This window comes from Tympanuchus pallidicinctus, unplaced genomic scaffold (assembly GCF_026119805.1).
Source record: "Tympanuchus pallidicinctus isolate F22 unplaced genomic scaffold, pur_lepc_1.0 scaffold1, whole genome shotgun sequence".
Classification (NCBI taxonomy): domain Eukaryota; kingdom Metazoa; phylum Chordata; class Aves; order Galliformes; family Phasianidae; genus Tympanuchus; species Tympanuchus pallidicinctus.
Window position 1 is genome coordinate 6,943,446 of NW_026294618.1, and position 576,716 is coordinate 7,520,161.

At 41.0% G+C, this 576,716-nt stretch overlaps 2 protein-coding genes and 1 long non-coding RNA gene across 11 annotated transcripts; 1 reads left to right on the forward strand and 2 right to left on the reverse strand.

Moving 5' to 3' along the window:
• The first annotated feature begins 631 nt into the window (after positions 1-631).
• Positions 632-73,607, forward strand: ATAD2B (ATPase family AAA domain containing 2B). 4 transcript variants are annotated; one of them, XM_052688047.1, is made up of 29 exons: positions 632-802; positions 14,805-14,959; positions 17,039-17,085; positions 18,112-18,265; positions 20,493-20,595; positions 21,123-21,231; positions 22,595-22,711; positions 23,276-23,351; positions 25,156-25,254; positions 26,026-26,137; positions 26,974-27,089; positions 27,861-28,035; positions 28,821-28,909; positions 29,959-30,118; positions 31,035-31,125; positions 36,826-37,137; positions 40,287-40,419; positions 42,238-42,424; positions 43,073-43,258; positions 44,111-44,246; positions 44,583-44,779; positions 47,235-47,394; positions 51,299-51,421; positions 54,440-54,577; positions 64,790-65,482; positions 67,113-67,240; positions 68,307-68,435; positions 70,251-70,306; positions 70,449-73,607. In XM_052688047.1, exons 1-28 carry the CDS (start codon positions 647-649, stop codon positions 70,290-70,292), a joined length of 4,323 nt encoding a protein of 1,440 aa, XP_052544007.1. In that variant the 5' UTR covers positions 632-646; the 3' UTR covers positions 70,293-70,306; positions 70,449-73,607. The 4 variants fall into 4 exon arrangements, with proteins under 4 accessions (XP_052544007.1, XP_052544026.1, XP_052544016.1 ...); XM_052688066.1 differs by having other exon boundaries at positions 64,790-64,939; positions 65,042-65,482; positions 70,251-73,607; XM_052688056.1 differs by having other exon boundaries at positions 44,583-44,764; positions 70,251-73,607.
• An 8,751-nt stretch (positions 73,608-82,358) lies between these two features.
• KLHL29 (kelch like family member 29) lies at positions 82,359-481,063 on the reverse strand. Of its 6 annotated transcripts, none has more exons than XM_052688195.1 (15): positions 480,781-481,060; positions 410,636-410,742; positions 327,081-327,386; positions 229,341-229,454; positions 221,641-221,782; positions 220,347-220,889; positions 152,674-152,812; positions 136,977-137,176; positions 130,573-130,832; positions 117,080-117,278; positions 113,843-114,025; positions 111,056-111,236; positions 102,413-102,606; positions 94,320-94,464; positions 82,359-83,594 (listed from the first exon to the last, which is right to left on the reverse strand). In XM_052688195.1, the coding sequence occupies exons 3-15, from the start codon at positions 327,339-327,341 to the stop codon at positions 83,411-83,413; spliced, it is 2,745 nt and encodes a 914-aa protein (XP_052544155.1). In that variant the 5' UTR covers positions 327,342-327,386; positions 410,636-410,742; positions 480,781-481,060; the 3' UTR covers positions 82,359-83,410. The 6 variants fall into 6 exon arrangements, with proteins under 6 accessions (XP_052544155.1, XP_052544173.1, XP_052544165.1 ...); XM_052688177.1 differs by lacking the exon at positions 82,359-83,594 and adding an exon at positions 85,704-92,051 and having other exon boundaries at positions 480,781-481,063; XM_052688213.1 differs by lacking the exon at positions 94,320-94,464 and having other exon boundaries at positions 480,781-481,063.
• Positions 146,043-149,091, reverse strand: LOC128083656 (uncharacterized). Its single transcript, XR_008208141.1, has 2 exons — positions 148,847-149,091; positions 146,043-147,529 (listed from the first exon to the last, which is right to left on the reverse strand). It is a non-coding gene; the product is annotated as an uncharacterized LOC128083656 (long non-coding RNA).
• Positions 481,064-576,716: the final 95,653 nt, after the last annotated feature.

A 576,716-nucleotide genomic window follows, 5' to 3' on the forward strand; every position in this document is an offset into this window, starting at 1 on the left:
ATCCCTTGCCGTAATCGCCGAGGCGCCGGATCCCGCCGAGGCAGGCACGACTGACAGAAGCCTCGACCCCTCGCCTCCAGAGCTCCGCCGCGGCCCTCAGCCTGACAGGACGGCTGCCCCGCAGCCCCCGCCCCGCAGCCGTTCTGCCCGCGCGGGCCGCTCCCGGCCGTCCCAACCCGCCGTCCCGCTCCCTGGGAATCCTACCGATCGCCTACCCCCGTGCCCCCGGCTCGCGCCAGGCCCATAGAGCGGCGCCGGCGCCGTGCTAGAACGTACACAGCGGGGGCCGCCTCGGCCCTACGCGCGGAGGCGGCGGCGCCGCAGCGCCCCCCTGCGGCAACAGCCGGGGTGGCGGCGCGGCGAGGAGAGAAAGGGAGAAGGGGCAGTAATGGCGGCCGGCTAGCGCGGGGCTGAGCCGAGGAGGCGGCGGCAGCGGCGGGAGGAGTCGGCGCGGTTCCGTCTTGTGGTTCTGCCCGGCGGAGCGGCGTCCCTGAAGGACTTCTTCTCCTTCTTCCCCCTCCCCTTCCCCTCCCTTCCCGAGCCCTCGCCTGTCCGCCCTCCCTCCTCCCTCCGCGCCGGCGGCGGCGGCAGCAGCGGCGGCGGCGGCGGCGGCGGCGGGGCCCCCCGCGACCCCCTCCCCGGGGCCATGGTGAACACCAGGAAGAGCTCCTTGCGCCCCCTGGGCAAAGCGGCGGCCGCGGCGGCCGGAGCCGGCAGCCATTTCATCTCGTCCCGGACCCGCTCTTCCAAAAGGGGCACCAAGGCAGATGCGGCCGGGCTGGAAGAGACGGCGACGGCGCGGGTGAGGGCTGGCGGCGGGGAGCGGGCAGCGGACGACGTACGGGGAGAAGGGCATTGGGGGCGGGGGACCGCGACGGCGGCGGAGACGGCGGCAGGGCCTTGGCCGGGGAACCGCTGGGGACAGCGCCGTTGTCGCGGGGGGTGGGGGGGCGGCTCCGAGACGGTGCCGGGCCGAGCGGAGGGACGGCGGGGCGTGCGGGGACGCGGCGCCGCGTGTGGGGGGCAGGGAGGGGGGACACACGTCGTGGGGAAGCCGCCGAGCGGGCGGCCCCTGACGGGGTCAGGGGGCGGCCGAGGACACGGGAGGCGAAGTTGCGGCGGGGCCGCGGCGCCGAGGCAGGGCCGGCACGGCGGGAGGGAGCCGCGCTGCTGGCCGAGCGCCCCCTGCGGCCGGGAGCGGCTCTGCGCCGCCGCCAGACAAAAGTTGGGAGCCGCGCCGGCCGCAACTTCGCGATCGTCCCTCCCTCCTCGCTTTTTTTTTTTTTTTTTTTTTTTTCTTTTTTTAATTCCTTCCCTAAATGACCTCAGTTCGTTTGAAGCGAAGGCTCGCAGAGGCTCGTGAGGTAAAACTCTGGCGTTTGGGGAAGCTGTCCTGTCGGTGGGACGCCCCGCTCGCAGTGGGCCGGGGAGGACGCGGTTGTGCCGGGATTAAGTTGAACTCTTTCTCAACGTCACTGATAATACCTTTACTGTGGTCCGGTGGCGGATGAATTCCGTAGACAGGTTCGAGCAGCTAATGTTTGGTTAACTAACTGGAAGGGAGAATTCCGAAGCCCCTTGGATTTGCCTTGGTGTCTCCAAGCAGATCTGTTGACAGCGCTGTTCTTTTTATGACATACGAGGCTTTTTTTCGGGTGCTTGAGGACTTAGGCTAACGGTTATAGCTCGCTTACCCACGTACCTATTTTCAGAGCTGTGTGTTGTGAGAGACTCATTAAATACAGAAGTGAAAATGGAGGGTCTGGTTGTTAAACAGTTGTGCACCAACTGACCACGTCCTGCCCTGTGCTGAGGAAAACGTTAATCAGACAACCAGAAACCAGCACCAGAGGCAGATGAGGCAGATGACAGCTGGAATCATTGGAAAGCCTTTTCCCCATATCTTTTGTTTGAAAATAATAAAATCACGGTCAGAGTCCTTATGAGAACTCTTTCCGTTCTCTTGTACTTCACGTTTCTCCTCTTCACACACCTTACTTGTTCTCAGTGGCCCTTACTCTGTGTGACTTCATTGGGCTCGTGGGGATGGAGGACGTGGCTGCACAGAGCCGTTCTGCTTGTTCTCATGTGCAGTTTCTGTTTATTTGTATCGTGGGTCTTGTGGTTTGCAAGGCAGAGTTTGGTGTAACTCTCACTGGCTTATGTAGCAGGGAGTTTGCAGCTGCTAAGTAAATAGGTTGGGCTTCTTTCCTCTTCTTTTTCATCAAAGAATGGCATTTTGTACTGCAAATTATTAAAATGTATACGCTGTGTGATTTTCATGCTCTAAAGAAAGGGGATTATTGATTTGATGACAATATTTTTTCATAAATGCATGACAGGGTGCACCCTATACTTCTAAGGAGTTCTTCTGAGGAGAAATCTAAGGATTTCTTCTGAAGTTAAGCAAACATTTTGGCATGCTGACATGGGCTGGCTTTACTTCACATCAAATGTGATGTGTTTGAGGTAGATAACTTTTTAAAATCGATATACATTCACCAAAAATGAGCAAAAGCTACCAAGAATAAGTTTATTTTTTGTTTTTCCTTCTTCCCTTTGTAAATTCTGTTACATATACACACACATATATATCCCATCATATTTTTGAGTGATCTCTGTCCAACAGTATTTTATTCTTCAAATCCAAGCGTTTGTCAGTGCTATGGCGTGTTTCTGCACTCCCGAATCTCCTTGAAATGATGCCAAAGGAGGATTTCAGTGAGTACAGCGTGAGTAAGTGCAGCAGTAGGAAGACAGAGCCTTTGCTTTTTTGGAAGTGACTGTCAGCAGACAGATAGGGAGGCTGTGTTTTGCTCTGGGGTTGTTTTTGTGCAGTTGCTGTGTGTTTTTTCGAAGTTGACTGGAACAGTGTTGTCCTTTTAAGATCTTCTAGTTGTAATGTCAGAAACCAGCCTTACTACGGCAGTTAATTGGGTTAATGGGCAGCTAGAGCTGGGAGCTCTGGCAGAGACGTTATGCTGCTTATTTGCACCGTGACTTAATTTTCCTCCACAGAGGAGGTTTGGACTTGAATTCATAGTGAAATGCCCACTGGTGGCAGTCCTTGTAATTCCCTTTTGGAGTGTTTTTTATCAGATGATCTATTTGTTCCTTATTAGAGAAATTGAGTTAGTAATCTAATGGCATCCTGTGAAATGCCAATTAGACCACGTACTGCAGCATTATAGATCTATTTCCTTTCTCCTTATTTCCTTGTGGTTTCTTTTTGTTTTTCTCTCCACACATGTACCAGGGTACTCGGAATCCCTCCTTTCCCAAGCCCTGGATAGAAGATGTGAGTTGGAATTCCTTCAGCTTCCATACCGTGTCAAACTGCTTATCAGTAGTGTGCATGTGTTTGGATCTTAACATGGAAGCAATATGTATTTAGACTGTGATGGATTATTTCCACAGAAAACCTTTATTGTATTCTCTATATTCTCCTCTGTAGTATTTTCAAATACTGACATCAGTATTTGAAAAGTAAACTGTTTTGAGTTCTGGGCAGTGATTGAGATGAATACATGCGTGTCCACTGAGCAGCAGCAAGGTGAAAATTAACAGAATCCCTCACTGATTTAGGGATCAGGGAGCCAGGAAGTTTGTTCTCTGAAACGATGTCATAGCAATGCCATTGAGGAAGGCACAAAGAGGAGAAATTGGGCTATGTTTTCATCCCTGTTTCCATCCTTGATTTATGTAACAGTAAGTTAAGCTGTCCTTACATAAGTTGCTATTCTCTCTTCGTGTAAATGACATATTTGTTTTTTTTTTTCCCAGCGTTATGGAATGTCTTATGGCTTGAGTAAAGCATTCTGACAAGAGAAATGCACCAAAGTCTTCCACAGTTTTCAGAAACGGAATCGTAAAGCAGTGCTTGTAAATTCAGGGAACTTAATTCAAACTGGGAAAGACTTGAGGATATTATGACCATAAGTGGTTACATTTAGTCTAGGCTTACTTACGTCTGATGTTTTCAGATGTTGGATTGTGATGATGCTGGCAATATTTATTTGGCAGTGGTAATGATTTTTCTCAACATTCAAAACCAAAAAGTGCTCACTGAGAAAGGGGATTTCTTGAGAAATGAACACTTTGAAGCCATGTCAGTGTATTAGTTAGACACTATAGAAATGTATACGAGATTAACTTAATTTAATTAGTCAAGAAAGCATTAGCAGTGCCTTAAGAGCTACTTGAGGGCTCTGTGTTAATTGTGACACGTGATCCCATCTAAAAGTAGCACTGCCAGCAATCGTTCAGCTTGCTCAGTCGCAACATAGAGCTCTCCATTGTACTTAATTGCTAATAGGAACAAGCACAGGCTGGGGACTGACAGAGCTGCAGAGTGGTCAAGTATAAAGCTAAGCAGCATTTCTGTGCTCTGTAATGCCCATATATTTATGTGTCTCTTCCTGTAATATCTCAGTCTGTAACAAAATATATAAATATATATATTTTTGTTTTGGAAAGTGTGATAACGCAGCTTTCCTTGCACAAACCCGCTGCTTCACTCCTTAAAAAAACTCTTTAATGGTCAGCTATTGCAAACATACAGAGTGAACTTTTAATATGTGTCATTTGTTTTAGAATTCTAGCTTTAAATGTAAGCCTTAGAGCTTCCCAAAAATAAAACTTTTCATTGTGAAAGAGCTTGATGCAGATGGCTCCTTTGCAGAGTATCTATCTGTGTTCTGGGTAGTCAGGAATGGACTTAGAATAAAACTCTTTGTAAAACTTGGGGTTTCCTTCATCCCTATGGGAAATTGCTGTTGCTGACCCCCTGCATGTAGAGCTCTTCAGGGACAGAAGCTCCTCTTAAATACTTAGATTTTAAAATAAGTTTGGTTGTGTTATGGCTAAGAGTTTGCAGTTAATAAAAGTGCTGAGGGGACTCAATGCTTCTACAGCTCTCTGAACTATGTCCTGAGATACAGTCAGTTGAAATTGCTGAGTATAACTTCAGTTTAAGGCAAGTTTCCAACTAAACTCATCTTAGCAGTGTGGCGAAACAGCAGTTGTTTGGTGTTAGTGATCCCTTGCTCTTCTGGGATGTACCAGGAGAAAGTCAGTGATCTGTAACGGATCGTGCGGTCTGTTCCTTGCTAGTGTGATATTAACGCACTGTGAGCAGCGGGGAAGTGAGTAATTGTCAGGAGTGATCCGCGTCCAAGTTTCTGTCCAAATTCTCTATAATCAGCATTTAAAAGTTCTGTGCTTCCAAATGGCTGCTCTGAGTGAAAGTTCTTCGTGTGTGTCCTGTCTGCGTTATCCAGGCAGTGTGAGCAAGTTCATGGCACCTCCCGAGGACACGCAGTTTGTTTTAGGAGCAGTCATGCGTCATTCCAAACCATCTTTGCCATCGTAGTGTTAGAGGGCCTGACAAGGAAGCAATACAAGGACTGCTGCAGCGGGTAACAGCACCAAGGAACACTCAGAGTGGTGTTGATGTTCGGCTGCTCCCTCTGAATATTGGGTTTGATCAAAAGTAATGTTGGCAGAAGCTGCTGCTCAGGTTGCTATCTCTCCTTTAAAACTTGAGGCAGGAAGCTTAACCAGTTGTCGGGAGAGATCCCATGACAGTTTTGCAAGAGCGGCATACAGCCTGGGGTTATGTAAGATAATTAGCTCAGGTAATTACGTTGTGATCACCTACATTCCCCTGCAGTTTCACTTAGATGTGATAAAGTTTTGCGTATCCTGTCCTAAATTATTGAGCGTTCGCTATGTGTGGCAAAGTTTTCGTTCTGTTCTAGTAGTGCTTTAAATGTTTTTACAGTTTGATGCAGAAAACCATTCCCAAACCAAAGCATTCTACAAGTAGAAATTGGTAGCATGAAGCTTTCATTGCTCTTGCATCGCTGCTGTGATGATTTAAATGATGCTGGTTGTTTATTGCATACTTGAGGTGTAATATATTACTTTGAATGGGGATAATATCACTCATAAACCCACTTACTGCAAAGGGAACTGTCTTGCCATCCTTTTTCATCCTGTAATTTTCTTTAGTTCTGTACTCTCCATAGAATCATCATGGAATAATAGAATGGTTGGGTTGGAAGTGATCTCAAGGATCATGAAGCTCCAACTCCCTGCCACATGCAGGGCCACCAACCTCCCCATTTCATAGCAGCCCAGGCTGCCCAGGGCCCCATCCAACCTGGCCTTGAACACCTCCAGGGATGGACGGGGCATCACAGCCTCTCTGGGCAGCTGTTCCAGCACCTCACCACTCTCATAATAAAGGACTTCCACTTCATATCCAACCTCAATCTTCCCTCCCTCAACTTCAAACCATTTCCCCTTGTCCTGCTCCTGTCCTAATCTTTGTGCTTTGCTGCTTTTTCTCAACAATTTTTGTCTGAGTTTATTCCTGAAATACTGCTTTCATTAGCTTTGTTGGCTTATTTTAACCATGACTTTTGCTTTAAATTGTTCAAGTGTTATTTTGCATTTATGCTTTCTTGGGTTCTGTTCCTGAATAAGTTCAAGCTAGGTAGACACTGAAACTCTTCTGACCCAGTTGTGAGATCAAGGTGTGATGTTCTGTCAGCCTTTTGGTTTTGAACTGAGAATGCATGTGCTCTGACAGCTTCAGCTCCAGTTGCACTTGGACTGTGTGATGCAGCTTTAGCGCTCCTACCAGAAATACTCAACTCTAAGTTGTCCAGAGCTCCTGAGCAGCTTTTGTAGCCTATCCTGAATTTTCATGTTTTTGTGTTTCTGATTTCTGCCTGACAGCACTTAAAGCAGATTCTTTGGTTTGGGCACTTCCATAATTTGGAAGATGGGCTTTTTGCATTTCTCCAGCATCCAGTCCATTTCTTGAAATTAAATGAGCAAGTAGTAAAAAAACAAAAACAAAACAAAAAAAAAACAAACAAAAAAACAAAACAAAAAAAACCAAAACAAAACCCACCCAAAATGAAGCAGCTCTTCTCTCTGCCCACGTGGAGGAGCTTACACACATCAGCATTTGTAGCCATGTTTCTGCAGCCCCTCATTTGAAATATTTAACAACTACTTTCTATTATTCCTCTGACGTTGCCTTTCAGGCCTTGAATGTTGTTTTCATCTTGATTTCAAACTTCAAGACATGAGTCTGAAGAATTCATAGTGCAATTTTGCAAGGTTTTAATTTGGTTTTACTTTTGAGATAGTGTCGTTAAGTGCACTGTAGATTGAGATCCACAGGCATCTTGACTGCCATGTACTTTTAAACATAGCAGGATACCTTTCTGTTGCTACACCTTCACTTGCTATGGACACTTCCTTGCTCAGTTCAATGGCTTGATTACATGGCTGTGTCCAAACTTTGGGGGAAACCTTTGTCCTAAGGAAGATCTCCCTGTCCTCCTGCTTGTTACCCTCATTCAGATTCTTATCTTCCTTTATTTAGGCTTTATAGTATTCCAAAGCTTTTGAGATAGGGTTGATTGGGGGGGGAAAAAAAAAAGATGGATTTTTGAAGACTAAGAATTGGAGGGGAAAAATAAATAGTTTGAATGCTTTAGTTTTTTCCACGCCTGAATTGTAAACATTCAATAAATGTTTGCATAAATATTTCTGCTTTTAAGGTGTTTGTTAATACCTAGAAACTCATGGAAGTGGTTCTGAGTAAAAATGCCTTGCTTTCAGTATTCCTTTGCTGTTAAATTATGCAGATAGATGGTATATAAAACTTCTGATGTGTTCTAGAAGAACTCCTGGATGAAGTGCAAACCCCAAAAACTGCAGCAGACAGAGAGCTCATCTCAATAGACTTGCTTATCTGAAGGTGCATGACTTCACGTGGTGCGAGCTGCTTGCTCTGCAGTTCCGAAAAGGAGCAGACTTGCCAGTATTAATGCTTGTCTGGCCATCTGATCAGCTGCATCAGGATCAGGTTGCTGGTCCAGCTGAAATCTAACCCACTTCCTCCTGCTCCCCTTGCCCTGATTATCAGCTGGAAATTCCCAATTTCACACCTGTTTTGGGGAGGGTGCAAGAGGGAGGAGGGGGACGCATTGTGGAGAGTTTGGAGAGAGGCAGTGGTAATGAGAGGACAAACCTCAGCCCCCTTTGGCAGAGTGCTCTCCCTTATCAACCCGCAGGTAGCCCATGGATTGCAGGAGCTGCTGGGTGTTGGATCAAAAGCTCTTTTTCAGGGACTTTTCCTTTCAGGACTCAGCCTGGGTGTGAGCAGGTCGGTGCTGCAGGAAGGATGAATGTTTGCAAGCGTGAAAATACCCAATAAACAAGCGGGCTTGCTTTCTGTTTTTACCCTATAAACTCTTTAAGCAAGAGCTTTCCCACTTCTTCAAGATCTTGGGTTGGAGAGTTCTAGGAAATAAAATAGAAATATATTGTAATCATGAAAGCAAATCTCATACACAAAGTGCTTCTTTCAGAAGAATGAGTTGGGAAGAAGTTGGTGGTATTCTTGATGGCTACTTCTAACTCAAGTGTCATCTACTGAAAACTAAATGCAGAAACGGAATGTTCAAAGGCAGTAGATCTGTCGAAGTTAATGTTTTAATCTACATATTTTACCTTTTGCAGGAACTGATACACAAGGGAGCAAGTGACTTGTCCAGAATCACAGGACAGGCTCTGTTTTGTTCTCATATGTTTGAAATGAATTAATGTTACAGATTAAGTGCAGAAAAAGCAAGTTATTTGTTAACTGAACAGTTGCCTAAGGGCAAAGATGAGCGACTGGCTTAACTGATTTACACTGAGGCAATCATTGCATTGGATTTTTGTTGTCATGAATACAGGTTTTATTTTGGAAATGCAATTTTCTTTTTATGTAAAAGGAATAAAAAAAACAACAACAACAACAACAACAAAAAAAGCATTAAATACCCAGAGTGTGTATGCTTTTTAACGGGAAGCCCATTTCTACAAGAAAGAACTGATGCTAGATTTTCAGCAGGCATTTTTTTTGACATGTACTTTTAAAATATTATTACAGATGATTGATATTCAGAGGCACCTGACAAGGTGTTTTTTTGTTTTTTCAGAAGATACATTTCAGAGTATGTTAGGTGTAAGTGGGAAATCCGGTTTCAGTTTTGCCAGAGTTAATAAGAATAATTAGATTGAGAGATGCCCAAAGTCATTGTCAACTTAAAGAGTCAAGTAAGGAGGATGAAAAAAGACTGGATGTTGTGTTGAGGAACATGGTTCAGTGGGATCTATTGGTAATAGGTGACTGGTTGGACTGGATGATCTTTTAGGTCTTTTCCAACCTTGGTGATTCTATGATTCTATGAGGAGAATTTACTTGTAAATATCCAAAGCTAAGAAGGAGCTGAAGTTAGTAGACAGAAGTGAAAACCTGTAGCTAAAATGGATTTCTTAGTTATGCTCATTTCACTGTTTTTAATTAAGACAAGAGTGAACTTCAGAGTGGTTGTTCATCAGGGCAAAATGAGTAACGAGTTGTAAGGTCTTGTGCATTTTTCAAAGTGCAGAGGAATGCTGTTAATCAGTTGAAGCCTGAGTGTTGGTCTTAATTTGATGTCTTAGACGTGGGAAGAAATGATAGAAAAGAGAAAAACGTACTTACAGGAGCTTGAAAGAATTGAGATGCTGGGTTTGTAACTCATGTCTGATTTGTGAAGCCACAGGAGCAATCATGGTAACTTTCTGGGTGTGGGAGAGTTAGTCAGAGGAAGGGTGTGACCTGCAAAAGACAAGGCAAGGAGAGCAAGTTTTACCATAATGGAAAGCTCAAATCAACCTGTCTGCATACCATTCATTTATTAGTACAGTTGGACCTGTAGCAAACCAAATGCTTCTTTCTGAAATGGCAAGATGGGGTTGTGCTTTATTACTGTGTCATTGCTTCATCCAAGATGAGATGGCCTTGTGTCTGTGCACTTCAAGATGGCAGTGTTGGATAACTCGTCCTGTGCCACCGAGACTTCTGCATTGTAATTATTTTTGGATATTCGGACCGGTAGAGGAGAGATGAGTCCTATAGATATTCTGCTGGCCAGGAGATTCAATTTATTTAAAAAACAAAACCAAACCATCCAACAAAACAACACCCAACCAAACAAAAACCAACCATCTAAAAAAGATCACCACCAAAAACACCCCTGAAACCAAATTTGTAGTCCTCTATATGATACCTTCAATGCGCTACAGGTAATCTTTGTGTTATAGCTTGGTAATTAATCAGTGATAGTGCTTTAGCCAACTGGTCCCTCTGATATCCCTAAAAGCAGCCTTTGTAGATGAGGAATTCCATGGCATGTACTCCAGTCTTGCTGAAAGGCTTCCATCAGTTGAGTCACTTCTAAATAGAAAGGTTGAGAAGGAGAGCTTAGTGTTATTCGCTGATGTCCAGTTCGTGGTCCTTCAGAACTTAAGAACTTATCTCTAAATATTGTACTGAAGGTTTCTGAGTATCGTGTTATTATGTTGACATTTATGCATGGTGGTGATTTGGAAGAGCAGACTGAAGCAACAGTGTAATTCACAGATCTGTGCATTAGAGGATGAGAAATGTTTTTTTCCATCGTTTTCATGCAAAGGAAACATAAAAAGTATGCAGATATAGTTGTTTATTACTTAATGATTTTGGGTTGATTTACTACGTTAATCATTACTGTCATTTGGGTGCTTTTGTGAAGTTATGTTCCAGGGTTTGCCACTACTTGTGCAAGGCTTGCTGTAGATTCTCACCTCAACAACTCATTTGAAATATTCTTTTGGCTGTCAAATTCAATTGTACTCTTGAATCCATAGATGGGCCAATACAAGGGAAGGGTCCTTCTGGGACCCTGAGTCCTTCCAATTATTGAATGGGAATCCGGAATCCTATTCAGTGAACGGGGATCCAGAGTCCTTCCATTCAGTGAGTTCATGAGGCCTTCTGCTCTGGAGCTCTTTGGAGACCTCCATAAAGGAGGAGGAGGAGCTGGACTCAGTGATCTTTATGGATCCCTTCCAACTCAGGATACTCTATGGCAGTGAACACTGTTTCTCCAGTGTGGACTGTAGGTGCTCTCTCCTCAACTTCAGTTACTTCTAAGCCCATTATAGTGAGATTGCTCTCCATATGAGGTGATATACTGGGTTCTGGATCACATCTGGACTTATAGGTCCCTTGCTTGTTGTAGGTGAATAGAATTGTGCAGGTTTTTCTGATTATTTTCCACATCTCTCAGTGCTGATGCTGTATGGTGTTGGTACACTTGCAGGCAGTTTCTGGCATAATTAAGATTTTCTGAATTCTGATGGCAGCTCTGCTCTCAGCATGTGAGCAGGCTTGCTTCAGTGCCAGTGTTTTGTTAGGAGCTTTGAATTCAGTGTGCTGGTTCCTACTTCTACAGTGGCACAATTAATTTCTTAATTTTTAGGTTTGATGCTTTTATCATACATTTGCTAAGTAATAAGTTCCTGGGTGAAGCTGAAGTACTGTTTTTAATCATTAAAGACATAAATGATTTGAGACCCAGTTTCTTGAGAGAGCAAGTTGAGTGCAGTGGAGTCATTAAACCTCTTCTGCTATAAATGGGAGGAAACGATGGGAAGACTGCTCTCAGAAAGGCTTTTCAAATTAAGATTAGTTTATTTTCTTGTTCATGCACATCCATTTGGCTCATCACTTGAGAGAACTCTATCTCCGTGTTTTACTGTAGGTAGGTGAAAAGTCTGAATGTAGTCTTGGTAGGATTTGATTCCATGGGGCGTTGACTGGAAAAGGGAGTTTCTAGACTTACTGATGCAGTTAAATGTTGATTGATTTCTCACTGTTGTGGCTTTGTCATTACCTCAGTTAGGATATTTTGTATGTTTGTGTACTAACTTAGGTTAATATTTGGGCTTAACTGCCTTCTGGACTGGCTTTGTATTTGCGAAATGGTTCTCCCTTTGTCTGATAGTAGTAGAGATCTCAGCATTACTCAGTTGTGATGTGTTTTGTGAGGATTAGGACTCTGTAGCAAGCACAGACCCAAAGCAGCACCTTTTGTGCCTAGGTTGATGGCTGGTGTTGTGTTTTACCTGCTGGTTGGCTGCTCAGTGTGCACGAAGCTGGGCAGTAGCTTGCAGTGCCACATTGCCTTTTCTCACTGAATAGCCTAGAGGAATGGCTGGGGAACAAGGAACACCAGCCAGGCTGGAGGCAGGAGACTGCAAGAAATGCAAACAAAGGTGCTGGTAGGAGACCTGGGAGGCGTTAAGATTTTTGCATGGGAAGGGGTAGAGATGGAGCGTAGGAAAATAGCTGTTATGAATTTCCCTACTCACAAACCCTTCATGAAGCTTCATTACTTGTTTGTTCCTTTTTCTTAGCTTCATTTTCTTTTTCTGGCCTAGCCGGTTTGAAACTGGTTCTGTGGCTTCCCTTGAAGCTCTGCTTCCATTCTGCTCTGGTAATTGCACAGAGAAAGTTCCTACTGACACACATTTTAGCAATGCAGCACTTACGTAAGTCTGCAAATAAGCTTGTGTCTGGTTAATGGGTAAGAACAAATACATACAATATTCAAATGGAATCTATTCAGTTATCAGAACTGTGAAAAGCAACTCTTCTGTGGGTGCTGGGTGCCATGCAAAGCAGCTGGGTGGCAGGGCTTGTGGGGTGTCATTGTGTGAGGTGCAGGGGGGTTGTGCCTGGAAAGGGAGCTCTTATCTTTTCTGTCACTTTGCCTGAGTCTGAGGGTTTGAGCCCAAATCCTATTTTGTGTAAAGTAATTGTAGTCTTCTAATAGAGATAATATAAGTATTTGAGTTCAATGGATGCACTTCCTGAAGAAGTGAAGTAATGAGGAAGAAGAGGACGTATTTTTGTTCAGCTTTTTGTTGTATTTTGTTTTGTTGTGACAAGGGTTAAAGGATTTCCAAGATTGAATCATAATAGAAACATCCTGCTTTTCCACCAGCAGGTAAACAACTGCCATGATTAAAACAACTTAAAATGACATGGGAACATGGGTGGTTAGAATTTAATATCTTTTAATGAAATAATTCAGCTCTTTAAACAGCGGAGAAACTAATCCAGCTGAAGAAAAAAGGCCTTAGTGAGCTGGTTTGGTTTCTGGGTGGGTCAGATAACATCAGGGCAAGACCAAAGGAGCTTGGCAAGTTCACTGGTGCTGAGCTCCTTTGGGTCTGCTCTGTTACTAAGCAGCTCCCCTGCATCTGCTTTTCTCTAAATGTGCTGTGATAGTTTTCTTCTGGTTGTGAGAAAGCATTTCTATTTTTTTTTTTTTTTTTCTTGAATACTTTTGTGATCTGAAATTTGAGTTACTTGTAGTACAGAATGGTTTGTTGTTGCAGTTAAGCTGGATGAATAAACTGGACTTCCACCATCATCTCCTTGCATATAATACTCGGAGGCTTGTTACTGTGTTGTAGTAGGTCATGAGGTTTTTAACAAAGATTTGTGAGTGTATCTCTGAGTTAAGAATTTATGAAGCAGTGTGTCCTGGTGGCCAGGAAGGCCAGTGGTATCCTGGGGCACGTTAAACAGAGCATGGCCAGCAGGTCAAGGGAGGTGATCCTCCTGCTTTGCACCATCCTGGTGAGGCCACTTCAGAATACTGTGTGGACTGGGTCTGATTCTGGGCTCCCCAGTTGAAAAAAGACAGGGATTTCCTAGAAGGAGTCCCGTGAAGGGCCGCAAAGATATTGGAGGTCTGGAGCATCTCCTGTATGAGGAAAGGCAGAGTAACCTGGATCTGTTCAGCCTGGGGAAAAGAGGACCGAGGAGGGATCTGGTTAATGTTTATAAATATCTGAAGGGAGGTGGGAGGCAAATGGATGAGGCCAGGCTCTTCTCAATCATGTGTAGCAATAGGAAAAGGAGCTGTGGCCCAAGACTTGTACATAGGAAGTTCATACAAACAAACAAAAGAACTTCTTTATGGTGAGGGTGATGGAGCTCTGACGCACAGTTGCTCAGTGCGGTTGTGGAGTCTCTTTTTATGGAGGTATTCAGGACCCATCTGGATGCCTGCCTGTGCAACTTAGGATAGGTCATCTGCTTTAGTAGGAGGCCTTGCACTCGGTGACCCCCTGCCAAACCTCTGCTGCAGGCTGGATGCCCCCACCAACTCAGGCTGCCCAGGGCCTCATCCAGCCTGGCCTCAAAGGCCTCCAGGGATGGGGCACCCACAGCCTCTATGGGCACCCAGTGCCACAGCCTCACTGCCATCTGATTAAAGAATGAGTTCCTGCATTCTGTACGTGTTATCTGGGTTTGTCTTGACCCAAGTACAACTCCTTGCACTTGACCTTGTTGAACCTCATTGGGTTCATCAAGTCCACTTTTCAAGCCTGTCCAGATCCCTCTGGATGGCAACCAAGGAGATTATAATGTCACTGTTTCAGCATTTTAAATACAAAGATAATATCAGTAAGATGAATTCCTGCTCTGTTTCTAAGTGTATTAATTTTCCTTGGTCTTTTATTTCACTATTAATTCTTTTACAATACAGTAAGGGTAACAGTGTCATGTATAATATACAAAATACAGTGGGTAAGAGAACCACAGTGATTGTTCAGGGGAAAAAATATATATATCTATACGTATACAAAAGTTGATGGTTTCAGATTAAGTATTTTCATGGTTTCCAGAAACATTTTCATAGTAAATACTTTGTGCAAACCAGTTACTAAGAGTTTGATAGGGAAGTAAGTTTAACCCTCCAAATGTCTGGTTTAATTATCATTGATAACGCCTGACTATTTCCATTAATTAAAGTTACATTTTACAAAGCTTAATTTCTTTCTTTTCTTTCTTTCTTTTTTTTAATAAGGATATATAAATGAGCCAATTAATGACACTTCTTCATTTTCAGAAAGATGAAGGTAGCGATGGTAGTTTGAGCGATAGCCACATATCTCCTCCTGCCAAACGTACCTCAAAACATGCGGATCCTGTGTGCAAAGACAAATCAAAATCACGCAGTACTGGGCAGCGAGAGGAATGGAGCATCTCAGCTGGACAGTCCAGGTAACTTGATGCTAAGAGGAGTACAGAGGTTGTTCAATTCTTTCAATATTCATAATGCACTTCGCTTATTTCTTCAATGAGCTGCAGCTTGAGGGTATTTTTGATGAGCTACCAACAAACAGGGAAGAGAGGCAGGAAATGACAATGGAAAGAAAGTCTCCCATCCCTATTTTGGTTACAGGGACCTGAATAAATTACTTATAATCCAAAAGAGAAGTAATTTGTTGCGTTTTCTAACTCCTTATAGTATTAAAAGCCAGTCTTTTGTTCCTAAGGTTCTTCACACAATTACAAGTAATTATGAGATGTAGACTGTATGTTCCTGGAGAGTGAACTTTTGGTTAATAGTGATCTTGTAGATGGGTATTTCATGTTTGTGTACAAATAACAAATGTTCTTCTCTGCACTTTGTGTATATGAATGACTAGATATGAATTCTATACACTTTGTATATATGAATGACTGTAATTCGCTTCAGAGCTGTCATCTGCTAGGGTGAGATATTTTGAAAAACTGTAAAGCTTAAATAGATCTGCTCTTTTTTTCTGTTTCTTTTTGCTTTTAAAACAGAATAAATTGAGTTTATTTGAAATTCATGACATTTTTTTTTAGCATGTAGAGACTTGTACTGTATTTATTAGGAATGCTAGGAGAAAAAAATAATGCTGTTGGGAGAATTTAGATCACTGTGTCAGATGGAACTTAATCAGGTTACTGGTGCTCTTTTTACTTAAGACAAAAAGCACTGTGACTCCTCCATGCATCTGAGCTTTTGTTGGTTTTGTTTGGCTAAAATCTGGAGTGCTGTGCTTAATAATGATCTTGAGTCTTTCAGACTTCGCCAAGGTTTCTTTGCTAAGCCTTTAATTGTAATCAGGTTTCATTTCCTCAGTTCTGTTGTCTGAAAAACATCAAGTATCTGTCCAGAAGAACATAATTGGGATCTTGAATGCGCATGAGATTTTTAAATGTGGCTTTCAAAAATTTGCAAAATGGTTGCAAAGCCTTGCAGAAACCCTTACTTTTCATGTATTTGGTAGGAAAATAATAGCTAAAGCCCACATCTTCTATTGAGTTGAATGGTTTGTAGTATGTTGAACTCTTGGTCAAATTCAAGCTCAGATTCCATTTATTATTTAGTTCTCCTCTTTTTTTTCCCTATGAAATTCATTGTAGCTTTTGAGTTTGAGAACAAGGTGCCCCTTCCTGTCCAGCACTGGTGTGCACTGTGCACTGCAGGTCACTCATCTTTAAGGTACTTGGTGCTTAGGGTGGAAAAGATTAAAAATACATATTTTTTTTTCTATTCTGTGACTTGCTTTTAATAGCAATATTGACAGATTGCTTCTAACAGTCTGCTCACAGCTGTTGAGTTCTTGTTCATTTCTGTTCCACACTACTGTTCTTTCAGTAGCTTTATGTCCAATGGTGAACAAATGTGAAGTTTTTTAAAGGTGAATGAACACTTGCTTAGGCAATAACGTTTCAGAAGAATTTGGAATATGTTGTTTTCTTAAGCTGTGGAATAGTAGAGGTTAATTTTCTGAAAAGTTAATTTAAAAAGTATTGATAGAGAACCTGAAATTACTTCCCTACCGATTGAAGTACTCCAGGCATAAAATAATCCTATTCAGTTCTTAATTTTATTAAATTTTCTTTTTGTGAGTGTGTGACTACAGAACAGCTTTCTTTGCGTCTCCTACTTTATTCCAAGTGCTTAAATGTTAATTGCTTTTCAAGAGCTATATCAAGATCCTGTTCTGAAGCAGAAAGGGAGAGTTAATAGTAGGACATGGCATGAGGGAATGTTGGAGGGATTAATCAGAGATATTTGGATAATTGGGAGGATTCACATAATTGGAATTTGGCAGTTTTGCCCTCATTCCGACGTTGGTCATGAAGCAGAATCTTCAGAGACAAAAAGTCTGCTCTTAGTTTCACAATGATTTTGAAGTCCTGGTTTATTGTGCAACGTTTTAAGTTTGTATTTAAGTTCTAAGGTTTTATTTTTGTTGTGTAACGGTTGCTTGGCAGAGGAATTCTAATGTTGTTTGTTTGTCTACTGTAATTGTTTCCTAGGTTAACTTCTCCACCTGGTGCTACACTACCAAATGGACGTAGCTTATGTAAGTGCATTTCAGTGGACCCCGTAGTACCTACTTCTACATTTACCAGCTTTATGTCAATGACTTTCAGTTGCATATATTTTTTAATAACTTCACTGATTACTTACGGTATTTGGATCTGAAATGTTACTGTTTTGGCTCAGTTTTCTTCTGTTAACATCTTGGATGCTCTCTATTGACATGGAGAACATTCTCAGGTGAAGTTCCATTTCTTTTCTCACTTCAGACCTCTTGGCCATGATCATGATAGTTACCTTAATTCCCGAATTTAGTATTGGGAACTAATTTTGGCCTTCCTCTCACAGTGTCTGTAATTTACTTACACTCTTTGAGAATTGGCCTTCTGTGGCTCTTAGCATTACTTTGTTATTGCTCTGGAGAGACCTGCCTTGTCTGCAGCTCCTTCTGCCTTGGTACAGCTTTCCTATATGATTCTCCTTTCCAGACTTGCCATCTCATATTTCAGTGAGAGCCACGTTGTCCTTTGTGTCCCCTTTTCATAAACTGTCTCATTTAATTCTACGTTGACTGTGTAAATGTTACTTCATGAAGCATTTTTGGTATTTTATTATTTATTAATTGTGGGGCCTGAGGGGCAATCAGGAGGGGAACCCCTTTTTTGTTTGATTCTATACAGAGCAGCTGGTACAGATTTGTGAAATCAATGTATTGTATCTGATGTCTTGATAATGTATTTGGAAGCCTAAGAATTGAAACCGGTGGCCAAGCGTGCATTTAGCATCAGTGTTGAATTAAAAATATCAAGTGGATATTTGAATATCAAATTTCAATCATAAAATAAGATCTATTTTATAAGGAAACAAACTTAACCCTGAAGAAATAGTTCAAAAAACAACTTTGATGGGAATTTTAAGTATATATTTCTTAAGCGAACGTAAGGATGCTCTTGTTGTGCTCCATAATGGCTTCTGGTTTATTGTCCTTGTTAAGTATTCTGCTTACTAACTCTTGTTTGTGAAAATGTTCTTGACTGCATTTTAAAGTAGTAATACAAATTTCTCTTAGCTCTCAAAAGCCATCCCCTTCGAGGGGAAAAAAAGGGAGATGGGGACCATGCTTGCATAAACGGAGATATAGAAGTCAGAAAAAGTTGTCGGTCCAGGAAAAACAGATTTGAAACTTTGAATCAGAGTTTGTTGTTTGATCAGCTAGTCAACAGGTACGTGGGGATGCTTCAGTTGTATTCACAAAACGTCCTGATTTTTTATGAAGTTAGAAAACCTTGTCTTCCAGTGCCATCTTTGTGTTTTGCTGTGCAAACCTATTAGCGTTGAGGCAAGCTAGGTTGTGGTTTGAGTTAAAGGCTGGGTCCCCTGCTGTAACTGCCAGTTTTACTCATGCACTAAATGCAAAGCTGCTTACTGGACTTCTGGTGAGGAGTAAGCTCCTTTGTGTTTCCCCCTTGATAAAGCTGTGTGTGTTGGCAGTTACTGCAGGGTGGCTGACACGCTGTAAACCCACACCCTAGTTTGTCTCTTAGTAACCCATTCACGTAGTGATATCTGAATGTGATGTAAAGTAGTGATTGGCAACAATGCACGGAAAGCTTCCCAGATATTGCTTGTATGATTTTGATCATAAAATTATCAAAAGTGTGTAGCTTTCTTTTTTGTTGCTTTTGTTTTTGCTTTGTTATTTACCGTTTGTTAACAATTCACGTAGGGTGGATGTCGCTTTTTGACATTTTCTGTGCAGACAAAGTAGGTCAGAGAGGGAAGCACGGTCTGGTCTGAGCATAGGAATGGGAGCCAGAAATATTGTTCTTGAACTGTTATTTCTGCGTGGCCCTGGGCAGACCGCTTAATGTGTGTCAATTTTCCCACCTGTAAAATGGATTTCTATGGTCACATCTCTGAGTGTCTGCTTCCCAGAGCTTGAAAAATGATGTGAAGATTGAATTGCCAAGTATGATCTTTATTGCCAAACATACTCTGTTAAATCTTTGATTCATTAAATTTTCTTTTCAATTTACTTGCTAGCTACTTCATATCACTTTACAAATTGATACTGATTTACATTTACGTTTTAAGTAGCTGTTTGAATCTCCCTCTCCTCGTGGACAACAGGAAAAGGTCTACCATGAATAGTGTAATTTGATAAGATTGTGGTACTGAAGTCTGTGTATGAACTTTGACTGCAGTGCCTCCAATAATCAATCATTGGAGGTTTTTAAGAACAAGTTAAGCACATGCCAGCAGTGATTTAGGTACTGGGCAGTTTGTTTCGGCCTGGAAGAATTTGTGGACTTACCAGGCCCCCCAAGTCCTGCTTTCTTTGGTAATGAACCATAGCATGACTTTTCTTGAAGCAGTAAATATCACACGTCACAGATGCTGTGGAAGAATTGTGTAAAATTGAGAGGGGCATTGTTAATGAAATCTTTACTTTACTGACATTTATGGCCAGAAGTTCCATTGACTTCTTTCTGGACAGGTTTTTCCAATTCAGATTTACTTTTGAACAGCTTAAAACAAGTGAAAGTTTCTATCTTCTTACAGTTATTATGCAACAATAGTAGAATTCAAGAAGGTACTGACCATAATCTCTGCAGAAGGTAGTAACTAGGTGGTCAGAACAGCTAGCCAAATATTTGGGTTAGTTCCACTAATCACTGTTGTTTCCTTCCTTAGCAATAAAGCATCTTGGACAGGGTTGTAACTCATACCCTAGGATTGCTTTGCAGTCTCTTTGTAAATACTCCAGATAATGAAATGTATGAATAATACATTAATAATAATGATATAATACTCCAGATAATAATAACAATAAATACTCCAGATAATGAATGAAAATGTAGTCTAGTAGATAAGAAGTGATAGAGTAATGAGCTCAAGTAATGAATGATGAAGTTCTAGGTGTTACTGATCTCATAGTTTTTAAGTTGTTTCTTTATTTTTGTCTTTTTGAGGCCAAGGTGGGAAGCACAAAGTTTACAGTTGTGAGGCATTGACTGCTTCCTGGTCCCATAATTATGTGGATAAAAAGCAAAGCTTTTCCTAAGCAGTTTCAAATGTTGCATGCTACAACCTGTGCCAAGCACAAAAATACAGTCTAAAACATTACAGTTTAATTTGAACCTGGAGCGTCAGCATTCTTTCTTATGCATAATCTTTAGTTTATATTCTGTAGCTTCACCTTTCAGTTCTCTTTATTACGGGTAGTATTTTCCTTTATTGCTAGATTCAGAAAGCTACATTAAAAATTCCATATTTTAAGTCATTTGTATGTTTAGTCATCTTAGTGACCCTGGAATAACCATAACAGACCATAATTAGATATGCTAAGCTTTTGGACAATAAAGAGCTCCATGTGTCCACTATTTTAAGACTGTTCTTTTTTTTTTTTCTTTTTTTTTTTTTTTTTGCTAATTGTTGCATATATTTCAGTACTGCTGAAGCTGTCCTACAGGAAATGGATAATATTAACATCAGGAGAAACAGGCGCTCTGGGGAAGTAGAACGGCTGCGAATGTGGACGGATACAGAGTTTGTAAGTGCAGCATTTCTTATCTCTTGGATGAAAGCAATTTAAAGGGAGAGCACATTTGTTTTTGTATCATCCGTGCACGAGCCAGTAGCTCTGTGGATCCTCATCAGAGGATGACATTAGAAAACTTGCTGAACTCAAATTTGGAAGGAAGTTGATGAAAGTGGTATGTATTTTGGCAGGGTGCAAAATCAGGTGTTCTTTATTGATGAATTGACTACTGTGACCATCTGATTTGTTCTGGTGGTTCTCTTTTGATTTGATCCGTGCTCTGGCAGTGTGATAACAGAACTAAAGACTGTCATCTGTTTTGTTGCCTAAAACAGCCTCATACTGCTATTACCAATGTATTAGCCTGGATACTGAGAGGTTTGTTTTAACACCTATTGAATGAGAGTACTTTTGTAGTCTGTCTCTGGAGGGCTCTGAAGAAACACCTGAGGCCTAGAAATTATGTAGTGTTACTAAACTGTGCATTAACAGTGTGACATGGGATGGTACTGATGGGGTATGTGTTACTTTTATTCCAGGAGAACATGGATATGTATTCACGAGTGAAAAGAAGAAGGAAATCACTGAGGAGAAATAGCTATGGGATTCAGAACCACCATGAAGTGTCCACAGAAGGTGAAGAAGAAGGTATGGATTGTACAGGATTGTAAGGGTTTGTCTGAAATATTTACAAAACAATGCTCTTCTCAGCCTAAAATATTATGTAAAGTATTAAGCTGCAGAGAAAAATTTGGTTTGGGATCTGGATTTGGATCTATTAAGCACCTAATGAAGTTTACACTGAAAAAAGTAAAAATTTAGGGATTGCTGCAAGTAGTTTTCTTTGAATAAAACCAATTCAAGTTCATCTGAAAGTAGTACAACAAAACGTGGTTTCTAAATATGTGTTTTCTGCTTTCCTTTACCTGTGATTTCTGTATTGCTAAATAACTGAAACTTCTCTCATATTCCCTCTAACAATCCTCTATGTGTATGAAACCAGCATTTGTTGTATGTGCTGCAGAACTGTGCATGTATTGATTTACTTGCTATTTGTCTAATCATGGATGACTTACCTGAAAGAATATATAAGTCAATTCTGCATCCTTCCTTTTGTGAAGGTATTAACTGAAGTCTCTATTTTTTTTTCTTCTATTTTTCTATAGTTTTCTAGTTTATTTCTAGTTTATTTTCTATAGTTTTCTATTTTCTGAATCTTAGAAGGCTTGTCAAGATCTGAAATTCTCCTTTTTAAAATGTTGCTCGAGCCATTGGTTTCAAAAAATGCTGGCCATTGGTTTCAAAAAGTGCTGGAGAAAGAACGGATAATGGCTAACTTTAAGGCATTATCAGCAGCATGCTTGATTTCCTTAGGAAGTCAGGATCAAACTTGACTTCAGGGATGCATGCAGGGTACAGCATAGTGTCTTTTAATTTCAAACTGAAGCTTTGCTGTAGGAGGTTTGGTCTGTACCAGTTAGTAAGAATGCAGTCTTAATTCTGGGATCCAGGGATAGAAATACAGATCATATTAACAGATGGATAACGGATGGGTTAACGTTAGGTAATAACATTATGAAGTGGGTTCATTTGCTTTGTGTAAAACTTACAATGTGAATCTTATTGTTATTTTTCTGCTATATCAAATATTGATTTTCCCAGGCTACTGTGTGAAAAGAGAGAGAAGAGAAGCATTATTCTTAACTTGGGGGATAATTACTGAAGGAGAAAGATGGCAAGATAGCAGACATTTGCAGTACTTCACAACTAAAACTGATCTGATTATACTTCTGTCTGTTGCTTTTCCAGAACTGTCTGTGGAAAACTGGAAGAGGTTTTGAGAATAAGTTGTAGATTTATCTTGGTCTTCAAATTTCTAGTGACTTGCCAATTAGTTCTAATTAATAGAAGGGGAACAATCCTCAGTGTCCATTAAATTGTTAATTTTTAGGGTGAGGATGATTCTGCTATTAAGAAGATGAGTTTTGAAATTTTTTCCCTTTCGAAACAGAGTCTCAGGAAGAAGATGGAGATATAGAAGCAGAAGAAGCTGAAGGAGAAGAAAATGACCGACCATATAATCTAAGACAGAGAAAAACTGTTGAAAGGTATCAGGCCCCTCCAATAGGTGAGGAACTGGACCCTGCTCATACAGTTCTGCTGTATTTACTTCCAGGAAACACCGTGGGCCTGGGAAGGGAATTTGTATGGCTGCTCCTCATCACTGAAAGAGATCCCATGCAGTGCTTAGTGACTTCTGTACTTGCCTGTTCTTGTTCACTGTGTGTGTGAGATTACTCAGAACATCTGTAAAGTGTGAATTGTGGGGCACCTCTAGTGCTTGCTGCTGCATTGAACTTTGCACATACTGCCTTGCACTGGGCTCAGTGTTGGAAAGTAGTTGGCAAGAGATGAGCTCAGAAAGGAGCCTAATAAATAATTATGTAGAAAAATTGCTAATTGTTTTTTTTTTTTTTTTTTTTTTTTTGTTGAGTGATAAGGCTAATTTATGGCTGGATAAATGCATAGAAGTGGTAACCATGTATTACCTCAGTGAGAAATTCTTAATTTGAGCTATTAGAGAAACCAGTGATAGAAATTGTTGCTAAACTCCGATTTTTGTAGCTCCATTTATTTTTTTATTGTTATTTTTTTTAACTGATGTTACAAACCTGTCACTTCTCTCATTCAGTGCCAGCTCACCAAAAAAAGAGAGAAAATACACTGTTTGATATTCACAGATCTCCTGCAAGAAGAAGCCATATCAGGTAAGTGTCAGCCTTCTGGTATGCGGTTGTTTGCGTGGTACATTTCTATTACCTTCTGATTTTAAAAATGTTGTTTGTTTCATTCATGCATATGGATGGGTCTTGAATTGTGTATCAGGTTCAGATCCTTATCAGCATATAAGAATGAATTTCACAGCACTTCACAATAGCATTAGAAGCTTTGTGATGAGGAATCTGGAAGCAGACTGGAAGCAAGTGTGCTGCAAGTACCAGGAAGGGATTTGTGCACTGCACAGTAACTTTTTCTTTAAGGGTTCTATTTAGTATTTAATTCTAAAGCAGCAATTAAAATAATGCCCTTCTGCTTTTCTACAAGATCTAAAAAAAAATGAGTAATTTCTTTCTTTTCATTCAAGTTGAAAGTAGCATTAGCAACTTAACACAGCGTTAGCTGAAAATGATTTTTGGCTTTATCTTTTGTGTCCAAGAAATCCGTAGTTTACCCAGCTCTCTTGCAAGCAGCTGAAAGGCTCTTATTTAGCAAACTAGATTAGATTGTTGGTGTGATAATAATTTCAATCAAAACTTTAAGAAGTTCTACTCAGTGGCAGAATCCTAATATCCTGCGAGTTCCTTTGAAATATTAATTACCATTTATCATTTAGGAGAGTGTTTCTATTGCATGTCACGCATATGCAGCATTTTAGTGTATAATCTCTGAACTTCTACTTGCTAGCAAGATGCAGAGGGTTTGAAAGCAGATATCCTTGGAGGTTGGTGGCCCTGCATGTGGCAGGGGGTTGGAGCTTCATGATCCTTGAGGTCCCTTCCAACCCTGGCCATTCTGTGATTCTGTGATCCCTTCAGTTTTAACATGCTTATTTTTCCACTACCATTTTATTTCTACTTCTTGGGATGTTTTACACTCTTGAAGAAGTTCTTTCCAATTGCGTAATGTTCTCTTCGATATGTTTTAAAATGCATTTAATTTTTGGTCCTTTATTTGTTTTGTTTTAGCAGAAAGCCTCTCATCAATGCATATCATGTTCTTTCAAATGTTGCAGCTCACCATATTCACTAAAGATGCAGGAGTTATTCTGTGAGCCAAACCTTGTTTGCTTGTGCAAAAAAGCTGCTTTTTTTTCACACCAGTTAAAAAACAAAACAAAACAAAAAACCAAAACCAAAACAAAAAAAAAGACCTCAAAAATTGGACACTTTCCTATACAGAGAATCTAATAATGTATTGATGGTATTTTCTGAGAGTTTTCTGAAATACTGCAATACTGCCATAAGAAATGGGTCATACAGATGTTGAAAAGTGAATGACACACGAGTAGTTTGTACAAGTTCTGCTGTGCAGATGTAATCTCCCCTTTTATGAAGTTTTGCTGTAGAAGGTATGGAATTAAAAAAAATATTCTGAGGGAAGCATCAAACTGAATAAGCAGATCTTGGTATTTCTGTTGTGTTACAGATGGATAAGCTGTTGGGAAACTTTTTTTTATAGCTATCTGAACATCAGCAAGTTGAGGACTGGATACTTAATGACACTCACTGTTATTTATGTGAACTGGACCACATCTTAAAAAAATTTGCTGTTCTAGTGATGTTCACGTTGATATTGGACATCCTTGAGACTGTAAATGATGATATCATCATCCCCTCCTCATGATTCTTTTGATACTCAGTACAACAAGAATTTGTGTGTGTCTGGTAAACCTGAGCAATACATTGTTTGCTCTTTCAATTTGATTTTATTAAAAAATCAAAACATGCTGTTCCACTGTGAAAAGGACTGTGAAGAGGATAGAGTTTGATATTTATTTTGCCATTTGAATAGGAGAAAGAAGCATGCCATTCACAGCAGCGATACCACTTCCTCAGATGAAGAACGTTTTGAAAGAAGAAAATCTAAAAGCATGGCCAGAGCAAGAAATAGGTACCAAATCATCTTGAGTCTTTAGGAGGGTTTCATTTTTATTATGTAGCAGAAAATAAACCACTCCAAAGTGATAGTGCGATGTTTGTGAGAGAGAGCTTTAGATGGATTACAAGACATAGCTCATTTCAGCTGGTGGAATGCTGAAGTAAGTGAAGCTTCTTTGTATACTGGATCAGGCGGATGAGAGTTATGGCTGATCTGTAAGATTATTATTATTTTTCTTAACTTTGACTTTTTCCTTGACTTTTTAAAACTAAATATTTTTTTAATGTTTTCCTTACTCCGATATGTTCTGTTAATACTTTTCTTACTACACTGAATTTATGCATTTCATCAGTGCCAGCAATGGGTGTCTCATTTTTTTGCTCAGCATTCTTTTCTGTGTTTAATGGAAATATGTCCATTGTAGCCCTACAAACTGCAATACATATACAAGCATAACGCTATGGTTAAGGAACTCCTAAATACAGAAGAATAATACTAAAATATTAGCTTTTATTACATTATCAAACTGGGAAAGTCATCATCTTAGATGCTGTCAATTTCTAATGATGCTTAGGAGAATTAGTTATTTGTTCTTAAGTTCTTTTAACTCAACCTGATGAATTTTTTTTTTCTTAATAACAGTTTTGAAATTTGATGAAAATTGGGTAGGCTGATGTCCATTTTAATTCAGTGGGTGAAGCCATTCACTCTCTTGTCTTTGCCCATTCCTGCCAAATGATTGAAATAAAACAATATTTGATTTTTCTTGCTGTGATTGAACAGGTGCCTGCCTTTAAACTTCAGAGCAGAAGATTTAGCTAGTGGAATCCTGCGAGAACGTGTGAAAGTTGGTGCAAGCTTGGCTGATGTTGACCCTATGATTGTTGATAAATCTGTAAGTTCAGTTAAAAGTTTTTTCTTTTCCTTCCACCAGTTCTGCATAAGTAGAATTCACCACAGCCTCTTATTGAAATTGAAGTAAATTAATTATAAACTCGCTGATCTTTTTTGATTGTTTCAAGTCTTGTCTGTTGCGCTAGGATGCGCTTGCTCTTGGCCTCTAAGTTATCATCAGGCTGCATACATAACATAACTGAGCTAAAATACCTGTTTCTCAATTACATTTCTTTGTTTGTAGCTGGTTTTTAATTACTGTAGTAGAGAAATGTGTGCTATCGTAAGCAGGGCGGAAACAGGTGTAAGAGCTGATGGTGGAGCTGACCATGGTCCTGTGCAAACTTCATGCATGGTGTGTGGATCTTCACTGTTATCTCTGGCAAGCCTGACTGAAGGGAGTGTAGTCTAGGAACCCTCGGTTTGGCTCAAGATGAAACCTGTTCAAGTGCAATGATGTGTGTTGCTCATGGTGTGTAGTGTGAAGAATTTGCTGTTTTATTAGCAGAACCAAACTAATGTTTAGAAGTACTGAAGTATATTCATGGTATGATGTGCCTGAGCTTAAGATTGCTATGTATGTAGATATTCAACCATCCTTGGCATACTTAATTTGCAAACCAGATAAACCTCCCCTCTGTCACCGATAATTGACTTGGTCGACTTTTTAAACTTAATTGAGCTGCAATTTTAGTACAGTATTTTTTAATGAATGTTGTTGTTTGCAGTTTTTCTTTGAATATGTTTTATAATTAGAGACTCTTCTATGAAAACCTCTTGCTTATACATGCTTTGCTTTTTTTTTTTTTTTTTTTTTTTTTTTTTTTTTTTTGTAAGGTTCGTTTTGATAGTATAGGGGGTTTGAGTCATCACATCCTTGCACTTAAGGAAATGGTAGTGTTTCCTCTTCTCTATCCAGAAATATTTGAAAAATTCAAAATTCAGCCACCAAGGTAGGTGTATTTGCTCTTTTTTTTTTTTTTTTTTTTTTTCAAAGTTTGATTAAACTTGAAGTGTGCTTCAGTTGAAAACACATAGGAGATTGCTTCTTTCCTTCAAGTGTTTACAGTTAAAATAGACTTACGTGTCTGCTACTCCACTTGTCTATCAGAATGTAATAAACAGGATGAAGAGTTAACAAGAGTCTAATTTACTCTTTTTGTGGTAAAGTGAACTTTTTAGTGATTTGGTTGAAGAATTCAGATATTGTATTAAGGCAGCCTTAGTAGCTTGACTTTTTTTTTGTTAATTTCAATCCTTTTGTCAAATGAATGACTAAATTAAGGTAAGTGCTGATTTTATTTTTTTAATAGAAGTAATCACAGTAATGTTATGTTGTGATTTTAATGTCAGTTAATAAGCCATTTTAGTGTGAGATTTAAATGGGTACACATAATCTAAGTAAGAGGAAAATTTTGAGATAATTGTGTTGTTTTGAAGGAGTAAATCTCTCCAAAGAAGTAACAGAAACTGTCTTAAAGCATTGCTGAAGAGTTAATATTTCAGGAGTTATTTCAGTAGAGTAAAACAATCTTTTTGAAGCTTATCTATGGAAGCATAAAACAAACATAGATTTTATGACATCACATTGAATACATTAAGTAGTAATAATAGTACTTAAGTCTTTCTTCTCCAGGCTCCCTGTCTTCATTATAAAATTTGACTTGGAGTTTTTCAGGAGACGTAAAATAAGTTTGTGACTGTGTTGATCCATTTATCTTCAGGGGCTGTTTATTCTATGGTCCTCCTGGAACAGGTAAAACCTTGGTAGCTAGAGCTCTAGCTAATGAATGCAGTCAAGGAGACAAAAAGGTGGCTTTCTTTATGAGGAAAGGAGCAGACTGTCTCAGTAAGTGGGTTGGTGAATCTGAACGTCAGCTTCGACTCCTTTTTGATCAGGTTAGAAAAAAATACATCTTGTGTATATTCTGTGCTTTTTTGTTGTTGCTATATCTGCACTGTGTTCTAGGCAACCCAAATTACTTGCAAATGAAATTAAATACTAAATAGCTTATATATTTAGATGAACTAATAAAGGAATGTACAAATGATAGCATTATTTTGCTTTGAGAACTGAGAGGAAGATGTCTCTAAACTTGTCCATTAATAAAGTGGACAGAGTAGTTTGGGTAAAAATTGGAAAAAGGGGAAAAAAAAAAAAAAGAAGAGACAGTGAGTGTGAAGTTGTCTGTCACGTTCAAGATATGCTGTGTAGAGGAGGATGTGGGACTGCATCTGCTGTGTGTGCATTTTAGTACCCTCATTGGGCTTGGAAAATGATGGATGGAGTCTCTTATCAAGCAGTGAGACACAGTTGCACAAACAAGCTGTTTTCTGACAGATGCCTAAACAAATGGATTATGTGCAGATAAGATACTGTTCTCTGTAACTCAGTGTAAGGTGTCTCAGTTTATGAGCACTGTGCTGTCTTGAGTCTCTCAGACAGTAAAACTGATACACTGGTGCCATCTTGCTTGTTTAAAGGAGAATGCATCTGTTTCCTTTGAAACAGTATTGTTGAAAGTTGAGTTTTATTTTTAGACTGCCCCTTTTAACTAAGGTGTTGCAGTGTGTGTTATTTTAGCATATTATTGCTTGGTAAGAAGAATAAACTATTTCTGATGTTGATGGAATAATTGTGAATTAATGGTGAATTGATTTTTTTTTCTTTTCTTGCACACCAGGCATACTTGATGAGACCCTCTATAATCTTCTTTGATGAAATAGATGGTTTGGCTCCAGTTCGTTCTAGTAGACAAGATCAGATTCACAGGTATTATTTTTTAGTGTGCTATCAAGGAATACACATTATAGAATAGAATAGAATGATGTGGAGGAGATCTGCAAGTATCTTAGAGTTCAATTCCTCCACACAGGACCATGTTATTTTGGTAAATTCTAAAGCTCAATTTTATTGAGTTTTCAAGAAGGATTTTTACTTTTGCGTAAGATCCATTACAGTAGAAAGGACAGATTGCTGAGGTTTTTTTGCTCCAGAAAATTACCTTTTGAGCTTTTCAGACAGACCGCAATTTGCTGTCAATCAGCTTGTAGTGGTGATGACCTGTCAGTTGAAGCATCAAGTAAGGATTGGTTGCTGGTTTTGTACTATAAACAGGTTATCTGTTACCAACCTGATAGAATAATCAGCTGAAAACACATTCTGAGATTTTTTTCAATTGCAGTGTTCTATGAATGAAGTGAACTCCTCTGTCCTTTTGATGACTGAGTGATGTGGAAGTTTATCTAGATTTACTTCCATATTATTATTATTTTTTTTAAAGCATATTTACTGCTAGATGTAATTTTTTTCTGGTTGCCCTCAATCTCAGTTTTGCTGTGCCCATTAAGGCAGCATGGTTGTGTTTCTCATATTATAGACATACCGTGGCATATTGTATGCACGTCTCCCATGACTCAAATGAGGGGAAAAGGAGGGAGGTTTGGGGTCAGCAGGCTAGTTTATGGGCTTCAATTTGATGCGCCTTTCTTCCACTCAGTGCTACCCCACCACTTGCTCTAAATGGGATGATGCATACGCTGTTAATGGAAGAGATCCCTTTGAGTCACAGCAAATGACTAACTGAGCTCACATTCCCTAAAACGTTCTGTAAGGAAGGAAGTTTGAATTTGTTGTAGTGCCTACTGGAGTTGTAATGCTAAGAGTAATACAGGTGATATCAAAAGAGTTCTTGGTTTGAAACCTGACATAGTAGCACGGTTTTTCTTTGACTACGTACTTTTTGAAATTAAGAGTGAAAGAGCAAAAATTATTACGCTATTGCCTACATTTTTGTTTATTGATTTTGAAAACTCTTCTAGTTCTATAGTGTCTACTCTTCTTGCCCTCATGGATGGACTGGATAATAGAGGAGAGATAGTTGTTATTGGTGCTACAAATAGACTGGATTCTATAGATCCTGCACTCAGGAGACCTGGTCGTTTTGACAGGGAATTTCTTTTCAACTTGCCCGATCAAAAGGTAAAACTTTGAAAGTAATTTTTTCTTGAACTTAAAACATATGAATGTCTGACAGCCAACTCATAAAAAAGCAAATTGCATTTGTTCTTGGAAGTATATTAAATTTTGTGAAGACTTGTTTAGTAAAAACACATTGATAGTGTATATGAAGTTGTACTGAATTCCAAATCTTCAGAATATAGTTACAACAAAAACAAAGATAAACTGTTTGCATTAAACTGGATAGCTTAGCTAAAACCTGTGTTTTTGTATGAATTTATATAAGGAATGTCAAATTTTGGGACTTTGGAAGTTTCAGTAAGAGAAAACATATTTATATATACTACTGAAAGCACAAAAATTGTATACGTAAGCATAAAAGGTAATTTATTAATGACAGGAATATTTCAGCTCATTGTTCTATATTTTTAAGAATTCAGCCTTAATATTGCATGAATTCATACTTACCTACATCCAAAACAAGTTTATTTTTAACTTGTTTGAATTCTTTGCAGTTCTGAAATGAAATACTTTTGCAATTCATGTGTATATACTGTGCTACTCAGCAAAAAATTAATTGGTGAGGCATTTGGCAGTGGAAGCTGTGAATCACATATATACAGCACTTAAACATTCAGTTATAAAGTTGTGATAATTCTTACTAGAACATGAATTGTGATCAATTCACATGTAATACTGGTATTGATAAAACAGTTAAAATATGTAACTAGTATAATGGAAAGATTACTGCTTCATATAAAAGTGTAAAGGAGGGGAAAACCTTTGTTCTCGAGAGGTCTTTGCATGGTGAGTTCTATTTTATGCACTTCAGGGACATGTCAAGGGAAAAGAAGTTGATATTTATTTGAATAAATAATATATTCAAATCTTCTGACAAGGGTTTGTCTTGCTAACTTTATTTTCATCTTTAAATCAGGCACGAAAGCACATTTTACAAATTCATACCAGGGATTGGAACCCCAAACTGTCAGATCCTTTCTTAGGAGAACTAGCTGAAAAATGTGTTGGTGAGTGTTACCATGTTAGTACTTCAACTATAGATGCTTTCTCCTCTGTGTGAAACTTGGAAAATTTATTATATGCATCAGGGTATTTATTGTTTTTACCTTTTTGAACTTTTGTACTTTCAACAATGTTGTTTTTTGTGGTAAAACATGCTTCTGTCTTACTGAAATACAAAATCAGTAGCTAGTAGTTGTTTGGAGGTAAAATAATATCATTTTTCCTTTCTGCAACTTCCACTTGTCCTTTAATAGGATGCATATCTACAAAAAGAGATAAATAGAAGTGGGAATTGGAATCACCAGGTAGATCTCCCATTAAAATAGAGACCTACAGATGGAGTAGGGAAATGTGTTTCTTTTTTTCTGCCTACATATGGACAAAAAAAATCTGCACTTGTTTTTTCATTGCCCGGCATGTTCTCCTCTGACAGAAATCCCACAGACTACTCAGCCTTTCTAAAGGTGATTTTTTTCTTTACAGATTGCTAGCATAGAACAAACCCAGAGTGTAGATGTAGGTGGGGGTGGAGGGAAAAAACACCACACCGTGAGAACGTTAAATATACCTTTGGAGCGCCCAAAGACCTGCTGTACTGAATGGAGGATGGTTGTTCAAGATAAACCTGCTGCTTAAAAGCTAATCAGAAATAAAACCCAATATTTTTATAGTGAATTTAACAGAGGAAGTGACCCTAAAACACACACCACAAATCTCTTCTCAACAATTTGTCATGCAAAGACGCATCCTCTGTCAGTCATCTGCTCGGAGAAGCACTGAAGTTCTCAGAAAAAGGACGGTCTCAAATATCTGTGCATTGGAACCCATCATCAGAGAAATAAGAACTTTAAATTGAACATCAGTCCATTCAGTCAGCTGCAGTACATCCGAATTATCCTCTTCATCCACAGGGACATCTATCATCGAAGCAGCATCCCTCCGCTTTTGATGCACAAAGACCTCAACATCTTCTGGTGAGGAGAAAACATAACTATCCAGCAAACTCCAATTTAAGCTTTGCCGGGTATAAGACAGCATGTGCCAAACCCATTTCATGTAAATTCTGCTTGATTTGTGCAAAGACGTGATGCTGCTTAGTGGGAGAGAGGGGAGTAGTTGATGTAAAACTCAAGTGTTTCTTTGAAAATTCACCATATTTTTGCATTGAGAACACAGTCATGTTTTTTAGAACTTCAGACCATAAGGAAAGCTGTTGGTAGCTTTGATCAGAAGGCATTCTTCATTCTCAGTAAAACTTGTTCTGTGGAAAAGTCAGCCATTCAGAGGAAATGCCCTTTTCTGTTTTCCTTGGCTTTCCTTTTGTCCAGCTACTGTGCACTTGATTTTCTCAATTCTGTGTCTTGGAATATAAATGTTTTCACACATCCGAGATTAAAACCTTTTAACTTTACAAAGATCTTTTGAAACAGTTGAAGAGTGGTTTATCTTCTTCACCTTCAGTTTGCATCATCATTTCTGTAAGTGAAATCTGCAGCAACTAATATAAAGCAGGTATTCCAGATTCTTTGTGTACCTGCAAATTGAACTTACTGGCCCACTTCTCACACTGATAAGAATTATTGTGCTGGTCTGTTTCCTCTTGTGTACAGCCTTTTTTTTATTTTTATTTTTTCCATTTTAAAACCTCCCCTTGCGTCCCTGAAAGCTTCCTACACCCAACAGGCTTTTTGCACAGCATGGTTTATACCTCTCTCCAATTCAGCAAGCTTGGCAACACTTACCTTACAAGCATGTGGATCCTAATGAAGAAACCTGCTGAAATACTACCAAAGCAAATGACTTTGGGGAAGCAGATGTATGTGTGACTCACAACTTTGTAAGATCAGGGGTACAATTTTAACAATATTACAAGGGGAAGATTCCAGGCCTTAAACACAAAAAAGTTATTTCTGAGGGCTGATATTTGTCCCAGGTGTTTTGGATGCCTTTTAGGAGATTTTTGTGTATGTGAGAATTAAAGAACACACTTCACTGAATTGCCAAGCAAATGCAATGAGTGTGTGACAAGTAAAGCTGCTTGGGTAGAACATGGAATTACTCTGAAGACCACACAATGATGTCTTTCTACTACTGTCAAAAAGCACAAGTACCTGGTACCATTTTTGCCATGTAAGTGTGTACTGGAGATGGGTCACAGCAATCCCAAACTTTATAATTGTTGCCTTTCTCTTGTGCTTGCTTTATTGTTCTGAACTATAACTTTCTGTAGGTAGAGAGGCTGTTAACTCAGTCTTGCAGGAAACAGAAAATACTGGAAACACGAAGTGTGAATGCCTTCATCTTGCAGATGAATTTTTTTTATAGTGTGAAGAGTGTTATTGAAATGATGTTAAGTAGAATTGTGAAGAAGTAAGCCATCGTACTCGAGGTGCTTGTTAAGCTTATTTTTGAAGGAACATTTTGTGACAAAATAGTATTTTGGTAGATCTTCCTGTCCTAATGTAATGTGGGAAAAGGAAGTTATGGCATTAATTTAAGCACTTCATACTTTTCACCAATGCATGAAAAACACCATATGTAGAAAACATTGCTTTTCACTTCTCTCACAGTAGTGAACTTTGACCAACTTACTTTTTTCCATTGGAGGAGTTGTGCACTGCAGAAACTGGAAGAATCATAGAATTGTTTGAGTTGGAAGGGATCTTTAATGGCCATCTAGTCAAACTCCCTGGCGCTGAACAGGGACACCTACACTAGATGATCTGCTCAGCCCTGTCCAGCCTTACCTTGGGTGTCTCCAGGAACGGATCTTACACCTCTGGCCAACCAGTTTCAGTGCCTCACTACCCTTTATTGTAAAAACCAGTGGTTGAGATCATTAAGTTAGATGTTCAGCCTAGCTCAGGAGCAGTTTGTTGTAGATTTTGGGGGAGGATATTGGGCAGAGGATGCTTTAAAGAGGACATAGTACCTGCAGTGTCTGCAGGGTAGGAACAGTAAAATATGACTTGTAAGATTTCAGTGACCAAAATGCATTCTTTGGAAATCTGTTTTCTGAAAGCTGGACTTCAGAACTATTTAGCACAGTGTGGTGGTGATAGGCAGAGCAAAATGGGCTTCCTTGAGAAGATTACTTAGTTTTTTGATGTGTTGTGCCAGTGTATTTTGCCTGCCAAAGTGAACGTCCTTTGTGAATTCTTCAAAATGGAAATAAATGCACTGAGCCTTGATTCAATAGTGTCAATTTAGACAGAAATAAATTCAGATTATTTCATCTAGGTATGACTCATTTTATTTATTATTCCCTTTGACAGCATTTGACTGTAGTTTTTTTCACATCTTAATCAGTGTGCATTTACTTCTTAGAAACAAAAAAAACCCTTCAATGATTCACAAGATATGGGTTTTTTTGCAATTTCCCTGTCGCTGAAATGGATGTACAGTGTACACAAGAGAATCCCTTAGAAAGAGACACCAATTACTACTCTTCAAATGTAATTGCTCCTGAGAAATGAAAAATAGAAATGGAGACTAATTGTGTATCTGATCACCTGAGAATGCAATTTTAGAAGTAGGCTACAGGCTATTATTTCCTAATTTTGCAGTTCCTTGGAGATGTGCAAGCGGTGATTAAAAAGACTGTTAGAAAGTGGTATTACAGCATTTATTAATAGAAAAATTGAAAAGGACCGAGCTCCTGAGCTGCTGGATCTTCTGTGACGAAGATGCTGAACTAGTTTTTAAGGCCACTGGAGTTCTCTGTATCTCTTGTACGTCTTTGATTTAAGCTTCGCTTTAGTGACCCTGGACATGTTAAATTCAGAAAGCTTGTTGCATGAAAAGCAGACTAATTTAAATGGGAAAATGCTACCTCATGTTGAAAGAAGAAAGCAAAACTTGGATTAAAAAAAACCTGTTTCTGTTGTTTTAGATGGACTTGTAGGTACTGTTTAATAAGTACATGTGTTTGACAAAGTGTGCCTGCATGGTTTTGATTTCGTGTTGGGGGTTGGTATAAATAAATAAACAGCCTTAACACTGAAAAGAATTACCTGCTGAGTAATATACGTGGACATACTTGAGCATATTTCAAACGTAACATGCATTTATTTCATTCTAAGGTAAGTTGTGAATGTGAATTGCTGGCTGCTGCTTAGGAAACAGTCTGTGTGTTCATGAAGTTTACGTAGTTAGTGACTAACTTTTCTGTGAACACAGCTTAGAAGCTGTATAACAAGTCTGATATTCATGGCATTCTTTCTTTGGTAGTTGGTTTTTTTTGTTTCTTGAATTGTTTGAGAATTTGAGGTGGAGTTTTAAGTCTCAGCCAATGCAAGTTGTCTTTGTAGCTGGAAAGTTGGTATCTTGTATTATAAAACCTCAAATAATGTAACTGAAAGATAAGGGTGGAAAATTGTCTTTCCCCCTCATCTTATTACTTCTTTATTCTTATTTCTTTATTTTTTCAATGCTGTGTATAGAATCAACTTTGTTCCTTTTGCTGTATTGATTTTTGTGAAAGTGTGCATTTCCATAGCACTGCAAGAACATTAGAGGATGGAGAGAAGCAAGGTAGCAGGCTTCAGCGTTGGGTCTTGGTACTGCCAAAAAAAATACAAAAATAGAGTAGAGAAAGTATGAATGGGAGGAGGTGGGGGAGGGGGAAGCAAAACAGCCACAAGAATTTACATGGAGAGTTGATGAATGAGTTTCTGTAAAAAACTTGCTTTTTTTTGCACAGTTGCAAAACTGTGAACTTAGGTGACAGTGGCTCTGTGCTATCTGTACTATCCTACCTTTTCCTCCAGAGACTGTGCCCCATTGGAATGATATTTGAAGTTCTTTGAAAGATGGAGCTGTAGTGCTACAAAATACGGCAGCGTATTGATGTCTCTTGCTGAGAGATATGAGAAAATTTGTAATTTAACTCTGTAATTTGTAATGTAGCTCTGGGGAGAAACCCCAAGCCACTGGAACTGTAGAAAACACAGAGGTATTAAATCCCTGGGTATTTCATAATTATCAGATCTGTGGTTCTTAATAATGACGATTAAGCAATTATGCAAAGCCACCTGTAGGTACTTAGAAGCTGGGCTGAATGAAAATTGCAATGCTTTTTAGTAGCTTTTCTACTCTTTTATTGGTAACATTACAAAACTATAAGAAGTCTGAAACGTTTTCCTCAGTGGTAAAAGTTCACATTTTTCTAAGAATCTACAGTATGCCTTTTTAACCAGAGATTCCTTCTCTTCTTTATTCATTAACTTTTTTCTTCATGTAATAGTTAGTTGCTTATCCTATATAACAAAACGACTTTGCTTTTAATAAATATATTCATGTAGAGATGTTAAGCAAACTAGAACAGCAACAAACAGAAAAACAGAAACCCCAGGGCTAGCCAGTTACAAATGGCAAGTATACTCGAGACAGCATTGAGAAAAAAAGAGTGATGACAGACTGAAAACCATGAGCTGAAGATAAATGCTGTGTAGTGAAAACAGAGGTCATTTGAACCATAGCGTAGGATTCATTTCTGTCTGTGTTTCAGTGTAACTGTACATAATTTGATATACAACACTGTCACTGGATTATAGCCTGGCATGTTTTGGCAGATGCTTTGTGGACCTCAACAACGAAGTATTACCAGTTGTTTTTAGCTGTAGGCATGCTTGAAATGTATGCAGCACAGCAGTGCTATTTCATGCAAGGTTATTTTGTTTTTCTCTCTTTTTTTTGTACACCAGGGTACTGCGGGGCCGACATAAAAGCACTTTGCACTGAGGCTGCCTTGATTGCCCTGAGACGACGCTACCCCCAGATTTATGTGAGCAGTCAGAAGCTACAGCTTGATGTTTCGTCAGTAGTTCTCAGTGCGCAGGATTTTTATCATGCAATGCAGAACATTGTGCCTGCTTCCCAACGTGCCGTGACGTCTTCAGGACACGCATTATCTCCTGTGATCAGACCACTGTTGGAACGTACCTTTGCTGACCTTCTTGAGGTTTTACACAAAGTGTTTCCTCACGCTGAGTTCAGCCAGAGTGACAAAAGTGAAGGTATGTGGGTTGTTAGTTGGCTTTCTTCGACTGCTAGCCTACAGCCTGATGTGTGTTTGGTTTAGTGTTATGTTCAAATGTGAATGCAGTTTGCTTGTCTGTTGCCTAATTTTTTTTTTTGCAGATTTTAAGTTGCTGTGCCATTTAATGAACCTATGTGTAATGAACCTATGTAGACCAATATGCTGTAGGTTTCAGAGTCATCTGGAAAAACAAACAGACAAACAAAAACCCCACATCCCTAAGTGATTTACAGCTTAAATGAGAAATAATAGAACATAATCAGATGGTACAAAAACAAACAACAACTAAATAGAGTCTTTCTCAGCATGTTAGGACCTGGAATTGGTGCTCCTGCCTGAGTGTCAATTACCTGTCCTCAATTTTTGCTAGTTAGTGGGATAAAACAGGCTGCAAAGGAGTTTTATGGGGAGCTCAGAGCTCAGAAGTGGAGAACATAGGTTAGACAAGATCCCTGGGCCTGTGGGGTGGTCATCTCCTGGATAATGAGGAAGTCCTGATGATTTCCTCACCTTGAAGTGCCTGATACACTTCTGATCCTGGAGCTGTTTCTGCCAGGTTAGCAAGTTGAGAACTAGTAGCTGTTGTGTCGTTACCTTTTTTTGCCAATTTAGTGAAGTCCAATGTGCTGAGGGGTCAGAAGTGTGTCAGAACTCTCCTGCAGTGGGAGCAGTTACGAGTGTGTTAGTGAAGCAGAGAGTAAAAAGGAACGTCACTGACTGTTTTGACTGGCAGTGATTCAGTAGGTTCTGTGTTTTGTGTTCTTGGAGACATACTTTAATAGTTAGCCTTGTCATTTCTTAAGTTAAATGTTGAAATTACTTTGGTTTTTGATGTCTTTGTATTCTGACATAATATTTTTTACTGTTCGTACTTGGAAACGCCTTCATCCCCCTGGCTTTATAAACGCTACTTGTGGTTGTGTGTAATTAACTTGAAAATAGTCTAGTCATGAAGTAGATCTGTGACAGCTATGACTTCTTCTTCTTTCCTGTTCCAGAACACGCTTTCAGACTGCACCCCAGGCAGCTTAGGCTGATCATTGTGCTGGCTGCAGCAGTTCCATAGACCAGTTTTTCCTCTGTCCCTTGAATTTCATGTACACATCAGGCCCTTTGTTGAATCGTTTCATTGGCAAACTCGTTTAAAAACATATTTTTGTTGGGTTACTTTTCTGCTGACTGAAACAGCTGAAGATTTCAAGAGTGGAGATGGCCTGAGGTGGGGTCAGGGAGTGGTGGAGCTTTGGGAAGGGATGCTTGCAGCTGTGGTTGGATCGCATTATGTTCTCTTGAAACCAGAACGGTGTAAGAAATTTGTCTCCCTTCATACTTCTTACCTTTTGGTAATGCTCAGTTTGGATACTATTGTTATTAAAGAATTGAATTAAAGACCCCTCTCTGTTATAAAGTTCTATTTGAGAATATTTAGTGCATGAGCGCAGGAATTACCCTGTGGGTATACATTTGGTATAGCAAAAGTCTTGCATCTTGAGTTCTGCAGTGCTCCAAGAGTTAGGAGGTCTACATTCAATTGGTTTGAAGTGAAGGACATGGTTTAGTGAAAGCTGTTGGCGGTAGGTGGACGGTTGGACTGGATGATCTTGTAGGTCTTTTCCAACCTTGGTGTTTCTGTGATTCTGTGAAGGGCTTCTGTCTTTGCCCTGAGTTAGATATCCAGCAGCTTTTCCTAATGCCTGTGGATATGGGCTTGTTCTTGGCACTGGGCTGAGATTTGTAGGCCTTCATTATCTTCACTTTATGATGCTTGCCAAAAGTGTGACTGCATTGCTGTTTGCCAAGAGACTTGTCATGTCCTCATCAAATACTTTTGTTGTCTCAACACTTTTTCCTGGGACTGTATGTGTGGATGGATAGCTGTTAGGTGGCATCTCTGTCCTACACTGTCAGTGCTGCCTTTATTGGTTCAGGGTAGTAGTACATGTGCTGTGGTGGGTCAGATATTTGAGAATAACTCTTGTATCTCTTTATTTTGTGTCTTTTATTCACAGCACTCCATTTTTCTAAATGGCTGTGGCCAACTTGGAGTGTTGCTGAGGTCTCTGGTGATTACCCTGCAACAGCAGCGTGTAGCTGTGGCTGAGCTGCTCTCAAGCTTGCCCATCCATTACAGAGTATTTTGTTGACCTCTGCACTTCTCTTGCTGACCATTTTCACCCTGTTCATGCAAACTGATTTTGCTGAGGGAGTGAAGATGCTTTTTGAAGTTAACATGAAATAAATTCCTTTCCAAGGAGCAAATAAAGATCTCATAGCAGTTGATTTTCCATTATCTTATGGCAGCAGTCTATTCTTTATCCCAATGTAGCCATGGTAGTTAATTTAGCAGAACCTAATTTTCAAAAGGGTCTTCTGTCAACTGGTTGTTTTGGTTTACTGCCATGCTTACATTTTTTGCAGTTTTTTTGTCCCCAGAGGCTGTCTTTAGAATGTAATCAGTCTTTTAGCTTTTCGTTTCTGAAGGACTATGTAGAAATTACCTCATCATGTTGATGCATTAGAAAAGGAATTAAAATAGATTGAAGTACAGAATATGAACTCAGGATTGGCTGCATTGATTGTAGTAGTTTCATTTGTGGTGGTTTTTTTTTTGTTTGTTTGTTTTGGCAGATTGTCAGAGTGTGGGAAACAATTCCTTATAAACACACATTGTCCACGTGGTGATGCAGAGAGTAATTTTGGAAGAAGTGTACCAAAATTACCAAAAGAAGTGTAAAAGTTGGGTCACCAGTATGAAAGAAATAAATACAAAATTCTTTATAGTCTGAGGAATTAAAAATTTCATAACTTCATCCTTGAAAAATCTCTGACAGTAAAATAAAATTAAATGAAGCAATTCATAGCGAGTTAAACATTTTTTGGTTTGTGAGATTGTTCTGCTTTCTGGCTTGAAGAGTAAATTTGTAATTATTAGACTTCTACAATATTTAATTTGCTTTTTTTTTTTTTTGAAAGTATTTATTATTCTGTGTTCTTACATTTTGACAGTTATAATATTTTTTTTCCTACTCTTGAAAATAAGTGTTGTAATTGAAGAAAATTGTAATGCCTTTTCTTGTTTGTTGTGAGTATAAGTGATGAGACTAATTAATGTATTTCTTGGAACAGATGTACCAAGTCTAATATTAGATGATAGTGAAGATGAGAATGCTTCATCAATTTTTGAGACGAGCTGTCCCTCAGGATCACCAAAGAAACAGTCATCAGCTGCTATACATAAACCCTACCTTCATTTTACAATGTGAGTGTTTCTCTAAATGTCTCTAACCAGATGGATCAAATTATGGCACTCTTAGATCAGTAGAGGTAATAAAGGTGTGGTGGCAATGCTATTCTGTGTGAGGAAAAATAGAACTGCACGGATTAGAGGTTTTAGATTGAAATGCTCTTAGGTAAGGCCACGTCCTGAACGCAGCAATCAGAAACGGCTTGGAACAGATAGATTTGTCTTAGAAGTAAGGATCTTAACAGCAATTCTCAATTGTAACAAGCAGTATTGATTTGAAATACCACACACTGGGAAAAGAGATACTGAGGAATATTTCCCTGGGCTGGAGCTGTGGGGTGACCTGAGAGCAGCCTTTTTCAGCTCCTAAAGAGGAGCTGCAGAAAACAAAGGGACAGGCTTTTTAGCAGGGTCTGTGATGACAGAACAAGGGGAAATGGTTTCAAGCTCAGGAAGGGTAGGTTTAGGTTAAATGTGAGGAAGAAAATCGCTTACAGTAAAGGAGTGAGGCACTGCCACAGATTGCCCAGTGATGTGGTTGATGTCCCATCCCTGGAGACTTTCAAGTCCAGGCTGCGTCAGGCTCTGGGCAGCCTCATCTAGCTGTGGTGTCCCTGTTCATTGCAGGGCAGTTGGACTAAATGGCCCTCAGAGGTCTCTTCCAACTCTAAGGATTCTATGATTCTGTGATTTTTGAGGGTTAAATTTAGAGGTTTACTTTGTAGGAAACATTATGATGGCAGTAGAGATTTGCTTTGTCTTGGTCTGAAGCACTGTTGAGCTTCAGTGTATGCAATTGTTTGGTTAAATGATAAAAATGTTTTGAGGTTTTTCAACATAGTTTTTCTCTGTTTTTTTGGAAAGTTTTTGGGAAATGGGAATTTGGAAAGATTGTGTGAAACTTGGCTGAATCCTTTCTGTTCAATTTGAATTGCCTACAGTAATTACATGTAAAGTAACATTTCTTTGGTTTTTAGTTAGAACCGTTTTAGCCTATGTTCCGTAGCTTCTCTGGGGAGTTTGCTTAATAAAGAAAATGAGGTTAGGAGAACTGCTCAGTAGTAGTACTGTTCAGTAGAGCCATCTTGTGGAAAAATGCTAAATTTTTTTCTGCTAAAAAGTGGTGCCAGGGCAGCATTTATGGAAATCTACACTTAAAAATAAGGATATAATTTAAATTCTCTGAGAAGCGTGTGGTCAAGTTTTTAATACTAAATTTAATTTAATACCAAATTTCTTACATGAACTCCTTCTTAGGATGTCTTCTATGTAGCAAGAATGAAAATAAGGTTTATCTTTGCAGTCTTTCTGCTCTCATAAAATAAACTTAGTTAAAGAGTAGAATATAAACGGTGATTTTTGTTAAATCCTATTTCTTAAATTACAACACATTACATTCTTCTTGGAAATCTTAGGTATTATTTTTGGAAGATGAGTTTATTAACTTGAAATTTCTGAGGTTACTGTAGAGATGCATGAACTTGATGTGACCAAATAGATAACTTGACTGAAAGTCCATTTATGTGAAAGTATGTTCATATGATGTATAAGTTTAACACGTGCACATTTTTGCTGATGAGTTTGAATAAAATTGTTGTGAAATTCAAGCAGTAGACAAGGCTTGAGTTACTTAGAGCTGAATTAGTGCTCAAGTATTTTACAGTTTGTTGAATCTTTTTAGGCAGTTGTAGGAAGTTGTCCATTACTTGGTCTTTTGGATTCTTAGCAAACAAAAGACCCAAAACAAATACCCAGGCTTGAAGCAGAGATTGAGGTTATATGTATTTCCATTGGTAAGGGTGGCATGTTCATTCTAACTGTTGTCTGTTACAGGTCAGCTTATCACCAGCCAACCTCTTACCGACCGAGATTACTGCTAACTGGAGAGAGGGGATCGGGTCAGACTTCACACCTTGCTCCAGCACTATTGCACACTCTTGAGAAGTTCTCTGTACACAGGCTAGATCTGCCAGCACTTTATTCAGTCAGTGCCAAAACACCTGAAGAATCGTGTGCACAGGTGACATTTAAAATTCTCTTCTAATAGGTAACTGATGTAATTCTGGAACAGATCTGTAGCATCTAAATAATGGCAGCTGAGTGGTGTGTTAGGTAAAAGCCAGGTTTTCATAGGCATATTTTAAATATAGATCTCTCTAGATGGATATTCTGATCTCTGTTGACTAATAAGAGTAATCATGTTTTTAACATGACTGCTCAGGCGCAAACCTTATCTCAAGTAAATTGAATCTGGGTTTTTGGTTCCGGATTTTTATTTTTGTTAGTTTATGTGTAAATCATTGTGTTGTGGATTTATGCTCAATTACTTACTGTAAATGCTTAAGTGTGTGGTGAATTTTATGGTGTGTAAGGGTAGCAAGCCAGTTTAATTTTCATATTGATAGTTCAATCTTGACAAGCTTTTAAAACATACACAACAAGCAGTATTTTTGTAGGGCCTACCACAAGGATGTAAAATAACTGAATGATACAGCTAACAATTGCAAACAGTTGCTTAGAAAGCCTTAATTATTAGATAATGTTAATTTACTGGAGGATTTGTATCCCAAGTATTACCAACGCAACTCATTTCCTAGTCTGCAAGAGTTTTGCTTCTCATGGGGGATAACAACGATTTTAGTTAAATATCATTGTTACTTTTAATTAGATCTTTCGTGAAGCTCGAAGAACAGTACCAAGTATTGTTTACATGCCTCAGATTGGTGATTGGTGGGAAGCTGTCAGTGAAACTGTGAGAGCTACTTTTCTAACCTTGCTGCAAGATATACCATCTTTCTCCCCTATATTTCTGCTGTCTACCTCTGAGTCCATGTATAGTGAATTGCCTGAAGAGGTAAGTTGATTGTGGAGGGCAGTGTTATTATGGATGCATGTGCTATTCAACATGATCTGATCACATGAAAACATTGGTTTTTGTGCTGTTTTTCAAACTTTACAGAAAATTACAAATTTTATTACAATGAGGGAGGTACTTCCACATTACTGACAGTCAGAATCTCCACACTATTTTGCTGAGGAGGCCAAGTTCTTGAACTATACTTGCTGTTTAGAAATGACATAGTTCCTTTAAAGTGTTGATGGATTCAACCCATCGTGGGCTTGTTCTCTGGTCTGCTGTTGAAGGCAGTGATGGAATTCCAGTAGCATGTATGGAGTAGAGTTGATTTTCTTCATAGTGGCTGGTATAATGTTGTGTTTTGCATTTAGGAGGGGAAGAGTGTTGAAAACTCTCCAACTTTTCAACTATCAAGCAGCATAAGGGTGCAAAAGAAGCTGGGAGAGAGCAGGACTTCTGTAGCTGACCCAAACTGACAAAGGGATGTTGTTCTGTGTGCACTGCTGGCACATGTCCAGCTTTTCATCCACTAGGACCCCCAAGTCTTTCTCCACAGGGCCTTTTTCCTCCTGTTTGTAGACATACCTGGGATTGCCCCAATGCAGGCGTGACACCTTGCACTTGGCCTTGTTGAACCTCATTAGGTTCATGTGGGCCCGCTTCTTAAACCTGTCCAGGTCCCTCTGGATGGCATCCCTTCCTTCAGTGTGCACAGATTGTACACAGAGTTTCCTATCTTCTCTAATGTGGTTAAATGGAAAAGTTTGTGATGAGCATTTTTGTATGGTTGCGAATTATGTCACTTTGAGTGGAGGCTCAGTTTTTACACAGCATTATTTTCTTTTGTAGGTGAAATGTATTTTCAGAATCCAATATGAAGAGGTTTTTTATATTCAGAAACCAAGTGAAGAAGACAGATTGCGATTTTTCAGAGGATTAATTCTTGATGAGGCTGCAATGCCCCCACCAAGAAGGAAACAGGCTGGTAAACTAAATTAAGTAAAGCCAATAATAATGTGATCTCAGTGTTTTGTTTTCTGATTCCTTTTCTGATGCTGATTTCTTTTTAGAAGGCACGAGTAACTGACAGCTAGTGTAGGTAATAGGTGGCAATGTTTCTGTACCCAGAAAGGTTATTTGGAGGAGGACTGGAGGAATTGCAGTTACTGGTTTTAGAAAATGGGGGGGCTGTGGGACTAAGAGTTTATTGATGGTTGGTTGGTGAGACCCATTAAACACGTAGTGAATTTGGAGGGGCATCATCATAAAATGCGCTGTCGTTAATACTTCTGTTGTCTGACTTCTTGTTTTTTTTCCCTAGCTCTTCGTGCTATGGAAGTTCTTCCTCTTGCACTGCCATCTCCTGCCCGTGAGCTGTCGGAAGCAGAAAAACAACGAATGGAGGACCAGGAAGAGAACACGTTGAGAGAGCTGCGGTTGTTTCTCAGGGATGTAACCAAGAGGCTGGCTACAGACAAGCGCTTTAACATCTTCAGCAAACCGGTGGATATTGAAGAGGTCTTGTTTCAGTGATGTGCAAACAATGAAGTTGAAGTTATTAGAAAAAGAGTGTCAATTGAAAAAGGAAATGGAGAAGTGAATAATTAAAATGAATGTTTTAGCTGTAATCTTTCCTATCTAGGCTGTTAGTTTTAGCTGGTGAGATGGTCACAGCCACGTCAATTGAGATGCAAGGAGTTTGAGAATGTTCTTTGTACCAGTAACCTGTAGGAAACTGTGCTTTCCTGTCAGTTTTCCAACTAAAAGTAGCATTTAAAAATGCCACTCCCATCCCTGCCAGTGCTTCTGAAATATTTGGAAGCATAAATACTATTCTTTAATAAAAGCTTTTAGAGCATAATAGTCCTGTAGGCATGATAGTATTGGAAAAGCAATCTGTGTGTTCTGTAATGTAGCAAGCATTAATAGTATTGTTGAATAATTTCAGCAGTAATGCTTACAGATGCCATTAATTGCAGATGGTAGCACTTTATAAGGCATTTGCTGGATGATTATATAGTGTGCACACCTAACTGATCAGGTGGCTCCATCTGCAAATCTATTTTCAGATGCTTGTATAAGAAAAGGACGTGGTTTAGCCTGACTTAAAAATCAAATGCTGCAAGTCTGGTAGTTAGGATTGTTTGTCTTTTGTTTCTCATGAAACATTTCTATTAGCAGATACTACGAGACAAATATGAGATGTTTGCAGTACAGCACTGTAGAAAATGAATTTGCATTGTAAATTTCACACGCCTAAATAGCGTATTTTTGTCTCAGGCAGTCCTCTTAGTGGGAGCTTTCCTCAGTCTTGTGTAGCTGTTTTTGTTTGAAAGCTGTGTGAAAGGCTGAGGAGCTCTTCAAGAAGGCACTGCAGCGTGAGCATGGTCAAAGGAGTATTTTTATTATGAAACTGCTCAGGAGTTGTAGGGAATCCATCGTACTCGTGGTAAAATTCTTTTTCCCCCAATGAATTTGCAGTTCAAATACACATGAATAAGTTTAGGGAGAAAAAAAAACACAAAAAAACCCCCAAAACGGAATACCCACAAAACCACAGTCCTGGCTTTGTGGGTGGAGAAATTAAATAAAATCACATTAGCAGGATTTTTTTGCATGCCTTGTAATGTGTGGCAGCGCTAGAAATTGCCCCTTTTTGTCCCATGTCATCCTTTCAAGCATGGCTCTGTCCCATTGTAGAAGAGCTGTCTGATTTTCTGAAGAAGTGTTAAGCTTGTTCCACTCCTGCTTGCGTTGCAGAGGGAATAATGCTGCTGTGTGACAAATCAGAGATTTTCCTGACTAGTACAACAGCAGTGTTTACAGCTTCCAGTGAAAGGTTATTTCTGATGTGCTAATGAGAAGAGGAAGCTCATGACTTGGCGTTCCACTCAATGAACTAATTATCATGTTTCTGTAGAGAGAGGCATAAGGAGAATTTTTGCCATTTGAATTTTTCAGCATAAATTTCAGTGTGCTTAGGGAGTTAGGCTACGTACTGCTGTCCACTGCACTAAAGCATTGAAGTTATTTTATGTTGTAATAGATTTTTGTATGAATATCTATAGATACTTCATTTAAAGAAACCTATTAAGTCTTAACAGAGCCATTGCAGCTTGATCTGGATATGTGTGTAACTGCTCACTATTTTGGCAGCTACCATCATACATGGGTGATTTCAAAAGAAAAAAAGCAATGCTGTTTCTGAGGCTGCCAGTGTTTCTAATTGATTGCAACCTTAATTGCAGTGAAACATGCACCTATAGGATTTTTCTGCCTTGAAGTAAATAACAAATTAATAGTTTTTTTTTTATGAACTTTGTTACAGCAGCTGTGCTGATACATTTGACTGTCAAGCTTGAGCCCTTTATGGTACCATTAATTATGTAAAATATTTTCAGTGTGCCCTAGTGGAAGCTGAATTTCCATTTGTGAGCTAAGCCTGTAGTAAGCTGTGAACTCTGACATAATACTTTCTCTTTAGACTGCCCTTCTGTAAAGTTACTGTCTTCGATCAATAGAACCTGACTTTTCTAAAAAATAAAATTGATTGAAGGAACTAATTAATCACATATACTTACAAGTCGGTAATTTGACTGTTCAGCTTAATGAAAAGTTTGCTGAAAACTTGAACAACACACAGTTTTCCTCATTTTTCTTTGGGCGAAGCTTCTTGTTTTCTCTTTCCAGCTCAAGATAGTGTTATAACAGTCACAAAAAAAAACTAGAAATAAAAATGCATTTAGATAAAATGCTGTGCCTCAAAAACACCATCAGCTCCATTTTAGAGAAACTGAAGAAACTGGAAGTCCTGTTGAAACTTTGACTTTTAACATAATTTTTCTTTTATTATTGAAACTGTTTAGTTATTGTGTAGGGGCTAAGCATGTGGAATGAATAAGGCTACAAAGATATGAAACTAGCAGTGTTCAAATACAGTCCTTTGTCATTTTTGTGTGCTGTTTGATTGCAGGTTTCAGATTACCTTGAAGTTATCAAAGAGCCAATGGACCTGTCAACAGTAATAACCAAAATTGATAAACACAACTACTTAACAGCCAAGGATTTCCTAACAGATATTGATCTGATATGCAGCAATGCATTGGAGTACAATCCAGACAAAGATCCTGGAGGTAAGATCTGCTTCATCTTGGCTTTCCTAAATTGAAAGCGTGGTACTTAATCACATATTCAGTTACTATTCTAGTCTCTAAATAAGCTGCATGCTTTATTATAATTAAGATAAACAAGCAAATTTCCTAAGTGTCTGTGCTTTTAGTGTTCTAAGGCACTTGGAGCACTGGGGGACGTTACAAGAGCTACAGCACTTAGAGTTGTTCTCTAATAAATTAGGTTTTGTAGCTCCTTTTAAAATTCAATAGCTCATTTTCATTGAATTGACTTTGCATATGCAACAAAAGCCAGTGCGATTTGGAGAGCTGCGGAGAGAATACTACACACAATCTGGCAGTGGTCTGCTTTTATTTTCTCATTGGCTTAAAATGTGAAATGCACCTACAGAAATTAAGAAATGTCTGTCTGGGGATAGAAATAAAGTGAGATAGATCATCAGGCAAGGAAGTTGCTGCAGCTGGTTAGGAGAGATTTAGAAGGTTTGGTCTCCACAGTGTCACACTGTGCTTTCAATTAAGGCAGAATTTGTGGAATGAAATGCATGGGAAACTGTTCATACTCAAAGGAAAGAGCATATTTTATACTCTTTGCAGGGGCCACCTTATTGTGAATATTGTTAAAAGAAAGCCTTTCATTTGGCAGCTTTCAGAATCATCAAGAAAACATTTAAAATGCAAAAGCAACGTCCTTTTAATGTAGTTTTATTTTATATTTGTGATACCAGAAGTCTGACTCTGTCTGTAGACCAATGCATTTAAGTGTTTTATGAAATAATTTTACCAGGTTATAGCCTGATCACGTATATTTTTTAACTCAAATTTTTGATGTTATTCTTTCCCATTCTCCTGTACTTCTGAGCTGTAAGCTGAATGCTGAGAGCACTAATCCTCTTGGGTGGTTATTTTGAAAAACATGTTGTAATTCTAAAATTGTTTTGCACGGTTTAGTTCCTATAATGTCAGATCCTAGCTTTGCAAAGCCAGAGTCATGTGAGAAGAATTGCCTTGCATTTGTGTAGCTGTGAAGCCTCAAGTTGAGAGTTTTTCATGTTTCATGTGCCTTCTGAAAGTAGTGCTAGTTCATAGCTTTTGAAAAGAAACCTTTCTTTGATTTATGGATGCTTTTTGTATTACAGCTAAAAAAAAATAATACACTGGTAGAATTCAGCAAATGATTCAGTGTGTTCTTGGTAACACTGCTTAAGGACTTCTAATGTGTAATTACGAGATAATCAAAGCCTTGATGGGCATATGGGATTCTCTGAGTATCTCTGAAGAGTGTCTGCTCACGTAGTGAGGGCTGGGAGTGACACCTCCTGCATGTGACCGACATGTTTTTGACTTAATGATGGGCTTTGGGAAAAATTGGCATTAATTCACACCTTTTGTTCTCCTTTTTTAGGCCTTTTGGATCTGTGAGCTTGGTTGCTCGGTTCTGGGAAATATAGTCTGAAGAGGTTCTTGAAGTTGTAGAGCAGGTCTCTCTACCTCCAAAGAACAGATTTGGAGGTCAGGTCTTCTAGGAATCGTAACATGAATCTCAAGTTTGGTGTGGCAGAAACTTGAAATAGCAAAGGCAGCTTGGGCAGAATGTAGAGTTGGAACTTTTCATTGAGCTTAACCAAAGAGAAGAGCTTTAGGAAACACGCCTAGGGAGCCAAAATAGGAACATTTTAGTTTTTTCCTTATGTCAGGATTAAATGAGGAGAAATGGATCTGGCTGTTCCTAGGTTAAGTTTCTGATTGTAGCTTCTCAACTTTGAGAAGGCAGTTGAAAGTTCTGTCTTCTGCATTGTCACATATTGATTATATATTGTTCTTCTGGCATGTAAGATGTCGTGAGTTTTTGTATGAATACACTGCTGGAACAGTACATCATTTCTATTCTGAGTAGGCATTATATGTGTTCAAATCCATTAACTGATCATAAAGCTATAAAAAAATCCATTAACTGATTATTAAGCTATAAACATTCATATTTTTAAAGCTGGGCTTATATCCTTCCTCTGTCTCATGCATGAATTTGCAAAAGTATCATACTGTACCTGGTTCTGTTCTGTCATTCAGTTTGGAAAGGCAATTGGAGTAAACAGTTCATATACTGAACATAAATGCTCAAAACTGGATTCTTTTTGTTCTTTTAAAATTTATTTTTCTATACAGTTGCAGGTAGATCTCAACAAGAGAATCTTTCTTTTTTCCCTTCATTATTTGACCATTTTTTCCATTCTTCAGGAATGGAAACCTTTGTGTATTAGACAGATTAGTGTTTGCATCTTCAAAACGTCTGTGGGAAAGTCTTGCCTATCACAGGATGTGAGAAAAGTATTTCAGTCAAATGTTCCCTTCAAAAGATGCAAAATAACATTTGCTATTTCAGTAAAATATTGGTGTAGACTTGGGAATCTGTGCCCCTGTATTGTTTGATAGAATACTGTTGGTGGTATGGTCATCTGTGGTCGTGTGATTCAACTTGTGCTTACATTCATGGTGCTTTTTGGTAGGTTTATATAAAAACCTATTGTGTTAAATGCAAGTATGACATGTTAACGTGACTCTACAAACCTGGTTTTGGGGAAGGCTATTTCAACAGTAAGCTTCTAATCAATATCAAAGACCCAACTTAAACTCCATGTAGAGCTTTGATCACTATAGAGGCTTTTTTTTCCCCCTCCTTTTAGTAGGTTGTTTTGTATTTTATTTCCTGACTGACTTACACATCAACAAACTGCAGATGTTTATTTGTGATCACAAATCAAGATGCTCCACAAGTATATGTGTGTTAAAGAAAAGAAAAGGAATAAATCTGCTTTCCAGTCAATTAAAGCAGTAGTAGATTTCCTCAGAAAACATACTGAGGGCTTGATTGGGCTGGATGTTGGTATTATTTTTGACTCAGCTGCCCTCTCATCTGTAAAATATACTGTTTCTAGATTTATAAACCTTGTTTAATAAACGTTCATTGATACTCTTAATTGTTGTACTTAGTAATTATTAAAACAGATTAAATATGCTAATTATATAATACGCTGTAGAGATTAATGTTGGTGTTTGCTGTATAAGTACATCCATCAGCTGGAAAAAGCAATTCAATGTGGATGAATTGACAAATTAAATATGTTTGTGCTAAAAGTAAATGGTGTTGTAGATTTCATTGAAAAGCAGCATTCTAGATGTCAGTTTTCTGCCCATATGGCTTAACTTGCTAAGTCAAAATTACTTCTCAAATACAGCAACAGCAATGGAAGAATTTCTTTTGTGCATTTCAAAGAGATTTTGGCCAGTTTTTCCGGAGCAGGTCAAAATGAGAAATAACTATTCGTTATCAACAGGAATCTGGTGAAGCATGAGATGGAATTTTATAGCATTTGTTGAAGAAAGATTAAACAATAAAAAAAAAAAAAAAAGTAAGGAATGTAGTCCTGATCTGCTGTACAAATTCAGAGGGTGTCCAGTACGATTTTGCTGACAATAGATGGATGTTACCCCCCTTAGGGAGTGAATTTATTCCTGGACAAGTCTCTTGATACTTGGGGCACTCTTACTGCACTCCATGATTCTGTGTAGATCTGCCTGGGGGAACTGGCGACACCTGCTGGTTCTCGTGAGTTTTGAAGAGCTGCGAGTTGATTTGAGTGTGTTCATCTTTCATCTTTTGCCTTTGTTTAGAAATGCCACTATTGATTAAATTAACAGTTTGTACTTCTGAGAACTACTATATTTTTAACATTGCTGGGTTGGAATTTTTGAGCACGCTGTTATTGATCCGTGTACATTTTCATGTATTTCTGTTTTCCAGCTCCATCTATGTCAGTGTTGTCTTATACAGAACAAACTTACGTAGAAATGATAAGTCTTTTACTAATTGTGATTAAAAGTACTAAGTGTTCTGCTTGTTTTCTAGATAAAATAATAAGACATAGAGCTTGTACTTTGAAGGACACTGCTCATGCTATCATTGCTGCTGAACTGGATCCAGAATTTAATAAGATGTGTGAAGAAATCAAGGAAGCAAGAAGAAAAAGAGGTATGTTTAGCTTCATTTATCATAACAGGGCATAAATAGGATAGAAGACAATTACAAATGCCCACATAAAAAATTAAATTTAAAATGGAAAATGGAGTGCGTGTCAGTCTTGGGCAGTGCTGTTAAAGGATGGCTGAGCTTGAAACTTGTCTACTTTTCCCAGCTGTGTGAGTTTATCTGATAAAACGCTGTTCTTTACAAAAGAGGAATGCAGTGCCTGTGGCTACAGAAAGCAGTGTTGAACGCAGTGAACAGGTAGATAGGCATTGGGACTGCTGTGCTAATTGAAGGTGTGGTGACAACAGAGCTGTGTTCTAGAAATGCAATGCATTAACAATTAAGATTAGGGAGAATACCATTTAAAACACTGTATTTTCAGTTGAGCCTGGCATGTGTCCAAGTGTACTTTTGGTGATAATACATTGACTTTTTGGATTAGGAAATGTCTGTTAAATCCACCCTGAGGAGAGAAATGAGATTGACAGTGTAATAACCCAGAATCAGGAAATACAGCCCCCTCTGTTGGGGCGCTGACTTCATTTTTGTTCATATTAGTGCAGTTGTGTTCAGCTTGTAGTTTATAGACCCCCAAGTCTATGGATAGCTCTAACGTTGACCACAGTAGGTAACTGAAAACCCAGATGTGCTCTCAGAACAGCTTCATTTACAGGAGAAATTCTGTACCTCCATGATTTTTTTTTTCTGAAAATTGAGAAAGGTTGGAAACTTCTAAACTGTGATGTTAGGAAAAAAAAAAAAAAAAGAAAAATCCAGCTTTTTTATTGCCTACTTGTTTCAGTAATTCTGGCTTTGCCTTCCAAAGCGTTTACTGCTTCAACTCCTGCTTTGGAAAAAAACAAAACCAACCAACCGAGAGATAAGAAAAACTTGCATTATTAGATTTCTAAATTGGCTACGACCACTCTTGTTTTTGTAGGTTTCTGAAATACTTTTGTCAGTAGGTTGAAGACCCTTTATTAATAAATTTCCTTGAACTAAGCAAGTGTCTGTAGGCTTTCTCTTCAGCTTTCAGTGGATGCTGTTCCTCTTATTTTCCAATTCAGTCGTGTATTTTTGTTTAATCCTGTTTGAGTTTCCAATGTGCATCTGAAATTGTTATTCACTGTGGTAGTAAATTTGAACTAATACTTTTCTATACTTTTCTGTTAAAAGGATGTTCACAATTCTGGCCTTAGTATCACACTGAGAGCTATGCTCAGTTAATTATCCACTGTGAGTTCCTCGTCATTGCTGAAGGTTATTTCTTCTGAGGTTAAAGTTAGCTGTGTATAAGGGTCTGGTGTTACAGAGAGCAACTAGAGTTTGTAGTTGCTGCTTGCAGATTTCTCAAGAGCTAATTGGAATCCACTAGCAGCTCAATTTTTATTTAAACCTGAAGAGGTAAAAGTAGTATTGCAGTCGCAGATTGAGCTAGAGTGGTGAATGTGACCATCAGAAATCAACTTTGTCTACCTGGAAAAAAAGAACAAGCTCCAAAGTTGGTTAGATCTTGGCCAATGTTTTCTCAGCTACATTAGAAAGACTTCAATTTGAGATTTGGAAGGACTCAAATGAGCTGATCTGGTGAGGCTTCTGTAGATTCTCTGGCAGTTTTGTGAATTATTTCTGAACACATAGGACTTCGGAAGGCAAGTGGCACGTCTTGTAGACTTCTTAATCTTTGCCCAGTTGAAAAGCCATTGATTTTTCTGAATGTTGCATTTATTAGCTCTTAATTGGTTTCCAGGAACTACTAGAGATGAAGACTAAGGCTAAAAAACTCTATATCCATTTTCTTCACAATTATCTTGGCAAGCTGGTTAGCAATCTTACATAGCTTTAAAATGCAGGATATTTTCTCCCTCCCTTTTTTTTTTCCCCACAGTTCCAAACAAAATTATCTTTTCTACACTTCTGTCAGATCTGTTGATTTTATTTAGTACTGTGACTGGTGACAAATCTTACAATACTGCAGAGTGGCAGAATTAGTGTCTGGAAGTTTAAACTAGAATATCTTGTTCTTGTATTACAGAAATTTGTCTGTTATTGGAAGCGTGTAAACCTAAGCTGGTAAATAAAAAATATATACAAGGTTATTTGGATTTGCAGCTTGTTGTTGAAACCAGCAGATAGCAAGGTAGAAACGATGAGTGCTTTGAGTAAATATATTTGATATGTAGTTTAAAATATTTGTAATGATTCCAGTATACTTGTGCTTAAAATGCTAACTGAAAGTTGCTTTGAGAATCTTTTTATTTTGGCTTCTGTCAGTCTTGGAGCTTCTTGCCTGCTCTCAGTTACTTTATTCTGGCTTCTCTTGGAGTCACGTTATGGCATTTAAGAGCACTGTTACAGTGGATGAATAGCTAATTCTCATTCATACATAGGAAACTTCACATATATATATATTTTTTCTTGAAAGTGTTTGTAACCAAATATGAATTTTAAAAATTTCATTAAAAATCCTGTAAAATAGTAGAAACTGTGAGATAAGCTTCTATTCCACAGAAAGCACAGCAGTCTTCCTGTTAAAAGCAGGGTCACATTTTTCTCCATCTAAGAGCTCCCGGTGACTCTGCAGTGAATCCATTTTACATAAGGTAGATCATGATGGCAGTGCAAGTTTCTGTTCATATACTGTCTTTGAGAAGGCACACCGTGCAGTTATGAATTGCCACTTGTTTCACATCGTCTGTTTAAAATTAGGAAAAATTGAAACTGTCAATAAGAATTTGTTTTATGGAGGAAATGTGGATAAGAGCGTGCGGTCTTTGGAGACCTGAGTGTGAGAGAGTCATATATTTCTAGGCCATCAGAGCTGACAGTGTTAAGAGCATGCAGCCAGTAAGTTATTCTGTTAGTAGAAAACAAATACTCTTGATTCTAATCTTTGTTTTGAACGTCCAACTAAATATTAATTGATGTGCTCTTATTGCATGGTATTCCAAGTTTCTTTCAAAATTCAAGCTTTTTGCAGCTTGGTGTATTTAAATAGGTATGGTTATCTTCTGTGTGCAGGCTTATCAGTAACAGCAGAACAAATAAATCCTCACGGTTCCACTGTACGCAAAACAGAAGCTAGAGTTGAAGAAACATTTCGGAGCAAACAGAAGCCCACGATGGCGGTGTGGCCCAACTCTGCAACTAAATGTGCATGTGAGTACCTTGGGTGATGATTGTGCAAAATTACAGGCACCTCTGATGGCAGACATTTCACTTGTCTGTGCTGCTGCTTACTGGGTTATTTCCAGAGGTAATACTGGGCGTGGAAATTTAAGAGATGCTCTGCTTCTCACTGTGTGAAATTTCTGCCCAAGAAACTGTAAAGAAGAGGGATTTCTGTTTTTGTAGTGAAGAATAATTGTTCTTGTAATGTATTTTATATATTTAATTTTAAAGAGCTATTATTACTATTCAGTAACCTCATTGCTTTTAACTATTGACTGAGTCTTTATGGTGTGTATATATTGACATTTTATAGACATTTATATTGACATTGTATAGATACGTACCTGCATGCTGCCTTATGCTCTCACATACACTGGTCACTTCCTATTTGCAGTACGTACTGATTTTTTGTTATGCTGAAAGTTTAAAAGTAGTTACAAATTCAGCTATTTTTCATTTATGTTACTTGGTTTTCAAACCTGTTATTGAAGGATGTTAAGATACTCTTGATGCAGCCTACTGAATTAGTCCAATTAATTGGTCAAAGTCTCTAGAATTATGAAGAGTTGTGACTACTTAACTGTGGTGTAGGTAATTGGAGGCAGTGCTAATTACTTTCAAGAGGTGAGTTGATTAGAACAGGTAAATACACTACAGTAAATTTTGTTATAAACATGAAAATACTAAGAAATGGTGTGTATGAGAGAGATGCTGATTGTTGTGCCTGGCTTCCCTGCTGGAGGTGTGGAATCAGGAAAATTGCTGCTTAATAGGCAGACTGGGTTGGGAAAGTCACATTTTCCCTGGCTTTTGTTCTTCTCCCGGATTGTTCTTTTTTTTCCTGGTGAGAGCATTTTCTTGGCATGGAGATAACTGTCTAGAGCTGAATTTTGTTTGTGTGAATGATAGCATTGATGTGAAATAGTTTAATTAATTACGTATGTATAGTTTTGTTTTTTTTTTCCTAGAGCTGTAATTTCTTCTGCTAAAAGAATTAAAATCAATCACACAGAGTTATGGCTCAACTAAACTGTTATATAAGAAATTGATGGTGTGGATCCGAGTTGTTTGGCAAAAAGGAGAGAGAGGATTCTCAGTGTTCTTAGCTTCCTATGAAACCCACAGTGGAGACTGTCACTCCTACTGATCTTTCCTGGCTCTGTATTGTATACAGCGGACAGCAGTGGTTACAGACTTTTAAGCTGGACATCTCTCAGGAAGAGAGATAGCAGCCATTACTGGTCAGTACTGTATATAAAGAAACTCTTCTGTCTGTTCTGTTACTCTGTTGTGCGTTCAGTGGCACTTGTTTCGAGACTACAGCCATCAACTGAAGGAACTTGCTGGCTTTACTGTGTGTAAACAGAAAAAGAGCTAGTGTTAATGGACCTTTTCTGCTAGTATTTTGGTGCTTTAGATGGTTTAAAAAAACCCAGAACACTGGAGACTGTTGTTTAGGACTACCATTAAGTGAATATCTGCCTCTTTAGGATCAGACTGGGAAAGGTAGCTGATCCAGGAGTTGTGTCCTGCATCAAGTGGTCGAGAGGGAGAACCAGGAGCTGATGACTCAATCAGAAATGTGTAGAAGGGATTTGGGTGTTATATGGACACACTTTGATTGATGTGGTCAGTTCTGCAGAGACTGAAAAACTGAGAGAGGCAGTGCAGAAAAGGAACTGGAGGAAGGAGCTTGGAGTAAAGCGAGAGCAGAACTGGGCAGATGGTAAGGGAGCTCAAATAGCAGAAAATTACATGGCAGATTGTGATTGTATAAATGGAATAAAGTAGTTTAAATGATTTTAGAATAGAGATGATTTAGAGGTGCAGAAGAATCTTTTCGTGGTCAAGAACTAATATTTTTCAAAGACTAAACTACATTGCAGAAGCAGAGGAGCAAGGACAGTGATATATTTTAATTACATAGGAAGACTCTACTTGCCCATTAATAATACTGAAAATCTTCTTTTTCCCCTCCTTTTTGAATTCAAGTTCATTTTTTTCCTTAGTGTTTTTTGTTTGTTTGTTTTTGTTTTTGTGGGGGTGAGGGACTGGTCTAGCATGCTGTTTCTTTTACATTTTTATTCTTTATTTGTAATCACCAATTGTGATATTGTTTTCTCAATGAAATTATTTTTTAGGAGCTTTGTTCACAGTATTTTAGAAAATGGCTTCAAAAGAGTCAATTCAGGTAAACTGTTTGAGAACCTTAAAGAAAATATTATCAGGCATTTTTCACTGGAAACACAGTGGTCTACAGATAGTGTAGCAGCCTTGCCAGGTTTAATTCTCTGTTTAGTACACGGATAATACAGTAAAGAATCAGATCGTGTTGTTCTCTAGGCTTTACATATTTTTTAATGAAATGTTACTTAGATTTGTAGTTACCTATTGTTTTGTGATGTATTTAATTTTGCCAATTTATTTCACATTTTTTCCTATGATCAGCCCATGTGGGCTATCAGGAATGTGGAACAAAACGTACAGTTAAATTTAATCTGCAACTTCATATCCCTTGTTGAGGTAACACCTACAGTAGATTCTGTATTACAATATAGATGAATTTCAGAAGTATTGCATTGCTAGAATTCATTTGGTAGAATTCTGCCAGAGTTGATTTAAAATATATCAGTATTGACTGCGTATCTGGGGAAAAATGCAAGTTCCCACACAGTGGGATGTAAGCCAAAAGCTTGGTGTAAGTAATTGCAGGATCCAAGAATGACAGAATTGCTGTGCTTGGGAAGAACCTCTGGAGATCATCTGGCCCAACTCATCTGCTCAGAGCAGGTTGCTCAGCCTTGTATTCCATTCTGTTTTGAATATGTCAAAGAATGGAGGCTCCATGATGTGCCTCTGCCACATTTTCTAGTGCTTGACCACCTTCATAGTACATTTTTAAACTACAAATTGAATTTCTTGTTTCTCAGTCAGTGCCCATTGCCTCTTAGGACTGGGCACAAATGAGGAGAGTCTGACTTTTCCGTTGTGTGTATGTATGGAAGAAGAAACTGCCAGCAGTGTGGAGTTTAGTGTTCTAAATTAATCATTGCTAAGTGATTTAGATAGGCTTTAGCACGCAAAGCAATATTATCTCTTTAATTGTTTTGATGCTGTATAGTAAAACTTCGTCCTACTACTGCATTTTGCCAGTAGATGGAGTATGTTGCCATGTTATTTTATTCTCTTAACGTTACATATAAATAAACTGTATGGGGAAGTTTAGTTTTCCATTCTTACCATTTTTTTTGCAGTATTTAACAATAACACACCACAGTGACAGACTACAGATTTTGCTTCCTTTCTAGAGGAGTGTCTTGAATGCAGAATGATAAAAAGGATAGCTGGCCAATGTGAAAATGGCATTTGGAGCGAGAAGAAATCAGAATGTATTGTGTTATGTGAACTACAAGAGATGTTTGAGATCATATTTTGTAAAATGAATTTTAAGTAGACCCTAGGCTGAATTCTCCCAATAGTGGAAGTGAGCAGTGGTCTCTGTGGAAGGAATGGATGGGAGATCACAGAATCACAGAATGGTAGGGATTGGAAGGGACCTCTAGAGATCATCGAGACCAACCCCCAGATAAGGAAATAAAAAAAACAGCTGCAGAAAACTTAGTCACTAATTATCATTTTGTGCACTTCTGCCTGGTTTTTGCTGAATGGCAATCTGTGCTCCTATGAAGTAGAAATAAGTATTTTCATCTAGTTTTGTGTTTGTCTAAAATATTTTAAGAAAGGAGAAGAATCTTGTTTGTCCTCTTTCTCAGAAGCTGTTTCATTCTCGGTCATTCTGTCTACTTCTCACTGCTTTTGCCTCTGCTTTTGACCTCTGTGATGCAGTGATGTCAGTGATTGCTGCATGTTGGGCATTTGTGTGAATGTATGCAGTTATGTCTTACCAGAGGACATGGCAGACCAGATGCTTCAAGGTTTTCATTATTTTAACAGTACTGTCTCAGTTACCACTGAATTTGGGTAGTGCAGAATAACGGCCACCAGATGTTCATGTTAAATTCCTCATAGCAGCTGATGTCCTGTCAGAACCATGAATCCTTTACTTCCTTCTGGTTCCCATTCTCCTCCTGCTCACCTGCAAAGAGACTTGGATTGGTTCTCACAATGCACCTAAGATGGAGGCAATCAATACGACTTGACAAGCATGATTAAAAAAGCTTCTTTGGAATTTGAGAACGTCTTATTCATAGAAACATAGAATGGCCTGGGTTGAAAAGGACCACAGTGACCATCTAGCTTCAACCCCCTGCTGTGTGCAGGGTCACGAGCCAGCAGAACAGGCTGCCCAGAGCCACATCCAGCCTGGCCTTGAATGCCTGCAGGGATGGGGCATCCACAGCCTCCTTGGGCAACCTGTTCCACTGCCTCAGCATCCTCTGGGGGAAAAACTTCCTCTAAACTTTTTTTACTCAGAGTTGAGACAACAGTCTCTTTATCATTTCTATCTTGGTGTTCCAGAACGTGCATTTTGGGTGGGAGCAGTTGCATTTGTCTCTGACGGTGGCTTCAACTGGGTTCTTTGAAAGGAAATTGCAAAGGAAGTTAGAGGAGTAAAAATACCTGATTTTAAAGAAAGTGCTATCTTAGCTGATTCTGAGTTGGTTAACAGTTGTTTTAAACCCATAGGCTTTGTAATTCCTCTAATTTAAAATCCCATTTACTGAATTTGTGGGTATTCTTATAAATCCTGGCTGCTAATTCTTCTTTGGAATCCCACCAGGCTTTTGGATGCAGTGGTACCTAGTGGCAAAGAAATTTTTTTTATCACTGTTAAATATGCTGCCTCTTGAATTAATTCTCTTTGCCCTGAGAGAGGGCAAACAGTCCTGCAATTTACCTGAATCAGTGCTTTTCTTATATTCTCATGTAATTCATCTCCTTCTAACTCAGTAATCCAAGATGGCTCAGCCTCTCTTAAGAACAAGGTTTGCCTGAAAGCATTATCTTCCTTTTTTGCAAATGTAGTGAAAAGAGGGTTTTTGTAGAAAAAAATATTGTTGAGTTCTGAAATTTTAAACTGGTTTTACTGTAAGAGGGGTACAGATCAGTAATGCAATAGAAAAGTTTTCAGACTTTTTAGATATGTTACTCCTTTCTCCTGTTTGGAAACTTCAGCAGTGGTTGCTTTCTTTAGGATTTTATATAAATTTCTATACGCTTGTATTAAGGCTGTATATGCTTGTATGGGTTGTTGGTTTTCATTTTTTCACTTTATTGTTTATAGCAATTTATTGTTTTTGTTTTACTTTGCCTCCTTGTCACAGAAACCAACCAGCAGCCGTGAACCTTTCAGATCTGTGATAGAAGAGAATGCCGTAAACTGTCAAATGTCATTTTAATTAATGTAAAGTGGGAGCCTGTCCTCCACTTATGGATTTGCAGAATAACCTTGCATTTGTTCACAGCTCCATTGCAGCAGAGAAGATGTCATTCAGTAGTCCTTAAGAACCAGCTAAATGTACCAAAAATGTAAATAGCTGTAATAGTTGCTATTGTAAAAAAGCTACTCAGCAGAAGGAAAATGAGCAGAGCTAAAGAGGTGGAAAGTCTAAAACTGATCTCCACGGGTGATATTAATCTGATTGTCTCTTCTCTTCTGACTTCATTTTTCTTTTTAATCTTCCTGTGTGACTGTCTTGTCATGTACTTAGCTAACATAATTACTCTGATTTCATGTAAATTATATTTTTAGCTTGGTTTCCCAAGAAAATAATACCTATCCTCTCTGTCCATCTCTGTTCCGTAATAACTTCTGAATCATTTAGCCTGGTTCAGACAGATTTGACAGGAGTTGAGGTCTAAAAGATTGGATTCCTGCAGGTTTTGTGAAAATTGTTAGCTGAATAAATCTATGCATCTGCTGAAGGAAAAGGCTCTAGATTGAAAATGGTTGTTAGTTGTTCTGCCTGGCCTTCTGAGCTGATCGATTAAAACATCATGTTGGCCAGACAGAGTGTGCACACCTGAGATGTAGTGTATCTTGCATACTACTCAGCTGGGGTTGCAGTGGAACGGAAGATACTGAGAGCAGTTTCTGGAGAAGTACTGGTAAGAGCTTGAGTGTCAGATGGAATGGTAGGGGTAGCATTTGCCTACAGAGGGGGAATACTGAAGATGCTGCAGCCAAGCTTGTTTTGTGACACGTATTTCCACTGCTTCTTGTGGAATTTGATACCACTTTGCTGAGAAGTTTCCAGGTTCTTCAAGTATGTCTTCATTTAGCAGCAGTTCATATGCTGTTGGTGGCCGTATGTGGCATGTTGCTGCATGCAGGTTGTTTTTGTTTTTAAGTATTTGTGAGGTCCATGTCTTGAGTATCTTCATGTGTTTCATAGAAGTGAAGAAAATGATATAGCTTTTAGGGGTTAATTTTGCAGTCTCTTCAAGCTGGTCAAGCTGCAGATTTCTAGTGAATAAGTCTTACTTTTTGGTGGCTGCATGTCCCCGCTCTCTGTTGTAAGTGAGCACCATTGGATGGGAGCTAGAAATCTCAATTTGGGAACTGAAGATGTTCGGGAAAGAATTCTGACTTTCAGAGAGATTAGTTTCCTTATCTGTTTTACTGCAGGAACAGTAATACCAGCACAGATATAGTAGTAGGAGTAATATAGCTGGCTTTGGAGGAAGAAATGGCTTTGTCTGCTGGTGGAAGCTGGCACCTCATTTAGTGTTTTAAGCCATTGTGGAACAGTGCTCCGTTCCTTCTTGCTTACCTCTGTCTACAGTTTGGGACTTTGTGACTTGAAACTCCAGAAACTTTGATGTGGGCTATTCCATGTCTATTGGTAAGGAACGCAGAGCTTTTGGAAGCATCTAAATTACTGATATATGTATGTCTTCTGCATGCTGCATAAGAGAAAGCAAAATTACTGGTAATAACTGCTTTCTCAGGGTTTTGAGTTGATTTATACACAAGACATCAGAAGGAGCCTTGGGATTTTGATTGTGGAATAAAACCTTGACCTGTGCACTGAATCAAGTGGTTCTTGATACCACAGACACAAAACCTAGATCCACGGTGATCTTGCTTGCTAGGAGAGAATCATCTTTGGATTTGAATCCCCAGCAATTCTTTGTGTCTACTGTTTGATGGATGTGAATTTTATCTTTTATTGATATTTACTCACATTTTTCTGGTGGACTTTGAAGCAGTCCGGAGACATATAAAGATGCTACTTTTCTGCAGCGTAGAGAGAACTTGTTAGGCACGAGGGCTGTTACACTTACAGTAAGGTGACAGTAACTTCTGGATCTTTTGGAAATGCTTACAGATGGTTGGAAGAGCTTGGATTTGGTTTTTGCTATCACTTCAGTATTTAAGAGCTGTGTTCTGCTCTGGACAAAGTTAGTGTGTACCATGCATGATACTTATATAAGATACTTAGATGCTTATAAGATACTTAGATGCTTATTTCATCAGCTGTTGTCTTGGTGTATCCGCCATGAAAATCTGGAAGTGGAACCTATCAGTTGATGAGGATTCAGGATTTCTAAAAGTCTGCTGTAGGTTTCATTTTACTTAACTTGTGCTGCTCCTGCAGAAAATGCGATCTGCCTTAAATGTAGGGATCTTTCAGCAGATTGTGTCAAGGTAGGAACAGAGGAATTGAGAAGCCCCACTTACTGCTTTAAGGAAACGTAGGGTGAACTTGCATTCAGTGATTAATTACACTGTATTGCATTGTCCTTTAAGAAGCTCTCTGCATAAACTGCAGTTTAGCACAAATTAATGAGTGAGGAAGGGTAATTTTTTACATCAAATTCATACATAAGTGTAACGTATGGGACTTGTGGTCAAACATGTATTTAGTGTTACTAAAATTCTGCGTGAGCTGGGCTAATGATTTACAAAAAAGTGAACCAGAAGGAAGCTAGAACTGATGTGAGGATCCCCTTGGCAAATCTATAGAGGTTATGTGAAGATTATAGAGAGAGGAGTTCTGCAATTCAGAAGGCGAGTGAATGTATTCATGTGTGAATAATTGGTATTATAATAGTTTGAGTTATAGAAACTCAGTTCTAAAAAGCAGGATTCCTCTGACAATAGTATTTCTACTGCCTCTGGCACAAATAGTGCCAAAAGACTGACTATCAATGATACATTCAGATGAGTAGTTCTGAAAGAAGTAATTGAAAAGGTGTTAATGCATTAACTTGCAATTGTATATGCTCTGCTAATTTTTTTTTCTTAAAGTTAACTCCGAGTTTTTCTTCTGTAAATGATTACCCCATTCTGTTACTGAGAACTTCAATGTATTATGAACCGTACAGACTGCAAAATAAAAAGAATGTGATGCTGCTCTGGATGGTTAACAGTCCTGCAGAAGGCGAACGTGGAGCAGGGAAGAGGGAACTCCAGATTAAGTTCATTATTTAGTAGCAATCCACGAGCATTTGCTTTTTAGCTTTATATGAGTTTTACCCAATGCTAGCTCCTATTTGCTTTTTGGACTGTAGGTTATCGGGTCCATGTCAGTCCTAGAATCGTTAAGGTTGGGAAATTGCTCTTAGATCATCTAGTTTAACATCTACACCCTTAGCAACGCCTTATTTTTTCCCCATAAATGTAAAGAGAATGTAGATAATGAAATCCAGTGCAGGTTTCCACCTGGTGCACTCCATGCCGTTCCCTCAGCCCTGTCACAGAGCAGAGCTCAGCGCTGCCCTTCTGCTCCCTCTGAGGAGCTGCAGCTGCCATCAGGCCTCCCCTCAGCTCCTCTGCTCTGGGCTGAGCAAACCAAGGAGCCTCACCCGCTCCTCTTGCACTCCAGACCCCTCCCCATTTTCATAGCCCTTCTTAGGATATTCTCTAATAGTTTCATGTTCTTCTGTTGTGGTACCCAAAACTGTGCATGGTGCTGCAGGTGAGGCTGTACCAGAGAGCTGGCGGGATGGTTCCTTCTCTCGCCCAGCTGGCAGTGCTGAGCCTGATGCTCTGTGACTTTCTGTCATTTCATTCTCCACGCTTGTACCTGCATAGTGCTTGCATCTTAAAAGCAATTTAATAAACACTGATCTTGGTAACTCAGTGTGAAGCTGGCAGTTACAGGCCTAGGACTTAATACCCCATAAATCAAGGCAACCTATGAATAGCAGGAACGTTGTGGAGGTGCTCAGCACGTCCCCATTTTGAGATGGAGAAGTTGTTAATCTGCTAAGTATTGGCTAGCATTTTCAGTTATCAACACTTGACTGCAACTTTGCGAAATAATGAACAGCTTACATTGTTGCCTTAATATGAATATAGGCATTTCCATTTTTCTCAGTCTTTTCCTTAGTCTTCTGAGCTGTGTCTTACTCGTGCTCTTGCAAAAGATAAAGTAAAAAAGTATGGATATGGAGTAATGGAAAAAGGATCATGTACCAGTGTTGCTTCAGGTTGAGTTGCATATAGTGAGAGAAAGATATTGATGATGATGCTGGATTAGTAAGTTCTTTTTAAGAGGCTGTTTTCTGTTCTTCATGCAGACTGATTGCATAAATGCAAATGTTTGTCAGGTCTTGCTGTAGAATGAGTTGCTAAAATAGTCTGGACTTGGGGGGAAAAAAAAAAAAAAAAAAAAAAAAAAAGACGACCTCTTCTTTTAAAGCCACATTCTGTCAGTGCAGTGACCTTGTGTACAGAGCTGAGAGTGAACAGGAGGTGAAGGAGAGGATTACTCCTTAGGTGACTTAATAACTGAAGATGTGTTTGAATTGACAATGGAGATAAATAGAAATGAGAAGTTCAAACTGGATGTAAGGCGAAATGCTTTTTTGGCACAACAATTGTGCATCAGAAGAAGCAACGTGGAGGTCATGTAGTCTGCATCTATGGAGTTTTTCAATACTTGACTAGATAAAACCGTGAGCAACCTGATCTGCCCTCATAGCTAACCCTGTTTTGAGCAGAAGTTTGATATAGAGAATTCCTGATGTACCCTCCAACATGAATTATCTATCAGTCCACGGGTTTTATTTCCATCTCTTTTGCTGTATAATGCATTCAAGTAGCTGGTGTTACAAAAAGGGGGCTGAGTTCTACATCATTGCTTAGCTGTTTTCTTTGAGTGATTTTCCTGCAAATGAATATGTACTGTGTATAAAAGGCATTGAGTAGGATACAGCATATTCAAATGTACTGGTCTGTTTAATGGGAAGGACTTGCATATCTAAATTTTTTTTTTCCTTGCAATTCAGTTCGAATAAGGAGAAAGTCCAGACGGCGCTCACAGTGGGGCAAAGGCATTATTAAGAAGAGGAAAGTCAATAATTTAAAGAAAGATGAAGATGATGCAAAGTTTGCTGACGATGAAAATCATGGAGAGGACAGTAAATTGCTGGAAAATGGTGAGCTAGAAATCAGCACTGACTGCATTGAGGAGAATGGGGAGGAAATAGGAGATCTCTCTATGACAAATGATGAATCCTCTTGTGATATTATGGATATAGATGCAGAGCAGAGGCTTAACAATGGGACATCAGGAAAGGAAAACAACTTTGCATCTACAGAAGAAGAGAGCTCAAATGAATCTCTCTTAATAACTGAGAGAGTTACTCTGAATGCTGAAAAGGATTTAAGGAAAGACTCTACACTGAAAGGAGACTGTGTAAATGGAGAGACATCTGTACACAGTTTAGAGGGTATACCTGTTCCAGCATGCCATAATGGTAAAGTGGAATCAGTTGATGCTGCTTCAACCAATGACAACAGCACTGGATCTAGTGACAAGAAAAGATCTTCTGAAGATCAGCCAAAGGACAAAACAGAACCTTGCAGTGAGAACCAAGGAGATGATTTACTGAAAGCAGATGTACCACACTGCAGCAATAATGGAAAAACACTACAGAGCACAGACCTTGAGACTAAAGATGCTGAACCAGATAAAGAAGGTATAGTTTATTCTCAGTGTCAATTTAGTGTCCATGTTAATGTATGTATTTTTAATCGTAACAACTTGAGTTACAATTCTTATTATATTTTATAATCTCCTGCCTAGTTATTTGAAACTTATGCTTATACCATTTAATTCCACATAAATCAATTAAAAGTTCACTGTTGACTTGCTGTAACATTATCTTAAGCAAATAAGTTTATCTTCATACTTATTGTTTTTTTTAATGCTTTATTGGAGGGAGGCATTGTAAGTATTGTGATAACATTATTTACATTACAATTCAAGATTTACAAACTGTTATTGATGAATATAAATAACTGTATGGTATGTTATGTATTTTGGTATATATGATACGTTCCTTGATATTTTTTGGTGGAATTTGTCATAAAAATTGTCATTTAAGTTAGATCAAAAACCACAGAAATATAGAATGTATTTAATCTTGAACATCTCCTTTTAAAAAAAAAGTGTATGCTCATAACAAAAGTTAAAATAGTTTAAGTCAGCAAAAGCCAGAGACAGCATTGTTTATCTAATGGAGTAAATATCTGGATTGACAGCCAGTGCAGTAGTAGTGCCACAAAAAGATAAGAGAAAGGGAAGGGAAATCCTGGTGGTGCATATAAGAAGGGACTGTGTCCTTTGAAGAGAAGAGACATAGTTTCCTCGGGGAAGATAAATAAAAGCCTTATGCATGATTGCCTTTTTAATTAGCTTTTCAGAATTATGTAAAAGAGTGAAATCTTTACTTCAAAAGTTAGCACTGAGATTTACAAAATAAATGAGCTTTAATGAGAGAGATGAATTATGAGAATATCACTGTATACACGTTGAAAATGTGTGTATACACATTTTCTCTAAGGATAAGGAGTGTAGCTGAGGAAAGCTCCTAAGGTTATCAGAAGAAGAGAATGAAGTGTGTTAGGGCCATTAGACTTCTGAATTTAATATTGTGTTTTGAATGCATTAAGGATGATTGTAAGTAAGGGGAGGTCCTTAGGCAAAACAAAAACAAAAAAAAAGAACAAAAACAGAATTTAAAATAGTTGTAGAGGAGAAAGACGATGAATAAGTGTAGGGATAGCATCAAGAGATCAAAAATATTTTGTTCTCTGCAACAGGACTGGACAACAGCTTTAATACGGAGATAGATGAAATGAGAAGTCATAGCAAAAGGTGAAGTTTTGGGCGTAGAGCAGATGTCAAAATTACTGTGATGATGAGAACAGGAAATGCTTTGAAAAGGAAAAGTGAGAATTTTGAATCTCTTAGGAAGATCTCAGGAGTTAGCTGGGTATCTGAACTTCCTTTGGAAGTCATGTAATTGGATGTTAAGCAAAAACAATGCATAGGAGAAATTTCCAGTGACATTCAATATTCTATTGGGACTTCAGAGTTCAGTTTTGAAGGTGATGTGTTTCTCGTGTGCCTTATGAACTGTGATTTTAGTTCTCATAAACCTTGAGAATTCTGTGTAGCTGATTAATATTGCACACTGGCAACGTCATGCTTTTCTGGTTCACACAATCCCAGCAAAATCAACCCAAAGCTGGGATGGAAGCTGTTTATTTTGTGTGACTGACATGACTAATGGCTGTTTTTTTTTCCCCTCCCTTAAATTACAGGTATGTTCAAGAGTAAGAAAACTAGAAAAGTCACTGTGGAACAGTCAAAACTTGCAAGTCTGGAGCATGCCCCAGAGGAACCATCAGATCCATTACCCTCTGTAGTTGTTGACCATGACAGACTAAAGGTAATGGAACTGAAAAATAAATTGACTTGTAACATGAAAAATGTTTCCTTCCTCTGTTATAAAGTAAAATTTCCTTTTATTTTTGGTTACGAAGTAGGATTTTGGCACCTGTGACCTCTGACTTGTTGATCAGGGGTTTTTTGTTTTTGTTTTTGTTTTGGATGAAAAGTAAATAAAACTGCTCAAACCTTATGGTCCCATTATTACTACCTTTACAAATACAGTGATGACATGGCAGTCCATTATTTTAATTGTGGCTTTTGATGATACTCTTATGTGCTAATTGCATGTCAGTAATTGAGAAATTTCTGGGTGCCTGGTAATTAGGAGTTAACATACAATTTCCTGTCCCGTGGATGTATGCTTGGTGGAAAGGAATGTTAAGGAATTGGAAAGTAAATTGGAATTTGTGCTAATGTTTTGGTGCTACAGGTCAAACCTCTGCTAGTTAATTTTGTTTCACTTCTGTCTAAATTTAAGCAAAGTTGAAACAGATTTTGCCATCTTCTGTGGTAGAAACTAATTTGACCTATGAAGAAATTTAGACTCCTTTGCTTTTTACGTCATTTGTTTATCAGCAGTTTTACACATTTTCCCTACAGGTGCTTTTTATTGTATCATTGTTTGACATTTGTGGAATCCCAGATGTGTTTCCATTTGGTACTTTTAAAATTTCATGTCAACACAAAAGTTCTTGAGTGTTCACCTATCAAGACACTTTTTATGGTTTGCTTTATTTATAAACAACAATAATAAGAACCAAGATGCACTAGGATTAAATATAATTCCAAGAAGAGCAAAGAATGCACTGGTTATGCTATGCATAAACACTAAGAAAAGCATGGCTGTAAATACAGAAGTAAGATAAACGCTGAGTTCTGTTGAATTAATATAGAAGCACTGGCCTTAATAATAGCCAGATTTGGTCCATTTTGCTTCTATGTATCTCTGTAAAGTAGAGTTTCAGAAGCAGATTGCTCCGGTTTGTCCTTAATAGAAGAAGAAAGAAAAGCAAAAGAAGAAAAGATTATAAAAGTTCTTTAAACTTCACCCTTTGTTCCAACAGAAACTGCTTTATTTAGTGGTTAAGAAAAGTGACAACTTGACTGTTGACCAACTTGAGAGATTGTATTCACTCCTCAGCCAATGCATCTACAGGCATCGTAGAGACTATGACAAATCACAACTTATAGAGGTGATGTTACACAGTTTGTTTTATTTATTTGACTTCTGTGAGACTGGTTTTCCAAGAATAGTTAATCTATGACTTTATTGTTGTACTAGCACGTAAGAGCTCTAAGCAGACATAGAGGAAGGTGTGTATTTATGAGCAGAAGAAAGTGTAGCACAGTAATTACTTAAACAGAGATTGTCTCCATTTATACTTCCCTCAGAAAAGGATTAAGAATTTAACCTAAAAGAACAGAAAAAAAGGAGGACAGAATGCAGCAGCATTTAGGTGCATTTGCTAGCAGAGTAAGAATGGAACAGAAACAGGAGCTTTCAGGTGGTCATCTTGGCTTTCAAAATGTTATTCCAACTAAATAGCTTAATTTTCATTATTCTTGTGCAGCACTGATAAACAAGCTTGATTGTAGCTATTTTATATGGAAGTCTGTAAAAATAATGTTGGGAATGCTTTATGGGTAGAATCATAGAATGGTTTGGGTTGGAAGGGACCTTTAAAAATAATGTTGTTCAACTTCCCTGTCCTGGACTGGGACACCATTCACTAGATTAGGTTTCCCTCCTAGTGAGTGAATGTATCAGTCCAAACATCCCTTTCCTTGTTCTTCACTGATTTGCATTATGTTATTCAACCTAGGTGAAAATACTTCGTCTTCTGGAGCCATAAGTTTAAACTGTGGGCAGATTTTTTTTTTTTAATTAACTTTTATTTGTTTGATGGGAATAATTCAATTCCTGTGCCAGAAGTTTCCAAATTTAGCAGCACAAATAACATTGAAGTTAGAGGCTACGGTTGCTTCTTGTGGCCCTGCTTGCATTTGTGTTATTAAGCCAAAAAAAAAGTATCTTCATGCAGTTTTGCAGTTTGCTGTTAGGGACTTTCCCACAAAACTGAAAGTATGCGAGCTTTTTCTGAATTGGAAAATCAACTCTTGATGGTCTTGGGAAAGTCCTGCACAGTGTGATGTAGAGCAGTTGCCTGCTCTGCTGACAGCATTTCCTTTTAAAGCATTTTCATTTCAAAGGCCTTCTGTATACATCAGGAGTAAGTGGGTCATTTCACCACTGATGTAGACTGATCATAACTCTGGACATGCTTTCCCTCCAGCAACGTTGTTCTAACTGCTGAATAGTTGAGATCAACTTTGGGATTCAACTGTTAACCCTGCTGATAAAGAGACAACAATTGCTAGTTTCTAATTGGAACCCTGGACCCCGAATACTTTTCTCCATGAATATTTTATTACAAAATCTGTAGAGGCTGTAGCATAGGGTATTGTCCTGCAAAATACTTTAAACCATTTTTATACTCTTCCTCTGCCACCTTCACCTGAAAGTGTGCTGGAAATCTGTGCCAAATATTATGTAGATTAAAAGGACATCTGTGCAGAAAATCTTCAGAGACAGATCCTTACTTTGATTCTCCAAACCATGCAGTTAGGTGTTTACAGTCAAGATACCAATAGCTCAAATGTGCAGTAAGACCTGGATTCATGCCGTGTGCTATCACAATGCTTTCTTAATAACACTTATCAAGTACCTTAATTATATACATGACTCTACTAGCCTTGGATCTTGTCATGGATTGTAATATTGGAGTGCTTTTCTGCATTAAGATCTTCCTAAGTAGTGTCCTCTTTTACCATCTTTTGCTAACAGATGAGAGCTAATAAACAGAAACATCTGTTTTCCTGTGAACTACTTGTTTGGATTTCAAGAAAAGAAACAATGATGCCTCAGTGAATATGATGATGTAATATAACTGTATTTTTCTCACTCTCTATAATTGTGTATAATTGAAGTTCTGTGTTTTTTTTTGCAGGAGATGGAAAGAACAGTTCATGTGTTTGAAACATTCCTGTGAACTCGTCAAGATGGGTGGGTTTGTCCTCTCTTAAACTGCTCATGGGAGAGCAGTCCTCTGAGCCATTCAGTTTCCATTTGCACCAAGTATGTGCAGAGCCTTGGTCTTAAGTGCTCTCTCTTTTTCTTTCTGTTGAATTTGGTGCTATTGTCTCAGGTACCTGAAACCAACCAGCCTACAAGAACCAAACGGAACTTCAAATAGTTGTATCTGATATAAATAAAGAATACAATGCCACACCTTGGAGATTTTTGGTGCTACAGAAACTGTTCTCTCTTCTGCTCTTGTTCACTCTACATGCATTATCTTTGGTGAAACTTCAGGCAAAGTGGAGACCAACATACGTGAGAGAACTGAAAAGAGCAGATCTAAGTTGAATATTTTTAAACAGGCAACCTTTTTTATTTTTTTTTTTCCAATCTTTCTCTTCTCTGGGGCAATGGACAAAAAAATCTGTTCTAAAGAAGGCAATGATGCATTGTGGTAGGAATCTTGAGTAACTGGATGTACAGTAATTTGAAGATGAGGCTCTCTAGAACTGCCTATTATGTGCCTTTTAGTCAATTGAGAAAGATAAGGCTAATCAATTGGTTTGGATTATAGCAAATGGCAATGTTAGAAAGCTCTCTTCAGAATGACGATCTGTAGATCGTATTTGTGTTCTCTTCATTGGATGGCAGCCAGTATTATGATTCTATAATGCCTGTCTTACTCTACAGAACTAAACTAAGACACGCTGAAAAAGCCACATACTTTACCAAAATGGTGAAATTTCTTTTTCATTGATACAGACTTGTTTTAGAACAAGTTACACAGTGAAACTCCTCCGTGTTGCTAAAAGTGAAGCGTTTTCCCACCATTCCTTTGTTGTCCATCTGGAGTTTCTTTAAGAAAAGCCAGTTTAATACTGGCAGGTTTCTGTGTTTGTAATATAGCTTGGACTGTGCAGTGCAGGTAAGAAGATGTCGGTCAAAATCCTGGAGCCCAAGCTCACCTGAAAGTCAAACTTAAAGTAGGCTTCACGACTCAGTCAATGCAAAGCACTGTTAATGTCAGGAGACTGGAGGACAGCCTTTCAAATCGATCTGTTCGGACCACAGTTCTCCAGTCTGAATTGTGTAGTTCAAAATCTTTCCTCTCTGGAAACTGAAGAAAACAGTCTAGGCAGTTTCAAGAAAAAAGTTTTGTCACGAGCTCGGTATTAAGATGCTACCTGGGCTGATTTCTTTCAAATGTAAGTGGAAACTGTTGTAGAGAAGTTGGCTGGTGTTACTGTCTCTAACCATCCATCGTATCCCTACGTAGCTGCGGAAGTGTCTTTCCAGAAATATGCAACACAGTGTGATTAGTTTTTAATTAGAGAAAACAGTCTTGGACTACTGCAGAGATACTGAGCTACCTCAGCTTTTTGTATTTTAGTTACCAACAGTGTTTATTGAGGACTGTAATCACTCTGCTCCCATTTACAAGCTGAAGCTAAGGCACTTGTCTCCACCTCTATGGCTAATAGTAGTAAACCACTGCAGAGAAACAAACACGGGCCTTGGGCTACTGCAGTAATCCAAAGTGCTTTGTATATTATAATTCAACATAATTCTGTCTTGGAACTATTTCTCCCCTGAATGCCACTGTTTTTCTTTGTAGCTAATGGCAGAAAAAGGTTTTAGGTATTCTTGTACATCTAGTTACACCTAAATGCAACCCATGCAGAATCGCTGTATTTTTTAGGTGGGAAAGTGCGATTAAAAACAACAAAAACAAGCAGAAAACACATTTTAGATGAGATTCTTTGATCTCAGATTTGTTTAGGGGTTTTTTTTTCACGTTTTGTTTAGTATTTATTAGCGTCATACCTGTTTGAGATATTTTTGTGTCTGGTACATTAACAGCATTTTGTATTTTGATGGAAATTGTTACAAACTTTAAGATTTGATTAAATAAAATGTAGCAGATTTTTTGTAGCAAGTTTCTGATAAAAGGGTTTTTTGCAAGTCTCAGGTTCTTGCTGCAGAATTTTTTAAAAATATTTATTCCAGTTTCACTTACTCAAAGGAGTTTTTGTTCAAGTAACAGCAGCACTTGTGGAAGATAAAACTGCATACGTTTTTAAGACGATAATAAATTTATATGAATTAAAACAGTTGAGAAGTTTAGTCACCAGTGAGTGTAAAATGCAAGTTTAAGCTAATGCCTGGCATTAAAAATGGTTCTGAAAAGTCATGTTTCTAAAGGAAAATTTTTACTGTCAGTTGTTGATTGGGAAAAATCTTAAGAGGCGGCTCTGCGAATAGGGGAGCTGCCGTGTTGTTTAGAGAAAAGTAGCTGATTTCAAATGTGGTAGTGGACAGCCTACATAAAATGATATACCCGCCTTCGTAGCCCAAATAACCACAGTTCAGTTTTGTTTTCCTTTACAGATGTCTGGTGGTTCTAGAGTTAAAGCAGCTGTTAATCTATCCATGTGGTCTAAACTTGTTTACTCTTTGTATGTTTTTATTTTTTTTTTTTATTTTCTTTTTATTTATTTTTTTTTTTGCCATATAGCACTGGCAAGAATTTGTACAAATTGACCTCTCTTCCTTGTTTCTTATTGTGAAAATTGCAAATAAACTCCTGTGTGAGTCCTGGGGTCAATGAAACGTGGCTACCCATGAGAGAGGAGGTTTCTCTGTGGGCTGGTGGGGCTGTACTGGAGAAGGAGTTGCTCTTGGGTGGAGTTGATGGCTATGGAGTTGATTGTATTTGCAAGCTTGAATCTCACCTGTGATTAATTATTTTTCTTTTGTGTCCTCTGTATTGTTACTTGATTTCCTCATATGCCAATGTATTTATAGGATTACTGGTTTTTGTAATATCCTGTCTTCCTTTTTTTTGTTTGTTTGTTTTGGTGGGTTGGTGGGTCAGCTGTGGCTTATCCTTCAGTCTCCTGAATGGCAGGTCCTGCAGCTGATAGCCATTTATTTTATTTTTATTTTATTTTGTAATCACAACATAAGCTTGAATTTGGGCTTGTACTTGCATCTTTTGTATCCTGTACATTGGGTTATTTAGACATTGGGGAGTCCTGTTTGGTTTCATTAACGTGTGTCTACTTGGTGGATTAAGTAGACTTCCTTCATCAACTATGGTATATTTTGAATTCTATAGTTTTATTCAGAACTGTGTTCAAATTGATGTTTTGCAGTTTGACTTCATTTTACGTTAGTTTGAAGTAAGTTATTTAATTTTTTGAACTTCTGGAAATTTTGAACATTTTACTGTAATTTGTAATATAACTGCTGTGAAATACTTGAATAAAGATGACAAGAAAACACAGCTTTAAGTTCCTTCAAGAACGTTGTGTTTAAAAGCAATTCTGCCTCTTAGCTGGTTGCAGTCTTTTTGTACAGACTTCCCTGGTGGTCGCAGGTGACATGTTTTACTCTGGGATCTTGCTGTGTTGTTGTTTGCGGTGGTTTAATGTGTGACTCTTGCTTTAAGTGTTTGTCCATTAAAGTCCTGATTAATTTTGACTGAAGAAGGGAAATGAGCATTGTACGTTGCCAGGTGAATAATGTAATTATGAGTTCAAGCTCCTTGCTTAGGAAATGTTTCATGTTGAGCTGTGGGAAGACACCCAGGGCTGCTTATGGTATGCAGGTCATACCAGAATTTCTAGTTAGAGGTCTTTAAGGAAACACTTCCTCATTCTTCCCTAAATACCATAGTTATCCTTACTTTTAATTTATTATTATTTTTTTTTTTTTAAGAAAAAGATCATTAATATCTAACAAAACTGTCAGAGGTTGTGGAAATTCAGGATCAACCCACATCTCACTTGTGTTAGGTCTACATTGGCAATTTTTCCAGAGCTAAGTGTTGGTAACTTGTGTAACGTGGCACAGAGCGTTGCACAGATCTGTAGGGCTTCTCGTTGGCTCTTCTTCCTCTTTTCCTCTCTGCTCCTCAAACTATAGGGTTCCTGGAAGATACCCTATAAGTTAAGTAAAGAGGGTAGCAACTTTTTCCATGCCTGACTTGACTCTTGAATACTGCACAGTTAGATGTTACGTAGAATGTGGGGAAGCACTCAATGAACGAGGTGATCGGTTGCAGCCTGGCTCATTCCGTGTCAGCTTGGATAGGTTTGTTGGATCTAAAGGCCACGAGACTTGCTGCCCTACAGACACCCAGCACTGTCCAGGGAATCTGCAGGCTCTGATCAAAGAGTGCAGAGCTGAGGGCTTGCTCTTGTTCTGTTTTCATGAGTGGTGATGGCCACCTTAATGGAGGAAACAGTGGCAGGCCTAATTTCTGGCAGTGGTGGTAAAGATGAGCATTCAAAAGAAACAAAACTGTGCTTTATTGGGGCGTTGGAAAAACATTTCTTGGAAAATTAGCGAGCTCTGGTGCTGCAGAAGCATGAATTAGCGAGCAGTAGTTGAGTTTCATGTGCTGTTAATAAAGCCTTTGTGAAAACTGGAGCAGCACCCTTATTTGTCCAATGTGTGCTGCTCAAGCCTGCTTGCTTCTCCTGTTTTCTGCATTTAGTGCAGTTTTGACGTGCATTTTCCTATACTGCTCTAAATTTGAAGTCTCCTTTTTCCTTTAAGCTGCTCAAATATTTTATTTAAATAAATTAAAAACGAAATTCTTTTGTTCTCTGTTTCAGGCAGGATTTTGTTGGGGACTTGCAGTATTTGGAGTTTTAAACTGGCACTGCATGTGACTAAACACTGAAAGCCAAATCAGTAAACTTATGTACTGATTAATGAAGTTAAACACTTCATTTGTCTCCCCCTTTTATGCATCACTTGCAGTCATGTAACTATTATGTAAAAATCAGGGATTATAAACTTTAACTTCAATTAATTCAGCCTCATTCAATTTCTAGGTGAGTAAATTTTTTTTTTATAGAGTTATCATTTGCATAGGGAATATATTTCTGTTTAACCAAACGCCAGGAAACGTCTGCAACTGCTACTAAATTCCACTTATTTTTGGGATGCATTTGAGTTATGCTACATTGAGGCTCACTTCGATATTGGAGAGTTACCGTACTTTAAAAAAATATGACAAGATGCTGAGATTTAAAATGGATTCACCACTTCCAGTGGAATCTTAGTGTAAACCTGGCCATCCTTATCGAGGTTTGCTAATGACTGGATGCTGATTTGGAATAAAGGTGCTTTCAGGGTTCAAGTACAGACGGTGCTCTTGGATTAGTCTGTGCTAGAAGGCTCCTCACGTTCAGTCTGCACTTGGGACATCAGTGCTGCAGCACTTAGGGTGTGGGCACACTGCAGAAGTGGAGATGTTCATGTTGTGATGGGTTCCTTTCCTGTTTTGTGGTGTTCACTTCTGTCTTGTAGTAGTCAGGAATTTGGCTGCTGAGAACGCTCTCACCATTTGTCATCTTGTTTTTTGTGGAGCTTTATTCATTGTGATGAAAAAGCCTTTGCATCAGTGTGAAATTTCACATTTCCTATAACCTGGAGGTGTCTGGCTGTGCATGGCAGGAGGGGGAGTCTGTAGAAGACCAATAGCCTTCAGCTCTAGACTGGGATGAAGGAAATGCCAGGAAGTTTCAAAGGGGCTTCCTTTGAAATACTTTGTGAAGCACAGGCAAAAACGTAGAAGATCCTTGAAAATGTGTTGCATTTGAGTGTTGAGTGAATGAATTTGCTAAGGAACTGAGTTTTTCTGCTACAGAGAGGAGATAAACTAATGTTCCTTCATCTGTTCAGTACTGTTCAGTGTCTCCTAAACCCCAGCTCTGTTTTTGTCACAGAGAGCTTGCTCACATTCTCATACTGTGTTGGCTGTATCTTGTAGGATACCTGCTGTGTGGAAGTTGGCTGGAAGAACACTGTACCTGATTTTGGAACAGGTTTGTCCAGAGAGATGGTGGGTGCCTCATCTTAGGAGACATGCAGGGTCAGGTTGGATGGGGCTCTCAGCAAAATGACTGAGCTGTAGATTTCCTGTTCACTGCAGGGGAGTTGGACTGACGACCTTTAAGTGCTCTTTCCAAAGCACACAGTTCTGTGATTCTCTGTGACAGTATAAAAAGTTTAGATTGGGTGAAGGAAGTGTTATGTGTTCAATGTGATGGTTAGTATTAGCTGTTTTGTGTAGGCATCTTGAGTGCCAGGAATGTAAGCTTATGAGACTACATGTGCATGAAACACTCCATATACAGTAGCTTTAAAATGAATGGTTAGCGTGTGTACCAGGGCTGGAGTGCTTAGGAGTTGTTCTCTTAATTTCAGCGGATGGCAGAAAGCTTTAAGATAAAAAAAGACCCCTTCACTTTCCTAAGATTCAGAAACAGCACCAAATCACAAACTGAGCATAAATCTTAACTATTAAACCTCTTCAGTACGCGTGAATAAATTTTGGAAATGGATGCGACTCGTGGCTCTGACAGCCAGTGATGATTTAAGCTTTTCACCATTTGTCAGAAAAGTTCAGGTCCACTCACACTGTGCAGCGTCAGCAGAAAGCATTGGTGTGTTGAATCTGGTGCTCTGCTACAAACGATTCAGTGCCCAGTGTCTCCTAATTCCTGTTGGGCAAAACAAAGGCTTGGTTGAGTTTGTACATCTGCCCTGTGCTTCGAGCTTTTCACTGAGAGGTTAAGCTCACTGCCAGAACCATGCCTTACTCCTCATTTGCTTTTATCTGGCTTCTACGTACAGTTTGTCTTTGCTTTTTCTTTGAGATTAAATGAACTTTTCATATCTATTTTCCCCCTCATTCCCAAAGATAGTACTGCAGCATAGCTTTGGAGCCTCTCTGCCTTTTTGCAGAGCAGAATGAGCTCTTTATGGCTCTCACTGCCTTTGCTCCAGTCTTTAAGTCATTTTTGTGACTCTTTTTGCAGCAGGTCAATTTTTCAGCATCTCCTGAAACACTTGTTCACAGTAGAAATGGATGTGATATTCCTGCATTGGTCCCACCAGTGCTATATTTAGAACTAAAATCACAGATCCCCACTCACCGATCCCCTCTTTACACTTCCAAAAATCAATGCACTCCTTTTATACTTTGAAATTGGACTAGGAGTTCTGCTTGCTTGATTCTTGTCCAGCTTGCAGCTTCTCACGACGCTGGGCTCCAGCCTGAATGTCAGAATTCCTCACTCTCACCTCTCTGAGATTGTCTTCAGTTTTATGAAAGCAAGGCTTGCTTTAGTGGTCCCAGCTAGCAAGAGCAGCCACCAGAAGGATTTTGACTTGTTTGGTCCTTGTTCTCTTTGCTTATCTATCTTTCCAAAGGCCCATGGCATATTTCAACATTATCCTTTAAGAACTTGGAAGAAGAGGATCCTCACAGCTTTGGAAATACTGGAAATACTCAGACAATACCAAATGGGAAGTACTTGAGCAGAATAGATATTCCTCAATCTAGCTATTCTTAACCTGCTGATTATTTTCTATCTGGATGCTGTACAGTGAGAGAGATGAAGTATTTTGTCACACGCTGTTGAGAATCTATTACTTTATCAATCAAATGTGTAATCCTGACGGAGAGTGAAATCGGGTTTGTGTGATACGGCCTGTTTTCTCTAAAATCATCGTGTTTATTCTTGCCTCTTTGATTTGTGATCAGTTTAGTCAGATCCATCTTTCCATTTTTTTTTGCTTGGGATTGATGTCAGGTGAGTGCCCTGTAATTACTGAGTCCTTCAGCATGCCCCTTTGACAACCGTTGTATTTTCAGCACTCTTTGTGAAATACCCAGGTATTCCAAGTGTTATTAAAAATGACTGTCAGCAGGGCTAAGACATTTAAGGCTTTCCTGAAGTGGATTGGTTTAAGTTCCGTCCTGCATTTGAAAACTGTTACCTACTAGAGAAAGCCATTGGGCTACCTTTGCAGGTAGTATGCAGTCTGGAAATGGTATCTTAATCCCCATATGATGTGTCTTTCTGAATGGGAAGCAGAGCATGAGTCGTTCCATAACGCCCTCTGCCACATTTCTACTCCTCCTTTTCCCTGGCAAGGCTGTATGTGACATTTGTACGTTCCAACACATAAACAGGCAGCTTGCAGAAAGACTGAGGATAAATTGAAGTAGGTAAAATTGAACTTGGTGTCAGCGAGTAATGGAACACTGTAATGGAACAATGCATTCATTGGACATGGAAGTAAATAACTTATTAAAAGACGATCTCTTTTAATGGAAACAGAATGGCTATAGAAATTCCAATGGGTCCTGAAGTCCAGGCTTGCTTTGCAAGAGCTGATTATTTTTACTTGCGAGGAGGGCCGATGTTTCTGGCAGAGCATAACGAGCATTATGTTCTCACGGCTTAAAACATTTGGTGCATCACCTTCAGATTCAGTTCACTGATCCTTCCTCTGATGCTGTCTGCCAGCGCGAGGCCATTGTATTACAAATGAGGGACTGCTTCGGTCAGGTTCCCAAAATTGTAGAGAAATTGGTACCTGTAAGAGCTATTATAAAACTATGCTTTTTATAGGGTGGGGAAAAGGGATGAGCTGAAGCTTTTGTCAGTGGTGACTTCTCTTTAGTCCCAAAAACGTGAGGAAGAGTCACTGACGCCATACAGCAGAGGAGGTGTGCGTATTGTCTGTGGAGCACAGCGTGGCTTTCAGCAGTCCTTGGTCACAGGGTTGGATTGGAAGGGACGTGAAAGGCCATCCAGCCCCAACCCCTGCCGTGGGCTGTGTGCCCCCCATCAGCTGGGGCTGCCCAGGGCCCATCCACAGCCTTGCGCACTTCCAGGAATAGGCACCACACTTCTCTAGGCAGCAGTGCCACGGCACTGAGTAAAGGATTTCCACCCAACATCTGACCTAAATTTCCCCTCATCGCAGTTCCTGCTTCTGTATTAATTGCTCTGCTTACAAGCAGTATGCTGGAGTTTTCTGTCAAGCTCTTGAAAACCCAGGGTTATGAGCGCTGCTCTCTGGACAGGTCGAAAAGGAGTTTGATGTTGTTGCCAGGATGAATCTCACTGTGTGAGATGGGGGATCTGAGCTCTGAAGGGAAGGAGATTGTCAGTCAAAAAGAACAGATGATGAAATTAAAACCAGCAGGCAGCCTTTCAGACCTTTATTGTAGAGACTGCCACTAATGAAAAATTCAGAGGCAGATTTGACTTGATGACAGCTTTGGAGCTTTCTTCTCCCAGGTAGTAACTGAGCCAAAACATTTAATTCCGTGTGTAGAGCTGGTACTGATTTAAATGGAATTTTAGATGAAGAAAATTGGGATTTGTTACTGTGTAAGAAATCTGCTAGCTAAACAGGAAGTACTAAAAGCTTTCATCAGCGATGTTCAGTTGTGCCTCCAACAGATCAGCTTTTCAGAGGAAGAATGGTGTTTCTGCTCTGGTTGTCTGGCTTCAGGTGAGGGGGGATGGAAGCACTATGCTGGAGATGCATCCCTTTGCCTCCCTCGAGGCCGTTCCTTCTCTGAGCAGTGCTGGTGTCTCACCTTCTGAGTAAAGAATGTTCCCCTCACATCTAACCTAAATGTCCCTTCTTTCAGTTTAAAGCCATTCCCCTTTGTGTCCTACCACTACCTGCCTGTGCACACAGTCACTCTTCCTGCTATTTAAAGCTCCCATCACGTACTGGAAGGCCTCTTGGCATTAATCCCACAGCTCTGGCCGTGGGTGCTCCGCTCACACCTGGAGCAAGCTGGGGTGTAATGAGAGCACTAATGAGGCTGATCTGATTGCACTGGGTGAAGCTCAGCCTTAACGCCTTGCTGCAGTCTGTGGCCAGGTGGGTGACTGAGGCTGAACGAGTACAGTGTTTGCTGCTGGGTGAAACAGGAGAGGAGGGTACCCTGTGCAGCATCAGAACAGGGATTTGCAGAAAGCAGTGAATGTGCCCGCTCAGCGATGGCCCTCTTCGTGAAGCTGAACCAGGAACAGAAGAGTTTTTATTGTTATTGCCCAGCCGGAATTTCTTCCAGCTTTTAAGAAGAAAAATCTCTGAGCAAATCTATGTGTGATTCTATTGGTGAACCCCTCAGCCAACTTCCCAGGGGGAACCAAAACAATTTCCAGGTACAAGCAAAGCAAACAGCCTGTGTCTTGTTTGCCCTACCAAGCATTGCTGACTAGTGCTGAGTCAGACACCTTTGCACGTTGATGGTGGTCGCCCACTGCTTCCAGTTGGTCTGGATCGTTGCAGCAGGGTTGGCTGATACAGAATTACATGGTTTTCAGTAATCCTCACGGGCTGTTCAACCTGAGCCACTAAACCCAGCCTGCAGTGTTTAAAAACTGCAGTCAAGCTCTTACAGATACGCTCTGTAAGAACAAAAGACGACCTCAATGTACGTTAGCTCATTTCTGTTGATGTCTATAACAGATACTGCCTCCTAAGATCCAGACGCAATGTTCCACTGCCGAGGTATTTTGAGACGAGCTATATTTGGCTCATCTTTGTTCCCCATCCAGCTTTACAGCTACCAGATGTCGCCCTAATGAAACATCAAAGCCACGCGTGGCTGTACCTAAGTGCTCCCTGGAAGCGGTGTCCGGCGGTGAATCGTAGAGCTCCTGCTCTGCGACGGGAAGGAATTCTGACGGTAGGGCACAGCGGCTTTCATCTTTCAGACATCCTAACTTCCATTACAAAAGCAAAGAGTGACTTTGTGGCATTTTAAGGTAAAGATTCAAGATACTTTTTTTTCCTCCTAAATTATCATGAGCCCTTTTGGTCTTTGTTTAATAGTAAATTTAGGGGAATAGAGAGATGAAGAAGAAGTGGTCTTGATGAATAAAATCCAAAGTCCTTTTTCCAAAATGAGAATGGAAGTACTTGGGAAGTTGCTGAGCATTTAAACATTGGCAGTGCATTTAGGGACTTGCAAGAGAAACCATCTGGAATGAAAAGCTTTCATCCATGACTGGGATGGGAGTGGAAATAATCATTAATGCAAAGGTATCTCTTGGTGACTCGTGACAAAATTAATCCAATCTGGATGCTGAATCTAGATCTATAAATATATTTATTATAATATAACAAGAACTTAACAGTAAACATAAACTATATACAATACCATTACAGATAACCCTGTTTTTAATATTATTCACAGAAATAGCCAGTTTTGTTCCAGTGTGAAAAATGAAGAAATAAGCTAAACTGGAAATGTCGAATGTGTTTGGGTCTTGCTGACAGGCAGCACCTCCTTTGGAGGCAGACGCACACCAACACTAAATTAGTCCTGCCCCAGGCAGTTAGAAACTTGTGCTCCAATCCTTAGGTTCACACTTGCACCCTGTTTGACATAAATACTTTAAATGACATACTAGTAGATAACTTTCTGTTGTGCTTATTATTATTATTTTTTTTCTTTAAAGAATAAATAAAACAACTGCATAACAAAGGCTGGAACCTCACTGTCAAAATGAGAGACTTGAGTCGCTGTAGAGCTCGACTCAGCTGACGTGAGCACTTTTTTCTTTAAATACTGCAAGATACAAATTTCTTTCTTTTATAAATGATTATTAATAAAATAAGATGATTAGCTAACCATCTGCATCGATTTCCCCGAAGCTGCAGGCAGTCTTCCCTCAGTATAAAAAGGCTAACGTATTTGGTATGAAATTCAACCAGATATTGACTGTAGGATCTCGCCCACACCCTGTAGAGGAACTCTTGCTTGAATTACCAGCATGGTGTTTGGCATTGGGTCTGCAAAGGCAAGAATGGGAACTTTTTTTCCCTCTACTTGGGAAGAAATTGGACAGTCCTTAGCTTGAGGCTACTTTCTGTTTGTTAACCTTAAGAGTCTTTCCCCTGCCCCCTCTGGATCACCCAGTCCATCTCCCATTTGATCCTTCTATGTATAAATTTATAAAGAATTTCCACATCACAATGCTCTCTGGATAGACAATATTTTAATATATATAAAAATATAACCCCTGTGCTGTGCATATACTTACAACTCTACATAGTAATCATTTAAAGTTTCTTATACTGGGCTTAAGTCTATGCATTTTTCTACCATGGGATTTCAACTTGTGTGTTTAAAATCTGTAAATAAGTATCAGGTAAGATTTCCACACTTATAAGGAAACTTTTTTTTTTCTTTAAAAAAAAAAAAAAAAAAAAAAAAGAAGAAGAAATAAGAATCTTCATAGACTTTACATAAAAGGAAGAGATAAGTGGCAGGTGTCCCAGAGTAAGGAATTTTGGTGGACAGCCGAAATCGAATGTGTAGCCACAACTGGAGGCAACTCCTCCTCTGCTAGTTGGAAATGTGGAAATCCCACGCTACGCTGGGTGGGTGTCAACGTGATCCCAATCTGCAGAACTGAGTGCAGTTCAATCCGGAGAACGCCTCTGAATTCCAAACCTTTTCCGTGTTGCATTACTGGGCACAGAAACATCTGCTCAGCAGCCGAACTGGGAGGAAAGCATCGGGAGCCCCAGCTCTGTGTGTGCCCACACAAACATCCCTGGGAGCAGAAATCCGCACAGCCCAACAGACCTCCTTTCTCTGTATTACGTGGAATTGTGTTACCAATGGCTCTTCTCCCCAGCCCCTGCCTCGTCCCTCTCTCGGGCTCTGCTCCAGAGAACTTCACGTTTCACCTGATGGAAGACTGACATCAAGGTAAGCCATTCGTCACACAAGATTTCTCTCAGTCATTGGTATTGAAAAGCATGTATTTGTTAAAAACAAATGCAGGAATCAAAGTGGTAAGGACACTTTGACCTTTCAAATAGACTGATGCCTAAAGTGTAATAGTAAAACTAATCTGCACGGTTATTTTAAGAATCAAGCTTGAGCTCTAGAAGTAAAATGCAGATTATTTTTTTTTTCCTCTCTTCCTCAGCTTAAAAAATATGTGAAATTCTATTGCACCTGGGTTGACCAAAAGCCGACGTCCAGAACAAGTGCCACTATAACATCTAGTGACACACTTGTATTCTTAAGTTACAATATCTTACATAGCACGGAGCTCTCTGCTCCTTGTTCACCAAAAGGTGAGGATGATTTTTCTACATTCAATGTAGACACTATTCAAGACTTTAGAGCAATATGTTCGCTGGCTGGCTTTGCTGCTTTTGTGATGAGTAGTAGCATTCTCTTTGCCTGCTTTCAACAGGAACAAGCAGTTCTCCGTCCGACTCCTCGCTCTGTCAGCCGCTCTGAATGTACTTCTTGATAACTACGCAGCCGTGTCGAAAAACAGGGCACGGCATGTTTGGGAGAAGTGTCCAGGTGTTTATTTTAGGATCGTAGGCTTCCATGTTGCCCAGGGCAGGTCCCTCGCTGCTAACGATCCCTCCGGTGGCGTATATCTTTCCATCCAGAACCACAGCGCTGTAGTTGTTTAAAAGAAGAAAGTTGTGGTTAGTCACTGACCAAACGGGTGTTTTTACGCTTTGACAGCCCCAAGTGTTTCCGAACAAGGGGTAAACCAGGAATACATTTCTTATTTATGTAAAGCTGCGTGGGCATTTCTCTTCCCTTTCCCTCTTCTAAATAAATCCTTTTCACGCTCCTTCTAGGTGAGTAAGTGTCTGTACTTTGAACAACAGCAATGAACTCTGTTGTGGTAAGACAAAGGGAAATGGGGTCAAGCTAAAAGAGGGGAGATTTAAGCTGTATATAAGAAAATGATTTGGTGCAAGAAAGGTGATGAGGCACTGGCCCTGCTGCCCAAAGAAGTTGTGGATGCTCGATCCGTGGAGATGTTCAAGTTCAAGTTGGATGGGCTCTGGGAGGCCTGAGCTGTTGTGGTGGGCAACCAGCCCACAGCAGGGGTTGGAGCTGGTTGGACTTTAAGGTCCTTTCCAATCCAAGCCATTCTCTGATGCCTAAAAGGCTGCTAAGATGGTGTGCAGATCGTAAACTGCCCCAGCTTTCAAACCCATGTCAAAGTGGAAGAAAAAGGGGGGCATCGAAGCATGGTTCGTACAGTCAGAAAAAGAGGAAGGTGACAAATTCACTGCAGTGAAGAAGGGGGCCTTGATCTCAGAATCTGCAGAAGGGTGGTGAACCCTTAAGTCTTGGTAAATTTATGTCTCTTGGCTGTTTTTGAAACAGTGGGAAGAAGAAGAACGAAAAGTGACAAAGGCAAAAGCCAGAGTTCTCTAAGACTCAGGATGAACTGAGATTACAGCAGCACTGGAAAAAAAAATGTTTCGAAAGAATGCAAAAGTCTGATGTCCTTGTGAAAGAAGCAGAGCTGTAGGTTAAAAATAAACCCGCAATGACAACAGTGAGGACTCAAATAAGCCTAGTCCCTGGATACCACCAGGAAATGGGAAATAATGAGAATCTTGTCAAAATAACTTAATCTGAAAGGAGGAGGAGGGTGAGAGAGGCTTGAAGTACTTGATTAGAGCCTATCCACAAATCAGCAGGGCCGGATGATACATAGCCCAGGGTCTTAAGGGAGTTTGCTAATGAACTTACTGAACCACTGGTAATTATTTTTGAAACGTCAGGGAGAAATTGGGAAGAACAAGGACTTGACGAAAACAAGTGTCATCCTGAAAGATGGCTCTGAAGAAGAATAAATCCATTTCCAGAAGAGGCAGAGCTGGAGACAGCAGGGCTGTGCTGGGGCCTGGCGTCCTTCGTGGCATAGAGGGAGTGCAGGCAGAGCTGCCCAGAAAATCCTGAATGAAACCACGTTTAGGACTAAGATATTTTTGGGGTGGGATGGAGGAAGACCCAGTGTCAGGAACGGGCTGCACTACAGCACAGTTTTGTTGCAGTGGTTCTGTAATGATGTGCTTTTCCGTCTTTGCATTGTTATTCCTCAACAAAAGCAGAAGAAAAAAATATTAAATGGATGAATTCAGCAACTTTGTTGGGTTAAGCATGAAAACCAAACGCATGTCTGAAAAAAACCAAAACCATCCCTAAGATCTGGATGCAGAATCATAAATAAGGGGAAATGGTAAGAGAGAGCAAGCTGGGGCCTGGGGTATTTCATCAGTGCTGATGAATGGTGCCCATGAGGATCCCGAGCTGAATTGCAATTTACTGGTACAGGCACACCAATGTCTCACACCAGCTCAGAAGTCAACCCCCGGCTGACTGTGACTTGCAGGAGCCTGTCTTGTACTTGCTGCCCTCTGCCCAAGGAAGCTGGAAGGGAGCACTTGGTCTGGATGGGGACAGATGGGCAGAGGGAACTCTGAGCTCAGAGGCCTTTCCAGTTCCTGCAGCACCTCTTCCCTGGGCTCTCTGTGTCCCAGGTCATCCTCAGCCTGGATTCTTCATTTGGGGTGACAGTGAGTGGGCAAACACAGCTCTTATCCTCCGCCTGGGCCACAGCACTGCATCAAACGACTGCTGAGAACAGCAGTTGAACACTGCAGCCTCTGACGATGGTGCTGATGCTTTGGGGAAGAAATGGGTGCTGAACTCTACCCTCTGAAAGACTATGAATTTTTAATGGTGATGAGAGTTCACAATTCCCACAGCTAAGACTGGCATAGCACTTAGCATGTGAGCCAAGCCTGGGAGCTCCTCCTGCTACCAAGAAATAGGCAGTTCTGGAGAGTGCAGCCAATACTTACGTGTGCAGGAGATGTGGAGATATTCAGGCACCTCCAGGGCTAAAGCAGGAGGCAGGTACTTAAGGTCAGTTAGAAACTGAGTCCTAGATTACCGCTACTTTCCAATATTAGGGCAATCACTGTTAATTTCTGGGACTTTAGGGGGCAGGAAACTCAAGTGGGCTTCAAAACCCTAAGGAAAGTGAGTGGAAAGGAGAATGCTCATTGCTCTCTCTTCATTACTGTGACAATATTTCTTTTCTCCCTTCCACCCCATCGGCTGTAAAACCATCATTACTGAGGCTGACGTACGAAGAAAGAAATAATTACAATAATTAGGATGCAAGTTTATTGCTCGGTGCCATTAATACTGAGAGATAAAATGATTATGGGTTGTCAGAACCTGGGCAGGAACGAAGCTCCGCACCACGTAACCTTGCTGTGGAAGACACAAACCCCCAGCAGCTCCAGAGCAGTGACCTCTCCAGCTAAAGAGCAGCCAGACCTGCTCCAGTCCAGCAGCGTGCCCTGGGTGAAGGTAATGGTCATTGGAATGGAGGTCGCTTTATCCATGCCTTCCAGGAAAATATGTTTCAGCATTTTGCAAATTATAGCCCTCTTTTCTACTCCCCAGATAATTACTGCTGTAGAGCCTTCACCTATCGCCCTGCAGCCAACTCACCCAAGGTAGCAACTGCGACTGCCCAAACCATAAGGACAACAGAGGACCACACCATGACTGTCCCCTGACACAGCCACCTCTAGTCCAGCCTGTCTGCTGACCTCTGTGAAGCTGTGCACCGTGATCCTAACAGCAGCTGAGGTACCTGAAAGGATGGTGTCTCAGCTTAAGCAAACAGGTGGCAGAGATGATCTCTGTGACAGCTGGCCATTCAAGAACTTGATGGGTAAAATGAATCATTGACTTTGCTTTTTAAAAAGTATATTTGATCACATGGGATCACCAGCTTTGCTGTCTGCTGCTCTGCCAATTGATGTCCCTGTGAACCCTCCCTGTATCACACTCCAGCATGGAGCCCTGGCTACAGAGCCAGTGGTGGAATGAGCTGCCATGGTTTGGTGGCACTGTTCCTCTGGAGGGTGTTGTGAGCCCTCTGCTTTTCATTAAAAGTCTCCTGATGGAGTTGCTGGGGATGTCCAACTCCTGGAGATGTTCAAGGCCAAGATGGATGGGGCCCTGGGCAGCCTGATCTGATGAGGAGCAATCCTGCCATGAGTGGACTTTAAGGTCTGTTCTGTCCCAGTCCATTCTGTGATTCCACATCAGTGCCTCAGCTCTTGGCATTTGTGAGGTTGGATGCCTGGAAACTCCAGCTCCCACACATCTCTCTCGTAATATCGATGGCATTACAACAACACCAAGTGGAGGGAGTACCAGAGAAGTTTGTTCATTTTGTTTGTTATTGTTATTTTAAAATTTCCTGCTTAGTACGAAAGATCACATCAGCCTTATCAGGAACTCTTAGAAAAGAAAAGAAGAAAGAATCTTGTCTTGTCTGGAGTTGTGAAACAGATTTGAAGCAGCTGAATTAGCATGTTGTTTTGATTCACCAAGACTTAATATGTTCTGAGGCTGCAAACAAAGCTCCTTTCCTGCCTCACTTGTGCCTGTGTGCACAAGGAGTCACTGATTTATTCTAAACAGATGCAAAAACGTTATTAAATATTATCAGATTTATCGATGGAATTTTGCTTGGAAGACAGAGAAAAATCTCAGTGTTTATTAGTGGATGAATTTCTTTCCTGCCCTCAGTCTTCACAAAGGTCTAACGAAGGAGGGCAGCTCTTGCTTTGCAGTGGCCTGTCCCATTGAGCGTTTGTGAGATGGAGGGTGGTGAATCGTTGTGCTCAGGGTGCCAAAGCGCTGTCATGAGCTCGTAGCTTTTTGTGGTCAGTTAGCAGCTGGGCTGTTATGCGCAAGAAGCTCGAGCTCGGGCTGCCAGGGGTGTCAGCTTTACAATGAGACGGATAAACGAGGGTCCAGATTAGTCATGGGCAATTAGAAGGCTATCATGCCACTTCTTGGAGCAGGATTATTAGTGTGAGTGTTTTGGCCAAACTCCAGTTAGACTCTCCCGTACTCCGTGAGCACTTTCCCCTGCTAATGATCCAAAACCATTGTGTGGCATTGTTACTTGTTGCTGAAAACCAGCAATGTTTTATTCCAAAGCCCGCTGCACATCAGTAATGGCTCAAGTGCTCTGTATGTATCAGTTACGCCTTAATGCACACAGAAATCCTTCGTGTCGCAAGCTGCTGCAGCCATCATTGCTATTAGCCTGGTGCTGCAGTTCCCATCAGCTGTCTGCCTCACGCAGTCCCAGCCACACATCTCCTTCAGACGTGCTGCAAGATGTAGGTTTTCCCTTCTGGCCCAACTGCAAGCGCTGCGTGCTGCGAGAGCGGCGCATCTGTGGCCTCGAGACGTGCGTGGCCATTAAGGAGCTGTGTAATAACATCACTGGGGAGCAGCTGCCCACACGAGCTGTGATCTGACCCAGCCAGCACCCCAGGTCACCGCAAACTTTGCAACAAGGAAATGAATCAGCCTGCAGCCAGTGCCATACATCAGCAAGCACAGGAGCCACCGTGCTTCAAGAACAAGGGCTTATTTAGAAAGGAGAGGGAAAAAATAAAATACATTCACAAACGAACCCTGTTCTTGTTGTACTTTTCAGCCCCACTCTAAGTTTTATTAAAGATTTCCATTCGGCAGAACCAATCTAATAAATCTTGCTGGTTAACAGAGGAGGAGGAGGAAGAAAATGCTTTTCTGGTACCTACTGGGAATTGCTGGTACTAAATTAGCTGCTCTGGAATTATTGCTGGCACCACCACGCTGCCGCCGTTCCCCCGCGGAGGATCGCTGTAGCGCACTTCTGTGTGCACGCTGCCTGCATTCCAAGCAAGCAGGAGATGGAATTTTTAATGATACGCTGGCATGCATTCTGTATTCTTTTTGCTTGTGGAAAAATAACCCCTTGAAGGGCACTGCAGGAAGGAACAGCCCTGACCCACACAGGGAGGCTGCCCAGCTCAGGCCCCCACGTACCCTTCAAGGTGCCCCGTCAAGACACTGGCCATGGCATTTTAGCACGCTTTGCCCGCTTGGCAGCATCCCTCAATGGGTTGATTCTAGGTCAACACGAATTTCAGGTGTTCAAGAAACGTGGAGACGTGGCACTGAGGGATATGGTTTTGTGAACAACATTGGTGGTAGGTGGTTGGACTTGATGGTCTTAGTGCTCCTTTCCAATCTGAAAGATTCTTACCCACTTCCACAAGACCAGGCTCAACCTGAAAGTGGGTGCTCAGGAGAGGCGTGAGCTGGAGATCTGAGCTGTTTATTTTTAGTTTTTCATTAAGAGCAATTTAGCTGGATATTAAAACAGTTCCAATGGACCTCTCTGTTTTCACATGTGCTACGCAGGGAATACCACGTGCATTTATCTTCCCTGTTGTCTAAGCAATCCCACTTATCATGTAAAAGCAGTGCAGGTAAGAACAGAGGTGATACGGTCAAGATTTTCCCAGCAAATTTGGTGGTGTGTGATTCCTGTTGAGAGGAGATCAATAGCACATGGTTAATTTTTAAGTTGTTTATGTTGCTGCTTTTAAAGCGTGTTTTTGTGATCCCAGCTAATGAGAGGAATGAGGAATTTGTAGACTCAGAGACTGAGGTCTGGAGGGACCTCAGCGCGCAGTCATTCTCAGTTTGTGTATAAGGCCACAGACTTTTCCCCAGGCAGCCTCTCTGTTGGGAGCACATCTAATCTTCTCATACAAACACCGTGGTGGTGTGCTCGGCCCCGGCGGCTCGCTGTCTGATTGCTGGTAGTGTAGTGCCTTGCTGGAAGGCTCAGATGCATAATGTCACTTTCTGGCCCTTGTAACCCACTGTGCCTTCATCTGCTGAGACCGAAAGCTCTTCCACTTGCTCCCAGTGATTGAGTAACCTCTCAGCTTTTCTTTTATAACTCCTTAAAATTCGTATAAAAATTCATATATTTTGTGTGAAGAGAGAAAGCTGGGAGGATCTTAGCAATGCTTATAAATGTCTAATGGATGGCAGTCAAGCAGATGGAGCCAGGCTCTTTTCGGGGCAATGGGCAGAGACTGCAACGCAGGAAGCTCTATATGAACACGAAGAAGATCTTTACTGTGAGGGTGGTAGAGCTCTGAACAGGCTGCCCAGAGAGGTGGTGGAATCTCCTGGAGCAACTCAAACCCATTTGGATGCTTTACTGTGCAACCTTCTCTAGGGACTAGATGTTCTCCAGAGGTCCCTTCCAGCCCCTATGGTTTGCAATACAGCACTGCTTCCTCTTCCCAACTTGTTCTCATTCCTCTGTTACAGCTCATGTGCTACATCCAGTATCACACTGACTTTTATCCACAGCATTGCAGTGAGAGCTCACATTGTGCAGCTCTGAGCAGCCTCTGTTAGCTCCTCCTCCGTGGCTTTCTAAAGGGAGTTTGGGCAGGTGCAGCTGCAACTGTGCTTCTTAAATGCATTGCTTTGCATTTACACCACCACTGCTAGCTTGAGACTGCCTAACTGGGACATGCAGATATTGCTCATTCTGTAGTATTTGTAACCCCACCAAATGTTACACCACCTGCAACCTTACCAGGGGAGTTTTTCTATTACCTGGATCGCTGGTAGAAATATTACCTAGCACTGAAGAAGATTTAATGCTTGTTGCTGATGGCCTTTCTCAATGATATCTTCTCATTAACAACTACATTTTGAGATCTGTCAGTGAAGCAGATTTAATCTCTCTAATGTGTGCCGTGTTAATTCCATGTAATACCAGCCAAATACCTGGGAGAAATCGCAGTACATTACAGCTCCACAGTTGTCTTGAGCAGCCAGGCGTGTTTTATTAAAAAACAAAACAAAGAACCCAACTCCCACCCCAAAACTGAAAGACAGAAGGTTTGCTTGACAAAGTCCTGTTTTCCAGGAAAACGCATTGATTGCTGTTCATTTAATTATTAGTATCTAGTTATCTGTTGAAGAAATCCCAAATTAACCTCTCTGCTATTCGTCCAAGGACCAACATCAGACTAAATGCGAGACCACTTAGCCTGCTGCCGATTCTTTGCAAAATTAACTGCCACACTAAAAATCTGCCTTTCACCTTTTTCAAAATACAGGAAAAGCTTCGGCAGTGCCCCGATCCACCTGAATCCCCCTGAATTGTAAGAGCTGTTACAAATCAACAGCGGTGGTTCAAACAGCTTCTCTGCTAAGGCTGTAAAGGGGCCTGGGTGAACCGCGACCAGCTTGCCTGCTTTGACTACTTAATTGCTGACCTTTTTCACTGTTGGTCCATTCACAGTATATGATGGAACCAAAGCTGCTTGCTTCGGTCCAAATGCAAGCACAAACTATCCGTCAGATCATTCAGTTTGACACTTCGCTACTTCAGCAGTCTCATCTACGAAGTCGGCTCCGAAAATAATGTCTCCTATTTCATTATGTCAGCCCACGACATCAGAGGCTGCAGAGACATCAGAGGATGCTGGTGGAATGGCAGTAGAGGCTGAACCTTCCCACCAATATCCAGTCACATTTTGTTGCCTTGTGACACATGGCAGCAGAGAGGCAGTCGGACAGAATGGTGCCTGATATGGAAGTGTGTATGAAGCAAAGCTGTGTCACTGAATTCCTCCAGAATGGCACCCACTTGTTGAACAGTTAAGGAGACCAAACAGCGAATGTAGCACAGAGAGATGGTGGTTGGTGCATTTCAGCAGTGGTGACAGCAACACAAAAGATAAGCCACATTCAGGACAGCCATGCACAGCTGTAACACCACGAAATGAAGAGTGTCTTAATCAGCTCATCCACATACGTTGGTAGATTATGATCAGGATACTGTGTACAAAGCAGAATGTTGACCTCAGTGTGTTGAAAATGATCGTGGCAATGTTGGGATATCGCAAAGGCTGTGCCAGGTGGGTCCCATGAATGCTTACACAGGAACAGAAAGAACTCTGTGCGCAAGTTTGTTAGGACCTACTGACCCAATATGAGGGTGCAGGTGATGATTTCCTGAACATATCATTGCCAGTGATGAGATGTGGTGTCAACAGTATGAGCTGGAGTCGAAACAGCAGTTCTTGGTGTGGCAGCATGAATTCCTCATCAAAGAAAAGGTTCCAGATGCAGCTCTCTGCAGGTAAAGTGATGTGCACTGTCTTCTGGGATATGAAAGGGGTGATCTTTCTGGATTTCCTGGAACCCAGACAAACCATCAACTCTGCTGTTACATCGTGACACTGACTAAGCTAAAGATTGGAACTTCCAGAGTCAGACCAAAGAAGAAGACAATCTTTCTCTTGCAACATGATAATGCCAGATCCTGTATCAGTTTGAAGACTGGGGAACACATTGCCACATTGCAAGTCTTGGCTGGATTGCCCTACCACACCCACCGTATAATCTGGATTTGGTGCTTTCTGACTTCTGTATGTTTGGGCTGATCAAAGATGGACTGTGTGGGCAACATTTTCCTAGCAACAAAACCATCACAGCAGCTGTGAAACACTGATGCTGATTTTCATGAGTGTGGCATGCAGGCTCTTGTTCATCGCTTGTAAAAATGCACAGCTAAAGTGGTGACTGTGTAGAAAAATAGCGTTTGGTAGCTGACAATTTGCTCTATCAAAAAGTGTTAGTGTGCTCTTTGTGTTTGTTGCAATTTCCATGTGGAAATAACTAGGAGGCATTAATTTTGGAGCGACCTATGTATTTAGAACTGACTAAAACGACACACTAAAAGTGCTTTGCTTTTTCTCCTCTTGGCCCTCAGCACCCCATTGATTTCCACAGCTGCTTTTATCAGCAGCCTGTTTTTAACCTGTACTTTTTGTATTTGTTACTGCTAAGCTCCCATTTCCCCTATTTCCATGTATATTGATTTAGTTTGTTTTTGTTGCAGCTTTCATGTCTCCTTTTGATTTAATAATTTCAGAAATGATGGGTTTTTTTTGTTATTCAGGAACTGAACTGAACTGCTTCTGTCAATGGTGACTATTCCACTGTAAATGTAGGTTTCTGGTCCACCATGTTGACAGTTGCTTTAGGCTTTGGAACAAAAAGAAGATATTTAAAAATGTTGCAGTTACTTTTTATTGATGGGTGCCACCTTCTGCTTAAGCCAAGCCAGTCTATTGGGAACACCATTGTGGCACTGAAACAGCAGCTAACAGTCACTGGTTAACCCTCCTTGGTCAATCATGAGGGTTGCTTTCTGCTGGGTGCAGACAAAGCATTCCTCCATGTTAGAAATCTCTGGAAGTGGTCATGCGAGATGCTCAGCTCACGTTCCCTGGCTGAAATCACCCGCAGTTAAGCAATTTCTCTCGTGGTGTGTTACAAACAGATGCCTAATTAACAGATATTTGCTATGTTTTACAGAACAGAGATGTTCAAAGAGCAGTGCATCCCTCTCTCTAGCAAGATACAGGAATGGAGCAAAAATGCACAAAGGTCCCTCATGTTACATTTTGCTGTCTAGGGCTATGATCCCAAAATCTTGTGACTATGGTTCTGAACTGTGGTGGTGATGCTATTAGCTATACTGTCTTTTATTTATGGTTTTCAGTCTTTGAAGAAAACAGACACTAAAGCAGAAGACTGAACCAAAGAGGCGTTTTCCAGCTGTAGGGCAGATGTTAGAAAAGCCCCTGCATTAAGGAGTGGGGCCCTGCAGCTGCCCTATGGCACCGTCCACGCCCATGGAGGGGACACAACCCCTCCAACCATAGCTTTGCTCAGTGCCTCGAGATGCTGCTGCCATGGAAATAAATACCAAGCCCTCGCCAAGCACGTGATGGCTGCCAGCACGACATGGACAGCTCGGCCAGTAACTGCTCTGTGAGGGGCTGGCGTTGAGCACTGCCTGAGAGCTGCCAGCCTCTGCTCTCTGTAATGGTAACGTAATACTTTTGAAAAGGCCTTTAAGTCCTGCCAGTGTCTGTGATGGGTGCCAAGTTTTATTTTCGTATGCCAGTTTGGGAAGTTTGTTAAACCTGTGACTGGGATCAGAGCAGTGAGCCCGAAAAGCAATCAAAGATACATAATAAATAATAATTAGTATCAGTGTGTGGTGCTTATTCAGTATTCTTTCCTTTCAGGTCTCTGTTGGCTAGTTAGCAAACAACCAATCCCACATGATGGCAGTCTAATATAGCGTGTACTGATCCTCCTCCGCTTACGCATGGCAAACTGAGCAAATCAAGGTGACTGTGGTCTGCTACAGAAGCCCAAGGCATTTCCCTCCCTTGATCCATGGTGCCTGAATACGAGGAGATGCAAGAACCATAACAGGGTGCTAGAAGAGTACTTTGGAAAATGCTGCGTCCCTAAACACGAGGAAGAGGAAAATCCCCAGACGGTACTCACCTTTCCCCTTTCCCCTTCACTATTAGGCAGTATTAGTTTATTTAGCAGCAGAAAATACTAAGGCACTGGTAATTCGATTTGAAGGGTTTTTCTCACCTGCAGAACTGCCTGGAGTGGTTCATGTTGGGACCTGCTTTAATATTGCCTTTCTCTGGGTCATAGATGGTGGTTGCTCGTGCATAAGCTCCTCCAAGAATAAAGATGAACCCATTGAGAGTGACTGCAGGAGCATATTTGTTATCTGTCAATGGAAAGCAACACTGAGATCAGTTTTAGGCTCAGGTTTGGAGACTGTTTTTTATTTATACATTCCCCTTATTTATAGATAAGTCACGTTTCTCTAAACCTCCAAGGCTAGGGAAAGAAAAATGAGGAAATCTTTCCTGCTTTTGTTCTTCTCTCTCAAAGTTCTCAAAGGCACTTTTAAAGTTCATCAGTCCTTCATTCCCCAGTACACACCTCCCTCTAAACTGGGAAAGTACAATTATCCTCTCTCAAAGCCTAACGGAATCACTGTGAAAGCACCACTCTTACATATGAAATTAAGATGTCAAGTTGTTTCAGAATTCTGAATTGCTGCAAATTTTAACCCAGATGCTTCCTAAGTAGCTAAGTACAGAAGAATCCCACAGTGCAGAGTCCCACTTAATAATATTCACAAGTTGATTCTCCTCTGTATTCTACTTTAGCTCTTGGGAAGGTCACCCACACAATCCAGAAGGCTTTCTGAGACCCAACTTTTTCTCCCCTTCTGTCTCATAAATTCACCCGCATTTCTCTGTTTAGATGTGAGAAGTATCTCCAAACAGTCCTGTACATTAGCAATGAACCGTGCGAAGCTGAGTTGTGAAATTAAGGAAGTGCCTTATCCTAAGCTCAATCAGAATTTCCAAGGATGCTTTAAAACTTCTGTGTTAGCGGAAGCATTATTACAAAAACTGGTAGAACTAAGCATAATTTATCAAATAAAATCCTTGTAATTTAATTAGTTGACTTGTCCCGTATGCTGCTATCACGCCATATGCACGTTATTAACCAGGAGCCAGTTGGGCTGAAATTTCTCATGATGGTGTCTGTCTTAATGCGATACAGTTTTTTTTTCATCAGCATTTCAGTGAAACCAATCAGCAGCGTCTGGGAACAAAAGATGGGAGTACATTGCTTCATTTGAGTGAAAATATGTCTCACAATTAGTTCTCTAAAAATGCAGCCCTTCAGAGCAGGCATTTCCTAGATGGTTGTCCTAGTGCTAGGGGACACATCCTTTGGTCTTCCTATACAAATTCTCTGTAAGTAGTTATAGAAAGCATCTCCAAAACATGCAGGTAGGTGTATGCTCAGTAAAGGACAACTCTCTTGCATCACCAGTGGGGAATCAGCCGGAATGTCATGCTGCTGGTCAAGGATGGGGCATGCAGGACAACACACTGGAGAGGAGAGCTCCATCCTTACAGTGCTTTTACTTCACTGCTAACAGCCTCCATGTAGCATCCAAGGGCTCTGAGTGTTCCTCCCACGTCTGGGATCCTCTGTTCTCTTTTACAAACAACAAAAGGAGTGGGCTCAAATCAACCCTGCTGGGCTTTACTTTTGGCATTTTCTTACCTCTTGCCCGGCTGGCATTGTAACCCTGAGGTACTTTTATAACCATCTGATTCCATTAAATATTTAACGAGAGACTTAATTTGACCAGAGTTAAGCAGAAATTGCTGGACGTGTCCAGAAGAATGGTAATTTCCTTAACTGGGGGTTGAATTTACTAAGCTGGAAGGAAAATAACAATGATTTTACGGTGTTCTTCTGTTCCAGCTTGGCTGTGGTGTTGTCTGGTTTGGTTTTGGGGGAGGTGTGGGCCTACAGCACAGACAAAACACGTTATGGGGTAAGCTGGGCTCCTATTACTCTCAGTATCTACAGGCATATGTCAAAAAACACAGATGCATTAGGAAAATGTCACTGATCCTTGGGAACAGATGGGAAGAAACTAATTCATCCAGAAAATAGAACAAGGAATATTCAGTTTCTTCTCAGTGCCACTAAGCCACTATAATTCATCAGAAAGACTTATCTGTCCTAACAACCCGTCTTGCATCCCTTTCCAAATCAGACTTGCATATGTGACATTTTTTCCAGCTAAGACACTCATCAGAAGTTCTCCATATTTAATTATCACATTCTCCTGGCTGTTTTTTTTCCCCCTCCCACCAGCACTATTTTGCAGGAGAATAAAACTATCACATTAAAAAAAAAAGAAAAAGAAAAAAAAGAGCTCAACTCCCAAATCTCACAGGGAAATTATTTGGGGCTCCCTCAAGGCAGAAGCAGCGACTTCTCAGGAGACTGAATCACTGACTGCACGTTCCTTTTTGTCAAAGTAAAAGAGGGAAACCCCCTTGGTTATTTTTATAGTGATTTTTTTTTTTCTTTTCAAATGAGCAGACTGATACGCTTTTTCTTTCTTCTTTTGAGAGGCAAACGTGCCTGATTCTCATCAATTTTTCAAGACACTGTCTATCTGTTGTCTTTTTAGTACTTCTGGCTTTAGCTGCAATTTCATAAATTGGTATAAAGTGAGCCTGGGACTGAGACACAGAGACAGCTCTGCTGCTTCTTTCAAGAAGGGAGAAATCCACAGTGTCCTGATCCTGATGTAGATATGGCAGAAAGACACAAGAGACACCCCTCTAGGCATGAGTAGAGAGAAAACACTGTTTTACTTCTCTTTTGTTACCATGGAGGCCACAGGTTTAGACAGATAAGGGAGCTTGGAAACTACCAACTAAGCGTGGATGCCCACCTTCAGTCTGCAACCTTACTTCACCTCACCGCCCTTCCTTTGTTGTCCTTTCCAGAGCTTGGTGAAAGCACCTTGTGAAAGCACCCAGGAGTCTCCAGCCTTACAGACCATCCACTGATGGTCTGGAACCTCGTAATAATGCAAGGTGCTGGGGGACCTCAATTTAGCAAAAGCATGTTTTTGGTCAACGCTTTTGGGTGTCACACCAGGTCCTAAGGGACAGAGGACTGGGAATATGGGAACTGAGGCTTTGTAGATACAACCTCCTTTCCCTTCCAAAATTCAAATGCTGGGGCTGTCAGACACGGCAATCTACTTCAGGCTGGAAAACATTAAATGAGATTTGTCCAAGACAGCAAGCATTCTTGAGATTAAAAGGCAGAGTAAATGTAAAGGAAATAATAGATAAAAGATACTCTTCTCTCCAAGTGGATAATATCATAACATCATTCTCTTCTGCTGCTGCCGTAGGAAAATAGGTAAGTATTTCTATTCTTCTCAAGACGGGTCATTGCAGGAAGGGGTATGCACTCAAAGACAATCCTTGAGCTGTAGGTGCACTTCACATGGGGTTTATAATTTAACCTGCCAGTGTGCTCAATTCGTAACAGCAGCATGCTGTCTGTGATGTGTTTTGTGGCTCTCAGATTTCTTGGTACGTTATGTGGTCAATTACCATAGTTCTGCTTTCCCATCCACGATTGCTTAAAGATCTTTTGTTGCTTTCCAGTAAAGCACACCGTCAGAGACAAAAGTGGCATGAAGACAATGCTCCATATAGAAACAGGTTATGAAACAAAACCAGCCAAACTTTTTTAGAAGGAGGAAGAAACGCCAATGTGCCACCAGTCCCGACTCGGCTGCAACCAGAGGTGTCCCTGCAGGCACAGGAGGCTGCAGGAAGGACATCAGTTCACATGGTGAAGCACACTAGAGAAAGGAGACTCATTAACAGAAGCTAATTCTGCTTTTAATAGTATCTCTTCCCATCCCTGAAACTATGCAGACAAGCTCAAGAATGGCACAGCTGTGGATAAGACTGTGTCCCTCAGCAGCTGTGAGACTGTGGTCTGATCCTCCACACAGCTTGGGAGGCTGAGGTGCAGATATAGCAGCAAGGTCTTGGATGACATCAGCCTTTCTGGCATGGGGCTGTTATCATAGGGCAGGGATGTCTGCATTCTCTGGATTGAGGACACAGGAGACAGCAGGCTGAGGAATGTCTTGGTGGGCAAGTGTGCTCCAGGGGAGGGCCTGGTGGGCCTACCTTTGGGAACATGGGAATGATTCATTATGTATTTTAACAAAACTTAAGATATCAAACAGAGCAATAGAAATGTGCAGATGCTGCTAACACTGTTTTCCATATATTTATTGCATTCTTAGCTCTGTGGTTGTCCCATTTCAGTTGAATAGTGAATAGTATGGGGAAGAACTGGACATGTGGATTAGAAACCAGAAATGCTCGTAGATCTTTGTCCTGTGTGTTCCCATAGTTCTCAGTAGGTTTTAGAATTTAGTAGTGTCAATGAAGAAACACTGTTTTCAAAAAAATTCAGAAGCACTAATCAAAACTTGTAATTACACCGGTACAGATACAGACTGCTCAGAGTACCAGCAAAGCTGTATTTTAGTGCCTTGATATGAAGACACAACATGAACTAAGATGCAGTGACGAGATAATTAGGTTTACTTACAATCACTGGCTTCAGCATGCCTATTGCTATCTTCCTAAATAGGACCAGGGGGCTGGAGCACCTCCCCTATGAGGACAGGCTGAGGGAATTGGGCTTGTTCAGCCTGGAGAAGAGAAGGCTGCGGGGCGACCTCATTGCAGCCTATCAATACCTGAAGGGAACCTACACCCAGGAGGGGAGTAAACTCTTCAGAAGGGCTGATAACAGCAGGACTAGGGGAAATGGATCAAAGTTGAAGGAGGAAAGATTTAGGTTGGATGTTAGGGGGAAGTTCTTCACAAGGAGAGTAGTTAGGCCCTGGAACGGGCTGCCCAGGGAGGTTGTGGATGCCCCGTCCTTGGACGTGTTCAAGGCCAGGTTGGACGGGGTCCTGGGCAACCTGATCTGAATGTGTGTGTTTGGTGGCCCTGCTGGGCAGGGGGGTTGGAACTACATGATCCTTGAGGTCCCTTCCAACCCAGGTGATTCTGTGATTCTGTGATTCTGTGACCAAACTTAGGAAGCTGGGCAAGAAATGTATTTTTAGCAGTCAGCCAACGGTCTAGGTACAGAAAGGCAGGCACTGCAAGGATGCAGCCTGGCTTCACTTACTGTTGTAGGACTTTGGCTCAACAGCAACAAACTTCTAACAGCTCCAAATGCAAGAAGAGGTGTGGTGCACGGTGGTTTACCAGAACTGTGCAGTGGGAAAGGCCTGGGATGCTCCTCTATCTGAGTAACATTGAGTTGTGGATTGTGTTTCTGAAGGAACATCTGCTGCCTCCACATATTGGGAGAACAGAAGTGGAGCAACTTCATGTCACCTCACGGCACATGTGGGCTACAAATAAATGGAAACTGGGGCTGGATTCAATGCTTATTCCTAGGAGAAAGGCAGGCAGAAGAGGGCAAGGGCTAGGCTGAGTAGATGAGCTACGGGTCCCCACTCCATACCTCTAAACAGACAAGATTTCAGTATCCAGCCTGCTTCACCTCTATTAATATTATCCTAAAATGACCCTTTCCCTTGCTACGGTTGATGCCAGCACTGCCTTGGGTGTTGATCGGGTTCAATCACGTGCCATGCTGCATTCAGCTTGCTGACATTTGCAAAATGCCACAGTGACTTGAGCAGGTAACACCAGCCTAAAGATCTCCAGACACCTCAGGTACTTTCAACACCTGCATCTACTGTTGCATATTTGAGCATGCTTGAGGTGTTTTTAAATAACCTGTTAAACTATTTGAAGTCAAAGAGGTTTCACTGATCTCTGGAGTGATCTTAAACCACACAACTCACTTTCAGATGTCTCAGGTTATTTAGCCCAGGGGGACACCTTAAGAATTCACAAACATGCACAAAAAAGCTTTGAGGATCTCGAGAGCACACCAGCAATCACACAGTTCACCTCATCTCCATTTTCTAAAAAGTACTCCAAGCCTCCTACTCCCTCTTTCTTTTAAGTAAAGGTTGCCTGCACTGCACATGGAGTATCATGGAGTATCATGGAGTATCATGGAGTATCATTCAGCTCTTTGGGGATACTCTGCAAGCACAGGTGATACTCTGCTTCTTGTAGAGCTGGTGGAATAAAAATGTATTCCAATATTCCCAAAGCATTTTTAGAGAAGAAGAAGAATCATATCAGCTCACTTTTCCGGATATTCTCCACTGGTTCTCCACTTCTCCCACGTTTTACTTTATTTGCAAATAATCTGGTATTACACATTTCCCAACAGAGACACACAGCAACTCCACATTTCATCACATATTTTAAGACTTCAACTTAACTAATTAACTTTATTTACATTGAGAAAACAGAAGCACCGTCTTCTAACTTCACTTTTGTGTATTTTTGTTAGGAAATGATAATACGTATCTGCTATATCGACTGGTGACAAACTCACCTCTGGATGGTTTGGATGATTTTTCCAAATACAAGTGGTGTTGATGCCTGCTAGACAGTATAATGAGTCCAGGGAATGATTGCTTAGCTCTGTGGCTGGCACTTGTACTATCTTGGTACGGAAAAGGAACGCTTCTTTGCATAATGCATTCATTTTTGCAGTACGCTCTGAGAACTGGAAAACCTCATACTGTCAGTCAGTGGATTAAATGAACAGTGGCAGCTGTAGCTTTGTGATGGAAAAAGCCAGGCAATAGGTTTGTTTGCACTGCTGTATTACAGAAACACGACTTTTGCTGGTTAACGCCCTCCCGCTGGGCGCTTCATGCTGCATCATATGCATGTCATGTTATGTTAGGCTGGACACAAACAGCAGCAAGGGAGCTGGAAAGCAGTGCTGCCTTCACCAGGGAGGCTCCAGCTGTGGCCACACCAATGCCTCGTGATTTCTTTTACTAGGAAACACTGAGAAGAGAGTCATAATAATAGTAACAAGCTTGTTTTAGCTTTCTGAATGTGCCTAGGTGGCCTGAATGCCTCATAACTGTATACTGTGTCATTTATTACTTCCTACTCATACTTGGTCTACCAGGCTGAACACTCAGACCATGACTCGTTATTTGTCATGATGACAGGACAAGAGGGAATGGCCTCAAGTTGCATCAGGGGAGGTCTGAATTGGATAGTAGGAAGAATTTCTTCTCAGAAAGAATGGCTGGGTATTGGAACAGCTGCCCAGGGAGGTGGTGGAGTCACCATCCCTTGAGGTGTGAAAGGAAAGGGTCAACTTGGTACTTAAGGACGTGGCTTAGTGGGCAATATTGATGGTAAGTCAATGGTTCTAAGTTATCTTAGAAGTCTTTCCCAACCTTAATGATTCTATGATTATATGACCTTTCAGCATGACTAAGAGGTTTGGGACACAAAGGCAGCCTCCAAGCTTCTCTGCAATGACTGCATAAGTGCTGCTTCTTTAGGTGTTTGGGCACATCCAGATGGAAAGCTGCCCATAGCCACCCATCCAGCACAGAGCACATGCTCCTGATGGCTGTTACCTGCAGGAATGTCCTTGTAAGCCTGAATGCTAAACCTTGCTTCCAAAAGCAGCCTCAGCTCTTAGGGTGCAAGTTGGCACAGAAAGCAAATAAACTGCAATCTTTTAAGCATTTTGGAAGTTTGCACATCTGAAATTGGTTGGTAGTAGAAAATTTGACCCCTCATCTTACCCTTCTTCTGTAGAGCATCTGGCTCTGTCCTGTAAAATGTTCAGAGAGCTCTAGGGCATCACATGCTAATAAACACAGTTTTAATAATCTTCACGTCTTGGAGGATTCAGACTCTGGAGCCTCTATGCCTTTCACACCACTGCTATATCCCAGTTAAGAATGACCACCTCTTGCGACAGGACAGGAACAATTTGAACAGGCACGTGGGTAACAATCCAATAACTGAGCAGTGCTTTTTAAAGCATGGAGCAACACACGATGCTAGGATAAAGTTTCACTGCACTTCACAGTTTTTGGGTCTAAAATTACTAGTTGTCCACACCTAATAACATCTTTCCTTTCTCCTCTACTTTGAACTCATCACTTCTAGCTGATAACTAGCTGTATTAATGAGTGACAATTGCCTTCACTGAAGATCCAGATAATTGCCTCTCTGGTATAAAATGCATGCATTCCTGCCAATCTGCTACAAACACATCCCCCTCCCTACAACCCATTTGCTTTCTGCAAAGGCACTAAAATACCTGAAGCGCAGAGATTTCTGTCATAATATGGGTTCACTCTGACAACACGATTCCCTTACCGATCATTGGAGACTCTATAAAACTCCATGAATTGGTCTGAGGGATGTAGGACTGCAAGACCCCCGCAGCTCGGCCGGCTTCGTTCACCCCACCGAAGACATAGATCTTCCCACCGCAGACTGTAGCAGCAGCTGAGTGCACAGCTTTGGGCAGAGGAGCGATGGTCTCCCACTGGTTGGTGATGGTATCGTACCTACAACAACATCAGAGTGAGCTGCAATGATGCAGTGTCAGTTGAAGGCAGGATAGACAGGCAGAGAAAGCAGGCTGGAATAAAACAGAAAGGCAGCTTGACAAGCTGAAGAAAAGCAGAGGTGGAAATGTATTTTTTAACATCATACAAATTCAACGACTTGGTAAATAGTGTAATTAATGCCTTTTCTGAGCTTTTAAAACATTGATAAAAGCACAGAGAAAGCTAGTTCTATTTTCCGTTCATGCCTCTCAAACCTCATTTTAGTCCAAGTTAAAGAGACTCAGGACATCTTTGTTAAGATGTCTTCCTCTAATTAATTTCTATTAATGACTGTACAATGAGATTATTCTTGCAAATCAGTGCAGTGATATCCAATAGCAACAGCAGGCAGGCAACTGTTCATATACTTCAGTTGTTCAGCTCGTGGAACAGATCTCACCTGCACTATAATGTGACACGATAGCTCTTTTTGCTCCAGTTAACTGACCAGCAGGGCACATTTTGTGCCAGAGTGAGTTGCCTCCATTTAATTTCCATTGTGCAAACCATGTGCTTCATTGCAGGATGCTGCAAATCTTAATGCTAGGATAAGATTTTACCAGCGTGTCTATATTTGACATGAAGCAAACAGAAAGAGTGTGTATGAAAGTGCTAAATTAGTTTTAAGGTCATCATTATCTGATTTAATTAAGCCATTGACCATAAGGGATACGCAGTTAATAATCCATGGATAAAGATTCATTTTAGACAATGTCACAAGTACAGACGTCAGTTTTTTTTCTTAAAGACAATGTGGCAGGGATCCAAATAGCTGCTCCAAAATGAGTCTTGGAGACAGTGGAAAATAATGTGATTCTTAGGCTTCAATATTTTCATGTAATGGCACATTCAGTCAACTAGGACTTGCCTGAGTAGCGATTACTCAAAATTGCGTACTGCAAAAACAGAAGCCCTCATCACCCATTTAAGGCTTTTGTTCTTAGTATTGGTAAAATGCAATAGGAGAACATTAAATGAATCCACGGCCACGAATCCGTCTCTAGAAAATGATGTAGTGACAGGGGAATTCTCCTGTTGTAACGTGTCCCTCAAATCCTCACTGTCCAAAGTTGGGAAAAGTACGAGTGGCAAAAGGGATGTGACTGGTGCAAACAGCACAAGCTAATGTTCTTAATGAAAATGCATTAATGAGTTTCCAAGTAATATCGCTGAAAGTAATTAACATACTCATAAATGAAGGAAAAGCAAGAGGGAGGCAAACTTTAACTGAAAAAAATGGGTAAAGTCCCTTATAATGAGCGTGGAGAACTGCATTTTACAATGCTGTAAATTAGTTACTGAGAAATTAAATTCATCTACAACAAAGTGATCAAAGGGCAGAAAAATAATGAGATTAAAGTACATGGTGCTGGGAACGTTCAAGAGGACAAACCCATATTGGGCTGATTTATAAAGTTTGGTACCAAAACAGAGACTACTGATGCGTGCTTGACTACACAAAGAGCTCTTCCAGGGAAAGCACTGTGTGCTGCATCTCTTGCATTTGCCCAAAGCAAAATTGGCAGAATGTCACACTATATGAAGAGTTTCATACACTGATTTTTGGTTACACTTCATCAACTCATCTACTGCAGTATTTTGGGTTTGGTAATTCAAAAATAATTTTTTGGTGTGCTATTACGTATTAAAACTGGTTAAGAAATTGATTAAATTAGCTAGAAATTTGGCAGACCTCTGTTTTCAAGACAGGCACGTTACTGTTAATGATTTTCTGATCATTCCAATACATTTTCAGACAAATGAATATATATCCTTCAAATTTGCTGGAGGTTGGATGTGGTTGAGGCTCACGTGTACAGCAACACTGGCAGAAGATTCAAACTGCAAAAACAACAGCTCCTTCTCATTATGGGGACTTCAGGCCTCCTACATCCCATTTTTCACTCACTTTCACGGTTATGCTCTACAGTGACAGAATTCATCTTTCTGTGTCCTGCTCTTTCAACAGCCACCGGGAAACCAAAATTGACTGGTTTCAATTCATCTGCTGAAAGCCAAAGGCTGCAAGTCCATGGGACACAGGTGCAAGTGGGACAGCTTAACGCTCATCTTGAGTGCCCTTTGGTTTCAAAAGTCAGTGAACCATAAAGGTGGAAGACGATTCTCATCCAGCCAACACCACCACCCAACCTGGGTTTTACACAGGCTGCTCAATGAAACAATGCCCTTAAGTGCCAAACTTATTCCTGCTGTTGAAAAAGAGAAGGAAGTGCCTTCATGGCTTCCTGATATCTAATTCCAGTCTGCTCCACTGGATTTCTCTGGTTCGTGACCTCCTGGCAAAACTGCAGACCTGATTTCTAGCCTTCATCTCCCACCCACCTTTTTTTTTTTTTCTGTTAGATTATAAAAATATCTGCTATCAGCTCTCTCCTTCATCCATGGAGTTGCAGAAAAGAATAAAGTCACCTCTTCACCTTCTATAGGACAAACTAAGTAGTGCAAGCTCTTTAAGTCTTCCACCACAAGGCAGATTTCTATCTTTCAAATCAACTCTCAATGTGTTTACACAGGGATTAGCACTGGATTAACTAAATTGGTTTAAAAATGAATAAAGTTTAATATTCACAACCTTTGTAAGAACTGGAAACAACTTCAAACACTTTGCCTCTCTGCCCTCTGCCCCTTCCATTCTCTGTTCCGCCTCCAGTGTTGCCGTCACTGGGGCTGGTGAGGCTCTTTGCCTCCTTGAATGCTGCTCAAAGGCCAGCAGGGAGGGAACTGATTTAAAAAATAATCACTTTGATCTCTTTCCATTAGTCAAGCTTTGCATTTGATTCCCTGTTTGAAGACATAAATGGAGACTTAATGTGAGCTGGCTTTGAGCCATGCCAAAGTTTTTCTTCCTTCTCCTCCAATGCTCCCTGTAGTCTCAATGTGTCCATTCCTGTCCTTGGCTAAGGGCCTACAAAGCCCATCCAATTTGCTCAACTTGAAACTTCAAGGACATTTCACTTCATGTTATGGACTCCTTATGTTTTGCAGTCCCTGCATGCTATGGACAGTGTTCTCTCACTTGACCCTTGTGCAGGCGTTATGCTCTATGTTTTATTTATACACCCTCGACACGGCAAATGATCTGAACCCAGCAAAAAATGCAGCCCAGGTGTGAGGAAAACACACTCAGAAATAACCTTGCTACTTTTCCAAAGTCTCCAAGCTCAGAGTTTCATCTGCAGGCTTGGATCCTCCTTTTGCTTCACTCTTTCGGTTTAGCACCTCCTCTCTTCTTCCCCTGTGGCCTTGATACTAACAGCAGAAAAGCCCTTCACTTCAATCCACAAGCTTCCTTGCTTAGTCGACTTCTGTTCTCTTCAGTTTCTGAAAATAGCACCTTTTCCCCCAAGAGTCTCTTAATTTCTCTCCTAGGTTAAACAGTATCTTCATTTATTCCTTATAAAATCCTTCCACCATGGTCAGTAGCTTACAGACACGCACTCTCCAGTTTCTTATACATTATTTAATTCTGTTTGCAGGAAAGCTGCTATTCAAAATGAAGCTGTGCGGTGTCATATTGATTTGCTCTTCAGATGATTCACATGTTGTTTAAAACCATACTAATGGTTTACTATTTTTTGCCTTTTTTTTATATTCTTTTGACTGTTCTGAGGAGCTTAAGAAACTATTCTTGCACAAGGCTATATATTTAATTTTCTTAAGACATCAATAAAACAGTGGGTTCTGAAGCAGTTTATAAAGCTTATAAGGCTTATTTTTTACATTGAATTTTTTAGACTGTCTTCCAAGTATACACTGCCAGCTGAAGTAATCTCCCAGTTTTAGACAACCCTATTGTAAAAGTGCTGTCAGGTCAAGGGGATTCATCTTCTTCTGTCCTTCAAACAGATAATAACCACAAAGCACCCAAATTTCCACACTTTTAGTCACATACGTTGTCTTGTCAGCGTAAGCAGTCTTCTCGCCTCTCAAATTGCATATATTACAAGGCCCATCCATTATCTAAAATCCTACTTCGTGGATCCACTTCATTTCTCCGCCTCCCAACTCAAGTCATATCTCAGAAAGAGACATAAAGTGTAATGCTCTCTAGCCTAATACCTAATGACTCGCTCCCTGTCACACAGAAATTTGCCACAGGGGCTTGATTGAGAACTGCGGTCACGCCGTTATTTTCCTAAACAGCCATTCCAAAAACATAACTCTCCCTGAATGTATACCATGTATATTCACAAGAATGGGCTCATAACTCAGCCAGCCTGGCAGGTGCATATTGTTTTGAGATGAGTAATAGAAGATTCCTACCTGTCTGTTTATGATAGTCGTGTAATACAGAACTTTACTGCCTCTTTACAGATCGATAAAGGGTAAAAAGTCTTAACTGTGTTGAAGTTGATGGGAAGACACCCACTCATTTAAGTGGCACCAGCATTCTTTGTTGAGGCTACACCCTTCAGCATCAATGACACAAGTGAGAATACAGACAGAAGAGCTCAGGAGTTGGTGCCATAAATCATTAGGAGTTCGATGGTCCCTGCTTGCTTTAATGCTTTCTAATGGTGCAGTAGATGTGTTCAGTGCAATCAGGTAATGGCATGTACAGTTTTACATATGAAGTGGAATAAAAGCATCCTTGTAATGTTTTAACCACTTAGGATTAAATATTCAAAAAATTCCCAGAAAACAGGTGGAGAACAAGAAGAAAACTGGGAGAAAATATATTTGCCATCTTCAGAGACCAGCTGTAGCAAGAAACTCCACAGACTCCACCTGCACGGGCTGCTAACTGGTGAAGTTGGGGTAAGTCACTGTGAACCAGAAACCCTAACCCTAACCCTAACCCTAACCCTAACCCTAACCCTAACCCTCCACATTGCTACCGAAAACCCTGAAATCTGGCCTGAGCTAGGTGCATCACACTTCAGCTGGAGGAATAAGAAGAAAGCAAAATGTTGCTGGTAAAGATAAGATGTATGTGCATGAAAGGAGGCGGTAGATGGCCCAGAGGATGTCCAGTGTGTTGCTCTTCTCACTGGTGGCACAGTCCAGGACTGTATTACTCACCAGGCCTGGCTTAATCCCCATAGCTCTGTTGAGGTGGATGACAGGACGACGATGCCCCATCTGGGATGAAAAACAACTAAAAAGAGGGTGCAGCCTTGAAATTTAACACTGAGGGACAAAACCTGCAAAGGTAAATGTAGTTTTTGGCATCACATAACTTGGAGCATGTGATCATGTCACTTTATTGTTATTTTAATATAGTGCTTTTGTAAGACCTGCTGGAATGACAGAGAGGTTCCCCTCTGGAGGGATGGAACAGGAACACAGAATATCCTATGCTGGAAGGGACCCATCAGGATCATTAAGTTCAACTCCTGGCTCCACACTGGTCTACTCAAAAATCTCAGTGTCCCATCCAAAACCCCAGCACCCCAGTCAAAGAGGAATATTCAGCCCCCACATAAATATGAGGGAGGCCAGCTTCTTGTAGCTCTCACTGGGGGGAAAAAGAGTGGGCAAAGTCAAGAGCTGAGTATGAACTGCGCATACAACAACAGATAACTGAGCAATTACAGTGATGATGTTCTGTATTTCAATGCTTTGTTTTGTTTTTTGAAAGTACCAACCCCATGTTCAGATGGCGTCACTGTTGGCAAAGATGAATGCAGTGATTCCCACTCTTCAATTACTGAACGCTCAAAAAAATTGGCTGTCTGGTCCGAAAGGGGACTGCTTTTGTCTGAAAAGGCATGAGTTTGCTCAGTACAGCTATGAAGGTTATCTTTTTCTCACCTGCATTTCTACAGCAGACCCCTGAAACATCCTTTTCAAAACACACGGCTTCAGCAATGGCTTGTTTGCTTCTGTAATTCCCCACTGTCGTACAAAGAATAAGAAAGGAAACATCCAAAAAGCTCTCTCATTTCTTGGCATAACCCAAAAGAGGCCATGTTGTACTTTTTCCATGGCTGCATTTCACAAGTCACTTTATAGACAATAGCAGATTAATTATAACCACAGGCTTAGCAAATCCCCATGACAAGACATCCTTATTGTGGTAGAGACAGCGTGCACTGAAATGATAGGGAGGAAATCTACTACTTTCCTACATAAAAGTCTCTTGGTGGGGTGGTTACAAGTGCAAGCTAGCAGGGCTGCTCACACTGAGCTGTGCTGGGTATGCCAAGGGCCTGAGTGTGACTTTGCAGAGTGCAATGTCATTTGTGTAAAGGGCTTGGGTGACAACGGCGATAGGGAAAGAGAGGGGGGCAACTTTGCTCCATCTGAGGTGTATTCAGCTGGCCGACGCTATGGATGCTTTATTAAAGCGAGGCCATGAGAGTTAGAGCAGAGAAAGAAATGAGACTCTGGGAAAAATGAAAAGGAAGACTTTAATGAAGGACATTTATCAAGACATCTCTCTGCGGTAGCATTATTTAGATGTTGGTCTGTATCAAGAGATGGAATGGAAGACTGTTTATCTCTCCTGAGCTTGATTCTTCCCACATTCAAGACAACACTTCTCTTAGCTAAAGATTTCCCACCTTACATTACAAGACAAATGCCCTCAGAAATAAAAAAAACTTCATGAAACAGTGAGATTTTCTTCAAAGCAAGTCCCAAGGGCAGCGCCCAACTTAAATTCAGAGTAAAGAGTGAAGCAACACTCATGTGTTGCATTCACTGCTATTATTTGTTATTTATTATTCATTCTTTGCTGCTGCATTTCCCTGGCTTGCTGAGAGCATCACCAAAGTCAGCTGCCCATGCCTGCGCTGGGAGGGAATGTTACCTGCAGACCTTTTCCCTCAGTACACATCCTTTCCACTGGCTATTTCCAGTGTTGGAACTGTGAAGACTGAGAAACACAAAACTAAGGGCATATGTGAACGTTGATCACTCAGCACCAGACAGACCTTCCTGGCCATGCATAAGACAGGTACCATCTGCTCTCTGTCTGCTTGCCTCATCCTCTACAATTTCCAGACCTGAAGCCAGTGTCTTACAGAGATGTTTTCCTTCTGTAGCCTTCAATAATTCCACAAACTGGCCTCTCTCAAGCACTGAACTATGCAGAAATCCTTTGGAAATAAAAAATAAAAAAATAATTTAAAAAAAAAAAAGTAATCATACTATTGTACCAAAACATAAAGAACAAAACTTTTGGACATTTCCTAATTTTCCAAGTGCTCGACAATGGAACAAGACAAAGCTTCTTTCTGGATAGGCTTTGGTATCCAGCATTTGTGATACATGCTAGAAAAAAAATCCCAACACAAAACGCTCTGCCTCTGCATAAATGGAATATAAATGCTGCAACCTCCAAACACAGAAATAAGAGATAAAGAGCACCTTTTATTCTACTGTTTTGAAAAATTCTCTCTTTTTTTTTTTTATACTCCTTTTTGGATTCTCTGTTAAGGCAACTTGTACCAGGAAGTGCCTACCTCAAAACATTGCTGAAGTATTCAAATGCAGCTCTTAAAACTGACTAACAAACAGAAAGCTCATACTTTTGGCTGCCAGATTCAGTAAGAGAAAACCTTTCACAAAAATGTTATCACTCATCTATTGTCACAGTGCACTTTTATGTATCTGGGTAAGGCTAGGGATATATGAATCTTTTTGGAGTGGAATATTCTTAAACTGCATTCAGTGGTTTCTATTTTTTAATGAGAACATTGATATGCACAGAAGTTATTACACTTTTATTGAGTGTTGTGGTTGACATATTGGTTTTGGAACTCCACTCTGTAAAATCATTCTTTTGTGCTTCTGTTCCTTCCTTTTTTGAAAGGAGAGTAGGAAATATCTGAATTCTTCTTGAAAAGAGAAGCCTCCATTTTTTACCATCTTTATCCAGCCTCTCTCGCCAGGAATTCAAACCTGTTTCCACTGCTTGTTTTACTCTAAGCTTAGCAAGTTCCAGGCCAATAGCACCAAAGGCAGGGCCTTCCTTCCAGCCATGTCAGAGCTGAAATGCTTTACCAGGAGGGTGCAGATGTGAAATTTACTTTGCTGTTGCCTTTTCTTAATTTAAAAAAAAAGAAAAGAAAAAAAAAAAGAAGGATTTTTGAGGTCTGCTAAGACTTCCATCAGTACCAAATTCAGAGGACATTTATTAGTCTATCGAGTTCACTGTATAATCTGTGTGAAGTGTCCAAAGAAGCTTAATTCCTCCCTTCCCTCCCCTGAGCAAACCAACAAACAATCTGGCAGCTCTCATCTTTGGTTTCGAAACAATGGTTTCCACTGAAGCTTTAAAAGAAATCTAATCCTGCATATTTCCCTCCTTTCTTAGCAGTTGTGAAAGCTTATTTGAACGCGTACGACACGTTCGACGCGTCCTTTAAAAGGAAAAGCAACCTCTAGCACAGCGAGAAGTCAAAGCGCCAGCAAACCGCCACTCTTCTTTCTTTTTTACCTTTCCACATGGTCAACGTTGCCTGCCACGCCGACCCCTCCGATGGTATAAATCTTCCCGTCGTACACCAGACTGTTATGTCGACACCTGGGGACTGTCATCCGGGACACGAGGTTCCAGTTATCGAGCAAGGACATGTAACACCAGACGTCAGCCAGTGTGACACCCGACTCCATGCCGCCTGGCACCAACGTGTGGGTGAGGGGAAGAAAAAGGGGAGAAGTACATGAGCTCCTGGAACGGGAGCAGCTTGGCACACAGCAATCAAAGCCAGTTACAAAGTAAAAACTCTTCAAATGACATTTGACTAATTAAAATAAATCACCCTCAATACCGAGCATCTGTTCCGATGATGCATATCTGTGTCATTTATTCATGCGTCCCAAAGGCTTTTTTTTTTCTTTTTTCATTAGATGACATGAAGAAATCAAGATGTCAGACTTCAAGGGACAAGTACATAAGGGGATAGACCCTTTCCAATGTTCATAAATAACTTCCAGTCTATTAAATTACTGCAACACTTGCAAGAAGGTATTATGAGGCATAGCCTATCTGGGATGCAAGACACAGTCCAGAATGAAATCTAAGTGCTTCATACAGTGATGGATCAAAGCAGCATATACATGGGCAGAACAGATTCAGTGCTTGCACTGTAGGCTTAATGCCTGATTTTCAAGGACAAAATTCTTATTTATTTTCATTTGCTGATAAATGGAAGAACCAGCTGTACTGTTCCTTCAAATCAGTTTAAGATGCTCAAGTGAAATCACAGGATTATAGAATGGTTTGAGTTGAAAAGAACTTTAAAGACCTTTTAGTTCCAACCCTCTGCCCTGGGCAGAGCAGCCACCCACCAGCTCCCACCCAACTTGCCCTTGAAGGCCTCTGGGGATGGGGCATCCACAGCTTCTCTGGGAAGCCTTTGCCAGGGCCTCATTGCCCATGTAGTGAAGAGTTTCTTCCTTATCTCTAATCTGACTCTCCTCTCTTTTAGTGGAAAGCCATTATCCCTTGCCCTTTCAATGCACTTTCTGACAAAGAGTTTCTCCCTGTCTTTTCTGTAGGCCCCTTAGGCACCGGAATGCCATGGTATAGCCGTAGAGCCTTCTCTTCTCCAGGCTGAGCAACTCAAACTCTCTCAACCTGTCTCCATAGCAGAAGTGTTCCAGTTCTCTCAACATCCTTATAGATCTCCTCTGGCCCCACTCCAACAGCTCCACATCCTTTCTGTGCTGAACACAGCACTGTAGGTGGGGCCTCACACACTTCTTTTGATGCAGTCCAGGATATGGCTGGCTTTCTGCATATGTATATTGGCACTTTTTAAACTTCTCATAGTAGCTCCCAATGGAGCTACTTATTTCATGCCTCACTATTCCCATTTTGGAGAACAAGAAGGCAAAATGATTTATCTGAGACCACACTAGGAGTCCTGGGTGGAGCCAGGGAAAGAAACAAGTCTCTCAGTTCTGTGGTTTAATGACAAACCCAGGCCTTCTCCTTGCTATTTCACTCTCAAAACCTACAATATGCATTGTGGAGTCCAGTGCTTCGAGCTTGCAGGAATTCAGTCCCTTTTCTATTGGTTTCCCTTATGTTTTTCCTATGTCTTATAAGTTTGAGCAAAGCAAAATATCCAGTGACACTGTGCTGGGTTTCCAGCCATGCAGGACTTCCAGCTCTCCTATTTTATCCATTGAGTACCACCAACTCATTCATCCAAATTCAAGGGAAAGAGCTGAAATGAGCTTTGAATTCAGGACTCGATGGCTTTTGCCAGCAGGTAAGGCACAATCTAAAATATCTTTACATATTGGAAAGTGCTCCAGCTAAGAATAACTACAAGTCAAAAGCCTCCATAGAAGGCTTTCGCTCTGGCACCAAAAAAGAGCATGGGCAGAAAATGCCAAACAAATAATTTCCTTTTTTTTTCTTCCTTTTTTTTTCCTTATTTCCTTAGGGCCTCTATGCAGTATTAATGGAATTTAACACCACAGGCAGCAATTCACTGCAGAAAATGTAGTGAGGTTACACCAGAAGGGAAAGGTAACAGCTGTAACTCTTATTGGTACTGCCTGGTGCATCTCTGTCTTCAGATCCCACACACCTGCACCTCCCTGCCCCGACTCCTTCCTTCATCCCCAAACCTCCGTACTGCTGCCATCAGAGCAAGCTGTAGCCTGCTAGCAATTGCTTTTCGCCCTCCAGCCAAGCAGAGGTACCACAAGACTGCAAATAACCAGACACTGCAATGCTACAGGCACAGAGCAGACAGCTACTTTGGGAGTTAAAGCCTTTTAAGGAGCGTGGTCTCAGTTTCATTGAAACTAAGAAGATTATAGGGCTAGTGACTACTGTCAAAAGAGAGGTTTCAACAACAAGTACAAGAAATGAATGCCCCTGTAAGCAAATACTGTAAGTGTAGGTCACATATTCAGCAGTTCAGCCTGTCTGTCTCAAATTCCATAACCCACCATTTAGACTCAACTACAGCCAATATTTTAAATTGTGTTACTATGGCAGTGGAACCTCTTTGCATGCCTGATGGTTGTCAGGCCTATTTTTTTGATGTTGCGACAGCAAAATATTGCTCTTGACTGCTTCGAGAGCACGCTAGCATGGCAGAGAAATGGAGAATGATAAAAACATGGAAATCCCCTTTCCCAGCACCTCTCTCACTTGTCTTTTTTCATTTTATCCCCCAGGAACAACATAACCTTCTTTGCTTGTTCTGTCTGTGTTGTAAGGAGGAAGCTTTTCTCCCAGCCCCAGATATTTGCTGCTCACCTGAAAGATAAATGTTGTCTCCAGCACTGACCACGCTGAAGAACTCCCGATCATAGAAGGGCAGGCTGGCCAAAGGGTACCACTTGTTGTTTTGAGGATTTAAGCAAGTGACCGCTGTTAAAGCACGTTGGTTCATGCCAATCATCTGACGGCCCCCAACTAAGACTATCACCTCAGCTACGCCTAGGATTCAAAAAGCAGAAGAGCATTGTAAGAAAGTGATACCTCTCTACTAGACAGGAGACTACAAAAAGCACTCAGCAATCAGAGCAGCTGTAACACATTGTGGATACATCTGTCTTTGTACAATCAAATCAGGAAGAGTGAGGAAAAATGGAAAACTTGTGGGGAGAGTGGGGGGTGAGCATGCTGGGGGTGACTGGGAAGGCAGCACATCATCTGGACAACATTCTAAAGGGGAAAGAAGTAAAAAAGTTCTTCCCATTGTAAAGATGTCTGGTGACTTCAACAGTCTTTGGGTGACACCCACACGTATCAAATCCTTGTTCTGCTGAAGGAAATGAGAATTTTCTCAAGGGCTGTGATATCACTGCAGCTTGACTGTTATTTAGACAAAATATATTGGGATTGAACTTATAGAAGGTTGTTCTTCCACAGCAGGTTTAGCCTATGGCTACTTTTCTTCATCCTGACTTTCTTTATCCACGTATTTGCTTGGATAATTTTCAAGGGTCTTTTTTTCCTGCTTTTCCTGGAGAAACCTGGTTTTCCATATGCAGGAAACTCTTCCTCAAGCCTCTAATGGGGGTCTTAATGGACCAAGTGTTAGGAAACAGGAGAAAAAGAGCTTCTGCTCCATTATTGTCATTAACTGAGATTTATCTGTGCTTGAACAGCTTCCCCAGGCCCATAGCACACAAGGTGTAGAGCAAGCCAAGTTCTCTGCTGGGGCAAATGGACAAAACTTTTGCAGGCCAAATCTGTACGTTTTTTCCTCCCACTTGAATCTCAGCCAGTAGTACATCAAATCTGATCCACAAGGTTCTCCAGAATCATTCATTGCAGTGGATTGCAACTGTGGGTCACAGTTTAACTCTGGGACATTTTCTGCCTCTAACCCCCAAGTGCCAAGTGCTGGGGATAATTTGGATTTAGTGCTAAGCAACAAGTGTTAAAATTGTAAGGCTCAGTGCAATCTGTTGCCAGGAAGGGCAGACCCAGAAGCTGGAGCACGAACTGGAAGGAAATGCCACTTCAGGAGCTCTGCTTGTGGCCAGAGCCATTGCTGTGATCTGTTACGGTGCCCAGCTCAGAGTCAAGTGCGTCCAGGTGCCCAGAAGTGAGGCTGTCAGCCAGAGAAATCAGGAGCTCCAGCACTGAGCAATGCTTCAGAGGAACGGATTATCACTGTTTTTCATTAGCTCTTTAAAATATATATATATTTGTCATTCAAACAAGGTTACTCTCTTACAAGTTATTAAGCCAAAGTGCGGTAGAGTTTTAAATAAATATTTTTCAGTAACAAGAGATCATTATTTTTGCAACATACCAGAAAAGCTAATCACCTGAGCACAACATAACTTGATTATAATCAATGACCTCGAGAGGGCATGTGGCATGCTGCAGTGAGTCCACAAAGGATGTTTAGAGATCCTTTGTGCCTACGTGAATGCCGTTGATATGCAAAATAACACGATTCTATATAATTAAGCTCTGACCTAAAAAACTATAATCACCCTCTCTTACCCTGCGAGAATCACTTTTCCCTCATCAACAAGCTTCTGGAAATGGTTCATATTACACCTACAATTTTATATACATAAAATAAGCACTTTTCAAAAATCCCTTCAAACATCACACCATTAGTCGTCTTCAGTGAAAGACTTTTTAGGGTAGATTGTTATTGAAAGTCCTCTACACTTCATTCTTCTGAAAGGTGCCTTGATGAGAGCCTCCAGAAGCAGCAAATGATGCGGTTTGATATGCTATCTCAATGCCATTACACCTTGTCCTATCAAAGCAACCCTGCTAAAGAGTCTGTCCCCTTCCTTCCTGCAGACACCCTTCAGATGCCGACAGGCTGCTCTTAGGTCTCCCCACAGCCTTCTCTTTTCCAAGCTGAACAGCCCCAGCTCTCTCAGTCTGTCCTTGCAGGGGAGGTGTTCCGTCCCTTGGATATTTATAACACTAACGTGACACAGTGCTGCCACACTTGTTTTTTTGTTTTTTTTTTTTTTAAATGTGTATTTTTCCAAAAAGGAAAATTTGTGGGATTTTGAAAAGGGTTTTTTAAAAGGGAATTTATCCTGTGTATCCATTTGTTTTGGAGGCAGAATTGTCTGTACTAGTACTGCAGGACTGCAAGAATACATTTACATAGGGCTGTGAAAGTGAGGCTTAATTATGAATATTAATCAGCTGCTCCTTGCAAGAGGTTGAATGGCAAAGAAGCAAATGTTATTATTCATCTCTTCCTGCAGCCAGAGAAACTGAGGCACAGGGGGTTTGACGACAGGACAGTGACGGAACATCACATTGACCCTCACTGTCTCTGCCAAAGCTTGTAATTCCACCTGGGGTGGAAGGGACCTCAAACATCACCCAGTCCCAACCCCCTGCCATGGGCTGGGTTGCCAACCACTACATCAGGCATCAGCTCAGGCTGCCCAGGGCCCATCCATGGCCTTGAGCACCTCCAGGGATGGAGCACCCCCTGCTCTCTGGGCAGCAGTGTCTTCTCAATGAAAAATCTCTCCCTGACATTTAAACTTAATCTCCCCTCTTTTAGTTTGAAACCTTTCCCCTTTGTCCTATCACTATCTACCTATGTAAAAAATTAATTTCCCTACTGCTTACAAGTTCCCTTTTAAATCCAGTTTCAGGAATGTACACCTAAATTCCTAATGTTGGGCCACTGGGAGAGGCTCCTACATGGAATGGCCTGTGTTGAAAAGGACCACAATGACCGCTTCAACTCCCCTGCTGTGTGCAGGGTCGCCAACCAGCAGACTGGGCTGCCCAGAGCCACATCCAGCCTGGCCTTGAATGCCTCCAGGAATGGGGCATCCACAACCTGCTTGGGCAACCTGATCCAATGCGTCACCACGCTCTTCCATGCTCAATCAAAGCGGAATTGCAAACAGAGCTTAACATTTTGCCAAGTTCATGCTGGAAAGTGAGCAAAGGGAAGGAGCCAAGGTCTGTGCCCCAGCCCTGAGCGTGCCCTGGTCTGTACCTGGATGCAAGCTGGTGCTGCTGAAGGAAGTTTTGTTTTACCTGCAGAGAGCCTGGGCCGGGTCCTCGGTGTCTGCATCTCCTGCCGGGCGTGCGGCAGCATGTGATAACGCTTGGCTTCGTTCACCAGATCCCGGCAGGCCTCCGAAGACTTTATCAGCTCCTCATTGTCAACAACATTTAGCAGATAGCTGGGATGGATGAAGGGGAGACGCACCACCGCCAGCAGCTCCGCGGCGTACTGCAAAGGGGGAGAAAACAACAACGCACTGCAGCCTTTGTTCAGCTGCTCGGCATCTCCGCCTCCGTCTGTGCAAACTGTCCCTTGTCACCCAACCTGCAGACATGCTACCCTTGGAGCTGTCCTGGGGATACGGATTTTGCACTGGTGCTTGGTGCTCAGGTAGGCCAGAGGTGATGCAGCCTTTGATGCTATGTTATCAGGGCTGGATTTGGTCCCAGAGGGAATGAAAACAATCCTCAAAAGGTGGTAACGCGTGTTGTACAGCTGTACGAAGGGCTTTCAGAATAAAAGCTCATTCTGAACACATGCTGAATGTAACACCTTATGCACTGGAGACACGAGGTAAGCTTTCAGAATTAACCTTGAAATGCAGGAGTGATCGTTACAGCACAAATAAAAAAAGGAGAAAAAACAAACAAACAAAAAAGACTATGCTGGCATTGTGGATGTGAAACAAAAGCTGGCAAATAGTGTGGGTTTTAACTACCACTATGGAAGTCGATGAATAACACCACCTTTTAATTAATAAGGTTTATTTGTTGCGGAAACAAATAACGCACTTCTAGATTTTGGAGAAGTCGGACTCCAGAGGGTGCTATACAAATACTGACAGTAAGTTGCATCTTCTAAATAAATACATTAAACCTTGGAGGGCAAAGGACATCTGAGCAAATGAAGCTGTCTGTCACTGAACATGGCTTAAAGGAGAACAAACCCCCCATGAGAGAAAACTGCGATCGAAAAACCAAGAGCCCAAACACAGATTATTCTTTTTATATATGTGTTTCTACCATAAAGCACCACGGAATACAGTGAGAAGCTGAATGGGTAAATGTGGTCCTTGAGAAGAAATCCACACAAACAGGAGGCAAGCAATGGAAGCACGGCAAGAAAAGATAATCTCTTGCAATAGACAGGCATAAAAATTGTGGCCACCAAAGACCCCACATGGGACTGAGGTCAGGATGCAAACAAATATTCCTGAGGCTCACAGTCCTGAGAAACGCTGGGCATTGGCAGCATCTGCTGGCCTGCACATGCCTCTGCTCTTCCAGAAGCTCCTTGGCTCTGGCAGGTTTTTAAGCAGCAGGAAAGCCAAGGCACAGCAGGAGCAGGGACATGGAAGGGTCACTGGGAGATAGGAGAGCTGCAGCCAGCTAATGGGCTTCTCCTTAGAGCTGGCCAGGCAGGTGAGAACACAGCAATGACTAGGATTGCTTCCAGGGCTTCCCCTTTCCCAACTCTAATGGAAAAAGCAGGTTTCATTTGGGGAGAAAACAGGATTTTTCCTTCCAGTGGCAATGAATTCACACTGTTTTCCTGCCTGAGAGCCACGTCAGCCTGGTACAAGCTCAATTAGAGCCAGCACTTTACCACCTGCAGTGAGCTGAACCCTACCCAAGACAGCAGGGACGTGGCAGCGGGAAGACAACCAGGGTCACAGGCTGAACGAGGACAGCAATTTTACCTAGGGCACAATGGGTTTAGGTCTAGCTACCCTGCTGCTGCTCAGTGCCAGAGAAGTGATGCAAAAGGAAAAATGACAGTGCTTCTCTTCTGAAACAAATCCCCAGTGACTGGTGACCGTGTGGCTCCACGCTGTACCTCCAGAATGGCACAGGACCACATGGCTGGGGCTGAGTAAGGCTTGGGATCACTCCATCAGCCCACGAACAAGGAAAAAAGAGGCACCTCTCTTTTTCCTTGCTGAAATCCATTTCTATAGAGCTTTCTTAGGAGGTGAACTGGCTGCTCCCCTTCCCCAGAGTGACAAATGTCAGGCACTTGGCTGCAGATACCATAATGCCCTTAAGCAGTAGCTTGTAGGAGAGGGAGCAGTGGACATATGGCAGTGGGTGGCAAAGCTCTGATTTCAGGAAGTGCTTTTTTTAAGAAGGTTGGGGGCGTTTAACCTTACAAGGGAGCCAAGACGAAACGTGGAATCGGGACACAGGAATAATGCGGATAGCAAGTACACAGGGATGAGCCAGACAAGCCCTGGCGGGGAGGTTAATCCCCATCACAGCCTGCTTAGGAAGCAGAAAGAGCTGCTAAAGGGCAGTTTAAATAAAGTTGTGAAATATATACACCCGTAGCAGAGCAAGCAACTTCCCTTGGCGCTGCAGCACGTGTGAGAGCAGGGCTGTACAAGGAGCAGCTGTACCACGAAGAAGGATAAAGCACGAGCATAGGTGTGCACTGAATTAGGATGAGGGGTCCAACAGGCACCAAGATGTCCCAGAGGTTGGTTTAAATTCGTATATCTGGAATTTAAACCAGAGCAGTGCTGGGCGATTCCTGGATGAGTCCCTTGCCCCCAGGTTGCCCCCAATAAATGGGGCATCACTGCTGCATTAGCATGGTGAGCTCTTCCTCTTGCTCGCCCATCTCTCTTTAATTAGATAAGTGAGAAAATGTGATTCTGTTTCTCTCTTTCATTCCCCACCCTTTCTCTCCTTCTTTGTCTGAGCTCGTGGCTTATTTCGAAGGGGAATAATAATTAGAACATGTTGCTCCCTTTCCTCAGCTTGAAAGTTAATGCTACATATCAAAACCCATGTCACTTTTCACTCTTACTCTCCCCCCTGCACAACCAGCCAGGAAAAGCTCTGTATATGTGTGTGTGCATGCATGGCCACGCGCAGCCGCGATTCAGGCTCATCCCCAAAGGCATTAAGGGTACACATAATAACAGTGTTTTTTACCAAGGGATTTGAAGAGTACGTACCATCGCGTTGTCTTTAGAAGACAGGAGAGGCTTTTATCCACCAATGGCTTTTTGCACCAGCTCTTTTAAGCACTATAGTCAAGGGTGAATTTCATTTAGCCTCACTGATTTAAGAACATTCAAGTGATTTAGGCAATCAGCAGCCTTTTTCTTTTGGATTCTCCCTTACAAGGCTTCCTAGCTCTGTCAGCTATGATTGTATTAAATATCCTGCTACTATTATCCTTTTCATTTAAGACTAGAATAAGCACTGTAACGCATTTCAACCTTCTTATCATCTGTTATTTGCTCTCCATTTTTGTCTTTCCGTTGCTCCTTATACAGCTATGGAATGCCTATGGTAGCTCCTGATATTACTATTTTTCATTACAACAGCAGAAAACCTGCACAGCACACTTTGCCACATTCTGCAGACAACACCTGCACTCCCTGGAGTTGCAATTTGTGCCTGCTTGTAACCCTGAGGATATTTTCTTCTCATACTGGATTGCTGGACAAACTGAAATTGTTCTCAGATCTTTGTTTGGAATCACTTATGAGTGGTCTACAACCTGCCTTGCACACCACAGAGACCATCATTAAGGCTGGAAAAGACTACTAACAGCATCTAGCCTAGCCATCAACAAAACCCCACCATGCCCACTGACCATGTCCCTCAGTGCCACATCTCCATGGCTCTTGAACACCTCCAGGGACGGTGACTCCACCATCTCTGTGGGCAGCCTGTGCCAACACCTCAGGTCCTATATAAGAAGTTCTTATGAAAGGAGTTCTTATGAAAGAACCTAATGAATATATTGTATAAAATGCTAAGGAAGATTCTGAGCACTTTCATGGCATGGCTTTTCAGCTGTTTTAAACCTCGGTGTATCTCACATTGGATCAAGGGAGCTGCTCAGGTTTTGCAGAACATCTAGTCAATAAATGCAGTGCTGAGCAGTGATGAAGCTGGACTCCTCTGTGGTCCTTTTATGGCCAGGACAATCCTGCATAGGCTAGGGCACCACTACCACAGAAGCAAAAGCTTTTTGGAAAGTCATAGGGAACTATAGAGCAGTGACTTTGGAGAGATGCTGTTTGGCCAAACTCAAGGCACCTATTGCACTGATGTCAATTTCAGAAGCTGAACTGAACGCAGGGTCTTTAACCAGACTGAAATCACAACTGTGTTTCATAAAAAAAGGGAGAGAAGAAGTTTAGAGATCACCTTATTTTTCCTTAATTACCTAAACATTTGGGGATGAGATCCAGATGGTGATGGGGTTTTGATGGGTTCGAGTGTACTCTCAGAAAGTATGCTGATGACACCTACCTAAATGGTACAGTTGACACAACAGAAGGAAGGAATGCCAACAAGAAAGATCAGGACAGGCTTGAAAAGTAGGCCCACATGAACCTAATGAAATTTAACAAGGCAACCCCAGATATCAGTACAGACTCGGAGAAGAACTCCTTGACAGCAGCCCTGCCAAGAAGAAGTCCTGATGGCCAAAAAGCTGGACATGAGCCAGCAGTGTGCTCTTGTAGCTCAGCAGGCCAACAGTATTCTGGGTTGCATCAACAGAGGAGTGGCAGCAGCAGGGAGGTGATTGTCCCCCTCTCCTCTGCCCTTGTGAGGCCCCAGCTGGAGCACTGTGTCCAGGTCTTGGCCCCCAGTATAGGAAAAATGTGGAGCTGTTGGTGGGTCCAGAGGGGGGCCACAAAGATGTCAGAGGGCTGGAGCACCTCTCCTATGAAGAAAGGTTGAGGGAACTGGACTTGTTTAACCCGGAGAAGAGAAGACTGGGGGGGGGCTTCACTGTGGCTTTCCAGTACTTGAAGGGTGCTTACAAGCAGGAGAGGGACTGACTTTTTACATGGTCTGATAGTGACAGGACAAGTAAGAACAGCTTTAAACTAAAAGAGGGGAGATTTAGGTTAGATTTTAGGAAGAAATTTTTTACTCAGAGTGTGGTGAAGAACTGGCACTGGTACCCAGAGAAGCTGGGTATTCTGTGATTCTGTGTGATTCTGTGTGATTCTGTGGGTGCCCCATCCCTGGAGATGCCCAAGGCCAGGCTGGATGGGGCCCTGGGCAGTCTGGGCTGGTGGAGGGCAACCCACAGCAGGAGGTTGGGACTGGAAGATCTTTAAGGTCTCTCCAATGTAAGCCATTCTATCATTCTACGATCCAGCTTCAGAACTCCTAACTGGGTACATACATGCATGTACTTGACAGCTAGACATGTAAACTCATGTTATAATTAACAGTCATCTAGTCAAATCACTTAATGCAGTCCTCAGAGCAATTGCAGCTGGCTGAATGCATCACACACCAGGGGAAGCAGAGTATCAATGTCCTGTTCTGGCCTAAAGCTGTGAGTTAGCAGCTCCTGGCAAAGGGACAGCATGCCTCAGAGCAGGCCTCAGAGCATGCTGCATTAACGTGTCTGCAACAAGATGCCAGCCTAAACTGGAGGATGATTAATTCGCCTGTCTGGTGGGAATTTCTGCCCTCATTTGCCCTGGGCACCGCGCTCAGGTCACAGTCACACTATGAGGAAGCCTACATTATCTTGGGTCAGTGCTGACTGAGAGGAATATAAAATCAACACAATTTGCTATAGATTGAAATTGACCTTTTTCATTCTCACACCGAAGCAACTCCCATCTTGGCAGGCCAGCCAGACTTAACCAAACTGGACTACAAAACAACTGAAGACTGGTTTTATTCCAAGCTGGCAGTTTAACAACAGCTGGACGTTTACTTTGGTAAACTTTTGTGGCATTCCTCCTGCTCATCATATAGGCATTACAAATGCTTGCAAGTGGGCTTTATTCTGCTATCTTGTAATTCTCAGTTAGACAACCCTCTTCAGTATCACATTAAAAATAATCTTTTTATTCTCAAATCTGTAATCCAGTACAATCCTCCCAGGTGTCCTCTGAAAGGACTTTCCATGTGCTCCTGCACAGGCTTGAGCTGCAACACTATGCAGTTAGTTTCAAAAGGAAATAAGTTTACTGCTACAGAGTCAAATTTCCTACTCCTTAAGTGTTACAGCAGAAAGCTCTCAAGATTTTTAACATTTTTGAAGCAATGCCCAGAGAGGTTAAAATAATGTTTCCCCTATGCCTTATAACTCGTCTGTCTCTCTTGCTTACTGTTCTTCCTACAAAGCTCCCTTTGTGCCATCTGCCCAAAGAAACATGTTTAAGCCAGAAATGGAAATACAGAAGTTTGATTACCCATGTTAAGGCAGGGGTTTGCTCCAATAAACTGCTGTTTCAGCAATTTGTGCTTAAACTGAGAGAGCTTTGAAACTTTATAAAGTAGGAGCATATTCAATTCATCTGAGAGCGACTGAGGAGGTTTACATCATCCCACAGGAGAATGGGTTCAGTGGGGACCTCTTTGAATGGAGAATGCCATCAGGGATGGTCCTGAATCACAGAATGGCTGGGGTTGAAAGAAACCTTAAAGACCATCTAGTTCCTACTCCCAACAGCTTAAGCAGCACCAGCTTCCTGCTGCATGAAACTTCAGATTAGGAGAGGGCACTCTGATTGTAAAAATAAATGGCAAAACCCCCAGATATGTAGATGCCAACCTTTGGTTCCCACCTTGCAGTGGGGCAGTGAGCTGCTAGCAGAATGGCTCCAGCCTGGAGGCCCAAGTGGTTTGCCCTTCCCAGAAATAGCCCCTTTAGATTGTATTTTCATGGCACATGGCTGTGTTATTTGGCAATTAGTGTTCTTGCTTTGATTTATCTAAGCCCCGGGTATTACAAAGGAATGCACTGTTTCCAATAACCTCTTGCACAATCATACATCCAATTCCAGCCAAAGCTCTCTGGTCTGCTTGGTATTTATTCATCACCTGAATTGACTTCTTGGAATTGCAGTGTTTCCTTCAGATTAAACCAAAGGGTCTGCTAACATGGCAGCTGACAGCCTCATAATGCACTGAGAGAACTACGCAGCCAACAACCTGGTTTGCAGTGCTGGGCTCACATGGTGACTCGGCAGGGGAATGCCACCTGCCTAAATCTGATGCCTAGCAAGAAGAAAAGAGTAGCCCTTCTGTCTTCCTGAAATAAGGTTTCAATGTAACACCTTTGTGGCAGCACAGCTGACTTAATGCTGTAATGTCATCAGTGCTGCATAAAGGGAACTGCTGTCCTCTTTTCCAAAGTGTTTGCCAAGCAGCATACAGGCAGGCATTTCTAGCAGTAATACAATGAGTGTTTTTTTCTAACACACAGACTTTAAAATCACAGAATTATAGAACGGCTTGGGTTGCAAGGGACCTCAAGGACTATCAAGTCCCAATTCCCATGCCACAGGCAGGGTTGCCATCATGTACATTAAATTGCCCAGGGCCTTGTCCAATCTGGCCTTAAACACCTCCAGGGATGGAGCAATCTGTTCCAGCACCTCACTGCATCAATGATAGAATAGAATATCCCAAGTTAGAAGGGACCCACAAGGATAATCAAGACAAACTCCTAGTTCCGCACAGGACAGCCCAGAAATCAGATCATATACATAAAGATAAATCATTAATCTATTACAGCTGGAATTTACCTGATAGTAAGGCTTAAAAAGCCCTCCATATTATCATCTCATTGACTGAACTCTGCCAAACAAACATTCTAAATTCCCCAGAGGTCACTGCAATGGTAACTGGCATTTCCTACTCCAACACCAGCATATGTACAGATGCAACCACAAAGGCATGCTGCCAACAATTCAGAGGCTGAAGCTTATAAGAAACTTCCCAAAATCCAATGAACTCCTGACACATACAGCTCTTCAACACACTGATGCAAACACTCACCTACAGTAATTCTCTGAAATACTTCTTGGCTATGGCACAAAACAATTTTCTTTCTGGAGGCTCTTAAGCAGAGCAAGGGAACACAGCTGAGCACCTGTGAGAAGCTTCTTGCAAATGGATGTCTTTGCAAGGTCACCTCTTTAGCGAGAGTTGAAAACTAGTTTGTAAATACACTGAAGATAAGTTGGGAAAGCCACAGAAATTAGGAGACTGAGAGGTCTGGGGCCAGGGAGCTCCTCAAACAAACTGGGCATGGTGGCAATGGGTTGACTGGAAGATCTTAGTGATCTTTTCCAACCTTAATGATTCTATGAATTTAAAATTGTTAGGAATAATTTAGTAGGCTTTCACTGACGGGTATCTCTCTAAAAAAAATTAATAGATTAATGCAGGAGGAACTTAATGAACTGCAAACTTCACCCACATATTCTTTGTGGATCTCTTCTGCTTTTTTATCCTGCTTCTTCCTCCCATGGATTGCTAAGTGCATGTTCCTACGCTGATTCTGCTCCTGCTGCTCCCTTTTCTTCTCCTTCTCTAAGCCTGTACAGGCTCTGAGTGTGTCTGACTGCCACCAGGAAAAGCTTCATTTAAATCTGAGCTCTTTGAGCAGCCTGTCCCTGTGAAATCACAGTGGTTACCGCTCATCCCTTGCGTTTTTCACTTTCAGAGAAATTGGAGCTTCTTGCACTTTCATTATGGCATCTTTTTGAATTCGTCTGCTCTTCCCACAAATGGATTTCAAAGCATTAGGGTAGTCTGGGCTTCTCAAAGGAGTCTAATTGAACTGTAATAGAGTGTTAGTGCCTAATTCACTTAGGCTCCCTTGGAAGCCGTGCCATTCATACTTATTCTAGCACTGCTTTCCTGAAGCTTAATGCTCTTAAGTACATTGATTGATCAATTAATTTCCTATTATGATCAACTTAAGCGATCTGTACATGCTGGCATTGTGTATCAGTGTTTGAATAGATCATTACCTCCTTGTCACCACAAAATCATGCTCATTCCCTCTCTGATTCCTCCTAGTCTTGGAGTGTGTTGGTCTTTTGCATAATGTTGGAGACTCTGTAAAATCTGCATGATGAATTATGCTGCCATCTTAACTGCAGACCAGAGACCTTCGATTTGCTCTCTCACAGTTACCCACCTGCTTCTCCTCCACAGTTTCTTGTTTCCTGTCAATTCTTTTTAATTGTTAAAATACAGCTCATTGGCATTCTTAACATTTTTGACAAATTCTCTTCTCCTTCACTTTTCTTTATCCTCATTTCCACATAGAGTGCCTTCATGTAGGCATTGTGTTTGCTCAGACTGATTTGCATGGTCTCAACTTCATCCCCATGGTCCTACAGCTGTCACACCCTCATTGTATCCTCCCAGCCAACTCCTCTCCTTTGGACTTCAAACACTTACAGACATTTATCTCTCTCTAGCTGTCATTAGGCCAAGTCATGCATATTCACATCTTTTAATCTTTCTTTCTCACATCAATTCCTTCACTCTTTTAATCATTTGTGCTGCTCTTCTCTAAATTACCTCCAATTTGTCTACGCATCTCTGGTTCCCAGGCACCATGAAGATGCTGTTTAGACAAATCCGCCTCTGAGGACACAAGTTCATAGAAGGCTTTTTAATGCCTCTATGGCACAGACATTTCATTTTGCTGTTGGACATTGTGATTTTAAAAGGGGTTTAAAAGCAGGCACACAATTACATCCATGAAGAGTGCATCAAAAGGTGACTGCCAATGAGCGGAGCCTCTGCTCCGTCACTCACAGCTGCAGTAACTGCCACTCTTCCAGCCATAAACTGCTCAGCTTGTTGAAATATTTGTCCTCTCCTCACATCTTGTCCTTCCTCAGGGGGAGAGGGAAGCTTCACACAACTAGGCACTTTGTTTTCATAGGCTTTCTGTTATTAATAGGTATGTTGCTGTGTTTTTTATGTTGGAGAAAACGGACACAACTTTGGACTTGGAGCAGAAGGTGGGAAAGTTTCCTGTGAGCTTTGGTCTGTCTGTGCTGTGGGCAAACAGCAAATTGCAGCATATCCAGCACCATTACATCTTCCCATTCCACACTGATGCTGCACAACTGCAGCATTTCACACCTCTGCAGGTCATTAGCAATGGTGGACAATTATAGCTCGTTATCATAAGATCATAAGGGTTGGAAAAGATCTCTAAGATCATCCAGTCCAACCATCAGCTCATCACTCTTTCATAGAGTCATAAAGCTTGGAAAAGACCAGCATAATTATCTATTCCATCCCCAACCCACCCCAGATGCCCACTAACCATCTCCAGGTGCCACATCTCAATAGCTCAGGAACACCTCCAGAGACAGTGACTCCCACACCTCCCTGGGCAGCAACCACTGCCTGATCATGGATCCTCCCAGCAGCACGTGCAGAAGACATTGCTTCCTTCCAGCTTATAGGACAATAAACAGGGGAATAAAGATGAAACAACCGGTCCAAGTCCACACAGACAGTTTGGGGATGCATTCAGGTTCAGGCTGTGCTCAAGGGCCCAGGGTGCCCAGCAGGAGTCTTTGCTGGTGTTTGGATGGCTCAGATCATATTGGTTTTTGGACAGTAAAGCCTCCATTACACTATACTTTTTTTTGCATGAGTTTGCCACGGTTGCAATAAGCTTATCAAGGGGATAACCGCTAGGATGAACCCTACAATCTTGTCTACCAGTCAGTTAGAGGAGTAAATAGAAAAATAGTAAATTCAGCTTTTCCAGATGTGTCAGCTGGCTGCAGACTTTCCACACAGTGACAGGCAATCAGGAGGAATTCCTGCAACCAGTGCTCTGCTTCTGCTGGCACAGGAAATTACCCAAGTATTCAGGACTTCACATCACAGGCTGCTTCTCTTGGTGAGACTGATTAGACGCGACTGCACTCCAAGCATCCCTAAAATAGCTCCATAAAAGTTACCAGATGAGCCACCGTGCTGCTTTGATGCACTGGATACAGCTATTTACCAAATCTTAGCTTAACACTTATGTCATTATCTGCACTGATTCTCTGTTTCATGTAGCTGGATCAGCAACCTTTAAAGCACTGTTATTTTTACTTCGTAACAAGTTTAAGGTGCTGTTTCTTTGCAATCCCACAGATGCTTTTCCTAACACCGTAAGACCTCATATGAGAACAATTTGCAAAATTAAAAGTCAGAATATAGCTTTTCAACTCATTTTGCAGATGAACTCTGATTCCTTCCCTACCACTGCCCTCCAACCTGATGGTGAAAGACTAACAAAAGTGAAAAGAATCTGATACCCAAAGAAGAGCTTTTAGAAAGGTACAGAATCATAAGGATATGTAACTCAATGCCCTTCCATGAGAATGGGTGAGAAAATCTCCAGAGAGGTCCTTTCAAGAGGAACAGGACAGGCAGTGACACACATGTTGCTGTAACAGCGTAGCTCAAGGTGCTCTGGTGTGGGGAATGGCCATGTTAGCTTCACATAACAGGTTGAGATGTACCTTTAGGTGAAGGTTCATACTATGGGTAGCCCATTTTCAATGTCTCACCACCCTTTTGGAGAAGACGTTTTTCCTTATATCCAACCTGACACAACTTAAAACCTCTTGTCTTGCTGTTATCTGAGAGAAGAGGTCAACCCACACCGTGCCACAACTTCCTTTCAGACAGTTGTAGATCAGGTCACTCGTGAACCCTCCCTCTTATCCTCTTCTCCAGAGGATAATTCCTCTTCTCTTCTGCTGGTGCCAGAAACCTGCCTTTGGGTGAATTGCTGTGCCCTAAAGAAGCTTTGAAAGAGGCACTTACATCACCTGACTCAGAGCCATTAAGAATAAAAACCCTCAAATGTGACAGCAGAGATTGGCCTGTCAGGTAAGGGCAGATGAGAAGTATGAAGAAGGTGAGGGTCCTGGAAATCCAGGTTGCAGGAGACTTAATGACCAATGTCTTACCCAGGTGGGCTTTGGGCTGTTTCTGGCTAAAACTCTTCCTTCCAACCCACCCTCAGAGCTATTTGTTTCTGAGTACTGAAAATGCAGTAGTCATTTTTGTAAAGATGGTATTTTTCATGGTAAGTATGAGCTCCCACTTTTAAAAAACAAGTACCTGTTTAACTAAGAGCTTTATCATAGATCACGCAGTGCACAGAGTTAAAAAAAAAATAGAATCAACCAGGAACAACAGCCATCTGAAGAAACGAGCTTAGTGGTAGGATTGGACATGAAAATAGCTATCTGCATGGTATCTTTAGCATTAATTTATTCAAGACCCTCGTCTCTGGATAAATACAAATTAAAAATTAAAAGCCCTTGTAAAGTAATGCATGAAACCAAAGCACCGCAGAGAAATTTGGAGAAGCAAATAAAACTGCCAGCATCAGCTGCAAAGGCTTTGCAGAAGGTGAAAAGAAAAGAAGGAAACTTGGAATTTAAATACAAAAACAACACAGAAAACCAACCCAACCACAACATGAAAGCAAGAGAGGAGGAGATGGCGGTGGTGGAGAAACCACCACTTAAAAAATAAATTCATAACATCACCGCAGCAGGGCGCAGGAGGAAATATTTTAACCATCAGTTTGGAAAACACAACCCAGACCACCTGATGAGTGACACCTTCTGTTTGCACCAGGCAAACTGTCTCCTGCTGCAGGGTTCTCGTGCTCCAGCCCCTGGGAATAATCCTTAAGTTTGCATTAGTTTCGGAGCTCAGAGCTGCATGGAGCTGACTGCTGTCATCAAATGTTAAGCAAGCTGTGAAATACTCCATAAAACCATGTTTTTCAATGCCAGCAAGAGCCAGAAAGTGGTTCATTTCAGTAAATCAATGATATTGTGTAGAAGTTACAGGTAATAACAATATCAGGTAATACTAAAAGACACCTCTGGCATGTGCATGAGGTGGCTGCAGACTGGCAGTTCCCCAGCACAAAATCTCGCTGAGCTATGTTAGCTGTTCACACAGGACATGAAAGGTGGAGAAAAGCCCTTGCCAAGGTCAGTCAGCATCTCTGTCCTTCAGAAAGAGAGATCTGGGGTTCAGGCCACAACCCAAGACTGACTCTCAAGACCTTCAAGTTGGAGGCTTTTAATTATCACTATGGTAATCCTCTGGTCCCAAGGATAACCACAACCATCAAACAGTCACTGATTTTAGCATTAATCTGGAGACAGTGCTGGGTGAAGTAACATGCTTAGTTTCTTGAGTAGAGGGCAGACGTGTTTCTTGAGTAGAGGGCAGACGGCACAGCAGAGATGGTTGAGCAAGGGCTAACTAATAAATATATAACACTCAGGGGGTTATCTATGTAGCCGACAGAAATTCAGAATCACTTGTTGTGTGCTGAAGCTACACGCATTCAAGATGTGCCATCAAAAGAAATACTGATTTTCTGATAGATTTTTATTTCCCACTGTTGCTAAAATGCATCCTCTTCATAAAGTAACATCTTCCACAACTCTAATCCTTCCTGATTTATCTACGACCAAGCTTGCAGCCAGCAGCTTGAAGCCCTAGCTTTGTACAATGCATGTCACAAATGAGATTTTGACTCTAAATGATCAGATATGGGGATCAGATTGTGAAATTACTTAGATTTTGTGCATAGCCTGCATTCCCTTTCTCTTTCTTTATCTGAATTGCCCATCCTATCTCCCTCTCATCCTCACATTCACGGTGATAGTTTCTATTTTAGAAGCATTTACGGGAATGGAGCGGAGTGAGGCTGCTGAGATTATTTTTACCTGAGCTCTGATTGCAGCGTCCTTCTTAATCCACTTTATCACTGTTTCATACACCAGCTCCTCTGCTTTGGTGTTCAGGCTGTCATTGGACATATAGGAAATGAAGTCGTCTTTTGAGATATTAAGGATCTCCTCTTGGTTTGCCACCTCTGGGAAAATCTGCAGGGCGTATGCTTTGGCCATGTTGTATAGTTCAGTGCACTGCATGGCTTCAGCCATGGCTAATATTCCTAAGCAGTTGCTAGCAGTCAGCTGTTTCTCTAAAAGGAACAAATAAAAGGCAAGTGAGAATTATTAAAAGCAAGATTCACATTTTTTCACTGAGCTCATGAAAAAATAAATGCCACGGACAGAACTCCAACGCTAATTAATTTCAGGGAGTTAATTAGAAGCAGCACCCTGTATTACTTCAGGACTGGGGCTTAATGTAGAAAATCAAAGTCTGTCTAACAACTGAACTGGGGACTGGGAGAGAAACATGCTTTCTGTGTTTGCTTTTTGTGCAAACCTTCATACACACTGGGAAAACCCACTGACATAATACTGTCTCGGGCTTCCCAAAGGACAGGAATCCAGCCAAGAGAGTCCTGCTATTCGTACCGCTTACAATGTTGCTTTAAGAAACAGCAATGATGTAAACGGCAGTGCAGACACTTAAGAATAAATGCAAACAGCACTGAGGACATTTCTGAGGATGCTGCAGTCGCTTTATGATAATTTTTGCCCTGTTCAGCTACTAAGCTACTTCAAATAAAAAAATATATATATCAAAAAATCCCCCCTCCCCTCCTTTTTTTCAAAGGAACTTTGCTGCTGCTGAATGTGATGACATCCCTTATGCAAAACACAGATTACACCAACGCCTTCTGTTAAATGTTGTGTAGTGAGTTTCAAAGAAAATCGTGCACAGAGGAGACAGCATTATCTCCTACCCGGAAAACAGAACTAACAGCACAGTGTGTAGCTTTGTGTTAAAGTGTGCTACACCACACATTTGACTGTACTTTTTTTCCCTTTCAGGAAAAACCCACCAACTTCAGAAATTCATAAGAGGAACTCGATTTTTTTCTCAGATTCTATTAACCAAGCCACTACTGGTATGTTCTTTAAGATGTAAGACAGAAAAAAAAAAAAAAAAAAAAGAGGGGGAGACAGACTTCAATAGAATCATAGAATCATAGATTGGCCTGGGTTGAAAAGGACCACAGTGCTCATCCAGTTCCAACCCCCTGCTGCCTGCAGGTCGCCAACCAGCAGCCCAGGCTGCCCACAGCCACATCCAGCCTGGCCTTGAATGCCTGCAGGGATGGGGCATCCACAGCCTCCTTGGGCAACCTGTTCCAGTGCCTCACCACCCAATAGACCACATCAGGACTGGTGGCAGACTTCCGTGCTGCTACAAAAAAAAAGTGCATCCCATTTGGGCAGTGTCATAGCTCAGTGCGTTATTTCAGAGCACTGGAGAGGAATGTCAGGTAGCCTCAAACCTCTTCAAGCACAACTCCCATCGCATTGCCTCCACTGAAAATGCTCAGTGATTTGTCCCTACACTCAGATTCTGCCCTCACCAGATGTAAAACCTGCATGCTATCGGTACATGGCTTTTATTAAAATGGGATTACAACCCTTTTTTTTTTTAGCTTAAAGACACCCCCTTCTGTGTGTGGGCTGTTGGTTTTTTCTTCAATAAAATAAATTTTTTTAAAAAATTATTTTCTTCTGCATCTCTAACTATCTTGAAAGAAGGCTATCTCATTTTGCATCATTTGATTGTGCTGACTGCAAGAAGCCCATTTCCTGAAGCACACCAGAACAGTGGCACTGCTTTCTGTCAGAAGATTTTGTCACTCAAAGCCTGCCCAGAGACAGGCTGCAAACTGACAGCTGAAGCACAAAGCTCCCAAAAATTCTGATTTTCCAATTAAAAGAACCAAAAATCTCTTCAAAGGCTTTTGGTTCTGTCCGTTGGCAGCAGCTTTGTGTATACATATGGCTATGGGTAAAATAATCACCTAACAGAGCCTCTCATCATTGCTTGGCAAACCTCCAAGTCAAAGACAAATCTGGCACTGCCCCACCTCATCCTCATAAGGTTTATAATCAAGGAAATAATCAGGTTTGACTCATTGTGCGTTTACTAGCATACAGTGGAAAAGACCTGCAAGAATGAATCTTTCCCTTGAAGGGCCTAGCTTAGCCTCTGTCAGGACAGATTCCCATATCTTCCCCAGCTGAGCCTGAGGTATGGGGCAGAAAAAGCAGAGCTCACAGCTGATTTCTTCTCATCTGGATAAGTTTCTCTAATTCCTGTATTGTTGTGCTGATGCAGCCCTGGTACATGGGGTGTCCAAGCAGCTCCACGTATTGCTGCAGAGATTCACAGCTTCTTCCCTGAAACTGCTTGATGGTAGACCCCAAGAGGCAATTTATCTGATAATATTTTGGATCTCCACTTCAGGATGAGCAGAATCATGCCCTACTAGTGCCTGCTACTCTTATCTGACTCTAAAGGAAGATTAAATGACTGCTTACCTACAAACTTCCATTACATAATACAGCCAATCCCAAGCAATCCCAGGGATGCACTCAATCAAAAGACAGCTACGGACCAGTTCTGCCCCATCTGCTGCTGAGCCATTTTCCTTTGCATGCTGACATGGTTACAACGATCGCTGTTTTTGTCACAGTGACACTTGACTTGGAACAACACGTTTTTGTGGAATTTCACCTTGAGTTCGTTCAGAACACGACTACTGACACAGCATTCAAGGATGGTTTGTAACAGAAATGGCTTTATGGGCTTTAAGGATATCTGATGTAATCTAGAAGGTTCTCACCAGTTGGAGTCAGTGTTGGATATCATATTTGTCTCCATGTAATACTGCAGGTCAGCAACCAGTATTCCTCACTTGTGTTACGTGCAATTTTGGAATCATGTACTAAGTCAGCATGAGAAAAACAACCAGCAGACTGCTAAGATTGCACTTCTTGGATGGCAATGAAAGGAACAGCAGAGATAAAGTCCTCTAGAGTAGAGTCAGAAGAATTACTGAGTGAGACTGCAGTAATATCAGCATGGAAAATCAGTGATTGGCACAAGATCCCTATGTGTGCATTTAGTATTTCACTTAGAGATGGTTTCTAGATGATGATTTCGATATCTTCAAATAGCACAAAACCTGCACTTCTCAGCATACACTGTGGTCATTCTGATAGGGATCTTATTTCTTTCTCAGTTGCCTATGTCACAAACACAAGCAAGACAGGGAAGATTTACGGATGCATTCACTGTCCGAAGACTTCAGTTCTACAGTGAGAGTGTTCCTTTTATCTCCTATCTCTAGAAAAGCTTGATGCTTTAGTTTCTCCAGCACTGGCCAATGTGGTTCTCCATCTGGCTGAAAATTTTCCACCATGGATAAACAAAAATTACCTACAACACTTTCTTGAATTCATAAGAACTATAAAAGCCTATTCTACCATTGGGTGCTTGAGTACATTTACGGAGGTCACTGGTCCTTCATTAGGCTTTTCTCATTGCTCCCACACATTTACTTTCTAAACTTTGTGCTTTTCTTCCAGGGCACTGAAGTCAGAGCTCCTGCTCTTTTCTCCGTGAATCTAACAGGTTTCACCAATTTCTTTAGACTTGAAGGAAGTGAATTTGTAAAATTTCAGCAACAGGTAGAAATGCAAGCTCACAGTCTGTTCACTCCTGCAATGGGAGTCTCTGCATCCCAGCCCAAACTTGGTACTGATGGACCTCCTGAAATTCCCACTGAATCCTCCTGATTCGAGCCATGACTGTAATGGCAGCATCATTTCGTTGCAAAAGAAATATGAGAAAAAGAAAAGAAAAATCTCTCAAGTCTTAAGACATATGGATTGAGGAAATACCTATGATGTCCTGGCCAGTTTGCAAACATTTGCCCAGCTATCATATGGCAACTGCATGAACTTGTCAACATTGCTGCATCAGCTGAGAAACTGTTGTCACTTTGCATGGTCTAGACAAAAGCAGGGGAGACAGCATGTGTGAAGGAGAGAACATGGCTATAATTAGCCTAGTGAAGTTGGTTAATAAATCTCTGGTTGAAATGGAACAGTCTTCTGAGCACATTTGCAACAGGTTTCTACCAGAAAGTGAGAACAGATTCAAGGTGCCTCCGCCCAGAGCAACACTGCTGGAGATGCTTGAGCTGCCTAGACGTCATCCAAGAAGGATCCTTCTGGAGCCTCACCACTTAAAAAAGATGATACAAATTTCACCTGGGATGTTGTTATGCTGTGCACAACAGGCCAATTAATTTTTTCTTTTATTTTATTTCCACTTATCCTTCCACTTCTCTCACTGTTTAGACATGGTTATGTATGGGAGAGGATCACTTTGTAATGATGAATCTGCCAGAAACCCTAGAAAAAAACCCACCCTATTTTTACAATATTTCTGCTTTGCTGGGAGGAAGTAGAAGTGGCTGGGATGAAAAGCCATAGAGAAAGCAAAATGCTTTTCTTTAATTTTTTTTTTTTACATGGCAAATGCTATACTATCTCTGCAGAGCAATTCAGCCACAGCTATAAACAAAAATAAGCAATTACACTCCATGAATTCTCCAAATGAGAATACAAAATTCCAGCGACTCCCCATATATCACTGAACTTATAACCAACTCTACTATTTCACACCATAACATGGTTCACTGAATTCAAATATTAAATATCGGAAAGGAGAAATCTCACATTGATTTAGTGAAATAAATGCATTTTGGTTTTGTGGTGGAAGCTTTAGAGACTGTGCAACTTAAACACATCTCTTCTTCCTAGAAAGGCCGTAAGGTCTAATAATGAAAAGTGGTGAAGAGGAGCTGGGGGAAAGCAATGCTACAACCAGAGCCCTCACTCAAACTGCACAACCAACACAACGGAATTGCAAAGTACATTTTTCATTTCGCCATTATCCACACATTTGGGAACGGATGTATAAATGTAACATTAAAAAAAGTGGGAAGAAGAAGGGAATACAATAGCACAGATTTTTTACTGAACGCCTGCAGTGGTGCCAGCCTGGTCACACCACTAATCTTGTCAGCAGGCCAGATTAGCAGTAAGAATTAACACCATAGACAACAGGACTCGTCTGAGGACTGTTTTTAAAAAATGACTGACATTTTCTTAACTTCCATCTTTCACATGCTGCAATTTGAAATGTGTATTTTTAGCGAAAATTGACTAGGAAGAACCTATAGGTCATGTGGGCTGAAGATAAATTTGGAGTTCAAATAGAATGACATCTCCCATAGCAAGCCAAGGGTTGAGGGAGTGCAGAAATCAGACATCAAAAAACATATATATTGGAATGTGGATATGGGAAGTAAGCAATGTAAGATCAAGATCACATTTTTTGTGTGTTAAAAAGTTTGTGTTAATCAATAATTTATAAATGATTACTGTCTTGTTAAGTGAAATTATAGCCCTGTTATTAAGGGAGTGGCATGTGATACAGGAATTTGGACCAACGTGATTTTCAGTTGAGTTCCACCTCTGGTTCCTGTTCTGCCATGACAGAAATGGGGTTGGCTGGTTCCAGTATGGACCAGTAAAGCTCACTAAACTGATCTGGTAACACTGGATGGTTTTGAAACGGTCTGTACTGGAAGATACAGGAAATGCAAGAGCAGGATGACATGGTGCTGTGGATTAGAATAGGCTTCACATGGGACCATTGGGAATGGACAGGGGGACTGGCATGAGATTACTCTGTACACTTTCACTGGGACAAACACTCCCCATGCACATAGGGCACACTAGTTACCAGAGTAACTTATTTGTAAGGATATGCATGCATCAGACCTCTCCATACAAAAAAGCAAATCCTGCAACCATTCAACCTGCAGCAGTTCAATCAGACCTTGTTTATGAGAACACCAGAAAGATTTTCTCACAGGTGCAGGGAAATTGCAGATCCTGACTCCTCCCTGGGAATTCCCCTCCAACTTCAACATCGTTTGGCAGGTGCAATACCCAATATTTGCTGTCACAAACAACTTGTGTATTATAGTCAGGTCTCCATACAGATATCAATATCTGTGAAACAAGATGTCACCGTGGCACCGATCATAAAACAAGATTCAATAGAAGAGTCTATCCAAGTTGTGAAAGCTATTGTCACTCATACAACAGGCTAGACTTCACTGGATTATCTTCTGTAAGCCACTTTGTTGGCATTCAATCCCCAACCTAAATAAATCACGGTTGGTTTTGTTTGGTTTGGTTTTTTAATTTTTTTTGTTTTGTTTTTAAATTACATTTAACTCTCCTAATTATTATGAGTTAAAAGGAAGTCTTACAAACCTTAAAGTGAAGTAAATCTTAAAACCTAAAAAACTAGATGAAATGATTCTTACCTAGAAATGAAACGCAGACTTTACAGAAAGTGTGAAACTGGAACTTGCTGGCAGCTTCCAGGAGAGTTTTTGCATTGGCTGAATCTATGATCAAAGAACCTGTATAAACAAACTCCAGGAGTAATTCCAGGACATCCGCAGTGAGGTTGGACATGGCCAATTCCAGCTTCTCCCCACTTCTGCTACTGTCTCTTGGTGACCTGGTAACAGCAGACAATGAAATTACGAACATTACGCCATCCCCATTTTGTTGGCATTTAGATTAGTGAGGGCTAGAAAATTGCTCTGCACCTCATTATATTTCCCCCTTTTTTTTTTTTTTTTTTTTTTTTTTGTTTTTGGTTTTTTTTGTTTATGGAACCACGGAATATGAATTTTAAAATAACTGAACTTAAAACTTTAACTGGATCTGAAAGAGAAGAGTCTTAAAGCAAGTCTTACAAAAAATCTGTTTATTGCTACTCTGCATTTTCATGCAAAAACAGTTGCAAAAGAAAAGGAAAGGAAAGGAAAGAAAGAAAAACGAATGAGCCAACATTAATGAAAATGAGGAACAGGATTAGCTTTCAAAGGGAAACAATACATTTTAACATCTCGGTTAACATCTCATCTTCTGTGCATAATATAACTGTTAAGGAAGAAAGCCTCTCCAATTTCAAGAGAAAAGGTCATCTAGTTTTTCAGGAATCCAGTACTGAAATAATTTTAAATGTCATGTCCATTTAAAGATACATTTAAAGACCTTTTCATCAGAAATAACAATAATAAATATTAATTTCTACTTAGCTTGAACTTCTGCGTACGTTATATTGAAGTGCATATATGATAGATACGATAGGCATTAACAGATAGTCATATAAATCTACATGCTTATTCTAAAAATCTATTGTTCCCTTTAGGCACTAAAAAAAGGAAGCCCTTCATGGCAATTGCTTTGAAAACTGAATACAAGACAAGATAGACAGACAAAATGGTTAGAGCAAAGTGGGGGAAGGGGGGAAAACAACAACCAGCTCTGCCACAGGAAGCCAGCAGCCATCCTCTAGGAGTTTCATGACTGTGGCCTATGGTTTTTCCTGCATGAAGTGCTGAACAATTTGGGAAATCAAAGTATCTCCTGCATTTGAAGTGTGGATTAGTGCTTGTGAAATTATTGGACAAAAAGAAAATTATACTGAATTAAAGTAAGGGCCCAGTTCTTAATGCATGGTGGCTGATGTGTCTGCAACACTAAAGACAGGTTACACCTGAAAGACAAAAGTGATAATAAATTTTGTCACATCAAGGAGGGGAGGGGAAATCTGTTGGAGTAAGAAAATAAATTCTTTTAATGGTTAGGACCATCCAGCACCTTCTCAAAGAAACATGAACTTCTCCTAGTCACTGGACAGTCAACGTCTGCTCGCTCCAATTCTGCTAGAGTACTTGCAAAAGCCATTGCACAAACAACACAAAACCAGCATACAATTCTGCACGACTTACACGGACTGGCCAAAGCATCACTATTCACAGGCAATGCCAGCTTGAAGCATAAGCAAGTGCACTACCAACCTCCTGGATTCACAAAGCTGCCTAGAAAGGTGACGGTCAGACCTCAGCTACTATATAGACCAAAAGTAAGTAGCATACTAGCTTCAGTTGTATTCCCTCATACAAAAATTATGAATCTGCCACCCCCAACTCCCCACTCCATCCAATATATAGTTTTGGAAAATGCTTAAAACGTTCAGTGGGTGCACTGTGACTGATCTTCCATGACTAGGACTGTTCGAGTCAAGCACACTGCTGTGGTTCATGCAATTCTTTACAGGATCAGAGCTTTAAAGATTTTTTTTTCTACTGACAGAACGTATATGGTGTCCATTATCACAATGGGACAGCAGCTAGCAGTACTTAATTCTGTATGCATCTCTAAGGTAATGAACAGCAGTTACTCCCACACACAAATGAAGAGACAAAGAAAAGAAAATTACTTGCCTATGACCACAGAGAAAGTTAGAGGCAAAGCAAAGAAGTAAATGCCATTTTTAAAATTCTAAATCATGAGTTGGTTAGATCCTACTCCACACAAGATGGTTAAGAATGCCCTAAGAACTGACCATGTTACCTGCGGCATCCTTACAGGCAGAGATGTGAGTGCTACCCTGAGTCCTTATGCTTTATCACACCACAGTATTCTTTCTGAACTGTTGCATATGAATTCAATTTTGCACTCATGGCAGAAAACCTCAGGTGTTAAAACAGAAGAGTCACCGTTTCCTGGATCCTCAAGAGGATGTCACAAAGTATTATTTTTTCCTTTGCACGCTCAGACAGCAATAACATTTGCTGTATCTGATTTATCTCCAGTTGTGCACACATCCGCCGCTGCACCCTGGGCTATCAGGATGCCTCCTGGTACCAATGTAATTCTTGCTGAATTGCTTCCAGAAGTGCTTAGTACCTGACAGTGAGTTCACATTCAGGTGGGCTCGTTAATAAGGACATCGCTTAAAATTTAAGTGAGACTTGGAGGGATCCAGCAAGCGACAGAATCAGGCACTTGGCACTGTGGGAAGCCCCTCTGTAAGCAATTATTTATTTAATGCCACTAATTGCACCGTGCTGGCAATGGCTGTGTGAAGGACTATGTTTGACCCTGTGACAGCTGCCCAGGGAGCTGTGAGTTCTCTCCCAGAGCAGAGTTGAGGAGGAAAAGACGATGTGACACCCATGCTAGCATAGGCACGTACCGATGTGAGCAACAACTGCAAGCTGCTATTTTTCAGAATAATTAAGTAATAATCTCTTTTACTTTGTAATATACCAAGCAATAAACCGCTGCTGCTGCAATTGATTAAACGCCAAAGAAAAGCTAAGGTGTTTAATCAATCACGAGAGCCACTTACGGCAAATATAATACAAAGCTACAGAGATTATTGATATTGCACAATGAGTCAGAAATGGGGAAGAAAATTATCCCTATTCCTTCCTCAATGATGGCTGGCATGTGCTGTCCGAGCAGAGAGCACACCAGTGCATGGCCCTGCTGGACCAAGTGAGAATCTGCTGGGAGCTGGTTGGGCACAGCGGCACAGGATGGCGAATGGGGTGGGAGTGGATTGAAGCAAGTTTTGATGGATCCAAAAGGGGAGAGTTTTTGAAGGAACAGAAGAAAATAGTGTGTGGAAACAGGCTGATGTGACTGATGTGGGAAATAGGTTCCAGAAATTTATCTTCTTAAACAATTTCAGTGAAGCAGGTTGTGGAATCCCTTTCCGAGCCTGCCTAGAGCTTGTGAAGCTTGCTGTATTCCTGGTTTTCATTTGTATTAGAACATCGTAAAATCATTAATGTTTGGAAAGACCATTAAGATCATCTAGTCCAACCATCAACCCATCCATATCAGTATGCTTTCAACAGTTACACTTTATATATCTGAGATTTATCCTTAGTTACCGTGGAGGAACTGCAGTGAATGACTAAAGCTGCATTACAAGAACAGAATTTAGCCTTGTAATAACAAACACAGTTGATTGAGGAAAACATGTATGAAAGTAGTGATCCAAATATCTGATCTTGTCTCACATCAGGAGTTTTGTCAGTAGTATCAGTAGCAGCAAACAATTAGAAATGTCCCTCTTAGAAATGCCAGCCCTGAGAACATCATTGACTTCCTGCCCTACCTAAGAGTTGTGAAAAGCTATAGCTTTACTTGGTTCCTGCCCCCCAAGCAAAAACAGTGGGCATTTTGGGGGTGAACAGCCCATCTGCTCAGTGCTTCCATCTCACTTGAAGTCAGGCAATGTACACTTATCGTCCACGGACATCACAGAACGTGGCACAAGCTGCTATTTGCCCTGCGAACTCTGAAGTTTAAATAGAATGATGTCATTTTATTGGCCTTGTAATCATTGCTCATATTATAAAGGTCACACATTTCATGCTGTGGCAGAAAATCAATAACTCTCCCAACAGCCTCTGGGGGAAAAAGTTGTGCTTCTGAAGAATAATATATAATAAACAATTTTAGTCCTATCTTTATCACTGCTGTAATCTTTGAGAACGGCGACAGTAAAAATCTGGCAAAGGCTGATATATAAACTCATTAAAATTAGGAAGTGATTTAGAACAGGACTTTTAAAAGATTAATCTTGGGCTAAACAGCAAAGAGGTTTGTTTAGGTCTACATTTAAACAAGCCACAAGAGCTCCTTAACAGCTTAATTTTATGGTAGCTGTTGGGGAATTCTTTCAGATTTACAAATCATGTATTTCCCCAGCAAGGTGACAGACTTGAGCAATGTGCAAGCAGAACTGAACCAACAGATAAGCAGGAAGCACATATATACTCTCAGTGGATAAGAGGGGGGTTACAGAAAAATATTTTGTATTGTCTGGAATAATTAGGCCTGGCAAAATAAAGCCAAGGCTTTGAACACACTCTGGCTATCTATCCTTCAATTTAATTGCTTAAACTAAAGATGAAAGAGTCACAGGCTGCTTTTTAAAGCAGAAGGTGGCTCAAATTCTTTCAAATAACAATAAAACCGATGTCCCTTTCTGTTAACTAACGTATACAAAAGAGCTACAGTGTCTAAATACTGATAGCAACATCAACAAAAAACAACCTTAAAACCTCACCTGCAAGACTACAGTGTATCTGACCAAAAGTATGAGTAGAGAACTTCACATTTTTGATATTTGTTTGTCCTTCAAAGTCATTTCCATACATGTAATACAGAAAGACAAGAATCAGTGCTGGTGTTCTCAAGCTAAATAGGGATGCAAGTGAGTTTTTCTGCAGGTTGAGTTATAAATACATGTGTACGTATGCCTTCTCACTGCAGTATTTGTATCAACACATTCACTTTGTGTAGCTTCTGCGTGATTTGGTTCAAAACATTTAATAGTGAGATGCTTGGAGTTGCAAAGCTGAATTTAGAGCCTGGCTAAAGCAGCTGTGCAAGTGAAACATTGCGACAAATGGATGCGTTTGTCAACTTACGGTCAATGCTATCACCTCCGATTTGAGCTTCCCTCATGGGTTGGACATGCTGCCTTCAGCCAGATCCCAACATGACTGACTAACCATTTGGCTGCAGCCTCACTCCATTTTAGACGAAAAGCAAAGAGCTACCTTTCCCTGGTGCAGATGCCAGCCAACTCTCTGTTTACAAGCTACAGTCACAACGTCAAAACAAATTCTGGATGTTCAAAATGGAGCCATCTGCACAGGATAAACATGAAAAATGTGAAACGTTTTATGTAAATGTAAGTTACTGACTAGGAACAGTTGGTTCAACTTCCTCCCAGACTGGCTCACTGGGAACAGGAGGCCTGACACAGTTTGTGACACCTATTTACATCGGAAGCCATATGACTCGCTGTGCTGTGGGCTCAAAGGTATGATGCACATGGTGCTGACATAAATGATTATCTTGTAAAATAAAGGCACTCTCAGAATTACCACTGCTGAAACTAAGAGCAGGTGGCACATGGGACTTGGTGCCTTTTGCTTTCTCCCTACCCACAGCCCATCAGCTTGCAGGGAGCTGCCACCATTACCTGCTGCTTCCTGCAGGAAAGCATAGAATCATAGAATGGTTTGGGTTGGAAGGGACCTTTAAGATTATCTACTTCCAACCCCCTGCTGAAGGCAGGGACGCCTCCCTCTAGCCCAGGTTGCTCACAGCCCCATCCAGCCTGGCCTCCAGTGCTTCCAGGGAGGGGGCACCCACAGCCTCGCTGGGCAACCTGTTCCCAAATCAGACTAGCTCTGGAGTTCCAATTGAAAAAACAATGGCATCTCTGACTATAATTATCATCACAGAATGGTTTAGATTGGAAGGGACCTTAAAGATCATCTAGTTCCAATCTCCAATTCTATTGTTTAGGATCTCATACAGCCCAGGAATCACAATAACCTCCACAAAAAGCACAAGGTTTAGCTCATAGCGCTCTACAGGATGGCCAGCATGCAAGCAGGAGCTCCAGCTCCATCCCAGTATATGCTTCTAAAGCACATATTTGGGGCTGATCTCTCCCTCCATGGAGCAAAGCAGTGTCCTGGCCTGGCAGCTGCCTGTGCGCTCCCAAAATCTGCCCCATCAGCATGACACCCTGATCTTGTTAGCTTCTTTTCATAACTGGCAACATCAACGCTTACCCTACATTAATTCTTTCTTCATTCCACTGGAGCAAAATATTTGTTACCAAGATAGGGGGAAAAGAAATCAAATTAAATTGTTTTGTTCCCTCTTCAGTGTTTTGGTCTACAGAAAACAGGAAATCCAAGATTTTTATGTAAGATGAAACATACAAATGAAGGGAAGCTTCACCTTTTTATCTCGGTCAAATTATTTTGATTACTGAAAAAGGACTCCAGACTGGGACAGGCAGCTTCTCACGAGGCTTAAGAGTCTGTTAGCTATGTGCTCATTAAAAACTCCTGTTCAAGTCTATACAATTTAAACTGAGTATCTTGTTTACTGTGGAACACAACCCTTATAGCATTGAAATTCCAGGCAAAGAGAGTGCTGTGTTGCTGCATCTTAACTGTCCACTACTTGACTTTTCATCGTCAGAGTTATTAAATGGTTCAAAACTCACATATCTATTTATCTTGGGAGATAAAACAAGAAATTTAGTTATATTCTACCCAACCTTCAACTACGAACAGAACCGACAAGCCACTCTACATGGAAAGTAGTATTTCATACTAAGGAGCTTGATTTATCCTAATTACGGGCTCATGAAATATAAAAGCAGCATTGCACAAACAGACCCACATGCGTTCCCACAACACACACCCCAAGATGCATGTGCACACAGTGCACAGAGGTTATTTACTGTGCTGTTCAAGTTTATGCAGCTGCAAGGTAATCCATCACGTAAATGATGACAGGAAGGGACATTTATAGAGCAACATCATTGCAATATGTATGTCATAAGGCACTGAATGTTCTATTAAACAGGATTTTTAAAAAATAAATTACACCCCAGCATTGCTTCTCCCTTGGAATTATTTTATCAGCTCAGAATGTATTAACTTGCAAATCTCTGCCTTCGTTATACTACCTTGTAGAGAAATACTATCTTTGAGCCTCAGCCTCTATCCATCTGTCTCATGAGAGAAGAAAACATATACTGTAATGGCGCTATTGTACGATTATGATAAAGAACTAGTAAAATCACAAGATTAAATAAATTACACTGTTTAAACACAGGCTTGCCAATTTGTCACGAAAATTTACCTGACCGACAAATCAATTTGCTCACTTTTTACTGTGATGTTGATACAAATAATGCTCCTCGTTCCAGGCAAACAAAATTTGGCAAGACTGGTTTAACTTATTAGGGTCAAATGCTGTCTGCTTGCACCTGCTCTATGACGGAAATGAGGAAAATCAATGGCTGTGAGCTGGGGCACACAGCAGCCTTCCGCTAATTCACCATCCCACAAATGATCATTACAAACCAAGTCGAGCAATGGGATTATCAGCAAATGCTTTTGTTCACAAACAACGCGGCCAGAATAAAACAAAACTAACAAAAGAGCCACGTCTCATCTAGACCCTTAATGCTATTCAAAGAGGGAACGCAGCCTAATTGCCGGGTAAAGCCTGATTCTAAAGTAGAGGGATCAGTGGCAGGCTACAGTGTTGGGATCACAGTCTGAGGCAGAAATCTGCCTCCCTGCTGAGATTTAAGAAAGAAGATGACAAGTTTCAAGACGCTGGCTTAAGCAAGTGAATGAACAAGCAAACAGCAAGTGCCCCTGGAAGAATAGCATTCCATGACCCAGACTTCTGCTAGGGACTGAGAATGCACCGACTCTTGTAAGATGGAGAAGGGAAAAGCCAGGCCAATCCATTGCCAGCGCGGCCCTAACCTGCTTGAAAGTACTTCTGGCTGCCTAATTCAGCAAACGTGTGCCAAAATGGTCCGAGCTACTGTTTCTGAAAGGTAAATAAAAGATGCAAACAGGTTTTTGTAGTTTACATGGGAAGATTTAAAACAAAATGACAGAATGAAGATCTATTCTCATCTAGCTTAAAGCTCACCCCCTCAACCAACCCAAATCTGATTTGTTTTAATGATATTTATTACATCATCGAAAAACAGCTTAGCAGAGAGCTGGCATTATGCAGCTAATAAATCTGTTTCTTAGGAATGTGGTGAAATTTATACAAGTAATTATCTAGGTAAGTCTATCCAAGGCTTTCTCATCATTGCAATGTCTAGAGGGAGAACAATAATAAAATAATGATAACCACAGTATTATTATTTATTACTACTATAACAATTATGGTAGTGCCCAAAGATCCCAATCACCATTTCAGTAATTAGAACTCATTTTGTCATGCACCAGTTCTTTGTCACTCAGCTACAGGCTGTTCCTGTGGTGTACTTGTAGAAGCAGTCTATGCTTGGGGCGTCAATAAAAGGTAATTGCATCACATCACATCACCTACAGCCATGGGATACGTGGAAAGGGAATGTTGCTCTTCCACTGCCAGTGCTGGCTGAAGAGATGGGGATTGTACTCTTTAGCCGGGTAAGCTGTGACAGGATGAGAGGTAAATGGCTTTAAGTTACACCAGGGGAGGTTCAGGTTGGATATTTGGAAACATTTCTGCTTGGAAAGAGTGATGATGCAGTGGCACAGCTGCCCAAGGAGGTGGTGGGGTCACTGTCCCTGGAGGTGTCCAAGGAATGTGGAAGATGTGGCACCGAGGGACGTGGTCAATGGGCATGGGGGGATAGGTTGACAGTTGGACTCAGTGAGTTTAGAGGTCTTTTCCAACCTTAATGATTCTATGATTCAGATCCTGCCCTGTCCCTGCTGAACTCTCAGCGCATCAAAGCCCAGTGCTGCACAAGCAAAAAGACAGGATCGGAATCTGACGTGCTCATAACCTGGTCATATTCGTTCACATTCATTACCTCAATCCAGCAGTGGCTAATCCTTGATGATTTAAATAAAAGGAAATGAACGACTGACCCCTGGTGCGACCTGCTAACACGCTGGAGTCAGAGATTTGATTGCTCTTGTTTTCAGGTAAGGTATGCTTTTTGAAGGTACCCAAAATGACAGCTTTCAAGATCACAGTTCTACTTCCTGCACTATGGAAGTTCTTCTCCTTGTCTTTGATCTATTTAGCTTAAACTGGACCTTGTTAGATAACCGTCCCCTTTCACCTCTAAATTTCAACACAGTCAAGCCTAACAGGGCTGCGAGATGTAAGTAAATACAGGTGCTTCACATGCACCAGCATCTTACGAGTGGTTGCATGACAGCTGCATGGCTGTAGATGGGTCTAGCCCAAGTAAGAGAGCTGATTAGTCTGTCATTCCTTGAATAACATTCACAGGATTTGTAGTTGTGTCTGGAAATTATGTGAGTGAGGAGCCCACACTACAGTAAATAGAGATGCTGTCAGTGTGGGAGAGGAGAGAGAGGTTAAGTGATTTCTGCACAGTGCTTGGTGAGCTGCAGCCATTATGAGGCAGAAGCTTCATTACTCTATGGTACTTTCAGGCTTGAAAAGGAGCCCTCTTGTCCTCCTCACTTGGGATTCACTTCTGAGCAAGGCACATGGATCTGTCCCACCTGGCAGAGCCAGCATCCAGCCCAGACCCTTCACCCTCCACACCCAGGGCTGGAAACAGTTGGACTGTAATTCCTTAGCACTGCTGAATATCTCTAAGCTGCAGCTCATTTACGTAGAAGCCCATACATTTTTGCTTGATGAAAACATGTTTTCCAAGGCCCAACAGCTGCAAAATTTGAAACCCAGCAGGCAGCTGTGACATGCGGGTGTAAGTGTGGCTCATGGAAAGGGGGGCACAGAATGCAGAAGCTCTCTCTCTCCCCTGCCTAGATCGCACAGTAATTATCAGTTCCTTGTTTAAAAGAAAATGTCGTCCATAGCATAATTCAAGCCAGCACCCAGGCAGTAAAAGGATGAAGAATATTTTATACTCCCATGCAACCTCCCATTCCTGTAGACTCCTTTAAATGATTTAGCAGAAACCACTGGTGCTCCGTCTACATACGCTATACCTCTCCCGGCATCTGACATAAGCATCATATTTTTAACTCCCTATTTCTCCATTTCCTAAGAAATGTTATAATTTGTTTCCACATTCATTCTGCTCTACGGTGGAGCTGAAGCGTGCAGATGTAGAAATGCTGCCTTCTCTTCTCCTGGAGCTAAAAGCAGGGCTCTTAATAAGCAGGGAAACATGAAGAGGTCACCAAGAGTAGATTTTTCTTTCATCTGCTATTTCTCATTTTGGGCTTTTTACAACGTAAACACAAACCAGACAGTCTGTTTTCCAGACACCTAAATGCTTTTGCAGTTTTGTCAGACTGCTTCAGATGGATAGCGGCAGGTTTCTCTGTCTTGCATCCAAATGCTGCCTCTCCTCACAATGGTGTAAAATGCAGAATGACATCTCTGTCTTCAGTGTAGGTGTGAAGTAAAAGGAATTTGGTCCTTTCACCTTAAATGCTTTATGCCTCCCGCCTTCCTGCTCTGCCTCCAAGTCCTGGGAGTACATACAGCCCTATTTTAGAAAAAAGAAATACTTGCAAAAAGAAGCAAGGTATTGTGGAAAAGCAATTTGGCCACGAACTCACTGGCTCTGCTCCTTAGGAAAAGAAGGATGAACACAGCTTTGCCAGATCACACTGCATCAAAAATGTTTGCTTTATGACTGAAGCTCTTTGTGTATGTGACTTACTGCTCTGCACTAGTGGAATTAGGCACTCAGTATGAGTGCGAGATTAGAAAGCATCGTTAAAAGGCTATCTTGAAAAGATAAAGCTTATGAGGCAAGAGCTGCGCATCTTCAGTAACTGACCACAGAGAAATAAAACTGAAGTCTGCTTACAAAAGCCAGCCTTTTGGCCAAGAAAAGGCTTTCAATGTCAAGTACTTCCTATTATTAATGTAATATTTGGTAGAGGTTCCAGCATTTTGGCTTGGATTAAGGGGAAGAAAACAGCAAATTGAAATGTTCCGGTCTAGCTCTCTTTGGAAATATTAGACATTCCATTTATCCAGCAGCCGTCCTTGTCTGTCCCAAACAAAGATGGAAAAAATGACACATCCTCATAGGATTTTCCATTCCTTCCCTCCTCACAGGACCATGCATCTCCCATTCATTTCTTCTATTACAGGTAGAAAGACACAGAACTTATTCCTCTCCTCTCCCAAACCAAGGAGCTGTAACTACAGCATTGGCTTAAATAAGGAAATTTGAAAGAGGGGCATACAGATACAGACCCTTACTCTCTGATTTTCCTCTCTCTATATAAGCATACATATGTAGCATCCAGACAAACACTATTTCTGGAAGGAATAGCTCATGTGCTTTAGTCAACTGCAATTTAGGTGTCTAGAGTTGGCTGACTGGACTTTCTCTCTGGGCAATAAAAAATGAGCATTTCCAGAAGGTTATCTACTCTATGCTATATCATAAGGTAGGATAAATTGCCTTCTGGACATTCCTGTCTTCCCTCATAACTGCAGAAGAAGGTCAGACAACCAGATGAAGCTGAACCCTTTAAGTAAGCAACATAACACCCACCATAAATTTGTGGTCTAATTAAATTACCTTGGCTCTTTCTTTATCAACAGTAAAGAAGGGTGGTCTCCTCCTTCATATCCTATCTTAGGTACCTATTTTATGGAAAGCTGACTCATTTCTTGGAGTGTCCTGTCTCCCTTTCTGAAGGGAGCAGCAAGAAGAGAGATGGTGAGTACAGACCAATCCTACCTTAGGTACCAACTTCAGGCTTAAACATTGGTGGATTAACAGCAAGAAACAACCACTTCTAATTGCTCCTGACAAAACTCCTATCTGCCCGCATATGGGTACCTCAACCATCAGATAAAGCTCCTTCTTAAAGCCTCCAGAATGCCTTTCGTCATTGTTTGTACTAGGAATTAGACCTTTGTTCTGGGAAGACTGAGTTCTTAAATACCCCAAACACAGGTGTTTGTTAATTAGAGGGCAAACAGACAAATTGGAAGCAACTGTGGTTGATGGTGCACTCAAAACACATAACATGGTATTTAGAGTCCAGATCCCCATTCCAGCTGCTATTTATCACCCACTTTTCCCTAAACATCAACTTCTCTTTGTGCTCTATGGCTGAAGGAGAAAGCAGTAAGGCCACAAGTACTTAACCTCATACCTATTATAAAATAGGCACAAACATTCACAAATATTCAGAAAAAGATTAAACTTAAAAAATGATTGTATGAAGAGAACTAACACTCCTCAAACTGTATAAAACTGTTCTTGACACTTGAAATTACTGCAATATATCCTGCTATAGAGCAGCCTTGAGCATGCACCCATCTTCACGTGCCCCCATGTTTCACCTCTGTTCTTTCCCTGCAGTGAAGTGCAGCAGACATCAGGAACATTTCACACCTGCTGTTCCTAATACCTAGTTTTTTTTTAAGATGACTTTGTACTGAAAAAGACTAAGAGTGTTTTATATGATCTGCTGCTGCTGGAAGGAAGAATATTGGGTACTGGGTTAGGGTTGAGTGCTGTGCAACTCTTAGAGGGGACTGGTTAACCCATTTCCAACATTACAGTGCTGAACTTAGACTGAGGACTGGCTCAAAAGGGCCGTACTTGTCTGTTCCAAGATAAATCATGTGGGAGAACAACTTTTCTGTATTAAGACCAGAATATGAGAAAGTAAGAGATCTCAAGGTGCATTCTCATTGTCAAATTTATTTCATAAATAATCAATAATTCTAGAGTTGTTTTGGTCAATCAAATCTAGTTTCCCACAAGGCATGCTGAAAACAATGCATTTTTTTCCCTACTAATACCACAACTCATCCTTGTCAAACAGTCTTGCTGTTGGGCATGTACCTCTCATTCTATTCTGCTTTTTGTCTATGTTTTGTTTTTTTTAAGGAGGGGATAATTGATCTTATTTGGTTTTGAACATTTCATTTTTATTCTTTTGAGACACCAATTGCTATTCTACTGTCAGATACCAAGTACAACACACAGCTGAATCGATGGCAGAACATGAGGTTAACAGTAACTAGCCCATGGCAAAGAACAGCTGAAGTAAATACTCTCAAAATGTATAATTTTTTTTTTTTCCCTGCATCTCTATATGGATGCACAGAGCGTCTTCATGAATAGATCATCTTCCCACTGAAGTTTCTAGTAATCTACTGGTGCCTCCAGTTGGAACGGCTCCAGAGTTTAACCCTAGCGCTCACTAGCTGAAATGGCTTTTATGTTATATTTAACATAGAGAGATCTCATTTATTCTTCACGAAAAAATGCCATTTGTTGTTTTGATTTCTATAATAATACAAAGAGTGCAATATAAATCACATTAAGCCATAAGTGCCATCTCAAAGGAGCTACTAATAAATATCGGGAGAGGATTCTAGACATGCTGCATTTATAAACATACTGACTCTGTGAACTATAATGATTTTAGATTACTAAGGGCATGATCCTGAAAAGTACTGATCGTCTCTTTCAATGAACGATTTCATTGACTTCATGGGGTTTCTAAAAGGACTAAGCTCTATACCACAAATATCCTCTAGAAAGCAAGTCTTCAGAAATTCCCCTCTGTACTCCTAAGTTTATTGTCTTGCAAAGACACATTTGATCAATTTACAGGTGAATATTTATTTTTCTCACCTGACATTTTTGCAAACTCAACTAGACACCAAGCTGGATTTTTCCCTATTCAAGCATGATCATCAGTAATAAAGGTATTTTTGCCTTGGATACACCTGTGCAACTCCATTAGCCTTCATCAAGGTTACACGTGTACAACTGAGATTATACTCGTACACGGAAGGTAATTGGGATGGAGAGACCTGACTATGGGCACAAATCAACCTCTGCAGTACTTATTGCTGATGATGATGTGAAAGAAAGCAAAAAAATGGTGAGGTTGGCAAATGGGCTAAACCTCTGGCTATTTTTTTCCTGCATCACGTGTGAGCTTTGTGTGAACAACTGACAAGCAAGAATGCTGAAATGTAGGATTTTGCTCTTAGAGTCTCTTTTCAGAGAATTTAATTAATTTTTTGTTTGTTTGTTTGTTTTAAATGAGCGCATACCAAAACAGCTTTAGATGTGAACTATATCTCCATTTGGTAAGGAAATAATACAGCAGCAATGTTTCTCTAAAAATAGATGCTGCCTGGTGATTTATGCACACAAGCAGATGTCTTTGCAGGCAAATGCAGATGACGGTCTTTGGCCAGTCAGTTTTTATATTTCTCTAAGTTGATTATGAGAAGATCTTCATTCCCTCCAGACTCTACACCTTGTCACCCTAAAAGCATATTCTCCAGACTTTACTATTAAATGATAATGAGCAGACAGAGAGAAAGGACAGGAGAGATCTGTCTGTAGCTACAGCTAGCAATCATTAGATTTACAGAGGGGAAAAGACATGCTTCCTAGGCCAACATATTTTTTATGAATAATTGATAAGGCAGTCAGCACAGTTATATCATAGAAGTGTAATATATATCCATAATTATAAAACCAGCTTTGTGCAAAAGGACATGATACACTGAAAGGAGATACCAGCCAATATGCCATCCTGAAATAAAATACAGTCACTATTGTGTTAGTTGGCGAAATTTAAATACAGGATTTGAAGCAAGCAAAATGTTCTTTAATCCCATTTTTTAGCACAGTCCAGGCTCAGTCTGCTCAGGAAAATACTGCAAGGCAAAATCAGCAGCTGCATTAATTTGCTGATGATTGAGAGAAAAATGAAAGTTATCCTCGTGGTTTTTTTTCTCCCTACTTGCTACTCTAACTTACTAATAATATGAGAGTGCCAATTTATTCCTATGCAAGTATATGAAGCATACAAATTGAAAAATCAATGTAATGGAAAAAAAAGATTATCATGCACTGTTTAGAATCAATCAGCTAGAAACAGAGGGGGGAAAATGTGAAGGCGGAGACCTGATGTTTAGAAAATGTATGTATTGCACCTACCCAAAGCCAAGTGTTTGTGGCAAACAACTATGCTTTGTCTAATATGCAGACTGAGCTATATTTTGACCAGGAAAAAAAAAAAAGTCTTATTTCCAATCTTTTCTACAGAGAAATTCATCAGTTGTTTTTAATTCTCTCAAAAATCCCTGGATAATAAAAATAACAATCCCTTTGCCCATAAAAGGCACGCAAAAGCATGTTAACAAAGATTTCAGGGTGAAGGGATCAAGCTCATCAAAATCCTCTATTAGCACGACGTCTCAGCATCGTTCCCCAGAATGCTGACAGCTCAGTGTAGCTTGAAGGATAAACTTCTGTCAGATGTGATGGAGTCCCTTGAAAGCATGGACAGCGATAGTGTTTAGTCGGAGCCTATCAGCAGATCAGCTACTGAATTGCTATTAGCAGATCAGTTTAATCTTAGATCTCTCAGTAGTGGAACACTCTCTTCGGCCAAAACAGGCCTCTACTGATCAGAAATAATTACACTGTACGAGTCAGATGTGTAACAAATGGATCTGAGTCTCAGTTTGGAAATACATTCAGAGGAAGTGGAAAGAATGGCTACTGGCTCTGTGACAGGAGATTCAATCTTCATAAACCTGCAAGAGAGGGGAGGAAAAAAAAGCGACACAAATGCGCCCTACAAAAGAACAGAGCAGATCACAGCTGGAAGGAAGGCAAACCTTTTAATCAGGTCCTTGAAATACAAGCTGCAGGAAGCTAGAACATTTTGGTGGACTTCAAACTCTTTGCCTTCAACAATAATTTTCAGGTCTGTAAACTCTTTCGCTCTGCGTTGCTGGTTCAACTCCTTCAACATTTCTGCAGAACAGAGAAGACAGACAGTGCCAGGGTTCCCATTAAGAGTTTTTTATTTTTACTTTTTACTTTTCAATTTTTTTTTTTTTTTTTTTTTTTTTGTAAAGAAGTAGAGAAACAGGAAATAACTGATATTTTTGTTGGTAAGATTGGCTCAACACAGACAGTCAGAAGTTACAAGCATAACATATTAAAAAAATTAAAAAAAAGGAAAAAGAAAAAGCAGGAACCAGTAGGTCTAAACAACGGAAACATATAGAGAAAAAAAAGCAAAAACAATCCTGAATTTGGAAAGGTTACAATGAAAACAAAATATTTAAGCATCAGCAAATCAGAAACACAGAGAATGCAATATCACAGAAAAGTTAAAATAATTTGTTATAATAAAAATCAAGAGTTAATGAATTTCTATCCAAATGCAAATAAGCTTTGAACATACTAGAATAATATTAGTAAAAATATGGTATGATGTAATATGAACTGGATATGGGTCAAAATAATAAAACCACAAGACCTGCAAAAATAACTTAGCCTTAACATAGTAAAATTGTGTTAAGCCTCTCAGTTAACAGAGTAAAATAGTACTTATAAATAATATATAGATTAAATTGCATACACAATTAAATGAATTATCAATACATCTTGGAATATACCTCAGCTCTATAGATTACAATATATACATATCAGAATTAGTTTAAAAGCATCCTTATGATAAAAAATAACCTCACACAGAGAATAAATTACTGCCTTCTATAGTAATTCCCATTTTTTGCACTCCAAGGATTTTTACCATCGCAGCATTTTTATTTTTTGCCTTCAATGGCTTCATTTACAGCAACAATCAACTTTCACACATCATGAAAGAATTGTAATGATTAAAATAACCTATGAAAGTGTTTCCATCCTGCAATAAAGCACCTACCTTGCTTGATGCCTCCTTTTATAAAGCCTAGTGGTACTAACGGAATGGAATGACAGCATGCCACATCTCCATGTGTGGATGTGAACTGCTGAGCAACCTACATGTTTTATAAACCAGTTGAACTTTTAAGGGTAAGCCTTCCCTCCAACTCTGTGGGCCAAAGTGGCTATCAAGATGAATAATATACTTTTCACCTAGGCAATAGTCTGGCTGTTCAAAAGCCGGTGATCAAGATGATAAAAGAGCTGATTTTAAATACTAAAGAGTTTTGGTTTTATTTTGTTTGCAATAGGTCAAGGTTCTCATTTTCTCACTGTAACATCCTAAGCACATCCTTCTTCAGACAGATCTGTAAATCAACATTTCTTTACATGGAATCCAAAGTTAAAAGGAGCTGGCATGTGTTACTAGAATTAAGTTTAAAGCCACTGTGTCAGGTTTGGGCACTGTGCTGCCAAAGCATTGCCAAATGGCCTTATGAAATAGGGACCCAAATAATCTTTGTGCTCTCCTGTCCCCCAGTGAAACTCCACAAGAGAGAAACACCAGAGGTTAAACAACACAAAACATACAAATGTAAACTGCTGTGTCAAAACAAATAGAAGTTCTCCCAAGCCCCAACATCTGTAGCGCACATTTTTCAGGCCTAAGTAAATAAATGTCACCTTGCACATTTATGTCTATTTAATGGAAACACAGTAGTGTCTGAAAGGCTAATTATTCTGTGCTGAAATGGGTCAGTGCTCTCCAGAGAGCAAGCAGATCATTAGAGAGGGCACGGAAGTAACAGCAGGTTGTGTCAGATCTATAATAGAGGAAAATAAACCACTCTGTCCTGTGGGTGCTATAGCAGGGGCTATTTTTAAGGGATTTATCTCAGCTGAAGCACAACGACGCAGGCCCTAGTGAAGGACCACGGATACTCTGGGTGTTTTGCCTGATTTAGAGCCCAAGTAACTAACGCCTTTGGTTTCACAGGAATGGCATTATGTCTTTTCTCTGTTGCTGTCCTTCATTCAGCTGGGACGGAGTTGATTCTACCTCCTTAATGTCTGATACTGGGCTATGTTGAATTTTAGGAGAAAAACTGTATTGATATCACACCAACATTTCAGTCGCTGTGCTACCTGTTGGGTTAAACCCTGACGGCTGCATATTTTTTGGTGGATTGTAGAGGAGGTAAGTTTCTGTTCCTTTTCACGTACAAAAGACTCTTTTCCCTTGGCCCACGTTCCCACTTTCACTTGGAGTACCCATGTTTTCCTCTGGACCAACTTGCTACCATTTCACGCCTTAAAGAAAGTTACTTTCCCCTTTCAACTTTCCGACAGCCTCTCATATCCTCTACTCAATTTCACGTGTGTTTTCTGTTTTTTCTGTCATTTCCTTTTCAAATTTGCCTACCTACTGTCCTCCACCCACAACAATGGCATTTTTCCTATGTTCCCCTTCAAGCTCCTTCTCTTTAGTATCTGTGGCAGCCACTTACAATCTTCCCTGCAGAAGTCTTTCAAGACAAAGGCAACCAAGACTAAGTCACCCAAGTTCAAGATTGTATGTACACTTACACAAGAGGTCATTCTACATCTCACCTCATTCCATTTTCTCCTTATAAAGCTGACGATCACTTACTTTTAGTGTTCAAAGACACAACTGCATAGCAACCACACAAATGGATCCTGTGCTCTGAGAGAGAAGACGAAATAGGGTTTACTTTCATTCTGACTCGGCTGGGTTTTTTTGGAGGGTGGGCTCAGGGTGAGCAGGTGGTACAGACCATCCTTAACATCAAGACTGTGGTCAAGATGGCTGAATAATGAGAGCTGAAGTTCAGCCTCTCAGTGATGGAAGCTCTCTGTGCTATCTGCTGTAAGTGTGTGAGCCGACTGGAACGTCTAAGCCCTCAGACAGCTCCCCAGGAAACAGACTCATTACTTGGACTTTGCTGAACACCCTTTAATTACATCCAGTCCTGCAGTTCCTGGTCCCAGTTTCTGTTTACATACTTTCCACACTCCAGTGTGTTTTACGCCACATGCATTCATTAAAGGATGCAAAGCACAAAACACAGGTCTGGAACAGCTGTGCCATTTGGCTCATAAGAAAGAAATCAGAACAAGCCCTAATCAGAATTTGGAGCTCCCTTTTCCCATTTGGAGGACCTAATTCCTTCCTTTGCCCCAGACTTGTCATGCTGCCCTCTACAGAGCTGACTACACACAGTCCCATGTTTTGCAGTTCAGTTTCTGAACCATACAGAGAAGAGGCAGGTGGAGAGGAGAAGGAAGTCAGGAGACTGCATTGATTCATCGATCTTCCTAGCCGAGGCCCCTTTGTATTGCTAAATAACTAGCAGGCATTAGTATTGGACACAAGGTTATATCAGAATGGGCCCTCATTCTCAGAGTGTTTGTAATGCTCACACTGTGCTTAGCCAGGCATTAATGATTTATGAGGGCTCAGGATGAGCTGCAAAACAAATTTCTTCACCAGGTAATAATGCCTGCCGATGAGTTGTAAAAGGAGAAACAACACAGTGCAGTCCTGGCAGTGAAAAACGATCCCAACCATCTCATGCTGGTCTTTCTTCTGGGCTCCTCCTCATTTCCAGCTTTTTCTCCAAGACATGGAATTCCCTGAAAGACTCAGAAAGGGATATGCTGGCTATTTCCTATTGTTTATTCCCCTGGTCTATTTGTTCATACAGAGGTTTTACTGTTCGTCTGCTTTTTGTCTCATTTGATTTCTTTTTTTAAAACAGATACAGATAAAAACGGAGTGTAATGACTGTTAGGGGTGTCAGTAGAGTGGGAACTCCTGTTCTCTCTTCCCAGAACATCACAGGAAATACCCACATGTCCATAATAAGGAAGGAATAGGAAAGAATCCTCCTTCCTCCTCCCGGGTTCATACAAGCTCTGGGACCTCAGAAACCAAGCCAGTCCTTTCTATCCATCACTGCTGATGCTCAATCATTCTCAAAGACTAGCTGAATGTTTTCCTCATAAAGAAGTACATAATAGGCACCAGCATGTTATTCCATAATTATAAGAGGCATATTGCTGAAGGACCTGAAAGGGACTTGACCTGAAACCTGCAGCTGAACATCTCTGTGGAGCTTGAGAAAGGAAGCACTCGCTATATTGCCATTTCAGCCTTCATTTCATTGCCTGGGGGCACTTTAACATAATTATATTGAGAGTCCCAGAGACAATATGGATCAGGAGGTACAAGTGACTTTCCTCACGTCACCAACGGAGAAGGAAGAGCTCAGATGCTTTGATTCCTGGTCCCCAGCTCCACCCACTGCACTACATTATCTTCCCTTTAATTAATGGACAAATCACAACTGAAGAGCCCATAAGCCTTGGATCATATGTAGGACCAAGAACAACTGCGTAATTGTATAGATGAAGTAATGGGAACAGAAATGATATAATAAATCTTATTTTTTTAATTACTTATGATTGGATGTAAAAAGGAAAAAGGAACTTATTCCCCAAGTTTATTTATTCAGTATTTCACGCACTTTGGAGACTGGACGCCCAGTCAAAGATTCTCTCCAATGCACACTCCTGTGGCACAGTGGAAGCTCTTGAGTTTCTTTCCATTTTTAATGAAAAAAAATTTATTTCAGCTTAAATTTGGACAGATGAGGTTTAAAGGGGGGGACAGCAAGCAAGAGCTAAATTGTAAAGAACTCTGAAATATGGAAGAACATTTCTTACAAGTAATGTTTATAAAAAGTTGTTGGGAAAAAAACGAACCTGTTATAAAACAGCAAATGGTAATTGGTGAAACATCACTAATTATTCCTGAGAAGAACATGCAAGTGCTTACCCATGCTTTCATGATTGGTACAGAAAACGGGGGGGTGGTGGTGGAGGGGTGGGGGCAAGAAAAGTTACCTGAAAGAAAATCCAATTACTTTCTTGCCTTAACAACTAGGGAGATTAATTCCCAAGGTTATGTTATAAAGTTATAGTTACGAAAAAGCAGCATTTTAACCATTCAGTGCCAGCACTGCAAACACTTGCACATTCTGATAGATGGTGGTATTTTAAAAGCCACAAGAAATTGTGTGATAACACAAAATATCTAGCTGTCAAATGGGGGTTATGAGTCATGGGTACCACAGTGAACCTGCCTTACTGAACGCCACAAGAACTCATGATTCTCTAGTGATTTTCAGAAGTTTCTCTTTCTCCCCACTGCAACACCCAAAGCCTAATGCGGGCCGAAATTAGATGCTCCATTTACCCTTGCTATGTAGCTTGAAGCAGCTGCAGAGAGGCAGTAACCAAATGCCTTGTTGCATTGTCAGACCAGTCTGATAAGGTTACACATTAGTACTTCGCTCTGCAGCAGCTGAGGCTGTTGTCTGCTCTACTGAGGCATCTTGACACTGCAAACTCAGCCACAAGTGATCAACATTCTTTTGAGACTCCAGCAATTATTGGGCAGGGACGCAGTTGTTTCCTGGTTGACAAATATCCTATTGGTAAAATTATCCTCCATGCAGTGTAAAGACAAGCAAACATCTCTGGAGAAAAGCTTTTAAACTTGGGACTGAGAACAAGACATAGGTCTCTTATTTTATTACTATTATTTTTCATCTGAAAGGGAATAGCAACAGAGAAAAAGGGGAATCACAGAAACATTAAGATTGGAAAAGACCTCCAAGATCATATAGTCCAACCATCTACCTATCGCAGTGTTGTCCACTAAACTATATTCCTTAGGACCACGTTCACACGTTTCTTGAACACCTTCAGGGACAGTGACTCAACCATCTCTCTCTGGGCAGCCCGTTCCAGTGCCTGATCACTCTTTTGGAGAAGTTTATCCTAATATCCAACCCGAACCTCTCTTGAAGCCAGGTGGGAATCAAATGAAGATGTCTCAGATACCACCCCATCATTTTGAGATTCCTTCCTAAACCCTAAAGCTGTATTGTCTTCTCCCCTGGAATTACTAAGGGAGGTTAGATAACCTGAGAACCGCTCATTGATTTTTTCACAGAAGGTGAGAAGTAACCTGTTACAGATAAACAGTTCCTCCTTTTTTTTCCAATAGAACTCAACTGCAATTGAACTCTGTCAAGGGCAGAAGGTGAGGTGGCACAACAAAGCTGACTCCCCTGCATAGGGTCATTTCTTAGAGAGGGGGGGAGCTGATGAATGGGGAGCTCTTTCATCCTGCATTGTGATGAAGTGCAACGACAGAAAATGACTTGGCTCTGTCCTCCTCTCCCGGTCTCTGTTGATTATGGGTTTTTTTCTCGGGATGCCAGCCTCCTCCAAAGGCCCCCAAAAGCAACTGACCACTTGTGGCTCTATCCTGAACGCGATGTGTTCTGAAGCCCTTAAGGCAGATGAAATAATGAACTGGTAAGTGCTTAACATGGACAACAGGAGCACTACACCCCCGAGCAAAGGTTCAGTAAGACTGTGCCCTTCAGTCTCTGCATCCCAACTGCACTCCCTCTGAAGATAGGACGTAGGCTGATAAAGAGGTATCCTTGCTGGTACAGCTACACCAATCCTGAAATAAGCCTACAAGAGTCGTCTTCTGATGAGTTCTGTTGGCACGGAAATGCAAGGCATGACTTTTTTCTACTCCAGAAACATCTATGGCAGCGGGACTTTATAGCACAGACCAACCTATCTGTATTTTACTGACACTTTTGCACACCTCTGCTATGAAAGAAAACAGGAACAGATGCTAGAGATTGGGAAAACATTTTAAATTCCATACTGAACAACACATATGAGGCTGCATATGATAATTCTGCTCAAAGAATTGTTGGCAGTGAGGTGCCCTGCTGGGCTAAATAATTTTTCACTGTTCACATTGACGAACTTTTCACACCTTATTGCAATGAAAAAGGGTCATCAAAATCAGCTGCAATGTTTACTCACTTGAGGAAGATAACTACAACTCTATGTGTAAATGGAGCCGTTATAAATGTACTAGAAACCTAGGGAAGTCACAGCACCATGTTTTGAAAACAATTTTCAGGCTATTATCGTCACTAGAACTGACATTAGGAGGTGCCTCAAGGATGTCCTCACACATTACGGAGTTGATATTTTCAATGTTAGACTACAGAACTATTTCAACACATTTTCTGTTTATATTGAGTTGGATGACACCCCTAATTTTTCAAAGATGTACCTTAAAAGCAACATTGGAGAGATTCTGATACCGGAGCTTGCACATAAAAATGACCAAAAAGAATAAGTTTGGGGTCTATAAAAAAATCTTGGCATTCTGACTTATAAGGTGAACTCTTCTATGGTACCCATGCCCACTAATTTATAGTCGTATGGGGTTACAAGTGAAACACTGAGCATGTGTGACTGGCTTTGAAAATGAACTGCATTTACACTATATATCTGGATGCACAGGAAGAATGAGAAAAAAAATAAATAAAAATTGAGACCATCAGATTTGTTCCCCAACACAGACCGTGATCCATGCAAGCAGAAGCAGCAAGACCAAATGATCCAGCACAAAAGCACCCACTGGCATGCTGAGATGAAGATGGAGCTTCCTGTAACAGGATCTGCTGTTTTTTTCAGGATTCACCTCTGATCAAATAGAAAGTTGGCTGCAGCCTGTTCTATATTGGCCTGTTCTACATTGGCCAAGGCAACAAACCCCAGAGGCTCCCAGCAAATTGCCAGCCTGGCCCCCTGTTCCGTATATAACATGCCACTATTTCAGTTAGCACTGTAACTTGATTTCCAGGCAGACAATAATTTTCTCTGGAGACAAAATAAGAGGGAGAGAGACAGACAGAAAGAGAATGAAAAAAAAACCCTGTGAGTGCTGGAAACACAGAATAGCCCAGATTCAAAGAGAAATTTAGTTCTGATTGTTTTATTTACCAGCAGACAGCCTTGAATATCAATACACGCTTAAGGGATAGCTAAAATATTTATTACTATGTGATTTGGGCTGGATTCAGTATTACCCTAATTGCTTGTAGCAGAAGACTAGCAGATAGCTTTTAGACCTTTTTGATCTCTTTATGTAGTGCAAGGCATTAGCTAAATGTTTCCTCATTTTGAAGGCTTTGAACAAGAAGCACCCATCTGTGAAACCAACAGCGTAATCAACGCTGCTGACATGTCAGCAGCAGTCAGGGGCTGACCAGTGCTGGTGGTGGAAGAAAAGCTGTGCATTGTGTGCTACCAGCAATCAGGGGTGTAGGAACAGCAAGCAGACACAAGGCTCCTTTCCCCAAATAAGAAAAGATGACGGCTTTCTGAAAATAAATCAGTGATGCACGCAGTACAAATTGCAAACATTACTGAGGAGTAAGACAATAAACACAACTGTAAGGCACAGCACCTGACAATCAAGGATTTCAAAGCTCTTAACATACATTAATTAAATAGCATTTGTGACCTCTGCCCATCGCAAAGGCAGCGCTGCCTATTTCAACTGAGTAGGGCTTATTTTTTCTTACATATTTATAATTAACACAGTGCTTTGAAATACACCCATCTTCCCTGATCAGTGGCAAAACACTTATCCAGTATTTCACACTACAGCAGTATATAGATACTCAGTGAAAGCAAATAATGAAAGCATAGACCTTCGGTACAGGGATCCCACCCTCTGAAGAGATTTTATACATCATCTAAAGATAACAAAGTAGAATTGGGTGTATGTTATGCACTGGGTTAAATGCATGTGACAGCACCTCTTGGTCTAGTGGGCATCTCATACATAGAGAAGTGCTCTTTTATACAGACTGCCTGCATAGTGACTCCCGGTGATTCATTGCACTATCAGAATAGACAGCTGTAATCAAATGATGCTAAATAAAAAAAAAAATGAAAACACTGCCAGACCCTCCCTCAGGTACTCCGGAATGGAACAACTTTGCTCCACCGATCGGTTCTATGCTCTACAGCTTCAGCTTGTAGCAGTGCTGCACTCGTGGTCACCAAGGTTGTGATAATAATGGTTAAAAACAGGGCTGCTTACTTACCTCATTAATAGAAATGGCAACAGGTTTGGAGACATACAAATGATCTTTTTGTGCCCCATGAGCTGGGGCAGGATTGCAGAGATCTGAAGGCACAATACGTTGGGAGTGGAGGCAAAGGAAAGCTGCAGAAATGAGCAGCTCACAGAAACAGCCCTCTGGTTTTTCTGTGTTGTTAGCTTTAGGAACATGGTACAATATGGTAAAAACCTCGTATTTGTCAGATTCTCTTCAAACATCTCCCTACTTATCACCTTCCCAAATCTCTAGGTTATACCTGTCCTAAAGATGTGAAAGAGTTTAAAATTGATTATTATTTTGTTTTTTTTTAGCTTTTCTAAGCACTGTAAAGTTTTCCAAGTTTAACAGCACTGTATGTTTTTAGGAAATGTTTTGTAAAATGTCCCCCTTGTTCCTGCTCAGCTCCTGTTTCCCCATAGCAAATTAAACCTAAGTTTTTAAGCAAACATTTCATAGAATCATAGAATTATAGAATGGCCTGTGTTGAAAAGGACCTCAAAGATCATCTGGTTTCAACCCCCCCTTCCACAGACAGGGTCACGAACCACTACACCAGGCTGCCCAGAGCCGCATCCAGCCTTTTGAAAGCACTGCTGCTAACATTAGGTATTTTTACATAAATGCTATCAAAATCCCATTTTTGGTATCTGCGTGGAGAGTGAGTTGGTGCAGCACAGCACGACAATACGAGCTGTGACTGCCTGGTCGTGTTAGAAGCCACTGAACTGCAAATGTTGTTTATATTCAGAGAGGAACAAGTTATTGGGAGGCAGTGACGTAGCTGCCTCACCAAAGCCAGAATTAAAAAAAAAAAAAGCCACTTTTATAAAGTCTGGTTAAGATTAAAGGACAAAGATATATTTAATTAGCACTGAAATGTTAGGGTTCTCCAAGAATTAAACACGCTTCTAAACATTGTTTTGTGAGCTGAACGACTGTCACACGATGAAGATGGTTGATAAGACTTGGCTAAAACATTTCAGATGCAAACGAAAATAAAAGGACACCTCAGCAAACACAGCCAATAAGCCAGAGTCAAAATTTCAACAGTGAAGACAATATACAAATTTCACAATAATTTCATCATCCAAAAATATCACTAGGACCAACCCGCAAAGGCACCGAACCCGTGAAAGGATGACAACAGGCAATTTTGAATCTAGACAAGCATGAAAGAAGCATGTTTTTCTCCTTCTGGGTAGTTATGGAAACAGAGAGATGTAAAACCCCTCCTAACTGAACAAGGGCTTTTTTCCTCCCTGCTCCCATCCGTAACTGTACAGCTGTCACCACAAGCCATCCCGCTCCCTGCAGCCAGCGGGGAGGGAACAAAAGGGGCTGTGAAGCAGCTTCACTTCAAATGACAGCCTCACCAGGGCTCCCGCTTGCACTGCGAAGACAAAGTTGTAAAGTTTTACGGAAGAATTGAAGTGAATTTCTCTTCTAGAGGTCTTTGTGGAAATCAAAGCTCTGTTTTAATTTCAGATACTAGCGGCTTCTTGTCACTAACGACGGAAATACGTAGAGCCACGGCTCCCCAGTGGGAGAGTGCAGATGACAGGGGTCCTTAGGCACGTGCATATAAGAAGGGTAAAATATATAAAATCAAACATTAACAATTTCCAGCTCTGAGCGTTAAAGACTCTGTGAAATGTTAAGAAATGCCGAGGGCTGATGTGGAAAGCTGAAACCACATCGATTAGGAGAGGAAATGCACTGCAGCTTTATGTAAACTGAAACTAATGGAGTTTAGTTTAGATAGAAGATTCTGAATGGAAATGACTTGTCTGTCTTACCATGGAAATCACAAACACACCTAGACAGGGGGCACAAAACATTGTTTTGGTGCACTCAAGTGGGAGTCCACTTAGTCCGCCAAGTCCACTTAGCCAAAGTCACAGCAGCATTCCTAGTGGTTCATTTGGTTGAAATGAGGATCTAATTTTGGTTACCAACATTTAAATGGAAATTGATGTTTGTCTCCAAGCTGTTTCACCGTGACATGCTGAAATGGAGCCTGTTAACCCAGAGGACAGAGCTGCCTCTGAGATCCTATTGAACGGCTGATTCCTTATTGCAACCCAAACTAAAGCGATGAGACCTCCAAAAGAAAAATAAATAAGTGCTGTTTATGATCCATGGCTTTTCTGATTTCTATTTTGCATTCTTCAGGAACAACGTTGGCGACTATTTACCTTGTCTTCAGTGATGTTCTGCCCTGTGACACAGAGCAGAACCTGGTGCCTCTGACTAGTGTGAGCGGCACGTCTGAACTGGTTTCAGGAGAGATAATTATTGTAATTTAGTTTATTATTTCCCATTCCTCTAGACCATTAATTTTCATATATCATATACATATTTATGAAAATTACTGTACTTTTAATTAACTATATGGTATTAGCAGTTTGTATATATAAATGAACAACCCCGGGAACAAACTCATTAAAAATCTAATGCTCAGCTTCAAAGGCTTCAGGATTTCAGCACTCCGTGTACTTCCCTTCTCCCTGCTTGGCCAGCAGAAGGCAAACATATAGAAGAACAAATTCCTACCCATGTGAAAGCTGCTCCCTACTTTTCTCAGGAAATGCCAGTACTTTGACAGTTGGGTTTCTCTTCCTGCGTCTGTGTGAACCCTTCCATGGAGTGAACATTTCACGTTCTGTTTTCTTTTTCTTTTTAGCTTTTTTTTTTTTTGTTGATATTTACATTTTATATTACTTAATGGTATGTTGTTGATAGGGACATTAAGACACTATTGTCACCTCTGACGTCTTTACGTTAATTTGTGAGCATTTTTCTAGGTCATTATTTTTAATTAATACAATAAATTCGTTTATTTGTATTCTAAATGTCAATCTGTTTTAATCCTAACACAAATACAAAACACTGACCTAGAAAATAAGATGTTATTCTGTTATTAAATAGCATCAATGTAATTAAGAGCCTGGTATTCTAAAATGAAAATAGTGTCTGCCCATTTTATGTTGTAATGAACTATCTAATCTACTTGCTACTAAAATTGTATTAAGCTGGATGACAAATATGTTCTCAGAAAAAAAAACCAAACGAACACCACATTTCTCCAAATGAATTCTGAAATAAGTTGCTTGTTAATTAAGTGACTTCTGAAATTAGCATTATTTGGAAAAAATAATGGTGTCTTACATCCAAATATACTTACAATGACCATTTATGTCCATGAAGACACCATGGGTACTGTATCAGGCAGCTGCTATTTATCAATAAGCAGAGGCTGCTTTAACACCATTACATCTATGCAATAACTGGTGGAGCTACACTGATGCGAAGCCTGTGTGAAGTGACAGTACTTACCAGTTCTAACCAACACACCAGTTCAACAGGGAAATTGTTTTGATATATTTTACAGTACTCCACTGCTGAACTTTAAAATAAATACAGTTCTATAGATAGATGCTCTCAGTACTATAAAAGGAGCATTGTTTCTTGATTTCTTTACATGTTTTAATGTTAATTTTTGAGTCAGCTTAACGTCTTGGGTTTTGTTTAGTTCTCCTTTTTTCCCTTAAGTGTTACATCTTTATCCTTCAACTCCCTCTGTACTCTTGTGATTTTCTCTTAGCAGTATTTTTTAAAAGTAGTAATATATCACTGCAGAATGTGATTAAGATAATTTGGTGCATTTCTAAGGACATTAAATTGCTAGACTAAAGTGTAATTTGGGTAGGCTGCAACTTTTTTAAAAAAAAATACATAATGCTCTAAGTGCAAAATAAAGCTGAAGATGAAGCAGCAGCTCTGGAGTCTTTATCTAGCAAGAATGCTAACAAATGAAAAAAACAAGATGTAGATGAAATTTTGCAAAATGTCAGAGTAACTTTTGAGCCTGGGACTTAAGAGTTCTTGATAGTTTAACCTGCCTATAATTTGTCACAGTGAAAAACAATGATTTCTCGTGAAATAATAGGGTCAACTCGCATTTGTCTGATCTAAGTAATGTCAAAGGTTAAAAAGATAAAGCTGGAAAGCAAGTACCTGTTCTGTAAAATGGCCATTCAGCACCTGATTGGAGCTGTAAATCTCTTGTTCTGCTGGGAATGACAACTCCACATAAAAATACAACATCTCTTTTTGTACAGGATTGTCTCAATCGTACAAACTGTGCATCATTTTAACACCAGACTTCAGTACTGGTTTAACTGGAAAGAGAGCCAAAGTTCAGAACTGGAACTGGGAAGTCTAAGTATTCTATGGTTATGGCTGTTCCTCTGGAGCTCACGTACCCAGGAGTAACCAAAACCAGTTCTTTTATACTTGTTAGCATTCAATCTATAAATGAGCGAAAAAACACAATTATGGAGTACTGAATAGAGCTTCTAGAAAGGAAGGGATGGGACTTCATGCAACCTGATCTAGAGGGAGGTGTCCCTGCCTACAGCAGGGGGTTGAAACTAGATGATCTTAAAGGTCCCTTCCAATCCAAATCATTCTGTGATTCTATTCTATGAAAAATCATTTTCATGTTCTTTAGAAAGTAAGGAGAGAATAAAGCTGATGCATGCTCAGACACTGGTGGTGCACCAACACAATGCCTTCCCTGTGCCAAAAAACAAAAGTAACAACTACCACCAACATGTTGAATATTAGAAATCATTTTTTAATATGTGATAACTCAACTGGTTTAGATCTGTATAAAACCCACTGGGGAACAATGCTGGGCTTCCAATGGGATGTATCAAGCCGTATCAAATGGAAGGCATGTTTTTAAGGGTAAAAAGTGGGGGTCGGGAGCATACAAAAAGTCTTGCAACATTAACTGGGCAAAGCAGGGTTTGTTTTAGGGTTGGACTAGAGGTAGAAACTTGCCTGCAAATGCTCAAAGAAGTTGTTTAATAATATGAAAATCACATAGTACCTCACACTCACCAACTGAAAGTGATCCAGGAATGTTAATAGCTATGTTATAGTTAAATCCTCATATACCAGTCCAAGTAACTCGAAAATAATGGAATCGTAAAGAAGTAAAAAAAGTTACACAACTTCCAAAGTGACAGGTATGATGAGAGAAACCCTCTGGTACATTGGACCTTCCTCAAAGAGTCTTTTTCCTCCCATGAAAAGAGAATTGTAACTATGCAGCTGTGGCAGATGTCACCATATGAATATTTATATATCCAGAGGATATTTTGGTCTACCTCACCAGGCATTGTTAATATTTGAATAGATTAATCAAAGCATGGAGTTCACAAAGCAAACTGTCCCCTCACCTCCTCAAAGATGGATGCGGCTCCTATTCTGAATGATGTGATTGAAGCTCCTGAAGTACTCAACCCCAGAGCTCATGACTGCACCCCCTGCTCAGGTATCTCCCCACCATAAATGGGAGTGCAGGATGGTGGGCTTCGAAAGGACCTACTAAGGGCTTTGAAAGGAACCGGGGCACAGAAGCACTCCCTTAAACTTGTGTTTAAGCTTGTAGATTGTCCCTTCCAGCTGTCCCAAGATCCCACTCCTGTAACCAGCCTGCACTCGTACATGAGACAACAAATCCCTCCTGACATGGTACCGCACCGTACCATCAGCTTAAGTCTCCTTTAACTCAAGTTACTCTAAATCATATTTCTGGCATTCATGCAAAGAACTTCCCAACCCATTGGTCAGGATGAGTTGGAGGAAAATGCAACAACATATTTTTAATGCATTTCTTTTTTTCCTGAAGGTATAGAAAATTCAGTTTGCATGAAGAGTGGTAACACAACAAAACTTTTTAAACCAGGAATGAAGTAAAGTTTCTTTTTCAGAAACACACTGTTATGTAGACATACATACGAACAGGCAATGACATTACTGTGGGAGGAATCTAAATGGCATTAAAGCAAGAATACACTTCAAATTGCTTTTCATGCCTTAAAAAACAGCAAAGGAGAACAATGTACTGTACATGCCTATTCATTTCTACTAGACTGGAAAGTAACACAACTCTTGTCTTCATCACTTTCAAGCTGAAACATTCATTTTGCGTACCTATTTTCGGGTTTATAACTTCACACATAATACACATGCAGTGGCAAAATATACTACTAACTAAGTCTTATTTCCCTATTTTAATGGTATCATATGTAGATTGATGTTTTCAACGAGAAGAATCACAGCTGTCCTTGAGTGACTGAAAAATAACGGAGCTATCTTTATTAAAATCTTCGTTATTATTTTTTCTTAAAGGAGAAGAGGGGTATTCTTGGAAAATCTACTAAACATTCAAGAAAAATATCTGTGCCAGGTGCTTTTCCTCAAGGCTGGGAAGTGCTAGGAAGATCTTTGATGTGTCAGCTCTGACAGTTGTTTCTGTCCACCTCTAGCACTGCAGCAGACAGTTGAGGCTGAGATCGTTTTTTTTCTCAGCAGTCCCACTGGTACAAGACAGGACAGTGCTCCCCAAAATATCTTGTATTAAAATTAAATTGTGATAAACACTCTTGCATACTTTTACACATTTTTGTCTGGAACTAAGGAAAAGGTACATATTTTTGGCTGGAATTAATCAAATCCACATTCATCTGCATAAAAGGCATTTTGCCTTGACTGAGCTATCCAGCCTCCAATCCTCAGGCAGATGGGCACCTCCAGAGAGGGAGTCTTCTCCGTTCCTTAGACATCTGTTTCAGCACAGCTGAGTTTCCCCCAGGATTGTCCATCTCTCCCTATTAAGCACAAAGGAAGGCTAGCTGATTAGCTTTGATTAGCTGTCTGCAGCTTTAGACTCCTTTGATCCAGCTGTGTTGCCTCTCGCCCGTTGCAAGGCGAGGGAATTGCTGCGGGCAGCCCGCTCCGCTCCTGGCGGATGGGGAGCACCAGCATGAAGGTCACCGTGCATATGCTGGCAGCTGATTAGGACCAAAAGAGGTCCCCCGATCTGGGGGAAAGCAGCATATGACATTTTTCCCTACTTGAGAAGTCACTGGCAGGAACGAAGAGGCTTCTGAAGCTGTAAAATCTCTGCAAGTTATGAGGAAAAGCATGTGATCTGAATGTAAAGAGGAAAAGGGGAATTCAAATAGAAAGAGGAGGAAGTTTAAGGTTTACTTTTGACAATCAGGCTGTTGGTGTGGGCATAACTGAGATGGAAAACTGTTACAACACACAGGCTAGGCGACTGCCTTTGAATAGTAGCTATAAACAGCTGGCCTAGTCCGCTTCAACTTTCATCACAGAATTGCCATTCAGAGCCTGAGAATATTTGCTGTCCGAAGTCACATCGAAGAAATAAAGTAATGAATGGTTTGTATATCCACAGAGACTGAGGGAGCACGGTAGCATATTAAAGAGATGGGAAACAGAGCTAGATATGCACAGGAAGCAATTTATAAGTATTCAGAAAAGTTTGTTTGTAATCCGAACTACTTTATCAAAAAAGTAATATGAATGAGCGCTGAATGAACTTGAGACTTTATCTGTTTGTGTGTTCCACCACAGTGATGGTGGAACTACCATGCTCTGCCACTTGCTGCTGGCTGGGGTTCTTAGAATCACAGAATCACAGAATGGTTTGGGTTGAAAGGGACTTTAAAGCTCATCCAGTCCCAATCTCCATCAGTTGGCAAGGTTGCCACCTACCAGCTCAGGCTGCTCAGGGCCCATCCAACGGCCTTGAACACTTCCAGAGATGAGGCATCCATAAACTCTCCAAGCCCCCTGTGCCAGCTCCTCACCGCCCTCTGAGTAAATAACTTCTTCCTAACATCTAGCCTAAATCTCTGCTTGCTTAGTTTAAAATCACTCCCCCTTGTCCTATCACTATCAGACCGTGTAAAAAGTCCCTCTCCATCTCATTTATACCCTCCCTTTAAATACATGAAAGGCAATGAGGACTCCCCAGAGCCTTCTCTTTGGAGCTGCGGTGCGTGCCCTCCATGCTGCGGTCAGCCTGCAGTCCTCAACGCGTGGCCATTAGATCCCAGCCAATGAGGACAGGCACAGAGCGATCTCTGCGGCCTCGTGTGACGGTAGCGCTCACAACGCTGACAAATTACGGCTTCACTCCAGCTCTGGAAGTCCAGCCGCGTCCTCTGCGGATTTTATCAACAAGCAATACGGCTCTGCTTTCCTTAGGACTACACACGTATCATTTTAAACACGAAGAGCAGCAGCCAGCCTGGGACTCAGCTTTCCGGCTTTGCCCTGCCTCTCCCCGCTGACAAGGAGATGCTCCGGTGCTGCTCTGCCAGGACGTCATTTTCCTTCCACCCCGCAGCAGGCAGGAAGGCATTTGAAATCACAGCACAACCCTGACAGGAGCTCCGAAGGCTTTCGTGGCCAGCAGAAAGAAAAGACAGAGAGGGAGTGAAAGGAAGACAGAGTGTGTGAGGATGGCGAAACTGAGCTGAATTAGAGTTAATTAAACAGGAGCTTTGACAATGTTTAAATAACAAGATTCTACACCTAGCCCTGGAATACCTGTATGAGCTGTCATTTAATTTAAAAGAGCACAATAGTGAAATGCCATTCTCCAGGCAGATCTTTTGCATCTTTCAGATACTGTATTAAAAATTTATTGTGAAGCAGAAGTTCAGATTTTTTTCCCTGGTTTGATAATAGTCTTCTAAAACTTCATGTCCTAGCACTTGTTCTTGTGCTATCTGGAAGGGAAGCATCCTCAATAGGTACCAATAGGCGAAGCCCTAAATCTTGAAGTCCATCTCCCCAGCTAAGTGTTGGGGGGAACATCAGACTGATATGAAGATGAAAAAAGGAGAATCTTTTCCAGGTAAGATAAACCTTAGCAGTAAAACGACCCTGCAAAAACAGGAGAAAAAAGCCCAACAACCACACTTACAAAGCATTAGATCGAAACTTAGTTAATAAATAGTTATTGCATGTTTTTAAAGAACAGTGCTAATCCTTAGCAGTGCTGCATTCAGCTTTTCATTTTCAATGTGCTTTATGAAGGATCTCATTTATTCTCCCATATCCGATTCAGTGATGGCTGCAGATCTCTTTTCAGACGCAAGCTTTCAAAAATGGTTTCTCAGCTTGAATTTATTTGAATTAGCATTTCTAATCGAAATCGAGATAATCAGAAATAAGTACCGTATTTTAAAATAAATGCTGATAAACAAATCCTTCATATTTGAACCTATTTGCTTGAAAATAGTGCATCTTGAATGGAATTTGGCTAACATTTTTTCAGCTATTCAGCATTAACATTTTGCTATATTCATTTTTGATTTAGGTATTTAATCTCATATTACTTACAAGCTACTCAAAAGCAAAAGCATGTAAAATGACCTAAGCTGTCAAACCAGTGCACAGGAGTTACATGGAAGGAAAGGACAGCAAGCTGATATTTAGCCCCTCAGTTGTTATCTTCACATCATACAGTACTATTAAGAACAGTATTAGGTGCTCCTGATGATGACTTGCATTTGAATCTATTTTTGACAAAAATCTATGAGAATGAAGTAAGATCACCCAAGTAGCGCATACAATTTAGAAGAGGTGGCAGTTAGAAGCTCCCCACTCTCAAAAAGCAGAAAACAACCCTGTTTAACACTAGTCAGCTGGAAATACCACTCTGAGGGGTGCCTCTCCGGATGTGAAATCAGAGGAAGAGAGCAGAGCTGTCAGAGATCCCAGTGGAGATACTGGAAATAGGATACGGGAGTTCTGCCCAAACGTACAAGCGCTGGGGCAATCAGCAAGGTCAAGATTCAAGTTACCTGAGGATTCAAGCAGATGAAAACTTCAGGACAACCCATCAATACTGCCTCCAAAACTCCTTGGGCACCTCCCTGTCAAAGCTGCAGCTCACTGGACATCAATTACCCAGATCTTAGGATCCCAGCAAACATCGAACTCTGTCCTGGGTCCATTGGAGCCCAGCATGGAGGGAACCTTCCCTAGGGATGGTGAATAACTGATTTCTGGCTGAATGTTGATGCTTGGATGCTACTTTCAGAATCAGGACAGACTGAAATTATGTCACATCCTTGCAAGCATTCAAGGCCAGGATGGATGGGGCCCTGGGCAGCTCAATCTAGTGGCTGGCAACCAGACCACGGCACAGGAGCTGGAAATAGATGAGCTGTAAGGCCCCTTCCAATCCAAGCCACTCTGTGGTTCCATGACTCTATGAAACTTGGACTTCTGTAGGTTGTTTTATTTATACATATATATTTTTAAGCACCAGCAAAAATCAACTAAATAAAGTGGATATACAGACTGTCTGACTATGATACAGTCCCCTTTCAGAATGCATTTAAGCACACGGATAACCTACCCCTCCTCTTTGAGGCTGTCAAATGTTAAATAAATGATCGGCTGAAACACAGTGCTTTCAGTGGGAGAATGCAACATTGAACTCTTCCAGCAGTTCTCCCTCTCATGTGTACCTGAAAGAATTTCAGCATCGTGCTACAATATGATGGGGTTGCTGAGACACAACATTACCCACACTGTGAACTGTGGAGCTGAGCAAAAGGTGCCAGGAAATCAAATACTGAGATACAGGGCAAATGACACTTCCAAAGACAACAAACAACTCTTTATTTCACTCTGTTGGAAAAAGCAGAAAGGGACAACACACATGGAAAAAAATACAGGAAATGAGAAAGGGTATTAGTAGTTCCAGTACAAATTTCAAAAGCACAGGGAGAATCTTTCCTTTTCCTGAAAAAGTTCCCTTTTTAAGCAGTAACATTCATGGATTGTAACACGGGTCTAGATTTGCTTGTGTGCCTCTCTCTTGCAGAGAAACCTGTCCTTCCTAATTACTTTTAGAGCAGTGACAAAAACCTTGTTGATCTGACCAGACAAATTCTGACAAATGAAACATTCAGAAGTATAAGTATGAACATGCCAACTGCTGAGAGACAGGGATGATAATAGTGCTGTTGATAACAATAAAAGGGAAGGGGAAGGATGAGAACTTAATTTTTGGCCATGTTCCATTTAAAGCAACTACAAAAGACATCTAAAAGAGATGTCAGAGGCAGGGACTCTCTGACAAGACATCTAAGGGAAGATGTCAGAGAAGTAAAGGGCTGCTTACAGAGATGTCCCTATCTGGCTGAAGGGATACAGTCTTCCTTCTGGACCATCTCCCAGGAGACTGAACATGGGTAAAATGATAAATGATTTTATTTTATTTTTTAGTCAAGAAGGCAAGATGATCTAAAGGAGTTTTGATACGCAGTCTGTTTTTGTTGCAAAAAAATCATGCTTGGACACGTTTTGTCATCAGAAGCATCAACTGCCTACTTTTTTTTTTTTTTTTTTTTTTTGAGGGAAATCATAAATCATGCAGCCATCCAGTGGTTTACAGTGGGCAGATGTTGTACATTTTATTTACATTTACATTTTAAATAAAAAGATCAGTTTCTATCTCTGCACATTAGGTCAGTAGATTAAGGTACATGAAGTCCATTCTGCCAGTGATACACAACCAAGTCCTGCCGTGGGAGCCCTCCAGTCAAAAGCAATGAAAAGACCTTTCATGAAGCTTGCTGTATGGCAAGAAGCTCTCATCATCAAGGGACCCAGGAAAGGCAATGGATATCAAGCCACTGGGTTACCAGTGATCTCTGGTTTTGCTCCTCAAATGCTTTGTAGTAATCGGTGCTTTTAAGCACATTCAACCAATATTTGTCCAAATCTCTGAGCATTTCTTTCTTCCGTTTATTCTGGAGTCGGGTTTCTCCTGTTTGTCACTTCTTAGGATGCAGCTGATGCCTTGGAAAAACCCCAAGTTAAGCACTTTGTGCACAAGAGGTGCTGGTGCAACAGCAAAAACTCTAATCAGCATTTGAGTGCAGACTGGACTGTCGGTGACAAAGGAAGTACCTTCTGGAGGGTTAACAGTTAGTTAGGGAAATAGAGCTACATCTTATGCAGTACTAAATTTAGGGGAATTTCTTTAGCTATACAGAGCCTGTGTGCGTCCTTCATATACCTAGGAACTCTCTATTCTTTCAATGATTCCTGCAATGAGAGTTTAGCCACAAACAAGTTTCGTAGAAAAGCCAAGGAATGTACCCATGCACTGTCCAACAGAGGTGTGACAGATCTCATCCCATCCAATTTGCTCCAACGGAGTATTTCATATAATATGTACATAACATGTACAACGCACAATTTTTTTTTTTTCAAGTGGAAATCTGCCTTTTTTTCCAAATGCCATCTATGAGTTAGAGACAATGTGTGTGCTCCTGCAACAGAGATGCTGCAACTGCCAATGCCATGTGGCAAACTGGGGAGCGCCATAACCCAAAGACATTTTTTTTCCCTCTTCTAAATGCAAATGCTACTGAAATAGTGACACTCAAATTCATCTGAGCAGCATAACTGAGAGAAAACCCCCAACATCTTCACTAACGATGTTTTACAGTAAATGAGTGATAAAAGATGCACTGCTTGGATTCTTGTCTTCACTAATAATTCCCAATATATACGAAGAGAATGAAACGTTTAAACTCAGGGATCGGGGATTAAAGGATATCCATGATGAATGAGCTGCAGAGCTGAAGAGAATTTGTTGTACATCCTGACCAATATGGCAGTGAAAGTAATCAATCCATTACCTCTCCACTGAGAGAAATGGCAGAGAGATAAGAGGATAATGAATGCCAGGCACAATACTGATAAGGAAGACACTTAAAATGACCAGCTAGAATATATTCCATAGTTAATAGTGCTGACAAAAACACTGACAAAGTAATAATTTATTCATCGAATAAGAGCCATTCCTGTGAAAATCAAGGTAGCATTTTAAATTAAAGCAACTATTGAAATCAGAGTAGCCTTATTAACTGGCAACCATTAATGAAGCATTGTAGAAAAGAATACTTTTAAGGGCTCATTTTGCCATTAACATATGGGCTAAATTATAAAATCCTGTTACTTACAAATGCCGATATAATTTTTTCCTCCAATCCCTTCTGGCTTTTTCCTTAACCCTTGTCTTTAATGCAATAAAAATTCATCTGAAGCTTTGCAAATTCACATGCAGAATGGATAATGCTTTTGCCCAGTGCTGACATGCCCCTTATCCCCCAATTTCTTAAGAGGCTGACCTAGATTTTGAGTCCCATACTAACATTAAATGCTGCCAAGGTTGATATTTAAATGTATGTGGTGATGATTCAGAATGCAACACTTCATTGAGGAAGAAACCACACCCAGCAAAAATCTGCAGGTATTCAAAAACATTGGCTTCTCTTTCTCTGCGCCTGTGGATTGTGCAGCATGAACATACTGTGTAGCATGAAGTTTTGCAGATATATAAGGAAGAGAAACAACTATGGTGAGTGAAATAAAATCTGCATTTGCTCCACATGGCGAAGGTTGTGACTAAAGAGCAGGCTGCTCCATCCCAATTTCCTTTTCAGATTTTATTACGGTATTTCTTACATGCTTACACTGTTTGTAAGTCTGTTTGGAGTCATTATTCTCTTGCAAAGTGAACCTGTGCTCAAGTATACTAGTGTTCTTGGTACACAAGCAAGCTATCTAAGCACATAACCTTCTGACCCCAATGCTTATTATTAAAACTTCAAAACTTTTAGTTTCAGCCAGAATATCTTCCAATTATTCAAAGCATCTCTTTCTCATATTTCAGTCCCAGTGCCAGACAGAAATGGGTTTAGAGAGTTTATCACTTCCCACATAGAGCAATTTTCATCTTGTATATCCATGACAGATACAGAGCTGTACTGTCAGATTTGTTGTCCCATCTGAGACAAAATTAAAACATAACTTCCAGCATCTTGGTGATATTTTGAGAATTCTTTTTAAAATTGAAGCAATTTTATGCATTCCTTATATTTCAGAAATCATCAGTGCTAAGAAATGTGCCTATCTCCTTCTTTATAATAAGGATAGTAAACAACATAAGTCTAAGAACATTATGTAGCTCCTTAGCTAGAATGCATAAAACAGAGAAAACAGTCCCTATATTAACCGATTTCTTTGGTGGGCAGCACAGAAATGCTGAGGTGATGGGGAAAAAATGTCTGTACTGTGCATGCAGAGTATCTTCTGTTGCAAGTGAGCTCACACGGCGGATGGCTGCAAGACGGAGGAAAGAGCCTTCAGATCCCCCAGCTGCCTGCATTAACCCGCAGTCAGCGAGAGGAAAAAGAGGGCTCGCTCTGTACTTCTGAGCACAAAACAGACTCTTATTCAATTCCATCTGAGCTCACGCAGAGATAGTGACAGTTTTCTCAAAAGGGAACACGACTCTCCTTCTCAGCTCCTGAGCATCTGTAACGAGCCGCTCTAATCGCCTTAGAGTGGCTCAAAATAACTGGGCAAAGGAAAAGCTCCTGAAAAAATTGCTCAAGTAACCTCTGCATTTTACATTGAAACTAGGCTATTCTGTCATTTTCTGTTCTCTGTTTTCCAGGTGCAATCCTGCCACATTCCCGTGGGGAGAGAGAGAGTTTGGTGAGACTTGGTAATTCTCTTGGGCTCCAGTGCCTCATACCTCATTGGTCTGTATGGTGGCAGAGCGTACAAAAACCTGAATGCCTGGGATTTGGGAAGCAATAGATGTTCTCCCCTCCCTCTCTCCCTCCTTCCCTCCCTCCACTGACCTTTCCTTCCTGTTTGCCTTTTAATATTTCTTCAAAGATCCCAAATCCCTGTTGGAGGTCTTGCTCATTCTTCCAATGACCAGGAGTAGATTCTGTGGATCCTTTGGGGCGACTTTGTCAGGATGCTCTAAATTATGGGAATACTCCCCAGTGGTTCTGTGGAAACTGCAACCCAACTCCATGACGACCTCGGTAAGGAGATTCTGCCAGGAACCCATAGTGACTGTCCTCTTAATTAATATAGACACTTGAACTAAATTACCTCTTTGAGGATTACTTCAGCTCAGGAGAAATGAAATCACTTGTCTAAGTGAACGTGGTCTTTTCTGGAGGTAAACATTTGCTTTGAACAATTGGCAAGAGCAATGTTTAAAACACTCAGTGCTCGTGAATGCCAATCGAACTGACAATGGTTTCAAGCTTACAAAGCAAGACAAGGAATATGAGGAATAAATTAAATGAATAAAATTAAAATGTCAGCAGAGAAAGTAACTAATCTCCATCAAGTCTCTTATGTAATCCAGACCCTTTTGCTGCTGTTATTATTCAAAACCCTTAGGGAACTAAGGATCTAGGTCATCTGCAGGATAAAGAGTGTACTATCCAGGAATCAATATTCACAGTAGTAAATTAAATTATAGTCCACTCCATGCAAAGAGTTTTATTACTACTAGGGGTGTTGACAATTTAAACTCAACAGGAAAAATTAAATGTAAGCTATCAGATAACTTTTTCACTATGGCATCTCCTCATATACCATGCTGCCACTTAAACCATCAATAATTCTTTAACATTCTGAGATATAAGATACTGCACTTTTCCAGTAAGCGTATGACTATTGTAATGATAGGCTTAGATAAGCCGCTGCGTCTGTTGAAAGGTCTATTTCAATTAATAATGACCAAAGTAGATTGTCATTAACACTAAAGAACAATCAACACCACAGAGGAGGCATTTCAGCCAACCTACAACATGCTATCACCATTCTCAACGTGACTTTCAACTACAGCTGTATGACAGTAAAATTTCTAATGCCTCCAATATCTAAGACAAGTTGATTTAGTGGTGTGCTAGGGAAACAACCCTGCAGCTGTATGAGAGTTGCCATTACGTGCCGTGTCTTGGCATCTTTCTTCCAGATGTTTTTGGTGGTCAGCCACTATTTACCCACGACTAACTCTCCAATTTAAGACACTGTCCATCTGCAAAAGTCAAATCTTATGATGGTTTTCAACCTTATTAAAACTGATAGCGTATGTCTGGGAACTGAAAGCAATTGTGTAGCATTTATCTAAGCAGTCACATTTCTGTTTCTAAACCTCCTCAGAAAAAGCTTCTAATTTCATGGTACATTATGATTCTCATTCACTGCATTAACTGATGAGGAAGGCAGCCTGGTTTGATTGATTGCTTAAACTGGCAGAGCTCAGCTCGTCTGAACCACGAACCTGGGGTAACCGTGTGCTGCTCTGTGCTCGGGGGCTGGCACAGCCCTACAGCCCTCATTCAGCTACAGCAAAAGATGGTGATCAAGGCAAAAGATAAGGTGCTTTCACCTTCCTTTCTAACAGTGCACTGTTTCCTTGGGTAGCACTGGCCAGGATTCTTTAGACACTATTTCTCTTTGTAATCTGGTAAGAAAAATGATGAAACGTGAAGATCAAGGGGGAAAGGTGCTAAGGAAATGCGGCGCTATTCATGTATGAGAATCAGCTGGCTCCTTTTCTTGGATGTATATAATCCCCCACAAAAGCCTCTATAAAAACATGTAACAATGCTACTTCGGGAAACTTCAGAAATCTGAAATTCAGAAAACTGTGCAAGTAAAGCATTAAGACAGAAGATAGGAGTGAGAGAAAGTATTTCTTCTTTGAGCTCAGCAGTCTTCCAAAGTCCAAGCACACCCCATCTCTCAAGTCACAGTTTGTCAGTTTATTACAGAACACCTGAGGCTCAGCTTACACAGAAAATTAGAAACTTTTGCCTAATTGTTTCCCGAGTGTACAGATGACAACACATAACTACAATTAATATATTCTTCTGCTTAACTTGGGAAGTGGAAGGTGCTGCTACGAATCAGAGCTCCTCTTGCCAAATGAATTGGCAGATGCCGCAGGCCCAGGAGAGGCTGAACCTTGTGATCCCAACGACAGCTGAGTTGTGATGCTTCAGCAGCATCAGGTGCCTCTGAGGAACATGAAAGCACCACACACCGCACACCAACATGTGAAAGGGGTTTGTTTGTATGTGCCACTCTGGCAGCGAGCGTATGGGAAAACATCAGGCCCATCCTTCTAAGTGCACGTCGCCTAGGTAAGGGGACAGGACCTCCTGGGATTGCCACTTTGCCCTTGTAATGGTCCTTTGCCACCAACCAGAGCAGTGCTGGCATCCCAGGACCCACCCTGTCATGACAAAGAGCTGCAGTCCAGTGACTCTCCTTGCCGTAATTAAAGCAAAACAACAAAAGTAATATTGGAAAACCATAGGAAGGAGGGAGCAGACAGACAGAAGTAGGAGATGGTGTTCACTTCTGGCTGCTTCTCCTTAGACTGCAGCAATAAAAAAATGCTTTCTTTTCTGCTCCCACTCTAGATAGATGATAAAGCACCCTTTTTGTCACTGCAGTCTCCTGGTGACTGAGATCTGTTCTGGTTAGAGATGAACTGTCCCTTGATCACTGGGAAAAAAACACCAAAGCTGCTGCATCCCACAGCACTCGGCATTCACCTATTTGCTGAGAGTGATGCAAACAATTGTAAAAATAAAAGGCTCCCACACATTAACCTAGCTGGCCCACAAAACACATTTAAGAGACCACTGTAAAGGACTGCTATTATGTTTGAGGATCTAGCACAACGTGTTGCCAGAAGACAACTGATGGACAAAGCTGAAGAGCAGCCAGAACTGCCCAGAATGAAAACCCTGCCTCTCTTTTATCCTCTCTTTATCAAGCCCAAATCACACTCTCTCCAGCTCCTCTCTATCCCTGTCTCTGCGCACAGAGTTAACAAAAAATGCCTTGCAGCTGTTAATGAAAGCTTATAGCCTGCAATATACCATTGAGCTGCTCTGATTCTATCTAATACACATTTTATTATTTCAGGATTAATAACAAGAACAACTGACAACACTACAATATACTTACATGGCACCTTAATTTGAAGATTGCAAAGGATATTACAAAAGACTGAATAAGTATTAATATGTCTTTGTCCCTGTCTAGCAGAAAATACTGATACACACACAAACAAAATTCATCCGGGACCTGAACAAAGAATCCTTGACTCTGTGCAAGTAAGGACCGCGTCCATAAACTTACTCCTATGCACACCTTTAATTAGACATCTGGATACAAGGCTGCACTGTGAGCAAGGTCTGCGTAACATGCTGGAGCTTAGCAATCTTAACAGTCAACCCTGGATGGCTACAGAGGGTTGGGTCCCATGGTAGAATGCACACTGCTGTGTTGTGCAGTACCAGGAGCTACAGGCAGGCTCATATTTGCCACAGTCCATCTGGTTTATGGTTTGTTTTTTTTTTTGTATATTTTATGTATTACAGAGTTAAAACTAATCCTGCATTCTGGCTTTACAGTTAAGAGTTAATGGCATGGCACTCATTATTCTGTTCTTCAGATCTTATCACAAAGGTCTGATTACTTATCAGTGCTGATGCCATATGAATTACATCAAGACGAAGAATTTACATGAAAATAAGTCATCAGCACTATGTGCTAAGTTTCATAAGACTTCACAGGAAATTATGAGCTTTCATTATGATTTGAAATTCCTCCTTTAAAATGTCTTTACAGGATTCTATAGGAGAGGTTAAAACCCTCTCCCTGTCTTCTCCCAATCCCTCACCACAAAAATTAAGCAAGGTTGCTATTAACTATAAAATTAGGCACCCAGGTTAGTTTACAAAATCATTTACACTTTCAAAATAATCTCAAAATTCTATAATCCAATCAAACTACAGTACTTTATAATTTTATAGGTCTTACCTTTAAGAGGCAATGCATAATTTTAAATGCATAAATACTTGCAAGCTAAAATACCCACTTTGAAAACACAGACTGCAGCACAGTAGTACATATTTATATTGTAATATGGCTGAACTGCAGCTTCTTCTGGTGTGTAGTAAGGAGAAATGTAACTTATACTCAACATCTGAATGCAGTGTTGACATGATCCATTACCAGATCTGGACACATGCATACAAACGTAGTGCTTCATTATTTTTAGAATGAGTATCTTCAGCTCTAACAGCATCTACAGGAGATTTAAGTCCAGGTAATTTCTGAGAATTTGGAAACAATCCCCCAGTATGATGAGACTTAAACACGTGTGCTTCACAGCCCACTTTCAGCGAGTGTTTAAAGTTATTGTTAATTGTGGCGACTCATTGCTAACGCTTCCCATCAGCAGATCTCTCCAATTTCCAAAGGAAGGCAGTGCCACAAAGGACAGATTCCAGGCCCGTTGGCTGCTCTACAGGACACATTAAATACATGCATAAATCATTGCAGGATTAAGGTCCAAGTCAGTTTCGAGTTAGTGACTGAAACAAAAAGCCGCCCTTTCCGCAGTAATCTAACACTAAGCTGATAGAAAATGAACCCCAAACCAGACAAACTACATTTTGAAAAGATTCAGCTGCTGTAAACAGTTGTACCATAGTATGATGACTCCAAAATGCCCATAGAGAACGCTGCCAATTTCAAAATGCACCACCATAAGGACAGCGAACATCCGCTTTTCCAGTTCAAAGCCCTAAAGGGATGTCTTTAGTTTTGTTTTTTTTTTTTTTCCCCAAAAGCAATTAGAAATAACTAAAAAAAAAAAAAGATTTGGTACGAAAATGCCTCCCACACAGCCATCTCCACAGAACTGCTAATGTGTTGCAACGCCTTCTGTGAGCGACTATGTACTTCAGCTTTTGCGTACCTACTGAGTTCAGCCATTTACATCCATTAATTTAAACCCATCTACAAATAAACATTTGAAAAAAAATCAAGCGAAAATGTGACTTTATTTTATTTTTCAGCTTTGTGTTGCAAGCTTGGCTTTCTTTGCTCCTTCCTTGCCTTCTCCCAGAGAGAACCATTTCCCTCCCCTCTATTTCCAACGACAAGCCTTGTCGCTCTACTACTCCTACTCTGAACCTGGAGATAATAGGGTGAATTTGACAAAACCTGTGCAGGAAATGAACACACGTTCATTTATTAGGGAGTCTCACCGGGCACTATTAAACTTGTAATAAAAAAGTTAACGAGAAGAAGAGAACAAACCTACTGAATTAGACAACCAGCCACTGGTGACGTCTTCAGGTTCCTCGGTAATTCCCAACAGACGGCTAATGGACAGCACTGCTATGGGGGATATAGGAGTTAACACTTCAGGCTGAGAGGGAGAGCAAATTATGATCCCACTGTACAACATTACTGGCTCAGGATTGCTGCCAAGGGGCTGCAAAGGTTAGGGACCAGTGCACTAATCTTATTGCATAATTATAATGCTACCTTTCAACCCATTTCAGGGAAATCCTGAAGCTCCACACAAAGTGCAGGTGACTACAGCAAGGCAGAGATAAGCAGGACTGACGTTGGGAGTCTCATTTCCCTAGCCTAGAGGTGATTACACAGGATAATTGGAGATGTTTAGTGGAGGGGTATTTATCTCTGGGAAACTCTTGACATGGTACTTTGTATCTCACGTTTTCAATTTATGGGATAAGGACGTGAAATACTGAGCCTGGGTATCTGGGGAGATTCGGCGAATTTAAATAAACAAAATGTACTCTGGAAAGCAAGTTTGATAATAGTTTCCATATTCAATAATAAATTACTTTTCAAATGTTCACGCTTGTTATGATTAATGCTATTAGTTGTTAATTAGCTAAATAAATATGATTAACTGTGTGAATTTCTCAGCCTTCCTATCTGTTGCTTAGATAAACAGCAATATAGCGAATGCTTTATTACATACATAAAAATGTCTCATGTTATAATGCCTAAGTACATATTGATGCTACATTTCCTTGCTGTGATATATGCATTAAGTCCCAGGCCACTCTGAAAAGAAACTACAGATCTTAATAATTTATGTTCCAAGTTTTAGCCAGGATTATCAGTGGTAGCTTTTGAGCTTTTTCTTTTAGTAACATAATATATCATAGTAAAAATGCACAGACAAGCGATGTGTCAGTTTGATTTTTTCCACCTGATTCAGCAACCCAAAATTCAGACACAGCAGTTTAAGCAGAGTTGCACACTGAAGAATTTAAGTCTAAGCATTTAATCTGTTCTTTCCATAAATTTCTGCTGCTTGTGCTATTATAATGATGTTACCAGAGGAAGTTTATTTATATCACAGATTTTCAGCATCAGCACATTCAGAATACAACAGCAATCATTCATTCAATAGCTAACAGCAATGTAATAATATCATCACTAACACTCTAAATATCAAAAGAACATTTAGAGAAAAGACAACGTAAAATAAAGTCACTCTGAACAATCAGCATCACTGAATTCACTAAAACCAAGATGTAGCTTTTAAATAAATGTACGCCCAAGCCAGCACACAAATAAATACCAATTATGCACAGCTTATGCAGCAACAGGTTGCATATAATTAAACAATAATAAATAAGGGGATCTTTATAGGCCCATTAATAGGAGCATACACTCCAGAGAGCAGCATTTTAAGATCTTAAGCCTCATGCATCCCAAAACACCTAAAGAGATTTTGTTCACGAGCAAACTCCAGCAAGCATTGCTGTGAAGCAGCAGGGGCAAACTTGACACCGCTCTGTCTAGACTGCACGCAACAAGGTCTCTGTATGTAGACACAGAATGCCAAGACCAATGGTGATGGATATGAACCAGCCTTTCTTTTTTTTTTTTTTTGAGACCATGCACCATGACTTCTTTTCAAACAGGCTCAGATCTGCCATGAAAGCTGTTCTCCCCGCTGTTACTAATGTATATTGTAAAAAGCCACCGAGAACAGCTCTTGAAGAAGCCACTTGTCATTTTCTCCTCCCTCCCCTGCCTGCTTCCCCAGTATTTAGGTAATAATGGATCTGGTTAAACTGATAAAGCCCAAGAAGGTACGGCAGAAGGTTAAAAAGGCTAGACCTGTAAAAGCACAGATAAAGACTCCCATTGAAAAAGCTGATAACAAAGCAACACTCTCAAAAGGTGGGAACTGTGAAGAGATGGTCAGTCCTGCACATACCCAAGTTTTTTAGGGACAATTAAATTTTTTTCTCCTTAGTTTTGCTGCATGGGTGAATGTGTGGTGGGGTGGAAGTACAGCTTCTGTAAATGAAATGGTGAGCATAGGAGAGGGAAAAGCCCATGTAAGTCAGAATAAAGTTTGTTTTGAACAACTGTGCTTCTAATAGATCCACCTAAGGCTTCTAAGGTAAAATATTAGGATAAATTTATTCTCCAAAAGAGTGGTCGAGCACTGCAACGGGCTGCCCAGGGAGGTGGTTGAGTCACCGTCTCTGGAGGTGTTCAAGAAACTGTGTAAATGTGGCACTAAGGAACATGGTTTAGTAGGCAACATTTGTGGTAGCTATGGGAAGACCTTAGAGCATTTGGAAAATGATGGTGGAGGAGGACATGGAGTTGGACATTGGTATGTCAGCTGCTCTATGGGCTATGAAGACAGCCACAAAGCACTGAGAGTGTAAGAGTAAGAAATGGAAGGAATAATGTAGTCTAAGATGGCAATTAATCAGTGCTGGTGAGCGTGCTAAACATGATGAAGGAGAATAGTCTAGATGGACTACGTTGTTTCAGTGCAGCTAATGGGCATTCCCTCACCAGTACAAGGAGCAGCATGGGAAAAGAAGGTGCTGGGTTGAAAAGGAAAGAGATGGTTTCCTAAGCAGTTATAATGTCTCAGGTCTGATGTCTGAGCACAGCAGCCTCTTCAGCAATAACAGTATTGACTTAAAATTGGTAGACGGAAAATGAGTAGACTTTTGAGAATTTATTTGAGTCCAGGTAAGAAGTATCTGAGGAAGAAGCAAAAATGAGGGCATCAAAGACACATATCAAGTTGGGTAATGCAGCAACAGTCTACAATTTTTCTAGTAGCTTCCTCACAAGGTCTGAGAGGAACAGGCATGGTCATGTCAAACCCAAGGTAAATGAAGCTCACATGTCCGAGATATGAAGAGGGATGGGAAAAGAGCTTTTCCTATAGAATGTCCTGGAAAATCCTTATTATGGAAAGGCAGAAATAGCTGCAAGATTTGGGTATACAACCAGGCTGTGAGGAACGAGACATGCATGTAGGACACAATGCCTGGGGAGGGAAGGAGAAATGAATTGTTGTTCACAGCAACCAAGTAAATGAGGTTGGTGAATCACTGATTTGAGTAAAAGGCGTTTGTGCTGAAGAGAAGACATCTGCAAAACACGTGCAGAGTCACGAGCTGAGGTTTTAGTAGCACCCATCCAACTTGGTGTAGATGACTACAGCTAGGGCAGCTCTCCATGGCTCTCCCTATTGGCAGTGGAGATTTAGTCAATGGAGCCAATGGGGTCAAACACACAATTCACATTTGAGGACCAGACAAATTGCTCCAGACTCCACTGATGCCCTAGCCTAGACCTCCACTGACTGGAAAAAGAACCCATATCAATTACCCCACAGGTCCACATCTACGATGTAGACTGCCTGAAGTAAGGTGAATGAATCTTACCCCAGGAAACACGTCTGGAGCCAAAGGGAGATCCGAAAATCAATAGACTAGATACGTCTCTCAACATAGTTTTTCAATCTTGCTGCAAAGCGTAACTCTCTTCTTGGGAATCTGGGGAGCAAGTGTATAGTTATACATGGGTTCATTGCAGAGGGCAAAGGCGATAATATACTTTCAGAATGTGTGGTTGAATACCAGACCATGCTGTGTCTACTTAAATAATACGGATAAATCAGCCCAGACAAGTCCAGGTATTTAAAACTATAAAACAAAATAAATAAATATAATTGTAAACGGAGAAAGCTAACTGCCTGGAAGGTACAGGCACAGTCACATTGAAAAATGCCACCTCATAAAGGCAGTAATCTCTCTCAGACAGATCTTCATTATAGCTAATCACTATTTTGCCAAAGGCACTTACGGCAACATATTTCTAGGGGAAGGAGCAGCAAGGAAATGGGGGAAAGGAAAAAATTTCTCAAGCCCCTGCCCTATAACCCCAAAATTGCAGCCCAATGTGAGAGTCAAATATTTCACTTCAGCTGGAAAATTCTAAGAAAGAGTTCAAATGGAATATTGTAGCAGGTGAAATTGAAAACGGGGCAGATAAGTGGTTGCAAGGCATATACTCCCCTCTGGCACTTTTTAATCAGGAATACAGGACTCTTAGGTGGAGGCAATATCAAATACTTACACTGGATTATATGGTCCAAGTAATAACCTTGCATTGGTAATAAATTAATTTTTTCCCCATAAAAGTTGGTTTCATTTTAACACAGATATCTCCGCTGAGGGGTATGGCTGGATATTTCCACATCAGCACACATGCTTAATGCAAAATGAACAGCTATGCTTCCCCCTTCCCACCTGATGCAGCAAAGATAGTCCAAGACAAAGCCTGGTTAATAAACCAGTTGTAAACAATCAGGGAAGACAGGCAATGCACTGGGCTGTGAATTGCCTTCATACAAACCAGGGGATTGCATGGAGTGAAAACCACCCTAGAAGCAAGATAAAACAGACAATAAAAAGAAAAAGATAGAGGACAGCAGACATACAGAAAGCACCAGAAATATAATTTCCTTTAAAAATAATTGCATCCAATTTATGCTCTTACCTTACAGTCCCAGCCCTACAGCAATCTAATCAGATGCATATGGTTTTATTCTCCAAGGTACACAAGAAACATGCAATAAAACCCCAATAAAACATGACTTGTGGTGACTCACTGCACATTTAAGAGAATATATCTATATTTGTTCTCCTCTTGCTCCACTCAGTGAAGATCTTTTGCAGCTTTGCAGTCTCTTTCCCCTTCTCCACCCTACATGTACATCTCTCCCCTTGGTGTTAAGGACATTTTTGAGTACTTGCTCCTGCCACCTTCTCTCTGATTTTGTGATGTTGGAGGCAAATCTTTTTCTTTTCAGCAAGAAAGTCTGGCTGGAGGACTTACTTAACTGCTGTTAAGTAACCAGCCTTTCTGAATCTTAATTATGCAAAGCTTCCTATGACCAGCTATTGATGACAGTGAAAATTCCCTTTGAATCTCCCCTAATTCAGTCTTAATCTGAGAGAACACACATGCATGCAAGAGGGAATAGCTGCATTTGCAAAACTTTCTGACTTTTGCTTTGCCAGTCTGAGCAGAACAGTTTCTTCAGTAGATAAAACCCCACGTTAATGTTCTCCAGCAGGAAACCTTAACAGAAATTTGGTGAATTTGATTTAGAAACAGAACTTGAATGTAGCTGGGGCAAGATTGATAATTTGAGGAATAAAGGCAATCATATGGTGGATTTACTCATCTGTGTATCCAGACTGTTTATTATATTCATACCCCAGTAGCAAATTTTGAGCCCTAAAATAAAAATTATACCATAAAAGATTGTTAAGATAAAATATGCAGATCAGGCTGCACTTCACAAATTGACTTATAGGTGTTCTCTGACTGCCATGCAGTTGTTCACCAAGTTTTGTCCCAGACCTATTCTAACATCCAGGACCTGGAATCAGCCCAAATAAATCCTAGGTCTGTAGGAACGTGACATTTTGACCTCATTTCCAGCTGATATATTTCAGAAGGCAATGGTTGAAACAGCACCCAGTGAGTGTGCCAGTTCCCTACCTCCAAAAACTTCACCAGAAAAGTTTCACCTAATTTCAGCTGTTATGCCAACACATAAAAGAAAGGTCTCCTTTAGACCTGCTGCAGAATGCAAATCAAGTAAAGTACTATAGATCACTACAGACGTTTTAACTCAGCCCTAGGACAAAATAGAAAGATGGGGCATTTATGATCTTATACAAGACTCCAGACACCTTAACATTATGAATTATATAGGCATATCTCACTTTACATTAATTATAAAATATGTATAATTAAAGTAAATCTTGGCAGCCTCAAAACTGTCAGTCCTACAGGATCTAAGCCAGTCATCCTAGGAGCCTGTTTCATCTTCAGGCAATGATAACCTCAGCTTCTGTATCAAATCTTTCTTGAACACATACTGAGAACATCACCAAGAAGTTCAAATAGAAGAGCAGATAAACGATTTCCAGACTCTTTGTAGATGTCCTGCCAGCCTGTTTTATGACACAGGGACTCGAGTAGACACACAGCCAGCTTACAGCACAGCATGTACTGGGATGCTTGAATCGTTAGCGAAGTGAAATGGCTCTGCACCCAGAGCCATTTGGGGTAATCAGCAGAATTTGGATGTAAACACTCCTAAGCACAGTGAGGTCCCTGTTAGCAGAGGGATGGCCAACTGGCCGCAGAGAATGCTGCTTGTCATCAAGCATATAATGTCCCACACCTCTGAATTTCTTGCCTTGCTTGTCTTACAGCTCCAGAAGGTCCTTAGGCAATACCTGTGCAGTTTTCTCCTTTGCTTCTCCCATGAAGGATGCCACGTGGCTCCAGCTTCCTTATAACATTCTATAAAATATATTGTCCAAAGCTTGAAAGAGGGCATCAAAATTCAGGCCACCTCTCAGATGATTTAGTGGGATGACAGCATCTCATCTCCTTGACACATATGTAGAACAGTGCACCTTGGACAAAGATGTCCACAAGGAAACTGAGGCTGGGTGCCTCCCTAAGAGGTGGGAAATGTGAATGACATGGAGAAGCAAGCTGGTTCTGGATTTCCTATTTGTTGGGCACTAATTCTATGCAAAAGGCTGTTCTTTCTTGCCATTCTCTCTTTACTCACTCACACATCAATTGAAAAATGATATAAATTGCTCTGAAAATAAGGTCTCCTATTTATTGGCATTGAAAATGAACAAGAGCACAATGACACTATTTGATAGAGCAGATTCTCAGCTACACAACACTATTTTTCAATATAGTCGCCACCATTAGCTATGCATTTTCACTGGTGATGAACAAGAATCTGCCTGCTGTGCTTGTAAAAACTGAACCAGTGGAGGTGACCCTTTGTTTCACAGTGCTATGGTTATTGCCCACAGAAAACACTGCCCATACAGTACAGCTTTCACTGTGCTCACATCCACTATTTGGCCTCCATAAATGTTCAGCAAGCATTAAAGAATGTCAATGGGTGCTATTTTTTCCTCAGAGAGGAATTCAGTGACACAGCTTTGCTTCACACTCGCTTACATGTCAGATACCATACTGTCAGATTGCCCCTCTGCTGCCATCTGTCGCATGGCAATCGAATTTAATGGAATACTGGTGAGAAGGTTCAACTCCTACTGCCATGCCAACATCTACCTCCGATGTCACAGGCCAACAGAATAAAACAGGAGGCATTATTTTTGGAGCAGCCCCTGTAAATGATGGAGTTTGAGGATGCGATTCCAAGTTTCCCAAAGGAACCTAAGTCTTGAAGAGAGGTGAGATATTTTTCTCATTCATTTTCCTATTATCTCTGCTATCTGTTGGCTGCCCCTTGTGATCCCTGCTCCTGAAACCCAGTTCATAATTGCCAGCTCCAGCCATGAGCTCAGAGCCTGATGCTGGTGCATTGGTGTGCTGATGCCATGATGCCTAATCCTGTCTGGGGACAGGGGAAAAGGTGATGATTGGGAAACAGAAAGTAAGAGCAAGCAGAGTGGATTGCAGTGCCAGGGCTGGATGGCAGCAGTTGTTAGGAAGCTGTACCAGATTGAAGAGATTGCAGAAACGTCCTGGTAAAAGGGGTGGGAAGGCTCTGGGAATTCAGGGAACAAAAAGATAGGTGGATTGGTCTGCTTCAGTATCTAGACTGTACAGAAGAACTATAATTTCACTTCTGTATATTCAGTGGGTTTCTCAAGTTGTGCATTTTTATTCCATCTGCCTGACACAGACCATTTGAGAGGTGAGGATTTTTTTCTTTAGAAGAAAATGCTTTTTTTTAGAAAACAACCCTATTCACATGTCCTTTTAGGAATTTCACAGAATCACAGAATGGGTTGGAAGGGGCCTCAAGAGGTCACCGAGTCCAACCTCCTCTGCTAAAGCAGGTACCCTACAGTAGGTAGCACAGGTAGGCATCCAGATGGGCCTCGAATATCTCTACAGGAGACTCCACAACCACTCTGTGCAACATATTCCAGAGCTCCACCATCCTTACCATAAAGAAGTTCTTTCGTTTGTTTGTATGGAACTTCTTATGTACAAGTTTTGGACCATTGCTCTTGTCCCATTGCTACACACTACCGAGAAGAGCTTGGCCTCCCTCACCATTTGTCTTCCACCTCCCTTCAGATATTTATAAACAATCAGATCCCCTCCCTCAGTCGTCTTTTCCCCAGGCTGAACAGACCCAGGTTACTCAGCCCTTCCTCATATGGGAGATGTTCCAGGTCCTCTATCATCTTTGTGGCCCTCTGCTGGACTCCTTCTAGGAGATCCCCGCTATTCTTGAACTGGGGAGCTCAGAGCAGGACACAGTGCTCTACATGCAGCCTCACCAGGGCAGAGTAGAGTGGGGCGATCACCTCTCTCGACCTGCTGGCCATGCTCTATGATACAAGTGACCTTCCCAGCCACAAGGGCACACTGCTGGCTCACGGCCAATCTGCTGTCTCCCAAGACCCCCAGGTCCTTCTCTGCAGAGATCTGCATTTCATTTGATATTCCATAATGTGAAGGAAATACAGGGCAGTACTGTTATATTTAACTCAGTATCATGTGAAGTTTGTTTTAAATATGCAAAATTTCTAACTTGTTTTTTTTTCTTCCACGCTATTTTACACACACGTGAGATTAAATCCACTGTAATCTCAACAGCAGCAACACCAAAAGAACCAGAGAAAAAGTTTTCCATAATGAAAAACTCAACACAGCTTTGCTTGTGAGGCTCTCACAATACTCAATTCCTATGCAGGAAAATACAGAAGGACAAATGTTGCATTTTTTGCTCAATTCTGAGTGGTAAAAGAAAGGCAAACACTGAATAATGAACAGAGAGCTCTCTGCAAAGCATGTTGCAGTAATGGGGCTGGAATTTCTGAGCAGTTCATAATTTAGTTCTCATGTTAAACAAAAGGAGAAAGCTGAGAGATAATGAAAGGGAAACCCCATGGGGCGAGCAGACATGGCATGGACACAACTGGTCACTTTGTATTCCCACTGCCTTGGAGTAAAAGAAGGCTGAATGTATTGTTTTAAATTTCTGAGTAAATATTGGTACTTTTTGAGGTTAAACAACACGCTGGAGTAGAACCTGACAACTCTTTATTTATCCTTAGCCAGAGGACAGGGTAGGCAGTTACAGGGTGAGCATATTCTGACAACCTTTTTTAATCCAATCATGGAGAAACCAGCACAGGAATGGAAAGTAATTTATCAGGCAGGGTTGTTCAACTCATCCATGTTCTGTACATAGAATTTTTTTAACATGAGGTTTTGCTATAAGAATATAAGCACATGATTACAACATAATAGACTAGCATCACTGGTCAGCAGAAACAGTGGTAACAAACCTCAGAAAAACAATTCTCCTTGTCAGGAGAACAAGGAGTCATTTCACATTCGAGGCCACTCACACTTGTGCAACTTTCACACAAATGCAGCGTTATTCTGATGGGTAATTTGCAAAGACAGCTTACGTCATTTGGTCAGTGAAAACATGACATGCCACCTACTTAAAGACCCTAATCTTGTATAAACACGCATCCAGTGCAGAAATTCCACACGTGGAGTTGTACACATACTGAGACATTCAGGGTTTGATGTAGAACTGTGCTGTGACTGTTCTATAATCCAGACCATGGGACATAACTGTCCTGCGATCCATAATATGGGGGAGGAAAAGGGCACGTGTAGATGTAAAAGGCAGGAGAAACTGAAACCCTGTTGGCGCCACAGCCTGGTAAATCAACATTTGGGACTGAAATCTAAATGAGAATGTGTGATAGCATGTATTACATTTACTCCAGAAGAGCAGATCACTGAGACCAAGTGTTAGGATTCCAAGCTGTGTGACAGATACACTCTGTGAACCTTAGCAAGTCACCAGAACTCTGGATCTTGGAATCTTCACCTGGAGGCTGGGGAGAGTGGGAAGGAGCCTGTTTCAGTAGTGAGCAAATTAAGGCCATATAGTGCCAGCCCTGTCAAACTGTATGTGATATCTAGAAATCTGATGGCCCATTCAATGGTAAAAAACATTTCTTCCTCATAGCTTTGAGAAGCTTCCCTAGCTGAGATTTCTCAGAGCCCTTGCAATTAATTGTATTTCATGCTTATTAGTCATGAAACCGAATGCCTCACTCATTTACTCTCATGTAAAATGCAAGTGGCAGCTCTGTTTGGCCACTGGACACTCATCCAAGAAAAATAAGCAAGTCTGTGAGCATACAAGGATGGTCTCCTGGAGGGGGAGTCCAATGGCTGCATTTGATAGTATTCAGGAAGACTGAGCTCTGGCAGGAATAGCTGATCCTTCCTAATGATCCTGAGATGTTCCATGTTTTTACAGTGGAAGTGGTTCTATAAACCACTATTCATTAGGTATTTAATGAAATTTGAGAAAAAATTACTGAAATTACGTTACATGGGCTAATCAAATTTAAAAAAAAAAAAAAAAAAGGATCATTGGCAAGACCCACTACTATCAAAATACTGTGGATATATTTGCTTCATATCCTTACAGAAGTTTTGGAAATCTCTCTCAGTGTAAGTTGAATTGAGTTTGGATGAAAGTGAACATGATGGAGTGATAATAACATAGAAGAACGTTGAAAAAAATCAACCAAATCCCCCCTACTCCCAGAAAACTTTACTTACCTCCTTTTCAGCTGCCTTGCATAAAACATAAACAAAGAGAAAATCCCATTATTCCTATCCTTCCTCCATATGGATTTCTTTCTACTTTGAAATTATGAAATATTAATAGGAGATTTCAAACGAAAACAATAAGCTCCAGAAGCTTAGTGGAGGTCCTGCAAGTGCTTTGTGCAGAATTTCTCCTACTTTTTTTTACAAATCAGATCAAGGCACTGTGCAAGATGTGGTGGCAAGGCAGTCAGCTCGGGGCACTGTTTCAGAATATCTCTTTTTACTTTCCTTTTTATTCATATTTGCAGCACAGGCTGACAAAAAAAAAAAAAAAATGCTTGTTTAAAGAAATAGTAGAAAAACACTACATGTCCCTTAAGCATCTCAATTTCACAGGGACAAAAGGTAATCTGGTCACATCACAGTGTGAAAAATGGGTCCAAGGAATCAGTAGATAATTTTGCATAGGCAAGTGATCCTTTAGGTCTTTAGTCACCTGCTACATGTATTACTGTCAAGTTTACATATGTAATTGCTTTAAATTGTGCATACGTTTCTGCACACATCTGTTTCTGAAACTCATATCCATACATGCCTTGCTTCTTTCAGCTAAGCACATAATAAAATGTTTGTGGCTGTAGTTTTTCTCTTTGCATTTCACACAATCACAGAACTACCTAGGTCTGGAAAAGACTTTTAAGATCAAGTCTTATCAGTAACTTAGCCTACTAAGTACCATCACTAAACCACACCACAGCCACACATCTCTTAAATACCTCCAGGGATTAAGATTCAACCACTTCCCTGGACAGCCTGTTCCAATGCTTGACTACTCTCTTTGTGAAGAAATTGTTTCTAATGTCCAATCTTAGTTTCCCCTGACACAACTTGAGACTGTTGCCTTGTGCTCTGTCACTTGGCAACTAGGAGAAAAGGCCAACCCCCTCTTTGCAATCTCCTTTCAGGCAGCCGTAGAGCTCAAGTCCCTTCACCTAAGTCACTGTTCTTCTCTGCAACCACCTGAGCAGCTCAATATCATTTTGTAGTGAGAGGGCCAAATCTGAACACACTTGAGGTGTAGTCACACCAGTGCCACGTACACGTGGACAATCATTTTCCTAGTCCTGCTGTTCACACTATTTCTCATACCTCGTACCAGGTTGCCATTGGCCTTCTTGGCCACCTGGGCACTCTGCTGGCTCATGTTCAGCCAGCTGCTAACCTGCACTCCCACATCCTTTACCTACCAGGCAGCTTTCCAGCCACTCTTCTTCAAGCTGATATCACTGCTTTGGGTTGTTGTCCCAGGTACTGGATTAGCTTCACTGAATGTCATGCAATTGGCCTTGGCCCATCAATCTAGCCTATCCAGATTGCCCTGAAAAGCCTTCGTACCCTCCAGCAGACCCATCTAACTTGGCATTGCCTGCAAACTTACCAAGGGTGCACTCATCCGGATCACTGATAAAAATGCCAAACAAAACAATTAGAAGGAGAAGTAGAAGGAAGGAAGGAATCCAGTGTCACAGCCAAATGAGTATAGAAAAAATGCTGCCACTTCTCTGCTACTGTGCTTCTGGAACATTCATGAGGTTGGTGGAATTTTCTTAACCCAACCCCTTCAGCAGGCATCTAGAACAGTGGTTTTGGATTTCTAAGAATCAGAAGGGATAAAATAGATGGCAGATACAGAAATTTCCTATTTTGCCATTTTCCTGTATTTCTGCAGCCACTGCATTACTAAAACAAACATTAATATCACTGTTGATCTGAAACACATCCATTTTTCTCTTAAGTCCTTAGCACGCAAGAGCAAACCTTTTGTGTGTTTTAAATGCTTTTAGGTTTGCCTTTTTGTACTGGAGCATCCTCAGACGGCTCAGCCTTCTCAAAAGGTCTTTGCAATTTTCCCAGTTGGAAATGTCTGCTTATTTTCGTGTAATGGCTGTGCTGAAAGCTTCGTGGATGGGGAAAGAAATCTGGTTGGACAGATGCACAGATTACAATTAGATATTCACAGAGAATGCTTTGACAGCAGAACTTTTTTTTTTTTTTTTTTGTAAATTAAGGGAGAGGCTTTGCTCATGCTTTTCCTGTGCTCCCTTGAAAAATCAGTAATAAATGAAATTATTTTCTAATAATCTCTAATTGCTACAGAACTACCAATTAATTCACTTCTAAAACGGCAGTCTTAATCTATAGCCTAAGAAGGTTTCTTAATATTAACAGGGGAAAAATGCTCTTATGAAGCCTTTCATTTGTCTGATGTAAGGTGGACTGACACTAAAGAAAACTGGAGATGTTCTTCAGGGAAATTTTTAGAATTAAAATAAAGCAATAGCAAGTATTATTTTTCGGTTCAAGTGAAAAGTCAAGTTAACCACAGGAAGGGAAATAGCAGGAGCTGTCAGAAACTACAAATATTCTGAAGTTTAGGGATAATCCTCTAATGACCCTTGTAAGTATAAAGGCAGTAAAAAAAGAAACTTTAATACAAAACAAAAATGAGAGTTAACCCAGAGATTCAAAGGAACAGTCACTAAAGGGGTTCTGAATTTATAGTGAGAAATTCCAAGAGATGCCGGATCTTCCTCTCAGATGTAGAAAGATCTAAAGGTCTTTAAGGCTGTATGATAAAACCTCTTTGTGAAGATGAAAGAAGTATTCTTTATATTACATTTTGGTTTGTACATGCATCATCATGGGCCATGCTGTGAAGCTGAGAGCATTCTGAAACCCCACCACACTTTCAAATGACTGCTTCGAGTTTTAATGAACTGGGTGGACTTTCAAAATTTGTTTATTATCCATTTGCCTCAAATAGCTTGGGACTAACAAATCACAAGCCAAGCTTGCAGACTTTTTATCTATCACCAGCACTAGCCCAGGGGAAGCAAGAGAATGTCTTTGAACAAGGATTGATAAGATGTCTATTGACTGAGGATAAAGCCGAGCCATGCTGAGAAAGCAAAGCAGTTCATGGTGATTTTGTACAGCTAATGTCTGATTGGCGAGAAGGCGCTTCTGAAACGTTCTAAAATTAAATCTGTCTCAGTGGCATAGATGGATGCAAAACACTATTAAACACAAGACCCAGGCAAAGCAGTGTACCCCTATAATGTTTTCTATAAAAGAAAGCAGAGAGCAAATACACGAATGGCTGGCCTTAGGTCAAAATTATTCTGCCTACAAGCCCTGGATTTCTATGATAAGTAATGTAACAAGATTGAACTGGGATCACCAAGTTGTTTTCACTCAACATTTTTGCTCTAGAGTACTCATGTACTCCAAAGCTACAAAGCTCTGACAACTGGAGTATTTACTTTATTGAATTTTCAATTTTCTGAACAGTGTTGCCATCTACATACTGGAATTTTATTTTCACTGGTGCTGGCAAGCAGGAAGAGGCCGGGTGTCATTTCTGCTTTCAGAATATGATTGGTACTAGAAGACAAAAGACAAACTGAAAGAATGTTGCAATCGGGAGATGCTCGGTAGCTGGAGCATATGTAACTTCCTGACTGCAGGCTGTCAGTACCTCCTTAACTAAGAGAAAACTGAGTCTGACACAGACACGGAACAGACTTTAACTTCAGGAATGTCACATTTAAGATTGTAACTCATTTAACTCCTGGAAACAAAGAAAGCCCAAAGGAGCAAAGCCCTGGCAGTGGTCACTGAAAAAAGGTGCTGAGGACTAGAAGAGACATTTTACCAACTTTTCAAAGATAAGATCATGCATCAAAGACTTGTTATGAAGTCTAATAAAGCGTTCAGGAAAAAATCAAATGATAAGTTATGATGCATGCAGGATTTCTCATAGAAAAATCCCTCCATCCTATTTTCTCCATCCTGCTTCCCCAAAGATGGTGCCTCAGTACTGCCAGCAGCCCCAGAACTGGGGAAGGAGGAGAAGAGTAAGCATGGGGCTTTTCCCTCATAGGGCACTGCAGGACATACTGCACTGGATGAGGCTACCAGGACTACTGGCCCCCTCAGCCCTGGGGATAAATCTTGCAATGTGTGTGACACTGACTCATGCGTCCAGATTGGGTTCCACTACAGGGATTGTAAGGAGAATGAAAAACAGCCTCAGCCATTTGTCTGCTTTAAAAAATGAAAAAATAAGACAAATGAGACAGGTAGGAGTAAGCAAGCCAAGTCAGTCCCCATTCCAGCCTTTTATTGCCAGGCTTATTGCCTTGGTATTTCATGAAATGCTTTTGAAAGTGGTGTACTTTAAAGTTTAGCAAAATAAAAATGCTAATCAATAGTCTCTCTATAGGAGCAACTACCTTATGCCAATTAAAGCGCCTTAGAGAAAAAGAGACTTCTAAAAACCAATTTTATATCTTACAGTGGGTTTCGGGTGGGAGAGGGACTGAAATCCAATTTCCCCTAAGGGAAGATTAGCGAAACACGATTTAACAGCAAGGTCTGCATGTAAAAGGATGCGGCTAATATGCCTGTCTAGCTGCCATGTTGTAAGCCAAGCTAGCGGCATTATGGAATCTATTAGGGCGTCACACACAAATGTTACGGTTTGATCAATTCCCACTGCTGGCACTGTTTTTTTTAGTTTTGAAAGCAGAAAAAAGAAAAAAAAAATCCTTACACGAAATAACATGCCATTGCAGTGTTAGACTGCCTGCTTCTGTTGCACTTAAAACTACCAAAGAGAAATGTTTGGAGAATTCTGGCTACTAAAAGGGATGAGAAAATCCATGATTTTATATGATACGAATAGTGCAATATATTTTGCAAGCACAGTGACAGTTTACTAGATCTCTCAAAAAATGAAGCCATGAGATAGTGTCTGTGACTAACAGCGTGCAACCAGTGCCACAACAAGGATGCAACAAATGAGGGCTGTATAAAAACTGGCTTGAAAAGAGAAGCAGAAAAGCTGGACGTGTGAAGTATATAAAATTGTGCACATACCAAAGTCTAAAAATAAAACAAGTTAAGTCTGCCATGCCTCCCTCTGGCGGTTACTTCACAAAAACGATGGCGGTCAGTCAACACTCATTTATTTAGCTTGGGCAAAGAGCCAGGATTTGAAGTGAAAGGTTCAGCTTCTCTACTGGCAGATGATATTATAGAGGATGTTGTCCATCTGATGCTGTCTGTATGGGGGCTGAAGGCACAGCACGCTGCTGTTCCTGGTCCTGATGTGTCAGAAGATTTGATGGAAAGCATCCTAGAGATCCTGTGAAGCGCGGGGTCATAAGTAGAAATTGCCATAAAAAAGCTAAATCACTGTTATAGTAAGTATGGGAAAAAATAAAAAAAAATCTCCCCAACAAAGCATACCAAAAAGCTACCACCACCACCAGAAAATCCAGCAACAACCATCAAACTCACAAAAACACTGAGAGGAAGACAGTGCATGTACTTAGAACTCACGAATAAGACTTTGTAAGCCTGCGTTCCCTGAGGATACATCTACACCTGTAACTTCAACACTGATAGAATACTCTTCTGCTCCAGAACTCAGCTGTCTCTTTGCTGAAATGCCATTCCCATGGTTTTGTTTTGGGCCAAATAACATTATCCCAAGAGGACAGGGACCTCTCTCAATAAGCTATTCACACACAGGCAAAGTTTCTGAGAGGTTAGCACAAAGGATGAAGGCTGTCCTGTGCCACCTAGGTCTCTGTACTAGGCAGTCATCTCAGATATATTTAGTTTATCAGCAGAGACACAGTCTGAGAGGTTTAATGCACCCAATACATCCAGATAGCGCCGAGTTCAGAACCAGATGTAGCAGATTCTCATATGGGAGCACAGGATGTCTAACAAACTTGCACGCATGCCAGAAAACTGTGTCTGTTTTGTGTTCTGGACAAAAGACCCAAGAAAAAACCATTCTCAGCGTTTTCTTCTTCTTTCTAAGAACTTGATTTGCCAACAGAGAGCAAATGGGTCCTGGAGGGCAAGCTGTGCACGATTCAGAGCGTAGCCAAAGGGAAACTTTCAAAGAAGAGATTTTAAGTAGCTCTGTGACTAGTTGAAAGTTATGCTTTTCCCCACCTAATTTTAATTTTAAGGAACTGTTAAAAAATTTAGGTTGGACGGGACCTCTGAACTGTTCAAATAACTTCTAAGAGAAATACAGAAGCCCAAGCCTTGCATTTTGGAAGAAATACTTGAAATGAGACGTAACCATGAGGAACCTCTTTTCCTTTAACTATAAATAAAATGAATGGGTAGACAAGGCAAGGCAGTGTGTAAGAAGCACCAGGCTAACAGCTCCGCATCCAAAAGCCAGATCCCTGTGCTAACCAGTTGCTAAAGTTTGCTCTACAATCAACAGAGCAGATGGCCAACCCTGTAGAAATGCCTCTTTCTCCACTGATGACAGATTGAGACTGGGTGCTGCGCTATTCAAGGGCTAGAAGTGTATGTGGAAAAGCAAGACCAGCACTTAGAAATACGTTCAAGAACCTAATAATAATTTTCCCTGCTGTAGCTGAAGTGGTTGAAGTCTCATGTAACAGTATGGAGCCTGGCTCTGTAAATGCTGTTGACCAGGTAAGGCAGTTCAGGAAGGACACAGTCACTGATTTTGGTGACAAGCACTACTCTGGCTGCCAGAGCAGAAGGCACTCAGAAATCACAGCCTGCTTGGGGCAGTGACCTTTTACTTCTTCCTTTCTTATTCTAAATGTTATCTGTAAAGTACCTGTATGTAAATAAAAATAATGTAACAGTAATGCAATGGAATAGCTGTACAAAGTAAACAAAGGTAATGCCAAGGCTGGGTGTAAATTTTCAGTAAAGGCTGTAATTCTGAAGGCCCCGATAGGGATCGTTATATTGAATGTGTCTGAGTGGCTTCATAAGAAAGCTCCTATAATGCTACGATTGACTTCAGACCCTGTTCCTTTCCTTACACTTGTTTGATTCTGTGTACAAGTCAGTGTTGTTCACTGGGTCTCTGAGCTTATGGAGGAAATGGAAAAACAATATCAATATCAGATTTAAAAGCCAACTGTTTGACCGTCATCCAGGCTTGCATCCAAAATATTGAAAAATTAAAAATATTTTTTAAAAAGTCTTCTCTAAGACAAACTTGGGAAGAGCTAATGAAAAGACAGTCTGACCAAATCGGAAGTATTTTACACATTCTGGAAACCAAGCTGATGAATCAAACTTGCAAAAGCCAACGAGCCTCAACGTGGCTTATTTCAGCTTCCAAGCAGACACATGCAGTCACATCTGACTTTGGAGAAACAACAAACCAGAGATTACCACTGTTTGCATATGGCAGTGCCTCGAGGATCAGACGCCCGCTGTGGGAACTGCTGTCAGGACATGTGGTAGGAAGGAGCCCTCTCCTCCCAGCATTTGTGATTTATTGGCCCAAACTCGCAGCAGATGCTGAGGTTGTGAATGCAGAGCATGATGCCTGTTCAGCACTGCCCATTTCAGGGTGTGGGTTATGCTCAGCAGCAAACTCAAAATGTAACGAATGAGATAAATGTAAAATGGGATGGCTGTTATCTATTAACACAAGGAATCTTATTTACATCCAAGCATTGTCTTTGAGATGGAAAGACTGAGCTCTGGATACCAAGAGGTAATTCATGAAACCATACCTGGGTAGCTGGAGGAAGAGGGAGTCTGGGGGGTGCAGTGATGGCCCTGTCACCTGCAGGTCCTCTGTGCTACAGCAAACCCAGGCTACCTTTAAGACCCGAGTGGTGTGGTTGATACGGTGGAAGGAAGGGATGCCATTCAGAGGGACCTCAACAGGCTAGAAAGGTGGGCCCAGGTGGACATAATGAGGTTCAACATTGGAAAGTGCAAAGTTTTGCACTTGGGCAGAGGAATCCCAGGCATCCCTACAGACTGGAAGGAGCGGTCCATGAGAGCAGCCCTGCAGAGAAGGACCTGGGGGTCTTGATAGATGAAAAGCTGAACATGAGCCAGCAGTGTGCTCTTGCAACTCGGAAAGCAAATGGTATCCTGGGCTCCATCAAAAGAGGGGACACCAGCAGGGACAGGGAGGTGATTGTCCTCATCTACTCTGCTCTTGTGAGGCCCCACCTGCAGTACTGTGTCCAGGTCTGGAGCCCCCAGTACAAGAAAGACAGGGAGCTGTTGGAGAGGGTGCAAAGGAGAGCCACAAAGATGACTGGGAGACTGGAGCACCTCCCCTACGAAGACAGGCTGAGGGAGCTGGGCTTGTTCAGCCTGGAGAAAAGAAGGCTGCGGGGTGACCTCATTGCAGCCTGGCAGTACCTAAAGGGAGCCTACAAACAGGAGGGGAATCGACTCTTTGAAACGGTAGATAACAGCAGGACAAGGGGAAATGGTTTTAAGTTGAGGGAGGGAAGATTTAGGTTGGACGTCAGGGGAAGTGCTTTACAGAGAGAGTGGTGAGGTGCTGGAACAGCTGCCCAGAGAGGCTGTGGATGCCCCATCCATCCCTGGAGGTGTTCAAGGCCAGGTTGGATGGGGCCCTGGGCAGCCTGGTCTGGTATGAAATGTGGAGGTTGGTGTCCCTGCATGTGGCAGGGGGTTGGAGCTTCATGATCCTTGAGGTCCCTTCCAACCCTGGCCATTCTGTGATTCTGTGATTCTGTAAGACCATTCTCTCTATTCCTTCTCTGTGCACATCATTTCACACCTAGTCTGTTCCATTTTTTTTCCTTTTATGTATCCTGTCTAATTGATTCTAAGCTTGGTCAGCTTCATAATTAATTTATGTGCATGAGATCAGCGCCATGATGCGCTCAGCTGGTATGCAGGAGAAGGGGTGGGAGGCAAGGGGAGCCTTCTGGCCACATGTGTTCCTGGGATAGGGACATGAGCCCAGGGCTGGAGGCTGGGGCACACCTGTGTGCCACCAGCCCATCTCTCGTGGATGTGTGCAGCAGGAGAATGAAGCAACACAGGAGTCTCTTTTCTTCCCCATTCTTTTCTCTTACCTTCTTTTGTTGTGTTTGTCTGAAGAATAAGAATAATCTTTCAATCTGTAGCTGAGCTTCCTCAGCTCGGCATTGTTCTCTTTGCCTGCAAGGATGTCTGGCATTACCTGAAAGGTGACTAAGCAAAGTGTTTTGCTTTTTTGCTCCTTTTTAGCAGTCCTTCAGCTTAAGCAAAAGGAACGCTTAGACTCTTCAGTAAAGGGGTGATGTAAATGCCTGGGTGAAATTAAAGTACCACAGATTATCAGAATGAAAAATATTATCTTTCAGGCTGTCCTTCCTTTTGCTTTACTCGCTGATCTCAGTAGAAGATTAGAGAAGGTTGAACGTCCTTTTCAAACTGCATCTGTGCTAAAGCTGTATCGCTTCATTTTTAAGCTGTTCGTGGCATTTTCACTCTTAAAACTGCTACGAAGACTCAAATCAAACTAAGGGCAGCACATCTCGGGAAGTATATAAGAACCACAGGGATATGGGATATGAAGGGCCCTCATGCTACTCCAAAACACTCCAGACGACAGTTAATAAAAAACAACTGTCCAGCATTACCCAGGGCCGATGAGGTGTACAGCTATAAGTGTGGTCACAGAGGATGTAAAAGCCTCTGATTCCTGATCACCCCAGGCTATTTTCACCAAGGAATCTCACTGCAGCCAGATTCCTGTCCCCCTCTCCCCCTTTCCACTTGGATGTGGCATTCTCCTCTTCCTATATTTAACCACAGCTGCCAGCAGCTGCTGTGTTTCCCCCAGGAGACAGTCAGCTGCGTGAATTCTAAGAAAAGTGTTACAAGCCCAACAGGTGCTGGACCTGGCCAACTCACATCTTCCAGTGCCAAATGGCTGCGGGGTGCAACTCTTTCTCTGCAGTACAGACACTTGCAGAGCTACTTTGATTTACAGTTCTCTTGAGCTGGCTTTATTTTAGATAGAAGCTCAACAGAACAAAACACGTTTTCCCAGGAAGCTGTGAAAACTTAAGCTGGAAGTGAAAACTGGTGATGCCCAGGAGTTTCCTTCCTCTCTTCCTTTGGCACAGTGCAGCTTTCTTTCCCTACGAGTCATAAATTTCAGAGTGCACTAGGAAGTATTCTATGACTTCTGATATGTAATGACATGTCAGGCTGTCCTAAAAACTGGATGTTTCACGCGTGACTGAAGACTGGACACAATGACCCAAGAGGCCCCTTCTATCTAGCTTTGCATTTCTAAAACTCACAGCCATCCAAATAATAACTTTGTATTCTTGAAGCTTCACAGAATCACAGAACCATACAATAACCCGAGTTGGAAGGCACCCACACAGGCCACTGAGTCCAACCCTTGGCTCCACACAGCAACACCCCAAACCCAAACTGTGTGTGTAAGAACAGTGTCCAAATGCTCCCCGAGCCTGCTGCCCTTGGAAGCCTGCTCCAAGCCTACCACTCTCTGGTGAAAAACCTCTGAAAACTCTTCTTAACATCCATTCTGAAGCCAAAAGAAAAAAAATATTGTACATTCTTTGTTTCGTTCATTCTGTCTTGAATGGATGATGTTTCCCACAGTGCCACCACCTGCTCCTCCAGCTGATTAAAAGCACACACACTCAAGGCAGTCATGGGGATGGTTCTATCAGCCATGTCCAGGGTCCACCACAGGAAAACAGTGGCTTTGAGTAGCTGCTATGACATGAGATGCTGATAAAGATCGTACAAGCCCTGTTAATATATGAGGGTCATCTGTATGGAGGTATGTGAAGCACACATGGGTCTGAAGAAACTGAAGTTGGCCAGGACAGAGGCAGTTTGATAATGGATTCCTGGAAGTCAAACTGGGGAAAAGGGATTTCAAGTAAGACTAAAATATTTTGTTATTACTCAACAAGTTAACAACAAAGAGTAGCCTCGGAAGGAGTACATCTGAACAACTGGGAGCAGGCTAGATTCTCAGTACAAATCAGTGAAGGTTCATTGCTTTTATTGCATTGCCGATGGTTTACACCAACTGAAGAGCTGCCCACTGTGCGTAATTTCTCTGGATCAGAGTGAAAAAGCCATTAGGTTACATGCTCTTTTAATTGCTAATGAAACTGCAATCAAGACTACTTCCAACCAGATTGTAAAATGATCTGGTTCCTGTTTAAAATCAACAAGGCACTAGGCTATCTTATCACACCACTGAGGAAAGGTTTAATAGCTCCGGTAGGTTAGTTACGATAGATATTCCAATGCCAGCGAAGATTTAATACAGGAGAAATGTATTTTATTTTGAGGTCCACCATGGTGTAGTAAGGTGATGTTATTGCACATGCTGACTGCAGCTCCTTCTGCATTGCTACAGATAGCTACTATACTTAAGTTGGACATTAATGCTAATTTACAGTGAAATGCTGGCTGAATTACATATCATCTCCCCATGAGACTGTAATGAACTCCCCATAATTAATGTTATTAATCATGGGCCTAGTGCAGGGGGCACATATCCTGCATTTCATGTCAAAGGTTCCTATTAATAAACATTTCCATTTTCCCAGTTGATGAGTGCTAACAGCCTGCCAGAACCCTTTCTGTCAGTCAAGCCTGTCTCAGCTTTACAACCCATAATGTAGCTCAGCTCCATGCAGGTAGCTTTTCAATCAGATGTGGGGTGGTCAGCACTTTGCAGGAGCCATAGAGCAAACTGTGTGATGCATCAAAGCTGTGTTTGCACTGACACAATTCTACAATAAGTCTGCATGGGGTCAGTGGGACCGAGCAGTGGCCCCTCTATCCCCACGTGGTGAGACATGAAACACAACAGATCTGATTCAAAGACTGGAGAAAAAGGAGCCTCAGAACTGAGGTTCTGCTTTGATTTTAACTCTTGCTGATACGTGTGGGTCTGTGCAGTAAGTCAGCAGCCCAAAGCTACCATATCATCATGGCTGCTTTCTTTTCTGAGATCCTGTTTTGCTGTAGACAGCAGGTGACTTTTAAATTGCTAATAGCAGTTTCAAAAATCAAAGTCTTTCAACACCAGGAATGAAACAAACTCTGGATCCTTTTCCCACTGCTGCCTATAGCTTCATTCAGATGAGAACATAATTTTTTATGTGAAGTTTTTTGCACTTTTTCCTTCCTATTATTTTTTAATAGTGATGCGATGTTAAACCATAGAATTGTACTTAATAGTTTTTTCTTCTATGGAAAATAATAGAAGCCTCTGCTGAAGATGGCTCTAAACTTGATATCTCTGACAACATCATAGTTTTATTGGTGTGTAATCTGTGGCTTTGATCTGTTGTATCACTGCCTGTTTGAGGAGCCAGGAACCTATGGAATCCAGAGTGACTGTGCATACAAGACTGATAGAATCACAGAATCATAAAACCATGAAGGTCAGAAAAGACCACTAAGATCACCAAGTCCAACCATTGACCCATCCCCACCATGTCCACTGACCACGTCCCTCAGTGCCACATCCCCACAGTTCTTGAACACCTCCAGGAATGGTGACCCCATCACCTCTCTGTGCAGCTCGTTTCCACTCTTACACAGCATTACCACTCTTACACAGAAGAAATGTTTCCTAATATCCAACCTGAACCTCCCCTGGGGCAACCTGAAGCCACTACTTCTCGTCTTACCACTGTTACCCAGGAGAGGAAGCAGACCTCCACCTCGCTACATCATCATTTCAGGTACAGGGAGTGATGAAGTCTCCCCAGAGCATGTATATAAATGGAGATAAACAGTTTGAGATAATTTTATCTTTTTTTTTAAGCCAAAGCTATTCTTCCAATATAATTCCTAGTTTGGCAGTCTGGACACAATTATACCTGTTTACAAGCACTTTTATTTTTCTTATAATGAGAAGCTATGGTGGATTCACCATTACTGTAGGTGTTCAAGAACCATGGAAATGTGGCACTGAGGGACGTGGTCTGTGGGCATGGTGAGAATGGGGTGGCAGTTGCACATGATGAACATAGTAGCCTTTTCCTTAAAGATTCTACCATTACATGATCCTTCCAACTGCACAAATACAATTAATTCAGAATTCCTAGAGGACAAATTCTAAAATCCTTTTAAACATCCAGGTCCAATGATGGAAGAAGGGCATTTTTTCAATGCAGAGGCTGCAAAAGATCATCCAAGCTTTTACCTGAGCAGCAATAAAGCAAACAAACAGAATTCATTTCTGAGCCCTCTTTGTGTATGCTATCCATCTTCAAGACGCAATTTTTTTTCTGCAGCTGCACAAGGCTGTCTGGCTGCCCTTCCCAGACCAGGTTATAAATAAAGAGGGCCCCACTGCTGAAACAGGAGCGTGCTCATCTCATGCCTGCTCCATGTGAGGAATCTGCTGTGGCTTTTAGCTGGGATTTTGCTTTGGTGCTGACCTGATAAGGCTGCAATGAGGTGAAGACCACAAAAACGCAGTCATTTTAGGCTGGGACTTTACTTTGGCGTTGGATTCTGTCATGGTGTGTCTCAGTGGGCATGGTGGTGTCGGGCTGATGACTGGGCTAGATGGTATTAGAGGTCTTTTGCAACCTTGATGATTCTATTAAATGGCTGTGACTCAATGTGGGCAAGTTGAACCGGCTCTTTAAGGACACTGCTGACAAACTGCTGTCACCCTCTTGTAGTGCAAGCCTCAGTGTGCCTGCCCGTTGGTGCTCACCATCATGGTTTGCTTGTCTGTTTTTTGGGGGTACCTGCAGCATTTTGAACGTTCAAACTGGTCGTTTTCTTTACTTTCTGTCACCCTTCCAAAAAGCCAAACAGAAGAATAATCTAAAATCTGTCACATTACACAGAGGTTTGTAATCCAGCCTACATCTCCCAAAATACCTCACTGAACTGAAAACCTGCTTATGAGAAAAAAAATCCAAATGTTGGCACGGGAAAGTGTGAGAAAAAAGAGGGAGAGATGGAACTGTGTGCAGATAAGTCGTCTCTTAACAGTACAGCTGTCATTGCCTTTTTCTTCCCTACTTTATCCTGTCCTGTGGGCATGTGGGCTAATTAGCATGGCTCCTACAGGCCCACCACAGCATTACATAGGATTTATTACACACAACTCTTTGTTGAAAATTCTGCCTGCGAGGAAAGTCGCTGAATAAAAAAAAAATAAATTAGCAAAGTCACAACTTTGAAAGTCTAACTTGTGCTCTACTAGGAGCTAGCACCAGCTGTACAAGTCAATGAGAATTAACCTTCTCCCCTACCCCTTGGATATCCAGTAAACTCAGATTTGATCCGGATGTTCTGATTTCCACGCAGCTAAAATGCAATCAAATGCTTGATTTTGGGGGATAGATTTGCTTAAATTGTATTAATTCACAGGGATAAACACAATTAGTAGAGCTCATTAGCTTGCAAAATATAATTTATTTTCTTGAATATACCCATTTCCTTGGATGAAGAGCTCCATTAGCTTTATTATATTTGCAAAGTTTATATAAAAACCCAAACCATGGCAACAAAGAGAAAATTGGTACTACACAGTCACAGCAGTCACTTTCCATGTTAAATAAGTTTGGCGTTTATTTGTATTTAAATGAGAATATCTACCACTATCAAGACCAGGATATGGGGCAAGTACTTATACAGAATATAATTAAAACTAATTCAAGCAACAAATGTGGCCTGAAATTAAAACACCCCCTCCAAGTTCTTTAACTGAAAAATGACTCAGTGTTCTCCCTCAAAAACTCTGTTTATGATCACTTAATTATCATAACCAGCAATAGTAAAGGGACTCTTGCCATTTAGAGTCTCATAAGATGGGACTGCATTCAGGCACGTCTGGTTTGCTTAGTGCTGTGCTTTTTAATTTCACTGTAATATAAAGGCTAGAGAATGGAGAAAATGAATACATGGCAAAGTACCTGTCATTACTTGTATCATATCACCGAGGTATTCTATATGCACAATATGAAAGCGGTCGGTGCAATTTTCATACTGTTATCATTTTTGATATTACACTGTCTAAAAGCAGTGACACACAAAAGAAATGCTTTTATCATTTTCAATGTGGGAATGATACTAATTACATCATCTGTCATCATTATACAGCTAAACAAAACTTTTCTTTCGTAGAAAGCTGCCATTTAGCAAATTAACGGGTAATGACCCATAATATACAGAAGATTGAAATTTGGGAATTACATTCACATTAGTTTGTTTTCTGCTTTCCCCTCAATTTTATTCCCTGATACATCAAGAAAAAGGAGAGAGATGGAGAATTTCTCCAACTATCTAATTTGCCAATAGCCCTACTGTCCTTTTGGAAATTGGTGCAGGATCATCTTTGTCCATATCAATGTGCAGCTTAGTTCTACTTAATGATACAGACTGTCTGCCAAGCCAGTACAAGCCAGATGTTAGTATATTGATGCACAAAAAGAAAAAAAAAAAAGCAGCTGGGGCTAAATTTTCAAAATTAGACATGAAACAATGAGCCCACATTTGCTTGCAAATGACGGATGGGTGCTTGGAAAGGAGGTACAAGAACATGTGTTACCTCCTGATCAGGTTGTGTAAGATGAGGTGACATAAGATGGTGGGATGGTGGGAACATAAGGTGAGGGTTCAAGCAGGGTGAGCAGCCCTTCAAGGTCCTCTCTGCTGGCTGAACGTTTGTGCAGAAGAACAGTGCAATGAGCTGCACTGTGGGAAACATCTGAGTGCCACTATTTGAAACAGAGATCTGTGGGGATCACAAGAGGCATAAACCACTGAGGGTGGGGTGAAAAACCCATGCTTTTAAGCAAGAAGTTTTAATTTTCTTTGCATCTGATCATGCTATGCTTCTCAGCATAAGAGCAAACATAAAATGGATGCTAGTAGGTGGATGATAATACAGATTTCAGGTGCAATGTACTTACCACCAAAACAATGCTGCCAATATATCTCAATTCAAAGAGGCACATTTTAGCCAGATCTTTGCTCAGATGAAATCAATGTGGCCCAGTTCAGCTATTTCCTTTCATCATGCACAGGCTATGATGAGAGCATAATTAAAATTAAAGGGAACTGCCAGAGTGAATTAAGAATAAAAATAATGGCAATGACCAGTGAATTTGATATTAATTAGCCATGTCAGCAGACGTTTCAGTCATCAGAAGGTGCTTCAGATACTCAGTAAGAGTCATTGAGCATTTGGCCTTTAATTCCCATTGTCCACATCAGGATGTTTAAGACTTCTTCTCTCTTGCCTGTAAGATGATTTCGTGACTTAAGTGAAATTCTGAACTGAATGTATCTGTAAAGTAAAGAGAAGTTCTCAGTTCCAATTTATCATTGTTAAAGTGGATTAAAGGATTTTTTATTAGTAACACTTAAAGCTCACTTGTTCATGTACCTGGAGACTTCTGCCAGAGAAAGCCTTCCCCAGCTGACAGCCTGGCCAAATCAAAAGCTGAAAATGAGCATGTGATGAGTGCATTACACAGGCTGATGATGACCGTGATGAGCTGGGGATTAGTGAGGAAACCTTTGAGAAAAGACCAAGAGCTGGTGGAAGCAGTTACATGGCATTCTTTTTTCTGAGTCGTCACTGAGAAACCAAGCTCAAATATCTTGCGGGACACTGCACTACTGCAAGTGATGTCTCCTGAATGAGATATGTAGCCTTCTCACTTCTTAAGCCTCTCCGTATGCTGTTGTATATTGAACAGTGTAAGATGGCATGAGAAATTATGGGAGATAACAGTTTAAGTAGCATTTCAATGAACTAAATCAAAGCTGTTGGCAATATGTACCCAACTTAGCTTTAGCTATGCTAACAAAAAACAATGGCAGGTAATCTCCAGAAGTGGATTTCCATGGGTAGATGAGGAAAGTCAACTTGATCCCACAAGGACACTAGACTGTTCGCTTAGCTCACCTAGATCAACATGTTCTAGTATTAATGAAATGCAAAGGTATTAATTTTAGAAAACTTTTAAACCAGTGTGTCACAATGCCTACTTAAAACAAAAGCAGTAACACACATGAGTACTTAGTGATGTTGTACTTCTGACAGTGAAGCAGCGTTCACCCTGATGTATCTGTCTTCTGAGGCTCTTGATCCTTTTGCTGAAACTGAGGACGGGCTCAGGTTTTGATACTTAAATTCATGCACAATCAGGTTTGTGAGGTGTAAAAGCTTCTACATACGTGGAAACCAGGTCAATGCAGTCACCAGAGCTGAGCAGCCATGGGAGTAGGGTTCAGTAGCTGACAAACTGGCCTTGAGTGCTGTCCAACATGTTGTGAGACAGCCATAATGCCAAAAACCAGCCAGCACCCGTGGAAAAGCTGTGCCCTGCCAGAACTAGAGGAGTACTACAGGCTTAAGATAAATATGGCTCTAACTGTCCATGGTTAAGTGAATGAGTAACACTCTTACTTTCTAAATTCAAGGAAGTTAGGGAAGAAATCTCACCTAATAGACTTGATTGACAGTTAGTGCTCTTTAAAATAATACTTCAGTTTTTGAATATAAACAATGCTTCTTCCTCATTTTCTATCCACACAGTAACATTTAATGGTATCATCGTGTATTTTCTTTATTACTGTGGTCTTTTTTTTTTTATTTATTCCAAATTCTGTTGTGTATTTAAGATTTTAAATAAGTCTTTTCAGTTTCCCTTGTGAGGTAGGTTTCCTTGAACTCTTTTAGTTCTGAGTTCATGGCTGATAGACAGCTATGAACCTCACCAAACGCCATCTCATTTGTCATCCCTCCATACTTAAAATATTAATTTCAGTGTCTTGGCATAATTCCAGACTATGTAATTATAATCTAGATCCAGACCGGGTAATTATGATTTATATCTTAAAACTACCTCTCATTTCATTTGCATGCAACTTGTCTGCCACTTTTCTGTCCTAAACACAAAGTGTGGTCGCAGCTCTGCCCTAATGATGGCTCCATCTCATTGCCACATACAGCCATCTTAAAAATCCAACGTCACTGTCAGCGAGTTCGCCATGATAGGAACCAACCCATGTCACTAACTTATTAAACTGGTAAGATTTTGTTTTTCAAATAGGCTCCGTTTCTCAACTATTAAAACATATTTTGGTCTTTAGAATATGTCTTCTAAATATATTTTGATGCTATTTTCAGACACTTACATGGATTTGTGTTGCATAAATAGTAACTAATGCCTTTACTTTCCTCAAACAATTTTCTAGATTTCCAGTTCTTCTTTGCTTAACAAAAAGTAGAAAAAAGAAGATTCAGTCTCAGAAAATACCCAATCTTACTGAAATATCAAATTTATCACTGCATCATCCAAGAATCTGGGCAAAAAATATATGCTAAAATGACTTCTTGGCTTTGGTAAAATTCTTGATTAAGTTCACGCTTAAAGCCAAGTGGTGTTCTCAGCAAAACTTTATCACATTGCAAGTAAATTAAAGCACCTCTGACAGATAACACCTAGACTCACTTGCACAATTTGCCTATGCGGCAGTTTTGACAGGAAAAAAAAAAGTGAAATAGCGATGGCTTATCCAAAGGTGTTAGTGGCACTTCCAGGGAAGGGCTGTGGAACTGATTTAAGTTCTCAGAGAAGAAAATCTTGCTGGTGTAAGGCATTATCAGATTGTTCTTGCAATGTACGCCATTTCTTGTTACGAGTAGATTTGTCTGTCCTTGAATAGCTGATCCTTGGACAGGATGTCAAATTTGCTTTAACATTCTAGCAAGCAGAATACTTGTAGAACTGTATTATTCTGGAGCTGAAGGAACATGAGCTAGCTTTATGCAAATGAAAGAATATTCTTGGTGTTGCTTATCTTCAGTGCTATATGTCGATGGATAAATACCTGCATGTGTCCGAAACTACAATCACTAAAGTGATTCATGCTGGAGGTGCCTGCTCTCCACTCAGCTCAAGCTCTGAAATGCTCCTGCAATGTGCTTTTCTATGCGAATGCTCAATGTTGTTTCCAACTCAGAGCTCTAACTTCTACAGAAGTATAAAAAACCTTCGAAGAAGTGCACTACTCGTAAAACAGCATAAAGCAGTTTGGCCATGATGGGAGTATATCTAGCAGAAAAACATCTAAACCCCAGAAAATTCAGCCATCTAGAAAATTCACATCTGTAACAAAGTCTGCACAGCATGCAGGAAAAGGAAAACAGTAGAATTTCCTATTTCCTAGGTTACAGACAAGAGGAGGCTAGTGGCACTGCTCCTCCTTCTGTTTTCCACAGGATGGTGGTGTTTTGTTCCAAATGATCCTTGTTTTAAGAGTACCCTCAGCTTGGGAATGAAGAGAAACATTCAGCTCTTTACTCATGAGCAAAAGGTCATGCAGAGAAACTGGGCTTGATATTGGATTTGGATTTGCTACAAATCAGCCAAAATCAACAGGAGTGTCAGCCCATGATTCACTTCAGACTTCTATTCTAGACGATCTTGTGCTTTCACACCATCTTCCCTGTCATCACCCAAATACTTCACAGTGCAGACTGATGGACAAAACCATATTTTGTTTTCCTCTGAAACATCAGAGGAATCACAAAAAAAGCTTAATGTTCTCTTTAATCCTATGTTCTCCTTTTTTGATGTTGCAGTGTCACCAAGCAGATCTGTGCTAGGCAAACCCTCCAATTTCCATTTGAGCTCCTTTTGAAAAGAATACCTTAACTACGCATCCTGTACCTTGTCTAGCCAAATGCATTAGACTTAACTGTGTGAATAAATAGGTATATATATATATATATTTATATATATATACATATATTTGTGGATGCCCCATCTCTGGAGGCATTCAAGTCCAGGCTGGTGGGCAGCCTGGGATAGCAGAGCATCTCATCTGCAATCTCAAGCCACAGAAGGGTAAGAAAGGTTGCTATTTGGAAGTGTTTGCAGTTGCAAATCTACTCAGACTTTTTCTTAACCTAACATGAGACAGGATGATTTTTATTTAGAATGCAACAAGACAGAAATGATCCTTCATCCAGAGTTCAGCTGCTGCTCTGCTGAGGACAGCCAATTACGAAGAAAATGCTTTTCGTGTAGAGAAACCAAAATCTATCTGCAATTTAATAAATTCACTTGTCTTGAGAGCTGTGGAGCCCACAGCATAGCCCATATGAAGAACATATAAGCGTATACACAAATGCACAGTCTGGCTCCTGGTGGACCCAGCTTCTTCTGTTTGGATGGAGCATAGAACCCATCACCTCTGCTGATTTTCTGTGGTAGTTGTAACTTGACTTTCCAATGTTTAATTAATGACAGCAAAAGAAGTAGAAATATCTACTGTGAGAAGGAGGAAATCTTAACGGGAAGCTTGAAGAAAGGCCAGACTTGTGGAGAAAAGTGAATATTCAGGAAATGTGGCTCTGACATGGCTCCAGGTATATGAGGACAACATGAAAGGAAAAGGGGATGTGAGTCTGAAAGAAGAGATGAGAGTTGCATCCAAATGTGTGTCAGGAGTTGAACATCATAGAGGATCAAGAGAAGATGAGGCCAGAGAAATCAGAAAATGAACATAAGAGGTTACCAAGAGAGAACAGAAACTCCACAAATGTTTTGGAAGGTTGTACAGGGAATAACTTTCAGAACATCCAAATGCAGTTCCAGCTCTCAGCAAGTGCTTTTGGAACAGGATTTGAGTGGATGGATGGATGGATGGATAGATGGATGGATGGATGGATGGGGAATGAGAGAAGGGGAACACTTTAATTATATCACGGATTATTTTGGTTCATTAACTGTTCGGTTAGTACTCATAAAAAATTTCTGCTCATGTATTCTGCACTAAAATGGTGCCTAAAAAAAAGCCTAGATTTTGACACCTACTGGTCCTTGAGAAAATGCACTTTGTGAGTATAATGTTGTGCAAGGGAGAGAAACAGTAATTCAACAGAACTCAGCTATGCTTCCTCTCAGACCTACTTGGAATGCATTTAGTGGTCACTGTCAGGGACAAAACTGTATTTGTTAAGAAAGCACATTTTAAGCAAACCATGTATTAGAATTCTGGTGCAAAGAAACTGTATGCAGAGTTTCAAGATGTCTTCAAATGTATTATTGTCTAATTACCTAAAGGTTTCTGCAACTGATGACACAGAATTACTTAACAGAATAAAACCACAATAGCTCTCTTCTTTCAAGAATAGATGAACAGAAGTTGCAAATTTAGTGTTTATTTAAAAATAAAAAGTATCAAAATAAGCATAATGTAACAGATGAATGTTAAGAGCACTTTCAGACAGTTTAAATGCATTTTAGCAACCCTATACTTTTTTTTTTATTTTTAATAATAATAACCCTTGTAACAAATTGGTAGTGGTGAGAGGCTCCTGCTCCAGCTGAATCATGGAAGTCTCATGTCACTCACATACTGAGAACTGTCAATCAAAAGAGAATTCAGTGACCTTTATGCTGTGCATTTAGCAAGGTAATGTTCTAGGACTATTACAAATCCTCTTTGGTTCTTCAGTGCACTAAATCGCTGTCTGTAATGACCTGACCAGCAGTGGCATTAAAAGACAGGGCAAAACTTACTGAAAATACTCCATCTGAAACACAAAAAGGTGGAATGCATTTCAGCTTCACTCAGCTGATGGTTTAGATACCCTCACCAACTTTGCAATTCTTTTTCTGATGTTGGGAAATTGTAATTAATCTTGAAAAAAAATCTGAATTTAGAGGACCTGTTCAAGTAGTTTGTCTAGTTTTATTGCAGATGAACACTAAAACATGAGCCAGCAATATGCCCTTGTCACAAAGAAGGCTAACTATATCCTGGGTTGCATTAGGTCAAGTATTCAAGGCCAGTGTGTAAAAAGAATTGATCCTTCCTTCCTGCTCAGCACTGGTGAGACCACCAGTACTGTGTCCAGTTCAGAGCTCCCCAGTACAAGAGAGATATGGACTACCAGAGAGTGTCTTACGAAGGGCCATGAAAATGATCACAGGGCCTGAAACATCTCTCCTTAGTTTAGTCTGGAGAAGAGAAGGCTTTGGGGAGACCTCACTGTAGCACTCCAGTACTCGAGGGGAGCTTACAAGTGGGAGGGAGACTGACTTTTTACATGGATAGATAGTGACAAGGGGGAATGGCTTTAAAGGAAAAGAGGGGAGATTTAGGTTAGATGTTATGAAGAAATTCTTTACTTAGAGGGTGGTGAGGTGCTGGCACTGCTGCCCAGAGATGTGGATGCCCCATCCCTGGAAGTGTTCAAGGGCAGGTTGGATGGGGCCCTGGGCGGCCTGAGCTGATGCATGGCAACTGTACCCATGGCAGGGGAATTGCATCCTGATGATCTTAAGGGTTTCTTCAAACCTATGCTGTTCTATGATTCTATGAAGTGCTAAGAGAGAGAAGCCTAGAGAGGAGATGGCTCATGGGTGACCTAAACAATGCAAGTAAATACCTGAAGGGAGGGTGCATAGAAGACACAAGATGTTCCCCTGAACGCTAGGAAACACTTCCGTGCTGTGTAGGTCACAGAGCACTGGTACAGGTTGCTTAGAGAGGCTGTGGGGTCTCCTTGCTGGTGATCTCCAAAAGCTGTCTGGTCGTGGTGCTGGGCACCCTGCTCTGGGTGACTTTGAGGAGAGAGACCAGATGCACCCAGAAGCCCTTCCACCTCTGCCCTGCTATGACTGTGTGATTCTGTGATTCTGAATGAACAATCATTCACAGCAAATTGAGCCTACAAATGATCAGTAATGATTTGTATCTTGGTAATCTTCAGTCTACCCCAGAAAATTGAGACTGCCCTGAAGAAAACCCAGCTAGAAGCACCACGATGACAGACTTCCATGATAACCTAACTGATCTGCAAGAAATAAGACATAAAATGCACTATTATTTCTATCATAGACTTTTTTTGCCCACAACGACACGTATATATATATGTATACATATATACCTGTGCACAGATGTACGCTGTTCTGAAAGTAATGCCTCCTGTATATTTCCACAGAAACTGTAACAGAGACAAAGAGCACAAACAGCACTAATGCACCACCCATCACCTCACTGTGTTAAAATCCATGTTTGGTCTCCATAAACATGCAGCAAGTGTCAATGAACATCAACAGGTGGCATTTTTTCTGCATGGAGGAATTCAATTCCACAGTTACGCCTCATATGCACTTCCATCTCAGACGCCATTTTGTCAGTCTGCTCCTCTGCTGCTGTTCCACTGAATAGAATATTGGTGGGAAGGTTCAACCTCTAGTGTCATCCTACCAATATCTGCCTCTGATGTTGTGGGCCAACATAACAAAATAGGAGACATTAATTTTGGAGTAGGTCACGTAGTTTTATGTATTTAACTGTATCTAAGCTACCTATTTATCTATCTATATATATGGATACAAAAAGTAGGGCAGATTTTCCTAAGGTTACACAGACTGTGTGTTCTACTGCAAAGCCAAGAACTGAAACCAGACTTTCTAAAGTATTTATCACAACGCATTCTCTAATTAATGTTATTAGAATTCCAAATGCTACTCTGCTATGTACACCCACAGAACTGCTGGACAAGCTGAAGTTCTTTTTGAAAATTCAACCTTTTGTGAAAAAATAGTTGATGGTTATTGACAAATCGTTGTCGTCTGCATTGTTACTATCCACTGTTAAGGAAAGCAAATATTGTCTGAAGACTAATGAGAATTCCAAAGCAATAAAGTCAAGTGTGAAAAGTGCAATCAATAAGTCATGATGCAACAGTATTCGTTTGTAGTTTTGTTATCATTTAGTTCATGATATTTAGTGATGCTTGAAAAGGAAGTGTTAAGAAATTAGTGTTACAAGAATTAACATTCCAGTTTTATTTTTGATACCGTTATGTTTCTACAGTCATTACAGTATGAACGCTAATTAGAATCTGATTTTGTTTCCCACCAGTTAAGGACTGAAAATAAAAAAAATTATAGAAGAAAAAATATTATGGAAACAAATATCAGTGTTACCCACAAATTAAAACTCTCAATGCCCATGGCTAATTTTACACTGCAGGAGGATGTACTGCAATAAAATCCTGTTCTCCTTTTTTCCTTTTCCTTTTCCTTTTGTTTTTGTTTTCTCTCATGCTTCAAGGTATACTGAATTTATGAAGAAAGTATCTTTTTGAACATATAATAGATCTTAGAGTTCAAGCTAGACCATTTATATCTTACATACAGCTGGGCTATCCACTAGGGGGTGAGGTTTGGATTTACTACAAGTCTTGGAAATAAAGAATCATACTGCCTCATGAAAAAGTCAAGGACTAAATCTCAGCTACTCGTTTCTGCAGAAGAACCAATCTCTTCTAGCCCTTTATCACACATTAATTTTCCCCCATGTTGACTCAACTGGACTGGCAGGCAGATAGATGCTGCTCTTTGTTACTTCACCATGACATGGGGTACCTTGTGTTGGAAGCTGAATGGACAGAGCTTTTCTCACTTTGCCCTACAGGCATCTTGTGCAAGTGACAACTAGTGCTGGCACATCATGCAGCCTTAAGTTTGAAAAAATATTATGTTTGAATATTCTTTACAACTCTGTTTTCTAAAGAAAGCACATAAAATTTTGGCTATGTTAACTACAGTGGATCTTCACTAAGTATCTTCACAAAGGAATATCTTCAAAGAGGCAATTACAATCCAAGGCTGAGACATCTCAAAATCACTCTTAAATGCGTATAGTAAGAGATCCCATGCATTTCATGAGGCAGCTCTACACACCGTTAAAAGCAATAATTACTTTGAAACATTATTTATATCTCCAATAATGTGTCTGTTATATAAATCCACTAAATAAATGGACTGTGTAGCTAAACATTCATATTCAACATATTATAGAGGCAATAAAGAATCTCATTGTAGAATATCACCCATCCAGATGAAGAAGATACTCTAATTCGTGCAAATATTTTCTTGCAAGTACTTTCAATGGAATTAGGTGAGAATTAGCTCTGACACAGTGAAGAGAATGGCAAATCTGTCCTATATCATGGTTATTGGTATCAAAATACCCTATTTGCAGAGTTACAGAAATGACTCTCAGTCACGTAAGTGAGATCTCTTGACCTATTGCAAATAAGACACCATACTGGCCATGCCTTTAACTTTTGGCAACTTATTAATTTACTTTTATTTGGAAGCAACCAAATAAGAAACTTCATTCTGATTGAATACAGCATAATATGGCCCCAACAAACACAATGCTGGGAAATAATACACAAAATTTTATATCAGTTCCCAGACAAAGTCTAAAAATACAAGGAATCCTATCATATGAACCAGAAAGTGCTGCTCTTTCACTTAAGGGATAGTTGGGTAATTATTCAAAACTGGACTGTCAAGTTAAAAAATAATACAGAGTATCTCAGGATAATGAGAAAGACCTCAGGGCCATTAGCAGTGGCTCATAGTACATCAGTGGCCAAGACTCCCCAAGAAATACAGAGAATATTTAAATGAAACTAGCAGAGAATTAGTTTGAACTTGTATATTTGAACAGCTCAGCACTTATAGTATCCATTTCTTATAGTATCCATTTCTTCCTGGAGAGAAAGCTGTCTATCATGTAAGGCTGTGAAATCAGTGGAGCTTTAGCGACTGAAATCCCTAAGGCAGAAATTTAAACAACAACAACAACAACAACAACAAAAGAAAATTGAGTCACCTTTAAATCTATAGAGTTTATACTAAAAATCTGACACTAGCAGGGTTTCAAGCTGTAGTTAGACACCTAGGTGTCTTCCCTTTCCTGATTATCTCCATATCCTAAGACCATTCAAGAAGAAACTAAGTCTAACTTGTATCTTCTCTGACATTAGCTTTGACAAGAATAATTATAGGTTTGGAATCAAGGCCTTTCACGACTTAGGAGGAGATGACTTTTACTTTTTAAACTAAGTCCTGTTTATGAGACTTTTATTTATATGTGCTCATTACTTTATGTTTGTTTTTTAACTTCTACCAGGAATAACTCAAAAGATGATGGTCATAAATCCCTGGGAAAACAGCTGTCTAGCCTGCAATTTATAAGCTAAAGCATGGCTAATAAGTCAGCACTTGTCATGGCTTAGAAATATAGCTTGCTTCAATATTCTTATGAGCTTCTCCTAGGCGCAGAAGTTTCCAAACATAAGACCAGGGCTAGGTCTGATGTGCCCAACATATTCTTACAACTCTTCCTCACCTTAATGACACCTCGTTGGCTGACTGCTGCCTCTTACACTGTCAAGCAAAGCTCCATTTCCCAAGTATTTGGACAATTAGACCAGACTACGGTTTACAGCACTTTAAGCAAGAATGCTGATTAAGACTTTGCAAATCAAATATTAAAAGACTGATTCAATATTTTACAACCTTTTTACTCAGACTCTGAACTGAAGTTTACTTCACCTGCTAGCCAGAGATACGCTGAAGGTTAATTGATGTAGGAAGCGTAAATAGCAGCTAATGCTACTGGCCCAAAGTATGCAAGGCATTTAAGACTGTTCCTCACCTCAAGTGTGCAGTCACTGACACGCTCATTTGTCTCACTAGGTTAGCGTCACTAGGGCTCTAGATACGTGATCAAATTACCACAGTGAAAGTGGTTTAAGCTTATGTGTTTTTCCCTGTATTGTATATTTGCACGTCTCTGATGACACCAAGTAATCCTTTAAATTGTGCTAATTTGATCATGTATCCGAGTACCTAGTGCAATAAATTGGGATAGGTGGCTAAGAAAAGCGGAGATGATGCCTTCAGAAGACAAATAGCTTCCATGGAGAAAAGAGACATCCAGCAGCTCATTCTACTGGGGCTGGAGTATAAATCTCTGCCCTTTCTCCTTCTACAAAATCAAAGGTCTGAAACTTATAAACCTAAGCTGACAAATTGCTTTTGTGGATTTTGATTTCTTTTAAAGGGAAAGAATTAGCAAAACTCTTAAAAAGCAGCTGTTAGTGATTTTTTGATTACCTGCCTGCACTTGCACCACTTAAAGCCCATCTAGATCTTAAAGAGAAGAAAAATTCAGAAGATCATCACCTTGCAGGTGTTTGGGGCTCAAACTTACCACCTTACAACCTCACAAGCGGTCCAAATATTTCACTTGAGAAAAGTACTCCGAGTTTTTAACCTTAGCTCCTTTTCAAGAGACATTCGGTATGGGTTTGCACATACCAAAGTATAATTTAAGTAATGAGCAGGAAGAGTTATTGGAGTAATCATTTTTAATAGAGATTCCTTGTCTTTAATACAGAGCTACACAACAGAACTTAATAGCTTGTGGCAAGTAAATAATTTACCCACGGATTGGGTCTGAATACAAATGTATACATAAAATATCACAGACTTAATGAAGCCTTTGGGGTGGCTTTTTGGAAATCAATTTAATTGATTTTGGTGATAGGCCTGCATTTATATTTTCGTAAGCTACATTTTACTTTACTGTCACATGTGACACAGTCATGATTTTTTTGGGGGGGAGGAAGGGGGGGCGGGCAGGGCAAACTCCACAAACGAAATTAGAAACTGAGTGCACAGAGAGTAATTTTTAAAGTGTCTAGGGTAAGACACTCGGAAATAACACTCCACCGTGACCCAACAACGTGCCTCATTTAGAAAGCACTTATCTGAAAAGGTCAACCTTTCAAGAATGCTCATGACAATTCACGTTTTTTTTTGTAGCATTTGAGCCCGATGAAGCTGGTAATGATGAGTTTTACCCTTATGCTGTACGCTTTGGGTTGCTCAGTGTCAGTCAAGAGGTTTGCCTGCACTTGGTTTGGGCTCTTATTGGAGGGAGGAAGAAGGCAATGGCTGAAGAAGCCCAGCGACGTGTCTAACACACAATTGAGGCCAAGAGGACAGCGGTCTGACGTAAACACAGGCACTTTTAAAGGAGAGGGACGACGGTTGCCTAATGTGCCTCGAGACTGGGAGCACCAGCTTATGTGATGGACCTTGAAAGCTGTTTTTGCCTACAAAAGACACCCGCAGTTCGTCCTCGCCTTTCTAAAGCACCGCTTTTCGTCGTCATTAATTCATCAAAGCTATGCATTAAAGAAAAGCCATGGGACAGACGCCAGAGCTGGGCCAGCAGGCCCGAGGAGAGCAGCGGGGAGGTCTATGCGGCTGCTATCCTGAGCCCGCCTCCCTCCGTGCCCTCGCGCCCCGCAGGGCCAACTCGGCCCACCTTACCTTTGGGGTGCCAGGGGTCCGTGAACTCGTACTTCCCCACGCCGATTGTCCGCAGCATCTGCACCCCGTTCGTGTTGTCCGGCCCCGCCGCTGCGTTGGGGGGCATTGGGGCGGCCACCTGCCCATTGGTGGCGGGTGCGTTGCTGGGCAAAGCGGCGGAGGGCAGAGCTGGAGGCGGCGGCGGCAGCATGGGGCAGGCCAGGTGGCCGTTTCCCACCACCCCGGGGCTCGGGTGGGCTACCGGCCCCACGCCGCTCATGGAGGACATGCTGAGGGGCTGGCTGTTGGTGTACAAGGGCTGGCTCTGGAGGTTGACCACCATGTTGCTGAGGGGCTGGGAGGGCTGCGGCTGGAGCTGGTAGTGGGCCGGCATCAGTGGGAGCTGGGGAGTGACGTGCGGAGGGAGGGAAGGCGTGACGCCGATGACGGGGGCCTGGACGTTCGCGGCCGGGCTGAAGGTGGGCGGCTGCGTCATCCCGTAGGAGTGTGTGATGAGGGCGGGCTGGCTGCCGGCTGCCACCGTGGTGACCCAGGGAGCTGCACCTGTGGCACGAAGGAAGGTGGGCAATGGCGGTGGGCTGGCACCGGGGGACAGGTACAAAACCACCCCGGGCCTCCCGCTGTACCACCGCGTTTGCACAAGTCACCACCGAGCCACGCTCTTATCCTTCACAGTATCTAAAGTGGCTCAATACCTGGAGCTATTCCAACCCAGTAAGTGCATAAAATTGCTACAGTGATGTGAGTGCAATTGTTAAAATACTCATCAGGTGACATGCAGCGTGTTTACGGTTTTATGTGTTTTGCGCTTTATGCAGCTTAAGCACATGCTTCCAAGAAAATTAACCTCTTTCCCCACCGTGCTTTCGTGGCTCCCTGACAAACACTCTGTGTGTATAATAATGGTGCTCCAGCCACTACAAAGAGATTGTAATTAGGCGTCTGGCAAAGTAGCACAATGTATGATATATGTCTGGAAGCTGGAAATCATTTCAGGTAGTTCTGGACATAAAAGAGGTCTTAAAGTATTACAGAGTGCCTTTTCCTCCAGTGAAGGCAGAGAAGGAGGGGGAAAAAAAACACTTTAATGAACTTGCAGGCATCTTAATACGTTTATATTAGTCTCAGCATAGAAGAAACTTGAGGGGTCTTTACAATGAGAGAAAAACCCTGCTGAAGAATACAGAAAGGGCTCACAATGAAGTCTAATTTACAGAGGTAAATGGAGATAGTGCATTGAATTTGCTTTGAATGATTTTCCCTTGTAGAATTACAAATAAGATTACAAACATACCTGGGTTTTCATTCTCCCTCATCTGTTTAGATGGTGGCTCATCAGTGTCCCAAGGTGTAGACTGATTGATGGGTGTCTGTCCCCACCTAACGCTAGTTGCAAGTCCTTGAGGCTGATTTTCAGTCTTGGAAATGCAAGGTGTCTACCAAAGAGAGAAAGAAAATAGAGAATAAAAATGGTAAGAATATTTGGAATAATTACCATTCTGAATATCTACTAGCTTGTTTGTTTGTTACAGTCCAAGAGGATATTTTTAAGTCTATAAATATCATTTTACTCTAGGCTTACATGGCATGTCTGTATGGATAAAAGAATGTATTTGTCAAAATTATTTCTGGAAATTCAACTGAGCCACCATTAAAAAAAAAAAATTACAAAAACTACCATTTTTAGAAGTAAGGGTTTCTTTGGCCTTGAAAATAAATAAAAAAGATTTATGCTAATATCCATTCAGACAGCCATAGCTAACACAAAATGGGACAATCTTCTGTTTGCTCAGTCTCTTTCAAAAATGGTGAGTTTTGCTTAGCAGAAGGCAGGAAAAGAGCGACTTGTTTACAACTGTAGGACAAATTACTGTAGAACAGTAAAGAGAAGTCTTAGTATTTACTGTCTGTCAACCCCTAAAATTGAATGTCAATAAAAAAAAAAAAAAAAAGCAGCATAACAGCCATTGGCTGCTAAAGTGGCTGTGCTGGCAGTTCTTCAGAGATGTTAAAATAACTGTAAAGTAGGGGAAGGACTGGGGCTGACTAATCATCAAGGGAGATGTGATCTGAAAGAGATTTGTAGATAAAGAAACGATCACGTGGATTGAAATGCTCAGCCAGAACTCCTGTGGTTTCAGGAGTTCTTCTCAAACAATCATGCCTTTGCTGAGAAAAAGTCTGTAGAAAACGAGGGGGCTCTAACAGGTCTCATTTATTTAACTTGGCAGTGTATTTCATTGCCAGAAGATTAAAAGTTTTTTTGTTTGTTTTTACTGGTGTCGGAACTTCTAAACCAAGAAAGCGGAACCAGCTGCCTATTCCTGAATGAGTATTGAGGCCATGAAGCCATAAAGAATAGGAGACTAGTCTGAGTGATCGCTTGTTTGCCTTACATCTGGGAAGTAATTTAGCTCTGAGACGGAGCTACAGAGGCTCCATAAACACCCTGGGTCATGCTATACCAATGAAATCTCTGTCAACACCACTGACTTTTTTCTCCCCATCATCAGTACCTCAATCACTCCATGAAAAAAATTCATTAACAGACCCATTTCTGCCCTCTGCAAAATACTACAACGCCTTTCCCAAGTTCATCTGTCATTCCTCGCTCCTTTAAATCCCAGCTCCTCCCTTCTGCCCCCGCTCCAACTCTCTCTCCTTCATCCAGGTGCCTCCATCACCTTTTATCACTCATTCCTGTTGCCACCTGAGATTTGTTCTCCCTGGGCGATGGCAGTCAGGAGGCCTGGATGCTGATCTTGACGGCAGACAGAGGCTTTGCTATGCTGCTGTCTTTGCTGCCAAAGGCCATGATAGAAATATATCCCCATAGAAATGCTGTATTTTGTTAAATGCAGATGGTCGTGGGAAATGTGGTTCTTAATATCTTTTTTCCTAAGGAATCCTGAAATGAGAATTTTATTATTGTGCCCAAATGAATACTTCTTCTTTCTTTTCTTTTGTAAGATGCATCCATTTTCCATCTTTTTCTTTTTTAACATCTCCATTTTTTTTTTTCCTACTCCATTGGTGCCAATGATGATGATATCCAGGTTTTAGATTCACGTTTCCTTCTGCCCCCAGCCTTTTTCTATTCTATTCTTAACTTTTCAAGCCTAGAACTTCTGCAGTTGAAGTAAAAATGACAATCAGCAAAGGCAAAAACAGAGAAGCAAGAGCTTTAAGATTCATGGTGTTGTATTCAGTGGCAACGAAAGGGCAGGAGGGGAAGAAATAAATCTCAATTTGAAATGCTTTCTGTTTATAAATTGTCCCTAGAAAAAGCTCAATCTGAATATCTTTAGTTTTTGCATAGTACAAAGTCTTTGACAGAGGAGGAAATAATACTGCTGGTGCTCTTCATGCTTTACCAGTACAGTTGGCAGCATCGCTGTGGATGCAGCTGAACTGTTTAACGGGGGCTAAAGCGCTCTGCAATAGAACAAAGAAAAAAAGAAAAAACACCACCTCCATTCTCTGCCAAACCACTGTTATTTGTCTAAAGAAAAGCTTTGAAACAGTAAGTGCAATATTGAGAAATGGACATTTTTATGAACCAACGAAGGGCAGGGGAATTCAGAACTCCAACCATGCCCCATGTATGCCAGATTCCACATGCAGTATTTATGTGCTGCGCTTCTTTGTTACAGGAACTGGGCCTTATAAGTGGGTCTGTCATACATTCTTGGTATTGTAAGGTGTGCAGAATCTTGTGTAACTTCTGTTACAAACTCATACTGCTTTAAAACACTGTCAGTATCAAATAAGACCTTAAATAATCCAGAATCGTTTATGGATATTTTCACTAAACATGCTTACAAATCCTGCTTTTTAGAGGCCCCTTGGACTTACAACCACAAACACAGCACATAGTTTTTAAACTGTACTCCTGAACTGGTTTGTATTGGCTCAAAAAGCGTTAGGCATCAGTTGGTAAGAAATCACAACGCACATTAACAAAGAACAGTTTAGAGAATAACAAAGGTAGAAATAGAAGCACAGCTTACCACATTTCTTTCTTTCATATACATACATATCTGGTCTCTGATCTAATTTCTTCATTATTTTTCTTAATACATAAAAGGTTACTTTACAAGTGCTACATCTCTCTGATCCAATTGCAGCAATTACTAATTTGCATATTTGGAAAGAGAAACAATTTCCAGCATCATCAAACAGAGGAACTTTATGTCCATGCGCTCAGACACATGACAGCACTCTATTTGATGCTTTTAATGTACAACACAAATGACCAAAAAATGGCCTGTATTATGCCAGTCGTGCTGGGGGAAGAGATGTGTTCCATTAGTGATCTGCAGACTTCACAGAAACTAATTGTACTATGTTACACTTTTATCTTTAGCTTTCATGTCAGATGCTTGTTTGAATTAAACAAGAAACACATGAAAAAAAAAAAAAAAAAAAGAAATGCATTACAAAATCTACTGGGCATACATTTTAAAATACTGCCAAATGTCTATTTACATGAATAGACAAGAAGGTTTCTGAAAGGTCTGGCGAAGCCTGGCTAGTCAATGGCAGCACTATTTCGTAGCCTGAACTTCAAGGTGGACTACAAAGATTACTAAATGAATTATCAGCATTTCTGTGCAGCCCTAACATATTCCATCTGTGCTCTTTGTCACGAGTAAAGTACCCTGAATCCAAATTTGAGGATTTCTTTCACTCTTTTGTTTGAAATGACCATTAAGAACAAACACAAATTTTCAGTGAAAGCCTGTATTTCACCTCATGCCTGCCACTTTGAACTGCAGCAGTAACAATGACACATTTCTACAGCAGAGTTTTGAAGAACTGAGCTAGCTTACGTTTAAAGTTTTTCAACACTTTTCCACTTGACATTCAACTAAAACAGCAATTAGAAGTAGAATTTCTTGTGGTCGTGCTCTGTTCTTCCAATTCTATCATAAAACCATAGAACAGTTTGTGTTGGAAGGGACCTTTAAGCTCAGGTAGTTCCAACCCCTGCTGTAGGCAGGGACACCTCCCTCCAGCCCAGGTTGCTCACAGCCCCATCCAGCCTAGCCTGGAATGCTTCCATGGAGGGGCATCCACAGCCTCTCTGGGCAAGATGTTCAGTGTCTCACCATCCTCACATTAAGAATTTCTCCCTAATATCCACTCTAATCTACCCATTTCCCCTCATCCTGTCACTACCTGTCCTTATAAAAAGCCCCTCTCCTGCTTTCCTGTAGGCTCTCTTGGTACAGGTGACTTTAAAAAGCACAATTTTCTTGCTTCGTTTTCTAAAATTCACATTTTGACCTCATTCCTTTATCTTGCCCCACTTTAAGGCAACTTTTTTTGTCACCACACAGCTCTCCCTAAGTAAGATCCTCTCTGCTGACATCCCAGACAAGAGTTCTCCTTGAGATCTGCCATTAACGTTGTACAAGGTGACTAATGAAGGGGACACACATACAGCCAAATGCAACCAATTGGCTGAACAAATGTAAATAAAAATTTCATGCTCTTATGAAAGCAGATTTTTCCTATCCACTTGAAAACATAATTAATTTACCTGAGGTCAGCCCCTTTAAGTTACTAATCAACCACTAAGCATTACAGTAGCATTTCAAAATAATTCAAAAGACTCTTCTCTACTGAAAAGGACATCCTGCATTAAAATCGTTGTGATGCTGTTCTGCATGGAGTAAAACATCCCACGTTTAAAAATGACAAACAGTACAGAACGCTGAATTGGTGCACAAATTTTCCAAGTGTACTGAAACCCTCATCAGAAGGATTTCATCTGAGTATTTATTATTCTCCACAAATCAGCCAATTCAGACTTCTGCAGTCAACATAAATACAAAAGCTGATGAGTAGCTTAGAGCCAAACCCAGTAAATACAGCAACACTTATGATCTGTTGTTCCAGCCATGTTCTACATCTTCCATTTGAGAGATTACGGCACAGAAGGTAAATGACTGCAACTCAGGCAATAATTGAAAAGTTTTATGATGGATAATAAGTCTTTCACCACACATCTTCTGTTCCCGTCCAACAGAGATGAATTACTACCATGATCCCCATGAAGTTGAGCTTGGTATGAAGGGACATTAGGAGAGTCCCAGACAGGATATTCTTCCGTGACATTTGGCAAGGACAGTGTGATTATTGTCATCTAGAGATGAAGAAGCCTTCAGGGCTGAGTTGAATTAGCCCAGAGAGGTGCAATCCAGAGATCTGCATTTCCCAAAGCTTGGGGAGCCCCAGCACACCATATGCACTCTGTTATCTGCTAGGCAGATTCACCGCATGCAATGGCTCCACAGACTTGTTGGTGAGTTTCAAAGGAAGGAAGCATGTGGTGCAAAGCCCTGCTCTCCTGATGGGGTGTTTGCCATAGTGCAGAACTCATCCTTCTGCTCACCTCTGGCTTAAACTTTACAGAGGCAATGTTACATCCTTCGAAGACATACAAGAACAATATGAAGCTAGGATTAGCTGGACTCTCTGAAACAAAACTGGAATTCCATATATCAAGCTTTATGCATAACAAACAACAACAAAAAAGCCACCTTGGCAGTAGCAGTCTCCCAGTTTCAAGGATATTAACTGCAGTACAGATGTGCAGGCAAAACGGAGCAAGGTGGAACAATTTCAGAGTAACTTGAGACTAACAAAGACAAGTTGCCAGGTTGCTGAAATTTTTTTTTTAGCTCTAACAGTCATAAACTATGGCCCATAGGCAACAGTAATTGGTGTACATCTGGTCCACTGAACCTTATTAAATTAAAACATTAAAAGCGTTCAGATTCACAGGGCTTTACACAACATCCACAAGAAAGTTCACAAGTTCACAGCAATCAGCTGGTGCTAAAGATTGGGAATTTGTGATCCAGTCTATTCTGTATCAGTCTACATGGTTAACATTAGTTGGTCAGTAGGCATAGTCACAGCTACATCTGCCAGTGAGTCCAAATCTTTACAGAAGCTGTCTCCTTTGATGAAGTAAGACCTAAACTTTTACTGAGACCTTTACGTCAATGGAAATGTAAAACCTACCGCGCTCCTACCAGCGTTGCAGAGTGAATCAGCTGAATTTAAAAACCAACCCAACAACAACCAAAAGGCTGATTAAGTCCTCCCCAGTCTCAACGACACAAAACACTTCCTGGGAGGTCTTTATAAACACATCTGAGCAATTTCCCCAAAGGCTTGTAAAACTCCTGACATATATCCTGTTACAGCTCAGAGTGCTAAGACCTATTCAAGCAGTTTCATGAGCAAAAAAGAACTAATCTGGATAGAGGGATCTTATTTATGGTTCCCAGCAACCAAAATTATTTTACTAAGGCCTTCATTTAAAGTGATGGATAAGAAGTAGCGATTCTCTGTTCCAATTATCCAAAAGAGATTGGGAATGGCAGCTTAATACTAAGATAATGTATCCAATATGCAACACACTCTATTTTCTCTCCCCACTGAAAATAAAAAGACTAACACACACACACACATGCGTAGTAGCAAACACTCCCTCCCACAGATTCAGGTTTTATAGCCTGTCATGGACAAAAGCAACTTCAATTTAATGAGGGAATTCCTTTTAAAGTTGTTAGCTATGCCTCACTCTAACAAGTAATGACTGGTGACCTGGTTGGGTTTTAAACCTGAACATGTCTGGTGCTCTAAAAAGCTCAGTGGCTTCTGCACCACAGTGTTTATGGTCTCATTTAGTAGTTTGTATTACTAAACTCTGTATGAAACAGGTACTCTCTATGTGCATGAGGCACACATGTACAAGTTAAACCACAATGGGGTAGATCTCTGACTGGGGTATATTCCTATACTGCACTGGGAAGGATCACAGGCGTAGTTTTGAGTCCAGCCCATGGCCAAAGTAGCTGTTAAGGATATACGCAGCAATATCCACCCAATACAAGTCACGGGGCTGGGCGACAGAAAGAAAACTGTTGTGTTAAGAGAGGGATGTACTGTAATAGATAGAAAACCTAAGGGAAATGGACAGACCGGTAAGCAAGAGAAACCGAACGAGCTGTCCTGCAGTAAAACCTTATTCAAGAACTTGCTCATGGGTGGAGAGGAGAACTCATCTACCTTACAGTTCCCATTACCAGGCAATTCTACCATGACACAGCTTTGTTTTTCTCTTTTGAAAGCTAATGTGGGAGCGGTGAGAAGGAGGATAATAAAGTTAACTCATAGAAAAAATGTTGTTACCCTGCAGAGAAGACAAAAGAAATCTTAGTTTCCTTTCGAGCTGGAAGCATCATTCAGTATTGCCATCCTAACCAGCATCCAGCGAAGACCAAATGGGCAGTGCGAGCTATGGAACAGCCTCCAGGCAAGACACATCGCTTAGCAGCAGGGTGCTGGCTACATCAATTCCCTTCTTCAGAGGATTTAAACACAACCTCAACCTTGAGATTAATGACAAGTGCTTGAAGAAACATCCAAGTGCAGTCAGGTCCACGTCTCACACAGGCAGAACTCTGATCCCAGCTCTGAGTAGCGGGGCTTCTCACTGCAGTTTGCGAGCTGCTGAGGCAAGACGTACTGGCACATCCAGCATCTTCACCCTCCCCTCCCCCACACATCAACCACATAATTCCTGGACTAAGCATTTTTGCCATTTCATTCATGTTATGCTATGGTTACCTTCCTAAATAGGGCTGATGGCCAAATTCCAAAGCTCTAACAATGCAATGAAAGATAACTCCATGCCAGGTATGGGTCTGCTGCTGCTGTCTTGGTAATCCTCTTGCACGTGGGTTTGGGGAGGCAAGAGGATGGATAAGATTATCGAAAAGGAGGGAAAAAATGGGATAGAAGAAAGCTGTGAACTGACCATAATGCTATCTTTTTGGTGGCTGCAGTGCCCAGGACAACCATCGCTCTCCCACCAGTTAGGTGCCGGGAATGAATTTAAAGAAAAAGTGCTTCATAAATGGCAGTTGGCATTCTGTCTTGGCAAATCTCACCAGCAGAAGGTCAGGTACTCACCCAGCTGCCTTCGTTTCTCAGCGAGAACATCAGAGACCGGAGCTGAGGTATGGAACCGAGGTCCCGGCTGCGACACTTGCTGCTCCAGGACACCAAGGACATCAGCGCACGACACTGGGTTCGAGCACAGAAGCCCCACTTTAGCCTGAGCTGAACCTCCTCTGCTAACACGGTCGGCATGCAGATCAACCCCAAATCAGTGCGAAACTACAAACGTAAAAGCATCTCACAACGGAGAAAAAATGCGTGACATCAGGAACAATTCAGCAGCACGTACTACAGAGAACATGCACTACGCAACGCAAGGTCCTGCAGGGATCCTATGGCAGAGGCAGATAAATCCAGTTCATCATAAGTGCTTTTTGTCAGAGGGCAAAAGGAAACATGGGTAATAATGGAATAAGTGCTTGTCAGACCAGAATCCCAAGGGCGTACAAAGGATGTAACCCTTGTGTGCTAGCAAAGCTACTTGAGAATGACCTAATGGCAGATCGCTTGAAAACTAAACATTTATCTTGCATGCAAATGCTGGCCATTGATAGGGTCAGAAGTCACACTCCTTGTGGTGTTTTTGTCCCAAATTTCCCATGCATTTCATTCTGTTATCTAAACAGGACTCTCAGTTTCTTTCTGGATCGGGGCCTAAAGCATTAGGAATAAAAAAAGGAATATTAAAAAAAAAAAACAAAAGCGATGTCACTTTGGGCTCCAATCCCTTCATTAAGATACTTCTATACAAGTCCCCTTTTGCTGCATTGGATGCTGACATTTTACATTCAAGTCCTGTGAATTCAGTGCTTCAATTGTAGTACACACTCCTTGGCAGGAAAGTGCATGTTCTCTGCCTACACAGCAGGCACATTAAGAAAAAACAAAACAAAACAAAAAAAGAAAACCCAGATAAGCCTGTGACTGTTGAACAGTGCTGCACGATATTACTGATTTATTAACTTGGCTTGATCAATAAGGCTATCATCAAGGGCACATTTAGTTTGCACATAAATTTCACTTTCTAACAAGCACTTCTGCGTGCTCACTTTGGTTTCCATAATCTGATCCAGGTCTCAGGAAGCCTTCTTTAAGGGAGAACAGAGAATTCTTTTTCTAAAAAAAGGATCAAAGTACACTCAGTTGTCTCTCAAACAAAAGGACAGTCAGTACTGTAGGAACAGCATGCTTACCTTTCCCAGCAAAAAGAAAAATAAGCTTATAGGTCCAAATTTATCGCTGCCATAAGTTCATCAACATCAATTGAGCTATTAAATGTGGCTGAATCTGGCTCATAGCAATTTAAAAACCTCAACTTTCTTTGAGAGTCTTCCATCAGTAAGATGCTAATTTAATGCATAATTTAAAATCCGCTGTCCTTTAACATTTTTACAGCATTTGTAAATAATTTAGAAAGAACTAAAAATCCTTTTAGATTCATAAAGCTGCCCCCCTTTTTCTGCTACAAAACAACAAAGGCTTTCCAATCGAGAATATATTTATTCTCTAAATCTAAAAGTAAAAGCTGCAAGAAAGATGAGGAGAAACTGATTTACAAGATAAAACAATTAGCTCTGGGATATGTACATTAAGACTAATAAATTTCCCATCATGTTTTAAGGGAGTGGAGGAGGAATCTCAGATCTATTAGGTTTTATTCAAATTCTACTCAAACGTTCGATTAAAAGCATCTTATGAAGGTAAGTGATGCAGTCACTAAAATAAAGAAGTGACAAAGGGGATTAGAGAGCTGCATCTCTCAAAGACGATATACACTTGAATGGTCACACTTGAATAACCCATCCCTTCCCTACACACAAGATAACATCTACAATCTGCCCATTCCTGTAATTGCTTGGGTCTCGTTAAAAATATATTTCACAGTAAAAACGCTAACATAATATACTACATTTCCTTTTAATCCAACATCACATATCTCAATGGTTCTTATTAAAATCTTTCGTTCTGTGCAGACAGATGAAAATGCATTTTAAGATTCAAACAAGTCTGTGCAAAAACAGCTCAAGCCCATCCATCTCCCAGTTGGTTCCTCAAGGAAGCTAAACATCCAGCAAGCTGCTCTGACCAGACGTGACTGGCAGGTCCTGGTTGGGGATAGGAGGCCTCGAGGTGCAGCCCTGCATACATTCAGCCTCAGCTCCACTACCACAAGAAGTTCAGTGCAAGATTAGGCAGCGGTCATATAATTTGATTTACAACAGAGCGCTAACATATGTTTCTTTTCTGGAAACACAGCCATCATTTTCCTCAATTTTTGTGGTTTGTAGGTTTGTTTCAAAGCATTTGTGCTCATTTACTTCCCACATCTCCATGCTACTAGAAGGAAGCTGTCCAGTTCTCCTTTTTCCCTTCAGCAGAACTGATTCGTAGACTAGCATGAATGCTTCAGCTGCCTCAGCCATCATCCTTCTAAAAGATTAATGGCAAACACATCACATACCAGGCTATAAATCTAGCAAATGGCTATTAGACATACTTTGCTGTCCACAGCCACACAATTTAAAGTAAAACAGATAATAGTATAGCTGTGGCTGCCATTACAAGAGACCTGCCACTTATTTTTTCCAGGCACTTCACTCTTATTTTTGGGGCGTGAATCAGATGCTCCATCAATATCACTGTGCTCATAGCAACTTGTGATGCTAAACAGTCCTTTGTCGATAAATATAAATGGATAAGCTTAGGTCCTACTTCAACTTTCTCTAACAATTAATAGTTTTACATTCCTGTATTATTTTCTCCTTGAAGATGAATTTTTTTTTCTAGGTGTCTGTTTTTGCTATTGGACTCAATATGAAGAGGAAATCCAGCAGTGGGGTTGGGCAATGGCCCTATGCTTCTCAAAATCCTCTGTATAATGTCTCTTCCAAAAAGTTTACATTTGTAAAAGCATAGAAACTCCCACTCTCTTTCCTCCCAGGAAGTTAACACATAATAAACCTCCTCTAAAAATAATCTCCCATTTCTCACAGAACTTCAGGGTAGCAGGGAGGAAGTGAAGGGTTATTGTGAGCCCTAAATAACACAGGTTGGTTCTGTAAGCCGTGCAAGGGACAGGCAAGCTAAAATTAAATGACCTTCAGTAGGGATACCTCACCTATAAGTGCAAGCCACAATCTGATCTTCCTAATTCTCCTCCTCCACTGTTGCGGAAGCTGCTCTTTCTGCTGGGATGGCTGCAGGGCAGGCAGTGCCCTTGAGACCCCTCAGGATGATGTGCTGGGGAGACCTGCCCAGGGTCTTTGCAGATAATACCCCTAAGAGGCAGCATGGCCTCTGCTGAACTCGCTGCTGCTTTCAGGAGAGGTAAAGGGAGTTTCAGCTGATGTTTCGTGCCAACTACCGCCTCCAGGAGTCAGACAGAGCCTTGATTTGCTATAACAAAGCTTCACTTAGAACCCAAAGTTATAAATACCTAACAGTGCTGATCAAAATGGACAACTTTGGTTGCAAGCATCAATCAGAACGAGAGAGGAGCCAAAGCAGGACCAAAAAGCTCCTATTTAAAAAAAAAAGAAAGAAAAAAGAAAGAAAAAAAAGGAATTTCCTTTCCATTTCCATTCCACAACAAATAAAAATCTCCTTTCCTACCCATAGACTGCGTCACATTAACTTCAGGTCCGGGCTTCAGGCAAGCACAGATTGTGCACCAAACTATCTGTAGCTTATTAGAACAAAACAGAACCTTGATTTTTATTTTTGTTTTATATTTGCTGGTGAGTCTGCATCAAATCCAAATGTGGATCACATGCTGAACTCATTCATACCGACTCATTGAAAAGGACCTTACACCCAACACCTACCCAACACCACTGCCTCAGATAGGGTCACAAATTAAGACCCTTTGAGTGGAGACACAATTACATAAATAGATGCATACATATGTTTATATGCTTCCTTCTAAAAAGAAGTTTCCTTCTTAAGGGAGTCCAAATTCCATGTACCAAAGGAGAAAAACGAGAGATAAAATCCAGCAAACTAGCTGAGGACCTGCTTTTCCAGTGCTGCATGTGACTAATTACGTGATTTATTTTCAATGACTGGCTCAATCAATCCCGATCAAATTAACAAAGACAATGATCAGAAATACCAGTGAAAACACAATACAAATGATTTGGTTCCAGGGGATCCAATCAAATGAAACAGGATTAAATTAACCAGTGATTGGATTAAGCAGAAGTTGCTGTATGAAGTCAGAAACGTATCCATACTGTGGGCCATTTGCTGTAAGGTTGACATTTCCAACCCTTCACAGAGCTCTCAACAGAGTTTAAATAAAGCTGTTTTTCCTAAACATCGCAAAGGTATTGCGGTAATTATTATTATTCATGTTATTATTATTATTATTATTATTATTATTATTATTTACAACATCATGGTATCTCGGTCTCTGAAACAGTAGATGTTCTCTAGAGAAAGAATTCACCCATATACACACTCACTGAGCCAGCAGACTGGAGGAGTCTGCAGTCTGTGCATGACACTGGGATCAAAAGGTGACAAAATATCAGGGTACAATAAAGAAGAGAGAAAAACCCATTGAATTCTTCAATGTTAGTAAAGCACAAAGACGAAAAAGCTTCTGTTCAGCAAGGAGCAGTAATGAGGATTGCCAATGATGCAGCTGGAAATGTAGTTCTTACCTGACAAGTAAAAGTAAATGCAAGTATCTCAAAAAAAGTACTTCCATTTGCTAAGAACCAAAGCCTGAATCAGCCAACAAGGTCACAGAGCACTGCACACAGACCTGAAAATGCCTTCAGATCACCCTGGTCCAGCTGGACCCATTAGCAGACAGCTGCAGAGGGACTTTGTGTCCAAAATCAGGCAAGAGAAAGGCTGGGGACATCAGGAGCCAGCTTATTAGGAAGCAAACAGGAAACCGTAAATGCTGGGAGTCAGACTAAAACCAAATTAAATTCTTGCCTGTGTTTTTGTTTTTCACTAAGAGAATCCTTTAAAAGATAAACTGTTGGGATGTGGAGAGGTATCCTGTAAGGACTCTCAGTAAAGCCATTTCAGGATGCTAGCAGTCGTGCTGGTGGGCGCTGTGGTGGGAGGAGATGTGACTTGCCACACTCGTGGCAATGCCCTTCACTCCTCAGCCACCATGCTGTGTACTCTATGGGCTAAACAAAGTCATGGCGTTTCTTCCAGCCTTTCATATCCCAACATGGAAGGGACCCACAAGGAACACTGAATCCAGCTCCTGGCTCCACACAGCACCACCTAAACTCCAAACCATCTGACCAGCTCCCTTTCTTTGTGAGCTTGAAAAAGTATTCAGAGAAATATTCCTCCTCCTTTCCTTCCCACAACTTAATCTTTTATCTTCCATTGTCAACTAACATGGTGAGTATATTTTAAAGCATCCTCTCCTCCTAACCAAAAGACATCCCACGTTAAGGATGCATCATTTTTTCTTGCCCCCTTCCTCTCCTTCTGTTCCCTTAAAAAACTCCCTCATTTGTATGTGCTGATTTTTTCTCATGTGCTGCCTTGCTTTTTTTTTTCTTTCAGTCTCATTGCATCTTTTTTCATGAGTATTCCCAGTTTCATTTTCTTGCTTAATTTTCCCCATGTCTCTATCTCTCTCCTCACCCTTTCTATCACACTTCCTCCTAAGTAGAATGAGAACCCAATTATACTCCTGTTAGAACTGAACTTTCAAATCCATCATGTGCTAGTGGGCTCAAAATTAGGCAAATAAATTCCCTCAACCCTACAAATTAAATTGAGTCTTTGCATATGTTCTTTTAAGAGCACAAAGATGTCAAGTATTCACCCAGCTGTCACAAAATATGATGAGCAGGCACTTTGTATTCATACAGATTTTCTAAATCGTTTGTCAGATTTAACAGAAATGCTAATGGATCCAAAAGTAAATTCTAATCTATCCTAAATATCTGGTTATTATTTGTATTATAGTAGGACTCAGAATTGTCAGCTGAGGATTAGGGCACAGTCTCCATGCATTAGGCATTTAGCACACAAAGATCATCAGGATGATATGCAGGTGTTATTTTGCACTTCCTCAGTTTTTCTGTCGTTATTTTATAACCAACACCCTCCTCACAGGTGTACTCCACTTCATTTGAAAATAAAAGTACCATCAGCTTATGAGCATGATTACCCAATGTGTCTGGCTATTGAAAGCCAGGGTCTTAAATTTGCTACTGTCAACACCTTTCTCCCAGGTGTAAACTTCGAGGGGAAAAAAGTTATCATGAAGGTCAAGCTTTGCTTATGCTTTGTCAGTCAAAGCTTGTGATCAATGTGGGGCTGATCAGGGCATCACACAGTGCACGTGAACCCACTCTGCAGGTCTGGTGCATCCCAAACACGTAGCATTCTCCATCTCAGCACTAAATGCCAGTACAATCTTATTGCACAGCGAGTCCAACACAGTCAGGGAACCTGTGATGTGATGAACATACCCTGGAGACTTGTTCTGTACATACTGTCGTGGCTGTTTGTCTAAAAACCTATTAGGGCACTGCTTAAAGCAAGAGGGCAGCAGATCCTGGCTGTCAGTGATAATCCACTGCCAAAATCAATAACGTTGGCAAGGTTGCTTCATGGATATTTACGATCAAAGAGCACATTTTCCAAGAATATATTGTCAGTTCCATTGTCTTGGCCCAATTTCAACTCCAGTAATTGCATTTCTGCCTGCCTAATGTGCTGCTCGGAGGAGACACGGGGGCCCTCACGTCCAGTCCCACACCGTGCAGCACAAGTGGATGCAGCCTTCCCTGTAGATATTTTATGGAGCAGTTCCTACCCAAAAAGCTCTACGATTCGTAGAGCAGGGGAGGGTAAGGTATTGTGGGTGTTATTTAAAACGAGACTTATTTGGCCCTGGAACAAGTCATCCTGAGGCAGCTTTTAATTTCCTTCTCTTTCATGAGCAAATCTGCACATTTAAATTATTTACTAAAGGTTGAGCTAGGTAAGGCAGTTTGTATTTTTTTTTATTCCACTAATAAAAGTGAAATATCTCTAAAACGTGAATGTCTACAGCTTTTCAATACACAGCTTGAGGGAGTTCAAGCCCTTTCTGATCTAGCTGTGAGAGCAAACTCCAACAGCAAACTAAAAGTCTGCCTTCCTCGGTGGAATAAAACTCCTGTTTACAGCAGAACAGGGCATAAAATGGGAGGTTTTAAACTTGTGACATTTCCATGTCTGGAAAAGCTGTCACTTGCCCAGCACGGAGCCCTACCTTGAGCTGTAAGCCCATGGGCCTCAGTAGCATTAGCCCAACTGCAAGAGTACCACAGGGGGAAAACGGTATCACTAAAATACTTTAAAAACCTCCCCAAGTCTTTCTCACACTTCAGAAAACAGAAGTTTCCCCAGTGGTCAGGAACTCCTCTTTCCAGCTGTACGTGCTTGCAGGCTCACTTTTCAGAACCCTCCCAGCAGTGCCCAACTGGCTCCTGCCTGTTGGAAACCCTGGCTCACGGTATTTGGGGAGAGATCTGTGAATGCAAAGTGAGAGAAAGCACTGTTTGCTTTTTCTTTCTCTCTCTCTTTTTTTTTTTTTTAACAGCAGTTGGATATTTTTACCTCAGTTCTGAAGAGGGAGCAACTGCTGGAAGCTTCTCAGGCGTAGGAACTGTTAGAATCCCTCCTATAGGTATAGCTTTGTGAGCCACCCTGATGGCACTCCCTGCCTCCTCTCCACCTCCCAAAGGGACCATTTGGAATATGTTCAAACAACTGCGTTTTTAATCACAAAGCGTGAAGCAGATTTTATATTGAAATGTGAAACGATTACCAAAGAAAACAGGAAAAAAAAAAAAAAACAACCACAAAAAACCAACAAACCGACCAAACAGAAAAGTAGGCATATAAGGAAGAGTAATAAAGCGTGAGTGCATGAATGTATTCTGGAGCATTTACATATGTCAGGGGGAGTGGAAAGAAGGTGAGCGTAAGATGGGAAAATAAGAGCTGAGATGCAAAGTGACAGAAGAAAAAAAAAAAAAAGCAGCAGCTGTGGCAGAAATAAGCAGCCAGGAAAGATGCTGCCTTGCAGATAAGCAAAGTCTCTGTGTACAACACGGGGAATTTTTAAATGCTCAGCTTTTCCCTCCGAACATCAGTGGGGTTATTCTAACGAACTTGGTAAGATCTAGGGGCAGCCGTTAAGCGATGTAATACAGGCACCTCATTTAGGTGTCATGCCTACTGCTCTCCGTCAGCTGTTAGAAGCTGGAGACTGGCAGCCTGGATAACAAGTGGGCTAAATTACTCTTCGCTCTCCGGAAGGTAGGAGCCATTGTAAACTCTCTGACTGTGCCCCCATGTGCACTGCAGCAGAACCGGAGTGAAAAAGGGAAGGCAAAAAAATGACAAAGAACATCATCCAGCTATATTACAAGCAGAAGAAAGAAATTCAGGAAGTCTGTGAAGAGAATGATGACCTAAACCTAAGAAGACGAAATACTGGAAGTTAAATTATCTGTGCAGGAAATTTAATGTAGAGAGATTCAAAAGAAAATATGTTCTATGGAGCTGCATCCTGGTGCATTTAAAAGGGAAAAAAATAATAAAAATAAATTAAAAAGGGAGAGCGTAGGAAAGAGACATTATTTTTGTTGTTGTTTTGGAGTATCTAGTTCCTAATTTAATCTTAATCCACTCTGACATTTATCCTCATGGATAATTCAGTATACAAATTTAGGGCAGAAAAAGAATTCATAACAATAATAAAATAAGAGCTGCTTGCAAGGGCAGTATCAACAAAAATTGCCCTTGGGTAAAAATAGTTTCTAGTGCTTTGTGTCCTGCTCAGCTTCAGGCAATATATCAAGATCCTAGGAACTACTTTTTTCCCCTTGTGCAATCATTTGTGGCTCTCATCCAGTCTCTGATTATGCTAATTGCATTTGATGGAATTTGTATGTACTCTCCTTCGCTCTCATCTCCTCTGAACATACACAAGATGCATTTTTAATTTTTAACTCTTCAAAAATATATAAATAAAGTAACTTTCTCCCCAAGGTTGCGTAGAAGTCAATCTTATTACTAGTTCTAAGCAGCAAATGAACAGCCTTTATCACTAGCCAAACAAATAACCCTTTCTACATTAATATGTTGCAACAAAGCTTTAGTTAGTGTGAGAGGAATGTCATAATGCACTAGTCTGCATAACACAGTCAGATCTTGTCACCCCAACACAATTTAGTTTGCATCAAATTAAATCCGCCATCCGAATTGTGACTTTAATAAAAAGATATAGCCAGGTTGGGTAGATCAAGAGCTGACATCATTTTGAGACAGACACTCAAAGAAAGAGCTGAGCTGTTGGAAAACCATTCCCAAGGGTTAGCCATAAAATCCAAGACATAAATTTCTGAATAGACGAACACGGTGGGATTTTTTTTTCTTTATTACCTTTTAAAATTCTTCTTGATCATGTAAATTGACATCAAAACCCACTTGATTTTGGTTAGTCTAGTATTAGATGTGGAAGCTGGCAGCCCTGCCCACAGCAGGCGGATGGAGCTTGACGATCCTTGAGGTCCCTTCCAACCCAAGCCATTCTATGATTCTGTGATAAGACAAAATGACCAGAATGACCTCTACCCAGGTCTCCTGACTGTCATACAGCTGCCCAAAGGCAGTGGTGTCTGCTTTATTTCCTACTTGGCTGGAGATTGTCCTAACCTCTATGTTATTCTTTAATTGTAGTAACTGATAGCTAAAGAGGAAAGTAATTGTGAATGTCAAGGACTTGCTTCCCTGCCTAAACCAAAACTAGGCTAGCTTTTTGTTCTTTTTTTTGTGTAAGTGAATTTTAGTGCCCAACTGACAACAGCCCTCATCCTGTTGGGAGTAATCAGAAACAAAAGAGAACCCTTCAAAACACAACTATGACAAGTGAAATAGTCTAGGAAGGTGTAAGTTGTAAATGCAGTGTAGAGGGACACGGCCAGGATCGCTGTCCATTTGGAATGGGGACTGGAAGGGCCGTTGGTCACACAGGTCCTCTTTATAGCTCCATCCGATTCAACTTTGAAAGTTGCAAGGAGAGTTTAGTAGCTCAGCTTCCCTTTCTTTCAACACACATGTACCCAAACACGTTGGTGTGACATCTAAATGGGAAAGCCAGTAGCCATTATCCTGTATTACTGCTGGCCATCTTAGAGCCTTCCTAACATTGCGTTAACTTTTTCCTAGTTTCTGAGTTGTTTGTGCAGGTTATTGATGTCCATGTTAGATCCGGAACCTGAGACCCCCTCCTGTGCACTAATTAGGATCCTATAAAGGCATCAGCCCTTTTAAGATAGGCTCTCTGAGCCATCTGCTAAGAGGGAGAGCTGCTCTGTGTGTGCTGGGGATGCTGCCACGTGAATCTATCTGCAGGTAACCTGGTTTTTTCTCCTGCACCCATTCTTCGTTCCCAGCCATGTGCAATGAACTGGCTGCAAACCACTCCTCTTCCAAAGGTGGTTGCATGTCACTGGTAAAATGTATGTCATTCATATGCAGAACATTTTAAAAGTAACTTTTAAAAAAAGAAAGAGGAAAAAAATATTTTTCAAAGCCCTTGGCATCCTCAGAATACTCTTTAAGTGCTGCAGGAATTAAAAGACATAAACCATTCATAATAACAGAAACACTTCTATCCACCTCATGTCTGCTGCTACCTAAATTCTTTGTGATACTTCAGGCACAGTCATTTTATACATATAAATTTTAATTAAGAGAAAACTTAGCTGAATACTAGATAAAATTATTTGTTGTATAGTATATTTGAAAAGTAATGCATCATTCTAATAGATTATTCAGTGGATATTTGCAACCAGTTATAGAAGTGTCTAGGTAATGCAAAAAAAAAAAAAAAAAAAGAAAGATTAATCGAATAATTTATTTGATGGACAACGGCATTATTCATCAAATACATTATTCAGCTGATAGTATTCAAGCAGTACTAATTAAAAGCAGAAAAGCAATTGCCTTAAAGTACAACTCATTCAGATCCTAGTTTTGGCTCCATTAAGAAAATGGAAGAGATAGGAGGGCTGTGCAGGGAGTTTTCTCAACACAAGCTGTAGGTGGCCCAGACATTCTTTGCGTTAAAGGAGCCACATTGACCAAACGTTAGAGGGTTGTTTCATCAACCAAAAATATCTGTATGACAGTGTCAGATTTACACCTCTGACTGAACAACTTGCCCACACTGGGGCTGAGTTTGAACATCCTCAGCTGTAAAGGCATTTTAGCATGTGGAATAAATGAAATGTGCGTATGTAATTTGTAATCTGGAGGGAGGATCCGACTTCGTACGTTCTCCCAGAAACTCTTACCTGGGAGCTCCCAGATAGGAGAAAGAAGATCTGACATCTTTGCTCTTCTGTTTCCCAAGCACTTTGCAAACTCTCTTCTATCTCATGACTAATGCCCATCATTACCCAACACAATGGTTTCCTTACCCTGCTTGGTGACGCACCATGTCTACGTCCTATCATGCTGCAGGACCACGTGTGTGAGCCCAAGAGCATTAAATAATGTTTCCACAAGCTATCCAGCCATCGAGCATGTACACAGGCTGTGCAGCCTTTATCTTGTGCTTAAGCACCACGGGGACATGCTGGAGAAGCACCTGTGCTTCGCAAACATCAGCTGCTTTTGCTATGTTAGCACAAACAACTTCAGATTTTTTATTTAGCAAGCAACAAGGAATTTATGAAGAATATTAGGCTTTAAGAGCAAAAGGCTGACAACAGATGAGTCCCATCCATTGAGGGAATAGGTAAAGACCATATCTTATGTAGCAAGTAATGACCTCCTAGCAGTATACAGGAGTGGAGAACTGCTCATTATCAGATGCTGTCCTATAGCTCACCCAGGCTCCCTCCCCACAGGCAGGAAAACCACCACCTGAATAAAGCCAGCTTCATAATCGTGGCAGAAGGCACATTTAAGCATAGGCTGCATATGACAAAGAATAAATACCATGCCAGGACTTTATAGGTATAATAAACATTTGTTACGTTCCTGTCGAATATCACATGGAAAAGGCAGTCATAACGGTTAGGAAATAAAGACCCTCTTAAAGTTTATTAGGGTTCTAAAAATATTTTTCTATTTAACCAAAATTTTTCTCCCTTATTTTGGGGGAGTTCCAGGATCATTTACGGGCAATACAGTTCAAAACAGTAAAAGAAGTTGGACCACACTGAGTAAGTATTAACTGGAACCATTCTGCTTGTTTAATTTACGTTACCATTTGCAGCGGGGCTTCTTTTACTGATTCAAGACACACGTTCTACTTTAATCCTCTGCTCCTTTCTGGAAGGAAGCAGATGAACGTGATGAAATGCAATGCAGATGATAAATTCATGCCACTTGAAAAGTGGCAAATGACATTTGCTGGTCTCTCAGTTCCCATTTCATGATTGATATAGAACTATAAACAAGAAAATAAGTACAGTTAAAAATCCTTCCATACAGTGGCAAGTAGGGTTTTAATGGTGGTTTGCCTGTGCTTATTAACAAGCCATGGCAGTTGCTGCACACTGATCAGTAACCGTGTAAGAGCTCAGCCTACTGTAGAAGTCCTGAGTCTATGTACTTTCAATTTTAGAGCATAACCATCATACGCTCCACAAACCAATGAAATTTCTAATAATACAAACCAATGATGTGTTAAATTGAGACACTTCTAGCTTGAATGCCAAAAACTTCACTATGATTTAAAGGATTTGTGCTTACCTTTCTCTATCAATTTACTGTTAATTTGCTACTATTGGAGCAATTTACCAAAAGAAAAAAAGAGGTAATATTTTATTTAATTTTTAATACCAATCTTGGTCATTTCAAATACATACTGGAATGTCATTTATCGCACAAAAAGCAATACGACAATTCAAGAGGAGCTGGAGATGGCATGAGAAAGAACTATTGAGAGGGAGCAGGCAAACCGAAATCACTTTGCAAAATATCTGAGTTTAGAAATAGGAGGCAATCCTCATTAGTCCTCTATGAAGAGGGATTAACAAAATTTTCCATCAGGGAATGTTTCCTTGTTTCAACTGCACTCAGCATTGCATGTTTTGTTCCTTAAGTACTGTGCAGCACTGCCACAGTCACGATTATCACTGTACGTAGGCTGACACATAAGCTGTACCAAGCAACATGAGAACGTCCTACAGACACATTAGCTTTTACTAAATATGCCTTCAAATCTGCTTCACCTCGACTCCTTGAGATGGCATCTAAGCATTTATTTATTACTCCATTTGCACTTTATATCCAAATCAGACATATAGCAACATTTTTTTTCAGCATCCTGTTCCCACTTTCAACTCAGATACAAAGACAAATTGTAATGACCTTGCATGAATCACACTGACGTCACTCAGGCTCGGCTGCAGAATAATTATGAAAGCACTTTTCGATCTCTGTCTCCAGGAGCTCTCTGTTAGTCCCTTAAAATCTTTGCTACATCTTTCTACTCTCCAGCAGGATTCTGGGGCAAATAGAAAGTCACAGCTTGAAAGAGAATAGAAACTGGTCAGTGAATGCAGGCACCTGTAATAAAGAGCATTTAAAATTGGCTTTGTGATTAAACCATTGCTTAGCCAGGTTAGATTTGGCCTTCAGCAAATCAAGATACACTGCAATCACTGTAATGCTTTTGCAGTAGTTACACTTCTAAACAATTTGAGAAATTTCGAGCTCTGTTGCTAGACAGGAGCAGAGCATAGCTCAGGTCAGACTGATCCCTAGTACAAAGCTGCTGAAAAGCAGCAGCCTTATCAAGTACAGATCTGACCCTCAGATTTCAGGTACCAGGTTAGGAATTGATACGCTAATTGCCCTACATGAGGGCCAGGAGCAAAAGCAGCTGCAAGAACTAGAAGTTAACTTTGTATTCCAGAGCAAAGAAGGAAAGATTCCTCTCCTTCAGTTTCTGCTACTGAGCTTCAGTTAGCTGAATATCATCATGCTTAGGCCACCTTCTTCCATGACAGATTCAATGCACAGCGGAGAGAAACGCTAACTGAAAATTTCAGAGCTCATTTGCAAACAGGAGGTGCTAAGCATCTACTTTGCCCTATGGAAATGGTATTTAACAGCCTGTCCTGGAACTTTGTTCATCCTGTCTACGCTTGGTCAGCATCCTTTGTTATCACTTGTGTCTGATACGTCTTGTCTTTCTGCTGTGCCCCTCTGAGAAGAGCCTCTTGTCTGTTCTGTACCCTCCCAATAGGTAGCTGTACACAACAGTAAGAGCTTTCCCTGAGCAAGTCTGAGCCAAACCCAGCTCCTTGAGCCTGTCCTCATATGCCATATGCTCTACCCACCTGAATAATTTAGCAGTCCTTCACCAGCCTTAGTCCGTGCATTTTGTGCACTGAACTATTCTGAGCACTGATCTCTGAGCAGAAAGAAAGCATCACTTCCCTGGATCTGTTGGCTGCAATCCTGCTAATGAATACAGTCAGTATGCAGCTTGCTTCCATTGCTTTAGGAGTGCACTTGTTGGGTAACATTCAATTTGTCCTCAAGATCTCTACTGCAACCATGACATCTAAAAAATGCTCCTAAGAACCAGTCACAGGTAGGGCTTTATGCCATGATCACAGCCCTTCAAGACTGGTTGCCCAATCCATTTTCCACACACTCTTGGTACAAGTATGCAGAATATACTTGAATTTGGAAGTACAACTCCTATTCGCATGCAAGGATAGTGCAGGACATGCTCACAAACCTTACTGCAATCCAAGGGAATGACTTCCACTGCTTTCTCATCTACAGAAGCAGCATCTCATCATAGAAAACAGTGAGCATGGCACACTTTGCTCTTGGTAACTCCATGTTGATTGTTCTCAGACATCTTCTTTTCTGTTATATGCTCAGATGGGGTTTCTAGGAAGATTTACTTCACAACCTTCTCATAGACGTCTACCATTAGGTGATAAGAGAACTGTTTCACAGTAAAGTTGGCTCAAGAGCTCATACAAATCCATGATCTCATGGACTTGTGTATGCCCAGGTGGCTAATTGACTTCTACGTCACCCTTCTTCCATCGTGGGTAGTACTTTAATCCCCCAGTCTTTGCAACTAGCAAAGTTGCTTGAGAAGGAGGTAAATAGGTGAAGACACTTGGTCACTGGTCTTGACAGCTACAAAGATCCCAATGGGTTAGGAGAAATCTGAGCAGGAAAAAATGCATAACCACCTCTCAAAACCGGGTCATTTCTGGCTGTGAATTTCATGGATGGGTTGCATTTTAGGTGAACTATCAGATCTTTCATGAATTTTAGATACTCGTTCCACAATTCCATTGAAAGCTCTTTCAAAAAGAGACATAATTCTGTTTGCTGCTGTACTTACACACATCTGTATTTATACACAAAAATGAACCTTGATCAAACTATGCTTCTTTACAGCAGATATTCCTTCTTGCTCAGTGACAAATTTGCAACTATCAAAGCATCCATTTCCTATCAGTTTCTGACTTTCATTTAACACAACATTTGAGCTTCCTGTATTGTATTTGCCAACTGCTGCATCTTTAGAAACATAAAGAAGCAGAGGAAAAGCCAAAAACAGTAAATTGCTGCACTCTCACTGTTCCTAAAATTCTTTTGTCTTTTTTTTCTTAACACCAAACAGTAACTTTCAGTACTTACAGAAAGGAAAGTGATGTTGATTGTCTATTGCCAACAATGATGTAAGAGGTTTAACGGCATGTTTTACCTGCAGCTAAATGCCAAGATTTTTCACAAATGAAAGCTGCAATTTTTCAGATGTTAATGTTAGTATTTTGACAGACATTGCTCCAGATGAAAGTTCAGTCACAGATGTATAAACTTCTAAATAGGTCTTGTTATGTTAGAAAACACAAAATTTGCCACGAAAGAAGCTCCTCTGTTGTAAAATTTATACCAATGACAATGCTGGGAAACAAACTTGTGGCTGCAGTGCCATCCAGCAATTCTTTCAGTTTTTTAAAAACGTAAAACTTCTTTTCATTTCCAAGGAACTTTTCATCCATCACAAGCACCCAAAAATTTCAAAGTGACTTTGAAATAAGAACAGCCACATGTATCAAGAAAAAAAAAAATCCTAACGTTCTTTGAAAGAGGAAAGAAAAGTCCTTATTTCCAATGTCTTTTTGTGTATTATCTTTTTTTCCCCCCCCTTAAAGAAAGCTATCCAGGAACATGGGTGTCTTGCTCAGTGGTGATGCCTGTGATGTAGGAAGAGAGAGAAAACATCGAGCACTTACGCAGAAATAACCTGAGATATTTCTTTGAATGCCTTCCACTCCTTTCATCAAATATATTTCCCTCCATCCTCCCAGTGGACTGCCTTACAGCAGGTCTTGCTCACTGCACACACACATCCAGCTGCCCTGACATCCCTCTGCTCTTTTCATCCCACCTCTGTAGTCCAGCTGTGAAAATGAGAGCAGAGGGACTTGGACGTGTGTGTGGATGTCTGTTTGCTGTTATAATTTGTTTGAAAACAATGCTAAGCGACCAATTCCTGGATTAAACCACTTTGGGAACACTCCATGCCATGTGGACTCTGAGCACCTTGGCTCAGTGGGAAGCATCTTGGAGCAGGGAGCAGGCAGGAACACGGGGCTTAATGTGGCCTGCTTTGCTGGGCTCTGCTTGCAAGTGCTGAGATTTCCTTGAGCTCATCATCCTTCCACAGCCAACCTGACTGCATGAACTTCATCATAATATGACCTGGAGCTTATCTTGTTTCTTTTCTTATGGAGATGAGCAAACTTCAGATACAGCACAAGTTCACAAATAAGTTTAAGCTACCTTTGAAGTCACCAGAACACAGTTTGGCCTAAAAGTTGATTACAGAGATAGCTAACACCAGCTCTGAACTAGGGAGGGACATGAACTGTTTTAGATAGCAATGACTTTAGATTGTAATTGTGGCACTGATGGACATGGTTAGTGATATGGTGGTGACGGACAGGTAGTTGGACTGGATAATTTTAGTGGTCTTTTCCAACCTAATGATTCTGTAATTCTATGACTGTAAATACAAACTACTGATTCACTTTCTCCTATCCTGCTGCTCTGTTCCCTCCATCATAGCTTTCGTTATTTTGAAGACTTTTTGTACACTTTTAAGCGTGTTCTGAACTCTACTTCTTCCCTACCTTTAATTAACATTGCCCACTGAATGCCCCAACTTGTCACACAAAGTCACAAAGAACTGTAAGGGTTGGAAGGGACCTCAAGAGATCCCTGCGTCCAATGGCTCTAAAGCAGGTACCTTACAGAAGATCGCACAGGTAGGCATCCAGATGGGTCTTGAATGTCTCTGCAAGAGACTCTGCAACCTCCCTGGGCAACCTGTTCCAGTGCTCCAGCAGCCTTACAGTACAGAAGATCTTCTGCATGTTAGTAGGGAACTTCCTATGTTCAAGTGTTAGGCCATAGCTCCTTGTCCCATTGCTACGCACCACCGAGAAGAGCCTGGCCTCCCTCATCCATTTGCCTCCCACCTCCCTTCAGACGTTTATGTAAACATTATTCAGATCCCCACATCTAGAACTGAGCATTTCTGGGTGGCATGCACCCTGGCTGTGCCCACTCTTTGGGTATCTGCATTGAGCAGCATTCATTTACTGCAGGAGTCCCACCACGATGGGGAGCATTTAGTGACCAGGTGGGTGTTTTTTCTACCACAGATGCTCAACTGCAGCATCATGGGAAATTTCCAAAATGTTAACTGCTGTTAAATTCTAGAAAAACTTTAAATAATATCTCTGTTTGTAGAAGTTCAGCTTTATTGGTGGGCTATGGAAACCTGATGGGTAGGCTTAAAGCTGTCTGAAGTCATAAAAAATAAAATAAAATCTTGAAACAAACACGTCTGTGGGTTCTCATTAGAGCCCTAACAAGTGAAAATCCCGTAGTGCAGGCACATCTGAGGTCAGGGAAGACACAAAGGAAATGCCCTGTGAGCACAGGGGCCATTCAGGCTCTTCAGAACAACTACAGTGCCGAAGAAGCTGAAAGAGTCTTATTTTAAGAAGCTGAAGACTTATTGCACTGAGCTTTACAATGTCCTCCTAAGCTGAAATGACAGAAGGGCAGATAGTTTATGCAGTGTGCAACTGAAGACTAATTCAATGCCCCAGATTCCTCGCTGGTGCCATTTCAATGTCTTCGAGGGAGCTATTCTGCCAAAGGTACTGTGAGAATATTTTTATTTTGATAAAATGGCTACTTTGCTGGAATTAATTCCGACAGATGTTTTAGCAATTACAAAATCACTTAACTAATTATCTCAAATACCTTTTTGGCCATCTCCACTATGATAAACACCTGAAACAAAATTATACTCAGTAAACTGCAGTGGGATTACACAAAACCTTAGCTACGGGAGAGACAGGATGGAAGTTAGTGCTTGGCACTTAATGTCATCAGCATTATAATGATTTAGCTAGAGTATATATAATTTTGTTGCTGACCTTACATTATTATATAATTAAGGTAATTTAAGTAATTACTTGCTAAAAAGTCTAATTTTGTTCATCAACATAAAGACTCTCAAAGCACAGCAATATGAGGGAATTAGATTCCAATACAGCAATTTGGGGAGAATTAGAACAACCACTGAACAAGTGAAATAGGAGTAGGCAGTAAAATAGGAAAAGTTCCTGAAAACTGGCTGTACTCCGTGTTCTGTCAGACATGCCCTCGAACTTCCCACTACTCTAAACGTAGTAAGGATTTTCTGGTCACATTGAAAATATTCACTGCAAGATTTGTAACTGTAAACTTCAAATTAGGAAGCAAAGAAGCTAAAACTCTGTTTCAGTACAGACAAACAAAGCTCTTTCCTCAGAGGATGCTGCAATCACAGCAACTCTTCCATTTTTGCCTCTCTCCCCTTCAAAACATCATCCTACGAGAGGCTAACAAATAAATTAACTCTTTAATTGAGTACACTGAGCATGCAACAACCTCAGTTATTTCAAGCCATAAGCTCATCCATAAAATCAGACATCATTTCTGCACAATAATGCAATTTTAAACCACAGGCTTTTTCCTCTGGAGATGTCTCATTACAAATGGTCATATTAAACACTGATATATTTTGCAAACATATCAAGGAAGAGTTTGATGTGAAAAAAACCTTACATTTGAGAAGCTGCAGAGAAGTTTTTCTGACCTACCCATTTATTTGCGTTCAGATGCTGAAACAAAATTCTGATAACAGAAAATAATTTATCCAGCTTTAAACCTTGCCGGCTGTTGTTCCTGATGCTGTTTTGAACTGCTTTTATGACAGGAAAAAAATGCAGCTGCAATTAATCAATATTTTATTTAATTAATAACTAAGAAATTGCTTGAATATATTACTGAGTTAATTATTTGGCAGGCCTACGAAACGTGTTAATTAAAACTTTAAGTTACAAGAAGTCTACAGAAGTATTTAATAGAAGAAGCTACACGTGGAAAGGCTACTTTTGTACATCAAGCAGCTCTGCTATATTAATAATACAAACTTTCAAAGTGCTTTATCTGTAAAGTATAGATAGACTACAAAGCCCGAAGACGTTGATACATACAATCTATACGTTTTATTTGAGGGAAACAACTTTCAAGCACTCTCAAGAACGTGAGGCTGATGATTTTAAGGGACTACAATGATATTGTGCCAAACAGACCAAATGCAAGTTTTCAAAATGATATTTCAAAGGCATTAAAGAACCTAGAGTGGAAAGAACTGCCTAGTTCAAAAGCATCACTGCAAGCAGAGAACCTCAGCACTGACTGCATGTGTGCGAGAGAAAAAGCATAAGGAGAGTTCCAAAGTGCCTCCAAAGAACACAAGGGCATTCTGGAAACAAGTTATTGCCCAGACTTCACAAACTCAGGCAGAAAGGGATGAAATTCCTTCACGGGCATTTGCAGAGGTTTACTTGTTATTGCTGTTACTTCCATTTCAACATCAACATGCAGTTCTAACTTGAGTTCTGTTAAAAACTCGTGCATCAAACCCCAAAGAGCAAGACAATGTAAGCCAACTAAGGTAAGACCAAGTATTTCAAGGATTTAGCTTGAACTTAAGATGCTTAATTTTCATCAAATTTTCTGTATCAAATTACTCTTTAAACAATCTGGAGATAAAGACATTGAGATTTGAAGTGAACACCTTTAGAGTTGCTTTGTCAAGTAACTGAATTAAAGTTTTCTTCCACTCACAAGGCTTTCTGTAATTTACTTTCTTCTGCTACCAAATGTTTTTAGCTTTGCTACATCAAAAAAGAGTCATCTTTCCAAACAGACTCATCACTGGAACTAGCTTGATTATCTATGCTAATTAGCTGTGCTCAATCTTAGGATTTAATACCTTGTGTCTGAAAACGGACACTCTGCAATAAAAGTAAGTATGACTTGCATGGATGACATGCAAGTTTGCAAGAAAGCATTTGTTCCCAGGGAATAATGGAACAAACATGGAGTTTTATTGCTTAGATTTTTGCCAGTATTTCTTCTGCAAAGAAAAAAAAAAAAGAATAGTGATTAACACCTTCTATTTCCTTTGTTTGTTTACTTTTGTCAGGTTTTCCTTGCAGACATGGTATGACACTTAACAGTATGACACTAATTTGGCTATCGTATCCTCAAAACTGCATTGCACAAACAATTCAGTACAATTCAGTCCATAGCTTAGAGATCTTTTCCTCAGAGGGCTTCTTCAGAGGCTTCCTCAAACTGCTGCAGTTTTTGGCTCCAATCTCTAAAATATTTTGTCTTTCACTTCCACCAACACTAAAAAGGGGAAGAGGAGGCTTCATCAATGCCTACTGCAACTCTGCAATGGGAAACATCTCTTCCTTTACCATAATGGACAAAGACATGATGGAACCAGCTGCTAGAAGATGTAGGAGTTTATATTCAGATGGAGAACAAAGGGAAGGTTTTGACATTAATGAAACTGCCAGGAAAAAACAGGATCCCCAGCCATGTCAATGGTCCACCAAAAAGAATGAGATCTCTACCAGGATCACAGAGTGAAATCCCCTGTTATTTCAGCATGTAATCATGCTCACCATTTCTGGCCTTAAGCTCTATGAATATATGGAGGAAAAAAATCCCCTATAAGTTAGTCAGAGTAGTTTTGAAGAAATAAAACACTACAAAACAAAACAAGGCTACAGAGATATCAAATGATAAAAGGAAAGTAATGAACTGGAAACAGCAATGACTGGCTTGAGGAGAATTCATCTCCAAGTGCATTTAGAGAGGGTATGTGATGCAGCAGAGAGGAATGAACACCAGGAAGCACTTCTTATGCGCTGTGCAGGTAATGAAGCATTGCTACACGATGGTCAGAGATGCTGTGGGGTCTCCTTGGAGATGTCATTTGTGGCTGCATGATGGGTACCCTGCTCTGGGTGTCCCTGCTGGAGCATGGGTTGGACCAGATGGACCCAGAAGTCCCAGTGAACCTCAGCCATGTAGTGACTCTGAGATTCTGTGTAACAGCATGACTCATATAATCCCCCATGTATGAATGCCATCACCTGAGGAACAGGCAAACCTCCCAGAATCTTTCTGAATGGCCCAGCCCTCTTACGCCTGGATGAAAAAGTGCTTTGAGAAACACAACCAGGTGGGATGGCTGCAGGTTTTATGTCAGCCCTCTACAAACACTTTCATTCAGGTAAATAATAGAAAGCATTAAAGATATCAATGAAAAAAACATCTGTTCAACCACATGCAGGCTAGGTTTTCAGTGTGATGGCATAAATGTGCTCATCTTTCTTCAGAATTGAGTCACATCTTGAGGAAGTGCAAAAATAAAATACAGTAAGCAGGATGAAATATTTTTCAGTCATGAAACATTTCCATTGCACCTTACTACCTGGGAATTCGCTGGATGAAATATGTCATTTCCAGGAGTAAAATAAAATAATATGACAAGATGAGAAAACGATTGTTGTAAAATATTTACTTCCATCCATGAGCACGTAAGCCTTCACTGTCCTTGGTGGGGATAAATTTGATATCAGGCAACACGAACAAAGGGTGCATCATACCCACCCACGTGAGGAAGCCATCTTCATGACATATAGCTAGCATGTCTGCTGATGCTGATATTTTCAGCTAATTCTGTGTTCCTCAACTGATCTGCAGCTTGCTTATTTGGAGGTATTAGTATCCTCTCTGTGGCTTCCAGGCGATTTCCTGAAATTGTGTTTTTTATAATATTAGTGTGGTAAGACTGGCATGAAATAAAACCCTGACAAGCAATCAAAGAGGAAGTTATTTTCTAAAGGATTTTCTCTGGAGAATCGGGTCAAAAGCCTACCTCTAGCCTTGAATACTTGGAAGACATGAAAGAAAGCTTTGTTTTAGAAGCTCAGATGTTGACACACAAAGTTGATAATTGTTTTCTCTTTTTTTCTGTTTATTGCTTTTGAAGAAATTCAGTTTGAGACCTGGGATGCATCAAAGAAAGTTGTGTATTTGGATGAGCTCTGTTTGATGGCAAGAGCTTCTCCTTATCAAGTCATCAAAACAGCCCGGAGTGAGAAGGTAGCAGAAGCCTTCTGGAACAGAGTAGCAAGCGTCACAGAGGACAATCACAGGGCAAGGAAACTCGACAGCTTTAACATTCCCTCTTTTTATGTGTGCACAATTAGGGAGCTAAATGTCACATGTGTATAGAGCAAAGACGTCTGATCCAAAACTCATCAAGTCAATATAAACATGTCCTTTGACCTCAAATGAGCTTTGCCTAAGCCCTCAAAGACTCAAGCCCTAGTGAGTTAGAGCTTTTCCAACACACATGGATAATCTTCCAGCTGGGGGTAGTGGAGGGCAGTTTCAAAAGCTTTCACGTTGGTTCTGATCCATCAGCGAAGATTTTTTTTAGTCAGACACTCAGAGACAGCTTTTTCTGTTATCTCTAATGTAGGGGAAGTCTTTTGCAGGATTATCAATACAAACCAACCTATCAAATTTGCTAATGTAAGAACCTAGGACAATGATGATGTGCTTCCCTGTTATAAAATTGTTTGCAGCTTTTGTTCTGATTCAGAAAAGGCCTTATTCTGTACAGACATTTATTAAAACCTATGGACACTGACTATGGAGTGAAAAAGGACACGCTGTCTGCAACTTCACTGCCAGGGTATGGAATGACTGGGCTATTTTGTTTTTCTTCCTAGTCTTCTATATCTCAAAAACCAGGAACTACATTCCCCAAAACAACATCAGAACATCTGGCCCTGCATGTGGCAAAGGGGGTGAAGATTCATGATCCTTGAGGTCCCCTTCAACCCTCGCCATTCTGTGATTCTGTGATCTATTTTTGTTGCATTCAAACCTGAACTGGCTCAGCTTCCATCAGACAATCAATGTCAGGTTTCAAACCCAGTCAACTTTAGGGGCATTTAATGAAAACACTGTTCCAGATATTTAGCCAATTCTTCTGTCACTAGAGCCTTGTTCAAGGGAGAACTTGATAATAATTACAGACAAACAAATAATAAAAACAAACAAACAAAAGTAATATTTTGCTGGAAAATAAGGACTGTTGAATTTATAACTTTGGATTTGTCTGGCTAACACATCTGTTGATTAAGCATGGCTGCCATGATCAGAGTTGCTCTGCTCACACTGCTGGAGTCCTATGGAACCATGCCCTTTCCCTGCCTTCCTTGCTTTCACCCTCCCAGCTTCCCTTGGAGCAGACTTGCTGGAAAACTCACAGACAGATGAAGGAAGGTCAGGAATGCAGAAGATGAGCTATGGAACAAGAGGACAAGAAGAATTCAGATGCCACTGAAGACATCCCTCTATCACTCCCTTTCTTTCTTTGCTTTGTTAAGTCTCAGCCAGACCCCTTTTAACGCCAGTTTTCTATCTCCCCTCTCTGGTGAACCCGAGGGAATGCTGTGACAGGGGAGGTCCAGGTTGGATATCAGGAAAAGGTTCTTTACTGACAGGGTGGTTGGACAGTGGAACGGGCACCTCAGGGAAGTGGTCATGGCTGTCAGAGTTCAAGAAACATCTGGACAACACTCTCAGTCATTTTTTGGTGGTTCTCAGTCTGATTTTTGGGTGGTTCAGTGCAGAACCAAAATTTGGACTCACTGATCCTTATGAGTCCCTTCCAACTCACTTCTATGATTCTATGATACAATTCTATGGCTTCCAGACACCATTTTCCACAAGTTATTTGGGCTTTTACACTATTATATTGATTGTAAGGTCAGAGATGCTGCTCTATTACCTACTCCAATGCTTTGCATAACTGAATTACCAGACCTTTCCTGAAGCGTTTGAAGAGCATCTTTTTTAACAGTGCCTTATCACACTTCTTTCTGGTTTTAATCTATAAGATTCTATCCACAGAAATCTTCCCCAATTCTTGGTAGTTCCCCTCCCCACCCCTCCCCCCCAAATAATGATGTCCACTACAGAAGTAATATATTTAATGTCAGCTCAAATTCAAACCAGATTCAGCTTTCAGGCTCAATATCTCTGAAATCTCTGCCTGACGGAGTGTTGAAGCCCACTTTCCCTTGCATGAATTTTTGAGTTGGATTCTCCGCTCAGCCCTGGAGACAAAAGGAACTAACCCAAAGGTCCCCGAAAGCCTTTGTAGGCATGGCATCAGAGTTTTGATGCTCACTCAAACTTCTTATGTTTATTTTCAAATTTTGTTTTCACTTGTGAGAGATAATCTCCACTATCATGTTCTTTCCTGTACAATGCTTTTTAATGCGTGTATTATTTATCTTAGGAAGGCCCTTTATGCTCTTGCATGAATTCCAATTGTTATGGCTCATTTTAATTTCCTTTAAGGCCATTGGCCATTTTTCTGTTGAAGTATAGCTGGTTCCACTTAATGAATGCTTTCTTTTGAGGATATATGAAGCTTCTGTGCCCCATCTTTGAAATTTCCAAGTAAACAAGACTACTCCATCTGTTATATTTCATAGAACCCAATGAAAAATTAAAAGCTGATGGAGTCTAAAGCATGTGGAAGCTGTGCTTAACCCTAGTTTGTGCAACAAACAAAAGAGTTTGGGGTGTGTGTCTACAGAAAGCCAAGCTAATTAATTATCTACTTATTTTGCTTCTTCCCAGTTTTGATGCTTATCCATAATGGTGGTGAGGAATTTGATCTATCATGTGGTCATAAGCTGGGCCAAGATAAATCCTGCTGTACCTAAAAACTTTCATCAGAGGCACAATTACAAATTACAGAATTGGAGTGCAAAGAAACATGCTTCTTAAATTCATCTCAAGTCAGCCTCAAAGGATGTGATGTCAGCGCTGCTTCTGAAGAATAGTATTGTCTCAACTGTAAATATCTTTCAAGCAAATGCTAATTGTTTAACTATACCAACAGTAATTTCAAGTGTTTTCTCACATATAATTCCTTTTTCCACAGTTTATTGTATTAAAACAGTTTCAACAGAGAGAACAGCCATTACTTTTTTATTTAACCAAAACCTCGTTTTCTTTCATTTATTTGTTGCTTCTAATCACAACACAATAAAGTCAAGTATTTGGTAAAAGGTCCTTCCTTTTATTGCGTGTAACATCATTAGGGGCTGTGTGATGTGGATTCCCATGTCTGAATAGAAATAATTAGAAAATATGATTCAAGTATTTTATATCCGTGAACGATGCTGGGATAAATTCTGCCTTTCTCTGCATGAGGTGAGGAAAATTAAATTGGATAAAGGGCTCAAAATTGATCTCAAAAGCTGCATCCAAACTAGTGCATGAACAGGGGACAAGAAAATGGAAGCTTGCAGGACATGGCAGAAGAGCAGTTGAGAGAGGGTCCCTGGCTGATGTGCCGAGGGGTGTATCTGTCATTGTGGCCATCCTCCCAGCCAGAATTGCAGCAGGTATCTGCAAACAGCTCCCAGCCATTCATGTTGTGCCCTGCTGAGGTCTACAAGAGACAAACAATGCAAAGTCTGGTGGTTAGCACACAGTTAATAACATGATGCTACCTGGAGGCACGGACATTTTGGAAAGAACGATGATTCATTTGGGCTTTCTTGGGTGCTACAAGAAACAGGGATAGGGAGCTAAAAAGAGCAGTGGTATTTTACATACTTAGGGCTGTGCATTGGCAATGGTAAGGGTATTTCCTACAGACACTACGATCAATAGGGTCATGTTTGCTTAGTTCTTAGGGTACAAGTTAGATGAGTGGAGGCTTGAGTGTTTATAGGTATATACCTGACCGTGCAGGAAGAACTAGCCAGAAGGCAGATGCATTGCTGTGAAGCATCTATTCCAAATCTAAATGCGTGCAAGTCTAGAGTCTACGCTTATGATCCACACAGGTGAGCAAATCCACATTTGAAATATTATGTGCCCCAAACCAGATAAATGAATATATATTCTTTGTTCACCAAGAGAAGCCAAATTCAGTGCAGTGTGTTCTTTATAATCATTGAACACCACGGTAGTCTTCCACCAGAGTAGAACAAGAAAAAAAGTGTGTCACATCTCAAATCCCTGAAATTTGATCAGAAAGAAAAAGATCACAGAGGCACTGAGAGCAACTTAAGTGCCAGACTCAGGTAGCAAAGATCTCTCTGGGAGCCTTCAAAGCAACTGTTTCTCCCCAGTGACTTTGTAAGGAATTTATGCACTTACTTAAGATGGCTTTTTCACCAGGCAGCTGAAATTTAGGTGCAAATTAGGCACCTGCATTGCTACATCCTATAATCTGGTGACTGGCTTGAAACTGGGACTTGCAAGAGTCTGAATAAAACAGCCTGAAGGATGTACAGCATGTATGCATACAAAAATATACAGCCAGTGAATGCTGCTGCTATATACACCCACTATGAAAACAAAGCTGACACACAGTTTTGACAGCACAAATGCTCACAGTAGCCAGAAAGATGAACACTCAGGCCGTGAGATGTGTTTTCAATAGCCACAGTGCTATCTGATATTTGTTAAGACCAGAGGAAAGAGAAGGATTTGAAGTTGGGGGCTCTATCCTGCTCTCTGCTGCTCAACCCCAGCACAGATTTCATAAGATATCCAAAGACCTGGAGTAGGAAGGGAGGACATCCCTCAAGGCTACCAAAATGTTCTCAGTCATAGGTTAAACATGTGAAGTATTCAAAGTGTCTGAAGTTCCCCTCAATATTCTCCAGGCAATTTCCTAAATCAGCCTCAAATTTTACTCATTTTCATCTTTAAAACAAGCAGCACCACAAATGATTAAAAGAAACAACAACAACAAAAAATAAACACACGCCCAGATGGTAACTATTATCTGAGCCAGAAAATAGAGACAAATACATCCACTTAGGGCAAACTAACATATTGTATTATATCACTGTGACGTACTGTAATGAGATATGATTTACATTAAAAGTTGTGAATTAGAGATTTAACTTATGGCCTTTCTCCACAAATTACAACAACAAACAAGAGGATGGAAATAAGCTCTAATAACGGCACACATCCCATCAACATTTGCAGGACTATTTCTAGAACAAAGCCATGGATAAAATATTCAAGAGTGCTGTTTCGTAGCATCACTCTAGAAATGTGAAGTTGAAATCCTGAATCCCGGCAGTCAGCAGAGATTTGATGGCACTCTTCCCAAGATTTGGGGCGTTGTAGGTGAAATTTTGACTGCAAAGCACTCTGGAACAGTTGGGCAGATGGTAAGACCATGGCTTATTATGTTAAATGCAACGATCTCACTTGTGCTCCTTCCATCTGTTTGCTCCATCCACCCTTTGTCATAACCTTGTAAGGTAACTGTTGTATGGGCTATCTGTTAACAACGCAAGCCGAAGCAGCCAGCACAAAAGAAGTCAAAGAAGTCAGAGCTTTCTGCTTCTCTTTGTTAATGTACCCGAGCTAAACAAATAAACAACTTGTCAGGGATGAGTTTGCCACCTTCACTGTCTGTAGCAAACCGTACTTCTAATTGGATAAGGCTCTTTTTGCTGCATGCTGTCACCTGGTTTATAACGTGGTGCACCTTTTAAGCACTGCAAATCCTCGAGCTGAGGCAGCCGCGTTGCCTGATGGATGCTACGCAAACATACATAAAAACAGCACATTTCTGTTCCCTCATTTATATAACAGCTTCCCACGAAGATCCTAGGACCGAAAGCTGCTCTGAGATGGAAGATGACACGGTAAGTGGATTCCAAAGATTTGAGGTTTCTTCTCCCTTAGTGACTTGCCAGAACAACGCTTATCTCTGTGCGTCAATATTCTCTAAATGCAAAAAAAGGGGTAATGTTTCCACTCCTGATAAATGTGCACTCAACTTTATCCACACAGTGCTTTGGGAGTTCTGCAAGAATGTATAATCGCTATCTAATTTCCTGTTTAACTTGTCCAGAAGCAATCACTAAAGTCATGGAAGGCAACTTTTCTCTGCTGATTGTGTACCTGCCTGAATGCTCAAGACTGGGAGAAGAGGGAATTCCCACTTCCAAAGTTAAAATAACCCGATTCATAGAATCACAGAATAGTTTGAGTTGGAAGCGACTGTGGAAGGTCATATGGTCCAACTCCCTTGCAACAAACAGGGGCATTCCTTCCTGCTCAGTGGCAAAGGAAAGAAAAAAATGATTGAGACAGAACCGCTGTGCCTTCTGTGATTACTAATGCAGTGTTGTCTGCAGTACTTGAGACAGTCTTAATCTGGCTGCCTTGGGTACAAGCATGAAGCCTGGATCCTCACCCACACAATGAGCTGGAGCTGACATTTCCGCTGTACCTCCCCTTTTCTTCCAGGCTGCCATGATGAAGGCAGAGCAGCGGGCTGACTGGCATTATGGTCACAGCTCTGTTTACAGCACAGGCTGACCTTTCCTTACTGACTGAAGAAACATGAATGATAGATCTGTAAATGTTAGCTTTTTTTAGGAATGCTATTGTCTAGCCATTAACCACAGGAAAGCAGGAGCTGAAGAAAATTAAGACAAAATGTAGCTGCTTATGCTTCCTTGGTTTTGGAAAAGATCTTCAAGTAAATAAAGAGATTCTCAAATAAATAAGTTTATCTGAGAAAGGAAAACAAAATCCTACTCAGGATGTCTGTACAGGATACCCAGGGCTGTGTGACCGCATTGCTTGGGGAAACAGCTGAGCCAGATCGCATTTTTTGAAACTTGTGGAATTATTCCTCACTGCCAAAGGAAATGATGGGAAACTACTATGAAACAGAGATAATAGCATTCTGAGAAGTATGCCAGTAATGAAATGTCAGAGCAAACAGCAACAGGAAGAATGAAAAGTCAAGGAGAGTCGCAATATAATGTCACCATGGCTCACGCAGCCACAAAGGAGAGAGGGAGTTTTGTGAAGCTCAGGGTCAGGCACCATAATGAGGTAGGAAGCAAAGCTACAGAAGTGACTCACAAGCAGGAGCTAATACTCTTCCATGAAAAATGGAACTTCTAATGAATTTCATAATGCTAAATATGTTTATAGCAATTACCCTACAGCCTCATTTCTCCCTCATTTGCAACCGCCTAATATGCTTTCAGTAACTGCAGCTCTCCTCGAATTAAAATAGTAAAATTAAGAAGGCAGAGATTTTTCTTGCAACCGTTTTTAGCATTTTGTACCTTTTGAATGAAATGAATCATATTGTTTACTATGGTCTTTCATTTTGGTCCTCTGTCTTATGCTCCAGCTGGAAGTGAGTAGGATAACAAGCACTGTGCCCAGTTAAGACAGTATATTAACACTTGAAATGAGATGGAAAACGTGTAGGAAAGAACTGCCATGGGAATTGCTCCTTTGTTGTTATGCTCAGGGGGTCACATTAGTGCTCAGCAGAGTGACACAGCTCTGCTACTGTGCCACCCGCCTGCCCCAGGTTTGATGATTCTGACCATCCTATGGCAACTTTTCCTACCTGAAATTAAAGGGATGAAAACCACAAGGAAGTTAGCTCCCACGCAGCTTCAACTATAAGCTTGAGCTGCCTCCAGAACCTATGCAGCATGGTTCTGAAGGGTAAGGACTGATGCACTGTGACTGCCAGCTACATGTGCACTGGTAATATCAATACCAAAGAGCTCAAGAAAAGCAAACAGAAAGCTAAGAGATGTGAAAAAGAAATAATAATGGCAACACAGTGTGAAAATATCAGATGTAACTGAGAAGGGCAAGCAAGCTTTAATGCATGCTAGCCTTGCTGATGCTGTATGAACATCTTGTCTGCTCTGTGCTGGTGCTGTTCCAGGGTCAACATATTCAGTGTCCTTTATAATCAAGTTGTCAGTATACAGTCTTGACGCCATTCATTGATTTTCTGCCACAAAAACAGGAAGTTATCCCTTTGTATTCAGCAACGTGGCAGCACCTTAATATTTCTTAGACCACAATATTCAGTATTGTCATGCAGGCCAGGGCTTCTTGCTGGCCCCATGCACTATATCAGCAGACTTTAGTGTCTAGGTTCTTTACAAACATGCTGGCAAAGTAATGTAGCAATTTATTTGGGAGGAATGGGAAAGCTAGGAAGTTCCAGTCTGCGGCAGTAAACTAGTTACACAAACTTCTGTGAACTAAGAGGAAGAGGGCATGAAAATCCTCCTGAAATCCTCTTAAGGAAGATAAGAAAATGTTAGGACTTTAGAAAGAACTGTTCGTGGAATAAATGGATAACAACAATATTTAGCACTTAGATTGTTCCTTCTCTAAATTATTCAGAAACTTGACAAGAGATCAGACTGAGCCTGATAGCAAAGAAAATTGAAATAAAGAATTATCTAACTTGACCAAAACAGCACATAACACAACTAAGAACATTTGTACTTGTCTCATTTCTTGGTATGAAGCATAATTTTGCCTTAGCAATTTCCCCATGTTCTTTAGCACCCAGTACGGATAATATGAGGGCACTTCTACCCAAAATGCTGGCAAATAACAAGAAAAGTCCATCATATTTTTTGTAAATAAATTTAAAGGTTAGAAAGAGCAGACATAAAAAAACACAATCATCATAATTGCCAGGTGTTGTTCAGGCAGTTTTTGTCACTACGTTCAGAAGTACAAGCAGACATCTTTGGCAGGACACGAGGACTAAGGACAAGCAATGCCAAAGCTCTTTCCAGTACAGGATGCTGATCTGGTAAGACATGAGTACAGACTGCGAAGTGCTATCAGCAAACAGAACAAGCAGAAACCTGGATGGAATGTGGGATGTCCCATAGCATAAAGATGGTGCCCACAAAGACAGCAGGGCTGCCCCCAGGGTACACAAGGCTCACTGCAATTCCCCTTTGAAGACAATCTACAACTCTGCCCAGGAACCCAAGTCAGTGCTTAACTGTATCTGTCACCAGAACGATTTCCCCATGAGCTGTCTTAAAGCTGCAATTTCAGTATCATTTTCCAACTAGTGAGCTCCCTTTTCACATTTGTGCATGTGTATGATTTCTTTTCCTTCCTACTTCCACTTCTATTTACAGAGTTTCATTGCATCAATGAACACCAGACAATTGACTGGCATCGGCCTCAGCTTAAAAACTGCCTCAGTTTTTGGAAACCCTTGGGGCAGAGATGGCACTGCATGCCATTCCCATCCAGTGAGATGTGAGGGGAGCAGATGCAGCATGGGTCAGCCTTGTCTGGAGCTCAACACAGTGTAGCCAACAGCAATAAACACCCATGAAGAACCTGAAATTCCTTTCAGCAAAATATTTATCACACAAAGGTGTTTTTTTTTCAACTTCATTTGGTAGCTTGAATACTTATGATTTGCCTACACCATCTTTTTATGGACTGGGATGGCTCACTCACAGTCTTTTCTAATAGCATCCTACAGGCATTTGGATACTCGTCATAGGTGGTTCATGTTTCCAAAACAGACAGGAAAACTTTGAGGGCAGTGAGATCCATCTGTTTGAACAAGATCCAGGCGAGCTGTTTCAAGTGATTACAAAGTATTTTAGTGGCAATTAGCAGCTGATTTTATTTGGCTTGCAGCTGAACTTCAAGATCTACTTTTTAAACAGGAAGGTTTCAGAGCATAAATTACAGAATTGTAGAATGCTTTGAATTGGAAGGTACCTTAAAGGGCAGGGACATCTTCTGCTAGATCAGGCTGCCCAAACTGCCTTGAACAGCTCCAAGGATGGCACATCCACAACTTCTTTGGGCAACCTGTCCCAGTGCCTCACCACCCTCATGGTGAAGAATTTCCTCCTAATATCTATACCTCCTCTCTTCTAGTTTAAAATCATTCCCCCTTTCCTATCCTATTACTACACTTCCTGATGAAGAGTCCCTCTCCAGCTTTCCCACTGGTCCCTTTAGTTGCTGGAAGGCCATAGTGAGGTCTCCCTAGAGCTTTCTCTCCCGTTTAAACGAGCCCAGGTCCCTCAGCCTTTCTTCACAGGAGAGATGCTCCAGTCCTCTAACCATCTTTGCGAACCCTCCTCTGAACCTGCTTCAACAGGTCCACATCCTTATGCTGGAGCCCCAGGCCTGGATGCAGTACTGCAGATGGAGCCTCACAAGGGCAGAGCAGAGGGTGACAATTCCCCCCCTCTCCCTTCTGCCATCCCTCAGTTGATGCAGCCCAGGCTGCAGTTGGCCTTCTGGGCTGCAAGTGCGCACACACGAAAAACAGTGGAACAAAAGAAGATATATGGACTAGAATCACAGAATCGCCAAAGTTGGAAAAGACCTTCAAGATCATCCAGTCCAGCTATCCACCTATTACCAATAGTACTCACTAAACCATGTCCCACAGTACAAAATCCAAATGTTCCTTGAACACCTCCAGGGTCAGTGACTCCACCACCTCCCTGGGCAGCCCATTCCAGTGCCTGACCACTCTTTCAGAAAAGCAGTATTAGGAAATTAGTCCAGCCTAAATCTCCCCTGGCGCAGCTTGAAGCCATTCCCTCTAGTTCTGTCACCAGGGGCACGGTACTGGAGGTTTGGCCTCACCAGAGCTGAGTACAATCACTTCCCTGTTCCTGCTGGCAACACCTTTCCTGATGCAAGCCAGGATGCCATTGTTACAGAACAAGAAGACACACTGGCAGCATGTAGCCCTGAATTGCTGAGCCCCAGCATCAGGGATGCATGGTTCCCGGGGCTGCTCTGCTCGGAGCTCATCCCCAGGAGCCCTGGCACCCGTCCTCCCTCAGCACAGCTCTCATGCAGCTTTCTGGCCTAAGCTGTCGTTTTGATCACATTTCCATTAAGAATCACCGATTGTGAGTACCCACGCATGCTGAGCGCACATTAAAACCGCTTTTTAATGTCTCACTATAAAACTTGCTTTCAATATCAAACAAAACATTAAAGATCCATTATTTCCCCATACCAGCTAAAGACTTTTTAATGAGATTAATTACAAGAAAAGATGAACATATTTTCAGAAGCTCAGTTGAATAACACAATGCCTAATGTTTAGCAACTTTAAACAGCATCTATCAGATCTGATGTTACTTGAAAAACCTCTGAATATTTATGGCATTCCAGGTTGTTAACCTGGACATACTGTAAAGCTGCCAGAACTCACCTGCTACAGCACACTGTGCTTTTCAGAGCCCTATCGCTTTCATGCACCTTCAGGATAACAGTATGCACCTTGCAAGGAAAACCATCCGATTGTGCAGAAATGTGTAAATAAAATAAATAAATTTGGGGCTAAAGCAGAAAATATAGGCATTAAGCTCGCTTGCTCTGCTCATGGGAGTCATTACAAAAACAGCCTTTTGAATTGGCTTCGTAGGAGAGTGGCTCTGTCATGACGATGACAATCCTGCACAAGAGCCCAAACAGTGGAAGAGAAGGGAAGAAAGAAATTATTAAATAACAAACTTCAAAAATATGGCATGAAGGCAGCAAAGAACTGCTATTTATTAACTTGTTTTTTTAATTTTATTTCGAGCAGGGAGCAAAGAAACTAAGGAGAGCAAATGTGCCTCAGTCATTCGTTGCTGGATTTCTTTAGGACAGTGAAGATGAGCTATCTCAATTCTTACCCCCGCGACCTTGTTTCTCACTAAATGTTAATGTCTGGGAGAAGAAGAAAATTGACATGCTTCTATAAAAGCCTAAAGGAAAAAGACAAAGGGCAGCCTCAAGTGGAACTATTCCAGGTAGGCAAAGCTGCTGCACAGCATCGGTGATGGCACAGAGGCTTTGCATGGCTGCTACTCTTATTATTAATACAAACAATCTTTATTTGCATGAAAAGCTCTAATTTTACTACAGGTGCTAAATGAGAGGTAAAAGAGACTAGTACTACTGCTGAAAGACTGGGATAAACCAAACACCTGAGCACAGAGCTCCACGTAAAACAGCACGAGGCTCTGCCACACACTGTAGGGGAAAAAAAATCCACTGAGAGCAGCCTTCATATACATGCCAGAGTACCAAGAGACACAGTGAACAGGGCTGCTCCCTTCGAGGCACCCAGCTGCTGCTCTGAGCAGGGATTTGTGGGAGGAAGGCAAATCATATTGCTGAAATGCAGTAAGAAGATAGCAAATGCTGCTTTGGATTTATATGCAATCAAATGCACACCTGTTCCTGAATAAGGAAGGAAAAGTGGGAGGACTGGCTTCAGCCCTTGTGACATCCAGAAGCGTGGGACATTTTAAACAGATCTTTAGTTTTAACAAGAAAAAAAACAGTACTGTTCTCCCATAACCTCCCATTCTTAGTTGAGGTTTTCAAGCCAAATGAATAAAAAGCCACAAAAACAACAAACATCATGCTCTCTACTTTCCAAAACACACAGCACCACAAAACTCGTAATGAAATCACAAGAACTGGCAAATCTGAAGATATTCACAACATTATGAATTACATGATGTCTAAAAGATTTAAATCCCCAGGAGATGTATGCATTCCACAGGCTGAGGACGTCACGGTGACCTCGCTTTAAAAGAAAGGACAGTGCCAAGGTTGACAGGCCCCCAAATTAAAATCTAGTTGAGAAAATACATTTTTCAAATGTCCTCCTGATTCTGGAAAAATCTATCAGCCTGCCAAAGCAAAGGCTGCAAGATTATTAAAATGCCAACTACAATTTATGCCTGAGATAGCTAACTGACCACTCTCACTCCATACAGCTGCCCATGCTCCCGTACCCCACCAGATGCTCACTGAGTTCATGTCTTTACTCTTCAGGGACTGTGACATCTGGGCAGTACCTATGACAACACCTTCCAGTTGCTTTCTTCTCCAAAAATTCATTGTAAGATTAAGGCGAACTGTATTTCTGACTATTGTAATCTACAGTCTTCATTAATTCCCTTCTGCCCTATTCTATGGAGTCACAAGAATGTCTGCGGAGATTTCTGCTTACTGCTGTAGGGTGGCATATATACATATGTAAGTCCAGCACGTCGTGTATTTTGTGCACAGTGTGGCTGATGTGGAAAGGGACAGATTAAGAGAAACCAACTTCAATATAGCTCTCTTGAGAGGCAGAAGACGCATGTCTTGCTGCAGCCTGGTCCAGGCGAGGATGCAAATCAAGCCCTTTCAGGATGCTCCAGATCCAGCGTGGCTGCAACTCACCTGGTGCAAACTTAAATATTTTAACTATTCATAAGGAAAGAGAATACAAAGGTTTCCAGGCTGTCCTGGCCAGGTAAGGCATTGCAGCCTGCATCAGTGCAGAGCAGAGCTCTGGGCTATCTATCAGGTTACGGGGTAGCCATGCACAGTAGCATCATCTCTCTCTGCCTCTGCCATGTTCTCCTTTCTCTCCCTCACTTTTCTTGGAAGGGCTAATGCTTCATTTTGCGTGCAATGGACTGCTTCACTCGACACCGAGCCTCATTCCCCCTTTAACTATTTATTCCCCCCTCCATTTTGCTGCTGCCATTTCGATCGGGAGAAACAAACTCACTGCCGCGTGGTCATCTATGAGCATTTAAAATGACAACAGTGATGATTTTTTCCAACGTGGCAGTCAGATGGATCAATTATCCACTGAGCCCTAATTTTAAACACATCAACGGTGCAAACGACGGCTCAGGATAGCAGGGTTTGTTTTGCAATCAGCTACCTCTGCATGACAGTCCTGTGGTGGCTTCTGAGCAGGGGGTGTGATGTGCAGGCATATGAATGAGCACAAAGACCCAGAGCCCTTGGGGGATGGTGGTGGGTCACCCATTTCAACAATGTCGTATCCCTCAGAGAGAAGAATTCTTATGTATCTGAGTATGCTGCTTGTACAAGAAGAACAGAGTCAGCAGGCAGAGAAGCGGGATGGTGAAATACGCTAGCAGCAACACAATGTGAGTGCTGCAGGTTTACAACAGCTCTCCTCTCCAGCCCCCTCAGATTGCTCTTTGCTTCTATACATGCCGTCCCTGCAAACACAGACACTCTTCTATTAAAATAAGCACAGTGCACATTCACTCTTATTGCTTTGTTCTGTGTTTAATGCTGCATGCTCACAGATAAATGGACCAGAAGGCAGGCTACTGCCACCGCACCTTATGATCCTGTGACACCACAGGGGTGTTGCTTGGCTTTTTTTCACAATACTCTCTTTTCACTGCAACAGCTACTCAAGCTGTAAACCTTCGTTTTGCTCCTTCTGTGTACATTAGGCAAAAATCCTCCATATACAGCAGACAGCAGACTCAAACAGTAGAAAAGCACAGCAAGAGGGAGCCAGGCGGGAGAAAAGAAAGAAGTGAAGAGTACATGGTCAGTGTGATGTTGCTTTTGTTGATGCCCTACTCCAGTGAGTTTGGACACAATGAGTATGAAACAAGATGAGCAGCACCAGAGACCATTATACCACCTCCATCAAAAGAAACCCTGCCTTCACCAGAAAGATTCCTCGTAGGAAATCTTGCTGGGTGTTAGTCTGTTTTGTGCAAGGGGACCTCTCACCCACTGGAGAACGTGATGACAAAAGCATAATGGGAACAATAGGAAAAATAATTTGAAATGCAGGGGAGAGAGTGAGGAGAGACTTTCCTCAATTGTGAAAAGTTTGGTTTTGTTTTCCAGTTTTACTATAGGATGCGGTAGATGAATCTGATGCTATTATTTATTGAGCAGTGTCCCATGTGCACGGTAGGGCTCTGCACACAAATGAGAGTGTCTGCTCCAAGCTGAGACACAAGCAGTTTGACATCTGAATACACCAGAGACAAGCTCTCTGTGAAGCGGTGTGGATATTTTCAGAGATCATTGCTGGAAGTCTTAAGGGAAACGGGGTGTTTGCTGGAAGAAGACATTTCATAGAGAGAGGCATTTCTCACTGAATACATAACGCAAAGGAGTTTCAACAATAAAGAGGGCATAATCGGGGAAATGCAAAATGTAAGTATGAAGCTATTAGGGGGGGAACTTAGGAAAAGAAACTGTTGAAAGGAATTATGATCTGAACACAGAATTGAAGGAGAAATCAGAGAGGTCAGCATGATGAGACTGAGGTAGTGGCCAATGCTGACTGTGGAGCTTGATACAGATCTGCTGTCACCCACAAGCCAAGTGTTTCACAAGCTGACCATCACCCCAAGTCCCCTGTGCCAACAGCCTTGCAGGCTCTGCTATTCATGAAATTGTAATGACCATGGGTGAGATACAGCACAGGAACATGGATCCCACCAAGATCGCCAGTACAGTTTAGTAACCTCTTGCAATGCCAAAGACTCATGGTCAGCTATTTAGGCTCATCCTATACTCAAGGAAAAGAACGTGCAGAATCACAGAATGGCCTGGGTTGAAAAGGACCACAATGATCCTCTAGTTCCAACCCCCTGCTATGTGCAGGGTCACCAACCACCAGACCAGGCTGCCCAGAGCTACGTCCAGCCTGACCTTGAATGCCTCCAGGAATGGGGCATCCACAACCTCTTCAGGCAACCTGTTCCAGTGCATCACCACCCTCTGTGTGAAAAAGAGGTACAAGAGGTCAAACAGCAGCTCTGGGTGGTCTGCATAGCCCTGCTGCACTGTTTTGCAGAACTGTGGTTAGTTTGATGCCCGAGCCATTGGTAGAGCAATGAGTTTAACTGAACTCCCTACACTACATAAGCAGGAATGGAGAACTGTGTCATAAGTGATGGTAGAATGGGTGCTGATGGGATAGTACCACACATGTGAGATAGACAGGACAGTGTGCTGCTTCCTATAGCTCTGCCACTGCAAAAGGAGGTTAGAGATAGCCACATCTTAGTGTGCTTCAAAATGTGTGTGCGAGGATACATACACACTGTCATGACCAGACCCCCCATGCTGCAAAATATCTCCTTCCCAAATGGTAAACTGCAAAATGAGGAAACTCAGCACAACTGTGTTAAGCTATGGAACCTTCACCCCCAACTCAGAAATGCTGTGGGGGAGATGAAGCCATGACTCCTGGTGTTCACAGCAGGGTCAAGTTTGTTTATGAAAAGAGACCTGGCGCCGCCTTCACCACAAGCAGCCACGTGTCCATGTGGTGTAGGGCAGGCCCTGTTGCTCAGTGTCTTCTCCTGGGGCCTCCATCAATAGGGGACCCCCTGTTTGCAGGATGCACCATCAACAAACGAACCCCTCAGCCCCATGGAACTGAAACTAAAGCACATGGAAGGAGCAGGGGAAATTCTGCTCTCAGCAATGGACTTCTTTGGAAATGAAAGCTGTCTTACCTCCTATTTGAATTTGGCTGGTATGTTTGCTAGCTGTAATGCATACAAATAAAAGGCTGGAGAAATGCAGCATGAACAATTAGCTCATCAGGCTGCAGTGGAATGGGTGTACTATTAAGTTATCTCAATTAGCAATTCTGCTCTGCCTGTGTGGTGTCCTCAGGCTCCCCCAGCTTACCTAATCGTCTCCGGGGCTCTCAAGGCTTCAGCCATGGGCATGGGGTTCCAGGATGACCAGCTGCTTCTGTGCTCCTTTTAAACAATCCATGATATCAAGAGTGAAAAACCTCACAGAGCAACCATCAATCCACAGCAGTGATTTGTGCACTATAGGCTTGGCAAGGAATGGCTCTTGGGTGTAAAAAAGTGTGTGTTCATTCTTGTCTACATCTCAGCCTCAGAGGCTACACATCACAAAGGTTTATTTGGATGGGCTTTTCCCTCCTGGATGAAGAAATCTTGTACTGATACAGACAAATCCTAAATGTCGATAGGCAATTTCAAATGGATGGCCTACTTCAGAGTTAATACAGGGAACTGACAGGACATCCAATATTTCTGAGTACTGGTGGGTGAGGGCATGCACACACACGTAGATGGTGGAAACCTGACAACATGAATCACAGAATGGCCAGGGTTGGAAGGGACCTCAAGGATCATGAAGCTCCAACCCCCTGCCACATGCAGGGACACCAACCTCCACATTTAATGCTAGACCAGGTTGCCCAGGGCCCCATCCAATCTGACCTTGAACACCTCCAGGGATGGAGCATCCACAACCTCTCTGGGCAGCTCTTCCAGTACTTCACTACTCTCATAATACAGAATTTCCCCCTGACATCCAACCTAAATCTCCCCTCCCTCAACTTCAAACCATTTCCCCTTGTCCTGCAGTTATCTACCCTTTCAAAGAGTCGATTCCCCTCCTGTTTGTAGGCTCCCTTTAGGTACTGAAAGTCTGCAATGAGGTCACCCTGCAGCCTTCTTTTCTCCATGCTGAACAAGCCCAGCTCCCTCAGCCTGTCTTCGTAGGGGAGGTGCTCCAGTCCCCTGATCATCTTTGTGGCTCTCCTCTTTGAAGCTTTGAAGAAATACCATGGAAAAGAATAAATCATTATTTAACAAAGAGAGAAGTTATCATGGTTCTTGTATCTTGTTATGTCAGGAAGACCTAAAAGACATTACAATCCAAGAGTGACTTTCCTCATCCTCCCGGTATAGGTGGGACTGGATGTATGGAGGAAGGAGAAGAGGGAAGGAAGGGTTCTGGGTCACATGAGGAACAGGGAATTTTTGTGTCTTTAAGAAGATGGGAACAACCCAGGCCCAACTGCTGTGTCTGGAGCTGAAAACAGCTACTAAGCTGAGTTCATTGTTTTCATACAGGGGTTTGGACTGGTACTGTCCAAGACCAGCAATGCAAAGTAAAAGGGGAGAAGAAGCGTAATTGAGCTGTACAGACTACAGCTCTTGAGCTAAACATATCCATGTTGAAGAGGGGAAAGAAGAGACAGGGTGTACACACAGGTGGATGGATGGAGCCAGAATCCAACCAGCATCCAACAGCAGTGGGATTTTCTCTGCACTCAAAAACAAAAGAAAAAGTCTGATCCCTAAAAACATGCACATCTGCTGACAAGAGAACAGTTCAGACAAGACAGCTTTCTTAGGAGGTCATGCAAGAGGCAACTGTATGGGTTTTTCATAGAAGAGAAGAATTTCACCAACAGCCAAATGCATCATTTCTTCTTCCTGGAATCCACTAAAATGGAAAAAAATGGCAGAGCCAGTGAAGGGAACTGGGTGAACTGTGAGGTGTGGGACCCGTGACATGGATGGACACCTGCAATGAAAAGCCTATCCAAAATCCACAGCACCTCCTCCCTTTATCAAAATAAAATCACTGAAAAGGAAGACTTGCACAGCTGGTACAGCAGTGATAAATCAGACTTCTCCTCGACTGCCAGCTTCCTTTTTGCCAAAAAGTGTTTGTTTTTTAATACAGTTCGTTTTCAGACTCTCAATAGATATGGTCCAAAAAACTGAAATCATTGCCACGCTGCCAGTTCTAATAATCTTCTCTGTATCTCCTGTCCTGTGGCATTTTGTGTTTACTGCTGAGCTTTAGCTCTTGGTATACTGCAAGTGTATTCTCACTGCTAGTGAGAAATATGGCTTTCAACAGTGATTTCTAACTTCTTTGGTTGAGAAAAACCTGACCACTGAAGGTTCAAAACCCAGAAGGTAAACACCTGAGCTTCAATTTCAGGGTGTGTTTGCAGCAGCACAACAAGCTGTATCTTTGTCTTTAATCCTCTGTGTGTTAAAAGGCATTTTTCATCCTTTTAACAGTCTAAAATTCAGCAGACATACTCTAGAGGAATAAGGGCTCCTAGATTTCAGAAGGAACGCTGAAGAAAGCAATGTCTGCTGATTTGTGAGAAGAATTAATAGATGAATACTATACCAAATGGATGTAGCTTTGAGGAGTTTTATACTTTTTCCCCTCTGAGACATTATTTTTACTGTAGTTGGATAGAATAATATCATAGAATCATGGTCTGTGTTGAAAAGGATCTCAAAGATCATTTAGTTTCAATCCCCTGCTATGTTGGCTGGGTCACCAACCTCCAGACCAGGCTGCCCAGAGCCACATCCAGCCTGGCCTTGAATGCCTGCAGGGATGGGGCATCCACAGCCTCCTTGGGCAACCTGTGCCAGTGCCTCACCACCCTCTGGGGGAAAAACTTCCTCCTAATATCCAGCTTAAACCTCCTCTGTCTCAGTTTGAAACCATTCCCCCTTCAGGGGATATCCCCTATCAAGGATAATAGGAATATGGAGAGAAAATGACAACTTTAAGGTTAGTGACAACTCACGTAACAGGGACAAGACTACCACTTTACTGATGTAATGTAAAAGACTGACTTAAACGTTCTTAAAGAGCCCCTGGGGGCGAAGCCCCCAAATTTAGCACTGAAATATAGTAAGACATATGGTAAGTAGATATAATGTATAATGTACGTAGATATAATGTATAATATCAGTAGACATAATGAACAGCAAGGAAGGCCAGCAGTGCACAAAAACATACCTTAGGGATCAAGAACTAAACCTTGCGTGTGCGTACATCACTTCCCAGCCTGACAGGAACCAACGCCAAGCTCTGATTTCAGCTGCGCAAATCCTGCTCCTGGCTTTTATTTAGCACCAAGGTCTCTGTACCTGGCAGTGACAGGAATAAACATACCGCAGAACAGGAGCAAAGCAATTCTCATGTTGCACCTCACTTCTGGGCTGTGCACACCTTCTTCCAACAGAAACTGGAAGCGGAGAAAGTTCCTTCAAGCCCCAGAAATGCTCTTGCAATCCCTCTCACTTCTCAGGCTTTTTTTGGGCTTGGGAAAACTTAGCTAAAGAGCTTGGCTGAATGAATACCTTCAAGCGTTTTCTGATCCTGCCACGGTGCTGCCTTCGCAGACCTCAAAATCCCTTCATGCATCATTTATAAATAATCCTCTCCATTGCAAAAGATGGCACGTATTGACTTGGTTCCAGGCGGGAGCCCGCTGCCCAGCTCCTGGCTCTCCGCACTGACCTGGCGGTTAACTCAGAGCTGCAGTTTGCCCAGAGCATCCTCCTCCACGCTCCATTTCATGCAGCGAGCACAGAAAGCCAGGAGCTTTTGCTTTGCTTTGCTCTTCTTTTTATTTTTTGTTTTTATTTTTTTTTTAATTTTTTTTTAATTTTTTTTTTGTTTCTAGCGCATGGGGCGTGAAGAATCCCGCTTGGGATTTAGGTTCATGTGCCAGGCTGTATGTGAGTATATGCCCAAAAGCACCGCAAGGGGATACGCAAGCAAAAATGAGACTGGGAGGGACGTAAGAAGGAAGCGTTACTCCAAGAAGCTCCTTTCCAGAGCATCCATGTGCCTGCTCTATGCCTTTGTTGCTGCCTCTGTAAGGACAGCACGCTACCTGACGTGCACTCTATTTACAAGGCAAACTTAGCAGGACGTTAGAAGTCAATGCTGGAGGAGAGCAAACTAGAGAAGACCTGCTGCCTGGCTCTCAGTCTGCTCCTGGGTACCCTTAGTGCTTTCCTCCAGCATTGAGATGGCACGGCGATTTCAAACTGCGGCCACCACTGTTAGCACAAGGAATTAAGCACATAAACAACATTAACTGTAATAGTGTTATAATGTACATAACTCCTTACTGGGGAATTGGAAATTTAAACTGATGCTTCCTTTCACAGCAGAGGTAGGAAGCAACGAGAACACGTTGGGTGGTGAAAGTGAGAAGGGAAAAGAACAGTTTTTCTCAGACACTTACTGCGGAATGCCTACAATATTGTACAATAATAAGCTGAAAATACAGACTTTATTTCCCTTCGGAATTCAAATGCTTGTACATCAACAGGGCATCTCTAATATCTAAGTAATAAGCATAGCTGCTCCATAAGGACACTACTGAAACTCAAATTCCCTCAATACAATTTCAGATTGAGAGTGTGAGCTAGGGGAAGGAGAACTTTATTACATTTCATAAGGTTCTCTTAAGCATTTTCTGAATTTAAAGCTAAAGCCACAGCCTCCAGTGAGTGAATGCAGTGAACTCTCCTCTTTTAAATCCTCATTTATTTATCTGAAACACTGTCACCAGACAACGCAAAAAGTGCTTTCATTATTTCTGCAGACCTTGATTGTAACATTGAAGAGTTCATGGAGGCTGGGAAGAGTGGCTGTGCCACACGTACTGGTAATGCAACTCTTAGGATGTTCTGATTTGTTTCCTTCCCACCAGCAAAGCTGATAGAAATTCTATGATTTCCCTTTTTTCTTGATAGCTGATTATACCAGGCACGCCTGGGCAAAAAGCATCTGATATGTCATTGGATGAGTCCAGGCACAGAGTAATCTGCTGGCCATTAGGTTGTAGATATTGTATGACCTGCATTGGTGACATGAGTGCTTGCTCAATAGTAATTGAAGAGTTAATGTATTTGTTGTAATTGTCAAAGGGTGGGTGCAATATCTCTGTATCTTCTCAAAGTGTAAGATTAGATGAGTTAGGAGTTCAAGCAAACAAATGCCTAATCAAACAGCAGACGCCCAGTGAGGATTCTCTAAATAAATACTATTGCATTTTGAACCACTGCCTCCAATCACTCAGAATCTCATATTTGTTTATGGAATCCCTGGTTCAAATGGCAGAACCTCCCAATCCACTTTGAAATGCTGAAGGGGTCACTCCGAATTATTGACTGAACTTGCATCAAACCATAAAAAAGACTTTGTAATGAAATAAATATTTACTGATCAGATTATCTACCTAGAGCAACAATCTTTGTTGGTAGGCTGCCATTTATTATGCTTTCAGTCAACCCCATGCCTTCTAATTAGCTGCATTTTCATCTTTTTATTCTTAATATAGAACTACATGTCACTGCAAGCTCCAGGAGCAAAGTGGGTGTGGGGTTGAGGTGAGGGCTGATGACAGTGATGCCACCGAGCCCCTTGGCTCTATCTTCTCTCTGGGTGGAGGTCAGAGCCCTGCAGCTCCCACCTGGGGGTTTGCCAGCACCTAACAGCACAAACTGATGGAGGTCAGGGCCCTGCATTTAAAAGCATCTCACCAGAAATTCATTGCATCATTTTAGAGATGCAAAGGGAAAAATGACGGCTGTTGAGAGACTCCTTCTACCTGTGCGAGGATGCAAGTGTTATTATCCACACGTGGCAAGCTCAGGCTGTTAATTAGGAAAATGAATACGAAAAAAAGGTTTCATAAAGTGCATAGGTAAGGATCCGGGTGCTTCTAAAGTATAAAATGTGCTAAGACAAATAAGCCCTCGCAGAGTCTGAGGAGACGGAGTATCACAAACACGCAGTTGCGCTGACAAAACACACACATCTGCTCTGCCAGAACAATTAAGATGCCCATGTTCAGGAAACAGGGAATGGGACAAATGGCTGCTTGGCTGCAAATCTTCCCAGTTGCTGCTGGGAGGAAACACCTAACATTCAGCAGTGGTACCAAATCAGTGTAAAGGCAGGCGTCCATTGCATCTGCTTGGCTGAGTTGGAAGACGTAGGACAGATCATCTGAAAGTGTCAAAAGCCATAGATTTGCTTCTTGCCAACATAACTCACTGCTTGCACATCCACGATTAGTAGTTCCACAGAAATGTCCTGCTTTCCTAAGTTTGAAGTCCAGGTATTTTAACACTGCCTTGCACAGATTCAGCAAGGCAGACTGAAGGCCATAGTTATGCCCTTACTCACTGCCACGTGCACAAAAATCCTACAAAATCATCAGCAGTTAATCTGTCCCATCAAATGTGACACAGTACACTGACAAAATTAGAAATGCAAGTTTGTTATTTTAATGAGTCACTGACATCTGCTGCTTATTCTTAGTTTTCAGCCATGCTACCCCGTTCTGATATCACAGCTCATGTGATTTTTATTTGGTTACTGCTCTTAGCACTGGCTCAGTCCTGTATATTACTTTGACAGCATTTTTCCTCATTCATTATTTAATAATAACTTTTGCTTACAAAGCACATTTCAACACAACTAACTAAACTAAAAGCATGTCCTAATCCTTAATGAAGCCCAAATGCTTCTCCTGGGAGGCAGGTAAGTATCATCATCATTTTCTGGATGGGGAAGCAGATATTAAGTAATTTACCAAGGTCATGCAGCCTGTCAGTGGCACAGCTCGGAAAAAATGCTCTCAGAGGGCTCTGAGTATCAGTCCCCAAGTGTAAGTGACAACCTTCGTCAGCTCAGGCTGCTCTGAACCCAAAGCAGAGGCGTGGTAGGAGAGCACAACTGCACAGTCAGCCATTGCAATATCCCCCATCACAGACCGTGCCAAGCAAGGCAGCAAAGAAAAAACAGAACGCGCAGACTTTGTCCCACTCTTGACAATTTCAGAGCTAAGACCCCAAGAGGAAGGTCTTGTAGCAAGGCCATCTTGTTGGCCTCCACAGTTGGCCAGAGTGAATGTTTGGGGTCACTTAATACTGAAACAATGGCTGTGTCACGTCCTGCTTGGGAGCCGGAAGGGCCCCAGATATTAACAGCAGATTTTTTAAGTCCTTCATTTTTCAGTTTCTTTTCAACTCCATGTTTTTAACAATGATGCTATTTAACACATGCCAGTATGAATAAGTTTATTCTTTCTTCTGATCTGCTCCTATAAAAGGCCCTTGTGTTACAGACTGCCTATAATTCATTAAGCCAAATTCCCTTCCATCTGGAGCTTATACAGTTGTTGAAAAGCTGTCACTATAACCTATTGTCATTGCAACTTTTTATGAACCAACCTACATTTTTATGTCAAAATTTATCTCAACAATTTTGCAGTACTTACTTTCAATTATTTCTATATCATCAGCCTTTAGGTAATGCAGCGTTCAAGATAATACACTGGGATAAACTCATCTCTCAGGCTCTGTTCATACCGAAAATAAATGCAGTTTTGTATTATAACAAGAGCTATACAGAACGAGACACAGTTTCATGTGTACATCCCAGTGGACACACAAACAAATGACATTTATTGATTCCAAACCCCAAAATGAAACAACCGTAAATAAAGGCAATGGTCTATGTTGGAAAGAAAGAATGGCTATAAAAGGAGAATTCTTCCCAATTAAAAAAAAAAAATAAATGGCACTAGGCTTTCCTCATTTTGTTTTACAAGAGAAAGGCAGATTAGCATGGAAATTCAACATATTCCAAAGGGCAGACACATAACACAGTGCAGGGCTAACAGGGTCAAGGACCGAAAGCAGCGGCTTATTTTTTGTCTCTGCTTATGGATAGTCGTATCTTCCTCCCAGCACCTCACCCTCTACCAGATCCACATAAAAACGGATGAAAAATCCAGCATTCAAGGAGTCAATACTCATTTTTGAACAACTTGGAAAGAAGCTGGAGCGCCTTGCAGTCTGAAATCCCAGCAATCGGGGCATGGCTCCAGTCCTAAAATACTGTAATAAAGCCCTTCAGATCACCTTTTCATGACCTTTTATAATGACTTTACAGCAGAGGATGGCACTGCCCATACTAGAGGGTTGTTCTGGCACGAGCTGCATAGATACGACCAAGACAAATTCTGTAGCAAAGAGAATGCCAGAACACTAACACACAAATTAGAAACAACATAGAAACATAGCTGATGGGTAGAGAAACAGGTTCTGGCAAGCCATTCTATCACAAAATTAGCCAAGGGTGTATCCGTGTTTGTAATACAGCTTTATATCAGCATCACACTGCTTTTTAAAACAACAAAAAATTGCAGCCCAAACTCGCATAGTTGGATGAGTAAGATTTAAGTCCTGACTAAGCCTCTGAATTAAAATACTGCTTCAAAAGGGGAAAAAAGAACCACATTGTTTTTTCAAAGCTTGGTGTTGTTCAGCTAAAATAGTTTAAAACACGAGACTGGAAAAGGAAGTGCCAGTTTTGGAAGCTACAAAGATCAGCGCGTCTCCAATATGGTATATCTGGCAAACTGCTGCGTAGTAAAATAGCGGGTGACACAGAACTGCTGATGCAGTTGGGCCAAAATTCACAATTCTTACTCATCGTTCTCTAAAGCAAAAGTCTGTCTAATTGAAATGAAGGAGAGAAGCAGAGCTGAGTAGGAGCAGTAGGGCTTGGCTCATGTACTATATATATATATATATATATCTATATGCTCTGCTGGTAGCTCGACTACAGACCATACAAGTAATTTAAGGTTTTATTTCTTTGGTAGAAGTATGCATGTTTGGGTGGGGAACAGGAACAGATGGAAGAAAAGCAACTGCTGTCAGGTTTCACGTTCATCAGACCATCTTTATGAATACAGACACGGGCATCCTCTCCATGCACTGTTTTGTCTCATGGTACCTCCTGCATGCTGAGCTGTGGATTGAGATCTTGCCATGTAAAGCCCAACACTGATGAACAGCAGAAAGATGGTCTTGTGAATCTGTGCTGAGGAAAACCGTGTAAGTGAAATCTCTCTACCAAACTCTACAAATGGTGGAGGCCATTGAGGAAAAGTGAAGTTTCTTGTATCTACGGTGAAGTGTTCTCAGCATCTTTAGCTTGCCATGGGATTGGTTACGTGTTCAAAGGCCATGGGCTTAATTGCCTTGGTTTTGGAGTGCTTTTAAATGCTGAATCTAGAGAAGTAATTTCAAGGACACATCCAGCCACAGATAATCTGCATGGGACTACAGTGGCAATCAGGCAAATGCTGGCAGTGTGCATGCACACCTTAGGCCTCCTGATAGCTTCCCAGCTGGGCAGGCTCACACAGTGTAGCCTAGATGTTGGCAGTGGAGATGCCACATGTGTGCTTGGCTTGTGCTATGAAAGGAGCAGCAGTAACAGAGGAAAAATACCTTGGTGATGCTGAAAGAACACCCTCCCTGTTTTTGGAATTGAATTGCTCTCAGTTCAGTCCTCAGAAGGTGCTATGCTTCCTCGCTCTTTCGCCATGTGGTAATCCAACTGAGAGTGTGCTCCAAGTGGCACAAAGCAGATTTTTCTCCTTCTGTCTTCACCTAGAGAAATCCCTAGCCAGGATATGCTGAGTTTTCTTACCTTCTTCTTGATATTATATAGCTTGCATGCTGTGGTCTTCTTTCAGGTCCCTTTTTAATAACTCACACGAACAACAAAACCAAGAGGATGCCGACGGGAAGAAGAGAAACAAACCGATTATATCATCTATTTAATATCCTCCTGGTGAGCTCACTGGGTCTGAAATAGCAGTGTTTTATAACAGGTATAATCTGCATTTAATAGCTACAAACTGTGCTCCCAATCAGGGATAAATTCACAGTTCAATTTGGCACCATGGAAGGTGGATCTTGTAGGGAGCACATAGACAGGAAGCCAGTACAAGGGAGGTAACAGCATGAGGATGTCTAATTGCTCTCTGTAAAAACAAGGGGTGAACTCAAAACAAAGTTTGCTATACAGCAAATGGCCACGAGCTGCCAGTGAGCACATTTAGAAGATTCATAACCAGCAGAAAAATAAAACGATGTAAGGGACTCCTTGTACAGTGGTGAAGATCAAAACTCCACCTGCTTTCTTGGTAGAACTTCATACATCTGTGGATCTACTTCAAATAACGTGATTCCATGCAATGTCATGAGTTCAGATTAAAGGAGCAGGTCCATGACCAAGGAAGTAACTAGACGGCTTAAATGCTTTTAAATGCCACAGGCACCTTGGCTTGGATGTAACACAGCAGCAGTAGGCATATTTAGGATTATTCCTCAAGACTTTTCCTGCTAACTCATCTCACCACAGAATTTTAGCATAGTTTAAAATAAAAAGACATTACGAAAATCTCCTTTTAATTAGGGTAACTGATGTTCTGTGACCACAAAACCCACAGGTTTCTAAAGGATATGCAGACCTTCTCAGAAGTATAACAGAAAAAAGAAATATTCAGCAAAGGAGCTACATCTGCTCTCAAGGGAAGGCTCTTTCTGTTAATTTAACTTAAAAAACCCCCAAGATCAAGACCTTAAAGGGGCACGAGGAAACCATCATCCATAGCCTTCTCAACGGAGCAACCTTATCTGCAAAAATCCATGACTAAGCTGCAATAACGGAAGGGGATCTTCAAAGGAGAGTAGAATAGAAAGATTGGATGTATTTGTTTGTTTGTTTATTTATTTATTTCGCTTTAACAATGGGGAGATCAGAAACGGTGAGAATCCATGCAAGGTCAGGAGCTACGGTGGGAGAATCTGCTGCTACCAACAGATAATTCTTCTCCTCTGGTGGTTAAGACAATCTATAGAAAGTGAAAGGTCTGCTATGAAATGGATATTTGCCTTTGGCAATGACTGAGTGGCTCCTCCGTGTGCCTTCTACAACTGCCAAGAGCTGCCATCCTCACCATGATGACAGACCCTGACAGACCACCGAAGTGCTGAAATGGAAGAGATGAGTTAGAGCAGCACTGTTCTAGCTACGTGTGATGGGTATACACTGAATTACGAATATTTTAAGAGGATATCAATTACAGGGCTTTTATCCCTTGTGTCCTCTCCTCAGTGGCTGTTGACAAGGTCCTCTGCCAGTGGGCTCTGTTGGTAGGACCAATATAAACAAGTTTTCTGGGAAGCAACAATTTAGCCTTTGCTCCAATGATCAAAATCTATTCTTGTTTTTTATTTGGCCAAGACTGCAGGATAAGCTATGATGAAACTGTTTGGGTGCCACCAAACCAGCATTCTCTGTCCTTTGTTGCCCTGAGTTTCAACTTCATTCTGTGCAATCCCTTACAATCCCCAATGCAAACAGACAGCTAAAATCTACTGCCACCGGACAAATGGATCATGAAGCGCTGACTGTAGTGAGAACCCAGAAGGCAAACATTCTGCTTGGAAGTCTCTCATGATTAGGCATAACCCCACTTCATTCACATGCAAGGGAAAATATGCTATGGGATTTAATTAGGAGACAGGAATGGAGTGAAATCAGGAGGCTGGCAACAGCTAGCAACGTATTTCATGTAGTTTGAAGAGGCTGTTCCTTGTGATGTGTCTCCAGTGACTACCTCCTGCAGGAAGGCTGAGCTGTAGGAGCTGCTGTTTCCCTATGAAAACTTAAATAGCCCAGAATGAATGAACTCGCAGGATGGGATAGGATTTCTTTAAGGGGTTTCCAGTTGGAAAGGCTGCCCTGTAGAAATTTGTTTGAAATGGGAGCATACCCTGCATTTTCAGGCGAGATGCCTTCTTTCTTTCTCTCTCAGAAGAAATTTTCCACAAGAATTGTCTAATAAACCTGATTAATCCTAATTTTTATTACTAATAAGGAGGTTATAAAAAGAAATGTCTTCCCAATAGACCCACGAGCTAACCACTCTCCTTCTCAGTTGAGCCTGAAACAGCTCTTCATCTTCCTATCACAAAGCCCATCAATTTGTCAGGTAGTTTCCACAGGCGTCTCAAGCATGTTGAAACTTGGTTAATTACTGCTGCTGAACAACTCTCCTCCCTTCTTGTGTTTGGATGAAGTTTGCCATTGTTTTTGCCCTACTGTTGTTTTCTCGGCTACGGATTTTGCTTGTGATGCCTGCTGGGGTGCTTCAAACATTGAAAACATTTTTTAAAATGCTGAAAAGAAACTAATAATCATAAATAAATAATTATTTAATTTCTCCAAGGAGTTGTCCAGTAAAGAGAGAGAAATTGCTGAAGTAGTTCAAATGTACGAAATAAGACAGGAGGAAGAAAAATAGTTTAGAGATTCTCCCTTCAGGCTTTCCTTCAGTGACCCATTGCAAGAAAACCAGAGAAAGAAAAAGGAGCAGACAAATCTGATTTTTCATTTATATGGTGATGCTGATCTACAAATGTCAAAATTTAAGCTTGTTGTATACGATAGAAAACAAACCAAACCCTGAGATCCTTTTTGGCTTTGCCTTTACAGCCTGTGTTTGTAGTCAAAGAACCAAAAGGAAAATGCTACTGTGGATTTGAGGGGAAAATAAACCAGCCAAAAAGCTGAGATGCTGCCTCCAAAAGCCCTCTGGTATAAAGGCAACAGGAAACACACTTAATTATTAATTCAATTTATATAGTAATTAACACCTTTTGTTGTTGTTGTTGGTATATGCGTTCAAAACACAGTATTATCACTGCAAACTCACAAAAAAGAAAAAGGAAAGCATCCCAGCAGTATAAACAGTCTCTTGCTACAAGACTTTTACTGACCAGCACTCAGGTGGTCTGTTTACTTCCCTGCTTAAGGACAAGCAAAGAGAGGAACATGGGTTAAGCTGAGGAGGAATTAAAGAGTCCGTGACATGAAATTAAAGCATACTTCTCCTCAACAGCTGTAGGCTGTTATCATTTTTTAAAATTGTGCATTAAGTTTTGGTTAACATATCTTACATTCCATGTAATGTAGATTTTATGGCACTCAACTTCCAGTAACAAGGATTTTTTACCCTTTTAACAACTTGAGTTATGCTTGATATACATTAACAAGTACTTGTCATTCCAGTTTAATTTTTCCACATCAAGCCTCTGGTTTCTGATGCAACTGATAGCACAGAAGCACAGTAAAACTGAAGAGGAAAGAAGATCTTTGGAGTGAGACAAAACACAAACGAAACAGAACTATAACCAGATCTACAAAAGCTCAGCCAAAATGAGAATTTAATGGAATTTTTTGGGGGGGAATTACATTAGATTCTCCTACATGGGACTAAGGTTATACACAGATGTCCACAAGCAATTGAGTTCCTATAAAATGACAAGCAATAACCGAGCTGCTGTAACACATCATGTGTTTTCTCTTAGTGTGCCCCTGCAGAGAAGTAAAATGAGCTTAAGCCACACGTGTACAGTTGAGGTTTAAACTAACATGTTCTTCACTATCAGTGAGGCAGGTCATAAGGACACCCACAGTAAGCTACGAAAACCACCTCCTGACATCACAGCAGGGATCCTGGCTCCACTGTGCTGCTCAGAATTCCAGCAGTTTGAGCTTCCCAAGGGAGTAGGACCAGCTGAACAGAGAGCCTCTGCAGCACTGAACTGGGAAGCTTTGGTAAGGCATAACTCATTCATTTAAAAAAGCTCTCTTACCTGCAGTCTATATTTGCAAGCTCTTCATCTTAGAGGGCTGTGAATTTTTTATTTCACCATGCACGCACGGCATGAGGCATAAGGAACGAGAGCGTCCCTAACAAGGAATCTTGTCGCAGAAGGGATGGGGCCTGTTGTCTTCTCAGATGGAGAGTGATGGCTAATGAAATTCAGTCCGAAGTAAACAAAATAAATGTGCCAAATAAATAAAAAATGCCTTTCCTAATTCAGCAGCTACTTTCTTATTTTACTCGAGTTTTCTCTGCTCCACATTGTTCTGACGACTTTTTCCATCTGCCTGGAGGGCCAGACCTCTCTGCTGAATTTAAACAAGGATAGCAAAGTCTCCTCACCAGCTCTGGAGAGCACCTTTCATTTCACACGTCTCTCTATGAGATGGTGGCTTATGGTTGGTGCTCTTTACCAGCTAATGTACACAGGAAAGGATTTCAAGGCAGCAGGTAGACTGGGGCCAACATCTAACTGAAATGTTCTATCCTGCTAAAGAATTCTAGTTGTTCTCCCGAAAACATCAACTCTCTTGTTCTAAATGCGTGCTCTTAAACATGTACGGGGCTCTCTTTTATTCCTGCTATGAGTAATGAATTACATAAAAACTAAATTAATATTTCATGCTTCCAGAAGGTTTGTCAAGAAATATAATGAAGTTGTTTACTATAAATCTGCAGTAGTTATCTACAGCTTACATTATGTTTATACAGTGTTTAAAAAATGATATTATTTAAAAATGATTGCCCTTAATTGCTACATCTTAAGAACACTGTAATCAAATTAATTCCAGTTTGATTCTTCAAGTGCCACGGAGATTTTTAACGTATTTTAAGTAGGTGCAATAAAAGAAAGCATACATGAGGATACTGATCAAGCAGTACGATTATCTGGATAAGAACAATAACACACAAGGAAGAAAATAAGACAGGTGAAGTAGACAATAGCAGTCAACTGCTTTTTGCATCCCCTGAAAAGTGAATCAACTGAAGCTGACGGTATAAAAATGAACACTTCTTCCATTGTTTGAACTCATTCTGCTGCACTTCCAGAATTCATGTAAAAGAATCCTTTGTAGCCTCAAGTTGGGAGAAAAATGTTCCCATTCAGTGAAGTAAGTGATTTGTTGAATTACCGGGTTTTGCCCAACACAATCTGAATTTTCATTCACTACAGTGGGTGACAGTGATGCTACTGTAAAAAGAACACCCTCAGAACCCTTTTAAGGATCATTTAACTCACGCATACATGTACCTTCAATAGACTGTGAGCATTCGTATGAGATGCAGAGGTGTTAAAGGAAGGCTTCTCCTTACTCTATTGCAATAACTCAGGCTCTCATGGTGTTCTGAGCTTACCCAAAGATGCAGGGTGAAATGGTGACTCCTATCAGGCCAAACGGGAAACCGGCCATCGGCTTCCTCCCACTGCTGGGATTTTACTCCTACAGCTAACAGGTGCTTTTTGTACTTGTTCAAACAAAAACCACCATGAAAATGATAATATACACATAAAATCCTAGAGTTTTCATCCCAACTCATTCCAAACATTAACTGATTTCTCTTGTATACTACACCTATCTGAGCACCTCTCTCTACAGCATTAAGCAAAGTGCCTCGTATTTACAGACAGGTTGTACATCTCGAGGAAAACCCCTATAGGTCTTCTTCTACTCTGAGTGCAGAAGACAGTTTTGGGAGCTCACATCATTCGCTGCTGTTTTTTTTCTCGCATGTGGAATATTGTGCAATTATGTTGGCTGTTCATGCTAAAAAATGCAAGCAAAAGAAATGCTCTGTGAGTGGAATAGTGAGGGTCTTCACCTATCATATATCACTATCATTTTCCAGCTGCTGCCAGCAAGCTGATCCTCACTGATAAATTAAAAGAAAAGTCCTCTGGGGCTACCTTCAACTTTTAACTCCTGCTTTTAACTCAATGTATGCAAGGAGGTCTGAGAAGACTCCCAGATGGATGAGGACTACAAATGTGCACTCAAATCTCATTCTTGCAGCACTAAATCCACACATGATGACCTTTAACTTTTCAGTAGCACTGAAGTGAAGGCGTACCATGGCTAAATAAATATGCAAGGCAAAAGTTCTCTGCGCATTTGCAGTAAACACCGTCTGCCCAATACTGCTTTTGCAAATACAGGATATCTTCTTTATCTTCTTGTTTGTTTTGCATTATATAAGATGAAGCCAAACAAGCATATACCTTCCCAGAGGTTCCTAAGATGCTATCTTTCCTATGCAAGCTCTTTTGCAAAAAGACCAGGCTGATTCTAGCACACACATGCTAATAATCACTGAGATTCTGGCAGAAACCTAAAGCTTGAGGGAGATTTTTGTTTCTAACATTGAAGTGCAAAATGCATTTTTGTAAACTAAAACACAATATGGGGGTGCAAGGACAGGAAAGTCTTCATTCAAGCACTGCTCCTTCTGCTAAATATTCATAGGGAAAAGAAAAAAAATTCCACCGTGAACTTGCATTAGACATCCCGAAACTAGTGGAAATGTGTGGTTTAAAAGCAAATGTATTTGTTCATAAATTTATTTTAATGTATTCCTGTACTGCTAGGAAATTAACGCTGTGTTCATCGTGTATAGCTGGGCTCATGCAGGTTGGCTTTGTTCAGTTGTGTTTAAGCTACGAGGATCTCTTTGAGATAGACCATAAGTGCCATAAAGCCAGGCTTCTTACTACAGCATGAGATTACAGAGGATCCCAAATGCAACTTTGGAATTAACAGTTAATTTTCTGTATCTTTTTATACTTGACCTTAAAATGCCTATATTCTTTCAGTTACCATGGCACTTTATGTAGATTACTTTACACAAACCACTCTTAATTGCAAATCATACTGTGTAGCAGGTCGTGAATCCAGAAATCGTGTTGCCAATAAGCAAAGAAAAGAACACAGCCATCATCTAGCCATCACAGCCATCATCGTCTAGCAGGGAGCATCACAAGAAAGAGTACTTTATAAGATGGCTGTTCCTTTGGAAAATGCCTGATGATGAGAAAGAATTTTAGGATCTTCATTGGGAATTACTACAAAGGAGTAATGCACAGGATGTAATACCAGATTTCAAAAGTCTCTTTCAGAAGGAGAAAAAAAAAAGCCCTCTAGATTAACTCCCCTCTCGTGAAAAGACTAAAATGTCTCTATATAAGCTCTGCAAAGTGTTTCTACAAATATTGGGGCAAATATTTACATCTCTAAAATTACTTCTCAGAGGATCCCAACCACTTCTACATTGTGTGCTGCGCTTAGAGTGATACAAGTTCAAACAAGTTGCAACCATTTGTATTTAAACACAGACTTTCCATAGGATAATTGCTCGATGGTGTTTATATGAACACTGAGAAGTTTCATGCACCTATTCATCCGATGCTATAATTGATTTCTTTTCTGAGGCACCGTCTGAGCACAAAACTTTGTGTGAGTTGAGGAACCAGATCAGAATGAGCTATTTCTGCAAGGACTAGCAAGAAGAAAGGATATTAAATTACTGAATAAATACTTGAGGTGAAATTTGGGAAAATCAGAACTTGCTTTCCAAGATGCGTGCTTTACTTCCAGGGGATAGGACTGGCTTTTGATTTCAGTCAGCCCTGACAGAGCTAAAAGCACAGCTCTGAAAATGATCTGAACAACAACAACAAAAAAAGGATGAAAAGTTTTCCAACGCGACAACAAAAGCAATCCCAACCCAGCTGCAGCCTCGCTCTCTGAATTTATATTCAGGAGCAGCAGAAGCAAGTGAAAGCCAAGCGGAGAGGAATGGTGTGACAGCATGGTGGCACGGGCTGCCATCTGACTCCCAGCACCACCTTGACAGATGATTTTCCAGAGGCAGCTCTCTCTGAACTGGGGCAGTGAACAGCAGCCGCCTCATCAAAGCCTGCTCAGCTCGGCTCACTCCAAGCTGCTCTTCGACGGCAACAAATCGTTATGAACAAAAGACCCAACGGCACTACCAAGAAACAGCAAGTCCAGCACTTCTGTGCCTCCTCAACATCCTTTAGGTTTCAGCAGCACTGGTGAGATGGCACTTGCCAAAGTACTTCTGCTTAGTTTGCATTCTTTTTTCTTCCTTTCTCCCCCTCCCCCCCCCCCCCCCCCCCTTTTCTTACAGCTTTATGAACTCCAATAAAACATCCACATTTAATACATTTTTTGCACTCTCATAATGGATTACTGAAATATCTTTGCAACTTAACAGAATAACAGCTTTTGTTATTCTCTGTCAAATCCCAGGTTGCAGAGACTATTATTTCTCAGAAAGAGAGAAGGAGCAGGACCCGTTGAGAAAATAAGGTTATTAGTATTAGTTTACTGACTGTCTCAAAGGCTTCTTGTAATGCTTCCCTTGAAATACTTCCTTCAGTGTGCTGAAGGTACCTCACACTTGCATGTATTTCTAATCCATTTGGAAAAGAAAAAAAAAAAGATTCCCAAGGAAATCGATCTGGATTAAAACAATGTTGATTGAGAAAATATTGACCCGAAGGAAGACACAAAGTGAAATTCTTTGATCTTTTTTAAAGATAAATGCATAACTTTGAGTATTCTGAGGTGGCACTAACTGCTGATTTTGGAAATAAGACACTTGGACCTAAGGTAAATTAATTTAGGCTGAGTTTAGGGTGTAAACTGATACGGGAGAATTTCTAACAAAGGAAGATAAAGTGTCTCCAGTGCAGAATAAGCAATACACTAACAATCTCATCTTCTCTTTTAAATTCCTTTCTCTTCCCTTTTTAACAATAAAAAGCCACAGTTCAAACCATGATCAATTTGCTTTTCTTCAGTCAGCGAGTCCCCAGAAGGATAAACAGAAATGTGAGTGACAAACAGTATGAATCACCAAAAGATTCTTTTAATTAATATTAATAGAGGCAATTATTAACATTTAGCTGCCCACATCTCCTACCTCTGGACTCCCACTGTGCAATTCCTGGCGCGCAACCTCAGAGCAACTCCTCATGTCCCACACCCCATTCCCTACAGAGGGGACATCAGCTGGAGTTTCTTGCAGATCAGCAGTGAAAATACGATCTCCACAAGAAAATTCAGTTCACACGTCACTTCTTCCATGCTCGTTCATGACGAGCAACAACTCACCTCCCCAGGCACTCCTGTTGATTTCCAGACTGATTAATTCCGCTGATTAAAGGTGTCTCTAGCTGTGAGGGCTACCCCTTGGTGAAGGCGATGTAGTTGATATGTCATGCTAAAATATGGGTTTTTAAGGATGCAGAGCACCGCACTGTCTCTTGGGGTTGTGGAGCCACGAAAGGACTGCATATTAGATCAAAAGGCAGCAATGTTTACGTTAAGGGATGTAGATTCTCCTGGCAATCTGAATTAAAAGCAAAGTGGCTGCTATCAAGACTATTAATGTTTAGACAATGGAAGTGTTTTTGTAATTCAGCCTCCTTACATACCTACGTGGGTAACTTTGATCTGCGAGCAGCTGGCGGTGAAAGGGGAGAGCCAGCGTGTAACCTGGTGTAAATGTGAAACGGACTCTCCTCACGTGCTCCTGGAAGCTCCATTCTGCTGTAAAGGATTGTTTTAATTTACACGGAAGAGCAGCAGTAAATCTTCATAAAATTAAAAACAATGCTTTATTAATAACAGGAACAAAAATGGAAGAGTTCAGTCGCTAGCAGCTATCCAGAATTACACAAGTAGCACCAAAATAATTAAAACTGCTTGGGTTTCAAAAATAATAAATACGTGTCATGACCCTAAGCAGCAAAACAACATTAAAATCCATTTGGTATGTAAATTCACTCAAATGATAACAAGTCGCATATCTCAAAAAAGAAAGGAAAAGAAAAAAAGGAGGAGAGAAAGAAGAAACTATTTACTACATAAATTATGAAAGGAAAATCAAAGAACGCAAAAAGCTCCGTTGTTTCTCTACTCATTATTTTGCTTTAATTTCATCTAACTTTGTGAAAAGCCCCATGGGCTAAGGGACATTAATTTCTTGCTTTTGCTGTTTTTCTAATTCCTAATGGAGAATTACAAAAGAATTTCAATCACATGAATTGGAATCATGGGAAGGAATGGGAAAGAAAATTGAAGAAAACTGCAGGATGCCCAGAAAGCTAAAAATAAATTAGTATATTCTAAATGCAGTCCTAAAAAGAGGAGAAATGCCCGTGTCACAACCACAATCCGAGCTGATTTCAGCACCAGCGAGACAGAGAGAAAATAATCTAGAGCAACTTAAAAGTAACAAATCTCTGGGACCAGATGGAAGTTATCCCTGGGTATTAGAGAAGATCAAGAAAGAAACTTTCGGGCTACTGGCAGGCATCATGGAAAGGCTGATAAGTTCCAGATGGAATACAGAAATCAGTAAATATGGCACCAGATTATGAAGTGATATGAAATAACATTTTAGTGTGAAATTAGCAATAAATACAGTTTGTAACACGGCAGCATATCACAATTTTGACATAATTTGACAAGTCGCAATATAAGACACAGTGTCAGAAGCTATCAAAGCAAAACAAAACAAATCTCCCAGGTGGTTTGCTCGAAGAAAAGAAGCTCTTTCGCTCAGCTTTTACACAGCAGCTCCTGATTTCCCCCCTTGCCAATGCTGGCAGCATATTAAAGTATTACTGCTTTTAATATGGCTAGGGGTGCTGGTGCTGTGTCATATGGAAACCGCCTGCACCGGTGACCTTGTGCCCTCACTGGGTGGGATGGGTGATTCCCAGGAGGAGGTGGCAAAGCCAGAAGTGAAGAAAATTCTTCAAGGTCACAGAACTGGTCCAACAAAAAGAACTGCTGTTTTCTCAGCTCAGATCTAGGTATCACATTGCTGTCCCACATGTCACTGTCTACCGGTGCTTTCAACGACAGTCGCTAAATTTCTTCTTTTTCATGAATATCTCACTTCTGCTTGGCACTCTTTCCACCTTAGCAAGTTCTTGGAAGAAAGATGACATACTAAATAGTATTCCTGATTTTTTTTTTTCTCAAAAATTTAGCTAGTCCCAGAAATCTACTGATTTCCTTGTTTCCGGATGGCTCATCTCTCTTCCTCCACTCACCCATCGTATCCCGGTAGCAGAAGGACATTGCTGCCATTTCTCCAGCCCTCAAGGACAAGCAGTTAACATGTGTGTTCTCTGTTCCCAGTAGAAAGAAAGCTGCATTGCTTAATTCATTGAAATCTACAACATAATTGCCTTGAAGTCAAGGGGAGGGGTATGAATTTAAAAGAACTGCAAGAACTAAGGTAAATGATCAAGACAGACAGCCATTTCATGCACACAGCCATTTCATGTACTCCTCTGTTTGAAGCTGGGAAACTTTGGCTTGGATCCATCTTTTAAGCACTTAAGTGAGGTGCCTTAGGAATGGTGCTCCCAAAGGCCCTTCTGCAGTCAGTGGAGAGAGGAGCCAAACCTTCAATGCATGTCCTCTACAGATGATATGGGACCATGCTAACTTTGGTGCTTCATGTGAAGGTCTGAAGTCAGACAGGATGCAGATGTGTCTCACAAGGTATACCCTGGAGTTCACACTAATGTGAGACGAGTGACAGATAACAGAAAGAGAAATAAAATGGAAGAAATTATTCACTACAATGATAACAATGGGCTATAGCTGTTTTATTCTGATTCTCTATTCTAGTCCATGATCAATTCCATATGTATATATATAAAAAATAAAAAAAGAATTCTGGTGCTTTGTAGCACAAAGAGGCACAATGAAGAAGGTTCAAAAAGTTTTCGTGGAGTGATAGATTGAAATATGTGCAAAGAAGTTTGACAGAAATGTAAAGCAATTCTCTGAAGTCAGAAACAGATGTCAAAAATAAATGGAATTGAACTTGACCACTGGATGGATTTTGAAAACGCCCTGGAGTAATAGTGGAATTTGCCCTTAGAATGCCATGGCAGTGCTAGGGAAGAGTCAAACAGCAGGGTGACTGGGAGGCAGAGGGCTTAGGCACCGATGTCAGACACAACAGAAAAGCTTAAAAAACAGTCTATCACAAAAAGACAAGCTCACAGTAATGCTACCGGCTGCCTTTAAAATGCAAGAAGAAATTCCGAGTTGAGGCTGTTATTTTTGCTTTGAAATCCGCTTGAATTCATACTTTTCAACTAAGTTATTTTTGGGGAGAAGAAGATAAGATGTAAACCCTAATGAAGTGAGATACATAGTGGGAACACTGATGAACACATCAACGTATGACCTCGTAGGTCCCTTCTAGCTCCTTTTTTAAATCAGCACAGCTGTATTAAACAACACTGCAATATCAAGATGCACTGACCAAACATTATCCTTTCCTCACACTACTAAGTTCTAACCTCATTTTCAGTCTGAAACTTATCTCCTTCTCCTCCCCTCGAATAATTTAAGTTAAGGTATGAGAGATAACAAAGCTACTTTCAGGATTAAGAACAGAATCTATGAAGATTGCTCCAAGAAGATTAATTCACGTAGCTGAGGAAATAAACGGGGAAACAAAAATCTACTTAATTAAAAAAAATCTTCAATCTCACACCGGAACCACTGGCAAATAACACCATATGGGACAATCAACCTGATAAGCAGCACTGTGGATTGCATATGTATATATATATAAAATATTATATAATATTATATTTTTATTTATATATATTATGATTTTTTTTTCAATGTAAAGAAATCATGACTGATCAAAAGGAAAATGCAAAGGTTGGGTTGTACCAACACCCGCCTTTCTTCTTCCGTTGCAAATGTAGGGCAAGTTACAATTTAAATGTACACCTGCAGCAAGAAATATGTATTTAGTGGAAAATAAAATAAGAAGTAACCTCCCCAGCTACCAGGATGTTCTAAAAAAGCCCAATGTCCATGCTGAAAATCGCAGTTATGGCTCCAAGATCCACCACAGCTCCTTTCAAAGCTCTTTAGCTGTGGAGATAAGAAATCACACGCAGCCATCCCACACCGAGCTACTAAAACGTTTTAAGTTTGTACTCCATTAGAAGCACTGTAAGCACTGTGTAACAGCTAATGTATTACGCACTGATAATGTGCTCAGTGCCTCATGTCAGAGCATCATAAATATTTACTTAGCTACAACAGTCATTCTAAGCTTGGTTATGCTATGCAATATAAACGTTGCCTTTTCTCAATGTAATGTTTATTCTAGGGGAATATACATATTTTCCATGTGTTAAGCTTTAAGATTTTCTGCACACTTCTCAATTAATATGTTTTATTAATTGCAGTTTTCTCAGGAGCCTGCAAATCTGACAGTTGAGCATGCTTATTTATTTTCCTTCAATGACCTCTGTGTAAGACTTGCTTAGTTTTCCCTCTGTCAGTCACCCTGGGATCCATATTTCAAGCTGGATACTTTTTTCTTCTTATCTCTAGTTATTATTATTTGTTTGTTTGTATTACAGTAGCATCTTACAATCCCAGCTGGGGCCAGACACGCCAGGAATACATAAGACAGAGTACCTGCCTCAGGAGAGAGTCTCTGGCTCAAAAAAAAAAAAAGAAAAAAAAATACAGAAAAAATGGAAGATGGAGAAGCAAAAGAGATGCAAAGATGTGTTGTGACTTACCTAATGTGACACATAGATAACAGCTGCCTGGACTCCATCCTATCTCATGCTGCATAATGAATCACAGGCAGTGGCAATAAAAATAATTCATTTTTTTTTAATTGTTTTTCAGGTATATGAGAGAAAGAAACACAGTTTGGCTGTTCTATACTTCTAACTCCTGCAAAATCAGCATAAGAGAAGAGCCTTGGTATTACTAATCTGGACTCATTAATGAGCAGGAATAATCACAATGCATTGTGATAGCAGTCTTGGTGGTTACAGTCCATTATATTACATATCCTTATTACTATGACAATGTTAGGTCTTTTGTCTCCAAGAAATATGACTCACATCATCAGCCTTGGCCTGTATTACTCTCAGCTACGAGGTGGGATTTCTTTATTGCCTTCTGAAGCATCACAAAAAATATTTATTTGACTGAGTGCAAGAACAAAAGGGCAACTGGAATGAAGGCAAGAATAATTTTGTGTTGCCTAACCTATTAGGTGACAATGCAGGGAAGAATAAAAAAGAAGGACTTGAGATTAGTACATTGCCAAGCTAACAACTGGAACAGATACTCAAAAACAAAATGGAAATAATTAAGAGATGCTGAACTATATCCAATTCTGTTCCATACAGTTCTTTGCTGGAGTTGCCATTGCCTTCCAGCATAGGAGCACTAAAAATGGAGATTCTAACAGAACTACCACGCTCCATGCCCTCATCTGGGGCCACAGTGCTGTGAGGCAGCTTGGACTTGCCAACTTCACAGTCGCTGCATGTTAGCTGATCTGCAGTGACAGGAAACATTGCCTGCTGGAAGCCACCAGCGTTACAACTCAAGTCACTGCACATCATCCACGTTGTCCCATGCTACAACCATGTTGTCCCAGCAACGTCATCCAAGCAGGATGGTCCAGGATATTTTCTCTGGATCTGCTATTCTACTTTCTTAGTCAACTCTGTTTTAATGCAAGGTCTTGGCCTCTGTCTAAGGTGCTCCAGAGCCTCGGCCTTGTGTATCTGAAAAATTATGCCAAAGTGTTGAATGAAGACGGCAGCTCAGCTCAAGTGAAGGCATTCAAAATAATCTGTGGCCAGGACACTGTGGAGGGGAAACTTGCCCCACTCCAGGGCAGTGGAGGGCATCACTAGTCATCTCACAGTGTGCTCCACGTGAAAAGCAAACATCTTTGACCTTGTCATTACTGACAATGATGATACAAAAAATAATAACAATAAAATAACAAAACCCACTGCACTGCTTTATGTGTACTTCCCAGCACCCTCATCTACGGAGAGTGACCTGTACAGCAGAGAAGAAAACAACACACCCATGGATTTGCTGACACAGGACCTCTGTGCTAAGAGCTCTGAAGACATACATGGGAATACAAATTATAACCATGTGGACTATGATTATATTTTTATTATGCTAAAAAAAACACATTATTTGCTTAGCTTCAAAATGCAGTGTGTTCCAGTATAACTGCAATTTCTTAATAGTTCTGAACAACCTGTCAGTTTTGTCAAACTTGCTTTTGCAATTCATTTAGCATCAGACAAGAGGAGAATTTTATTTTATACAAACTGTGAATTTTTAATGATCTTTTCTTCATACAGAAGCCAGAAGGGACCTTTTGAAATTACCCAACATGACCTCTTGCATAACAGAAGCCGCAGAACTTCCCTGAATTGATTATTGTTTGATCTATAGCATATCTTGTAAAGAAGCATCTAATCTTCATATAAAAATCAACAGTGATGGAGATTTAGTGCAAAAATCTCTTGGTATACTGACCTCTTGGTCAATTGCCCCCACTGCTGAGAACTGAGGCTTAATTTCTGAATTTATCTGCATTTGTCAAGCTTCAATTTCTCAACACTTTGTTTGGCAGACACATTACTTTTGTTTCACAAGGATAACATGCACATTGTTTATAATAAACAAGACAGGCAGAAAAAATGCATCTTCTTTCCAAAAGCAATGTCAACAACGATTAAAAATAAATATGTGCCAAATAGCTGACTCATTCACACCCCACAGTCGGAGCTGGTGCTACCAATTGCCTCCCTAATATTTAATGTCAAATGATCTGCTGCATCAAACTGAAGACACGGTTCTACTGCAGTTATTGTGCCTTTAAATCAGCTAACTTGGCACTGGTAGCAGCCTGGCCGTTACAAATCAGGCTGATGGAGAGGGGAGGAAGGGATCAGTTCTCTCAGACTAAAAGTGGATTTGGTGTAGTTGCAGAGCATTGCAGAGGAATAACCTGCTCCCTTGGAGGCTGGCTTCCTACAACCCTGCTTACACAAGGCTACAAAAGCCAGCTGAGAAGCTGGCTAATACTCAAGAATTTCATAGCAGTTATAGTATAGTTTTACCCAGAAACAGAGGGGAAATACCTCTGCCCTTTCTTTTTGTGCTACTCCTGCTATGGAAGAGAAAGGTCCTTAGACCACCAACTAGGAGACCCGATCGCCTTCATGGTGAATTTCATATGCATAAATACACCAATCCTGCAAGGGACCTCCTTGAGTGCATTTTCATGACCCTTGGAAAAATTCTTAATAGTTACCAAACTGACATCTGAACAGAAGCATCTAAAACAATAATTAACAAGCTGCTGTTGAAAACAGACCTGTGACCCAGGCCAAATAGCTCTTTTGTCTGCTGCCCTAAAATGTTTGAAAATTAACTTTGCCTTTACACGTGCTTACCTCCAAGCAATAACTGCTCTCCTCTGTCCAGTCCACATTAATCCTCCCTCTACCGCTTTTATGCAATATTTTTTGTTGTTGTTGTTGTTGTTTTTTTCTTCCTTAGTTGGAATTCTGTTTTATTTTCTGAGATCAAAAGGTGAACTGGGAGGCTTTTTTACCTGCTGTGACCAGAGTTCACGTTTCTTTATTCCCCCAGAAACTCCCAATGAATCACTAACACCTGAAAACAAAGCCCGACCTGCATTCTCCCCCAGCCTCAGGCAGCAGTGATTCATCAGCCGCGGCACCAGACAGGCACAACTTTGAAGTCTGTACTTTATCAATGCAGAAAATGCCGTTTAAATATTTTGCTTTCAAACACACTTGCAAAGTTCAAGGCCACACAAACATGCTGCAAACAATCTGGAATGTTAAAGCAGTGTTTTACGAAAAGAAGTTATTTGCTGAAGCGATTTCAGCGCACTGTTAAGGTGCTGGATGGTTATTTCTCCTCATGGATGTGTTGGTTTATAGATCGCTCCCTCATTGTGAATCCTGCTGGATATCACAAGAATCCTATTTAAGCTTCTGGTAAGCAATTTGCTTGGTTTACTAAATTTTCCAGTCACACATCTATGCAAAAAGCTGCTTTGGCTTCCCATCCCAATTCCTCTTCCTGCTCGCTGTTTGCCTCTGCCACGTCTGCTTGGATCTGCCCAGGCGCTGCCGTTAGACTTGGCTGCCTCTCAAAGGTGACCTGCCATTCAACTTGCCAAATTCTGTCATCCATTTTACGCCACGTGAGCCAAATGCCCCAGCAGAAAAGCCACTGGGAGGCAGGGAGTGCCTGTGGTTTCCACCTCCCCTCTCTGCCAGTGCTGGCTGGACCTTGCTATGGATGGCTGCCTCCTGCTGCAGCCTGCCCCGGGGTGCAGCGGGCTTGAGAGAGCGCCGTGGCAAAACTTCAAGACGTGGAAGTTGACTGCTTAAGTTTTCTCCTCATGTTGTGTGCTTCAGTGTTGACAGTTAACTTGCATTTAAAACAACCCTCTGCAACAGAGCTGTCAGCCTGATGTATTTCAGCCACACAGACCCTTTAAAATTCTTCCCTGGCTGAAGGGACATCAGTCAGCCAGGAGAGACCCTTACCTCTGGGTTAGGAGTCTGAGGGATACACAGAGCATAATCTTAATGTTTTATTTTTTTTTTCCCAAGTGTTACCACGTAGGAAAACCCGAAAGCAAGAAAAATCAGGTCATAGTGTGCAAAGGATGGCTGTGCCCATGGAAAAAGGGTAGGCCTATAGAAAGGCTCTGAACAGAGCCCACCACCTTCACCAAGTGTCAGTCACACAGTGAGGCTTCCAGGCTGCGTACAGCAGCTCCAAGCCTCTTAGGTTGGATATTAGGAAGAATTTCTTCTCAGGAAGAGTGATTAGGCATCGCAACAGACTGCCCAGGGAGGTGGGGGAGTCCCCGTCCCAGGAGGTGTTTAAGGAAAGGGCAGATGTAGTTCTTAGGGACATGGTTTAGTGGCTAGTATTGGTGCTCGATGGATGGTTGGACTGGGTGATCTTAGAGGTCTCTTCCAGCCTTAATGATCCTACGATTGATTCTATGATTCAGAGGTTCAGGTTTTAGTGAAGAGGGACACTTCAAGCCCTGCTACTGCACTTCCTATCTGGCAGTAATCTTCAGCCAGAGCTCACATACGTAGCCAAGAAGCAAGACACTCAAAAAGAGCTCATGTTCTGAGAACGTAGCTCAGAAACAGTAAAAAGCGCTCAAGTGTTTTTCTCTGTGTACTGGAAAATATATCAACAACATCTACTACAAATCACACTGGCCTCATTAATAATTAAATATAGACTTTTCCTTCTCCAGTTTTACCTAGCTGTCATGAAAACAGTTTGATAAAGTAACCCTTTATGAATAATCAACAGCAACAACATTAACTCAGCGAGCCATAAATAAAAGAACGAAGTGAAGAATGCGGGGCTGTCTCTGACACACACACACACACACAAGACACTTGGGAAAGAAAAACTAAGACAAAACCAGGATATCGATATACATCTGCTCTGTAAAAAACACAACCGCATTACAAGAACGAGAATAGAATCTAGGAGAACAAGGGAAATACTTCCAGCTATCTTGCACACCAGAGCTTATCTTGTCCATATGTAACAGGTGGTCTCACACATATCATCAAGAGTCCTGCAACCTTTTGTGACGTCCCATCCCAACCACGTCAGCCAGCAGTTTAATACAAAACACTACTGACAGATACTTGTAGGCATTTGCCAAACGCAAAGAGAGGCTCTTTGGAACAACTGATCTGCTTAGATAAGTATTCTGCTCTCATTACTGCTTCATGTTGTCTCACTGACACTTTCAGAAGATTAAGGAATAAAAATAAACAAACACCCCTGCACCCTCAGGAAAGCAAATTCTTGCATCATTGTTAAATTTGAAAAGAAAAAGCTCCACAGCAAATTGTTGAGGGTGCTTTCCGCTTGTTTGCTTTTGAACAGTCTTTTCTTCATCAAAAGGCAGGGTGATAATAACTGGGTCTGATTTTTAATATTTCTGATCCTTTGATATATCTCAGATGTGTATTTGATAGTTGACTGTAGAGTTGACATATTCTTATATCAAACTCTACCTGATGCCCTCTGAATTTGCCCTAACTGAAAACAATTCCCCTGGTTTTTCCTGCCACTGCTATGTTAATTTATCAAGCATATTTCTGATAGTAACAGAAAAATTCCAGATATGAAACACTATTTTATTCCCCATCCACCAATTATATTCCCGAGCACTGCTGCTATGCACAGTGCGGACTGTACAGCACAACAGGAGCTCTGCCAGCAAACTAAAATATTCATGAAACACAGGGCTGTGCTAGACTGTTAACATGACTTGCCTCTCATTTAGCACACCATCGGGCTGCACTGATGGTGATGGCACTGGTTCCAGATGACTCTTCCAGCCTCTGAGCATCATGAAGGCAAGAAACCTGCAGTGCAGGGGCGGAAGTAGGCGGACATGTCTCCTCCTCTTGGTGCATGCAGACCCTCAGCCACCCATCCCCTCAGACACTATTACTCAGAATAACAAGTTCCCCATTACAAACACCAAGAAATACAATTAGGGGGTTGTGAACACACGGCGATTACATGGTATCAGCATTTTGAAGATTGCAGTGGCATAAACATGCATCAGCAGGAGGTGCTGGGGGAAAAGCAAATGTCTATACAAGCCACTTTCCGCTGCAAAAGTAATGGAGGAAAAATAAAGCAACTGAACTACTGGCTTTCCCAGTTGGCAGGTATTTTAGAATCTAAATGGCCCTGAAAACTTACTACAGTATAAAATTGCTGTAATTTCAAAGACTTCTAATTAAAAAGCTGTAACATTAACTTTTTGTCCTCTCCCAACCCCCCACTTCTCTTTCTTAAATATTTGCCACAAATGTACAATAAAAATGAAATAAAAAAAGTGTATCTAATCACTGAAGAAACTACATCAAGTGAGGATTTAGAAAAAGTTTAAAAAAAGCTAGAAATACAAACAGGTTTAGATTTACTCAAGACTATGGATATATGCAGCAACCTGAAGCCTTAATTTTCCATGAAATCCACTATGTAATTTCTTTTTTGCTCATTCCAGCTAGATTGCTATTCTGATTTGATCACAGGCACTGCATAAGAAAAACAGCCATTAGCTCATCCAGTTCATGCTGATAATGCAGGATTGTCCTCTAATATGGTTTCCGCAGCAATATCCCATCCAATTATGCAGTCAAGAGTAATAGGGCTTCCTCCACATCACTTAGCAATACAGTAAGGCTCATTATTAGCAGCTGTCCCCTTGGCTTAGTATGAAACTGTATTCTTTTCAGTTTTTGTTTAACCTACACGTTAAAGTTTCTCAGTCCTCAAAATCCCATCACCAATTGGGGGGAATCTCTGATGCCCCTCCATGCAGGACAGTCGTACCCATGGGGGGTGGCCAGCAGACAGGACAAATGGGCACCTCACCTCACAGTTGCAAGACTCACTAATCCCGACAACCTGCTGACTTGCTGTATTTCTGCTGCCTCTGCAATTTAATACAAAATAAATTAATGGTGCTAGAGGTTCAGCTGCCTGCACTTTAGTGCCTAATGCTGATATAAATGCTGATATAAAGGTAAGGAGGTAAGTCAGATGTCTGCACCAATCTGGATGATACGACACAGGTCCTACAGGAGACCTATGCCCACATGAAGTTGAAAGCGAAGACCTGGTGGAGTACCTCAGTGCACCTGTGATATCTGCTATAACTTCTGTTTAATGAAATCGAATCCCACTCTTTCAATCGGAAGCCTAATTTTTAATGAAAATCTCAGTGGAGTATCTGTTCAATACATGCTATAATAATATAGACCTTAACTGAGACCTATGATATTACAGCACACAGTTGAGATTTGATGGACTTACAGGTGAGATGCTTATCATAGCTGTACACTGCTTCCTTTCACATGATTCATGGGGTTACTTTTCTGTTCACACTTAGTCAAAGACAGCTGAGTTGTGATAAACCTTCTGACAAGGCACAAATCCATGTATTAATGCAAGTGATCTAAAAGCTCTCCAGCAACACCTCTATGTACACTGTGAAAGTCCTGCAGCTTTGGAAGAAGTTTGAGTAGCTTCTGCATGAACAGTGCCAATTCACATTCCTTACTGGCTTGTCAGCCTCAGTTCTTGAGTAATCCTTGTCTTTTCAGTATGAGAAAACATCATGGAACAGTATTACCAGGATGAGGTACAGGCTGCTAAATATTTTCATCTAATGCTGCATTTAGATAGGAGGTTCTATACGTTAGCTACTAAATCCCAGATCCAAAATAACCAAAACACAGATTTAGTACCTACAGAAAACAATATTCTCATCAGGCACTAATCTCCGTCTCCTAACACAGAAAGCATCTGAAGTGGAATCCAAGAAATTTCAGATTTTTACAGTACAGGTCCTGCATGCATCTCAGCAAGTCACCCTGGGGTCTCTCATACTGAGGGTCCCCCTTGGCTGGACAAATGCTGGAACCCAGACTGGGTGATCTCTTTGTCTGTCTGTCTTTTTCTTTACTCCTTGTTCTCCTCCTCCTCTCCTTTTTTTCCTCTTGAAGTTGTTAAGTAATGCAAGGCGTGTTTGCATTTCTCATAAAGTTGCATAGTTTAGCTGCACAGCTTAGATAGATATAATTGTAAGAGTGCCAATACTTTGAAGATAATTGTAGTACAGAGATTCTCATTAAAACTGATGATTGTGTTTGGACCTTGAGTGTCGTTTCACCTTAATCTAACTGGGGGGAATTGCAAATCTGCTCACTCCTCCCTCCCTTCATGAGTGGGATGTAACAAGGCTCCAGCCACTTGCTTGGAGAATTTTCCATTTAAGAAATACTTTCCACAGCCCTCAACCATTTTATCTGCTGTAAGTGCTCCAGACAGAAATAATGCTAAAATGTACAAGTTTATTTGCTCGTTCTTTTTTTTTCCTATTGCACCACCATTTTATTACCTGACAGTCTGCTGTACGTGGGATACTTTGCCAGTCTGCATGTTCATCTCCTTCTGGTTGCCTCCTCTGCTAGCTGCTTTCACTGAGAGAGATGAAGTATTAAGAGTTGCAAGAAACACTAAAAAAAGAGTTGGGACTTCATTTTTATGTTCTTCAAACTACAGATAGAAAGTCATTGAGAAATTAGTGCCCAGTTAATTTCTTACACTGCTATTAATTAATTCATATAGTGGCAGCAGGATAGAGGGCTGAGTAATTCAGCAAGATTTAGACACTCAGGGCTGTCTGGATCTACGGCCCCATGTTGGATGGGGAGGTAGGAGGCAGCTTTCCATCCTCGCTCTTAGAATATTTAGCATTATTCAAAAGAGTTGAAATGCTATAAAGCAACACTTAACACATGTAGGAAATGTAAGTCTGAATCTGCTCAGTCTGAGGAAGCAGTTAAAGTAGGTCTTTCACAGTCAAGTCATTCGATACTGTGGTTATTCTATAAAATCAAAAGATTTTTTTTTTGGACTGCTTCATCTGTGGCTTGCCTGGTGCACTGAGAACTTCTCTGCCTCTTGAAAGAGCAGTGTGGCTTATAGCTAGAGCAAAACGTTTCTCTCCAGAGCCTGGCACATTGTGGTGCCAGCTCTCTTACAAGCTCTTGTTATTCAGATCGAGATAAACCTGTCTCACAGGCTCACAGGTTCCCCAACACATGCTGCTGTAATTGGATTTTTCACCTCCAAAAGACACGTGCATTCTGGATTTGCAAGCATCAGACAGAGTGACTTTAATATCAGACCAACTTGAGAGTGAAAGCATCATGAGTGTATTCTTGCAAGACTGGAAAGGTTATTCTGTTGTTTGCAAAATCAGAATCATGTTTACAAAGGAAACTGATCCATTAAAATTAAACAAATAATTACAGCACGATCCTTTCTTAGCCATTCATAACATTATGAAATTATGTGTACCAATTTGACTGACTGAGAAAAAAACGCAGCCTTCAATTTTCTTCCTCTAATTTCACTGTCCATGGGATCTGAACCCCCACATTGCTCTGCAGTGCTAAGTCCTTACCCCAGGGCTATGTGTTTGGAGATTACACTTCTTCCTTCTCTTATTTTACTGAAAAATCATTACTCTGTTTTTATTGCTATTTTTTATTATTATTATTATTTTGTTCTTTTAGCAGCAGGGTTGCACCTGCTGGGCTTGCATTCCTTGTGTCAAACACAGGACACATCCTTTCCATCATCTTTGCACCTCTGCTAGTTCCCTTCTCTCTTAAATATGAGCAGAGCATCCACTGCCAGGCCTTGAAGGAAGGAAAACGCTTCTCCAGAGAGCACACACCTGACCCCAGATCAGAAATGATGAACCTGCCACTTGGAATGCTCTATCCAAAAGCCTTTCCCCACGGTTTTTGACAGCTTCAAAATCTCATGGTGTTACACTGTTGTGTTGGTGAGCTTTTGTTTGTTTGGTTTTTAAAAAGAGAGCTGCTGCTGCCTTTAAGCCTCTTAATTCAGGTTTTCTCATCTTCTCCTTTTTTTTTTTTCCAGGCACACTGAGAATGTTGCTAGATACATTTTGGTAAAGGAATACTTGGTTTCCATATTCTGTGTTTAGCTGTAATCCAGGGGACAGCTATGGTACAGCAAACACATATTTAAGGTGTTGGAGATATCTGAAGCTGGCAAAGAGCAAGACATCTTTGAAGCATGTAGGTACCCCCAGGGGTAGGCAGCAGGGATTTTTAGGTTTGCAGCTCAGGATTTAGGTGTTTGAACTCTGCACCCCTCTCTCCCCTCTTGAGAGCACCCTCATTTTGGTTTGACTCAAAGTGACTTGGCTCCAAATGAATCAGAAAGGCCAGAAAAAAGATGTTTTCATACCTGGTGGTTACAAAGACTAATGTGAAATGCAACCTGATGATACTCCAAAACCTCAGAAGCCATAAGGGAAACTGAAGCAATCCCAGCTGTATCATGTTGTAAAATCTCATCATTTTAAGGACTGTATCATGACATCTGAATATCTGAGGCTCTCAGCACCAGAAATCACTAATGAGAACGGGATGAAAAATATTACAAAATAGATAAGCAACATGCATCACAGACAGAGAGATGCTTGAGTGTTTTAGAACTATATAAAGGTTATTCTGTTATGAGACTACTTGGCAAAGTTTGGGCTTGAGAAATGTCAGACCAAACAAAAAGAGGTAATGAGGCAAAACTCAAAAGCTGAATTAAGCATAGTGAGCCCCAAACTAAACTACTTTTATGGACTCCTATGCCTTGTTCAGCAGCAGCTCAGCAACATCACTGAGTGCTTTTCCTGCAGCCCTAAGTGACATGACAGCAAGTAACATCTGTCGTACACAGTTAGTTTGCACATCTCACTACTTTTGTGTCCAAGTCTTTCAGAGAGACCTATGTGGATTTACATAATGCTGGACACAAGGAATGGTACCCCTGGTGTCTCATCATCCTGAAATATTCAATCTGTTTAATCTGATCACAATTATGTTAAAAGATGAGTGTAGTCTTAGCTACTGCTACTTAGATAAAATGAGTGATGCCATTAAAAGAAATATTTAAGAGCCAGAAGAGCAGGGAAAGACTCAGGTAGAAAGCAGTAATGTAAAAACAAAAACGGTGGAACCAGAGAAAGAAAACAGATGTGGGCATTTAGCAACACAACTCAGCTGAGGAGCTGGCATTTGCAGCAGACCTGCTAGAGAGCATGGCAAAATTGTAAGTAGGATTAACATAGCAAGCATCTTTCTCTAACCATTATTTTAGATCCAAACTGTAATGAAAATACAAGATTCTTCCCCACACTTTCATGTAGTACATCATTCCATAATTTTTCACCAAAACAGTGCTCCAACGCATGCACATAAAACGTTAGAAGAGACTAAAAATCAAGAGTTCTCTTGGGAAAAAAAAATTACTTAATTTTCCCCCAGTTTCTGTAACTAAAAGACTGTACTTCAAATGAATTAGCTACATGTTTGTATTAATTACAAAACAAATCTTGGGACTGAAGTCCTACTTAATTCAAACCTTTCAAGAGGATATCAGAAGACTCAGCAGTACCTGGAAGATTGTACCCCTGTAGTCATTTTCAAATACAGCTTTTATCAAGTGTTCTAAGCTGGAAAGAACTCACAGGATCATTTGGGATGAATTCCCTTACGGATTTCCTGATATCATCTAACTTCACCATTCCAATTACTCCATATTGTACTGCCTACATGATTTAAATCTCCTACACTTCATGTAATTTTTGATGTGTCAGCAGCGAGGCAATCAACGTCAACCTTCCTTGAGCAAATGGAATAGACTGAAACACATTTTACAGTTCATTCTCCAGGCCTGGATAATTTTTATGGTTGTCCTTAAGACTTTCCTTAGTATTTCTCCATCTTCTTCAATAACGGACATTAGAACTGCGTGTTTTGGCATCTACTATACTGAATAAACAGACTTCAACCAAAATACTCTCTACTTTTGCTTGTAATGTTTCTTTTTTATAGAACTGAAGTCTTCTCCAGCTGTTTTAATTATTCTGTTATAGTAAGAGCTGATGTGGAGGTCATCATATAGAATATTCCAATGTCCTTTCCTCATGGCTTTACGAGTAAGTCCTGGTGTTTTAACTGGTTGCTGGCTTCAGAAGCCCATCCCATAGGAAGCAAAACAGAAGGTTGCAACCAAGCTTCAACCGCAGCAATTGAGCAGATTCGCTTCATGCAGAAATGAGAGATTGCTGTCTTTGTTTCCCTGGATTACGTCTAGTTGCCCAGATCACCCTTATTTATTTCAGCTGTGAATTTTACTAGCAAAGGTGATAAAGTACCATTTGATAACATTTGCTAGGATTTAAATCAATTTACCTTCACGCTGCCTAGTACAATTTGTACTTGCACTGCATTAGGAATTTTAAAACACGCCTAACTATGATTTTTACTAAGTATTGGCTTCACTGAGCCAATAAAACAGCTAAGTCTTAGGGAGAAAAGGTTTCCTAGATTCACCATCCAGGTTATAGTTTTGGAAGTTACTGCACAGAGTCAGAACTGCATGGAATACATTCCGAACATCTGATTTTGCTTTTTTTACTCATTCTGAAGATTGGGTAAACATCTGAATTTGCAATGGAACTTATGAGTAAAATACTGTGTACATTTGGACAAACAAGTCCAATCTGATCTTTACTGAAGCTAAGTCTTGAGCCATGTCTGGGCAGAATCTGGTGAGCTGGCCAGACCCCAAACTATTCCAAGTGAAATTTGAAATTACAAAGGACTGCACCACTCAAGATCCTCCACTATCAGGTAATTGAGATGGAAAATGTTTACTTGCTTTCCTAATTATAGAGATTAGATATCTATGGTACACACAACGCCTCCTGAAAGCATTACTCACCATGGCAGCCATTAGGCTACAGATGCTGCAGAAAGCAGAGCAAGCTGTGCCTCTTTGTGGATGAGTTCCTTTTGCTGGTGTTCCAAAACCAACCTGGTCTTGCTAATTTCTGCTGTTTCTTAGTTTGAAAACAGTGCCCATCTCCTCAATATATCTGTCTCAGAACTTCACTGCTCTTTGTGCTGATTTTCCAGCTTCCAGCTCTCTGAACACTCCATTCTTATACCTTTATATTCTTCCCACATAATTGAAAATGAGCAATTTGGTAAGAGATGGTAAACTGCTTTATTTGTATGGATTTATCTCAAAATCTGGAGGTTGAGTGCTGTGTCTGCCTCGAAAATAATTTTAAGGAACAGCAGACTCCAGTATGATAATGTCACTGACAATCCAGAACGAAATTTTCTGACTCTTCTGTTCAAGAGAAACAGAAAATACCTTGTTTATGACTAAGCTCTGTGTAATGGGCCAAGTGCTTCCTACCAGTGTCACAAATGAGAAAAATTTGCATTAATGAAGGATGGCAAAATGAAAAGCAAACTAAAAAGAGGAAATAAATGCACGCAGTGAAACACTGGGTAAGGTTTCTGCCATGTGAATGATTCAGTATAGGTAAGATGTGATTTCTTCCCTCAGCAGGTGGATAATAATACTTCTTGTTACAATATCAATAACCATTTGCAAAGCATGTATTTTTTCACATTTAGATCTTTAAGTATTTACGTAGATTTGCTGACATGGATCGAGAAGATGATGCAGAATCTGAGCACTGGATTTTTTTCAGTATCAGATATCCAAAAGTGATGTACAGAATCCTTCTGTAGCCAACAGTAAACCAAGCCAAAGGAGTGCTTCAACCCATATAATTTAGGAGCAGAAAAATCATCTTTCACAGAGTGCTACTCCTCTCTATTGAATGAAATGAGAGGCTACAATCTGGCTTTAAATAGATCCCCAACATTTGGATGGCTAAAATATAAGGTGAATGCAAGCTTCAAAGATTCATCAGAACCTGTCAAGTGAAATGGCATCAGGCTCCAGGCTTCCATCAACTTTTTCTTATGCTTCATCTGCTAGACCTAGTCTGTGCCCAGGCGTGCAACATAGAGCCATCAGCTGCCCAAGACTGTTGGAGGTAAAAATACATGGATGAGAAGCAAAAAAAAAGTATATTATGCATGACAAATCTGTACAATGGGCAGAAAATATAAACTATCCAAGAACAGGAAAGAAACAAAAGATAAGCTGGCTCATTTATGTCTTGTTATTACATTTTTAGTGAATATATATTTCAAAAATCCTAAAAATTCAGTGAGACAATTTGACTTCTGCTTGTTGTCGTGCATTAAGTTAAAAAGAGTTAAAAAGTCTTTCTTTCCTTTCTCTATTTCTCTCTTTCCCTTCCTTCCTTCCTTCCTTCCTTCCTTCCTTCCTTCCTTCCTTCCTTCCTTCCTTCCTTCCTGCCTGCCTGCCTGCCTGCCTTCCTGCCTTCCTGCCTTCCTGCCTTCCTTCCTGCCTGCCTGCCTCCCTCCCTCCCTCACTCCCTTCCTTCCTGCCTCCCTCCCTCCCTCCTTTTCTCATTAAGAATACAGTTGAAAGAGCTGATGAATCAGGAGAAAAGAACATTTTGTCAGGATCAGGAGAAGGAACATTTTGTCAGGATCAGGAGAGAGGATGCAGATGTGCAGAATGGCCCAATGAGCAGCAGAAAGATTGCTGTCTTCAGGAAGATTGCTTTTTGAAGGAAATGCTTGTTTAGTGGGTTGTGGGTTTTTTTTGCTCCTACCACAAGATACAGCCCATGAGTTCAGCCTTTCAGATGACTGACACAGGTAGCCTCTTGGCCAGGACTTCAGGGCTTGTTCTTGATGACACTGTCAACTTCTCAGTTTGGTCAAGGACTGACAGGCTCAACATCAGTAGCAGTGAACAGCAGAGCATTGCCTCTTTGCCACTGGGCTGACATCATTATATCTCTCCGTATCACAGATCCATGCAAACTTTCACTTTTAAAGATAATTTTCTTGAAGAATCTCCAGTTAGGTAAGCAAGTTAGGTTTCAAAGTCTATATCTGCACTTAGAACTTTTGGCAGACTAATATCTTCAACTTGTAACCACGGTCCTGTCCTATGTCAAGATGATACTTACTTCTTTCTCGAGTCAATTTGTGCAAGCACTGATGTTTATGTCAACTCAATCCTCCCTAGAGTCAAGCTCTCTCAAAGGACTTTCCTGGATGGAACCCCAACAAACTGAATATCAGCAAGAACCGTAGCTCTGCCTAGGCGAGAATTTCAAAGGAGTCCATGTTCAGAGAGTTCATAAAAGTTGTTCAAGGAATCCAAGAGAATCAAAATAAACTACGTAACATTAATCCTGTATCTCCAGCAGTTGGAAGGGGAAAAATACAGTGGGAATCATGAAGCTAAGAGCAGCTCAGGACTCCTCACGGCCAGTCCCCAGCTAGCTACCCTGAATCTTGTTCCAATATTATATTGAGTTTCGTATGTCATTGATTTTTCATTTTCTTCATGAAACGCCAAACTTATAGTATTAAGTATGATTGAGGGAATTTTATTTTGTATTCAGAATACACTAAGCAGACAACACACCACTGTCTGTCTCAGCCCATTAACTTTATTAAAAAATGCAACAGAGCTGATTTCTGAAAAAGCAATTTATCAGCCTGCCACATAAATATGGTACCAGTTGAAAGTTATTTCATTTGAATTTAGGCGTTCTTTGGCCAAGATGTACCACCATGCTTTCTAAGCTTGTCAAGAACGATAAAAACACAGGTCAGGAGTCTATGATAGGTATAATTGTCTTACTCTCCCTTATCTCCCTTTTAAACAAAAAGTGTGAGTCTGTATCTCATTTCGATACAGAAGATAATTATTACTGTCACTGCCACATTCGTTTCTTGATCTTGATAACAAATGAATTAAACTTGGCATCTGACCAAATACCCTACAGTTACCCTGTCAGTGCCAATTCATGATACAATAGGTTTTGCATAGATTGGCGTAGGGAAGGAACGACGGATCTATACTGCATAAAGTTCAGAATTTATTTAACATGGAAGACTTTTGTCCTTAATTACGTATGTGCTTCATCAGAGCAGGTATGTTTCCAGACTAATATAGAAATAAATTCTGATGGTAAGATTCCATAAAGATTGATGTTTACGTCACCAACTCCAGAAATTAGGTTGACAAAACTTGCCATCGCACTGCTTTACTTCTGTACAGCTGAAGTTCAATAGATTAAGTCTAACAGGTACGTCATAGATTTGAAAAAGCTGCCAGATTTCAAGAGCAGATGCATTGCTTTATGACCTGCTGTGGTCAGAAAAGCTAAAGCAGACAAAGACAGTAATAATGAAACCTCATTATTCAGAGTGCAAGTTAATTTGAGAGGGAATTCTCTCTTTACTCAGTTTTCTGCAAATTTGTTGAAAACGTTTAAAGTTTTTCTCCAAAGAATATGCAGCCTCACATATAAACTGCTTAGATAAGAGGTCATATCTAGGGCATCAATATTCTGTCCATTATATGACAAGATCTAGATTATGGAGCAACTGCATCTAAGCTTTTGGCAATGCTAAACTTTGGAGGTAGCTGTAAAATTACTGACAATGCAGAACCAAATAAAGGTCTGTCTAAGAACTCCAATTCATAACTCGATGCCAAATTAGCATAAGTGAAATATGAGTATTTAATATGATAAAACATGAGCTGCAAGCATTTAGCTCATCCCAGGAAAAATGTGAAACCAGAAGGTATTTTAATGAAAAACTGGAAGCAAATATCACAGCCTAATGTTTAAAAGCCATAAGAGTTAATTTTAGTTTGAAAGGAAATCATTTTTCAAAGTTCTGTGCTCTGTTTAAAAACAGATTGAGTAAGTTTATTAAATTAACAGACTACTGCATTTATGAAATCCATAAGTCAGATCAATGGTGCACAGTCAGCTCTACAAAGTAATTGCTGGCCTCTCTTGAAATGGACAATCTGAAAACTTCAAGGTCTACTTTTTCCCTCCATTATTTATAATGAGGAAAACATGGTGCAATAGATTCTAATTCATAATGCTTTTTTAATGCTCTTATAGCACAACATTTGGACTCATTTCTAATCTCTGTGGGTGACAGGTTGCCATTATTGCATTTCCATTAATATGAATTATAGGTACAATATATTTTACCCAATATTATCCACCCCAGGACTAACATGATTCTACAACAAAAATCACATGGTCAGCATTTTTTTTCAGAAACAGTAAGTGCTAATAGCCATTGGAGATTAGCCTTGCTACAACCCTGTGCATCTGAGCTGGTCCTTACAACTACACAATCATCAGCCTTAATTTACACTCACATTCATGGTTATTAAAATGTCAGTATCTATGTAGGTGTCTAGCTATGGCTTCCAAGCAGCGAGTCAAGGCTTGATGAGGACAGGATCACATGCCTTTTCTCCTCTTCCCATCTTCCCAGCTGGAAATTACTCAGCCACTTATGGCAGGTATCGCAAGATGGATGGACAACTGTCCTCTGGTTACTGACTTGCATTTGAAGAACTCATTCTCGTGAATGACAACAGCTCTGAAGGACCAGGCAGACTCAAACACACTTCAGCCTCTTTCATTATGATCACCAGCAGCCACCTGCCATGATTATCACCCCAATTCTTGGCAAGGGAAAAATATATATACAGGTGCATATACATATGCTTTAAATCTCCCATGGAGGCAGAATATTGAGTTGTGAGAAGGCTTAATCTCACCTACTGTGACTATTCTCATGATTCATGGATAGAGATAGGGTTAGCAGGATAAAACACACTTTAACGTTATAGATAGCGCCAATAGAGCACAGCAGCTGTTTTAAGTCTTTCTTAAATGGTCACCAATGAACTACACACAGACCTTGCTGCATCAGAGCATAATGGCCAAGACACTCCTCTTTGATTTTCAGAACACACGTCGCAATAAAAATCTGTTAAATGGAATGAAGAACTTCCCAAATGCCAAGAATGACATGTTCCTTGCCCTTAAGAGCTCACATTCACAAATGTCAAGAAAACAATGTGTGAAGAAAATAACCCATGAGCAAGTAAGTAGACGACAGGCAACAATGCCGAACAACACCATATGCATTTTTGTACACATACTCCAAAAGGGTATTTGGCAAAGTATGCTGCTAAATACAGAATGCAAAAGTACTCAGCCCATCCATAATCACGAGGATTAGTTTTGGCCAGAGTCATGGCAGTAAATAGATCTTTAGGAGAAATCCACGTACAAAGAGGGTAAGGGGCTTGCAAACAATCTCTGGAAGCACATGCCAGGCATAGAGGATAAACAAAACATTTATCAGAAAAGCAAACAAAAAGGTAATCAAAACTGGAGTCCTTGGGATAACAGATGGCAGGACTGGGGACACAAAAAGATACATGGGTGGAAGCTGAGCAGGGGTTTGTTTGAATGCTTCTGACATTTCTTTAAATGTCAGCTCATAATTATGATGTCTTCGCCACCACCTTGTAGGTATATAGCCACTTCTAGCAGAGGCCTTCCAGCTCACACATAGCTGCACTTTAGCATTTTGAGCTATCCATCATGTTCCCACCTTTTATTCTGGTGAGAATGAACAAGCAAACACCGAACTCCCACTGAACACCTACTGCTTCAGTTTTAATTTCAAGGTTTCACTGCTGTTCAGTTAAATCTCTGGGTGCATTATACAGATTTATGTGGAGTGCTACACACTGAGCAACACCAGGAGATAAGTGGGAGAAAGGGCAATATTTAAAGAAGTTCAGAGAACCCTGCACATACAGTGTACTCTATAAACACTCCATCAGAGAAGGAAAAGTATGCTATAATCTTTTGCATAAGTTTACATGTGTAAAACCTATGTTAATACAAATCAATCCTTGTTCACTATTTGAACACACATCCTATTAATAATTCCATTAAGCTGCCACTTCAGTTCATTATTTTACCCATTTGCACTTCACTATATTCACTGTAAACATCTGCTGCTTTCCCTAAGAGGGTGAACAAGGCCATGCAATTGCATTGATGTTCTATGCCATATCCTTGGCTTGCTGGGGAGTGGTACTGATATAAAGGGCATTTCATTCTCTCCTGCCCAGAGACAGAATACACTGCCTTCCAATGTAACCAGCTTCCATCCCACGACTTAACATCTAACATCCATCCCTGAATTCAAATTACCTAATTATCAGAGCTACTCAGCATGATTGTTCAATACTTACTAAGCAGAAACTTTGAAGAGGAAAGGAGGAAAAAAAGGAGGACTGACATGGAGAGCAAAAGATACCAAGCAATATATGTTTATATTTTGGAAGTAAAAGCTTGTAGAGAAAAAAAAGAAAGAAAAAATAAAAGACCAAGAGAAAACAAAACAAACAAACAAACAAAAAACCCCCAAACTCCACAACACTTTGATCATGTTAAAGATCCAGGGAGGCAACAGATAACATAATCACAATGCACAGCAGGGTCCTCAGCGAAGAATGGGTACATGACTCCTAAAAGGTTATTATAGCAAATTTAAGCAAACCAATTGCACAGAGACCAGAGAGCAGCTAAACAGAGGTTTTCAGGACTTCTATTCTGATCACTGAGTCTCACTCCAACTGGCTCAATTTGATCTAACAATCAAAAAGTCAAATGATATGAAAAAAGATATTTCCTCCAGAAAATTGAAAAAGGTGGAGTGGGAGCTTATTTAGATTTGCTTCCTGCAACTGCGTGCCTTTCTTTCTCTCCTTCTTTATTTCTCCAAGCAGTCTAGCTCTTGTAAAAGGCTTTCAGCAGCAGTACGCACATTTTCACACCACTCCGTCTCTGTACTTTTATTCTGTCCAGGAACAGTCACCTCCAAAGGAAAAGTGAACAGTCAGGGCACTAAACACAATGAAGCAGAAATACAAAGGGAAAAGGGATGAGAAACAGAAGCTCATTTTCAGCAGCACTGAACAACTACCTCGTGTTAATAGCGTTACGTTTGACTGAACCCAACAGGCAAAACACCCACTATTAACCCCTGAGCTGTACATCACACAGACTCGTAAAATGCTCTTCTACAAATCTATGGTAAATTTGGCAGATTTTATGGTTGACAGGATGAGGAAAACAAGTCACCAGAGCTCTTCAAGAAATAACACCACAGGTGAGACACTCTGAGCTTTGTTTTGATAGCCTGTTGTGAGGGGAAGGCTACCACAGACAACATATGCTCATGGATTTCTATCCAAACTCCATCACATAAGGACCACTGGACATACCTTGTGATAAATGCTTTGGATAAGGTATTTGGCACTGAAAAGTCTATTATGTTGTCAGCACTGACTGAAAATCAAGGCCAAAACCACCCAGCATGGAGACACACACATTTTCAAGGCTAGGCTAGATGGAGCTTTCAGCAACCTGGTTTAGAGGAAGGCGTACCTCCCTATAGCAGGGGGATTGGAAGTAGATGATCTTAAAGATCCCTTCCAATCCAAATCATTCTATGATTCTATGATTAACTGTGCTACTACAGTGTTGTTTGTAAAGGTTGTAGCATGTGCAAGTTGGTATGTGTGATTTTGCTCTGCTGGATGATCTAAAATCATAGAATCACAGACTCATAGAGCGGCTTGGGTAGGAAGGGACCTCAAGGATCATCGAGTTCCAACTGCCCTGCCACAGGCAGTGTTGCCAGCCACTAGATTAAGTACTAGATCAGATTGCCCAGGGTCCCATCCAACCTGGTCTTAAACACTTCCAGGGAGGAAAAGCAATACCTCAGACTTCTTTTCTTGCAGCACTACACGAGCACATTATCAGTGCAGTTTGCAACTTTCCACTCATGAAATAAGCCAACTGCTGTTAATAAATAGTATTTGGAAAAAATCAGAATGTGTAGATAACTGTACTTCAGCAGCAGGAAATGGGAGATGAAAACTGGACAGGACAAAAGGATATAACCATACTCTTGGAATTTCCCCAGTCCTGGCAACTGTCACAGTTTTATTGGGCCTTCATTGGCAGAAAGCAGTATTATTTTCTATTCAATGATGTGGTGAGAGAGAAAGAGAATAGACAGTCTAGTAAGTGAAAAATCAATTGTGCAGGTAGTGAGAGGCGTTTCTACTTCAACACTTAATGGATAACGTGATCTTTCACACTAGCCGTACGCCAGCATCCATCCAGTATCTAACACAATCTCTTATTTTCAGACCCAAAAGAAAGCATAAAAATAATTCCCTGCCACCAGGAACATCTGCATAACATATTCTTCATTCTGATACGGGGACTGTATTTACCAGCAGTAGGTGGTCGCTTTGTAAGACCATGACAAAGATTTCTGCAAAATAGCTGCAACAGTTCCCTAGAAAATACACTCCCAGCCTCCCTTAGACTACATACTTCAGGGATGGCTGATCTGAAATTAATGCCTCCTGTTTCATGATGTTGGCCTACAATGTCAGAGGTGAATGTTGGTGATATGGCGGTAGAAGCTGAACCTTCCCACCAATATTCCATTAAATTCTGCTGCCATGTGACAGATGGCAGCAAAGGGGCAATGTGACAAAATGGTGTCTGACACAGAAATGTGTATGAAGCAAAGGGGTGCCTGAATTCCTCCAGATGGAAAAAATAGCATCTGTTGGCATTCATCAACATGTGCTGAACATTTATGAAAACCAAACTGTGGATGTGAGTGCAGTGAGGCACTGGGTGATGCATTTCAGCCAAGGTGACGGTGACATTGGTCATTCTACTAATGCAGATATGTATGAGTTTCACATGCAGGCTCTTGTTTAGAGCTGGCAAAAATGCATAGGTAGTGGTGGTGCCTATGCTGAAAAACAGTGTCTTGTAGCTGAGAATTTTCTTTATCAAACAGTATTATTGCACTCTTTGTTTCTATGGAAATAAACAGAAGGCATTACTTTTGGTACAACCTATGTATTAATAATGAGAGATTGGTTTCATCAACCATTCCAGTTGCTACGACAATTACAACATGGACAAATCATACCATATTAATGCACAGCTACTAGCCTGATAAAAGAACAGATCACGTAGAGATGTGACTGAATTCCTTATTGTCCAGATATAGTAAGTACAGGACAGTAGAGTCAAGTAAGCAGTCTCTTGTCTCCAACACAAAGCCTTCCCACTGACTAGAAAACTGAACAGGGCCAGGACCTGTTATATGGTTCTGAGGCCAAATGATATGGCATAGCCACACTCCCAGGATTATATACTTCTATCTTCCAAAATAGGGTGGCTATATCCAAACTGCTGATTGAGAATGGCTCCTGGCCCTTGCTAATCCCCAAACCATGCCTCAGTATCATTTATGACAGGCTGGCTGGCCCAGGCCAAAAGCACAGCAGAGCCTGTGCTAACAATTTAATGGTATAGATGGTCATGTTCCAGCTCTTGGACCCAAGGTCTGGCAATGCTTAATCATCTAGCACTGACCTTGCCAAATGCAGTTGCATTGTGAGCAGAGCTCACAGGAAAACAGACACATAAAAAGGATTATCTGACCAAATAAAAAATCTGTATGCATTTTCATGATTCCTTTCCTTCTTTTTTTCTTCGCCCCAAGTTTTATTTTCCAATCAGTCTTATTTTCTCAGAGGTGCTGCATTTGTTAAGAAAGTAGAAGGTTCAAATAGCTGTGGTAAGCATCAAGCATGCTTCGTTTTTTACCAGTGCTTTGGTTAAAGCTGCCAGCAAGCTATGGTGCATCCAGCAACGACTGTGGGAAATGTCAGGAAAATTTAAATAAAACATCTGATACAAAATGGTGGAGATGGAAAAAGACATCAAGAGTGAATTAGAAAAGTAAGAAAACGAAGGAAAGCATGGATTGGTCCACAAACTTTGCAGTGTTGCTTAATGTCTGTATTTAATGTCCTACTTCAAAGAGGTGGCAAAAAGGCACAGTGTTCAACAGCAGTGCAGCAGGTGCTGCAGTTGCCCTACCTCACTTTTGAACCACCTTCTTAGTTCTGTATCAAAAGAGTGGCCCAAAGATTTTGCTGCAGAGCAAACCTGCTTCCTTGCCAACAGATCACGAGGCCATATAAGAAAGACTGGCTTTTGCAGACTTACTTCCAGGGACAAGGTTACTGCTATGGCAGGTGCCACCAACCATAAATATTCATTCTCTGAAAGAAAGCTTTTTTAAGAGTCTAGACCATCTTTTCCCAAAGATTCTTCTCCACTTTTTGTTTGAAGGCTTCCCCTAGCAGAGAATGACTGGTCTTGGTGGAAGCTGATAAGAACAATCACATCCCCCTCAGCCTCCTCTTTTCCAGTCTGAGTAAACCTAGCCCTCAGCCCTCTGCTCCTCTTCCATCACAGGCCTTGTTGGCCCATTTTACAGGACAATCACTCAGCACAACACGGCTCATAGGGAACAGAGATGGAATGAAAAATGAAGCGTTTTGTTCTGTTCTTTTACTCACGGTTATTTTACAAGCTTCCCCCTCCATGCCCGTCGGTTCACCTCAACAGAGGACGTCCCACATTTGCAGAGCAAAGCGTGCTTTTGTTGTCCTGCACCTTTACAAAGCAAGCAGTGATGAAACAAAGGCAACTTACACAAAAACTCAGGGATTACCTACATAATATGAAGATGGAAATGACGATAAATCTACTGAAAGGCTTGACCATTTTTGTCCTGAAACAGCTGTAAAATCCAGAGCCTAGGTGAATTCTAAAAACACTGAAACAACATTACCCTTCCCTGTTTCTGAGCTAAATATTATTGTTAAGCAGGTCATATTTCTAGGTAGGCTGAGAAAATAAGATGATCAGCAACTTTGTATGTGGCAAAGAAAATATCTGTGCTTATAAAAATTGTATATATGTATATGTCTTAATCAAAGAAGCAGCACATCTGAGATAACTACATGTGTGCATAATGACCTTAAAAGCCATCAGTTCTACACATCAGACACTTTGGTCACAAGAAAACTGCCAAAAGAATTATTGCAAGCAGTGGAAAAAAGGTTTATCACATGGAGTTTAAAGCTTCATGAGCAAGAATGGGATTTAATACACAAATTTTCCTCCCTCATCCAACTTAAAGAACTTTGCAAAGATAAATGCTAGACCTTTAAAAGCAGGGATGATAAAGATAATTAATAGAAGCTTAGAAGCAGAATAATGTTGTGAATCTATGTGGAGTATAACTATTGCTTTGCTTTTGAGGAAAAGGAAGATAAATTATTCAGTCATACCCCATCCCAGCATGAGGTAGAAATTCGAAAGGAAACAAGCTGTTCAAAAACAAAACTCTGATGACTATGCCAAGATAGGAGTCAGGCTCAGAAGAGCTAAAATAAATTCAAGGATTTAGTATTTATCAGCTGAGGAGGATTCTGGGAATTGTTTTAAAGCAAACTAACATTACCTCTGCTTTGTGAAGTATGTTTAGTGACGGTTCAATTCTAGGACAGCGTCAGGATTGCATTACAGAATGCTTTTGCTTAGAAGGGATCTCTGCAGATAAAGTAGTCCAGTCCTCCTCAAAATGAGGTGATCTTTGATGCAATCAATGTGCTCCTTGTCTAGCTGAACTTGCAGTATATTTCCAAGAGTGGAGAACCTGTAGCTGCTCTTACCCATTGCTCCAGTTTTGGACCTGCACAGAGACTTTTTGTTCCCTTATGTGTAATCCACATTGTTCTGGGCACAATTTGTGCTCACTGCTCTTCTTCCTTTCACCAGGAACAATCTACTCTCGTGTCTCTATACTGCACCTTAGATAGGCTTAGGGAGTGGTCCTACCCTCCATGCCAATGAGTTTTGTCCATGCTCAATAGCATCAGCTCAGCTTCTCCCATGTCTTGAACTCTGGTGACTTTTCACTGCACTTGTTCCAGTAGGTCAGAGTCTGGCTTGCACATGGGAGCCCCAAACTGGACATGGCGCTTGAGAGGCAGTCACAAAATTGACAGAGTTTGAACTGGTGGCTGTTGTCTTGCTGGTATATTCCATTACTTAGTTGGCCTTCATTGCACTGCTAACTCATTTTAAACTTACGGTAAAGAAGGACTTCCTTTTCTGCAAAGCTGCTTTCCACACATTTTCTGCTCAGCCTGTAAAGCTACATGGGAATATTTCATTCCAAGTACAACTCTTGTCTACAAATCTATCATAGAAGACCATCATCAGCTTGGATAGATATGATTTCCCCTTGTTCACTTGCATTTACCTTCTGGTCTTCTGTGTGGCTGGATGTCTAGAAAGTAGTGCTATACAATCTTCTAGGACACTGAGGTTGGGCTGACAAACTGATAGTTCCCTGGACTTCTCTTCTTGCCCACTCTGAAGAACAATACGACTGTTTCCTTTTCTTATCCTCAGAAAATTCCCTTGTCACTGTGGCTTCTAAAGGATGACTGTGAGTGGCTTCAAAATGGCATCAGTTCATCTGTCACTATTAGTATTCCTTGATGCATCCTGTCTGGTCCCACAGACTTGTGTATGCTCAGTTGACTTAAGCGGTCTGTAAGATCATTCCTCATCTTCTATCCCTGTCCTCAAGCCTGTCCTCTACTATGAGCAGTAATTCACTCCTCCAGATTCTGCCACCAGACAAAGGGACCTGAAAGAACCCTTGCCAGTAAAGACCAAGGAAAAAGCAGCACAGACTGTCTTTGCTTCTTGTATTTCCATTTGGGACTTTACACACTGATCAGTAAGCCCATATTTTCCTTTTGCTGCCAACGTATTTATAGGCACCCTTCTTGCTGTTCTTCATATCCCTTGCCAATTTTAATTCTTGCTGAGCTTTCATATTCCTAATTCTAAACCTGCACAGCAAAGCAATGTTTCCAAACAATGCCTGAGTAGCCTCTCATCTCTCATGTAAAGAAAGGCTGAGAGAGCTGGAACTGTTAAGCCTCGAGTAGAGAAGATGGAACATCAAGAAGCAGTTTTGTACCATACCGGTGACAAAGCACTGGCACAGGTTGCCCAGAGAGTTTGTGGGGTCTCCTCTTTGGAGATATTCAAAAGTCACCTGGATGTAGGCCTGGGTGAGCGGCTTCAGGAGGCCATGCTTGACCAGAAGACCTCCAGAGGTCCCCTCTGACCTTAACCACTCTGTGATTCTAAGACTCTTCCTTCTCTCCTACACATTCACTGCTCATTTGGATTTCCCTGTTCAGGTGGGAGGGCCTCCAGTTGTGCTTGTTTGGCTCCCATACACCAACTGAGCAATTACTGAGCCACTAGGAGGCCGAGCAACTAGATCGTTCTGGGGGCAGTGTAGGATCTTGTACAACACAGCTGACTGTACAAAGATTGTCACTTCTTAAAAAGAAACAAGATTTGCAGGGAACACACGGTTAAAATATGCCTGGCATTGCTTTTTAGGGGCATTCCATTTGCTAGCTGACAAATGTACCTCGAAGCATTACTTCAGTGGTTTTGAACGCGTGGACTTTTTGTAACACACTGTGTTCTTTTGGGATGAAGGAATAACTTTAATTGTATAAAGTATTATCATATAAACAGTATATAGTCTTAAACATTCAAATTATACAGTCAAAAAAGCTTCTCTTTCTTGACGTGTGTAACAACCTAGCAGTAGTAAATATTATTCACATACTTCTCAGCATTTTGTTTTAGGATTACCATAAAAAATCTGGGATCATAAACAGTAAGAAATAATGCTACAATATGAAGAATTTATTACTAGCTGTTATTCATTATTTATACAGTGGGTGCATATCACTTTACACACAAATACCACTTCACAGGCAACATATTTTTCTCAACAGAACTTCTTCAGGCTTTGTTTTCCAAAGTGAATCAGTTTGGAGATGCTAAATTGTAGTGGGTTAACAGCAACATATATTTCAGCCTGACAGCAGCACAGAACAACAAAAACAGAAGAGGCAGATGGACTTTGGGGAGAATTCCAGAATAGTCAGTTCCTCTAAACCGAAGTACAATATACATTTTGTTTGTTGAAAAGTGCCCATCTCATCCAAGTACAGTACTGCAGGTTAACCAATACATGGACATCTAGTGAGGCTCCAGATTCCAAGAGAAAATCCTCCAGAAGGACATGGGTACTTGTAAGCTTATCCTCCTTCTACCTGCTACTTTTCAAAGTAATGGTTGATTACAAATCTCCATCAGAGCTTCTTCTAGAAGGAGAAACTGGAGTTAGAAAAAATGAGGAATTCCTTTTGTGGTTTCCCCTACAGTGCTCTGCAGGCACTGATGAGCCAGTGCTTTGCCCACTCACAAGATAGTGAGTCGCTGCACTTGCAGTTATGCAGCAGCTCTCTGCACCTTGTGTGTGTTGTTTGGATGGGATGGCGAGCAGCTCAGCCTTGCTGCCGTAATGTGATTCCTGGCGCTACTCTGACAGTGTGAAACAGCACAGGCTGCCTGCATTTCATGCCATCAAATCACAAGATCTTCATGGCCTTCTTAAAGGTCTGGGGACTCTTTACAAGAGGATTTTCGGGACTGTAGAAAGAGCAGTGGTGCTGCTTTAACATCGATTCAGAGTGATCAGAGCTTCCTTGTGTGCCCAGAGAGCATCAGCCTGTGTCCACTGTTTGCAGGTGTGATGTACAGCAGCACAATGAGCCAGGGAGAGGAGGTTAACACACTGTTTATTGCTCCTAGGGCCAAACTGTGGTATCAAGCAAGAATTCAGAGAGAGATGAAGCTTTGCACAATTCTTTCCTTCCTTCTTTCCTTCTCTTTCTATTTCGTCCTTCCTTCCTATTCACTTCATCCACTTGTTTTGCAAGTGCGTTCTAAATTGAAGAGTCCAAATGAAACAATAATTTGAGGAAACAAATGCCACCATAAAAATATTATCTGTTTGGCAGTTTATTTTCCTTCTGAGATGCAATAAAATTATGTTTTAAAAAATGACCACTACTTTTATGTTACTGTTAACAAAAATTATGTTTTGGAGACATACCACTCAACCTCCTCCAAAGCCTTTGCAAACAGTTTGCGTTTGGCTCCTTTGTACCAAACCTTTAATCTACTCATTCCCTCCCTCAGTGATTTCCCTGACATTGCCCTCTTCACGCAATGCTGAAATCAGAAATTACTTAAAGAACCAGCTGTCTTGAAAATAATTTACAGGGCCTACCTGACTAAGTTAGCCACTGACAGCAAAAATAATAGGAAACTGCCAAATGACTCCTCATAAAATTCTTTTTTAGCTGTGTTTGACAGTGACAACAGCACTATATTCCTAAATGACAGCAACCAACCTCAGGATTTGATGCATCTACAATGCAGACAGCCTGCCCTCCTTCAGAAGTAATGCTCCTTGGACAATAAAACCTTGTGTAATCAGCATCAGATCACAGGCAAGGAAACTCACGGGCAGGATTTTTTAGCCTAACAGGAGGCTATGACAAATTCTCCTGACTGGCAGATGTATTATATTCTGCTGGATTTTTAATGGATAATCTGCAATTAGTCTATACAAACAGAAAGTAAAGATGAGAAAAATAAGAAAATAAAAAGAACTCTAAATCATTTTGAAGAATCAAGCATGTAACTCCTGGCCAACACACATTTTGTTTATTGTTATTACTAATATTTATCTCTTTTAGAAGTTGAGGTATTTTCAATCAAAGTGCCAAAGCCTAGAAATACTCCTTCTTTGTCCAAAGCCGTCATGGCTGTGACCTTATAAGTTCTTGGCTACGTCAATTAGAGTTTCAAACATGCTGACTTTCATCTTTGAATGCAACTAGGACTATAAACTGGCCAGATCTCTCAGACCTTTCAACAGATGATAAACACACTGCAATTTAAAAACTCCAAGTAGCTTTCTATGACTTTACAGATTAATTAGTGTTCCAGGGCTTCCAAATCAATTTCAGTCAAGTATTCACAAGAGTTGACAAACTGAAATCACATTTTGTACCTTTCAATTTCTACACCATTCAAAAATATGTAAAAAATGCATATGAAAAGAAATACTGAAGTAGGATGATAAGAAGATGTGACAGATCATCAGCACAATTAAAGCCCTCTCTACAGCCAAAGATTAAGATCATCTTTCTGTAGGTGTTTCAATACTGCCCAAAGTATCTCTTCAGCTTGTTGAAAGGGCATTGGTTCCTCCACATCAAGGCTTCAGTACATCAGTCTTGGAATCCACCACTGATCTCTCCAAGCTTTCTTGTCCCTTGGTGACACAGTTACTTCCTAGCACTTGTTCCACTGCCACATTAGTGGAACAGAAGTTATTCTTGGGTTCCATCTACAGAATTGTAGTCAAGAAAAAGGACCCTTGCGAGTCAAAGACCGAATCTCTGTGTTTCTTTCTCTTCTTCCTGACAGAGGTCCTGTTCATCTTTCGAAAGCATTTGCCAAAATTATTCAGGGATACCAGCAGGATAGTACAGTAATTTCAGGGCGAGCACTCTGGCACTTTCACCCTGGCCAGGCTGGCACAACGGTGCACCACTACCACCAATGAACTTTGGGTGTTTGCCCTTCCTTGCCTGCAGACCCCCTGCAGGAGGCACAGTGTGGAAGCTGCATTCCAGGTCGATCGGACTTTCAACCTGAAGAACCAGGAGAATGTGATTTTGGTGCCAGGGAAGACCTGTCCTTGTTTTCTGTTACAGAACATTGTGTATTATATACTCAGGGCACTGCTTTGATCTCCTACATCCACATAATACTCTGCATAATTACAGCTTCATGTAAAAGAGCCTTGCTTAGCATCACAGTAATTTGCCAAAAGAATCAGGTGGATCTGAAACGCAGCTTTTGCCATTGCTGCATTTGGTTTGCACTGCTGCCATCACGTCCAGATCAAAGAATTGACAGCTACTATCTCAAATGGTGACAAAAATATGCCAACTATCAATACAGTCCCTCAAGGGACGAGTAGAGTAGCTTTGCACAGAGAAGTTGGAACAGCAAATCCTACATACTTCATCGCTGCATGTTTTGACTGTTTTCTAGCAACTGTTGTATTCCAATATTTATAATCTCTCTCTTTATGCAAGCCTCTTATGTTTTATAATAAAAAGAGTACATAAATTTCAGTTACCATTGCAGAGCAAATTGTTGTATGTAATTAGTCATGTACAACATAAGGCGTAACTTGAAAAACAATTCATGTTTATTTTTCCTCTGCTTAATCAATATTTTAAATATTTGTGGAAGCCATACACCAGCTTAGCAAATCACCACCTCAGAAGCGAGAGAAAGAGAACAGACGATATAAATTCTGCAACGTACAGCAAACAGGCTGCATATGACAGACTGCCATTGAGGGAACCGTGTGTTTTGGACCTTAAAGAAAGGAAACACTGAACGTTTTACTTTGTGCTGTTCCACTTCATTCCTTTTGACCGTGCATTCCTCAGCCAAACCGACTTGTTTTTCCCTTAACATATATTTGTTTCCCTCCCCGTGCATTTTTCCAATGCAATTTGCTTGCTATGATACACAGAGACAAAAGCAGGGGGGTGATTTTTCCCCTGCAATCCTTGCTTGGATTTCCAGAGAGGTGAACAAATGTTTTGCCATCTCTGTCTTCTCTCCCACATCCTAAGCGTGGCTAACCACAGTGGGATCACAACGACAGGAGCAACAACACACACACCTTAAATGCTATGGGAGTGCTGAAGCCAGGATCACATCTCAGTTACGCTATTTAAAGACTTAAAACTATATAGTTATCTCTGAGCTTGGCTGGAGAAAATCTTATCAAAACCGAAGACTGGCATTTTTATAAGATTTGTCATAGGTTTAACCTTGAGAATAACAAATCATTAAGTGTTTGGAGGCTTAAGAATCAATTTGTGTTCCAAGCAAAGGGTTTTTAAAATTAAGGTTGGAAAAAAAAATAAAAATAGATCTTGCTTGGTACTGCACGGGTTCTGTTGATGTATCAATCTTTTCAGGCATTTAAAAATAATATAGAGATGATAAAAGTAAATGTTCTATTACCAAAAAATCTCTTGGTAATAAAATTTCAAATTACAGCCCATGACAACACTTCTAAATTGAAGCTGTGATACAGGAGCTTTGATGGAGAAAATTGTACAAGTAACTCACAAAGTAATTCAGAAAAGCAACAAAGAATGAAGGTGCTGTTGAGATGAACAGAAAACATACTTGGAATGGCAGGCAGCATCCTTAAATGAATTTTAGAGTGTTTTGTTGCCAATATCTTAAGCAGTGCTGCAGTCTTATATGGATTTCTTTGATAGCTTCCTTCTACCAACAAATAACCTCGCTGCAAGAAAACAAACAACGCCTCACAAACACAGACAAATCCAAACCTGAGCTCCATCACCATACCTGACTGGGCTCAGGATATGAAGAACTGGTGTAAACGGAGCAGCTTCATGGCAGCACTCCCTCTTACTGACTACTTCAGGCTCGAGGAAGGATCTCCAATGAAGAAAGTGATCAGAACCTCCTACTGCCTCACCTTCCCTGATGGTGTACTGGAAATGAGGCATTAAATTATTTTTTATGCGTTATACAGATTTAAATAGATTTTCTTACGTCTACCGGCAGCCTCCAATGGGTTACAAAGTGCCACCATTATTTTGTTCAGCAAAAAATAAAGCTTAGGAAACTACAGGGTTAGGTGTTTTGGTTTTTTTTATTTTTTGTTTAAATAACTCAGACCAAACATCAGTAAGTACTTAAACGTGGCAGATCCACTAAGTGTGATTTGTACCAAAGCATCTGTGCTAAGAAGATTACAGGTACGCTTCGAGAACAAATTTCAAAGGTCTGCAAAGTATAATTAGTTCTAAAGTTCTCCTACACATTAATAATTAGTAATAAAATCCTTCCAAAGCCCTCCACAGAACGATGTTAAAAGCTCTTTGTGAAGCATAAAAATGCAGCCCAAGCCCAACCCCCTCATCACTGGCATTGTGTATCTTAAGCTTTCCATTGAAGATGGTCTCACCTCTCTCCAATAGTTCATTTGAGCAACTTTTCCTCTCCTTTCCAATGCTTTTTTCCATTCATATCTCATAATTCAGGGTGAAGCCTTTAATCTTACATACATTTCCATGATTATTTAAAGACCAAATGGTTCAGCCAGATTTATGTAGTCTTGTGCTCCTTATAACTATTTATTGATAAATTCAGTGAGCAATTCCACCATCAGTATAGGCAGTTTCACAGTCCAGCCAAGTACCAAGAGAGAAAACAAGGCTTTTTCTCCATTTTCAATTTGTCATTTTAGGATTCAGTATCAGGAGCTGAAGGACAGGTATATCACCAAAGCCTATCAATATGGACATCAGAAGACTGAGATCTTGTCAAAATGACTTCATTTCAGTCCTTGTCAAGATTATAACTCTACTTGATAACATGTAACGGAGAACAATGGCACGTGGATTCATTTTTAATAACTATTGACTTAGCACTGTGCAATGTTTCGGATTAAAGACTTTGCACTTCACAACAGTGGTGTTCAATGAATTAAGAATTGGTAAACAGACTTTTTTTCTCAAAGATTAGCTGCCAATGGGAAATGAGACAAGAAATGATATTAGGCTAAATGGCATTCAACTTTTCAAACAAGATTTGGAAGCAAATGTGCAAAGCACTGCTAAATTTGTGGATAAAAAAAATATTAAAGGAAAGGGAAGTATGAAGAATAAGGCTTTCATATGAAACGACGAGTTTTCATGCAACAAATGGCAAAGCTGTGCATGTTGGAAAAGGAAGGCAGCCCATTCTCCCAACAGGAGAAAGATGAGGAGCACATCCAGAGAAGGGCCATTAACATAACAGAAGGCTTGAGAATCTATCTTGGGGAGAGAGGTTGAGGGAGCTGGGCTTATTCAGCTTGGAGAAGAGAAGGCTCTGGGGAGACCTCCTTGTAACCTTCCAATACTTGAAGGGAGTGTATAAACAGGAGGAAGACTGACTTTTTACATGGACAGACAGTGATAGGACTAGGAGAAATGGTTTAAATATGAAAGAGGGGAGGTTTACATTTAGGCTAGAAATACTCAGAGATTGGTGGGGCGCTGCCCAGAGAAGCTGTGAATGGCTCATCTTTGGAGGTGCTCAGGGCCAAGTTGGCTCTGGGAAGCTTCCTCTGGTGGGTGCCAACCCTGTTTCATATCAGAGGACTTGGGACTGTATGATTTTTAAGGTCCCTTCCAATCTAAGTTCTATGACTCTATGGTATGATTCTATGACCGTATTCCTATAAATGTATGACTGTATCATATGATTGAACCATAAGACTGTCATATGAGCCTATGAACATATAACCATACTATGACTGTAGTTCTATGATTCTGTGATGATTATCTGATTCCATACCCACGAAAGCAGTTATTCTGGAAGCAGCACAAGGATCCAAAAGGAAAAATGCTATGTGTTTTCCTAGCATCTTGGCAAAAAAAGTATGGAACAATTATCAGCTCTGTATACATGAGAACAGAGGAAGGGAGCACTTTTATCCCTGTACAAAGGAATGGTATGATTCTGAAATGTTGCATACGGTTTTAGTGTCCAGATTTTCAAAGGCAAATGAGGAATTGGATGGGATACAAAAAGATATGCAGTCCTTCTGGAGGCTACTAAAACTGGTACGCTGCAGGAAACTAGAGGAACCAGTGACCAGGAATCTGAAGGCAGAATACGTGATTTATAAAATAAATGAAACAAGCTTGTAACTGGGAGCATAATCAAATAGAAAGAACACAAAACAAAGGGTTAGCCTCCATTCATTGTGCTCTTCAAAGCAGATCAGGAAGATACAATAATGTCAAAACTGGTAAATGGATGAAGCAAAGAGGCCTTTCTGTCTTCAGCCTGGAGGCACATCACTGCCTTTATCCTTGGACTATTATAGAAAAAGAACAATGTTCTCAATCTTCTTGCTCCAAAACACCATGATTACTTTATTTCACTCACCATGTCACCTCTTGTGTGGACACCAGCTCGTTGTTAAGTCTAATGACAATTGCCATAACACTGAAGAAGATTTAGACTGCAGAAGGTTACAACTAGGCAATTTAATATCCCCTTTCTGATCACAAAATTAAACTAAGACGTTCAGTTTAAGTTACCACTGGCCTTCCATGAGCTGTTACCTCATAAAAACACTCCCAAAATGGCTGCAGACAGTAGACTGTGAGCTCTCCATAGCTCAAGAAAACTTGGCACATTCCTGTTTTTAAATAAACCACACAACTGCTTCACTCTTCTGACTTGCAATTTCCTCATTATACAGACCTAATTTTTTATGGTTAACCATCAGCTGGATTTCACAGGAGAAAAGCATTAGCTGGGGACACTGCTAACCACAAGTGTAAATCAGCTGTGTGTGAGGGAGAGAGACAGAGTCAGGAAGGGTGAACATGAGTATGTATGAGCACCTGATGTTTTTTTCTGACACCGTTCCACATCATTAGTTGGAAGCTTGCTATGCACTATACTCTTACATCTCTGTTGATCCTACCTACCCCCTTTCCCTTTCAAAGTTTTTTCTTTAGTACGTGCATTTTTGAATTTTTAGAACCGTGCAGCTGATTTTTGGCAGAAGAGGCTGGGGCAAAGACTGTAGGCATTTTTACACATTAATTTTATGGGAGATTACACAGCAGATTAACAGTTCTCTAAACAAAAAGTGTCCCATGCTACCTCCATTCTTGCCTGTTTATTGCTTTTGATCTATTCATACCAAAACATTCTTACTAATGAAAGTAATCACAAAATTGCCTAATAAGGTAATTTAGAAAACAGTTCACATTGAACATATGATCAAAAGGCATTTAACTTGCAGTTCCTGCCTCCTCTCCCCCAATAAACACATGGTTTACTGGCACTGCTGTGCTTCAAAACGGTTTTGAACATCTGGGAGAAGGGCTGATCAGCTTCACACAATAGTTGGACTCTATGCAGACCCAGGAACAAAGGTCATGATAAATAAAATGACTGCTTTGGCTCCAAAATTGCCTCAATCTTCTATAGACAAAGCACGATTGAAATGCATCTATCTGTGGATAGCATCTGGAGAACTCTGAATATGTTTTGATCTGAATCTGATGGGCTTCTTTCAAATGAAAATAATCTGAAGACACTGTGGAAAATTTTTAAAACCACAGACAACGTAAACTTTGGCCTAATACTCTCTTTTAGAGCATTGACCTTGTTTTTCTACAGTGTGAAAAAATAAAATCAATATAATAATGGTACTGCAGTAAAATTTCAGCTTGCTCTTGGCTTTAAATAACTTTATTGTCTCCTTTCCCCCTGTCTGTGTCTGCTGCATTTGGCACTAGCAGTTATTAAAATGAAACCAAGTTGAAAGAAAATTTAAATATCATAAAAAGAAAACCAGCAGTGCTTCTGGCTCACTTTGCTAACACTGTGGTCACCTTTACAATTTGCCAGGGTTTTGTATTCCCCAGCTGTTCTATTTGAATTTGCATGCATAAAGAAACCCCAACTTTCTACCAGAATAATAACTTGTACTTTGCAGATTTAAAAGTACTAATTTCTTATATATATATACATTTTTTTTTTTAAAGGAAAAGTTGTTCCTTCCCCTGATTATACATTAGAACAAAAAAAAATCAATGGTTTACTAATGATTTCAATTATTTGGTCTAAAATTTCCTTCCTTTTTAGCCTGCAGTTTTGTATGAGTGAGTGAGCCTGGCTGTAACAGTCCTACTGTTGCACTATAATGTGCACCACTAACAAGGCTATGAAAACTTTATAGGAAAGTAACAATTAAAGAGAAGAAAACCCAACATTCAGCCAAAATTATGGCCTTTGCGCCTCTTCTGCTCCTTCAGCATGAAAATAATATCCACCTACTGTCACCTACTATCACCATTATCAGCCCTGCCTTGGTGAAGAGAGAAGAAGCAAAAATGGGAACCAGGAAAAGCAATGGAAAGCCCAAATGTAGGCAGCGCTAGAAGAAAAATGGGAGTTTGCTCTGCTCAGCCCTGGGCCTCTCAGAAACAGGGAAACTCTAAGCCTTTGAGGAAGAACAATCTGCTTAAGTATGTGTTACACTGCAAACACAGATTTTGCAAAGGGACACACGATGTTCCACCTCTCATTTCCCCTCAAACACACCACGCTCAGAATAAAAAATACGGAGTTCTTACTTTGGTAGTCGAAGCTGGAGACGAGTTGGCCACCAGGCTCGTGATCACATCGCTGCTGACGGTGGTGCAAGTAGCTGTGGCTGGAGTGGGGAGCCGGGAGGGGACGATGGGCAGGGGCAGAAGCCCAGGGCGATTGTTGCTGTTGGTGCTGGCAGCGCTGCTGCAGTTGGTGCTGCTGACGTGGTTGCCGTTGGAGCTCCAGTCCCGACGATCCCACCCGGCCCGATAATCTCGTTCAAACCGGCTGTGGTGCCGTGACATCTCGATGTAGGGCAACTTCTGCTCACGGGGAACTTGAGACCTTGCCTGAGGGAATGAAAAGAAAGGGATGTAAGGGATGAGGCCCCAGCATAGCGCTTGTACCCTGCAGTCCTCGGGGCAAATCCCTGCTGTACGTCCTCTGCATCAGAGGAGCGCTGCTTCATTCCCCTTCCTAGCTGAACATCAGGACGAAGAGAGCGGTGGTGTTGTAAATGTTAATCAAGAACAGAAAAGAGAGATTTAGAACAGCTACAAGCATGTGGTGGAGAGACCCATGCCTCAGACCTGATGAAACACCATCTGCCTGAACTCTCCAGCAGAATAACAAGCAACAGCACACAAAGTGGAAGTTAGAAGAAAATCATTCAAATGTTTTGATAACAGGAAAATGTTTCCAACAGCTCCATCCTGTAGTTTTCTCAACACCCTTCAGATCTATGATTTTTTTTTTTCTGCGCCTGATGTGTGACCAAGCATCACTCGTAAAGATCGGAGAGAAAAATCTACCTTAAAGCTGCTCATTACCTCTCTGTTTTCAAAGTTGAGTATCAGTTTGTACCGTTCCCTCCCTTCCTTTTCACTAAACCTTCTCGCAGGAACACTTCACCCCAAGGACACCTGAGACAAGGCAAGCTAACATTTCCCATCTCCTCTTGTGCTTTTGGCTAGATTTAAAACACTTAATGTACTCAATCAGATGTACAATCAAATGACCAAATCACTTTGTGTGATCATCCTGCCCTTATCATTCCTTACCTCCTTGGTCTTTGTTATCCACAGATTTTATCAGCCAGAAACGACATCTGCACGCAACACAGGGAGTTGAGACTCCCAGCATCTAATCCTAGTTCTAGTAATTATATCTTACACAGCCTACAGCACTTACTTAAGCCTCGTTGGTGAGGTTTCCTAACCTACAAAATGGGTGGCAATAATGTTATTTTCCCAGTAGAGGTCTGAGTAACCAAGAGTCTGCAGCATTTGAGATTGAAGAACAGTATAAATAAATGCTAAATATATTTATTCCCATAAATAAATAATGAGTATCTAGGTCACTGCAGCATCTGATTTATTTTATTTGCATCACACGATGCAATAAATTGTTTGTAATAATAACAACAGGTCAGCTGAAGCGATTTTGCTTTACAAATTCTTAAATACAAAAATAGACAGTAGAAATATCTGCTCATAATGGCTGAGGAGGGAAGCTGAAACAAAACTCACCCAGAAACTTAAAAGATAACAAACTAATTCAGAGAGATATTATTTAGAAGTGATATAAAACAGTATGCCCAACAATTTCAGTAGTTATTCACCTGATAGAGGAAAAAAAAGGGTAAACTAAACCAGCTGCTATGACTAAATACAGTGTATTAAAGGCTCACCTGGTTCACCAGAGAGATACTGGCTTGAGAGGAGGAAAATTCTTCCTGAGTTAAAAAATCAATACTATAAATGTGGTTAGAATAGAAACAAACAAAATCCCTACCACAATCACAATCCTCCAACAAAGATCTCACAATAACTTGCAATGGTTTTAAACTGAGACAGGGAAGGTTTAGGTTTAGATATTAGGAGGAAGTGTTTCACCCAGAGGGTGGTGAGGCACTGGAACAGGTTGCCCAAGGAGGCTGTGGATGCCCCATCCCTGGAGGCATTCAAAGCCAGGCTGGATGTGGCTCTGGGAAGCCTGGGCTGCTGGTTGGTGACCTGCACACAGCAGGGGGTTGGAACTGGATGAGCATTGTGCTCCTTTGCAACCCAGGCCATTCTGCGATTCTATGAAAGACTTCAGGGGACTGGGGCACATAGCTGATGGAGCAGGTGTGCAGGTGGTTTTTTATTCTATACCTTCAGTAGCAAGGAATGATACTGAGAGGATCGAAAAAAACAATAAATAGCTTAGAAGTTGGTGCAAACACAGGAATTATTTCTTTTTCCTGACCACGGGGCAATTTACTTGACACCTGGCTTGATGGCTGCAGCTGGAAGCAGCCTGTCTCTGAGGGGTAAGAGGATCTTGGCCAAAGAACTGGTGGGACTCGTTGAAAGGTCTTTAAACTAGGTATGAAGGGGGAAGGGGACAAAACAAGGCCTGCTGGGCTTGAGCAGGTCATTTCAGGGCTTGTACCAAACTTGATGGGCAAAAACGGGGGAGCACAAAGGGATGGACTGGGGCTGGGGTATGCTGGGGTTGCTGCTGTTCTAGGGGATCCTAGATCCTCTATAAGGGCGGTGAGACGGAAAGCCCAGCTGAAGCGCCTTTATACCAATGCACATAGCCTGGGAAATAAGCAGGATAAGTTGGAAACTGTGATGTGCTTGGAAAGTTATGACCTTGTTGCTATCACAGATGAGTGGGATGATTCCTGTAACTGGAATACCACCACTGGGGGGTATCGGCTCTTTAGAAGGGATAGAAGAGGTAGGAAGGGTGGAGGAGTTGCCCTCTATGTCAAAGAGTGGATAGACCGTGAGGAGCTTCCTCTGAGAAACAGTCAGGAACGGGTTGAGAGCCTGTGGGTCAGAATTAGGGATGGGTCTAACAAAGGCCAGCTGGTGATAGGGGTATACTACAGCCACCTGATCAAGGGGAGACTGTTGATAAGGCTCTCTTGCAGGAGGCTTCGTGCTCACGGGCTCTCATCCTGGTGGGGGTCTTCAACCATCAGGATATCTGTTGGAAAGACCACACGGCAAGCTGCAAGAGGTCCAGGAGGCTCCTGGAATGCATGATAACTTTCTGGTCCAGGTATTGGACAGACTGACTGGAGGTGAAGCGTTGCTGGACCTGCTGCTCACCAATGCAGAGGAGATGACCTCACTGCAGCCTGGCAGTAACTAAAGGGAGCCTACAAACAGGAGGGTAATCAACTCTTTGAAACGGTAGATAACAGCTGGACAAGGGGAAATGGTTTTAAATTAAGGGAGGGGAGATTTAGGTTGGATGTCAGGGGGAAGTTCTTTACTATGAGAGTGGTGAGGTGCTGGAACAGCTGCCTAGAGAGGCTGTGGATGCCCCATCCCTGGAGGTATTCAAGGCCAGGTTGGATGGAGCCCTGGGCAGCCTGATCTAGTATTAAATGGGGAGGTTGGTGGCCCTGCATGTGGCAGGGGGTTGGAGCTTCATGATCCTTGAGTTCCCTTCCAACCCTGACCATTCATTCTGTGATTCTGTGATAAGACTCTACGAATGGCCATTCTATGAATGGTTGTGGTCCTCTGACCAGTGAGCACCTTTAGCACGTGATGGAAACCACACAGTAGGGCTGTAGATGTTGACCACAAAACCAGTACTCCACATACTGGTACTACTTAAAGACAGTGTCTTTAAAGGTGAAAAATTCTATCTGAAAACACCCTTTATTATTCCTTGCCTCTGGAAAAGTTTCTTTTTAAAACTGCACATTTTCCCCCTCTGTATGAAGCTATCTTTTTTGACGGTTTGGAAGGTGGCTGTCAATTGAATGCCCTTCTCCTTCTGAGCTTTAGGATCTCCATTAGCTGTGTTAGTGTACTCCTTGACAAGGCAATGAGAGAGAACCAAATCACATAGCCCCCACCCACCCACACACTTGAGTATATCTGACATTTAATTCAGCGGAGAGCAGCGCACACATGCACATAAGTCAATAGCTAGCAGTTTTTGCCACACGATCCAAGACACCATGCCCCCAGCAATTCTACTATCAGATGAGACTGACAGGCAATTACGTCAATAACAAGCAGGAAAAAAGCCGGTGACTAAGCCATGCATTAAGAAGTTTACTTAAAACCTACCAACCTCTTCACAAGCAAGTTCTCCTCTTTGTCCAGCTACTCTATTTTATTATGTTTCCAATAAAAAATAAAAGCGAGGGTTGAAAATGCACTGCATTAAATATACACTGCTTGCTTCAAGCGTGTCATTTTTGGCTGGGTGCAAAGATACTTGACAGCAAGAAGACATGCAGGAATACTGGAGGGGATAGCTATCTAATAAACGGGGATTCAACTGCCAGTGCTAGGTATTAATTGCTTCAAATTAGAAACAATATAAAATGTTCTCATAAATAGCTGCTGGGTGAGGTAAGAAATGGTTTGTGAACAGGCTGGTTTTTCTTTAAATGTATTTTTGGATCCAGTGCTTATGCTTTGTCTGGGCTATCTTTGTCAAGGATGATAATCATCATCATAATAACGCTTCAAACATCTTTAGTACTCATAAGAAAAACTTTGCCAACAAACTGTGTTCTGAGCCAAGCCTAATCATCACATTCCTCTGCAGAGAAGTTGACACAGGACAGCACAAATCTTCTTGGGAAACAGCAGTGAAGGAGGCCAGCGCAAACCAACACGAACAGCAAGGACAGCAGTTGCTAACCAAACACATACAAGTATTTTCACCCCAACTCACTTGTTAGCAATTCCAAAATCCAAACCCTATGTCTGAGAATGTTGTCCCAATGCTCCTTGAGATCCAGCAGCTTGGGGCTGTGCTCACTGTCCTGTTCCATGCCCACCACTCTGTTGAAGAACCTTTTCCTGATAACACAGCCTGTCCCTCCCCTGGTGCAGGTTTATACCCAGTTTTAGGGTAAAATTTTCCAGACATGGATTTCTTTAGGATTTTTCTTAAGAATAAACCGAAAACCCCACCACCCCACCACTTTTCCACTATGGACAACAAGGGCAGAAAGACTGTAATGCTTACAAATGCCAATATCAATACCTACAAATAATTCATTGATTTTCCCTGTTAAAAGAATGTTTTTCTCAACATTTCTATGCACGCACACATCCTTTTCTAAGCCCTTCAAATAGTGTTAGATCCCTCTGAGCACCACACAAAGGAAGAGAAAGAAGGTTTTCACCTTGTTTCTCAGACTTGGGAAACATCCAGTACTGTCCATAGCGAATTTGCTACCCCAGCTAAGCCTTAGCTGTAAGTATAATCCATCAACCTCTGTTTTGGAGCTGATTTTTCAGCTAGAATGAAACGTCCTGCCACCATGCCTAGAAGCGAGCTCTTGAGAAGATAAGTTAAATCTATCTCAGATATGTCCATCCTCCATCGGAGCCATAAAACCACAGTGTAGACAAACTGAGCAATATAAGAATGTAGGATATGTGTATCTCAGAATAGAAGTCCAAGAGGAGGGCTACTGCAGGCTGCCACTGCTGAAAATCACTCTGTACAGCTAATTCAGCTGACATACCATCTTGTGAAGATGGTGAAGTCAATGAGACAGGCCTTCCCCCACACTCTACTAGGATGTAATCACCGAAGTAGCTGGGTGTCTTTAATCTTGACTAGAAAGGAAACGTGTGTTCCTGCTTGTCACATAGAATCAAAGGATTTCATTGTGCAGCCAAAAGGAACAAGATTTTTCTTGGAGGGGGAAAAAGCACCCTTGCCAGAGAAGGAGAAGAGAGAGAAACCCATAGCTGATACAGGAAGAGCTGATAAATACAAAGCAAAAAGAGCAAACTGGCATTAAGGGAGAGCTGTATAAAAAGGTTGTACGCTACAGAAGAGAGACTGTGCAACCAGAGGAAAATAAAAATCCCATGAGATACCTAAAAGGAGATTTAGTGATGTGGCGAAGCAAACAAAATGCCTGCCTTGGTCCCTGAAGAGCACCGCAGCCATGGAGGCACTGCAAGAGCCATGCCAAGCACAGAGGACCTTCCTGGCTTCAGAGAAAGACTGTGCAAAGTTCTGTGCAGACTGACAAGAGGACTGCACAGGAACCTGGCCTTTCTTCCATATTTACTTCCACAGCTAGATGGGCTTGGCATGGTTGAATAGGAAAGAAAGGAAGGGAGTAATGCAACAATACTGACTGCTCTTCTGAGGAACCTGACTCTCCTAGGTGTCCATCTTAGCCCTCCACAGCCAAAATACAATGCAGCAAGTGAGAGATGCCATAAAAAGCAACCACTTTAACCACCCCCTTTTGAGGAAAAGTGTATTTGGGAGCATCCTGGCTGGTGAAGACCAAGAGTTCCCGAAACTTCTCACATAAACAGCTTACTCAACAGTAGCATCTGAGACTTTTTTTTCTTGCAGAACGTGAGCATCTTCGGATCTAAAATGTGGGCCACCAACATCTATGACTGCATCCAAGCTCCAAATTTACGTCAGACTTACCCCTTTGGCAATTAGAAAACCCTCCTGCCTTCTTAATTGAAAACCACCTCTGTGCTGGTATTCATTTTTCACCACATCTCTTCTGCTAGCTCATTTGTTCCTTGTTTTCACAGCTTCCACTCACATACACAGAGGCAAGAAAAAGACCAGAGGCATTTGAGATAGCAGCGTGCTAACTACAGGCCTCTTACCAGGTTCAAACAGATCATTGCTGCAGATTTATTAAACCTAAGTGATTAACATTTCATTTTATGCTCAGTACATTTAAACACAGCCCTTCTTCCCCCAAGCCCAAAGCACTCACTGTTCTGCAGGAAAAAAAAAAAAAAGAAAAGCATTTCCTATTCATATTCCACTAAATGACAGTCCAGCTTGAGCCTTAGAGCAGCTTTTTCCCTGCTCTCCATGCTTATCTGGTCAAGGTCTCCTTAAAATGCCTGTCCTCACAGATATAAATACAAGGAAAAACAGGCTTTCAGCCAATCTGAAGCCAGAGAATCAGATTTCTTAGACTATTAGTCAACTACATTAAGTGATTTCAAAAATAAAGGTCAACCTTTTAATTTAAATTTTTCCCGGGTAAGCATCTGTTTCTAAATTTACCTTTTCTGTAATAACATTAAGAGAAATACGATCTGCAAGAGAAGCTGGGAGACAGCACGGAGGAAGTAGGTTCACAGCCATTAGGGAAATGGAAGAAAAGAGTTTGAAATGTTAAAATAAGCAGCTAAATAGCCTTCCATGTTTTCAGACTGGATGAACGGAAGCACGGGTAAAATGGGTTGTTAGGGAGCTTAAAAAGCAGTTAAGTGCATGCAAAGCGTAAGTATTTTATGAGATTCACACACAAAAAAAAGATGAAGAAGAAGAGAGAGATTTGCTGTAATGAGATCTAGCACGAAGAACTGTAAGTGATACAGAAGATGTCTAAGTATCTAATCTCAAATGATTTCAGATAGACGCTGCAGGCAAAATGCTACTGGATGCAGTTTTATCAGTGCACACCAACACAACAACCCCTTCCCGAGGCAGCGGGACTAAGGATGTTCATTTATATCTACAGCACCAAAACCACACTGGAATGTGTGAGCGTTACCACAAATTCTGGATATCATTTAATTGCAAAGTCATACGTGCACATGCATTAAACACAAATAAATGCATCTTAAAAAAAAAATCTTCCAAATGAAGCAGTGGACATATTAACCAGTAATAAATTAGTAGACCTGGCAGCTTCAGGAGCCAGTCCTCACTTCAGAAGCATGACAAACAAAATGTTTAATTTGAGCTGCATTATTTATAACCTACAAAGACTTTCTTAGACATATACGGAATTATTGTTAGAAGTCTACATGGATCTGACTAATCCATTTTCACATTTTTTACTTAACCTCTTTTTTTCCATTTGGGTAACTTCATTGAAAGACTTCTTTGTTAGACTGAGGCAGTAGGAATCCAATCAAGAGATTCTGTAAAGCTGAACCACAAGCAGCTGTGTAGAAAGATAAGACCCAGAAATATTTGAGGGGCAAGGAAACAACTTTATTATCAAGCAAGGTCTACTTTTGTAAACCCCTGATTTAGTCTTGTAAACAGTTGTAAAGCTCTTGTAAAATCCGAGACAAGACAGAGACTTGAGCTGCCTTGCTACAATCAGATCTTTAAAAAAAAAAAAAGGAAGGAGAAGAAGAAAAAAAATCTTAACCCTGTAAGTGATAAAGGAGCATGAGATTTAGGAGATTATGTAGGGTTTTACATAGGATTGAATTTTCCCAAATATATGCTAGAGGAGGCCATGCTTTGGGACACATTAAAAAAAAAATAATCAGAGCTGAAACACTGTCTTCCCAGGACAGAGTTCACTATGTAGGGCACGTACGTAAGTTCTTTCCTTCTCTGCCACAAAGCATTGCAGAAAAAGTTGCATGCTCTTGAGTATTTAAGATGAACATGGATAGTTTTACATGCTTTGGATACGAAAAAAAGATAAACTTGACTACTCAGTTGTAAACAAATATAATCAGTGACACTGAGAGTGATACCCTACCTTACTGGTTTGGTGTCTTTCTCCCAAGGGTAGGAGAATACAGTCTGAATGAAGAGGTATTAAGAAATCTGCATGTTTTATTATTAAGCTTCTGAGAAATTTCATGTGGAAATTTATATAAGATAAATCATTTCCTATGCTTCATTCTTTGCTTTCCAATGCCAGCTCCTTCACAACAAGTGGAGTAGGTAACACACCCTGATGCAATTTACGGATCACAAGCATTGGCAGGATGAGAAAAATCTGCAGTTGTCCAGAGGCATCTGAGGTCCTGAGGTTCACACTGCTAGAAGAGAAGATGAAGAACAAAGCCATCGCAAACCCTTCAGTGTGTCAAATTTGGACGCACACAAAAAGGTGCAGGGTTTACAGCAGGCCCAAGGGTTACCTTCTGGGGAAGCCCCCTATCAGTCAAACGTCTTGGACTATTTTCAGAGGCCTCGTTCCATATCCTCAGATACAGCTGCTGCCAATTATAAATTGATATAAAATGGTTTAGGGTATGTAGGTAACTTGAATATCCCTAACTCTATTTCTGTCTCTCTCAGTTTTCAGCTGTAAGCTCTCTCACTTGATCAGGTACACCCCCAGGGCTAAAAGCTCAGAGCACAACTCAACCCTTTCTATTCCCCAAAATCAATCGCAGCTGCCATTTGCCACAGCTTCTTGGGCTTTGCAGTGTCCTTCTGCAGCAACACAACTGGAATTCTGCATGGCAGTTTCCTAAATGAAAATCCACCGGAACTTTACACAAAGGCCCAATAACTTTCTCAGATGTCTCTATGGGGTCCTGGGTAGCTGTTGCTGCTTTGCTAAATAAAAACGGGCAGAGTGGGGAAAAAAAAAAAAAATCATGTCCCTCTGTAACACTTCTGCTTACAAAACACTGCCCCAAACATTGACTCCCCTAATTAAATTATCTCATTAGCAAGAAAAGCAAACAAAAGAAAACCAAATGCCAAAAGCTGCTACGTTTACTGTCAGTTGGCGGGGAGTTGTGCAGGAAGGTTCACACAGTGAAGTTGGCAGCTGGGACTGAGAGTCCCTGTGCAGAGAATGGCTGGGCATGGCTGGGCATCACCAATTGACCACGCTTCAAAACTGAGAGGTAGAGGAAGGAGGCCAGGGACACGACTGGGTTTCTTCAGGGGAAATCCACCACCTCCTCAAAATGCATGGAGTGGCTGCCAGCACCTGACATACCTAATCTTGCTCAAGCCTTCATAGTTAATAAAGCAGAAATATAGAATAAGCTACTGTCAGTGTTGCCAAATGTCACCAATTAAATTTCACAAAATTTAATTAAGATCTGGGGTCTTTTGGGTCCGGTTTCAGAGAGGGGTGGACTAGGTCTTCAGATTACATTTGGACAAGGCAAGAGAAATTCCCTTTGATTTACTGCCATTCTCAATTTTCCAGCCCTTGGGGAAGGCTGATCAATCAGTCACTATTATTAGAGGAGAAAGACTCTTGCCAAGGAAAGGGTTAAATACATCACATTTTACAGCAAAATCTCTCAGGATCACCTGTTTTCCTGCAAAACTTAAGTAACTGTATTTTTTACCTCTTATAGAATATTTTTGGGCTGTCCCATCCATGCCACTGTTCACATTTAAAAGCTTCAGCAAGCTTTTAATATATTTTCTCTTTCAGGACTGATGCCCTCTGACCATGCAGCGTTTTCTGCCACATTCTGTTTATCACTCCCCCAAACGAAGACCACATGTACACTGCAGCATGCAACAGCCACTAAGCATCTGGTCTATAAAAAGAGCTTATTAGAAGCAAAATGCCTCCGAAACAAACAAGAAACATTAAATCCACTGAACACAGACTAGCACAATCCATATCATCGTGCGTCTAAACGCCTTAGAGGTTTTAACATGATTTGCTCATATTGTTGTCTGAAGTGGGAGAGTGCAGTTGTCATGATGCTGCAGTAAGGCTGTACGTGAAGCTCGCACAAATGGGATGAACTACTGTTTTTCCAATTTCAAGCGCCGTAAACATGGGATGGTTGCTAACCTCCATGCATGTACCCCCAAAAGTTTCCTCACTCTTCATTTAAGGAGACAAATATATTTTTTTAGAGGTCCTGAAGGACCTAGTTTTTTCTTAGATTTTTGACATTTTCTTGCCACATTTCTTGGAGACATTTGCTAGTTCGGTGACATGGGTACACCATTGACAGCAGTGAGTACCACAAACTCCTTATCCCTGAAATATTGCTCTTTTCTTCTAGCTCACCTGGCAGACACTAGGGGATTTCCAATCTCTATGTTCTCTTCCTGTAGGATGTCACAGAATGTAACCAGAGCCCATGTTATCTGTCTGTATGCCACCACAGCTCGTCACTTCTGCATGGCATAACCATGCTTCATAAAATGGATCGATTTCATTCTTGGTTGCTTCAACCGAAGAAGTATCGCTTCTTACAATTACTTACAATTTTTCTTTTGTTCTGAAAGGCAGACACTTTTGAGAATCAGAGGGACATTGCCACCATCCTAAGGAACTAATAGCACATCCAGCATCAAAGCCAACTTCCTCTCAGCTTGCTCCTGTGCCTCTTAAAAGCTATTCCTCTTATCACTTCTTCCACCACCTTTTCTTGCTTCTCGCTTAAAATTGTCACCAGCGAATCCTTGTTTTATCTTCCCAGCTGTTGGACGAGACTGTTTGTTGAATGCAGTAAATCAGCAACCTACCTTTTCTAGGTCAGAGGTCTGAAGCTTTTAATTAGCTGCTTTAGAACTAACACGATAAAATAAGAATCAGCTCATTTCTCAAAAGCACGAACCACTCACAAAATCCCTCTCAAGATGCATTAGGTGATGTAAAACCTTGAAAAATCACAGAGAGAAATCAAATCATGCTTGGTAAGCATCCACGTACTTAAATATGGACTTAAGAATACCAAGAACCTAGTTTAGAACGTAACCGTAAAGCTCCCACTTGCAAGCACTGGCCAAAATGTTTGCATTTTATCCTGAGTAGCAATCATTCATTTCCGTTCAGCCAAAGCTGTCAAAAACTCTATATGCAGTCGTGTAGCGAGAATCTTATATACAAGCCAAATGCCTGTATAGCAAGCATCTGGCCTCACTTCTGTTCCATGTATTTGCCAAAGAATAAGTCCAGCCGATTTTTTTTTTGCTGTTGTGGCTTTTATTTTTTTTTTCCTCCGCTGTGCCTCAGGTCGTTTTCCTTAAAATGAAATCATTAAAACAGGCAGAAAGAACAGAGGAAGGAGGAGTAAGGAGAAGAGATGCAGCATCTGAATTATCTTCCAGTGGGACTAATTTTACTAAGCAGTTGTGCTCCTGCTACCAGTCAGTCACTGCATGAGAAACTAAAATAAACAAATAAATAATAACAATAATAATATAAACTTCATTTAGCAAAGAACATCGGCAGAGAAAGAAGGAAGAAGACATATGCTCTTCTACAAACTGGAAGCTCAGTTTACTCAAACGTCCTCGATAGCAATATAAAACGTATTAACAAAAAAGAATCACTTGCTGCTCCCTTATTTTGCATTCCTTTTACATCCGTACTTCTCCGAGGCAACAGATCAGAATGGCGCAGTGCCTTCCCCTCCGGCCAAGTGCAATAAACAGGCAGGTGTAATAGAAGGCTGCAGCGGCTCAGCTCTCCTCCCGAACAATTGATCTTCCAGGCCTACGGTGTAATTCAGGCTCGGCAGCTCCCCGCACATGCCTCATTCCTGATCGGTCAATTATTTCAAATCAGGCAGAATTAAAGTGTTATTTTTGTGAGGGGGGATGATATTCACCAGTGACCGAAGTGAAACTAATAAACTAATTTCCCTTCGCTGCCTTGGGCGGAACAGAAAAATTCAAGTCTCTGAAAGACTGCAGCTGTTTCATCAGTCTGTTGCTCAAACCCGCTCGCAATTTTGCTATCTTCAAATTCAATTTTTGTTCACAGAACAATTTGGGGAATGAAACACAACACAAGGAAAGAGCAAAAAAGGGAACAGTGAGGGCCTGTGAGCGAGCGGAGCCTCCTGAGAGAGAGGAACAGCATGCTCCTCTGCTTTGCAACACAGCATATTTCTCCTGCCAGTAGCAGATTTATCCAGTAGATGTCAACACCAGCAAAAAATATGTGTAAAGCCAACCTTAACAGCACCAGCAGTCACTTCAATTTACAGAGGAGAGTTTAATATTTGGAAGCATTGCATATTCTCTCCTGTCCCATTCCTGTATCTACTGGCACGGACGCGGCCTGGTCCAACCACATATGTGGAGCAAAATAATTTCTTTTCTTGCTTTTTGAATAATTTCATGCAGTTTGCTGGAAAATGGAAAAATTGCTAATGAGCATGTGATTGCTTTCAGATTAGATCTGAGGAAATTTTTCGGCAGAGGAGCAGGGAGAGGGTGTGCAAAATATCATTCAGTGCAAAGCGACCACGGCCAGCAAAATCGTCATCGTCACTAAAGACCATCTGAAGAGGTCTGCTCCCTTCTGACCTTTCACAGCATGGTTAAGCAATGCAATAATTTCCTGGATTTTGCTCTTTCCTCAAGAAGCTGCTCAGCCTACAGCAGTGACCTGAGATTCCCATGATGACCCCAGGTCAACGCATACTTCTTGTTCCTATGAGGTTTTTTTCTCGTTCATAATACACCAAGGACTGTCTGCTGTAAGCCTTTCGGTGTTATTATCACTCAGAAGGCTGAATTTGCTGACAAGTTTGAACCATGCAAAAAACCGAGGCCGTCGCTTGTTGACACTTTTAAATCTACTATTAAGATCTGACTGTTTGAACAGCTTGTGTGCAGAATCAGAAGTACAGATTTCTGTTTCCTTTTTGTTTATTTTTAGATAAACCTTGTGTTTCTACTTTGCAATGTTTGCATTTGGCTGCTGAGCATGCAGTAATCGCATACATTATACGTACTGCTTAGAGACACTTTGCACTGCAGTTTCGTTGGACAGATGAAAAGGGAAGGGAACTAACAGATCATTTTCCTGATTGATTAATCTCTCCTCGCATTGCCGTACTCCCGTAAACATCAGGAGGAAAACCAAAAGTATGTTGTGACATCTAGGAGGGAGACATTGGAGTAAATTATTTCATTACTGCTACAAAACTTACTCAGGAGTTTGTTTTCACAGATAGCTCAAACACAGCAAGGAAACCCAAATGAATACATTACCGAGACTTATCACTTCCAGCAGAATTATTCCTTACATGTAAACCTCACAGCTCTTCAGAGAAGCATATATCCTACGTAGCAGCAATAATGTAGGTGTAGCTTATCTAATCAGTTCGGCCAGAAATTCTGGATCTTTGAGAAAGTATAAAACAGTGGGCAAAAGCTAAGACCGTCAATTACCATAATTTAAGCAATTCTCAGGCATGGGAAGATCAGACAAAGGCAGTGCACTCTCAGTAAGTAATTGTAGTAGATGATGGCATGTGACAGAATAAAGTCACGGCTCTAAATACTGGGAAAAGATATCAAAAACAAAATCTAACATCATGCAATGAGAAATAGCAGCAGCACGCTCTGTTTCTGGAACTGCATCCCATGCAACTGCTTTGCAGCTTTGGATGCAAAAACATCCTACCAAAGACAATGCTGTAAATAGTTTGAAGATAACGTGTATCTTATTAGGTATAACACAATTTCGCAGCCCTGTTTGAGCAATTCTTTTAATTACTGTCAACATTTTCTCTGAATTCAGGTCTGAAAGAAATAGTGAGAGCTTTTGATTTGCTGTGACACCTTGATTGCTGTGTGGATGACGCACTGCTCTGTTCCTGTTAGTCTCACAAATTTATGGATTTTTAAGGCCAAAAAGCACAGGAGACCGTGATGATCATGATCATCCTGCTGTGACTCCATGAACAGCTCAGTCCCACAGCCCCATCCCACTGCCTGTGGATCTGACAGAACGCCCTGTTAAGGGGCTAGAGAAAGTAAAACCTAACATTCTAATATATATATGATATATCCAAAAAAATCCGAAAAGTTTACTCAGAATAAAACAAGAAACTCAACTCAATTATTACAACGAATTAACAAAGTCTTCTCAATGATACCTTTTTTTTTTTTCCATTAGCTTACCAAAATAGGGGGGCAGAAGGTCTCAGTGGAGAGGCCAGCTCCTCCTCCATGCTGCATCCATCTGGGTCATGGAATCATAGAATCATTCTGGTTTGAAAAAACCTCCCAGATCACCAGATCCAACCTCAGCCCATCCTCCCATGCCCACTATGTCCCTCTGTGCCACATTTCCATGGTTCCTGAACACCTCCAGGGTCCCCAGCACCTCCCTACACAGCTGTGCCACTTCATCATCACTCTTTCTGAGAACAATTTTTTCCTAATACCCGACCTGAGAAGCAATGGCACATTCACACGCAAGACAAAGAGAAGCAGCAGGCAAGCAGCACTGCAGAGGGACTTGCTCCATCTCTTGCAAGCCAGCTCTGAAGCACTTCTGGTTGGTAACAGAGCAGCTTTGGGATATGTGTTTTACATTTGGGACATCCAGTGAAAAGAGCACACTTATAACACATGCAGTCTTTCTACAGCCTAATCCCCCCATATTCCCTTAAAGCAGTGATGGGTGACGGCCACTCAGCTCAGCCACACAACTCTCACAAATCCTATTCCAGGTTAGTGGCCGAATAATTTCTCCTTTCCCATTCCTGGCACAGGATCAATCAACCTTTGCTACATCCAGTGGTCCCTCTGCAGGACACAGCTTAGCCCAGTGGCACCTCTGCGAAACAAATGTAAGAAAAGGCATAAATGCTGCCCAGCAGTGAGGAGCGAGGCAAAAAGGGTGAGGCAACAGTCCTGTGACAGTAAGGTCAGTGCAAAAGGAGGGCAGGAGGTGCTCCAGGAGTTCCCTGCAGCCCAGGAGAGGGCCATGGAGGAGCAGGCTGTTCCCTGCAGCCTGTGGTACCACATGGAGCAGATTTCCACGTGCAGACATGGAGGAGCCCACAGTGGAACAGTGGATTTGGTCTGAAGCAGGCACAGCCCATGGAAGGCCCACAATGAAGCAGGCTCATCCTGAAAAACAGCAGCCCGTGGGATGGACCCATGTTGAAGACAAGGAAAAGAATGAGGAGATAGGAGTATTGGAGGAACTGTTACAGACTACTCATCAGTGTGTTATGAACTATGCTCTATGCATCATATCACTAAATTTTGTCTTCCCAATTTTAAATAGCTTTTACGCTGACATAATTGTATCAGCTGCTTGGAACAGTCTTCATTGGTAGAGTGCTATACCTATTACTCTTCTAAATGAAGTACGTATCCACTGAATTTCCTTGATCTTCCAGGAAAGTAATAACATCCACTTAGAAAGGATTAGATCTACGCAAAGAAATAATGCCTGCCCATAACTAGACATCTTACTTTCCAGCTTTCAAATAATGATCCTATTACATGTTCGATTGCCGTGGTCAGGCAAAACAAATAATTTCTTAAAAAGTTTTTTTTTGTTGTTGCTTTTAGCAGAAAAGTTCAACTTTGCCTACTTATTGAATCCTACGCTTTCCTGAAGGTTATTTTCAACGGTCCCAAAGACTGCCTTTTCTAAATTTTTACAGATAGATTCTCAAGTGCATTTCACTCGAAATTATTAATACACAACGTTGTCAGATGTCTTTTCTTCTCCTGCTGTGGTCTTCATTCCCAAAGTTACAGTTCTGAGCAAAATTTTCCTGCGCAAGGTTATCCAGTTCCTCCTATTTCAATACAGCGATAAGCATTTATGTGGCACTCTGTCTTCAAAGCACTTTACAAACATTAAATATTTAATGCTCATGGTATCCCTCTTACTCTCAACCCCATTTTACAGGTAGGGAAACAGACTCACAGGTTAAGTGATTTTGTTTCAAGTCACATCACAAGTTACTGACGGATGTGAGACCAGAATACGAGAGCTCAGATTTTCAGTTCTACTCTCAAAAGTAGACAAGCCTTGTTCTTTCACTTCATAATAATAATGAAAAAGTTTGCTCTTGTACAGGGAGAATTTCTCTTCAGAGGTTCTGAAGCCAAGGAGAAAGCAGCTCAAAAGAAAGACCAAAAAAACATGAAAAGCACCCCAAAATGATCCAGGGGGACACTTACCAGCTTTGTCAGCCATATCCTCACTTTGTAGTGTACTACGGGGAAAACCACAAACGCACAGCCTCACAAATGGCACTGTGTTTTTTCTCAGCCCTTATATAGACACACACACATATTTATATATACATGCACTGCTCCAAATACAATGCCTCCTATTTATTTCCATGGAAACTACAACAGATACGAAGAGCACAAAAACATCTTTTGATAGAGCAAATTCTCAGCTATAAAACACTACTTTTCAACCCGGTCACCACCAGTAGCTGTGCATTTTCACCAGCAATGAACAAGAGCCTGCATGAGGCACTTATGAAAATCTGCACCAGAGGTAACTCACAGTCATTGTCATCACTGCTGAAACGCACCACCTGCCACCTCACTGTGCTCACATCCACCATTTGGTCTCCAGAAGCATTCAGAAAGTGTCAATGAATGTCAAGGGATGGAGGAATTCAAGGACACATCTTTGCTAACATACACACTTCCGTGTCAGACTCCTTTTTGTCGGACTGCACCTCTGCTGCCATCTGTTGCACAACAACAACACGGAACAAAATACTGCTGGGAAGGTTCAACTTCTACTGCCATATCACCAACATCCACCTCTGAAATCGTAGGCCAACGTAATGAAGTAGGATGCATTACTTTTGAACTTAAAAGCAGCCTTCCTATATATGCATGTGTCTGTCTATATAAACACACATACATACATATCTGTACATATATACATCATGCACATATATCTGTATATCTATCTACACGTATACAGATATGTATGTATATGTGTGTATATATACATTCTCAACCCCTACGTAATCCCAGAGCAGAGACCTTCCAGCCAGAGAAGAATTTGCAATTTAAAAACTGAAGTACTTTTCAAAATGGCATCACTAAAGAGCTTTAGCATTTGATAAGAAGATTACAGTATATTCAATTGCACAGAGCAAAAGCCTTTTAAAATAAAGTACAGGAATAGCGAAGCCAGGCATTTGCAACAAGATAACAAGAAGCTAATCGGCCAGTGGAAAAGGTGCGCCCTGCTGCAGAGAGTGCTCAGGAGCCAGTCAGATTTTGAAACTCAAATAATGAGTGTTTTTTTTTTTAGCTTTAACATTTCTCATAATCCAAGTGGGAGGTCTAAACACTGGCTGTATGCAACATTAACTGTATCTCCCTTTAACAGGCTTCTATGGGAACAAATGCTCAGTGTCAGGCTGGTACTATACGTCCATTTAATTGAGCTGAGAAAACTCTCCTGCCCCCGAAGAAAGCTCATCTCTTCTCTCCGTAAATGTGACTACAGAGCTGGCAGATAATATCTAGCTTTCACTCATTATTTATACAACCACCTAATTATCTCCCAGAGACTCCCCATTTTACAAAAGTTTCTTCCTGGAAATGTCATTTGTTGGCTGAACAGAAATGCAAACTCAACCCCAGATCTCATGACAGGGAGTGCCATACCCACGGACACCGAGCACCAGAGCATCCCCTGCTGGGGAGCATGAAAGTGCTGTTTGCATGGGGACGGGCCCCTGGTGTCACTCTCAGGTCTAATGATTTCTCCTGGGAAATGCACATATTCAAGATAAACAGTAAAAAAAATGTACTTAAAGAGAAGCATGATATGGTTAGGAGACAAAGATAAACAAGTGTATCTGCAGACTGCACAATTTCCTCCTCTGGGCCACTGGATTCTGTCTTACTGATTACATTGCTCCAACATCGCCATACCCAAACATTGCTGATACCTATTTAATGCTGACAAATTCTTCCGAGGTCAAGGCCTGTCGAAATCTCTCCTCACTAGCTGATGGATTGAGGATGGAGTGAATATGGACCAGAACTAGAAATTCTCATGTAGGAGAGAGCAGAGCTTGAATTGAAACATACACAAAACTCCTCAACAGGAATCACTTTTTTTGCTAATATTTAGACGCCCGGCGTCCTGCCGTTACATAAACCAAAAGGAACATTATTTGGGTATTTATCCCTGCAGAAGCATTGGAAACTCCCAGACGAAGCAACCACTTCCCAGATCCCATGGTGTCATGCCACGAGCCCCTCCAACACACGCAGATACACCAGGTTGAGCATTGAAGGGAGCTAATACAGCATGATTTATCCTGCTGAGGAGTTTGGGTTGCAGCCTCACTTCCCTACATAATTCAAGCATGAGGCATTAAAGCTGCTAGGGGGAGAGGTTTCCATGCCAGGAGCTGGGTGCCAATGCTCCCAGCATGGTTAAATTCAACACAACACTGAGTCTAGTGCTCTCTTTGTGATGGTACCATCACTTCCCTTAAAAAATTATTCCAACTGCAGACTAAAGGCAAGGAGTGGGTATGATCCTTCTCTCTCTGGAGACCTCTTGTATGACTCTGGGCTAATCATTCAAGTTAAACTCAACAGAGCACTGGCGTTCACTGGAGATAGATAAGAAAAGCAACCAGGGGCACCTGCAGCTTAGCACCTTGCCCCCACCGTTCTGCAAGCCAAATCCCTGATCTCAGCCACAGCCCATGAAGGAGGGCACTGCTGTTTCTGCTGTCACCACTCTTTGGGACTCAGGTTAGCAAGCACGCACTCCTCAGGCACTCACATGCTCAGCAACTGCACGAAGTCCATGCTTCTGCTTTACTAGTCAGACTGAGGCCTTCTGCCATTTCATTTTTAAGATTATAGGATTTACACAGGTGCTGGTAAAATATTTTGTAGCGCTGCCATAAAACAGCAGAGTGAAGGCAACATACACATATTACAAAAGCTGTGTCATTATAATATGTAGCTTTTCTGTTATACATCACATTGACCAGCTAAAGTACAGGTTGCAGCTATGCCTACAGAAGTCCTGTTGTGTCAGTAATGTGCACGAGGAAGGAAAAAGAAACAATAATTTCCTTGTGGAATTTAATACGCTTCAGCAAAATGGCCAGGATTATCCTTGGAGGGGAGAGAGTCAAAGTGTACTGTTTTTTTAAAACGAGCAACACAGCCATGTAGTTGTGTCACAATGATGGAAATATCAAACAACACTGAATTAAAGGTCTTTTTAGGAGTGGGCAGAACACAGCTTGCTGTTGATGTCTGTTTTCTAATCTTGAAGCACTGGTTCTCTGAAACAGCCAAGAAAACTTGTCCATCTTACTCATTTGCCACACAGGCTATTCAGAGGACCTATCCTTCTGCCTTTCTAGTAGAACAAAATGGGCTCCTTGTCCTGGGTCTTGAGTGGTCTTAGGGTGGTAGTAATCACTCGAGGGCTCAGCAAAGGTGGCCCCAAGCTGTCTTGGAGGAGGATGAGGAGGGAGAAAGGGCAACAAGAGACTGCCTTCAGAAGTGGTTTGAAGCCAGGACTGCGGGGCATGCAAGAAGTCTCCTTACAGCCTTCCCCAGTTTTCTCCCTAATATGTTGATCACGCTTTCCAGCAGCATCCTCATGTCCTCATGTCTCCCTTTTGGCTCATAGTTTTGTTCACTGCCCTCCCCTTCCACCATACGACCCCGTTCCCATAAAAGCAAGAATTCATCCAGAACCTTCCCTTGTCTCCAAATAAGATTAATCCAAACAAGTCGCTTACAAAACTTTGTTCTGTTTACTTGGCTACTCTTCTGTTTCTGACCTTTCTTTTTTCCATCTTAAATTCCCTATGTGAAAGCATTATGTGAAAAAACAGTGAGCTGACGAACCAATAGCTTGGCAAGTTGACACCCTTAAAAAGAAGCTATTTCCACATGTAGAGGGGAGAAAACAGAGGTGAAGAAGCAGGTGGGAATTTAGTGCTGATGAAATGGAAGTGACAAATTTATAATCTTCGTACCTAAGGAAGTACCTTAGGTACAAAGATAAGCTTCTAAGTAAAGTTTTGACCAAAATACAGGGATAAAATGTTAAATAAGTTTAGCAGAAACCATGAAACCAAGCAACAACTGTCTCTCCTACCTCTGCTATCCTCACTTTGGTACAATTAATTTTACTACCTTGGAAGGGAAGATTTCGGCAGCCAGCTGAAAAACCCACCAACTGACCAACCACTTCTGTTTGTGGTGGAGTTAAATCCCACAGCAAGGCTCGTCCCAGGAGCATCCCCACCACATCCCACAGCCTGAGTGCAAAACCTAGGCCAAAACTAGCGATTGTGGTTTTGTAAGGAAAAACAAATTAAAAATAAACCCAAACCACCAGAAATTGCTTAAGGATGGCATGAATTTCTTCTCTCTCTGCACTGCCTCTGCGTATCACTGCTGGCAACGCAACAACGTATAAGCTCTGAATGCTGTTCTTAGTAGCTTAAGAGCTACAAGAGAGATTTGTGTTCCGCTCATTCATCCAAAATGTACTTTCCCAGAAAAAGAAAAAAAAATAAATAAAGTCTCCTCTTCCCAAAATAAACACCAGCTCCTCTTTCCCTTGCAGTTGTCTTTGAATTTCCACCATCGAAGTGACAGCGTTCTTGGAGGAGTGAAAGGAAGGAGCGTGTACTCAGGAGCCTTTTATTCCAGACACACTGAAATAGTTTTTTTGCCAACTCATGGAGAGTTTGGAAAAGGAAGGCAAAGCCTCCCATTTGACTGAATTCAATGGGAAGGCAGCGCGGTGCGTGGAGCACCGGGGCAATTTGCTTTTGGCAGCCTATTTTGCTAAGTAGGTGGGCTGCATTCAGAGCCAATTAGAGGTTGACGTTTCCTTCCTTAGGTACAAAGCGCAGCAGCTCGGCTCGGGCTATTCTTCCCTCGCTGCGTCTGTGTTTACTGTGGCTGTTCATTTCTACTGTTGGCAAGGGGGATGTTTAATAAAGCAGGCCATTCTCTGGTTACAAACGTGGTATATCATCGTTGGTGTATGTACACATATGGTATGAAGTAGAGCGCTGCTAAGAAGTCAAAGCAACTCCTGCCAGCAATTTTGATGGCGGTGCTGTAAAAAAGCATTGGGGCGCAATACAGTTCTCTATTTTCTGATACTGGAGGGAAAAGGGAGAGAATCATAGAGTGGCCTGGGTTGAAATGGACCTCAAAGTTTCAGCCCCCCCTGCCGTGGGCATGGTTGCCAATCATGCAACCATAACCAGGCTGCCCAAAGCCACATCCAGCCTGGCCTTGAATGCCTCCAGGGATGGGGCATTCATAGCCTCTCTGGCAACCTGTTCCAGTGCGTCACCACCCTTTGCATGAAAAACTTCCTCCTAATATCTAACCTAAATCTCTCCATTCCTTCCTTCTTGCCATAGCCATTTGGAAAATTCCTCCAGCCGTCTCAGAGGACTGATATCGTCTGCACGACGAGGGTTGACCATTACTGCACGACCATTACAGAGTCTGCATGACCCTTGAGACCATTGCAGAAAACACACTGATTTCTAATCTGAAGTTAAAATGAGATTGTATGGGTAAGGAACAGCGAGCAACATCCAGATTTCAAAATCCCCCTTCCCCAAGTCAAGATTTCTGCTTTGCTTTGGCTTGAGCAACTCCACAGAGGGCCAGAAAGGTGCCTGATTGAGATTTTTATTTAATGCAGTGCTAAGCTACAGGAATGTTCACACCTAGGGTCTGCTTTAGTTCTGTCTTTAATTAAGGTAGTTTATTTTTTTAAACATGTTACCTGAGACCTGCTGATGTTGCTTCAGGTCATGCAGCCATGCTTCAAACTGCTTTCTAATATACTTAATAGTGGCACAGTGTTATGTTCAGCTTATTACTGCTACACAAGCAGTAGGGTCATGGTATTCTCTGCAAAATACTTCTGTAATGGAGTGGATTAATTTAATGAATGCCATTTACCGCAGCAGAAGTGACAATGATTTGATGTTTTGTTACAATTAAGTCTCATTAGCCACTGATTTTTTTCTTAGCTGTATGACACCATAATAGATATAACACATATCAGATACAGAAGTTTTGAACTTCTTCCTAGTCATTTTTAATAAACATGAAGGAAGTGAGAATGGAAGTCTCAGCCACCAGCAACTAAAGGGCAGCCTTTATGAGGGATGTCACACACACCTTGCAAAAAACAGCAGCAAGACACAAAACCGAATGCAGCTTCTAGGAAGTAACTAGATGACGCTCGGCGTTGAAGCTTCCAACCCAACAACAGGAAGGTTAACCCAGTGTGCCCAATACATATGGCTAAGACATAAAAAGGCTTTTGGAGAAGGCAGGCAAAGCTAGGCCTTGGCTCGTCAGTCTTAACAAGATTCTGGAGCTCCACCAAGACAGGAACATTGCCAGCAAGTGAATGGCTTCCCTGCATCTCAACATGCTGCTGGGGTCAGCGCTCCCTGCCACGAGACTGAAGGAAAACTCTAAGCCTGTTTAAGTAACAAGCCCTTCTTTTTCAAGCAGTTCTTGTATAGTGAGGAATGAGCCCCACGCTGTTGTACTAATGCAAAGTCTTTTGTTCCTTGGAAACACAACAACTCATTTGCTTTTCACAAATCCTGAATAGTGGTATGCTGAACATTAGAAAAATAAAGACAAAATGCCCCAGTAAATAAAAAATGCATTGTTGAGTGAAAACAATATTGGTCAAACCAATGTCATTAGGCTCCAGGTTAAGTTTTCACAGTACAAGAAGTCAAAAGCCAAAAAAATATTTTTGCGAATGCAGCATTCCCCAGCATCACTGAGGACACAGGATCATGCTCAGCTGTACAATCTGCAGACACATCTTACTCAGCAAAGAAGTGAAGCTAACTAATTTAATTGACCAAGTGAATAGCATTTAAAATCTGAATTGTGCAAAAGATGTATAAATATATATATAAGCCTCCAGAAAGACTCATGAATTTAGAAGATTTTAACAGAAGAAATTGATTTAAGTAAAGACAAAAGATCATAAATATCCGAATCATAGAATTGCTCAGGTTAGAAAAGACCTTCAAGACCATCAAGTCCAACTGCAACCAACCATAACCTAACTCTAACAACGCTCTGCTAAATCATGTCCCTGAGCAGATACAAATGAACAATGCCTTAACGTTCAGCAGTGATAACTAATGATTTAAACCTAACCTCATGATCTACTAGTGCTATCTGCTGTATAGGAAAACGTCAAAGACAACAAAGCAGCTGGCCACGCTTGAAGGCTTTCTTCTCCAGCTCTTCTCAGTGCATTCGTTAGGAGAGAGCCACCCAAAAGCACTGGTAGATCCTGGTATGCAAACACCATTGACTGCAATGTGAAATGAGCCATACACGTGGATTCCTCATTCACTCTCACCTGTGTACAATCTTTGTCAGCTCTCCCATGCAGACGTAAACCTGAGCAGCAACATGCTAATAAATGGAATGCAAAATCTGTTGTTCCCTTCTATTGTAGAGTGAGGATAAAAATCACACTCCTGCTTCCTTATCCCATGCCAGAAGAGTTATAACCCTATGAAAATCACTTGAGCTAAAGATAAGCGGTGAGCTTCAACTTTATATTCATTTTTATCAAATCCTTGAAACTGCTTCATGGGGTTTATTTTAATAGGTATTTCTACTAACAATAATAACCCCCCTTATCTGTACTAAAGAAGAGAAAAAAAGCAGATTGCATCATAAATCTTAGTCATTCCAGGTAATAATCTTCAAAATCATCCTTTTAGCATGGATGGCACCTGTTAAGTTAAAGCACATTTTTCCTGACAGTTTAGGAATACAGTCTCACAGCAGATCCTGTGATGAAAATGGAAAGTATCCCAAAAACTGCACTGGCACTGCGGGACCATGAATTCCTTCCGGGCTTTCTGAAGCCCAGTTGTGAGCATTGCACCCAGCATCTATAACTAAAGAAAGGGGAATAAAATTGTCTAAGAGCTCACTGCATTTAACCCCAGCCCCTCACTGCGGGGCTTTGTCCCTGGGTGTTTCTAATCAGAGTTTCAAGTGTCCCTGCACTGTAATTCTCTTTATTAAAAGCAGAAGTGTTACGGCAATGCTTATGTCAAACCTGAGCTATGCAAAGGATTACATATTTGGACTCTCTTTATATAACACATACTGATAAACATCATTTATTTCACAACTGCCTCTGATATATGATACTCCATACAATGTATTTTTATATATATTTAAAGCAGTTTTATTCCATGAGATGCACAGCAGATGCAGTAGAGGCTGTGTTTTCCAAGATACATTATGGTCTGACTAAATTTATTTTTTAAAAGAAGAAAAAGTGTAACTTATTACAACAGTGCAAACTATTATTGTCATAACAATGTAAAGTACCCATGGATTTAATACTACAAATGCCCTATTTGTCAAGATCTCATTTGGCAATAGTGTCATTTCACCGTATTTTATTATACAAACATTTCTCCAAGAGTGATACCATCTCATAGAAGAGGTGCAAAAACCAGGGCACTTTCACTCCAAAGTAGCTGAACTGTAGTTCTTTATCACATTCTTTGAAAATAAACACAGTTACTCCACTAGCATTTCAGTTTTCTTCCAAATATAGTAAAGATGCAAAACTTGCAATTCTAGACTATGAAATACAATACAAAAATCGAGTAAACTCTAACCTTGGCTGGATGGAGAAGTTGAGGCAACAAGCAGCTGACCCAAAGTTCCAAATTATGGAACTAGGAGCAAAGAACAGAGCAAAAGGAAATGTGGATGTGCTGACATCCTGGTCTTTGTTCCAGCCTCTTCTCAACACTTAGGTGCCTCTTAGAGGGCACCAGATTGAGGTAATTTGTAATTAATCCATTAGCACAACATAATAGCATCAAATTTGTCTGCAGTAGGTTGACATTGTACATGCATGTTAAAAGGTGGTATGTCAAATATATCAAAACTTAGGATATATTGGTAGTTTCCTGTGGACAGACATTCCCCTGTGATACTCAGTGAGGTTACGGAGTAACCCAATCCCTTAGCAATTATCCATGGATGCTCAACTTCTGCTTCACCTTATGTACTAGATGAACAGTCTGGAAGCAGTTCTTTGGAGCAAGTACATGGTCCCCAGCTTTCCACCTCCTAAGGTCTAGTGTCTAAGAGGGAAGTCCAGCATCAATCAGTTGTGAATCAAACCAAACTCTTTGTCTCTAAGACTTAAAATTTTCCAGGGATTCAAAAGTATTTCCAAACATCAGGGAGAAAAAAATCAATCAAGCTGTATTGACAATAAAGTGCATGTGAATATCTAAGCAATGTTTAAATTAAAAATAGCTGGAAAGCGTAAGCTCCTAGTCATCTTCTAAATCTATACACATATATTTTTAAAGGCTGGGGCTTTAATAGGTGAGGTTCTTTCACTGTGTTCTTACATCCTTCCAGCCTTTGGAACACTACTATGACGGATGTGTCACAGGTCTCACTGCTGGCAGCATGCCACTCTCTCCTGCAGACTCCTCACATGATTGCAGCTCCCAATTCCCGTTCTCAGGGCCTTGCATCCTCTGCCCCAACCTTCATCCCTCATCTTTCCCCTTTTGCCACTCACTGCTGTCCTGCACTGCCCTTCCCCACCACATCCTCCTGCAAATCTCTCTGCCATCAGCAAGCCTGGCATCGTTAATCTGCTGCTCAGTTATCGCATTTCAAGGCCAGATATACAAATCCACTTCCCTTTGTCCCTTTGGATCACTGTGATTCCATTTTATGGTCTCGATTCCTCTTTTCTGGTCCTTTGCTTATGGTCTGTTGTTTATTATTATTTGCCTATCTGGAACTTAATCTTTCTGAAGCCGAGTCCTTGCTGCTGCCTTGCTCCATTCAGCGTGAGGCCCGGTGCTCTGTCAGCGCCTGATAAACCATTTGTCATTCAGGCAGCAGATAATGCGCTGCACACATGTCCATTTTAAACAGCGTATGCTGAAGTGTTGAGAATAAAACTGAAGGATTTATAAATAAATGTGGGGTGTTGTTTGTTTTTTTTTTCCTCCGTGAGAAATGCAGCAGGTAAAAGCTGCATGGCCAGACCAGATGTGGTATATTTAAACCTGCAGATCTTGTGATCTCAAAAAGTGCTTCGCAGACCCAGCGCTTCTATAGAAACCCAGGGAGACAGTGATAGGCCGAAAGGGAACAGTTTTGAACTAGAAGATATTTAGATTACATGTCAGGGGGAAATTTTTCAATGAGAGAGAGGTGAGGTGCTGCACAGGCTGCCCAGAGAACCTGCGGAGGCCCCATTCCTGGAGGTGCTTAAGGCCAGGTTGGATGCAGCCCTGGGCAGCCTGATCTGGAGCCTGCTGTAGTGAATGGCAATCCTGCCTGTGGCACGGTGGCTGGAACTGCATGATCTTTGAGGTCCCTTCCAACTCAAGTCATTCTACAATTCCATGAATCCCCTTTTGAGTCCCCCAGCTGGTCAACAATACTTAAAAGGACATATCTGAATGTCAGTCTTCACTTCTCTTGGCTTTTTTTATATGTGCTGTAAGCTAATCCTAGAATCCTAGGGTCATTAGGTTGGAAGAGATCTCTAAGAATATCAAGTCCATCCATTAACCTAGCACTGCCAAGTTTTACCACCAAATCATGACCCTGAGCGCCACATTCATACACCACTTAGAAACCTCTGGGGTTGGTGACACAACTGCTTACCTGGGCAGCCTGTTGCAATGCTTTACAACCCTTTATGTGACAAAATTATTCCTGACTGCCAATCTAAACCTCCTCTGACACAACTTGAGGCTATTTCCTCATGTCCTATCGCTAATGCTTCTCCTTATTTAAATGACTACTGGAGAGTCATTTAAAAAAATGATTTGGAAAGGACAAGCATTACGGACTGAGCAGAACTGTGACCATTTCTCCCTGTAAGTCCTGGCAGCAGGGAGATGATGGGGTAGCTTACTAAAGCACACTAAATGGAAATTCCACTTCGCTACAAATAATTCAGTTATTCTCTATATTCTTCAGATTTCACGCTGCTTGTCATGTCATCATCTGAGGAATTATTTTTACCTTCACACTGTTTTACCTGCTGTCTCAGATGGACAATATTTATACGTTCACATCTCAGAGTACAAGAGAGACTCCATAGAGCAAACCAAGAGCTCATTGCTTTAATTTCTGCTGTACAGGAGAATTATGGCTCCTGTTGAATATTTCTGAGGTGCCAACAAAGGCAGCTTTTCAGACCACTTATGGAAGAGCTTCCAGAGACATCACTGAGTCCTGCTCCTGCCTCAACTGTCCCACGAGTCACTCCAGCTAACCTAGTCTTAAGATTAAACAACCACGAATAAACAAAAGCCCTGAACGCAAATCAGAGGTTACTAAAGCAAGTTTAAAAAAATAGGTTTAAAATGGAGTTGTGACCTGAGTCACCTGATCTTCTAACAGCAGTGCTGGGATGGCCATGGGTAAATGCTGCCGTGAACTAGGATGTAGCTGGCCAAAAAACAGTTACTTCATTACTTCATTTTCAGAGATTTCAGCAGTTCACGGTGAGCAGAGCTGCCCAACATCTCCAAGGGGAAAAAACCCAAACCAAATGAGGCCAGGTGGTATGAAGATCTCCTTGATGTTATCAGCCACCTGCAGGAGCCTTCTGCACACAACAGGATGGGGGGTCTGGAAAGAAGGGAGACCAGAAAAAAAAACAGAGGAAGCCAGCATGCTTTATTCTCTGCTAATAATCTCATTAAGCAAGATTTGGGATTTGATTAAAACAAGATATGAAGCAAATTCTTCATATTTTTAATAACTTTTTTTGCCTCTGATTTTTCCTTTTTTTGTTATGATGATTACAAAAAAAAAATGACAAGGAGGTCCAATGATGTTTCTGTATGCTATTACCTAAGAGAGTCAAACTGCAAATGTTTGAGACAGCTTTTTTTTTTTTCCAGCTAATACATTAGAACTAGTATAGAAACAAATGTATTTGAAAGTAAACAAGTCCCCATGCTGATTACATAAATACAGACTTCTTTGGATGTTCAGATTTCAAAACTGAACTGGTTTGGACAGTGGGTTTTTGCTACCTAACACAGGCTATATTTATTTGGAAATTAAGGCCATCCATACACAAATGTGCAGAACCATTATGAAACTTATTTTTTGAAGTCCAGTTTAATTACTTTGGTGACAATACTTGCATAACAGCTTTTAGCTTTACAACTAATTAAAAATGAAAAATTTAGCTTTTAGGAAGCTCTTTCCTTTAGGTAATTTGCATTTACAACATTCAGTCAAGGTTTCTAGTTTGGGTTAGCTATTACTTTCTGCCATTGAAGGTCTTTAAAGACATCTGCTTTAAACAAAGACACAGCCTTCCCCCAAAACATCCTTACATGCCTCTTCACAAGATCATTACATTATCCAGTTTTATGCCGTATCCATGACATTCCTGTATATTACTACATCATGTCAGGGACACACAGAGATTTCAATGGCCACTCTGGTGCCACATTTTTATGAGACTGAGAGCCAACTAATAAAGCAAACAAAGAAGCAAAAATACAATGTAGATCCCATTTTATCCTCCTTGCAGCTCTCGCAGGAAAACTGGAATACAAAAGCCAATTTGATTAATTTTCTTTGAAATCAGAAGAAAAAACTTCAGTAGTTCTCAAAGTGAACCTGATATAAACCTTTTTTTCATAGAAATTCTTCCACAAGAATAAACCTTTTTTTCCTAGCAAGTGTTATAGGAAATTGGGAAGCAAGGGGGTTAGATGTGGCCTGTGGAATCTGGATGTAGTTGTGCTTATAACAAGTCTACCTCTCTCTTTCCCTATCATACCAGTGAATTTCAACATTCCTTCCTTGGGTGTATCAGAAATGAGTCCCAGTGCACTGTTAATTGTATGTATTTTGTGTGACTGCTGTAGAGGTGATGATGCTGCTACACGCGATCTACTGAAAGCAGTTTTTAGCTTTCTTCCCTTTGAAGTAATTTAATAGTGATTTCTGAGTTAGTACTTGTGAAACCTAGGGTAAGAGAGCAAGGCTGGGGAACAGGTCAAATGTACGCACATCCATTTTTAAATAGTTTTCCTATGTTTGCTGAGATGAAAACCCATGAAGCCTGGCTCGTTTAGGAAAGTCACAGCACTCCACAGTCTCCTTCCCACTGCAGACACAGCTGAAGCACTCGGGCTGTCTCAATGGAAATCTCAAACCTTATCAAGGTCAAGAGCTGCGAGGAAGGAGCCCGGTGATCTGCTCAGAAAGCTGCTACTGAGATTACTCTCCTGGATTGTCTGCCCCTCTCCCTTCTCTGTTGCATCAGCATATACATCTTTGCTTCCCATCTCCTTTGGGACTGTCAACCCCACTGTGCTCCCTGCACGCTATCTCTCACCTTTGATCAGCAATGTCAGCCCTCACCAGCACTGCACAACACTTCAACAGCACTCAGCTGTAGCCCATGATCCCTGTAAATATTCGCAGAACAGCTTGTAAAAGGAGAGAACAAAGCAAATCTCTCCCTCCTTTTAGAATATTTGGTGCCAGGTGCAGAAGATGCAGCCACTCAGCAGGGTTGTGCACCAGCTTCTACGTTTCCCTCTGAATAACTGCTTTGCTGTGTGTTATCTCACAAGTTGAGTCTGAAACAGCAGGGCCAACTGTGCCCTGGGGGGCACCCAAGGAGTGGAAGGGCAGTGCTGAGCTCTGCTCTCTGTGACAGTGACAGGGCCTGAGGGAATGGCATGGAGCTGTGTCAGGGGAGGCTCAGGTGGAGATTAGTTAAAGGTTCTGCACCAGAGGGTGGTGAGCACAGGCTGCCCAGGTCAGTGAGCATGGCACCAAGCTGCTGGAGCTCAGGAAGCATTTGGAAACACACTCTCAGCCATAGGATTTAGGTTTTGAATGGTCCTGTGTGGAGCCAGGAGTTGGATTCAGTGATCCTTGGGTGTCCCTTCCAACCTGGGATGGCCTGTGATTCTGTGCCAGCCTTCACCACTGCCTAACCCATCCTTTTCTATTTACACATTGGATACTTGGAGTGTACAAGTACGTTGGTCTTTGTGTGCACACCACCTAAAATAAGGAGATCTCAGCCCACAATTCTGGCTTTGCTGATTTGCTGTAGGATTAAGGGAAGAAAATATGCACTAAATTATTCAACTTTCTGCCAGTAAAGAAGAATATTAAAGAAGAGCAGAGGCGTTCTCTTTCTCTGACTCTCTCACATAACACCATTATCTTTTCCTCCAGACTTAGCATCCATTCTGATGGTCAGTTTTGGTGGTCCAATTCACTCAGCAGCTGCTTGAATGTGGTGCTCTATGTCTTTTTCCCAAATCTAACTTCACACCCCTCTATGCCATTAGGCAAATGTCCTATTGCTCCTAAGGAGCCCCTGTGTGTCTATATGGATGGAGAGCGTGACCCACAGTTTCCAAAACTTGCTCCTCACAAAACAATGGAAATAAATAGGGTCTGGAGAACTCTAGAGCAAACTGAGTGCAGTGCTTTGCTGTGCAGCCCTCTTCTAAGATACTCAGGAAGGGAAGACGTGGGGTGTGCCAGCATGAAGGATAAGCTTAGCTCTGGCTAAGAAGATGAAAAGTTGGTGTGACACACTTACTGCTATCTAAGAAATCAGCCTTGGAGCCCACCTTGTATCTGTACTGAAATTCAATGGCAACTACGTGCTGCTGCTTTCTGCAACAAAAGCTTTTATCTGTTCATAAAAATACACATGTATTCATCTTTGTACTGGAGACCAATGGCAGAAAACTCACATAACATGATAGTTTTATCCCAACAACAGCTAAATCTTGACTTTTTTGAAGTTAAACAACTATCTTCTAAGGAAGAATAGATGTGAGCCATCCTATACCAGAGCACAGAGCAAACATTAGGAGCAACCATTAGGCATCATCCTACCTCCAAAATGCCTCAGGAAACTAGAATAAGGATTAAACCCATACAGCATTCAGAAGTACGACTATCTGCCATGTGTTAAACTCAGTTCCATCACATTTGTTTATTCTGCTGAACTAAAACAAGCTCTCTGCAATATGCTCCAAAAAAACCCAACACAACAAACCACCACCACCAACAAAAAAACAACCAACCCAACTTCCATCACTTCTGAGGCTCCCTACAGCTTATTTGGTGTCCCGCTACAAGGAGAGCAACTGAAAGGCAGAAATAATTTATAGTACTGTTCAGTGATGAAAGTATCTAAGTGTTGTGTATTTCTTGTCTAAACAAAGATGGTACAGTTGTTATTTCTGAAATCAAGTTAAAAAAAAAAAAAAGCAGAGCAGAAACTCATATGAATGGAAAGTCTGTTTCAGTAACAACACTGTTGCATCCAGAACAAACTCTCAGATTTACTAAACACAAATGACATCTCTTCTAAATACTCAGAGATGTGCATGCACACAGGGGTCACCAACAGTAGGCCTGATTCTATAACTACTTATTAGCTGTTTTATTTCTGTAATTCACTCTGCTTGTAGTAAACTAGTCAGCTCCAACTCTATTCAAAGTGGTTTCACTTTCTACCTTTTCTGCAATGGCACAGCTCTGCTGTCAGTAGCATTTTTAGTATTTAATGTAACTGAAATGCCATAATACGTAAGAGAGTCTCAAACTGAAACAACAGCTGTAAAAAATTTCCTAAAGGAAACTGGGTAATTCTCCCTTAACCTGAAAAAGAATTTCTTCAGTGTGTGGAAAAATTGTTTAAGTCCAAACAAAGTATCTTCCACTGGGTCAATTTTTCTATTTTGCTCAAAATTTGGTTTTGAGGAATGTGTGGCAAGAGGAACTTTCAGTGATTACACCTCCTCTGGAGGCCAAAATACTGAGCAACACTGCTTCATTTCTTTGCATCCCTTGCTAACTGAAGGAAATGTCTGTATTACATGCTAAAGCACTGCTGTGGAGTGTGGAAACTGGACTTTCTCCAACTGCTTGAAGCAGTTTCAAAGAAAAGGAGAACCACTGCAATTCCTGATGCATGCAGCAGATGCCAGGTAGGAATTAAAAAAAAGACAACAGCATCTTTTTGCAGGACCTGCTGCAGGACTTCCATACATCAGGACCTAGATAAGATTGACGTACTGTCAAATCACTGTGACCTGTGACACCTATGATCTACAGTAATGGTTGATTAACTCAAAATATTTTACATGCTAAAGTCTTATAGACACAGATACTGCAACACCCCTCTGGAGATACTTGAGTCCTATCCCACCTAGGAAGGCTGCATCCAGTCAGGTTTTGGGGATCTCCAAAGAAACTCCATAGCTCTGTGTTACCTGGTCAAGTGTTTGACCACTCAGATCCTCCTTCTTCCTCTTCCGGAAGATGACATTTGCCTTCTTTGTCTTGGTGGGCAATGAAGTGAAACATAAATATGGTTCATACCACTCTTTGTTGCACGTCTTCAGTTGGTCACTGTGATAAATGGACTAAGACTGGACTTTTCTCCAACTGCTTGAAGCATTTTCAAAGAAAAGGAGAACCTATGAAAACACCAGCTTCTCTCTCCCAAGTGTGCTGAAACTCATTCCATTACATCCTTCTGTAGCAGTATGACAGTTTCTTCCTCAGTAACATGCCAGCAGTGAGATCAACAAGACTTCTACAAAAGACTTCTTCAAAATCTGCCTCAAAATGGTCCAGCAACAGGATTTGGAGACGAAAGTAAAAGAAAATTGCAAGCACATGCCATAATCCAGGGAATGTTTTGTTAACTCTTACGTGCTCATGTTCTCTTCTCCTGGCCAAACTACTGTAGGCTAGAAGAACAGACACATGCTGTTGGTCTTCCTTTCTTCCTTTCTTTTAGTCAACAAACAGAAGAAAGGTATCCTGGCTGGTTCTGAGACAGGTACTAACTGGATCCATGCTACCTGCTGGAACAGCCCAGACAATGGTAATCCCAAAGCTACACATGTTGGGAAAAATGAGTGCTATGAGCAGACACCATGCCCAGAAGCATAACGTTGCTTGGGAGGTTATAGGACAGTGCTTAAGCTATGTCCTCACAATTCATTTTACTGTATGAATGTAGCCCCTCAGAAAAAGACATGGCTCTGGTCTACTTCCTAATGGAAATCATCCAAAATTAAGAACATTTTACTGGCTACTACTGTGGACATTAACCTAGAACTAGAAAATTTCCTTTAGGTGTAATATAACAGGAACAGCCGAGACTGGCTGTACTACTCTTCAACACGTAGGGCTGATTCAGTTGCCTATATACAGGCATCCAGGACCATTCGAGAAGAGAGGAGCCATGATATGTAAGCCATCTTCAGGGCACTGAAGATGAATAGGAGGGCAGACCTACAAAAGTGACCATAATCATCTGGCACAGCAAGGTGTAGGAACAGGGAGAGACCTTGAGGCATCTTAAATGGCACTGCATGCCTACACTGAGCCAACTAATTGGGACCTTACCATTCAGATTCAGAAACTGTATTCATGAATTTCAAAAAACCTCACGCTTATAATACTTATTGGGTTTCATTTTCCATGACTATGTGGGCTACAAACCAGTAATCCCAGCTCTCACCAATACATTTTGAGTACTGAGTCACAGGCACGCAGAAGAATGAACAACAGTGACAACAAGTACACCAAATATTGAGACTCAGTTAAGTATCCTGAGCTGGGGTTACCTCCAACGCATCCTGCTTAAGTGCACTGACTTAAGTTTAGCATTGCTCTATTCCCCTTTAATCTGTTTTCTGCAGATTGCCTTTTGAGCAACTGCCACAGGCTACCAGCAGGCCCAGCAGCCCACACTGCAACTATCTATGGTTAGTGATTTTTTCACACATTCCCTGCAGAAGCAAACATGATGGAAACCCATAATATGATTAGCGTGTTATGCACTGGGTAAGTAATATTTATAAGCTTCTTGACCTCGCCTTAAAGGTAGCGTGCATCTACATTCAGAAAACATGGGTCTACTTCTCTGTTTCTGCATTTTTTAAGTCATACAATGTATGTGATCTAGTCTATAATGAGGGAGGGGTGAGAGGACAGAGGAGGAAAGAGGGCAGGTTGCAAAGTCAAGATAGAAGCTGCAGGAACCTGTGGAACTGCAGAGAAAAGATGATGCAGAACTGCACCTTGAAGGGCTTAGGGAGCGGCATGTCTCACCAGGATGTGATTCTGAAAGTGAGTTTCTGACAGAAAGGCTATGGCTTCTCCAGAAAAACACACACTAAATGCATCACTCCCAAATTATAGTATTTGCTTCCCAGCTGGATAAAAAGACCCTTTTTTTTCTTTCTTTTTTTTTTTTTTTTGCTACACTCCTGCCTAGAGATACATCTCCCTCCCCTTGTGCCTTCTTTTTAATGCAAACATTAGTTAAAATAATTGCAGTACAGTCGAACAACTATTAATTAAAAGTGAGGAAAATTTATTGCATCAGACAGCACTGTTGTAACAGATCAAATATCGAGAAGGTTATGGAGCACAATGCGCTGTAATTAGCTGCTTAATGCCTCTTAGATCACAGCCCTCTGTGTTTCATAGGCATCATGGTGTTTTTGCACCCCGTCACAATCTGGTGGCTTGCCTGCATTTCAGCTATACCTATATCACAACACCATGGTTTGTAAAAGCACAGTCTCACAAAGAAGCTGTAAGAAAACACACCCCAGCTGATAAGGAAGCTTTTTTTTTTTCCCCCTTGTGCTCTTACATTTTGAGTTAGAAGGCATTAGCAGTGGGACTGATAGTTTCATTACCTTGGGTTTCTTAGCAGCGTTATCCACCCAGTACTGCTGAGAGCTAAGAAAGATTTGCTTTTAGCTCAAGTGACAGATGCTCCCAGTCCAAAAGCATGGGGCTCTGGAGTTGTAGCCCTACTGTTGTTGTGAATTTGCAAATAGCTCTGTGTGCGGGTAATGAGACCATGGATGTCACAGGTTGGTGAGATTCTTTATTATGTTGTTTCTGTAAAGGTACTGCAACATCTATCAAGTGGTTTTAAGCAGCTCCAGTGCCTGCAAACGTACAGGGCTGCTGGCACATGAAAACAGTCCTCTATTAGCAAAGGGCAGAAAGTACCTCACCATAAGGAAAGCTGCACTGCTCATTGAGATCTGTACAGAAGGAAAACTCGTTAATAATCCTCAAACTCCAAAGAACGTGCTGGACTAAACAAAAGTAGCAAAAATAGCCAAATTAGGCATTTATTAATCAACCAAACAGGAATTCAAATGATGCAAGATTTCTGATTATATCTCATGTACAGAAGTAATAAGCCATCTGGAAAAAGTCAGTTTCTAAGATTAATAAAATTATCAATTCAGGTCATTAGCAGCAGTTATTTCTTTTAGATAGATATTAGCAACTGAACTGAGACCAAACTCATTACCCAAATGGTTGCTATCAGCCATGAAATGGCAACAGCCTATTGTTGATTCAATTCCGATTTGGGGCTAATGACTTGGGGGTAAAGAGTTATCAATCTCTTGATGAGTTCATTGAGCCATTCTTTGATGTTCCCGTATAGGAAAAAAATATCTTCTGTTTCTAACCAAAAAACAGTGGAAGACATTATCTGCAGCTGATTTGTTATCTGCCCTTTTCTCTCTGACTAATGCCAAGTGCCAGGCAACCAGGACCTTTCTCCAGCCTGTGTGCTCACATACTTAGTGCAGTTACAACTCTGGAGCTCCTTTTCCAAGTGTAAAAGGATGTCAGCACGTATGCGAGGCAAGGAGTTATTAATTCTTCACAGCTTCAGCTCCGCTATTTTAAAGCTCACACCAGCTTCAAGTTTGGGCATGCTGATGGCAAATGAGAGTTACATTTCTAATTATCTTCTTCCTTACCAAAATAAATAAATTTTACAGATTCAGGGCTGTGTATGCACAAAAAAGATACTGCTATTAAGAGACAGGAAGGCTGTGCTAGAACACCCCTAGGCAAAAGAAACAATTCCGCTCTCATCCCCCTCTCCTCCTTCCAAAGACCTTCCCATTTATAGCCTGTCACTTACAGACACACTTCCAGCATTTAAAAATACTCCTCGTGTTTGTGGAACCATTTTCCAGAACAAAACGCTATCATTCATCAGGAGCAGAGCTGTTTGCAGTGTGAACAATTCGCTTTCGTTAAGTACCATATGGCTGCCCGTAGGAAAATGCCAACATGTTTCAACTCTACAGCTGGGCCACGGTTCCTTTATTCATCGTGCAGATGGTTGTAATTGACACCACTACTAAAACAGGTCTCAAGCACTTCTGTAGGATCATTAGAGTAATTAGTTATTAAATACAGTTACCATTTTTAGAAAGAAGGTTTTAAGGCTTGGCATGTAAAATGCAATATTTAGCTATAATGAAATAGACAGGCTAAATGTTACAGGGAGGGGTAAAGCTTATGCGATCCTGTTTAGTATTTCATCTGAGAGGCTATGGAAATTGCTAGAGCAAAGCGAAGCACACAACATTATTTGCTAAGGAAATCAGCTGAATCCAGGAGTATTCTCAAATAACCTCCTAGTGCAACCGCATACTAAAAGTTCTGCAGCCAACAACAACAAAAAAACAAATTCAAAATCCTGGGGGGAAAAAGTGAAACTCCACTCGTAACCAAATTCCGAGGCAAAATGCAGCCTTCAATGTGGGATGTCAGCATTTTTGTTAATTGTAGAAAAGATAACTATTGATCCTGCACTCTTGATGCTCTGATGCACATATTTCCAGGGGTAAATCTGAACACGTGGTTTATTTTACTGCAGTTGTAGGGTCAGATTAATTGACGTTACTGCAGAGGTCCTGCTCAGCACGGTGACTTTTAGGTTAGAAGCTGGTCACAACCTGGGCTCTGCTTTAAGACAGGATTGGCTAAAGCAGTTTTACCCACAGACCAGCACAACAAGGTTGGGCTTTGAATAGAATATACTGGTCTTATGGTAAATCTCAGTGTGAAATGCTCATTTGCCTCCCTTAGAGTCACCAAGTCACATCTGAAAACGAAGAACTTCAGCAAGGAGACATCTGGCCTTAAAAGGCAGAATTATACAATGCTTCAGAACGCTAGTCTTAGAGATTAGAGCAGCCAGAACAAGCATTACATGATAGCAAAACTATTATAGCAAATAAAACTCAAACTTTTCATTACAAGTTGAGTACTTCATATTCCAGACTCGAAACACTCGTTGCAGACATAAATCTGGTAAGGATTACCATACGCAAAGCAGCGTTTTCCTTCACGACAGATGAAAATAATCTAGAATTGAGGTAGCCAACAGTAGCTTACAGGAGATACTGAAAAAGAATGGACAAACAATGGTATAAACTCACACTGGATGGAATACAGTTAGAAGCTCTTTTCTGATTTCTAACCCAGAGGCAGGAATAAAGGGGTGTAGCTCCCCATGGCAGTTTTAAGCCAAAGAGTTGGTAAGTTGAGGACATGGCTGTACGCTTTAGGGTCTTGGAGACTTAGATGCTCTTCTTGGGTTGCACATTCCTTTGTATTTCACTACTCAGATCGTATTTGGTTAAAAGACATTATATACAGCTTTAATAATGAATATCAGAAAGCCTCTGTATAGCACAGCAGACATTAACGCCATTTACAAAGAAAAATAGGTGCCATTAAAGTGAAGTTATTTATCTCAGGTGGCTGCCGTTGTGTACTTACAGCTGAATCGGGTTTTACGACTCTTTGGATGAGCTATAGAGCACAGATCCCGAACACCACGCTCAGGCTGATGGCAATTATCCCAGGAGCAGCAGCACTAACCCTAGGAATCTTGGCCAAATTTCAGCTCTGCTAATAGCATTCTGCCCACCTTCGTTCCCCACAGAGATTCAATTAGCTGCGGTGTTTCTGCGCTGCCGGCCCCATCGAGATGCGTGGGGCAGCCGCGTGCTGCTGCAGGGTCAGCCACACTGCTCCTCAAAGGATGCTCAGAGCTGCCCACCTGGTGCCACCTGTACAATTCACACAAGTTTTGAAGTATTTTCCAGGTGAACTTACACATTTACTTAGCCAAAATTGCTAATTTCTTGTGTCTTAGTATAAACAGGGCTCTTAAGAGCAGATTTTCAGCTCTGCATATTAAACTTGGTTAGCAAGTCTCAATTCCCCAAGCAGAAAACGATGGCAAGATTTTTAACGTAAACATGGATTTCTCACATGCAGGACTGGAACTCCCTAATCCAAGAAATAAGAGTTCTGGGTATTCTACTATTTACTTGGAAGCTATTATGTGTTTTTCAAAGTTTCCAGCAACTTTTTAAACAAATAGATCCTTTGAGCTCGTATCGTTATAATAATAATATTAAACAGAACACAGCTATCGAGGTAGGAGAATTCTAATATCGAAGCCAACATTTATTCCCTGAAATTGGGTTATGGAAATCAATACACCGCTGCTAAGGATGGGGTTATCATGTATTACCAACCGAATTAGGTGTCTGTGCAGCACTGCAGTTATGATGTTGAATGCAGCTCTTTGGAAATAGGAAAAGCGTAGAGAATTAGTAAAGCCAGCACTTGTGCCTCTGCTTTAAAACAGGAAATTAAATCAAAAGGTATTCACAAAGCAAAATATACAGAATACTTGCCTTGTAAATGAGAGACTTAAGAAATGCAATCTATCTTATCCCAAAGAAGTTAACCGGGGAGTTGATCACCGTCTGCCTATACAGACAGCTCTTTAATCTGTTGGAAAACGATTCAACAGCGAGAAGAAACTAAAATTAAAAGCAAGACAAAAATGGTCAAGGAGAATTAAGGACTGGTTGGTTTCATGTGGTAATTAACCGCTGGGAAATAAATATAAGGAAGGTGGGGATTTTTCATCACTCAGAATTTGTAAATCAGAGAAGTTAATGTCCAAAAAGATCTGCTATAGCTCAGACAGAAATTAAGGGTTTGAGGCAGAGATTACCAGGAAAGTACATTAGACTTTCTAATCATTACGAAGTTGATTAGGTTTGTGCTTTGGGATTTGGATCAGGCCCTCAAAAATAGATTGTGAGGTGTTTTTTTGTTACTGGGTTGACTGTTTTGGGGGTTGTTTTTGTGTGTGTGTTTGTCTTTGTTATTCCTGTTGGGAAGTTAATGCAGAAACCCGCAAAACTGCAGGAACAAGACTCACCAGCAGTGACCTCTGAGCCTGACATTCCTAGGCTTTAAATCCTCAAAAGTTCACAAGAACTTCAACATCTCTGAGCTCTTTTAAACATACTTCTACCCTATTAGACAAAAGTAGCAAGGTGTGCTCACCTTTGCATCTTCAGGTTGTTGGGATATAATTGACAATTAGACCAGCTGCTGCTGGTTCCTGCAGAACAGTGCTCAAAGCAGGGAGGAGATTAGAAGGGGAAGGAAAAAGTCATGGCTTAAGCAAGAAAGGTAATACAGGAAATAATAGGGAAGGAGCCCACGTTTAGACTCTGGTTACCTGAAGATCAAGGCCTAGCAATCTGATGTTAATTTCGGTTCTGAGGTCTAACTGACTTCCAGGAGACGCAGCCCCCTGACTGATGGATGGAGCGAACACGGTTTGCCACCAGCAGGGAAATGAAAGAGTTAACACAAAAAAGGCAACTTAAAAAAAAAAAAGAGAGTACTATTATGGCCCCTTTATAATGTCAGAAGGAAGTTGTTAGGCTGTCATTCCACAGATGTTCATCCACACATATACAAGAACACAAACAAATCTCAGGGGACCCCTAACTTCATGTGTGGCATACATAAACGTTAAAATTCTTCAATCATCACACATTTCCCCTTCCTCCCGCTGCGATAACAACACAGGGAATAAAAGCACGCCGCTTCCAAAAAGAGGATTAATCAAGCACAGGAAAGAAACATCGCCTAACCTAAGATAAAGCCTATGGCAAAAGCCCTGCCACCCTGGAAATGAGGAGGAAAAGCTATGCTGAAACTACAGAGAAAAAATATCGTAGATCATTGAGTACGGCAATCATTTTTAAATACTACAGGTCTGCAGATTCACATCTGTTCTGCTGGATTTTTCTTTGTCTTTAAAAGAAGAGAGCAGCAACAATCTTACTATATAATTATCCTCCTTGCCTTCAACAAATGTTGATTTTTTTTCTTTTTAAATTGCAGGTAAAAAGACAAAGCTCAGCCATTTGGGCAAAACAGCTTAGAATTAATTTCCTATTTTAACACACTAGCAAACAGTAACAAGCTTCTCTGCAAAACTTTCCACGGACTAACACCTCTTCGTCCTTACTGCAGGATCTCAGAAAGAAAATACTTCTGATTGTGTGGAGGACACAAGAGGCAGAACTATGGAGAATTTCTCATCTGAAAAACTGTGGGAGCAGATTTTGTATTACATATATAAGCTGTATCTCCAAATTCACCAATTTCATGAAGCAGTGTGGATGCTCGGGAGCGCTGATGGGTTGCTGGATGATCTTAGTGGTCTTTTCCAACCTTAATGAGAACCCTATGAGAGCAGACTGTCCTCAAATGACTCTGGATGTCCCGTCGCTATTTCTAGATAGCAGAAGATGCTCGCTTCACTGAAAGGAAGGCTGCAGCTGGAAGAATTTCCCTGTAGCAAGGTTCAGAGCAAACACTATAAAAACATTTGGCTAGAAAATGAGAAATGTAATTTGGCGGAGACAAATTTCCACTGCCTGGGATCAAAAACTGCCCGAATCTCAAATCTGGTTCACGTACTCCTGCGTGTTGCTCTGAGTCATTCTGAGCTGGGACAAATGCTGTCCTTGTAAGTTTATTTCAAATCCTGGAGCAGCTGAGGCTGGACAAAAAACTGGGTTTAGAAAGAATATTGGTGGCTGACCAAAATAAAACTGAATATAAGAAACAGAACTGAAGATGAAATATAAAACAACAATGAAAAAAAAAAAAGGTTTTATTTTTATGAGAGAATGTTCGGTTTGGTATTGGTTGCATTAAAACCAGAGATGCTCTGCAATAACTCCCTCCTCTTCACAGTCACCCAGCACTGAGAAAGAGCCTGCAGCCCCTATAAATGCTGACAAACTACAACCCATAGAAAGCAAAGGTCGGCAGAGGTTGGCTGGTGCTGCATGGCTCTGCTGGGAGGTGTGAGCCCTCCCCTCTCATCCAGCCCAGGGCAAGCACCACAGGCTGGTTTGGATGAATAGCACCCACAGTGCCTTTTTGTCAGTGATTTTATTCAACCCAGTGCTATCGGCTGTATCCTCACCCATTTCTTGAGGCGTGCTCTACGGCAGGGAAGTCAAATTTGTAACCTGCCTGCCTGCAGCAAGAGCTCTGCACACAGCGGCAGCAGGTAGGAAAAGCTGAGCATCGCACCGAACCGAAACCTCAAACAAAAGCTAGAAAGGCCTGAAGAAACGTGGATGTGGGGTGGCATTTTAGTCCAAGGGGAAGTAATAATCTTGCAGGCAGAGATGCTTGGCGTCATCAGGACTGGGGGAATTTTCCCGGGTACAGAGGAGCAAATCCTTTCATAGTGGCTCATGGTGTTGAGCAACAACAGTGTCTCTTTTCATCACTTGTGACTGGGGAAAAAAAAAAGACCTACTGGTCCATGTCAGGCTTCCGAAATCAGTGAAAAGGAATGCAAAGCCACCTGAAAAAGGGGATTAGAAGCTGCAGCGCCTCTTCATTACCTAAAGCTTTTTGGAAGTCAGAATCGTAACTAATTAATGACTGCAAACAACTTTCCCTTTAATAAGAACGAGGAGCTAAAAAATAACGCTTAGAGATCTAAATTTTCACTTTAGGAAGGGCCATTACTGAAAGTCAGCACAGCACAGACTGGAGGAAAACCTTCGCATGCTCTAATGGCTTGATGAGTCCTTTAACAAATGACCGAGTCTACCGTTCACTAGGAATTAAATCTTCCTCTTAATGTTTGCCTGCACCTGAAGCCGTGGAGATGAAATGGTGAGAAATGAAAAAGAAAAAAAAAAAAAAGTAAAAAAAGACAAAAAAAAAGAAAAGCCTGGGAAACATGAGTAAGAGAAAAATGACTGGAGAGGTTGCTGCTTTTAATTCCCTGCGATGTATTTATAGATGGTAAGGGTCACTGGTAGTCTCGCTAGTAAACAGCAGCAGCTGGCTGAAATTGTACCTCTAGAATTTCATTCATTTTATTGCTGACAAATAAACTCAGTGAATCAATGCCAATGTAGCGTCTGTACAGAAATATTAAAAATAATAATAATAATTCTGTTAAAAAAAAATAAAAAAAAAGATCCATCTCTCAGAAACCGCAAAAGAAAAATGGAATTAGGAGCAGAGCTGACCCCATCTATGTCACCTGGACTTGGCTCCCCCAGGCTGTATCTGAAGACTGTCTGTGGTTTGTCTAAAGCAGTCACAAAAATGTATGATTTTGCGCTTTCTTTTGCACATATTTTGTACGAGAATTAAACCACCCATGCTGCTGAGCATTACCTCCTTGCTTAGTCACCGGAATCTCCTTACAATCTGCACTTCTGACCTCCCCGTCTCACTTGTGCCCAAATTAGCAGCACGCCGTTATCTGATCGCTAATCTCACGTTTCATTACTTAATAGGTTTGTGTTCACTGCTCACAGTGACACAGCCCCTTCTGGAGGCTTCCGTTCAACCTCTGGTGAGTGCAAAACCCCTGCACCACGCACCTGAGGCATTAATACACGGGTGAACCACGAGGATCAATGCTGCTGTCATCGCATCCCATGGCTAAATCATGTAAAGATGGCTTAATAAATAAGGGATGCCTTCCTCTGGCATTGATGCTCCTGGGGTTTTCTAAAGTGATATGCAGCTTAATGTGCTTTTTCAGATGTAGGAGAAAAGAACACCTCTACAATTTTCTTGGTAGAGCTCATCTTTCGTATGAGCGTGCATTTATGACATACGTAACTAAAAAAATTAATTAAAGTAGTTATTTATTCGTCTTGAATTGATGAGAAGGCAGAGAAGGGTACAGGTGGCTGTATCCCTACATGGGTACCCTTGGTGTGTGTCCAACACAGCCCAGGAAAATACGATCCAGGCGCTTGGCATCACCTAATGCCATCACAGACTTTCCTCTGGAAGCAGCCTCCTTGCACCGAATCTCAGCACCTATCCACAAGGTGCAGAGGCACAGCAGCACATCAGAACAGGTGCCCCAGCAGCTCTGGCCTCTGCCTTGCAGCAGCCACACGCTGATTTTTACTTGTATACAAGTTAGCCTCTTGAAAAGCCTGGCATCATTTTCTAAGCTCCTAATTATTTTTAGGGTCTGGACTTTTTTTCTTGTTTTGCTTTCAACCTGCCCTTCCCAGAGTTATACCTTGAAATGTAACCTCAATTTCTGCCTGCCCAGGGAAGCAGGCACAAATAAATCATTGTTACACGTGCATAACCAGAGCTGTGCAGGGCAGACCTGTTGGCTTTGCACAACCCAATCACCCCTCCTTCCTCATTCCCACACAGTAAGAGCCCTGCAAAATCATGCCCCGGGCACGTGCAAATAGCAGAGGGCTTACAGGCTGTGCAGCTGCGTTGCAGCCAAACGGTGACTGTTCCCTACTGCAGCACAACCTAACGGGCACAGAATCAGCGTCAAAGCGCAGATTATTCCCACACTCACAGGATTTGAGGCCACTAGACCTTGCTGGTATTGCTAAGCCATTCCTGAGCTGGCCTGAGGTCAGGGGCTGCATCATCCTCAGCTATCCTGGCAGTTACTGGCACGGAGCAAGGTCCAGCTGTGCACAGCTGTGTGCTTCCCAAGGCATCTTCAGCCCTAAAACTTCTCCTTAGGAAATCAGTACTGACACAGAGCAAGTGAGGAGCAATCCTTACTTGGCCCATCTACTGTGCTAGCTACTTTTTGACAACTTGTCCCTGAAGTACCTACATTAACAGAATTACCAGTCCTGCCTTTCTCCTGTCCTGCAGAAGAAGAAGCCCCTGCTCAGGATGAGCACTGCAGGGCAGGAGGCTGCTTGCAGGCAATGCTGAATGCATGTTTTTAGTCACAGTGATCTGCTGAAGGCACAAACGCGCTGCACAGTGACTCAAATACACTTTATGGTATTTGAGTGCCTGTGCTGGGGGTTCACTGCTGGTGCTCCCCCCATGAGGTACTGAGTTTGATGCCTTTATTTTATATTTATAGCTTGAATGAGGCACAAAAAAAAAAAAAAAAAAAAAAAAAAAAAAAAAAAAAAAAAAGAAAACCTGGGAACCTGCTTATATATTCCCTCCCTGTGATGCAAGACAAAACCAGAGTTAGCATGTATCATGTTATGGTTTAAAATATAGCTGACTTAGCACAATGATTTCTCTGATAGCAATGGTCCTGCATAAGACAATATATCACTTTGCAGAAGAAAAAAAAAAAAAAAGTATTTTCCATTTTGTAATTCTATTATATTTGCAGTTCTTCCATATGCAGATGAATTATCATTTTTAACAAGTTAAAGCATGTGCTGGAAGCTCTCTGGTCTGAGCTTTCCCTCTGGAGAAACAGCAATCCCAGTCTCCGGTATGCTTTTCTTGGCTGTGCCTGAAAGGCTGTAATTCAGCCCTACTTTTCTTGACCTTTCTGCTTCTTTAACACTTCTGATATTTTCCCCTCCCTTGCCTTGCTTCCTTCCACTCTGCTCTTACAGCACCCCTTCGGAGAGAGAAGATGAATTCGGGAGGGGGACAAAAGGGGACCAAGCACAGGTACCAGAGAGCGACCACAGCTCAAGAGTGGGCTCACAGACTTCCAAGTTATTACATAGGGGACATACGTAGCCACATAGATGGGGCATGTGATGGCTCATGCATATGCAACTCCTGCTCAGTGAACGAAGCACACAGGTGTGTGCTTCAGCTTATGGTAAGGAGGACTTGAGCTCAAGGACTCTCTATTTTTTATTCCCTGCTGTGCCCTAACATGTGCCCAAGGCAGGCATGGTGAGTGCCGACTTCTTGTGCTTGAAAGGGAGAAGGACAGAAGTACCGATGGCCACTTGTAGTCTGGTAGCTTTGCAGCACCCCACATGGGATACGCAGCCGGAAGACTACTGTTGGAAGATGACATTAATGGGAAGGCAACAAAGTCCAGAGTTGAGAAAATAAAGGAGAAAAAATTAGGAGAAGGCAGGAAGGAGTTGAGCACGAAATTCAGCTGAGCAAAGCCCTCTCTGAAGTGGCTGGTAAGGTGAAGAGGACAGCGAATCCTCAAGAGGTTAACAGAGATGGCTCAAGGGGTTGGATTGAGAAAGAGAAAGTCAATTTGTTAATAGAAGTAGCTACCAAGACCTTGAAAAGCAGGAAAACAGTGAGGGAATCTCTGATTTCTGCCTCATGGCTTCAGCTACAGGGCAGTAGGAAAGGAAAATGGATACCAGGGGAATCAGGATATCAGGGGAAAGTTCTTTACAGAAAGAGTGGTGAGGTGCTGGCACAGCTGCCCAGAGAGGCTGTGGGCACCCCGTCCCTGGAGGTGTTCAAGGCCAGGTTGGATGGGGCCTTGGGCAGCCTGGTCTGATATTAAATGGGGAGGTTGGCGGCCCTGCATGCAGCAGGGAGTTGGAGCTTGATACTTGAGGTCCCTTCAAACCTAAGTCATTTTATGATGAAAAGGTGGTAAATCCAGGATGATTGCAAAGGGGAAGTTAGGTGAACTAGAAAGGAGAAGAACAGTAGGAGATGCAAGTGATGTTTATTACCAGACTATGCAGGAAAGAACTCCGTAGCACAGAATACAACCGCCATCAGAGAACAACTCTGGAAAGGAAGGTCAGAAAAATAACAGTGCTAAACAGTCAGGTTTGAGAAGCAGCCATTCTTGTAACAGACAACTTCCTTGGCTTGAAGGTCAGGTCAAGGCCAAAGAGTAAAACCAGAATACAAGAGAGGAGAAATGGCACTCTGGAAACCAACAGAAAGCTGGGAGGGAAATTGATGCCCATCGGCAAAGTTATACAACAAAACTGAGAGAGAAGAGGAACCAAATGTGGTGCTGAGAAGGAGGAGAAAGGGGATGCAGAGAGAAAGGAGCAGAATGAGCTGCTGAACAGAAAAAGACCATGAGAGAGACAGATGCTCGCCGACATCTGCATGCAGCACAAACCTCAGCCTGTGCCAGAGAAATATTTCATTGTTCCGGAAGAGAGAATTTATTCTGGTACCTGGTATTATTTTCCTTCCCTTCTGAATAAAGAACAGAAGCACTTTTAAATAGGGTTTAAATGCAGTTATATAAAGATTAACGCTTTTACTACTAAGTGGCCTTAAGCCAATGGAAAAACTACCAAAAAAGTGAGATTATCTGATATTTGATAAGGATGTCAGAGATTGCCAAGTTATTAAAATGACTTTATGTCATTAAGTAATGATCCTTTCCAACTCAATGAAGAGCTGACAACTAGATGAGGGCACTAATTAGCACTGCTTTCTCTGAAGTTACCTTAGGGAACTGGCTGTGGGTACACATACTGACCACCCTGCCCACAGGCTCCAATAACACACTGCAGGTGCCCATACAAACCCAGCCAGGCTCCCACTTTTAGTAACTGCCCACCTGCAGCATCCCTGCATCGTCCCAGAACTCAAAGAAGAGAGCAGAACCTAAAGCAAATTGCTATGGCAGCAAATTCTGACTGCAAGTCTATGGGAGCAAGAGCGAAAAATCCATCTTTCCTAGCTTCTGGGAAAATAAAAAAAGCTAAATATAGCAAAGGAAAAGAAAAAAACGAGGATGTGCATATGAGAATAGTGCGGAAAAATCTTGCCATAGAAACTTTTTTTCTTAGCAAGAATTTTTTTTCCTTAATAATATATGTGATTTAGATGAAAAGGCCCTGGATATCCCTCTTCATCTGCTCAGCAAGCCCCAGCCTCTCCATACATACGCTCACCAAAAAGGAGAAGCGCGAAGTGCTTTGCCCACAGGGAGCAGGGCTAAAGCTCCAAGTCAGAACCCCTGGCTCCTGCATTGTGTTTCCCTGTCACACTGCTCTGCTCTGCTAGCAGCTGAGTATAATGCACTAAAATCCTAATCTCTAAAGCACTGTGTGCCAGTGCTTCGGAGATCAGCGTTTCAGTCGATTTTACTTTGCTGCTGCCACTGCACACAAGAGAGTGGCACAGCAGGGGAAAAGCAGCACAATATGCAGAGCTGGAGAGCCACGCTCAGCTGGGGAGGGTGGGGGGCAAGAGCATGGTAATGCAATATAAAAGGGAGAAAAAAGGATAAAAAAGGAAAAAAGGGAAAAAGGACTGTCGTGCATGAATAGGAACATTGGGCCCTCTCCTTCCCAGAAACCCAAACAGCAGGATGTCTCCAGCCACAATAAATCCACTGTTTCCTGAGTGAGGATTTGAGTGACTTGCAAAATTCTCTATCTTTCCTTCAAAAGGGAAAGATAAGGAAATCTCCACGCAACCCTGCTGTGCATCTGAGTATCTGTGAATATTTTAAGATGAATTCCCTCCTGCCTCTACCATGTGCTTTAAAATTAAAACAAAATGATACTGCAGAGGCTGGAAGAGCTGCAATCCGACCTCTTACTATTTGAGTGCGTGCTACACCGGCCCCTGGATCAGATCTGACACAGCGCACAGAGGCATGAGCACTCATCTGACTGAGGAGAGCACTCGCAACTTCAAAGCATGATGATCACAGACAAACAAAAAAACTTCTCCCCCTAAAAAGAACTAAATGCTAAACCCAAACACTAACAGGATCAAAAATAACTGGGCGATAATTTTCATAGCACAGAGTTCACTGAATGTCAACTATTGCTAACCGGCCGCAGCAAAGCTACATCACCAAGTCAGAAGAGCAGTATGATTTAAGGAAGCACTCTGACCCAACTACTTTGACAACATCTTAGTATGTTTGCTAAACTGGTCAACAAAATCTACTTCACGGTACCTGTGTCAGGCTTGAGCACCGTTACATAGGATTAGTGTTATATACTGATAATGCTCTTTGGAGTGAAAGCTGATTGAACTTTCCCCTTTAAGAGTGTTTAGACTAAAGTCTAGTGGTCTGCTGACCCACACACTGGGTTGGATCATGGTTCTCCCATTACAGACACTCAGAGAGCATCTTGGTCTCCTGAGGCTCCTCTGTAAATTCCTCCTCATCTTCACTCACGTGTCATGTTGGGAGGGAGATGCTTACTCACCATCCTCACCCCAGAAGCCATTGATCTGGAAGTCACTGTGTACATTCTGTATTTTATCTGATGTCCCTGCTGAGTAACACTGTAGAAGGTGAAGCTCACATTACCTTTTATATTTGGGTGTTTTGACAGAAGTGCTCTTGCAGATTTAGTGGCTGTGGTTTAATACATTATTGCTCTGCCCTTCTACAAAGGTTACTACGCTCAGATCAACGGCAGCTGAATGGGACATGTCCCTGCCTTCATGGCTACAACATCTGAAAAACATTGCAGCAAGATGCGTAAGAACCCATTTACCATTTGGGAGCTAAAATTTTCTGGGAGAAATTCTGTCTATAGAGCTCCTACCTCTCCTCAACCTCTGTATGTTGTTCCCATCCTTGCACATCATCATGCTGTCCCTTGGGTTGAGCTGCCAAAACCACCCGTGGGGTCATCCTGGAAAGCAGTGAACTGAGCCAGGTAGAAAAACCCTCCTCCACCTTCACTGTATTGAAGGATTATTTTTAGCCCAGAGCACTTGATAATCTGGTTCATGGCATGTCCCTCAAACTACAGTATCAGCACAACTGAAAAGGCAGCCTGCTTTGGCGGCAGGGAGAAGGAATACAACAGGAAAAAAAAAAAAAAAGTGGATGTATTTAAGCATTGCTGCTGCCAGTGCTTTTGGATTGCAAAACTGTGGTTTGAGTAGTGCCTATGAACAGCTAAATAATCCACAATCACCGTCAAATAATACTCCAAGTAATCCCATCCAGATTTCAGAAGTTTCCTTGCTGCACTGCATGGTTTTGAGATCACAGACAGCAAGAGCAAAACAAGATGACATTATAGGGAAAGAATTAGCCAGAAATCTAACACTGAAGGACACAGTTTTACATTTGAAGGATTCTCTCACATGGTATAAATGTCAGACCCTCCTCGCCCTCCCAAAACCACTGCGAAACAAAACAAAACACAAAAACTGAAAGAAGAAACGAAGTTAAAAGTAGAAACAGACCAAACCAAAAGTAAATAAAAATGTTTTACCTGACTCCCTTGGGCACTGAACGGCAAGCCTCATAGTAATGAGAGTGAGAAATGAAATTTTAAAATGAACGCAAGTGGGAGAAACTGCAGAGAACATTGAGACAGAGTTTGAGTGTTATTTATCCCAGACAAAGTGCACACGCTCGGCTGTGAGCAACACACAGCATGGCAATGGCACCAGGATGGAGCTCTGACACAACTAATCTTCCTTCGCTATTCCCTTCTGTGCTTTTGAGGAGGAAAGGGAAGAGAAAGCAATTTAGCGTAGTGATGCAACTTGTTTACTTCTTCCTACCGCTTGGCTCCACTGGCTGAAATGGATCCTGGGAGGTGCACAAGGGAAGGAAAGAGAAGGAACTACAGGAGAGGAAAGAAGACAAAGCTGTAAGACAGACCTCCAAACTACGCCACTGCCACCTGGCTCATGCAAGCACTATCCCTGTGGCCAACAGCATGCCTGTTAAGTTATGCAGCTTACCAAAGACTTTGCTTGAACTAGTTGAACTCTGGCTCATCTTAGCTCAAAGGAAATGCCCAAAGCAGCAGCTCAGATGGCAGATCTAATGGGGTTCCACGTGCCCGGCCCAATTTACCACTGCAAAAAGCCAGTGCACTCCACTGCTGGGTCCCCAACCCCTTCTGCTGAGCAATATAGCTCAAGCACTCCGTGATTTGGATTGCAGCATTCTCACCATTTGTGGCTGGGGAAACAAAGTGTGCGAGTGGGTCACACTACTGTCCCAGCTCAGATCTCCTGGACAGCATAGGAACAAGAGGAAGATAAAGGAGGGGAATATTTATTAACAAATACAGGCTCATTTCTCCTACCATACTTAAAAGCTTCTTGTCTCTCATGACAATACAACCTAAGCGGTATTACAAAGGCAGTGACAGTCTCTTAGGTTAAGAAAACAACAGAACAACAGAACATACCTAGTTGCTGACTTCTTCCCTCTTTATAACCCCTCATTAGAGTTGATACACCAACATTTACATGATAGAGCCCTTTTTATTAGAGGAAAACTGTTCTTAAAATACATTAACAACTGTCACATACATGCTCAGTGGCTCTTCGTTGTTAGCCTAACACTTCAGGATGTGTTAAAATCACACATAAAAGTTACAGTAGTCTAACACTCAGGAACTAAGAGTCTTTTAAAGGTTTAATTCAACCACTAATGGATTTTCTCCCAAGTTAGGAAACATTTATATATCACTGATTTACTGCAGGTGTGGTAACTGAATTTGGACTTACACATACCAGCTGCAAGCAAATCAAGGAAAAGGCTCCATAAATCAGTTTAAGGCACTGTAGGCTTCATGGCGCTTGGACTGAGACAGAATTTCCCCACACAAGCACAGAAAACAAATGGGAGTTTATAATTTCCTCTGTCACAGCTCATAACTTTTAAAGGTTAGAAATCAAAGCACCACTAGAATGGAATTTTATACATTTGAATGGGACGGACATAAGGCATCCCAGAAAATGATTTATATCGCATCCTTTCTTCACAGAATGAAAGAATGAAGACTGCAATGGTTATGACAAAGGGATTGACTAATTGCGTTATTTGGTAACTTAGCTCTCCTGGAATTTCTCTGGATAGATCAAGATTTCTGACTTTCTCTTTGTTTTACAGAAACTGTTCTCCAACTATTCTGCTTTTTCAAACAAATCCGCAATACACGCTGTGTTTAGCTTTTTTTTTTTTTTTCCCCCAACAAGTTGCCCTGGCTCAGAGTCAGACATTGTAAGACAAGAAGCCACAGTGACTTTATCCAAGAAATATGAGGTGGCAGAGATCCAGGACGCCCAGCACTCAAGGTGAAAGAACAGCATAGAGAAAGATTCTCAAATTAATTGTCAATTACAGAAGACTGCTGGAGTGAATACTAGATGTATGCATGGGATAATGTACCCAGGCTCCCGCACAACTGAGCAGTGAAGAGTGCAGAAGCAATTACTGTTTTTAAAAAGAATGAGATATCATCACTGGAAAAGGATATAAAAAGAAGGAGCACGTTTAAGTATCTCCACACCCCAAATAGATGACAGTCTTCTAGAAGAAGGGTCAAAGAACCTGACTGAAGGACCTACCTGCAAACGAGGGACAGGAAATGAATGGCTCATTTTTTTCAGCGTATGGCAGCAGGCATAATGCACTAAGAAATCATGTCCTGTTTCGTGTAACTGCAAAGTCATCAGGTAGTAAAGACTTCGTCTCTGACACAGGTGGCTGACGAAGGGCCTGGGAGCGCTCCATGCTCAGCCGTCAGCATTCTCAGGAAATGTTGCACAAACTCTGGATTCCTCCTGAATAAACACCAGTGAAACACTCCTTGGCTTGGGAGACTCAAGGATGACACAGCAAATCTGGTTTTTTGTTAGCATTCTCCACATACCTTCATCCCAGCTCCCACTGGCATGCCACAGGAGCATGGAAAGAGCTAGAGATTGAAGTCAGTGCAGCAGCTGCTCCTCCTAGCTCTTTGAATAGAGGGAAAACAGCTTCTGCCCAATGCATGGGGAGTGATATCATCAAGTTGGCAAGCCAAGAACAGAAGGGATACATCACAAAGGAAAGAGGAACAAGAGCTTCTCCTTGCAAAGCAAACAGTCGTCCTTTTTTAGAGCAAAATCTCTGCGTAAAAAGCTCTCATGAAGTACCTCATGGGAGCTTCAGACCATTTTCAAGAGCTGGAAGAAAAACAGTCCTGGGGTTAAAGTGGTAACCCAGATCTGGAGAGACACACTTCAGTTCTTTGCTCTGCCAAGCATTCTTGCATGACCTTAGGCAAAAGCACTGAAGCTGCAGATAGTGGATACCTTGGCTTCAAAAGCAAAGCTGGCGTAAGAAGTTCTTGCCTTCCCTCCACCTGCCATGCGCTGCCTCCACACCTGCACGGCCCTGGCAGCCCGCAGGCACCGTGCTGTAAACCAACCTGCTGAGCAGAAAGATGTTAAAAGCAAGTTTTTTGTTGTGTTTTTGAGAGACAAGGGGATAACGCCTGCATTGGATCACTTCAGCAATCCAATCTCAACTGGTCAGAACAGCAAAAGCAAAGGAGAAGAGAGGTAGCTGGAAAAGTCTGTGGCAGCACAAGGTCTCGATAAGCAGATGAAAAGAAGGCTGGAAAGCCAGGAACCTGCTCTAACCAGCACTGCTGCTGAACACAACGTGCTGTGTGACAACAACCCACCTCACCACATCCTGGTCACCATCTCCCAGCCGGGGCCAGCAGCCATGCCCCAAGCCTGCTGCACAGATAAATGGGAGCACAGGCTCAAGGCGCCTCAGGTGACCGGGGCCATAGGGAGGCCAACAACAGAAGGCAGTAGCCAGTCTCATTTCAGTAAGCCCCGGTTTTCAAAGCTGACATGCAAATCTCTGCTTACCCTACATAATACGAACATTCTCCTACAAACCTCGGCTCCTGATTAACTCAGTGCTGCACTTGCCAGCGCTAGCTGAATGAGCCTGTGAGCCCAATTAGCAGCAGATGCAGCGCTAACACTACTCACCTGCTGTGCTTACCAGTCCTCAGATCAGGAAGGGAAGGGAATATATCAAAGACTTGTGGAGGGAAGGAAGCTTAGAAAAGGGCTCAGAAAGGATGAGGGAAATAGATGTCTGCAACTGTTCCTCGGGCAAGGAAGCAGAGCCCTATACAAAAGGGAAAACATACGAGCCTAGGGAAAACACCGCTACAGATCATGAAAAACATTTACGGGGCTGATCCGGCACCCTGGCAACACGCCCCAGGAGCAGGGGACTCGAGGGCCTTCCAGCCTCGCCTGCATCCCCCAGAGCTTCTCTTCGCATGCACTGGCACAGCAGCAAAGGCACCTCGCTCATCCATCTTTTTCACGAGTTCTCCTTGACTTCCACTGCTTTTTTTTCAGTGCTTTGACTGAGAAGAAAGGAGACTCTCGAGCCTCCAGCTGCAGCACCAGCACAGCCCTGACAGGTGCCGTTTCACCGAACTTTTGTGAGCTCCCAAATTCCACAGCTGCCTCTCAGTTTTACCTGAACGTCCACACACATGAAACTGGGCGCTCACCCATCAAACCGCCTGCCAGCTTTTTCACTGCAACTGTCGGCGTGACTTTTACCAATAAGGAAAAAAGAAAACGGTGTGCCAATGCAGATTTTTAATCAGAGGAGCAAGGAACCTGCCTCGGGATGGAGGTCCTAAAATAGGCTTAAGGAATGGATAGATGTGAATCCCCGGAGCTTTGGATTGGCGAGAAAACAGAAAAGGAGACTTAATGCTATGTTGCATTTAATACTATAATTTTTTTTATCTTGCTATGTATGCTGGCTGTTTACATCTCATTCCAAGATGCCTAAATCTCTCCACATGTTGGGCAAGGAGAATCTAGGCACACAAAATGGTGGCCGATTTCACAACCACGTTTTTAAACCTCAACTTTCCTTGCACTAAAAGGAAGACCATTATTTTATTTTTTAACAATAGCAGCCACATATTTGGTGAGCCTTTTCTGTTGTCATTTTCAAAATCATGACCACGGCTGTTAGTTACAGATATAATGGAAATGCTTCAGAAACATCACTTTCATGCAAAACGTAGTCAAATAAGCCTTCTAGGATCCCAAGACCATTTCTAGATAATTTTACAGGTGTCTGGATGTGAAACGTGGCCTCTAACAACTGTTTACCAGTCCCCACATGCAGCCCACAAATTACCCACTGGTTGACAGCGGTCTCAGTGGAGAAACATCACCCAGTCAGAGCCAACTGGATTGTGCAACACAGAAATGCTTTCTGGATTTTCTGACAGTAGATTGCATTTGAAGACTTGTGGCCTCCAAAATATGTCACAAAAGGCCAACATTTCCCAACAACGATCCTGACAGTAACACAATTAAATAGATGGTTTTGCTTCCTACAGACACGTTCCCTTATCTGTGAAATGGGAACGATGATGTGCTTTCAAAGAGTGGAAATTAATGTCTCTTTCACTGAGCTTTACATCTGTATTTGCCTTTCAAGCGTTTACTCCTGAAATGTACAGGCTGACACAGAGAACTGCAAGAGAACTGCTGGCATGGTGCTGCACTCACAACTGTGTCTGAATTCCACCCTTGCAGGTCAGGTACACAGAGCAGAGAGAGAAACACAGATGCAAAAGACCTGCATACAAAGAGTGGAAAAGCTTTTTTTAGCTAGCGTGATTTCGGATAGGTTTTTAAAATGACTCTTCCAATCTAGCATTTCAAAGCGGAGGGACGAATGAAATCATGCAAGGATTCTAATCTAAACTGAAAAAAAAAATATATAAATATACTGAAAATAAAGGAAAAGAGCCAAAGCAGCAGCCTTCTCTCCAGCTCTCTGGAACACAAATCATACAGCAGTGCACTGTAGGTCAATCCCAGGTCTTCCAGGGAACCTTTGGTCATCTCCTGGATATCATAGATTCTCAAGACCCAGAATACCCATGATGGCTCCTTCTCCTTCCCTACACATGCTGTATTTTGGTTTCTAGTCCTCGCATTCTCCCAGAGCATGTACATTTAGCAGCTCCTGGCATGCAGTGAGGGATACAGAGCAGACATTTATGGACATCTCCGGACTGCATCTGTCAGACAGCTGCTTGCCCTTGCACAGAACTGGATCTACACGGTGCCTTGTGATCTTACATTTCTTGACATACCTGTCATGTACCTGAGAAGTCAGTCATTTTTTTAAATCCTATCCACCAAGTACTATTTCATTTTTATGGCATGACAAGCTGCATAAGCATCTGTGAAGTGAATTCTCTCCAGTTGAGAGCAGTTATCATCACTGTACCACGCATCCATCCTAGACCATTAGTTTTAGCTGGAAGAGAAGGAGATGCAATTTCAAAGGACGTAAGTAGGCTAGTAGTCCTTGGTAAGAGTCCCAGCCACCTCACTCCTTTTGGTCATTTTGTTTGACCCACCATCATGACTCCATTTATCCAATACCATTTGCATTACTACAGGAAAAGTGTGGGTCTCAAGCATGACTACTGGAAAAAAGCAAAGTTCACAGATCATGCGATATTCAAACTATATGAAACAAACATATATTCTATAAAACATGGAATGTTTCAGGTTAAGTTCCATGAAAATCTCACTCAGGAGAAGCAATCACAGTGGTCCAAAGCTTGCAGATGATGAAGAATTCTGTGTTAAAAGGAATTTGGGTCATGAAAGTCTGAGGAGGAAAATCTTATTTCCCAGGGTCTACCCTCTGCTGCTTTTAATTCAAAAGCACACAAGTGCTTTTGGTACACTCCTAAAAAGGTCTTTTCTATACTGATCCTCCCCTTCCCTCCCTTACTTCTTCAGAGTGTAAAGGTGCTGCCCTTATGACTGTCCAGCATGCCCCATGAATTAGTCTATTAGGTAGGTAGTGTCCTACCTAGCCAAACACACACATTCTGACCTCCCAAGTACAGCTGCAGCTTTGACAGATGAAAATCACAGCTCAAATCCCTCTTTTCATGAGTAAATGCTGAGTGACTTTTCTTTTTCTTCTTTGTATTGCAGGGATTGTATTGCAGAGACGTTACACGTAACTAAAACCAATTCTGCTAGCCAATAAGAGGCAGTTCTCACTGTGTAACATCTCAAATGCTCATGGTTTCACTTCACTGGATCTAGAAGGTACAAACATGGATGACTGAAGCAGCCAAAGGAAAGGTCACAGCATCACCACGACACAGAATTGGAACAGAACAGCAGCACGTTTCACTTAACAGCAAATTAAAGCCTGTTTGTGGTGAATCACACTTGCCTGTTCTTACCTCTAGGGACTACTGGGAGGATTGGGTTGTCAGGCGCTCTGAAAGCATGAAGTGTGATATTATTTGGCAAAATCAAAAGGTGTAAATAATATATGCATATTCCTCTACCTTCAGAGAAAGAGTGAGTGTATTATTTAGTATAAATAAACAATACACGAAGTCAAGAGCACCCAAAATATATGGAAGAATATATCTGAGCTGCGACTTTGCATCAGCCATTTGGGCTTTTAGACACAATTTGGGGTTTTCTGTTCTGGGAAAATAAAAGAGAATGAGCTCTAAAGAGAAATGAAACAACTGAAAGATTCATTTGCGCTTGGCTTGTTTTATTATTATTTTTAAATCAGAAGGGGGGAAAAAAAAGACACCATTACTGCACAGAAATGGCAGATTCACTTCAGATATTCACTGACAACTGTAAGACTGCACTTCATAGCTTTCTTTCATGATCAGCTGTACAATAAGCGCCCAGTGCTGGACTTCCACTGCAAACATCTCAAAACATCCAAGTACATGAGAACAGTCTGCACAGGGCATCACTGTGACAGCCCCGAAACGTCCTTCAGTGTTACCCAAAGAATGAGAAAGATTACTTGTTCTATGTTAAAAAAAAAAAAAGCAAAAAATATGATGTGATATTACTTCAAATTAAAATGAAACAATTTTATTTTATGCTTTATACGCTCTCCAATCCCACTAAGTGTAATTATAGATATCTGTCTACTTACAAATCTCTCTGTATAAAGGAAAAAGGATAACAATTTTTAGCTGTCCAAATTACAAGAGACTGTAATATACAAAAGCAATAAACACAGGTTCTGCCAGCAATCAGATAACACTTATCGTAAACAATAGCTTCTGCGATTTATTTGAAACAGGTTCAGCTGCTACAACTTGAAATTTGGTTATTCTTGTTTTCGTGCTGGATTTCCAGCAGGTGGTGAGCACATGATAGAAGTGTTTAACCACAAGAGATTTCAAAAAGGAATCTGTATTTCATTGCATATAAAGTATAACAAAAATGTATTTCCTAAAATCACTTTTCCATCTCTCAGTGGTCTCAACGAGTTTGTAGTGGCTACTTCTACAACTTTCTCATTTTGCCTTCTCAGCTCTCCCAGCTTCATGCACAGCTTGATGCCACAAGCTGACCAGCATTCAGAAGTGACTCCAAACCTCACCCTTTCTGGGTGCAGGCTTTATTGTTATTGTTTGTATTATGCAAATAAGATATGGTACAAGTCACTGAAGTAAGTGTTCACTCCAGGTATGTTTACTCCAAAAAAGATGGACCAAGTCTCTTGCTACAGTATGATTTACCATTGCTCTGGAAGCCATGGAAGAGCTCCTTAGAGTCTTACCATGCATTGGATGCATTCAAGGCCAGGCTGGATGTGGCTCTGGGCAGCCTGGGCTGGTGGTTGGCGACCTTGCACATAGCAAGGGGGGTTGAAACTAGATGGTCATTGTGGTCCTTTTCAACCCAGGCCATTCTATTGAACATCTTGCTTTGAGTGAATATCACGCTCGCCTTGCAACACAGCTGGCATGGATACTATGTCACAGAATAACAGTGATCCCAACATGTCTCTGGTTAACAAGATGGGAAAGTACCTGCAGTGAGGATGCAGACTCAGAACCTTAAAGGCTGGCTGGGACAGGGCAGTCCCCCTATGGATTCCGCCTCTCTAGAGAGAGAATGGATCCACTTTTCTCCAGGCACATGGGTTCTCCTACCCCTACTCACTTCCAGCATCCCCTTTGTGGCTTTCATTTCCCATCTCAGGGAGACTAGATCCAGCAGGTCCATCTGTCCTTTCCGTGAAGATGAGGAATGTTTTAACATTAACATCAGTGGTCAAGGATTCCACAGTGATGAAGCCACAAAAAGTGTACTGCATTCTAATGTTATCTCTCTCCCTCCAGGTATACATCACTTTGAGTTGTGAGATACTTAGGGCTTGTACTTTGTTTATTCTCCTAAAGCAGATTAGCAAGAAAATGGAAGGTTAACAGAACATTAAGGCTGAGAATTTAAATGAACTAGCTAGGAAAAACAAGGCTGTAATTCTCATAACCACTCTACGTCAACCATCTTGCACGTATGCAGAATTCGATATCGTTGTAGGGGCTGAGAAATTTATGTTGCAGTATACCTGTAATATGACAGAGTTGCATTTACTGCAGGAACTTTTAATTTCCCAACGTCTACATTAAATTCCCAATATAGTTTTGCACTGTCTTCTGTTGGTGGTGGGGATTTTAAACACTCGTTTCCCAGAATATTCTCAGAATAAATGAATGAAGCGGTGTTTGAATACTGAAATAAATGCAGACAACTTTCACCAATTTTTACATACAATCTGCAGACTAAATACATCAATCCGTCTCACACCTATACCTTTAAAATCAATTACTGGAGTAACCATATTTAGTGTACAGAACCCAACAGCACACTTAATTGGAGCCCAGCACATTAGACGTTTAGAGAAATCTTATGTACGTGTGACTAGAATTTCAACAGCAGATAGAGTTGCTACAAAAAGCTCACTTAGAGCAAAAGATAGTGAATGTTTGGAGTGGGAAAAGGGGCCTAGTGAGCCTCAATAGCCCGCACCCAGAATTTGCTGGTGCTGTGTTAGCCCTCCTCTGCACCCTTCCCCAAGCCCCTCCTCAAAACAGTGACTGATACAGCTCCACCTGACAAGTTTTTTTCTGCTGCTGAGTTAATAAAAGCTCACTGCCAAGCACACAGCAGCAGCTGTCCCAGCCAAGCCACCCACGCCTGCTTGAGAAGCGATGCTTGGGCTGACCATAGCTTCAATGTGCGATTTTCTCACGCGAGAACACAGCCTCTTTCCGTCTGATGCATCTAGAGAGGAATTTCTATTCTGATTAAACCTCTAGACCTTCCTGCAAATGGCCAGCGATATTCAGTTTGAAATACTATATTTCTTTTTTTTTTTTTTTTTGTAGCAACAACAACAACAACAAAAGCAGGCTTTCTTCAGCAAGACATCAAACGCGGATGCACTTACTCAGTGCAGAGCATGTTTACCCTGATTTCTTTGAGCAAAGGGAAAAAAACCCAGTCTGCTACTGGATTCAACAGGCTGAGCATGGGGCAGCACAGCCAGCCCGAGGCAAGAGTTCTATGCCTCTGTCTGCATGTGCTTCAGGGAAGGAAAGATGCACTGGAAGAGGGATTGAGGACAAACAAGACCTCAGCTGATGTAACAGCAGCCATCTTTATCGTTTTGTCTTTCCAAAACCAGGATAGAGGAACAAGCCTACTTAAAACTATTCGCTCGCCTGTAAGCTGCAAGCTCATCCAAACAGCGAGAAATAGATGACTGTCTCACCTCTATACCAGAACATATTTCAGCAATGACACGGGCGTCTTTATTTTTGCAGCCACAAGACACAGAGCAGATCCCAAATGCCACTGAGGTTGCCACATCTGCTCACAGCTTGGCCCATGTTCAACAGAGGCTGACCCTGCGAACCATAGGCTGCAGCTCACTGCTGCAGGCACGCTGCACACTTCTAAACATGAAAGTTTAGAAATCCCATAATAACCATAGAGAAAGTGGGTGCTGACGAACGGCAAACCTGGGTCACCTTCCCCTTGCCAAACAACACTGACACCTGGCCAGACTCCAGGAAAGCGCACAATTCCCAGCAGATGGCTACATCTACATTTAACTCTATGAGCTGCAAAAGAATTCCACTTCTGATTGCTTACGTATATTATGTGGTATGGACTGCTGTGTCCATTTTGTGGTTCTGTCTGTTGGGATTTTTTCGGTTTTGTGGGTTGGTTTTTTTTTTTTTTTTTTTTGGAAGGAGAAGAGAGGTATTGGCTTTTTTTTTTTTTTTCCTTTTATTTAATCTATTTCAAGGTAGCCAGCACAGTAAATGCTTAGCTTTCCCCCTGCAGCATTTATTTAGCTTTCAGTTACCTCAGACCAAAATTATTTCACCTGGTTTATATATTACGGTCGAGTACACTGCAGACAGAATTACTGCAACAGTACTATGTAAATCAAACCCACATGTTAAATAAAACAGTAACACACTGAAATGTGTATCTGTCCATAAGCATTCAGCTACTGGCATCAATCCCACATTTACCATGTGAATAGGAAGATTCCCTCAAAGCGACAGAATCTTAATTCTTCCTCCCCAAATTCAAACATATGCATTAAGGAAACACTTCAAACATCAATATCTTTTTCTCCTAAGGCACACTTCTTGTCTGTAATTAGTTTCCATTGGTCAAGTGGTTTTGCTTCCATGTATCAGGCTACAGTAATGTTTTAAGTGATGCTCTGTGATTCATCCCACACCGTCTAATATAATATTTTTTTCCCCTTTGCCCAGAATGAGAAGGAATGGAGAGAAAGAAAAAGGTAGGGGAAAAAAAAAAAAAAAAAAAAAATTGCCTGCAATCATATTGTTACACTGTGCACAGTTTATGGCTGGCACACATCCAGTTTGCAGTTGCGATAAGAAATGTGTAATCCTATTATACGGAGAGGAGTCAGAATGTACAAATAGGTCCTGGAAATAGGAACTTCTCCTGTAAGATTATTCTTTTTGCCATAATAGTTCTGCAAGTAGGTCTAGACAGTAGCTCTTCACTGTTCTCCCCACTGCAAATGGAAAGCCAACCGTCAGAACAATGAACCACGTGTGAGCAGGGATTTTTGCACCAGACAAGAGGCAGTGCTGTACAGTTCCTTACAAGAGGAGCGTTAATTAGAATGATGGCTACAAGTCTCAGTACATGAAGAGCGCATCGCGTTGTACGAAAAGATCCCAGCCTGCCCTAACGCTACCGCGTTCTGCGAGGTTGTCAAATCCTGCGCTAAGCAGTTTTGAGGGGACGAGAACAGCCATGCTTCTCATGGCATTTTGTAGTGCTGTCTCTTTAATAAGACAACACAGAAACCATCTCCCAAGCGCAGAGCTATCAGGCTGCTGAAAAGCATGCTATTGCACTGAAAGCATAAAACCAAACATTGCCTGCAATGTAAGTCAACTTTCCTGTGGAGTTTAATTCCTGTGTAATTCCGACGTGGTTATCTGTTTTTTTTTCTCATTTCCTTCACATGATGACACTGCATGATAATGGTTTTGATGGAAAAAAAAAAAAAAAATTGGTTATGAATTCCCTGACTTCCCACATGTGTAATGCTTTTGACATCAGACTGGTTAAAATAAAGGACAGCGCTGCCTTCAAAGGCAGTCACTGTTTGCAAAGGGACCGTGAGATCCATGCCAGAAGTGGCTGCATTCCTATATGAACAAAGTCACCACTTCACCTTACTCCTGTCTGATCAAACCACCAAGCTCCTCGCAGTAGAGGGCTCTTGAAGTGCAAAGTATTAAGAAAAGGCACACAGAATAAACAATTAAAAAGCATTCACAAGCATGAAGGCAGGAGTAAGGGACATGGTCATATGGCTGCACTGTACATACAAGCACCATAAATTATCTCAAGCAGCAGCGAGTACGCTCGTTAATTACAAACCCCATCAGTGTGTGGCTGGATTATTACTGGCGCTTGAATTGGCTGATTTGGTATATTTGCATATACCAAGCTAGATTGAGTATATTTGCATGAAACTGCAGTTACTCCTGTGAGTACAATGTAGGCATTCTCAATAACTACCAACAAACACATTTAGCATCCTGTCTCCCAACTTGCTGCAGCAGCAGAGAGTTTACAGGTAGGAAATTTAATTCTCTTCAGGGTACAAAAGGGAATCGGAGATGAGAAAAGAAAAAAAAAAAAAAAGGCAAAATAAATAGTTCTATTACAATCAAGACAGTTTTACATTTATAGTTATACAAAGGCAGTGAATAAATGGTGTCCTAGGTCAGAGGAATACACGCACATTTCCATTAAGCTCAGGAGGAGGATGAGTGCAGACACCAGAATTTAAATATACTACTCGTAAATAACTAAGGTGTGCTGTTTTCTTAACCTTAAATAGCACTCTCCCATTAAGAGAGCTGAATTCTGGCTTTTCCCACTGCTGTGCAGTCCGAGCATCAGGCAGCACAGAGGCTGAGGGCAGCCCGCTCCAAGCAGGGGTCGGCTGAGATGATCTCCAAAGGTGCCTTCCAACCTCAGCGATTCTGTGAGCCTGGGATAATTAAATAATATTTATTTCTCACAAAGAGGTTGAATGTCACAAATTCTAAGTGTAAAATAACAGTGAGGCAATCAGATTAAAGAGATTCCGTTGAGTTAGAGTGGGCAGTAACGCATGTACCGCAATCCAATTAGTGAAGAAGCTTTTCCACGTTGTTAAAGTGCCTCATGAACTGAACTACCTTCACCTGACCTGACAAGCAACAAATTATCTGCTGTAGCTGGACTCTTGCAGATTAATTAATAAAAAAATCAACAGAAGAAAGAAATGGAAGGGAACTGCACCAAAAAAAAATGCATAATGTTCCTATTGATATGAACGTAGCACCTTGATGTGAACGCAGTAACTTGCAAAATCCTCCAGCAAGAGGAGAAAGATGAGTAATTCGAAGTACTGAAAGAAGTCAAAACCAATTGGAAATCTTGAGTCTTGCTAAAAATGACACAGATTCTCTACTTCATTTGTGGGTTTTAGGAGTTTGCTGCTTGTTTTTTTCCCCCTCACAACAACATAGCATTGTTTTTTTACCAACAAACATGCAGCCATTTGTTAATCCATGTGTCACTTCAGGGATGGTTTTGGAAGATGAAGAAGACTGGCAGATGTGGGAAGGACCAGTTGTCTACAACACAGAGCTGCTGCCTCCTGCTACTCAGCACAGGGTGCCCATTGTGTGAATGACCTGAGAATTTTGCTTGGAAGGAATGCAGTGGCACTACGACCTGGAAGAGTCTTTGACACCATACTCAAATGCCAAGCTGTCCTCTACATATTTATGCAACAGCAAACATCTCTGATACACAGCCCTGGCACTGGCATGCAGCTAACGCTGTAATTAAAGTGCATGGTTTGCAGATGGGCAAAAATAAATTAGTAGCTGGGGCTACAGCATACTATGCTCATGAGGTGAGATCTTTCCCCATTAACACCATCTTCTAACAAAGAGGCTGATAAATTGTTTAAAAATTCTGCTTGTAGTTTTCTTGCCAGCTTAGAAGGGATTCCTGGTACCTGCACCACTACTTAAGGTGTGTGGGAACAAATACTCCTCTGTACAATGCCATATGAAGACCACAGATCAACTCCCTAAGTTGCCCCAAGAGGTACTGGGTAAGGTGAGCCCAGCCAGCTCCTGCCTCCCAGAGAGATGCAAGCCAGGAACCGACTCCTCTTGGTAGTAGGAGCAGCTTCAAAGGACGCTTTGGGATATTTTGCATCCCTGGTTTTCATCATACATCAAGAAATGGCAGAGAATGAGACACGTCTAAATGGAGACACTGCAATGTCCCTACAACTACAGCAGCTTGCACACCCTCCCCATGACAGTTAATTCCCATTCCTGGTATTGCTCACCTTTTCCCACAGCAAACGTGGCTGTTAACAACACAATATACCTTTTTCATTTATGTTTTAGAAGAAACAGTTTACTTAAATTTTAGTCTAAAGACAAGACTAGGGAAAAAAAAATGTTTGCATAACCACAGGTCATTCAACAAGCTGCATTACACCAGGAAAGCCTGAAGAAAGGCAAAAAGCAATTACATACTCTGACACTGTGGGTGACTTTTTTCTCTTCTGCGATTTGCTTCGTGTCTTATCTCATATTCTGTAAGCACTTGTTACCGTGTTTTAACTGTATAGAATAGAAAGAGGAAGGGAATAAAAAAAAAAAAAGCATAAAACAAATAAAAGTGCAGCAATAAATGCAGGGATAGGTAGGTAGCTACTGGTGGAGAGAAAAGAAAATCTGTACTCATCTACGAAGAAGGAACATACATGAGCTAGGAAAAGTTAGACGACCAAAAGAAAAGAAATTACAGTTAACAGATTTCTTTCAGATCACTTGTGACCCGAGCAATTCTAGTAGTAACAACTAACGTTATTCACTGTGGATATACTGGGAGAAAAAGATGATAAAACAAAGGCAGAGAAGCACAGAAAAAATATCTTCAGAAGGTACGTTTTTCATGTTCTCATTCCGCTCAGAAACAGCAGAAACATACGGTCTATTAAAGACTGTTTAAACAGCCAATTTTAAGAATTCAGTCGAAGAATTGAGTATGAAGAAATGCAGAGGGGGGGAACAGTGCAGCAGTTCTCCCTCCTCATCAGTCTACAAAACAAACACACCCCGAATAACAGATCAGTTGCATTCGTCCCATTGCAGTTTTCATAAGGCTTATTGTTTAGATTAATTTAATGAAAAGATGGTCCAGACGATTATTATCTCAGCAAGAGGAAATCTGTGTAGACAACTATAACAGACTGCTATAATCGATACATCTTATCTCTTAACTGAAGGCACATCTAAAGGAAGAGGATAAAATAACTCCATTTCGCTAACCATCAAAAAAGTTGGCATCTTCCAACCATGGCCGCAGGCTGTCCAGTCTGCCAACTTTTGGTAATCAATTCCCTTCTGTGAACATGTCCACTTGAGCTGGAAAATATACCATCAAAGTATGCTACAAGGACAGCTTAGTCATCGCCTAGGTAATGGAGGTGGCATTATTTTACCACCAAACACCAGGCTGCAGCTCAGGCAGTCAGGGCTCCATTCCCAATACCGCCATAAATTGTCTTGGGGAAACGTAGTGCTTGCCTCCATCTAAAAGGCCAATGTCATCCCCAGTTGGTAAGGATTATATAAATAGCTAAGTAGGATGCAATGACAGGGTTTTAGGAAATATACAAAATAGCTCAGGGCTTGAAGTTCAGCTGATTACAGAGCTCTGTTCTCAAGCCAGAAGCAGCAAGACTTCTATGGAAACCTTCCTGAGAGCTACTTTTGGATTAGGAATATTCCTCAAGACTCTTTAGGAACATAAATCAGTGCTGCTGAACTGCACACTTCTATGTATGGCACCAACTCTTTGAAAGAGCAGACAACAGCAGGACAAGGGGAAATGGTTTTAAGTTGAGGGAGGGAAGATTGAGGTTGGATGTCAGGGGAAGTTCTTTACAGAGAGAGTGGTGAGGTGCTGGAACAGCTGCCCAGAGAGATTTGGATGCTCCATCCCTAGAAGTGTTCAAGGCCAGGTTGGATGGGGCCTTGAGAAGCCTGTCTGCTATGAAATGTGGAGGTTGGTGGCCCTGCATGTGGCAGGGGGTTGGAGGTTCATGATCCTTGAGGTCCCTTCCAACCCTGGCCATTCTGTGATTCTGTGAAGTCTGAATTGAATTTCATTGGCTGAGAACAAATATTTCCATGAGCAGACACTTCTAAATTAGGGTTTTTTGTTCTGGTTTCTTTTAAATTACATTTGTCCATATACTTTTTATTCTAATTCTACGCAGCCACAACTGAATGCTTTTTAGTATTGTGCAAGAATATAAACAGAATAACAAATCCAGACGCTGCCCAGCAGATGAATGTTTTTAATAGAAAAACAAAAACACCAGAAAAAAAGGTTAAGTGATTTGAGCAAGGTCAGAGAAGCAAGCCACTGGCAAAGCTACAAGTGAAGTCAAGCACATGTTCTCACCTGTGAGTTTCAGAGTTCGAGGCTAATGACTTAGCCAAAAGACCTCCTTGTGTCTCTTAGGTATCTTCATATCTACATACACACTGCAGCCTCACAAATAAATAGATGTGCTGAACTGGAATTACAACACTCAGGTTCAATATCTGAGTGGAAAGCTGTTCCAGTAACTAGAAAACCAGCCACTGAAGGCGAAACGAGGCTCAGATCTATTCCTTTTCCAACAGCCTTTAAGGCACATCCCAAATTATGGCAAGTTAGGTATCCAGTCAGATTTCATCAGTCTGACTCAGTTGCATCTCTGAAATAGAGACAGCAATCCACTATCCATGGGTTAGATTTTACAGGAGGTAAAGTCCAACGTACCAGTTTAATATGATTGCTCTGGAGGACAGCTACTCTGATTGTGGCCATATAAGGTAGAAGCAACACATATAAAGCTAAAACAGAAACACAGTCCTTGTAGATTGGCATAGCCATCCTCTCTACTCACTTTCAGTTTAGAAGAACACAGAAGTAGAAGAGACACTATAAAGCAACAGAAGCAGCCATTGGTTGTCTTCACCTCCAGCCATCACCAGCACCAATTTCAAGTGCTTTCTGTACTTTCTACACACACACACCCCAGAGACATTTGCTGTTAAATAAGCATAAGCAATGGGAGAGCAGACATGCTCCTTCCTGAGCTCACCATTCATGCTGGCAAAGTTTCAGAGTTCTCCAGTCCAAACAAACTCTTCAACATGTTTTAATAAAAAACCATCCTCATAGCCAAGGATCTGCCCTGAGCCAGCAGTAATTAAAATTAATCATTCACAATTATTTTCATGGGCATGTTCAAAAAGAGACACGGGCAGCTTGCAGAATCCTCAAAGTTGACAGACCTTGAAATAGGCTCAGGTACAGCACGTTCCTGGGTTTCAAGCAGTTAAAAACATGCTTTGCATATCTATTCACTGCCCTGCTCGCAGCATCTGCAGCGCTGACATTCAGAGGCACCTCGTTTCTGCAGTCCAACACCTGAGCTGGCATCAACGTATCACTTCGGGGACTGATAAGAAAATAAATCTTTAAGTTAAAGATTACTATGTCCATAATGACAGAAAATTAGTGCTACCCAGCTGGGATTTATCATAGAATCATAGAATGGCCTGGATTGAAAAGGATCTCAATGATCTAGTTCCAATCCCTTGCTATGTGCAGGGTCACCAACCACCAGACCAGGCTGCCCAGAGCCACATCCAGCCTGGCTTTGAATGCCTCCAGGGATGGGGCATCCACAGCCTCCTTGGGCAGCCTGTTGCAGTGCGTCACCACCCTTTGGGTGAAAAACTTCCTCCTAAGATCTAAACTAAACCTCCCTTGTCTCAGTTTAAAGCCATTCCCCCCTGTCCTATCACTATCTGCCTTCATAAGCAGTTGTTAGGGCCACACCAGCGTTAATATTTCTTATTCTGTTAATATTTGTTATTCTGCTTCTAAACTTGAGATTCTCCCCATTTTCTACACACTTATAGTAAGTGTTTAATCACCGTCTTCTTCCTTTTCAGCTTCACCAGTCACTACTTCTGCTATTTTGAGGGAGGTGAAGAGATTTCTAAAGCACACAGCATCCTGAAGGTTACCACTTTCCAAGCTTCAAAACTATTGAAGAAATTGCAGCAATAGAAGAATGAATAAAATTTGATGCAAGGGATTAAGACTGTCACCTTCCGGAAAACTACTTATTTATACAAGCAATTTTTAGGGGCTAAGCATCTTCTATTCGTGATAGCAGCCTTGATCAATTCCATCCCTTTGAAACTTATCGTAAAATGTAAGAGTGCACGTCTTACATATATATAAAATCAACATTTGCAGGCACTGTATAGGACCAAGATTGTAACCATTGCAGAGAGAAAGCAATCTCACACCTAACAGATTGCAGATCCCTAGGTATCAACCTGCGCACCACTCCTTCCTTCCCATCAGCCGGAATATTGATTTTACAATACATACTGGGGGAAGGAAAAAAAAGATTGCAGAAGCTACACTGAAGGAGGAATATGATAATGGTATCGCTGGCCACCCACCACACATGTTCTGTAATTGGAACTCAACACTGGAACGGAAAGGAAGAGGTGATGGACGATCCAACTTTTCACATTAATCAACTCTCAGCATGATTTTTAGTTGTAAGACTTCAAAGAAACACACATTCCCTCTTTACTGAAGTAGACAAACACCTGATAAATATGTTTTCCTTTTTATCTTTATAATCTAGAGTGATTTTCTGTACTGTGTGTAGGTAGGACGCTGTGCAGGAAACAGCTGTGCAGAGCACTGCCTGGGGAGGGAACAGTTACAAAGCACTTCAGAGATGCCAGGCAGGGTTCAGGAAACATCTCTTGAAGAAACGTAGCCAGGGAAGGGGAAGTAAGCAGTATAAAACAACTGCAGCATTCAAGTTCAGAAGTTTCCACTGCAGTTGCTAACACTGCAATTAGTTTGAAGACATCACTCCAGATTTCTGTGTTTTTATCCAAGGCACCAACATTTTCCTCAGCTCTGGATTTACCTGCCTCCCACAGTTCCTTTCTGTTGGTCACCATAATTTTCAGTCCCAGCCTTTTCCTGTACCCCTCCTGCAAGCCAGCTTACTACTGAAAATGGCAATACAATGAATTTCAGGATGCTAAAATTCTGGGCCTCCCTCTTTTCAGCCTCTGCACCATGAACCCTGCAGCTGCATCCAGGCTTACGGAGGTATAACTTCAGACCTGGGATGAACATTACCAGCGCCCACAGCAGCTCTCCCTCCATCCCCTCCTTCCATATCCATGAACATCTGCAGCTCAGAAGAGCAACCAGCACGCCAGCTGCCTTCTGCAGCCACTTCAGCACGAAGCCTACATCTGTCTTGCACAGCTTCTATGATTTTTGCCCCCTTCAAAGTTCTGGAGATAATTAGAAGAATGAGCTCAAAGGTGTGTGCGGAGAAAAAGGCATGGAGGTCCTCAGAAGGTGAGGGACAGAGTTCCGTTTTGCTACTTTAAACAATGTACAACTTTGCATTTTTGCTCCCATTTTAAGTACAAAAGCAGCATTCTTGCCAGAGCTGACATGGCCTTAGCATATAAGCAAGTCTGGGAGCACAGAAAGAACAACTCTCTTTTACTAGTCCAGTCATCAGAGGAAAATAGCTGACCTTTCAGACACAGAAGACTACAGAAATGGTATTTTTACAAAGTGAAGACCACTGGTCTAGGCATACATACACAAATCTACTTGTACATAAACACATAAAACCTTCCTACCTTGCTTTAAAATCTGAGTCTTCTTGAAGCTTGCACTGCCAGTAACAAATGCAGCTGTTTTGGTTGGGGAAAGAAAAACACAGCTGAGAAAAAATACTGTGGAAAGACATTAGCAGCAGAAGACAAAGTTTCCTATTACCTACTGTAATTATGGAGAAGTGTTATTTTTTATTCTGTCTCTGCCTAAGTCCTCCATTCTTTTTCCATCAGCCTTAAAAAATGATTTTAGGATTTAAACCAAATAGGGTCATTTGGGGGGGACTGCATGCTTCTGGTTAAAGCCTTCCCTGCTCCTCCCCAGGGGGAAAAAATAAACAAGCAGAAATCAAGCAGCAACAACAAAAGAGGAGTTCTTCAGTTCTCCCTTTCCCCCTTCCCTAATGCTATTTCAGAGCAGTTCTTTGCAGAGACTGTAAACACCCACACAACTTTCCAGGTGGGGAAAAATACACTGAGTACATAATTTCTTTAGTCTTTCTTTAGGAATTTCTTTAGTCTTTCTTCTTTAAGTGGCAAGATACAAGATCTGGACAAACATACGGAACCTTTGGCAGAAGGGAAAGAAGGTTTGGGGCACTGCAAGGCTCTGATGGCTGTGGTGTCTTTCCCTGTGTACCAACCAGCCTGCAAAACCTAATAGCATTAGCTTACTAACATATATTAATAGGTATAAGGGGAGGGAGAGGGAGGGGAAAGAAAGCCACTGGAACGTATTCCACCTACGCTCCGTGCTACTCATGATAAACTCGGGTAGAAGGAAATCTTTTTTTCTCCTGGTTAGGACATGGTGGAGGAAAGCATTTATTTACACATTTTTTCTGGAAATCATCATATAAAAAACCTAACAGTAATCACTGCATTTATCAATCCACGGCAAGAAAAGAGAAAGTGGGAAAAAGAAACCTAGTCAGGAAGTGCCACAACATCTTACAGCTGGTAGTTTCAGAGTGATAAATATAATGCTGGTCTCAGACTGCTAGAAGGATTTAGAGGTAGCTGTAAAACACCAAGTGCAGTTAACAGTTGGTGTTGGGTCTGGTGCTAGGATTAAAAAGCACTGCTAATCACAAGCAATGTAAAAAGATTAAGGGTTGCCAGTAAGGTTTTTAGGAGCATGTATGTGTAGAAATTCACTGTGGGATTAAAATTCCTCACGTTGGGGGTAAAAAAAAAAAAAAAAAAGGAATTAAAAAAAGGGGTGACAGATCATAAATGCAGCAGCCAGTTTCACTTTCACTGTCCAGAACCCATTCCCAAGGATTAGAGATTTATGATTGGAAATGAAAAACGTATGCCATGGCTTACTGTGAAGGATCTTGGAGGGTTTTAGTGAGGAGAAGCAAGCATTTGTATTCTGAGACTTAGGAATTAACTGCACTACTAAAACCTATTAAAACACTGGGCTTTGGGAAAGAGATTTTGCTTACCAAAAACCTGCCTGAAGACAGTGGAGTCACAGCTTCTGAAAGGTACTGTAACACAAATCATAATGGCATCCAGTATCTGCATCCTTTCGGTAAGAAGAATAAAGTGACATCTTCATTTCCTGGCTCCTGGCTGTTTTAGATTTACCTGCGTGATCTATTTCTATTGCTACTTGTCAAGGACAAGTTAACCTCCCCATATAAAATATTCAAATTGGTGTAAGAGAACCCCATGCCCCCAGAAGGATAAAGTAATAATAAAAAATCCAGCTTCCTAAAACCTCAACATAAGTATCTTTTAAAGCCTAGATTTGAATTTTGGATGGATTTTTTTTCTTAAACAAGGCACTTAAGGCAGTGCATCACAAGGTGTGATTCCCTGCCTCGCCTGTGACACTGAGCTCCATCAGCAGCGATCACACGGTTCATTGCTGTCACCCTCAGCCACCACCACCCTGATCTGGAGGGCAGGTTGTACAACGATGGACAGCCAGCAACTGCTTAGCACTGAGGCCAACTAAAATTTGCCTCCCTCCAGAAGTGTTGCAAATATATCCAAAGATTCAGAGCAAAATCCTATTTCAGCCACGTGATAAATGTTCTCTTAACCGGATACCCCATCCCTGACACCAGGCTGGATGGCAACCCTGCCCATGGCAGAGGGGTTGGGACTGGATAATGGCCAGAGAAGGGCAATGAAACTGGTGAGGGGTCTGGAGCACAAATCTTATGAGGAGCAGTTGAGGGAGCTGGGATTGTTCAGTCTGGAATAGAGGAGGCTCAGGGGAGACCTCACTGCACTCTACAACTTCCTGAAGGGAGGCTGTGATGAGGAGGTGTTTGGCCTCTTCTCCCAGGCAACGAACAGGACCCGAGGGAATGGCTGCAAGTTGTACCAGAGGAGGTTTAGGTTGGACACGAGGAAGAACTTTTTCTCTCAGAGAGTGGTCAGGCACTGGAATGGCACTGGGAGGTGGTGGAGTCGCCGTCCCTGACAGTGCTCAAAAGGCGTCTGGATGAGGAGCTACAAGACATGGTTTGGTGCTTGTGGTAGAAAGGTGATGGGTGGACGGTTGGACTAGCTGATCTTGTAGGTCCTTTCCAAATTTGTGTTTCTTTGATTCTATGAATCTTTAAGGTCCCTTCTAACCTAAGCCATTCTATGGCTCTAAGATTTCTAGGCACCATGAGTTCAAATGCTGACTCAAACCAACCTTTTTTCACACACTAATTTACCTTCAATAAATCTGAATGTTGCTGTTCAGGTGGCTAGGGAATAGCTTGGGATAAGACTGTTTCATCACGTTCATCTCACACTCCTTTCAGCCACGTGCTCCTGGAGCATGTCTGGATTTTCAGAATCCATAAGATTCCACTTCCCTTCTGTTCCCCTCAAGAGAGTGTTTCTTCCAGATGCCTGTAGCAGAAGCAGAAATCACCATCTTGCAAGAGTTATAAAACACTCATATTAAATAATAGAGGTGAAAGCACTGTGTATGATTTCTGCAGAATTCTTTTCAGAAGAACAGACAAATTTATTCACTGCATTATGGAACAGTTTGAGAAAACAAGATCATACAATGTACAGTGCCTCTATTTAAATTGTTTCATTTCTATTCATGAGTGCACTGATTAGATACGCCGAAAATATCATCAGTAAGAAATAAATAATTCTGCCAAATTAATAGCTGTTGATTTCTTTTTACCTGAAAATGTAAGCAGCATCTCATTCACACTAGACAAAGCTGCTGTAATTTGGATACACGAGTCTTGTTGGTTCAAGTCTACACAGCACACCCAGACAGGTATTCATCTGTATTTCCTTACTAATAAACAACTTCTTTCAAAATGCCAAGCTGTTTAGTGAGTTAAGATTACCTAATACATGCTCTGCTTGGAGAGGTTTAGGAGTGGGTTGGTTTCTGTATCTGTTGTCTTCTCCAAACAGTAGGTTGAGAGAAACAAATTGCTCCAAATGCGGAGCTTGGTGTAGAAACCAATGTTAGGGAATAGAGGCAAACTTGCTGTATGAGACAGAATTGATCTCAAGCTCACCAAATGCTCTTTATTTAATAACATCTTTCTGCCTCAGAAATAAACCAGCCAGAAGCAATCACCGCTAGCAACATTAGATAATGGGAGCTATTAACCAGCCCCAAAATGAGGGCTCTCCAGTACCTCAACTCCCTGTGTTTTTCAGGGGAAACACGGGAACGGATAGATATGTGTAAATGGAGCAGAAGGTATTATTTATCATGAGGATCACACTAATATTTTGCATGTTTTAAAAAAATATATATAAAGACACAGCTAACGTGCTTTAAAATAAAATACTGCAGAATGATGAATGCACTGTATCTGTTGAGCTCACAAACCTATGAGAAACGTTCCATGTTTTTGAGAAATTCATCTCGTTTGAGCTGACAATGAATTATTCTTCTAGAAATCAAATGTAATTGCTTTAACATTTCAAAAAAAAAAAAAAATCTAAATGCACAGCCGAATACCTTCGGAGCACCCAGTTTGCAAAGCAGCCAAGTGATACACCTCCGAGAGCTCCTGTTAGCTCCTGCAGGCGAGACAGATCAAGGAAATGCTGAGTGGAGGTGCAGCGTGACAGTTATTAGCAAAACAGGAGTAATTTGACAGAGAAAAAAAAATCTGACAAAATCTCAGTTCTCAGCAACAGATTTTGAAAGCCTATTTGCACATAAATTGGAAGAAAACAATTCTTGCATTAGAAACTGATGAAGATGAAACAATGTATCCCAAATCCTAACGTATTTGAAATTATTTTCTTTGATTCAAAGCCGATAATCCTATAACAGGCAGTAACTAAATAGTAGCTTATCAGACTTGCTCTGCATGTTGAAGAGACTGCACAGCCAGATCCTGATTTGGGGCCACTCTAATATCAGAATAACTGGATTTACTGCTGTATTCACACCTTTGTTTTTGCCATCTGAAACGGCTGCAGCACAGTGCATTTGGCTGTGTTTTAAGCCTTAGCAGCATAAATATCCCCTTGTGTACCGTATACTTCACCACTTCTTGCTTCCCATAAATCAAGCCTAGAACCAATCATCTTTTTGTGTTAGACATTAATGGCAACTCCATTATTCAAATCCAGCCTGTGCAGCTTTGCCTTTCACGGGGACGTACAGCAGCTCACAAGCAGGCTTACAGCTGAGCAAGGAGCCATTCCGATCTGCTCGCGGTCTTCCTACACCTCCGTCGCCAGCAGAGATGAGGTGCTCTGCATCTTTCAATGTGTCGGTGCAAAAGGCTTTCTGAAAACTTCTATGAGGTGTAACAAAGTGAAATAATTGGGAAGGCATTTTGCACTCTTGCAGGAACTGCAGCTTTGTGTCACTGTAAACACTGTCTACATGTTTTAGCTCAATAACTCTGCTTACTTGTACATGTTCTTCGCCGCATTACAATTAGACGCATAGGCAAAGAGACCTTTGGTGTCATTAAATCAAATTCCTCTACAAACACACAGAGATTTTATGGACTGTTGTCTTTTCTGCTTGCTGCTACATTTCCACGTTCAGTGCAGAACACAGTAACAGTTGCAGGTACCTTCCCCTGTTTACAGTACCCACCAAGAACGATTCCAAAACCAAATAAAACAACTCGGCTATGATTTAAGCAGCACAAACTGTTCTCCCATGGGGTTTCTTTTTTTTCTCTCCTCTTTCCCTCATCTCTCAGTTCAGGAGGATAGGGAACATGAAAACTAAATGGATTTATGCTTAAATAATTCATCTTTTCAGGCACATCAAACCAAGCACTAAAGTTCATCCACAGGGCTAGCAGCATTTAGCTGATTCCAGTGGTATTTTAAGCAAGATTCTGGAGCTAGTTGCAAGAGGTTGGGAGGAAATACTGAACAGCTGTGTTGCTGTGCAGTTCGGGACCACGTGCTGTAACCCTACCTAGTCTTGTTGAGGACATCTGATGGGGACGTGGCACCAGCTGTGCCCAACACTGCTGCGTTTCAGAGACCCGCTCCTGAACAAGAGATGCTTTGTGAGCAGGGTGAACTTTGGCACATCCAGGGAAGCCTCAGAATTACAAACGCCGAGCATCGCTTTCCTGCCAAGTGGTAACAAAATATGTGGCAACATAAAGCATCTTTAGGAGAGCAGCTCCTGTAGGGCACACATCCGAGCTCACTCACTTCAGCCTAGGAGCCAAGCTGCCTTAAAGTAAGGTTCTGTGGGGGTTGGAACTGAAGCCATGGTAGCAACTTGCCTCCTCTTTAAGCACAGGAGAAAAAACAGAAGGTTTCCTTTGTATATTTCCAAACATCCTTTGAAGGAATGATGATGGGTTTACTAATGCAGAAAATCAAGCGATATTTCTCTGTAACCTTTGCTACACTTGCTCTTGAAGTCATGTTTATTGTGCTAACTAAACTGTACCACATTCTTGCAGCTAAGGAGGAAAAAAATAAATCTGTTTTGCTTCTTGCTCTCTTTTTATTCTCTTAAAACCCAGATACTCTCCAATTCCTACTATTAACTGCTTGCTTTAACAACACATGAGGTTGTCTCTCTGCACAAGAGGTGTCTCTCTGCTGCACACGGCTATCAATGTGCTAGAAGAGTCTGCAAAAAAGAGTGAGGAAAATCGGGCTTTCCCACAACTGAGATTTGTTCCTGTGATTTATACCCAGAACCTATTGTTGTCCAGACTAAATCAGACAAAGCAGTAAAGAAAAGTAATTAGATTTCAGGATGTAATGACATCTGACGAGAATTTCAGCAACGCTGCTTGGCCCGTGTGGGAAACAATTGGTCAAAGCGAAGAAAACATTTTGCCACATGGAAAACTTTAAGTGGGTTAGTAACCTGGTACTGTACCAGAGATGAATTTTTCCAGTCAGGTTTATATCTTCAAATTCACTGAAGTGGAGATTTATTGCAGCAAAGACAGAGAAAACCACTGGAGGAATGTGCTGGAAGTGGAGCGGGACAAAAGGAAAACAAACAAAGAAAATACAATATTCTTGGATTTTCAGTGGCTTAACTGAAATGCCTTTGTGTTTCTAGTCTAAATTAACATGGTTCATAATACTACTATCTAAGCCACAAAAAACCACAAGATTTGGTAAAATGTTATGTTTTGCAGAATGTTTTGGGCAAATTTCATTAGAAATAGCTTGAAATACCTTTAAGAAGCATAGTCATGAAGACACGTTTATTTCTTGTGGTTTAATTTGAGACCTTCAGCAGAAAGCAATGTCACTGCGAGCAGTGATGGCTTCAAGCCACTGCTTATGCAGTGGAAGACCTCTTTAAATCAAGCATGTTTAAAAACGTCCTTGTTCTAACTTGGGTGTACTGGGCAGCCCATCACAAATTTATGTCCTCACGCTTTGTAGAGTAATGATGTTCATATACCCACAAAGCTGTCTGTGAACAACACAGACTCTTCCACTTGGCTAATCTTCCCACATAAAAGTTAAGTGCCTCATACTCCCTGTGTGTGAAAGCCACTCTAAACCAAAATGGACAACTTTTTCTGTCTGTAACATATGCATATGAACACATGCAGGATAAGAAAACATGCTTTAATTGATTCTGACCAACCACCATTAAAAAGCAACAGCAACAAAAACCTAAAAATACAAAGAACCACCAGACCATAGTCTACCATCATTAAAAAAAATAAAATAAAAAATGCTTACAGTAATGCCTATTGAATTGCAAGTCCTGACCTTGGCAGATCTGGAGAACAGCATTCGTTTCCTTCCTTCAAGAAGCAGACACTGTAACCCTTTTTTCAAAGTTTTGTACTGAAATTGTTCTTACTCCAGCCAAGCTGACAGCGTTGCTGTGGAGAAGCTTGCTTCCAGGGGAAGTGGAATGTAAAAACAAAGTTGCTTTGACCTTAACAATAATCCTGTTTGCATATTACAATATATTTTCCTACCATAACAAGGCAAAGTCCCTTGTGTTCCGGTCAGAAAAAGTCATCTTCCAGTAAAAGCACACTGTGATCAATAACATTTTCTTAATATATTATATTATCTCTCACTAAAACACTTTTTCATTTGGCATTTCAGGCTGCCTAGTAGGGGAAATTCATGACAAAACTCAAGATGGCAAATGAGATACTGCAAATTAATTCCATCTTTTCGTTCGTGAACATTTGACAAGCCTGTGTCGTCTGACTTCACCAGAAGCTTTCTCAGCTTTCAAATATACATGAAACAGAAGAATCTGCTCCACTACCATACACCAGTCTTCACTTCAGCCTGCATAATTTTGTGTTGAAATATGCTGTAGATTAAACAGCAAACTTTGAGACCAGAATTGGTAGGGCTTAATTTAAATATTAGTTTAGGAAACAGACTCAGAAGTCCACAATAGCAATTGTGAAATTGTATTTTAAAGTTACAGCCCAGAGACTGACACAGTACAGGAATCCTCCACAGCTGAATCTGTTTTTGCTACTGAGCCATCTGCAATCTGGTCCTGAAAAAGACTATGCAATGAAAAAGCCAATTTGGTGCTGGCCAAGTTTGAAGAGAGCTGTGACATGATGGGCATTACAGGGAAGTAGAGGAAGTTCTTCACAGAGAGAGTGGTGAGGTGCTGGAACAGCTTCTCAGAGAGGCTATGGATGCCACGTCCATCCGTGGAGGTGTTCAAGGCCAGGTTGGATGGGGCCCTGGGCAGCCTGGGCTGGTACCAGATCTGGAGGTTGGTGGCCCTGCCTGCAGCACGGGAGTTGGAAGGTGATGATCTCTGGGGTTCCTTCCAACCTAAGTCATTCTATGTTTCTACAAAGTACCTCCCTACTTGTGGGTCTGAATTTGCTTTTGCTATGAGGAGTAGCAACTTTATTCCCCTCTCACAGTTTATACCCCGCAGGCTGAAGTGAAGACCCAGTGGCACAGACAGGGGCAGAGCCCATGTTCCTGCTTTCCTAGATGCAACTGAATTAAGGAAAGTTGTCAGTGTTCAGCTTGGTCCAAAGAGGCATGATCCTTCAAAAAAGGCTTGGGTGCATGCAGGGTATTATCAATAGGGTGGCTTAAACACACCCGATCTCTGTAGGATTAGGTGCAGAATCACTGCCGGTATTAATATTTCAGCATAAGGAATAAAAGGCAGGTAAGTGATGAATATTCACGCTGTGGGAATGCTCTGTATATGAATTCTGTAACAGAAGCATGCAAAGGCTGTACCCATACACTGCAGAATTTACCAACTAATAGCCCAATTAGTACTTCAGTATGTGCCTTGCTTTAAGCTCACGTTGTAGTCAGCTCTTGTTGACTAAACACATTCAATTTCGTTAGGCCAAGATTCAAATTGAAAACAATATTAAAAAAGTGAGGAAAAATGGATGGAAATGTAATTTAAATCCACAAATCCCAGCACCTCATTAGGTCTGAACCGTGTAAAGGGCCAAAGAGCACATCTACCTAAGAAGTCATTCATCAAAGATCAACATCTTGTTTAATTGTGGAAGACATGTGCAGGAGAGATGCGTGGAACTCAGTTGTTGGAACAAATCCAAGAAGTACTTAGATACATTAGGGGAATCAACTCTTTGAAAGGGTTGATAACTGCAGGACAAGGGGAAATGGTTTGAAGTTGAGGGAGGGAAGATTTAGGTTGGATGTCAGGGGAAGTTCTTTACAGAGAGTGGTGAGGTGCTGGAACAGCTGCCCAGAGAGGCTGTGGATGCCCCGTCCATCCCTGGAGGTGTTCAAGGCCAGGTTGGATGGGGCCCTGGGCAGCCTGGGCTGGTATGAAATGGGGAGATTGGTGGCCCTGCCTCTGGCAGGGGGTTGGAGCTTCATGATCCTTGAGGTCCCTTCCAACTCTGGCCATTCTGTGATTCTGTGATACATTTGTGAGAAAAGGGATAAAAATGAGATTGGCATTGATAAGCAGGAACACAGGTGACATTACTCCAAACTGGGTGGGAAGAACGAAATAATCAAGATTTTGAAGGTGAGAAGTAAGTTTGGGATAACTTTTTTTTTGTTTTGAAGCAAAACAATACAGAGAGTAAGCCTTCATGCAAATGAGCACTTATAAAATAGCCTTTCTAAGTGAGTAATTTCTTTCACGATTAATAAAATCTGCAATCTGAGCAACAATGTTCTGATGACTTCCTGCCATTCGTAATTATCGCTCATCCTGGCACCAAAAACTCATTATTATTAGAGCTCACAAAAGAAAATATTTAACTACTTCTATGAAAAGACTTAATTTTTAAAAGAATCACAAGTTTTTAAGCTTTGTTTCTACTTCTAAGCCTTGAAAGTGAAAAAGGAGGGAGCCCTAGCAACCCTCACGTATATCTCCTTCAGCTTCCAACAAGTGATGTGAATAAAAGCATCTAATTTATATGGTAACACAACACACTACAAAAGTATACTTTGGTTTAAAAGCAGCCTACTAAGAGTATGGAGTTAACATATCCCCATATAACTATGGGCGTGTGTTTTATACTATAAACATACGTATTTTTGCCTTTTTTATAGCAGTTTTCTCCAAAGGAGCTAAAAGCATTTAACAGTTACTGTAGAACTAACAGCACTCTTGTGAATAAGAATATATAATCACTATTTTAATGGCATGGAAGCTGAGGCACAAAGGTGGATGTGGCAGAACAAAAACAATACCAAACTCCGAGCTCTGTGAGTAAATTCCAGCCTACCTGGCATGCATCATCTATAGGTGGAGAGGAACAGAGATATTTTTGTCAGTGCTTATAGAGATGTTAGCACTAACACTGCCTATGTCCCCCTCCTTCCTGCACCCTGTCAGAGCAGCTAAATCAGAGCCACATTAGAAAGAATAAGTAAAAGTAAAAAAATAGAATAAAGAACAGATGCTAAATGGACTCAAAGAAACATACACATGTTTCTATGTGTATGCCCTATGCACAGGTGCTTGACAAACATTATCTGAGCTCTTTATAAAGAGATCTCTCAGATCTCCCACTTTCAGTGATGTGGTGGTCAACCAGTAAAGGGAGATGCAGCAGGCATGAGTTGCAATAAGGGAAAATCTAATTAGATATGAGGAAGGAAAAATCAGTGAGTGCTTCACCAGTCAGCACAGTCTGCCCATGAAGGCTGCTGAGTCTCTATCCTCAGGGATACTCAGGACTCAACTGGACACAACCATAGCACTGAACAACCTGCTCCACTCTGTAGCTGGCCTGTTTTGAGCAGGAGGTTGACCAAGGTCCTCCCCTAACGAAATTACTGCAGGAATATCATACAGATACAAATGAGGTTATTCCTTGGTTTCTTTGTTTCATCTCAAAGCTTATCAGAAATTCATACAAGAAGTATGACTCTGGACTTCCATGAGTAAAAACAACTACTTCATTCGGCTTGCTTTCTTCTGAAAAGAGGGAATGGAACAGACTGCAATTGTTGCTTTAACCCACCGAAAGCTACAAAGAATGAAAAGCAAAACACAATCAAGGACCTAAACGTGTGTGGTCGTTAGAGGTCTTGGTTGAAGTTTACATACCTTCCTGACCCTCGTTCCTTGTAAGAAACACTCAGAAAACACTCAATCAAGTTGCTGTGCTGAGAGACCTGCTGCTGCTAAAATAACTGCATCATGGTAACAGCTCTCAACTTCTTCCTTTCATTTCAGATTCCTCTCTCCCCCCACACACACATTTTCATATGAGGTGCTGCATATGGTGAAAGCTGATTTAGTCTGAGCCAGAAACAACAGAGGTTAAATACTTCTCTAGTTAGAACACAGAGATTGCAACAGTACGTGATTGTCAAGCTGTATAGAGCTATACAGCCAACATGCACAAATACCTTCTACACTCTTCAGAAGAATAAGCAAGTTAAAATGTTTAAGGGGGGCAGCTGAGCTAGGAACATCCTCAAATGGGTAAGATAGACAAGCATGCTACTCCTACGGGCAGCTCATTTCTAGAAACAAAGTGCACCCAAGAATCCAAGGCACTTTTGATCAGCTTCTCAACCCACAGCAGAAGCCTTGCTGAGGTAGCCTGGACACAGAGGTCAGCTCACTTCCAACTACGTATGTCAACTACTTCTGATAATTAGCTCCAATAAAGAGAAGGGAGTTGTTGGTTGGGTAGTTTTGTCATTTTACCCTCCCGTCCCAAGTGGATCACAGACATGATACCAGAAATATCCACAGAAATACCATAATCTGATACAATAACAGTACAATAAGCTGATATTCAGCCTAAGACTATACTCAGCATTTTGTACTGATTTGAACTGTGCAATGCTGCAACATATCAAGCCAGATTTGCTAGACATTCCCCACCACAGAAAGTGAATTAAACTGTCACTCATCTCCATAAGACTTGCTCTAGTATAAGTACTTCTTCATCAGTTGGACAGTCTTGCTCTGAATTAAAAGCAAAATGCTATGTTGCAAGTTAAAATCTTCATCCACTTTCCCATATGTTATTTTTTTTCCTCTCTACTTTTCTCTTACCTATTTTCCACTCCGCTGTTTTCCCCCAGTTCAGTATGTTTAACCCTCTGTACTCCTCCTGCCTGCCTACTGCTTTCTTTTCTTGCCCTTCTCAGCAGATTTAAAGGAAGGAACTTGCTTTTGAGCTCTAGCCACCCTGGCTACACTGATAATTATGGTCTGAGCATTGAACTTCTGATGTCCTCCTGATCCTTTCTGTTGTCCATTTATAAATGAATGAGGCAGCAAAGCCTGCTGGAGTACAGCTCCCTTCTCCAAGGACCATCTATTCAGTGTGTCAAGGCAAGGCTGGGGCAGAATCATTTGAGTTGGAAGGGGACCATAAAAGGTCATCTAATCCAACTCCCCTGCAATGAACAAGGGCATCTCACAACATATACACACCATGAAATGATAGGGAAAAATGACACTGTAACCATTGTGAGTGATACTAAAAAAAAAGTTATTTAGAGAACATTTGATTTTACTACAACTTCAAGACAATTACAGCTGTTGGTATATTCAGTTTTACAGCATTACAAACACATGCTGGAACAAAGAAGGAATATAAAATAAAAGCCTTATTCAAAATTCAGACTTGACTTCAAGTAACAATTTCATTTTTCTATTATTACATACACTATTTATGATATTGTATTGCTAGCACAGAGAAAGAGATTAAATAAACTTCCCTACACATACTTATACACACTCAAGCATACACACAATTTCCTGTTTTACCACGAACAAACTAATGATAGGAATTAAGAAGCATTTTTAAATTATCAAAGCTGCACTGAAATCTGTAAGCTAGTTGCTCAGGGAAATACACTTTATAAACAGTCTTCATGGGTGTACTACAAACCTATTGATGGGAAGAGGCTGCCAGCAAGGTTATGATCCAGATGTGCTGGGGATGCTGAGGTGTTCAGCAAGAAACATCGAGAGGGAACAGCAAGCAACACAACAACTGTTGTGTAGTGTGCAAGAAAGATTAAGCTGATTAAAATTAGGGAAGAAGAAAAGAAAAGAGGACTTGGCGGTCTTGATGCAAATAGAAAGTGCATCACTCCTGGGCTGTGTCAGCAAGAGGATAGCCAGCAAGCCTGGGGGTGGTCCTACCCATCCATGTAACACTTGCGAGCTCTCCAGGATGGGTAGAGGGTATTGGTGGCTGGAGCACAAGGCATGAAGGAGGAAAGAGAGATCACACTACAGTTTCCAATTCCCAGTGGAAACTCACGAGAGTGAGCCTATTCTTGAAAGTACAGAGAGATACAGGAAAAGAGCTACAATAATGAACATTCCAATGAGAGATGAGGAAAATATCCTTCATCGTGAAACAGGAACAGGGGCCTGAAGAAGTGTTGGAATCTCCATTCTTGGAGATATTCAAAGCTGAAATGCTTGCAACCCTAAGCAACCTGGGGGATGTTGCCCTGAGCAGGAGGTCAGACTAGATGATATCCAGAGGCACTTTTAAGCCTGAATTAACCAACAGTTCTAAATATCTAGTTGGCAGAAGCCAGAATGTGATCAAAGGATGCCAAGAGAGCTGTCATACAGCATCAAGGGTCAGGCTTAGCTCTGCAAGGAGAAACACACAAAGAAGATTGGGAAAAGAAGCTAGGAAAGGAGTGATGATGAGTAAAGCAGCAGGCTGAAAGACAAGGCAGCAACAGAGGATCAACACTGTAAGGAAGGACAAAAATAGACAACCCAAATCTGCATCCACCGAGTTACACTTTCCCCTAGCAGCTGAAAGGTAAAAAGTCCTATGGGAGTTACTCAGTGATGAAGTCAATATTTATGTTTCCTCTTTGATGTGCGTAATAGAACTGAGTAGGAGAGGAAATCAGTTCTCTCTTTTTTAGGAAAAACTAAGCAACCTTTAATCTGCTTGCTTTTTTTTTTTTTTATCTACACACACAATTTTGCAAACTTCACTGGTATTTATAACGCGTTTATATAATAAAGAATGTTTCATTTGTAATACAAACATGTAAGTATATTTTGTAGCTTGAAACTCCAAGCAATCACAGCACTCAAAGTGGCTAACAGCCTTTTGCAGTTCTGTAGGATATAAACCTCTGAGCCTGTGGAGATGAACTCCACTCCCTCTTGCAGCCACACAACCCAGAGCATATACCCTTGATCGGGTTTATAGCACTAGCATTCAGCCTTCTACATTCTTTTCCAGTGTAACACAGTTGCACATGCTCTGACAGGGATTTGCTGCAGTCACTGAATGCATAACCCAAACTACGTTCGTGTAAGACAGATAAAAGGAAAATTAAAATGCAAAAGGAACAGATAACTGCACACTTACCCTATGATATCCAGAATGTGTATCAAAATCAGCCTCAGGTGTAATAGTCAGTAAACAGGACAGCAAATCCTTGCATTTAGCAGGAGGTTTCTGGGAAGCCAGATTACCTAGGAAGAGAAGAGGAGAATTACGTTAATACACAAAGATAAAGTCACCTAGGCTTTGTAAGAATAGCCTTTAAATGAGCTAGAGGAGAAGAAAGAAAAAAAACAGCTGCAGAATGGGAGATGGTACATGCCACCATGATCGGCATGGAGAATTTAATCCTCTGAAGGTGACAGAAATCTGCTATGAAGCATGGGGAGTTCGGTGCTGCTGAATTCTTAGGGTTTAGTAAAGAGCATCTAATACCCGTGATAACACAGTGTTAACCCTCTAATCAAGGACGTGGAGGAGAGCAGAAAGAGCACGATATTTTGCTTAATTAGTTGCTATCAAAGAGAGGACAAGTTCAAGCACTCCCAAGAATGAGGCGACACAAGATTATTTAAAAGTTTAATAGCGTTCTAAGTCTTTGGTAATGCGGGGTTTGCCCATGAAATAAAAATAATCCCAAGAGATAAATTTAAAGAAATATATCTCATTTTAGTGCCCAGAATAAAATGACTACTCATTAAAGCAAAGCAGTTTTATACCTACGTTCTCCATCTCACATCTAATATATATGGGAGTAATCTCCATGACGGGAAGTGGATTGTAATCCTGCAAGAATGAAGTGCTGTCATTATCCGCAAATCAATAAAGTATTTATTTATTTATTTTTAAGTCAGCATAACAGTCCCTATTGATTTCACGTTTTTAGCACTGGAGTTTCTGGCCCTATGAAGAAGATTCTTACAATGATGAGAGACACAGATGAATAAATGAGCTGAGACGAGCTAGTTCTAAGTTTCCTTTGTTCAAGGGAAGTTCGCTGTAATCAAGGTTTCGTATCATCACAGAATGGCCTGGGTTGCAAAGGCCCACAGTGCTCATCCAGTTCCAACCCCCTGCTGTGTGCAGGTCACCAACCAGCAGCCCAGGCTGCCCAGAGCCACATCCAGCCTGGCCTTGAATGCCTGCAGGGATGGGGCACCCACAGCCTCCTTGGGCAACCTGTGCCAGTGCCTCACCACCCTCTGGGGGAAAAACATCCTCCTAAGATCCAACCTAAACCTCCTCTGTCTCAGTTTAAAACCACTCCAAAGAAACCAAAGTGTTTCTCTTTCACAACCTCAGCTTAAGCTTATTTTGTTTTATACAAACATAATGTTTTGTGTAATTGCAACACTACATATTTTGCACTGTTAGAGCAATATACTTCACTTACCCTACCTGCAAGCTGTTGGAAGTTTATCATGCAAAACCTCTTGAAGGACACCTCCCTGACCTGCAAGAATGTTATTACAGAGTATTTGCATGACTCTTGCTATGTTCAAATAGCCCAACCAAAAAAATAAAAGTAATAAACCATTTGCCTGTCAAAGTCCAAACCTGGCTGAGCACTGAGGAGCTTATGGTTCAAAGGGATGGTGAAGGTGGTAAAGTAACAGGAAAAGAAGGACACCAAAGGGCGACACAACGCATCCAAGGTCATTTTGAGTGTCTGTGAAGCCCTGAGTTCCATTGGGCCATGATAAATTCCTTCAGAAGAGTTTAATAGAACTGATAGATGCTTATATAATTCTGTAAATGAAGCATAAAGCAACTTTGGCTTGATGAGCTGATCAAATAGCTCATGTTGTAACAAATGACCTGTAATACCTGTAATGAGAGCTGACTGCAGTTCATGATGTACCATTACAAAGAGAAGGAAAAAAGATAAAAGTTTAAAGTGGGGCCTGCTGACATCCCAAAAGAAATCTCTAAAAGCAAACAGACAAAATCATTTACAATTTTCAGTCCTCATTTCGTGCAGAAAAAGCAGATCCCTTCCCAAGCAGTAGCCAGCTGCAAGGTTAGTCTCTCAAAAATGCAAAGCATGATAATACAAGCAACAAGCACACGAAAGGACTGGGAAGGCACACAAAAAGAAGTGTCTAGACTGCATTATCCTCATCATTCCTGTCTTCTCTGTCATACAGAGCTGCATTCTCCTCGTTAGCTGCTTTGTTTACAGGGTTAGACTCATTTTGGAGTTTAGGCTTTCCAAATAGTTGGTCTATTCATTTATATAATGCTGCTCAAACACATTGTTGAGACATTTTCAACGGAGTATTTCTGACTTTTGCGACACGCTTAAAGAATTCTGCTTGAACTGCCTGAAAAAGCTCCAACCAAAATAACAGCTTTTTTTTTTCTTTTTTTTTTGGTTTGGTTTGTTTTCCTGTTTTTCAGAAAGAGCACTGTTTTCATGGAGAAGTTTATGGAAAGGACAGAAAAAACTCAAGGGAGTAATTTCTCCTTTGCGTAGTGAATCACCACATCACAGTTATCCCATCCTCTTCAAGGGCAACACTGGGCCACAATAACGTGGAAGGTCTCCCAAGGGAAACATTCACTTCCCAAAGCCATCCCAGGACTTGTTCAAGAGCAAGCACTGACTATGCAGAACTGAAGAACCAAAAAAACCCACATAAAATAAAAGGGATTTGTGATAAGGAAGAGGACTAGTCTGATACACCAACGGCAGTTTTACATGAAGGAAATCTTTTTCTTTCCTACCTCAAAAGGGAAAGACATGAGGAACATCTACAAAGCGTGACTGTAGACTCTAGATGGCAGTGCCATAGGGAAAAGCGGAACAGACCTCACAGCTGGATACGGGATGTTTGAAGAAAGGCTCAGAAGGAAAATGGAGCAAGAAAGGGAATAATCCGTCACCATGAAAATGGTACACAAAGACGGGCTTAGGTTCAAAATCTGTTTCCTTACTCCTGGACACGCAGTCCCAAAGACGAGTCAAAATTATTACTTGGGACAACACAAAGAAAGGATTAATGGTCTTTACTGTTTAACATACGTTATTTGCTTTATTTACTAGGCTTTGGGTGCCTTCTCTACCCTGCTTTAGAAAAGCCTGGCTGTTAATAGGACAGGATTTTGATCTTATCAAAACTTAACTGCAGTTCAAAGTGCGGGGCAGAGAGAACACTTGTCAGTCAGCTCAGAACCACTAACATGAATACTGAAAGTAGAAGAGCCAGACATACAGCAAGGAGCTTTAAACCAAGAGGTGTTCTCTTTTGTTAGCTAGCTTTGAAGATAAAGCCTCACTTCCCTGTATCAATATTTCATGAAGCTGAAGGCACCTTCCAAAGGCCTACAGCAGCAGCCCAATTTATCTATTAGCAGCCTGATAACCTCGAAATGGACAAATCATAAATACTATGCAGCACCTAAGCTTCTGAATTAAAATGACCAGAGGTAACCTGTTGGAAACCCGACATCTACTTCATCATTGTAGCAACTTCCATGATGTCAGCAGCTCGTCCTTTGGGGTAGAACTACCAGGAGGCCACATAGTATATGAAACTGGTGTGAACTCACCTGCCCTGACAGAAGCTTCTTCATGAATGAATGTAACAATCAGAGATGCCTTAGGCTTAAAAGACCTAGGTAACGAAAAGCAAGTTTGGATCTTTTGTAGAAAGAAACTGTACCACTGGCCCCATCCTCTTGATTTTCCACCTGTTAGATGGTTGTAAGTGTTGATAAGATCCATCTCAGTCTTCAGCTCTCCAAGCTGAACAGTCCCAGGGCTCTCAGCCTTTCCTCACAATGAAGATGCCCAGGCCCCCAAACTTTTTTTTGCAGCTTTCCACAAGACTCTTTCTTACAAGATCCCTTTCTTTCTTGAACTGAAGAGAACTGGACCCATTACTTCAGATTTAACCTCACCAGGGCTAAGTAGAGGGGGATGTGGCTGACCTTCTGGCTCATATCACTGGAGGCAGTTAAGGAAAGTCTGTCACTGTTTGGTTGGCCTGGCTTATTACCCAGTTGGTTGCAACGGTGTCATTCCCCAAGCCTTTCAGTTTAAATCCTGCCTCATCACACTTGAGCTTTAAGAAGTAAATTTTAAGTTTGCAAATGCCAAAGAGCCGTAAGGGACAGAATGACTTCGCATTATACCAAGTTAAAACAGTTTTCTTATGCAGCAAAACTGTCTTTTGGAGCTTTGCTGTTACAGATGCCCTATAAAGAAGGGCAATAGAGCAGACCAGCATATCAACCAAGAGCTGCATAAGGTGTGAGAAGTGTACAGATCTAAACAGCATCCTCATGATATAAAGCAAACAGCAACATTCGGCAACTCAATACTGCAATGAAAGGAAACTTGGAAAAATCAAATAGCCTTCCTGAGGCAAATAAGAGATCTGCCTTACTTTGTGCAGCATCTATAGAACTGGGAAAATAAGAAAGCATAAGAAAGCAAGCAGGAGAGCATTAGCAAGCACTTGTCTACCATGATACAACTGCCATGAGCATGTCAAACAGCTTCCAAAATACAGAGAAAAGAAGAGTGAAAGACAAAAACAGAGCAATGTTAACGGTTTTGAGTAACAACTGGCAAAACTAAGGGTTCAAGAAGAATGTTTTCCTTGCTGAAGCAGTAGGCTTTTTGGTGCAGAAAAACAAAAAGAAAATAGACAGAAGCTGGTCTCTAGGTTTATTTTGCACTATGCAAGGCCCTGGAAAGTGCAGCCCAAGAACCCCATGGGTCTGATTCTGAGCTCCTCGATGCAAAGCATCTCAGCATGCATCTCAGCAACGATGCCATGCACCACTTGCCTTCCACATCTTGCTCACAGCTGGAAAAGTATTTGGATAGCAAGAAGGATAAAATGGATCCAGAGGAGGGCTACAAAGGCAATCAAAGGACTGGAGCACCTTTCGTATGAAGAAAGGTTGAAGCAGTTGGCCTTGTTTAGCCTGGACAAGGGTCCAGGGAGACTTCACTGCATTGTTCCACTTCTTGAAGGGAGCTTACAAGCAGGAGGGGGATCAACTTTTTACATGGTTTGATAGTGATAGAACAAGGGGGAATGGCTTTAAACTATAAGAGGAGAGTTTTAGGTTATATGTTAATAAGAAATCTTTTACTCAGAGGGTGGTGAGGTGCTGGCACAGGCTGTATGTGCCCCATCTCTGGAGGCATTCAAGGTTGGATGAGATCCTGGGAAGTCTGATTTGATGGTTTGCAACTCTGCCCATGGCAGAGGGATTGGAGCTAGATGGTCTTTAAGATTCCCTCCCACCTTAGCCATTGGATGATTCTATGAAAACCAAGGACACGGAGACTATTATTTTAGGTTAATTAATCAGAAAAGGTTTCGTGCAAAAATCTTCTACAAAAGGCTGCCCCTGCAGACAAGCTACAGAACAACTGGGAAGCAGAAAGCGCTTTAAAAATGCCCTTTACAGGCTGTTTTGTCCTGCAAACATCCTCCCCCATGCCAAATGCTACAGCGTGGGGTGGCAGGCAATGAAAGGGAAAAAAACTGAGGGAAGAACAAGTGGAGCACGCTCTTTGCAAATTAGAAAGGAAAGCAAATCTGGGGAAAAAAAATATATAAACACAAGGCAGGTTGAACAGTTTCATAAGCAGTAAAAGGAGGGTTCTTATCAGCATTGTATCTGGCAAATCAAAAATCTCATTTAGCAATAATTTCATCTGGTAAGTACCTGCAGGCATGGAGTGAGGGATGGGCTGATGCACCCAATGCTCTCAGTGCTGCATTGGCTGGGGTTTACCAGGTGTGCTGTCCCATGTCTTTGGTGTATTTACCTGTTCCAGTTCTACCACTGAAAATCTCTAGAGTGCCTGCTGTTATAACATTGCCAGACACTGAGAAAGTGATCTGCAAAGGGAACAACTAGAGATGCCAGGAGAAGCTAGGCAGGTTCTGCAAGTGGGCATGGCTACAGGCTGCAACAAAAGCAAAAAGTAGTATTTATTTAGAGCTGAAACTGAAATATATATGTATTTTCAAAGCCCCACTTGACTTCATCATCCTTATAGGGAACGATGACAGCTCTGTACAGTGATACTATTGTGTATGTTGACCCTAATCTATTAGATAATAAAGAATATACAGAACTCTCTTTTTCCTACCAGCCAACTAACTAAAACACTGAGAAGTCTGGAGACTGAAGATCTGCAAGCTGAGAGGATTCTGAGGGGCTTGGAAAAAGCCTGGCAATGCTGTCAGTCATCACTACTGCCTGAAAAAATTTATGCAACAGCCACCGAGTTGCATGCAAGAAGGATGACCAGAGCAGAGAATGCTACACATGTCTAATGTGCAAGTTACTTATATAAATATTTTAATGGCACCATCATTGGATTTACTGCCTAGCAGTTCTGGGCTCGAAATTATGATTCCTAAGACTACTTGCTATGTTTTCTTCCTCTTTCGTTTCTTGCAATTGCACTCAACTGTTTGAAGGAAGGCCAGGAACTATTAACATCTCATCATCAAAGATTTAGACAGACTGACAGTAACCCTGAGGTTATGCAGTGTAACACTTCTTCAAAAGTCTCCAAAACCAGAATGCTGACCTCTGCAAAGAGTTCAGTTGGGTTAAGGGAAAGAGAACAATTTTAGCTCAGTACCCCTCTTTTCCTTTACACAGACAAATTAACTCCTCCTATGACACTACGTAGCTTTTGAGAAAATATTTGTGCTTCAGGACTGACTGTTCAGTTTGAATTCCTGCATGGCTAATCACTTCTTTAAAAGGAAGTATGCATCAATAATATTCACGGGGAGCTTCATAAGAGCTTGGCAAACATTTCTGACAAAACAAAAAACCCAAACAGAAGGATTACTCATAAATGCTACATCAACAACTCTTTTGACAGGCATCTGGATTATGCTGCTCTTTAAAAAGGGAAAAACAAAGATGTCACTTCGAAGTTTAAATGGAAACAGTGAAATATGCTATTAAAAATATCAGATCATAAACAAAGTTATTTTTGCAAACTGAAATGAAATGAGCAATTACAGCAAAGTTTGCCAAGATACTTTACAGACATTCAATCATTTTTTTCAAAAATCCTTTAAAACTCCGCAAGATACACAAAGATTACAGTTCATTAACACTGACAAATCTATACACACGGATCATCAGACATCCAGCACCATTAGCCTAGCACGTCCCATCGTTTTCTTCAGATATCCTTGGGCTGATGCTCTAAGTTAAAGCCTATACATCAGCCCATCTGAACAAAGCTGCTAAAGAATCACAGAATTGCTCAGGTTGGAAAAGACCTTAATGATTATCAAGTTCAACCACAATCCAACCACACTACCCTAACAACACTCTGCTAAATCACGTCCCTCCCTGAGCACCACAGCCAAATGGTTTTTGACTACATCCAGGGATGGTGACTCAACCGCCTCCCTGGGCAGCCTATTGCAGTGCTTAACAGCCCTTTCTGTAAAGAAGTGTTGCCTGATATCCAACCTAAACTTTCCCTGGCGCAACTTGAGGCTATTTCCCCTCATCCTGTCACCTGTCACCACTGAAATAAGACCAGCCCTGCTCTCACTGTAAGCACCTCTCAGATATTGGAAGAGAGCAATAAGGTCTCCTCTCAGTCTCGTTTTTCCCATAAAAACAGCCCCAGTTCCTTCAGTTGCCCACGAAAATGTAGACAGACACTTTAGGAACCCATCTTCTAAGAATTTATTTCACTATCCTTCTCCTGAGCCATGTTAAACATAGAATTACATTATCCAGGCAGCATTAATTTATGTGGTATTCTGTAGCAAGACTTACAAGAGGATGAATGATGATGCAAATAGGAATTTCTTACTCATTCTAAGTTTATTTAATTTTTATTCCCCAGGAAAAGCTCAAGGAAAGGTGCTGAGATGTGTAGAGTTCAAAAGAGATATGAAAAATATTCACATGTAAAGAAGACTGCTGAAAAGACCGCTTATTCAAATGAATGCTGAGTTCTAATGCATCTGCAATTGTAGTTCAAAATTGTTCACCTGAATAGTGAGGTTTCTTTGAAGACAAATGCATACAGTCTTGTAAAAGAGGTACATTTCCTTTAAGTGAAGTCAGCTTCTTCATGACTCATTGAAGTCCACTGGCTTTGCTGGAGATTTGATGAAGGTAATAGGCAAGTACATCTGTTGAAAGGCTTTTTATTTCTTTATTGAAGTAAAAACTAGCAAAATACCTTTTTCTACAATGATTTGAAGGCACTAGAATTAAAAGGCTGGAAACTTTTAGGACAGTTTGACTAACATATCTTCCCAACTCCATTGCTTCGCTGAAGCAGCTGGAGGGGCTATCGTTGAAAGCACTGAAGCATTTTAGGCTGAAAAGAACTCAGCTGCTTTGACAACATAAACGAACTTCCTGTGGTTGAAGACCTTCTCCAGATCCTTCTGAAAATAAATAAAACAACAGAGAACTTAGAAACAGAACAAATCTATTGTTTTGCCACATGCAGATGTTTCAGTATTACTTGGGAATCAGGTAACAAAAGGAACAGTGGGTGGTGTGAACAGAGCCATGCCACGTGTGTTCTGTAGTGCTGGGGGAATGCTGGTAGATGGGAGAGGTCTTGGAGATCAGGACAGGAACAGGCAGGAGCGACAGAGCCAGGACAGCAGCTCTAAGAAGAATGGCCAAAGAAAATTCTGTTTTCAAGTGAAACTTCGCAGACAACATAAATGCATTTGTTCACAGTGGACCAGTGACAGCAAGGAGGAGGGAAAAACCAAAAAACTCATTCTGTTAGATCTAATACTGCAAAATGGGAAGGGAACTCACAGTATCAAGAACAGCCTGTGCTCAAAAAAGCAAAGAAATTGTTTTGCTTATGAGATGAGTCAACTCTGCTATACCCCAAGAAAAAGCAACATCCTTATGCAATATTTAAGAGCAAAGTAGTCTGGAAGAGGAGGAAATATAGCGAGGGTGAAAATGCTTCTATGGTGTGGTACAGCCAGCAACATTCTGCATCTCCAGAAGGTTTTCAAAGCTTTTGAGTGTCTACTAGAGTAGTTACTAGGAGGACTGACAGGTATCACCAGCTCTGAGTCCCCAGTTACAGACTCCATTTTCTCTGACTCACTTCAGAATGACAGTTTGATCTCAGAGCAGGGGAGCCCTATCCTCTTCACAGAGACCACTGCTCTATTTACTGACTAGATAACCCTAGCAGTCCCCTTTGTGGCCTTAGGCAGATCCTATTGGAAATTACAATGCACCAGGACTCGATTTCTTGCCTTGTTCAGAAGAAAAAAAAAGTCCAGTCACGATCACCAAATTTCTAGAGATGTCTTGGGGGCGTTGGTAAAAGGTTTACTGATTAATTATTCCTGCTGTCAAAATCCATTTTGTTTTTGTTTTCTATCACAAATTTTCTTGGCTTTCATTTCTAGAATACAAATCTTGTTACATTTCTGTTCAACAGGCTGAAGAATCTTGCTTTCTTAAATGTTTCCGACAGAAAAAACTTAATGAGTTCTTTCCTTCACTTTGATTAGGGTAATAAGATGATTGCAAGAAACCCCAGATGCTTGAAGTTATGCTCTTCCACCCCAAACTGCCATCATACTCCTTGAGCTGCCAACAAGGCCCTGGGAGCATCTGCAGCAGGGTCAGATCCAAGTTTAGCACAGCCTCTCCTATAGGCATACACACAAGTTGCTGAAGAAGATATTCAAGCTTTGCCCTGCAAGACCACATTCCTCTGGTGTCAACTCACAATTGCAGCAATGACTCTTTCTGCTCCTCACCAACTTCAGAGAGAGCCTAGGATGAATAGTTTAGAGTAAGACATGAACCTTAAAAGGCTGAAGCTGAGAAAGCTCAATTTCACCCTTCACATGTGCCACATCAAATTAATCAAAACTACGTTATTAAGTCAAATGTCTTGTAGAAGCCATAAATAACAAATCTTACCTTTATAATCTAAACATGCAAATACATTAAAAACACCTAATAGACATCAGGTTACCATGACAGGAATTATTTTCTATAAGCTCGTGTTGATTGGCACTAATTATATTTCTCTTGCTCAATCCTTTATCAGCAGTCCCATTTTATTACACCCTAAATTAATATTACGATGACAAGGCTCAAAAGCTCACACCTTTGAGGCATAGATTTTGACTGTTTTTCCAAAGCAATGAATCAGACTTCTAGAGCTGACCACCAGCAGCCCATTGGCGCGGTAGAGCTCTCAAACCATTCTCTCCAACTGGTAATTACAACACTAAAAAAAGATCTGCAGCTTAATTTGTCATCCCCAAAGAAACAGCAAAACAAACAGACTGATTACAAAAGCTCTGCGTTAGTGAAAGGGGAAAAAAAAAGGAAGAAGACAGAAAAGGAAGTGTGGGAGGTGTGCAGGTTACTGTCAATCAAACTTTTGAGTCCTTGAGAATGATTAGAGAAAGAAGCAATTCCTTCACAGCAAGAATTTGTTCTCCTGATGTTAACTGTTGATTTTAGCATGTATGACTATCACGGAATTTATTCAACTAAGTGAGGCAATCGTGCTGTTCAAACTGAGCTCAGAGATTTAATTTAAGAATTAAGTTACATAAAAAAAATTGGGTTTAGATTTCTTACATACAGTGTTGGGAAACTTCCACCACCTGGCAGCCTGATAACTAAGTTTTCCTAAGAAAATTCCATAGATTGATGTTGGTATGCAAGGTGAGTGGAGGGAAACATTTCCCTATAGGGTTCCTACCTTCCTGGTAATCATGTACTTCCAGTTGCAACTGGGACCGCAGAGCGGTACGACCTCCAGCTCTTCCCAGCTAGCTTTATCAATGAGACTTCAAAGAATCACAGAATTATGTGAGCTGGAAAGAACTTTTAAATGCAGCCTAGCCCAACTCTCTTGCAGTGAACAGGTGAGTTCACCCACAGCTAGATCAGAGCACTCAGAGCCCCATCCAGCGTGACTTGGAATGTTTTCAAGGACAGGGCATCCAACATCTCTCTGGGAAACCTATTTTATTGCTTCACCACCCTTATTGTAAAAACCCACCACCACAAAAAAATAAAAAACAAATAAATAAATCCATACGATCGATCCAAAAAACAACAAGAAAAAGCAACATCATCAACAAAAACCTTTCCTTGATACCCAGCCTAAATCTTCCTCATTTTAGCCTGCGACCACTTCCCCTTGTTCTATCACAACAGACCCTTCTCAAGAGTCTGTCCCCTTCTTACTCACAGCCCTCCAGCCCCCCTTCAGATACTGACAGGCCGCACTCAGGTCTCCCCAAAGCCTTCTCTTCTCCAGGCTGAACATCCCCAGATCTCTCAGTCTGTTCCTGTAGTGGAGGTGTTTCACCTCTTAGATCCTTTTTGTGGCCCTCCTCAGGACACCAACAGGTCCATGTCTATCCCATACTGAGGGCTCCACATCTGGACACAGTACTCCAGATGAAGCCTCACCAGCACAGAGTAGAGGGAAGAATAGACTTGGCAGACAGTATTCGTACAAGTACTTACTTGAGGCACAGTGCAGGTCATCTCATGTCATTAAGTTACTAACATCCTCACGATGCTTTGAATCTAGAGACACAAATACTACACATGAAGAACTGCAGTGCTTCCCTTGAAACACCTACGTACAGCTCAAAGTAAACCATCCCTGACTTCAGCAACTATACAGATAGAGAGCTTACTTTCCTTTGCAAGGCAACACCAGCATAGTCAGAAAGGTACTCATTTAAAAGAAAAAAATTAAATAGCACCCATGGAGAAGACTACTGTTATTTGCCTTACAGCCCCAGGCAGTGCCCTGCATCCTGTCATCAAACGCTCTGAATAAGCCTATCGCATATCTGCTTTTCACACTGGCAGTATGCACAACAAACATGCTCCAGCTGAAGGGATTCTGCCATTTACTTCCATTGCGTCACCTTTAGACCTTGAGGGTGAAGACAGAATTAGTGCAAAAGTCCTTTCTAGAGATCCAGGTCTCTGGTGATATGCTTTCTAGTGACAAGCTCTAAATTTCATCAGTATCTCTATTCAAATTCTTCCTCAGTGTCCTCGTAATCATAGAATCATACACTGGCTTGGGTTGAAAAGGACCACAATGATCACCTAGTTTCAACCCTCTGCTATGTGCAGGGTCGCCAACCACCAGACCAGGCTGCCCAGAGCCACATCCAGCCTGGCCCTGAATGCCTGCAGGGATGGAGCATCCACAGCCTCCTTGGGCAACCTGTTCCAGTGTGTCATCACTCTCTCTTATGACCATCATTTGCCATATGCAGAGTAAAAAAATTAAAATACCATCTGCCTTGATGCAACTGACCCATGCAACCATTGGTCTTAGGGCACTTCCACCTCCTTCAGGAGCCACCCAACTTCAACGCCACGCTACAGGAGCATGACACCAAGTAAAGGTCTAACACTGCCTCACTGTGGCACCTGCAACGGTTCATGTTCAGAGATATGCAAAGCCCGTGGAAGCTAATAATGCTTTACAACAGTCCAAATCAACTGAAGATGTCTGTGCTGCAAAGAATTTCCAGTGTGCTGTCTTCAGGTGATCCACCAAAAGCAGAAATAATGTTACAGGTACTCATAGCTACAGAATCACAGAATCATTATGGTTGAAAAGATCAATAAAGATCACCTAGTCCAACCATCAACCCGTGCCTGTCAATGCTCTAGACAGTGTCACTGAATGCAACAGCCACTCTTTTCCTGAACACCTCCAGGGATGGTGACTCCACCACCCCCCAGGCAGCCCTGTTCCAACACATCACCACTGTTTCTGAGAATTTTTTCCTAATATATAACGTGAACATCCTCTGTCATAATTTAAGGCCATTACCTACTGTTAGTTTAGCGTTACCTGGGAGCAGAGACTGACACCCATCTCGCTCCAACCTCCTTTCAGGGAGATTCAGAGAGCAGTACCATCTCCCTGGACTCTCCTCTCCTACAGAGTAAACAATTCCAGTTCCCTCAGCCATTCCTCATAAGATTTGTGCTTCAGACCCAGCTTTGTCGCCCTTCTCTGGAAATGCAATTGCTCTCTGTTTAGCCAATTCTCCACTAAATTCTACTGGCTGCAGGGTTTGTAGCACATCAGTTACTACCTTCTGGCTGGATTACTGCAACTGAGATCAAAGTGCAGGCCTGGTGTGATACCCAGAAGTTGCTTATGTTCACCATTTTTTGCACAGAGGTCACAGTCTGGCATGAGGGCTTCACTGAGGTGCAGCTCATGTGAACACACATTCCAGACACTTCATCTGCTGCACAGCTGACTTTAGCAAAAAGTCAGCTTAGTCTTTAGCAAGAATCATACTGACAGAACAAAAAGCAATACACACCCTCACCTTCAGAGAAAAAAACATCTTGTCCCCATTTCCAGAACTGTGGCTGAAAACGGCTATTCTAATCAAGACATCAGGGACAGTTCAGTATCTGCACTGAATCATTCTATGATCTCAAGCTATGACTAATTCTAAATGGATCTCTATTCAGCACTGAACCCATAACTGATCTGTTTCTTTGGATTTTTTTCTCCCAAACTACAATAGACAGCCCCAGAATTAATCTTCATGACTGCAAAGGTAACTTCTCACTATGAGAATAGTACGGCCATGGGTTATTAATGAGGGTCCTGATCAAGTGCACATTCAGTCCAAATGATTTGCTAAAAAGTTATCCTCCTATAGGCTATATAAATACATAATACATCTGCATTAACCTGTGTGACACTGAAGCAGCCTTTCCAGCAATCTGGCCTACTTTATCTCCAAAGTAGACTCTTATACTTCATTTGAGTGAGTGAGCACATATTTTAAATAATGATGAGAGACTCCAATTTTCACATTTTCATGGATGCAGTGTCAAATTTATTTGTAATAGGATCATCTATTATCTGTCAGTACTGAGAAAACTAGGTGAGAAAATAATGGTTAGTAGTACATTTTAAGGACTCTACCTGGAATGCTGATGAAAATTAGCACAAGGTAAATGGAGCTGCTGAAAACAAAAATGTTACAGATTGCTTAACGAAGCCTGCCTTGACTTATTTCTGATACGAGATCAAAAGTTGCTTGGCTGTGGGTTTGGGATTTTTTGTTTATTTGGTTCTGTTGTTCAGAAAAAGACAATCTCCTCCAACCACTCAGTTTAAAACACGGAATATTTCATCCACTGAAGCACTCTTGAAACAATAGCTCTGTTTATGACAAAACTTCCAACAGTGCCAGACAGAAAGGAGGAAATAGCGTTACCAATTTTTGAGAGGAGGACCTCAGAAGTTGTGAGCTTAACCCATTAGATGCTGACCTTGTGCCTTCCACACGGACACGTATGCTACTCTTTTTCCAGACGCAGAAAGGCTGACATAACCCTGTGCCCATTTTCCCCAGGATATAAACTGAGTTGAACAAAGGCCAGCTAAACTCACGGTCTTAAGGGTTTTTTTCCTTCTTAAAAAAAAATTTCTTTTCTTTCTTGAAGGGGGAAACAAACAGCACGTAGACATATACTTGAATGTACCACTACAGGGCTCAATACAGCATCGGTACCCTCTGAAACACAGTAAATTCCTGGTGGAAAAGATGTTACCTCTACATAACTCACTTGACATTTTATCCCTCCTGGATGCTCTGGAATAGCTGCCGCATGCTGACATGAGCTAAGGAACTGATTTGCTTCACCAGATACACTCAAAACCTTGTGCTAGCCAGAGGATATGAATGGAAAGAGGATAAGAAATCTGCCCAGGGAAGGATGCATCTTAGGCTGAAACTGCAAATTCTGCCAGTGGAACAGAATCTGAATTCAAGCAAGTAGTCTTTGGTTTGCCATATTAAATAGTTGGGGTGTGGGGAGGAATAATCTAAAGGAACTAGATAATGAATGGTAATAAATGGAAACTTCATGCTTTAAAAATAATATTAAATGTTAATGGAATTTTGTTTGCTGGGTCCACTAAAATGACTCTTTGATTTATGGAAGAAATACTTTTAGTAGCTACAATTTAAATACTTCTAGCTGCCCACTAAAACTCTTAACAAGACAGGAATTTACTTTCACCTCCTTCCTTAAGTAATAACCCAGTGAAAGCATTTTGCCTGTAAGAAAGCGTAATCAAATTCATACCAAGTATTATTAAAATAAATATTTCTCAGTTTTGTAGGATAAATTAATTTCAGATTTCATTTAAAAATCCTAATATTAAAACCTAGATTTAACACATGGGTTTAAACGAAAACTTAAAACAATACATAATAATTTTTTACTCAAAACGTAAGGAGTAAGAGGATAAAAATCCCTGGATGTTTTCTTGCCATCAATTCAAGCACTCGTGGACATTTAAACATGTATAAAGCTTAAATATATACTCAAACATTCACAAGTGCTTGAGTGCTATTACACTTATCTTTTCCTTCTCAAAGCTTTCCCAAGAAGTCATATTTTTCAGTATTGGCTGTACAGAATCACTTTTTTTTTTATTATTATTATTTCAACTTAGCCAGCAGTTGCTCAGGGATTATTTTCCGTATTGGGACCAACTCACTGAAAGTAAGATCAAGAAAAGTTAATTGCTCAGTCACAAGCTGGAAACAGATAACCAAGTGGAAGAGAAACAGAAGCTAACTTGATTGCCTTAAAGGCATGGGCCATATAATAACCAGCTTAAGTCCCCAGAAGTACATACAACCATTTTTTAAAAAGCTTCATTACACTTAAACACAAACTTGTGGTGTCCATGCACTTCTGCAATTCTCTTTGAAAAAGTAAAACTGAAAAGCCCTAAAATTTGCACAGAGGTTATGGTGCAGACTGCGACCAAAACCAGACAGTATCCAGGATGTCCTTGGTATTAATATCATTAAAAGACCACTTCCACAGAGGCTCTTCTCTATCTGACCCAAAAGCTTACATGAAACTTCACTGATTATAGGCACAAAAGAACATCCATACTGTGGCATGCTGTCAGTTATAAGTAATCTAATTTAAACAATTTTAAAAGCTACAAAATTGCTTAAAGAATATGAAGTTTTAAAGCCTAGCAGTGTGCATAGATAAGAGCACATTATAAATAACAAAGAGTAGTATGGAATTAAGGTATTTAGTTGAAAGTTATTTGAATTATTACTAAGTGAAGAATATTATGGAAATGAATTAGATACGATACTGAACAAAAATAAATCAATTAGTTCCATGAGCAGTCTTTGTTTTAAATCCTACATAATTTAAATCCTGAAGTTTTCAGTCATTTAGATTTAAAGCATTTCACCGTGACATACTCCCAGAGTAAAGCCAGAAACATGTAGTAAATCACTTCTAAAAGAACTGAGTATGTCAGAACAGAGTGAGACTGAGAAGAAGGAAGACTTCAAGAAACAAACACGGCCAAGAAGGAAACGTTGGACAGGACGTCAATGAGAAGCAGCTTCACGCTCGACAATACGGGAGCCCATTAATCAGTGGAGTAAGGGCTGCAAGGGAAGAGAGATGCTTCTGGATGAGTTGACAGTGGAGCACAAGTGGTCTGCGTCAAATCCTGGGGGTTAATCGCCGTCCCAGCAATGTGCCCTAGGAACAAAACCTGCTTCTGCTCAAGCGCACATGATGGCTGACAGGTGAGAGGAGGTATGCAGCTCTATTTTGAAGGTTTGCATGAACACTTAATGGGCTGGAAAACAAAAACCATTCACAGAGTTTTGAATTATTCAGTAATTTCTCTAATTATAAAGTGACTTGGAGCACTGCTATTGTTCCAGGCAGTCCTTTCCTATCAGGGCCCATTGTTCAAGAAGGCGCACTCAAGCACTGAGAGCTCCGCACACCCAAGCAAGGTTCTCCCAAGTGTCACTTCTTCCCAACCATTTTTTCCTCCAGCAGGTAATACACACATTATCTACACTGACCTCTCCTTAATTTATAATACCTCCATGTCATAAACCAATTATCAGCATTTGACACAAGCAGCACTTGCTAGTTTGAAAAGCAATTAAAATTTAGGAGCTGTCTCTTGCAACAAAAAAGCATTCACTGAAGTAGCGTTAAAGAAGAGCTGCGACATGCAAGCCATCATTCTAATTCTGCCTCTATCAATCAAGCTGGGTCTCGCTGAATAGCAAAGCTCAGGCAAGCAAACAGCAATGTTTATGAGGTGCAGCTGGTGGTACTTACGTTAACAGCAAAAGCAGCATCAGTTAAATTAACATTCTTCATTCTTTCATTGCTCATTATGGTTTGACAGACATACCCGCAGTCCACATAAATGACTTAGAGCAAGAGAGCTGTCTAGTATCCTGCCATGAAACAAGACCACCTAATGGGAGCAGCCAGTGTAATTAAAACTCTGGAAACCAAGATTTATACTAGTTGAGGATGCGGTGGTGGGTCTTACGACCTACTTTAAGCTATTAAAGGAATGGCAGAAACCTGCACCATCGCTCAAGCTGGTGAAAAGTAAAGGTCTGCTGTTTGTGATACTGTCCAATAAAAAGGTCTGCAGCATTCTTTTGATGTAGGAAGTGTTTGCGTTGTTTCAGGTCTGGAGAAACGGGGAGAAGAAAGAGAAAGATATCACTTAAGTATTAACTAATCACCTTTCCCAGGAGAATGTTTTCCTTAAGTCTTGCTCGTTCAAGTTCACAAGGCTTTCTTTGATGGGGAAAAGCAGCAACTGGTTCTACTTAAAAATTTACAGCCACATTTAATCTCTTGGATCAAGAAAAGTTAATTTTGTCAAATGAAGGCCGTATTTCATGAAACTGTGTCAGAGATTAATAGACTACCAAAAACGGGGTGAAAACACATAAGCACTTTCAAGTACATCTAATGCCCCTCAATTAGACCTAACAAAGTAACAGAATGTGTTCAGGGTGGAATTCAAGTGCGTTAAGGAGGAATTAACATCATAAAATTGACATAAAACTACTAGAGAGCATCCAAAGGAGGGCTACAGAGATGGAGAATGGCCTGGAGGGGAATCTGTATTATGAGGAGCAGCTCAGCCCAAAGCAGAGGAGCTGAGGGGAGGCCTCAGGCAGCTGCAGGGAGCAAAGAGGCAGCGTTGAACTCCATCTGGTGACAGACAGAGCCCAAGGGGACAGCATGGAGCTGTGGGTCAGGTGGGGGCTAAGAAAATTTGTACATACATGTGCCTGGATATCGCCCCCCTCAGAATGGCTTTTAATCTAGGAACATTTATGTCAGCATCAAACAGTATCAATCAATTGGGCAAAATCAGAGCTGATTTTCTGGAGGGAAGCAGCACAGTGTAGGAAGGAGGAAGGAGGAAAGCAGCTCCCATACATATGTCCACACTTACCTACAGAGAAACTTATCTGCTCATCCTCCCTGCGGAGACAGAGCTCAGCCCATACTCACATCTGAGCTTTGTTTAGGGAAAGCCCTTGGCCAAAACTATGCCCAGAACTGGATAATCTTTTAGGTCTTTTCCAACCTTGGTGATTCTATGATTCTAGGAGCACACTGAAATATCCCTAATGCACAGCTCCACACAAGCCTGTGACTTGGCTTTATTTAGCTTACCAACGTACAGGTAGCCATACAGAACTGCTCTAAATTTAAAAGCCTCAAACTTTATAGCATTTAAAGCAGTCTCAGTTATACGGAGATTGAAGCAGGCCTTAGAGGCAAGCATTGGCACGCTCCTGACCAGTCAGGAGTTCAGCCCACGCTGCTTTAACTGGCAAGTTTGAGTAGGGGAGGAGAGCTGGGGGGAAGGATAAAACAAACAAACAAAAACCCCACATCTGTATTGCTCAATTTCCTTTCAAATAGATGTATGAGTTAAATAACTGAGTTAATTAGCTCAGGGCATATCTACAGCTGCACATCAGAGCTCTTCTACTTGCACTTCACCATTGAGGAAAGGCTGAGAGAGCAGGTACTGTTCAGCCTAGAGAAGAGGGTGCTCATGGGGAAATCATAAACGTGTATAAATACCTGATGGGAGCGTGTATTGAGGACAGATCCAAGTTCTAGCCAGGCAGAAATTGAAACTTCTGTGCTGTACAAGTGACAGAGCACTGGCACAGGTTGCCCAAAGCCTATGGGGTCTCCTCCTTGGTGACCTTCAAAATCCTCATGGATGTGGTGCTGGGTACCCTGCAGTGCCTCTGCTAGAGGAAAGGGTTGGACCAGACAATCTCTCAAAGCTCCTTCCAACCTTGACCATTCTGTTACGGCTTTATCATTCTCACCTGCTGTTCCTGGTAACCTCAGCTGCTCCTCACTCACATGACTATTCTACAGCAACCAGCTTCCCAAAGCAAAGGGCTGAGCAGAAACCTCTGAGGAATTAGTTAGCACTCGGCTTGTTTTCTTCACTGGTATTACCAAACAGCTGGGTACAGACCCCTGTTGCTTTGAGAGCGTGTATGCCACAACACTCCCACTTAGAGACCCCGTGGGAGCATCCCAGGGGTGACAGCCTCTTGTATTCACAACAGACTGCCAATCAGCTTCCACATGAAACAAATACACAGCCTAACACACCAACGTCAGTTCCTCAGAAAGCTTACAACGTGCTGGGAAGTCTCTTGCAATGCTTGCTGTGGGGCTGCAAACCAAACCAGATTCAAGACCTTCACTCCCACTCATTTCACTAAAATCCAAACATCAAGAACTTCGCTGAATGGTGATATATTTTTACTTGTGCCATAAGAGAGCTACAGGAAGGATTTGTTATTTCAAGTATCTACTTACGAACAACTTATCCAGAACGAAACAGTACTACTATACTGTATATTTATTCAGCCAGAACTGATACGCTTCCAAAAAATGTATTTACTTGGCACTGTTATGGAATATCTAGGTGCTATTGTCCATGGGAAGACTAAGCAGAGCCAGGTATGCAGACTGGATAGTTCAGTTTTCTGCAGACGTTGACATTTCAGCCGTCACGTGCAATACAACAACTTTGCTTTTACACTTTGCATCAGTTTGTAGCTTGATTCCTCTCAAATTCTGCCTTCCTGGTACCTTATAAGCTCATAAAGATACAACCACTGATGAGGTGTATTGTGTTTATCCATGATTGCACATAATGGCAGTACAGCTTCTGTGGGCGAAATTAAGATAACTCAAACCAATTGGTAGGGTTGGTGGCGGGGAAGAGGCAGAACACAGAACACTGAGCTGTTATGTCACCTCACCGTTTCCAGCACCTTAAGACCTACAGTTCACAAACATAAAACAACCTTTTCATTGATTTAAGGAATGCTGGATTCAGCCTAAATAGCTCTTTTTTTATCTGCAGAAAATCTACTAGGAAGGACTATAGTAGCTGCTTTTTATATGGTTGATTTAATAACTCAGCTTCTACTGAAGCAATTAACTGTTTAAGGCTACAAGGTCCTCTATCAGGCTAGCATTATTTCTCCAAACAAAAATTCTCATTTTATACCTTCGTGGCATCCATACATACGCCTTCCATTCATTATGGAATTAAATTATTAATGTTGAACAGAGCTGGAAAATCTGCATATGAAACTTCTCCAGTTACTTAATTTCGCGACATGCAAGCCCAACAAAACACATTACAGCTTCTCACAGAGCAGAAGCACAGAACATGAATCAGCTATTCAAAGTGAACTCTTATAACCTAAGAGACAAAGCTTATATGCAAAGCAGCACACACTTTTTTTTTTTTTTTTAAACCAGGTGCAAGCTTGTGAAAACGTGTTATCTTGTTGCTAATAGCGATCACCAACTGGGATTTGATAAAAGGACAACTAGGCTTAGCCTACTTCAGAAAGGGACTCATTAAAAAACAGAAGAAAAGAAAAAGCACTCAATGTAACAAACAAGAGATTATCCCTTGCAGCAGTCTCCACCTGTGATTACAGGCTTTAGCAGTAATATGTAACACTGCCCATGATCCCAGGGAAAGCTGGAGATGCATGCCTATACATTTTTTTCCACTGTAATTCTATGTCACTTACGTGAAGAAGGCTTTCAAATAATACTCACATTGCATTCAGAAGACATCCTTAAGATTTTTTTGTATATATTTTACACTGCAGATATTCAGTGACAGAGGGAGATCCGATTATAAGAAAGCCAAACAACCTGGCCAGTGGACTGAAGATTACAGATCAGCATGCCATACTGCATGACAGCAAGCCAGTATCATCTAGGACTTCCTATGCAGACAAAATTCCTTCCTGTAACAGCAGTGAAAATTTTCCTACCATGCACACAAATGAAGGAGAACAAGTTATTGTCTTTGTAGCTCTCAGAAATACACACTGCTTGTGTAAAAGGATAAACCACAACTAGGCAGGGGAAAGCATCTATTCTTGTGGCATTAACTACAGAGGGATATCGTTTACAATTTAACAGCCCTGGGCCAATGGTCTCTTCCTCACAATCTGTATGACAGAAGTGACCTCGGCATCCTATGAGAATTTTGAATCAGAAGAGTAAGGATAACGTGCAACGCAATCCAGCTGCTGTTCTACATACCCACCCATTTCTCACTTTATCCTCAGCAATAAACTGCAGACTTACGAGTGACAGGCAAACTGAGATACCAAGAACAGCACTTGGGTCAATAAACCAAACAACCTTACCAATGCAACAAACTGTATGCTAAATGATGTCTCAGAAAGAGTCTTCAGAGAAATTATCTGGGTACTGAAGCTCTTAGAAGACGGCTCTGCGAATGGATACATCAGGAGCAGCTGAAGATGCTACTACCCTCTGTCACTTGCAATCACCATCTGCCAAGTAGTAGTTCCACCTCTGCTGCACTATGCAAGCCTCTCCTTGCCTGTGTTAGTCAAATCACTTCAATGACATCTCGGGCTGGGCTGGCGTGGCTGGCTGATAGAACTGGATACCAGAGCACTCCTGCCTCCCCTTTTACCAACAGCACAGCATCATGCAGCTGGTGAAAGCATGGAGGAGTGGCAGTAACATTTTCCAAATGCAACAGCAATTTCCAAAATGAATGCTACTCTACCAGCTTCAATTATAGCTCTCTGGGATACTAGAAATCAGCAAGGTCAAAAGCTATACAAGTAACTAAGAAAACAGATTAATCTGTTCTCAAAATTCACAGCTTATGCCAAAGTCAAGGAGTGGGTTAAAAGATATAACTATATATAAGAATTCATCATATGCATGATGAACCAAGACAGGAAAATGGTTCTTCCTCCTTGCAGAAAGAGCAACATTAAATTAGGACTTGCAATGCTGAAAAACTGCAGAAGGACTGGGAGCCAATTAACAGCCAATTTCTCCGAACTGCATTTCAAATGTGATATATGAAAATGACAATTATAGGATACTGCACACCAACAGACAACTGTGCTGATGAACTCGCAGCTTGCTACACACTGTGACAGTGTCCTCAGCCATGACATCTGCGTACACAGGAGAGGTCTGACAACCAGAGAAGAGAACAGAATTAGCACATGTGGTTGAAAATATTTATTTATAAAAATAAAGAAGATATATATGAACAAATTATATATTTATATATGTACAGAAATGCTACTAATGAAAAGTCAGGATGGCCTAAGACTGACAGAATCACTCTGGGGCTGCCTGTTGGTAGAATATTCATTCCGCTAGTAAGATATCTACCCATAGATCAGATTAAAAGCCCGTCTACTGGAATGAAAATGTAGCTGCACTTATCCAGGATATTAAAGTGTGTAGTGCAGCTGACATCTGATCTGATCACTTTTCATGCAAAGCAAGAACAAAAAACAAACTTTAAAAAGACAAAACAGAAAATACCAAGAAAAATCCATGTCGGAGGACTAAGCACGATTACAGTGGCAATTTCAGATCAGTATCAATAAAGGATTTTATGGACTGTAAGATGCATATCCAACAATTCAGAACTGATGTGTTACAGGCTACACACCAACCACTTCCCACAATGGAAGATAATTTTAGAGATGCTGAAATCAGAGGTAGGGGATATTCTCTGTAAGAAAGAGAATATCACACATTCAACTGCTCACAGATATCTCCAGAGAAATAAGCATTCGATATTAGAAATACAGAATGAAAAGCAGCTTTTAAAATAAGAATTACGTAGTTAATGATACTAAACAGGTAACTTCTAAAAGAAGTCAAATCCTTTCTATAGGGGACCTGACCCAAAAAGCTGCTATGATCTACAATGACAAAGTAAATAAGAAGTGTCACCAAAAGAGCACAGCGGGAAGAAATCCACAAACTTTTGAGAGGTGCTAACCACGCCAACTCTATTTAAAAACAGGGCTTTAGTTAAACACTTGTGGCTAAGCAGCTTACCATTTCACACCACAGACAATGGCAGGAAGGATACAATAACAGCAGTTCCACTGAAAGCTGCCAGTGAAAACCAACTCAGAAAATGCTGAAACTCCAGGATAAAGACACGACCAATAAGAACAACAACCCAAATTCTTCCAGGCAAAGAAAAAACAGAGGGAAAAAAAAGGAAAAATGAAGTTACACTCAAAAAAAACAAACAACTGTAGCACATCAGAAGGACAGTGCCCTCCTGAGTCTTTTCTCCCTAACTATACAGGTAGGGTGCCCCCTTTAATACATCCTCGCTGAATCATAGAATCATCAGAGAATGGTTTGGGCTGGAAGAGATCTCAAGGATAATCAAGTTCCATCCCTCATACCGCAGGCAGAGTTGTCAACCACTAGATCAAGTACCAGATCAGATTGCCAAGGCCCCATCCAGCCTGACCTTAAACACCTCCTCGACAACCTATTCCAGCACCTCACCAACTTCCCCCAACATTGAATCTAAATCTCCCTTCCTTTAGTTTAAAACCGTTCCTCCTATCACTATCTACCCATGTAAAAAGTTGATTTCCCTCGTGTTTATCAACTCCTTTCAAACACTGGAGGGCTACAATGAGGTCTCCCTGCTGCTTTCTCATTTCCAGGCTGAACAAACCCAGTCCCTTCACACTGTCCTCATAGGAGAGGTGCTCCAGCCCTCTGATCATCTTCATGGCTTTCTCTGGATCTTCTCCAGAAGTTCGACATCTTTCCTGTGCTAGGGGCCCCAGACTTGGATGCAGTACTCCAGCTGGCACCTCACAAGGGCAGAATTGAGGGAGAAAATCCCCTCCCTCACCCTTCTAGCCACTCCTATTCTGATGGAACCCTGGATACCATTGGCCTTTTGGGCTACAAGTGCACGCTGCTGGCTCACGTTAAGTTTTTGATCTGCCAGGACCCCGAAGTCCTTCTGAATAGGGCCACTCTCAAGGAGTTCTCCCAATTTGCATACATACATGGGATTACCTCGACCCAAGTGCACTTTCCTTTGTTAAAGCTCATCAGGTTCACGAGGGCCAACCTTTTCAGTTTATCAAGGTCTGTCTGGAAGGAATCCCTTCTTTCTGCAGTTTCAACCACATCGCTCAGCTTGGTGTCATCAGCAAACTTGCTGAGAGTGCACTCAACCCCATCATCTACGTCATTGATAAAGATATTAAAGAGTATGGGTCCCAAGACAGACCAGTGGGAGACACTGCTCGTTACCAGCCTCCACCTGGACATAGAGGGAAATGATTTTAAGTTGAAGGAGGGAAGATTTAGGTTGGATGTCAGGGGAAGTTCCTTACAGAGAGAGTGGTGAGCTGCTGGAACAGCTGCCCAGAGAGGCTGTGGATGCCTCGTCCATCCCTGGAGGTGTTCAAGGCCAGGTTGGATGGGGCCCTGAGCAGCCTGGTCTGGTATTAAATGTGGAGGTTGGTGGCCCTGCTTGTGGCAGGGGGTTGGAGATTCATGATCCTTGAGGTCCCTTCCAATCCTGGCCATTCTGTGATTCTGTGATAGAGCCATTGACCACAACACTCTAGCTGCGACTTTCCAAACAATTCCTTATTCACTTTATAGTCCACCTTTCAAATCCTTCTCTCTCCAATTCAGAGATAAGAACATGATGGGGGACCACGTCAGAGGCCTTGCAAAAGTCCAGGCAGATGACTGAAACCTGCTTTAGTGTTATAAAATTGAGCAACATTAAAACCACCATCAGCATGTGTCCTGCACAGCTGAAATCAGTGGGAATTTGAACAAATTGTTTTAAAACAGTCAATAGTGGGAAAAGAAAATCCTCACAGTTGGCTTCATTAGAAAGGCACACTGACCTCACTGCGAAATGCATGAGGAACAGTCTACCACTGCATTAAATTAAACATGACAATTTTGAGGCATGCAGCTGCCTAATAAACATATCTTCTGAGTGCTACACTGTCTGAGTTATGAGTGCAGGTGTAAAGGTGACCAACTACAGATACAGGCAGCACACCTGGAGTCACATCAGGGACAGGCTGAGGTAATTCAGGCACTAGATTCAGAGCAGAGGAACTTCATGCACATGGGAGGTTTCTGTTCCCTTCTCCATGTGCTCTGTTGGCTCATTTAGCTGAAGAATCATCTTCATGAGCTTGAGGAACACTCAAGACAGTTGTCTTCACAGGGCTGGGAGTGGTTCCTAACCATCCTTCTGGAACACATCAAAATATTAATCCTTAGCAAAAAAAAAAACAGTAGACTGGTATCTATAATCTCACATTCACACTGGAGGAGAAACCAAGAGAGTATACTTTTTTACACTAACTTATTTTAGGCTGTTAACAACAGGGAAGACATACAGAGAATTCATTTGCTTCTAGAAAATTCAGTTCGTACTTAGCACACAGATAGCAGACCAAGTTTAATAACATTCTCTTAAGACTGACACATACCTTAGCATTCTTAAAGGCTGCTCTACTTCTTACCACAACATCTTTGCCAAGGCATAATTTCATTCTGACATTAACGTAAGGATGCCCTTCTAAACCATGTGTTGGTTCATTTCCCTTAGGAAATGATCATTTCCCTTTTTTCCTAAAAAAGGAAGACGCCAAATCAGATGCATCTCTCATCACTATGCCATACCCAGTGGTGAACTACAACAAAATCATAGAATTTTTAAAGTTGGAACAGATCATTAAGACCATCCAGTCCAACCATCAGCCCATCACTACCCTGCCCACTGAACCACATCCCTTAGCATCACATCTACCCTTTTCTTGAAAGCCTCCAGGGACGGTGACCCCACCACTTCCCCAGGCAACCTGTGCCACTGCATTACCAGTTCCAAGAAGAAGTTCTTCCTACTATCCAATCTGAACCTCCCCTGGCACAACTTAAGGCCATTACCTCTTGCCCTACCTCTAGGACAATAAAACCATAGTGATGCATTAGAAGAACATCAGCTGTATGAGCTATCAGTCCAGATATTTTAGGACAGAAGTCCAAGAGCAAAACAGTTTTTCTTCCTTTATATTCCCCTCCCTCCTTCTTTCCCAGGATTCAAAAGACGACTTCAACAAACTGGATGGCTGGCACAGTACTTCAGCTAGGTGCATCTTGCACATGCACACAGCCAGCAGCTCACACAGAGCTGTGTTCACCAGTTATTATTCAGCAGCATCAGTGACAAGACTCCGTTTCCATCCAGTGATTACACGTTACTGTTGAAAAATATTTTCAAAAGGACAGGTAAAAGAGTAGACCCAGGTGCTGCCTGATAAAATGATTACTTATAAAATGGATCAAAAGTTGAAAAACAGTCATCTGTGACAATGCAATGGCGTGTTTCTACAATTTATACAAGCCCATCCAAAGATTTCCCTCTGAGCACCTCATTAAATCTAGGCTCAAAAGCTAGAATTGAGAGCATTTATACATTTTAGCTGTGAATGCTGTCAGAAGCTGAAGATAAACCACTTCTTCCAGACAATTTAGATTTTATAATATTTGTTGGTTTCACCAAGGATGAAAGAATGTTGTTGTTTTAAATCATTACTTTGTACAATCTGGTTTGCATACATTTAACACAGACATTTACAATCCCATCAGCATTGGGAATGAGGAAGCAAAGGTAACCCACAACTGGGTACTCACGTTGTGGGCATGAGAGCTTGATTCTCCCATGCCCTTGTTTTTCCTGCATCCTTTCCTTTATGAGATCACTTGGATGCAGGTCTGGAGGCTCTGTTTCAAACTTTCCCATCCATCTGCCTTACTGAGATTAAACTTCAACCCAACCAGCATCACCAACCAGTCCCATAATCTTGTATTTCTGAATGCTCCTGTTAGGTAGGCAAAAAAACACATGACCCATCCACCAAACTTAGCATCTTCTCCTACAAAAGAACACTTTTATAGGTCTTCAAGTCTGCCTCATCTACTGCTTGTGACCACTTCAGCCACAAATACAGAGGTCGCTCAGGGAGTTCAATGCTGACCTGCTGGTGCCTGAGGACAAGAAGAGTAAATACAAGCCATAGGGTACCAAAACTTTTTCCTTTCTGCCCCTCCAAAGGGAAAGAGGGGCAGGAGTGGAGCCTTCAAACTTCTTTGACAAAATCACTGCCATGATGCCAGTGTGAAATGACAATAATAGGAAACAAAAGAGGGGAGTGGGAAGGAAAACACTTGGCTTCTCGCCTCTTATATCACACATTATGTTTCTCGAAAGAGTGATCATCCACAGGGGAACACCACTTCACAAGTACTCTGTCCTTGCTGCATTTGTTGAATACAGCTGCCAGAGAGAAATCAAAGTGTCAAAACACAGGACACAGAAGATAATATCTTCACTGTATTTATGAATGGCCTGAAAGCCGGGCTTGGGGCTAAATTCCCTGCAACTCAGCAGCCTACACAGGCTGGATTTAAGCAGAACTGATCAAGGAAACCTGATGTGCACCTGTCCTTTCAGGGTCACCTACAATACCTTCTCCACACAGCCACTTGCAAGTCTGCAGCCACCACTGTGTGTCCCTCTATGCCATCAGGCCACTTGGGAACCATGAAACAACACGAAAATGCCAGCACCTCTTCTGGCTGCACCTTTCCTGCACCAGCAGTCACAGCATCTCAGGAAAGAACTCCGCAGCCCCTGAAAAGTGATCCTGGCAATTCCTAATTGCTAAAGAGCTCTTACCCATGAGCCAAAGTGTAACACTAGGTAGCAGCAGATAGTTTGTGATTAACTTAATCTCACCAGGTGCCACAGGCAGACTCGTGTAACCAAACCCTCATCTAGGCCAGTTCTTTACTGCTTTTGATATTTCCATGCTCATCTAGGCCAGTTCTTTACTGCTTTTGATATTTCCATGCTGAGGGTTGTAGACTGTTTTCTGTTTTGGGTTGGATATGGTTCTCCACTGTTAGTTTTTTTTGTGCATGCTTGTGCTGTTCTGTTAGTTTGGTTTTTTTTTGTTTATGTTTACCATCTTGAATTTTTATGTCCTTGCAGATCTCAGTATTATGAAGCACAGATATCTGGGCTGCATTTGTAGCCCTTTCCAAGCTCTCCAGTCCCTGCTAACCCCAAACTCTTCTAGTCTGCTGAAGAGCTATAGGCACTTGTCATGGATGACAGAAGCATTATGTTTAAGGGCTTGGAGAACATGCCCTACGAAGAGAGACCAAAGGAGCTGGGGCTGTTTTTATGGGAAAAAGGAGACTGAGGGGAGACTTTATTTTCTCTTCCAATATCTGAAAGGTGCTTACAGCAAGAGCAGGGCTGGTCTCTTCTCACTGGTGACAGGACGAGGGGAAATGGCTTCATATTGCACCAGGGTAAGTTTAGGTTGGATATCAGGAAACTTCTTTACAGAAAGGGTTGGTAAGCACTGCAATAGGCCTCCCAGGGAGATGGTTGAGTCACATCCTTGGATGTCGTCAAAAACCATTTGGATGTGGTGCTCAGGGACATGATTTAGAGGAGGGTTGTTGGAGTTTGGGTACTATGGTTAGGCTGTGGTTGGACTCGATGATCTTTAAGGTCTTTTCCATCCTGAGTGATTCTATGAGTTCCCTCTCCAGTTTATTTCCAGTTTAGAAAATGTTCAAGCTCTAATCTTCCCAAATTCACTTTTCTTGGATGGATATTTTTCTTTGGTAAAAACTATCTTATTGGTTTGCTCATACAGCCTGATGCGGAACTACACTGCATTTCAGATAGTTTTAATTAATAGCTTAGCTGAGCTACTTGATGTTTAATATTATGAGAGGTGACTGTTTTCCTTCTTTCATAGCTGTTGCTATGATATTTACAGTATATTTGAAGTAAGCCTCCAACAGCCTACTTCATATGACCTAAATATTATCTTTTCTCTATAAAATTCCAGGAACTAGCTCACCAAAAATAGCCAGAGGAAAGAACAGTCTCCCCATTTCAAAAAAGAAAAAAAAATAGTCCAGACATTAAACTACGAAGAGTCTGTGAGAGAGAGGGCTGAAAAATCTCTTGGAAAGAAAGAAGTTAACCCATGATTTTCTTCAGTGCAATGCATTTCAACTTGCTGCTCCATTCTGAAGTGAGCGTCCCCACCAAATATACCAACACAAACATATTTTAAATTAGTGCCATTTGTGATAGAAAGAGATCAGTAGTTGGTCAGACCTAAAAGAATGCTCATCTAAAACAATGCCAGAAATTATAGACCTTAAGAGCTCCAGGAATTTTGCTGCAACATACTGAGGTGTGAAAACCAATGACAAACAGGTGTAGAGGAAAATCATACACAGCAATCAAGCAGAATTGCTGTACATTTACCATTTCTGTTTCATTTCAAACTCCATGTCAGTCAGATGTGGTTTTCACAGACCCAGCAGGACCCAACTCAACAGCAGCAACAAGAAAATATCTAAAAAACACATACCTGATCAAAGTTAACCATCAAATCAAAGCCAGGATTCGCATTCACAGGCCCACTCTTAGGCCTTTATGCTGGTTGGACTGACATCAATGAATAGGAACAGCCTCCTCCTCTCCTCCATATGTGCTTAGATTTTAGTTAGCATTCAACATAATCATTTTCATGCTGCAAGTATGTGGAACCAACCACTGCCATAGCTCCATCCACAACGGGCAGCTCCTGCTCTAAAAAGTCAGTCAAAGTAGCAGAAGTAAGGGAGGTGGAAGAGCCAGACCCTGCCAAAAAGATGGTAACAAGCACCATGTCCATGAAATACTTTTAATTTATATTCAGTTTCACCTTGATGCTTCTGAGACAAGACAAGGGGGGAAAAATGACACAGCAAGAAGAATTAGGAAAAGTCTTTTAACACGTAACAAATGAGAGCCAACAAAGGTTACTGGGTGAGGAGAAGATGGGAGGTATCCTCCAGGAACAGATTCCACAGCATCACGCAGTCATGACTTTGCCCAGGAGGTGGCTGAGTCACCGACCTGGAGGTCTTCACAAGGGTGGATGTGGCACTGAGGGACATGGTTTTGTGGGCATGGTGGTGATGGGCTGTTGGCAGAATCACTCAGTGGTCTTTTCCTACCTTAATGATTCTATGATACACATCTGCCTGCATCCTCCATAGCCTCCAGCTGGAATATCCATTGTTTTCATCAGCCCTTGCTAGGATAGTCCTCAAGGATGCTTATTCTTCCACATCCTGCACCTCTCTGAAGCATGCAGTCAACCTCACGCAGTTCTTAGTCCTCCTTCCAAAGGAATAGTAAGTTTCTGCAGCATCTTCACAACAAGTGCTTCGCCTGAGACATTCCTATCGTAGGATTTAATGCCACGCAACTCTTCCCACAATATCTTATGGAAGAGATTACAAATTTACCCATTTCACAGCTTCAGAAGCAGACAGTCTGAAAAACTAAATGAATTATCATAGGTAACAATGGATTAAGTCTCATGAGCTCATGTCTCAGCTGCATGCTCATTCCATTAGAAGCAATGTCTTGTACAATATTAAAACCAGCCTCAGACAGAGATTTATGGCCCAGCCACTGGAGGTAGGCAAGGGCAAGACCCATACATTTATTGCTACTTAGTACTGTCCCTCAGTACTGTACACATAGTACTGTACACTTAGTAGTGTACTGTATGGACACTACTCTTCTGGGGGGTCTTTGACACATTCAGTCTGCTGAAATAACATCACAAGATTATAGAAATGGCAGCAAATGCTACCTGAATTCTCTAAGAAGGGCTGACTATCACTCACTTCATGAGTGAAGCTGCAGCTTTATTTCTAACCCCACTCCCAAAAAACGTAGATTCAGTTGTTTACCAAACTGAGATGACAAGACAAAAAACACAAGAACAACTTCTGCCCAGCCATTCACTTTGGAAAGCAAAACTTATTCTGTGTGCTAAGCAACAAGCAAAACTGCCACTCTGCAAGAAGGCCCTGTGCAGTGAGTTTTTCAAGGATGCTTGCCAGAGAGAAAAACCCATTAACTTCAAGTCACAGAATCATAGGGGTTGGAAGGATCCTCAAGAGATCATTGAGTCCAACCCACTGGTTAAAGCAAGTACCCTACAGTAGGTTGCACAGGTAGGCATCCAGATAGGTCTTGAATATCTCCATAGAAGGAGACTCCACAACCTCTCTGGGCAGCCTATTGATGGGAGCTCAGTGCTCCCATCAATCATATCAGCACCCTGAAGGAGCTGCACGCATCAGCTTCTCCACATCCAACTGCACTATTCTCTATCGAATTACTAGAGTCTGTTTCTCACACTTTCAAAGTTATTGCGTGTCCCCTGATGGTGGTATAAGCAACAGTTGTTAAGAAAATCTTTTAATGGAATGACAATTAGAAATCTCACGTTCACAGCGATGCAGTTTTATAAGCATTCTTTCCTTGAATGAAGCTTTGATTACAAATATTTCTTGCCACCTATGCAGATGTGGTTCTGCAACCTGTAGGTTACCATTCGAGTGAACTCAAATTAAATAAATCTGATCAATCACTACAACTGAATATTGGTAGTTTTCTAGAATTGCACGGAAGTGAGACAACAAAATTTTGCTCAGTAGTTAGTGTAAAAAAATCCTAATTAAAAACATAATTTTCCTTTAAAGATTGTATAAAAATCAGAGAATTTATTGTCAAAATACTGTAGAAATACATCAAGCACCACAGCTTGAGAAGGTTCATTCTTTTCAAGAAAAAAATGCAGGCTTTCAAAGCCTCTGTTTCTGCTTCCATTTTGACAAGTTGTGTGGGATTATTTCCTCAGTTCCCACAACAGTAAAATTATTTCAGGTTAAGAAAAAAAAAAAACAAACACAAAACTTTGTGAAGTTTTAGCTGAAGAGCAAGTCCTCCAATATTCCCATTTTCACAGAAAAGCAAACACATTTTCTGAATAAATTCAAAATGGAATGCTACAAACTGAATAATGAGAGGGCAACAGGGAGAGAAATTGGCATTGAGAATAAATAAACCTAAAAGCAACAACTATATGTGTCTTTAAGGCTTTTGCCCCTTTGCTAGCTGTGTGCTGACCCTTCACACTGTTAACTACAGGCTCACCTTCTTTACCTACCCTGTCACCAAGCTCAGCTGAGATTTTCATTCTTTCCCAGTCCTGAAGTTGTGCCCTACTTAAAAACTACTTTGTTTTGCCCTAGAGATATCTGTATTTTAGTTCTCTGGATAATGACCACAGGGACTGGGCTGTGTTACGTGACCTCCATTTGCAGCTTAAAAAGTGCTTTGGGCTTGTTTAGCGTAGGCAAAGAAAATAAGAGAAGGAAGGGGCTTTATTTAATTGCTATTGTTATGTTTTCAAAATACTAATATTTAACTGGATGGTTAGCTTTCTTTATTATTTCTTTTTTGCTTCGTGAAGGAGAATCCTTTAAGATAAAAACTGACCTAAAATCACAGAGATCTCATTCCACAATCCTATAGTTTTCAGTTAATTTTGACAAACCTAATACTCTATTTAAAAGTATTTGCTTCTCTACTGTTTTCTTCCTCATACTCTAAGCATGCAGGTCTTTAAAATAAGCTCTTTAAAGTTAAGATTTACTCTCTGCGAATGAGAAGGAAGGGGAAGAAGAGATGAGACGAGACACTGCAAAGAGGCCCTGTGATATTCCAGATTTATTATGCTTCGGTGCTTCGATCTCAAGTCTCCTCAGTTTACAAACAAAACACATTCTCCCACATTGCTCTCCTGCCAACCCTGAAATCCACTCCTGACTCATCCAGGGCTCGTTTCTCATTACCCATCAGTACCAGTAATAGCGGGTCCTCAGGCCAAGCCCATGCACAGGGACACCTGCACATTCCCAGAGTCCCCAGTACGTTTGCACAGCTGTCACTGAGGCAGAATTTGCCAAAGCAGCCGGCACTTCTGATTGCTGTGTTCTGCCAGCCCAGCATCCAGCCCCACTCCATCCACACTGCTGGCTCTGCAAAACCACAGAGAGCATTCATCAGGGGGAAAACAGCCCCTCAAATAAAGGCTAGAAACAAACCTGCTGAGCAAGACGTCACCTTTTCACAGTTACTTCTCTGACAGCAAAATTATGGTAATGCTGTTTTCCACTTTCCTAGAAACAAAATATATGTATATAGACTTCAGTTTATAAACAATTTAAGCATCTGGTTTCCGAATTATAGGCCAAGCAATTTTACCAAGGGCTCTTAATTTTTATACTGTGACTTAAAGATATGCTTATGCTACATTTTATACACACCACTTGGAGTTCACCAGCTACACACACGTTTTGTTGAGATTTAGCTATTTTAACAGCATTTCAGGTACAGTAAACCAAAATTTAACCTAAAAGTACTTGATTGGTCAGTAGGTAGAATATTGTTTAGACAGAAATAAACAACAGTCCACTCAACATCTTTTTTTTTTAACCTCCAGAATAGTACTGCATTATGCATTAGAAAGAGATTTATCAAAATTACTGAGAATATCTATTTTGGTATCACTAAAAACACCATTCATTTTGTACAGCTGCTCAAATAAAATGTCCTCAAAAGAATACAAAAAAAACTTACAATCACCACTTTCACAACACAATCCATCTATCTATACATGCCTTACAGTAAAATAACTTAATTTCTCTGACCACTCAGATTCTTGATTAAGTCACAAGGCGAAAGGCCAAGTAACAGGTGTATGCTCATAGCTTGCAGGGAAAAACACAAGTCTTCAACTGCAACAGAATGGCTGATGCTGTTCTCCTGGCCTCGATGCTGAAAAGGAGCTCACGTTCCTCTGGGCCTTCATCAAGTTGCACAATTTCTGAAAAGAAAAGGTTTGGGAGAGACTAGGATTCGTCAGATGGAGCTCTCACTGCCTCCTGCCAAGGTCTGTGGGATTTTAGGCCAAGTCACCATCTCTCCGAATGCTCTAAATTAAAGTGATAGTCCTCTAACACCTCAACGTTAAAGTGCTCATATGCTTAGCAATGCCGACCTCTAAATAAAAGCACAATAGAAGGTCCCATCCAAGCATTTCCCTGTCCACAAATGAACATCTTTAAGGCAAATCAGGTCAAGCATTTCTCCAAACATTACGTTCTGTGTTTGCATTTTAAGAGATGTTGCTTTTTAGTCTCCGTGGTCAGGACGAGGAATGGAAATAACTAGCATGCCATCTCCTGAAACCAAAGGGCTGTGAGGAACAGGCCCGTACGTTTAAGATACACGAGCCTGCCAAAAATCAGAATACATGCAAGTTACTGTATGTGGCTTCCTCATTAAATAAATTGATAGCATTTCTAGCAAAAAGTCGAGAGCAAGGGAAAAAGTTGGATGCAGCGTTCCTATTAGGCTGTCACGCTGGCATGTAACAACATAATGTGGGAGCGTTTTCTTGAAGGCAAAACACTGATGTTAATTCACGCTGCAGACAGAGGCACAAGCTGGAGAAAGGATTTACTCACTCCCTCTCCTATTCCGTTCAAAACAGAAGCACTAGAAGCTGGTATTTTTCTTTTTTTATTTAAAATGAAGTGTCAGGCTGTTCCCAAGCACAGAGAGTGCAGAGCGCTGGGGAGGCTTGCTGGAAGCAAACAGCAGCCAGAGCTGAAAATTTCAGACTGAATCTGCAGTGACTGCTGCAGCAGCCCTACACCCAACATAACCACAAACCACACCAAAGCGGGTTTCTTTGAGCCCACAAGCAAGCCTGTGAAGGTTACAGCTGATAAAAAACTTCCAGCACAAGCCAACCCACAGCTGGTCCCCAAGGCTCAGCATGGAGGGTGGGATCCACCTCACCCAAATTCAGTGTCAGAGAACAAGCTGTAAGCACAGGCTGGCCAAGAGAGAAGCTAACCTCTGTCTAAGCTTACTGCCTATGATATTCAAAACAGGCACGTTCAGAGGGCAGTCTATTTCTTCCTCCTGACTATGCAGGCACCCTGGGGCAAGGAGCTTAAACGTGGATGTTTGAAGTAAGGGGAGACGAATCCCACCCTCACAGCTATGAATGCAAGCTGTTTTTATTTTAAGAAAGGCTATCGATGCTAGAATGTGTTTGAGTCACCCTTGCAATGTGCTACGGCCACCGCTCAAATTCTTCCCTTCGAGGCTCCCAAAGGTGTTAGCAGAACCTCCAACCTGCCCACGCTTCCCACCTGGAGGATTTATTACTACCTGATGCCCACAGCCCACTCTACCAGCACAAGCCTCCTCCAGCCAGGGCCGAACACCAGGAAGTGATGGTGGGTTTTGTTTTGCTTTTCCAGAAGTATTTTTATGTGAGATGTCAGCTACAAAACCATAAGAAGTATTTGTGTTCCACGGTTACCTGAGGCATCAAAACAAGGAAGCAGGAGCAGGCTCTCACTGATATACAATTTTGAAGCACATTACTAACCACTGCTGATGCTTTTCTTCTAGCAGAGGTTTAATTTCTTTGCCATAGAGATGCACTCTTTTGCCAGGCAGATCCCTATAATTTAGGCTACAGTTTACACAACTAGCTGTACACTCAGCTCCAGAAGAAGATATTAGTGAGACCCATCATCAGGATGACTAAGTGGATCTGCAAGACCTCATTCATGCATAAATCATGTACTACCAAAAAATGTATTCCACGTGCCTCTATTTCCCTAGGTGCAGTACCAAACTAGTTTGCTCAAAAAGCCCTAGTATTCCACACTGCCTCACTGCTGTGCAGGTTTTGGTTGAAGCACGAGACAAGCAGGAGCTTAGCAGGGAGAGCTGTGGGGAGCAGGTATTGAATTTCAACCTAAGGATTGAAAGAGGTATAAAAATAGGAAGTAGGAAGTGTTCTTAGTGAGTGTTAGCACAGGAGTAGCCTGAAAAACAGCTAAAAGCTATCCTGGAAAGCCCACACTGCTGCCTGCCTGGGCCTGGAGACTGCGCCTGAGCCAATTCTGCACAGTATCACCAGTACCCATAGGGAGGATGCTCCTGTTTATATACTCTGTTTATCCACAACGAAAACCACCAGCAAGTCTGCCCTGCTCTTTGTCCCACCATACTTCACCCACACCAGCCAGCAGTTTGTTGCTGCAGACCCGAATCTTTCCAGGTATTTCCCATCAATACTTTTGGCTTTACACTCTGGTGGGAAGAGAGATGAGGGATAAAGCTATGCCTAAATGGCAACTCACTGAGGAGGACCCTGCAGCCTGGATGGCTGTTACCATGTCGGAAGCCTGGTGGCAGGTGGAGCTGTCATTAATCACACCCCTCTGACAAGCTGCTACTCTTAATCTCACTTTCTGATCAGATTCAGCACCAATCAGGAGCTTGAAAGCACTGAAAGGCTGTTCAGCAGGGTTAAACACGCAGATGATATTTTCCTTAAGCTTTGTGACGTTTAGTAACAAACACCAAGACATATAAAGGACCCAAACAACGCACCCCACCACCACACCGATAAATACAATACACGTGGAATGGAAATACCGCATGGTTTTAGCCAGACTGCTTTCTACATCTATCACAGACATATGGACTTCTTAGACCAAAATGTCTTGTAGTTCTAAAGCTACAGAGTCAATAATCACCTTTCAAGACTGTATCACAAACAGTACAGATGCATTCAGAGAATGTTTGCTTAAAAACACCTCAAAATATGCCATGTTCTTATACACGAAGGCAGCAAGAAAAGATTTTTAGGTCAAGTTAATATAAGGAGATGCTTACCTGCTATTTCAAGGCAATTAGGTGCGTCAGGAATTGTGCTTAACACAATGAGCAAATACACTGCTAGCAAGTGAACTGTCAAAACGTGCTTATTTGCCTCCGGAGAAAGAGCATGCTAGTATTTGCTGTTCTAATGGAGGGCCACACTTTAATCAACCAGATGTATACATCGGGAAGAGCAGCCCTATTCAGCTTCCCTGTCAAAGATGGTTTGAAGAAACTCAGAACATCAGGTAAGCTTAAAGAATAGTTTGAGTAAAATGCAAAAAAAAAAAAAAAAAAAAAAATTAAAAATAAAAATCAAGATATTTGGTTTTGGAAGGCCAATGCAACGTGTTCTCCAACAAAGTCACTCAAGGTGTGCCACTACTTGTGGAAACCGACTGCTTTCACTGGAACCACCTACATGTGCCAAAGGGCTGGGCAAAAGCCAAGCTTCCAGAAATTAATTAAGCAAATTGACTATGGAATTAGAAAGGCATAAGGGATAAGCGTAACTATACCATTGCTGTCAAAATCACTTTACAAGTAAGGCATAAATTCACAGAATGACTTAAGTTAGAAGGCATCTTAAATCCCATTCAGTTCCAACTTCAGCCATGAGCTGGGTATCACTCACCAGCTCAGGCTGTCCAGGGCCCTATCCAGCCTGGCCTTGAGCATCTCTATGGCTGGGGGCACCCACAGCTTCCTGGGCAGCCAGTTCCAGCACCTCACCACCCTCTCACTCTCTTCAAATACTTCTTTGCAGCTTTTCTTTCTGTTACTGATTCGGAGCCCATCTCTGCTGCACACCAGAAGGAGCCTGACATTGAGGAAATGCTCAAGTCTAAAGGACACTCATGCCGCTGCTAAGCCTCTGACACCCACACAACTCACACAGGAAGGGCAGAAAATTAGCAGCCTACATTTTTCTGATGATTAATTCCCCCAAGAAAGCACAGTTCAGCCACAGACAAGTTTCAGAACAGACACTGCCAAGGTTTAGGCTATTTATTATCTCTAATTTAACTGAAAAGACAGAAATTGAGTGACTTAAGATTCATTAACAGCTTCCTTATAAAATTTAATTTTGGCTACTTGCTTCTGTATAGGGAACATAAAGTAACGTAATTAAAGCAGATGATTGTGCTGATTGTAAAAGGCTGCCTGCTCAGTTTGCACTGATCACTGTCTCGAGCCACGCTAACAAGTTGAAAACCTCTGCAAGGTCTTGAATGACCGCTCTGCAGCTCTTCTTTCCAAGTAATTAAATTAAAGCCCTCCTCTGGTGTATTACTTCTTGAAGGGGTAAAAAGAAGAAGAAGAAAAAAAAACCGAAATGAAATACCCACTCTGTAATGGCATGAGGAGTTCAGATCATTTGTCTGATCAGCCGGTTACTGGCAGCTAATGCAGCACGCCGAGGGCTACAAGGGAAAAAAACTCCGATATTGAAATTACCAGCACATTAAAGACAATGAAAATAGAAAAGTATGACTTCTCAACACAACAGCCACCCACCACTTGGTCTTCAAAGCACTTACTGGTCATGTCCTGCTGATTTTGCTCCTCATTTCAAGCTACCAATTTACATTTAGGTACTTAAGAGCCATAGAATCACATCCATTGGAAAAAAATTTCAGGAACACCAAGTCCCACCAACAAACTGATTGTAGAATCACAGAGGTGGAAAAAGGCCTTTCAGGTCCAATCATCAGCCCGTCCACACCACATCCACTAAACCATATTCCTCAGTACCACACACACACACATTTTAACACCTCCAAGGATGGTGACCCCACCATCTCACTGGGCAGCTGTGCCAGTGCATCACCACTGCTTCTGAAAAGGAATTTCTTTGTAATATCCAACCTGAACCTCCTCTGGTGCTGTGTGGTTGCACATCCTCAGCTACTACAGATGCATATTCACTGATGAAAGGTGAAGAGGACAAAGGGACAGCAAAACAAATGGAAGTGAGGCCAATTTACAAGAAGATGAACCACAGAAGCAGTGGGTAGGGAGGAAGACTCTGAAGGAAGAAAAGCATACAGCAACACAAAAATCAGATAGCAAGAGAGATACCAGCAAGGACATAAGCTGCTTTGGAAATTCAATTCAGCTGCGGATAAGTTGATTTTGCTTATTTTTATATATTTTAAAAACAGCTAATTATGGTCTCTGACCAAATGACCAGGGACCAGCGAATTTCTGAGAACCAGCCATCTTGCTATTCATGCAGATGCAGCATTGAGCTGTGGCAGGACTATGTCATCCCAACCAGAGGAAATTCAGAGACCTGCAGTTAGGAAATGGCAGGAGAGAGATGGCCATTGAAGAAGAAGAGACTTGGGAATTCCACCTGCATATCACTGCAAACAGATGCTTTGAGCAAAAACTCAGCTTCATTTACAATGCTTGGTTTTCCTTATGCTTTTGAGCAAATTTGCTATAGATCAGTGCTGAAGATATTGAAAAGGAACTCTGGACAGCAACAAAAATCCAGCAGAGACACTGATATTGCTGAAATGCCTGTGGGAGCTCATAAATCATTAAGATAGCGCAACAAACAGAAAACTAAAATGCTGCACCTTGATTTTTTGGACAAAGTTACTTAGGATCCACTATGAGCTGCATTTGGGATCATCTACATTGCAATGCTAATGCAGGTTTCCGCCTGAAGTCTCTGAAATATTACAAGTTCCTTTCCACTTTGCATAGCTCCAATTAGTGTCTAATCAATAGGTTTATTTGCCTGCCTAGAAGTATGACCAACTTCTATTTTATGTGGGAAGCATTTTTAATGTGGCAGGCTCGAGCAGGTACTCCTTCTGAAAGGTAAAATTGTTCTTGGAAGCTTTCCATTAGAAGACAGCAGAAACTCCACCGCTAACACTTAATTAAGTGCTCTATTGCTTTGGGTTTGTTTTTAATTATTTTTCTTTGTAGATAAGTCATTAATAATTGAGTATCTGCTGGCCTGAGTCATGACACTGTAAATGTACTAAGGAGAATGTCTGCCTGAAAGCCAGTGGCAGCTGTCCATCCAAGCACCAGCAGAGCTACTAGAGCAGTCTAGAAGGCATCTGTTCCCCCTAAACTGTAATTTTAAAAATTTGGGGGCAGGGGAAAAACTATTTGGCACACTGCTTGCACAGATGCTTGCACACTGAGAACAAACTCACCTCATCTCCAGCAACATACACTGCCTCAACTGTGTACTTACTTTTGCTTCTGTTCAACAATTGCCCACAACATGCAGAGATACACAAAAAAACCTGACACCCCCAAATGTGCCATCTAAGAGTCATACAGCCAGCAATACACACTACTGCTGCACAGACAGAAGAATATCTTTCTCATGTTGCAGCACCTTTCTTCATAGAATTGCTTGAGTTGGAAAGGACCCTTAAAAGCCATCAGGTCCAGCTCCCATGCAACGAACAGTAACACCCACAGCTCCATCAGGTGCTCAGAGACCCATCCAGGGTGACCTTGAATGTCCCCAGGCATGGGGTACTCACCACCTCTCTGGACAACCTACACCAGTGCTTCAGTACCCTGATCATAAACCACTTTTTCTTGCTGGCTTTAGATTAAAAAAAAAAAAAAAAAAACCAAAAAAAACCCTTCCTAATTAGGATTTAAGTACATATGCAAGAAAAACAGTTCTTTAACAATCTACTTCCAGACTGCAGTCTATGCAGAATTCGACACTCAGGCTGCAATCACAAAACAAGCGTGCAGCCAAAAAATGGTAACAGGCTCCTTTTGTGAGGGACAAAGTGCACAGTGGCTATGGCAGCTTTCAAAATTAATATTCTGCAAGCAAAACAGTCCTCCGCTCCAACAGAGGAAAAAATATTTTCAGATCACCTTCTCTGGTCAGTCTTACTAAGCTGCTGACTCTAATGAGTTTAAATACCCTCCTGGAGACAGGCCTGCAGGTTTGGCTACAGCAGAGAGGAAGATGCTTCTTCAGTTACTTTTTTCTGACTGTATCATTTGACATGTTGGTACTCAAAATGCTATCTATTCAACACAGTATGCAGCTAATCTAATCTAAAGCGGCACTGCAAGCACTGCTGTGCGATGGAAGTGTTTAACAACACGGGCATGATTAGCCACATAGGTGGAGCTTTGCACACAATTGTTTTGGGAGAGAGATTTAATGCTGCCACAATGACAACATGGCCTCCCTCCTCACATCTATCTTATCAGCCCTCGACTTGGAGGCTTTAATCTTGCTGCAACTTCCCCCCCCTCCCAGTCCCTTTATAAGGTGGAGACTCATCTTACACTAATTATGGCAATTTAATGAAGGGAAGAAATGAGAATGATTAATAAAAGTCATTGCTGTTTGTAACGTTTTGGCAAGTCGAGTTGCACTGAAGGATGCTTAGACAACATTAAAAAGCTATGTAACATACATATGCTACAGACAATAATATACTTTGATGCATAACTGAGATGAAATTAAAAAAAATAAACAAACAACCTACAACTAAAATACCTCAACCAAACCAAAGAGTTTTGCAAATAAGTTTAATTGACCTGATCCAGGAACACTCCAGAAATAAGGACGAGTGAAAGATTGTCTTCAAAGAAGCTTGGCTGCAGTGAGTCAAAAGATGAGGGTTGAGAAAGGAAGAAATGAAAAGGACTGCAAAGAGTAAGCGCAGTCCATCTGCTACCTCTTCAAGATGTGCCCACCACTGCCTGTTAGCTCTCTGCAAGTTCTCAAATTGCTCTTATAAAACAGTGCTGGAAATGCAGGTGGCATTTAGCTTAGTTCTCTTCAGACCAGCTAAGGCAATAATGTTCGTCAACCCAATACCACGTAACACCAGTGCTAAGCCTTTTGGCATAGCTGCTGTGAACGAGGCATTTCCAGAAGCAGGAGCAATTTTATGCCATGTGAATGCATGTGTATTTAAGGTCTGTCCCTAAGGTCCTCCCAGCCTCTGCCCTGCGGGCATACTAAATACACTAGCACCCAGATCTCAGTCGTCAGCAAACAGGTTGCACTTATGTTCTGAAGACCCAAGTCTCTCAGCTGTTGCGAATAGTATTGTGCAGCAAACTGACTTAAAAATATTAAATAAAAGAGATTAAAAGTTCTCAAAGAGGATTTAAATACAGGCAGCAAGTCAGCACTTCACTTCCTACAATCCCTTCCAAGAGAGATTAGGGGAGAAGGGCTCAATACCTTGGAAGTAAAATAGCTACAAACAATGTTGATTTGCCTTCTTAGAACAGGGGTCCCTGAAGATAAGGAAGCACAGGTACTTATGTTTTAAAGCTGAATAAAGCATTTAAGAGATATTGTCAACACCAAGTATTAAAGAGATACTATCAACTTTAAATCTAGATTTTATGAGTAAATCTGGAAAACTTTGAAATAGAGAGATTTTTGGTTATTATTTTGTTGGCTGTAAGTAAATACATGTAAATATATATATACGTAAACATAAGTGAGTGTGTGTACACACACACACACAAGTTAGTCTTATCTTGCAGACATCAATGATACCAAGTCCTATACCAGAATTACTGGGAGTTGATTCTCAATTGTAAAAGTCTTTCCTCTGAATTTCCACAAAAACAAATCTCAACAATATCAATATTTACTACTTTATTTTTCTTGCTTATTAAAAAAAAACCAACACAGCAGTAAGATGCAGCCTATCCCATTACAGATTAATCGGGACGTTTGTTTAAGATAGGCAACAACAGTAACTGCATCCAATGAAAACACTTACACATACTTGCAGACTTCTGCCAATCCACAGCCCCATGCTGTGCAAGCTGTGTGCGCTTTTATTGCTTCAAATCCTCCCCTGAGACATTTGTCACTCCAATGGCCCCGTTCACTATCCTTTTATGTTGACAGACCTATAGGAGTGCAGCTTTAGGACCTAAAGCATCCCTTAAATTTCTTCCATCTGTGCTCCTACAACAGCCCGGCGCCAGCTCTCCTTCCCCTATTCTGCAAATGGAGGCAACGGAACGGACTGCTTCCCTTGGTCTCACAACAAATAAAATAAAGTGGGAATTACGTGTTCCCTCTGCCACCAGACTAAGCCTGCAGCAAAGAAGTTCTAAGATACCTTAATCCTTCTGGCTGCCTTCCGTCATGCTGTGCCTCCTCCATGCTCACAGCTCTCCCGTATTACTCTGTAATGATGCCAGCTGGCCTCTCTTAGCCAGCCCTTTTTTTTTTTTTTTTTTTTAATATTATTATTAATAAAATAACCCTCAAATTAAAAACAACAACAATAACACAGTACAACCAACTCCCGAATATAATGTCTATCCATTCATGGGATCTTACCAAGTTGTGACTTACATAATTCTATCCCAGGCTGGATGTGGCTCCAGGCAGCCTGGTTTGGTGGTTGGCAACCCTGCACATCGCAGGGGGGCTGAAACTAGATGATCATTGTGACCCTTTTCAACGCAGGCCATCCCATGATATTCTGTGATATGATGATAATTAATTGTAATTCAGGAAGGTATAGCATATGAACAATTATTTAAGCATTTAAAAACAAAGTGGGTTGCTGGCTCTTTACAGTGATGACATATTTCGCACCCAAACCAAATCCTTTCACTGCTGTCTTTAAAACAAAGACATACATTTTCTATGAGCAAGTTCCCATGTTGTAGCATTCCAGCCCTCTGCAGGAAAAAGTCTGTTTGCGGCAGCAGAAAATGCAAGGACAGACGATTACAAAAGTGACATCACTGAATGGAAAAAGAGTTTCAGTTGCATACCCAATTGATGGCAATCCCCTTCTGCCACTGAATATGGATTATCAAATTAAAGAATGGAGCAGAGTGGAGTGGAATAGCTCTTTGAACATATTTTTAGGGGCTAAGCTAACATCACCAACATGAGCAAAGTAGTAACTGCTGGAGTAATTATTTATTCAGGCATCCTACCGCTATGGGAAAGGTAAGTCTGTTTTTCCTTGCTTAGCAAAGACTTCTATTTATTTTGTGTTCAACAAGACATGATCATTTAGAAATAAAAACTTGTGGGAGAGGGTGGCAAGACAAGAACATGTCAGACATTCCTGCAGGCAAACTCACAGCAGCCAGCAAGCTTCAAGCCATCGCAGAAAAGTTCCAAACTGATATTCCTGGTATAGACATTGAGAGTATGACTTCAGAAGGCCAGCACTCTGATTGGTTCCACATGGTCCAACCATTTCTACGAAATGCGTTCGGTCTCGCTTTTGTTTTTAATTTACTCAGAATCAAGTACAAAATAATCCCAAGATAGGAACTGACATGCCTTAGTGAATGGCTCTTAGGAATCTGAACACAATGGCATCTATAAAAAAGACCCCAACATAAAGCTTCCTCCCAACTATTTCTCTCCCCAAAGTCTAAGTTTTCAATGATGGGCACAAAAAACAAAAGCCCAGACAAGTCCAACTGTTGTCAAAAGGACAACAATGCACTGTATACCCTAGGAGAGCCTTACCACACTCTACTTTTTAATTGAACAAAAATGGGTCACTTCAGTCACCTCAGATTTCACCATTTCTCTGCCCAGTTTTTATCTCAAGGACCTGGGCTCGGGTCTCCTTATGAGCTATATGAAGGAATTCAGTGTCAATTTTTGGATTTTCACTGTTGGCAGTACATCTGACAGCTCAGCACCGAAACATCCAGCCCCGCATAAGCGAAGATGCCTCACAAGCCCAGCTCAGCCGACCTGGCAATTAAACACAGTTAAGTGCTTACCATCAATCACAGCAAAATAAAAATGGAACCTTCTCTTACTCAGTAATATTAACCTTAACACAGCACTTGGCACTGCTGATAAACCTCGCAAAACAAATTATATTTCCAGATCCAGAGATCCACAGGGCCAAGCAAGCTTCTGTTAGTAGTCAACCCAGGTGACTCCCTGTGACAATAAAAGGAAAATCCATCTCCATAGCCTTCAGTGAGTGCAGAGTGCCTTCAGACATAACATCATCTCGAGCTTGGTTAGGCACAAATGACTCTTCCAGAGAGTTATGACACCCCATCGCTCTTCATGCTCTAGCTACCCCAAGTTACTAACCAATCTGCTTCACCACAAGTTCTAAAATTAACTTGCATCGCTTCTAAAAACACTGGAAGTACTTCAGCATTTTAAATGGAGGCTGTAAAACCCTGAAAATAAAGAGTTCAGCATGAAAGATTGCTATTTGTAACCTTCCACACTTGCCAGTAGTGCACAGTTCTTGGTGCTCTGGAAATCAAGCATAAGCAATTCCTTCTCTCTGGTTTTGCTTATATGTATATGCTGGCCATATTCCCCATAGAATCAGGACAGCGTGGGGATAGAAGTTTAGAACAAACTTATTAGAAGCACAGTGCAGAGTAGGCTAATAGTATACAGGAAAGCTTCAACTCTGCAAAGCCACTATAAAGGAATATACCTCTACACACAGACTTTGCTAACATCTGTGCCAAACACAGGAGAGAAAAATCAAGAGGTGCTCCACGAAGAGGATTGTGCTCTTCATCTCCCACCTCTGTGCAGCTAAGAGATATAACAGCGAGATGAAGAATTAACAGTTACACATAGGGGAAAGTGCTTCCTTAGCATCCAGGATGCTAGAAACATAAAGAAGCTTCTGCTACTTCACATCAGATTGTCTTTCCCATTGTGGTCTTTCCATGGCTAAAAGCCCCCGAGGCTTTTTTGGCTCTCTGTCACTGTAGCTGACCTCCTTGTTTGACTTTTGCCTGGTGAAGCAAGAACAGATAAGAGTGACATGATTCATGTTTTACTGTAACCAAGAAACTTGTTGATAGTTTAAAGGACATGGCTACAAGACTGAAGCATAAACATCTGATCAAAGCACGGTCCAAAGAATTATTCTGTTTCTTTCCCACATCTCTTACTCACACAATTCAAGAGAAATCTCCTACGATATGGGGAAGAACTGCCCCTCATCCATGCCCAAGGGTTGAATGCATTTGCTAAAGCCATCCTCTTTGCCTCCTCCATGCGCACACTGCAGCCACCTCTGTCACAGGGACTCAGTTTGCAACTGTGACACAAACCAGTGCCTCGTTCCTAGTATCAGCAGCACGGAAATGCTTCAGACACAGCCATTAGCTCTCCCAACAGCAACACAAGAATTTCTTCTCCAGTCAGTTTTCTCTAATGCTATTCACAGCAGAGGAGCTGGCAGGACTCATCCCAGCTTCATTTCGTACCTTCTGGGAAAGCTATGAGTAACAGCAGAGGCAGCTACAGCCTAAACAACAAGCTGATACAAAGCTGGCCAAGCTGCACCATCCCCTGCCAGCAGTGCAGGGCCTGGGGTCGGCCGCACACAGAGGTCTGTGATACCTCTGACACTGCCCAAAAATCAGACTTGAATCATGGAGTAACAGCGTCATGATGGCAGCAGACTTGCAGCTGTCCTCTCTCTTGTTCAGGCAGCTGTTTCTTCCCAGTCCTAAAGGAAAGCTGAAATTATGGCTCTGAATTTGGATCAAGTCAACAAGTGCTTACCAGTGGTCCGAACAATTTGTTTCCCTTTCTTTCCCCATTCTCCAATTTACCAGCAAGTACTGCAGTAGAATCTAGTTACTTCTCACTAATGAGTGGGAGAACAATTGCTAAGCCAAAAAAAATTTTGTTGTGTGCAAGTAAGCAAACAAATTAATGTACCATAAACCATGTTTTGTTCACTTATTTTGACAACTGTAGTTTGCTTTTAATTATGATACTTCCTAGCAGACTAGTTTGCCTGTCTCTCTTGCAGAAGTACAGAACCCTTTCTCATTCTCCTATACATTTCCCCTGTACCTGTGTTGCTGGTTTTCCTTTCAAGCTGGATTTAAAAGAACATCCCTTGTGACACCACATCTGTTACTAACACAGTTCAGCATTTCACTCTGACTTAAATTGGATACTTAAGTCTTCCTACCTCCTCTGGGTTTGATCGATGGAAGGAGCTCCCTTATTTTCGCCCTGTATTCCAGTACTGCTTAGAACACTGCTTAGCTTCTGAACTTGCCAGAGCTAGAGTAAGCCTGGCATATGCAGCCAGTGGTGGAAACATTCACACACTCAGCACTCTTTTATAGGCACATTTTTTTTCTTTTGAATGGTCACGTTTTTAAAGGATATGGTGTTGTACAATAGAGTTGGTTTATCTATTTATTTATTAAAGTTTAAATGTAGAAAAAAAGAGAACAAGCAAACAGCTGCTGCTTTAACATGCTTTCACAGAAAAGAGCAAGGATTCCTCTGATGCTCAAAGCAAAAAACCACCTTTGCCTTAGGTGAGATGCAGGCAATAGCCTCTGCTGACCATCCGCCAGCAGAAATGATGCATGCACTTTGCCCCAGCTATTTGCCTAACCAACAGGCGAACCTTCCCAATTCCTGGGCTTGATTCCCTCTCTGAGGAAATGAGAAAAGACAATGGGAAAAGACTTTGAGAAAAAACAGTGGTCTAAATTCTGAAGCTACCAAACACAGGCACACACAGATTTGCTGAGTGTGTGAGATGCAGGTGCCAGGTGAAAGAAGTAGGTCATGTAAAGAAAAGCTGCCCTAGGACACCATACGGCCCCTCAGTCTATTTCTGAAGTGACAGTCAGAGCCAGCAGAGAATTATCATTCCTAGAGCAAAAGCTGCAAAGAGACAAGAAGAAAATTGGGAAAGTATGGCCTCTTGATCATCAGGTCAGACAAGTCTCACCAGACAAGGCTGGATTGGTTTTAGATGGAGAAAAGAAGGTGCCCATCTGGATTTCTCAGGAAGTAACCCATTCTTCAACAGGGTGAATACTTCTAAATGTTTCATGCCACAGCCACCATCCAAAGTTAAAGATCCATTGTACACCTGCAGTTAGTGACTGATGGGAAGAAATCCCATCAAGGCGAAAATTATGAGATAAAGGTGATTAAAACAATTAATGCATTAAAAAGGAATCTAAAAGGGAAGTATTTGATAATGTAAAGCTCTGATTTTTCAGTGGCCCCGTGTGGAACCAATAATTGGATTCAATTTTCCTTATGGGTCCCTTCCAACTTGGGATACTCTGTGATTCTAGGCTGGAATCGTAGTCAACCTCTATGAGGGCACAATTGGCAGACAGACAATTTCCTAACCAGATAGTTTTCCTCTATGGAAATACAACCAGGAAAAGTTTGACTAACCCAAGGTCCTAAGCAGCCAGCAGTTTCACCAATGAGGTTACTTCATACAACCCTTCCAGTTACTAGTTCCAGCTTTCTTGAAAGTTTTCAGAATTTCATAAGCTACAGTGCAGCTTTTCTTTATCTGCAAGTCACATATTCCAAACACAAAGTTTCACTCTCTGTGATTACTTCCCTTTTCCCCATTAGTCAACTTCTTCCTTCTGCTGTGTGGAGGGAATATTTCCATTTGGTCCATCCATGGCTGCATCCCTCTATCAGCAGCAGGCAGCCGCAGGTGTGTGCTAAGCAAGGACTGTTGTAACGCTAACACAGCAGTACAGCAGCTACCTGGCAGCTGTCACAGCAGATTATCCTTCTTCTAATTCTCTTTTAAGCTCAAACAAGTAAAGCTCTATCGTCTCCTTCCTGCACATCCCACTTTCCTTCCTTGGAACACGTTTCCTTTCTGGAACATCAGGTTTCCCACACCATCCTAGCTTATACCATTCGTCTCTGCAGCAGCATTACCCATCAGTGCTCTGATCCTGGCCTGAGCCCCAGCTCTGTGATCTAAGGATATCCTCCTGATGAAGAGTTTCAGTCTCAACCCACAGCTCCAGCTTTCCTGTACTAAGGAAATCGACAGCTACTGAAATTTGACAGCTACTGGCAGCACCTGGGCATCAAGTGTCCCCAAAAAGCAAAAGGCTCTTTTTACCTTACCACCTTTTTTTTTTTTTTTCCTTGAGCATAAACAAAAGCAAAACCACCACAAAATCTCCTAGTACCTGCAGACAGTATAATCTAAGCCCCACAGAATCTGGCAGCAATAGGATGAGAGATATCTGCCTCGAAAGCATTCTGTAGACCATGGACCTACCAACAAGTCGACCAGCTCTATTCTTCTGCTGTGCCAATGCAGAGTACCAATGGTGATACCTTTTGGAACTGCATCAGAGGTAGGTTATCCATGTTCCTCCAGGTGAGCAAAGAATTGCCACCTGCATCTATCCAGCTTTCCACAAGGCACTTTATTTATGGAATGGAACGGTTACGAGCAGTTGTCTCAATCCAAATGGTTACTTTCAGCAAAGGGCAGCAGAGATAACTCAACCACTTAGCACCTCGCAGCTCTGATCCATGCTGGCCTCCCATAATCACCAAACCAGAAATACACGTTCCCTTTTAGTGTGGTTGCTCTACCTTATTTACCAGTTACAAAACCTGAAACTCCAGCCTCCAAAGAGGCTGATAAAAGCCGCATCCAACTTTTTTGTTGTTGTTTGTTTTTCCTCCCAGATTTGGTCACATCAACTTCAAGTCCCAGGTGGTTTCAAGGCAAACCCCACAGCCACCACTGGCCTCCTCTTCCTTGCTCTCAAAACACATCTCAGCCTCCCAGTCACACCTTTGGCAAAGTGTCTCTGTCTGCTACAGCTCTGCTCCACTCTTTTTCTTCCCACTCCTCTGCACATCATGTTCCCCAGCACCCTGCCAAGGACTCTGAGGCTGTGGGCCATCATGGAGACACACCAAGTCAGACTGAAGGGCTTCCAAAGGAGCTCATTGTTCCAGTGTCTGATATAGGACTGAAACAACAATTATTTTACAAAGCAAAATGGCAGAATTCAAAAACTGAAAGCTACAGGCATTGCTCTGGCATCATGACAGAAAATTTCTCAATCTTTTTTTTGGTGAAAGATTATTTCTTCTTTGAAGGAAAAAAAAGTGGAGGGCCAGTCATAATAGAAGAGTTTCATCTTAATGAGAACAAAATGAGTTCTCAGCAGTTGGGTGGACCCAATTTTATTGTCACTGTTACATCCTCCCAAAGCACGGTATGCCCTGACAAACTTCACCTCCCTACCGTAACCCATTAGATGAGAGCCATTAGATGGCCCCTGAGGGCAGGTCACCTTCAAGACAGCCCATGCACAAATAAACAGCATCACAGAATCAGAAGGTTGGAAAAGACCTCTAAGATCACCAAGTCCAACAGTCAGCCCACCACTACCATGTCCACTGTGTTCCTTGATACCATCTCCATGTTTCCTGAACACCTCCAGGAACAGCAACTCCACCACCACCACCACCCCCCTTGGGCAGCCTGTTCCAATACCCTAACACTCTTTCTGAGAAGTTATTATCGCTTTACCTCTTTTTTTATCTCATTATCTCTTATCCTATAACTTCAAGTATCTACAGCTACTGCTGCATCACCTTTGTCTTAAAGAAAATAGTGCCGGCCCGCAGGACAGCAGACTGCTTGAGCCTAAAATGAAGTGTATTATATGCAATATTTCTACCATAACCAGGAATTCATTTCAATTCAGGATTTGCCTGAAACACTGAGATCATTTCTCCTCTCTGCATCTCAGCTTTGTCATCTGCAAAACTTTGACAAGTCTGACGTACATGAACAAAAGATACTGCAGAAATGCAGAAAGTAACTGAGCAGAATGAGAACACTGGGGCCAAGCAGACAATTGCCTCAGATTTCCCAAAGATGGTTATTTATTCATTCTCACATTGTTTAAGGAGCACCAAGAAGCCTTAACTGTGATAAAGGTCCAACAGTTGCCAACTGAGTACTTTTCCTGAATCACACTTGATGCTGTCCTTCAAGCAGTCTGTCAGTTTCTGGAGTCATTTGATTATATACAAGTATTACTCCAAAGCAAACAAACAAGGAATGCATTTCTATTTGATTGTTTCAGTATTTATAAGCGGGGTTTTGTTGGAATTTTCAGCGTGAAGGAAATTCACAGCACTTACATTTGGACCTAATTTTCATGAAAATTAAATAAAAATAGAAAAACACCAACCACCCAAATCCTTCCTATCCTCCTCCCCATCCCCAGCAATTAAGTTTCCACAAAGAGGTTGCTAGACAGCCAAGCTGGATATATTTCACAAATCAGTGCTATTTACCTTAAACCATCACAAACAAACCAAAGTGGAAGCTTGGCTGTAGTTGCTCAAACACCTGAGAAATGACAGCTAGGCACTGAAAATAACTGCTGGGTAGAGGCAGAACAGACACCTCAAACACTGCCTAAGTTGCCAACAAAGGGGCATGATGTACAATACCTTGCACTGCTCATTCTTCCCATCCTCTTCATGTTCTGCTAATGGGAGTTTAAGGAAAAAAGTTCATTTCTAATCCTCAGAGCATTAAGGGAACAGCTCAACTTTAACAAATAACCATCTCCTACTAAAGTAGGACTTGGTAATGAAATGGAATATTGGTCTAATCCTATAGTTATAATACATATTAGAAATGAGTAACCTTTCACAAAAATCTATTCAGTACCCTAGTTCTACACTGACATCAACAGAATTGGCTGACTCATTTCAGGGACAGCAAGCTTGACTTCTTCCAAGTATTTTAGCTGTATTAATACCAGCTCCGTTCTGGAAAGCTCATGGAAAAATCCTGAAACAATTGCTCACTGAGACAGGGAAAACAATACCAAAAAACCCTCACTGTGTTAGCTTGAGCAATAAAGCAGTTTTGAAGTGCTACTATCAAATCAATAGTATTGCTTCCTTGCTCTGTGTACTAGACACCCAAATCCAAGGGAAATACTGCAGGCTCAGAGAGGGCTCAGAGGACCATAACAACAATATTTCGGATGTGAAGACCCTTATTTGAAGGCAGACTGAAGACTGAATAGCAGACTTTAGAGACAAAATAAAAATGTAAAATCGTGACTAGCTCAGAAGTCATAACTTCAGTTTCTCTCTTTTCGGTCTCCTAACAATAGGGAATTCAATAAAAGCTACAAGTTATAGAGCAGATAAAAATAAGATACTCTCAAAACGCCTAACCAGACTGCAGAGCTACTGGAAGCCAGAAGCGGCTGTCAAGGCCAAAAATGCAAGAATTTCCCTATAAGCTACTGGAAACATACATATGGTTAAGATCATCCAGAGATTTGGAAGCCCATGATAAGAACTCTTGGTATGAGATCTTTAACTCCTATACCAATCCCTTAAGAAGATAGTGAGAGGCAGGGCTAATTACAACTGCCCTAATCAAAAGTGCCAGGTCCTGCACACTGGCCACAACAACCCCAGGCAAAGCCACAGTTCTGAGGCAGAGCAGCTGGAGGACTGTGTAGAGGAAACGGATCTGGGGCTGTTGGTCGATGCTCAGCTGAATGTGAGCCAGCAGAGCACCCAGGTGGCCAGGAAGGCCAATGGCATCTTCAGTTCTATCAGCATTGCCAGCAGGAGCAGGGAAGTGATCATCCCTCTATACTCAGCACTGGTGAGGATGCACTTCAAGTACTGAGCTCAGTTTGGGGACCCTCACAAGAGGCTGTAGCAAGGTGAGGGCTGGCCTCTTATCTTGCATACTTAGCAACAGGACTAGAGGGAATGTCTTCAAATTGCACTAGGGGAGATTCAGGTTGGATGCTAGGAAAAATTTCTTCTCCCAAAGTGTTTAGGCTCTGGAACAGGCTGCACAGGGATGTGGTTTTGTCAACAGCTCTAGAGGTGTTCAAAGAAATGTTTAGACTTTAAACTAAGGGACATGATTTAGTAGGGAAATATTGGTATAGGTGGACAGTTGAACTGGATGATCCTGGAGGTCTTTTGCAGCCTCAGTGATTCTATGAATAGGTCATTTCTCATTTTATTAGTAACCTGGCCACAAGAACTGCTCTACGTCACTATCTGAAGAAGTGGGCCAGAAGTCTGACAGCTCCATAGATAGCTTGTTTTTAAGCTTCATTCAGTCATGAAAATTTATTTGTTTCCAGGAAAATATTCAAACTATTCCATATTTCAAGTTTTGTGCCATATCCTCAAAACATGTCCAATTTTCCAGGCGTGGAATTTAAAAGCTGTCTCCTCAAATCACATTTTATTTCAGTTCTTTAAAATCCTTCAGATTTCTACATTATTTATGACAAGAAACAGTATATGCAATCAACACTACAAAGTTACTTTCACTGCAGATTGAGAAGTTATCAACCTTTCTATGGCAATAACTTAAGGCAATAGCCTTAAGTTGCGCCAGGGAGGTTCAGGTTGGATATTAGGAAGAAATTATTCTCAAGAAGTGATGAGATATTGGAACAGGCTGCCAAGGGAGATGCTGGAGTCACCATCCATGGAGGTTTTCAAGGAAAGGCTAGATGTGGCACTGAGGGACATGGTCCAGAGTGGTCACATGCATGGGTTGATGGCTGGATTAAATGATATTAGTGGTCCTACAGACCTTAATGTTATGAAATACATTGATAATTATTTTGTATCCAACCAGCAGCAGAAGCATCATCAGAACCAAGCCTTGGGAAAACTACTTAATGGACGTGCTGAAATAAGGACTCATCATTCAAATACTAATGACAGATTAAAAACAATCTAGCAGAACACAATCACCAAATTCAATAACATCAAAGTCATGGCAAAAAGTTATCGAACTCATTTCTCCATAATGGGATTGCTCAGCTGGAAAGCATGTTCAAAGACTGTCTAGTCCAACTGCCCGACCACTTCAGAGCTAACCAAAAGTTAGGAGATATTACTGTGGGTGTTGTCCCAGCACCTCTCGAACACTGACAGGCATGGGTGCCAGTCACCTCTAGGAAGTCCGTTCCACTGTTTGACCACACTCACAGTAAAGAGATTTTTCCTAATGTCCAGTCTTCCCCAGGCAGAACACCCCAAAAACGCAGTTAATCCCACTGATGGGTATTTGAGTCTTCTAACCAAGTAAAATTTTTCTGAGAGACAAGTAGCCGCTTGTCCTCAGAATCTTTCTACCTTCAATACTAGAACACAAAAAGGCATGATTTAGCACTTTAAGATGCAAAGTGGTTCTTTAGCCACTGCTGCAGTAATTTCAATGGCTCTTTCCAGAGCCTTTTTATAAACAACCTACTGGATGATGAAGTCTCCAGTGCGAGGAGTTTGGTGACCAAGGACAAGGACTCAGGAGCAGAAGCACCAAGAAGCATTACGCAAAGTTAAGACCTCACAAGCTGATGAGGGATAGGACTGCAGCTCTCCTATCACACACACCAGGCCTAACAGCCCTGAGGAGCTGCTGGCATGCCAGAGGGCAGGCTCCTTCACAGCAACACACTGCCTCAACCAAGGCACTTGAGTCACACACTGATGGCCATCTGCAAGTTATTTTTAGTTAAGTAATTTGAAAAGAAATTCAGCTGGAGCAGACCAAAACAAGTTCTAGGGTTGGCCTGTAAGCCCTCAGAGGCCAAAGAGCACAGGCTCTTTGGATCAGCTCCAGTCATCCCAATTCTTTCAGTTAGGCTCTACAGGCCTGCAAGCCATCAAAAAATAACGATGTGCTATAAATCAACCTTGATCCCCAGCAGTTAGCATTTATTACCTCCTTTTTGCTGCATGCTGGCTTGCATCATCCACAAAGCCTCATTTTCTACCACTACAGACTCTCAAAGGAACTCCTTTTCTGCACCTTCAGTGGGCTTCCCTGCCCACTAATGGATAGGACGAAGCTCAAAACAGCTAGATTCATTCCTATGTCAAAATTAAACCACGTGGATTTTCCTGTTTTGTTCAAAGCTGCATATCAAGGTATCCAAGTTTCTTCCCCTCCCTGGGGTCACATTGTGAACTCTGAATTTTGGTGGGCAGGCTGACTCAAAGTCCAAGAAAACAACATTGTTAACATTTTTTTGGCTTTAGTTGGGAGCTCAGAAAATGGAAAGACAGGCTTTCTCTGCTCAAAACTATTTTACAAGCAAGGCAGCTGGCTCCACTGCAACCGTGGTGGAGTATTTTAACCCCCTGCTCCCTCCCTAGAGATGACCTAAATCCATGCTCAATACAAGACTGAGGAAAGCAGCAAGTTAGCTAAAGGTGACAAGTAGCTGTTTTTGAGAAGAAAGGCATCCGCTATAGCACGTCAAAATATAGATTCAAATCCTGAGTAAACAGCATGTTTATAAGATTTCAGTCTGGTCTGGAGTGTCTCTAGGCTAATTCTGTTAAAACTGCTATTGGCTACATGGTACTGTAACTGAGCAAATAACTTCCAGAACTTTGCCACAGCTCTATATGCCAAAATGAAAACACAGAGAAGTTAAATATGTTGTTGCACATACTTTGGAAGCCAAGGATTTCTGATACAATAGCTGTACAGCTAATAAGTTAGCACCAAGATACAAACAGCAGCCAGGTCAAATCCTTAAGTCACTCTGTAGGAAACCTAGATATGTGCTTGTTTTAGCTCAGAATTACACTGAGACCTCATATGGTCCTTGCTAATGAAATGAGAGGAAGCAGTAGTATCTATTCCCAGTGTAACAGCAGGGAAACCAGATTGCAAGGTTCTTCTGCTAATATGAGTTACTATAGTGTTGCGGGAGCTTTGCACTGTTGCAATAATTGCAAATTTAACAGGCTTTTTCATCCTTCTCACCTTCAAATCCTCTCTCTCAGAACAGCTTAGTGCTGCCATCTACTTTTTTTTTTTTTTTTTTTTTTATTAAATCTGAACAGTTTTTTGGTGGCTTTTTTTCTTTTAATCCTAACAAAATTCTTAGCAGACCAACTCACCCACAATAAGAATGTCTTAAATCTCTACAGTTGGGTCCCCAAATCTACACTTTGTCCACCTTGTTGCCAAAAGTAGGGAAAAAAAATAAAGCCACTGCCATTAACTACATAATTTCTTTTACAATAGCTGGGGAATACTTTCCAATACTGGTATTCAAAGCCAGGCTGGATGCGGCTCTGGGCAGCCTGGTCTAGTGACTGGCAACCCTGCCCAGAGCAGAGGGGTTAAAACTAGATGATCTTCAAGATCCTTTTCAACCCAGGCCATTCTATGATTCCATGAAATTAAACTACTAAATGCAAGGACAAAAAAAATGACAACTTAAAAATATTTCAGGACAGTTCTGGAAAGGAATTTTTTTTTTGTTGAAAATGTTATTCAAAGTTTCAGCCTCAGAGGATCAGTAATTTTCTATTTATTTTTTTATTTTTTATTTTTTTTTAAACGAGTCATTTATTTGCACAGATACCAACATTGCTGGAAAAATAAATAAATTTCAAGGCTAAAGGATCTATCATCTGAATAAAGAGGCTAAAAGCATTCAGGCTATTTACTAGAAGCCTGCTGCTGATCAGGCAGGAGCTGGTCTTGATTAATTCTCCATCTCACTTTTTCATTGCACAAATTCATTTTTAGGATATGAGCACTTCTTTCTACATAACTCCCCAACAACCATTTTTGAGTGCCTTAACTAAGTTCTGGAGGGAGTAAAGATGCCTACAAACCACAGTGCTGTACCTTTCCATGGAACAAAAACGGCTAGGAATAGCGGGAGGCCACAGCACCTTCTGCCTCCTGCCCACACCATGCTGAAAGAACCAGTGAATGGCTGGGGATGGAGGAGATCTACAAGAGCATTTAGCTTCAATCCTCTCTGCTTCAGGCAGGATTGCCACCCAGCAGATCAGGCTGCCCAGGATTCCATCCTTTTGCTTTGAATGCCTCCAGTCATGGGGCAGCCACAGCCTCTTCAAGCAGCCAGTACCAGCACCTCATCAACCTCTGAGAAAATAATTTCTTCCTAACATCAAACCTAAGTCTCCCCTCTTCTAGTTTTCCCTTGTTCTAACACTGTCAGACCCTCAGTTCCCCTCCTGCAAAAGAAGGTGCACCTATCCCTACCATGAGGATCTTCTCCACAGCTGGTGCTCTCCAGAGAATTACGCTGCTGCCATTGCTTCCCTTCATTCTAACCAACACAGCCCTAACCTCTGCAAATCAAGGCCTTATCTCTGAAGAAAGCAAGCCCTTATATACACTTCAGCACAGTAGTGGTTGGCTGTGTCTAGATCCATATTTGCTTTGCTCCAATAATATGCGGACTTCTGATAAGAATGATTTGGGAAACAAAATAAATAATCTAGATTTCATTGCAATCCATTTTCATTCTATCAGACACTTTGGCAAGCAATAGATAGGCTCTGAATTATTCTTCTCCAAAAAAGTACCGAGGCATTGGATCCAGCTGCCCAGAGAGATGGTGGAGTCGCAGTCCCTGGAGGTGATCAAGAACCACGGAGGTGTGGTACTTCAGTGGGGAAATGCTGGACTAGGCAATCCTAGCTGGATTAGGCAATCTTTGAAGTGTTTTAGAATCTCAGTGAGCCTGATTCCCAACCGTTATCAAGACATAAACATAACAATGAGTCCCAATCACAAGTCCCCAAGCTACGCTTGCCATCAGTGCTCAAATCTCACAGCATGTCCCACACACGTGCCATGAGGATCATGCACAGGGAGAAATATTTTTCCTACTGTCCTTCCTCAGCACAGCTACTCAGATCCTTGCCCAGGTTTGCAGTTTGGTCCCCCGTGCTCATATGACCCCAGGGCTCTGCTGAGGCTGCAGACAAGTCACGAGGGCTCTGGTGGAGTGAATACATTTGTCCACAGGGAACCAAAAGGAATTAAATCACATTATGCACGCTGTACCAGGCTGACGAAGGTCACAGATCTGAGCAGGGGCAGCCAAACCTTCAGCACAGATGTTAACTTTACAAGGAAGCACCCTGAAAAGGGATGAGACTATTTTCAGCAGCAGATTAATTTTTTTTTTTGCTTTTTGCAGAGGTTTTATTTTATCACTGAAAATGGATGGGATAAGAGAAGAATAAAACTAAAATACAGTTTTTTAAAGTAAAACCTCATTTCTTGCTGTCACTCTTGCATTTTGCATACCATGCCTTAGCATTAACTGCTGCCAAATGCAAAACGTCAGGTCCATCTGGCAGATGTACACTTCCCTGGCTGCCAAGTGTTTCCTTATGATGCACGAGCTTTACTATTAAGTGCATTTGCAAATTCCAGCCTCCTAAATGAGCAGGGCTTCCAAACAGCAGCCTCTGCTCTGGAGAAGCCCTGCAAGAGGTTATTTGATGTACCTACATCCCAATCACCCCAAGTACCCACTGCACTCGTTTGGTCCAGGGGTACAGGCATTGGTTTCCTGGTAACCAATAGCTACACCAGCTGTGGAAGAGCTTTACAGTCCCTTTTTCTTCAGATTATCCCTAAGTAAAACTAGGGATTACTTAGGAAGTCAAGGGGAAACCCAACTACACAAGCTGACACTATTACTTATTTACATATAAATACAGCCAGGAAATAAGCATATGTATTTATATATAAACAAAAAAAGCTATCTGTACAATGTTTTATACACTGCTTTTACATCCAATATTTACTACTGCACTTATCACTTAAGAATTAACTTTCTCCCCAAGAAATTGGTGATAAAATGCCCTCTGGTGGGCGTGACTGCAGACCTCCACAGCAGCAACCACCTCCTAAATAGTTCAGAGACTTCAATATATTCATGGGGTTACTATTTTTAAACAGAGTGAGACAAAGCACATACTTGCTTTCCAGAAGAAACAGATACACCCCTGGCTGGAAAGCATATGTTATGCTGCTAAGTATCTAGCCGAAAAGAATTTCTGCTTTCTAATCCAACTCAAAAATAAAAATAATAATAAATCCTATTTAAGCATTCCAGAATCACCGAAATTACTTTTCAATGTTCACTTTGCCTTTTTAGGATGCTTCCTCCTTTCCAAAGAGAAGGAATTAGACAAAGCTGAAAAAGAAAGTTGCATTCTCTTTGCCTCAGCATAAAAGAATCTTCATAGATTGGAACAGAGGAAAAGGGAGAAGAGCAGTGCTTTCATAGTCGAGAGTTGTTTGTCCTGTTGGAGCACGAGGCTCAGCTAGAAAGGAGGCCCTCATTGCACAGCAAATGAGTATCAGTCCTCATCTCAGATTTTAGTGCCTCAACAGAGGAGGCAAGGACAGAAAAATCCTCAGAAATAAATTGAAATTACCAGATATGTTTCATCCTGAAGGTGCTCCGTAATTATGGGTGGTGCTTTTATTAATCTGAAGTGAAATAAATCGAAAGAAGAGATCTGGAAGCTTAAGATACAGTGAGTGAAGAGGTAACGCAGCAACCAAGGTTCAGACTGCCACTGCAGCTACTTTGAGGATATATATAAAGGAAAGGAAAAGCAGCTCTTTGATAACAGCCAACGTGGAGAAGAAGAGCTATCAGGCAAGACTCAACTACATAAGCCTGACCACTGTAACGAGGCCATCAGAAGCCACTGTTACACACAGAACCAAAGCTGACTCCGTGTTTTTTATGGACTCTTTATTTATTTCCTCCTCCTTCCCAAAAAGAATGCTCCACGGTCACAGCTAAATAAGGATAAGCAGCATAAAACATTGCCATCTTATGAAGGAACATGGGAAAACCCCACTGCTTGCTCCAAGTTCCTTTGTGCTTGCATACCATATAGGATACAATGCTTTCTCTACTCACCCAGACAGTTCAGAATTTGATTCCTGCTTCCACAATCCAACTGGCAATTAATGGTTGTTTTATGTTGTTTTACAACGTTATTTATCATATTTCTAAAACATACACATATAAAAACTACAAATACTTACATACATCACATATATGGGCCATATATGGGGTGTGAAGCACTTTGCTCTTTTTAGAGGCACTTCTAGGCAACAGCACTTAGCTTTGCAAATTGTTCTGAGGCACAAACAACGGTGAGATTTAATATTTACCCTTCCGCTTTCTAGACTCTAAAAGGTGAACAACAGTGACGAAAAAAACCTCATTTATCTAAAAATTGCCCTTTACAGCAGTAACACACCCCTGCTCTGTGCAGAGCTCCGTCCCTCTCTAGTGGCAGCCAGGTCACATCTCAGCAATAAGCCTGCTCCAGGCTCGGCTAACAGATCGTTTTTAGCTCAGACATCAGAAACTTTGTGCGTAAGATCCAAAGATCCCCTGTTTATTCTTCTTTGCCAACAGCCCACCAAGAGGTTCAGAGCTACATTTGCAATTGGCTTTGAAGACAGAAGCTGAGGGTTTCACAGACCAACGCTGTCACTTGGTGCTGTACTGTACTGATTTACGATCATCACTCTTGCAGACATCTCTAGACACTGTGTTGATTGCAGCTACAGTGAAGCTTATTTATTAGATGTAACAAGCCAAGTTACTGTATTTGTGCATGTGGTAGTTATACATGCATGATGTCTGTGCTTAGATTTTGCCTTAAGTTAAAACTAACAGATTTTCTAGACACAGATTAGTACTGACGTTTCTTGGATCTTATCCTAATAGTTAGTCTTTTTCTCAATAAGCTCTGCTGTTAAATTAGCAAGTACAGGTATAAGTTAAGCTATTTCTAACAATCCCTGACCCTCAGAACACACGTGCACATATATAATATCACACTATTATTAAGTATTACATATTTTTAATACACAATACTTGCTACTATGCCTGTCAAGCATAGAGAAGAGAAAGCCACCATTTTTTCCCCTTGTCTCTTTCAATTTTCCAATCAAGAAGATAGCCCAAAGCTGCACAGCTCTGATTGCTTGTAAGTTTAACAGCAATCTTTACATAGAAAAAAAAAATAAATAGATTTTACCCTTTAAAAAACAAAACAAGAAGAACAACAACAAAACAAACAAACAAACAAGTCACCTCCATGCAACCAAAGACTCACTTTGCAAAGCAATGTCTAGACCATGGGAAGGCTTGTGATATGCAGTGTCATATCAGTGAGTACCTATAGGAAATCTGGCCCCATGCACATTTTGCTGAAGGTGAGTAACTGCCTGATAAATGGTGTGGCCTGAAAATAGGAGGAAGAAAGATTTAACCAGGACTTTTACTTGCACCAGGAGCCTAAGCAAGGGTACCCAACACCCCAATTAAACCACCACTTCAAGCAGCAGGTGCCTCTGTTGTATCCATCAGGAACCAGTCTCAGTCTCCCAGCTTCACCCAACTGGCTATTAGCCTTGGTCTCTGCCCAGTCTGCCTTCACCATGCCATCAGAAAACTGCCTGAACTACTTCAAGCAAAGCAGCCAGCACAACACAGAGGTGGGTTTTTGCTTGTTTTACTTACATTATCCTTGCAATACAATACCTCAATAACTTAGCTGCTGCAGCCACAAGATTTGTCTAAGAACAGCTTTTAGAAGGCTTGAAGGATGCTGCTGTGAACTGTTCAAGTGTGATATTGAAACAGTGAGTTTAAGGAAAACTTGCTGCAATTTCTCTCTTAGTGAGAGTGCTCCTTCCCCTCTCCATACACAAACATGCTTTCAGAATTTTCTATCTGAGACAAGGGAAAAAAAAAAAACCAAACCAAAATAAAGGGTGTAACAGCAGCAAGCGAACCACAATTCCCCTCTCTGCCTGTGACTGCTTTTCTGCATTGAAGCACAATTTTTTGAGCCTGCCCTGTATTTTACAGACTTCAGGCAAACCTTTTTGTTTCCTTCCTATGCCATTTCTGTGCTCTGTTTTTTTTTTTTTTCCCCTCCTACAAATAACTCCAATATCAGCCACAACTTCCCGCTGCCCGTTTAGTTCAGAGAGAGATAAGGTTGTGATGCTGCAGAGCTACAACTGCCCACAAGTTTAATCATAAAATTACACATTTTTCTTCCAACCAAAAAATAAAATAAAAAAATCAAGAGAGAAGTGTACTAGAAAAAATAAGCCTTACTTCAGGGATTTGATAATTTTAAAGAACTGGCAGAACATTTATCTAAGATTTTCAAGGTACCAGACTGCAACTTTATTGAACTCAACGGATTTGGGCCAAGGACAAGTTTGGCCCATTTTATAATACAAAACAGAGGAAAGAAGGAAGAAAGATGTTCTGAAGTACCTGAAGTACCACACAAAGCAAAGAAACCAGAAAAACATGCCTGATCTGCTACTGCTCATTCCCTCTTTAGTAGCTGCTGTCATCCACAGAGATTTGCAGAGTCTTCTCTTGACCTCAGGATCTTCACAGTTGAATTTCACAAGCGATTTGTTCCTCAGGGTACAGAAGCACTGCACAACATCAGATACATATTGGAACATGTCAGCTCCACAAGTGTTAACTAGCTCAGGATTTGGTCCACAGTTCAGTGGCTCTTGTGACAATTCACACATCAAGATCAATCAGGAGGCTCCCCAGAAGGTCCCACAACAGCCACCTTCCAGCTCTTAAGTGCTATAGGCAGCTTTTAATCCAATCTCATTACGTTTGTTTACAGTCTTGAGGCTTAACAAAAATCAAGGGGAGTGGCCATTACTCTCTGGGTAGTATAGAGCCATAATAAACCAAAGTCTCATGGCTTCCAAGCCGTAGATAGGGCATTCAATCCAGCCCACTGAAAATCCAAACTAGTATCTGTGTAAGTGCAAGAAGAGTTAACTGACAAAAAGATCAAATCCAACTCATTTGTGTCTACGCAACATTGATTTCTATGAACTACATGTGTGTAACCAAGAGCAACATTTGATGTGAAGCCTAATACCTTGATGTCCAGCTATTATAAAACAGAAGCAAAAAAGTAACTACAAACATTTGACTGATGTTGCCTGCAAGCAGGGCAGTGCAAAAAGGCTGTACCAGAAATCCATATTGACAGAATTCAAATGGGACATGGCAAGCCTTGCTATTAGAAGTAATTGTACAAATATTTGGAGGGTTTTGTTTTTGTTTACAAAAAAACATGACATGGGAGAAAAGCAATACAAAGCCACAGACCGAGAAACAAGTTACGACATGCAAATACATTCAAGCTTCTCCCAAGTTAATTCTCCTTGTAATTGACTATTGATCGGTACATGCAATGTTCAGAAACATGAAATATTGGGGTAGAGGGGAAAAAGAACTACATTTAGTACATGGTATTTTGTTTCAACCTATACTTTCCTCCTATGATGAATCATAAATATTATAATAAATAGGACAGTGCAGTATATATAACATTCTGCCTTGCACTGTATTAGCAATTCCATCAGAGATGACCTGGAAATGTTAACCACACACTTTCTTCACCTGAAGAAGCATTTTTCATAGCCTCTCATCACACTGTATCCTTGCTATATTTGGTATTTCTTGGTTCCCAACAGGGTACACGGAGAAGTACTCTTGGTATTATCTAGGTTTTTCAGATGTAATATATCAAGCTGTTTATGAAGTGGAGCAGGTCAGGGGGGAGCAGGAATAGTACTGGGCAGGTATCTCTAAGTTAAGTAAATCATTTGAAAAAAGGAAGAGGTAAAAGCTATGTTCCAAGATCTGTTTTCTGATTCTAAAATTTCAGGTATAACTGAGGACTGTGCACATCACCACTCTTAAGCAGAGAGACAGTAAGGCATCATCTCTCAGGCCTACTGCATCCAGCAAGGTGCAACAAACCCTTGAACTTCAAGGGATTTAAGGGGATTACTTCAGTGCAAAATTTCCTGTGACTAGCCTGTAAGGAAGCAGAACACTCTACATCCATGATGGAGAATCTCCAATCTCCATATGGGCTTGGTTGCATCTATTCCTATTCCCTAGGGAAGAAGGGAGAAAGATGAATTAATTGCAGCTTCGAAGTAGTCATCACTTGCATAAATATCCATTTTTCTTAATTGGAATCCTTAAAATAACCAGCATCATATAATCAGGAAACAGTTTATTCCCATCCTCTAGAAATCACTGTCTATACCAGGGCCTCATGCTTCTTGCACAATTTTGGTGGAAGAAGTTCCTTTGATTCTTTTCCTTCTGTCCCTCACAACATCCTTTTGATATATCCCTTGTGTCCTCCAATACATCACATTAAACAAGCCACTCAGAAAATAGCGGAAGACCAAAAAAACAAAAGCCATGAAACAATGAGAAAGAAGAACTAACTTTCACTGCTAATACCACTGCTACCTTCAATAATCCAAGCAACAATGCCAAAATATTAAGGATATAGTTTAGAACATAAATATTTAATAGTGAATTGGTTGAGACAAGTGATAGCTATTCTATTTTACTTACATATGTACTTTGCATTTTAGAATAAGGGGCAATGCATTGAAGTTCCATCCAGAGTTCACAACTTCTCCCCATCCCATTTCCAAATACCATGAAAGGGGAAGGAGTAAGCTCAATAAAATACTGCTTAAGGTCATGGTTATTCTACAGCAATTTCATATAGTTTCAAAAGCACTTTCCAGACATTTATATACCTGACAACATTTTGTAGCATGAAGTGTTCCAACTTGGCACTTTTTCCCCCCACTCTTGGCAAGCAAGAGAATAAAATGGAGAGAAAGTCAAAAAAACTGAAGTTTTTGAAAGATTCAATATGTTAGGAATCATTTAATGAATTCAGGTGCTCAACAAGCAACCAGTCAACAGAAATTTGCAAGACATATATACTTCAAAGCACAGGTAAACACAGCTGCATCCACTTTAAAGTTATTTCTTGTTGTATAATGATGAGAGAATGATCTTCCTGAACTCCTTGCCCTCTTTTGGTCAGTGGTTTACCTATGGCTGGAAGAACCAGAGGCATTTAAATCCTCCTCTGTCCATTCATAAGGAGAAGAGCATGTTTGAGTCTCAGCCTGAGAAGGGAAACTTTTCTTCGAGCAGCCACGCTGTGCTGTGATCTGCAAACCCACCACTCAGCACTCACAGACCAAAAACCAAAATCCTCAAACAGACCTGACAAAGCTTATCTCAAAGCAGAATTATCTGATTTAAGTATTATTACTCTTCAGCACAGACTTGGACAAGTATCTGGAGGAAAAAGCTCTTAAATCACACTTCAAATCCTGGATTTCTGCTGTCCACGTTGTCATGCAAATCGTGGATTTGTTTTTGTGGGTTTTATTCTGTTTCAAAAAAAGTCAAGGCAGATAAAGTGCTTCTTCTCAAGGTCCAAAAATATCAATAGACAGATGATTAAAGTCCGGCTCAACTGCTCAGGGCACATGCTGAGGCTGAGCCCTGCAGCAGCAGCAGTTCCGCTACTGACACTACATGAATCTCAGGGATTCTTCTCATTGTATCTCAACTGCACACATAGGCCAAGAAAATTTCTACAACACGCAAGTCTGGCAGTTCCTAGTTAACAGCAACATTGCAAAGGAATCACATCAGTGGCAGCTTTTCTTGCAAACTGCTGCGCTGAACTAGTTCCAAAAGATGATCCTTAGAAATAATCTCTTTTTCTTTTTCCCCAATTAAATTTAATTTCACCTATATTTATGTCGAGTTTAGCCCTGGAATATGAGATAAATCCAGTAATCGTGCATTTGCGTGTTCTAGTACACTTGTTCAGGTTCTGTTTGAAGTCCCGGCACTTGATATCACTTTTGCACGTTTTGTTGCATGACAAGGAATTAATAAAAAGCAAAACAAAAGTACAATGAAAAAGCAATGCTGAATTCGTGGTAAAAAGTCGTCATCTGTAGTTTGAGCAGACTGCTTCAGCAAATCAGTACGAGTTCTATAAGCCAGCATAAGTTACCTGAAGTTTAAGGCTACCAAAAACCTATTGTGTTTTTCTGATATTAATGCCAACAACAGCAGAAACCCAAGTTCAGGCCATCTGAAAACCTTAGCATCACAGGTTAAAAAAAAAAAAAAAAAAGAAAAAAGCAGCACACATAAGTTAAGGGAAACAGTTGCATGTTCCTGATATTCTAATCCAAGACATAAAATTATTTATGGAAGAGTGTGACTAGGAATTCAGTTACCATCATTTATCAGGTGGTCAAGACAGCCCAGAGGTAACCGGCTGCATAACAACAGCATAGGGAAGGCTTCACAGGGCACCTCTGGTATAAATTCTCTTCAATCCTGTTTTAACCATAATAGGTAAACAGCGCATATTCAAAACCTGCAAAGCGTTGAGTTTTTAAAACCTGACAGAGAGGCGTTCCTGTAGAGATTTTTAATCTATTTCCTTCTAATCTCCTCCTAGCCGAGGAAGAGTTCTTTGTACTTTGGGCAACAAAAGGAACGTAGAAGTGACAGAAGCATGTCAAAGCTGTTTACATCTCACACAGCTCCATACGCTGCGCTGCTGCTGGCGGGGCACTGGCAGAAGGCCGTGCCCAGCCCTCGCGCTGAGCCTCAGCTTCCTATGGGGAACTCCATAGGAGAGCAGCCAACGTAGAGGAGAGCTAAACCCCTTCCCTCCCTGTGCAGAAAGGGAGTTAAAAAAAAATATATATATATCAAGGCAACAAAGGGTTAACACCACGCTTTCAAGGACACTACAGTATATTAAGGCAAACTCAGTAGGTTACAAATCAGGTAAGTGTGAAACCTGTTGGTACGGTATTGCTGCTGGGGAGTGATGAGTGCTTAAGAAAGTTATTAGATACACAAATAAATCAGAAACTAATGGCACTGTGTTTAAGGTTACTGAATCTACACATGGTAAGGTTAATGTTTCCAAACCGAGCAACTGAAATGGGGAGGAAGGGGAAGAGGAGAAAAAAAAAAAAAAAAAAAAAAAAAGGAAGAAAAAAAGAAAAAAGGCTGTAAGACCAAATAATTTGCCAAGCCATGCTGAGATTTTAGCCAGCTGAAAGCCTTGATTATGGCACAAAGAATTAATGATCTGAAAACAATGCAGACCTCTGTGGTACATTATGAAGCTGATGTTCTGCAAAGAGGAGCTTTGGGATCAGAGCTTCGGGTTCCTTGGCCCCCTGGCTCTGCAGCCCGCAGCAGAAAATCCAGGTGGATCAGTGAAAGTTAATGGGCAGGGCACTGCAAGAGCCGTTGTAACGTACTCAATATGATGTTAACAAGGAATGCTAAAAAAAATAAATGAAATAAAAAAAAAAAATCAAAGATCAACACATAACAAAATAACTCAAAAAAATTAAAAAAAAATACAATAAAAACCTAAAAACTGATTTTAAGATTAAAAAAAATAAATAAATCTCACAATAGGGATTCAATGGATGGAGCAGAGGTTAAACAAGGCAGGACAGATGGGAACCTCTCTCTACATCTACGTATCCAGGGATAGTTCTCCCACAAAGCCACGTGTGAACTTCCACCACAATACAGAGGCTTTAGAAGGAAAGGAGGTTGAAGAAGCGAAGAATAATAATAAAAAAAAAAAGGATATACAAAAATATATTTTTCCGTGCTTCAAAAGAATTGGGTCCATTGGTTATCAAAGTAAATTAAAAGCTCAGGCAAGCAAGAAGGCACAGACAAAAACAGATGAACACAGAGGAGCAGCAGAGGGATGGGTGCCAATGCCTGAGAATAGTTACGGGCCCGGACCAGGTCACAGATCGAGGAGTGCTGAACTGGAATGGCTCCAATGGGAACGATGGGCTGGGAGCAGAGAGAGGAGCAGTGCCGGCAGGGAGCGAGGTGAGCACAGCAAGCCTGGGGTAATGAATCCTCCTCACAAGCAGGCATTAGGAGTGATAGCACCAGGTATGGCTCGCAGCAAACCCCCAGAATCTCATCTCATTGCTGGCCAAGTTACTACCGGCTTGTACTTTCATTTAGAAGATTTCCAGTCCCCTCGCACGCTACATACTTTTTATTATTGTTTGAGGATTAAGAGCAGTAACCCTGACAGAACATGAACCCAGAAGAAGGACAAAGCAGAAGAGGAGGCTACTTTCGTATTTCAAGATTTCTGCCTCTAAAAAAGAACAGATGAACAAGAAAGGCTCCGCTCCTGCACACAGCCACTTTTTGTTTCAGCAAGACTTTGACAAAACCTAATTCGCTCGGCTGTGTATCTCGTCTATCGGGTACCTGAAGTATGACCATCACTCATTAGAAATGTAATTAAAAAAGTGACAAAACTGGATTTCCCCCTCCCCAGCATGCAGATGAAAACCAGTAACCCTGCCTCTATTTGTAACCATGACAACTATAGAATATTTTATTTCAGTAATATAATTCACACCGAACATTTGCTCATAGGTTTTGTTGTTAAGGGAAAGGTTGACACACTGTGCACACATTTCATAAGCTGCCAGAGACAACAAATACAGAGAAGTCGGGCAGTGCTCAGGATGGAGAACCGTGTATGCGTTGCAGCACTCATTTCAGACTCTCTGCAGGAAGCTAAACGAGCACAAACAAAAATTCATCCAAATTAAGCATTAATGACCACTTACTTGCAAGACAACTCGGTGTAACCGGATGTTGCTTGACTTTCATGTAAACAACAACGATGCTACCATGTTTTAGAAGAGGCAATAACTCAAAATCCTGAACTGTAATTTTTAATTAAAATATAGCACGCGTTATTCGCTTTCTATTAGGAAATACCGACACAGATGTTATGGGAAGAGATATCTATGTGAAATGAGGCAATGAAAGATGCAGCTTAGAGACGCTGGCTGAGTCTTATCCTGGATGGGTCACTAAATTATTTGCATAGCTCCCATATTTCGTCTTAAATCAAAGACAGCTTCCATAAATACACACAATGAAGACAAGTTATAGGAACAAAAAAAACCCTGTATGTTATTCAGACATGATTAAACAACCTACTGAGCAGAACTAAAGTTTGACGCAGATAAATGCCGGCGTAAAATATGGTTGGACTTCGTTTCTCCTTCAAAAAAAAGAAAAAAAAAAAAAGAAAAAAAAAAAAAAGGAAGACTCAAACCCATTAGCAGTTTAAATCAGAATATAACAATAACAGAAGGCACTGTTGCTTTGTTTTGGAGGAGAAGAAACCTGAAGGAATAATGCTTGCAGGAACACTATGCCTCCCCTCACTCGGATCATAACATCTACCAGGGAGGATTTAAAGTTTCAGCAGATTGCTAATTATAAGAGACAGTCTTATTATTCTGTAGTCACCTTAAAGCTGCAGGAGTTTGATTTTTAACTATCACAGAATTGACCTCGGAAGGATACCTCAACAGATGTGTAAATCACTGCAAGGTGCACACATGCCCTGCACACACACTGCCTCTGCTGTGGTATGGAAATAGATGGGAAAGAAAGTTTTCCCATTTATTAGAAACCCACTATATGCAATATTCCATTAGAACAGATAAGGAGCCTGCAGCAAGCAGGCACGCTGTTTTGCCTCATTGATGGAAAAGTGATCAAATCCCCTTTAGTGCAGTTCCCAGAATGCTACCTTTTGCTAAACAATTTTCACACACAACACACAAAAGGTGAGGCACCAACTCCAGCACCTGGGGGACATGAATTTGGGGGGTGTTGGTGGGGTGATAAATCCATCTTTGTCATTTTAGGAGTACATCCAGCTTTGTGAGTGAAGCATAGAGGGGAAAAGAGAAAACCCCAGCCCGGGAGCAGCCCGTTTATGAAATGTATGAGAGGCAGCACCCTTCAGCCTCACTGCTCCCTTCCTTTAGGCCTTTCTCAGCCTTCTTGGGGAGGTGAAAAGACCTGAACCCAACAACCTGGCACAGGCACTCCATGTCAAATAACGAACCTCTGTGAAGGTACCCAGGGGGATGCAGCTCTCCTGATCGGAGCCAGGCAGCACTTGGGCTCAGCCACAAGTTACATACATGCATTAAAAAAGAAAATAATTAAAAATAATAATAATTCGGAAAAATAAATAAATAAACGAACTGCATCAATAGAAAACCCAGCAGCATCCAAACAAACCCTCACACCGGCGAGGAACGGCAAAGCACCGAGTGGCAGAAACGTGGAAGAAGCGCTTTTTTAAGGTATCTATTTCAGCAGGATTTCGGCGAGAAGTTCCTGCTACAAATCACGCGTAGGGATGGGGAGAGGGAGGAGGGAGGGAAATGGAAATAGATCCAGGCTCAGCGAGACGCGGTTGGGGACGGGATTGGGGACGGCCGGTGCCCCGGGGCCGCGCCGATCCGAAAGCGGCGGAGCTCGGGGTGACCCCCGGGAAAGGGAGCGGCGCGGACGGGCAGCCCCGGAGGTGGGGGGCGGCAGGGGCAGGGCGGCCACGGCTCGGCGAGAAGCCAGAAGTTGTGGGTGAGCGGCTGGGCTTGCAGCGAGGAGCCCCTTTTTAATTTAAAAATAAATAAATAAATAAAGCAGAAATCGGGAGAGAAAAAAAAAATAATAATAACAGTAATTAGAAAATAAAAGGACGGCAATCACGATCCTAACGCTGACAGCCCCGCACGGCACCCCCCAGGCGGCAGGAGGCACGCAGGAAGTTTTTAATGCGGGCAGCGAGCGCAGGCGCAGGGCAGCCCGGCGCTGCGAGGAGCTCCGCGCCGCTTACCTCCCTCCGCGGGGCGCGGGCGGCCCTGGGCCGGCAGCGCGGGGCCTCAGGCGGCGGGGGGATGCGCGGAGGCGGCGGGCGGAGGTTTGCGCATCGCAGCCTCCGCGCCGCTAACGCAGAGCCCCGCGCGGCTGCGGGCGGCGGGAGCCGCGCTGGAGGCCGGGCAGAGAGGCGCGGCGCGGCGGAGGCGGCTGCTGCTGGTTGTGGTAGCGGTGCTGCTGCTGTTGCTGCTGCGAAGCCGCGACCATGCTCCCGTCTGGCCGCCTTCCCCTCACCTACTGCCCGCTTTAGCCGGGGAGGGAGGCGGCCTGGACGCCGGGGCGAGGGGCGGGCCGGGCCAATCGTGGCGGCGGCGGGAGGCGGTGGAGCCCGGCCCGGCTCCGCCTCCCCCCGGCCTCCCTGCCTCGCTCCTGCCTCCCCCGCGGGAGGCTGCCCCGGCCCCGGCGCCGCCGCCGCCGCTGCTGCTGCCACCTCGTCCTCTTCCCCATCCCCTGCCCCAACCCCGCGGGGCTGTGGGTGCGGAGCCCCGCGGCTCGGATCCTCCCTCCTTCCGTCCGTTCGTCCATTCCCGGCGAGGACGTTCATGAGGGAGAGCGTATTTCCTATAAGGTCATCAGTCTCCTATAGCTGTCTTCAAAAAGTAGCGTGCAGTTGAAAAGAAATATTACCCCCGCTTTATTAAATCATCGCTCTCCGGGGGCATGATCCAAAGCCTCTTGAAGTCCACGGGAGCCTTTGAATAGGTCGGTGCGATTCTCTCCCGACAGTGCTTTTTCTTTTCTTCCCCCTTCTTGTTTTAAATATCCATCGCGCTTGGAGTCACTACAGATTTTACGGGTGGAAATCTGCATCTGGCTCTATTCTGTGTAATCTTGTATCTGGGTGCGTTGCTTTGTAGTGATTGCTCTGATGTGCACACAATCTGCATATGCTGTGGGTTTAAACACAGAACACTTTGTCTTGGAGATTTCCTGTAAGCATATTAAAAAAAAAAAAAAAAAAAAAAAAAAAAAAAAAATGCTCTGTCAAATTCTTTTCTCCTTATTTTTCCCATTGAAAAAAAAGATGCATCATGGGGACATATAGGCTGTAATGTGTTGAGAGTGAGACGGCTGTGCCAAATGATGGCCGAGCAAGGTGAGGAAAGGGATAGGAGCGCACAACCCACTGTGGTGGATAAAGAGGGAGTTGATGGAGAAGGGGCAGTGCGGAGAAAGTAGGGTGCAGCAGCAGAAGGGCAGCTTCGTCTCTTCTCTCCCCAACCTCACAAAGCAATGACAGTACGTCATTGCAGGGGCCCGAAACGTTTCTAAGACCAACCATCGTTATTAGGAGTAGAATGCTTTTAGCAGAACGTGGCCTCGCTTTGAAGCAGGGAGGCTCTGTACCTTTTTGTCCTTAATCTGCCGTATATTAACATTGAAACTTCCAGTCCTGTACATCACAGCGGAGTGTGAGGGTCACAAGTTCAGAACTGTTGAAATCTGAATTATTTAGCAAGCACACACATGACATGCTCTTCTGACGTCTTTTTTTTTTTTTTTTCCCCTTAGTTTCCCTCCTTCCCAACAAGGGAGTGTGTTATTTGCCCTGGCCCTCCACTATTTGCCCAGCAAGCCCAGCTGACCCAGGGTCCAAGCAGGAGAAGTCTCAGTGGGTCTGCTGACCTACCCATCAGCATGTTGCTCTCCCGGTGGCATTTGGATGTTCTGGCAGCAAACGCTCCAAGACCGGAGAGAGCAGAAAGCAGAGATTCTTTGGAATCCTTAATTAGACACAGTGATTTTGGAGGGCTGGTTCCTCCAGTGCCTTGTACTCTCTTTGGTGACCTTGGGGTTAAGGATACCAACCAGCCCTGTTTATTTTTAATAAAATCTTACAGTTATATGAGACAGTTCTGGGTTTTATTTATTTTTAGCATAAGTGCTTCCATCTTATCTGCCTTGCAGGTTTATAGTAAGGATTTAGCTAATATTTGGACAGCACTTTTGAGCCATGAAGTTCTATAGGTCTATTATACTGACCATTTTCCAGGCTTGTCATTTTAGGAGTGTGCTTTTGTACCCTTTCACTTCAGGAAGATAGAGCTCACAACTTGACCTCAGTTTCCGCCTCAAATTTTATTAAATGCCTCATTTACAAATGCTGACATAGGGTCAGATTCTGATTTTGCTTCTAGGTATAAATTTCAACAAATTTCCTCATCCTCAGAGGGTTTATTCGTGATCTCAACCAATTTAACTCAGAATTCGAGCCACAATTGTCATGAAGAATAAGCATATAATTACATTAAATACAGTATTCTACATTCATTTTCTTGACTCAATTTTCTTATTTTAGCAACTTCATTAATTTCAGAAGAAAGTGCTTCATTTTATTCTTTTTTTGTTTTAATTGTTATTTCATTCTTTTTCTATATTAGGAGCTCTGCAGAGAAGGGTGGGTGGAAGCAGTCTCCCCCACTGATGGTTCATCACAGGGACACGATGGAATCCCATGTGCAAGGAGCTGTTTAAAATGAGGCTGATAGCTGGGGGTGGAAAAGTCCCCCTGAGCTCCACATTGCTGAAAGAGATGAAATGATGAAATGAAAATTAGATTTACAGGAAAAAAAAAAAAAAAAAAAAAAAAACAACAACCAACCTGCACAAAATAATCCACAAATGCTCTGTGCTATTGGTTTTACTTGGGTGAGTATTTTATTTTATTTTATTTTATTTTATTTTATTTTATTATTTTTTTCCTTAATAGAATGAGATACAGAGTTGTACTTGACAGACTGAGGATTGTTTGTGAGAATCCTGATTTTGGATTAGGCAGGTGATAGCCTGCAAGACTTGGGCAGCTGGTTAAGCTTCCTCCACTGAAAGAACAGATTTCCTCTTTTAGCAATAGATCATGATGTTACGAGGCATGTATTAGAATGAAATAATACAACCTCCCCCGACTTTGCTGATTGTATCAAAACTAATGGCATCTTGAATTGTCAGAGCATCAAGTCCATCTTCTGATAAAATATTAGGAGACACACAGATCTATTCATCTTATTGGAGATTTCATTTTAGTCTGCAAAATATTGGATGGCAATGCTATTAGATTAGCTGTGGGCACATTGCAGGAACCGACGTGGTAATCGGGCACTAAGATTTCACAAAGGGGTTCCCATAAACCTTTCCCACTTGCTTTATGGTAAACCTTGTCTGGATGTGCTTCAGAGAATGAAATTCTTGCTTATTTTAAAGGCTTTAAGATACGGTTTGTTATATTCTTACTAAAAATGTCTTGCTTTTTGATTCAGGTTCAGCCATTTCAAAGATAATTAAAATTCATCTCCAAAATTGTTTTATAAGATTTTCTTAAGTCGTATCCAAAGATGAATATCTGCTATCCAAACTTCAGCCACGAGATCTGACTCCTGCTTTCAGCTAATGAAGATCTCTTTAATTACAGGTTTACAGCTTGAATGGGAATGCCAATGGTTTAATCTGCTGCTGCCTGAAATGCTGGTATTTAGTACATTTCCAGGGAAGAGTTTAAGGGTTCTGAGAAAGGAAATGGAGATCAGGAATATATTTTTATTTTACTTTTCCCATCGTGTATTTTTGTTTCTTTGCAGTGTAAGAACTATTAGCTGATGCTTCTAACATTCATTCATACACATCCGTTACAATTAGCCCTAACATTAAGCAGAAAAATAATTCCCCAAAGAAAACAGGAAGTGACATTTAAAGCAATTTTTTAGGTGTACAGCTTGACTTAATTGCCAAAATATGTTTTGCTAAGATTGCAAAAACTGCTAAGAACTGCTAACCTGTGGAATTCAGTGAGAAACATCACTGACTTTTGTGGATGCACCATGTTTAATGGAACAATTCCTTCTCTTCGCTCTTCTGCTGTGTAACTCAAGCAGCTCTGGGATGGACCTGGGCCTGGTTGGGAAGGTTTTGTTGACTGCCCCTGTCCTAACCCACACACACCTCCACATCCTCTGTGAGGCAGCAGTCACGGCAGGCAACTCTTGCTTTGAATTAGTCTATCTTCAGAAATGGTTTCCTTCTCTTTGGGCACTGTTCACAGCCCCAATTTTGGATTCTTAACTCCTCCGACTGAGGCAAAGTTGAGGAAAATATGTGATCCTCTCATGAATATTGGACCATTCTTTTCAGATTTTTCACACAAAATATTTTTTTAAGTGTACCTGATCTTCTCAGACATTCCACTTTTTCACCACAAACTATTTTCGGACACATGCTCAGAACTGATGAAATACAGATTTGTGTGGTTTTAGGTGTGTGAGTTGAAACTTCTTTGTCCCTGACTTGCCAAGGGAGTGTAAAGAGTCTGGTCCTGTAAGAGCAAGCAGTATATTGAGTTGATTTCTCTTAGACATGACAGAACCATTTGCTAAAACTTCCCCCAGAAGACTAAAGTGGGTTCTGCTAGAGCTATGATTTTGATTTCTGGTGGGCAGTAATAAAAGTTAAATCTATTTTACTATATTGGCAGAGTCTAGAGCTCTGTCTTGAATTATGTGAAAATCTCTATTGGTTGAGGGTAGCGGAGAAGTCAGGCTTTTGTTGGGACTTTTTGAAAGCTTATGAAGATTCTGTTTAACAACTTTATTTCCAAGTCACCTCTGGTCCCACTCAATCCCACAGAGAGGCATTTTCATTGCTGCTGAGCAGTTTCTTGAGTTTTGTTGAAATAACTCTTCTATGCTGGTTTATGAGCTGGGGCTGGAGGAGGAATTGGACTTTCAGGGTGATTTTGGAGTGAGGTGGGTTTGATTTGCTTGTCTAAAATGGTAAAAATATGTTCCCACCTATTCCTCGTAATTATATGGAGAAAACTAAAGCGCATGTCATTTTGAACTGAATGTCTGTATTAAATTAGTTTGACTCCTATTTTCTGCCATCTGTGGCATAACTAGAACAGAGAATGAGAACAAAAAAATATAAATGACTCAGCCGCATTTCCTTTAGGAGACACATCATGCCCCCCATTCTTGTCAAATAATTAATTTCAGTGTTGTGACATGCTGGGCATGGAGAAGAGATGCTGCCGTTCTGTCATTTAATAGGGATGCAAGTTTGGGCTGTAATAGTTTGATTAATCAGCCACGCATTGTTTTTCTGTATATTTAGATGGGCTCAGAACAATCTGAGCACAATGCTGAGATGTAATTCAACTTAATTAAATATGAGTTTTCCTGTAAATGTTAAGTACCTCATGAGACAGGCTGTGGAAAGAGCCAGAACTAGGTTCACAGGAGGGAAATGAGGAGAAGTGGGGCCACTGAGGGCTTCCGTGAGATTAAATTGCCACCTGGGCTATTTGCCACTGACTCTGTCAGGGACCATGCACAGGCTGTGGAGCAAGATGGAGACAGCACTACATCCTTTAGCTTTTCTGCTATCCAGATGAGCAGTGCAGGTCCCTTCAGACACATAGAAACCTTGACAGAGAGAGGTCGATGATACCTAGAGCTTAACTGGGATGGTTCTGAGATGAAGTTTGCACACATGCCTTGGGACCTGGATGCATTTCAAGGGCTCACATACCCGTAGATACCTATCTTGGAAGGGCTGATTTACTCCAAAGCTTATCTGTGAGGTAGGTGCAAGACAAACTCTTTCTTTTTGGTATCTGATGAGTGTCAGGGAGTTCATCATCACAACAACCTGTTTCAGCAGTAACGAATTTCCTTCTATCTAGTTGATGCCTGACAAAAGTCAGGTTGAACAAGGTGGTGGTGCTCCCATTTTTGTTTTGGTTCATGTTTTGCACTAAAACGCTTTTTTTTTTCTTTTTTAATGGATTCGTCTAGGAATCGGGTTTTGTCTAAAGGCCAAATGTTCTTATCACTGATTGAGGAAATGATACAGAATCAGGTTTACACATGGCACAGGTTAATGGTGAACAAATGGAAGAGTAATGAAGGAAGGGGCAAGTTATTTTTGCTGAGTGACCTGAATTGCTTAATGAAGAGGTCAAGATAATAAAAGTAAAAAGATGGAATATTAGCTAGGTGCAAGGCAAAGTAATAGAGACAAGAAGCTACACAGAGCAGGAGGCTCTCTGGAAAACAAGGACTTTGAGAGAGATTTAGGATTCTTTTTGGATAATGAAATCTCACTGAAGCTCTGTAGCTAAAAGGCCAATGAAATCCTGAGATGTAAAAAAGAGTAAAGCAAGGAGATAAGAGGATTTGATCCTGCCTGTGTGCATGACAGAGGTAACACCACTGTTAGCAACTGTGTCCAGTTCTGGCATTCTCAGTTCAAAAGCTGTGTGAAAGTATGAAGGTAAGTTCAAAGGAAAGGTATGAAAAAGGATTCAGAAAACAAGCATGACAACATGAGGCATAAGCAGCTCAACTTATCTAGCTCATCAGGGAAGAAGCTGAGAAGTGCCTTGGTCACTGCAGGTCTGTGGCCACCCCTGGGAATGGTACCCAAGAGTGAGCAGCAAGTTTATTTTCCAGACAAGGGCATTATGGGATGCATGGCTGCGAGTTTAAGTTAGACAAATTCACCCTCTAAGAAATACAAAGAGCCCTAAATAATAAAACAGTTTCTCCTGTGAATACTGTCATAGGTGAGGATGTTTAAGAGAAAGTTTAATATGTATTCTGAAAAGCGTGCTTTCATCTGTTTGGTGGAAAAATCTGTGCATATCTTTCTGTGCATGTGTGAGTGGGAGCTTTGTGAGATGGGTGGTGGTTCCCATCTCTCCATCTGAGAATCTGCTGTCCCTCTGAGGCTCCGTCAACCAGCACGGCTACTGCTTCTCCCAACACCTCCCAACATCCTCCCTACTGCTTGTGCTTTCAAAGGGGAATAATTATTATCAAATAATCTTCAGACAGGTCCTGCAGTCTGTCAGGAAGGATTTATTTTTTCTCTCGGATGAAATTGGCCACATGTATCTCAGTTATTTGGGTGTTATTTCATTTTTTATACATTCCCTCGGAGCACTGGAGATGAACGGATGGCTGGAGATGAGTCCTTGGATGGCTGTTTGCCAGCGTTCTGCTCTGGTGCAACTCACCCCTCCCAACCCTGGGTACTGTATTTTGCTTTCCTGCTTCTAGTTGAACTATTTCCACTCACTGCATTGGTTGGGACTTCTATCTTGTGCCAGATTGGCAGGAATCTTGAAGGTTATAGAGCTTCCCCGGTACATACTGGCATCATCTGAATGTTTCTCATTTATTCCATTTGCTTTTCTGCAGAGGACATTGCTGAAAGGTTCATTTCCCCATATACACAGATCTACTCTTCTGAGGACTTAACTGCTGCTATTACATGTGGGGTTTTTAAAATAGGGATAAAACATGTTGCTTTGAGATATATAGGAGATCAGACTCTTAGTTCTGTTTTTAAATTCTGTGAAACTTGCTATAAATGGTTTGTGTAGTCAATAAGGATATGATTAACAATATTGTGATGAATATTCTGAACAAAATTGTGGCATTTAGAAATGCATAGGCTTTTGTATCCAAAAAGAGTGTTGCAAGAATCTATCTGCCTCTTTCACTGAGCAGTATAGAATTTCCCCTGGTAATTCCTGTGTGGAAAATAAATCTTATGGATGAGCTAATGAGAACATTTACAAACAAAAAATTGCAAACACGCAAATCTTGATTCATTTGTAATATTTCCTAGAGAATGTAATGCATTCTTTTCTTGGTTATTTGAAGTAATCATTATCCAGGCTGATTTTCATAATGTTCTCTAGGACTAAGCAAAGCCCCGTAAGCATCGACTAAAATCCTAGTGCTGGGCAAGCTATTTGAGGGATTGGTTATGAATAACCCCATTCAGATTTAACCTTTGTGCAGCCACTGGGGTTAGTAAGCTGTGGTATGCACACAGCTCCACACGTGTAAATAGTGAGAAATGTTCCAGGGAAAGAGAATTCCTCAGTATTTAGGACAAAAATACATTAGCAAAGGGAGTGTTTTCCTGCCTGTCCCTTTTGAAGCTTTGTTTCACGGTAGCCAGAGGGAGAAAAAACACATTATATGAGTAAATTGGCTGGAGAATGTAACCAGGGCCCCAGTAAACACTAAGAATGAAAACCAATACGAATGTGTATTCAAGCAAGTATGCACAAAGACGGTGTTTTTTGCAAGCGTTTTCTTGGATGAAAATGGTGTCCTGGAGCTGTAAATAACTGAGAAGATGTGGGGGTTTGGCTGAACTGCCTTGCACTTCGATTTTCAGTGAGGTTCCCTGATTTCCCCCATATGAACCCCTTCCCCTCTGCCCCACCTTCACTGATGTGGCTGCATTCGGTACTTAGCTCTCTGAATAATTCAGCTGCAATCTGAGATCCCTGATGACCAACACCAATTTTCAAATGATCAGTCGCAGACTGTATGATTTTAGAATGATAGAGTTGGGATATTTTAAATTCTCTTCTGTCAAGCTATGATTAGGACATTAATTTGGGCCATATTAGTACATCTCCCCTGTGCTAATGGGAGGATAGACCCCCTTTCATGTTTAATCTAAAGAGGGATTAATGACTTGTGAGGTTGTCGCACATAGGGAAGTCTGCCACCAAAATAAATGATGAGCTCAGTGAGAGAAAATGTTTAGGCTGCACTCTCTAAAACTGGATTCTTTCCGTGCCGAAGGCAATGAAAGCCCTTAGGTGGTGGCTGTATAGATTTTTTCTCATCGCGGGCAAAAATATGAGGATTTTTTTTTATTTTATTATTATTTGTTAGCCCAAGGCTTCCTTCTTGAAGTTGCTGCTGATTGTTGATGTTGATTTCACGTTTCATAATCAGCCCAGTCATGTTCAAGAAGCAGAAGCCTGACCTCAGAGATGACATCGCCACTGGAAGAGGAGGAGAACGGCAGGATCACCCTTGGCTGGTGATGAAAGGAAAGGGCACCTTTCCTTGGAGTTTGCCAGCAACTTCTACTTGATGTGTGAGTTTAGTACTCCTGTGTAAGAAGAAGAGTAAAGTGCCTTTGAATAGGAGCAGACTAGAAAAGTTGCCTAATACGCTTTTTCTTACTGTATTACTTTTAACCTGATACTGCAAAATGCCTCCCACCTGTAACAAGTTATTTCATTTGGAAAGGCAAATAGAGGCTCATTAGCTGATGTGCTGCTACATACCAAGCGAGCAGGTTTTATGCCTAGGGACAAACTTTTGCAACCATTTTAAAATGAAACAGTGCAGTGCAGTACATCCCACAGCTTTTTCTGAGAGAATGAGGTGGATACCCTCTTTCCACTGCTTTAGAGCTAGTTTTCTTCATCCGAACACCCTTTGTATGTGATTACTGGGGAAGCTAATGTACTCGAGCTGGCCAGATTGCACATAAATAAGTTCATGTGAGAGTTCCCAAAAACTAATCATGCCTGTTGTATTCTCCATTATATTCATTGTGTATTGTGGCTGGACAGGGTCACCATGTCTTGGAGTTCTCTGTCATGTTCCCTAAAGAAGAGGCTGTACTTTTCCTGAAAAGTGTATATCTTTGTATTTTGTGCTGTGCCTAGGTACTATGGGAGATGTTAACTTTCCTTCTTTCTCTGAAAGACAGTTTGTTATTAGTCTCACTGTTTCAGAGAGATTTTTTTAATATAGAACTGTCTTTTCACGTTTGTAATAATACATGATTTTCTACAAGGACTGTGGCTTTTATATTGCTTAATGATTTTCAGAAATCACTTGTGAATGCCTGCCTTAATTTCAAGCAGCCTGCACATGTAAACCTAGACACAGAGCCCTGCACTTCAGTTGGTAACCACGGTAAGGGCTTCTAGCATCTTACAGCCTCAGGCCTGTGTTTATTGTTACAAAAAGTTTTCAGTGCTCAAATGATAGATCTGGAAGGAATTCAGAGGCTTAGAAATCATATCTGTGTCTTTTAGAAATTGCCTTAAATTTAAGTTTTGATTTAGTAACACATAAGATATTCAAGTTACAATGTCTGTTCAGTCTGGGGAAAAAAAGAGTGAGAAGGATCTGATAAATAGAAATATCTAAAGGGAGGTATGGGGCAAACACATGAGGCCAGGCTCTCCTCAGTGGTGCACTGTGATATAACAAGGAATAACGGCCTAAAAGTTAGACATAGGAAGATCCATAGTAAGATGTGGAAGAACTTCTTTATGGTAAGGGTGATGAAACACTGGAACAGGTTGCCCAGAGAGGTTGCGATGTCTCCTCCTATGGAGACATTCAAGACCCATCTGGATGCTGACCTGTGCAACCTATTGTAGGGTATCTGCTTTAGCTGGGAGTATTGGACTTGATGATCTCTTGAGGTCCATTCCAAGCCCTGTGATTCTGCAATTCTGTGATTAGCTGAAATAACTGCAGTTTCCATTTCCAGCAGTTTTATGGTTACTCCAGGACCATGTCAGCACAGCAGATTTATGATTTGTGAACCAAGTACGAGCCTAGAGCACATCCGTCACTCGGTGCTGTTTGGAATACATTTTCTCCCAGTTGGAAAAACGAATTGTGGAGTGACTCTACTCACAGGTGTTGTCCTTTTGGCTTGAATGGAGAGTTTTGTATGGGAGCAGGTGTTCCCTGGCCGGAGCCCAAAGAGGAACCTCTGGGAAATCTGTATTTCATGTAGTAACAGGGCTGTAGGTTTGCAGACCCTCACTCAGCATTAAGAAATAAACATAACAACCTCTCGTATTCCTGGAAACTGTGTTTGGCTGCTCTGTCAAGCCTCGTGATTGGCAGGGCTTCCAGGCATCTGACAGCATCACCTCTGCACTGAGGGTCAACACAGGCAAGCAGCAGGTGCCAACTTCAAAACAGCCCGAGGGAGTTGTGCAATTTGTACTGTGCAGCTCCCTTCTACGGGACACTCAGAAAACAGAGTGCTCTGAATACCAAGACTTTGTGTGAGCTCAGAAAGGGCTTGGATGAATTCCTGAAGGAAAAATATCCACAGGGACACTGGTAGTGGCACGAGAAATCCCTTTGCTGTAATAAGCTGGGGTGAGGAAACCTCTACTAGCAAGGTTTCACCCCATAATCTCCCCATTTTATGATTTTCTCTAGATATCCTCCATGGACCCATTACAGGAAGGATGCAGGGCTCAATGGAACTTTGGTTTCAACTGAATTGCACGCAATGCTGTCCTAGTTGGATTCTGTTGGGGAAAATGTAACTGCATGTCCTCTCCACAAGCACCTCCCAAGGGCAGGCAGGAGACGAAGCAGATCTGTGCTGAAGATGCATGGAACCCAGGCCCTGCAGGAGATTTCAAGGAGTCTGGAGCTGGCTGTGTTACCTGCAGCAATGCTTGACAGAAAAAAAAAGTTGTAGAGCCAACTTTTTTTTTTCTGGGTGAGGACTACCATCACCCCTAAACATATGTTAATAATTCATAGGATCATAAGATTGAATTGGAAGGACACTTGTAAGAGATCTAATCCAACTCCCTGCAATGAACAGGGACACCTACAGCTCTATCAGGTCAGCTCAGAGCCCTGTTCAGCCTGACCTTGGGTGTCTGCAGGGACAGAGCACCCATCACCTCTCTGGGCAACCTGTACCAGTGCCTCACCACCTGTATTGTAAAAAACTTCTTATATCCAATCTAAATCTCCCCTCTTTTAGTATGAAACCATTTCCCCCCATCTGATTGCAACAGATCCTGCTAAAGAGTCTGTTGGTAGGAAAGCTGGCCCCCAGAAAAGAGTCATTGATCTTCCAGATCACCTCTTGTTCCACCCTGTGGAAGAACTTTTCTATAGGTTTTGAAGATTAAGAAACTGAGGTGGAATTCCTCCTATAGAACTCTGTCAAACTTTATTCCAAAAAAACCATCAGGGCACACAGTGAGTCTTCTCCTTGCTTTGAGGTTAATCCTTCCCTGTGCTTTTTTTAACTGTGAATTTTTTTTCCTGCAGTTTATTTCCCTTTCTGTAGGAAACTCAGCATATGAATAACATGCTGAAACTAATGTGTAAAATGCAGCCAAGGACATGCTAGAATAACTGCTTTGAATGTGATTTGATCAGAGATATACAGTGATCTCAATTTAGAAGAACAACCTTAGCAAACTTGGCAGGGAGAAATAAATATATTCATCTGTTTTGATATTTATCCTATGTTAGAATCTTATTTCAATTCCCTTCTGCCCCTTGTAAGCTTCCTCCCTTGCACCTTCATTGCACAGTTCCCTGATAATTCCTTCCACATTCAAAAACTGTTCCAAAACTGGGAAGCCCAACTCACTATTGAACTGTGGGCTCACAGTTTGAGGCCGAATCTGCAGGTCTTTATGGAGATAAATTTCATACTGACCCTGGTCTCTTTGATGGTACATGGCAAATGTCACCTGAGTTATTAACAGCAAAACAGAATAATGGGCTCCATTCAGTATTTGAGTAAACCTATACCAATGAATTGGAGGAGATTTCTTCCTAATCCCAGATGCTGATTAGTTTATATTCTGATCCATACAGTTTGCTAACCTTTATGATTTTTATACTAGTTGCAATGACTGCAGAAGCTGTTATTCATCCTGTAAATGGCTAATCTTTTTAGAAATTTAAGATTAGAAATGTACATTAAGAATGTTGAATTTAAATGTAATCCTCTGTTCACTCACCAGAGCAGACTGTTTCAGGATATTTGTTATTACACTGAAAACATTTTCGTCTCTCTTGGAAATGGCATTTATATTTCCTATTCCTCTGCACCAATGACTGTTTTAAAGAGCAATATCTCATTAGGCACAAGGGATAAAAAACTAATCCTTGTGTCCTGGGGAGCTGGGACTGCTTCATGTCAGAAACCCTCTGCCAGAGGGTACTTCACAGAATCACAGTATGGCTGAGGCTGGTGAGGACCTCTGGATCCATCTGATCTAACCCTACTTCAGCAGGGACACCCAAAGCATGGTGCCCAGCACAATATGCAGGTAGATTTTGGACATCTCGATGGAGGAGACCTCACAACTTCTCTGGGCATCCTGTGCCAGTGCTCCTTCACCTGTACAGCACAGAAGTGCAACTTGTGATGTTCCAGTTAGTGTCCATTGTCTCCTGCCCTGGTACTGGGCACCACTGGAAAGAGCCTGGCTTTGTTTTCATCGCATTCTCCCTTCAGATATGGACAAGGATGAGACCCCCCTTGAGCCTCTTCATCTTTAGGCTAAAAGGTCCCAGCTGTCTGAGTCCTTTCTCATAGGAGAAGTACTCCTGTTCTTTTGCCATTTTGGGAGCTCTCTGCTGTATTTTTTGTATCTCTATGTTTTTTATAACTCACACTAGTGTTTTGGTAGATACCAACCAAAATATTTTCAAACCATTGCATTTCTGTGCAGAATATTCCAATAGATAGGGTAGATTTTGATCCACATTGTGCATGCATGGAGAGGAGAGTGAGGTCATCTGTAACACATGTTCAGTTACAGCTTTGCCAGGGAATCACACAGAATCATAGAATCATTTGAGACCCTTAAATGCCATCTAGTTCAACTCCCTGCAGCTCCATCAGGTGCTCAGAACCCCATCCAGCCTGATCTTGAGTGTCTTTAGGGAGAGGACTTCCACCATCCCTCTGGCAGCTGCCAGGCCTCCCTGGAACATTTTCTTCTCTAGACTGAACTGCTCCAGCTCTCCAGATGTGCTCCACAACAGCTCCGTGTTTCTCCTGTACTGAGAACTCCACATCTGGATGCATTACTCCAGGTGAAGCCTCACCAGTGCAGAGTAGAGGGGCAGGATCACCTCCCTTGGTCTGTTGGCTGTGGTTCTTTTGATGCAACCCGGGATACGATTGGCTTTCTGGGCTGCAAGGGCACACTGCTGGCTCATGCCCAGCTTCCCATCTACCATTACCCTCAGGTCCTTTTTGGCAGGGCTGTTTTCTATCCTTTCATCTTTCAGCTTCTATTGGTAGTGGGGCTTTCCACAACCCAGGTGCTTTCCAATTTGAGAAAGGGCTGTTGTGGGGTCCCATGTCAAAGGCATATCATCCAGATAGATGACAGCAGCAGCTCTTCCCTTGTCCATTGATGTGGTTACACCATCATAAAAGGTCACTATGCTGGTGAGGTGGAACTTGCTCTTGCTGAAGCCATGCTGCTTGTCCCATACCAGCTTCCTTTCTTCCATGTGCCTTAGCATAGTTTCCAGGAGGATCTGCTATGTGATCATCCCCAGCACAGAGGTGAGGCTGACAGGTCAGTAGTTTCCTGCATCATCCTTTCTACCCTTCTTAAAAATGGATGTGACTTTGCCTTTTTTCCAGTCACCTGGCACTTCATCTGGCCACTGTGAGTTTTCAAATATCATTGACAGTGGCACAGACTTTCCTCAGGTCCCTGATTTCTATGTGGTCTTCTGAGCACAGGCTGTATGGTGGCAATTGCAAGGAAAGGAACCATTATTCTGCCACAAGCGTATGTAAGCACCATCAGTGTTGGCTGTGTGAGTGAGAATCACATAACTATAGAATCATTTCTGTTGGATAAGACCTTCAAGATCAAGTCCAGCTGTCAACATGACCTGCTAAGTCCCCTCGCTAAACCATGTCGCTTAGTGCCACAAGAAGATGAAGAGGAGCAAAATCTGCAAGTTCTCTTGGGGCAGATCTCCTTCACGATACAGACAAATGCCCTACACAAAGTTTCAGTGTTTTGCTATATTCCTGGGGAAAAAAAAAATAAAAGAATTGCTGGAGACACAGAACTGTTATAAAATATTTTAAAACCCTAGAATCAATTAAAATGAATGTTTTACAAAATTAGAGACATCTGGATGTTTTCAAGATTTGTTTTATTTAATTCCAGAGTAACCAGAGGGAATAGTTTGGTACATTCAGTAGATAGTAACCAAATATAGAGTCACTACATCCAAAGAAAACCAGATGTAAGACCAACCAAAGTATGGCCTGATCCAAACTACCAGAATAACCCAGCCTGCAATAGTTATAGTGCTGCTTTCAATAAAAGATTTGGCTGCTGGGAAATTCTGTGAGGTGCAAGTATTTCTTTGAGTAGGAATAATAGTGGAAGGGCTTGAAAGTTACGCAGGTATTGAAGCTTCAAAGTAAATAATGCATATCTAAGTCAAAGATGAAAAATTTGGTAACTGTAGCGGTACATAAAGCTGCCGAAATATGTTTTAAATATATGCATCTATAAAGCTGCATATCTGGATTTCCAACCCAGCCTTCTGCATTCTGAGAAATTCCTCTCTTTCTCATGTGTGTTATCCCACCTTACGCTTTTCACAGAGCACTGGCTGACAGGTGGGCACTGGGGTCCTCCCTACGGCCACAGGCAATAGCAGCACTAATATCCAACCCCTCTTTTTGCAGGGCTCCAAAGTAACAGAAATGTGGAGCTGGAGGTCTGGTGGCTGACAGGTAAGTGGGCAGAAAGGATGTATGCATCTCAAAGAATTGTTTTAAAATAATTTTCTGGCTCTATTTGTAGTTCAGATTTTAAACTAATCAGAGATTTGCTGCTGATAACAGTTTTTGTTGGAAAAAATACTTTTTAGAATAAATGAGAAAATGTCCACCTTTGTTAAGAACTTCTATTTTTTGCAGTTTTCAACACTGACTTGCTTGGAAGAATTTCCAATCTTCCTTTCTCTCAGAACATTGCTATGATGAACACTATAAAAATCGAAAGTATACACTAAAAGGCAGAGATTTTCTCTTCCTTTGGTATTTTTCATCTACTGCAATAGATGGTATACCTTGATTCCTTTGAAGTCAATGGGAGCCTTTTCATTGATTTAATGGCAGCCGGATCAGACCTTTAGTGAAAAGCAACATACAAAGGCACCGTGATAACTTCAGACTAGAAACAAATCCTTTTAGGCAGGGAGCACCTGATGGCAGCTGGGGCTTGGCCGAGGGATGCTGCTGCCTGGCGTCTCTCTATTTGTTTCCCATCTCAGTGCTGGGCTACATGAAACTGACCTTTTGCTGCCTAGACCCTGCCTGTTTGGGATGGAAGATAGAAAAGGCTATTTTTTAGAGCAACTTGAGAGCGAGTCTTGAAATGAAGTAGATGCAGCAGACCGGTAGGGTTACAGCAAGGGCTGCTGTGTGGGGAGAGGCTGCCTATAATTGAGAAAGCTTTACCACGTTTGATTCTGGGAAGGGTGTTCTTTCAATGTGGTATGTTTTGATAAGCAGTATGAGAATTTTTAAAGTCAATAACTTGGTTTATAAACTTCAGCTCAGCTGGACTTAATCCTGCAGCTAGCAAATCCATGGACCAAGTAGCCCAGCTGTGTCCTCATTTGTTAAGATCTTAAACCCAAGGAGACGTCTGGGATGCTGAATTTTATTTTTTTTTTCCTTCACATTTATAAAAATCCTAATAAAGGCAGATAGGAATAAGATGTGCAGCAAACCCAGCTCTTTCAGCAGAGCAAAGAGAGAGAGGGAAGAGATACATTTAAATTAGCCTTGGACCGGCCCAAATTTGGGACCTATGTCTGTAAGCCTTATCTCTGCCTTGGGGAAAATACTTACAGCAATCAGGTTGATTCAAGGAAGCACATAAGCACACGCCTAAGGCTGCTTGTCTTCAGTATGTTTTCCTAAACAGAGGTACTTTACTGATTTGAAGCCTCTGCCATACCATCAAATTTTGTATAATGAGAGCCTCATTCTGTCACTCTTGAGCAAAAATGTTTGGGGATAAATCTTGGAGCTTGTATGGCTCCCTGTTAAATGAAACAGTGCAAATCTGGGCATGCACACAGCCTGTAACAGGGCAGGGGTTGCAATGAAGAAATCTTTCTCCTTGCAGGAGTGAAAAACAATCAATAATTTAAAATATTTTATATTGCTATCTATACTGTTAATGAATGTGATAGATTATTTTATACATGGTATTATTAAACAAAATATGCACTAAACACGAGAAAGATCATCCACAAAGGCATGTTTAAGAAAGTCATATGCAGTGCAGCCATAACTTTTTAAAAAAGCCATCCATTATTTGTAACACCTTTTAAATCTGTTTATTGCTTTATATTTAGCAATTGCTGGTATTTCCTCTTCTCCTTCTGTTTCCAGCTGAGCTTGATTTTAATATGGTTTTTTTTGTTTACTCCAGCACAGATGGTGAGATGTATAAGGAGGGCTTATATATAGAGCCTAGTCTTCTGTGTGAAATCCATATGCATTTTGGCCACTGACTACAATGAGTGCAGAGGTAGTTCTGGCATAAGAGATTGCAGTGTTGGTTTGTTTTGTTGGTTTGTTTAGAGGGAGACTGAATGCAGATATTTATGATTACAGTGAACATAAATAAAACCAGAACAGCTATTTCTCTTTTTTTCTCCTTCCTCCCCTCCCCCCAGGGGCTAGAGGCAATGAGTGTTTTTCACTGAAGTTGGCTGCACATAAATTTTACTTCAATAGCAGGAAATATTTCCTCACAATGCATTCTAGGTAATCTATTGAGATCACTCCTGGAGTTGGTCATTACAGTTTTCCAAAGTGTTCGGTAATTCTGGATCTCACAAAAAAAAAAAAAAAAAAAAATTAGAGAGATCTCAGACTGAAAAGTACTGAATAATTCCTGTGGCAGAATCTTTCTTCACATTGAGGAAGGACACCGCACACTTCCTTATGAACCTAGAATGAAAGCTGGCTCCTAGGCTGAATGGAAATTCCCACCCTCTCTATGGGATAACAGTTTGATGCCTAGAAGTTGCTAGTATGAGTCAGAGCACTACCAGCATAGAAGGACTGCAGAAGCTGTCTTCAGGCAGTTGCAGAAGCACCACAGTGATGACTTGGCCAACGTGCCTATGTTTGATTTAGGATTTCTGTTTGAAGCTCTAAAGATAAACCTGTGAACCTCCACAGTAGATAGGCAATTAACTATTTGCTAAATAAATGTATCTTCACCAAACTAGGACAATAATTGTTAAGCATTAACAGTTGCAGGTGTAGATGAAATTGTGTTGAGCTGAAGCTCTCTTCAAAGCAGGCTGGAATTAGATGATCTTTAAGATCCTTCCAACCCGAGCCACCCTATGACTGACATAAAATGCAGTCCCACTAACAGTATGCTGCTGAATGGGACAACAGCAGTCAAGAAAAGCCTTGGTGGAAAGTACTTCAATCAACTTGCCCAAGAATCTCTTTTTGGCCAACTCAACCAGCTTGGCTAAATGGTCTTGGTTGACTGATTGAATAAAGTTAACAAGGTGCTCTTTGCTCATCTCTTCCAGCTCATGCAAAGTATGGTGGGTTGAAGAGTGTCCACATGAAGGATGAGGCAAGCAGAGCTGCCTAGATAGGACTACTGGAGGGTTGTGAATCAAGCTGTAGGTATCACCCCCCCCTCAGCAAGAACAATGGTGTTGGAAGAGGACATTTGAATTACACTGGAGGATTCTATTCAAATCCCTGTAGAAATTATGTGCTGCTCCACGCTCTTTAAATCCCAGGCTTTGAACATGGAGCATAACTGTGGCTGGCTCTCCTAGAAATTATACTTTGTATGGTCTGTGTGTGGAGAATTGCTAACAACAAAATAATTTGAGGTGAGCGTTGGGGCCAACTGCTTTCTCCAGTTTGGGTGCAGAAAGAGAGGGAGGGAGCAGAATGAATGTGTGTAGGGAGCCTTGGTCAGTGCAGTTAGCCATTTTAGACATCCCAACTAAAAAGCCAGTGGGTTTATTAAAGAGAGAGAGAAACGGAGATTACAGCACACTGTTGGTCAGATTATAGATATTTACTCAAGTAGGTCAAATTTTGTGACTTATCTACTTATCAGTGTCTCTCAAAAAATCAAGCATAGCTTTAGTAGTGACAGCATTTGTACTAATGCAAAAGTCACGAGAAGATCACTGGGTTTTATTTCACCATCTCACAGAAACGATCATCTCCACAAAACACTGCTGTCTCTACCAGTCCTCCCAGTATCTTGTTACCCCCTTCTCCATGCTGCCACAAGTGATACTCAGCTCCCTGGGGAACCTGTGCTGAAATCCATATTTGCACAGGAGCCCTCACACAAGGAGCTCATTGTAGGGCTGGGGTCTGGAGCCTCATTATATTTAAAAAATCCAAGGTGTTACGCTCTCAAATATCACCAGAATGAGACTCAGCTGTATTTCCCAGGATAAATGAGCACATTTGCTTTAATATTGCAGTGCTCACATTTAGATTTTCTTTCTGCAGTTTATTCACTTATTTTCTAATTCAGAAAATGCACTAATTTGCAGGTCTGCCTGTTACTAGCATGAATTAGGGTGCTTTTACTGTATAGTAAAATTAAAAACCACAGACTAGCAATAATATCTGTACTGCAAAACACCCTCCTTAATTAAGCAATAGGACATGAAAGGCTGTATATTTCTGAGTGATTATAGCACACCTCATGTTGTTTTATAAGGCATGAAATCTAATGCAGAGTGACCACCCGAGAATTGTAGTAATTGCCCTAAAAACACTGCCTGAAGTGCCTGGTTGCTATTGTTAAATGCAATCAAGAAGTAAAAATAAGGATTAGAGAGAGACCTGTGCATGGAAAAAGTGCTCTGAGATGCTATTGCCCTCCATGATATCCTCTAATTCTAGACATGTATTGTGTAAAGTTTTAAGGAATGTAACTGAACGGTGAAAATGGAATTAAAGATTTGTAAACTCATTGTAAGCAGCACATTCTTGACATAAAACTGTTTAAGGGAATTAAAGCCCCATGTAGACAGGATCTCACATGCTTGCCTGGATTCTTCAGGTTTATTTTTAGCTCTTTACAGACCCCACTTGTTTTCAAGTTACCAGGATATATATATATATTTTTTTTGGCATTTAGTTAATCACTTCTACATAAACAATGATTAAATGGTCGTCACCTTAGAGACTGGCTGCAACATAAATCTTAAACTCAAATATAGGGTCTGTTACAGCCAACAAAACAATTAGCTCAATTTGTTAGTCCATTAATACAAAAGATAAAACATGGGAAAAAAAAAAAAAAAAAAGATAAACATAGTAGGAAGAAGCATAAGCCACATTTTGCAAGCAGTTGTGTTCTCTCCTAACCAGAGAATTCTCAGGTTTTGCATGTTGAATGTGCTGAAGTACTCGGTAAGAAACTTGTTTAGCTGTGCCTTTCAGTTTGGTAAGGATACACGGAGTTGTGGTTGTTGTAGGGGTCTTTTTAACCAGTCTAGGCCTTGGGACAAACAGTTCATAGAATCATAGAATCGTTCAGTCATGAAGATTGGGAGAGACTGCTGTGATCATCCAGTCCCGCCATTGACCCACCACTAACTATACCCACTGAACCAGGTCCCTCAGTGCCACATCTTCATGTTTCTGAACATATCCAGGGATGGTGATTTTACCACCTCCCCGGGCAGCCTGTGCCAGTGCCAAATCACTTCTTCTAAGAAGAAATATTTCCTAATGATGCAGCTTGAAGCCATTTTCTCTCGTCCTATTGCAGTTACCTGGGAGCAGAGGCTGTTCCCCACCCCACCACAGCCCCCTCTCTGGGAATTGTATAGAGCAGTGAGGTCTCCCCTGAGCTTCCTCTTCCCCACACTGAACCATCTTAGTCCCCTCAGCTGCTCTCCATAACGTTGTGCTCTAGACGCTCCTTAGATCCACTGCTCTTCTTTGGAAGCACTCCAGTGAGGAGCTCAAAACTGAACACAGTATTCGGGTTATTACAGCCTGCTACAGGCTGAGTGACAAGATTTAATGCGTCCTAGTGGCATCCAGTGGTGATGCAGCCAAAGCTCAATACAGGTAAATACAATTACCCCCCCATCTATTCTGGGCAAGACTGAGTTTATACAAAACGGGTAAGGATATCCATTTTTGATTTATTACTACACCACTGGAATGATACCATTCGTGTTTCTTCCAAGAACTCTGCACAATATGTCTGTGTAAATGAAGACTTTAAAAGAACCTTTTGTGAGAGAGCAGGAAAAAAGAGTGACAGACAGCCACAAATACTTTTGCTAAAAACATTCAACCCAACCTTTTTTACAATTATTTTCTATTTTTGCTTGAAATTTTCTTTACTTGAAAACTCTGTGGCAATTCCAGCTTCCACTGGACATTGAAATGCTGATAGAACTGCTCTATAACGGTGGGCTGTATAGCAAGCCTATACAATAGAATCCTGGTGCAATATCACAGTAGGTAGCTGGGGAATGTAATCGATTTTTGAAGGAAAGGGAATGACCCTCCTCCTCAGGCATGCACTGCTGGGAAACTCCAACGAATCCAGCTCAGATCAGTTATGGTTCATTTCCTTCCTTAAGAGAAGGATGCTTAATCTCATCAAGAGCCAGGATGAAGGTATTTTTCCCCTATTGCTTTAAGCAGTGTGAGCACCTTTGTTGTGTTGTCACCTCTATTTACCTGTCACACTTTGCCTGTGTGCCTTTGTTAGGTGTATTCATGTAAAGTTGTAACTGCCTCTACCTGTATTGCATGTTTGCACGCTTAAAGAAGACAGTTGTGGATGCCATCAGCTGAATGGGGAGGTTAGAAGAGGTGAGGAAAAGAGGAATGATTCAATTTAAGAGAATCCTGGGTTTCTATTTGTACTGGCTGGGAGAGCTGTATTGCACTAGGAAAATGAAATCACTCATTAACAGATAACCTTATGAGGTGTACACAGCAGCTGTGAGATTATTTTGCTTTTTTTTCTCCGCATTTGAATTTTTAAGAATTACAGGAGATGTGTGTAGATACAGTCCTGAAACTCTTCTGTGTATGCCTGTGTGCTGGATGAGGATCTAAGTAAAGTTAAGGGGCTATGCTTTTATTGTTTTATTTCTTGATCTCTCCACATCCTATAAAGTTCTTCCAAGGGGTAACACAAAACTGGACGTGATGCTCAGAAAAACATCATCTGAAGATGTATTTTGAAATAGTTCCTATTTGAATTATAGGAAGCACTGCAAAATATCATAGCACCATTCACTTTCTTGCCTCATAAACACTCATGATTTTATAGCAGTTATAGCACTGTTTCTCTTTAAATGAGAGGTACCTTTGTGAAGCCCTGCTCCTGATTTAGCAACGAGTTTATGCACCTTTCTATTTCATAAACATGACCTTCAGGTTTTGAATATTTCCCTTTAATAGGCAGAAAGGCTATCAAGTTTCCTTTTATAAACAATTAAAGGTATTTGCATTTCAGTAGGAAACTGTCAGAGCAGGATCTTTCCAAACTCTCTGCTTCTCATCCTTCTTTTGCAGCTTGCTTGTGTTGAATACCATGTTTACGATCCCCGGTCCGTTTCATTTCCCTTGTTTCATGCCATAGCCACCACAGCTTGTCTCCAGCTCTGCCTGTCTGTACCTCTGCTCCTTTCACTGATATTTAAATCGTGTGAGACAGAAGCCGTTGTTGCTGTTGTTGTTTTTATTTAATAAAACCCAATTCAGTCAAAATCTTCACATTCAAAAGCAAAAAAAAGCAACAGCAAAACAAACAAACAAAAAACAAACAAACAAAAAAACAACATTAAATCATCAAAAGGAACGACGTTTGGCTTCATTTAGCTGCGTCAGGAAAGCCTCGCGGTCCTGCGAAAATTACAAAACAAAAAATCGGTTGTTACGATGATTTTTATTTGAAACGTCCCTTCAGAGGGTTTTTCACGCTGTTATTTCAGCTGAAAGCGACGCGGGTGAAGCGCAGCTCTGAGCCGGGCGGGCTCCAGCTGCCAGTGCGGCTCTCGGCCACCAGAGGGAGACCGCCTCGCTCGCAGCTCCCCGCCTGTTCTTTATCATGAAAAACTTTTTCCCTATATCCCATCTAGATCTTCCCTCTTTCAGTTTGAAACCGTTTCCCCTCGTCCTATCACCGTAGACCTTGCTATGGAGTCTGTCCCCTTCCTTCTCACAGTCTCCCCCTGTACTGCCAGGCTGCTCTCAGGTCACCTCACAGCCTTCCCCATGCTGCACTGCCCCAGCTCTCAGCCTGTATTCATAGGAGACATGTTTTATCCCTTACATCATTTTTTGTGGCCCTCCTCTGGATGCACCCCAGCAAATCCACGTCTCTTCTGTACTGTGGACTCCACATATGGATGCAGTTCTTCAGTTGAGGGGCAGGATCACCTCCCTCGCCCTCCTGGCCATGCTGCTTTTGGTTTGGCCCAGGATATGGGATTTTCCTTCATGTCTGCCTCTCTCACCTGCCTTGTCCAGGATATGAAAGGACAATTATATCAGTCTCCTCCTTTCTCCCCTGAAAATCCCAGGTTCTTCCAAAACAAAATGTTATGCTGCACACACAGTTCATCTTAATAGCAAAGAGAAGATAAATGATACCTGAGGGGTGTTTGTCATGTCACTGATGGAACTAGTGGTGAGAGAGATGCACTAAGAAGCTACTTTGGCTACAGCAGAATTAAAATATGCATATTTCCCAGTGTTTAGAGGACTGTTTTCTGCACAGGGGAGCTACTGGAGAGTGCTTAAAGAACCCAGTTGCAAGCAACTGCTAAAACTGCAGCTATACTTTAATTCAGTCTTTGAATGTCACTTGATTCATGGGCCATTTCTCTTCAGAATTAAAGCCAAGGACTGAGTTTTTTTTTCCATTCCTGCATAGGAAAGTCCCAGCCCTGCACCTTCCCCATTGTGCTGAAACACCCAGGGTTGTAGAGAGCTTGACGGATGTCACTGTGCCACACTTTGCCAATGATCTTTGTGCTATAAAACCAGGGCTTCATTTCCAAATGTTGCTATTGTCTGAATCTTCCTTTCTTTCTGCAGGTGGCCAACACTCCCGTTTCTGGTTTTCTGTCTTCTCCATCCAGAGATGGCCTTGTGGGTATAGAGCCTGTGAAGCATTTTGGAAATGAATAGCATTATGCAAATTGTTGCTACAGGCAGAGCCAGACTACGTGTTATAGATTCACACTGAACTCTTGCTGAGGTCAACTGCAACTTTTTCAAAATAATGGCTAATGGCATTAGGATGCTTTGGAGGGCCGGACAGGTATGCTGCATTTATTTGTATAAGATTTTGGAGACCAATAGGTGAATTTTGGCATAACAAATTGTCAGCCACATCAACAGTGGCAGCTGAACCCTGTTCTGTGTGTCACAGAGAGTCTTCTTTGATTGCTATGAGTGATCTCTTTTTAGTGTGCTCTGTCCCTCCATCTGAGCTCAGTGCTGGGGTGTGAAATGTTCATCTCTGGGTAAGAAGAGCCTTGGCCTCTTTGGGTGGAAAGGACACAGGCGTACTGGATTATGAAACTCAGCCTCTGCCATCATGTGGCAACAAAGCACCTGGAGGAATAAAGTTCTGAAACAAAGTAAAGTTAATAAAAGAAGTGTTTGAGGTAGGGCGTACAAAAGGGTACAGGTTATACTAGTTAGAAGTGCCTGTAATCTTGTATCAGCACACTCAGAGGACAGGACTGGCTTTCATATTTCTTCTGCTGAAGTAATCAAAAAGCAGAGCATCAGTCAGCCTCGTACAGAATGCAGTCTATCTTCAGTAGGATGGAAAACATACTTGTGTCCTAAAGGTGCTGTTCAGTAACTTCTCAAGCACTGGCATTTTTTAAACCAATGAAGGGAACACTATAGTTTGATAAATAAACCATATATAGTGCATCTGGCCTGATTCCTTCAAATCGTACCCCTTCCCTAAGTCATAATCTTTATTGACAGTCCAGATGCTAATTTCATCTAGATAGACAGAGCTGCCACAGAGCACAGAAACTGTTCAGGGTGCAGGATCTGTAACAGTAAAGGCCAGGGTTGTGTTGGCCAGAGTTTCTGAAGCATGGATAGACATTGGGCTCGAATTTTCCAAAGCAATTAGTGCTTGCTAACCCAGCTCTAAAGCAGCTTATCAAAGGGCAGCTGCTGGATATTGCGTGCAACAGGCTGCTCAGCAGAAATATTCAAGTCAGCTTTAGGATGTGGTGGCCTGCAGGACACCTCGTGTGAGAGTGGAGAAGATCTGCTTTTGCTGGATATATTGCCATTTACAGTAGTTGATACAGCTGATTACCATGGTTACCACACAGAAGTGTTATTATGTACCTTGTTTGTAATTTTGGTTGCGTGCTTAAAGAAAGGAAGGGGAAAAAAAAAAAGCCAAACATATTTGAGAAGTGTAGTCTGTACTTAGCTCACAGGGGTCTCGGAAGGTTGAGTTAACTAATATTTCTGCCTCACTTTGGAGATGTAAAAACTACTTATGTTTTATTATTGCTATATATACATTTTTTATTTGGACAAATCCTGCCAGGTTGGAGAAGTCACACTTCTTGAATAGCTCAACCTTTTAGGGCCATAGAGAGAATTTTATATTATGAGAAGACCTTTGCCCCTTGGGAAAAGAGAAGACAGACAATCCAGGAATTCAGGTGCTGAGGTACACTTTAAAAAACATCAGTTAAATTCCTGGCTGTGTGAAATCTTTTCTGTTTTAAGTCACTTTATCTAACCAGAATTCGGCTTCTCCTGCAGTGAAAAATGAAGAGTAACACTTTCCTTGGTCATCTGGTCTGCTTAGGCTGTAAATTGAGAGGTAGAGATTGTTCTCAACTGCCTGTTTATGTCTAAAACAAGAAGCTGGTCCTATCTGTGGCTGGTTTTTCCATGAATAACCATGTCAACCATGAACAATTTAAAGATAGCAACTGTTTTGCTTGATCTGCTTGGGTGTCTTCAGTGCACAGTCAAAAAGAAGAGCATGATTATACATTAGTTGCTGTTTTGGATATTAGCCTTACAAACGTTCATAATCAATGTACTGCAGTTTGGTTACAGTGTCATGGGAGCTGTTTTCATAGAGTCATAGAATCAGCTGAGTTGGAAAGGAGCATTAAAGGCAACCTAGTTCAACTCCCCTGCAATGAGCAGGGACATCTACAGCTTGGACAGGTTGCTCAGAGCCCTGTCCAGCCTGACCTTGAATGTCTCCAGCGACAGGGCATCCACCACCTCTTTAGACAACTTGTGCCAGTACTTCTCTATTCTTATAGTAATGATTTTTTTCCTTATACTCCATTTTAATCTCCTGTTTCAGTTTGAAACCATTTCTCTCTATACTATCACAACAGACCATGCTAAAGAGTCTGACTCCTTCCTTCTTGTAGCCCCCCCTTTAGATACTGAAAGGCCACCAACAGGTCACCTTGCAGGCTTCTCTTCTCCAGACTGAAGAGCCCCAGCTCTCAGCCTGTCCTTGTAGGAGAGGTGTTTCATCCCTTCCATGGTTTCTGTGGCTCTCCTCTGGACATGCTCCAACAGGTCCACATCTCCACGTGGCATCTTTAAATTTAGCAACCTGTTAACTGTGGTTGTAAATCTGATCATTTATTTAGGCTTACTGAAGTGCCGTGAAGACGGGGAGGCCAATTCTTCTGACTTGAAATGCTGATATAGCAACAGCGGCGTCACTTTACACTTCAAAACCATAACTTGTCGTGAAGTGGAGAAAGGATATCTCAATTGTTCTGATTCATCTTGAAGTCGAGAATCAGGAGATTAATGAAAGCTTGAGTAGATGTGAATGGGAAGATAGGTAGAGACTTAAGCTTTTTTTCAATCCTTTTTGGGACAGGGTTATGTTAGAGGCCCACAGCCCATTAGCCTATCTTGGAGCTGCCAGGAAGGATTGATATGAAACATCAGGAATATATTTTCTGTCTAGATTCCAGGTGGCTTACTTATGCTGAGCTCTGAAAAAAGTAAGATACAGGCAGAATATGAGCCAGCAGCTCAGGGTGAAAATTTCAGGCACATGGAATAAATTTTAGAGCATATGAACACTGCCATACAGAGTGGCTAAAAATATTGCAGAAACCCAAGCTGAATGCTGGAGGCCTTTTCTTCTTTTTCCTTCTAAGCAAATCTCTGGTAAAAATAATTTCTGTGTCACTGGAGAGATTCTGCAAGAATGTACTCTGTAGTAATGGGATTGATTAGTTGTATATGTTGTTTCCCAGAATGTTATAAAAATACATTTTTATTTGGTTTTGTTAAATTAGTCTGAAATAGGTGCTTCATGACTTTTCGGAATGTAACCTTTCCTCTACAAAGAGGAGGACAGATTCTTCAGCAGAATCTGCTGTGAGAGGACAAGGGGAAGTGGTTTCAAACTATAAGAGGGAGCTTTAGATTGGATATAAGGAAAAAGTTTTTTACACTTAGGATAGTGAAGCCATGGCACAGACTGGTGCCACAGGTGGTGGGTGCTCAGCACCCAGCATTGGGCTGGATGGGGCTCTGAGCACTTGATGGAGTTGTAGGTGTAGGAGTTGGACTGGATTGGCTTTGAGGGTCCCTTCCAACTCAGACAATTCTATGAGCCTATGATTCTCAACACTACATTTACCAGATCTTCAAAACAAACAAGATGAAAATTTCCACAGGATCCCTGTGAAAAGCACAAATGTATTATCCGTGATGAAAAGTAATCTGAAAAAGAATTTTTTCTGCTCTTCTATTAGTAGGTATAACATCATACACAGCATTCCTAGTAAGTATTTTTGCATAAGAAAAGGAGAGAGATGACTAATTAGGTCTAGGTGAAGAGTTATTTCAAAACATTTATCTTAGCACTGCATCACAGAAGAAATGTCCCCCCAGTTTTTATCTGTCAATAAACTAGACAACTAGATGAAAAGGAGTCACGTGCACAGAGTGCAGATGGGCTGGCTACCTTTCCCTACTCACCTGCAATGAAATTTCTTTTCTTCTTTTCTCTCTGCTATTGATATATCTGTGTCTCAAGGAACAAGACTTTGTTTCAGTTGTTTAATGTACAATTAATTGCACTTGAAGAGTTTCATGGACATGAGGCAGAGTATATACTGCGAGTCCTGTGAATGAAGACACCAGGAAAGTATTGCCTCTGTTTTAGTCCAGGCTATTTCACAGTAAGGGCCCTCTTCTAAACACTGAATTAGGCAGAGTCTTTCAAAACTTCATGGGTGATAGCCCTGGAAGTAGAAAGTCTTCATGTCTCACTGGGTATTGTCTGTGAGGAATGATTGAAGCCATCTACTCGCAATCCCACTAATCCCCTGCCATGTCTCCGAGACGGGGCATCAGAATTCCTCCAACGACTGTATCAAATGCTGTGCTCAAGTCCTGCACGAGGAGTTATTTTTCAGAGTTCCGATAAAGGGAAATGTAGGTTATTATGAGAAATGGATATAAATTTAATAACAAGGTCTGATATAAGCAGAAAGGCTTTTTACATTGTCTGTTCTACTAAGATTACGGACAGCCTCTATAATGTGATGTGCCAGCAAAGCAGAAAAATGTTTTATGCTATTACAGCCGGGTGCTGGGAGTGTGGATCTTCCCTTTTCGGTGATTCAAGTGCAGTGGAAAGAGAATTGTGTGCACATCACAGAAACAAGCAAACAAACATAAATTCAGTAGCTGAGGAAATGTTGGGAGTACTATGACTGTTTTCTCACAAAAGCTAGTAAAGTGTGTCAACTTGAACGCTCCAAAAATCTGACTGTCCTTCTAGAGTTAATTCAGGAATGTCACTGATTTAAATAGAAGGTGTTATAGGTATGACATGACCTCTTAATATAGGGCTTGAACAGTTTGCTTCTTGATGCTTTGCAGCCATTTTAAGCCTTGAGGAAGTTATTCACAAGAGCAAGTGATGCTATTGATGGGTTCGTACAATATGGTATTTAGAGGAAAAACTACTGTTAAAATAAGAGGGGATGGCATTCCTGTTGTGAAAAAGCTGATTTACATTGAATTCAGTAGCCACTGTGTTCCTGATTACTTCAGAGAATAGCTAGATGTAGCGCTTATGCTGAATATAGAATTAATTAGCAAAAGCTTTCAAGGTTATAAGACCAGAGTTTCTGCTTTGAATTCAATGGATTCTACAGCAGAACACAGCTGGGTTAAATGCAGGAATAAATAAACCCCAAGAACATCACAAAAAAATGACGACCAGGTTTCAGGCAGAGAGATCAGCTGGGAGACACTTGACAAATGTGCAGAATTCTTCCCTTGCTCTTATAATGTGAATTGGTTTTTGTTACTATCTGAATGAAACAATGGCAGAATGTTGTGCAGTTCCATAACAAGGCAACAGACTAGCTCAAAAGAACATGAAGATAGCAAGGTGAAGTACCCACAAATTGGTGCTGAGAAATCTGTTTTTTCAATGGTTTATTTTTGATTATACCATAGTCTTCTTCAGTAGGACCCATTTTTTTGGAGTGTGCAAGAATGGTCTCAGCTCTATGAATAGAAAAGGAATCTGGTCTGAAGATTTATCCTCTGTGTTCGGGATAAGGTTCACATCTCATTTCCTGAACATAAGTCAAGTTTTGTTTTGCACAGATTGTTTTTTACCCTGTGTCTGGAGAGGGGTGCTGATCACCATAGTATCTGAGTCCTGATGTGTGTTAACAAATTTACTCTTTGTGTGTCCCAGTGAGCACAGAATACGCTATTAAGTACATAATCAAGACAAAGAGAAATGATTTATGTGAATCCATGAAGGAAGTTGGAAAATCCATGCAACAAAGTTCTAAAAATTCCACCATGGCTGCGCTTACATCATCAAGTAGTCTGGCACTGCAGAATGGGGATGCAACATTGTGTGGAGAGAGCTGAAGACCTGGCATCCATTCTAAATTTATTTTGGAAGCTTTACGTCAGACTGGGTCTACTCTCATCCAGGGAAAAGAACTCCCACTGGCAGCTGGAGCTCATCAGAGGTGCACCTGTAGCTGTGCATCCTTTGGTTTAATGTAGCCCCCAAAGAGTCCAGTTTGCCTGCATGGAAACCACTTGTGGTATGAGCCTACAGGTGAAGATTAGGAGATTTGCTTCCAGTGCACAAACATGATCAGAGATAAAGTACTGCTGCTGAAACACTCTCTGTTTCCTTCCACACTCATCCCTCTACAGTATTTAAAGTGAATCTCAGGAGCCACTTCCTACAGCGGCTCTGGCATCACGTGTAAAACCAAGCAATTACTTGCAGATTATCGATACTGTCCTTGGCTCACTTTTCTTCTCTCATTTAAAATCTTCCTCTCAGTAACTCGCTGCCTCATCTGGCTTCAGCTATCTGCTTTGCATCAATGACTTACAAATCTACCTGTTCTCTCCTGACCTCCCTGACTCTGTCAAGTTGGGCAGCTTGTCGTGTTTCTGTCTGAAATTTCCCTCTGAAAGTCTTGCCCTCCATTTAAACTTCACATAGCAAAAACATCATAGCTCAATGAGCTGCTTGAAGTCATTACACCAGGAGCCCAGACAGCCATTAAACATAATAAAATTTTGCATATGTCTTAGGTTAGTTGTAGAAAGAAAAATGTTTCAGGTAATTGAACTAATTTTTTATTGCGTATTTTATTTCAGTGTTGTATTAAATAAGTGTACTTCAGTAACAGTACTTCGAGAGTTATAAATGATAGAGGAAATTTTATCTGATATACTGTTTAGTTGAGCTTTTGAAATAAATTTCTCAGGCATCACAGAAGGCAAACATCCATTCTTATACTTGTGGCTCTCTCTGTCATGTTTGACATCATTGGCCACAAGCTACTTTTCCTTTTCTCAGGGAGGCCGTGAGCCCCAGGGTAATGAGCTTAAATGGTGTGAGACCTGTTTCAAGGCACAGCGGCAGCAGGCACAGATAGAAAACAGCAGTGCTGTCAGATCTCTTGCTGACACATTCCCACACAGATCCTCTCTTTGTAGCCATTCAGTATATGAAAGGAAGTAGGATTTAGGTATCTCCCAGTCCAGGTTGGCTAAATACTCATCCCACGTGATACAGGTTCCTCTTAGCCTAATCTGGTTGGTGAAATATCCTAAAGCCTCCACTGTATTTCAGTGCTGAACTTCATGTAGCTTCCACTCTTGAATCCCACATTACATTTATTCTGCTTCTGCAGGAGGTGCTCTCATTGATTACCAAAGGCCGAACTCTACAAAAAGTCCTTGAACCCACACCTGTATTTCCACTCTGCTGATTCTCATGTAAGGAGGCTCATTGGGAATATAAATGTCAGTAAGCTCAGAAAGTGGCCCCCGTTGGGTGGTGGTGAATGCAAAAATGTTTTATTATTTTCTGCAATTGTGACTCATGTTGTACTGCCAGAAAAAGCCTGCTCATACCTTTATGCCAGAGGGCAGGACCACCAAATGACTCAAAAACTGAATCCATAGAATCTCTTTGCTTCTATCTAAAAGTGAAGCAAGAAGTTCTAATACAAAGATCCTGTGTGAATAGAGTTGTTTTCCTGTAAGAAAATTATATAATAGCTTGAATGACCAGAAAGAGCATTTCTCTATATTGATAGGGTCTGCTTTGTGCAGCATGCAATAGGAAAATCCATCTGAGCTCTGTCTGAGACTACACAAACATGGGGTTGCCCAGCATTTGAAATGCTGGAAAATCTTCTTACTATCTGTATTTCTCTTCTTATTATGTTTTATTGAAAGAGTTGTCTTATAAACCACTTGTTGCCTTTCCTATGGAGATCCAAAAAGAATGGTTGCGATGGGATGATGGTTGAATGGTCTGAATGCGTATGTTTGGTGGCCCTGCTAGGCAGGGGGGTTGGAACTACATGATCCTTGACGTCCCTTCCAACCCGGGTGATTCTGTGATTCTGTGTGTGATTCTGTGATGGTTGAACTAGATGATCTTAGTGGTCTTTCCAACCTTAATTATTCTATGCTTCCATGAAACCTGTCCCAAATGGCAACCAGCATCACAATACTTGGTTGTACCCTGGCATAAATCCTGTTTCTTATCTTCAGACCGTTGGAACTGTATCAAACAGTGAGAAAGCAATCTGCCCTACCCATCACCTCAGAAGAGTTGGCTGTGAAAAACTGAGTTTTCACTCATTTTACACACTATCAGGGGTGTCAGTTGGGGGTGATTTCTGCGATGAAAAATGTCAGGCTGTATTCTCCAGTTTCTGGACAAGGCATCCCTATCCCCTCACAACGTGACAAATTAAAGCTGAAATTGAGATTTCACTTCACTTGTGAGGAAGGACAGAACGTTGCTCTTCAGAAGTCCCCGAACCCATCCATATCTCAACCATTCTGGCCCATCCGTATCTCAGCATACTGCTTTCTGTCAATCCCACAGCTTCCCATCCTTCACCTCAGCAAGGGAATGTCGGCTTCAATTAGTAAGGAGAAGAGTGGAGAAATCTCTCTGATTTGGCAGAAGTCCCTCTTGATTGATTTCCCGATCACAAAAGATAACCAGCTGCCAAGCCTCGGGAACACTCCAAGTATGCTCTCACATAAGCAGACACCACAGATCTGACAGATGTTAGTCACACTGCTTAATGCTCCACTGGATATTACAGATGTGAGCATGGTATAAGAACCTGCAGAATGAGGAGGGGGGTATAAAAAAACCATACGAAATGACAATATCTCTCAAGAGATCATTTTCACACCTCCTTGTCTAGATTTTCAATACAGGTTATGTTGTATAATTAATAACATATCACCTTCGTTCCCATTTCAGTTCTAAGCATTACAGGCTGTCATGTGAAAACACAGGCATAGATTTTGTGCTGTGCCAGATTTCAGCTAGCAAAAGGTTATGGGAGAATGTTAGAGTCAGTTACAGAATTGTAATTCTTGATTATTAACCTATATCTGTGTGAATAGGTTAAATCAACTCTATAGTGCTCTCTAACCTTTGCCTATTGGAGACATCTGAAGTGCTTTAAGATATTTGTAGAAAGGTGAAGGAAGGCAGCTTAAGGATATATATGTTTGGGTTAGCAGAGAAGGCCCAGATGGAGGATGCAGATTTTCACTGGCATCACATTTTGGAATTTATTTGAAGCTGCACACCACAATTAATATTTCTGCATCCTAGAGTCACAAAGAACAACATTTTTTCCCTGAAATCAGCCTTTTCCTTTCTCTGGTTGTACTTGCTGTGCTTCAAAATTTGTGTGAGCTATGAACCCTATCATGCAGGATGGTGCTTCAGCTCTTGTTTTCCAGCCATCTCCAATATCCTTTCCTTACAAGTTCAGAACAAGGGCTGTAACAGTGCAGCCAAAGTGTTTGGAAGTAAGGATGGCTGATGTTACATGCTCGAAAAATTAACAGGTCTGGGAATGTAAGTTCCAGTTCTATACCTTGGGGCTGAACGTATCCATAAATCTTTTTCCTCACATGGTTATTACAAAACATTGTGAAATCTCACTTTCAAATATGTTCTGTTATCTGTGTTACATAAGGCTCTGGAATAAAATCTGGAACAATTTAGCTTGCTTGATGTACAGAACAGTAAGCAGATACCGATTCAAAAGGAAAAGAAGAAAACAAGTGCCCTCGAGAAAAGTATGAATGAGCCTGAAAAGGACAAGTAAAACAGCAGAGACATTTATTTTGGCCTCTCCTACTGCTCTGAACAAAACAATTATAAGATAAGGGAGGCAAGAACAGGAGGAAATTCTTTCATTTTTCACATTGGAAGTCCAAAGGATCCAATGGCCTGTTTATGAAGAAGAATAAAAAAGATACATGAACTCATTGAAGGTGTTGTTACAAATATATAGGCCCATTTTGAAAGACCAGGACATTTTTTTGTTGGTGGGGAGAGGGACTATTTTTTTTTTTTTCTGTGCTTTTTTGTAGTTGTTACATAGAAATACAGGTTAAAAGTTTTTTGTTTGTTTGTGGTTATCTTGATCAAGAGAGTAAAAACCAGCTAGAGTGTGTTGTTGCAACTAGCACAGAGGACTAATGCTTTCACTTAGGGTTTGGAAATTTTATGAAGAAGAGGCAGATGGGAACCTGAATTAAATGGAGCTTAAATAAGCAAATATAACATTGGCCAGCTTTTAAACAATGTTAAAAGCAACTGTTCCTTCTTCCTAATTTGAAGCTGTAAAAACCATCTCTGGAGGTGTTCAAGGCCAGATTGGACGGGGCCCTGGGCAGCCTGGGCTGCTATGAAATGTGGAGGTTGGTGGCCCTGTGTGTGGCAGGGGGTTGGAGCTTCATGATCCTTGAGGTCCCTTCCAACCCTGGCCATTCTGTGATTCTGTGAAACCAAAATGAATTTGGCTGTCACAGTGATGCAAAAATGATGGCTGAAGTTCATGAGGAGGATTTATCACTTTTTTCTTTTTTTGTATTCTAGTCTGAAATGTTTGTTCTTTTGAAATGGTGCAGGGAAGCCCATCTTTGCCAGTTGAGAGATGATGTTCAAAAATTATGGCACATAAAAAACAATAAAATTAATTAATATGTATTTTTTTCAGAATGTTCCTTCTCTTCTATATATTAAAAAAAAAAACAAAACAAACAAAAAAAACCCCACAAAATAATGTACTCATACCTAGAAATGTGGTGTTTATTTTTTCACCAGTGTAGCAGTGACTGCAGTATCTTGTGAAAGAAAATCCAGGTTGAGAAATAACTGTAAGATCTCATCAGCCCCTCACATCAAGAATATTTTTCTCACAGAATTATAGAAGTGAATTATATGTATGCCAAAATAATAGTGCTATATTCCCCATGATAATCAGACATCAAAAACTGTTTAGGCCAGAAATCCCTCCAAGTCAAGCAGTAACAAATTAGGCAATTCCATAATCTTTTAAAATTATCATTGGTGTAATAACCCCTCTGGGGATTAACTAGAGTAGCAAAGCCTGTGATTAAGATTGCTCAATCCTTATCATTGTTGACTTTCATTTTCGTTGGTTTATAACTTTGCCAGACTGTAAAAATTTGGATTAAAACTTTCCCAGAACCTGACATGTGTGCTTTTAGGTGAATATGCTAGGAAGCTTTCAGGAGAAATGAATCAGCACTTTTCAAAACTGGGTCAGGAAAAATATGTTTTTCTGTCAATATTAAAAAAATATATATCTTAGAGTGGCTTTATTAACAAGTTTTTGCCTGCTCTGTTTTTAACTGTTATTTCAGGCAAGGACTTGAAATTTGGCACATAGATTTTGTGTTTGTCAGGGAAGTGCTGTACTTGCAGACAGCTGCATTCGTTTTGCCAGACTTCATCTCTTCATCTTTATGTGCTTTTATTTATTTTATTTTTTTTTGCCTTTGGAGACTTATTTGAGCTCCTGAAGGTTTCAAAGCCACTGAGCACTCTGAGGAGCTGAGAATAGCTGGGGACTGCACCAAAATGAATGGCTGAGGTATGAAACACAGCAGGAGGAAAATGGACATGCAGTCACAGGCATGGGTTGATGGACTAGACGATCTTAGTGGTTTTTTCAACCTTAATGATTCTATGATTTTGTAATGTGGGCATAGTGGTTGGGGTCAGGAGCTCAGAAATGGGCCTGTGGTTTGAAGATGAAGAAGGAAAGTAGAAAAATACTTCTCGGAAGTGGGTGAAACATGTGGGGACAGTAGCCAAAATTAGTAGAGGAGAACTGAGGCCCATATTTGTACAGGGACAGTATGTAGCTACATTTGTACTATCAAGACAGTCTTATGCCACTGCAGCATTATAATTTATTTTATTACATTTTTTAGTGCTGGCTCTGTTACAGTTTTGGCCTGTGTCTGTGATCACAATCCCAGATGATACTTAGAATAAAGCCAATGTTAGCATTTATCAGGGATGCTTTGCAGGGCGCAGTTTGGCTGTAGGCTCCCTCTTTTAAGGTGTAAAGAAGGATAACAGTTTTGAAACGAACCATCTCATTCCAATGTCATTCCAATTGTCCAATTGCCTGTTGTCCCAGTTGTCACATTGGGAAAACAACCATTTATCCTTAACATCCACACTCAGAGGATGGGAAGTAGTGGCTATTGTCAGCAGCTCTCTTATCTCCATCAGTAGTCCACTCTACAGCAAGTCTAGTGGTTTCTGTCAGGCTGGTAGAGAAAACAGGAGGCAATGTGATGCTATATTATTTTACAGTTCTTTCAAAAGCACAATTCTATAAGTACTTCAGAAGTTACATATGATGAAAAAAAACCCCTAGAGCAAAAGAATATTTGGTTGCAGAAGGGAGGCAATGTGGCATGACAGAAGGAAAGAGGCTGTGAGTTGACAGACGGTTTGTTATGACTCTGACTCTCTGACCTCTCTAGTTAAAGTCAGAGCTCCCCCATGGCAGCAGAGTTAGGCCAATGTTCATATTTCTGCAAGCTGCAGGCCTGGGTAGAGAGCCCATTAGGGAAAGTCAGTAACTTGTTCTTTGCTCTGTGTCTCCCTTGAGAGTAGACCTGGGCCTGGACAGGCCCCTAGGCTGAATACTTTTTGTCAGACCTTAATGCCATGGGATTAAAGGCTCCTGACATGGATTAGGTCATACCATGAGTGAATGAACAACAACTTTTTTTCAAGAAAAGGATAGATGTCACATTGAGTGACATGATTTATTGGTATGGTGGTGATGAGTTGATGGTGGACTAGATGATCTTAGCAATTTTTCCAGCCTTAATGATTCTATGGCTCTATGATTCTGTGGTTCTATGATTCTGTGGTTCTATGATTCTGCGGTTCTGTGAGTCTGTGAAAATGGGTAACATGAATTGTTCCCAATGAGGAAGAAAGTAAGTTGGTGCTTAGATACTAACTGACTAATCCTCTTCCTCTGCAAGGCTATTTCCCACTCTTGACATAGATCTACAATTCGTTGGGTACATACATGGAAATAATATGGTGGGGAAATGACCCAAAGATTGCCAAGAGATTCCTGGCTCATGGTATTATTGAAATGCCAGCTGTGAAAAGCCACACTGAATTTAAAATTCTGTGAGCAGCTCATGTAAATCATCTCATTTAAGGAGAACTAGCTTTGAGTCCCAGTAGGTGATGACACGAGATGAAACAAGGAGGTGGGAGCAACAGGAGCCTCGACCTTCCTTCTTACAGTCGTGGGTGGAACTGAAAGTTTGGACAGCAAGTTGAACCTGTTCAAGAGGAGAAACATCTTCCTTTTGCATTTATAGGTGTTTGTGAGCTCAGCTAACATTCTTGTGAATAAGACCAAATAAGAAACATAAGAAAGTAAATCCCTTCATGTCCTGTAATGATTCTATGGAAGTTTCTTATTTCCAGGAAGGTGGAAGAACATCAACACAATGCTGCTGGAGTTGCTTTCAGCAGATGATACATCTAGATGAGTTTCACCTCTCAAAAAGCAGCAACAACAATCTAATTCTCATCTATTGTTTTACCTGTTTGGATTTTAATTATAAATGATTAAATCAGATATTGACTGCAAAACGCACGTGCACAAGTGCATGCATGTGTGAGCACATCTGACCATCTTTTGTATCAAATCAGGAATCAAAAAACTTCTGTACTATTGATGATTTCAGTACAGAAGAATTTTTTCAAAATATAGCTGTGCACAGAAAGGACTACAGTGCCAAAAGTGACAGCAGAAGAATTAATGCTTTCTCCAGGCCCTTTTTCTCTTAGAAAAGATTGACAAAGTAATTTTCTTCTTGTACTTTAATAAAAGTGTATACATTGTGCACACCAATAAATCCTCACTGGGCCAATTACACATCATATGACTTATCTTGTCACAGCACTTAATATCCAAACAATAAATTAAAAGTTATTCTTTATGTGCAGATTTGCATATGAGGATGTTTTCCAGTCCCAAGACTCAATTGTCTTATGAACATACAAGAAAAAGAAACAAGCTGGCTAGGATTTGTGACTAATAAATCCTGATGGGACAAACTACATCTGTATGACTTACAGTAGTGCACTATATAAGTAACATTTGTTTAACATATTGAAATTATATTGACAGATGAAATACTGAACAAATACTTTCTTTTCACAAAAGCTACCCTGCACACATGCACGGGTATATTAACTATATATGTGCAGTACAATATATTTGATTTCTATTCATGCCACTTTGCAATGTAAAGAGACCTCACTATAAATGAGAATCTCACTTGTTTTTTGTTTCTAAGTGAGGAATTTAATGGTAGGTGACAATTTCGAAATGGATATGCCATAGGTGCCTACTGAGCTTTTGAAAAGCTTTGATTAGACCTGAATGTGTGGTTTCTAAGAATGCTTCTGGACTAAAGGTACAGGCATGGTTGTGGATTTTCCTCATTGAGGGTTGTCAGCCTGGTTTGTCCTAAACTAGAATGTTTAATAGTGTGGAAGCAAAAAAGGGAGCGTTCATCTTTAATTCCACTGTCCTAAAGCACATTGATCCTCCCATTTTTTCATGCAGGGTAGCCCCTGAATCATTGGAGGAGCAGCCTGCCTGTGGACATACAAAGGTGATGATTAGGTCATAGTTCTGCACCTCCAGCAGGCTTGGGCAGTGCAGGTGCCTGAAGGGAAACAAACTGCAAAATAGTGGAGCTGAAATGATTGTGCTTGAGGGAAATGAGGAAAAGATTGTGGCCTCTGAAACAGTCAGTTTCTCATTCTGCTTCTGGGCTGTGAATCATTGTTCTTTCCCCTGCTCTGAACTCCTGGCAAAGCCACAGTTTAGCCCTTTGTGAGTCTATGAATAGCATTACCCACTTTGTTGCACTCTTCTTGGTCAGGATAGCTTGTCTGAAAATCAATAGATTGTTGGCTGTTTTTTCAGCATATGAGAGATATCATTACAAAAGTAGGTATACTTTTGGTGTTGGAAAGCAACTAGATTTTGCTGAGGGACAGAAATTGCATAGCACCAAGAAGCCCCTAACCCCCTATATCAATAAACAACCCATAAGGTAGGCCAGCGTAACTTAGGCTTCTTATTCTTGCCCCTTTAATTGATGTAGTCTACTAATTCAGGCTCAAGACATGCTTAAAGTTCTATTCCTTTAGATTGTAAGACATGTAAGATACATTCTTCTGCTTCTAAATCTTTTATTAGAAATATTGCTTGCACAGAAACTATATCAAGCTCTAAAAGTTTCAGTGCAAAAGGACTGGGAAATAATTAATTAAAATTAATTGCTATAGCCTGGGCTCTTAGCTGGCCAACATTTTGCTGTTTCAGTGAAATGGCTCACTAACTATGGGCTGGCCCTACAAGTGACTTATATGGGACTTCACGTTTCATGGAGCATGGACCAGTATTGATTGAACTGCATTTTTCCAGTGCCAGCAAAGAGAAGTCTGGCCAGCTAATTATTCTTGTTCTCTAGTGTAGGGTAAGGGAAACAATCATAGAACCATAGAATCATACAATGGGTTAGCTTGCAGGGGACCTTAAAGCCATTTCTAGTTCCAACCCTTCTGCCATATACTGTGTTGCCAACCACCAGATCAGGTTGCCCAGGATTGCATCCAACCTGGCCCTGAACACCTCCAGAGATGGGGCATGCACCCCCTCCCTTCCTGGACAGCTTGTTCCAGTGCCTCATCACCCTCTGAGTAAAAAACGTATTCCTAATATCTAACATAAATCTTTCCTCTTTTACTTTAAAGCCATTCTCCCTTGCCCTGTCACTGTTAGACTGTGTAAAATATTGGTCCCCCTTTTGCTTGTAATCTCCCACCAAGTACTGAAGCCCACAATAAGGTCACATCAGAGTCTTCTCCCAGCTAAACAAGACTAGCTCCTTCAATCTTTTTCCATCGAAGAGGTGCCTCAGCCTTTTGATGATCTCTGTGGTCTTCCTCTGAACCCACTCCAATAGATGCATATCCCTCCTGTACTGCAGGCCACAGGTCTGCATGCAGTACTCCAGATGGGGCCTTAAAAGGGCAGAGTAGAGGGAGATTATCAGTACCCTCTTCCTGTTGGCCTCTCCTCTGATGTTGCAGCCTGGAATACCACTGGCCTTACAAACTCCAAGATGATGCTGGTGTCTAGAGAAGAAAATGAAAAAAATGAGTTTTTACTTAATATTCTGTTAAAAAACAGAAAAGGAATGGAAAAATGTTAATGAAAACCTCTCTTTTTTAAAAAGTTCTTTTAAATTTTGAGGGGTGGTGTTACTACTACCTGTCTTTAGAAGGAAAATCTTGCCTTTGGAGACCATATCACAAACCACTTTTGCTTGTCTGTATAGGGTGAGTAAATTATCTGGAGGATGTCATCGCAATTGGTTTGAGATGCTCTTCAGAAGAAATAGTCCTTCTGCAGAGTCTTGAGTGAGAAGCAAAGATGACTAGCCTTCTAGCTTTGGCATGTCCAGAAAAGTGTCTGATTTTACATTGGATGAATATCACCCAAGGCTTCAAGTCTGTATGGCTCAACTTAAGAGGAGCTATAAACAATATCATACAACAGTAATCCGTGACAGATGATGCAGATGCTAATTTATGACATATTCGCTTTCAACACCTAATCCAGAACCATGAGTAGAATTAAGTGTGTTGCTTACACTGCTGTGTGTCATATTCTTATTGCACCATTGATTTCAACAAGCAGTCAGGACTTCACGGGCTGTTATGTGATGGTGAAATCTCATTCCATTGTACTTGACAAGGATAATGTATTTTTGTTTATCATGGGAGCATTGTAGAATTTATGATGTCTTTTACTCTTCATTTTCTTGCTTTTAAGGTTAGATATTTTTAGCCAGGTTTTCTAAGGAAACAAAGCTCACGCAATCATACTGTCTATCAGCCCCTTCCTTATAACTTCCGAGCCTGGGGGGCAATTTCAGCTCTACTTGACAAAGGAGTAAAGGTTTCAAAGATATTACATTCCTACAAGTTCTGTGAAAATCAACGGCCTGGTAGATGAGAAAGTATATCAGTGCTCCAGCTGAAGTTGTGTCAAGGAAAGTTCAACCCTTACATATTCTGTTTGGCAATGGCCAACTGACCTGTTCCTGTGCAGCAGATGGTTAGCACTAAGCAGCAGTAACCACTACCCAGGCCATCTTTCACCTATCTGGAAGACAAGGAAATTGGGGAAAGGCAGTCTTGAATTGGCTTTGAGAAGTCAAGAGGGATTTTATACCATTGGGAATGGGAATGAGTTAGAACCATAGATTCAAAAAATATCTCAGTGGAAGGATTTCAAAAGGATCATCAGCACAGCTCCTGGCTGCACACAGGACAACTCAAAATTCAAATCCAATATCTGAGAGGTTTGTTACGAGAGAGCAGAGCTCAGTACTGCCCCTCTGCACCTTGAGTGAGGAAGCTGTAGGCCACCAGGATGCTCTGCTCAATCTACTCCTTTCCAAGCTGAGCAAATCAAGGGACCTCAGCTGCTCCTCTTTTGTCCTGCCCTCCAGACTGCACACCATCTTCATAGCCCTCCTTTGAATGTTCTCTAATAGTTTTATGTCCTTCTGATATTGTGGTGCCCAAAACTGCTCTCAGTACTAGTGGTGAGTGGAATAGTGGCAGTAATATGATTGAGAGCATGTGGAGGAACTATAGGTATTCTGATCTGATGGATTTTGGAAACTAGACATAGCAAAACTGCCTACTCACCAAATAACTTTCCCTCTTCCTTCTATGTTTTGATTTGTGTAGTTAAATGGAGACACAATAAATCTCCTGATGACTTAAAAATGGTGGTAGGAAAGACAAACATGAAGACAGTCTGATGCACAAAATTCTAACACCCATGTGTTGGTTAAAAACAAATGTTTTTTAAGAGTGCATTGTGAACAATAATCCAATAAAATGCAATTATCCAATGATCTACTGGTCTATCATCTTCTCATTAGCCCGAGATGGAATTAATTAGCAAATGATCCATACGGAAAACATTTCCCGTTAGGTTTTGCTTGTTCTTTAGCCTCCAGTAATGATCTTCAGTACGTTTTCTAACAGTGACACATTTGTATCAGAGGAACAGCAGCAGAGAACATGTTAAATTATTAGTCTGTTCCAGTGTCTAGTTTCCAAGTCATCATGATGAGGTACATCTGGGGAGGGTGCAACTAATCTTCTAATGAATAACTGTAACAACCAGACCTTTGGGGAGATTTCTTCTTAACCCCAAACAGTCAGCAGTATGCTTGCACCCTGCAGCAAGAGCACTTATGTCCATAATGAATCTATATTTCAGTCATTTGGCAACAGACGGTCTTATTAATAATATAAATGTAATAACTCAATGTTGGAATTAAAAAAAAAAAAAAAAAAAAAGGAGAAGAAAATGTAGGAAAAAATACTGTTACTGCTCTATGAGCCGGGGGATGGAAATCTTGGAGGATGCAGATGCAACAAAAACACCGATGTCTAATAAAATTGCTTTTATTAGCTTAATTTGCCACATATAGAGCAAATATTTAACTTGAATGAGGCATGAATTAGTAAAAAAATATGCACTGTACCATTTAAAGTGCTATACTTGGATAAAATAATGTATATCTTTTCATATGTAGTCCTTGAAGTCATACTACATACATCTTTAATTTCTTCAATTAAGAAAAAAAAAAAGAACAAATGGAGTTAGATTTTAATTATTCATAGTTCATTTGAGAGAAATCTTTGCAAATGAGAGGAAGGAGAATTGTGCTATCTATCACAATGAGAAAAAGGATAGATAGAAAATCCACTCCATGAACTATTTGACAATACGCAAGCTTCTGCCTTCATTAGGTACTGCAGCCTGATGTTTTAAAGAAAGATGCCTGCAGGAAGAGCTATTTGAGAGGCTGTATAATGAAAACTGCACTCCAATAAACTGCACTGCTCCAAAGGTGTTAGGAAGATGCTTGTGTACCAGGCATCAAAGTGCACTTTGATACAATCCCATTGGAGAGTGCATCTACAGAGAGTTTGAAGCTTATATATAAATATCAGAATATAAAGAACTGTGATAGTCAATCAGACCTATTGTCTATTCTGACATCTTTGTCTTTAAGAAGGGCCAAATGTAGGTGAGTGAGAAAACGTGCCGAGGATGTTGTAGATGGCAAGCATGAGATAAAGCATCCAAGTCCTTAAACAGTGGACTTTGTCTTAAATCTTGGAATATTTATTACTTAGATCGTGCTTTTTGCATTTTTGTTAAAAGACAGGATATTTTTATTGTCAATAAGAAAGCAAGCCCCTCTTTGGGTTTTATTAGATCATCGATCTCAAGACTGCTTTGCTGTAGTGAGTTCCACAGCCTTACCATGTACTGGATAAAAAGTGATTACTTTTTATCAGCTTTGAATTGATTACCTTTCATTTTCATTGAATGTCTCCTTCACAAAGGAGAACAGAGCCAGCAATCTGCATTTTTGAAGAATTCATTATTTTATACATTTTATGTTGGCTTTCTGTGTCTTCTAATTTGCAAAGTCAACAATTTCCGTCTTTTCCTTCTGATTTTCTGTAAGTGACCCCCATGCTCTCACTGATTTCCAGCCTGTCTCTGAACATATACTTTTTAATAACTTTTCTGAAATGACAGGTTCTGATTTGGGGACAATATTATAATGGCCCATCATTATTTCATATTCTAGCATTATGATTTTCTTTTTCCTTCTTTTTCTTTTTTCTTTTTCTTTTTCTTTTTCTTCTTCTTTTTCTTTTTCTTTTTCTTTTTCTTTTTCTTTTTCTTTTTCTTTTTCTTTTTCTTTTTCTTTTTCTTCTTTTCCTTTTCCTTTTCCATTTTCTTCTCTCTCTCTTCACTTTTTTTTTAATAAATAATAAATGATAAATTGCATTTTCTTGTTTAATTGCAATTGCAGGCCTTCTAGTGTGATCACAGTTCTAACCAAGCTCTTTCCTAAAAGTTTAAAGCTCTGTGTGCTATACATATAATAATTTGTAACAATTTCTTTTGGTTCGTGTGTGTTATTTTCCTTTTTTTAAATATGTTAATATATTTTCTGTGAATTTTATTTGCCTTGGGGTTTATTAAGCTAAGATCTGTGTAGGTTAAATTTCTTTTAAAATCCATGCCATCAGTTATACATCATTTATGTTAATAATATGTTGTCATCTGTAGATTGAGTTGCTTCACTGTTCATCTTCCTGTTCCAGGTGTTAATAGGTATGTTAAATAATGCCAGACACAATGTCAAATCTCAAGGCATCTGCTGTTAAATTTTTAACTTGGTCATTAATTTTTACTTTGGTTTTTTTTTTCTTCTTTTTGTTTTTTGTCTCTTAACCATTTCTTAATTCACACCGACACTTTGCCTCTGTATGACTTTTCAAATTCAGTAGTAAATGTTAGCAACCCTGTCAAAAACCTTATGCAATCAAAGGCAAACTCCTTTACCTGCTAATTTATTGCCATACTCAAAGAATATTAATAAGGTAGTGAGACATGGTTTTGGTTTGCAAAAGTTAAGCTAATTAGACACTATCTTACCGTGATTTATATACATGTAATGATTATTTCAAACAATTTATCAAGTAAAAATATGTTTCCAGTATGTAAGTCTACCCTTTTTTAAAGTGCAAGCACAATGCCTGCAATCTCACAACTGTAGTAGAGGAGCTGCCCTGGAAGAGAGATCATGTATTTTGCTATCAGCTGAGCTACTTTATTCTTAAAATCCTTTGGAAGACTTAAACCATAACCTCCTTTGTCCAGAAAGTCAATCAGTACAAAGATAGAATGTGTAAAAAAAGGAGTTTACAACACTTGTTCCCAAAAAGCAAAGTGCTCCTGCTGTAAAGCTGAGGCCTTTGAGCAGAGCCCAGGATAATAAATTCTATTCCCAATGAGATAAATCTGATCATTTCTCTGATACGTCTTGTGCCTCAGCCACCTTAAGAAACGGCTTTGCAGCATTGCCTGTGGGAGCGCACAGGAGTGAGAGCTGGTGTAAAATGCACACTTAGCACCCAACACCTCAAGCACAGTGTATAGCATTGCTGCCCTGCAGACTGCTGAGTTTGCTTACAAATTGCCTCAGAGAATTCGGAAAACAGCAGAGTGCTGATCAGTTTCCTTGGGAGAATATTTTATCCTCACCTACACTGAAATTTGGAAGCCAAGGTTAGCTTTTATGCCACACATGGAATTCACCATCTGATGTGATGGAGCTCTGATCTCCTCTTTGGCTCAGATTTCTTTATAGGTTTGGCCTGCTGCTTTGCTCTTGGTCCTGGAGAGGCCAAAGAGCAAATATGTACCTGCTTTGTATGATATTTTCGAGGAATGTTTTAAGATGATCAGTTGGACTCAGATATTTGGTCTAATCAAAAAATTTTTTGTTGAATTACTTTTTAATCTTTCTTTCGGTACTTTAATTAATGTATATGGTGCCTAGAGCGGAGGAGGCCAGGCCCTTCCAATTAAATTGAAATTAATAGTAATAAAAAAATTACAGGAGAAGACAGGAAATAAATCAGAAGCATGGGTATCGAAATATATCACATTCTTCTTGGCATTCTCTTGACATATGTAGGAGTGCTAAGACCGTGCCCAATTTAAAATATATTCTGGAACTCTGTCAATTTTCTACTAATGGAAAACTGCAGAACACCCCAACTCTGTAGTGGCCCCATGAGCACACTAGACTAGTTAATTATGACTTTCTCCAGCTGTGCTAGCCACTAGAAGGATGAATCTGCTGTGTTTTAAATTTGGCACATCGTGTTTATCTTCTTTGAGTTTTGCTTTGTTTCCCTGATGACGTTTTTTGGACACAAATTATGCTGTTTTCAATCTGGAGGGCACCCTCATGTGTCTGAGGAGAGCCTCTCTGACATGAGTGGATCGTCTTATACCAAGAAGAACAACTATTACAAACATTTATTTGTCACACTGGATACTAAAATGCTATTGAAGCATTGGTTGTTTCTATTTTGAAGAGAGGAGGCTTGAAGTAAAGCAGTGGGACAAAAGATTGTGTAAAAATAGAAAACCTTCTGGTGGAGTGTGTGTGTCGTATTGCTCCCTTTTTCATAGACCTTTGCTTGCACAGACATGCAAACACACAAATGATCATTCACAGCGTCATGAGCTACCAGCTATGGGGTGCTGGAAAGGGCTCTAACAAAAATTAGTAACATCACCATAAAAAAAAAAAAAAAAAAAAAAAAAAAAAGCCCAACATAAGGTTTGCTGAACAACATATTGAGAAAACTGCTTTTCTGGAATGTAAGTTTTGAGTCCCAAGTAAAAAGAAATGTTCATTTTTAAATCAGTGCAAGAAAAGTTTTGAATATACTAAGTAAAATATGGCTCTGATAGCAGTTACAAAAATTGTAACTTTTAAAAAATATATATTCACATCTTACTCTCTGAAATGATCACATAAACCTGCTTTTAGGAATATAAGTGCAGCTTGTTTTTCAGATCTTCAGAAAATATAATGCATTCAGAGAAGCATCTATGTGTTCCAAAATGGTACTATAGATTTGAGTCCTGAAGACAGTGTTCTGTGGTGAGGAATTTAAACCTGAAATGACTCTCTCTGAAAGCAGTGCTCATCCATATTGCTTCAGTGAGCCCTGCACATGGAAGCTGGGAATGCCTGGAGCAGAGGGAGATGGAGTAGTAGATGTGTGCAGGTTCTCTGTGCTCTCACTCATATTGCAGCTATCAGTACTGGATTTTTCCAACTTTGTCACAGATTGGGAAAATATTATGCTAAGATTAAAAAATGATTTCATACATTCTCTAGGCATTATGCCTCTAAATTTCTTCTTCTTTCTTACGCCCTCTTCAAAGGCCTCTTAAGCTCCTTTCCTGCTGTCTTAGCAATGCAAACATTAGATTTTCTGTCTCTGTAGCTCTTGTCATTTAGAGCATCCTTCCTATATCTCTTTGTCTTCTTGTTGCTTCATCTAATTGGAAAAACATATATTTCCTTCAGGCTCAGAAAAGCCTATTGTTCAGCCACCCAGGACAACTTAACAACCAGCCTGGACAAATGTAATTTAATTACTTCTTCCTCACTGGCTAAGGTGCTGACCTGCATTTAAAGATCTTGGGTGTTCTCCAACCTCATGCTGAAAAGAAAACTAACTTCCACCTCAGTTTCTTTTAAGTGCTGCCTAACAGCAGGAAGAGAAAGGATGGCTTTGTTCAACCAACCATTTTCTCAGCTTCTGCCTCTGTCTTATTCACGAAGAGTCTCTTCTTAGCAAAATAATGACAGTGATGACATATATCACAAAAGAACCAGGAAAGCTGCTTTTTTAAAAAATATATTTTTATTTTTATTTTTATTTTTTTCAGGAAGCATATTTTCTCACCTATGATTGACAGCTGGTTGAGTAACACCCATTCCTTAATTTAGAAACCACCTTTTTCTGTGGTTATCACATCATTTTTAGACAGCTGGGAGGAACAATACTGCATGTCTAGTCCGTTATCTTCAAGAGAGGAAGACAACATTTTGAAAACAGGATTCTGATTACTGGTGCTGATACTCACATCCAGAATGGAAATTATACCTGAAAGACAAAATAGCTTCCAGACTGCAGGGTTTACCTTGGGTTCTGTGGAGGAGAAATGGCATTCCCTTTCAGTAATGTCCTCCGTAGACTTGGTCAAGTCTTACTCTTCCTCTGTGTCACAGTTCATGCAGACAACTGTACTCAAATTAGCAGTGGTTACAGCTGTGGTGACTAGCTATTGTTTCATGATCAGAGCTGTCTGTGCATTAAATGCATGGATCTGTTTCTTGGCCTGGGTTCATAGGTGTACTTAAAATCAGTGATTTAAAATCACTTTTCAAAATCAGTGACATTTCGACTTCCAAACGATTCTCTCTGTCTAGCTCTAGGCAATCAGAGAAAAGCACTCTGCAGCACTCCCTGCAGTCCCCAACTTTCACACCCTTGTGTTTGGGATCTGGACACGCTGTAGCCTCTGCCAGCCTCTGAGATGGGTTTTCCTCTATGATGGGGACATGGTGGGAGATGACCATGCAGTTGGTGTACTGCCTGAGCTGCTAGGCTCCTCATTTCACATACAAGTTTCAGTGACTGCTGTAAAAGGGGGATTCTAACACCACATTTTCAGTCTCACAGCTGTATGGGGAGGAAAAATCCATTAAAGTTTGTGATATGCTGATGTACTGTGGTTCTGGGAGCCACAGAAGTACCTAAGATAGACAGCTAATTGTTACAATTTTGGCAGCACATCCCTTGATGAGGCACACTGTGAGCTCTCTGAAAACTTTTTTTTTTTTTTAATAGATGATTTACTAAAGCTATTCAAAATATACAGCTTTATTGTTTGGTGTGTTCCAGAAGCCTAGAGGCCCAAATTGAGAGCGAAGCCCTGTTGCACATCATGCTGTCCAAAGTGATATTAAAAGTACACACACTTCCCTCATGAGTTAACTAAATAAGCTGAGAACTGAGCATGTTTTGTCACTGCAGTATTATTGATGAGCTGAGACTCAGAAATACGTATTCTAACTCTTGAGAACACAGAACAGTACTCAGCTAAGACTTGAATCCATTGCCATGCCAGATCCATGGTCAGGCACAGAACTTTCCTCCCAGTACTATTATTTTTTTCAAGTGCAAATAAATAAATGCTGAATTCCAGCTGCTCCCAGTTGTCGTCAAAACTATGCATAACCGAGTACTGTTTTTCACTGCATTTTACTGGTTCTTTTGCTTGCAGAGCCTGTGATGTGTGATGTGTTCAGAAGAGCCTGTAGTCATGCCTTGTTGACTTGTTGAAGTCTGCATAGCAAACTTAACAGAACTATGGACTCTTGGTATGGGAAGACTGTACTGATTCTCTAAAACAGGATAGTTTCCTCCATTATGTCCACTGGGGCAGAATGTAGCTCATGCTGACTCCTAAACTGCCAGTTTTTTATTTGGAGGAGAGTGCTGGTTAGCTCTTGGCAAAAGTTGCCACACACTGTTCAAACCATTGAACAGAGCAGACATTTGAGTTCCAGGGCCTGTGCCCAGCACCGTTTAATTCAGATGCACAGATGTAGTACTAGAATTGAGTTTAAGTATCTCAAATGTAGATTCTTTTTGTCCTTTGCATGAACCATCCTGTTAGCTTCTGTTGGGTTTCTGTACTTTTGTTCAAGATAATGGCTGAAGGAGTCAATGCTGAAGTTCATCCATAATCTCCATGCGGCTTTCAAAAGACAACCCAGTTCTTAGGACAACAAACAAACAAACAAACAAACAAACAAAGCACCTGACAAAAACAAACAGACAAACAAACAAAACCCCAACAATATAAAGAGGAAGAATATGAGATAATTTTAGACCTTCTGCACTGTGGTTGCTTCAAGCAGTACAAGGTTGTAATGAAAAACTGTGTTCTCTTGCTCACACACAGGCACAGCTACATTCAGAGGAAGTATGTAACTGATATAACAAGAAACCTAGTGCTAGCTGGTGAAAAATGTCACATTTCATACCTTTCACATAATAGCCATCTTTTCTGAAACTGAAATACAACATCTAAATGTCAGCCTACTATAGCTATCATCAAATCCCTTTCTGATTTTTTTTTTAACATGATATTGTTCACTATATTACATTTTTCATTTCCACTTGCTGAGATATCATGGCATTCGATTTTGTTCTGGCCAAGAGGCCAAGAAACTCAGTTCAGTGCCTGATGTTTCATTGGTCTGTGGATTTGCCACTGAGACACCATGATGCAGTAAGCGTCCCACCTTGCATGCAATAGGAACATATAACCCCCACTATGAACTCATTCTCCACCTGGTTTGGAGCCAGGAGAACAAATCTGTTCTCATGTTGTTGTCATCTGGCTCTGTGACCCAAAACCTTAGTGCATCATCTATTTTTGCTTTTTTTTTTTTTTTTTAAACTTTGAAGTTTTTGTGTCAGGGGACATTCTTTAATATACTTCTTTCATAGCTGAAAGAAATGACTTCCTTATTTATTGTTATGACAATGCATGTAGCTTTTTCATCTTGAAGTTTTTAGCTGTGACTGGTACCTTTATACATAAAGCAGCACAGCACTCCCCTCCTTTTACTTTTCTTAATGGAAAAGTAAATGCTTATTCTTTCCTTCTACATGATGCATGCCTTAAAAATGCTATAAAGATATGAACCCGATGGAGTTTCTAAATTATAAAGCAGGAGTTCTTTTATATTACCGTGAACAACAACTGGAAATCTAGTTCTTTATAATAAGTTATTTATTCTCCATTTTGAGGTTTATCCACACCCCAGGAGGTGTCCATGTATATTTCACCAGGTGCTGCATCAAGATTGTTATGATACTCTCAAACCATATTAGATTGTATCCAGTGGAAAGAAATGAATTTGAGAGCAAGACTTACAGGCAGATGAAAAACGAAAATCTTTTCTCTTGTTGAATGCAAAATTTTCTATTAGGTTCATAGCTGTTATCAGCATCAGCCTCATGTAAATACATATTTATGATCTGGTATGCAGACTGGCAGTGTGTCTGGGAGAACAAGCATCTATGTAGTGTACTATGGCCAGAAAATTTACAGAAGCATTCCAAGCCTTCTGAAAAGCATAACAATGAAGTTCAAAAGGGGCTGAGGTAGAGGGCAGGAGGAGGCATGGCAGAAGGATCACCATAAGACATCGTTATTTGCTTGCTGTATGGAAAAGTAAGCACACCTGTTTCTGATTCATGATAAGAAGTCAGGAGGGATGTAGGCATGGAAAAGCAAAAGTATATGATGATAAGGGGAGGGTGAGCAAATGATGATGGAGGAAAAAAGTTCTAGATTGAGTGGTCCCAGATTTCCAGCAAATGCAATCCTGCTGAACCAAAACACTGCATTAAGAAAGAGAACGTATGTTATATGTAAATAGTTTCTAATGTATAAAAATTAAGGTTAATTCTTATTAAAGTTTCTGTGTATGGCTCACCGAGCTTATCTCACCAAACAACATGAACAAATAAAATCTTCAATGTCCTTTTCCTCTCCAACTTGGGAAATGCTTTTGTTCTCACCTCTGTCGACAAAGAATGGAAGCAGACATACAGAGAAGATGCTGTTTCCTCCAAATGACTTCACATGGGCTTTCAGGTGCTTTCTTACCTGGTGTGCCTCATCTGTGCACTTCTGTGAGGCCTAGTTCTTTAGGTTCTTTTCCTCTCACTTTGTTGTCCTTTTTTTTTACATAGCCATACCATGACTTGACTTGCAGAAGAGAATAATTTCCCAGAAAGAGAAGTCTTTTTTTTTTTTTTTTTTCCAAATAAAACTGTAGCCCCACTTAAAACTTAAAGTTTCCATCCAGAAACGACATAGCAAAGTCTACTTCTGATCCTGCTGGGGCTGGACATATGCACCAAGAAATTTGTAGTAGAAGTCTGGAAAGAATTACTGCCAAAGAGATTGCTGGGACCTTTCCATCCTCCCAGCAATACAGAAAGAGTTTTGCCTGTTTCTGCTCTTATAGATTGCTGCTTTTTGTACATAAATATATTCACATACATACAAAATATGAAATATATAATTGAATTTTGATTTAATTTGGTACGTACAGATGGCTCTGTTTCACAACAGTTAAGTTCACAAAAATGATAATAGCAAAAGCCTTATGTCTCTGTCTTTTTGACAGAGTACAAGAACTGTTTTTTCTGGAAATAGTTTCCTTCAGCTGCCTACCTCTTTCTCAACAATTTGTTTTAACTGTACTGAGTTGGGGCAGATCTTAAAGTTAAGGACTTGAATTCAGGCACCTGTAGGCAGATGCCTTCAGATGCTAGGCCCTTATAATTAGTGTGGAGGAAATTAATGCAGTCAGTGCAGCTTACAGAGCCATCCAGTCAGCCAGCAGCTAGAAAAGTGATTCAGTTGCCCACAGTGTCGTCCAGTGACCTCTGAAACATCCTAGAGTATTACACCTACATTAGAAAGCCATGAAACTTCTTTGGGCCATTTGCCAACCCTATAAGAACATCTCATATAGATCAGGTGAGAATATATATGTTTGCCAATATATTTGTTTCTTTGGCCTAATCATAAGTGGACAGTGTCATCTAAGGTTGATGTGGAGTGCCATGTGGTCCTGTTTCCAGTTACCAGTCCTACTGTGTGAGGGTTCTGAGCAATTTGGATGAGGTCTCTAGGGTTGCAAGGAGTTATCTGAGAGATTTCTGCTAAGGAACCTCCACTCCCCACTCTTCTCTTGGGAGCTGCATTTAAGAAGTCTCTGCCCTGACCTATGTTCACATAGATGAGTGTAGGCAGCCATGCCTGTGCCTGACCATGTAATCAGTTGTTTCAGTTCCTGCCTCTGTTCAGGACCTACCTCATCACTGTGCTCTTGTCTAGCAATCTGATGTCTTGGCTAACCCTGTTTACCATCACTGGACCTCCTATGCTAATCTGACTGAGGTACCATAGGGTACCGTAGGGTTGCACCCCATGCTGTGGGCAGGGTTGCCAGCCACTAGATCAGACTACCCAGGCACTCATCAAGCCTGGCCTTGAGTGCCTCCAGGGATGGGGCATCCACAGCTTCTCTGGGCAGCCTGTTTCAGTGTCTCACAACTCTCTGAGTGAAGAATTTCTTTCTAATACAATCCATTCCCCTTTGTCCTATCATTATCTACCTGTGAGTTTGGTTGTCTTGAAGCTGCAGCTGGAGGCATTAGATCCTTGGGCACACCAAATGGGAAAGTAAATTAGTTTGGGGTGACTAACAGAGTCTGCAGTGTCAAATGTCCAAGAGAAGCTGAAGTTATTCCATACAGTCTCTGAAGGTGGGCAGGGAAAATCAGATTTAGGGACAAACTGAAAGGTGGCAAACAACAGGAGCTTAGAAGCTCACTTGATAGGAAGAAAATTGAGTGAACACTTTGGAGAGGCCTTTTAAACTAATTACAATTTTTTTTTTTTTTTTTTCTTACAACAAATCTAGGAGATATGCTGAAACTTAACTTCAGCAGAATTAATTCTTTCTTTGGGTCAAATAATCTTTTTCTGCACTCATCTGAAATGTGCAAGATAATAAAATATAGGATTAATGTGTCTTAATGAAACTTCAGACATACATATTTATGCATGGGCTTTAGCATAATGATATACAAAAGAAAATTTCCAATGAAATTTAAAAAAAGTCAGCTAATCTTTGCATTGTTTTTCTTTTCATTTCTCTTTTCATTCCTCCTTCTTTTCTTCTGTAACTTGGGGCACTTATCCAGCAATTATTTAAGCCTCATGCCTACTAATGTCACTGGGGCTATTCATATGAATAAAATTAAATGAATACCTAAGTGCACTTCAAGATTGAGGTTTCTATAGCCAGAAACCCAAGATGCATGAACATTTATTTGAATTCTGAGCATCTGCTCTGCTTGGCCACAGTGTCACTGATAGTATTGTTGGAAAGAGATTTCATTTGCTGAAACACTTGAGGATAAGCAATACTACTTGAAGGGCTGAGAATCCATCTTGGTTTCTATGTCTGACCAGGTTTCCCAAATATCCCTTGGATAGCCATACACATGGAGGTTGCCTGGTTAAGAACAATGAACATAGTTGTGCTTAAATCTTGGGGTGAGCATGTTTGAATCAGTCATGTAGGCTTACCTCTCCGTGCATTGTAGTTTGCCCAAATATCACTCCAAAAGAGATTGGTGGGAAGGTATAACATACGCCTAAGGGGTCATGATTGCAATCTCTGTAGGAAAATGACAAGGTGATACAATGGAAATTCCACCATTCTTCATACAGTCTGGAGTCCATCAGTACTCTCTTGCGTTATCCTGCTAGGAATTCTGGAACCACCAAATTGCTGTTCAGTTACAGGTCCTAGAGATCTTGTGCTACTTTAAAGCCCTCTATGTTTGATCCGGTCGAAGGCTTTATAAACCCTTCTATGCCTTTCTGAATGCTAAAGAAGAAGCAGCCACAAAAATGGCCCACAGTGCAATGTGCATAAAAGCACCAAAACCAAGAAGGATCACCAAAGAGCATAACACAGACACAATTTACAGATAAGTCTAATATACAGATAAGCAACAAACAGAAGGAATGAAACAGAGAATAGGAAGTGAAGGTGGGCATTGTAATGAACAGTGCAAGGGACAGGTTAAAGTCAAGGCCTGGCAATTCCTCATTCTTCCTTTATGTGAAAGATCCACATGCAAAGAAAGATAATTGTATAGAAAGATATCTGTCATTTACCAATGGTTATTTTTGTTGGCCTAATTAAATTTTTAAAAGGTTGAAGTCATCCAGCTAGGAAACACTGTCAAGAGACATCAGTGCCCTTCAAATCCTTGTGAGAAAAGAATTGCAAATAATATAGAACCTAAATAGTTTTCCTCATCTTGGGGGATAGTTTTCACAGAGATGACTTAGAGAATATTTGTCAGCAATAGACATGTTTGTAGGAGCCAGGGCTTATTTGCTGGCTATCAGGAATGAGCTTTGTGAATCACAACAGTCACTAAATTGTAAGGGTACTGTTCTTAGATTATGGGAAAAGCTGTCTCCTTTACACTCTACAAGGTCATAAATCTGCAAAGGACAGTTCATGTCTAATATGACCTTAACACAGACAGACCATAGAGTTATATTCAGCAACTTCTGCTTTTAGTCTACAACTTCACAGGTAAGTATAGTGGCCTCTTGTTAGTTTTAGACTGACCAGAGGTCCATAATCTGCCTGAGTCTGAGGAAGATCTATCCAGAAGAAACCAGGTACAGGTATGGATTAAAAACATCTATTCCCCTTTACAGGAAGGAAATGTTTAATCTGAGAGTTGTTCCAGTCAAGGGTTTCTATAGAATAAGGACATAGTTATAATTAATCTAGAGTCATGTATTGAATCTTATCACTTCATTTCAAGACCACGAATGGGCCTAAGTCTTTGCTTGGATTCAATTTATTTCAGTGTGAGATTGATGTTTTTGAGTTTCAAATCTGCCTGAATTATTTCTGATGTGACCTAAGAAGAAAAGACTTCAGACAACAAGGGAAGAAAGGCAATGGTATGTAACAAGTAGCTAGAGTTTATCCACAAGAGGACATGCCTGTAAGGATGAGAACAGACCAGCTGAGCTTTAGGTAGGTGTGCAACTGGAACAGGTTGCCCAGAGAACTGGTGGAAGCCGTGTCCCTTGAGACATTCAAGGTCAGGCTGGGCAGGGCTCTCTGAGCACCTGTACATGTCCCTGTTTGGTGCAGGGGAGTTGGACTAGATGAGCTTTAAGGACCCCTTCCAACACAGATGGTTGTATGATTCTATGATAAGCCAGTGTAAATGGGAGCTAGAGCTGTACCTTTAAGTTCAACTCAGTGCTACAGCAACAAAATTGGGTACAGAGTTTCTGCAGGTAAAAACTTTTAAGCTGTATGGCCAAATTCTGTTCTGTATACTCCTTTGGCTCCACATTTTTGATGTGGATGATAACTAATGCTACTGCTTCAGAGTTACAGTGCTGGAATTTAATCTAAATTGAATACCTGACCAAAAGTCTATGTTTAGCGATATTATGTATCTAACATGGAATTTGTCTTGAAGTCAATCTCTTTGACTGTGCAAAGTGTCATCTAAGAATGTTAGCAATTATGCATGAATTTCAGTTATTAGCACTTTAAAGTTAGTATAGGTTTTAAAAAAACAAGTATAGTTTTTTCTACTTGCTCTCTATAGCTCATAGGCATCTCCTGATACATAAGCAAGTGTACCTTGAAGTTAATAACGATGAGGTAATCGTGACCTGAATCCCTAGGCTTCTCAGGTGAATGATTTAGCAGATTAGTCCAAGAGATAATTCTGAAAACCAGTGAAAGGTTTTTCAGGAATGTTGCTTTACATGTTATCCAAAGCTCTTTTCACAAGGCAGGAAAGCACAGTGATAGACTCAACTGTGCTGTTACACTAAGGCTGTCAGGGTTTAAGCATCACTATAATGTATCATGAGGAACGCTGTGCTGCTTACACTGGAAATGTGTCAAAGCTCTTTCATTCAACCCTAACACCCCCCCCTCCTCTTTTTTTTCTTCTCTTCTCTAGAGCTGCAAAAGACAGGAGCATTTGTAAGCCATGAAGCATTAAAGACAAAACAAAAGCATTTTTATTACTGTAATTGAGAATTTGGAAGAGAGAGGTTAAATACTTGTATATAATTGTATGGCAATTACCCTGTTTAGTCCAGCCACAGGCTTCTTTCAAACCCTGTCACTATACCGGTGTGGAAGAATCTCATTTGAACACTAATGAAAAACTTGTCATTTTGGATTTTAAACACAACAACACAATAATGCTTCTTATTTCCACTGCCTCATTTTTTCCATACATTTGAGATGATCAGAAAGATAAAGACAGGCCATGCACAGTGTGGCCTTATTAAATGAGACTGCCAGTAATGAATGGGACTCGGTGTTTCCAGTATTTACAAACAAGTAAGATATATGAGTTATTAGTATCTGATTGCTTACCTTACCTACATTGCTCCTATGTTCCTTGCTAGTGTTGTAAGTAGGATTTTAATTATCTTTAATGTATTTCTCCTCTGAAAGTCCAGGCAGTGTGAGGTGCTGTTATCCCGGTTGTTTAGATGTAGAAATGAAGTTCAGAAAGGATATGACTGGCCTGCTGAAGATATTGCCTCTAATTTAAACTGGTATGAATGAGATGCCCATGTTGCTCTAATTATCTCAGCAACTTGCCCAAGGTCATGTGTAAACTCATCAGGGTGGTGAACTCCAGTCTGAGTCCCAAGAGAGTCTTTTAATGACTGATCTGATCCTTCCAGGTATCACTTAAACATACTCTGTTTTGTTTTCACTTTCTGCCCGAACAACACAGCCTTACTTACTCCCTTTTGTAGTACACCTATTTAGGAATACCTAATACAATCTATCCTTTCATCCCTTGCTTCTGCATGTGAAGAACATAGGGATGTCCATGCTACGTGGTTCCCCTGATGCCCTAATCTTGTGTGAACACCATTCTCTCTTGTGCTGTGTGACATCCCCACTCTCTTGGCAGCTGCTATGAAGGACTCTGGGGTACTTTGCTGCCCATATCTTGATGCAGGCTTCTGTCAGTCTTCTTTTATTTCTATTGATTCAAATTGTTTTAATGTCTCAAGATCACAGTGTACATAGGATTTTCTGTTACCATTTGAGTGGTTTAAACCTTTCCTGTGCCTGTGCTCACTTCTTTCTTGTTAGATAATGTTCTGCTTGATCCTGATGAGATAAACTGTGGTGTTCCATAGCACTCTGTGCTGGCTCCTACTGTCTTTAGTATTTATGTACTGGGATTCCACTTCCCTCTCTAATAAAAATTTGATATAACCTAAGTGCTCCTCCCAACTCAGAATGCAGTTAGGTCCTTTCTGTTTTTGCTATGCTAGCATATCCAAGTATGTCATCTTTACACCTCTTCAATATATGCTGGACATTCAAGGCTCCACATTTAAAACCTGGCTCAAGCTCAGTTTCCATAAAATGAAGATTATGCTAACTGATAAACAGACAAACTCCCAGCTTGCTGGTTATTTCTGCATTCCAATGCTGTCTGTTAATCACTTTAATGATAATACGATACCTTGCATTTTTATAATGTCTCGTATCCCCAAAGGATATTGAAGTACTTTGCAAATTCAATCTAATCTGTCTCTTTCCCCAGCGTTTAGCACCAGATTCCTATGGGGTAGAAAAAAGTGGCTGAGAACACAGAACAACATTACTAAGGAATTTTGGATAAAAACTGTATTTCAGCAAACAGAGTTGCAATGTACTCTTTGCTATCTTTTGATGAAATTGGGGTGCAAAGGCAGGTAATATTAAGATTATTGCTGACAAAGTGGGGTAAAAAAGAATATGGAGAAGCCTTGAAGGTGGAGAGGAGACATCAAGGCATAGCTGTAATCCTTAAGCAATGAGTGGCATCCTGTGAGGTGCCAAATACTGCCAGTTTTCTTAAGCGATGCTTGGTTACAGTAAGATGCAAACAATAGAACGATTCTGAATAATTAATTGGGACTTTTATTCTAAAGCTAACAAAGAAAGTTGATTTTTGTTCAAATAGACTCCAATCCAGTAATTTCACTCTTTCCTTGGGGGAATGTAAACTGCTGTCATTATGTCTTCTTTTCTCTGTTCTTTTTCAGTGCCACACACTAACTCTACTCGGATCGTATGTGCCTAAACTCACTTCTGTCAATATGATGTATTTTTATAAAGAAAATTCTTATTTGAGAATTTGGGTGAACAAAGATCTCGTATTTCCAGATGAATGATAAAAGCACAACATGGTGGGACTGAATTTAACACTGTGATTTGCAAGCAGTTTCTTTACCATTGCTGTTCCTCGAAGCTCAAGTAAGTTGATTATTGCTGTTTAGCTCTTAATATCCATGGCTTTTTCCTACTGTATAAGGGACTAATACATCAATGAATGATGATCCAGTGAATGATGTTTAGACTGTCATTTAATGTAGCTATAGTTATCTGACCAAGAAAGTATCAGCAAACAAGACAGATAATCACTAGTCATCTTAATTATTGTAATAGCACATCCGATATTCAGGAATAATCTAACTGCACTGTCCTGTATTTATTTTATTACTGACAATGGCACAGATCTTTAAAGCTTTGTGATTAATTAATGTTTTTACCAATAGCCTCAGTATGTCTTCTGCTGGGAAGAGAAGTTACAACACTGAGGTTTCAGTCACTTTAGCTTCTTGTGTATTTTCATTTGCCTTTTCCCTAGAAACTCCTTGGCAACATTTAGTAATTTGTAAAATGGACAATGAGAAATTCTAGTGTAGAAGCAAGAGGTGCCAAAGCTTCTCTTCCTCTCAACTAAGGTCTATGGTCCATGAGCATGTGGGTATGGTAAGCAGGTCACAAGTAGCCCTGGATCATCTATGCAGTCATGGGACTATTTTAGACTGCACTTGAGATCTTTCGCCTCCTCATTCAGCTCCCTTTGCTCCAGGTGCAAAGATATCTTTTCATTTTCTTTCCTTCATCAGGTAACATAGCATGTAGTACACAGGTCTGCTATGTACCCTACATCTCCAGTATTTTTAAGTGGAAATGGTCTAATTCAGCCTTTTCAGAAACGTGCTCCTTTAACATTCTCTGTTGGCTGCATATATTGGTAAATGTCATCAACACTGTTTTCTGACCTGGAAACCAGGTAGCACAGAACAGATCATGGTTACGCTATCAAACTCTGTAATAACCCAAAGTAAAATTACTATATACAAACAGCCTGCTAGCAGTCATTCCTGGCTCATGCTAATGTTTCTAGTATGCCTTAGAATTATTTGAGCTTGTTAGTCCAAGCCAAAACCATGCCAAGAACTACTGTAACAATTGAATAGTATAGATTTAGTAGCATAAGTAATTGTTGTAGACATAGTCATTAAGTACGTAAAGACAACGATCAAGATTTATTAGTATAAATCACTCAATTGCCCTGAAAACAGTTTGTAACAAGGAACTAGGATCAGCGTCATCTCCTCAGTATTGCCAAGGAGAAAAGGTACAGAAGACTGTGGGAAGTGTCAAGAGGCATGTGGTCATTTCTCTTGCCATGCAAGAAAGAGTATGGGAAAATTAATTTCCTCTACAGAGTGAGCCAAACTGAAGGGACTGTCCATGAAGTTAATATTTAGAGAGGGGTTCATTCTTCAATGCTGGTTGATAGCTCCACAGGAGGAGAAAGTAAAGTATCAGTGCAGAACAGAAAATGGCACGCATTAGTTTGTAATTAATGACAAGTTAGATAGGTTAGAACATGGAAGTGTGGGAATGCTCATGGGAATTCTTCTATGGCTCTCTTAAAAATATAATCTAAATCTTTATGTATCCGAATTATAGTGGAGCAATTGTATTGGTTAAATCACCAAATTTACTATCACGTTGAATACTCATTATTGGCTACATTAAAAGCCAGGAATCTCAGTTAAAATTAATTCCCTGTGTACTTGGCCTTATGTGTAGCAAAAGACAAAGTCAAAAAAAAAAAAGCGAAGAGAAAACATTTATTTCACAATTTTGCAGATGCACAGAGGGACTAATGTTGTTTCTCCAAGGTTGGGCTGAAAATCTGTGACAGAGTTGGAGAGAAACTCTCTCTCTCTCTGGGGACTAATTCAATCCCTTACAAATAAGAACATCCTTCTTTCCTACACTAACGATTGAATACCATAACCTGCATTTTCAGTGTCACATTAAGAAACACTGACCCAGTTAAGTGAAAAAAAGAGGTGCCTCAGAATGATGGAAGCTGAGCATTATCTTTGTCTTGATCAAGGACGAAATGTAAATCTTCACTGAAAGTGTGAATTCATAGCAACAAACGCTCACAGTGAGAAAAGCATTCAGGAGATAAATGGAATTTATCTGACAACGTAAGTTCAAACCAAAATCTAAAGTAACGCAGTGAACAATGTTTAACAAGATTTCAGTGACTCCTGGTGCCTTTATAATCTGCCTAGTCTTTTGAAAATGTTTCCTATATAAATGTTTATCCCAGCTGTCTAGTGAGATTCAGAGCTTTTCTTCTTGAGTGTCATGTTTGCTGACAGTCTGGGATTATCTGCATTGGCAGTTCCTCTGGCATCAAAGGTGTGGTCACTGCTCCAAGCTATTGTCTTCAAGGGGTCATCCAGCTACTTCCCATGGAGACAGCCATGTCTTATCTCTTCATTCTGGGAGAGCTAAATCTTGATACCTGTGAGCAGTTGGCCAGTGGTCAGATTCAGGCTTGTTGCCCTGTGGAGTTGGTTTACACACTGGAATCTTGACCTATGGAGCAGGATTCTATTGCCTTGCAAGTGGTGTCTCACGCCATCTGAGATGCCCTACAGCACCTGCAGCTGCAGCACAGACTGGTAAATGTGATGCAATCTAAAAATAAGAATCATTCTTGCTTCTTAAATACACAAATTAGAACTAACTCTTGACTGGATGGATCTATTTCTAAAATATATATTTGGTTCAGGCATGAGTTATTAGTTTGGGAACAGGACTTGCAGGTCAAAGTACTTTAGAATATCTTAAGTGGCATGTGAGACTAGATTATTGCAATCATCCGCTCTAGATTTGACAGTTCTTCAAGGGTAGAACTGATGCAAATGCAAGTTTTATTTTTGCACTACAAGTAGAAGGCTGCCATGTGAACGCAAAAATAATTCATCAGCATTTTAATTACATGCTTATATGAAGAGAGACAGTGTTAAATATTAAGGATACCAAGGTAGACAGGAAGACTACACGTAAGTATCATTGTAAGGATTGAACATTAACTTCTAACAACTAAAGACTTTATGACAATGCCAAAAATGTAAAACCTGGAGAAAAAAATAAATTATAATGCTCACAAGAATTCACTGGAACAGGTTATCCCATCACAGCTGATAATCCTTCATCTGAAGGAAGTGATTCTGTATTGTAAGTGGAGACCTCTGACTAAGTCAAGAGAGCAGATCTATTCAAGATGGAGAGATTGTCCTTAGGTTTTAGAGAGAATTCACTCCTGTGTCTGAGCAATGATTAAGTTGAAACAATACATTTTCTGTGTTATGAAGTATAAATTGACTGGTATCTTCAAAAAGAGGTCATTGTTGCATTAATCACTCCTACCTTGACAAAGGTATTTACAGAGTTAATGTTTTCTGAATACTCCACCTGGTAAATTACTGCTCCTACACTCAGTTCAAACTCAATTTCATTCCTTCAAGGTTTCAGTAATCATATCGCTAGGCAATAGCTGAGCTGAAGTTTCCTTTGAATCTGAAATTGTATAATTGAACTTTTGAACTGAAGTCCACCCATCACTCTCTGCCACAATCCTTGGTGTCAGAGATATTTTTCTTTAGTTTGATGATACCTGATTACTAAATCCTTGTGTTTTTTTTTATTTTCCCTTTACTTTTAATGCACCACACTGTGTATTTATTTGTGACTTTTCCTCGATCAAAAAAATCTATTATCATTGGTACTACTCTTTGCATTTATAACCCACCTTTCACTGCAGGCTTTCTAAGCACTTCAGAAGCATTAAGCTCCATAAGAGGGCTATAATGAAGATAAACAATTTTAAGCTCTGGGGCAGAGACTGTAATTTTCCATATCTTACCAAAGCACAATGGAATGCTGAGGTGGTTGGCCTCTAGGCACAATTGCTACATAAAAAACAATAATATGCCAACATTTTACAGATGAGGAAACTGAGGTACTGAGACCCACCACAAATATTTACAAAATCTTAACCTTCAAAATCCTGAAGATTGAATACAACACATATAAGGAGAAGTGTTATTTGATATGTATAGGTAAACATTTTTTAGTTCAGTAGCAAGAGGGTATTAAAAAGTGCCTTTATTTAGATGAGTCATTATCCTACTTCAAAACATCTTTGCAATATTTTTGTGTCTGTTATCTCATGTTTATTTTAATCCAATCGTGTCCCTTGCCCTTCATTAGAAAAATTAGAAAACCTTGGAAGTTGAATAATGTTTTTAATATGTACATTATATTTAAGGCCTAGCAACATCTCTTTCTTTGGTTTGCAGCTATCTTAGATGCTGCACATAAGAAGTACTTTACCATATAGATAAGCCAGATCAAGAGGTCTAGTTATACGTGCAGGCTCAGACCCTCAGGTTGGAAGCAGAGGGAAAGTTACCTGACACTGTCCAGTGCCAGCCTGATCTGGGTGATTATTCTCACAAACCAATATTGGAGAAGCTTCCTCATTCTGCTTTGCAAATGCATTTAATTCTTAAGGTAGAAGAAAGAAACAGGTAATCCAGGCTGGATGTGGTTCTGAGCAGATTGGTCTGTTGTTGGTGACCCTCCAGGGTCACCCCCCACACAGCAGGGGGGTTGAAACTAGATGATCTTTGAGGTCCTTTTCAACCCTGGCCATTCTGTGATTATATGATTCTATGATAATTGGGATTTTGGTGCAACTGTTTGGATATAGTCTTTGGGTGAGTTTACTAATAAATAATGGGTGCTTTTTCTTGGTTACTACAGTCTTTTGTGTTTGCTTATTTCAAAGACATTTCAAAAGAAATGTTCAAGATATCACATTTGGTTTTTTTTTTCTTTTTCCTGGGCTATACCTGGGGTAGCACACTGATCACAAAATTCTGCTAAAAGTGCTGATGCTTTCAGCTGCTTCTCACAGTGTTTTTTTACACTCTCTGAGTACTGTACATTCAAAAACTGTTCTTCACAACACAGAGCAATCATTAAAATACCTCATCAACAAAGATTTTACATATACATAAGGGGGCATGGTCATATTGAGCAGGTCACTTCTGAAGTTAAGGAAGCTATTACAATTACAGGACAGATAGACGACTGTGGAAGTGACCCCCTTATGTCTGTAATTGTATTCACAATGTTCTTAGCTGCAAATAGGCAGTAATGGAGCGTGAGGGCAAAGGAAGTCACAGGTCACTGCAAATGGGAAAAGCATACCCTAGAGTAGGAAATACATTCAAAGCTAACAGCAAAAGCACTGGCTCATCAACACCGCGCTGCAAATTAAGCTAATAATTTGAGCTGGTTTATTACGTGGGCCTACAGCTGTATTGACTGACTATCTATAGATGATACTATCATCCTAGACTATGCACGGCTCAATGACAAAGGTGAATTTTAACTTCTGAGTTAATTATTAGCTTGACAATGATGGTTCATAGAGTCAAGATGTCTTCTTTTCCTTCTTGAAATTTACTTGAGCCGTATGGAAACTGTGGAAAAGTGTAATTGAAGAGAACCTCTGATGTTTTCTCATTTATGTCAGCTTTGAACTTTTTACAGGTGAATCTAAAATTGTTGTCTGGTTTTCTGCTGGCTTTGGGAAACTGCAGGTGATAAGATTTAACAAACAAGAAAGCAAACAAACCCTATATATAGGGAATGCAGCAAATCAGATTTCATTAGCTTTTTAGGCCTTGTATAATTTTCGGATACCGTGAAGTTCCATTATAGGCTCCTAATTTGGCTGCTAAATGCGTTCAACATGTCTCCCAGGGCTTTCTCTATGGTCAACAGAGATAAGGAGACTGCAGAGCGAGACTGAATATATTTTCATTCTCTCCTGAGAAGACTTCCTGTGCTTTGGGTCTTTGTGCCTTTTGTTTCTATGTAGCGCAGTAAAAGACAAACCTTCTTCCACTTGAAGTTCTTACATCCTTCTCTAGGGGAATACTTAAAGCCAATGATCCAATGCAAACCATTTGTATGCTCACTGTGGGTGTGCAAATAAACTGGGGTGTCTAACTAATGGTTTTGAAATGGTCTTGGCTGTCTGTACAGAGCTCAGGCTTTGGGAGATATCGCTCTGTTGGTGCATCATTCTGACATTCCAACAGCTTAAAAAAAATTCCTTCTTTCCTGTCTCATTATTATTAAATAGCACACTTTGCTCCCTTGATCAGGGAATAGCCCTCTACATCTGACTCCCTCACCTTTCCGACTTCTGCGCTACTGAAGGGCAGAACTGCAAGTTTAACCATCTGTATTGGGAATTTTTCTTGCAATTCATTGTGTCCATATTCTGCTCTTTTATGAATATAAATGCCGCAGAATATCTGGGTCAATGATATCTAAAGTTCTTTTTCTCGCATCTTTAATTGACTAAACTTAAAACAGAACCTTTTGTGAACTTCTTTGGGTTGTATTGATAGCAATTCCTTTTAAAGAAAATGTCAGGGATTCCTGTTTTCAGCTGTGAAATCACATATCTTACATGTTTCCTAAACCCCTTTACTGTAACAGGGCTTCAAGTGCACTCACACTGCTCAGTGCTTGAATGTTTGTCTCTGTACTTCATGTTTCTCCTTGTCTGTATTTTTTAACTTTTGTAAGAACAATTTCATACCCTCTGTCTCTCCGGTGCCATTTGAATTCATTTATAGACTGTTAGGATCTCACACAGATTTACAATACTAATTAATTAACTCTCACATTTCCCTTGGGTTGTAGGTAAAGATTATTATCCCCATCTTACAGGGGTCATCAGTACTCTCCTCTTATTTAACCTCGTGTAAATCAGCCATACCTCCACTAAAATCAATAGTGTTATTCTGCAGTAGAATTGATAGAAGTCAGAGAGGAATCCAGTCCATGAAATGCATAGTCTGAGCTTAGCTACACTTAGATGTGCTTTTCTCTCCATGGGACTTTGAGGGATTAGGAGGAATGAGAGTTCTGTGGGAAGATTGACTGGAGATGAGACCTACTGAAATCTAGTAGTGTCCATAGGTTTGGGGTCTGAATGACAGCCAGCTCCTGAGGCATTCCTGCTGAATAAAGGCACACCCACAGGCTTGCATAGGAGAGATACTCCAACCAACGCTCTGCATATAGCTTTGGCTCTTGCAAGCCTTCAAAAAGAGATGGGAGCTGGGTTAGAGTCCCACAGGCTGCATGTGGAGACACAAAAGCAAACGGGGAGAGGGATTTTCTGGAAACCTGGTCACCTTCCAGAAGTCCAGTGCTGTGTGTGCAGACGAGATCTGAGTGTGATCAGCTGGTGCCTACCCACAGTGATGGTGTGATTCACTGCCAGTGCAAATACAGCTTTGAGAATAGATGCTATCCTTACAATTGATAACAGAGTACTTTGGCAGGCTCTGCATTGAGAAGAGGAGCACCTTCCACTTGCCTGCAAGAAACAACAAGGTTGGCAAGGCCCCTTTCTGAAGGCTTTGTTAATTCAGGAACAGATTGGCCGGTACTTTTCAGATCTGAGCCTAGAATAACTTCTTCAAGGTCAGACTGAGCAGCTAGCAGAACAAGAAATACGTGCTGGCTCCTCTATGTCTGTTCTTACATTTGGATTCCTTCCCCAAGAATGTGTTTCACTTATTACACTTGATCTTGAAATGTGCATGGAGGTGGTTTTTCTTCATCTGTTCATGGCAACTGTATTTATGGTAGTTTCACAGGCACCTCTTAATCTGTCTGTCTCAGTGGAATTGTCTATCAGCACTTTTTATGAGCTTCTTGATTTAGAATATGTATTACGAACTTTGGGAGCACTCTCTGGACTATGACTTGTTTATGGTGCTCACGTCATTCTCAGTTCAGGGTGTTTATTAGCCCAAGTCTCCCTGTCACTATATTACTTTGGTATAATATAGATCTCTATCTTCTGGGCCTTTTGATTTTTCTAGCCTTGCAGGAGACATAGCAAGTCTACAAGTTTTAACAATTTTGTCATTAAGATATTTCACACTTTTCTCCACTAAATCTGGCAAGTACAATAAAGCAGTTCCTTCAATTTACATGCTGGACATGTATCTGGACACTTTATCTACTCCTTCTATTAAATTACTCTTGCTTTTGCCAGATTATATTGGTGCTATCTCCGACTCCTTGAAAGATAAGACTGGCAAATAAGATTAAAAATAAACACAATTATTTTTTAAAAGCCTTTTGTGCATACATAGTTTTTGAAATCTTTGTACAATTAAGCCCTCTTTATCCACAAATAATTCCATTTAGGGCATATTATCTTCACTGACCTTTGCTGAGGTCCTTTTTTGCAATTGGTGGTCCCAGAATACCAAGTTCTGTGTGAAGAAGGGAGAAAAGTCATGCGATGAGTAGACAGAGGATGTATTTTTATCCCTATTTTCAGATAGAAAATAGAAAGGGGGATGTTCCCCAAATTTCCTGGAGACTGGAGAAGAGGAAGAATTAATTGTGTTCTCCCGAGTCCCAGTCTAATACCCCAGCCATTACACTGTGCTTCCTCTGAAAAATGGTGTTTATGAAATCTCATCACTACTTGAGCCTCATTGGCCAGTCGAGCAATCATAGGACAGTGCCTGCAGTGGGAAATGGGAGATAAGGCCTTTCATGGGCATCGTGCTTGCTACATCCTTGCTTTTGATAAGGTAGATGCTGTCAGTGGTTTTACTGATGTATGTAATTTGGAGGAATGGGGGACTCGAGTAAACCACCAGCACAAAGGAGAAAAGTGGTAAATAAAACTAACAAAAATGAGGAAGGATGTAGGGATATTTTCTATTGCTTTCTGCCGATTGTAGTACCTTCCCCTTCAGCCTCTATCAGGAGCCTTGCTAGAGCTCTCCCTGTCACTGTGCCACTTGCATCCTGCTGCAGCAACATGATGCACTTAGAGATGCACAACGGTTTGCTGGTGAACCTCTGGCAAGGTCTGTAGCCCACTCAACAGTGACAGCAAAATTCAGCACAGCTCATTGCTTGAGCCCACAGCTGGGAAGCAGTGTGCAAGCTGAGGAGGCACAGAGAGGCCGGAGAGAGCTGGGGAAGAGGAGGGCCCTATTATACAGCCCACAGACCTTTTAAATGCAAGATTCTTGATGAAAATATTACCCTTCTTTCCGATATCTGTCTGCCTGTGCAGACACTACAGTCCCAGGTGTCTCAATAACAATGTGCAATCTTCAGATACCAATTTGGTCAATTCCTTTTTGCCTACCTGCATGTCACTCACAGTTTGAACCATAGATTTTTTTTTTTCTGTTTTATTCCATCTCAAGCTTCTCTATTCCATGGCAGCTATGCTCCAACCTGGAAAGAACTATCTATAAAAGTCCATATAATAATATCATATAGAACTAACATTAAATCAGTTATATGACAATCCTTCTTTTTTTTTTTTTTTTCCTTCATTTTTGTTCTAACTGATTTTCTTGTAGTTCATTAATTAACCAAATGCCTTATCATTGCTTGTCCACACACCCTGTGCGTGTCCTTGCAATCTTTTTTATTCCTTTCTTATGCAGAGATACATCTGACAATCCTTGACCTGCTGTTGCTTTGTGTCCCTGAGCTTCTGTGCCATCACAAAATGGCCTGGGTGGAAAAGGACCACAATGATCATCTAGTTTCAACCCCCCTGCTATGTGCAGGGTTGCCAACCACTGGACCAGGCTTCCCAGAGCCACATCCAGCCTGGCCTTGAATGCCATAAATATCTCTACGACCATTTCCTATTCAACAGTCCCAGTGCCTTTGCTTATCACTTACATTTCCATCTTTTTCAGAAGGCATTGGTACTCACTGACTTAATCTTGCCTTGCTTGCACCTCCTACTTTCATCTGTCCTTTGTATTTATGATTTCAGTGCACAGCATATGAGGTTTAGGGAAACACATTAGGGTAACATGAAGCCTGAGGGAGGGGTTACAGCAGGCATCATACTGAAGGTACTGTTGTATTGGGATAAAGCTGTTCTCAAGGCGGAAGGAACAATGGAGGCTCCTCAGGGACAGTGGCACTACTTTTTTCATGAGCATAGTTAGATCTCTAGGATATTCTGAGTACCCCATAGCTTTCAAGGATGCTTTAAGGTCGTTTCTGATTGCATCTTTTGTTACTGACTCCTCTTTTTTTTTAATTAACTCTCCAATGTCTGTATCTGCCTTACTGCTCCCACTTATGCATGCCAGTGAAGTTACTTTCCTGTAAGAAAAAAACCTCAGGCAAGCCTGGAAGGTAGGGAGGAGAGCTGTTATTCTCTAAAATTTAGAGGCTTAAATGATGACTCCTCTGTGTTGGCCAGAATATTTTTGGGCAGTACCCAACACCACAGTGTCATGGTCTGTCATTTCTGGCTTCTGCACTAAAAGGCTGTGTTTAATTGCATTTAACTTTCAGTAACAAAAACTGGCCAATGAATTCTGAAATAATCACCCTAGGCTCCTTTCAAAGCCAAAAGAGAAAGACGGGGCAAATCTTGCCTGCTTTACACCTTTTTCACCTTGGGATAAATCATGGTCTGGATGTTTCCCATCTTTTTCTATTGATAGATATAGATTTGTGACTTCTCGGGTAGTTATCAATTAGAAGTGTGTAATGGGCAAGATAAGTCCTGCTTTAGGACAGCAACAATAAGAACAAAAAAAGATGATGCTTTGTAGGAATTGGGATAAATGTTTTGAAACTAGAGAGAAATAGCACGTATCACTTCATAAAGCAAAACCCTCAAAAAACAACATAAATGCAGAATCAGTGGGGAACAGCTCAAATATTAGCAAGGTGTTTTACTGCAGAATCCAATTTACTGTCAGTGGTAATGGCTTGACGGCTCTCTGATCACCAGGGCCCTCCTAAGTGGTAAAAGGCATTGTTTTGGATAAATCATCCAGCTGATGAGGCAGCTGGGTGCATTATTAATGGCATGGTGGGCTATTAATGGTGTGCCCTGTGTGGTTCACAAAAAAAAAAGGAAAAAAAAAAGGATCAAATTACAGACTGTGATAACAGAACTCTTATGTAATTGAATTTTTTTAATGATATTTATAAAATATGGTAAAATCAAGAAAAGGTTTTACAGTGTGTATTAAGCTGTCCAGTAGAAAGAATGGCACTGCTGAAGCTGTCCTTAAATTAGTTTCTATTTTGAAAAAAAAGCAAGCAAATTGACAAGACTGGAGGAAGTCAGGCTCCCAGGAGGGTGCTTGTAAGATTGGCTTGCTCCAGCACTCACAGCTTCTCTCACTGAGAGCAAGGAAAAGCTCATACCCAGTAAGAAAATGTTGGTCATTAAAAACGTGTGTATTTCTTAGGAAAAGTATGTAAAACTTCAAAGCTGTATTCTTATTAGACAGAAGCCAAAGAACCTGCCTGGAAATAGAGAGCAGAAGGAAGAGGGAGTAACTAATGTTTCAAAAAGGAAAATGTAAGGGGAGATACGATCACAGCAAAGCAAAATTGTGTTTATGATTTATTTCTTTGTCTAATCTTACTTCAGACTTTTCTAAGAGTTTTATTCTCTGTTTTACAGTAAGAGTAATAAAACCCACATATACTATTTATCCGGAGTGTTCAGGCTCGCTCTCCCAAGACCTGCTGGCAAAGTTTGGCCACATCCTTGCCTTGGCCTCTGGAAATTCTTTCATCCCCTGAATAGGAAGGCTGCATGAAGAGCCTGGCTTGCATTCACTTCTGACCCTGCCTCTGATTTGTTTGGAGAGCAGTAGCTGAGCATGCAAAGGACATGAAGAGCAACTGAACAACACTGACAATGCATTGCACATCTGAGTTGCAAGGGATGTCTATAATGTTCTCACTGTTTGCTTTTTTCTGGAAAGGGAAATCCAGGTGGAGTGATTGTCTTTGCTGAAGTATTAAATTCAAATGCATGCAATTGTTTGAGCAAGTCTTGGAATATCTGAAGTCCAAGACAGCTTTAGTGTTCACAAGAATGGCTCCCATAAAGCAGAAGGACATATAATGTCTTGGAATGGATGTTGTGTGCTAGACTTGGAGGGAAAAAATAAGGAAAACTCAAAATATGAGTGCATAAATGGCATGTGATTCATAATAATTTTTCCTCTCAAAGGATCAATCCACATGCCCTGAGATGAGAACTGCATGGATAAAAAATAATACTCTCCGTTCTCTTGACACAAAACCTTAACAGAACCTGTTTCCTTCTGTTCCTGGGATGGTCAAGAGGAGAACTGAATGAAACTGTGGCAACAGACAGTTATTCTACCACAGGTCTTAGCGTTTATTCATTCCTTTGTTTGTTTGTTTTGTGAGGTCTAGAAGCATACCATCTAAAATTCACTTTTTACACCATCCTCACAACATATATGACTGCTGCAGTCTCTAAGCACTCTACTGATTTATTTTTTTAAGGTGCAATCAAACCCTCCTCAGCAAAACCATCTGAGGAGATGCACAGCTGCATGTTTGACACATGGCACTCCATGTACCTGACAAGCTGGGACTGCTTCAATTCTCCCCAATTTTGCCTAACGCCATCAGTGTGTTCCTCCTTGCTGATGTCACGGATGGGCCAGAGGCTGAGCTGATGGCCTGGTGAGATATGCATACAGAAACCTCAGGAACTCCTCCCAGCTCTGCCACCCAATGATAATTTTGGTCTGTTCCAAATATTGCCAAACCTGCGAGGACTGAAAACTCAATTCATTAACTTCTGCAGTCATTTGCACTGCTGCATATTGAGCTCAGTATGGGTGGTAACTGCTATGTTTAGTCACTTTAATCAAAATTTCACAGACGTAAATGAGCACACATGGGAGAAACCTGGAGGGTGGAAAATTGAGCATGTGCACTGCGTGTCGTAAAGCAGATTTAGTAATAATAATAAAAGAAGAAATGATCCACTTGTGTTGCAAGATTTGGTGGTTTATATATGTGCAGACGTTTAAGGATATAAATGTTAAACATCATTGTTATTTAACAATGAATTCCAACAGGTTTAATAAAACATTTACTTGTCAGTTTATGACAAAAATTGCATTTAATAATGTGTGCTGTAAAGCCTTGCTTTTCAGGGCTATACATGTATTTTAGTGTTGTTGCATTTGGAAACCTTAGCACATACTTGCCCTTAAATTCACTGCATTGCCGGTCTGGCCTCTGTTGTCAGTGGGAACAAGTGTCCTTGTCATGTTTGAAGAAATCCTGGGAGAAGAAATCATGAGGAAGGCTCAGGACGAGTAGAAGTTCCCAACAAGATGCCTCAGATGAACCAGCAGGGCTCATTACTTCGCCTTTGCTTTGTGTTAGCACAGGTGCATAAGAAAATGTGTTCACTTTTAGCTACATTCAATATGTAATAAAAACAAATCTGTTTTTCAGCTACCAGAATGAAAAAAGCATTTTTCATTGTTAAACGACAAATATTTTCCTATTGTAGCGTAACTCAAATATAATTCATCTACCTCCCCCCCCCCCCAGTATTTCATCCTTTGCTTAGGTAAGCCAATGAGAAAATACAGGAAGATAAAAGTAGTGGTCTACAGAAGATTAGCTTTATGGTTAAGACATTGGAATGAGAATTAAGAAATTTGTCTTCACTTCTGGGCTCGGATGCCTTAGGCAAGTGAATTATTCTCTCTTTGTCTCAGTTTCCCAACCTCAGAATCCTCCTTTAATCACTCCTTGGATATCTTTTCTATTTAGGCCAAGGCCAGGATATTTCTCTTTACTACACTTCTGTACATTTAGGATTTTCAATAGTCTTCTGGGTGCCATTCTAACATACTTAAAAATTTAATAATTGTGACAACAGTACTAGAGGATGAATTCTACCACAAATATTTGTTCAGGACTGCCCTACAGGCTATTGTTCACTTGGCAAAAGAGCCACACTTCTGAAGGTAACTGGCAATTCATGAGTTTTGTTGATGTATTAGGGAAGTTTATCAGATGCTTCCAAAATGCATGGCTTAAAACTTTTTTAGACCATGTGCATACCATTTTAGCTTTTGCTGGCCTCACAGAACTTTCAGCTCTGTACAGACTGCAGTAGAGTCAGCTGGGCTCTGTAATGAGCACTACACCTGCTTAAAAGGATGAAGAAACGGTGTGATCTGGCAGTTTTATTCTGGGAAGAGCTCCAAGAATGGATAGCATGACATTTTGGGATTTATTTTTCCTTTAACTCCCAAAGAGTATTAAGGAATAAAGACGACTGAGGAGAAAGGCTATATTTTATGTGCAGAATTCCCACCAACGAAAATAAGGCCCAGAACTTTTACCTCAAGACTTCAACGCTCTAAAATAATTTGACATTAGAATGGAAATAATATTTTTGGGTGGAAAAATCACGGAAAAACTGTTTCGATCTCATACTAACTGCAGTTTTGGGACAAAAAGAACTAACTTTTTAACTTTTCCACGCCTCATTGTCCTCCACAAAAATTTATTCAATAAAAATTTGAGTAATTTTTTGAATATGAAAAGAACCAAATGTGTTTTAATAAAAAATAAGTCTAGTCTTGAAACAAATGACTTCATTGACTTCAGCGAAATTGTAGAAAATCATGATAGAATTTCTCAAAAATGCCTAATTGTTGTATGCATGTTTTATGGTTAGAAATGAGGTTGCAGGAAGATCCTATATGAGATTAAAATATCTTTATTGTAAAAACTTCTGAATTAATGTATAAAAATTGTGCCATCTTTAAAAATATTTCCACTAGATCCCCTTTGTCAAAGCAAACACAAGCTATCTGCCTCTGCTGCTCACACTCATCTGTCTGTGGCCTTTCTATTAACATAGTTATTTCTCATACCATTTTGAATTGCCCCTTTGTGCCTGTCTTCTTTGTTTACTTGAGTTTTTCAAGTATCCTTATGCCATCTCCTATTATCATCCTGGTAGGAATGAAAGCTTCACATAAATACATCCCAAATAATTGCACTGCCTGATTTCAAATACTTTCTCATTAAAAGAAGAAAAAAAGTTTTATGTTTTCTGTAGTGACCTCCCTAAAAGTGATGATGTATTGGCTATATTTTCACTAACGCCATTTTCTTTCATGTCTATTTTCTGCCTTATCATTTTCCCCACATCCTTCCATCAGAACACAACAATTTTTGCCTCCTGTTTAAATTCTGATTATAACCTTTTTTTTTACATAGGAACCACTGTTTTATCATGCCTTTTAAATTATCTGGTACAGTTTTATTCTTATCTGTAGCCAAGACTCAAGTACTGTGTAAAGAAGATATAGTTATTAAGATGGTTTGAATTTAAAAATAAAATCTCTTGCAGTTAGGTAGGTGTCTATTTTGAGTGTATTTCAACTTTGTATTAGAATCAAATAGCTTATTATGTCTGAACTTACTGTGGGAACATGGAAAAGACTCTAAAAACCTTTTATTTATAAGAACTTCAGTCTGATAGAAAATTTTACGTAATGATGGTCTTCTTGCAAGTGTTGGGCTGAGTCATCAGCACTCCCAGAATAGTTGTCATTAATTCTTTCCTCTCCGGGATTTCCATTCTTTAAATTCTTATTTGGAGAGCTTTTATTCTGTTCCACCCTCCCACCTCTCTCAGATGATTTGATCACAGAGAAGTTGCCTAAATATAAATACTTAGTTCCATATAAAATGCTTGCTATATCAGTACTCACCTCCAGCTGGAAGAGCACACATCTGTGAATCTGATTTTGACAAACCCAAGTACCTCATGAGGCACTAGGCATCTGAGCAATTGAACCTTGATCTCAATGGCTTTATGAACAACTTGTGGCTGCAATCATGTTTGTGTAGTCTTAAGAAACATCAGTCTTTATACTCTTCTGGCAGAGTCTGCTATCTGTGTTAAAAAGTGAGGAGATAAAAATCTTATTTTCATAATTATTTTTCAAGAGCTCAGACATCTGCTCCCACCATTTCTGTTTCCTTAGGAGAAAACCTACTGACCTGCTTGTGGCTTTCTTTGTACAGTCCCTTTCTTTGTACAGTGCCAACATCAAACTTACATCCACCAATTACATATACACTGAAGCACTTACAAACACCTCACATCTCTTCTGTTCCCCTAAACTTTTGATTTTAAAAGCATTATATCCTCTTAGCCATGTGTGTGAGAAGCTTCATCCTGTGCAGCTGTGATGGGCTCTATCACAAGCCAGTTGGTTCCAGCCACCTAGAGGAATTGCCATAAGAGTTCTTAAGAAAGTTTGCTTATTCTCTATATGAGAATTCTGTCTGCTATCTCTAAAACAGGTGTGTGCTTTTTTCTTGTATCTTCAAAAACAGGTGTTTTACTTTCTCTGAAAACGTTTAGTCAGGGAACATTACTTCCTAAACACGAAAAGTTCAGTCCTTTTCTATTCCCTTTCTTTCTCTCCTAGCTTTGCAACATCTGCTTTTGCAAGACCTTGCTGTACAGTGAAATGCTTCCTTGTTAGCCTGCCTTATTTTTTGCCAAGTGATGTCCATAATGCCAGAAGAAGAAACCAGTGCTTTGATTAATTTAGATGGTATTGGTTGGTTGTTCCTTTTTTTTTTTCTCCCCATGAATTTTGAACGTCAGCATGTAATGGAGGTGAAACAGAACTCAAGTCTTTTTGAGAAGTTGGTTTTCTTCTCATATATCCTAATAACAGCTGTTATTTCTATAGCATCTATGAGTGATTGAGCTAGTAACTACTTTAGGAGCACTAAGCCTCTTAGAAATCAACTGGGATTATGTACTGTTTTATTTATAGGAAGCTTATGATAAAAATATAGGCAACTGAAAAGGAAATATATGACAATTGTTGAAATCCTCTTTTATCATTTTTGGATTAAGGTTTTTCTTTTCCTCCTTTATTAATAGCTGTTTCTTGGTTCTTGGTCACATTGCTTCAGCATTTGATCCTCACAGGTGGAGTTTGAGAGGGTATTTGAGATTTAACCTTCAATCTAATTTGCTTACTTTCTATTTCAAATCTATTTGATTCACAGACAGTCAGACATGTTGCATATAATGAATGGAAGCATATAATCTGTGGCATCTGCATGTAACCTGGATATCTGAAACCTTAAAAAAGATATATTTTTTTTGGCTTGGGATTTATGTTCCTTATCACAGACTGTGTGATCTAAGCAACTGTCTCATAGTGTCCCTCTGAGGAAACTAGCAAAGTTCAACTATTTATAGACTGAAATAAAACACACCTTTGCTGGCTCTCATAAGCACAAGGATAAGAACAAGTTTCATTATGAAATAGATTTAGTTAATATCTTCAACATAAGTAATATTCTTTTAGAGATCTATATGCATTTCATTTGCATTATCAATATGGAGAAATTTCAGAGCTACACTCTATTCTTTTTTTCTTTGGCTGTTTTAAATTGCTGACTTCCCCATGTTTTGTTTGTTTTTTTTGTTTTGTTTTGTTTTGGTTTTTTTTGCAATAATGAATGTGTGCTAAAAATGTGAAGTACAAAATCCCATGAATGACTCCCAAAATTCCTAGACTCATTATGTGAATTTTTGTAATTCTCCTTTGTGGAGAAGAAACTGGATAGAGCACCTGAGAAATCTGAACAGTGAAGCTTTGATTGCCTGGACTCAGTTCTCTATTACTGAATTATTTGATAATTTGTAGCATTTCTAACAGTTTTCAAGGTGGGTGTGAAATATTGACATTTTATTTAACCATCTTTTTGAACTAATTCGGTATGATTTTATCTGGCTGTAAAAGCTGAGAGAAAGATAAAAGACAGAAAGGAATTAGAACTAAGGTACTTTTTTTTTTTTTTTTTTTTTTAAAAAAAAAAAAGCAGTTTAGTCACAGGATTTTCACATTCAAACAAAAATTTATGTATTCTGTACCCCAAATTTGGCAACACAGTGAAAGAAAAATAGTGTATCTCTGACCTGAGAGCTGGCTTGAAAGAAGACCCAGGAACCAGATTGCATTAGAGCAATATAATTGAGAGCTTACCAGCAGGGAGATACTGCTGGGAGCAGTTTGGTTGTGGCTGGGTTATGTTGCAACCACTAGACAGAGCGACCTTTTGTTATGGGTCTGCCTGACAATTTATAGCACTGAAATCAAAATGGGGTGCGGGAAGGGTGAGGACCAGCTTTTAAACTACTAGGCAGAAGATGCTTAGACTGCAGAAAGAATAATACATTGGCACAAAATTCTCTGGGTTCAAACAGGAGGAGGTGACAGATACAAAAATGTGTAAGCCTGCACTGGTGGGTGCAAATCTGAATGTGCATGGCTGTGAGGTATTATCACTTTGAGCAAAGGGGCAATATTTTGTAGGCTTCAGTTCTTCTGGCACTTAATTCAATCTGAAATTGCCTTTTAGACACACTTTTTGCCTGAGAGTTGAAATTTCCAATTTATCCTGTTTAGTTTATGTAAATTATGAACATTACTTTTAAGACGCATGCATTGATGTTTATGAGAGTGCCAAGATTTTTCTCTCATAAACCAGCCAAAAACGTCTTATATAAATTCTGTGCTGTAGATTGGCTATTACAATTGCAAGATCAAAATTATTCTTGGAGGTGAATGCTAACGCAGCAGCCAAAGACCTTTTTCTGTTCTGTTCTTTTTTTTTCTTACCAATTATAATACTTAATAGAGGAAGTCAACATATTCCTACCACTGCAGAAAATAAATTACTGTAAAAATTCACAGCTTTGTTATGTTTAGGGACTTGAGCCTTTGTTGTGTTTTTTCTTCGAGCTTTTAAAACAAAACAAACCTCTCCAAAATCATACAATACCATGTAATTGTAAAATAAAGTCTGATCCTGCAGAACATTTCAAATGGAATTTATTTCATCTGATTTTAGCTGTCCAATGAGTCATCTACAGTCAACAGAAATGAAAGTGGGTGATTCATCTCATATATAAGTGTCTAGGACAAACGAGATGGATTAGATTCAGGAGGTGCCCTGGGCTGTGTCTAATCTGTATAGGTTTCTCTCCAAGCAAAGACAGAAGATGGAGGAGGAAATTCCCAATTTTTACTGAAGACATGACTGTGGCTGGTACCTTCCCTGAGGCTGTAAAGTATTTGTGAGTCCCACAGTTTACGTACAGTTTCTGTCTCTTCATTATCTGTTGAGGTAATATAAAGAAAGTCCAAAATATTTTCCCAAAATATCCACTTGGAGGGAGCCAAATATCTACAACTTAGACAATGTGCATAGAAGAGTCTAAATAATTGAAATTGAATGTCCAGGAGTTGAGTAAGCCTTGGAAAATACAAGTTCTGTGTCTGGAGTATAACCTTACTTTCAATATTTTCCCCCTTTGTGCTTTCCTTCATAGCTGCCATGTTGTAATTTGACAATCTTAGGACATTTTTAGATGAGTCTGGCTGTTGGATTGCAGAGGAGACTGCCACAGCTTTGGTAATAAAACTGTATTAACCTCCTACCTATGCACATAGATTTACTACTACAAGACCTGGTACCTACGAGGTCATTAACAGCTACACCTATCAGGCTATTAAAGCCTTCTTTGGTCTTACCTTTGTGACAGTATAGACAAAACAAGATTTACCTATACCTCAGCCTACTCAATCCTCATTCTTTCTCCTGATGAAAGTCATGAAGGCTTCAGCTTTTTTTTTTTTTTTTTTTCTTTTCTTTTCAAGAGAGAAGGTCTCAGCATGTTTCTACCTAGAGCTCTGAGAGTTCCTTCAAACTGCCATGAGCCTTTCACAACATATGTTTGTTAAAAAAAATTAAATAACCTTGGGAGATGTTTTTTTTCTTCGTTCTTTTTTCCTTCAGGTAGGCACAGGGCTAAGCTTGCTTTGTGTCTATGCCATTGCAAAGCAGTTTGCACTTCATAAAATTAATAGTTAATGCAGATGCTAGTAGTAGGAGACTGCTTTTGCAATGCATCCTGCTGAACACAGGCTTTAGTGATAGAGTGCTTGGATGGCCAGCTGTCTGTCAAATCACTCTCTGTGGGCTGCAATAAACTTGTTCTCTTTGGTGACAGGGCAGGGAAGTTGGTGTTATGCTCTGTATCTGTGCTCAGTTCAATCTGCCATGGGAGAGTTTTTTTTTAAATAGTTCCTTTTTCAAAGTCTCAAGCTGTGTTAGAAGGAGAGAAGTGTTTCTTAAAACCCTTGTGAAACTGAAAAAGTTGCCATACTTTATTTATTTATTTATTTATTTATTTATTTTCCTGAAGAGCTTAGAGCTGCAGCTTTACATAGTCTTTTTGCAGTTATTTTATTTTTATCTTTGGTCATGGCCCATTGGTCTGATTTCACTTGAACAGCCCCGTCAGTAAATAGAATAGTTGCAAAATTTGGCATTGAAATGTGGGTTGTGGTTTTTTTCTAGAGGATCTTGCTTTCAACAACTTGCCTGCAGTACAGTCATATGGGCTCTCCCTGTTACTAAGCTCAAGGGGGAAAAAGAATCAGGAGTGTTTGCTTTTATTTCAGAATTCAGGGTTTTTTTTCACATGAATTTAGCAGCAGTTCAAAGAGCTGCCTTACATGTTGCACTGATAAAACCCAGATGCGTTTTCAGCTTTGTTACAATTTGCTTTAGAAAGCAATTGAAAGGTATTTATAAATGCACACCTACTGTTATCAAAATGCATCCATAATCAGCACCCCAAGTAATCACTGAGTATGGAGAGCTAGTAGGAAAAAAGGCAAACCCAATGTAAATCTACTGAGATATGTGTTTGTGTTCAGCCTCTCCCTTCTGACAGGAGCAGATGGGAAGCAGCAGCAGGCAGTAACCCTGATGCAGCAGCTCTCAACTACATGCTCTGCTCTTGAGCTAATATAGAAGGTGCTCTTATTGCCACCTGAGAATTCATCACACTGGCACACTTGCCAGTAAGCTGGCATTAAATTTGTTTTGCACTACTGGAGTTGCACAAAACGGTTTCAAGAGTCTGGACAGTCAAATCCTTCCACCTGTAATGATGATGGCCAGCACACGGAGAATCCAGCATAGGCAGGATGATGCTCTAGTAATCTCATTTTGGTAAACGTTCAGCATAGGAAGATGCTGCAATGTATATTCTGCTTGAGCATCAACCTCAACACTGTTTAGGAGAGGCATCTGGCAAGGTGCCCCATGGTGTATTTTATGATCAGCACTGTAATGATACACAGTCTTTGCACCAATCAGACATTTTATACCAATGACCTTAGTAAACAACTGCTGTTCATATTGTGTCCCCCATAAATACATTTCTATAATTTTACCACAGACCTTCGCACTTAAATAGTAAAACATTTTTTACAGTTAATCAGTGAACATAAACAACCAATGCAGTTTTGAGTACGTGTAATGAATACAAACCTGTCTCAAGTGAAAAAATCTCCCCACACCCCAAAATTTATTAATTCAAAACTCCAAAGATATAATAATCAAAATGCTAGTTCCGTTCCTAGCTGCCACATCCTCAAGTGCTTCTCTTGCTACATTTCCTCAATACGTTGCATAGACATGACAGAAAATTGATCTAGGCAACCATTTATTGATTTACCTTCTGGTATGAAAAATAGTGTATTAACCTGAACTGAACTGGTTCTTCATTCCCTTCCTTCTTGCTCTTACATTCCACAGGGAGAAAAACTCTCTCTTGGGAAAAGAGATCCTTAAACTACCAGAATACATGATTTATTTGTCGTTTTTTATTTTCATTTTCTACTGCATTTGTATGAGTGCCTAAGTGTGAACATTCTCCCTAATTTCTGAACACGCTTACCTAGCACAAAGTATGTATACAGAGCAGTTGCAATTTCAGAAAAGGTAAGACTTGATTAGAATCTTGTTCTGGTTTCAGCTGGAAAGGCCTTTAAGTGATTACAGTGTAGATGCAAGAGAAGCCATATAGAAGAGTAATGCCTTCTATGTGAAATGAGGATGTGATCTGAGACAACCAGCACAGCTTCACCAAGGGCAGGTTGTGCCTGACCAATTAATGGTCTTCTTCAGTGGAGCGACAGCATTGGTGGACAAAGGAAGGACATCTGATGTTGTCTACCTGCTCTTGTACAAGGCCTTTGATATGTATCCGTATGACATCCTTATCTCCAAATCAGAGAAATATAGATCTGAAAGCTGGACTATTTAATGGATAAAGAGTTGGTTGCATGTGAGTTGTGGCTGTGGACAATTGCTCTATGTCCAGGTGAAGGCTGGTAGTGAGCAGTGTCCTCCAAGTCTTGGGACTAGCACTCTTCAATGTGTTTGTCAAAGACATAGACAGTGGGATTGAATGTTCCCTCAGCAAATTTGCTGATGACACCAAGCTGAGTGGTGTATTTGACACAATAGATGGAGGGGATGTCATTCAAAGGTACTTGGAAAGGCTTGAAAAATGGGCCCACATTAAAAGAATGAGGTTCAACAAACCAAGTGCAAAGTTTTGCACAAACTGGGAGGGAATTTATTGGCAACAGTCCTACAGAGAAGGGTTTGGGAGTCCTGGTGGAGCTAGGCACAAAGCCAGCCCAGAAGGCTGACTACTTCCTGAGCTGCATCAACAGAGGAGTAGCAGCAGGGAGACAGAGATGGTTGCCCTTGTGAGGCCCCACATGGAGTTCTGCATCCAGACCTGAGGAACCAACAAAAGAAAGATGTAAAGCTGTTGAAGCAGGTCCACAGGAAGGCCATGTAGATGATCAGGGAGAAGAAAGGTTGAGGGAGCAGGGCTTATTTAGCTAGGAGAAGAGAAGGTGCCAGAGAGACCTCATTGAGATCGTCTAGTACTTGAAAGGAGCTTGCAAGCAGGAGAGGGGCCAACTTTTTAAATAGTGGGAATGTCTTTAAGCTGGAAGAAGAGAAAATTAGGTTATATATTTAAAAGACGTTCCGTTCTCAGAGGGTGATGAGGCAGTGGAACATGCCCAAAAAAGCTCTGTATGCCCCATCCCTGGAGGTGCTCAAGCCCAGGTTGGATGGGGCTCTGGGCAGCCTGACATAGTGATTGGCAACCCTGCAAGCAGGTAGAAGTAGATGATCTTTAAGGCATTTTCCAACTTAAGCCATTCTATGACACGGGAAATCACCATGTGTAGGCCACTTTATATCCTCATTGGAGAGATTTGTGCAAGATAAAGTACAGCACACAGTGATGTGCTTTCCTGCTCTGGACAGCATGAGCAGAAAGAGTTGCTTTTATCTGCTTTAATTGTTCAATGTTACCTATTTTTCCCGGAGCATAGGCAACTGCATTGTGCTCAAGCCCACCTCACCCTTTGGTACTCTGCTGCCAAGTATACAAGATATGACCTCTTCTCTGTGATTTGGTCTGAAGAGTAATGAGTTTCACAGGTATGAATCCATAATGGATAAATCTTCCTTCTTTATCACTAAGGATGCTTAAAAAAGACTCTAAAAGGTAGAGGAAAACTAAAACTCACTCCTAATCTGAGGTAAATTGACTCAGTTCCACGGAAATAACTGTAGCTCTGCCAGATTCTACCTAAGGACAATATTGTCTAAGCTCTATGTATATTCCAAGCTGCTTCCAAATACAGAAAGAGAAAAAGAACACTTATCTGTCCTTTGAAGGAAATATTATTCTAAAATGTTAAAGGAACTCAATGAAACCAGGGATTTGTAAATCTAGGTCAGTTCATAACCACAAAATGTTAATTTTCTTAAAGTAGTAGAAGTTTCTTACTATAATGATGATTCTCTACGTAGAACATAATATAGTTATGTATATTACAGTAATTATTATTAGCTATTATGATGTACGTAGCATTAGAATAACTTCCCTAAAGGGGAAACTTGGAAGCAATGTATCTAGAAACAGAGGCATTGAGGTGGCATATACCTCCCAAGAACATGAAGTAGGTCATTGACAGAGAGAGGAGAAGAAAGTTATCCTCTCTCTGCTAGTGATACATTGGTGTAGTTTACATTTACATTTACATAGCAAATGTAAAAAGACAAAAAAAGCTGGGATACATGCCTTCAGATCTGAGAGAGAACTGCTTTGGATAGGTGAAAATTAATGCAGTAACTTTTTCAGGTGGTGAATGTATCTATTTTAGTTATCGTCAAATGTATTTTAAGTTTAACAAAGCTCAGATCGTATTTTATTTCTCTTTTACGTTCTGTTCACTAATTGTGTAAAGTATGTGATTTACTTTGGCAGAATTATTCAAACTTAATTTCAATGTTAAGAAGCAACCATAACTTGAAAGAAAATAGCTACACTGCTGTGGGGATCCACATGGCAGCTCTGTTCTTAAAAAAACATTTTTATTTCATGAAGAAAATAAATTGTGTAGAAAGTTTTGGCTCCTGAAATCACATTTAAGATTAACTTTCAGCAGGCTTCTTAAAGGATTGAAACAGCTACTTTGTCAAGGGATTTTAGATCTCTCTTTCTTTATACCCATCTTGTGATTCATCCCTATATATAACAGATGTTGTCTAGTCTTCAGGGGTGTATTCTCTTATATGTAGGGCTGAATCCTAAGAAAGAAATAAAAGTATTGAAAATACTGTTACATAGCAATAGCAAGTAGTCCCCAGTGGATCAATGTCTGCTATCTAGAATACACAGTAAAGAATATTCGTTGAAAGTACCATTTTGTATCAACAAGTGAGAGATAAGGAGTATTTACCCACATTATTTTTCATTTAATAAATTAATTGTTTATGTCATTTTAGGAGTCTTCCTCAGATTTCTAAAGACTGCTAAAGGATAGATCCTATCATAGCCTATTACAGACTCATATTTTGCAGAGTAGACATTAAAGGGAAGACCAAGACATGATTCGTGTCCGGACTTAGAATGGCATTTTAGTCTTTTATATCTTTGGTTCTTAAAATCAATGGAAAATCAGCAAACTTTCACTTTTTTGATTTTTATTTTATTTTATTTTATTTTATTTTATTTTATTTTATTTATTTATTTTTTTTTTTGTGAATAAGAAGATCCTTGTGATTTCAGAAGGCCAGTTATTTTCCAGCTATACTAAGGAATGCAGCTGGACACTGATGGCCAAAGAGAAGTCTAAGTTATGGAACCATCTACAATTTACCAGCACTGACTGCGCAAATCTCAGGTTCTTTGTTATATCCATTAGATTGACATCTTTAATGCAGGCATCACTTTAAATCTTTAATAACACAAAGGAATAGATCGCTTCCTTTAGGAGGTCTACATTGATAATTTTTGGCAATGAGATCCTGGTAGCAGTGAATAGTTACTAATATTTCCCTTTCACTTCATTTTGTTGGGCTTTAAGGTGCAGGAAAATATTCTGGGGTGAATACCCATCTTGTTCCTCACAATATTAGATATGGGTAAGGAATGTGTTCAGCTGAATACAAACAAGCAGTGTTCTTTAAATTGGAGGGCCACATTATTGTGGTTTAACCCAGCAAGCAGCTAAAAGCATACAGCCTTTACCTCACTCTCCCACCTCCTCTCAGTTGACTGGGGGAGAGAATAATTAAAAAAAAAAAAAAAAAAAAAAAAAGAGGTAGAACGAAGCTATTCATTAGGACAGAAAAGGAAGAGAGAAATAACAGTAATGTTAGTCATTATATATATACACAGATATATATGCACAAAACTAGTGATGCAAAAAACAATTTCTTATGACTCTCTGACTAATGCCCAGCCAGACCCTGAGCAGCACTCCACATCCTGGCCTTCTACCATCAGTTTTATAGTTTTTTTCATGTGATGCCGTGTGGTATGGAGCATCCCTTTGGAAGGCTTAAGCTAGCTGTCCTAGTTCTGTCCTCTCCTAGCTCCTTGTTCTTCCCAGCCACTTACTATTAGGACAGTATGAGAAGCTCAAAAAACTGAAATGTCCTTGGCTCTGCACAACACTGCTCGGCAACAACTAACACATTAGTATATTGTCATCACTGCTTTTCTCCTAAAGCCAAAATAGAGCATGATACCAGATTCTATGAAGAAAATCAGCCATGTCCCAGCTGAACCTAGGACAAGTTTAAGAAAATATGAAGTGTTGAATTAATGTATCTGTTTTTAAGAATCAAATAGATTCGTATCATTTCACATCTAGGATCAAGTTTTACTTTAGAGCTGTTCACATTCCATTTGACAGGGGATAGCTTTCTGCTTTGTATCTGTTTGTAAGTTATAGTTGTTCTCATATTCTTTGGAGAACGGTGCCAATACAGAAATTGATCAAGCTCCAGTTTAGGTCAGAGTCTTATATCTGCAAAAGACCATAAAAATCACCTTTTGAGCTAGTCTATGCCCATCTCTCATGATTTTCTACCTGACTGTTTCTGTGAACAGACAAAAAATCTATAGTAGTGCATACACGCTACATTACATGCACTTTCTTGATATAATTAGTTGAGTCTCCTTTGGCTTGAGAGAACTTTTTCCCTTGAACAAAATTGATTTTTTTAAGTTATCTGATTTGTATTTAATAGTGTATTCAAATCTCTTCCTCAGAATCCATAGACCATCCTGCCTGACCTACATCAGCAATGAATTTCTCAGAATACATTAATCAAATACAGTTTCCATAAATTTTGTGCATTTTCCTCCTTCATTAAAAAAACGAATGACATTTTTCCATTAAGCTGAAAGTCAGGTCCTCAATTTCTTTGTTAGTTTATAATCTGAAAGTGTAACATAACAGCATTATATGGGGAGCAGTTTGATATGCACACACTGATGTGTACTTTTTATGTGTGTGTGCGTCATGACACCCATAGTGTCATAATTGGAACTGCAATCTAATTATGGTGGTAAAACAAACATTAAAGTGAAACCCATAGGTGTTCTCTTGCAGAACTGAAGGTCATTTGTATAACTTGGCAAAGAATCTGATATTCCAAAATCCGCATGGGATTCTCCATTGCCAGGATTTAGCAACCACAGGTTCCTGCTGACACTACAAAAAAATTCATTTGAAAGAAAAGTTAATGTTTTTACTTTTTTTCCAAAAATAACATGTATATTTTTTCCCTACTAGTACTCAAACAAAATGCATAGAACTCTGATTCTCAGCTGCTGCTGTCTGGAAACCCTGTGCCACTGTGTTCAAAAGCCATGGGTTTGTATATATAATTTGGAAATCTGTCTCCTCAGTTACTGCAATTACCACAAGGGTTGCAGAAAATCTTCCCTTGTAAACTTCTGTTTTTTTGGTCCCCATGGCGTTCCCAAATGCGTCTGGGATTCCAGTAATTTACATTTATCTGACCAGAGCCTAGGAGTTATATCTAAGTTGGTTCTTTAATTTATCCATGATAAATATCCCCCTCCCTTGCCAGGAAAAGGCAGGGACCTTCTGAGTGTGGAGGACAAGCAGGCATTTGGCAGAGATGAAGTGAACTGCTTTCTGGCATTGCTGGTACTTCTGCTGCTGTAGAAGAACCTAGAGAAAACATTTGAAAGAGATCAGCAAGTCTTTAGGAAACCTAAACTAGATGAACCTCATTGTCTGTGTCATCATCATTTAGTTTCTAGCATTTACTGATAAAATTTCAGCATATAAGATGCATTTCCATGCAAAGAGGAGCCAATTAGGGTGAAAAATCCATTTGTTGGCCTCACAAAAAAAAAAAACAACAACCAAACCAAACCAAAACAAAAGCTCTTTAGCATAGGAATATTTTTCCTGTCTTCTCAAGACCTTGTTCTTCTGATCCTCTCAAGTTGTTCCAGGAGCAAATATATCACTGTTTATCTCTGATGGATCAAGAATTTCCAGAGTCAGAATTTTACTGAAGCATGTCAAAAATAAGTGTCTGAAAGCAAGAAAATCTTTAGCCACTGTACGCATTCATATAAACCTCAGTACAAGCATTGTGAATTTCAGTAGCGCTGTGTAATTTTTACTCTCGTGAACTGAATGTTGTGTAATTGGCCAAGCTGTGCTGGTTTTACAATTATCTGCACTGAAAGTGATATGGCCCTTTTGTGGAAGTAGCATGGAGAGATAATTCCAAGAGAAGTTGAAGACCGCTTTCCATTAGGTCCCCACATGTTCTTCAGAATGATTTAAAGGAAGGTACTACTTTTTAACTGAATGAGACATACAGAGAGGGAATTGCTTTCATTCTTCACCCTTGAAGTACAAAGAAGGCACCAAACTGCCTGTATCCAACTTGCACTTCTGTGAAAGGGGGCATAGAAAATGCCCTAGATCGTCTGCAGGGGAAAGCTAAGGCAAATAAATCTGACAACTTTATTCATTTAATATTCAAGGTAATTCAGCAGGTGTTGAATTCATTTGAATATATATAATGCAGTGCAGACACCTGCTGCAATTGCACCTTGCGTCCTTGGTACATGAGTGATTTCTCCCAGTGAGAGCCAAGAACATGCTTCCAAATCTGCTTTGAAGTAGCAGTACTATGAGGCTCCAATATGCAGGTATTATTTGTGGAGGAAATATCTTAACATATATAAAATGCTTTGATGAGTAAATGAGAAGCTTAGAGTGTTCTCATTGTCACCTGCAGGGATGACATTTACATTCAGAGGTAATGGCTTTCCATTCCTTGCTGTGGGATGCACACACAGGATTCAGGGTTAACTTAATGTACATCTGTCTGTGTCAGACCAGGTTACCTAGCCTGGCTTCTCTTCTTGTTTTTGTCTCTATTAGATGGCCCTGAAGAGAGCAGGTAACTCTGAGACACTATTTGTATTGCTTCTTTGTCGTTTGTTCTTTCTGAGGTGGAGTTCTACCGCTTCTGTTTCATGTCTGAAACTGAAGTGGAGGGGAAACAGCCTGGCTGCCTGGGAATGTCTATTATCCATTAGATTAGGCAGTGCAGTCAGCTAGTACCGAGATGTGTAGTAGAATATACATTTTTAAGGCAGAAGAACACCTCTCCTTGATGAATCTCCTAGAAAAGAAGAGTGATCCACAAAGCAAGATAAGACAAATATAATTATTTAACTTGTCTGATACTGCAGAAAGTACTCTTCCATAGTTGGTATTGAAGTTAGAGTAACAGAAAAATTTGATCGTAAGTGTAAGTTTTGTCTCAAAAAGGAAAATTCCAACTACATTGTAGCATCTAACCAGTTTTGCTCCCACAGTGAAGTCTATGTGCCTTTAGACTCTTGAAGAAATCTTTTTCAAAAGAATTTTTAGTAAAGTTTTTTCAAGATCTCATTATTTACTGCATGTTCAGAACTCTGATATCTAAATCACATTAAAATGAAATTCTAATATACATGTCCAAGATAGTTATAGCCTGAGATAGAGAAGGCACATGTCTCTTGACATTGACATATAGGAAGGCTGGAAAATTAGCTGCCTGAGTTGCCTAATAGCATATTTAAATCATGATTCTGACATTTAAATTTGTTTGGAAATTTTATTCCTATTCAAAGCCAAGTTCAAATGTAATAACAGTAAACCACAGAAATCCCTTTTGTTCTTACATGAAATTCTCCAGCAGTAGAATACTGGGGTGGTGCTGATGTATTTTATTTTTGTTACTGCTGGTAAATTCACTTAGTGTTAGATAAAATACTTCTGTTACTAGTATTTATGGTTCAGACTATGGCTTTATATCTATTTCAGACATACTCTGCATGGAAATATTCCACAATTATCGAAGTATTGCAGGCTATCATTTCTCCTATGATTCGCATCCAAGATATTTCAAGAAGCCATAGAGGAAGGGAGAAAAATTACCTATAGGGTTTTTGGTTGTCAGATGTATATGAGAAAGATGTCTCTTGAAGTCCCTGTCACAAATTGGTAATAAGAGAGAAAATGGGGGAGAGATTCATTTTGCAGTTTTGATTCTTATGTAGGCAACTTTTCTGCCTAAATAGAAATGTCGGCTGACAGAGGATTGGAAGGACAAGAAACAAAACAGTAAAGAGCAGTTGAGGATATTGAGAAAAATACATCTCTCCATCTGATTTCTATTCTATCTTTCTTTCTTTCTCAGGTTAGAATAAGATGATGAGAAACTCATTCTTTGAAATCTGGGCCTTCTGCTGCATTGAAAAAAAAAAAGTGTAATGGGAGAAAAGATGGATAACAAAACTACTGAAAGATGTACTTTAATTTGAGTTATTCTTAGCACTCTAAAATAGTGTGTTTTTCTTGTTGTTTTTTTTTTTTTTTTTTCTTCTTATCCTTGAGGGATGGTGGCTTGTAGGATTAGTGTGTTCAACAAAGTATGACTGTGCCAACCAATGGGACTGCAGAAAGACAAAATAGTTTTGTGTATTCATACAACTTTGCACACTTGGCCTCGCTGTAATTCAGAAGTCAGAAGCAGCAGCTCTGATGAAGTGTGAACCATAGCTACTGGGGGGTCTAATTAGAGCTGGGAGCAGACTGCAACTGGGCAACCATCATCTCATTTTTTTTCTGTTTGTGGATTTCCATTGTTTTTATTATTCATAATTGATAATATGGGTGAATCAAAGGTCTTGGTCAGAACAGAAATCCTACTGTGTCTAGTGCTGATTAGATATGTGTTTGTTTGTGTGTGTAGTCACATACACATATGGAAGCAGCCTCTGAGTGAAAGAACCTGGGTCTAAAAGACCCAGGAACAACCAAACAGTAGGGACCCAGGGAACTGACATGGGAGTAAATCATCAGGCACTGATTAACACACTTAGTTGTATCATGTTTGGTTGTTTGTATTGATATATCTACAACCAGATGGTGATGTTTAAACATTTGTTTGATATTTAAAAATGTTCCACAATGTTTTGCACAGACAAATGTTGATACCAATCATTCTGGGTGCATTCAGTAAACAGGGAATCTATGGTGATCGACTTAGACTTTCACCACCTAACTGGTGAAATGGATTTTGATCATAATGTAAAGCTTTATTTTGATTCCTGGGCTGCCGAGATTGGGCTCCACAGGGATCAGGCTCACACTTGGACTGCTCCAATGTTTTATAGAGCTGGATTAAACCTGATGTCTAAGGTTGGAGATCATCCTAAGAGACTTACAAAGGTTTCCTCATTAAGGCTATGAAATATCAAGGGTTTAAGTACACTGCTTTCTATAGTACCCAAGTCCCTGGCTACTTCTCTAAGGACTAGCACTGGCTACGTGTGTGTGCAGTAGGTACAGCCAGGTCTGTTTCACAGACCAAACCAGATTTCTCTCCTGCACTGGATGGTGTCATCTTGGCACCACCTATACTTCGACATTACTAACTTCTTCTGTCCTCAAGAAGTAAAAAGAGGGAAGGTGGGAAGATATCTTTTCTTGGCTTGCCTTGGAGTATTACACTGGACAAGAGAGAGGTTGGTACAAATTGTTTCAATGGCCAAATCTGCATTGTCCCTTGTACAGAAATCAAAGCTAAATAAATCACAGAAGATGAGCCTAGCAGATCATACATGGCTGAAGTGCCTGGATGACTGCTGTGAACTTGAGTATGGAAACCATTGCCAAAAAGCAGGGACTGAAGAATGAATTAATACATAAAGTACATTGCTACAAGAAAGTATACTGTATCAGTATTGTATTCAGTAGATATTTATGTGTGCGTGTGTATATATAGCAATATACAGTGTTACAGAAGGGAAAAATGTGCTGCAGGGAAAATGCATACCATGACTTATGTGCAGAAGAGTACACTGTAGCAGGAATAACAAAATCCTTATTCCAGCTATAGACTGTCTAACTCTATTCCTGTTTTCCAGGGCAGAAGACGACTGGGTTAGCCTGCTGTATGCCAAATAATAATTTTGCACCATCATATTAAGCTATGCTTTATTGTGATTCTTCACTGAATTGTCACATGGGCAGTTGAATTTGAGTTCGTTCGTTTTACATTTAGGACAGCTTTAACTAGGGATTTCTAAGGCTGTAGAACAGGAGGGAGAATGGGAGAATGATTTTTTTTTATTTTTTTATTTTTTCTCCAGTCTGATAGTGATAGGACAAGGGGGAATGGCTTTAAATTAGAACAGGAAATTCAGGTTTGAAGTTAAGTGGAAATACTTTACTCAGAGGATGGTAAGGCCCTGGCACAGCTGCCCAGAGAAGCTGTGGATGCCCCATCCCTGGAGGTGTTCAAGGCCAGGTTGGGTGGGCACTGGGCAGCCTGAGCTGGTGGGGGGCACCCAGCCCACAGCAATGGATTTGGAACTGGATGTTCTTTAAGATCTTCCAACCTAAGTCATTCTATGACCACATTATGAAATCTTTCATATGTTCTCACCTCTTACTGAGGATCTAATACTGAGGTCATGCTCACACTGTATTTGGAAATTATGCTACAGGCTGCTTAAAGCCGGACTGTTGCTGTGGACTTCCATGTGGCTCCCTGTAAGTTACTGTTTTTTATTTTGGATGTATGATGGCTACAGAAATTTTCTGACTGCAATATGTTCTTCTGGAAGATGCACTTGAAATTTACTGACTTATCATGAAGCTTGGAGACTGTGAAACAAACAATGATATGGAGGAGATTTTCATGTGGGGTAGAGCCATGTTATACCAGATACTGTATATGCAGAATAAAGCCGTTGTTGCTACTCTGAAACAGGATTGATTTTAAAAAATAAAAAATAAATAAAAAAATCAAATAACTATTCTGTCTCAAATGGGCTGTAATTTTGTTAAGAACAAATGTCAGAAAGTGAGTCTGGATTAACATTTGAAATCTGTTATGTCCAGAGGATGGCTTAAGCATTCCTATTTTTGCTTTGGAAAGGAGCAAGAACATTCTCTCAGTCCATCCTCACTGACAGGATCACAACAGTTAGGGGGGCAATGAATAGGAGGGCTTAGTTGCTTATTAAATTGCTCCAGTTATGTCACAAGCACTTGTTTAAGCACAGCAGAAAGCTGAACTGAAGTCATTTAGGTGTCTTTGAAAACTTGTTTTTGTGGCTTGATGTTTAGGGCAGTCTTTCCTGGGGTGATTTAGCCTTCAGAGAGGAGAGAGATTTCAAATAGGCACAGATTTACAGTCTGCCATAGGTAGGCTGTTATCTCCTTACCTTATGATACAGTGCAGGGTACAAATTAGGAAATTTGTTACTAGTCAGCTATCAGCTTTGGATTTAAGCAGCATTAGGTCTCAGCTAACAATTCTTTGTGCCCACGTTCTGCAGAATTTGCAAAAATAGTGCTGTCAGCTGAAGACACAGGTAGGACTTAGTCTTCTATTTGCGTGTGCTGCTTACTTCTAGATGTCTGTTCATAAAATGCAGACGTGAAAAGTGTGTCAAAGTTACAGAAACAGATGGTCATTTCAGATGGGCAGAAAAAAGAGCTGCTCTACTCCCTTTGGGTGAATGTTAAAATTAGTAGTTCAGAAATGAGTGTGAACAGGGACAAGCAAATCCAGCATCTCTCTGTTAGATATATTCATTCCTTGTTTAATTGAACACAGTGATTTATCTGCTTAGGAACTGGCAGCTTGAAACCATTTCCTTTTCTTTGAACATAGGATCATAGAATTGTTTAAGTTGGAAGGGATCCTAAAAGATCACCTGATCCAACTCCCCTGCCATGAGCAGGGACAACTACACCTAGATCAGGCTACTCAGAGCTCTGTCCACCCTGTCCTTGGATGTGTCCAAGGACAGTTCATTCACTACCTCTTTGGTAACTTGTTACACTGCTTCATTACCCTTTTTGTAAAGACTATCTCCTTATATCCCATCTAAATGTCCCTTCCTTTAGTTTGAATCCATTTCCCCTTGTCTTATTACAGAAAACTCTTCTGAAGAGTCTGTCCTCTTCCTCCTTACAGCCTTCCTTAGGTACTGAAAGGCAACTCTCAGGTCTACCTGGAACCTTCTCTTCTCCAGACTAAAGATCCCCAGCACTCTGGATGTGCTCCAGCAGCTCCATGTCTCTCCTGCACTGAGGAATCCACATCTCAATGCAGTACTCCAGGCCTGAGGCCTCACCAGCACAGAGTAGAGGGGCAGGATCACTTCCCTTGCCCTGTTGGCCACTCTTCTTTAGATGCAGCCAGGATACGATTGGCTCTCTGGGCTGTGAGAGCACACTGCTGCCTCATGTCCAGCTTGCCATCCAACAGTATCCCAAGTCCTTTTTTGTCAGGGCTGTGTTCCATCTTACTTCCTCCAGTTTCTATTGATAGTGAGGGTTGCTGTGACCCAGGTGCTGACCTTGCATTTAGCTTTGTTGAGCCTCTTGACATTCTCCAGTGCTCAGTGCATAGCTTATTTATATCTCTCTGAATGGCATTCTGTTCCTCTGGTGTGTCAACCACACCACACAGCTTGTTGTCATCTGCAACCTGGCTGAGGGTGCACTTGATTCCACTGTCAGTATAACTGATGAAGATGTTAAAGTCCCAGAACTGACCCCTGAGGGACACCACTTATCACTGTTCCCTATCTGGACGTAAAGCCATTGAATTCTGCTCACTGCTCACTGGGTATGGTCTTGCAACCAATTGTCTGTCTGTCAAATATTCCACCAGTCAAATCCATATCTTTCTAATTTGGAGAGAAGGATGTTATGTTATGTCAAAGGCCTTACTGAAGTCCAGACTAATGACACCAGTGGCTCTTCGTTTCTCCACTGATGCAGTTACACAATGGTAGAAGTCTCCTAGATTAGTCAGGTGGGACCTGCCCTTGGTGAAGCCATGCTGATTATCCCAAATCATCTCCTTCTCTTCCATGTGTCTTACCATACCTTCCATGAGGATCTGCTCCATGATCTTCCATGACACAGAGGTTAAGCAAAAAGCTGTCTCCTTGTCTGCTCCTACCAGCCTGTGTGTATTACTTACTAGGGGAGTACACCCTTGTGGACTTCCTTTTTTGGTTTATGTACCTGTTGATGCCTTTCTTTTTAGCAGCTCTTGCCAAGTTGTTTCATTTGGGCCATGGCTTACCTGATCTTGTTCCTACACAGTCTAGCAGCATCTCTATACTCCTCCCAGGATACCTACCTCTGCATCCACTGCCCCTGCAACTTCATGCTCACCGATTTGACCACCAGGTCCTTGTTCAGCCATGCTGATCTCTTGCCTTCCTTTCCTAACTTCCAACATCTAGGCATGGAGAGCACTTGTGCCCTAAGGAAAGCTTCCTAAAATGTCTGTCAGCTCCGTTCTGCTCCCTTATCCTTGAGGACAGTTTCCCAGAATTTTTGTTGACTAACTCCCTGAACAGCTGGAATTTGGCTTTCCTGAAATTCTGCTTCCTGATTTTACTCTTTACCTGTTAGATATTTTTCCCTCAGGACTGTGAATTCCATCATTATATGATCACTATAGCCCAGTCACTCACATTGGTGAGCAACAGATCCAGCTTTGCATTCCTCCTTGTGGGACTGTCTATTACTTGGCTCAAGAAATTATTCTCAATACACTCCAGGAGCCTCCTGGATTGACTATAGCTTGCTATGCTACTTTTATACCTGCAACACTAAAAAAATCTCTATTTCTGTTAACTCTATCTTTGAAGAGCTATCTAATTTAGGGAAGATGAATGCAGTAATCTAGTCTCACATGTTATATAAGATACTGTCAAGTATTTTAACCTGCAAGTCCAGCTCCCAACCCAGCATTTCATGCATCACTTTTGTAATCTTAGCCTATGGACAACATATTTCATGAGGCTGGGCTTCAAATTCTAATAAATAAACAGTCTTTCTAATTATTCTCGTCTTGCTTTTTATTTTTATTTTATTTTATTTTATTTTTTTAAATAATGATTGAGGTACTAGAAGAATGCTCGCATCTTTTGTGGGCAGTAATCCAAAATGGTGTGAAGAACATTTTTCTAACAAATTAAATTCTCTTGCATCTCTACTAGGTATAAGCTGTTGACTGTGCTGTAAAGGTAAGATACTTGAATGGCTCTATGAAATCTTTTTTTAAACATATGAGCACCAAGCACCTGATTTAGCTCTTGCTGACATTGGTTTAAATTAGAAAGATCTCCGATAAAGTCATTAAAACTTATGATGTCTTGGGTTAAAACCTAAGATATAATGAAACTAGGCTAAAGGCAAAATAGAACAGACTTACATAATCCCAGATATAATTGTTCCACAGACTCTCCTAAGTCAAGAAATATGCTACCGTCTGAAGTTTTTCTATAGAAAAGTCCAACCTATACATTATCTTCAACGCATTTATTTTTTGAGAGCCGTAGCCTTTCTCATTTTCTTTGACATAGTGGAAAATCTCAAAGCCTAGATCAATCTATCTTAAAATAAGGACATCGAACCCAGCTCTAAACTCTTTCTCTTTTATTAGGCCAAATAATCCTCCTTCTTCTCTAAGTTCAATTTACTTATCTAGTTTTACATCCATTTATCCATCCATGCACTAATAAAACCCTCATCAGTGCAGAATTTCAGGGCTCTATTGAACATTTCTACTAGTCTTTAGAAGATGAGAACTTTAGTAACCCCATTTACTGTAATTTCAGTGCTGTAACTGAACCACCTTCAGCTCTGTGTTTTCTACAGAAATCTGATCACATCTGGATAAGGGTAATTTAACAAGTACTTTCTCTCTCCTTTGCCTTCTCTACTTATCTGATGCTGTTAAACACTCAGCTTTGTTCTCTTGTCTTAGTACTTTGTGATTTTGTGACTGTAATGGCAATTCATGTTGTATTTCACCTTTTCCTATGGTGCATCTTTCTGAAGATGTGCATGTTTCTTGTTTTGATCTTTTGTAATGCCATGTAATTTAAGGGGAAAATGTGAAGCGAAGATCCGTCTTTAAACTTTCTCACTGGCAGATTTCTGCCCATCTGCTTGTAATACATGATTATGATGAGTGCCATTTTGTCTAGAACTGCTGTGCCCAGTTTTTTTAAAACATATATTTTATCTGCAGTAAGATAGTAGATATGGAAAAGGAGAAATGGATGTAGAGATTACATTAATTCTAAACTATTTTTTATTGTTACATAAAGCCACAGAAAGGAAACACAGTACTTTCTCATCAATATGAAAGATTTTTTTGCTTTCTTTGTAAGAAGTTAGAAACTGACCAACATTTTTGGAGATGTAGAGATGTCCAGAGGTGTAGCCAAGTGCTGATCTGTGTTTTTCTTCAACAACATCCCCTTACCTTTTTCAAAATATTAGTTGATTCCTGTCTGTATTTTTAATATACCAGATACCTCTCAAAATAAAGACCCAAGTGCCTAATTCATTACTGAAGAAATCACCGTGAAGATTAACCAAGCGAGTGCTTTTAGATGACCAAGAATGTATAAGCTGGATTCTAGCAGTTGCTCTGCAAGGTTGTACTGTTGATCCTAAAAGTCTCTTCCTTTGGTGCTGTATCACATCTGTCAATCTGCCAGAATTCCTTGGACACCAAAGCATCCGTGGTTAGGCACCTGAATTATTTACAGAGTCTGCTCTGTATTGCCCTGTGGCAATTTCTCAAAGCCAGGATCAGATTCTAGGTTGTCTGAGGAGTTTTTAACATCATATTTCACAGAGGAAAATGTCTGCAGTTAGGGTAGAAAGCATGGTTCTTGATTCTTCAGCATGATGCTGCAAGCGAATTATATTGCTCTCTCTTGGATTTGCTGAAATTTTTTTTTCATAAATATGAGCTAATATAAAGGAGATCTAAATTCTCCCTTCAGACTGAAAAAAATACCAGACTACATGTATGCAGATCTGAGGGTAGAAGCTGGCTGTGATGTGCCTTCCTCTGCTGCTGAGTAGAAAGTGAAAGCAGCCACATGACTCACAACTTCAAGGCAGAGAGTCATCTGCTGTGAACCGTATTTCCACTCTAACATCACACTACAGAACAACCTCTTAAATGGAAGGGAAATCCCTCTTCTGGCATGAATGGCCTCTGCAGTTTAGGCCCTTTATTTCTGTACCTTTCCCTGTAGGTTACAATATACGCAGGGCATGAAAGACTTTTTGAAAACTGTCTACAACATGAGAAGCCGTTTAGAGTTTGGTCTCGAGGGCCTGGAGTCTTTTCCAGCTGAAAATTCTACTTGCTCTATGAGAAACAGTAAACTTGTGCCAATCTGTTCCTCAGCACGGCAAAGTGAAGGTC

Excerpts from the sequence above, each read along its gene's own strand:
- ATAD2B (XM_052688047.1), top strand. The coding sequence starts at position 647 with ATGGTGAACACCAGGAAGAGCTCCTTGCGCCCCCTGGGCAAAGCGGCG. Across the intron at positions 803-14,804 it reads AAGAGACGGCGACGGCGCGG|AAAGATGAAGGTAGCGATGG; the intron begins GTGAGGGCTGGC and ends CTTCATTTTCAG. Across the intron at positions 47,395-51,298 it reads TCCAGACAAAGATCCTGGAG|ATAAAATAATAAGACATAGA; the intron begins GTAAGATCTGCT and ends CTTGTTTTCTAG.
- KLHL29 (XM_052688177.1), bottom strand. The coding sequence starts at position 327,341 with ATGTCACGGCACCACAGCCGGTTTGAACGAGATTATCGGGCCGGGTGG. Across the intron at positions 111,237-113,842 it reads AGACAACATTTATCTTTCAG|GCGGCATGGAGTCGGGTGTC; the intron begins GTGAGCAGCAAA and ends CGTTGGTGCCAG. Across the intron at positions 92,052-94,319 it reads CACTCCAGGCAGTTCTGCAG|GAAATCCAGAAAGATCACCC; the intron begins GTGAGAAAAACC and ends TCTGGGTTCCAG.